General features: G+C 49.0%; 7 protein-coding genes and 1 long non-coding RNA gene across 21 annotated transcripts; 4 read left to right on the forward strand and 4 right to left on the reverse strand.

Annotated features, from left to right (window-relative positions):
- Positions 1–32,995: 32,995 nt before the first annotated feature.
- On the forward strand, positions 32,996–250,594 carry RAI1 (retinoic acid induced 1). Of its 4 annotated transcripts, none has more exons than XM_083474672.1 (6): positions 32,996–33,444; positions 107,154–107,253; positions 228,616–234,316; positions 240,730–240,823; positions 243,283–243,332; positions 249,503–250,594. In XM_083474672.1, exons 3-6 carry the CDS (start codon positions 228,632–228,634, stop codon positions 249,515–249,517), a joined length of 5,844 nt encoding a protein of 1,947 aa, XP_083330798.1. In that variant the 5' UTR covers positions 32,996–33,444; positions 107,154–107,253; positions 228,616–228,631; the 3' UTR covers positions 249,518–250,594. The 4 variants fall into 4 exon arrangements, with proteins under 4 accessions (XP_083330798.1, XP_083330799.1, XP_083330800.1 ...); XM_083474673.1 differs by lacking the exon at positions 32,996–33,444 and adding an exon at positions 96,597–96,713; XM_083474674.1 differs by lacking the exons at positions 32,996–33,444; positions 107,154–107,253 and adding an exon at positions 175,952–176,230.
- A 3,674-nt stretch (positions 250,595–254,268) lies between these two features.
- SREBF1 (sterol regulatory element binding transcription factor 1) lies at positions 254,269–298,889 on the reverse strand. 4 transcript variants are annotated; one of them, XM_083474693.1, is made up of 19 exons: positions 298,278–298,889; positions 282,335–282,718; positions 280,970–281,136; positions 280,526–280,654; positions 278,903–279,118; positions 276,316–276,430; positions 275,387–275,583; positions 274,498–274,702; positions 273,382–273,566; positions 272,096–272,357; positions 271,459–271,625; positions 270,336–270,504; positions 269,352–269,460; positions 267,521–267,624; positions 266,713–266,845; positions 265,341–265,491; positions 260,178–260,363; positions 258,241–258,352; positions 254,269–256,483 (listed from the first exon to the last, which is right to left on the reverse strand). In XM_083474693.1, the coding sequence occupies exons 1-19, from the start codon at positions 298,381–298,383 to the stop codon at positions 256,260–256,262; spliced, it is 3,321 nt and encodes a 1,106-aa protein (XP_083330819.1). In that variant the 5' UTR covers positions 298,384–298,889; the 3' UTR covers positions 254,269–256,259. The 4 variants fall into 4 exon arrangements, with proteins under 4 accessions (XP_083330819.1, XP_083330818.1, XP_083330821.1 ...); XM_083474692.1 differs by having other exon boundaries at positions 280,526–280,704; positions 280,936–281,136; positions 298,278–298,724; XM_083474695.1 differs by lacking the exon at positions 298,278–298,889 and adding an exon at positions 286,613–286,766.
- Positions 256,967–257,791, reverse strand: LOC310693144. The gene is made up of 2 exons (XR_014519008.1): positions 257,671–257,791; positions 256,967–257,306 (listed from the first exon to the last, which is right to left on the reverse strand). It is a non-coding gene; the product is annotated as an uncharacterized lncRNA (long non-coding RNA).
- Positions 298,890–306,352: 7,463 nt separating the features above from the next.
- On the reverse strand, positions 306,353–358,211 carry TOM1L2 (target of myb1 like 2 membrane trafficking protein). Of its 5 annotated transcripts, XR_014518917.1 has the most exons (17): positions 358,086–358,211; positions 349,301–349,385; positions 347,357–347,435; positions 344,774–344,923; positions 341,203–341,337; positions 340,867–341,025; positions 340,625–340,741; positions 337,023–337,156; positions 336,019–336,067; positions 334,651–334,774; positions 333,133–333,250; positions 330,667–330,742; positions 326,570–326,635; positions 319,050–319,109; positions 315,106–315,142; positions 308,551–312,917; positions 306,353–308,507 (listed from the first exon to the last, which is right to left on the reverse strand). XR_014518917.1 is itself a non-coding variant. In XM_083474365.1 (16 exons), exons 1-16 carry the CDS (start codon positions 358,135–358,137, stop codon positions 312,763–312,765), a joined length of 1,596 nt encoding a protein of 531 aa, XP_083330491.1. In that variant the 5' UTR covers positions 358,138–358,211; the 3' UTR covers positions 306,353–312,762. The 5 variants fall into 5 exon arrangements, 3 of the variants coding, with proteins under 3 accessions (XP_083330491.1, XP_083330492.1, XP_083330493.1); XM_083474365.1 differs by having other exon boundaries at positions 306,353–312,917; XM_083474366.1 differs by lacking the exon at positions 326,570–326,635 and having other exon boundaries at positions 306,353–312,917.
- Positions 358,212–358,444: 233 nt separating this feature from the next.
- Positions 358,445–384,861, forward strand: DRC3 (dynein regulatory complex subunit 3). Of its 4 annotated transcripts, none has more exons than XM_083474375.1 (13): positions 358,445–359,298; positions 361,117–361,341; positions 362,033–362,149; positions 363,524–363,690; positions 366,784–366,930; positions 368,318–368,437; positions 370,482–370,594; positions 371,676–371,850; positions 377,971–378,102; positions 378,898–378,968; positions 381,216–381,339; positions 381,500–381,631; positions 383,430–384,861. In XM_083474375.1, exons 2-13 carry the CDS (start codon positions 361,182–361,184, stop codon positions 383,535–383,537), a joined length of 1,566 nt encoding a protein of 521 aa, XP_083330501.1. In that variant the 5' UTR covers positions 358,445–359,298; positions 361,117–361,181; the 3' UTR covers positions 383,538–384,861. The 4 variants fall into 4 exon arrangements, with proteins under 4 accessions (XP_083330501.1, XP_083330500.1, XP_083330502.1 ...); XM_083474374.1 differs by having other exon boundaries at positions 358,596–358,887; XM_083474376.1 differs by having other exon boundaries at positions 358,933–359,100.
- A 634-nt stretch (positions 384,862–385,495) lies between these two features.
- On the reverse strand, positions 385,496–395,693 carry ATPAF2 (ATP synthase mitochondrial F1 complex assembly factor 2). The gene is made up of 8 exons (XM_083474549.1): positions 395,554–395,693; positions 393,512–393,556; positions 392,447–392,592; positions 391,528–391,625; positions 390,084–390,164; positions 388,984–389,096; positions 387,414–387,529; positions 385,496–386,862 (listed from the first exon to the last, which is right to left on the reverse strand). The coding sequence occupies exons 1-8, from the start codon at positions 395,684–395,686 to the stop codon at positions 386,725–386,727; spliced, it is 870 nt and encodes a 289-aa protein (XP_083330675.1). The 5' UTR covers positions 395,687–395,693; the 3' UTR covers positions 385,496–386,724.
- Positions 395,694–396,648: 955 nt separating this feature from the next.
- On the forward strand, positions 396,649–412,257 carry GID4 (GID complex subunit 4 homolog; the record flags this gene model as incomplete). The annotated part of the gene is made up of 6 exons (XM_083474565.1): positions 396,649–396,843; positions 404,369–404,428; positions 404,582–404,689; positions 405,493–405,594; positions 406,725–406,855; positions 407,971–412,257. The coding sequence occupies 6 exons, from the start codon at positions 396,649–396,651 to the stop codon at positions 408,032–408,034; spliced, it is 660 nt and encodes a 219-aa protein (XP_083330691.1). The 3' UTR covers positions 408,035–412,257.
- Positions 412,258–419,126: 6,869 nt separating this feature from the next.
- DRG2 (developmentally regulated GTP binding protein 2) lies at positions 419,127–434,903 on the forward strand. The gene is made up of 13 exons (XM_083474509.1): positions 419,127–419,289; positions 420,215–420,375; positions 421,951–422,040; positions 423,504–423,564; positions 425,358–425,448; positions 426,127–426,199; positions 428,034–428,124; positions 429,445–429,542; positions 430,920–430,996; positions 431,657–431,745; positions 431,888–431,946; positions 432,558–432,611; positions 434,037–434,903. The coding sequence occupies exons 1-13, from the start codon at positions 419,226–419,228 to the stop codon at positions 434,121–434,123; spliced, it is 1,095 nt and encodes a 364-aa protein (XP_083330635.1). The 5' UTR covers positions 419,127–419,225; the 3' UTR covers positions 434,124–434,903.
- Positions 434,904–440,295: the final 5,392 nt, after the last annotated feature.

Genomic DNA, 440,295 nt, shown 5'->3' on the forward strand with positions numbered 1-440,295 from the left:
TAAAAAAACGAAGATCATGGCCACTGGTCCCATCACCTCCTGGCAAATAGAAGGGGAAGAAATGGAGGCAGTGAGAGATTTTACCTTCTTGGGCTCCATGATCACTGCAGATGGTGACAGCAGTCACGAAATTAAAAGACGCCTGCTCCTTGGGAGAAAGGCGATGGCAAACCTAGACAGCATCTTAGAAAGCAGAGACATCACCTTGCCAACAAAGGTCCGTATAGTTAAAGCCATGGTTTTCCCAGTGGTGATGTATGGAAGTGAGAGCTGGACCATCAAGAAGGCTGATGGCCGAAGAATTGATGCTTTTGAATTATGGTGCTGGAGGAGACTCTTGAGAGTCCCATGGACCGCCAGAAGATCAAACCTATCCATTCTGAAGGAAATCAGCTCTGAGTGCTCACTGGAAGGACAGATCCTGAAGCTGAGGCTCCAACACTTTTGGCCACCTTGTGAGAAGAGAAGACTCCCTGGAAAAGACCCTGATGGTGGGAAAGATGGAGGGCAAAAGGAGAAGGGGACGACAGAGGACGAGATGGTTGGATAGTGTTCTCAAAGCTACCAGCATGAGTTTGACCAAATTGCGGGAGGCAGTGGAAGACAGGAGTGCCTGGCGTGCTCTGGTCCATGGGGTCACAAAGAGTCGGACACGACTAAACGACTAAGCAACAACAACATATTTCATCCAGCCCTCTTCTTGGCATAAGAACATAAGGAGAGCCTTAAGCTGAATCAGGTCAGTAGCACATCTAGTCCTGCACCTTAATCTCACAGTGGCCAACCAGAAGACACCGATTGCTTAGAAAAGCTGCGGGCGAAATGGGGACTTTCAGTCTTGTCAACTCAACTGGTTCATGGGGCAAAACCCAACAGGAATGAGATGTTGTTCTCATTAGGCCTGACATTCCGCCAAGTCAGATTTTGCTAATAAAGAGTTAACTCCAACTTCAAACAGTGTGATTTACTGCTGGCTTGCTCTTTGACAGAACATGGCTGTTCCTCTTCCAAAGCCATGCAAGTTAGTGACCATCTTTACTCCTTGTGGGAGAAAATATCATAGTTTAACTATGAGACGGATGCTGTCTTCTGCAACGGGGACTAAAACTGAGAACCAGATACTCTTCCACTGAGCTAAGGACCTTTCCCAGGGGTCAGGTGCCAGGAGTTTAAATATGGGACCTTCTGCAAACCAACCCTGGGTTCTGTCACTGAGCTCTGGAACAAAGGAATCTGTCTTGTACTTAGTCAGACCAAAGCAACATCTAGCTTAGTATGGCCTGCACTGGCCTGCAGCAGCTCTCTGGGGTTTCAGATTTCTTTTATATATATACATACATATACACACACACACACACACACACATATATATATATATATATATATATATATATATATATATATATATATTTCAACATACCTATTATTATACATTCCACAGAACTTCACATCTTATACAATCTTTTTGGACTTCCATCAGCACCTCTGATGATCCACCATTTTTCTTCCGCATTTCTTAAATTCCTATTGCCTTTAATTATCTTAACTCACAATCCACCTCTTTAACCATTTTTGCAATAATTCAAATAATTTACCTCACAAAACCTCTTGCAAACCTACAAATGTAATCTGGTCGTCACAATTACTTTTCAAATAGTCCGTAAATTTACACCAGTCTTCTGTGAATCTCTGGTCCCACAGGTTTCGAATTCTTCCCGTTAGTTTATCCAATTCTGCATAGTCTATCAATTTCATCCTCCATTCTTCTTTTGTCAGTAATTCTTCTTGCTTCCCGGGGTTTTCAGATTTCGGACATGGAGATGTCAGGGCTGAACCTGGGACCTTTTGCAAGCAAAGCACATGTTCTACCCCTGAGCTGTGGCCTTGCCATAGAAGATCAGTGGGCACGATCCATGCTTCCTCTACTCTTCACCTCTTACAGAGAGGACCCAGCAGAGAGAGCTTAACTGAAGGTTTATTGGGGGAAACATTTACGGAGCTGGAAGATGGGGGGGGGGGGAGAGAGAAGGAAATGCAACGGAAGATTTTGCAAATCAGGTTGGGTTGGCGGAGAGATGGACCCAGGGGAATGGAACCTTGTTCCAATAGCTTGCCATGTGTTCGGTCTTAGGCTGAATCATCTCTCCGTTGGCACATGGTTATGGCATGTGAAGGATAGGCAAACGAAGAGACAAAGTTGCGTGTTTATTGTTTCTGCAGGGGATAACACAAATCAATGCTCGCCAGGGCGGCTGAGCAAGAGCTGGAACGCCTCCGGAAAGCCTTCCTGAGTTGGAACATGAGACGCTTCCCAGAAGCCTTTGCAAGAGAATCTGCTTCGAGGCTGAAGACTGAGAGCTTCAGGCCAGGAGAGAAATTCTGCAAGCACCACGTGGCCGCCGCCACTCATGCTGTTTCTTTGATTAAAAAATGCATTTGGCAAGGATCTGCATTTGGCGGAGGAGCAAACAAATTCATAACTCAGCGGCCTTGCAGAAACTCTGCTGCGAAAGCAGAAAAATTTGGAGCACAATTCCTGGCCGCCCCTGCAGCTTAAAAAAATACACGTACCTGGGGTTTAACAGAGGCAAGATTTCCTACTCCAAGGGGAATTTTAGCCGGATCAGATTCTCCTTCCAGTGTAACACTATTGTGGGGATAAAAGTGATATGATAGATTGAGCAACTGTATTAGGAGTGGCAAGCAGCGTTCTTCTTTAATTCCTTTCATAGGGCTAGTTGCAGGTAGGTCTGCTGTAGTCAAAACAAAATTTAAAAAATTCATTCCAGTAGCACCTTAGAGACCAACTAAGTTTGTTATTGGTATGAGCTTTTGTGTGCATGCACATTTCTTCAGATACACTTCTATTTTGTTTTGACTACGGCAGACCTACCTGCAACTAGCCCTATAAAAGGAATTTTTTTATTTTCTTCCTTTCATAGGGGATGCTGTTCCTAATAGAGATCAATGTACTTCAAAGTTCCGCACTCGTCACCTCAAAGAGGGTATTGTAGAGTTGGAAAAGGTTCAGAGATGGGCAACCAAAATGATCTAGGGGGTGGAGCAACTCCCCTGCCTCGGTCCAGTATACCTGAAGGAGCGTCTCCACCCCCATCATTGTACTCGGACACTGAGGTCTACCGCCAAGGGCCTTCTGGCGTTTCCCTCACTGCGAGCAGTGAGGTTACAGGAAACCAGGCAGAGAGCCTTCTCGGTAGTGGCGCCCACCCTGTGGAACGCCCTCCCATCAGATGTCAAGGAAATAAACAACTACCCGACTTTTAGAAGACATCTGAAAGCAGCCCTGTTTAGGGAAGTTTTTAATGTTTGATCTTTTATTGTGTTTTTAATATTCTGTTGGAAGCCGCCCAGAGTGGCTGGGGAAACCCAACCAGATGGGTGGGGTGTAAATAAATAAATAAATTATTATTATTATTATTATTATTATTATTATTATTATTATTACTTTTAATTTAGAGAACAGGAGAGCAAGAGGCAACACGATAAAGGTAAAGGGACCCCTGACCATTAGGTCCAGTCGTGGCCGACTCTGGGGTTGAGGCGCTCATCTCATTTTATTGGCCGAGGGAGCCGGCGTACAGCTTCCAGGTCACGAAGCCAAAATGACTAAGCCGCTTCTGGTGAACCAGAGCAGCACACGGAAATGCCGTTTACCTTCCCACCAGAGCGGTACCTATTTATCTACTTGCACTTTGATGTGTTTTTGAATTGCTAGGTTGGCAGGAGCAGGGACCGAGCAACGGGAGCTCACCCCGTCATGGGGATTCGAACCGCCGACCTTCTGATCGGCAAGTCCTAGGCTCTGTGGTTTAACCCACAGCGCTACCCGCATCCCTGTCATAAAATGTATACACTGCTTAATTGTAAAAATTATTTTACAAAAGTCAAACTGGTTCACACAAGAAATCTGAGCGGGGGAATCACAACCCCACTTTAAAAGACACAAAAGCTGAAATACTAAAAGCATATTAAAATTGCCAGCATTTTCTAAGCAACTTGGTGGGCTCGCCTAAACAAGAGTGTTTTTTGCAGGCGCAAAAAAAGAGTACAACTGAAGACGCCTTCTTGATCTCAATAGGTGGGGAGTTCTGAAGTGCAGAGGCTGACTGATTTCTTACAAATGGAGAATGGGCGTTACGTGGCAACAAAGGAGTGGTGCCAATTCCGCCAATCAAAACGGTCCACTGTAAGGCAATGGCTACATTCCCTGCTAGGACCCAACTGAATTTTCCAGGCACTGAATGCAAAGGAATAAGACAGGATGCCACCTTTTTATGGGGAGTAAGAGTGGGGGCCCCATTCTGCAGTATATTCTTGGCTTGCCCTTCATTGCTGCTGATGTAGAAACTATGAGCGAGGGCTGCGTGTGCAACTCTTTATCCTTCTTCATCTCTGTCCAGAACAGCACTTCAAAGCTCCTTTAATTCAGGAGGACTGAAAGTGAAGCACATTATGTGCAGGCAGCCAGCCTCTGCTTCGGCGGAGGGTCAGGGCACCCACAAATGACCTGAGAACTGATCACGCTCTGTCTGCTTCAAAAGCCTGTAGCTATTTATGTATCTGGTGTAGAAGGACGGCCAAGTGCTCCCTCTAGTGGCCAACGTCTTAAACAGCTCATTGACGCCAGCATATCTTTCTTGCTGTATTTGCTACTCGTGTGATGGAGCTGAGTGAAAACTGGTGGGGAGACAGCAGCAAGCAGAACACCAAGGGACCGTGACTCTGGGTGAAGAAGTGAGGGAGGGGGGACATGCAAAATGTACCAATGGCAGGGGGAGCGGTTGCAAAACAACGTCTTTTCCAAGGAGGCTGTAAGGTGCTAGCAGAGCTTTACTCCCTGCTACAGGCTGCACAGAGCCACACTGAGGTCCTTGTTAGCCCCAGAGCACCACTTTGTAGGTAGCGCCACCTAGAGGATGTGCTGCGGAGACCAGAACATGCTGCAGAGACAAACCTCAGCAGTCCCTAGAGATGACTCTGCCAACGGCAAGGGATGGATGAATCTGCTCTCAGCTGCAGAGAACGGCTTATGAATTTCGCTAGAGAGGAGAGTTCACCTGTTGCAATCACAGAGAAAGATGCTTGCAGAGTAAGAAAATAAGGTGTTTATTCCAGGAAGTACATAACCTGGAGAGAACAGTTTCCAGTTCTAACCTCACTAACTAATCTAGGCAAGACAAAAGCAGCCAGTTTAGCTTCTCAGAAGATAGATCCTCTTATCTTGAGGCCTAAGAGCAAAGTGTGATAGCTTGCAGTCAAACATAACTATGCATGAGTGCTAGTTAGTGCATGAAGGGGTTAAGGCCAAAGAGGTCTGTTCCTAGACTCAGCTAGGTCAAGCCCCTTCTTCTCCCATGACGGAGGAAGTGGAGCCTTCTCTTCCTGTCCCCCTCTCTCCGCGCCATGTAACCCACCAGGAAAAACATGTCTATGCTTTGTTCCAAGCTTAGAGCACGTATTTGAAGCCATCTTTCTGTATTTTCAACCCAAGAATATCCTGCCTGTGTTCTCCTTACCGCTGCTTTGATAAATGCACAAATCTGACCTTTGGATTTGTAAGTAAAGCATTTTCTTTACTTACCTAGCAGTGTGTGTTCTGTTCATTGCAAGATGGGTAGAAAGAAGTGAAAGCTTTATGCAACTAAATGGGATAAGAGGGTCTGACAACCTATATGACAGCAATAACGCTGCTTGATTTTTGTGATGCCAAACTCTGCTACTGGGGGCTCTATTCTGCTGGAGAGGGAGTCTAACCCCACATTTTGAATCTGGGCACCCAGCCAATTCTTTTGTTGTTCATCCCTCATATGTGGGTCACAGGGGTTCAAACTTTCCTCCCCCACAAAGTGTGAGGATGAGGAGGAAGTTGCAAACATGAAGCAACCTGAGGCATATCAGTCTAAACCAGGCATAGGCAAACTCAGGCCTCCAGATGTTTGGGGACTACAACTCCCATCATCCCTAGCTAACAGGACCAGTGGTCAGGGATGATGGGAGTTGTAGTCCCAAAACATCTGGAGGGCCAAGTTTGCCTATGCCTGGTCTAAACTTTAAAGCACTAGGGAGGTCAGCAAAGAGGTCAAAGGTATAGGGACAGTCTAGGAATCTAGAAGTCCTTTAGGTAAAGGTAAAGGGACCCCTGACCGTTAGGTCCAGTCTCGGACGAATCTGGGATTGCGGTGCTCATCTTGCTTTCTTGGCCGAGGGAGCCGGTGTACAGCTTCCGGGTCATGTGGCCAGCATGACTGAGCCGCTTCTGGCGAACCAGAGCAGCGCACGGAAACGCCGTTAACCTTCCCGCCAGAGCAGTACCTATTTATCTACTTGCACTTTGACGTGCTTTTGAACTGCTAGGTTGGCAGGAGCAGGGACCGAGCAACAGGAGCTCACCCCGTCGCGGGGATTCAAACCACCGACCTTCTGATCGGCAAGCCCTAGGCTCTGTGGTTTAACCTACAGCGCCACCCACATCCCCAGAAGTCCTTTATGCTGTCTATATTAGCTCATTCAGGCGCATGAGTCGATGGTGCTGCTCCTGATTCATAGCATGCTGCCATTCTGACATCTGAAGCTTGCCTCACAGGGACAAAAACCGCCATTATAGCTTTGCTCTCTCCATCAGCGGTCCCTCTGCCTAGGCAGAGTGGGAGTGTGCTGTTGCCTTGGTACCATATGTTTACTCCCGTTTCTTTAATCTTTCAGGAATGTTGTGTCACCATCTAATATTTCTCTCTCGAGGTGGGGAACAGTGGTACTCACTCAGCAGCTAAATAACCTCAGGCATTGCCAGGATCCCACAAAGCAGCTGGAACCAGGGGGCAAGGTGACGTGGGGCTCTGCCGTGTGATCGCACGGAAACCAGGGCCGCAGCTGGCGGAGGTGGACGCATAATCATTTGGGAAAGAGGGGGAGAAGCAGCTTCCCTGTTATTAATAATTTGCAGAGTCTGAGAGTGGTTTAGCAGGAGGCTGGGCTGGGGAAGCTTCACTAGAGTAAATTCAAAATGGGAAGGGAGGGGAAAAACACGTCCGACCGTGAATAATATCCATATTGCATGGTATTTGTCCGTGTATGACACAAGCATATTTTCAGAAGATTAATGTGTTGTTTGGGGGGATGTGGGTGGCACTGTGGGTTAAACCACAGAGCCTAGGACTTGCTGATCAGAAGGTTGGCGGTTCGAATCCCTGCGACGGGGTGAGCTCCTGTTGCTCGGTCCCTGCTCCTGCCAACCTAGCAGTTCAAATGCACCATCACCTCATGCGCCTGAATGAGCTAAAATAGACAGCGTAAAGGACTTCTGGGGATGTGGGTGGCGCTGTGGGTTAAACCACAGAGCCTAGGGCTTGCTGATCAGAAGGTCGGCGGTTCAAATCCCCGTGTTGGGGTGAGCTCCCATTGCTCTGTCCCAGCTCCTGCCAACCTAGCAGTTTGAAAGCACACCAAAGTGCAAGTAGATAAATAGGTACCACTCCGGCGGGAAGGTAAACGGTGTTTCCGTGCGCTGCTCTGGTTTGCCAGAAGCGGCTTAGTCATACTGGCCACTTGAACCGGAAGCTGTACACCATCTCCCTCGGCCAATAAAGTGAGATGAGCGCCACTACCCCAGAGTCGGCTTCAACTGGACCTAATGGTCAGGGGTCCCTTTACCTTTAACTTTAGTACCTCTGGTGGGGGCCATGTCGTGCCCCTTCTTGTCCAACTTTGGTCCCAACCCTGCACTCAGCTCATCATTTTCAATCATCATTCTGGACTCACAGCTGTCCATGGAGTCGCAGGTCAGTTCTGTGTCCGGGGCAGCTGTCTACCAGCTCCATCTGGTACGCAGGCTGAGACCCTACCTGCCTGTGGACTGTCTCACCAGAGTGGTTCATGCTCTGTTTATCTCTCACTTTGACTACTGCAATGCGCTCTATGTGGGGCTACCTTTGAAGGTGACCCAGAAACTACAACTAATCCAGAATGCGGCAGCTAGACTGGTGACTGGGAGCGGCCGCCGAGACCAGATAACACCGGTCTTGAAAGACCTACACTGGCTCCCAGTACGTTTCTGAGCACAATTCAAAGTGTTAGTGCTTACCTTTAAAGCCCTAAATGGCCTCAGTCCAGTATACCTGAAGGAGCGTCTCCACCCCCGTCGTTCTACCCGGACACTGAGGTCCAGCTCCAAGGGCCTTCTGGTGGTTCCCTCGCTGCAAGAAGCCAAGTTACAGGGAACCAGGCAAAGGGCCTTCTCGGTAGTGGCACCCACCCTGTGGAATGCCCTCCCATCAGATGTCAAAGAGAAAAACAACTACCCAGCCAGATGGGCGGGGTATTATTATTGTTATTATTATCATTAGCATTATTTATAAGATAACCCTCATTCCAAGTCTAGCAAGTCTGGAACTATATTTGACAATCAGATAATTCTAATATTTGTTACTTGGACTCGGTTATTTTAACCCATGTACTCATTCTACGTGTCTTCTTTAAAGCTGCATCTTTTAATTTCTCATCTGTTGTAAAAACCCTTCTCTCTGTTTTCTTTTAAAACTTTACCCAGAAACCCCACACTTTCCCCTCTTTGGCCTTGCCCTCAAATTCGCTGCCATTGACATGTTCCTGCTGCTCTCTTGGAAGAGGTCAATATGTCACAACCCTTGTTGAAATTAATAGCCAGGCTATTCTGGTAGGAGATTCTCTGGATCCTTTGCTGCCAGATGTCTCTGCACGCCGTGTTCCAGTGATTCTATGAAAAGCTGTCTATGGCTGGAGGCAGCAGCTGCTGCAACCCACTCAAAGATCTCTTCACCCAGGTACAGCTTCTTCTCCGAGGCGGAGGCTGCGCTCCATGCTCATTGTCCCACAGCCCCAGCACACATTCCTGACAGCGGAGGCTTGCGGCCGCCTTGCAGGCTCTGCAATTACCTGATGGGGTCAGAATGTTCCAAAGGGCAAGGTGTGCTCCAGGAAAGAGCCACACACTGGACTCAGCTTTCCATGGAGTTGCCTCAAATGATTAATTTATTTCCCTCTTACTCATCAAGCTCCCCGTACATTCTGTGAAAAAGCTAAGAATCTGGAGGGCACTTTAACCTCCTGAATTCCCCACCCACCACTGGAAGGTACCCCGACCTGAGATACTTCCCAGGCTCAAATGAGCAGGATATTGGCTGAAAGTACTGAAAGTACTAAAAGTACTGAAGAAATGAAGAAATGGAGGCAGTGAGAGATTTTACTTTCTTGGGCTCCATGATCACTGCAGATGGTGACAGCAGCCATGAAATTAAAAGACGCCTGCTTCTTGGGAGAAAAGCAATGACAAACCTAGACAGCATCTTAAAAAGCATCACATTGCCAACAAAGGTCCGTATAGTTAAAGCTATGATTTTCCCAGTAGTGATGTATGGAAGTGAGAGCTGGACCATAAAGAAGGCTGATCGCCGGAGAATTGATGCTTTTGAATTATGGTGCTGGAGGAGACTCTTGAGAGTCCCATGGACTGCAAGAAGATCAAACATGTCCATTCTTAAGAAAATCAGCCCTGAGTGCTCACTGGAAGGACAGATCCTGAAGCTGAGGCTCCAATACTTTGGCCACCTCATGAGAAGAGAAGACTCCCTGGAAAAGACCCTGATGTTGGGAAAGATGGAGGGGACAAGGAGAAGGGGACGACAGAGGACAAGATGGTGGGACAGTGTTCTCGAAGCTACCAGCATAAGTTTGACTAAACTGCGGGAGGCAGTGGAGGACAGGAGCGCCTGGCGTGCTCTGGTCCATGGGGTCACGAAGAGTCGAACACGACTAAACAACTAAAGAACTAAACAACAGCAACAACTGAAATTTTGGTATGCAGAGAATGGCTTGTGAATTTGCTCAGACTTTACCTGTTGCAAACACACACACACACACACACAGAGAGAGAGAGAGAGAGAGAGAGAGAGAGAGAGAGAGAGAGAGAGATGCTGCCGACCCCCCAACTGCCCCACTTTAAACGGGACATCCCAGATCACAGAAGCCAATCTTGGCTTCTGTTTCGATCGCAGAATGTCCTGTTTTTTTGTGATCATTAGCAGGACATTCACTGCCTTCACTGGTTCTGATTTAAAGGAGAGGTAGATACTCTGGTTTCTCTTCAGATTGTATAAATCTTTCGCCTTTTTTACTAAAGCAGAGGTAGAGCTGGGTATCATCAGTATACGATACAATAATCTTTATTGTCATTGTCCCATACAGAACAACGAAATTGAAAAAAATCTACACCAGACATTCAGAAACCCACAAGCCTCCTATCCCAGCCTGGTTAAACCCCCTAAAAACTCTGATACCCCATAATTAAATACAATATACTCCCACAGAGACTACCTTACACTGTGTGTAAAACCAAAATCGCATTTGGATAGAAACTGTTTCTCAGGTGGCTAGTCCTAGTCTTTATAACCCTGTACCTTTTTCCAGAAGGCAGAAGCTGAAAGAGATCATTTCCAGGGTGTGTACTATCCTTCACTCTCTCTGCAGCTTTCTTATGATACCTGGAAGCATAGATTTGATCTAAGGTGGGAAGAGTGCACCCAGACCCCTTGATGATTTATCCCAGTGGCTTCATATAGATGATAAAAAGTGTGAGGGAGAGGACGGACCCCTGAGCCTCCCCACAAGTGAGCACCCAGGGATTCGAACACTTATCCCCCAACGCCACTTTCTGGACACAGCCCAGGAGGAAGGAGTGGAACCACTGCATAACAGTGCTCCCAGTTCCCAACCCCCTTGAGATTGTCCAAAATGATACCATGGTTAATGGTATCGAAAGCCGCTGAGAGATCCAGCAGAACCAGGAAACAGCTTTCACCTCTGTCCCTAGCCCACCGGAGATCATCGACTAGCATGCCCAAGGCCCTTTCACTGAGCTAGGACCCTTCCCGCTTAAGGAAGACTATCGGTCATCTCCTGGTATTGCTGCTCTCTGGAATTGGCAAATACTGGGAGTTTGCTCTGTTCCGAAGAAATGGAATACAAATTTCATCACTAAGCTTTGGCAAAAGCTACAGAGCGCTTCATCCATCACATGACTCATTCCGGAGTCAGCAAAGCCTCTGCGGTCTCCGGTGCAATGAGCTTCTGGAGTTATTTTTAGCGAGCACCTGATCCTCAATATAGACATAAACCCTTCTAAAAATAGCCTCATTAAGGGAGTGAGGAATGGAGCTTAGTCACTCCCCCTCCTGCAACCCCCCAACGCTTGGGTGCCGTTGGTGCCCCCTTTAATTTAGGACCCCTAAACCGGCTTTGGACAGCAGACGGGCCTTAGAGCTCCTCTGAATCATGACAAACGGATCAACATTACCAAACAGGTTGCACAGTTTTATAGTTGGAGACATCGGAGAAGAGTAAAAACTGATTTTAAGCATTTCGTTCCTGGAAGCAGAAGGAAACACGAACTTGGGCTACTTCTAAGCCTTATGGACCTGTCAGATTGGGGAAACCCAAGAGTATTGCCCCCCATCGAATGTGTGGTCCCCCCATCCAACTTTTGTCCATAAACAAGGCCAACCCAGGACATTTTGTTGCCAGAACATAAGAGCTGTGCTGGATCCTGTCCTCAAAATGGTCAACCAGATCCCTACAGGAAGCCCAAGGACCTGAGCACAACAGCCTTTTCATTGGCCATGAATTTGTCCAATCCCCTCTGGGGTAAGATACAGTTAAATTATTGCATATTGTTACAAAAGTTGGGTGCCACCCACATTCCCTGCTGAGGAGTAGCAAGATTCGAGGCGCTCACACAGAGCCGGCGTTCCGTTGAGAATCAAGATACAGCGGAAACTGTTGTAGCTTTAAGAAATATGATTTATTTATTTTTTACAGATTTACACCTGAGTTTGAATGGAAGGAGGAAGCCACTTATTATTGAGGTGAAGTGCGTGGAACAGGTCTCGGTGTTTCAATTTCTGGGAATGGAGTTGAGAGATGAGCTGACCTGGGGAGAAAACAGCAAAGACCTGATGAAGAGAGCACAGCAGAGGTTACATTTTCTGAGAATCCTCTGGAAAAATAATCTCTCAAAGGACCTGTTGATGGCATTTTACCATTGTACTGCTGAGAGTGTATTAACTTATGGTCTGTGTGTGTGGTTTGGGAGCTGTACGGTCAGGAAAAAAAACAATGCTGTCCAGGGTTGTCAAGACTGCAGAGAGAATAACTGGGTGCACTCTTCCCACCTTGGATCAAATCTATGCACCTTGATCCACCTTGGATCAAATCTATCTATGATCAAATTTTTATTTTTAAAAAAGACATTATGCGAGCCTGCCCCTCCCCAAAATCCATAACAATATTACAAATCAAAATCTTTGCTTGTGAGCTACAAGGGACCACTGGCAAAATGGGATGTTCTGTGCACCCTCGACATCTGTCACTGGCTCCCGTCCAAGAGCCAATTGGCAAGGCTATCTGCCCCATCAGCCCCTCCCTCTTACAGCCCCCCATGGAACCCCTCTCTCTAGGGAGAAGGGCAGGCAGCTGTCGGCAGCTGACAAGATCCTACCTTGGGTAAGGGCTTGGCCTGGGAACAGCACAAATGACGCCTTGGATGGCTGACAAAACACCATTTCCGCAAACCAGCTTTTAATCTCGCCCAGTGGAGGATGGATATGCCACCCCCAAAAATGAAATAATACACAGCTCTGTTTTGGACACGATGAGCTGTGAAAAAGCTCTCTGCACCAGCTGTTGCCTCTGTGGCTCCAGCAAGGATGGCCAAATCTGTCAAGAGCGGTTACTCTCAGTTTCTCGTTTTTCCAGTCTAAAGTTCTGTTCTCTGCATTTCGACATCAGTCTGAGATTAAGAGAACAGAACAAAAGCCACCAGAAGAATTTCTCCTGATGTATGCATTTATTTCTTATTTTGCACAGCAATTTTCCCTATTATGAGGCATTTTTGCACAACAATTTTGTACATTTTCTTTGCATGTCACCTTAATACGTGCATTTATTTTTACACATTACTTGCATGGAGAACTGCACTGCAGAATTGGAAGGAAGGCTGCATTTTGTTTTGTTAAGTCGCTTCAAAATGTCTGGATTAGGCCAGTGGCGTAGCGTGGGGGGTGCCAGGGGTGCCGACCGCACCGGGCGCAACATCTGGGGGGGCGCGAGTCCAGAGGGAAGGGACAAGTTCCTCCGCCGGGCTCCCCGCCGCCACCGCCAGCCTTGCGCCCTAGCGCGCGCGCCCCCCGCCGTCGCTGTGGCTGCGCTCCGCTCACTGCTCGCAGGAGGAGCAGCTGCTGCAGCAGCGCCAACGCCGCCACCGACGCCTGGCCGGGCACGGGCAGCCTCTGCACCCTGCCGCCGCCGCCATCCCCTCGGCCCAGCCACAGGCGGCGGCTGCTTCTGCCTCCATCCTCCTCCGGGCAAGCAGCGTTGTTTGCGCGGCAACTCGCAGGTTAGGGGTTGGGGGGGCGCAAATTACTTGCCTTGCCCCGGGTTAGGGGGCGCAAATTACTTGCGTTGCCCCGGGTGCTGACAACTCACGCTACGCCGCTGGATTAGGCAGGGTGACCTTTGCACGTGAACCAAATCAAATCTCCACCCTCACCACCGTCATCCTTTGCCATTGTACAGCTTGTGACGTTTCTTGGATTGTCCTTGAACAGGAGTCAGCAAACTTTTTCAGCAGGAAAAAAAACATGAACAAATTCCTATGCCCCACAAAAAACCCAGAGATGCACTTTAAATCAAAGCACACATTCTACTCATGTAAAAACATGCTGATACCCAGACCATCTGCGGGCCAGATTGAGAAGGTGATTGGGCTGGATCCAGCCCCCGGGCCTTAGTTTGCCTACCCATGTCCTTGAATCTTCAGCCACACTTGCCATCCTGTCATCTCACACCAGTATGGAGCGCCACACCAAGTGAGAACCACAGACTTAGAGGCTCACCTTTCCTTTATTTTTAATGAACGCAGAAAACTCAAGGAGAGCCTCTGAAACATCACCTTATTCCTACCCTCAGTTTCTTGCTTTCCGCTAGACGCAATGCCAAATCCTGATCTATGCTGCCATCTAATGCATCCAAGTGCCTATGGCACCCTTAAGGTGAATTTAACATTGCACTGATGCTATCCTTTCCCCCATCGCTGCAGTCTTGTGACCAAGCTGTTTCCACGCTCGGTTTGCAGGATGCAGAACAAAGGCTCAGGGAAGTAGAAAGGGCACATGGAAAACGGCACGTGGTCTGGATCCGTGCCCGGGCTCAGGCCCCTCTTCACAAACACTACAAGCTGGAAATGGTTCGGAATATTCATTTATGTTGTTGATTGATTGCATTTCTAGTCGACCTTTTTCTGCAAGGTGGCCTGCACGATTCCTCGTGCCACTACCTCCATTTAATCCTTGCAGCAACCCTGTGAGGCAGTGACTGGTCCCCAAGGTCACCCTATGAGCTTCATGGCTGAGAGGGGACTAGGAGCCCCTGCAAGGCACTGGCTCTCTCTACATACGTGGATGGCTCCTGCTAAATCACAGTGTTGTTGTTGTTTAGTCGTTTAGTCGTGTCCGACTCTTCGTGACCCCATGGACCAGAGCACGCCAGGTACTCCTGTCTTCCACTGCCTCCCCCAGTTTGGTCAAACTCATGCTGGTAGCTTTGAGAACACTGTCCCAGCATCTCGTCCTCTGTCGTCCCCTTCTCCTTGTGCCCTCCATCTTTCCCAACATCAGGGTCTTTTCCAGGGAGTCTTCTCTTCTCATGAGGTGGCCAAAGGATTGGAGCCTCAGCTTCAGGATCTGTCCTTCCAGTGAGCACTCAGGGCTGATTTCCTTCAGAATGGATAGGTTTGATCTTCTTGCAGTCTATGGGACTCTCAAGAGTCTCCTCCAGCACAATAATTCAAAAGCATCAATTCTTCGGCGATCAGCCTTCTTTATGGTCCAGCTCTCACTTCCATCCATACATCACTACTGGGAAAACCATGGCTTTAACTATACAGACCTTTGTTGGCAAATCACAGTGCCCGTCTCTAAATCAGCGATGGGAGAAATTCGATCCAGTCCATTTTAAAAGGTGAACCTACAAAATCTGCAACTTGCGAAACAATTTGTGAAACCGAACCACAGGCATCCTCCGAAGTTCGCAGTTCTCCAGATTTGGCAGTGTAATTCTCCAGCCAGGCAGCATGTACCAAATGTGCACATACGAGGGGAAGATACATTAAAATGCACACGGCAGTGAAACCAGCATTAAAATGCATCATATCAGGGGAAATTGCTTTGCAAAAAAATGTGTATATTCATGTGAGTTAGGAGAAAATTACTGATGAGTTTTTGTGATGGCTTTAAAAATAAATTTGCAAACAGTTTAGAAGTACCTTTCAAAAAAAAAACCACACACCAGAGTTCTTTTCGTTGGGGATAATTCAGAGGGAAATTCCCAGGTGTCAAAAAAGACCATGCATGCATGCTACTATTGCGGCCCGTGTTTGGTTAGCCCTAAAATGGAAAAGGAGCGAGAAGAATGGCAACTTAAACTGATGGAATACGTGCAGCTCACAGACTGGTAACTTATAGAATAAAAGAGCAAGAAGAATGTACGTTTAAAGAAGTCTGGAAAATGTTTTCTGAATATATGGGTGAAAACTGTGTTTATTTAAAAATGCTGGTAGCATTAAGATAAATTCAACATTGTAAATAAGTATTGAGGGATGTAACAATGGATTACTGAATGGTTTAGTTCATGTAAAATATGCAGGGATGTGGGGTATGCACAATGAACCATGGAAAGAGAAGAAGGGAAGTCATTGATTTAAGGTTGTTTAAATGAATACTTTAAAATGTAAATTAGAAAATTATATATATATTTTAAAATATTGCAAACTGATGTGGAAACCTGAACTTATGACCTGGGGTGGAGGTGGGGGATGAGAAACTAAACTTGTTCGATTCACCTGTGGACCTCCAAACCCTGCTGAACTCTAAGCCCCATCAGCCCTGTCAGGCCTGGTCAAGAGCCAGGAATGATGGGAGTTGTAGTCTAACAACACCTGGTGGACCAGAGGCATCAACGAGACTTATTTCCAACATTCACATGTTTCACCATATTTATGTAAGAGAAACGGTGCCCATCTGTATAATTGAGCCCAGTTGCAGAACCCGCCTTTTCTTGGTGCAGAATATTTTAAAAATTTAGAGCAGCGTGCACTGGGCTCAGTACAGTGGTGGAGCTACATGCTCTGGCACCGGAAGCAGAGAACAGGTGGGGGCGTGGCTGGCGCACATCTTGGGGGCATGGCGGATGTCCCGGGGGCATGGCATGCCACCTGTGGGGGTGGCACGCGCCCTGGGAGGTGCGCGGTGCACAGCGTGTGTCCCGGGGGGGGGCGACTGTGATGGCACCCCGCCAGGGATGGCACCCGGGGCGCACTGCTCCCCCTGCCCCCCCTTCGTCCACCAGTGGCTCAGTGATGTGAAATATTAGCACCCAAGTGATCAGAACAGCACAGTAGTGTCATTTCAGGCAGGGACAAGGAACATAGCTATCAACTTTTCCCTTTTCTTGCAAGGAATCCTATTCAGAATAAGGGAATTTCCCTTTAAAAAAGGGAAACGTTGACAGCTATGGCAAGGAAGCCATGCCCCTCCAGATGTCACTAGGCTACAGCTACCACCCCTCCCATGACCATTGTCAATGCTGGTTGGGGTTGATGAAATTTGGAGTCTGGAGCACATAGGTCTCCCCCTCTCTAGCAGCGCCAACTGTACACTGAGCACACCTGGCTCAAGGAGGACAAACAGCCAGTAGTTTAATTCTTTATTGACAAAGCACCTGCTTATAGTAGTAAGTTCTGACGACCAAGTAGCTGGCATCTCCTCCCCGGGATTGTACTCTGAGCTGGACTGTTGGATCAACAGCAGGGCCCTGCCTCCACCCAGCAGTGAGTAACACCATACAAATTGGAGTTAAGTCTTTATTAGCAAAAATATGATTGGCGCAGGAGTGTCAGGCCTAAAGAGCGCAGCAACTCATCTCTAGTAGGTCCTGCCCCCTGAAGCTGTTGCTGAGACTGAAGGTCCCTGCCTCCCCACAACTGCTGGTCCCCTCCTCTCCAGGGGTCCCCCCCCAAGCAATTGGATGCTGTGTCTGAGTGTAAGCAACCTCTCCTCCACCCTTTTCATGCCTCTTCTGGTTCTGGGAGACCAGAGGGAAGGGGAGCTTGTCTCAGCAGGAGGGGGAAGACACCCTGGCTTCTTCACCATCCAGACTGCTGTCTGTATCTTGGCCTCCCTCCTCTCCTGCTTCAGCTTCTGCCTCTGATTCTGGACTTCTCTCTGCCACAGACTCTCCCCGCTCACTTAGCCCTGTTGCCTCTTCAGCTTCCGACCCCTCCTCCTCCCAGTCTTCACCCTCGGATCACTCAACATTGCCCCACCACCACTCCCTGGGCTCTGAACCTTCTTCCCTTGGAGGTTCCCTAGCTGGTTCCTCCCACCATTTCTCTGTGTCCAACCAGTTCTTGTCTTGCATGATTTGACGAATGGAAGAGGTTAAGGTTGCTCCAATCTTTACTAAGCTCACCCAGCCCAAGGAGGACAGACGGCCAGTAGTTTACCGGTAATTCTTTATTGACAAAGCATACACTTATAGTAGCTCCTGAGGTGCGCAGAACATGCACGCATGGCACACACACACTGGGTTCCACTCAACATTGGGGGGGGGTGCCTGTCACAACTGCAAGAAGGCCCAGCGGGGCTCGTTGCAGCTGCAGGAATGCCCAACAGGGCCCACTGCAGGCTGCAGATGTCTCAGGTGTGTGTGCAGGAGCCAGGCCCTGTGACCAGGACTGGGGCCTTCCTAAGTTTGTTCTGAAGAGGCAAGGCGAAGCTGCACAGGTGAGGCCGATTGGTAACTCACAGCACCTGGTGGCAAGAGCCGGGAAGGGATATAAGGTCAGCATTTCCTTTCGGCTCTTTGCCACAGCAACACATTCCCTGCCTTGCTGCGTTTGGCTCCTTGACTCCTTGCTCCTCGGACCCTTGACTTTGTGACTCCTTGCTCCTTGATCCTCGGACCCTTGACTTTGTGACTCCTTGCTCCTTGATCCTCGGACCCTTGACTTTGTGACTCCTTGCTTCCTGACCCTTGGACCTTGGCTTCTTGACTCCCAGCTCTCTAACCCTCGGACTCATGGCTTCCCGACTCCTGGCTTCTGGACCCTCTTTCCTACTCCCACCCCGTCATCTTGCCCCCGGTCCCGACGTCCCCTGCGGGGACTTCAATCGCTTGTGAACTGGACCGTGACAAGATGGCGCCTAGCACATGTTTCTGGTGACTAAGTACCTGGCATCCCCTCCTGAGAATTGTGCTCTGAGCAGGACTGTTGGAGCAACAGCATGGCCACACTGACGCCCAAACTTACCGTATTTTTCGCACTATAGGACGCACTTTTTCCCCTCCAAAAATGAAGGGGAAATGTGTGTGCGTCCTATGGTGCGAATGCAGGCTTTCGCTGAAGCCTGGAGAGCGAGAGGGGTCGGTGCGCCCCACCGCCAGCCCCACAAGCTCGGGGGACAGCGGGAGAGGCGCAGCGCGCCCTTCCCGCTGTCCCCCGACTTGGTTAGAAGGCTGGGGGGGGGAGCCTGCTCCTCCCCGTCGCCAGCCCCGCAAACTCGGGAGACAGCGGGAGAGGCGCAGCGCGCCCTTCCCGCTGTCCCCCGACTTGGCTAGAAGGCTGGCGGGGGGAGAAGCCTGCTCCTCCCCGTCGCCAGCCCCGCAAACTCGGGAGACAGCGGCAGGGGCGCAGCGCGCCCTTCCCGCTGTCCCCCGACTTGGCTAGAAGGCTGGCGGGGGGAGAAGCCTGCTCCTCCCCGTCGCCAGCCCCGCAAACTCAGGAGACAGCGGCAGGGGCGCAGCGCGCCCTTCCCGCTGTCCCCCGACTTGGTTAGAAGGCTGGCCCAGCCCCGCAAACTCGGGGGACAGCGGGAGAGGCGCAGCGCGCCATCCCGCTGTCTCCCGACATGGTTTGGAGGCTGGCGGAGGGCTTCCTCCTCCCCCAGCCCCGCAAGCTCCCAGAGCGATGCCAAAGCTGCGCGCAGCTTCGGCATGGCTCTGGGTCCCGTTCTGGGGGCGGGGGAAGCTCGGGCTTCCCCCGCCCCCGCCCCGCGCCTGGCGGGGGGGGGGAATAAATTTTTTTGCCTTTATTTCCCCCCCCCCCAATCTAGGTGCGTCCTATGGACCGGTGCGTCCAATAGTGCGAAAAATACGGTAAGTACCCTCCTCTGATGGGGCACACAGAAGCAACTGGCATCTTCTCCTACACGGAAGTTGTTGCTGTGCCTGCTTCTTCACACCCCTCCTGGTCCGTGGAGACAGCGGAGGACAGGATGGAGGGTTTTCTATTGCCCCCTGCTCAGGCAATGTCTCTCCACTCTTGGTGCATCCTTCCCTTCCTCCTGCTTTGCACAAACCCCCACAAATCGCCACCCACCTCCCCTGAATCAGCCTCTGGCCCTGCTGCCTCTGCCACACACCTTGGAGCCCTGCCTGTCCCTGACAATCTGTGACTTCAGAGAGGATGCAGCTCATCTGCAGCAGACGTGCCCATCGATTCATCCATGCGAACTCTGAAGAACAATGTGGTGCCCACAGCCTGTCATTTCTCGCAGCCGGGGAGTTTGGTTGCAACCTGCCGATAACGTAGCTCAGGACCAGAGGGTCCATTTTGTTTTCTAACCCGAACAAACGCAAGCAGCTTTTAAATCATCGCAAGGCGATTTTATTGCAGAATCCACAGGCTCCCCACCTCTGCTTTTTAGAAGCTCAAAGCTCAGGGAGGCATGTTGTGATGGACAGCACTTTCCCATCTCTGTTGAGCTTGTGGGGAGCGGGGAATTCAGTTCAGATCTCTGCTTATTTGTCCACCGACGGAGGCCACGGGCACCCTGCAGCCTTCTCTGCAAATGAAAGAAATGTTCGGGTCCAGGAGGACCTGGCTGAGTCAGGGAGGCACTGGTTTTAACTCGGTGACAGTGGGCAGCGTCAGAAATAGCTCTGGCTTTTATCAAATGGAGCCTTTTGTGGAGATGGAAGAAACCTGCCTCCTGAGCATGGCGTGGGTGGGGAAGGGGGCTGCAGTTCCCAGCTCTGCTAGGGCATCACTTCCCAAGCAAACTCCTGGCCCCAAAGGCCTCTGTCCTGTGTTTGCGTGGGTGGGTGGGAGCCTTGCTGGCAAAGGCGGGTGACTGAAATATACTCAGAGTCGCAAAGTGATTTCATGCTCTTTATTCAGCTCATAGTGGTGAGGAGGAATGAATAAAAGTCCCCTCAAAGTATCTGCTTTATATACATTATTTACACAATGGGCTGCACATGATTGGTTAATTCTGGAATTCTACTGTAAGCCAATCAGGTTGTGGATTCACTATATCTGGAGCATGATTGGGTGGTTCCTGCCAACCAATAATACTGCTGCATTGTTCTTGGACCAATCAGACTGCTGCATTTTGGATCCTATTGTTCTAGGACCAATCAGACTGCTGCATTTTGGATCCTATTGTTCTAGGACCAATCAGACTGCTGCAGTTTGGATCCTATTCAACTCAGTACATAATAGTGACATTCAACAAGGACTAGCCCAGGGGTCAGCAAACTTACCACATCTCAGGCCGGTGTCTCCAGCACCGATTGCGCAGCGGGGCGGAGGGCGGAGGAGCACGTGTCCATATGCATGTGCACACACTATTTCTAGTGCACTTCTGGGTCGGAGGAGCACCAGAAATAGTTTGTGTGCATGTGCACAGGCCTCCTCCAACCCGGATATGCACAGGAAATAACGCTTGCGCATGCACACAAGCTATTTCCGGTGCTGCTCCAACCCGGAAGTGGGTAGCTGTGCAGCACAGTGCCAGTAAGTGGGCGGCTGCAGCAGGCAGTGGGGGTCACCGCAGGCCAGATAAACGAGTCCCTTGGGCCTTATCCGGCCCGCGGACTTTAGTTTGGGGACCCCTGGACTAACCTCTGGGACCGCAATTTGCTGACTGCTTCAGCACCGCTCCAACCAAGGATCTCGGGTAGAGATGCTATTAAAATGCAAATCTGGTTTTCAAACAATCTAATACCTTATGCTAATTCAAGTGCATTATCCTAGACCTGCTTCAGTTTGGGTCTTTTCAAATGGACTTAAAACTGCAGTTGACAACTCTCTGCCGCCCCTGCTATTATCTGAGTGCTTAAATTACCAGCGAGGCGGGAGGAGATACCAGCACTGGGCTACTCACCTTTCCCTAGAGGACCCTTACCTACAGCTTTTTTAAAAGGCATGGTTTGCTACTCCCTAAAGCTCCCTCTGTAAAACTGGGAGGGGGTTGAATCCGGCAGTAGGGCTTGCAGATTTCATTAGAGACCTTTGTCTCCCTGTTCCCGGCCCCATTGTTTCCTCCTCCTCTGTTTGGTAGGGCTGAGCCCTGCGTGGGAACCAGGAGCGGTTAGACAAAGGGTGCATTCAGACATGGGGGGTTTTCGAGCTCGTTTTCCCAGTTATAATGCGAGTCTTTCTGCAGGGGCACCCCTCCCTTTGCCCCAGTGTGTAACTATATTCCATCCTGCACACCTTGGATTTCTGGTTATGGGCTGGCACACAGTGGCGTAGCGTGGGGGGTGCAGGGGGGGCCGGCCTCACCGGGCGCAACACCTGGGGGTTAGGGTTAGGGGGCGCAAATCCACGGGTTAGGGGGCGCAAATTACTTGCCTTGCCCCGGGTGCTGACAACCCACGCTACGCCACTGCTGGCACACTGCACAGACGGTGCTGGAACCTGACCCATCCCTTCCCATGGAGAAAGCAGGATCGGAACACAAACCCAAAGCTGTGCCTGTGACCTGTGGGGCCACAGAAGAGCATCAAACTGTGCCTCATAGTCTCCATGTGGCTGCCTCATTCGGCTCAATTGCAGGACGAAATAACTTTGCTGCACATACTCTGCATTGCTGCCGATCCCTCTGCTGTGTTCAAAGGTCCGCCAGAAATGCACGGGGCCAAAAGGAGCACCAGCACTCAGGAATCGGGCCTGGACTGGCTCCAGACATCTCTGCCATCTGCAGAGGCCTTTGTGCCAGTCCTGCTTCAGGGGCTGGATGAAGCAGTGAGCTGAAAGGCCCACAGCAGATTGGCCTGGATGGCAAGGAAACTGGGTGCCAGCCCTCTGCTTTTCCAGCTCCTACCGCAACGTGCAGGGCCAGCTGTTCCACAAGGAGAGCAGGAATTCCCTGCCGGGTAGAGGTGGCGCAGCACTGGAAGTCACCGTCAGGATTTGCGGTCAAGGGATAGTTTAGCCAAGTTTGGAAAACGGCTTCTCTGAGAGATTAACTCAGCCTTTGCCAAGCTGACGCTGTCCGGACATTTTGGGCTGCAACTGCCATCAGCCCCAGGCTGGCTTAACTTACCACAGGAGCCTGCTTAGGGGGAATGTCAAATACGATAACTTCATTGAAACTTGGCTCCCCATTGTTGAGATTGTTGATAAAGGGGGGCCGGGCCTCAAGTCTCCTGGCACCCACAGATCTAAGGTTGACGGATCCCCAGGTCTGACCTCAACTCTGTAGGTTTGCCTTGCCCCTCCAGGGGTAGGCAACCTAAGGCCTGGGGGCCGGATCCTGCCCAATCGCCTTCTCAATCTGGCCTGCGGATGGTCCGGGAATCAGCATGTTTTTACATGAGTAGAATGTGCCCTTTTATTTAAAATGCATCTCTGGGTTATTTGTGGAGCCTGCCTGGTGTTTTTACATGAGTAGAATGTGTGCTTTATTTAAAATGCATCTCTGGGTTATTTGTGAGGCATAGGAATTCGTTCATTCCCCCCCCCCCAATATAGTCTGGCCCACCACATGGTCTGAGGGACCATGCCACAGCTGAAAAAAGTTTGCTGACCCCTGGGTTTGAGTCTCCAGGTGGACAAGAGTGTTGTGTGTGTGTGTGTGTGTGTGTGGAAAGGAAATTGAACGTATACAGAATTGACTGGCAATTGCACCATTAACACTGGCCGTTCACAAGAGCAATTCACAACAAGCATGGGAACAACTGCCTTGAGCAAAGGTTTCTATCTTAATTTCCAACCAGTGAGTGACGCATTTGCTCATTTGTTAGAATTCTTGTTATTTTTATTTGAATGACATGCTTTCAACAGCTGTAATTAATGTTTAATGTGCCGAGCTTAATGACCGCCCCATGACATCACCAGGACTACTCTATGACATCACTGGGGGTGCTGCCAGGTCTCTGGTTTGGGCCCTGGAACCTCAGGGCCTGGGGTGCTCCTGTCCTGGCGACCCTAGTCGTGCGTTCAGCCAGAAGAGTGGGCGTCACACAGTGCCAAGGTAAGTTGGCGCGTCTTTCGGTTCTATTTCTGGGTCCTGTGCTCTGGTGTGAGCCAACTGATTTATGCAACAGCGTGGGACCAAAAAAAAATGTGCGTCTTTTGGTCCAGTGCGCAGGGCATCTGGGATTGGGATCAGAAGCCAATGCGGCTTCTGTCAATCTGGGATGACCCACTTAAAAGGGACAATATCTTCTTATGCCCATATGTCTGGTGCATGTGCTGCCCAGGTGGGCTACACAGTGTGACCCCCCCCCAAAAAAAACCCTCCCCCTCCCCATGCATTCTTTCAACGTATATCATTGCCTAGGCAAAGTCCCAACCCAAACAGGATAACTTTGTATTCTTTCTGGTTGAAAAGAGCAATGAACACCTTGCAGGGGCATATGCTCTCCAGTGCCCTCTAGTGTACAGGTGTGGGACCTGCAACCCCAGTTTTAGGGTTTCCAGAGAAGGCTGATGCTTCCATAGCTGGCGTTGATGTTTTATGGTGTTTTTATATTTTGCCGGGAGCCGCCCAGAATGGCTGGGGTAACCCAGTCAGATGGGCAGGTGGTTGCTGTTGCTGTTGCTGCTGCCGTTGCTGTTCCAAGCTCACCTGACAGCAGGAGTGGGTTAAGGGCCGCAGCACTGCAGTCCTTCAGTGATCTAAACAGTAGATCCCATTCTGCCACTGGTCATATGACTGCAAGCCACACCGGCTGGAGACCCGCGTTTGGTTATTGGTTTGTTTTATTATTTCTTTAGTGTTCTCATTTCGTATTTTTGTGCTGTGAACTGCCTTGTCATCTTTGGATGAAGGGCAGTATACAAATTTAATTAATAATGCTGTTGTGGATGATAATGTTAAAGAATAGCTGTTATAAAGAATGATTGTTGTAAGAATAACCCCCACCCCCTGCCGCCCCTTGATTTCATATATGTCACCTGACTGGGGACCAGTTCTTGTTTCTTTAACGTTTCTAGTCCATAAGGAAGAATACTCGTTTCAGGATTTCATGGCAGATAAGCGGCTCTGCATGTGGTTCAAAGAAGATGAAAGGAGCTCCATCATATGAATGGAAACCTAAAGCCATTTGTGCTGAGGGGTTCTCTATTATTAGAGACGTCTCTTTGTAATTCTGTACATCACAGACAGGAGGAAAAAGAAAGCCTGCAAGATCAGGACAGGACACCTTTGTGGTTATTGCTCCTGGAGCTTGCATCTACCCCCCCCCAAGTCCAGGGGTGGGGTATGTGGGGGGGGACATGTTAATCTGAGATCTCCTCCTCCCCACCATCGCACTAGATACAGCTCCCTGCTTTCCCCTCCGTTTGGCTTTGCCTGGCTTATCAGCTGTGACTTTCCCGACAGCAATTGATGGAAAACATTTTATCGTCTTCCCAGGCAACAGGATCCTTGAAGTGGTTCTGATTTCTGTTACTATGGTGACACGGCTAGGGCTTATTAGAGCCGACTTTGTTGTTTGTTTGTTGCTTCGTGTTGTTGTCGAGATGCTAAACAAAATTAGCAAGCGACCAGAAACACTAGCCCGGTGGCTAGCAGGGGAAGGGAACGTTGACGCCTTTTGCAAGCCGCGTCTAGCTCACAGGCTGCTCTGCAATGAAAGGCTCAGAGCCCTCCTGAAACCCCACCACCAGACATGTCTCTCTCTCTCCCCCCCCCCTCCATTGGAAAAGGGGATCAGAGGGGGCAGGAAGAGATTGACAGCAGCTGGCAGCATCAAACTGCTGTGGGGCTCTTTTCCTGAACTGGAAGCAATTGTGTTTAAGGCAAGGGTAGACAACGCCTTGGCCTGGCAGTCTGGGCAGATGAGACCGTGGGGCCAAGGGTTCGCTACTTCTCCAGTCTCATCTCCCCACCTTTCCTGCACCCCCAGCAAATTGTTCTGGCTCCCCTAAGACTAAGGCAGGGACTTGGGTGGCGCTGTGGGTTAAACCACAGAGCCTAGGACTTGCCGATCAGAAGGTTGGCGGTTCGAATCCCCGCGACGGGGTGAGCTCCCGTTGCTCGGTCCCTGCTCCTGTCAACCTAACAGTTCGAAAGCACGTCAAAGTGCAAGTAGATAAATAGGTACCACTCCGGCGGGAAGGTCAACAGCGTTTCCGTGCACTGCTCTGGTTCTCCAGAAGCGGCTTAGTCATGCTGGCCACATGACCCGGAAGCTGTACACCGGCTCCCTCAGCCAATAAAGTGAGATGAGCGCCACAACCCCAGAGTCAGCCACAACTGGACCTAATGGTCAGGGGTCCCTTTATCTTTTAAGACTATGGCAGCATCAAGGAAGGCAGACTAGAACTAGACACAAACAGAACCGGCACAACTGCATTGGTTGCCGATTAGTTTCCGGGCCAAATTCAAAGTGCTATAAAGGCTCAAGACCTTAATACCTTAAGGTCCACCTCTCCCCATATGAACCGCCCCGGACCCTGTGCTTGTCACCCGTGGCCCTTTCTACATCCCCGCTCCCCAAGAGGTGCAGAGGGTGGCAACAAGAGATCAGGCCTTTTCTGTGGTGGTTCCCTGACTGCTCTCCCCAGAGAGGCTCACCTGGCACCATCATTACGTGTCTTTAGACACCAGGCAACAAACATTCACCTTTACCCAGGTCCATGGCTATTGGATAATCTACAGTCTGTGAAAGTGTGGGGTTGTTGTTGTTTAGTCGTTTAGTCGTGTCCGACTCTTCGTGACCCCATGGACCAGAGCACGCCAGGCACTCCTGTCTTCCACTGCCTCCCACAGCTTGGTCAGACTCATGTTGCTAACTTCGAGAACACTGTCCAACCATCTCGTCCTCTGTCGTCCCCTTCTCCTTGTGCCCTCCATCTTTCCCACCATCAGGGTCTTTTCCAGGGAGTCTTCTCTTCTCATAAGGTGGCCAAAGTATTGGAGCCTCAGCTTCAGGATCTGTCCTTCCAGTGAGCACTCAGGGCTGATTTCCTTCAGAATGGAGAGGTTTGATCTTCTTGCAGTCCATGGGACTCTCAAGAGTCTCCTCCAGCACCAGAATTCAAAAGCATCAATTCTTCGGCGATCAGCCTTCTTGATGGTCCAGCTCTCACTTCCATACATCACTACTGGGAAAACCATAGCTTTAACTATATGGACCTTTGTTGGCAAGGTGATGTCTCTGCTTTTTAAGATGCTGTCTAGGTTTGTCACTGCTTTTCTCCCAAGAAGCAGAGGACTGTTATTATTATGGATATTTTACTATTAGGCTGTCTGTCAGAATGCTTTTTACTATGTGTTATCATTGATGTTTTGTAATGTGTCTCTAATGTTGCACACCGCCCTGAGGTCTTTTGATAAAGGGTGCTTAATAATAATAATAATAATAATAATAATAATAATAATAATAATAATAGATTGAGGGCTATTGGGGGGAGGGGCCTTTCAGCCTAGTACCCTGATGAAGTTGCAAATTGTCCCTCCCGCCCCATCAACAGACAGGTCATTTGATGAGCAGGGAGCGGGGATGACCGAGCTGAGCATTTGAAGGACAGGGAGCCAGACTATTTTGCAATACAGAAAATGCTCCCCACCCCTGTCTCCTGCTCCTCTGCAGTCTGCCCACCTCCACCTCACAAGCCTGCCCCAGTGAGTGGGGTAAAAGGAGGCCAGAGAGAAGCAGTGGGTGGATAGTGTACAGCAGAGGAGAAGGCAACTTTCTGGAGCCTGCACCTGCCTCACCTGGCCTCATTGTTGGGCCGGCCCTGCAAGGTTGTATATGCCACTGCATATACAGCAGGTTTAAAATTGCCTTGTCACCTCCACAGCAGCCAGCGAATCTCAGTCCCAGCCATTGGCTGAACTTCTGTGATGTCACGGAACTTGGTAGAAAAACCAACAAACAAGTTGCAAGCGTTTGGGGCCATTGACAAACAGTCTGTTCTTCATCCATAAACTGCATCCGCAAGCCACACTTCCTCCTGACCTTCTAAGAGTCTCCCATTATTAACTGTTTTAATAATATCTGTTCTGTCCCGGATAATGAAACCTTTTGATTAGATTATAAAACACCTTTCTAATGCTGTTGTGTGCCTTGATCTGAATAATGCACTTACAAAACTTATTATCTGCTGATACTGTAGGTTGTTGCCCTTTCCTAATTCTTCGGTTATTATGTACTAGGAATCAGTGTCCTGATTAATAACAAAAAAAACCCCTTTGTTGCTCAAATCGTTCCTTGAGTAGAAATTGCTTGTCTGCGGTTCCCCACCCACCCCTTTAAACAGATTTTGAACGGCATTTTTACAAACATCCAAGGTGAAAACAGTCAGCTGCCTTTTATTTTTATCCTGGCAATCCAACCGCATCATCATAATTATATTATCTTTTATTCTTCTAGACCTGTCCTCCTTCTCTAGCCATTTAAAACAGGGGTGAGGACCCTTTCTCAGCCAGGGGGTGCATCCCCGCAGGTGCCTGCCTTCCAGGGGGTGTCTGGGGCCAGAGGCAAAAAGTGACCATAGCAAGGGATGGGATGTTAACCTTTGTACAATAGGCTACGCTCCAGCCAGCCTGGGAAGGAGGTGTGGCCTGTGGGCAAGCCAGAGACATACCTTCCAACTGTCCCAATTGGTCAGACCACACCTGGCATATTGCATCCAGTTCTGGGCACCAGAATTTAAGAAGGATGTTGATAAGTGGGAACGTGTGCAGGGGAGGGCAACCAAGATGATCAAGGGTCTGGAAACCAAGCCTGATGAGGAACGGTTGAAGGAGCTGGGTATGTTTAGCCTGGAAAATAGGAGACTGAGAGGAGATAGGATAGTCCAACTATCTCAAGGGCTGTCACAGGGAACAAGCTTGTTTTCTCCTGCTCTGGGGGGTACCAATGGCTTCAGGATACAAGAATGGAGAGTCTGAGATGTTTGGCAGTGCAACTGTCTCCCTAAGGAGGTTGTAGGGTCTCCTGACCCAGAAACTCCAGCGGGTGCAGAATGCCGCGAGATCACATTCATCCAGTGCTTTACCAACTGCACTGGCTCCCGGTGGATCATAGAATCATAGAATCATAGAGTTGGAAGAGACCACAAGGGCCATCGAGTCCAACCCCCTGCCAAGCAGGAAACACCATCAGAGCACTCCTGACATATGGTTGTCAAGCCTCTGCTTAAATACCTCCAAAGTAGGAGACTCCACCACACTCCTTGGCAGCAAAGTCCACTGTCGAACAGCTCTTACTGTCAGGAAGTTCTTCCTAATGTTTAGGTGGAATCTTCTTCCTTGTAGTTTGGATCCATTGCTCCGTGTCCGCTTCTCTGGAGCAGCAGAAAACAACCTTTCTCCCTCCTCTATGTGACATCCTTTTATATATTTGAACATGGCTATCATATCACCCCTTAACCTCCTCTTCTCCAGGCTAAACATGCCCAGCTCCCTTAACCGTTCCTCATAAGGCATCGTTTCCAGGCCTTTGACCATTTTGGTTGCCCTCCTCTGGACACGTTCCAGCTTGTCAGTGTCCTTCTTGAATTGTGGTGCCCAGAACTGGACACAGTACTCCAGGTGAGGTCTGCCCAGAGCAGAATACAGTGGCGGACTACAGGGTCAGGTTTGAGGTGCTGGTTTTGACCTTTAAAACCCCATGCGGCCTAGGGCCCACGTACCTACAGGACCGCCTCTCCTGGTATGCCCCGCGGAGGACCTTAAGGTCCACAAATGACAACATTTTGGAGGTTCCAAGTCGCAAGGTGGTTAGATTGGTCTTAACTAGGGCCAGGGCCTTTTCAGTACTGGCCCCGCCTTGGTGGAACGCTCTGTCTTTCATTTATTTACAAGTTAGTTTTAAAGTCCAGCTAATGTTTTTATTTGTTTACAATCGTCTCCTAAGTAAGTTATGAATTTCCCCCATTCTTTTTTAAAGTCATTATCTTATTGATTCCTGAGTCTCCCGGTCAGTTTTGCCATTTCAGCACAGTCCAGAAGTTGGGCTTGCCATTCTTCCCTTGTTGGGGCTGTTGGTTCTTTCCATCTTTGAGCTAGTAGCATCTCCTGATGTTCTCAACACCGCAAAACGCGAAGGCTGCAATCCCGAGGGCGCTTCTTTGAACACAGTCGGCTTTACTTCTGAGTAGACGCACGCAGTATCCGTCTGCGGGTCTCAGCGGGAGGCGCCTCATATCTGACTTGCTTCTAACAGCTGTGCTCGCTCGGGGTTCTCATTCATCTTTCCTTTTTTGAAGCCAGACAGGAAAGCAGATGGTGGCTGATGGCAGGAGGTACCTGCTGATGTCTCGACTCGACTGATGAAGCTGACAGCTAGAGATGGCAGGAAAATGTTAGCAGTGCCTAAGGAGAAGGTGTGGGCAGAGCGAGGAGCCCATCCTGGTGGCCTGATCCTGACCTTGTGGGAACGGCGTTGGAGCCTTATCTCCAGAGTAATAATAATAATAATAATAATAATAATAATAATAATTAAAGGTTAAGGGACCCCTGACCATTAGGTCCAGTCGTGGCCAACTCTGGGGTTGCAGCGCTCATCTCGCTTTACTGGCCGAGGGAGCCAGTGTACAGCTTCCGGGTCATGTGGCCAGCATGACTAAGCCGCTTCTGGAGAACCAGAGCAGCACACGGAAACGCCATTTACCTTCCCGCCGGAGCGGTACCTATTTATCTACTTGCACTTTGACGTGCTTTCGAACTGCTAGGTGGGCAGGAGCAGGGACCGAGCAACGGGAGCTCACCCTGTCGTGCGGATTCGAACCGCCGACGTTACGATTGGCAAGCCCTAGGCTCTGTCGTTTAACCCACAGATCCACCTGCGTCCTTCTAATAATAAACCTTTATTCTCACTATACCACCTGCGTGCCGTGAAATTAATCGCTCACGCTTTGTGGAATCGTGGACTTCCCAGGTCTTTAGCATGTGCTCCAACTTACCCCAAGCAGGGCAAATGTGGTCATTCAGCATGGGGAAAGTTTCAAGGTCAATTGTGACATCTGCCTCTAGGTAGGGTTGGGGAGGCCACCAGCCTGAAACCCTGGAGGGCTGCTGCCAGTCAGTGCCAGAGACGGAGCAACAGTGTGACTCAGTATAAGGTAATAATAATAATATTTTTTATTTGTACCCCGCCCTTCCTGGTTCAGAAAACCGGGCTCAGGGTGACTAACAACAAATTTAAAACACTTAATCGATGCAACAAAAAACAGCATAAAATACAGTATAAAACGTGAATAACAATAAATTCAGAATTCAAAAATCAGTTTAGGGGGGAAATCCATCCAATAAATATTAGATGATCACCAGGGCTAGCTGGCTAAATTAGTCCTATTTGGGCCAGCGAGGAGACCAGGGGAGAATTAGCTGTGGGATCCCAGAGCGGGTAATCTTCATAAAAAGGGGAGGGGATGGAAGGAAGGGGAATAAAAGATCAGGCTAAGTTCAAATTAAAGGCCAGGTGGAATAGCTCTGTCTTACAGGCCCTGCGGAAGGAAGTTAAATCCTGCAGGGCCCTGGTCTCATGGGACAGAGCATTCCACCAGGTCGGAGCCATCACTGAGAAGGCCCTGGCCCTGCTGGAGGATAGTCTGACTTCCTTAGGGCCCGGGACCTCTAAACTATGGTTCTTCATGGACCTTAAGGTCCTCTGTGGGGCAGACCAGGAGAGGCGGTCCCATAAATCCTGCTTCGTATGGGCTCTTCTTACCTGACATGGTCCTGATCTCCTGACCCCAATTTTGGCCTTAGAGGGATGATGTTATGAAGATGGCCTCACTAGAGTTGGGATTCTTAAGAGCTCAGCTTCCTGGCATCTCTTCGAACCGGGTGGGTGGGAAGACTTCAAGCTTCCAAGATCATTGTTGTCTCTCTGCACCAGAATCCCCGGGTCCAACAGCTGGAGTCAACGATCCACAGTCAGAGTCTATGTGCTTCTGAACAGGAAAAGGTAAAGGGCCCCTAGACCAGGCATCCCCAAACTCGGCCCTCCAGATGCTTTGGGACTACAATTCCCATCAACCCTGACCACTGGTCCTGTTAGCTTGGGATGATGGGAGTTGTAGTCCCAAAACATCTAGAGGGCTGAGTTTGGGCTTGCCTGCCCTAGACAGTTAAGTCCAGTCAAAGGCGACTAATGGGTTGCAGCGCTCGTCTCGCTTTCAGGCCAAGGGAGCCAGCGTTTGTCCACAGACAGCTTTCCGGGTCATGTGGCCAGGATGACTAAACCGCTTCTGGCACAACAGGACACCATGACGTAAATGTAAGCGCTGTTTACCTTCCTGCCGCAGTGGTACCTATTTATCTACTTGCTTTTGAACTGCTAGGTTGGCAGGAGCTGGAACAGAGCAATGGGAACTCATCCCGTCACGGGGATTCAAACTGCCGATCTTCTGATCGGCAAGCCCAAGAGGCTCAGTGGTTTAGACCACAGCGCCACCCGTTTCCCAGCTGCTGGAAACCAAAGGAGGGGAGAGGGTTCTTGCACTCAGGTCCAGCCTGCAAGCTTCCCAAAGGCTGGCTTCGGTGGCAATAGGATTCTGGACTTGATGGGCCACTGGTATAACCCAGTAAGCTCGTTTTATGCACAAATCAGTGGTTCAGGAAGTTCTGCTTTCAGTACGAGAAGTGAACTCTCAGTCCTTTCCCATAAAAACCATTCCTGGTTCCCTGAAGCTCCACTGTCCTTCAGCAAAAGGTTGTTACTATTGTGGAACAATTGGGTGTCAACAATCCCTGGGGGTCCCCTGCAAATTAGCCAGAGATCTACCAGGAGATCCACCCTGCTCTAACTTTTGCTCTCCGCTGTCTCAGAGTATATGTCACTGTTTTCACCTCCCAGAGATTCAGCAGCTTCACCAGCGAATCCAAGAGGACTGGGAAAAGTTAGAATCCTTGCTGTCTTCTAAGAAGAGGGGAAAGAGTTGGCCAAAGGAGACACAAAGCGGTTTACAAGAGGTGAGATATTGGCCCCTATAGGGAAAAGGAGAGGGGAGGAATCTATTGGTCTCCAACCTGATTCAAGGTGGGCCGCTGCAGAAGCATGACCTTCCTGCAGAATATACTGCGAAAGATTCGCGTGTCCCCAAATGCATGTTTGGGTTAAAAGCGGGTGCTTTTTTTTTTTAAGAATCTCCTTTCTTGTAAGTGGAAGCCACGGGTTCGAGTCCTACCCTCGGGAGCAGGAGAAAACAAGCTTGCTCCCTCTTCCACGTGACAGACCTTGAGATCTGAAGGCGGCTCTCCATGGGTGTAGCCAAAGGGGGAAAATAAAAAGGGATAAATAAAAATATTTAACTAACTGAGGTTCTGCCCCCCTCCAAAAAAATCCTGGCTACGCTCATGTGGCTCTCATATCTCCTCTTTTCCAAGCTAACTAAACATACCTGGCTCCTTCAACCGCTCTTCATCAGGCTTGGAAACCTGCCCTGAACTAGAAAACGCCGCAAGCTTTCCTCGGAGGGGAGTCTGAGCAGCCTTTCCCTGCCCCCACACTTAGGGGGCGGGGAGCACAGAAGCGCCGCGAGCCCCCCAGCAGGTGGCACTGTTGCCCTTGGCAAGGCCATCTGGCTATCCCCGCCACCCCCACCAGCCCCCCCACCCCGGGGGGAAATCGGAGCGTGCGTTTCCGACAGCATCCAGTTCTGCCTCTGAACTTTCTTCTCCCCCCCCCCCGCCAGCTCCCTCCCTCCCTCTTTCTCCCTCGGTCTCTTCCTGTGCAGTGTGGGATTTCACTTCCCCGCCGCGCTATGGCAAGGACGGGCTCTGCTGAAGAAGAAGCAGCAGCAGGCAGAGCCGCCGAGGATCAGGGCCCGGCCCGGGGGCGCCGCCGCTGCGCTTAAGCTGGCGAGCTGACGGGGCTGCACCGGGCTCGCCTTCCCCGTTCACACGACCCCCCCCCCACCCACGCAAAACCCCCTCGCGCCCCATCCCCAACCTTGCAGCCTTCCCCGTTGCTCCCCGATTTCTCTTGCGCTCCCGAGCCTCCGGATCGCGGGCAGCGCGCAGCGGACGGGATCCGCCTCGGAGGATGGCTGGCTCCGGCACGGATTTCCCCGGCGATCGGCAGCGGCGGCGGCAACAGCAGCAGGCGGCTCCCTGCGCGCACTGAGGGCGGCGGGGAAGGCGACGCGAGGTAAGAGCCGCGGTGCCCGCGACCCGCGTCTGGTCCTCCTGGACCCGTTTGCTGCGCGCGTTGGGAGGATCGCACGGTGCGAGGGAGGGGGGAAACCAGCCTTCCAGGGCCAGGAGGTGCAGATCCGCGCGCATCGACCCGCAGAGCCATCCACGCGTGCGCGCATTTTTCGCATTCTTGCTTGCGCGGGTAGCGGCGTTTGCGCGTTACGGAGCGCGGGGATCGGGGAGGTTGGGGGGCGGCGGCGGCGCTGGAACGATGGACGCGTAAGGGAACGAGGCGGTCGTGGGAACGCGTACACGGAGCGGGATGAAGAGAGGGATGCGGGGAGGATGGGTGGCCTTGGCTTGATCTCTCGCATTCCCCCAACCCACAAAGTACCCAAGTGAAAGATCCGTTCAGGATCCAGGGTAGGGCCAAATCGCGTGGGTAAGGACGGAAATCAAATAACCACACCTCTTTTGCACTACGGTGGTGGGCTGCAACCTAGGTGGTCTGGGGGGGGGGGGTGTGTGCTGTAACATATGGTGGGATTATTCTTGGTGGTACGTGCCCTGTTTGAATTACGCTGGAGTAGGACTCTCAGAGTCCGGGACACCCTGCTCAAGTCGTGCACCTATGAGCCCAGGAATCTGCCCCACACTGACTCCCTTAGCTTTGTTGACCCTGGCTGGCAGGGGCTTCCCCACTGCCATGCCCTTTCGCCAGGGCTTGAACCCGGGACCTTTTGCTTGCCAGGCCTGTCCTCTGGGGGTCCCAAGCTGAGAGAGGGCCCTTCCCCAGAGACCAGCCGCTGGAGAGAGGGCAGAAAAGGAATGCAGACAAGCGAAAATATCATCTGGGGCTGGGCCTAGCAGCAGCCGAGGGAGGCTCGGTGAGTGCGCGGCTTTGTTTTGCTTTGCCTCCAGGAAGAGAAAAAGCTGTTTTTGCAGAAGGGAGAAAAGCTCCAAGTGGCGAGGGAGAGGAAGAAAGGAAAGGGGGAGTCCAGACAGCAGCTTGTTTCTTGGCTTGGTGTGTTTGTGCAGGGTGCCAAGGGCTTTGGGGCAGACGAGTCCTGGCACCCAGGAACCAGCCGGTGCCATGGGGGACGTGGCTCGCACCCTTGGCACCGGCTGGGGTCCTAGTCAAAATGCCAACCTTGCAGAGGGGGCAGGTGGGTGCTGCCAGAGGCCTTGGCTCCCTTGCCCTTGGCTGACCAGCTCACCACCGCAGTCCAGGGTGCGTTGGGGGTCGCGTGGGAAGGGTACTCAGTTTCTCAGGCAGGGCTTTGTGAGCAAGAGGGGGATGGAAAGGAAGCTTGCTTTCCCAGTCGCAACCCCCCCCCCAAACCCGCTCAGGGGGCCTAAGGAGGAAGAGGGGCCTCTCGGAATGACAGGCGAGATGTGATTTCGGGCTTGCGGGTTTAGGCCTGCAGCTGGAAAGCCTTGTTTTGAAAGAGGCTTTGCAGGCTTCCTTGCAACGGTGCAGGCGGAGAGAAATCGGAAGGGCGCCCCACAGCTCGGCCTGGGCCCCGGAAGGTGTTTTCCGAATCCGTTGCTGGGCCCCAGAATGGGGGCGGATGGCGTCAGCGGTGTTGTGGTCTGGGGAGCACAGTTCCCCGCTAGGCAGGCTGCTTCGTTTTGCAGACGGTTTCTTCTGATGCTGAAAGCTTTTGTTTATTTATTTATTCCCCTTTCCCAGAAGGATGAGTTTGCTCGCAGGCAGCGTTTGGTTTTCTTTTCTTTTACATTTTAATTTCAGGGACTGTTTTTAACGTTGCTGCCTAGTGCTATGGCATTGTGGTGAGCCTCAGCGATTTATAAACATCCATCATCGTCGCGGCAAGCGAGGAAATGGCGATGATAAAGATAGCGCATCTTACGTATTTTATTTTTCGGTATTTCTGTACCACCAGCTAACAAAAGCTCTCTGGATGGTTTAGCAAAAAAAAAAAAAAAAAAAGGTTAATGCCATAATTTTTAAAAATAAAATTTAACATGCATATAGTGTTTAGGGAAGAAGCTCAAAATAGCTTCCCATTATCTTAGTAAGCACTCACAACAGTCCTGTAAAGTAGATCAGATTATCCTCACATGGCAGATGAGGGTGGGAATGTTGCCTAAGGCTTCCCTGAGTTCTCAGGCGAGGCAAGATTTTTGAAGAGGGGATGGTACGATGAGCTCGTGAGCAGGATTTGAACTCGGAGCAACAGAAGGAATGAGAGATTATTGTATTTTGGTCATGGTATAAGAGATAGAAGATAGGTGCAACAAAGGAGAGAAATAAAAACACTGGAAAACGGGGTGGGAAGTTGGCAAAACAAAAGAAAAAATATGCATTGGAGTGTATATGTGAAACTTTGAAAATTTAACAAAATATAACTGGAAAAAGAGATTTTTGAAGAGGGGATGCCCCAACTGACAAAGCTTAGCATACAGCTGCCTTTTGTTGCTCTGGTGATAAACCACCCTGTGGCTTCTGAGCATGTGCAAAGTGTAGTTGCTTCAGCCCTGTGGGCCGCTGTGCATCTTTCCTTCGTGAAAAGCCCATGTGTCATGACTGCATATGCGTACCCTTCAGTGTGGGTGTGCATGAACTGCAAAGATATTGGCTGTGTGTATGCAATTCCCGCGCATAAGGGCATTGCGACAAATCTACGTGCTGGTTTTAAAAGTTGCATTTGACCTGGCCATGCTTCCTGCGTAGGAAATACGTCTCCCATTCAGTGAACACAGGTAAACACGGTCCACACCCTCTGGCCTCGAGTCAGGGCTTCTTTGGGTCAAGGTCCACCCCAACCTGCTTTCCTCTGCCAGTTCAACACCAGCCAACCAGATGCTTCTGGGAACTTGCAGGTGAGCCCTACAAGTGAGCCTGTTCCCCTGTATCTGTTACTCTCAGGTATACTGCTTCTGGACCTGGAGGTTCCTTAATTAGGCACGACAAATAGGCACCACATTGACTTCTCCATGTAACTTATTTAAAGCCATCTTGCTAGACCAGGGGTAGGAAACTTGTTGTCCTGTGCAAGTGGTTAGGCTGCAATTCCCACCGTCCCTGAACATTGGCCAGGCCGGCTGGGGTGCAGTGTTCGAAATTAGCCAGGTGCATTTTTCACCTGGATTTTGACCACTTGTGACCAGGTGAAGATTCCTGGATGACTCCTGACACCTCCACCATCTGGACATGCATGCCTGGGGGTCCTTGGGTCTGGACTTTTCACGCGCTAACCCCACATCCTGTAGAATATGGTTACCAGATTTTTTTCAATGGATCTGGGGATTTTTAAATTATTATTTTTTTGAAGCTGAGTAGCAAGAGGGAGTCAGCAGTGGGGATGGCGAGACAAAAGACCCTGGGCCCCAGCACACATGCATATTGTATAAAGGTGCAAAGCCCTTTTTTGCACCCTGTGAAACATAAATGCACAGAGTTTTTAAAAAACTGGGCAACAGCGCGTTGCCCACCCGTGACTAGGCGCAGTTTCTCTGCCAAGCAAGGTGCAAAGCCCTTCTTTCGCACCCTGTGAAACATAAATGTGCAGTTTTTAAAAAACTGGGCAATGGCCACCTGCCCGTAACTCCTGAGCCTCCCCTGATTGGTCAAAACAAAGGGGGCAGAGGGCAGGAGATCTGTACCGCTGAATGTCCCCGGTTCCCCTTCGGCAGTGGTGGTGGCAGCGGCAGTTAGCAGCCCGGAGCCAGCCTGGTAGCGCAGTTGGCTCTGGCTGGCTTCAGGAGCTGCTCACTGCCATGTTGCCCGCTATTTTTACTTGCCGGAAGTCCTCATATGTTCTGTTGCGCACAAGGCACATCATATGGGGACTTCCGGCGAGGAAAAATGGCGGGTGCCACAGCAGCGAGCAGTTCCTGAAGCCAGCCAGAGCCAACTGCACTACTAGGCTGGCTCCGGGCTGCTGAGGCTGCCACTGCCATGTTTCCCGGGGACAGATTTGCAAATCCGGAGACTGTTCCTGGGAACGTCTGGTAACCCTACTGTAGAATTCGATCAGTTATATTTTATCTGCACAATCGGAACGAATTTCAAGAAGCAAAATGCTTTTTCTGTGCAGCCTGCGCAAGAGCAGGCACCATTAAGAAAAAAAGGTGGGAATAGTCCAATATAAATGCAGGCGGTCCCTGGATAAAGTGACTTTTCTTCTTTAGGTTCTCAAAGTTTTTGCTAGGCGAAAGCTCCCTGGATAGCTCAGTTGGTCAGAGCGTCGTGTTGATAACGCCAGGGTTGCAGGTTCGATCCCTGAATGGGATAGCGGCATATTCCTGCCTTGCAGGGGGTTGGATTTGATGACCCTCATAATCTCTTCCAACTCCGCAATTCTATGATTCTAAGTCCTATACCTGACCATTGTCATTGCTGGCTGGGGCAGATGGGAGCTGGAGTCTGGGGCGCCCCAGGTTTGCCATCTCTGTGCCGGCAGCAGCACCCGCGAGTGTGGAGAGGCTTCAGCTCCCCTCTAGTGGACGTGCGCATAAATTCATGCACGCGAGCCCCAAGGAGCAATGTGCTGTACGCAGCCTGTCATTTCTCACCCCTCAGCCGGGTAGGTCAATTTCAATCTGCTGTTAACGAAGTACGGGACAAGAACGTTCACTTTTTGGTGTACCTTTTAACCCAAAGAAAGAGGAGCCGCTTTGAAAATCAGCGCAGGACAGTGTTACTGCAGATCAGAGTCCATGAATACAGCCTGCCGTGGTTGGAGGAGAGCCTTTGGGAAAGCGCAGCGTAGAGGCCCTGGGCATGAGAGCAGTGACGCTACAAGGGTATCCCTGTTTTCTCTTGGGAAATGTTGGGAATGCAGTCCTGAACTTGGAATTGCTGAGCCAGGGGATAACTATGTGTCGCAACAAACGTAAGCAGCTGGACTCCGGTGTTTATTCTTAAAGTGCAAAGCCACGTGGGGAGGTGGAATTTGAAGCGAGAAGCAGTTGTGTAGGAGTACCCGTGCTTAACCCTTCCCCATCTGCCATTTCTCCGTTCCAAATCACCAGGGACATCGAAAGATGCCGGGCATGGGCCAAGGGGACAAAAATTTGCATCCCATCTGCCACTGCCATTTTCTATGCACAGACGCAGGTTTAGAATTTGAATGGCGGCACAAGGCGAGCCTGCTAATTTCCTATTCGTATCGCCCCAGATAAGCACAATTAATCTGCCCCCCACCCCCAAATCATCCCAAATCAGTTCCTACTCAATTCATTTGTCCCCAATTAATTTCCCAACAGATCCTGCTCCAAATCAATTCAATTCCTTTTCAATTAGTCCCATTCATTAAGCCCAAATCATCTCTAGATAAAGTCCTCTTAAATTAATTTATTTCCCCAACTTAATATCCTACCCAGAAACTGAGATCATCCTCTCTATTCGGTTTCCTCTGAATTCATTGCGCACCAAGAAACATTTGGGGCACACACACAAATTCTGGGGCCCATGGACGTACCCCTAGCAACGCCCACTTAATCAACTTCCCCAAAGCATGTTTTTGCCTAGTCGCCTTCCTTAAGGAGGTCAGTGCTGAGCCTGTGTTTCGCAAAGGGTCAAACAGCAGGGGGCGGGAAAGACCCTACTCTACCTGAGACGCTGGGAAGCTGCTGCCAGTCAGGGTATGTGGTACAGCACTAAACGTCAGTGGTTCTGTGGTCTAAACCACCATGCCTCTTGGGCTTGCCATTCAGAAGGTCGCGGTTCGAATACCCATGACGGTGGTGAGTTCCCATTGCTCTGTCCCAGCTCCTGCCAACCTAGCAGTTCAAAAGCAAATAGATAAATAGGTACCACTGTGGCGGGAAGGTAAATGGCATTTCCGTGCGCTCTGGTTTTCGTCACAGTGTCCCATTATGCCAGAAGTGGTTTAGTCCTGCTGGCCACATGGCCCAGAAAGCTGTCTGTGGACAAACGCCGGCTCCCTCGGCCTGAAAGTGAAATGAGCGCCGCAACCCCATAGTTGCCTTTGACTGGATTTAACTGTCCAGGGGTCCTTTACCTTTACCTTACAGGGTGAGATGAACAAATAGTTTAACCTGGTATAAGGCAGCTTCTTTGTTCCAGCCCCCTAATGGTCCGTCTACACTGTGGAACTCCCTGGCTCTTGATATCAGGCAAGTGCCTTCACTGCATGCTGAAAACATTTTTCTTTAGACAAACCTACCCAGACACGGGTGGCGCTGTGGTGTAAACCACAGAGCCTAGGGTTTGCTGATCAGAAGGTCGGCGGTTCAAATCCCCGTGACGGGGTGAGCTCCCGTTGCTCGGTCCCTGCTCCTGCCAACCTAGCAGTTCGAAAGCACGTCAAAGTGCAAGTAGATAGATAGGTACTGCTCTGGCAAGAAGGTAAATGGCATTTCCGTGGGCTGCTCTGGTTCTCCAGAAGCGGCTTAGTCATGCTGGCCACACGACCTGGAAGCTGTCTGCGGACAAATGTCGGCTCCCTCGGCCTATAGAGCGAGATGAGCGCTGCAACCCCAGAGTTGCCAATGACTGGACCTAATGGTCAGGGGGTACCTTTACCTTTACCCAGATATCTAGAACACTGACCTGTGCTCGGATCTGTGTTTAGCTTATCACTGATTCTGAATGCTTTTCAAAAGTTGCTTTAAAACTTTCTGACAGTAAAAGCTGTTTGACCGTAGAATGGGACCCTCGGGAGCTTGTGGACTCTCCTTCCTTGGAGGTTTCCAAGCAGAGGTTGGCTGTCTGTCTGTCATGGATGCTTTACTTGAGATTCCTGCATTGCAGTGGGTTGGACTGGATGACATTTGGGGTTCCCTTCCAACTCTACAATTCTATGAACTGTTTTTCCCGGTAACCTTACTGCTTAATTTTTTCCAGTAAACCTCTTTGAGGCTTTGTTTTTGTTTTCATTTGCAATGATGATGATTATGGTGATAGTTTATTATTTATACCCCGCCCATCCGGCTGGGTTTCCCCAGCAACTCTGGGCGGCTCCCAACAGAATATTAAAATACAATAGTCTATTAAACATTAAAAGCTTCCCTAAACTGGCTGCCTTCAGATGTCTTCTAAAAGTCTGGTAGTTGTTGTTCTGTTTGACATCTGGTGGGAGGGCGTTCCACAGGGCGGGTGCCACTACCGAGAAGGCCCTCTGCCTGGTTCCCTGTAGCTTTGCTTCTTGCAGTGAGGGAACCACCAGAAGGCCCTCGGAGCTGGACCTCAGCGTCCGGGCAGAATGATGGGGGTGGAGACGCTCCTTCAGGTATACTGGACCGAGGCTGTTTAGGGCTTTCAAGGTCAGCACCAACACTTTGAATTGTGCTTTGAAACATACTGGGAGCCAGTGTAGCTCTTCCAAGACCGGTGTTATATGGTCTCGGCGGCCGCTCCCAGTCACTGGTCTAGCTGCCGCATTCTGGATTAGTTGTAGTTTCCAGGTCACCTTCAAAGGTAGCCCCACGTAGAGCGCATTGCAATAGTCCAAGCGGGAGATAACTAGAGCATGCAGTATATCCCTTCTTTTGAAAGAAATACGTAAAGCAAGATGTCTGCAGCCATGCAGGCCGCATGGCCTCCGATGGCGTTGTTCATTCCAGGTCCCTTCTGTTTGCCGCTCGCTGCCCTCGTCCTCCCTTGCACAGGCTGTCTGACCTATGTGTGCAGGCTGCACCAGTGAAGAGACAGGAGCTCAGCAGACATTCTCCCTCTCTCTGCAGGCGCTGCGCACCCAGCATGTAAGCAGCAAGGCATCGGGTTCTCTCAGCAGGGCACGGCAGATCAGCCTGATCTTGCTCCGGAAGAGACCTAGAAGTGCCAGGCTGCGTCGCAAAAGGTGGCGAGGCGGAGAGCGGGCAGGCTTTTACCACTGTCTAGGCAACGCACAATAATATCGCTGATGCTGCCATTGAAAAGCAATAAGACGATGGACCATCGCTCGGTTGTCATCATACATGCTTCCCATACAGAGGGTTCCAGATTCATCCCTGAGCACCTGTAATTAAAAGGGTCCAGGGCTAGGAAAGGCGGCTCGCAAGTCTCTGAAAGCCATTGCCAATTAAGAGCAGGGAATTCTGGGCTTGGCAGAAGAAAGATCTGGTTCAATATACGGTTGCTTGAAAATAAAATAAAAACTAATCACCCAAAAGTGTAGCAGCAGGGTATTTCATCAGGCCATATGCAAATCAAACAAACAATACACAGTCGTACCTTGGAAGTCAAACGGAATCCGTTCTGGAAGTCCGTTTGACTTCCAAAATGTCCGGAAGCCAATGTGCGGAATCTCCTGCATCCAATCAGAAGCCCTGTCAGACATTCGGGTTCCAAAGAATGTTCACAAACCGGAACAGTCGCTTCCGGGTTTGCGGCGTTCGGGAGTCAAAACGTTCGAGAACTAAGCTGTTCGAAAAGCAAGGTACACTGGTACCTCGGGTTAAGAACTTAATTCATTCTGGAGGTCCGTTCTTAACCTGAAGCACCACTTTAGCTAATGGGGCCTCCTGCTGCTGCCACCACACGATTTCTGTTCTCATCCTGAAGGAAAGTTCTTAACCCGAGGTACTATTTCTGGGTTAGTGGAGTCTGTAACCTGAAGCGTATGTAACCCAAGGTACCACTGTATAGAATAAGAGACAGAAATGATGCGCCAATATAAATCGACACATTCATCTTACCCGAGCTGGCGTGGATAGTGAATGTTTAGCAACTTAAGCCCAAAGTAACCTAGGAAATAAAAATCCTACTAGCTGATGTGAAAGTGTTTTGGATCCTCCATGCTCCTGGAGACACGAACCAGCCTTAGTGGTGACGACTCTTAATCTCAGGGTCGTGGGTTCAAGCCCCACGTTGGGCAAAAGATTCCTGCATTGCAGTGGGCTGTTCCCTTCCAACTCTGACTGGTGGAGCCCATGCCATCCAGAGCTCTGGAGCCCACTGATTCTAGCTTGGCCCCCTTCCTGCTCGCTGCTGAGTTCTGCAAGGGGCAATGCCAGAACAAGGAAATAAGGGGAAGCTGGCAGTCAGGTCTACTGGGTGCAATTCAGAAACCAGGAAGGTGGCTGAAGGCCAGACTGAGATTGGCGGGGCGGGGCTGCCTTTGCCCCAGTAGATCAGCCTTCCACAGCCTGGTGTCCTCCTCCATCTCCCAATTACTCCTGATCCCTCCTCCCAACTCCCATCACTCCTGATCCCTTGGCCATGTTAGGAGGTGGAATCTAGCAACATTCCAAGGGTACAATGTTGACTATTCCTTTCCACGCTTGGTGGGAAGCATGCCTGCAGATGTCTGGCCTCCTTTAATAATAATAATAATAATAATAATAATAATAATAATAATAATAATAATTTATTATTTATACCCCGCCCATCTGGCTGAGTTTCCCCAGCCACTCCAGGCGGCTTCCAACAGAATATTAAAATACAATAACCTATTCAACATTAAAAGCTTCCCTGAACAGGGCTGCCTTCAGATGTCTTCTAAAAGTCTGGTAGTTGTTCTTCTCTTTGACATCTGGTGGGAGGGCGTTCCACAGGGCGGGCGCCACTACCGAGAAGGCCCTCTGCCTGCTTCCCTGTAACTTGGCTTCTTGCAGTGAGGGAACCGCCAGAAGGCCCTTGGCACTGGACCTTTAATGCCCTACTAAGGTTCCTTGCAGACATGAGTGTCTTCTCTCGAGATAGCAAGCACTTAGATCCTATCTGATTATATCCACGTCTTGCCAGACCTCAAGAGCTCCCATTCTAGAGTTGCCATTTTGCATTTCTAAGCATTCCTTTGTTTTCTTACATCCGTACTTCCCCCTATCCTATTGAGCTCACCTTGATGTCTTCAGCCTGAGTTTTACAGAAGGTCCATCCATGTGTAGCAGAGGCAGTTGCAACAAAGCCAAGGTACTACCTGCCTAAGGGTCTTCGCTTGGTGGCCTTCATTGATTACATAGCTGGTTTAATTGCTTTGAGAATCATGGGGTCCGCCTGGCAAACTCTTGCCGGGGTGGGCAGGTGGTGGTGGAGGTAGAAAGGCAGTTGATGGCTGCAGAAAATCTCTCGCCCAATTTTAATTCCTGCTGGTTATGTCTGTGTGCCTGTTTCTCCCGTGTTTTCTAAGTTGATGACTTGTGCAGATTTCCGTTCGGCTGGTTCCCGCAGGGTGTCTGGTTTTACCTTGTTTTCAGCTATTTGCGTTAACTCAAGGCCCTAGATGTTTCTCTGCATGTTCTTTCACTTGCAGGTCGGTGCATCATAGGGTTTGTAGCCTTACTAAGCGCAGTCGTCCTTGTTATGCTTCTAGCTGGCTGTCGCGCTGCATGATGGGTTTTGCAGTATAGAAGTTGCACTGCCCTTTTACTGTTCTCAGCTATGCGTATCTTTTGTTCTCGTTTGCACCCTGTATTGTAGGACTTGAGATGGCAAGGACTGGCTAAAGAAAACACTGGGGACATGTAGATGGATAGGAATAAGACTGTGAAAACGCTGCTAAATAATAATAATAATAATAAACAATAATGCAGATTTTTGTGAGAATATCCAATGCCTCTCAACATGACAACGCTGAAAATTTCCTAGCCTGCTGTGGTTGTTTTCAACAGATTTTTCTTTTTTTTAAGCTGACTTTGTTACAACTGCCAGATTCAGCAGGATTCAGCAAGGCAGGAACCATGATACTCAACCTGAATTCTGCATTTTGCTAATTGAGATCCACGTCTAATGGTGCAGTGGCATAGCGTGGGTTGTCAGCACCCGGGGCAAGGCAAGTAATTTGCGCCCCCTAACCCGTGGATTTGCGCCCCCTAACCCTAACCCCCAGATGTTGCGCCTGGTGCGGCCGGCCCCCCCTGCACCCCCCACGCTACGCCACTGTAATGGTGAAATTCCTTGTTCTCCTAATGCAGCGATTTTCAGACTCTATACCTTTGGCAAACCCCTTCCGATGTTTGTGATAGCTTTACTGATGGTTTGTTCATCATCCTGTGTACACTTCTATATTTGTGATGGCTCTGTTGTTTGAAAGCCGCTTTGCGATTCATTTGAAGGGAAAGCGGCAAAGAAATATAATAAATCGACTCAAAACCACGTCGACATCTCTGCTGAGGAGACGTCTCCCTTTCATGCCTCCCACTTCATGCTTTTTAAGCTGCATTTATTTGCTTGGGAGATCTATACTCCGTCTTTCGATCCAGTGATCTCCAAGGTGGCTTGCAGAAGATTCAAACGTGACATGGGTCTGGAGGGAGCTATTGTGTGGGTGGCGCAGTGGATATTTTAATAGAGCCATATCCCAGGGGCAAAGAATCAACCCCACCCCTCCGTCCTAACAAGTCTCTCTGGTGGCTATTTTTCTTTTAATGTCTATGCTAATTGCTTCCATGCAATTAATGTCACGTGCCGTCTGGCCTCGAGAGTGCACCCTGGCATGCACCTCCTCCATTTCAGCGGTGGATCAATAGCTGTGGACTGGCTACCTGCGATGGAAGCGAGTCTGCTGTTGTTGACCTTGCTCTGGAGGAGCAGATTTCAAGGAATCCCAAGGTCCCCGGAACACAGTTGAAAAAACGCTCAAGCCAAGCGAGTGTGTCTGTTTTTCAGCTTTCAGATGTTAGGCGGTACGACTCCTTTGGCATCCTTAAATGAAAGAGACAAACCGTTCTCCAGATATCTCCTGGTGAAAATCAATGCCAGCTGAAACAATACCGGCGAATCTCTTTTCTTAATTGCTTTTGTCGATGTCGAAACAAGCCGACCGGCTAAGTTTAAGGCCCCGATCGCACCCTGCCAGTCAGCCATTTTGTTTGCACGGAAGCGGACCCGTCTCGATGTAGGTAGGCCCCGACTCTCGGAGACTGCAAGTCCCAGCAGGCCATGTGCCATCTTGATTTCGGCGGCTGCTGAAGCTGCTCAAATCAAGATGGCACATTGCCTGCTGGGAGTTGTAGTCTACTCAGCCCGGGCCGACCCACGTTAGCAGCCACCACCATCATGAAACAGCTTTCAGTCGGGCGGCCTGGGTTGTTTTCTGCCGGGAGACATTGCTTTTGTCGGGCACAGAGGCCTCTTCGGTTTGCGCCACTTTGCCAGATAGGCCGGCGTCTGTGACCTTGACTGCATCCATTTCAGATGTTGCTCTCCAAGGCTTGGGTTCTGACAGCTCTTGCTCAGAGCAGAAGCCGTTCCCAGAGCCTTTATGACACCTGTGCCCTTCTTTTTTAAAAAAAAAAAAAAAAACCCGCACATCTCTGCACAGCAAAACACAGCAGTTTGCAGAAAATCAGACGGACTGGGGCGAAGGGGAGGCTTTTTAAAAGTAAAAGTAAAAAGGCCAAGCCGGGTTTTATTCTCCCTTTGAGACGAGCAGAGAAAATCTATACTGGAGGCATGAAAGGGCAATAAAGACAGACTTTCCCCCCTGCTTTCGCTCTCCCCACACACCCCGAGCACAATTAATTGACTGGATCTCACCCTTCGTGCAGGAGCCAGTGCACAAGACAGGAGCTGCGTTGTCCCTAACTTGGTGCCATGCTCCAGAGTTAAAGGAGAGAGCTGCTTTCCCTCTGCTCCCGAGGGCTGGAGAATTAATGCAAAAGCCAGCCAGTCCACAGGAAGGAACTTTCTGTCAAAGGAGAAATCCCATTGGTTCTTGGGCCTTCGGTGTGAGAGCAGCTGCGTTGCATGCGGAAAGTTGCAGGTTCAAGCCCCTACTCCAAGTAGGATTGCATAAAAGCCTTGTTACCCCTTCATCTTCCGACACCTCCTCTTCTCCCTCTCCTCTCTCTGACCTCTCACCGTTGTCCCACCACCACTCTGAGTCTTCTCCCCTTGGGGTGGTGGTGGTTCCCCAGCTGGTTCCTCCCACCATTCCTCTGCGTCCAGCCAGTCTACGGCAGTGGGCATCATTGCCTCCTGGTGCAGTGAGTTCCAAAGTTTCACTAGACATTTTGGGAACAGGCTGCTTTCTTTTACCCGTCCTGAATCTTCCATCATTCAGCTTCCAGGAGTTCTAGTGCGATGAGAAAGGAGGTCATGATCCCTTCCCACTCCTCCGGGTCTCCTCCCCTGGGTTGGGCTCCTCCAGTTCCCCAATCTTTTTTTTTTTTAAAAAAAGATATTTATTAAAGTTTCAAAGAAAAGATTACATAAATAAAAAGAGGGGGGGAAATAAAAAAAATAAAAAGGAAATAAATACAAAATACAGAAAAAAGATAAAAAACACTTAAAAAACACATCAATCTTTCCATGCCTTACATTTCATTTCCTTACTTCCCTGACCTCCCCACACCTCCCTTTTTTGTATTCCAGTTCTGTTAGTTAATTCAGCAATTCCTTTCCCTCTTTGTTTTTGTCTTAATCCTTTAACTTAATATATTATAACTTTGGATTTTCACCTGTTAACAATCCATTTTTACATACTCCTTTATAACATTACTGCTAAAACCACTTAACTTCATTCTGACATCATTCTAACATTCATTAATTTTGCAGTATTTCTGTAAATAGTCTTTAAATTTCTTCCAATCTTCTTCCACCGACTCTTCTCCCTGGTCTCGGATTCTGCCAGTCATTTCCGCCAGTTCCATATAGTCCATCACCTTCATCCGCCATTCTTCCAGAGTGGGTAAATCTTGTGTCTTCCAATACTTTGCACAGTTCCCCAATCTTTTCCCACCCCTCCTTGCCAGGACGTTTCCATGGGACTCATGGTAAACTGGGCTGGGGGGAAAGGGTCTCAAGGTGCCACGCTCATGTGATTTTCCACCTTGGTCATGGTTAGGGCTTCCTGGAATAGTCTTTGATAACTTAGGAAGTTGTGTTGCATTTGTCCCTCTAGACTCTCCAACTCTATGGTTCTTATTCTAGGAAGTCTTTCCCACGACCTGCTACTTGACCCTTCCAACTGGGAATGCCAGGATTGACCCTGAGAATTTTAGCATGCCAAGGATGTGCCCTTCCACCGAGTTATGGGCCCTCCTGAAGGTATGGCGGATGGGGGCAAGGGCAGCCAGTTACCATGAGCAGAGTGGCAAAGACATGCACACATTGGAGTCTGGTTGGTCTCCTGGATTTGGCATTTGAGCGTACGGAACTGCCTTGCCCTGAGTCAGGCTGCTGCTTCATCTAGCTCAGACGTCTTCTTTGGCGATCACTCGTAGCCGAGTAAGATTGTCTTCCATAAGCACGGTTTTTACAATGAGTCCGTAAGTGACTGTGAAGGCCAATTCTGGATCCACACATCCTTCCACAGTGGGGACATAAGTTTCCAGATGGGAGTTGATCATGGTGGGGATTTTCCAAGCATGCCTTCCTCTTAGCTCATTTTTCCCTTTCGTCCTGAGTTCCAGCATCTTCAAAGCCCATGACACCTTTGGTAAAGGCTGTTCTCCAACTGGAGTGCTCACAGGCCAGTGTTTCCTAGTTGTCAATGTTTATACTACAATTTTTAGATTTGCCTTGAGAGAGTCTTTGAACCTCTTTTGTTGACCACCAGCATTACACTTTCCATTTTTAAGTTTGGAATAGCGTAGTTGCTTTGGAAGACGATCATCAGGCATCCACACAACATGACCAGTCCAACGAAGTTGATGTTGAAGAATCAGTGCTTCGACACTGGCGATCTTTGCTTCTCCCAGTACACTGGCAGTAGTTCACCTGACTTCCCAAGTGATGTGTAGAATTTTTCGGAGACACCGCTGATGGAATCTTTCAAGGAGTTGGAGATGCCGTTTATAAGTGGCCCATGTTTCACAAGCATACAGTAGTGTTCACACCTACTATTCTGGTTGCCCAGTGCCTAAAAAACCACAGGTCTTAGAAGCTTTCTGCTTGTCTCATGCTTTTGGGGCGCTGGTCCGAGTGATTTCCCATTTGCCCCTGCTTTTTACCTTCGAACTGGATCAGAAATCAACCCCCAGCAAACCCAACTGACGTTTCAGCACTGGGAGCAGGTTTTCCCAAGGGAAAATGGCAGGGCAAGTGGAATTGTGAACAGCCCCTAACTGGCAATGGCTTTCCAGGGTTTCGAATGGGTGGGTGGGTGCCTCTCCCAGCCCTGCGCCGAGAATTGAACCTGCAGAGCTGCGCTGCTTCCCCAGAGATGTGGGAACACAAGGAACCTGTCTTATAATAAACACGGACCATTGGTCTGCTGATTGGCAGAGGTTCTCGGGGACAGATCTTTCCGCAGCCCTACCTGGGAACGTGGGCGGATTGAACCTGGTACCTAAGACAGTCTCTGTCCTTCTCTTTGCTTTCATTCCTGCCTCACGATTCTGCCTTCAAGTGTTCCTTTGGACTATGAAAGGAGAAGTGAGGAAAGGGAAGAGAGGGAGGGAGGGAGGGGGGAAAGAGGTACCAAGGGGCCGAGGGGATGTCAGAAGGACTCCTCTCTCCAGGCAGCTGGTGGGAAGAGAAGGATGCGACAGAGCCCTCCCGGGGCCCAGAGGGAGAGATGGAGATTAAATAGCAAGAGAGCTGTGAGGCTAAAGTAGCTCAAGGCAAAAGATCAGGATGGGGGGGAGGAAGGGGGGACAGGTTGGGGGTGCGTGCGAAGGAAGGCAGGGAAGCGGGAGGGGGAGAGACAGAGGGAAGCCACCAAAACACACAATTCCTTGCTTTTCGACATCTCTCCACGATGCAGCTAAGCTATACAAATCTAGCCAGCGTTGAGCCCTTATCTTCCAGGAGCAGAAACAATTGGCCTGCAGGAAGGAGAAGGGGAAGGCAAGGGAGGAAGAGAGAAGCAATCTGTTTGATTGACAAACAAAACAGGGGGGTGGTGGAAACACACACACACACCCCAAGAAGGAAGAAAGGAGGAGGAGGAGGCAGCAGCTGTCTGGCTGACACTTTCTCGTCGACACCTCCCTCCCGCTCGCTGCTGATGGTGCCTCTGCTCCTGCTGCCAGCGAGATGTTCTGACTGGCTGTGTTCAATGTCAGCCGCTCGGCAGCAAATGCCATTGACAAACCTGCTGCCTCCAGCTGCGGCGGAGCTGGAACGAGCCCCAGATTATACCGCAAAGCCACCGGGGGGAGAGCCGGGGCAGCAAATGCAGCATCTCAGCGCTGCCTGAGCTCACTCTCTCTCCCCCCACTCCATCTTCGGGGTTCTGCTTCTCCCCCCAGGCTTCTGCTCTTAATTTGGAGACTCGGTTGTACCCGTTAAGCGTTTCCTCTTCCCACCCAACTGTCCTGGCCAAGCCGCCAAGGAGCTGGCTGCCCACGACTGCTGATCTTGTGATCCGGACAAACGTCCCACCTGCCAATGGTAGGGCCGGGGCGAAATGCCAGGAAGGATGTATTCTCTCCATGACATTCAGCCTCGTTTCGTCCTGGTTAACGATGTCCCTTCTTCCACTACCAGCTTTCTCCCAGTGTCTACTCATGGGCCGTTCTTGCAATTGGGATGCAAACCTTGCCCCTGCCACAAATTCACCCTGTCAATCTTCTCCAACCGGGTGCCCATTCTGCCCGGATGTTTTAGGCCACAACTCCCAAGCGCTCTGAACAGCGCAACCACCCAAGAGAGCCAGCAGGGTGGGAGGGCAGCTGGCTGCAACGTGGGGAATCGCCCCCTTAGCTTACCTCGCAGGCTCATCGTAAGAGTTATTGAGATTACATCATGCAGTGACATCATGTGCTATGCACTCAGAAGTGCTAATTTCAATAAGTCATATTATGGTACCATCAGCCCCGCATGGAGGCCCTCAGTGCAATAGTGGCTGCTTCATTTTTGCCTTTCAGAGCCGCCAGTTCCAGCCTGCAGAGCCTGAGAGCTGAGCGCACTGCTCTCCTCGGCCTTTTGCACAGCCCCTTTTATATGCTCTGCCTCTGCCATAGTGGTGCAGTTTTCCCAGGGTCCTAGCTTCCCCCTCCTCCCATTCCACCTTGCTAACTCCTGTGAGAACGGGTCTTGTTCCAAGCCTAGCCCTGAGGTCCTTTGGTAGAGTCCACACCGCACATTGAAAGCGCCCTGAAACCGTTTTAAACAGTCATGGCTCACCCCACCCCACCCAACGAGAGCTGTAGTTTGTAGGGGTGCGGAGAGTTGTCAGGAGGCTCCTCCTGCTCCCACGGCAGAGCTACAATTCCCAGAGTTGCGTGGGAAGAGGGATTGCACGTTAAACCGCTCGTGGGGAGCAGGAGAGACATGAATAATTCCCGTTCCCTTCGCAGAGCTACAGTCTCCAGAGTGGTGACCTAAATGTTATTATCTGCCTGACCAGGGTTGGTAACAGAATGCTAGACTTGATGGAAACCTTTGTTCTCATTCTCCTTATTTTGCAAGAAGCTATCTTTAGTTGGGGGCTCATCCAGGTTTCATTTTGTGCTGTGTTTCCATGCTTTAAAGCTCAGTGCCTGAGTGCTATTTTTAATTTTGCCTGTGCTTCCTCTGTAAAATACCCAATCTTTACCACTGAATCGGAGCAAACAGCAGTCCACGGAAAGCCCAATTGCTGTTTGTTCCGATTCAGCGTTAAAGAGCAGCTTTTCCTGGGGAAGACGAATGTGGCGCAGCACTCAGATACGGAGCTTGAAAGCATGGAGGTGTCTAGAAAGTCTGGGGCAAAAAAAAACCCCCAGAGTGCTGTTCTTCTCTCTCGCATGACACCAGAACTGGTATGCATCCAGTGAAACTGAATATTGGAAGATTTGGGGCAGATAAAAGGCAGTACTTTGTCACGCAGCACTGTTAAACTGTGGAACTCACTCCCACAAGAGGAGTGATGGCCACCTAGTGGGATGGCTTTAGAATTGGATTGGACAATTCTAGACATACATTGGTACCTCTGGTTAAGTACTTAATTCGTTCCGGAGGTCTGTTCTTAACCTGAAGAACCACTTTAGCTAATGGGGCCTCCCACTGCCGCCGCGCCGCCAGAGCACGATTTCTGTTCTCATCCTGAAGCAAAGTTCTTAACCCGAGGTATTATTTCTGGGTTAGCGGAGTCTGTAACCTGAAGCATATGTAACCTGAAGTGTATGTAACCCGAGGTACCACTGTACTCTAGAGTTTTTCTTCAGATCGTATAAATCTTTCGCCTTTTTAGAATTGGATTGGACAAATTAATGGAGGCTTTCTACTAGCCGTGATGGCTGTGCTCTGCTTCCACAGTTGGGGGGTAGTACTAAGAAGAAACAACAACAACAACAACAACAACAACAATTTTATTATTTGTACCCTGCCCATCTGACTGGGTTGCCCCAACCACTCTGGGTGGCTTCCAAGAAATATAAAAGCATAATAAAGCATCAAACATTAAAAACTTCCCTATATAGGGAAGTAGGGCTTCTGAATACCAGTTGCTGGAAAGCTCAGGAGGGGAGAATGCTCTTGTTATGCGCAGGTATAGAATTGTAGAAGGGACCCCGGGGGTCAACTAGTCCAACCCCTTCAATGCAGGGATCTCAACACACTGTGCCCCATCCAATTTGAAACCATACCAGACCCTGCTTAGCTTTGCAAATGTGCTAGCAGTTTTATCTCTCCATCACCGGGAGGTCCTGTTTGCAGGTTTCCTGCAGCATCAGGTCGGCCCCTGTTGTAACAGAATGGTGGAACAGAAGTTCTTATAAACAAGGCCCTCCCAAGTGTCCCTATTTTTTGGGATCAGCCCCAGATTTACAGAAGCCGTCCCAGTTTCTGATTTGATCCCAGAATGTTCTGCTTTTCTTTTGGACGTCCCTATTTTCATTGGAGAAAAGTTGGAGGGTGTGGAGTTATGTGACCCCTGAGCCAAGGAGAGAAGTAACTATACAGCCTTTAGAAGACATGAGGTACAGTCATACCTCAGGTTACAGACGCTGCAGGTTGCGTTTTTTCGGGTTACGGACCGCCGAAACCTGGAAGTACCGGAAGAGGTTACTTCTGGGTTTTGGCAGTCGCGCATGCGCAGAAGCGCTAAATTGCGCTTTGCGCATGCGCAGAAGCGCCAAACCGCAACCCGTGAAATGTGCAGAAGCACCGAATTGCAACCCACACGGATCCCACACGGATCACATTTGCAACCCGAGCGTCCACTGTATAGGGAAGTTTTAAAAGGTTTAATGTTTTATTATGTTTTTATATATGTTTGGAAGCTGGGGCAACCCAGTCAGATGGGCAGGGTATCAATAATAAAATTGCTGTTGTTGTTGCATAAATAATAAAGTTGTTGTTGTTAAATAGGATGTCGTTGTTTTCATCGGAGAAATGTTGGAGGGTATGACAAACAGCACAGCCGAGAATGCATTGCTGCTAAACAACCTGGACCCAGTGGGATTTTTCCAAGCTGGAAAATGTCTTCCTCGCTTCCCCACTTGCCGGTTTCGCCTTCCCTATCAAAGCCGGGAGAGGGGAGGGCGGCCCCTCCAGAATTCCTTCATTGCCCTTTTTGTTGACCTCTTGTCCCCCTGCCCTCTCTCAGTTCCCATCAAGGAAATGGCGGCTGGTTGCCTGGTGGTGCTTAGCCAAGCCAATCGGAGAAAGGCCACTGCTGGGCTTTTCATCCTTTGTGGAGCGGCATCGCCATCCGACAGGGAGGCTCACTGCGAGCTGTATAATGAGTGAACTTTAAAGGCAACCTTGTCCAGAGCGGACAACCCCTGTCAGTTAAAAGGGGGCTGCTTAACCAAGCCGCCTTCTTGGAGAGGAGCCGAGTTCGCAAGACGCGACAACTCCAAATTAGTGGCTTTGGAGGAAAGCAGAGACCACCACTCTCTGCCACACACACACACACACACCCCGGGGTCAAGAAGAAAGAGCTGTGGAAAGAGGCGGCTGCGAAAAGCAAGGAGACATAAAAGAAGAGGAGGAGAAGCAAACACTTGGCTGGCGTATCAACATTTCGCAGGGACAAATCTTCTAAGAAGAGATGCTGGGGATTTCAAGGTCTGCAAATCCAGAGACCGGCTAACCTAACCCAACCCAACCACTTCTGTCCAGATAAGAACTTCACTCTGCACTGGATTTTGACTTTCCCAAAGGTTATGCCTCTTAGTGATTTACAAACACCTCCCAAATACAGTGGTACCTCGGGTTACAAACACCTCGGGTTACAGACTCCGCTAACCCAGTAGTAGTACCTCGGGTTAAGAACTTTACCTCAGGATGAAAACAGAAATTGTGCGCCAGCGACGCGGCAGAAACGGGAGGCCCCATTAGCTAAAGTGGTACTTCAGGTTAAGAACGGTTTCAGGTTAAGAACGGACCTCTGGAACAAATTAAGTTCATAACCAGAGGTACCACTGTATATTTTAATAGGTGTGTTTGAGAGGGAAATATAACAACAAAAATTATCAGTGCTTTTCCCCCCATCTGGAAGTCATTGCCATTATAAGAGAACAAGGGAGGTGTTCGTGGTGAATTCCAGCACCGCTTTTTCTACAAAAATAGCTCTGACTATTATTATTTTATTATTTGTACCCCGTCCATCTGACTAGGTTGCCCCAGCCACTCTGCGCAGCTTCCAACATATATAAAAACACAAACATCAAACATTGGAAAACCTCCCTATACAGGGCTGCCTTCAGATGTCTTCTGAAGGTTGTATAGTTACTTATTTCCTTGACATCAGCTGGGAGGGCGTTCCACAGGGCAGGTGCCACTACCGAGAAGGCCCTCTGCCTGGTTCCCTGTAGCTTCACTTATCCCAGTGAGGGATTGGCCAGAAGGCCCTCGGAGGTGGACTTCAGTGTATGGGCTGGACGATGGTGGTGGAGATGCTCCTTCAGGTATATAGGGCCAAGGCCGTATGTTTAAAAATACAGTGTGAATTATAGTGTAGAACTGGGACAGGGTGGACTTGGTGGATGATTGCATAGGAAAGTGATATCGACTGGAAGCAGACTAGCCTTAAATTTGTTTTATCTCATCTTTTTCACCAAGGAGCTCCAGGTAGCAGACATGGTTTTCCCTCGCGGGCGGAGGAAGGGGGGAGCAGTAAATGCAACTTGCCCCGGGTGTCATCCCTGGGGGGGAGTTTGGCATTTCTGCCCTGAACCCCTGGGATGCTTGCTGCAGGCGGCAGCCCTCTGGGATGCTCACTGTTTGCCACAGGCGGCCAGACCCCCCCCCCCAGGGGTGCACAGCCGGAGCAGCTAGCTCTGCCTCTGTTCTCCCTGTCATCATTTAATCCCCACAACCACCCTGTGAGGTTGGTTAGGCTGAAAGGAAGTGACTGGCTTCCATGGTCACCCAGTGAGCTTTGTAGCCGAGTGAGGGATTTGAACCCAGGTCTCCTGGGTCCTAGTCTGACGCTTTAACCACTACACCACACTGACCTTACCCAACCTGGCTGAGGCCGATGGAGATTGTAGTTCGAAACATCTGGAAGGCATTGAGGAAGGTTGGGAAAGACTGGTTTGTCTAGATGTATTCTTAAAGGTAAAGGGACCCCTGACCATTAGGTCCAGTTGCGGATGACTCTGGGGTTGCGGCGCTCATTTTGCTTTATTGGCTGAGGGAGCCGGCATACAGCTTCCGGGTCATGTGGCTAGCATGACTAAGCGGCTTCTGGCGAACCAGAGCAGCGCACGGAAACACCATTTACCTTCCCGCTGGAGTGGTACCTATTTATCTACTTGTACTGGTGTGCTTTAACACCCTCCAATTCTTCAAGCTCGTCTCCATGACGTGGCTAAAGACTCTTCGTAGTGTGGCTCTGTGCTGGGGTAGCCCATCATCCAGGGTGGTTCTGACTGGGGGTGATGGGAGCTGGAGTCCTACGGCACCAGTAAGGCAGCATGTTGAGCTTGTTATCTCAAGACAACAATCTGGTTGTATCCAAAGCATGCAGGAACTAGGTGGTCTCCATGGCTCCCTCGCTAGGTTTACCATTTTGAACTCCGAAATATATATATATATATATATATATATATATATATATATATATATATATATATATATATATAAAAAATTTATTCTCTCTCCTATCCTGTCTAAAAGCCTGACCCCCAGCAGAAGGAGTTGCACCAAACCAAAGTTCTCCTAAGGTCTTTGCTGTCTGGTCTTAGTTGAGTACACAGATTGGCAGAATCTCACAGGTGATGGTTGGTGGTAGAAGCAGTAGACTGCTGTAGGAAATCTCTTACCCAGTTTTGATTTCTGCCAGCTCTGGTTGTACGTCTCTTTCTCCCGTGTTTTTGTCGGTTAATGGCTTTAGCATATTTCTGTTTCGAAATTTGTCTGGTTCTCGCTGTGCGTCTGTTCTTTCCATGTTTTCCGTCGTTGGCCTTAACCCAAGAATGTCTTTTGGGCATGCTCTTTCACTTGCAGGGGAATGCATCATAGGACTTGTAGTCTTAACTGAGCACACCCATTCTCATTACACTTTCTCTCTGGCTGTCACCCAGCATCATGGCTTTTGCAGTATTAAAGCTGCACAAACACCAGTTTTAATTTCTTCTGGTTCTGGTTGTAAGTCAATTTCTCCGGTGTTTTCTCAACTGATGACTTTAGCAGATTTCTGTTTTAAAATTCTGTGTGCCTGGTTCTCCTTGCTTTCAGTTACTTTTCTTAAGGCCCTGGATGTTTTTTGTCCGTGTTCTTTAACTTTCAGGACAATGGATCATAGCATTTGCAGTATAACTAAGCACAGTCATTCTTCTCATACTTTATCACTGACTGTCACACTGCATCATGGGTTCTGCCATATGAAAACTGTGCAGTCCATAAGTCCCGCTGGTTCCGGTTGTTCCTCTGTTCCTTCTGTGTTTTCTCAGTTGCTGGCTTTAGCAGATTTCTGTTTTGAAATCCGGCCAGTTCCCGCCGTCTGCTGCATTCATAGGTAGCATCCCACGCAGAGGTCCTTCCCGCTACCTTCTGCTTGAACCTTGAACCTGGAAGTGTCAAGATTTGAACTCAGAACCCTCTGCCTGCAAGGTGCTCTGCCACTGAGCTACAGTCCTCTCTCTCCCTGATTCATTTATTCTGTGATAGGCTCCCCTTCAGCGATTTCACATCCAGGACGACGAAAGTTCTTTGGGTTAAAAGTATGTTTGAAAATCGTAATTGGCCTGTGATGTGTTGCCAGCAGTTCAGAATTCACCTCGGCAGCTGCAGGAGGATTTGAAATGGCAGGCTGCGTACTGAACGGCTCCCTCATGTTCGTGCGCCTGCATTTAGCAATGTGCATGCTAGGGAGAGAAGATGTTTCCCTTCCCCCCATGGAAATTTAACTTCCCTGGAGTAGAATCTGGACGACGCTAAACAACTCTCCCGAACAACTCATGCATCCCCTAAAAGGAAGGAAGAAAACAGAAACATGGGCCATGATTTGCCAGGCTGAGGAACCAAAAAGCCAGGAATTCCTTGCAAATGGAAACAGGCAGAAGTCATGTGGCGACTCTTGCAACAAGAGAAAATGGAGCATGAGTTTAGGGGTCAAAGTGCATAGCTAAACTGTGGAACTCCCTGCCACAGGAGACAGTGATGGCCACTCACTTGGGTGGCATTAAAAGAGGATTAGACAGATTCATGGAGGAGAGGGCTATCGGTAGCTACCAGCCACAGGAAGGGAGAGCGCTCTCGTATTCCAGCGGAAAAAGCTGGTGATCCTCTTGAAGCCTTGTTCTTGCTGTGAAATGGTAAGGGTTATTGTTTCGTATGGTATTATCATTCATAGATGATTCATAGAATTGTAGAGTTGGAAGGGACCCTGAGGATCATCTATTTCAAACACACACACACACGTGCACAATGCAGGATTGTGGCCCCACAGAGGACCTTAAGGTCCACAAATAGCAAAATCCTAGAGGTCCCAGGCCTGAAGGAAGTTAAATTAGCCTCAGTCAGAGCCAGGGCCTTCTCAACTCTGGCTCCAGCCTGGTGGAACGCTCTGCCTCATGAGACCAGGGCCCTGCGGGATCTGATTTCTTTCCGCAGGGCCTGTAAGACAGAGTTGTTCTGCCTGGCCTTTGGCTTGGAATCAACTTGATCCCCTCCCCCTCTTTCTTTTTTTCTTTCTCCTCCTGTGATGGAACTCCTATTTGGGGACTTCCCTGGCTTTTTTCTGGCCCACGTAGGACCAGTCTGGATAGTTACCCTTGGTGAAGACTTGACGTTTTCATCCCCCCAAAAATGTTTTTGATTTGAGTTTCCATTGAAATGAGGCTGCATTTTAATGTTTTAATGTTGTGTTTTAATCTTGTTTTTATGTTGTAGTTCAATCAATTTGTTTTTACAGTGGAACCTCGGGTTAAGTACTTAATTCGTTCTGGCGGTCCATTCTTAACCTGAAACTGTTCTTAACCTGAAGCACCACTTTAGCTAATGGGGCCTCCTGCTGCTGCCGCACCACCGGAGCACGATTTCTGTTCTCATCCTGAAGCAAAGTTCTTAACTTGAGGTACTATTTCTGGGTTAGCGGAGTCTGTAACCTGAAGCGTATGTAACTCGAGGTACCACTGTATATTGGTTGTTAGCCGCCCTGAGCCCGGTTTTGGCTGGGGAGGGTGAGGTATAAATAAAATTTATTATTAGTATTATTAGTATGCAGCTCCCCCATATGGGGATCAAACCTGTGACCTTGGTGTTCTCAGCACCACGGTCCGACCAACTGAGCCACAGTGGGTATTGTGTTAATGTATTTTTATGCTGTAAACCGCCTGTGACCCTTGGAGGAAGGCTGGTCTATAAATTTGATATAAACCAATAAATGGTGAGATTACAGGCAGCTGCCATGATTAAATTCCGCTTGTTTTATTTGTACGTGGATGGTTCTAGGTACACCCTTAGGTATTACTTGATAAAGCTGTCTATAAATTCTTCTAAAATAGAAAATAAATATCCGGTCCATCTTCCTCAGGGTTGTCGGCACTAAGGATGGGTTTGGAAAAGGGATTTGAAACCAGAAAGTGGTTGGTTGTCCCCAAGATTGCTATGGGATGTTCATACATATTCCAACTTCTGAGAGGGGAAGTTGCCCATCAGCACTGCCATTGTGAAGGGAAATGGAGGATAATGTGAGAGGAAAGGGGAAGGGTAGTTTTTCATTGGCCAAACATCAGCTTTGCTTGCAGAAGGTTGCAGGTTCAAGCCCTGGCATTTCCAGGAAGGACTGTGGGAGTCCCCCTGTCTGAATCTCTGGAGACCCGCTGCCATCAACCTACACAAATATTGACCTAGATGGAACAATGGTCAGCCTTTGTATAAGGCAGCTTCCTTCCAAAGTTCCTATGTTTTGGGTGATGAAAGCAAAAATGTTGAAAATAACGAAACCTAGACATTTTGTGGGATGTTTTGTGAAACACTCTGATTTCGTTCATTGTCATAGGTGTGAATGTTCTATTGATCAATCCTCTCTGCTGCAGGCAATGATTTTGCATTTCGAAGTTTGTTTGAATCATAGAATCATAGAATCATAGAGTTGGAAGAGACCACAAGGGCCATCGAGTCCAACCCCCTGCCAAGCAGGAAACAGACAGTGTATGTCTGTGAGCGTGGATCTCACGTAGCAGAAAACAGAGTGCAATTTGTTCCCCCAAGTGTAAGGGAAAGCTGAGAAACACACTATATGGGCACCAGTGTTTAAAGAAACATAGATCAATTGGGAAAGACTTGGGGGAATGGAATGGCTTGCAATCTGTTGTGTTCCTGATAGTTTTAAGTTTGTTCCGTTTTCCCTCTCACCAAGGAAGAATGTGGACCAGACACCATGGGAGAATTTAGATGCAAACAACATCTAGAATTGGCAGTGTGGGTATTTGCGAAGGCAGGGCAGAGGAGAGCTGTTTATGAGCTCTTAAGAAAGGCCTCCTTCAAATTTAAGCTTTCTTTGGAGAGACACAATGCAGATTCACACAGGCAAGTTCAGAACTCAACATCATGTTATGACTTGCATGTGTGGATGAGCAATCCCACTCAAACCCCATGGAGAGCTTTCAAATGGCATTATCATCTCATCAGGGAGCACAGCTCAGTTATACCTCATACCAGCAAGTCGCCTAGCAATGGCTTTCCGGGGTTTTAGGTAGAAAGCAGGCCTTCCCACCACCTGTTAACTGATCCTCCTAATTGGATATTCTGGGGGTTGATCCTGAGACCTTTTGCATGCAGAACATGTGCGCTGCTACCAAGCTACAGCCCCTTGCACCATACCAGAACACTTATGAGTTCAAACATATTTTATCCTGAAACACACATTTATGAAAATGTGTGTGTGTGTGTGTGTGTGAGAGAGAGAGAGAGAGAGAGAGAGAGAGAGAGAAGAAAACAATTGCACTATTTGGAGAAGTGCAAAACCTGAAGGATAATTATGTTCTGATCCATGTTTTCATGTGAGAGGTGTGAATTAGGGCCACATTACCACTATACAGTGGTACCTCAGGTTAAGTACTTAATTCGTTCTGAAGGTCCGTACTAACCTGAAACTGTTCTTAAACTGAAGCACCACATTAGCTAATGGGGCCTCCTGCTGCTGCTGCGCCGGCAGAGCACAATTTCTGTTCTCACCCTGAAGCAAAGTTCTTAACCTGAAGTGCTATTTCTGGGTTAGCGGAGTCTGTAACCTGAAGCGTATGTAACCTGAAGCGTATGGAACCTGAGGTACCACTGTACATTTAAAGCAGGATCATACCACTTTAAACAGAAAGAATTAAGGGAGCTGAGGTTTATTAGGAGACCCCCTATTCCACTCACAAAAGTTATGATTCCCAGAGTTCCTTGGCAAGAGAGACTGGTGGTTAAGCCACTCTGGGAATTGTAGCTCTTTGATGGGAATAGGGGTCTCCTAACATGTGTGAGCACCCTTCCCAAACTACAGCTCCCAGAATTCTTTGGGGGAAGCCATGGCGGTTTAAAGTGGTACAACAGTAGGTACCTAGCTCAGTTTCCTTAAATACGTGCACCCAGCACAATTCTCCTCCGTCCTCGCATACGTATCGCTTCTGCCTGCGGCAAGGAGCAACGCAGCCTCGTTCAAAACAAAAATGCCTCTGCCACAAATTGACGTGCCGAACTTTTCACAATCTCCAGCTGATGCTCAGCGCGCCTCCTTCGACGCGCTTCTTCCTCGAGCGATTCCGCTGCCAGCTTCCTTGGCTGCGGTTCAAGTGCCTCTAGAAAGGCTCGTGCAGACAGCTACCCTGTTGAGGGCTCTGGCACATAAACTCTGGCGGTTCTGGGAAAAGGGAGGGCAGCGGTAGAAGCCTCAGGCAGAGCCCGGCTTGCTTTCTCCCCCAGCTACCGGGCCCTGGCAGTTCAGATGGGCATACTGTTGGCCAGCCAGAACACCGGACAATCAGCGCAGCTGTTGAGGCCTATGGCAGGTGGGCAAAGCCGGGGAGATGTCTTCCCTCTGAGCCGCTGGGCACTGGCAGCTCGGACAGAAATCCTGCTGTCTGCTTGGGAGGCAGAGTGGTAACAGAGTAAATATGGAAGTTTTGGCACGTGGGCAGAGCTTTCGCCTCCCTTCCTTTAGCCACCGGCAAGCTGGCACCTCCTGCCTGTTATGCAATTTCCTCTGCTGTGTGGTCTCCTTCCCGCGTTGCAGAAGAGGGAAAAGGAAGAAAAAGAAGGCCTCTTCTCTCTTTCCCCTTTACGCCTCCTCCCCGCCCCCCACAATAACATAAACTCGCCCGGCACGTTTACGACTCCCAAGCAAAAAGGACATGGTTAGAATTCCCGTCTCCCTCCGTGCGCGGCACATGGAATGCTTCTCTCCCCCCTGAAAAAATAAACCGGCTTCCTCCCCCGCCCAAAGCCGCCCACCTCCACCGAAAGGTGCAGCAGGGACGCTTTAAATGCCGAGCCGAGGCAGGCCGTTAATCATATCCCCTTAACAGGTTTATTTGCTCATTAAACATTTAAGACTTGTTTCGCTTTATCAATAGCGCGGAGGCGTGAAGGCCCTGGCGCAAAGATTTATGCCGGGCACAATAGGATTGGTTGGGTGTGTTCCCCCCCCCCCCGCCACCCGCTTCTCTTCTCAAACTGCCAGCCTAAGAGAGATCATTTAGAATTTTCCTCTCCCGACCGAAACGGGAGAGATTTTGCCTTTCCCTGTCTTTGCAGCCCCCTCCGCGCCCGGCTACGGTTCCCTTCTCCCCTCTCCAGTGCATGAATTAAGGGCTGGTATCTTTCCAAGCCGGAGCAGAGGATTCAAAGCTCTCGTTTGCTGAAGCTTTCTGGCACGGGGAGATCATCTGCCAGCTCTCCTGTTTCCATCCAGCCTCTCGCCTTCCTGCAGGTGTTAAGAGCGCAAGGAAGCCTCTCCTGCCAATCGCAGCGCAGGCCGCAGGGTGGTGAAGGTCTGTCTCTCCGCGAGGCGGCCTCCCCTTTAACAGCCTGCCAAAGCCGACGGGGGCGGCAAGCCCCGGCATGCGGCGCTCCGCCGGGATCCCCTCCTCGGATGAAAAAAAGAATTAGAAGGAGAGTCTCGTGTCGGGACCTGCCGTCAACCAAGCTCCATCCAACGTCTGCCGCAGCCTGCTCATCGTTTGACGGGTGGCTCTTGAGTGCCAGCGGAGCTTCAAGGTGGAAGCTTATTTCTCTCAAACAGAGGGCGAGGCGGGACGAAACAGCCCTGCGTGCTGGATCAGGCCCAAATAGTAATAATTTTATTCATTTTATGCCGCCCAACACACATAAAAATAGAATGAAACCTCGAGCATTAAAAACCTCCCTAGACAGGGCTGCCTTCAGATGTCTTCTAAAAGTCAGTATTATTTATTTCCTTGACATCAGAAAGGAGGGTGTTCCACAAGGAGGGTGCCACCACCAAGAAGGCCCCTCTGCCTTGTTCCCTGTAATGATGGGGGTGGAGACGCTCCTTCAGGTAAACTGGGCCAAAGCCATGTTGTCCTAAAGTAGGGAACGTCAAGTCTGGGGCCAGAGGTGGTCTGCCAGGCTGCTCTGTCTCGCCATTGGGTCTCTTCCCAGGACACTCCTCTCACCAGCCCAGGTCTTTCATTGTTTCCTCCACACTGGAGCAAGTCCTTGAACTCTGATGGTGACTCTTGCTTGCCTGGGTGGAAGACAGAGAGGGCTGTGTGAGTGTGTGTCGAAAGCAGGCTACTGTATGTTCATTTTGTCCCTTGGCCTGGCCTCCATTGGCATGCGGCCCTCAGAAGGTTGCTTACAAGAGAATGAGGCCCTGAGGCTGCAAAAGGTTCCTTGCTCCTGGTCTAGCCCAACACAATGGCCAAACCATACAACTCCAGGAAGCTCACAAGCAGGTCAGAAGGCAGTAGCCCTCTCCTGCTGTTTCAGCAACAACAACAACAACAACAACGGCAATAACAACAGCTCGATTTCCATTGGCAACTGCCTTTGAACCTGGAGGCTCTACAGAGCCTATTATGGCTCTGGGCTGCAACACCGCTTACTGTAGATGGAGCTGTGTGAAGGAACTCTCCTCCAATAAAATAAAATAAACCCTGAGATACAGTAGGCCTCTGAACAAAGCTACTGCCGTCGAAGGCCAGGACTAGGACAAGGGAGATCCCAACCTAGGTAGAATTTGATCTGGAAATGGAGGGTCCAGTTTCTACCATGACTTTCAGAACCCGGAAGATTCCAGCTCCGTTCCAAAAACTGCGCATGAGCTGAGGCCTAGTGCGGCCTGCACATTGGTCTCCAGCAGAGGCTAGGCCTGGCATTTTGCAACCTACCAGGCCTGACGTGGTTGATGGCAGCACTGATTCTGCATTTTTTTCAAGGCGAGGCTGACAAGCCCTGGCCACACTGGGTGGGCTTTTCTGAAAGACCTGGTGCGGATTGCTGAAATCCGTTGCGGAACCCATAGCCCGCTCTTCATAGAAGCATGCATGGTCCAGAGAAAGTAGATAGAGAAAGGCTTTTCTCCTCTTGTTACACTAGAATCCATGGACACCCTACGAAGCTGAATGCTGGGATATTCACGACAAACAAAAGAACGTACTTCTTCACGCAGTGCCTGGTTAAACTATGGAACTCCCTCCCACAGTAGGAAGTGATGGCCACCAATTTGGGTGGCTCTGGAAGAGGACAGGACAAATAGATGAAGGATATGGCTATGAATAGCTTCTATGGCTATGCTTTGCCTCGATGGTCTGAGCCATAATGTTTATGAATGCCAGTGGCTGGAAAACACTATGTGGGGAGTGTTCTTGTTCTCAAATCCTGCTTCTGTGTTTCCTACAAGCATCTATCTGGTTGGTAGGATTGCTAGACCTTCAGGTCTGACCTGAAGTCTCCAGGTTTCCTGTCGCCCTCCAGGTGGCAGTTGTCGGGCTTGAATCTCCAGGTGCGCGAGAGTGCCTTTATTTTTAAAAAACGGTAAGAAAACTGTTCATGCGGGTTGCAGGTGTCAGCCCAGCAGAAACAGGCTGTGCATTACAGCATTGATACCCTGGGGGATTTCCCCCCCCCCTTCAGTTGCCTCTCCCAATTAACTTCCGTCTCCAGGGCCTGTGCCCGTGATATCGCATGGGACTGCTTCTACATCTCAGGTTTGTGCCCTGAAATCTTAGGGTCTGGGATGCTCCTGAGCTGGCAACCCTGCTGGTTGGCCACCTTAGACGAGCTAAGGGCCTGATCCGGCAGGGTTCTTACTAGATCCTGCCAAGACCTTTTTGCCCTGAGCAGCCCGCAACTCTATAGTTTGCCTGCCTCTCGCCTTTGCAAGAGAAGACAAAACAACAACAACAACCGGTTACCTAGCTCCCCGCCACTTTTTAGCAAAGCGACTCTGCCAAAGTGGCAGTGCGGGCTGGGGGGGGGGCGGAGAGAGAGAGACGGGGAGGAAGAGAAAGCAGTAATCTCTCTGCACCGGGAGAGCTGGCTGCTACCTCTGCGATCTCAGCCAATAATGACAAAGAAGCCCGGCTGGTGCCAGAGATAGAGAGAGCCGAGCCCCCCAAGCGCTACGGCAAAGTCACAGCTATGGGGTAAGCGATGCCGCGGGAGGGATACTGCCTTCCAATAACCTGAGTAATAGCAACAAGGAGTCATTGATTGCCTTCGAAACCTCCTCTCCACCTCTCTCTCTTTGGCGTGCAATCTCTCTCTTCCTCTCTCTCTCTTTCTCTCTCTCTCTCTCCCCCTCTCCCAAGGCTGTATTTCATCTCCCCCCGCCCACCCCCTTCCCTTCCTCCCTCTCTCCGCCTCTCCTCCGTCCTTCCCCCTTCGTTTGCCATTGAAACGGCTTACAATAAAACCCCAGTGCCTGAAGGAACGTGTCTGCTCAGATGTTCTCGACAGCACAATAGGCAGAGACCTGCAAATGCTACAAGCTGCTAGCCGGCCTTTCAGAAAAGCAACCGAGGAAGGGGGAGCCTCACCCCTCCCTTAGCTGCTGGCTTTCCTGTTGCCCACCCCTGCTGCTCTCCTAGCTAATTGTAATTGCAGGCCTCTCCCCCCCCCCCATTAAAAAAGAAAAAAAGCAAGAGCAAATTGAAAGGAGCAAGCCGATGTAAGCCCACCAGCCCCTGCCGGGTCATGGTCAGTGTCCATCATTCTCCCAGAATGAAGGTGTGTGTGGGGGGGGGGTGCCTCTCCTTAGGGCTGGCTTGGTCGTTCAGCTCTCCCAATTTTTAGAAATCCAGGTGTTGGTTCTTTAAAAAACACAAACACATATTGAGTGCAGTTTTACGTAGGTATGCAATACTCCATAGCTTCCATGTTCATCTCATTTGCATTTTACAGATGTGATTTTGTGGGGGGGGATAACTGGGTGCAGGCAAGAGAGGTAGTGTCCCAGCACCAGGCTCTGCCCTGGCCTTCACAGATTCCTTTCTGCATCTGAAACAGCTCTTAAGCATTTACAGAGTTGCAAGGTCAAGGCTGCTGGCTGCACAGATAGGGCCCTGAAAGCACACACACACACACACACACACACACACACACACACGGGCTGGTTCCCTATGTTGAAAACAAAAACATAAGGAAGGGGGTGGGGAATTTGATTCAGTTCACATTAAAGGTGGAGCCTGCCTGGTTCGTAATTTCCGAAATGGTGCACGAAGTGAAACACGGTTGTCATCTCCCCCCCCCTTCCGAAATTTGTACTTCTTCGAATTTTGCAGCGTCAAATTCTCCAGCTGAACGACAGGTACGAAATGGGTACAGGGTGAAATGTGCATTGAGATGCCCCTGCAGAGAGAAAATGATATAGCAAAAATGCTTTTAATTGGGGGAAATTGCTAGGCACACACACACACACAAAAAAAAGTATGTCTGGGAAAATTCACACTAAAAGGTTGATGAATTTTCATGGGGAAGATTAGCAAACTGATGCGAAGATTTGGAGAACTGGGCTAAAGACTGGGGGGAAATGAGAAGGCACAATGGATAGATTTGCCCATTCCTAGTCGTGTGATTGACGTCAGTAAAGAGCTCATACTGCTGTGTTCTGTTTGTTATGGAAAGGTGAAGGATAGCATTCATCAACCCTCTTTAGAACTTCCCGGGAGTACATTTGTTCCTGAACCCCGCAGTCAACAACCACCGACTGCCCAAAGCTTTGTGCTCCATACTGTGAAGCCTTGACTGTGTGGTCAACTTTACTTAAATAACTGGACAGTTGTTAAGAAGAATATTCAGCTTCCTTCACCCTCCCTGCTATGCTGGCGGCCTGAAGAGCAGAGTGGCCACCCCGGCCATGGTTTGCCCATCCTGACCGATGAAACAGCGGCCATTTTGATTTCCATTTTCCAAGGGCATTGGTGCAACTGTCTCGAACTCTTCTTGCACGGCGTCTCTGCCTCTAAGCGAAGCTAATTCCTGGAGGAATGTGGCACGCTGTTTTCGCGGAGAGAGCTTAGCGCGCAAATGCACACACGTAAACTTCGCGATACGGCTGAGTTTGACAACGCAGGAAGTTCTTTGTCAGAGGTGCCATTGGTTTCACCTTTCTGTGCCGTGCTCTCTGAGTTTAGTATGTCGAAAGGGACACAGAAGCCCATGATATTCTGCGAGTTGCCTTGCTTAACAGTTGCCCATATTCCTTGAATATTAGGGAAATCTACGGAGCCCAAGCCTCATGTGCAGATGGAGAAAGGCAAAGGTGGCGTTTTCTGCTCTGGAGAGGCTGCCGATTTGTCTGTTTGACCTCATCAGAAGGTTTGGGGGCCGGATCCTTTGCCTTGCCACCTTGCATGTACATCTCTCTCCCTCTCTCTCTCTCTCTCTCTCTCTCTCTCTCTCTCTCTCTCTCCTACGGGGGTTTCCCCCCGCATCAAAGCTTCCTTCCAGTTCTTATGCTAATGAGGTGCATTAATGCTTAATGACTGTGAACAGGGTTGGTTAATTGCACCTATCTGTGCAGGAGGCACGTTGACGTGTAAGAGGGAACGGCCGGGCGAAGCAGCTGCGTGCCCTCCTGGACAGTCTTAATTACACGGGAAACTAATGTGATCTAAACTGCCAGGACGGCGATTAGCTGAATGAGGCAGGTGGCGTACCGGGCTGAAGACTCGGGAGCACGGGGGGGCAGCGGGGGGGGGGGAGAGAAGGTGGTGAAGCCAGATTCCCGAGCTCGCCAGCCAAGAGGAGAAAGTGGCAAGCTCTACTCATCCACAGCTTTCTCGTCGGGTGGGGACAGGCGCAGCACAGCAGATTAATTTAATTAATTTATTGCAGTTAGTTTGGCAAAGGCATTATCCGCCGTCTGGAGCGGAATACTGAACAGCCCCATTAATGCGCCGCCAGTAAATCCTTTGCGGGAAGAAGGAGCGAGACACAAGGCTCTCCCCCACTTTTGCGGTGTTATCTCTCCAGCGCCGTTTGAAAACGCGGCTGATTGTCTGAGCTACAAAGGGCTCTTTTGCCTGCCCCCCCCTTTCCCTGCCTGCCTCCCCTCTGTTGTGCTAATGCAAAACCACCCCGGCTTGGCATTCATCTGTCATTAATGCCTTTACATGCGCTGCCCCAAGTTGCAAAACGGGAACGTGCGACAGAGGCTGCCCCCCGTTCAGCCGGCAAAAAGCCAGCTCTGCAACCGGGAGACCCTCCGAGCGCAAGTCTGTTAAGTAGGGGGACGCAACGCGCAGGTATGGTGCTACCTGTCATCGCTTGCCATCTGCCGCTAATTAATGACGCTCGATAGCTTGCGGTTATTTGTTTGGCTTTGATGCGCCGGAAAGGGAAGGTGGCTCTCTTGTCACTAAAAAAAGAAAAGAAAAGTTTTTGAGAAGCAAGCACCTTTTGTGGAAGGAATGAAAGGGTACCTGCAACCAGCTACTCCCGGGTCATCAGGTGATGTCTGGGCTTGACAAGATTACCGTATTGGCCCAAATATAAGCCGCACCTGCAAATAAGCTGTATCTTTAAAATTGAAGGTGGAAAAAGAAAAAAAGACAACACCTGGCCTGCTTCCTGGGGGGAGGGGCTTCCCTCTTCCCCCTTCTTTCCAGTGGCTTGGGAGCGGCAGGCGGGCTGCACGCTGGTGCCCTGTGCTCCCAGGCTGCTTCGGGGGGGGGGGGGAGCTGCGCTGCTTTGTCAGGTCTTGAATATAAGCCGCACTTTAACTTTTCAGGGTCTGAATTTGGAAAAAAGTGCTGCTTATATCTGGGTTAATACAGTACAGTGCGTTTCCAAGCACAATTCAAGGTGTTGGTGCTGACCTTTAAAGCCCTAAATGACATCGACTCAGTATACCTGAAGGAGCGTCTCCACCCCCATCGTTCTGCCCAGACACTGAGGTGCAGCTCCGAGGGCCTTCTGGCGGTTCCCTCCCTGCGGGAAGTGAGGTTGCAGGGAACCAGGCAGAGGGCCTTCTCGGTGGTGGCGCCTGCCCTGTGGAACACCCTCCCATCAGACGTCAAAGAGATAAACAACTATCTGACTCTTAGAAGACATCTGGAGGCAGCCCTGTTTAGGGAAGTTTTTAATGTCTAACATTTTAATGTATTTTTAATCTTTTGTTGGAAGCTGCCCAGAGTGGCTGGGGAAACGCAGCCAGATGGACGGGGTACAAATAAATTATTATTATTATTATTATTATTATTATTATTATTATTATTATTCCAATTGCCAACTTGCACCTTGAATGAGGTTGGCATAAGGAAATAAGAAGAGCCTGCAGGATCAGGCCAGTGGCCCATCTATCCAGCACCCTGTTCTCACAGTGGCCAACCAAATGCCTGTGGCAAACCAGTGAGCAGGATTTGAGCACAAGAGCAACTCTACCCTCCGGTGGTTTCCAAACAATGGGATTGGAGCATAGCCATTGATAGCCCTCCCCCTGAATTTGTCTAATCTTCTTTTAAAGCCTTCCAAGTTAGTGTCCATTGCTGCCTTTTGGGGGAGGGAGTTCCATAGTTTCCCTATGTACTCTGTGAAAAAGGACTTCCTCCTAAGCATCAGGCTCCCAGGCAGTAAGGATCCGGGTTCGAGGCGAGTTGTTTGTATGCCCAAGGATCAAAGGCACAAGTTTCAGGTGCATAGTTAAAAACGGGCAGGAACCAGGACGAACACTTAGCCAGCCCTTACTAAGGCATTGTCTCCACACCAGATGCAAGTTACTCTTGCTAAGGGGAAAGCTCTGAGGCTGGAGCCTTATCATAAAAGGTAAAGGGACCCTGGACCGTTAAGCCCAGTCGCGGACGACTCTGGGGTTGCTGTGCTCATCTCACTTTACTGGCTGAGGGAGCCGGCGTACAGCTTCTGGGTCATGTGGGCAGCATAACTAAGCTGCTTCTGGCGAACCAGAGCAGCGCACGGAAACGCCGTTTACCTTCCCGCCGGAGCGGTACCTATTTTTCTACTTGCACTTTGACATGCTTTCGAACTGCTAGGTGGGCAGGAGCAGGGACCGAGCAACGGGAGCTCACCCCATTGCGGGGATTCGAACCGCCGACCTTATCATAGAGTCATAGAATTGCAGAGTTGGAAAGGGGTCACATGGGTTATTTAGTCCAACACCCCTGAAAAGCAGGAATCTTTCACCCAACGTGGCTTCTTGATTCTCAGTGCCTTGCTTCTTCCTTGCCTTCCGCCCAGATACTAGGACAAGCACTAAGTCAAGGTGAATAGGTGCAACCGAAGACAGCAGGGCCCTTGCGAATTAAGCAGTGGAGTGGAAGAGTTTGCCAGGTGGGCTGAGAAGCTGTTCTGTGCAAACTTTCCTCTTCTGCATAGCTGTCAACAGGCCCAGTTCTTCCTCTGCCAACCAGTTAACCATGAATGTAACTTATTTCATCTTCTTCCTTGCTCTGTCCCATTCGCTTAACCTCTCCCCCCCCCCCAGTGCCTTCTCTATTCCAAATCTTGCCCTGGTTAAAACAACAGTAAAGGTAAAGGGACCCCTGACCATTGGGTCCAGTCGTGACCGACTCTGGGGTTGCAACGCTCATCTCGCTTTATTGGCCGAGGGAGCCGGCATACAGCTTCCGGGTCATGTGGCCAGCATGACTAAGCCGCTTCTGGCGAACCAGAGCAGCGCACAGAAACGCCGTTTACCTTCCCGCCGGAGCGGTATCTATCTACTTGCACTTTGACGTGTTTTCGAACTGCTAGGTTGGCAGGAGCAGGGACCGAGCAACGGGAGCTCACCCCGTCGCGGGGATTCGAACTGCCGACCTTCTGATTGGCAAGGCCTAGGCTCTGTGGTTTAACCCACAGCGCCACCCGCGTCCCTAAAACAACAGTGCTGTACAATAAATTGAAACATGGAACAGCCACAGGATTTCGATCAGCAGAGGTGATTCAGATTCAGAAAGGGTGAATATGCAGGTTGGCTAGTGATTGATAAAACTACTTAACCCCAGTCAGTCCCAGTCCTACCCTCCTCCAGAGCAGGAGAAAACAAGCATGCTCCCTCCTCCATGTGAGAGCCCTTCAGATATTTGAAGATGGCTCTCATATCTCCTCTCAGTCTCCTCTTTTCCGGGCTGAACATCTCCAGCTCCTTCAACCACTCCTCATAAGGCTTAGTTTCTTGACCTTTGATCCTCTTGGCCATCCTCCTCTGCCCACCTTCCAGCTTGTCAACATCCTTCTTAAATTGTGGCGCCCAGAACTGGACACAGTGCCCCAGGTGTGGTCTGACCAAGGCAGAACAGAGTGGAACTATTGCTTCCCTTGGTCTGGGCACTATACTTCTGCTGATGCAGCCTAGAATAGCTTTAGCTAATCTAGAGAAAGGGTAGAAATATTTGAGAATGTAAAAAAGCACAGAGGGAAAAGGGAAGGGCCAAGGGTGCAGAAGGAGAGTGGTTTGAGCAGGGGGCGAGGACCCCCCTGGCACCCCATGCCCAAGGGCCCCCAGAAACCTGTAGCCGGTCCTGGCACGTGAAGATGCTAAGCTCTCAGCCAGCATCAGGACCACAGCAGTCAGCCCGGATGCCCAAGCGATGCAGAGGCAGCCAGTAACAATCAATTACAGATGTATCGATCAGGTGTCAAGGTTAACAGAAAGCAGTGCTGACATTCTGCTTAAAAGTGTTTCTTGCAGGGAGCCAATGAGAAGCTGCTTTTCGGTTGTTGTCGTGGGCCATGTGACCCTGCAGGGTGACCTCTCCGTGCCCTTACTCTGCATCAACTGGACGGGAGGGCCAGAGCTTTAAAACAAAACAAAAACAAAACCCCGGTTCTGGCTTTTGCAATCCAAGAGCAATTTTTATTACAGCGTCTGGGAAGTTCTGAGAGGCTGCTGCAGCGACGGCCACACACATGGAAGTGGTAAACATTGGTTATCGCTGCAGAACAGGATATTTGACTCTGCTTTTTTTTTTTAAGGGTGGGGGTGAGGAATCCACCAAAATCCTATCTATCCAGTGCTAAAGCTAGTCTCTATTCACCATTGGCTCCTCTCTCTCCATAACTCAGTTCCGTCACATCCTAGTGTGACCAAGAGACAGAACACAAGGCAGTGCTGTGCCACCAGTATCAGAGTTTGGGTCTAGTGCCTATCAATAGCGATGCACCCTTTATATAGGAGAAATCCTATATAAAACCAGCTATTGTTATCTGCCATATTGGGGGGGGGGGCATGTAGAAGTGAGGACAAAGCACGACCCCTCCTCCTCCTCCATGCCCAACTCTGAAGTCTAACCGCCGACAAACATTTCCTTGGGTACGCCACCACGGAGCAAAATGTTTTTTTTCTGTCTAATGTTACATTTATTAGCCAGAACGTCGGCTGCAAATGACGGGTGTTAATCATATTCAGGATATGGAGATCAAGTTGAAAGGAGCTTGAGAGATCTTTTAAAAAAGGAAGGGGGGGGGGGAACAGTAAAACTGTCAGTAAATAACTGGATTGTCTTGAGACTGAGAAAGTTGGTGAGGGGGTTTATCTGCCCATACATGAAAAGTATTCCCCCCCTCCGCCTCTTTTCTTCTTGTTCCTTTCAAAGAGAAAAGCATCCAGTAACCTTCCTTTTCCTTGCTTGATATTCTCGGTAGCTCTGCCAAGCCCCAAAACCGCACGAATCGAGAGACAGGCTCTAAAGGTTTTTTTAATTAAATTAATTCCTTCCCTTCCCTATCTCTGCCTCATCTCCCCGCCCATCCTTCTCTCCCCGCCAGCCGTCCCCAGCCTCTGTCTCTCGCTAGCTGCGTCCCCAGCTAATGACTTCTAAGCACAGTGACATTTCCACACGGGCCGCCTATAACTGGAGCAGATTACATGCCACTACATAAATTGGCCACGAAGGCTGGCGGATCCCCACAAGAAGGCCTTCCCATCGGATGTCACTCTCCCTAGGTGCGCTTCCGCCGCTTCTTTAATGGTGCACTAATGGGCTACGGATTCATTACGGCTCTTCTGAGATTGTTGCTTTTATTCTTCCAACGCCGCCGCTTAGCAGATCCTGTTACCTGCTCATTTCCAGCTCCAGTCTGCAGCTATTAGCTGGGAGGGTGCGCTCTCCTGCTCGCCTGCAAGCGTAGCAAGGGCTCCTCTGGGGGGGGAGGAAGGAGGACCCCCCCAGGGCACCAGATTTCCTTCCCTGTTCCTCCTCCGTGTGGTTTATGACTTTTAGGGTAAAGGTAAAGGGACCCCTGACCATTAGGTCCAGTCATGACCGACTCTGGGGTTGTGGCGCTCATCTCGCTTTATTGGCCAAGGGAGCCGGCGTACAGCTTCCAGGTCATGTGGCCAGCATGACTAAGCCGCTTCTGGCAAACCAGAGCAGCGCACGGAAACGTCATTTACCTTCCCGCTGGAGCGGTACCTATTTATCTACTTGCACTTTGACGTGCTTTCGAACTGCTAGGTTGGCAGGAGCAGGGACCGAGCAATGGGAGCTCACCCCATCGCAGGGATTCGAACCGCCGACCTTCCAATCAGCAAGTCCTAGGCTCTGTGGGTTTAACCCACAGTGCCACACACGTCCCATGACTTTTACGCATGCCCTTAATCTCTCCCTCAGTCGGCCATTTGGACTAAAGCTTTGCGCAAATGACCTCTCGGTTCTCCACCCTGTTTGCGGCTGAGAAATTGCGGACGTTTCACCGGATTTCTCCAGGGGGAGGATAACTTTTCCAGGAGCACAGCTTAGCAGCAGCAGCAAAATCCCAGGTTCTTCCGATGTTTGTAGCAGCGCCAGTTCTGTTGGTCTCCTGGCGCCTGCCATGTGTCCTTGACAGTGACCCTGAGCAGATCAAGTCCGAGCCAAAAATGAGGCTTGCAGTTGACCCTGAATTAAAACTTTTACATTTAAAATGGGTGTGTTGTACATGCGCCTGAGGTTTTGCGGCATGGGATTAGCACAAACGTCTAACTCTCTGACCATTTAAAAATAACTGGGGGTTGGACTAGACTAGATGACCCTGGGCCCTTCCAACTTTATGATTCTATGTTTTGTTGGCTTTTGGTTGCTTCTGGGCCCAGTTCAAGGTGCTGGTACGTACTGCTGAAGGACCGGGTGCGCAGCCTGGGAGTTATTTTAGACTCACAGCTGTCCATGGAGGCACAGGTCAATTCTGTATCCAGGGCAGCTGTCTACCAGCTCCATCTGGTACGCAGGCTGAGACCCTACCTGCCCACAGACTGTCTCGCCAGAGTGGTGCATGCTCTGGTTATCTCCCACTTGGACTACTGCAATGCGCTCTATGTGGGGCTGCCTTTGAAGGTGACCCAGAAACTACAACTAATCCAGAATGTGGCAGCTAGATTGGTGACTGGGGGCAGCTGCCGAGACCATATGACACCTGTCCTGAAAGACCTACATTGGCTCCCGGTATGTTTCTGAGCACAATTCAAAGTGTTGGTGTTGACCTTTAAAGCCCTAAATGACATCGACCCAGTATACCTGAAGGAGCGTCTTCACCCCCTCGTTCTGCCCAGACACTGAGGTCCAGCTCCAAGGGCCTTCTGGTGGTTCCCTCACTGCGAGAAACAAAGCTACAGGGAACCAGGCAGAGGGCCTTCTCGGTGGTGGCACCCGCCCTGTGGAACACCTTCCCACCAGATGTCAAGGAAATAAACAACTACCTGACATTTAGAAGACTTCTGAAGGCAGCCCTGTTAAGGGAAGTTTTTAATGTGTGACATTGATGATGCCAGAGTGGTTGGGGAAACCCAGCCAGATGGGCAGGGTATAAATAATTTATTATTATTATTATTATTATTATTATTATTATTATTATTATTATTATTATTATTACGGTTAAAGCCCCAGATGGCTTGGGGACCCCAAAAACTCAAGGAGTAGCCCTTCCCCTTTCGACCTGGCCTTGCTTTTAAGATATTCTCCAGGTGCCTCCTTTGGTAGGCACACAGAAGGGTAGTGCACAAATGTCAAATACATAGTGATAACACGATGATTTTGCAGTTTCTCCCCCCCACCCTCCAAACTTCTTTCTGTGTCTTCATTGCAGCTGTTCAGGTGCTGGTTGTTGGCATTTAATCCAGCAGCGCCTGCCAAAGTTATTCCTCATTGGGTGGGATCCCAACGAATGTTACTGGCCACCCCGGTGCCTTTAGAACTGTGCATGGGATTCCAGGGGTCTTGGACCCTCAACCAAGCTCTGTGCTCCTTTGGAGAACTGAGCATATGGCAGAGACTGCTGTAGCTTTAAGAAATGTGGTTTACTCACATATTTACAGGTGAAGCCATTTTAGGTGTGTCGCAACCATGACTGCATGCATTGTGCCAAACCTGGAAGTGACCCAAAAATGTCACAAGAAGGGGTGGAACGGTGGGGTGTTTGCAGGCTTTTTCAATGGTGTTTCAAATACACATGATTTCACTGAAACATATGTTGACCCCCGCACAAATGGGGAATTGTCTGTACGCCTTCAGTCTGCATGGAGGGATTCCAGAGCTTACAACATGGTTATCTCAAGAAGGGCTTGATCCCCACAGCAGGGCAGCCGTGGAGTCTGAGGCATCTCTCCCAGCCAGCCTTCAGCCAGCCTGCCCAAGATGGATCTCAATCTTTATTCTCCCTTCTTTCCCACAAACCTAGCTCAAGGCATTCTTTTCCTGTCACCTCTCTCTCTCTCACACCCCATCACCTTGGCAACTTCTATCTGCCCAGGCCCAAGATTGCTCTTAGAAAGGCCATCAACACCTTTCCTCATGTTTACGCCTCTATGGCAGGTGAGGCGCTGGCTTGGAAAGAAAGCTTAGTGCGAATTTTTCGACTGGCCTGCAATCTTTCCTTCAAATAATCACAATCGTACAATTGATTAATTTCTAGGGCCTAGGGTGGTCCCCCCCCCCCCGATCACAACAATAATTTTCCAGATTCTCTCCCCACTCCTCCAGGCTTCGTTCTGTGTCTTCATTGCAGCTGTTCAGATGTCGGTTGTTGGCGTTTAATCCATCAGCACTTAGAATCACAGAATCTTAGAGTTGGAAGGGACCCAAGGGTCATCTAGTCCAACCCCCTTTAATGCAGGAATCTCAGCTAGAGCATCCATGACAGATGGATGGAGGTTATATAATATAATAATAATAATTTATTATTTATACCCCGCTCATCTGGCTGGGTTTCCCCAGCCACTCTGGGCGGCTTCCAACAGAATATTAAAATACAGTAATGCATCAAACATTAAAAGCTTCCCTAAACAGGGCTGCCTTCAGATGTCTTCTAAAAGTCTGGTAGTTGTTTTTCTCTTTGACATCTGGTGGGAGGGTGTTCCACAGGGCGGGCGCCACTACCGAGAAGGCCCTCTGCCTGATTCCCTGTAACTTGGCTTCTCGCAGCGAGGGAACCGCCAGAAGGCCCTCGGCGCTGGACCTCAGTGTCCGGGCAGAACGATGGTTTAAAAACTTCCAAAGAAGGAGAGTCCACCACCTCTCGTGGGAGACTGTTCCACTGCCGAACATCTCTCACTGTCAGAATGTTTTTCAAAATGCTTAGTTGGGATCTCCTTTCTTGCAACTTGAAGCCATTGATGTGAGTCCTACCCTCCAGAGCAGGAGAAAATAAGCATGCTCCCTCCTCCATGTGACAGCCCTTAAGATATTTAAAGATGGCTACATATCTCCTCTGTCTCCTTTTTTCCAGGCTAAACATACCCAGCTCCTTCAAGCTCTTCTCATAAGGCTTAGTTTCCAGACCCCTGATCATCTTAGTTGCCCTCCTCTGCACATGTTTCAGCTTGTCAACATCCTTCTTAAACTGTGGTGCCCAGAATTGGACACAGGATCCCAAGTGTGGTCTGACTAAGGCAGAACAGAGTGGTAGTATTACTTCTCTTGATCTGGACGCTAAACTTCTGTTGATGCAGCCTAGAATAGCGTTAGCTTTTTTTTGCTGCTGCACCACACTGTTGACACATGTTAAGCTTGTGGTCCACCAAAACCCCTAGATCTTTTTCACATGTACTGCCATTAAGCCAGGTTTCCCCCATCCTATATTTGTGCATCTGGTTCTTCCTGCCTAAACACAGAACCTTCCATTTGTCCCTATTGAAATTCATTTTGTTAGCTTGCACCCAGTTCTCCAGTCTGTTACGGTCATATTGAATCTTGATTCTGTCTTCTGCAGCATTAACTACCCCTCCCAGTTTGGTGTCATCTGCAAATTTAATGAGCATCCCCTCAATTCCTTCATCCAAGTCACTCGTACGAGTGACTTGGATGAAGGAATTGAGGGGACGCTCATCAAATTTGCAAATTTGGGATCGTCTCTCCTGGTATGCCTCACGGAGGACCTTAAGGTGCATATATAGCAACACCCTAGAGGTCCCGGGCCCTAAGGAAGTTAGATTAGCCTCAACCAGAGCCAGGGCCTTCTCAACACTGGCTCCGGCCTGGTGGAACGCTCTGCCTCATGAGACCAAGGCCCTGCAGGATCTGATTTCTTTCCGCAGGGCCTGTAAGACAGAGTTGTTCCACCTGGCCTTTGGCTTGGAATCAACTTAATCCCCTCCTCCTCTTTCTTTTTCCTTTCTCCTCCTGTGAAGAGGCTGAATCCTAATGTTTTAATGTTGTATTTTAATTTTGTTTTTTAAATTGTATTTTAATCAACTTGTTTTTATTATTGGTTGTTAGCTGCCCTGAGCCCGGTCTTGGCTGGGCAGGGCAGGGTATAAATAAAATTTATTATTATTATTATTATTATTATTATTATTATTATTATTATTATTATTATTTAAGAACAACAATGGGCCCAGGACAGTACCCTGCGGCACCCCACTTGTCACTTTTTTCCAGGATGACGAGGAACCATTAATGAGTACTCTTTGCGTTTGGTCAGTCAACCAGCTACAAATCCACCTAACCATTACCTCATTCAACCCATATTTTACCAGCTTCCTTGCGAGAATATCATGGGGGACTCTATCAAAAGCCTTACTGAAATCAAGATACACTATGTCCACAGCATTTCCCTGATCCACCAAGTCTGTAATTCCATCAGAAAAAGAAATCAGATTGGTCTGGCATGACTTCTTTTTAAGAAACCCATGCTGGGCCTTAGTAATCACAGCATCCTTTTCTAAATGCTCACAGACCAACTGTTGAATTATCTGTTCTATCAAATGTCAAGCTCACTCCAGTCGGTCGTTACCTGGGTCTTCCTTTCCCTCCTTTTTGAAGATGGGGACAACATTTGCCTGTCTCCAGTCTGTAGGGACCTCGCTTGTTCTCCAAGAATTCTCAACGATAATAGACAAAGGCTCTGAAAGTACATCCACAAGCTCCTTTAGTACCCTTGGATGCAACACACCAGGCCCTGGAGATTTGAATTCATTTAAAGTAGCTAGGTGTTCCCTTACTACCTCTTTTTCTATATTGGGCTGCAGCTCCCTCTTTACATCATTTATTCTGTTATCACCAGGCTGGGCATCACTTTCCTTTTGGGCAAAGACAGAGGCAAAGTAGGTCTTGAATAGATCCACCTTTTCTCTGTCACCCAATTGCATTTCTCCGTGTTCCCCACGCAGAGGACCTACCACTTGCTTGCTCTTCCTCTTACTTCGAACATAGCCAAAGAAACCTTTTATTATTATTTTTAACCTCTCTTGCAAGCCTGAGCTCATTCTGAGCTTTAGCCCTCCTGACCTTCTCCCTGCAACTGTTGGCTACTTGTGTACATTCCTCCTTTTTGATTTCCCCTTTCTTCCATTTCTTATACATGCCCTTCTTAACTCTCAGCTCGTCTGCAAGCTCCTTACGCAGCCACGCTGGTTTCCTTTTCTGCCTCCCACTTTTCTTTCTTGTTGGTATTGTCTGCATTCGGGCCTTCAATATTTCCCCTCTTAGAAGCTCCCATCCTTCTTGGACTCCCTTGTCATTGAGTATTTCTGATCATGGGATCACACCCAGTAGCTCCAGAGTGATTCCTCACTGGGTGAGATCCCAACGAATCAGAATGAAATCGAGCACTGGCGTAAAAGGCATGTAAAAATGGACCTTCTCGTTGCTTGATGCAGGATATGAGAGGGGATGGGGTGGGGCAAGGAATAGGGCCATATGGCTGCCTCTTCCTTCAAGCTCTCTGTACAGATGCCCTGGGAAGTGGCATATGGAGTCTCACCCAACTGCTAGACACTCAGACAACGCCATGACAGTTCCGTCCGGCTCGTTTCATTTAGCCTGTCACCGACGCCACATTTCCTGGCCTGGGTAGAGGTGCATGTAGAACAGAGGGTCTGTTCTCTCCCCCCCCCCCCCCCGCTCTTTAATAAAAAGATTTGGCTTCTAGAAGCATACGGATAGTTCCAGAAACCAAACTTGGAAGAGCAGGAGTCTTCTGCACTTTCCACACCATTGGCAGCTGGATGCTGCAACAGTCTGAATCCAGGGTTTCCGTTAGGGGGTCAGAGTTAGAAACTCAGGTGTGTAAGCTAATCTCCAAATGGCACTTTCAACCTTGGTTATGGTCACAATGGAAGGTCTCCTCACCATTTTTTTTTTGCACTGGAATTTAATGATGATTATGATGATGATGGTACAGTGGTACCCTCGGGTTAAGAATTTAATTCGTTCTGGAGGTCCGTTCTTAACCTGAAACTGTTCTTAACCTGAGGTACCACTTTAGCTAATGGGGCCTAGTGCTGCCGCCGCACAATTTCTGTTCTCATCCTGAAGCAAAGTTCTTAACCCAAGGTAATATTTCTGGGTTAGCGGAGTCTGTAACCTGAAGCGTCTGTAACCCGAGGTACCACTGTAGTAGTAGTAGTAGTAGTAGTAGTAGTAGTAGTAGTAGTAATAATAATAATTTCACTTCTGTACTGCTTTACATTGTAAAGGAAAAAGATCTAAGAGCAGTTTACAACACGCTGAAACATCAAATAAAACAATCCAGAATAAAACAGATTCAAACATCAAGGAAAATATTTCAGATCCTTCTCTAAGTGCCATTTTGCTTTCCCCATATTTATTTACCTACTTAATTTATTTAGCTGCCCCAAAGCAGAATAATGCTAGGAAGCCAGGGTGGTGTAGTGTGTTGGACTAGGAACTGGAAGATGAGGGTTTGAATCCTCACTCCACCCTGAAGTTCACTGGGTGACCTTGGGCCAGTCACAGCCTCTTAACCTCCCTCACAGGGTCGTTGTGGGGGTTAACTGAGGAGGGGAGGGTGAACCATGTAGTCCTTGGAGAAAAAGGTGGGCTAGAAATGCAGCAAATAAGCTCTTAACTGCTAAAGAAAGCTGGAGAGGCCAGCCAAACAGAGATGTCAGTCGCCAAGCCGGCAGCCAAAGAGCTCCACATGGGCAGAATTGGACTCGCGTCGGTCGTAAACGGTGCCTGGCAGAGGATTTTTGCCAGCTGTACATGGGTTGGAAGCCCATCTGTCATGGATGCTTTAGTTTAGATTCCTGCACTTCAGAGGGTCAGACTAGATGATGCCTGAGGGTTCCTTCCAACTCTACAGATCTATGATTTGAGGACTGAACCTGGGGCCATCTGCATGCAGCTGCTCCACTGCTGAGCTCAGGAGTGCCAGCTTGGCCCTGCAGCCGCGGGTGCCCGGGTCCTAGGTGCCATGCAGTGTTCATGGCCTTGGCACTGAAATTTGTGGGCAGTGGCGTGGCGTGGGGGGTGCAGGGGGGGCCGGCCGCACCGGGTGCAACATCTGGGGGTTAGGGTTAGGGGGCGCAAATTACTTGCCTTGCCCCGGGTGCTGACAACCCACGCTACGCCACTGTTTGTGGGCGCCCTTCGTGAGGAATTTTGTGGGTGCTGGGGCACCCAGGGCTCCAGGGAGCTGGCACCTGCAGCTCAGCTTATGGCCCTTCCGTCAAGACCTCGGACGGCACCTTCCTCGCAAGACCGTGTGCCATCCCCATGTCCCACCCAGGCTCCACTCTGCAAATTGAGTCAGTTTCTCTTCACTTGGGGGTGGCCAGGCAGGCAGACCTGCTTGAGTGCCACTAATAAATGCTCCTGGAAATTTAAACACGCGCGAGTCCCACGTGACGTTTAGGCTGCCTGAACGGCAGCGGTTGTGCATCAAAGACTCTTCTGAAGAGAGAGGCAGGGACAGGGAGAGAAGGAACATTTGCTGTATTACTATTTTTCCTTCTTTGTTACCAAGCAACAAAGGGCTGTGGGGAGAAGCTCGGCCTGTACGTGGGGTCAGCGCTTCCAACCAAGGGGGCGGGTATGGAGAGAGGCAGCCTTCTTCCTGCGTAAATGTCTTTGTCGCCCAGTCTCTGTGGAAATACGGCAGGTGAGAGTTGTCATTCCCCTCTCCTTCTTTGGAAAGATGAAGAGGGTTATTGTTATTATTATTGTTATTCTTGTTAGTACAATTACCGTATTTTTCCGTGTATACGACTCCCCCGTGTATAAGCTGCCCCCTATTTTGGGGGACTCAAAATTAAGAAAATGCACTGTGTACCATCCGTGTATAAGGCGACCCCTTATTTTAAGCTTCAAAAAATTAGGAAAAAATATAGTCTGATACATGGAAAAATACGGTAATTTATTAATCACCTTCTAAACCACTGCCTTAAGGCAATTCACATGTAAGGTGATTAAAAACAGTTAAAACCGCAAAAAAACCCTACCCCAAATATATTTAAAACAAGAATAAAACCCTGACACTTGCGTTAAAGACCCCCAGCAGATAGAGCCTGTCGAAACAAAAAGGTCTTCAACTTTTTCCGGAAAGTACAGACAGGGAGCTCCTGACATATCTCAACAGGAATGCTGTTCCACAAGGCAGGTGCAATGGCGCTAAAAGCCCTGCTCTGAGCTGCTGCAGGGCAGCTTCTGCTGGAGAGATTGTGCTGCAGACCGCAGCGATCAACTTGGGGTCTCTCAAATAACCTGGTCCCGAGTTGTATAAGGATTACATGTTAGTAGGAAGACCCTGAACTTGGCTTGGTAGCCCGTGCGAATTTGGGTGCCCCTTTAGCAAAACTTTCACACCTGCCTTCCTAGTTGCACCGGTGGAAAAATCACAGATAAGTTTTCCAATTCAGTTTTATCTTGGAGGAGAGAGACCTCAGTGGCTATGCTGTGCCTCCACTGCTGGAGACTTTAATGCTTCTGAATGCCAGTTACCAGAGAGGAGAGTTCTGTTGCGCCCGGGCATCTGGTTGGGCACTATGAGAAGAGAATGCTGGACTAAGTCTGCCACCAGCCTGACGCAAGGCATTCCTTATGTCCTTATCCACCAAAAAGGACCAGTATTTGCTGTTGTTGCTGCTTGCATTCTGCAAACAATGCGTACCTGAGTACGTCTCCCCTCGCCACCATTTGTGTTGTGTTTCCTTCTGCGTTGAGATGTGTGGGGCAGAGCAACACAACACCGTAACTCGAGCAATTTACAAAACGACGTACATTTTGCGAGTTGCGCAGTTTTGCCACAGCAGACAGCGAACAACTCAAGCTTTTTTGGAGGAAGACGAACCGCAGGAGTGCGGAAACAGCGCGGCATGGGCGCAAAGGAAAACGGTGCTTTTTCCTGGGCACCGCTGACGGTTCGGTCTCTGCCGCGGCTCGATTTCTGAAAAACCAACCAAACCCAGAGATGCTTAGTCACGTTTGTGGGAGGCGATGTCCACGGCTGAGCCTCGGCAGGGGAAAAGAGCTTTCAGCCCTCAACCCCTTGCGCAAATTGAGCGTGACGGGCGAGATCCAGCGCTGTGCACAAAGGCTTGTCCCCCTGCAAGGTCGCTGCTAATACAGGAAGGGTTTTTGGGGAGAGAAAAACCCGGAGGATGCAGTACAGTCCCAGAGGTACATCTGCTGGGAGGCTAGGGGTTGGTGGGTTCCCCTTTTTTTTGTTAAAAAAAATATTGGCTGGCTCCTTGATGAGGTTGGAAAGGAGAGGAGGAAGGATCTATGCTTGGACGCCTGGGGCCATTTAGCTTCAGTACATCACGCTAAAGAGAAGGTGGCTTGTGCCAGCAGATTGCTCTGCCGCTGGAGTTTTATTGCTGTCATTGCTGGCGTGTATCCTCCAGCACCTCTCCAATCGCTTCTCTCTCTCCCCTTCTCCCTCCCTCCTTAAAAACTCCCCAATAGGCCTTCCTTCTTCCTTTGATGGATCCGGTCCTGTCTGCCGTGTGCTTGAATTTGCAGCGCCTTCCTAATTGCTCAGCGCACCGTGCGTGGAATAAAATAGGCAGATCCCTCGCATCTTCCCCTCTGCTGCAGGGAGCGGGAACACAGACTAAGACCGGAATGGCTTTTAAAAACCGGGGTGCGATTGGGGCTGGATCTGTCGTCCCTCGTTGCTCCTTTTTTTTTCTATCGGTACTCATTCTGTTCCCCCATATGTGGTTTTTTTCATACATACACCCACAGTTGTCTGTTAACAGTCTTTTAAAATGAGATTTCAGGGTGTCGTTTTGCTTAGATGTTCTTCACTGGGTGCAGATGCCTCAGGTTTCCCTCCCTTGATACTGCATTTCTCTTGCAAAAAAAAAAAAGTGATTTTTTTGGTGAAGGGCAACTGTAGTTTTTCCCCCTTCCATTTCTTGCCATATCTGTGGACATTAGAATGCTTTGCAGTGTGTGTGTTTTTAAAAAATAATAATATAAAAGCAATGTGTTAACCTCCTAAAACACCCCGCCCCCGGCCAAAAACAAACAAAACCCCAACAGGAAAACAAGGAAGACCACATTTTAAACAGTACACAAATCTGGCGGCTTAGGCCGCAATCCTGAATATCTACATTTTCTTGGGAGACTGAACTAGGCTTTATTGTGAGTAGACACATACAGGTTGGCATTGTTAAAGGCCGAGATGGAAAAAGACACATTTGGCTGGTGACCAAGTGGCGTCGTTCTCAGCGCCAGGTGAGTTTCTCTAGAATGCGGGTGGGGAAACCTTTAATAGTCCGAGGGGTGCCTTGCCTTGCAGGTAATGTTCAGAGGGAGGTGCCACAAGGCAGGAGGAGGCGGATGGGGCCAGAGGCAAAAAACAGGCATGGGAAGAGACATCAGTGCCATCGGCTACGGTCCAGCCATGCAAAAAAACCAACAAAAAAACCCAGGTACAGTGGTACCTCGGGTTAAGTACTTAATTCATTCTGGAGGTCCGAACTTAACCTGGAACTGTTCTTAACCTGAAGCACCACTTTAGCTAAGGGGGCCTCCTGCTGCTGCCGTGCCGCCGAAGCACGATTTCTGTTCTCATCCTGAAGCAAAGTTCTTAACCCGAGGTACTATTTCTGGGTTAGCGGAGTCTGTAACCTGAAGTGTATGTAACCTGAAGCGTATGTAACCCGAGGTACCACTGTACTTTTATACATCCAAACTCACATCTTTCCATCCAGGCACCATCATATCTCAGCTAGGCAACGGGAGAGCAAGAAAAGGCCTGTGAAGGACACCCCATGGCTGGTGGGGACTAATAGACTCATAGAATTTTAGAGTTGGAAGGGACACTGAGGGTCATCTAGTCCAGCCCCTTGCAATGAATAATAATAATAATAATAATAATAATGATAAATTGTATTTATACCCTGCCCTCCCCGGCCAGAGCTGGGCTCAGGGTGGCTAACACCAGTAAAATTATAGTAAAAACATAATGGGGGAAAAACCAATTTAAAATACAGGTTAAAATGCAGTTTAAAATGCAGCCTCATTTTAAAAGTAGCCATTGATCAAGACCATAAGGGGAGGCAAACATAAGGGTCAGACTGAGTCCAAACCAAAGGCCAGGCGGAACAGCTCTGTCTTGCAGGCCCTGTGGAAAGACGTCAAGTCCCGCAGGGCCCTGGTCTCATGAGACAGAGCGTTCCACCAAGTCGGGGCCAGTACTGAAAAGGCCCTGGTCCTAGTTGAGACCAATCTAACCACCTTGTGACTTGGGACCTCCAAGGTGTTGTCATTTGTGGACCTTAAGGTCCTCCACGGGGCATACCAGGAGAGGCAGTCCCATAGGTACATGGGTCCTCGGCTGCATAGTATTGCAGTATTTTTTATTTTTGCCCAACGCGGTGCTTGAACCTACGACCCAGAGATTAAGAGTCTCCTGGTCTCCTGAATGAGGTATCCCAGGTCCTGAGGCCCAGATGGGCCTGGAAGAGGAGTAGGTAGCTCAGGGGAATTAATCTTTGTGGAGGGATGGACCTACTGAAGCAGTAGGTGATCTCTCTCCCTCACTTTTAAAGCAGTCCGGCTATCGCTCCCTTTGAAAAGATGGGCTAGATCACGCCATGGGAATATAGCAAAATGTCATGATGTTATGTTGTTCCCTGGGGCATTCTGGGCCGGCAAAGATGGCTGCTCCCATGCGCCCCATTGATGAGCATAGGCTTTCAGTCCATGAGCAGGAACATTAAGGCCCTGAGCATTAAGACACCGTCTGTCATTTAACACTCTTCAGCTTGGGGGTGCAGGTTCTGACCCATCGCTAAAATGGTGCAAGGCAGCCTTCCCCAACCTGGTGCCCTCCAATGTCTGGAGCTCCAACTCCCATGTGACACCAAAGGCCTGATTCTGACATGGTGTGCTAGGATTGGTATCTGCAAGGTGCCCTCCTCTCCTGCAGAGCATACAGTGGTTGGTGTGGAAGCATCTGCAGCCAAATCACAGGTTTCAGAACCAGTATAGAGGGGGCTCTTTGACGTCTAGGATTGCCACACTGTATTCCCAAAAGCTTTTTTTCTTTTTCTCAAGGATATAAAGTTGTTGAGCTTTTTGAGGAACCTCTCCCCATAAAATCTAAGTTTTAGCCTTTATTCAAATTTTTAAATGTTAAATATTAACTACCCTCCCATGCCACATGTCTGCGTTTTCCCGGACATTTTGCCAATTTCCAGAAAATCCGCCTGGACACCATTTTCCGGCCGAAAACCTGGACGTATGGCAGCCCTAATGATGTCATATCTCAGACCCTCCAAATACCCCTATTTTCCAGGGACAGTCCCAGATTTACAGAAGCCGTCCCGGTTTCTGATTTGATCCCAGAATGTCCTTAGGACATCCCTATTTTTATCGGAGATATGTTGGAGGTTATGGAGTTACGCGGCCCTCAAGCCAAGGGGATAAGTAACTATACAACCTTTAGAAGACATCTGAAGGCAGCCCTGTATAGGGAAGTTTTTTAAATGTTTTATTATGTTTTTATATATGTTGGAAGCTGCCCAGAGTGGCTGGGGAAACCCAGTCAGATGGGCAGGGTATGAATAATAAGATTTATTATTATTAATCCTGTCACTGCACACTCTTCTTCTTACCTACAATGGGGTAGGGTGCTGGTAAGCTCTCCTCCAAAATGGCTGCTGTTCTCTCTCTCAAGAAAAAAATGGGGTGTCCTGTTTTTCCCAGGACACTTGCAGGGTATGGGGGGACACGCCACCCCCTTTGAGAACCACTGGGCTAGTCAGCGAATGCAATACTGAGCCAGATGGGCTAATAGGCTAACGCAGTATCCCTATGCTCCTGCGGGTTTGCGGGGGGTAGGCCAAAGGAAAAAAAAACCTATTAAAAGTCAGTTTGCAGGTAGGAGGAATGGGTTTAAAGGCATGTCCCATATCTTTGAAAAACACAAGGGCTGCAGCTGCAGCCGAGGTCCTAATGCTCTGGCTTTGGCAAGTAGCCAGAGAGGTGTTCAAGCCGGACCGAGGCTAATGCCCATTGCATCTCTGCCGATGCCCAAGCCGGAACAGATGGCAGAGAGAAGAGCAACAGGCCTGTTGTCATGGCAAAAGTACTCAGATAGGGGAGAGAGGTCGAGGGGAGGAGGAGGGGGGCTTAGTGGCTGGCCGTGACTCGGAAGCCGGAGAGAGCTTTCTGCGTCTCCCTCCCACCCCTGTTTCCTGGGGCCTACGAATACACGGCCGCCAACGTCCCCGGTACAAGCAATCCTGTGCCTGTCTCTGCCTCCCTTGGGGCTGATGGGGATCAGCGGATGTCTCCGAAGGCTGTGAGGTGGGGCTGCAGAACGGGGCACAGATGCAATTCCTTTCTTTTTAAAAAATATTTATTAAGTTTTCACAAGTTTTAAAAACACATACAATATACACGATACAAAAATATACATACAATAACAAACAAACATGTATAATTTCAACTCCTTTTTTCCCATAAACTTACTTCATCGACTTCCCCATACCTCCCCTTTCTGCATTCCAATTCCCAAAATTATTTCAGCAAATCCTTCCCCTTAATTTTATCCGGTTTTTCCCTTTTCATGTCTTTTACTTAATCTTTAACAGCTGTAACCCTTACTTTATATAACCACAACATTTTAACATTCATTAATTTTGCAATATTTCTTAAGATAAATTTTAAATTTCTTCCAATCTTCTTCCGCCGTCTCTTTCCCCTGGTCTCGGATTCTGTCAGTCATTTCAGCCAGTCCCATGTAGTCAATCACCTTCATCTGCCACTCTTCCAAAGTGGGTAGATCTTGTGTCTTCCAATACTTTGCGATGAGTATTCTTGCTGCTGTTGTAGCATACATAAAGAATGTTCTGTCCCTCTTTGGCTCCAATTGGCCGACAATGCCCAAGAGAAAGGCCTCTGGTTTCTTAGGAAAAGTACATTTAAGTACCTTTTTCATTTCATTATATATCATTTCCCAGAAGGCCTTAATCTTCGGGCACGTCCACCAAAGGTGAAAGAACACAGATGCAATTCCTTTTGCGGAGCGATTTGCTTGTGGCGAGCCATTTCACAATTGGCTCTTGCCGCTTAAGCCGGAGGAGGAGGCGCCTGGGGGCAGAGAGTTGTTGCCAGAATCCATCCGAGGGAGGGCCGCTCTATTTGCACACGTTAATTCTCTCAAACGCAAGCCCGTTCGGAATGGCCTAGTACCGACGAGGGTGGGAAGACTATTGTTTACCAAGTGGTAAAGTGTCGTGGTCGTGGTGTTACAGCACCATCATGGGTAAACTGATCTTCTGCGTTCTGCCCCGCGATGAAACAGACATCGTAGGATACCCTGGGTCACATCTCCAATAATACAAAGTGCTGGTTATGACCTATAAAGCTCTCTATGCCATGCCCCGAAATATCATTACAGTGGTACCTCGGGTTAAGAACTTAATTTGTTCCGGAGGTCCGTTCTTAACCTGAAACTGTTCTTAACCTGAGGCACCTCTTTAGCTAATGGGGCCTCCTGCTGCCGCCGCGCCACCAGAGCACAATTTCTGTTCTCATCCTGAAGCAAAGTTCTTAACCCGAGGTACTATTTCTGGGTTAGTGGAGTCTGTAACCTGAAGCGTCTGTAACCCGAGGTGCCACAGTATCTCCTTATATGAGCCTGCCAAGGTGCAGAGATCCTCAGCTGAGTACCTTCTCTCAATCCCATCATCATCAGAGGCATGGCTGGTGGTGACATAAGAGAGAGCCTTCTCCGTGGCTGCCCCCAGATTGTGGGATTCCCTCCCAAGAGAGGCTAGACTGGCCTCCTCCTTGTTATCTTCTGCCAGCAGGCTAAGACCTTCCTGTTCAGACAGGCCTTTGGAAACTAAGGCAAAGGCGATGCTTAATTGTACAAAAAAGGGGTTAAATGCAGTACAGTGGTACCTCAGGTTACAGATGCTTCAGGTTACAGACTCCGCTAACCCAGAAATAGTACCTTGGGTTAAGAACTTTGCTTCAGGATGAGAACAGAAATCGCACTGCAGTTTTGAATTGTGTTTTAACATTAGGCTGCTGTCAGTGCAACCTGGATTTTAACTGCTGGCTCTAAATGTGTTTCAAAGTATTTTAACTCTTGCTTTTCAGCTAGTTTGCTTTTATTATGTTGTATTTTTTAATGGTGTTTGTAAAATAATAATTATAATAAAAATAATAATTTATTACTTATACCCTGCCCATCTGTCTGGGCCTCCCCAGCCTCTCTGGGCGGCTTCCAACAGGATATTAAAAACACAATAAAAGATCAAATATTAAAAACTTCCCTAAACAGGGCTTCTAAATGTTAGATGTTTATTTCCTTGACATCTGATGGGAGGGCATTCCACAGGGCGGGCGCCACTACCAAGAAGGCCCTCTGCCTGGTTCCCTGTAACCTCACTTCTCGCAGGGAGGGAACCACCAGAAGATCATAGGAGGTGGACCACAGTGTCTGGGTAGAATGATGGGGGTGGAGACATTCCTTCAGGTATACTGAGCCGAGGCCATTTAGGGCTTTAAAGGTCAACACCAAAACTTTGAATTGTGCTCGGAAACATACTGGGAGCCAATGTAGGTCTTTCAGGACCGGTGTTATTTGGTCTCGGCAGCCACTCCAGTCACTAGTCTAGCTGCCGCATTCTGGATTAGTTGTAGTTTCTGGGTCACCTTCAAAGGTAGCCCCACGCAGAGCACACTGCAGTAGTCCAAGTGGGAGATAACCAGAGCATGCCCCACTCTGGCGAGACAGTCTGTGGGCAGGTAGGGTCTCAGCCTGCGTACCAGATGGAGCTGGTAGACAGCTGCCCTGGACACAGAATTGACCTGCACCCCCATGGACAGCTGTGAGCCCAAAATGACTCCCAGGCTGCACACCTGGTCCTTCAGGGGCACAGTTACCAAAATTCAGGACCAGGGAGTCCTCCACACCAGCCCTCCCTCTGTTGTAGCCTGCCCCGAATCCCAGCTTGGCAGAAAAGCGTGGTGCAAATACAGGCATTCCCCCATATTCAAGTCACACGCAACCATGTATATGCATGGTGCCAGAAACATGGAAGAGCCCTAACAAAGTCCCGCTGTTCCTCTGGCTCATGAGGGTACCCTCCCCAGAGCCAAAGAGAACGTCCCTTTCGAGCTCTGGGGGCAGTCTCCTCACGAGCCAGAGGTGCAGTGGGTCGCCCCCCCTCTTTATGCACATGTCAGTTATGCGCACAGAGGGCCAGAACATGACCCCCACATAAGCGTGGAGTCGCCTGTAAATAACAATAACTTTTACGGCTGCAGTGTTTAATCAGTTAAGCAGGTTCATCAATTAAATATCTCAAGAAGCATTTTAATTATCATGCAATGCTCCTGAAAGCTGCCGTCCGCATCCGTTGTGCCTCTTCCTCGGTGTCCTAAGTGCCGTTTTGCGTTGGACACAAGCTCTGGCACCTGCAGTTGGCATCGAACACGGGTGCTGGCAACCAGATGGGCGGGGTATAAATAATAAATTATTTTTATTATTATAACCGGCGGGGCGACTTGGAGGCAGTAAAACAGGGACAAGGAGGTGGATCGAGAACTTGAACCCAGAACATTTAAATCCTGGCTGGGTGATGAATAGAGTGAGAAAGGGAAGCACATGGAGAAGGAGGGAGAAGGAGAAGGAGAAGGAGAAGGAGGAATAGAGAGCACATGGAGAAGGAGGGAGATACTGGGATATGGGGTGAAAGCAGGGCAGGAAGGGACAGTGACCTGGAAAGTTACCTGGGGTCAAAGGAGATTAGATGGAGGAATTAGGTAAGGGGGAGAATTTAGATGCCGTTCAAACTTAAAAGGCGGCACACAATTTTGCAAACTGAAACACAGTCAGCTCCCTCCGAAATCCTCACTTTTCCAAATTTCGTAATGGAGTTCTCCAGGGAAGTAGAATAAAAGAATTGCAGAGTTGGGTAAAGGTAAAGGTAAAGGGACCACTGACCATTAGGTCCAGTCGCGGCTGACTCTGGGGTTGCGGTGCTCATCTCGCTTTACTGGCCAAGGGAGCCAGCGTACAGCTTCCGGGTCATGTGGCCAGCATGACTAAGCCACTTCTGGCAAACCAGAGCAGCACACAGAAACGCCGTTTACCTTCCCGCCGGAGTGGTACCTATTTATCTACTTTGACGTGCTTTCGAACTGCTAGGTTGGCAGGAGCAGGGACTGAGCAACGGGAGCTCACCCCGTCACGGGGATTCGAACCGCCAACCTTCTGATCGGCAAGTCCTAGGCTCTGTGGTTTAACCCACAGCACCACCTGCGTCCCCAAATGCCATGTAGTCCAACCCCCTTCGGTGTAGGAATTCTAGCTAAAGCATCCATGACAGGTAGCCCTCCAACCTCTACATAAAAACCTCCTAGAAAGGAGAGTCCACAACCGTCTGAGGGAGCAAACCAGACTGCCTCTTTCCTTACAGAGATCAGCAGAGGGGGTCCCCTTACTAGTTCCTCTGCCTTCAGAGGCTCAGGGTGGGTGGCCTAGTAGAGGGTCTTCTCTGTGGTGGCTCCTAAGCTGTGGAACTCCCTTACTAAAGAGGGTGTGCATGGCAGCTTCATTGTACAGCTTCTGGCGAGTGCTGAACACGCATCTTTTTGCCCTGACTTTTGACACTTGAGGTGTATATTTTAAGGAACCTCCTTTTTATGGTTGTCAGTTGTGTCTTAGTATTGCTTTTTAATGTTGTGATCTGCCCTGGGACCTTAGGGTGAAGGGGGGTTTAATCAATGATAATGATGACGCCATATTCTCCAACATGTTGGATCCTCAAACCGGGATGCACATCTTTCCGGCTGTGCTCCTGTGCGAGTCACGTGACCCACGTGATATCACGGAGCCCCGAAGACGCAAGCACGGCATTGTGTTTTGGGGTGCCTCGCAAAATTGCAGGGCCCCCCAAAAAGTGCTTTGCACAAACTCAAAATGCTATCATTTAGGACACATCCACATTCAGAGTACATTTAAGGCCAATTGCCTCCCCCAAAGAACTTTCAGGATGTGTAATTCATTAAGGGTGCTGAAAAGTGTAGTTCTGCAAAGGGCAAACTAAAGTTCCCACGATTCTTTGGCGGAATCCATGAAGTGGTTGTGACCTACACGCCCCCCCCCCCCCCGCCAGAAGTAAGTAGGTAAAGAGATATGGGGAAAATAAAAAAATTCCTTCCAGTAGCACCTTAAAGACCAACTAAGTTAGTTCTTGGTATCTGAAGAAGTGTGCATGCACACGAAAGCTCATACCAAGAACTAACTTAGTTGGTCTTTAAGGTGCTACTGGAAGGAATTTTTTTATTTTGACTATGGCAGACCAACACGGCTACCTATCTGTAACTGGAGATATGGGGAAAGCAAAACTTGGAAAAGGATCTGAAATATTTTCCTTGAAGCTTTGAAGGGCCATAAGACTATTATTTTATAATTTGTTTTTTTTTTTGTTCTGGATTGTTTTATTTGATGTTTTAAAGTGTTGTAAACCGCTTTGAGATTCTCTCCCCCCCCCCAAATATAAAGCAGTATAGAAGCATTCCAGAAAACAGGGGCAGCCCCTGGTAAACAGAGGACAGCTGGTACATGAATGCAGAACGATTCCTGGTCGCATGGCGTGGCCGTGAGGTGCAAGAGGCGAGTGCACTCTCCCCGTGAACCGAGCATGCACCCCGCTGCGCTCCCCAGAACCTCCTGCAATGCGCAGCAGCCTCGTGACGTATGCGCCTTGGCAGAGAAATTGACGTGCAAAGGGTTCCCCAGAGGGGCAGGGTTTGAAAGCCACTACATGAGATCTGGCGGGGGCCGCTCGGAGAGGTTTTGCATGGATCTTTGTCAGCTCTTCCTAGCGGTGAGAGCTGGGAGGCTCTGGAACAAGAGAGACAGAGAGAGCTTCCTAAGTCAGGGAGAGGGAGAGAGAGGGGAAAGGTGCTTCAGAAGGGTCTGGTGGGCGTATTGAACCAGAACGAGGAAGCTGCGAGTGGAGAGGCGCTGTGTTTTAGTCAAATGTGAAATGCATTTATTAGGAAGCATTAGCCGTTGCCAGGAAGAACGAGCTTTAGAGATCTTGAGAAAGGGGGAATGAAATAGATTTAGACGGTTGGTCCAACAGAGAGGCCAGAAGGTTTCCCACCCACCCCCCAACTCTGATCCTCCTTTTTCATGTACCCCTAATGCTGGGGACCCCATCGCAGAGCCCCATCTTTCTCCATTGATAGACTCTAGGCTTTCTTCCATGCTCCCCCAGAAGTCCTCTCGGAAACACTGACAATCATTCTCCCATCCCTGTGGAAATCCTTCCTCCCATCCTTTCCACAAAGCTTTTAATAGAATTGTAGAGTTGGAAGGCACCCTGATAATCATCTAGCCCAACCCCTGCACTAAAGCCAGATTCTCTTAGGGGAAAAAAAAGAACTCTGGTCTTCTTAAAACCACATCTACATGTGGTGTGTGGACGTTTTTTGTCTGACCCAGTGCCCCCTCCGATGAGTGGAAAGTCAGTCCATGAGGATTGGAGGTGAACATTTCTGGAAAGAGTGAATAATGGAAAACACGAGGGTCGATGCAGAAACTCCACATTTTAAAAGTGGTGTGCCAGAGATTCCCTCTTTCGTACCGCTAGAATCTGTGGGGATCCAATGAAGCAGAATGTTGGAAGAATCGGGACAGATAAAAAGCACAGTGTTAATCTGTGGAACTCACTGCCACCGGAGGCAGTGACAGGCACCGGTTTAGATGGCCTTCTTGAAGTGGGTTAGACAAATTCATGGAAGAGAGGGCTGTTGCTGGTAACTAGTCCCAGCCGTTACTTTCTCTCCTTCACAGCTGGAGGCTGAAAATGTTTCTGAATACCAGTTGCTGGAAACCCCAGAAAGGAAGAATGATCTTGTGCTGAAATCCTGCTTGCTGGTTTCCCATAGGCATTTGGTTGGCCACTGTGAAAACAGGATGCTGGACTTGATGGGCCACTGGCCTGATCCGGCAAGCTTGCCTTAGTTTTTAGGCATGGGCTTCAAAGTGACAAGCCAATTGCAGAAACTCTGGATTTTGTAGGCAAGCATGGGCGGCCCCTCGCTGCGTGGTAGGCGTGCATTTTGCCGTTCATGAAGCAAGCCGTGTTCTTGGCTGAGGGAAGAGGCAGCGAGGCGTTGGAAGGCCAGTGAGCAGGCCGCCAGAGGTGAATGAGGTTTCCGCTGCTCCTGGCTTGGGAACGTTGCTGGCAGGCCTCTCCCAACATCTTTTAAAAATAAAGGCTGGTTTTCATCCGCAAGCCTGATGCTTCCTGATGGCTTCAGGGGCGGAAAGCAGGGTGGGATGAGCTCTGGGTGGGATGGAGCAGCAACCTGCATGGGAATTTGTTTTTCGGTAATACGCAGCCCCCACCCCTCAATTGCCCCCCGCTCTTCCTCGAGCAAGGAGGTGCAAATCCCCCCCCCCCCGTTCCCCAGGGCTCCATTAGGCCCGCATCTAAAGCCTTTCCCTTCGCTTGGCTGCCCCTCCGTAGGAATAAAAGGAATTCTAATAGACTGCCGGCAAGGATCCGCCATTCACCCTTTCCATGGAAACGAGGTACGAGGGCTGCACTCGAGATTTGGCCCAGGTCACCGCAGGAGGGGCTGGGGAAGAAAAGGGAGGTGGGGTTTTTTTTTGTTGCAGAAGAGAGAAACCTTTGGGGAAGAGGGGTGGAGGAAGGACAATTGCTTTCCTTTCTCTTCCTCTCTTGCCTGTGGAGGAGCAGAGGTGTCAGGCGATTCCCTCCTCCTGCGGAACTGGAGACTGGCCTGGGTGGAAGGGCCATCATCCGTGGTGGTGCGGGTGTGCGTAGAGACAGTGGTGGACCTAATAATAATAGCAATTTATTATTTATACCCCACCCATCTGGCTGGGTTTCCCCAGCCACTCTGGGTGGCTCCCAACAGAATATTAAACAGAATAAAACTTCATACATTAAAAACGTCCCTAAACAGGGCTGCCTTCAGATGTCTTCTAAAAGTCAGATAGTTGTCTATTTCCTTGACATCTGACAGGAGGGCGTTCCACAGGGCGGGCGCCACCACCGAGAAGGCCCTCTGCCTGGTTCCCTGTAGCTCTGCTTCTCGTAGTGAGGGAACTGCCAGAAGGCCCTCGGCGCTGGACCTTAGTGTCTGGGCAGAACGATGGGGGTGGAGACGCTCCTTCAGGTATACTGGGTCGAGGCCGTTTAGGGCTTTAAAGGTCAACACCAACACTGAATTGTGCTCGGGAACGTACTGGGAGCCAATGTAGGTCTTTCAGGACCGGTGTTATATGGTCTCGGCGGCCGCTCCCAGTCACCAGTCTAGCTGCCACATTCTGGATTAGTTGTAGTTTCTGGGTCACCTTCAAAGGTAGCCCCATGCAGAGCGCACTGCAGTAGTCCAAGCGAGAGATAGCCAGAAATAGCCAGACCACTCTGGCGAGGCAGTTCATGGGCAGGTAGGGTCTCAGCCTGCATACCAGATGAAGCTGGTAGACAGCTGCCCTGGACATAGAATTGACCTGCACCTCCATGGACAACTGTGAGTCCAAAATGACTCCCAGGCTGCACACTTGGTCCTTCAGGGGCACAGTTACAGGACCAGGGATTCCTCTACACTTGCCCGCCTCCTGTGTCCCAAGAACAGTACTTCTATCTTGTCAGGATTCAACCTCAATCTGTTAGCCACCATCCATCCTCCAACCGCCTCCAGGCACTCACACAGGACCTTCACTGCCTTCATTGGTTCAAAAGAGAGGTAGAGCTGGGTATTATTTCAGGACCTGCATTTTGGGGCCCCTGAAATTCAGACCCTCCAAGTGTCCCTATTTTCCAGGGACAGTCTTGGATTTACAGAAGTCGTCCCAGTCAGATGGGCAGAGTATAAACAGTAACATTTGATGATGATGGTGATGATGATGATGGAATAGGATGTCTCTGTTTTCATCGGAGAGATGTTGGAAGCTTGGACTTTCATGTGGGCCCCTTTGCAACCAGCAACAAGGTCTGGGTAACCATTGTTATCTTTTTCAACAAGGTTTTTCACAACAGATCACCACACCTTTCCAATATCTCTGCTACTGACTCTCAAACTTTGGGATTGTTGAAATATGTACCATACCCTCCAACATTTATCCAGTGAAAATAGGGACCTCATGTTCCATCATCATCATCATTATTCCCCATCCATCTGACTGGGTTGTCCCCATCACTCTGGGGACAACATAATAAAACATTTTAAACTTCCCTATACAGGGCTGCCTTCAGAAGTCTTCTAAAGGTTGGGTAATCATCTCCTTGGCTTGTGGGTCACATAACTCCATACCCTCCAACATTTCTCTGATGAAAATAGGGACACCCCAAGGAAAAGTGGGGCATTCTGGGATCAAATCAGAAACTGGGACGGCTTCTCTACTGTTGAATATGGAGGTCTGGCTGGTAGAAATATGGATCCTGTTGGGCCGGAGCTTCTTCGAGATTTGGAGTTTAACATTAAAGACTATCAAAAAGACCGGCAGAGAGGAACTGAGAGAGAATTGAGAGCCTCGGATGTGAGATCGCCAGGCTAAACAGAATATTGGGACTGATGTTTTGTTGTTGGGGACTGAAACCGGGAAAAGGGTGGGTGGAGTTTGGGAATCCAAAGGGTATATAAATATAGTTAGTTTTATTTTTATTTTGTTTTGTTACTGGCATGGAAAGGGGGAAAGACGTGGAAGGGAAACTCTTGGTCGACCTTAGGAAAATGATGGGTAAAACTGAATAAGCTGAAATTGTTTTATTCTTAAAATGGTCTAAGTTATATGAAAATAAAGTGAGTAAATATAAATTAAGGAAATGGAAGAAAGAAGAAAAGTTAAATAATAAAATGATAGAATAAATTAAGTTAAAATGGAGAAGTAGACCAAGGATTTGTTGAACCAACAATTCAAATTGGAATACAGGAAGGGGAGGTGTGAGGAGGTCTGAGAAACAGGGTAAAAGAGAATAAGTATATGAACAATCAGGGGTTTTTAATTGTTCTTTTTAATATTTTTGATTTTTGTATTTTTCTTGGTTTTTGTTGTTTATTTTTGTGCTTGTTGTTATATGTTTTGTTCTTTATGAAAATGCTAATAAATATTCATTTAAAAGAAAGAAAGAAACTGGGACGGCTTCTGTAAATCTGGGACTGCCCCTGGAAAATAGGAACACTTGGAGGGCCTGGGATACGACATCCTTAGGGCTGCCGTACGTCCGGGTTTCCAGCTGGAAAATGGCGTCCAGGTGGATTTTCGGCAAAATGTCCTGGGAAACCTGGACATATGGCAAGGGAAGGTTTAATATATTTTTTAGAAAATCATTTAAAAATTCAAGTCAGAAACCAGGACAGCTTCTGTAAATCTGGGACTGTCTCTGGAAAATAGGAAAATTTGAAGGGTCTGCCTCTGTGCTGCTGACTCTCAAACTTTGGGATGGTTGAAATAGATGCAACAAAAAAAGAGTCAGTTTGCGCTGTGCAACTCAAATTGAGTCTACCAGACCCACAATTTTAAAGCAAGGTGGATTAAAGTCATTTATGGGACCCCTCGGGATTAGGGGCCAAGAAATGTGAGCTTTTTTAGTTTCTTTTTCCCCCTGTCTTTTTTTTCTTTTTTTGAGCTTCTTTAGTTTCATAGAGATCTGGCCCTGCATGGAGCAAAGCCTTTGACTAATAGGTTAGGAGGGTCTACCACTATGGCAAATGGCCTGAGGCCAGTCTTATTTCCCTGCATTTGCCTCCCGCCGTGTCATGCTTTTCTCATGAGCAAAGCCGCATCTGCACTATAATTTTGAAGCACTAACAGGCCACATTTGGCAGTCGTGGCTCCCCGCCACCCACCCAAAGGATTCTGGGAACTGTTGCTTCGTTAAGGGTGCTGGGAGTTGTGACGACACCCCTGCTCCCTTCACAGAGCTACAATTCCCAGCGTTCCCTCGGAAGAAGGAATGGCGGTGGTTGTTGTTGTTGTTTCCTAAACAGATTCAGGTATTGGCCAATTACTTATAATGCCATTTATTACAGCAACGTGCTCCAGCTGCCACCTGGCCAAAATGGCCGCCGGAATGGTTTCTAAACATTGGGAATTGCAGCTCCCAAGAATTTTTGGGAGAAGACATGACTGTTCAAAGCAATATAGTTGGGCTTTAAATGTATAGCGCAGATGTGTCTGTTCTTCAGATCTAGGCCTGGGCTAGGTCATTTTTTGCTTCCTCCCATTCTGGGTCAAGGTGCCTATAACCCAAGGCCAGCCAAGTCATTTTAACAGCTGAGGCACGTATCTAATAATAATAATAATAATAATAATAATAATAATAATAATAATAATAATAATTTATTATTTATACCCCGCCCATCTGGCTGGGCCTCCCCAGCCACTCTGGGCGGCTTCCATAGAAACCAAAAATACAGTAAAATATCACACGTTAAAAACTTCCCTGAACAGGGCTGCCTTAAGATGTCTTCTGAATGTCAGGTAGTTATTTATCGCTTTGACATCTGCTGGAAGGGCGTTCCACAGGGCGGGCGCCACTACCGAGAAGGCCCTCTGCCTGGTTCCCTGTAGCTTTGCTTCTCGCAATGAGGGAACCGCCAGAAGGCCCTCGGCGCTGGACCTCAGCGTCCGGGCAGAATGATGGGGGTGGAGATTCTCCTTCAGGTATACTGGACCGAGGCTGTGAGGATCTCATGAGTTCCTCACCTCCTCTCCGGCAGTAAAAATGCCCCAATAATAAATTAAGTAGTCAGCAATTTGCTGCCCTATCGTGCCAGCCAAAATCAGTTGCCTGAGGTGCCTGCCTCAGGTTGCCTAATGGTAGAGCCGGCCCTGTCAAGACCCCATCTTTCCTTAGCCTGCCTGCAACCATTTTTAATTTTAAAAATTGGGTTGCATTTGCCTCTACTTTCCTCTGGGAAGCTTAAGGCAGCCTTGGGATTTATATGAAGGGCGGGGTATAAATAAACGAAGCCAGTAAAACCAAAGTCCTCCTCTCTGTCACCCTTTTTAATCCTTGCAAGAGCCCTGTGAGGGAGGTTAGGGGAAAACATAGGCCACCCAGTGAGCTGTGTGGTTGAATGGAGATTTGAACTCGGAACTCCTCAGCCCTAGCCTGACAGTCCAACCACTATTCCATGCAGATGGCCTTGAGGGCCATACCCCTCGATATTCCACACAGAAGGAGATCTGGGGCATGTTTGTAACACACCCGTTCTCTCAGCCAAAGATTGCGGCCCAGCTTTTGCCCAACTTGTTCCTTACAGCTGAAAGCTTTCTTCCAAGCATTCTCTGCTGTGATAATTTCTCTTCCGTGGCCCAACCCTCCCGCCATTGATTTGAAAAGCCCAGAGAGCTGCAACCCTTTGGTTAACGACCTGCTTGGAAAACGTAATTGTCTTGCAGTCAGAAGCTACTTCAGCAGCTGCAGCGGGTGTGAATGGCAGGTTGCTGTAGGCATGGCATTTTAGGGTTTATGCTAATGTGTTCACCTGCATGTGCAACAGAGGCAAGATCCATTGCAATGGCACCCCATCAGAAGGAGGGCTCAGTTTCAATAGTGGAACCCAATAGGGTCCAATTCCCAGCATCTTCAGGTAGGACTGGGATTTGCAATATGTGTTATTGTTGGTCAGAGAATGTCATTGGCAGCCATGCAAATGTTAGAGATATTTCTGCATTGCAGAAGGTTGGACTAGATGATCCTCAGGGTCCCTTCCAACTCTGCAGTCCTATGATTCTATGAAATCCTATGCCAATCAGTGCACACAATGATGTGCTAGCTGGAACAATGGCCTGACTTGCTAGGCTAGGCTCCATTTACCGTACTTTTTGCACCATAACACTCACTTTTTTCCTCCTAGAAAATAAGGGGAAATGTCTGTGCGTGTTATGGAGCGAATGCCTGCGGGTGGCAGGGGGGATCTGCTGCAGTCGTGAGCAGAGGATCCATGGTTCCCCTTCCTTTCCTCCTCCGTGGTTACAAAGCATGGATCCACATGGATCCTCAGGATTTTTGCATTGGGCTACTCCAAACTCACTGTCAGATCACATGTCTGTGGCCACAGCATGAACCACAAAAATCATATATCCACTATTTCGTTTAGAATATTTTTTTCCTTGTTTTCCTCCTCTAAAAACTATGTGCGTGTTATGGTCTGGTGCGTGTTATAGAGCGAAAAATACGGTAATTTACTCTTTTATTCGTAACAATGAGGACTGGTGTCTTACTTTAGTTTTAGGCGTGGAGCTACAACTCTATGGCATATCTCATGCTCTGCCTGCAGAATGTCCCAGGTTCAATCCCCGACATATCCAGACAGGGCTTGAAAAGACTGTCTGGAACCTGGGACAGCTGCTGCCAGTCAAGGTTGGCAACACTGAATTAGATCCATGGCCTTATTCAGTAGAAGACAGCTTCTTAAGTTCTGAGATTTGCCCTGGAGAGAGTTGGATGTTGAAGAACGGCTGCAAGGCAATAGCAATGAGGAGGCTAACCAAGAACAAAGCAGTCCCACAGGAGGCAAAATCAGGAAATGGAGATTTGCCTGGGGCTGGTTAATACAGCAGCATAAATGGGAAAAGTCATGAGTTGTCCAGACTCCAACTCCAATCAGCCCCTACCAGCACAACCAATAATCAGGAATGGTGGGAGTTGTATTCCAGCCAGATCCAGCCAAAGGGTCCCCATCCTTGGTAGAAACTTCCCTTGGGAACAAATACAACTGCATTGGGGGTGTCCCCACTTATCCGGTTTCCAAAGTCTCCAGTCAGCTGCTGAGAAGGGCATGAGAAAGTTTCCCTTTCCTCATACGCAGGTGGTAAACCCAACTGTCTACTCCCGTAGTTGACAGTTGTCCCACTGTGAGTCTATACACGGCCGCCCTAGAAATCCAAACGATTTGACTTCCCCTTTGAGATTTCAGTATACATTTTGGTGTAAAAGAAGTGGTGCTTATTCCTTAGAGCAATACTAGTTTTTCTTCTAGGCCAAGAGTGGGGAACCTTGGGCTTCCCAGAATGGTCAGTGGTGATGAGAGTTGCAAGCCAGCAACATCTGGGTTGGCCAAAGCATCCCCACACCAGCTTTAGGTCAGGATGGTCCACTACATCGTCTCCCTACTAGTGGACCTCCAGAGATGTCACTGGACTCTGAACTCCCACCTGTGCCAGGTAGCACTGCCAGTGGCAGAGACTGTTGTTGTCCAGGAACACCAGGTCAGAGAAGTCTGGTGTTCTCTTGATCCTTCCTTCCTTCCTTCCTTCCTTCCTTCCTTCCTTCCTTCCTTCCTTCCTTCCTTCCGCCCACTAAAACTGTGGGCTCCAATGTTGTTCAAAACAGTGGTGCTGGGAGAAGGGGGTCTAAACCTTCCTGCCATGGCATTTACACTATCAGGCTCCCCCCACCCAAACTGCTAGGACCCCAAGCAGAAAAGGGTACTGATATTGTGCCTACAAACACCCCCCACCTCCGCTGCTGATAGTTGCAGGAGCTCACAGCAGCTTCAGCAGGTGGGTGGGTGAGTGATTCTGATCGGAAAGTCAGTGCAGGGAGATAGTATCAACCCCCATCACCAGCGCCACTTTTCTCATTGAGACTGGAGTCTCCCTGACTGCTTTTCGATTGTATGCATGTGGGGAAGAGAAGGTGGTGGGGGGGGGGGAGGACCAGTGCCAGGAGATCCAATAAGATGGGGAATCTCAGGCCTGATGGCTGATTGTAGCCCTCCACCCTCCCTTCTCTCCTGCCCTTGGGGTTCTGCCAAGGGCTTTTGTCTGGCTGGGCTGTGTCAAAATAATGCGTCCTGATTGCCTGGACAGGGGATGCAGAGGTGTATGTGTGGATATATAGAAACTTAGGGCCTTTGGGTAGCAGCTAGCCAGCTGTGCGAAGGTAAGAGTTGCATTTGTTGCTTCACCTACTTTTGCCTGTAGCCACACTTACTTTTGCATTTGGCCCTGACCACAACTCTATTTGGTCCTTGACCGCTCTGCGCCCGCCCCGCCCCCCGCAAGCTGGAAAAGTGACCTCACCTGTGAGCTTAAGATATTAGGTCCCTTTCCTTCCTCTCCCTTGAGTTCTAAATCTGGCTGGCTTCAAGTTTTGCAAAACGTTTTGCAGTCCTCACCATCACCTCTCTGGGATGCATCCGACCTGCCGCACGACTGCTATAGGAAGTAGGATTGGATGCCTTTGACCACAAGGGGAAGTAGGAAGACTCTGGGTTCATAGACTCATAGAATTGTAAAGTAGGAAGGGACCATCTAATCCAGCCTTTCTCAACGGATGGGTCCCCAGATGTTGTTGAACTACAACTCCCATCACCCCTAGCTAGCAAGGCCAGAGCTCAGGGATGATGGGAGTTGTAGTCCAACAACATCTGAGGACCCACAGGTTGAGAACTGCTGAGCAGTGGAGGAATATGCAGGGACCGAACCTGCGACCTTGGTGTTATCAGCACCATGTTCTAACCAATAGAGCTTTTGTACCTAAACTTTATGGTTTTGCTATTCTCCTGTTTTGAAACTTGACACTGCTCCTGTTTCCATGTTCTCAGCCCACATGGCTCATGTGCCAGACATCTGGTGGCTGAGATCTCCAGTTCCTATAGAACTGGAATCGGGATGCCTGCAGCAGCCCACCAACCCCCTGCTTTCGTTCCGTGGTTTCTTTGGATCGTAGGCTCATGTTCCACAGATTGCATCATTTTCACATGCGTTACTCTGAAAAGTACCTTGTGCTTTGCTGCTGTAGCAAACCATCATTATTACATTAAATCATGAGAGTCGTGTGGTATAGTGACTATAGTGGCACTTGTGCTCTGCTGACCACATGTATAGGTGATTGCAATGTGCTCAGCCTTCGAAAACAGTCTGGAAGTAGCTGCAGCTAGGGCAGAACTGCAGCAACTATGATGTTAAGTGAAGGTCCTGCACTACTAGCTCGCAGATTCAAGGATCTGGTAATGATTTATAAAGCCCAAAATGGCTTAGGGCCCAACTATCCACAGGAACGCCCACCCAAAACCAGCTGACCCATTCCGTAAGATAATAATAATTTTTTATTTATATGCTGCCTATCCGAGTGGGTTGCCCCAGTCACTCTGGGCGGCTTCCAGCAAAATATTCAAAAACACAATAAAACATCAAACATTAAAAAACTTCCCAGGTGTCTTCTAAAAGTCAGAAAGCTGTTTATATGCTTGACATCTGACGGGAGGGTATTCCACAAGGCAGGCACCACTACTGAGAAAACCCTCTGCCTCATTCCCTGTAACGTCACTTCTTGCAGTGATGGGACCGCCAGAAGGCCTTCAGAGCTGGACCTCCGTGTCCAGAACAATAAGGGACACTCTGCTCATGATTCTCTCAAGCAGAGCCAGCCCACTGATGAGGTGGGGTGAAGCACCTGGCTCAGGCGGTGGAAGTTCCAAGAGGCGGTGCCCTGCCACTACCGGAACACCTCCTTCTCACCAGCAGGAAGAAGGCTTTCCTGTGCTCAACATTGCTGGTCATCTTCCCCCACCCCTGGGGCAGAGGAGATGAGTGGCAATGCCTTGTGGAACACCCTGGTTCTCACTGAGTTTGTCAAGGGTGGGCATGGCAATAGTGGCAGAAGTGGTGGTACAGGGTGTGGTGGCAGGAGGGGACAGGAAGTGGAATATTCCTGCCTCAGGAGTCGAAACAGGCCGAGCCGCCCGTGCTCTTAAGGATCATTGGGCCATGTGTTTTCTGTGGTCTCCAGCTCAAGTTGACACCGGTCCCTTTTGCTGTTGGGATTTAGACATCAACTGAAGATATTTTCGTTTACCCAGGGATGCACCGATTTGTCCATTCCAGTTTCTCTTGCTTTTTTTCCAATCTTCTTCACATTTCCACACCAACTTGTGATTTTTGTTCAGAAGTCCTCGCAAAAATATTGTCAGTATTTGAGTTTATATTTATCCCAATATACACATTTGGTATTCAATTTTGCCTACCATGCACATTTTCCGCAAGCCGTGCTACTTAATATCATTCGTTTTTGCATTACATTGCCACAGTGCACCTTTACATTAAAAACTTCCCTAAACAGGGCTGCCTTCGAATGTCTTCTAAAAGTTGGATAGTTATTTATCTCCTTGACATCTGATGTGAGGGCATTCCACAGGGCGGGTGCCACTACCAAGAAGGCCTTCTTCCTGGTTCCCTGTAACTTCACTTCTTGCAGTGAGGGAACAACCAGAAGGCCCTCGTGGCTGGACCTTAGTGTCTGGGCTGAACAATGGGGGTGGAGGCACTCCTTCGGGTACATGGGACCATGTATGGTTGAGGAACTGCAAATGAGGCAGGTTCGGCTTAAAATGCAAAGTGAATTTGAGAGCTAATAATAATAATAATAATAATAATAATTTATTATTTATACCCCGCCCATCTGGCTGGGCCTCCCCAGCAACTCTGGGCGGCTTCCATAAAAACCAAAAATACAGTAAAATATCACACGTTAAAAACTTCCCTGAACAGGGCTGCCTTAAGATGTCTTCTGAATGTCAGGTAGTTGTTTATCGCTTTGACATCTGCTGGAAGGGCGTTCCACAGGGCGGGCGCCACTACCGAGAAGGCCCTCTGCCTGGTTCCCTGTAGCTTTGCTTCTCGCAATGAGGGAACCACCAGAAGGCCCTCAGCGCTGGACCTCAGCGTCCGGGCAGAATGATGGGGGTGGAGACGCTCCTTCAGGTATACTGGACCGAGGCCGTTTAGGGCTTTCAAGGTCAGCACCAACACTTTGAATTGTGCTCGGAAACGTACTGGGAGCCAATGTAGGTCTTTCAAGACCGGTGTTATATGGTCTCGGCGGCTGCTCCCAGTCACCAGTCTGGCTGCTGCATTCTGGATTAGTTGTAGTTAGCGAGTCACCTTCAAAGGTAGCCCCACGTAGAGTGCATTGCAGTAGTCCAAGCAGGAGATAACCAGAGCATGCACCACTCTGGCGAGACAGTCCGCGGGCAGGCAGGGTCTCAGCCTGCGTACCAGGTGGAGCTGGTAAACAGCTGCCCTGGACACAGATTTGACCTGTGCCTCCATGGACAGCTGTGAGTCCAAAATGACTCCCAGGCTGCGCACCTGGTCCTTCAGGGGCACAGTTACCCCATTCAGGACCAGGGAATCCTCCACACCTGCCCGCCTCCTGTCCCCCAAAAACAGTACTTCTGTCTTGTCAGGATTCAACCTCAATCTCAATGATGGGTTTCAGTGGCTAGAGGTATGGGCTAGGTCCTCTGCAACCAGGGTTCAAATCCCCACTCATTTATGAAGCTCGCTGGGTGAGCCTCGTAGCCTAACCTACCTCACGGGGTTGGGGAGAGGGAATAAAAAATCTGCTGCCCCCTTGAGTAAAGCCAGCTTGGATGGCTTTAAATCAGGACAAGAAAAACTCACAGAGGATAATGCTATCAATGGCTACTAGTCTTGATGGCTAAGCTTTGCCTCCACAGTCGGACGCAGAAATGCTTCTGAATGCCAGTGGCTGGAAGCCACAGGGGGAGAGGGTGTTGCTCTTCTGCTTGAATCCTGCTTGCACAATTCCCACAGGCGTCACTTTGGCCACTGTGAGAACAGGATGCTGTCCTATATAGGCTACTGGCCTGATTCAGCACACTCTTCTTACGTTGTCAGATGGGACAGAACTCGAATAAATGAATAAATTTTGTTGTTGTTTAGTTGTTTAGTCGTGTCCGACTCTTCGTGGCCCCCTGGACCAGAGCACGCCAGGCACTCCTGTCTTCCACTGCCTCCCGCAGTTTGCTCAAACTCATGCTGGGAGCTTCGAGAACACTGTCCAACCATCTTGTCCTCTGTCGTCCCCTTCTCCTTGTGCTCTCCATCTTTCCCAACATCAGGGTCTTTTCCAGGGAGTCTTCTCTTGGAGCCTCAGCTTCAGGATCTGTCCTTCCAGTGAGCACTCAGGGCTGATTTCCTTCAGAATGGATGTTTGATCTTCTTGCAGTCCATGATTATTATTTTATAAATATTGTGATTTTGCATGTGTGCTTATTTACCGGGACATTTTGCTGTTTATCTTGAGCTGTGCTCTTAGGAGGGTGGGTGATGAATAAATGTAATAAACAAACAGAAGGGCTGATGAGGGTTGGAGAGAGAGCCGGGTTCCAGTTCCTTCTCACCAGGGGTGTAGCTAGCTGCTCTGGCAGCCAGAGCAGCCGGGGCAGGGGGAGATCTGCGGGCGGGGGGGGGCGATCTGTTCACGGGGGCAGCGAGGGAATCTGCCCAGGGGGGCAGTGCAGCGAGCTGACCATTGAGTCCGCCTGGCAGACGCAAGCCCCATGCTGCTGTTTAGGGCAGCGCAGGGCCCCAAGCCACTGTGTCACTCCCAGAAGAGAAGTGTGGCTCGGGCACACTGCAGGCCAGGCCCCGCGGTAAGTGCCGCCCCCTGCGGCGTGCCATTTTGTCACTTCCTCAGGGATGACACCTGGGGTGGGCCTCACCCCACCCCACCCCTTCCTACGCCCCTGCTTCTCACTCAGTGACCATGTGCCAAACACTTTTTCTCACCCTGTTGCAGCCTTCCACAACCTGGTACACTCTGGATGTTTTTGGACTACAACACCCACCTCTCCAACACAGAACGCCTATGTTCCGGCTGTGGCTGATGGGATTTGTAGTCTTTAAAATGCCTGGCAAGGGTTCCAGTTTGGGGAACGCCTGACTTGAGGTACCTTACAGTGTTGTTGTATGACTAGAAACAGGAAGGTGGGGTCATCAGTTTCTTTGCAGGAAGCCGAAGGCTCAGAAACAATTACTTTGATCGTTGCACGAAAGTTAGAAGCCGGACAGATTTTGTGGGAGCTTTCTGGGAAAGCTGGGTGCACTGCCAGTGAACAGACGGACCCTGTTCTGGCTAGTGTGTTGCAGCTGCCACTTTTGGGGGCACCAGAGGGAACTGGGCACTTGGGTTTCTGCACTCTGAATTACAACCCCCCCCCGGGGGGAAACGATGTGAGGAGGGCAACCCCCTCTGCTCTGTGTGGGTCATAGTAGGAAATGGCCAGAATGGTTGAAGGCTATTCCTCCTCAGTCGGTAGAGCATGAGACTCTTAGGTTGTGGGTTCGAGCCCCACATTGGACCAAAGATTCCTGCATTGCCGGGGGGGGCGCACTAGATAACCCTGGGGGTCCCTTCCAGCTCTGTGCTTTCAACCTCTGTCGTTCAGTCCTTCCTGATGCCCAGCAGCCAGAAATCAGGTGCCCTCGGCTCTCATTTGCCAGCGGGCTGCGCGCATGACTCCCCCCCCCACCACCACCACGCAGGGACCCCCACCCCCCAAAAGCTCCCCACTCCTCCGCCTGCTGTGTCAGTCTCTGCCTGGGCTGCAGCTGCGCGCAGTTAGGAGAATCTCCCGGTGTGGAGGGACGAGGATGCCTCCCTCTCCCCCAGGCCCCTTCCCTCCCCCATTTTGGTCCTCCCTCTCCCCCATCGCAACCCCCCCTCCCCAACGCACACTCCCACGCAGCTCCCACCTCCCTAAGCCAGACCTCTCTCATTCAAGCTTTCACACCGCTCTGCTCATTCAACCGCCGTGGCTTTGTTGTGCATGCCTGGGATTACATTTCAGAGAGGAGGGATGGCTGTAGCCAAATTAGACTGATGGAGGGCAACCCCCCCTTCCCAAAAAAACCCCCAACCTTCCTCCTCCTTTTTAAAAATTCCTCCTACTCTTCTTTTTTGCCTCCCCTTCCTTACTGCGGAGGGTGTTTCCTTCTCTCTCTCCCATTTCATATTTTAAATCTGTAGCTTTTCTTGACCCTGCGTGATGGCGCTTTTATGCTTCGTAGGCTGCCTCTGTTTCTGATTGCTATTCCTGGCACACACACACGCACACACACGGATCACAAACATCACACACCGGCGACAAGGCTGCCACCCACTCACAACACAAAACAGGAGGGGGGGGGGGAGAGAGAGGAAAAATCTGCCACCGCTGGTCCCTCAATCTCCTTGGACATCCTGATGTCTTTATAGTGCCACCGAGAGAGAGACCCTGAAACCACTCCCTCCGTATCCTCTCCCCTCCTCTCCCCCCACCTCTCCCTCATCTCCATCAGCACAACCTCCCCCCACCCTTTTAGCAGCCTGCAGCCAACCAATCAGCCCCCCCCCACGACACACACACAGCCGTGCTTGCCCTCCCTTCCTCTTCCACACACATGTTCACCATTCCTACCCCTGGCATTAAATTTTCAAACTGCAGGCTACGGGGCCGTTCCTAATTACCTCCTATCCCCTAGTGGTCTATGAATAATGACTACTGAAGGAGCTCAAAGAGGTTGCTAAGAAGAGAGAGAGAGAGAGAGAAAGGGGAAACAAAAAAATAAAAACAACAAAAAAGAATTGTGCTATATACATATTTTTCTCCCCACGTTTTTCCCCCCTCCTAAAGGATCTAAATCTGTGACCACTCTGCTCTGGGAGGACGGCAAGGGAAAAGAGCGAGGGAGCGCCAAAGAGGAGACGGAAGAGAAGAAGAGGAGAGCTTGCAGGTAGGGCGAAAGGAGATCTTTCTTTGGGGTGCTTTGATGTCTCCTTGGTGGGGGGCTGCACGCTGGTCGCTCATTCATCAGCTCCCTTCGCTTTCTTTCCCACCCAGCCCCTGTCCCCTGCCCTCCCTCTCCCCTTGGTTTTATGTTTCTTGCTTACGCCATTTGTGCTTTGGAGAGATTGGGGGGGGGGGAGTGCTTCAGAGACAGCCGCGTTGGTCTTTCGGCTTTGGCAGAGTTGGTGAGTGTGCATTGTCTCCCCTCCAAGTGGATTGTTTGAAAAGGGCTTCTGGATTTTCCTTGCAGAATTCCGAGCAAGCTGCATTCCTTCCTTCCTTCCTTCTTTCCTTTCGTGTGTTCGCTTGTTCTTTCTAAATCTGGTTGGACGCACAAGTGCAGGCGTGAAAAAGAAGTTTGGTTTTGGGGAGGGATGCTTCTTTTCTTATGCAGGGTTGGGGGAGATGTTTGGTGTCTCTGGAGAGTGGCTTTTAAAAAAAAACATGGAAGTTCAAAGAATGCTAAATTGGTGGCGAGGCTGAGATTGAAGGTTATTTTGGATGATGCCTTCGTAAGGTCTCAGTAAAGTTGTCGGATGGAGACCCAGCATCCCATTATCTCTCGCCAGTGTTTCCATGCGTGGCTTTGATCGATGTGTTTCCCCATTGGTTCCTTTTCCCAGAGAATCAGTCTCTCCTCTGAGCTAGGAAGACCATAAATTGTAGCTAGCATTTGTACTGTACAGCTGTGATGGTTCATTTGGAAATCCCCCCAGGGCGGGGGGGGCATGCTGGGAGAGAGAGAGAGAGAGAGATTTTCTCGAGGTCTCCCTGGGGTTCTCTTTTTCCCATGACAAATGCCTTGCCCCCTCCCGACACAAACCGCCCACTGACACGATTATTATTTTTTAATAAATAAACGGGCTCTCCAGAGCCTCAAGGAAGCGTCGCCAGCCTACAAAAGAGCCTCCGTGATCTTCCTTCCTTTTTTCTTTTTCTGCTGCTGTTGCTGTTGCAGAAAACGAAAAGGAAGAAACTGGAAATGTATGCAGGGTGTTGAAGTATTGTTGCAGGAGGAGAGCTGGGAATCGGCTAGAGCCAAACTGCCAGCCAGCCAGCCTATGACATAGCAGCAGGATGCCGTCCACCCTCTGCCATTGAAGAGCTACTCAGAGCAGGCAATTGTGTGCGTTTGGCGCAGGTGTGGTGGCCGAGATCCACAAAAAGCCTCCACTCCAGAGCAACCCTATTAAAACCAACAAAGCGAGGCGACCCGGATGGGAGCAGATAGGTTTGTTGCACCTGTGTCGCTGTGTGCGGATGGGCGCATCAGTGCGCTTGGAATTCACCGTGCAAATATTGAACCTTTTTCTAAAACAAAACAAAAATGTAAATCCATCGATGGAAAGGCGCAGAAAATGCACCGTTCAGGGAGGCAGCAAGGAGAAGGTGCGGGACGAAACTTTGTGGCATGCACAAATCGTCGCAATGGTGGGTTTGTGACAAAGGAGACAGGTGGGCAGGTTTCAGAATGAGGAGAGGAAGGCAGAGCTGCAGTGTTTGGCGTAGTGGACAGACTGCTGTTTGTAGGCCAGCTGTGTGCAGTTAGGTGGGGGGAAAGGCTCTTTGCTCCAGGTTTAGCCCAGCAGCAGCCTCTTTTTAATAGCAGTCAGACAGATGCCTCCAGGAAGCCCACAAGGCAGGGATCACACAAGTGGCCTTTCTTGGTTGTTTTGACCTCAGCCCCCGGGGTTCAGAGATAGACTGCCTCTGAATATGGCAGTTCCATCTCTTGCTATCAAGGTTAATAGCTGCCTCCTGCTATTGTGTTTCAGATTGCATGTGGTTATTCTTCAGGGAGTATATAATTTCTGAGTGCTGCAAGGCATGGAAAAAGTAAAGTCCACAACCGCTCTGAAAGCACACTGTTTGTTTTCGGTTTGTTTGAGGGGTGGGTTTGTTTTCGTCTTTTGCAATTTAATCGTGGATATACTGGCCTTTGGACCTTAAATTGAACCTACCCTTTCTCATTTAAACCCAAAACAGCCTCTGACTTTAGACCTGGGGCCGAAAAGATGCAAATCTCTTGCTAAATCCCTGCCAAGCCGCAAAACAGGATGTCACAGTTTTAATATTATGCAGTTAGATAGGTTTAAAAATCTCGCCGATATCTCTTACTTCAGGGAGCTCATGGGTAACATACGTGCATACTGGGTCAGTCCATGTTGAGCTTCACAACGACCCTGTCAGGTAGGTTAGGCTGTAAGAGCAAGAAACAGACAGGCCCAAGGCTACTCAACCGAATTTCACGGAGTGAGGATCTGAACCCAAGGAGCGCAATTCAGTTTGCTATGGCTGCTACAATGGCTTTGGCAAAAAAGAAAACCTTTTTGTAGCTCTACCTGGAACAGCTAGAGGATCGAACCTGTGACCTTCTGCATGCAAGAAACATGCTCCACCACTGAGCTACAGCCCTTCCCTGACGTATTGTAACTGCATATGTTGATGGTGTTCGTCGTCCATAACTCTGGGAGGCTGTTGAGCATCACAGGCTCCAGATTCCACCCTTGTGGCATAAACCCCAGTTCCATATTGTTTGCCCTAAAATGGAATCCCCCCCAACCCGCTCTCCCCGTTTATTTATTTTAATGACGTTGTTTGTTGTTGTTTCGTAGGGAAGCAGAAGTCCAGAACGGCAGGGGAGGCGGGGAGAGGACTGTGGGGGCGGAGAGTCGATTTAAATTGGGCTTAATGGATTCCCAAGGCAGCTTTTCGAGATGAAAGTCAAAATAAGACTGAATCTCAGCAGACCCGTCTCTTGCATTAAAGATGCTGCTCGCCTCATCTTAGCTCCTCTTCTCTCCCCCTTCCTCCTTTTCTTCTTTTTAAAGGGGGAAGAGGGAGGGGGGGGAGATTTCTGTGTTATGTGCACAGACGACAGAGTGGAGTTTTCTAGTCTTATAATGAGGACCCTAATTGAAGAGCGTAACCCTCGTGGGATCTGCATTCACTGACGGCTGTGTTTCTCACTCCTACTGGACTGTGGCTTTCTGTCTGGGGCGGAGCAGGCCGGTGGTCAGTGTGCAAGACTCAAAAGGTACGGGGGTTTAAACAGTGCTATCTCTATTATTGTTATTTAACGCACATCTGTCCCGGCTCTCTCCCAAATTGGGATTCAAGGCAGGTGGTTTAAAATTTAAAAAATGCAAGGTAACGCAAACAAGCTAGTGAACAAACCATAATTCAAAGGCATCACTGCACATTTAAAACCCAGTTTGACCTGACAGCGAGTCTGCACCTTAGTTTCCAAAGGCGTCTCTGAACGGGAGAGTCCTAGCTAGCTGGCGGAAGGATCACGGAGAAGGAACCGGTCTAGCCTCTCTTGGGAGGGAATCCCACCATCTGGGGGTAGCCAAAAAAAAAGCTGCCTCTCGTGTCACCACCAAGCATGGCTCTCATGTTGATGGGACTTAGAGAAGGCCTTAAATGGCAATACCTGAAGGACCACATCTCCCCATATAAACCAGACCATACTCTGCGTTCATCACCTGAGGACCTTCTTCGTGTGCCTCCTCCCTGTGACGTCCAGAGGGCGGCGACACAAGAACAGGGCCTTCTGTGCAGTGGCTCCCCGTTTGTGGAATGCTGGCCCCAGAGAGGCTCGTCTGGTGCCTTCCTTATATATATATTTTAGGGGCCAGGCAAAAACGTTCCTCTTCAACCAGGCCTTTGACTGATTAATATTCTACAGCCTTTTAAGTATGTTTGTGTGTGAGGGGGTAGGGGGTGTTATTGTTTTGTTGTTTCTGGTTTAACAATTTATTTGTGCTTTTAACCTTATATTTTTATCTTGTGAACCACCCTGATATCTTTTGATGAAGGGCAGTATGTAAATTTAATAATAAATAAATAAATAAATACAGTAAGGTGAGCGATCGCCTGAGGATTGTAGCACCTGGGCAGGTTTGTGTAGGGAGATACGATCTTTCAGGTCAGACACATTATGAAATGAGGCAGGCAGGCAAGCAACAACAACATGTGTGCTCTGCATATGCAGACCAGAAATTGTTTGCTTTGCCTTAACAATGTAAGAAGCCCCCTCTGGCCTCTCAGTCCTCCACTCCATAGCCTCTCTTTTGATACACACCCAGTTCTGCTGGATCGGTGAGATCCTGCGGGAGGCATTTGGTTCCTGGGGGGAAGGTGCCTGTGAGGGTCCTGGGTCTGGTTGTACAGGAGACTCCTGTCCGTTAGTCTTGGTAGTCTCTCCAGCCCTCAGCAACAGGCCCAGAGTCCTGGATCTATTCCTGCTCCTTGTCCCGGCCTCTTAGATTGCAACTCTGCACACACACCCGACACTATGTCTGGATTGCTGCTGGATTCTGGGGTCACAACACCAAGTTGGGGAAGGCCGCTTTAGCATTAAGACTAAAACCTGGTTGTTATTTTGTGGGGAGATCATCTGGAAAGACCCTTGTGTGACCAGATAGCTGCCGTATCTGTTCCCTGAGAAGAGAGGGGGCAATTCACGGGGCAATTCCCAACCCCTCTTTTGCAAATCTGATTTCCAATAAGGGCAGAGTTTGACGCAGAGAAGAATCCCAGCATCCAGTGGCTTCACAATTCTCTGAAATGCGTTATTAAACATGTTTGTACCTTGCCTTTTCGGCATGCGGGTCTAACGGAGGCAGCCCACAAACCAATAATTGAAATTCAGAAGCAAACACAGATGAAAAACGTAACCAAACAGATAGCATCGGAACCAGGCAGCCGGGAAAGGACAAAAACAAGGAGATACACAATAAATAGCCAGGCAGTGGAAACAACATAAGCAGCCTCCAGCCCCCCTCCCTATCCCCCCCCCCACCTCGGACATAACAAGAGGCCTCAAAAGGTGCTCTGGAAAAGAATCACCTTTAAAAAACAGCTTGGGTGGCCTGTTCCCAGGCAACCGTTAGCCGTAACCCAGGCAGCAGGGGAAATCAGAGAAGGACTCTGGAAAATGTTGAAGCAGGTAATGCCAGTAAACATGAGCCAGTGGTGTGATGTAGCGGTTAAAAAAGCCAACGCAATCTGGACTTGCATGTAACAACAACAATTTATTTATATTCCGCCCATCTGGCTGGGTTTCCCCAGCCACTCTGGGAGGCTCCCAACAGAATATTAAAAACACGATAAAACATCAAACATTAAAAACTTCCCTGTGCAGGGCTGCCTTCAGATGTCTTCTAAAAGTCAGATAGTTGCTTATTTTCTTGACATCTGGTGAGAGGGCGTTCCACAGGGCGGATGCCACTACCGAGAAGGCCCTCTGCCTGGTTCCCTGTAACTTGGCTTCTTGCAGTGAGGGAACCACTAGAAGGCCCTCGGCACTGGACCTCAGTGTCCAGATAACAATGGGGGTAGAGATGCTCCTTCAGGTCTTCTGAGCCTTTGAGGCCGTTTAGGGCTTTAAAGGTCAGCACCAACACTTTGAATTGTGCTCAGAAACGAAGTGGTAGCTGCACCCTGCTCTGTGCTGTTCAGACCACATCTGGAGTTCTAGGCACCACATTTTAAGGACGACACGGGCAAACCAGAGCACCGTCCAGAGGAGGAGTGTTCTGTAAGCCAAATCCTACAAGGGATGGTTGTAAGAGCAGGATGTGCTTAGGCTGGAGAAGAGAAGATTATGGAAGCTGTCCTCAGAGATCCGACGGGCTGCTGTGCGGGTGACGGAGCAGACTGGTTCTCTGTAGATTCAGGATCAGAACCGATGGCTGCAAAAGGCAGGAAATGGAATTTTGGCTCACGTTCAGAGAAACCTCCCGACGGGGAAAGCTCTTTGGGAAATGCTGAGCTCTCGGCTGGAGGTATAGGGTAGCAGAGGACGGGCAGCCAGGGGTGCTGTAGCGGAGTCACATTTTGCCTTGCAGAACCTGCACTGAGTCAGGGATTGGAGTCGATGACCTTCGAGGTCCCTTCCACTTTTGTGGCCCAATGATTTTATACGGGAGAAGGCAGTTGTTGAGGCACCCTGGGCTCTGGCGGATTGCAGGGTAGCCGCAGAACGAGAACAGATGCTCCGACTGCTCACTGTTTACCAGCAACAGTCCCTATTTTCGGAGCCCTGTACTCTATTTTTGCCTTTGTAAGAAGGCCTTGTTAACACTGTGTTGTACTCATTAGAGTGAGTTGCTAGAGCTCTCGTTCTTCGAGATTCAGCACCCTCCCCAGGGTTACGTTTCGGAAGAGAGGGGTGTTTCTTGAACTTGGTGTAAGGGATCTGAAGAAGCCAGGAGAATTAAGAAGTGGCTCAGAGGTCAAGTCTGCATGGAGCATACCCCTCAACACTTTGAAACCAAAATCCGGGACGCCATCTTCCCAGACGCCATCTTACTGGTTTTTTTTATCGCGATGGCACAGTGGCCATTTTAGTTGCTGTCATCTTGCATGATTTCGCACTGCGGTTCCCCAAAAAACCCTATTTTGTGGGGCACAGCGCCCCAAAACGTGCATTTTGGAGTGGCACGCGAGATTGTGCCCCCCATGTTTTCTGAGGGGAAATGGTGTCACGAAATTGTGCGAGATCGCAGCAGCCAAAATGGCCGCTGTTCTCTCGCGAGAAAAAAGGGATGTCTCAGGTTTTTCGGGACACTTGCAGGGTACGCATGCGGAGGGCCTCAGATTGCACCCCTGTCAGCATGTCCAGGTAGGGGATAGGGAAGGCCCTTGCTTGGCACTATGGAGAGCTGCTGCCAGTCTGAGTAGACGATACTGAGCTAGATGGCCTGCTGTGGTAAAAGGCAGCATGTTTAAAAGCAACTCTTCATTCAGGACCATGATGACTAGCATCTTACTTAAAGGAAGGGCTATACCTGAGTAGTAGCTGACTTTGGTGTAAAGCAGCTCCCTGTGTTCCTATTTGCATCTGGAGGAAGTTCCATGCTTATGGTGCCACCGCTGAAAAGGCCCCGTCTCTTGTATGAGCAATGGAGAGAGCAGGACCTCCGAGGCCACTTTTCATGAACAACTGGTTTGTAAAGGAGAAGACAGCTTCTGAGAACTTCTTTCTTCCACTCTGTCTTCTTGTGGCAATGCTGGTCAGATTTTGCTTGTCCTGTAAAGTGCAGCAGGGTTGTGTGGATGCTGAGATTGTGTCAGTGGAAAGAAAAAGCAGTTGTGGTCCTGGGTACAGAGATCATCTACCTTCCTGAGAACCACAGCCCTCCTCCTCCTCCTCCTCTTCGTCTTCTTCTTCTTCCTCCTCCTCCTCCTTCTCCTTCTCCTTTTTTAAAGCACAAGTTTCTAGCCCACATGGATGGCTGGGAAGATACATGGGCAAAACCGACTGAAGCCTTGAGTAAGGCCTGGGAAAGATTGCTTGACAAGAGCAACTCCAGCACCTTTCCCCCTCTTTGTGAGGGGCAAAACCGGAATGAACTATGTGAAATGTGCAACAATGGAAATGTATTCCTTTGTACAAATTGCAGAAATGGGTTTGCCTTGGACTGCCTGGGTCTGAGCATTTGTGCTGTTTTTATGCAGAGCTCTAGGTGTGACCTTTCCAAGTTGAGACCGTCTCCCTATCCCTCCCTCCCTCCCTCCCCTCGCCTGCTGTTCCGCAGCTGTAATTAAAACTTGGCCAAGAAGACCCTTAGCCATCTTTTGCAGGCAGAGCTGGCACCAGGACTTTGAGGATTAGGTTGGATAAGGCACCATCCATTGGTCCCCTTAAATAAGAAGGGGCCGGGGGGGGGGTTTAGATGCAAAAAGCAAGGGACTGCCCCAGAATCCTTTGGTGAGATCACTCATGCAAGTGAGTCAAGCTACGTCATTTATTGATTTGGTCAAGCTATAGTCCGATTAATATTATAATAAAACATTTGAAAGCAGTTTATAAAAGGGGGTTGCATGCTCTGCTAAGGCCTTCTCAGAGCAGAACCATTGAAGTTAATGGTCACAGCTCATTTAAGTTCATTAATTACCCTGAATAGGACAATTCCTTTCATGGAGGTTGTGGGAACACTGCAACATAGCTCAGTTGGCTAGAGCGTTGTGCTGATAACGCCGAGGTTGCAGGTTCGATCCCCGAATGGGACAGCTGCATATTCCTGCATTGCAGGGCATTGGACGGGATGATTCTCAGGGTCCTCTCCAACTCTACAATCCTATGAAATGAGGGTTGAATCCGGACACTTGGAATGCCAGGTTAAGGGCAGGTGGATGAGAGGAGCATTGTTCGAAACTAGCCAGGTACGTTTTGCTACTAACGTGGGTCCTGCTGCAACTTTGTGGATATTTTCAGTCGTCAGCTTGGTGACCACCGTCTTAAAACATCTTCCTTAGTCCATAGTTCAGGGGTCTTCAACCCGCGGCTCTGGAGCCGCATGTGGCTCTTTTACACCTTTGCCATGGCTCCGGGGCAGATACTAGCGAGGGGAGGAGGCGCATTGTGCGCCCCGACACTCCCCACTGTGGCGGGCACTGTACTGGCTGTGATGTCGCATGGGGGCGGTGCGTGCGTTAGTCACGCACCGCCCCGACGTCACCTTCCCGCCCGCCCGCTACATTGTAAGGGGCATGTACGCTGGTCACTGCATTGAAAGGGGGCATGTACGCTGGTCACTGTTTTGAAGGGTAGTGAAGAACACACACACACAAAAAGGTAACTTGTTAATTTAACGTTTATTTCTATGAGGAGGAGTAATTCTGAGGAGTCAAACAAAGAAATAATAAAAAAGTGACAAAAAAGTTATTTTTATAATGACAAGTTTTGCGGCTCCCAGGTTTTTTTCCCCTTCGGAAACGGGTCCAAGTGGCTCTTTTTGTCTTAAAGGTTGCAGACCCCTGCCATAGTTAATACCATTTCCATTTTCCTTGTGTGTGTTCCTCCTTCTTGCATACTGGGACAAGCATACTGTTGTAAGAGCAAGCTACAGTCAAACAATGTAGTTGAGAACGTATGGAATCTGTTGGAAGGAACAATCATTCCGTTGTGGTGACCGTAACCCAGGTTTGGGGTGGCATTTGGCGCCTAGCTTATATATCTGAGTTTCTAACCCTGGAGAGGAGGGGAGAGATGCCAGCAATGAGCCCTGCCACTGTACTGGGCCCATAAGACACAGGGTACAGAGGCACCAGCTTATGGTCAGGGATTTCTCCTCTACCGGGTGCCACCACAGACCAGGGGCTGCTTCCTCCCTCCTTCCCCTTCACAGCAGGAGGGGATGGAGCCGGCCACTGAAGTCAAGATGCACTCAGCCTCCTCTGCCTCTTTTGAACATGGGGGGCCCTCCCCCAAAATATGGGACGCGGGTGGCGCTGTGGGTTAAACCACAGAGCCTGGGGCTTGCCGATCAGAAGGTTGGCGGTTCAAATCCCCGTGATGGGGTGAGCTCCCGTTGCTCAGTCCCTGCTCCTGCCAACCTAGCAATTCAAAAGCACGTCAAAGTGCAAGTAGATAAATAGGTACCGCTCCGGCGGGAAGGTAAACGGCATTTCCGTGCGCTGCTCTGGTTCGCCAGAAGCGGTTTAGTCATGTTGGCCACATGACCCAGAAGCTGTAGCCGGCTCCCTCGGCCAATAAAGCGAGATGAGCGCCGCAACCCCAGAGTCGGCCATGACTGGACCTAATGGTCAGGGGTCCCTTTACCTTTACCCCCAAAATATGGGGGGGGGGGCGAAAGAGCTCGGTCCCTAGAAGATGGTGCCCCTGGCCAAGTGTTGGCTCTGATCATTGCATGCCAGGCTAAGAAAAGAGGAACGGGTTTCTAGCGAGAAAGGACTAGCGGGTGATCCGAGCCTTTTACCGCCCCTTTAGAGGAATGCGTATTGACAATGACAATGAAGGTACAGGCCGTATGTGATTGATTCTCCCGCCCCCATTCCATTACAAGGTATCAGGAGAGCCTACAGTGGTAGAGAGGGTTTAATTTCAGGCACCGCTGCACTGAATAAGAATAGGGCTTGGCGCCTTTCATCCGGAGATCCCAGGATGTGGCAGGACCTGATCCAGGCAGAGCTGGCCGTTCTGTCGGGGGACAAGGGGCTTGCTCCAAGCCAGCTGTTTTGATGAAGGAGGCCACATCAGGGGGGGTGAAAGACCCACCCAAGGGGTCGCCTTGCCTTCCCTCCCAGTAACCTGCCCTCCCCACCCCCAGGAAAAGTCACCCCTGTGAAATAGCCCTGCACCATCAGCCTCCAAAGCAATCCATTGATTGAATTTACATGCAGGTGCCTTTTCGAAATATTGGAACCATTGTCGCTTAATATCTAAAAGCCTCCCTTTAGGAAAAGCTGCAGCTGAGTGCACCCAGAAGGCCACAGGTTCGATCCCTGGTTTGGCCAGTTAGGGCCGAGAATGTCGCTTGTCCTGGAGAGCCTCTGCCAGTCCGTGTGGACAATATAGGCTTGGCATAAGGCCCCCATCTGCACTATGCATTTAAAACATACCTCCAACATGTTGGGTCCCCAAACCGGGATGTGCATCTTCCCATCCGTGGTCCTGCACGAGTCACGTGACCCATGCAAGACCACGGAGCTCAAAAGACACACTTTTGGGGGGTGGGGGGGGAGCAGGACCACATCACCCAAAATGGGACACTACAGGGTATGATTTAAAGCAGTAACATGCCACTTTAAACAGTCCTATGCCCCCCCCAAAGAATCCTGGGAAGTGTAGTTTGCTAAGGGTGCTGAGAGTTTCTTGGAAACCCCGACTCCCCTCACAGAGCTGCGGTTCCCATAGTAGTCAATCCCCAGGGAACTCTGGGAATTGTAGCTGTTTGAGGGGGCCATAGCCAACCGCAGGCTCCAGGGCTTAGGCGGTGAGGGGTATCTTTCCCAGCCCTCTTATCCTACATGAAATCCTTTTAACTGGAGGCGCCGCTGATTGAACATAGAACTACAGAGTTCAGAGAGACCCCCAATTCCTGTCAGATGGCCACTCAACCTTTGCTTAAAAACTTCCAACGAAGGGAGTCCGCCATCTTCTGAGGTGATCGGTTCCACAGCCAAAGAAGCCTTTGCCCTCAGAAAGTTATTCCTGAAGTTTCGTCGGAATCTCCCTTTTTTGCCGTTTGAATCTACTAGTTTGGGCCCTGCAGAGCAGCCCGAAAACCAGCTTGCCCCATCTTCCATGTGGCAGCCCTCTTGATATTTCAAGACGGCTATCACATCACAGGAGAGCTTTTTGCATGCAGAGCTGGTCTCTGCCACTTAGCTGGTCTCCCTCCCCTGTCAGGGAGTGATGGCCAGCCTTTCCCCTCTACTCTAGGAGGGGGGGGGGAACCCTCCAATTCTCCTGTAAATGATCATCATTAAAATCCTCCTGCCTCCGATTTATTTTGCTTTCCATCTGGCTCGGCCTCTTCCAGAAGCAAGCAGGACGAGGAGAGGGAGAGACGCACACACAGACAGACACAGGCGCTATCTCTCTCTCTCTGCTGCACACCAAAGGGAAATGAGCGAGGGCAAGGAAGAGGGGGAGGGTTTTTTCCGCGGCAGGCAATCCATCAATCCTCGGTTGTCAGACGGGGGCCTTTGGGGTTCTCTGCGCCAGGCTGTTCTCCTTTCCAGGAGGCGTCCCTCTCCTTGCCCAGCTCCTCAGAAAAAAAGAGGTTGAGAGGGAGGCTGGGTTTCTGCTTTACGGCATACTTGAACTTCTCGCAGGCCAGCCGTTCAGAGCGCCGCTGGGTTCTGGCAGCCACAGCTGCCTGGGAAACGTCAGCCTGTGTGTGGGTCTGCTTATTAGTAGGGCCAGCATTTGCAGAGAGGACCCCTTTCCCCAGTGCTCAGGATGTGGGCGAAGTTTGGAAACAGCAACAACATCACCATCCTGTTGCTGTTTTAAAAAAACAAGGAGCTTTTAACTCAACGTGCACATGGACCCTCCACCTGGTTTCTCGTCCCAGCCCCTGAATAGTTATCGTCCTGGCTGTGCCAGCAGAAGCAGTACCACTCTATTGCCTCTTTACACAGGCAGCTTTCAACTCACCTTGCACTCCAATTGCCCGCCCCGTTTCTGGTCCCTGTCTCTGAATAATCACTGTCCTGATGGCGCCTTTGGGAGACACCCAGTTAAAATCTTGCTAGTGTGCATTGCTCACACTGTCCTTCTCTGGGGCTCAGCTCCCTTGCGAGGGTCAGTTCCATCTCACAATGGGGGACCAACTCACCTTGTTGTGTTAAAAATTGTGACTTAAATGGGCTCTCTCTGGCCCCATTAATTAGATTAATAAAGTACGTTTTGCAAGTGTAGGATGGCTAAAGGGTTTCTGGATAGCAGGGTTATTCCAGTAAATATAATGCATGGAAGGCACTTAGAAACCCTGGCAGTGCACTGTATTTGTCTCTGCATTTATATATCCTGTTAGCTATCTATCTATCTATCTATCCATCTGGGATGGATGGATGATGGCAAACCTGTGGCACTTCATTTGTTGTGGGACTACATTTCCCAGCAACCACAGCAAGTTTGGCCAATGGTCAGAGATAATGGGAGATGGAGTCCACCACAGCTGAAGGGTCACAGGTATTCACTGTGTGTGTGTGTGTGTGTGTGTGTGTGTGTGTGTGTGTGTGTTACTTTTCAGGGGCTGCTAAAAACGTTATTGTACCGGCAGCTCTATCCAAATACGTATTTTAGTTTATTCGCTTGATATTTTCTTTATTAAAAGACCAGTTTTCAACTTTTTATTTTATTGACAATCTGAATGCTTGTTTTGATTTTAAAAGACTGCTTAGAAGTTCTAGATGTACAAGCAGCATATCAGTTTTGTTAAATGAAACAAAAATGTGTGTGTGTGTGTGTATGTGTGTGTATGCACAATGGGGAATCTGTAGCCCTACAGATATTGTGTGTGCATGTATGTTTGTATAGAAAGTATATGTATGTGTGTGTGTGTGTGTGTGTGTGTGTGTATAGTATAGTATTTATATATAGTGTGTGTAGAATATATATTATACACACACACACACACACACACATATATATATATATAAAATCTCCATCCCAGTGTTCTAGTGTGACTGACATGCGGAGTATACCCAAATTATCACCTCACCCCCTGCATGTAACATACTGTTTTAGATGACAAGTGCAGCTGTTCCTGTAACCTTTCAAGATAACGACAAAGAGGTATTTAGGGGGGTCCCGGGAGAAATGTGTCCCCCCACTCACACAAGCACCATAATTTGGTCTGTGTGGAACTATGGGATGCCAATATTCTTTGCTGTGAAAGCAGTGGTGTCCGTTTATAGATCTCTGTGCCTGTAGCCTTCCTCGTCTGTCCCTTGTCCCCCCCATGAGCCTCTCTGGGTTGCTCAGTTTAAGGTTGCCAGTTGTCAGCCTAGAGATGCTTCCAGTCCCTTTTGTTGAAAAGGCTCCGAAGTCTAAGAACATAAGGAAAAGCCTGCGGGATCTCACCAAAGGCCCGTCTTGCCCAGTGTCCTGTTCCCCAAAGACGTTGGCAAGGTAAGAAGAGATGCAGTTGTCTTCTGCCCTTCAAGTGTTGGTGTTGACCTTTAAAGCCCTAAACGGCCTTGGTCCAGTACACCTGAAGGAGCGTCTTCACCTACATCGCTCTGCCTGGACACTGAGGTCCAGCTCCGAGGGCCTTTTGGTGGTTCCCTCACTGCAAGAAGCCAACTTAGAGGGAACCTGGCAGAGGGCCTTCTCAGTAGTGGCACCCGCCCTGTGGAACGCCCTCCTAGCAGATGTCAAAGAGAAAAATAACTACCAAACGTTTAGAAGACATCTGAAGGCAGCCCTGTTTAGGGAAGCTTTTAATGTTTAATAGGTTATTGTATTTTAGTGTTCTGTTGGAAGCCGCACAGAGTGGCTGGAGAAACCCAGCCAGATGGGCGGGGTATAAATTATTATTATTATTATTATTATTATTATTATTATTATTATTATTCTACCCATTCCTCCATACCTCGTCACTAATGCTCTTTTCCCTATCCCCGGGAGGTGAATAGTAGCCCTGTTTGCTAACAGGGAGAAGGGGTACAGGGCAGGAGGAATGGGTTCATGGGGGGCTGGAGCATTGAGATACCCGCAAAGCACCCTTTCCCCCCTCCTGTGTGATTTCTGCTGCTGATAGTCAGGATGAGGTCTGTACTAGCCTGCTTTCAATACTCTTTGGCCTGCTAATTCCTGGGAACCACAGGAGAGGAGAACATCGCAGGAGGCAGGGACGGACACCAACTTTGGTTGGCTTTAAAAGAGGAGTAGACAAATCCGTGCAGGAGTGGGCTACCAAGGCCTACTAGCCTCAGGAAGTGAGAGCGCTCTTGTGCCCAAACCCTGCTTGCCGGTTTTCCACAGGCGGGCCACTGGGACGACAGGGTGCTGGACTAAATGAGAGCTGTCGGAACAGGACCCAGTTCACCCAGAAAGTGTGGTAAAACGGGAACCGATCTTTTCTCTGCACACTGGAGCTTGCTATCTACTGTGTGTGTGTCCGTCTCATCTGGTCTGTGTTCCTGAGCATATGTAGAGAGCCTTATAGGCATACGCAGAAAATTACCTTGGTTGCTTTTTTTAAGGGTTTGACAAATTCTTCATGGAGGATAGGTCTATCTAAAGCCATATTACAAAAACAAATATTTAACTTCAAAAATTGGGGTTTGAGTTTGCTTCCCCACCTCTTCCCTCGCATCTCTTTTTCCTTTTGTGTTGTGTGTTTTAGATTGTCAGCCTGCTGGCAGGGACAGTCTTGCATGTAAGCCAGTCTGGGAGACTTTCCAGCTGTAGAACAGCATACAAATACTCGAAATAAATAAATATTAACCATGACAGCTAAATAGAATAAATAGAACCTCCATTCCCAGAGGCAGTATACCTTTGAGCACAGATGCTAGGAAGTATCAACAGAGGAAGGCTATCGCCGTTGTGCTTCTTGCCTGTGAGCTGCCCAGAGGGGGGACATGTAGCTGGTCGCTGTGGTGCAGGAGAAGCAGGTCATTGGAGTCCATGGGCCTTTGGTTTGCATCCCCTGAGCTCACCATTTTATTCACGGTGTGTTGTGTTGCTGGGAATCGTCTCTGGTTTTCTAGCTTCTTTCCTTCCTTGTTGGTACATAACCCAGCACATAACCCTGATTACAGGATTCGTGTACTGGGATGGGTAGTAGCGGCTGTCGCAAACAAGCCCAAGCCGAAATTAAAGCCTGGCCGTGATGATGGCCGTTCTGTTATTTTAGGTGCAAAGGGGATGTTGCCTTGTAGGGCCAGATTGCAGGATGCATTGCGCTCTTTGCTCTGGTGGGGACCAGCGAATGCAGTCTGGTACATTCCTAGAGAAGGGGAAGTTGAAGTGCGTTGTAGGTGTGTGGGGAGGGAGGGGCTGTATCTCAATTTACAGTCATACCTTGGATCTCAAATGCCTTGGCTCCCAAACAAATCGGCTCCCGAACGATTGAAACCCAGAAGTGAGTGTTCCGGTTTTCGGAAGCCGAATGTCTGGCGTGGTCCTCCAGCCAATGGGAAGCTGTGCCTTGGTTTTTGAACAGTTCCAGGAGTCAAATGGACTCCCGGGACACATTCTGTTCAAGAACCAAGGTACGGCTGCATGTGGAACAAGGTCGGAGAGTTGTGCCTTCCTGTATCACCCGGAAACAGAAGGGTTGCAAACACCACTTCTGGGGAAAAACTGGCCCCTGGCTTAGCGCTACGTGCAAACACAACCAATAGCCGCCAGCTTCATATGTCCGTGATTCTCAAATTGTGTTTATGCACAATTTGGAAACATGAACCACCATGTTGGATGTGCCCATTGCTCGCTGCTTCTTGGGCCGGCACTGATTGCCCACCCCCATGCTCAAAATATGAGCAGCAGAATCACAAGGGAGGAAAGGTGTACTCAGGTTTAGCAAAAGGGAAGCCTGTCGATTTTGATTTCTCTCAGGGCTCATCCACACTTTCCCTCAAGCCGCTGCTTTCCCCTGAGGAAAACCGCTCCTTGGCACTCAGTTGGAACCCATGGACAGAGCCCACTAAATGAAACTCCACTCCAAGAGTCTGTTCAGCTGCCTCAGCTTTTGAAGCTGGAGTCAGTCCGGGCCCCGCTGTCCCAGGCCAGGTGGGAAAAGGCCAGCAAGGCACAGAGCAGGTCTTCCAGGACTCACAGCCAAGATGGCAGGCTGGTGCCTCGGCATTTAGAATCACAGAATTGTAGAATTGGTCATCTAGTCCAATCCCTTGCAATGCAGGAATCTCAGCTAGAGGATCCACGACAGAGGGCCATCCAATCACTGCTTAAAAACCTCCAGTGAAGGAGAGCCCACAACCTCCTGAGGGAATCCGTTCTACAGTGGTACCTCAGGTTACAGACGCTTCAGCTTACAGACTCCGCTAACCCAGAAATAGTACCTCGGGTTAAGAACTTTGCTTCAGGATGAGAACAGAAAATGTGCTCCGGTGGCGCAGCAGCAGCAGGAGGCCCCATTAGCTAAAGTGGTGCTTCAGGTTAAGAACAGTTTCAGGTTAAGAACGGACTTCCGGAACGAATTAAGTACGCAACCAGAGGTACCACTGTATTGTCAAACTGCTCTTGCTGTCAAAATGTTCTTCCTGATGTTTAGTTGGAATCTTGTTTCTTGCAACTTGAAGCCATTGGTTCGCGTCCTGCCCTCTGGAGCAGGAGAAAACAAGCTTGCCCCCTCTTCCATGTGGCAGCCCTTGAGGTATCTGAATTTAGAGTCTAAAACCAAGAGTTTGAATTGAGCCCAGAAGCACATTGGCACCACTTAATATGCGAAGGTGGCATAATATGGACCAGGGTTAGCAAATGTTGTGCCCTCCAGATGTTGCTGGGTGGACTACAACTAACCCTGGTCCCAGCCACCATGGCTAGTGGTTGGGAAGATGGGCATTGTAGTCCATCAACATATGGACATTGCCAACTTGGCTCCCCCTAGTATCATGGAATTGTAGAGTTGGAAGGGTCCCAAGGGTCATCTAGTCAAACCCTTTCTTCTGGTGTCAATCAGTTATCAGCGTTTCTGGATTGTCTTCAAGAGAGCCCCATGTGCAGTGCATTGCTGTAGCCCAGCTGGGAGGTGACCTTCCCCCTAAGTATCAGAAATTTGGGGAACCGTAGGCTAAGGGCATCTCCTTAAATCCTCGTAGCTGGCAGGGGCTGGGAGATTGCGCAGATGCAACACTTCGTGTCCTCTGGGAGCAGGAACTCAGCCACAAATGAAACCCTGGATAGATATCATTATTTCTCTCTCTCTCTCTCTTTCTCTGTTGGCAAGGGAAAGATGATGCTGAGGAATTGCCAGCTGTGGGAGGCGTAAACAAGAAGAAGATGAGAGAGGAGGGGTGGGGAGGGAAGATGGTTCAAGGCAAGAAGGAACCAGGGTATCGGGAGGAACAGAGAGATTGATGAGGAGGTGAGGACTCTGGAGAGAGAGAACCCTCCAGGACGACCGGAGCTTGCCAGTCGGCAAGGGCAAGGGAGAGAAGGCTCGCAGAGTCATTCAGAGCAGTGAGAACCTGTAGGATATGGTTGCTTTTCCAAGAGGGGTGGCAAATCTCTGCAGCAATTGAGGGGGGGGAGTGAGCTCCAATGGCATTGAGCCCCCTCTCCATCTTCTTCTCTTCCCCCTCCCCCTTCTGAGTCTGAGCCCAGACATTGGCGCTATGAGGACCAAGGATCATTAGCTGGAAATGAGCAGATGAGCTGCTTTCTTAAAAGGATTGTCTGATTCCTCTATTGATCCGCTTGATTTAGAAGGTGGAGCGGGTCAGAGGGTCATAAATTATCATTTGGAAGCGGGAGGTGGGGGTGGGGTGGCAGCCAGCGGCAAGGGGGAAAGGAAGGCGGTGCCTGCGGTTTAGCTGCAGGGGCGAGGGATCCATCTGGGAAGTTCGGAGGCAGCGGCATTCTCCAATTCCAGCCTGACAGGGACTGGGAAACCTGTTTGAAGAACCAGCTTGGCAAAGTTCTCCCCAAGGGAGCCAAAGAAAGCTTTGCTGCCTTTCGTGCGCCTTGAGTAAGCTCTTATGTTTCCCTTTCAGATAGGTGAAGGGGCAGAGGGGCAAAGCACTTGCCTGGGCAGTGTTTTCTGGGGTGCCCATGGAAGAGCAGAGCGGAGGGTCTGTGATGCAGCAGTAGAACACCTGCTTTGCATGCAGAATGTCCTGGGTCCAACCTCCAACCTCTCCAGATAGAATGTGGTGGGGGATCTTTGTCTGTGTCCCTGTCAGAGCAGACAGTGCTGGGCTAGGCAGACGAAGAGTTGGACCCGCTATAGGATTATATACCAAGTCAGATTAACAAGAGGCCATATGATACCCGGGACGCAGGTGGCACTGTAGGTTAAACCACAGAGCCTAGGGCTTGCCGATCAGAAGGTCGGTGGTTCGAATCCCTGTGACGGGGTGAGCTTCCGTTGCTCGGTCCCTGCTCCTGCCAACCTAGCAGTTCGAAAGCACAAAAGTGCAAGTAGATAAAAAGGTACCACTCCAGCGTGAAGGTAAACAGTGTTTCCATGCGCTGCTCTGGTTCACCAGAAGCGGCTTAGTCATGCTGGCCACATGACCCGGAAGCTGTATGCCGGCTCCCTCGGCCAATAAAGCGAGATGAGCGCCGCAACCCCAGAGTCGACCATGACTGGACCTAATGGTCAGGGGTCCTTTGCCTTTATATGATACCCATCATCCAATCTCTGAAGGCCTTTCATCTAGATCAAGGGTGGGGAACTCAGATGTGGCCCTCCAATTCTTTCTATCTGGCCTTCCGAATCCTCCCTGGGCAACAGACCCCAGTAGCCCTACCTCCTGCCCTCCTTGAGAGTTTTTGCCTGGCTAGAAGGTGCCTCTTGCTTGTCTGGATGGAGAATAGAGAGGGACGTGTAGAAACTAGCCTACCATAGAGAGGTAATATTTACATATCTTGCTCCTCCCACTTTTGCCTCTGGCCCCGCCCACCGCTGGCACATGGCCCTCTGAAGGTCATCCAGATGAGAATGTGGCCCTCAGGCTGAAGAATCTTTCCTTGTCCCTGATATAGATGTTGGAGCAAATCTGTTTTCTGCTGCTTCGGAAGGCAGGACCCAAATCAGCAGGCTCCAAATGACAAGAAAGGGGATTTTTCACCCAATATCATGAAAATCTGAAGATGCTTCTGATGGCTATTTGGCAGAGGAACTGTGGTTGGTGGAGAAGTCTACCTGAAAGGTAGCGGGCCCTCCTTAGTCAGACATTTTCAAACAGAAGCTGCACAGCTGCCTCTAAGGGATGTGGTCACAGTCAATTTCCTGCAACGGCATGGGGTTTGGCTAAACCAGTGTTTCTCAAACTCAGGTCTCCAACTGCTGTTGGACTATATCTCCCATCATCTCTAGCTAGCAGGACCAGTGGACAGGGATCATGGGAGATGTAGTCCACCCAAGTTTGAGACACATTGGACTAGACAATGTCTGAGGTCCCTCCAGCTCTATAATTCCATGTTTCATTGTATGTTCAGTACAAAAGGTCTCTAAGGTAGGGGAACCAGTGGCTCTCTAGATATTGTTTGACTCCAGCTCCCATCAGCCCCAGCTAGCCTGGGTGATCAGAGACAATGGGAGTTGTAGTCTAGCACTTTATGGAGGGCACCAGGTTCCCACCCCTGCAAGAGACATTTGCGTGCACTTTCTTCAGGGAGTGGGGGCACTGTGTAGTTTGCTACCGCTCAGTGAGTCCAAAGGTCTTTGGGCAGCCCAGGACCAAAGCCTCCTGAGCAGCAGTTGACATGATAAGCGTTATCGAAAGCAGCATCCCTCAAGATTCCCCCTGGATGATTTTAGCACATCAGCCACAGATGGGGAGGCAGCAAGCCTCTGGAACGCCCCCTCCGGAGACATTTTGCAGCTTGCAAAGCGGGGAGTGAAACATTTTTGCCCCCTTTCCCCATCCCAACTCGAAACCTGGAGCCCTGCCTGCAATTATTCCTCTTCCTTAATTGAAAACGTTGGCCTCTGCGATTTGCTGGAGCTGGCGAGGGACGGGCGCGAACGGAGGAACGTGACACCATCGGAGCACCGCGTAATGGGCCAAGAGGGAGCCTCGATTTATGGATTCCACAGGTTGGCAAATGATCTCATAACTCACGCGAGGGCACAGCCGCAGCGGGATCAGCCAGCAGGCGCTTCTCCCCACTGCCACCGCCCGCCTGCTGCTTCAAGGCTACGGGGGCGGGGGCGGGAGAGAGCCGGGGCGGGGTAAGATTTCCTCCCCTGCTGGCGCTGATGGGTTCTTGACGTGCAATCCTTTCATGAGAATTATTACTCTTATTACAAACGCGCCCTCTTCAAAACGTTTCAGAGCAGGATCTATATATCTGTGCCTATCTACCCTTGGCAAGGAGGGCCAATTAAGTAGAATTACAATCAGGAGTGGGCTCGCGACGCCACCTTTGAGGCATCCCGCAGTCAGCCCGTCTCTGGGAAGGACTGATAAGGTGCAATCAAGACATATAAATGAGGTGTTGGCGTTGGAGCAGTGGGCGCCCACCACGGCGGCCACTGCCGGCTCCGCTTGCTGTCTGCTGAAAGGCCATGGGATCCCCGGGGTAGCATCCGTGCAGTGGGGCTGCAGGACGTAGTGTCTCCCGGGAAGTAGGGGGGAGAAACCAAGTGGCCGGCATCGTTGCCAAGGCCCCACTGGAACTCTCCAGTTGTGTCATTAATAATGGCAGTCATGCTTGGTCAGTGCCCGTCTTTAATCAAACGAGATGTCTTGATGCTCGGGACGAGAAGGAAAATATGCCCAAGGCAAAACAGGGAAGGCTGACCCGCCTGGTTTCCAGAGGGCTGCTTGTGACATGAAAATACATCGAATTGTAGAGTTGGAAGGGACCACGAGGGTCATCTAGTCCAGCCCCCTGCAATCTTTCGCCCAACCTGGGGCTCGAACCCACAACCTTCAGATTCAGAGCCTCATGCTGTTCTGACTGAGCTATCCCAGGTCCACAGAGGTTTCGTGGCAGGATCAGAGCGAGGTCCATGTGTACACCAGCATCCCTCTTTCTGTTGCAGGGCTGGGTGACCTGCCACCCTCTTCCAGGAGTGATAGAGACTCCAGTCTCTCAAACCTAGCCAGAATGGGCGATAAACGGGGGTGGATGGCAGCCAGAGGGCCACAGGGCCCTGGTCTAATAGCCTTTATTTGGGAAGCTTGCAAGCAGGACATGCCTGACAGCCCCCCTCCACTCTGCTGTCTGCCCCAGCATCTTGTACTCAGAGGTACTCTGCCACTGGACATGGAGGTTCCATTTGGCTAACATCTTCATAGCTGCAAGCACCGGCCCGTCCTCCTCCCCGATCTCAGTGGAAGCAATGGAAGGGGAAAACGGGACATTCCAGGATCAAATCAGAAGCCAGGATGGCTTCTGTCATTCCAGGAATGGCCTGGGAAAATCGGGACGCTTGAAGGATATGTGATCTGGCTTCCTGGAAGCTGCTATTGAGTTCAGGGGAGGGCAGACTGCAGGAGATACTCTGTTTATTGGTAGATCCCCAGAATATATTAACTGAAACCAGTTGAAAGGGTCCCTCCAGATGCTTTTTGAATTCATATCTGTTGTGCAGCATGCACTGGTGCATTTCGTAAATTTATATACCACTTGATTGTTTAAATAAAAAAACAACACTTACAAATGATAGCGCATTCGTGCTGGGTTTCTACTGAACCGTCCACACATCATTCCTCTTCATCAGTTGTTCTGCAATGCTTCCCCAATGTTGCTGCATCACTGCCATCTTTTGGGGTGCAGGGCACCCCCCTGCGATGGTGCAAGAGAAAGCCAACCTATCTCTGGAATATTTGTGATGCAAAAGGCTGCAGGATTTCAGCAGCCCGTTACAGGACATGGAAACAGAGCTGCGTGTCCACCATGGGACGTTTTCAAGTGCAAACAGGACAACCCACGACTGCCCTGGTACTGTTGCACATGCAAAGGATCACGACTGCAGCTGACCATCTGGTTTGGCCCATTGGGCAGGGAAAGCCAAGTCAATTCCATTTTCCATCCATAGCCAGATGATCACCGTGAGCAGCAGAGACGGAGGTCGTTGCGATGCTGGACACCTCAAACCCCACTGGAGACCGTTGGGATTGTGGAGGAAGAACCAAACAAGCCTTTCTTTTTCTTCTTCCTCCTCTTCTTCCTCCTCCTCTTCTTCTTCTTCCTCCTCTAGCAACTTCATCAGCATTTCCTGTCTCACAGCGGAAGAAGTGTGGCAAAGGCAGCAGGCTAAAAATAGGCTCGGCAAACTCATAGCTGTGTCGGCAGCTGCAAAGGTGAAGTCAGCACATCCCAATACGACGGACGGGGAACCTTTTCCAGAGCGAGGATTGAGTTCCTTTCTGAGCAGCCTTCTGAGGGCCGCATGCTTGTGGAGGCAGGGGCCAGAGGGGAATGTGGGCGGAGCAATGGATGTAAATTTTACCTGAGTACAGAAACACACACCTGAGTACCAACACACACACATACATCCCTCTGCAAAGTGCCTCTCAGCCTAATCTACCTCATTGCAGGGTTGTTGCAGGGAATTAAATGAGGAAGGGAGGGTGTGTTGTTGTTGTGGTTGTTGTGTTGTTGTTGTTTTAATTTATATACCACCTTTTATCAAAAGATCCCAGGGCAGTATACAACATTAAGAACACATTTTACAGAGCATAATAATAAAAGCATAATAATAAATAGCACACGATAAAATAATCATAATAACAGTCGTCGTCGTCCCCCAGCTTTAATAGGCCATGGATTATTTAATGGCCAATGGCCTGGGTAAAGAGGAGGGTTTTTCCCCTGGCAGCTGAAGACATGTAAGGATGCCAGCAGGAGAGCCTCTCTGGGTATAAAAGCAACAGATAAATTGCAACTCTCTGATGGGGGATTAGGGCTCTCCTGACAATTCTCAGCGCCCTTTATGAACTACGGTTTCCACGATTGTTTTATTTGGGGGGAGAGACATGACTGTTCAAAGTGGTACTGCTTTAAATGTATGTTGCAGATGGGGCCCCACTGAGCTCCACAGCTGCGTGTGGGGATTTGAACTCTGGTCTGTCCCAGGTCCTAGTCCGACGCTCCAACCACTGTGCAACCCTGGCTCTCTGGAGACTGAGGCCACAGCCAGGGAGAGAGCACCCAGCCACAAACTGGTACCGACCGACCGGGGTGGTAGCAACAGCGGCCTTCCTGGACTGGCAGCTGGAAGGAGCTTCTCCCCGGCCTCCTCTCGGGAAGGCATTAAGATCAGGAGCACGTACGGCGAGACTCTGTCTAACGGCGCTGCGAGCGGACGCTGATTTGTAGCGGGGCCGAGGAGTGGGGAGGTGCCGTCGCAGGCTCTTCCCGTAGCAATGGTGAGGGGGAAGGAGGAGTCGAAGCAGCGGTAGAGAGGAGGGGGCAGGACCGAACAGGTCAGCTTCGGGGGTGCCACAGAAAGGGAGATTGGGTGCAAATGAAAACCCGGCTTCTCATTTGCACTACATTTGCTTAGCGGTCTGCAGTGGCGCAGCCGCCCAACTGTGTGGCGTCAAGGGATGCCTGGAGGGCTAAGGTGCATTAACATTGTCCAGACAAGCCAAGGGGAGAGGATTATGGGGGGGGCTGGGGTTGAAGAGGGAAGTGCATAGGAAGGAATGAGGCCTTTTGGTCCCCCCTCAAACATGGGACACGGGTGGCGCTGTGGGTTAAACCACAGAGCCTAGGACTTGCTGATCAGAAGGTTGGCGGTTCAAATCCCTGTGACGGGGTGAGCTCCCGTTGCTTGGTCCCTACTCCTGCCAACCTAGCAGTTCGAAAGCACGTCAGAGTGCAAATAGATAAATAGGTACCGCTACGGCAAGAAGGCAAACAGCATTTCCGTGTGCTGCTCTGGTTCGCCAGAAGCGGCTTAGTCATGCTGGCCACATGACCCGGAAGCTGTATGCCAGCTCCCTCGGCTAGTAAAGCGAGATGAGCGCCACAACCCCAGAGTCGTTTGTGACTGGACCTAAGGGTCAGGGGTCCCTTTACCTTTTACAAACATGAGTCCTCTGTTCTCACATGCACCTTGGCACCATGCAATCGAAGCACTGCGGTACCACTTTAAACAGTCATTGTGTGCCCCCCCTCCAAAAAAAGGGAATTCTGGGAAGTGTGGTTTGTTAAGGGTGCTAGGAGTTGTTAAGAGATCCCTCTTTAGAAATTGAGAAGGGCCACAGAGTATCTGCTTTGCTCGGGCTCAGTCCCTGTTTTCTCCACTCGGGGCTGGGAATGTCCCCTGCCTGAAGTGCTGCTGCCAGTCAGTGTGGGCAATACTGAACCAGGTACATCCATGGTCTGACTTAGTGGAAGACTCCATTTGTACTTGAAGTTTAAAGTAGCCACCCAGAGTGGCTGGGGCAACCCAACCAGCTAGGCGGGGTATAAACAATAAAATAATTATAATTATAATTACTTGTTAGCATCCATCTGTCTTGAGAGACAATTGAGTGCGCCTCCAGGGGTGAAGTAAACTGCTGTGTTGTTGTTCTTGTTGTTTAGTCGTTTAGTCATGTCCGACTCTTCGTGACCCCCTGGACCAGAGCACGCCAGGCACTCCTGTCTTCCACTGCCTCCCGCAGTTTGGTCAGACTCATGTTCGTAGCTTTGAGAACACTGTCCAACCATCTCGTCCTCTGCCGTCCCCTTCTCCTTGTGCTCTCCATCTTTCCCAGCATCAGGGTCTTTTCCAGGGAGTCTTCTCTTCTCATGAGGTGGCCAAAGTCTTGGAGCCTCAGCTTCAGGATCTGTCCTTCCAGTGAGCACTCAGGGCTGATTTCCTTCAGGATGGATAGGTTTGATCTTCTTGCAGTCCATGGGACTCTCAAGAGTCTCCTCCAGCACCATAATTCAAAAGCATCAATTCTTCGGCGATCAGCCTTCTTGATGGTCCAGCTCTCACTTCCATACATCACTACTGGGAAAACCATAGCTTTAACTATACAGACCTTTGTCGGCAAGAACTGCTGTGTTAGCAGCACCCAAGTGACCTCCCTGGGGCGCAAGCTTGGGCAGTGTCTGGAGATCCTGCATTGCCCAGAGGAAAAGTGCCCCCCCCAAGTCCTCACTGATGGAAAGGAAAGGGAAGCAGGTCAAGGTGTTTGGCACCAGCTGGACTGCAGGAGTTGCCGGAAGGAGGCATACAAGGCTCCACCCAACAGTCAAGGCTCCACTCTAGATTTGTGTAGCATTATCATACCACTTTCAGCAGCCATGAATCCTGGGAGTTGTAGTTTGTTAAGGGTGCTGAGAGTTGTTAGGAGGCCTCCCAGACCTACAGTTCCCACCGTGGTTTAATAGTCAGTCCCTCTTCACAGGGAACTCTGTGAACTGCGAATAGGGGCCTGAAAACAGCTCTCAGCGCCCTTCACAAATGACATCTCCCAGAATGAGTTGGGGGAAGCCACGACTGTTGAAAGTGGCATTGTGGTGCTTTCGACGACGTATGGCATGGATGTGGCCGCAGCTCCTTCCATTTCCCCACACTGGCTCCTTGCTCGATCCAGAATCCTGTGAAGGAAGTTGACAGAGGCCTTCCCACTGCAGATGTTTGTCCTAAAATATGAGAAACTAGAAGCAGCCACACGGCAACAGGAGCAGGGCTTAAGATGTTGCTCTTTTGTGCTTGCATTGCCCCTTTGCTGACTGAATATGGCTTTATTTACAGTGGTACCTCTGGATGCGAACGGGATCCGTTCCGGAGCCCCATTCACATCCTGAAGTGAACGCAACCTGCATCTGCACGGGTTGCAATTCGCCGCTTCCGTGAATGCGCGTGACGTCATTTTGAGTGTCTGCACATGCGCGAGCGGCGAAACCTGGAAGTAACATACTCCATTACTTCTGGGTCGCCGCGGAGCGCAACCCAAAAATGCTCAACCCAAAGCTACTTCAACCTGAGGTATGGCTGTATTTGTAAATGCATTTGCCACTTTTCTGTTTGTTGGGATACTGAAAAAAAAGGCATTTTAGTATAAACCACTTTTTAAAAATGCATACCTCAGTTGATTAGAGTGTGGTACTGATTATGCCAAGGTTGTGGTTTGAGTCCCGTACAGGTGCATATTCCTGCATTTTAAGTGGGTTGGACATGATGATTCTCAGTGTTCCTTCCAACTCTATAATCCTGTGATGTTCAGGGTGACATATATGGGGCGTTACTCCATTTTATCCATGCAGGACCCCCCGTGAGTTTGGTCAGGTGGAAAAAAAATGCGGCTGGCTCAGTCTACCTTCACACAGCAATTTATCCCATTTCCCTGTTCATTTCCGTGCTATATCTGAGCTTTCACACGACGTAAAAACCGCTTCTGGAAAACTAATGGATTGCAGTGCGTGTTCATCAGTTACTTCTGTTTTATTTGATTCCGGGAGTGGGGGGGGGGATCAGTTTGCAGCCTCCTTAACCGGGAAAATCATGGGAATCAAGTGATGAGATTTGGGGTGACACACCAGCATGCGGTTCTTTCCTGCTGTTTTTATGGGGGGAACTTGGATTACAGCTTCCATCATCCTTGACTTTTGGCTATTCTGGCAGGGGTTGATCAGAGTTTGGGTCAAAAAAAATCTGGAGGGGTGGAATCCCTCTTCTAAACTCTACTGTGAGCTATGAGAGAAGAATCCTCAAAAATAGCACTGGGGAACCTTTCGCCTCCCAACTCCCACCATCCCAACTGGCATGATCAGACCATTGGCCAGGGATGATGGGAGTTAGAGTCCAACAAGACCTGTATGGCCGTAGCTCCCCCAGCTCTGCTGTAAAAACAGAGTCAGTTCACTTTTCTCCTTCTCCTCCCTCTTCAGCACTGCTGTTTTAACTCAGAATCAATGAATCAAAACTCATACAATGAATTAACAGAGATTTTGCTAATCAGGTGGCAGCCCCAATATTCAATACACTCCATTGACTTCTCCCATCCAGTCCTTTCGAAAGAAATACGCATTTGCAGAAATCCATCAGCCGCAGGATGTTCAGGCCCAGTTTCTTTCCTTCTCTTTCGTTCCAGTCCTGATATTGAAAGGGATCTTTTCTCTCTCCTCGTATCCTCCTGGGTCCCACAACTTTCTGAGGTGGAAGGAATTTGACTGCTTCAGGTTTTGTTCTCCAAACCCTTTCGTTCCCAGAATCAGAGCCGAGGTGGTTGGCGATTCTGCTATTCCTGTCCTGCTCACAGCTCTGCAGATTTGGGAGGGGAGGTCCACAGCAGAGACCTCTTACTCGTTTTAAACTAATTCAGAGTTCACCAATGTGGTACACGTGGGCTCAGCGGTGCCCTAGTAACTAGGGTCATCTAGTCCAACCCCCTGCAAATGCAGGAGCCACAGCTAAAGAATCACTGACAGATGGCCATCCAACCTCCCTTTAAAAACCTCTTCCGGGGTGTCCATTCCACCTTCGAACAGCTTTTACCATCAGAAAGTTCTTCCCAATGTTTAGTTGGAACCTCCTTCCTTGAACCTACACGTTAGCATCATTCATTCCACATTTTACCCACCTCTCCACAAGAATTTCATGGGGAACTACGTCAAAAGCCTGACTGGAATCAAGATACAATACATCCACTGCATTCCCCTGATCCACCAGACTTGTAACTCTATCAAAAAAGTCTGGCATGACCTGTTCTTGAGAAACCGCAGCATCCTTTTCTAACGCTATCTCTCTTACATCTCCATAATCCAGAGATGGCTAATTGTGGCCCTCCAGAAAGAGGTGGCTTTAGGCCACAGGGCACCACAGCTATGACTAAGTGCACATGTAGAATGAAAGGTGAGAGGCAGGGGGCACCAAAGTTTGGCCTTGCACAGGCTGCTGCTGAATCTGAAAGACCAAAGGTCCCCTCAGCCACCAATCTCGATGTTGCTCTCCCAACTCTCATCAGCCCCAGCAGCCAGCAAGGCCAATGGTCAGGGGTGATGGCATTGAAGAACAACAGGGAAGCCACAGATTTCCCCACCTCTACCCTAAGTAAAAGGGACACGGGTGGCACCGTGGGTTAAACCATAGAGCCTAGGACTTGCCGCTCAGAAGGTCGGCGGTTCGAATCCCTGCGACGGGGTGAGCTCCCGTTGCTCGGTCCCTGCTCCTGCCAACCTAGCAGTTCGAAAGCACGTCAAAGTGCAAGTAGATAAATAGGTACTGCTCCGATGGGAAGGTAAACAACGTTTCCGTGCACTGCTCTGGTTCGCCAGAAGCGGCTTGGTCATGCTGGCCACATGGCCCGGAAGCTGTACACCAGCTCCCTCGGCCGATAAAACGAGATGAGCGCCGCAACCCCAGAGTCGGTCATGACTGGATCTAATGGTCAGGGGTCCCTTTACCTGTACCCTAAGTAAAAGAACTGGAGATATACCGGAAGGAAGGAGGATTTTGGAGGAAAAATCTAGAACAGCCTCCGAGGGTCCCAGCTCCCCCTTCGCCACCCTCTGCCCCTGCTCAGAGGCCTTGCTTTTGTTGCAGGCGCATGAGGTGTCTCTGGCTTTCAGAGGGAGCCTGCGATGCGTGGCGTGCATCAAAGCTCACCGATTGTTTCTTTGCGCAGGGATTGTGCATCAGTCCCATTAAGCCCCGCCGATACATAGAGGGAGAGAGTGTGGCACTGTTATTACCGAGAGCAGAGAAAAGAACAAGCTTTTAGACGCATCTTTCCAAACCTGAGAGGCTGAGGCTGATGGTTGCCAAGAAAGAGACAGACATTAAAGGGAAGGAGGAAAATTAGATTCCTCGGGTTACCTTAGTTACCCAGTTTCTAATGACTCCAGCTTCTGGGCCCCATCACCTCACGCGTATAAGGATTCTCTGGAGATTGCCCCGTTAATAAGAGAGAGTCCCTTGTTCGCGGTTTTTCGGAGGAGGAGGGTGAAGCTGCCTCCTTGGAGGAGGTGGGGTGGGGGAACGCTCCAGGAGTCTTTTTAATACTCTCTTTTTGTGCGATGGCTGGGGGGTAATCTATATCTCTCTGTCAGTAATTGCCTCTCCTTATACCTGTCTTTCTTCTGGTAATTGCCTGCGCAGGTCTCGCGAAGGTTTCGGGGTGATATTTTGGAGGAGATGCTGTCAGCATTTACCTGGAAACCAACGATTATGGAGAGCAACGAGGAAGGCGTTGGTCCTTCGGGGTTGTAAAGCAAAGATTGTTGGAAGGAACGGGGTAGGTTGGGGGGAATTGCTTAATGGGAGCAGGCCTGTGGCAAGCCCATCGATTCCCCACTTCTCCTAATTCGCCATTTGCTCGCCTGCATGAAGGTTGTTCTCCACAGAGGAAGGCAGGAGCTAAGAGTAGGGGGATTCTCTCGTGTCCCCTTAGTATCTCACTAGTTCACTGCCAACAACCCCACTTTTCTCTCGAGATTCATGTTAGAACTGGACCGTGCGCAATTTCACTGCACACCCTCCCCCATTCAACATATTTATTTTTGTTTAAAAGAGGCAAGGGGGGAAAGAGAGAAAGAATTCCCACTTCATCCAAAAATTCATGTGTTTATTTCATACCATGTATATACCTGAAAGCAGTTTACAAAAAGAAAGACGAAATAAATAATCGGGGGGGGGGGGAGGACGTTCAAAAAGCTATTCTGAAACATCTTTTTAAAAAAAATTATGAAAATCAGTGGTCAGATAAAATCCAGATTCAAATAAGATGAAATCCAGATTCAAACACAGGTCTGCATTCTGCATGTCTGGGTAGGCTTGTCAAAACAAAAAGGGTTTTAGCAGGCTCTGAAAAGAGTACAGCGAAGGTGCCTGTGTTCAGTCCATGTTTCCTGATAAATCACTGCCCCTGTTTTCTGTGCATGTGGGCATGGAAAGATAAGTTTTTTGTGTGTTTTTTCCAGTTTAGCACACCAAAATGAAAAAAACAAATATTCATCAACATAAGGCAAAAAGAACATTAACACATCAAATAATAATCTCAAAACCTTAACATAAAAATGGTCTTTCTCTATAGACCCGACTTCCCATCTACTCCTTACTTCACTTTCTCGTCTGTTGTACACTGCCATCACATAACAAGTTAAAGTTTCATAATCTTTAGTCTATCTTAAGTTTTACATCATACATAAAGCTGCTGCTGAAGTTATTCAAATGCTGCAAATGACTCTAAGCTACTATTATTATTTTCCAGATAAATTTTGAAGACTTCCCAATTTGATATAAATACCTGTTTTGGTTTTTTTTTTTTTTTTTTTCTCTGACAAGCTATCTAATTCCGCACATTCAGCCAGTTTTTATATCCATTCTAATCTTGATGGAACTTCGTCACTCTTCCAATTTGCCGCAATGAGCACCCTTTGCTGCGACCGTAGCATATAGGAAAATCCCTCTTACCTTTTTGGGCATGGAAAGATAAGTTTGCTCTCTGTGATTTCAATCCATGGAATCGTTGAGTTGTAGAGTCAGGAGGGACCCGAGGGTCATCTAGTCCAACCCCCCCCCCTTTGCCCAATGTGGGGCTCGAAACCATGACCCTGAGATTAAGAGTCTCACCCTGGTGCTGGGTTGGAGAGAGATGAGAAAGGATTACCATAGGAACCTGCTTTACCCCAGGTTTGGTGATCTGTCCATCTAGCCCAATACAGTCTGCTCTGACTGGCAGTGCCCCTCCAAGGTCCCGGGCCTAAAAGGGCCATCCCCCATCCTCCGCTGGCTGATCCTGTTTTGACTGGAGATGTCGGGAATTGAACTGGGGACCTTCTGCACGCACAGCAGACTCTCTACCACCTGAGCCATGGTCTGCCATGCTCCTCTCCATCTCCTCTCTAGCACAGGTACATTCAAATGTGCACCCGTGAGATACTAAATCCCCCTGCTGTGCCCACCCTGTGGCTGATGGAACTTTATCCTGAGCCGTTGATAATGTGCAATAGGACAATTAAAGTGTCCTTTCGGAGTATATCTTTAACCAGAGAAACAGTCGCACGCTCTCTTGGCTTTTAAATCAGGGCAGGAGAGGCTACTGCAGATGATGCATGCAAGAAGTGCAGCAAGGTGGAATGAGGCAGGGGGAGGCGGAGAGGGGCTCAGGAAGCACCGGGGTGCTACAGGCACCCCTCTTTTCACAGCTGTGAAATATCCGAGTTGTATGCTTAGATGAATAGTACAGTGGTACCTCTGGTTGTGAACGGGATCCGTTCCGGAGGCCCGTTCGCAACATGAAAAGAAAACAACCCACAGTGGCGCATCTGCGCACACGGAGGTTGCGATTTGCCGCTTCTGCACATGCGCGCGACGTCATTTTGTGCTTCTGCGCATGCGCGAGCAGTGAAATCCAGAAGTAACTCTTTCCGGTACTTCCGGGTCGCTGCAGACGTAACCTGAAAGAACATAATATAAAGCGGACGTAACATGAAGTATGACTGTATTGCACAAAGATCACCAGATACAGTGGTACCTCGGGTTAAGAACTTAATTCGTTCTGGAGGTCCATTCTTAACCTGAAACTGTCCTTAACCTGAGGTACCACTTTAGCTGATGGGGCCTCCCACTGCCGCCGCCACACGATTTCTGTTCTCATCCTGAAGCAAAGTTCTTAACCCGAGGTACTATTTCTGGGTTAGCGGAGTCTGTAACCTGAAGCGTCTGTAACCTGAAGCATCTGTAACTCGAGGTACCACTGTATGCAGGTAAGCCGCCACAAGTTCTATAACCCAAATGCTGCAAGGAGCAGAGGTGATGCAAACACAATCTTAAGCCCTGGGGTGGCTATATGGCAGGGGTAGTGTCTAATCCAGCCCCCCCCAAGCAGTGATTCTTGATCATTTTCGGGCCACCGCTTCCTTAGCTCCATAAACTCATACCCTACCCTACCCTGCCCTACCCTGTAAAAAGCATTATTCAGAACATCGGTTTGCACAACCCACTAAGGAAGACAGCAACACAATCACATTCAAAACGGGAAGCAATTAATTCAAATTTCAATTAAAACTATTTAGTTTAATTAATTCAACAAAACCGAGGAACTTGATCCAGTCTGACAGTCATTTATACCTCTTGCCACCCGCTTGACTCTTAGCATCCCTCTAGGTAATGCCAACCCCCCCCCCCCCGGGGATAGTGCCACCCACTTTGGGATCCACTGGCCTAAGGAAGGCCTTTCTTCCCTTCTCCAAGCAGGGCACAGGTGATTTTTGTGGTGGTGGAGGCAAGAAATAATACTTTTTTGAAAAAAAATCAAGCTAAACGGCAGCCCCTGCCCAGTGCCTTGACGGGGATGAAGGGTACATCAGATTAATCATCGGGTAAACAGGGGTGGGACGCGGGTGGCGCTGTGGGTTAAACCACAGAGCCTAGGACTTGCCGATCAGAAGGTCGGCGGTTTGAATCCCCGCGACGGGGTGAGCTGCCGTTGCTCGGTCCCTGCTCCTGCCAACCTAGCAGTTCGAAAGCACCTCAAAGTGCAAGTGCACTTCTAGACTCTACTGTTGCACTTTGACATGCTTTCGAACTGCTAGGTTGGCAGGAGCAGGGACCGAGCAACGGGAGCTCACCCCGTCGTGGGGATTCAAACCGCCGACCTTCTGATCAGCAGGTCCTAGGCACTGTGGTTTAACCCACAGCGCCACCCACGTCCCCCCTGGATGGTTAAGTCGAGTCAAATTCATCTATGGGGTGTGGTGCTCATCTCTGCCTTCAGGCCAAGGGAGCCGGTGTTTGTCCACAGACAGCTTTTCCAGGTCATGTGGCCAGAATGGCTAAACCGCTTCTGGCACACAGAACACCGTGACGAGTGCCAGATCGCATGGATACGCCATTTACCTTCCTGCTTCAGTGGTACCTATTTGCTCACGCTGGTGTGCTTTCGAACTGCTAGGTTGGCAGGAGCTGGGACAGAGCAACGGGAACTCACCCCGTCGCGCGCATTTGAACCGCCAACCTTGCGATCGGCAAGCCCAAGAGGCTTAGTGGTTTAGACCACAACGCCACCCGCGTCCCCAGCAACAACACCCCTGTTCTCAGTATTAATGGAGCAGATCTGAAGTAGTGCAAGAGACTTCTTCTTGCATTCCCTGCCTCACCAGCACACCAGTCAGGTCCCACACACTGAAGAGGCACATTTTAAGATGGCTGGATCAAGCCAATGGCCCATCTGTTTCAGGCATCCTGTTCTCCCAGTGCAAACCCAGATGCCTGTGGAAAACCAGGAAGCAGGATCCGTGCACAAGAGCACTCTTCCTTCCCGTGGCTCCCAACAACTGACATTCAGCAGCTTTACTGCCTCTGACCTTCAAAGCAGGGCAGAGCCTTCTCAGGGGCCTTCTCCTCCATGAATTTTTCAAATCCTCTGTTAAAGCCATCCAAGTTGGTGGCCATCACTAACGTCCTGCAGGATTGGGTTCCATAGATCAACTGTTGACTGCGGGAAGAAGTCCTTTATTTTACCTGCCCTGAATCTTCCAACGTTCAGCTTCATTGGGCATCCATGAAATCTGGGTGATTCGTGCAACTTACAGTCTGCGTAGGCAGAGCATGCATGGTGTTTTGGTTGTTGTTGTTGTTTATCCAACAAAACGCTGCATCTTTCTTTCTCCGCAGTATGAAACATCCATTGTAAGGGCTTTTTGGGGGGTTGGTGCAGCAGTCCCAAGCCCTGGGGTTTTTGAACTGGGCCCCAGATCTCCTCTACCCCTTCCATCATCATCATCATTTATTACAGGGCTGCTCTGTGCCAACTGCAGTCACACAGACGCAGGAGCCACCTTCATTTGCTCAGGGACCCAGATTTGCACATACACATGTAATTTAGCATGTGCAAATCTTATGGAAATGTGTGCCCCGAATCTTTTTACGCACCCACCAGTACCCCTGACCCACCACATCCGTGCCTCGCAGACTCGGCGTGGTTTTTTCAGCGGTTGTGGTCTTTGTTCCTTCCAGCAAGGCATCCGATCACAGTGACCTATCGTGGAGCGTTTAATAAGGACGGGTAATCAGTTTGGGAACAGCTCCCCTGGGAGCCCAAAACCTGTCTATCCAAACTAATTAGCAAACAACTCTCCGCCAGCCAATGGGTTTGCGGAAATTAGAATCTGGGGGGGAGAGGTGGCTAAATGGCGCAGTAATTTATTCCCCTGCGAATAATTTGGCCGGCGTTGCTTGAAACCCCCCCGGCCATTTTTATTTTTTTTATTTTTTGAGCGTAAGCCTGTTTTCCAGCCCACATTTCTTCCCATCCCTCCCACTCACCTTCGCCTCCTTGGAGATGGGAGGGAAGCGATTGTAGCCAGAAGCCTTTCCAGCTTTCTGAAGGTGGTAGGGTTTAGAAGTCGTCAGGTTTTTTTATCTATTAAAAAACAACAACTGTGCAATTGAACTTCTAGCTAATACCTTTCATTCCTGGGAGCAGAAATAAGAGGGGAGCTTGCAAACAAAATTAATACATTTTCTCATTTCTCTCTCCCCTCCTTCCTTCTCTTCTTCATAGTCTACTTCCCAGAGATTTAGCATTTTCAAAGTGTTCCGTCAAGGTAAAAAAAACAACCCCACGTACGACAATGGGGAAGTGCTGCCTTTCTAGCCCACGGCCAGTGCAGCTTTAAAATGAGGTCCCAGGTAGTCATGGTTACCTTTCCTCTTTGGGGAGAGATGGAGATGGCTCCCCCCCCCCCCCGTCTTCAGCCTTCAGCCTTCCGCCTTTGTGTTTGCGCGTTATCAGACAGAACGTTCAGACAGAACAGTAATCGGTGTTCACACATGCAGCCAGGGACGCAGTAGAAGAGGGGGACCAGCCCAGGCGAGCGTCAGGGTGCCCCCCTGGGATTCCACAAAGCTCCTGGGCTGAACACAGACAGCAAAGGTTTTTAAAGAGAGTCTGAAGTGGATGGCTGGGAGCATCGCTTCGGGGGGTGTTAAGCCCAGGGGTAGCCAGAGCGGTGCTCTTGGGATGTTGTTAGACTCCCATCAATCCCAGCCTTACAAAGATCCTGCCAATGGGCCACCTAGCCCAGCATCTTGTTCTCACAGGGGCCAACCAAATGCCTGTAGGAAACCTGCAAACAGGATCCGAGCACAAGAGCAACTCTCCCCACCTGTGGTCTCCAGCAACTGCTGCTCAGAAGCATTGCTGCCTCAGATTGATAGCTATTATCCTCCATGAATTTGCCTTAATCCTGTTTTAAAACCTTCTGGTTAAACCACAGAGCCTAGGACTTGCCGATCAGAAGGTTGGCGGTGAGCTCCCGTTGCTCGGTCCCAGCTCCTGCCAACCTAGCAGTTCAAAAGCACACCAGTGAAAGTAGATAAATAGGTACCGCTCCAGCAGGAAGGTAAATGGCGTTTCCATGCGCTGCTCTGGTTTGCCAGAAGCGGCTTAGTCATGCTGGCCACATGACCCGGAAGCTGTACGCCGGCTCCCTCGGCCAATAAAGCGAGATGAGCGCCGCAACCCCAGAGTCGGTCATGACTGGACCTAATGGTCAGGGGTCCCTTTACCCTTTACTTTTTAGGTGGGTGGCAGAGGCACCACCTTCTCGAAATGATAGAGGGTGACATCACAAGGAGCTATGGGGCAGAGTCAACTTCCTCTGAATATTGAAGGGGCTCGGTCCGCTAAAAAACACACCCCAAACATCGGGGGGGGGTCTGTATAGGAGCTGGCACGTATGGCTGACAGCAGTTGGAGGGTTTATTTTGCCCATATTTTGCCCCTGCTTCTGTTTTATTTCAGAACAGCACACAAATTCGCCAGACCTGTTTACAGAAGCCAAAGTCCGGATAAGCGTAAGCAGCTCAGACTGTGATCGCTCATTTAAACTGCTATCGGTGCTGTTTCTCCCCAATTCGTCAGCCTCATTTCCCTCCTCTGAAAAGGGCATTTGCCCACCCACCCCAAACTAGGTGATCCTGTCTGGCATGCAGGAATAAATCCAAGCTCAGATCAAACTCATACTGGTAGAAGCTCAGAGGTTCCTACCAAGCCAGTGTCATGTATTTGCAGGGATCTGTTTCCTGCAGACATACAGGTTGAGCGGGTATTGAGACAAGGAGGCAGGCATGGCGGCAGCATGAGGGCAGAAGTAACACTAGCCTTATCCCTCTAGATAAGCGCTCTTTGCCAAACCCCCAAAACCCTCCCTTTGTGGTACAATCTTTTCCCATCAATCGGACGATTCGTAACCTCCTGGCTTGCAGTGGCTTTGTTAGGGGGTGGCTCTGGGTTTGTGTGTGTCTTTAGCCCTGGGTCTTTTGCTCTCCGGCCCGGATCTCCTGCTCCTTCCCTCCCCCTTTTCACCCCAGCTGCCTTTTTGCTCTGCTTACGGGTTGGTTGGCTGGGTGCATTACAAACCCTGGTGCCAGCGAAACCCAGCCAACTGCCATCTTAATTTGCCCGGAGGCCTGTGTGGCCCACGTCTCTTAATTACCTGCTGCCCTGCCGATGGGCATGACTCAAGTGACATTCCAAAGCAGTTTCAAACAAAGAGGGGCCTAATTTGCCCATTGGGGTCTGTTGCCATGGAAACACACGAACGCAGGAGGACCATTGGCCCATCTGGCTTCAGTCGCCGGCAGTAGAAGCTCTGCAAGGTTCCAGACAAAGGTCTTTTACCTGGTGCTTTTTTTCAGCTGGAGAGCGCCAGAGCACAGTTCTGTCAGCTCTCATGTGTGTGCCATTGTGGGCTAGTGCTCCCTTCACCTGCGCCTTGCCTTTTACATACTTCTGAGAAGCCCCAAACGAACATTTCAAGTCAAAACGGAAACTGGCCAGCGTGTGTGTTATGTACTGAATTGAATAGGATCCAAAATGCAGCAGTCTGATTGGTCCTAGAAAAATAGGATCCAAAATGCAGCAGTCTGATTGGCCCTAGAACAATGCAGCAGTATGATTGGTCTGCAGGAGCCACCCAATCCAGCTCCAGGTGGAAGTGAATCCACAACCTGATTGGCCTACAGGAGAATTCCGGAATTAGCCAATCACGTGCAGCCCATTGTGTAAATAATGTATATAAAGCAGACATTCTGGGGGAACTTCCATTCCTCCTCACCACTATGAGCTGAATAAAGAGCACGAAATCCATTCTCGACTCTAGTATATTTCAGTGTGTAAGACCCCTTTTTTTAGATCTACGGCTCCACCTAGCTCCTAGCCGCTCCTAACCATAATTGGTCCAGCTACGGCGCGGGCCCAATTTGTATTTCCTTTTCCTCAGTCCGTCTCCCATGTAGCGGCAGTAGGCTTTAAGCTTTCCATCCATGCTCTACCATTGCGCATGTGTGCACAAGGGCCCTTCCATGCTGCCCTAACCATCCGTCTGAATCTAAGAGAATGAGGGAGGTGGGGTGCATTTATTTGACTTGCACCAGAACTGGGGGCAACCCCCAAACCGGCTAGGAAGACAGCTTGCCATAGTTTTTAGCACCTCCGCAGGCAGTGAATGCAGCAATTGTCAAACCGGAGTCGCTGTAGCAACTTCCTGGTGTGTTTCAGCACCTGTTTTTCTAGAGAGTGAGAAAAGCGCTGTTCTTCCCCACCTTATGGCTAAGCTGATTCAAAAACACCCGCCCCACTCACACACGAAAACAAAGTTCACCGCAGCCAATCACAAACAAGCAACCGCACCCTAGGCCAGCCCCAATTTCTCTCACCACCAAAGGAGCACAAGCGAATGGCAAAGAGGACCCCCACAAACGATGCTGACACAAAACCCCACACATATATTAAGCAAATTGGAAACATCGCCTCCCGACCCCCACCCCACCCCACTCGCCTCTCCCCCCTCCACCTCTCCCCCCCCTTTCTCTTCCTGATGTAACCCTAATGTCTCAACAAATGAAACTGACCTATGGAAAATGTAACTTGAAAAAAGAGACATTGCGCGTACCTTTGTAAACCAAGAAAACTTTATTAATAAAAATATTTATTTGTTTTTACAAAAAGAGGAAAATACTTGGAGATGCTGGGGATAGAGACCAGAACCCGCTGCATGCTTAGCTGATGCTGTGCCCCTGAGCTACACTGAGCCTCAAGCTCCCTTATACTGAGTCAGTCCATTGGTCCATCTAATTCGGTATTGCCTACATGGACTGGAAGTGCCGCCTCTGGGTTTCAGATTGCGGACATTCTCAGCCCCACCTGGAGATGCCAGGGTTTGAACCTGCGACCCCTTGTGTCACGAGGGAGCTGACAGGCAGCACACCTCCTCATCTGTCCAGTCCCTGAGATCTTGCATGCTAAACCGATGCTCTGCCGCAGAGCTACATCTCTCCCTTGAGGGCCAGTGTGGTGTAGTGGTTCAGAGCGGTGGACTCGTAATCTGGTGAACTGGGTTCGCTTCCCTGCTCCTCCACATGCAGCTGCTGGGTGACCTTGGGCCAGTCACACTTCTCTGAAGTCTCTCAGCCTCACTCACCTCACAGAGTGTTTGTTGTGGGGGAGGAAGGGAAAGGAGATGGTTAGCTGCTTTGAGACTCCTTAGGGTAGTGATAAAGCGGGATATCAAATCCAAACTCCTCCTCTTCTTCTTCTTCTTCTTCTTCTTCCTCCCCCAATCCCTCAGCGACTAAAGCAGGCCGATCCGAAAAGGACACCCAGTTTATCATAGTGGCCTGAACCGTGGCTCAGAACAGCAGTACAGTTGTACCTCGGAAGTCGAACGGAATCCATTCTGGAAGTCCGTTCGACTTCCAAAATGTTCAAAAACCAAAGCTCAGCTTCAGATTGGCTGCAGGAAGCCGTGGAAGCCCCGTCGGATGTTTGGCTTCCAAAACTTGTTCAAAAACCGGAACACTCACTTTCAGGTTTTGATCGTTCAGGAGCCGATTTGTTCGGAAGCCAAGGCGTTTGAGATCCAAGGTGCGACTGTAGAAATGCCGGTGGGAAAGCAAGGGGCATTTTGCAGCCTGCAACAGTCGGCCGGTCCTACAGGGGAGCAAGAAATGCAGATTCTAGGTTCTGTTTGTTTTTCTCTCACATACAGCCCCTATGCAGAGAGCCATAAAAGATTTTTCTTTCCCCCCCTTTCCTCCCAGAGACCAAACAAGTTCCACCAGGTGGCTTTAAGCCTCTTGAAATTAAAAAAGAAAGAAAGAAAAGAAAATAACAAGGCACCTCAAGGTCTGGTGGTGCGTGCGCATGTCTCTGCATTTGGACTGTGATTGATGAAAGATCAAAAGCTCTGTTCCTGGAGGATCACTGCTTATGGAATGAGCAGGCGTGGGAGGGAAGGAAGGATTTTTGTTTTGTTATGAAATGGGGGCGCGAGGAGAGGGGGCAGCAAGCTAGAGCAGGGGGGCCGGGGTCTCTGTGCCAACGCAGCAAAGCTTTCCCGCAGGAATCTCCAGCTCTCTGTCGCTGAAACGTTTTTATTTCCTCCCCGTAATTGGATCCTGGCGAAATGGCGCTGTACTATTTAGTGCTGCAGACTTGCGGGATACCGACTTTTGGAAGAGTCTCTGCTGGGTCAGGCTTAGCTCCCACTGGTTTCGACAGGAGCGGAGTCCAACGGCTAGTTTTTACAGTGTGATCTTAATGCTTGCCTGCTCAGGTGTAAAGCCCGCTGAATTCAGCGGCACCTACTCTCCGGTCAGTGTGTATAGCAGGGATCGCCAACGCCGTGCCCTCCAGATGCTGTTTGAACTGCAACCGACAGCGACTGACATTTAGAGGGCAGCTGGTATATAGGATTGCAAACTTAGCCTGGATCTAACCCACCATATGGAGAATAATGACCACAGACCACTAAATTCAGAACCTGCGGTCGAGTGATAAGTACTTCAAGTTTCATTTTTTTTATTTAAAAAAGAGGCAAGTTGCTAGTTCTTATGTGGGCACCCCTCTCTCCTCCACACACACACACACACAAACACACACCACGATCGATTTCCTTCTGCCCTCTCTTTCATCCCTTCTCTGCAAAAGTGGTAGAATTCAATTCAAAATTCTTTGCAGGAGCCAAAGAAAGACTCAGGAGAGAGGAGAAATCCCAAAATGAGTGAAATGCGAATGCCCACATTGCATTTGCAGAATTCAATCTGATTCCTGCGATCCAGAGTGTTGTAGTGGTCAGAGGGTCCGACTAGGACCCAGGAAAAACCAGGGTATGAATCCCCACTCAGCCATGAAACTCACTAGGTGTGGCTTTGTCCCAGTTCCTGCCCCTGAGCCTAAACTACATCACAGGGTTGTTGTGAGGATTAAAAGGGGCAGCTGAAAACCCCTTGAGCTCCTTGGGGGAAGAAGGTGGGATACAAAGGCAATAAACAGAATTCGAGAAACGTGCTTGTGTGCTTTCTGCACCTGCCTTTATTTAAAATGCAGCATGCTGGTGCCCCGTCACTCCCGGGAGGTCTGCACATGCCCCTGGCATCGCAGGATAGGAAATAAAAACAACATCAATAATATTATTAATCCCCTTGCCTTTAAAGTCTGCTCGAGACCTGCTGCCTGGTAGCGCTCTTTCTCTCTTTTTCTCACTCCCTCTTTCTCTCTGTCTCTCTCTCGTCAGCGTGATAAGCAGCTCCAAACAATTACTGCCTTGTAACGGGAGCACCAGACGGGCTGCCTTTCCTCAGCCAGCACAAAATAATTTGCAAAATTAAGCGGATGACTGGAGAAGACAGCTCTTGCTGAGCGAGGATGGGCTCTTAGCCGCAATGGCTCCCGAATCTGCAGCTCCCCAGAGCTGCCCATTGCAGCGTGTCAGGAAGCTGCACGTTGAGCTTGCACCTGGCTTTCCGTTTACATTTTTCGCCAGGGCTGGGCTCAGCCATGGGGCTTTGTAGGGGGAAAGAAATGCCTCTAATTGCTGCTTTATTGACTCTCCTGAGCAGGGGCTGCAAACAGCTGTCCAGGTGTGGGGAGCCAGAGGGAGGTCAGTCGATGGAGGGGGGAGATTCCTTTCAAATGAAAACCAGAAGGTGGCATTTAGAATTGTAGAGTTGGAAGGGACCTCAAGGGACATCTGAAGGCAGCCCTGTATTGGGATGCTTTTAATGTGTGGTGTTCTGTTGCTGCTGTGCTGCTGCTGCTTATTTGTATATTGTGTTGGAAGCTGCCAAGAGTGACTGGGGCAACCCAGTCAGTTGAGCCAGGGTGCAAAACAAAATTATTATTTTGTTGTTGAGTCGTTTAGTCGTGTCCGCCTCTTCGTGACCCCCTGGACCAGAGCACACCAGACACTCCTGTCTTCCACTGCCTCCTGCAGTTTGGTCAAACTCATGCTGGTAGCTTCGAGAACACTGTCCAACCATCTTGTCCTCTGTCGTCCCCTTCTCCTTGTGCCCTCCATCTTTCCCAACATCAGGGTCTTTTCCAGGGAGTCTTCTCTTCTCATGAGGTGGCCAAAGTATTGGAACCTCAGCTTCAGGACCTGTCCTTCCAGTGAGCACTCAGGGCTGATTTCCTTCAGAATGGAGAGGTTTGATCTTCTTGCTGTCCATGGGACTCTCAAGAGTCTCCTCCAGCACCATAATTCAAAAGCATCAATTCTTTGGCGATCAGCCTTCTTTATGGTCCAGCTCTCACTTCCATACATCACTACTGGGAAAACCATAGCTTTAACTATACGGACCTTTGTTGGCAAGGTGATGTCTCTGCTTTTTAAGATGCTGTCTAGGTTTAAAATTCTTCTTATTATTATTATTTATTATCCAACCCCCTGCAATGCAGGAATCTCAAAGATCATCCATAACAGATGGCCACCCAACATCTGCTTCAAAAACATTCAATGCAGGAGAGTCCAGCACCTCTACTGGGAGTGTAGGTGCCACCTCTGCAGGGCTGTGGGGGCCCAAGCACCCACAAATTTTCAATGAAGGGATTGGGTCACCCCAAAGTTCCACTCCATGACGCACGCCCGATGTGTGTGAGTGACATCACCACACCGTGGGTGCACACTGCAGGATGTGACGACATGCCACATGCACGCCACAGTGACGCCAGTGTGCCCCGGACACCCTCTGTTGTTGTGGGGGCAAGGCGGTGTGCCTGAGCGGGAGTCTGTTCTTCCGTTGAACAGCTCTTACTGTCAGAAAGTTCTTCCTGATGTGGAATTGGAATTTCCTTAAGGTTGAAGAGTTGTGCAAATAAAAGGGGGCAAGCACAGTCATTAGAGAGCTGCCGTAAACTAGGTGTGGTTATTTGCCTATCTTTTAGTTCTATGCTGCCTGAACCCATCTTCACCAGCCTGGGTGCAGATGTTTGAGGCTGGGTGTTTGGGGCTACGATTCTCATCAGGGAGTGGCCTCAAACCAGGTAGGTAGCACCAGGCTGGGGGAGACGAAGTCTACATCAGTGGTTCCCAATTTTTTTTAGGGCACCACCCCCTGGATTCCATAAGCTCCACGCTAGTCCCCCCTACCCTGTAAAAAGCGTGGCTCAGAATATCTCTCTGCACAACCCACCAAAGGAAGGTAATAACACAATGAAATTCAAAACAGTAACAATTAATTGCATGTTTATTCAAAATCCAATTAAAACTATTCAGTTGAATTAATTTGATGAAAGGTTTGAACTCGATCCAACGCCAAGCTCCCAGCTTTTCAAAGTCTGGTCGTCATTTACACCTCCAGTGCCCTTCTTGCCTCTTAGCGCTCCTCCCTAGGTAACCCACTGCCCCTCCCCAGGCGGTTGTATCACAGACTCTGGGAACCACTGATCTACACTCAGGATGGACAAATCTGCCCAAATCCCAGTTAATCATCCCCACCCCCACCCCGGTCCTAAATTAGTTCATTCTGTTTCCGCATCTGGCTGCGATTTTTAAAAATAGCAATCCACGTGAATCTCCTGATATACACAACTTCGTACATAGTTTTGCCTAGTTAACAGACACACACTTTCTATCTCTCTGTATCTCTGTGTGGGCCGGACTGATCCGGAGGACTGGGCAGAGAAGTGATCAGAAGGACTGGCGCCCACAGCGCTCTCTCAAAAGCCAAGTGTTCCTGGGAAAGGTTGGCTGCCCCCCGTGGAAAGGAGTGCTTTCCTTGCACATTCTGAAAACTCGCACAGCTGGGAAGTGGCCACAATTGCACATCTTTGCACTGTGATGGTGGCCAGATGTGGACAACACACACACACCCCGCCGCCTCCAAACAAACACCTCGACTTTGCAACCTCCGTAAAGTCCTGCCAAGCTTCCAGGGCCGTCCCCCACTGTGCCTCCCACCCATGCATCACATCCTCCCCTCCAGCTATTCCCACGCTCCAAGGAATGCACTTGGTCTCTGTTCAGACAGATGCTCGCATGCATTTGAAACCTATGGATGAGGAAAGTCAGAAGCATCTCCAGGAGCTAAAGGCCCATTACTGCCCCACATCCTACATTTCCCCCAGTTTAAATAACAGCAGTAGCTACATTCAGAGAGCCAGAAATCTGATTTATATAGGATTTGTGTTTAGGAATATGATGCAGATTGCCCCAGCAACACTGCTGTGGTCCAAATCTGAGCCTGCTTTTTTTGTTGTTTAGTTGTGTCCGACTCTTTGTGACCCCCTGGACCAGAGCACACCAGGCACTCCTGTCTTCCACTGCCTCCCGCAGTTTGGTCAAGCTCATGCTGGTAGCTTCGAGAACACTGTCCCACCATCTCGTCCTCTGTCGTCCCCTTCTCGTTGTGCCCTCCATCTTTCCCAACATCAGGGTCTTTTCCAGGGAGTCTTCTCTTCTCAGGAGGTGGCCAAAGTATTGGAGCCTCAGCTTCAGGGTGTGTCCTTCCAGTGAGCACTCAGGGCTGATTTCCTTCAGAATGGAGAGGTTTGATCTTCTTGCAGTCCATGGGACTCTCAAGCGTCTCCTCCAGCACCATAATTCAAAAGCATCCATTCTTCCATACATCACTACTGGGAAAACCATAGCTTTAACAATATGAACCTTTGTTGGCAAGGAGATGCTTCTGCTTTTTAAGATGCTGTCTAGGTTTGTCATTGCTTTTCTCCCAAGAAGCAGGAGTCTTTTAATTTTGCGACTGCTGTCACCTGCTTTTTAGTCCAGATCAAAACTTTGGGGTGTCTGGTGGTGAACCTTCTGTATTACAGTTGGTTTGGACCAGAATTTGTCCCTTCGTCTTCTTCTTCTGAAAGCCATCTTAAAATATCTAAAGTGCTATCACATGGAAGATGGAGCAAGCTTGTTTTCTCCTTCTCCGAAGGGTAGGACCAGAACCAATGGCTTCAGGTTACAAGGAAGGAGATTCTGACTAAACATCAGGAAGAACTTTCTAACAGTAAGAACTGTTTGATAGGGGAACAGTGATAGGGAGAGCCAGTGTGGTGTAGTGGTTAAGAGCGGTAGTCACGTAATCTGGGGAACCGGGTTCGCGTCTCCGCTCCTCCACCTGCAGCTGCTGGGTGACCTTGGGCCAGTCACACTTCTTTGAAGTCTCTCAGCCCCACTTACCTCACAGAGTGTTTGTTGTGGGGGAGGAAGGGAAAGGAGATTGTTAGCCGCTTTGAGACTCCTGAAGGGGAGTGAAAGGCGGGATATCAAATCCAAACTCTTCTTCTTCTTCTTCTTCTTCTCCCTTGGGAGGTGGTGGACTCTCCTTCCTTTTAAAGCAGAGGTTGGGTGGCCACCTCAGGGGGTTGGACTCAGTGACCCTCCTCCAAGGAGCTCAAGGTGGTGTACATAGTTATGATGCTATTTTATCGTCCCAGCAGCCTTGTGAAGTGGGTTGGGGTGAGAAATGGTTCCACAGTAGTTCAACTTTGGAGCAGGTGTGTTTGGCTTCTTTATTCGTCTAGTTGTCCACAGTGGTGAAATTATGCAATTTACATAATTTACACAATTAAATGTGTAAATTACGTTGTGGTTAGGTTATTCTGCTTCATTCATCTAAGTGCCAAAGAAACGCAATGCAAGAGGAGGGAGGACAATCGTCTGATCAATACCAGTCGTATTAGCTGGACTTATTTTTGTCCTGGACATGGGACGAATGAATGAAAATGGGCAAATTTTGCTCCTGTTTCTGTTGGAATTATTCGACATCCCTAGCCTCAAGGACAAAAAAAGTGAATTCTGACTCCCCCTCGGTTGCTGTTCACATTGGGGCAGACTGGAGAGGTGGCTTAAAGAGCCCTTTACTAGTTTCTTGGCTTATGGAGGAGAAAAGAGGCAGGGGCCTAAGGAGTCCTTTGCCCCTATCTGGGAGCAAGGGGAGATAAAGATGCCTTTCCTTATCTGTTGGCTTGCATTAAGAAGCCCTTTCCCAATGTATCAACATCTTTGGAAGAAAGGGGCCAGGGGCTCACAGTGCCCTTTGCCTGTATCTTTGTTTGGATGGGAGAAGGGGAGTAATAGCTTTAAAAGCCCTTTACCTGTCTTGCAGCTCGAGTGGCTTAAAGGAGGCGCTGACTTAAAGAGCCCTTTGTCTTTGCTTGCATGGGCATCACTTAAAGAGCCCTTTGGCCATGAATTGGTTTACATGGGAGAAAAGGAACAGAGTCCCAAAGAACCTTTTGCCTCTGTCTCATCTTGTCTCAGAGAAAGAGGGTGGTAGTTTACGGAGCCCTTTGCCTGTGTCTCAGCTTTTGTGGGAGAACGATAGTGGTGATTTAAAGAGTGTTTTGCCTGTGTCTTGAGTTCCTTTCAAGAAAGGAGGAGAGCAGCTCCCAGAGCCCTTTGCCTGTGTCTTACCAAGTGTGGGAGAAATGGGGCAACCGCTAATGCATTTATTTCATCTAGAAACTTCTGTACTCCGCTTCCAGCAACCTATATGCTTCTCGGAGCCCTTTGACCTCTACGCTGACTTGCATGGGAGTAAGAGGTTGCTTTGACGTGCCCTTGGCATTTTGGCTTGCATGGAATAAGGCAAGCGATGACTTAGAAGCCTCTTTGGGATCCAGGGGCCAGGCGGTGATCCTCCAGGTGCCAGGGTTTGGTCCTTGGGCCTTCACAGCAGCCCGTCCTTTCTGCTGGATACGAGAAGAGAGGGGCAGCCGATTTGATGCTGAAACGGCGCAGCGGAGCGTCAGGGAGGGAGCTGGCTGCCGGATTGCTCCTATGCAGAACCCATAAAGGGAGCTATTAATGGCAGGCTGCGCATGAGGCGCCCCGTGGGTGTGATGGGAACTTTCCAAAGCTGCAGGTAACTAAACAGCCGTTGAGCCAGCCAGCCAACCAGCCAGCTTGTGTCTGTGTGTGTGCGTGTGTGTGTGTGAGAGGCAGGGAGAGGAGGGGAAAAGAAGGAATGTCAGCTCTAGTGGCCCCTTGCTGGGAACATCATGGATTCTGACACATTCCACCCACAGAGGCAGAAGCCAGCAACAAGCTCCCCCCCCCATACCTCCTCCTCCCCATGTTTCATGCATCCAATTTACCTGGCTTCCCGGAGCCTCCCTGGGGTGTCAGCTTGCTGTGTAGTTACAGCAGCTGACAGGGGAGGGGCGGGCAGGCAGGCAGGAGACCTGCTTTGGCGCGAGGCAGCAGGCAGCTGTGCCTGGCTGCTGAATGAGCAGCCCCAAGCAGTCGTGATGGAAGTGCCAGCCCATGCCAGCACGGGTGGAGGAAGCTGGAGGAAAGAGGGCTGGCGGGGAAGGGAGGTGGGGGAGGGCAGATCTGGGGGATCTGGGCTGGCCCATTAGGGCAAACGGGGCACTGCCCCATCGAGGGGTGTACATAGGGGCTGGCAAGGTTGGCCCCTGCCAAGGGCAGCTCAAAAAACATTTCTCCATACCATGGCTCAGAGCCTGTCTTCCCATCCACTTGCACCCTGGGCGAGGCAGGGAGATGGATCCGGTCCATAGCTGTCAACTTTTCCCTTTTCTTGCGAGGAATCCTATTTGGAATAAGGGAATTTCCCTTTAAAAAAGAGAGTTGACACTTATGATCCAGTCGCCGGCGTGGGCTGTTGAAGCAGCCTTGTGGGGTTCCTTACCCAGCCAACAAAAAGCAAACTTTTTGAGATTCTGGTCCATGGTCTCTCCTGACTTTGGAAGTGCCGATACATCTCCTTGCCAAGGGTGCAAGGGAGCTGGCCTCACCAAGCTCAGCCTCAGCCTCATCATCATCTGTTTATTTGTATGCCGCTTTCCAACTAAATTGTGCCCAATGTGGCTCACAGCACATCAAGTGGGCAAGTATAACAATTCAGTATACAGTGGCACCTCGGGTTACATACGCTTCAGATTACAGACGCTTCAGGTTACATACGCTTCAGGTTACAGACTCCGCTAACCCAGAAATAGTACCTCGGGTTCAGAACTTTGCTTCAGGATGAGAACAGAAATCGTGCTCTTGCGGCGCGGTGGCAGCAGGAGGCCCCATTAGCTAAAGTGTTGCTTCAGGTTAAGAACAGTTTCAGGTTAAGAACAGACCTCCGGAACGAATTAAGTACTTAACCCCAGGTACCACTGTATATGTACACAGGTGCGCTGGGTCCCATCCCACATCGGGGGCGCCCAACCTGTGTGTGGTGCTATGCACATCGTGTGCATGACGTCACACAGCATACCAAGCTCCGTTGCACTCTCCCGCAGTTGCAACGAGCTCCGTCGGGCCTCTTTGCGTCAGGTGACATCACACATGCAATGCGTTGGGTGGCCTGGCTGGGCACACACAGTGACAATTTTGTGGCTGCCTCAGCACCCAGGGCCCACCAGAGATGGCACGTGTGTGTGTGTTAGAAACAACTGGAAATAATATCATCAATAAATAAATACCCCAAAACCCAAGTTTGTAAAAAACTAAAAATAAACCAACCTAATTTTAGCAGCTTAAAACTAAACAGGAGAGAGAGTCATAGAATTGTAGAGCTGGAAGGGACCACAAGGGTAATAATAATAATAATAATAATAATAATAATAATAATAATAATAATAATAATAATATATTTATAGCCCGCCCATCTGGCTGGGTTTCTCCAGCCACTCTGGGCGGCTTCCAACAAAATATTAAAATACTATAACCTATTAAACATTAAAAGCTTCGCTAAACAGGCCTGCCTTCAGATGTCTTCTAAAAGTCTGGTAGTTGTTTTTCTCTTTGACATCTGGTTGGAGGGCGTTCCACAGGGTGGGCACCACTACCGAGAAGACCCTCTGCCTGGTTCCCTGTAACCTCACTTCTCGCAGGGAGGGAACTGCCAGAAGGCCCTTGGCACTGGGCCGAACGATGGAGGTGGAGACGCTCCTTCAGGTATACTGGACCGAGGCCATTTAGGGCTTTAAAGGTCAGCACCAACACATTGAATTGTGCTCGGAAACATACTGGGAGCCAATGTAGGTCTTTCAAGACCAGTGTTATATGGTCTCAGCAGCCACTCCCAGTCACCATTTTAGCTGCCACATTCTGGATTAATAATAATAATAATAATAAATTTTATTTATATCCCGCCCTCCCCAGCCGAAGCCGGGCTCAGGGCGGCTAACAGCAATAAAACAGTACAAAAGTACAACATAAACAACATTCTAAAATCATTCATTATAAAAATTAATTAATTCAAGCCACTAGCAACCATTGGGCCAGAGCTCTGCGAAGATTGCCGAGGGAGGGAGTCAGGCTGTGCCCTGGCCAAAGGCCTGGTGGAACAGCTCTGTCTTGCAGGCCCTGCGGAAGGATGTCAAGTCCCGCAGGGCCCTGGTCTCTTGTGACAGAGTGTTCCACCAGATCGGAGCCACAGCCGAAAAAGCCCTGGCTCTAGTTGAGGCCAGCCTAACTTCTCTGTGGCCTGGGACCTTCAAGATGTTTTTATTTGAAGACCGTAGGTTTCTCTGTGGGGCATACCAGGAGAGGCGGTCGCGTAGGTACGAGGGTCCTAGGCCATATAGGGCTTTAAAGGTTAAAACCAGCACCTTAAACCTGATCCTGTACTCCACCGGGAGCCAGTGCAGCTGGTATAGCACCGGGTGAATGTGATCTCGCAGCGAAGACCTCGTAAGGAGTCTCGCTGCAGCATTCTGCACCCGCTGGAGTTTCTGGGTCAGTCTCAAGGGCAGCCCCACGTAGAGCGAGTTACAATAATCCAGTCTGGAGGTGACCGTCGCATGGATCACCGTGGCTAGGTCAGGGCGAGAGAGGTAAGGAGCCAACTGCTTAGCTTGGCGGAGATGGAAAAATGCCGCCTTTGTTATAGCTGCAATCTGCGCCTCCATGGAAAGGGAGGTGTCGAAGATTACACCCAAACTCTTAACGGACGGTGCTGGCACTAATTGCGCCCCCGCAAGAGATGGGAGTTGCCTCCCCAATCCCATATCGCCCCGTCCCAGCCACAGGACCTCTGTCTTCGAAGGATTTAGCTTCAACCGGCTCCCACGTAACCATCCAGCCACAGCTTCCAAACATCTGGTCAGTGTGTCTGGGGCCGAGTCAGGATGGCCATCCATCAACAGATAGAGTTGGGTATCATCAGCATACTGATGACAACCCAGCCCAAAACTCCGAACAAGCTGGGCGAGGGGGCGCATAAAGATGTTGAAAAGCATCGGGGAGAGTATCGCACCCTGAGGTACTCCACACACCAAGGAGTGGCGCGATGACAATTCCCCCCCAAACGCCACCCTCTGTCCCCGACCGGAGAGAAACGAGCGCAGCCATTGAAGGACTGTGCCCTGGATCCCCACGTCGGCAAGGCGGTGGTCCAGAAGTTCGTGAGCGACCATGTCGAAAGCTGCTGATAGATCTAGAAGAATCAGCAGCCCCGACCCGCCTCGATCCAGCTGTCTACGAAGGTCATCTGTTAGGGCGACCAGAGCCGTCTCGGTCCCATGACCAGCGCGGAAGCCGGACTGGAATGGATCCAGAGTTGTAGTTGTAGTTTTCGGGTCACCTTCAAAGGTAGCTCCACGTAGAGTGCATTGCGGTAGTCCAAGTGGGAGATAACCAGAGCATGCACCACTCTGGCAAGACATTCCACAGGCAGGTAGGGTCTCAGCCTGCATACCAGATGGAGCTGTTAAACAGCTGCCCTGGACACAGAATTGACCTGCGCCTCCATGGACAGCTGTGAGTCCAAAATGACTCCCAGGCTGCGCACCTGGTCCTTCAGAGGCACAGGACCAGGGAGTCCTCCACACCAGCCCGCCCCCTGTCCCCCCAAAACAGTACTTCTGTCTTGTCAGGATTCAACCTCAATCTATTAGCCGCCATCCATCCTTCAACCTCATCTATTCCAGCCCCCTACAATGTATGAATCACAGCTAAAAGAACCCTCAGCAGGCAGCCACCCAATCTCTGAAAGCCTCTGGTGAAGGAGAGTCCCATCGCCTCTTGTGGGACTCCATTCCACTGCTGAACAGCCCTTACCATCGGAAAATTCTTCCTGACGCTGAGTCGGAATGCCTAACACAGGAATAAAAATAGTCATGTACAAAATGTCCGGGTCTGGGGGGCCTCACGCTGGGCTGGGCTTGCTTGGCTCTGGCCTCTGTCTGTCCTTTCGGCGGGGGGCAGGACGGCAGGCCCCCCACCCCAATATTTTATTGAAGTTGGCACCAGAGGATAGAAGTGCGGCTCTTTTGAAATAAAAAGAGGTCTGGGGCAGGTGGATGAAACAGTTTTGCTGGTGTGTGTGTGAGCATTCATCACCTGCAGATTATGGAGCTTGGAAGAAGCAGGTGACTTTATGCTGCAGGTGAAAAACCTGCTAGGGTGTCCTTTTTCTATATTGCATCTGCCTACACTCCATAAGTCAGCTGCGCATTGCAGGAGGAGTAGGGAATCTTAGAACCGGGGGCAGAATGTGGCCCCCAGGCCTCTCTGTCTGGCCCTTGGAAGTATCCCCAGGTCTCCTTCAGTGCTCTTGCCAGGCTACGATGTGACTGCCAGGAAGGGGAGAAGTGTGTGAGCTCTTCTGGTCTGCTGGTCTGTTGCACTCAGGTAAAAATCTGCATTTGCCGCTCTGCCCCCTTTCCCCTCTGGCCCTGCCCTCTGCTGGCAATCAGCCCCCAGAAGGTTGCAATGAAAAAGGTTCACCACCCTTCTGCCACCGCATCTCAGATTTCCCTGAGCGTCGCCCACCTCCTTCAGAGCCAACCTTCACAGCTGTAGCAAAGGCTCAGAAGCTTGCTTTTCAAAAACCAAGCACTAGCTCAATCGGTAGAGCATGAGATTCTTATTCTCAAGATTATGGGTTCGAGCCCCACGTTGGGCAAACGATTCCTGCGTTGCAGGGGGCTGGACTAGATGACCCTCGTGGTCCCTTCCATGATTTTATGGAACTCTAGAAGCCTGGTTGTTTTCAACGTTTGTGCGGAAAGACCATTGAGAAGGCCAGCAAACGCAGGTCTCTGTGGCAGAGTCTGGCATAGCCATGTGATCCCTAGGTTTAATACCCGCTGTGTCCACCCTCCCCAAAATCCTGGAATGTGGTTGGGGTGGGAGGGAATCCTCTCCGCTTGAGAACAACAGGCAACTGGCAGATTGAGGTTGAATCCTGACAAGACAGAAGTACTGTTTTGGGGAGACAGGAGGCGGGCAGGTGTGGAGGACTCCCTGGTCCTGAATGGGGTAACTGTGCCCCTGGAGGACCAGGTGCGCAGCCTGGGAGTCATTCTGGACTCACAGCTGTCCATGGAGGCACAGGTCAAATCCGGTCTTGAAAGACCTACATTGGCTCCCAGTACGTTTCCGAGCACAGTTCAATGTGTTGGTGCTGACCTTTAAAGCCCTAAATGGCCTCGGTCCAGTATATCTGAAGGAGCGCCTCCACCCCCATCGTTCAGCCCGGACACTGAGGTCCAGCGCCAAGGCCCTTCTGGCAGTTCCCTCACTGCGAGAAGCCAAGTTACAGGGAACCAGGCAGAGGGCCTTCTCAGTGGTGGCACCCGCCCTGTGGAACGCCCTCCCACCAGATGTCAAAGAAATAAACAACTATATGACATTTGGAAGACATCTGAAGGCAGCCCTGTTTAGGGAAGCTTTTAATGTTTGATGTATCACAGTATTTTAATATTTTTTTGGAAGCCGGACGTAGCATGAGGTATGACTGTACAAGTTGCTGGAAAACATAGGAGGGGAGAGTTGGTCTTGTTTTCGAATCCCGCCTGCTGGCTTCCCACAGGCATCTGGTTGTTGATAGGTGGGCCATTGGCTCAATCCAGCTGTAGCCTCTGCTTAGGTTCTTGACTGAACATGCCTAAGATCGGACGCAGCAACACATATGCTCTGCCCTCGACCTTGTGGCTCATTCCTTAAATGTAGGAACCTCTGTGGGAACATTGGACAGCCACCGAGTTGCTGAGCTATGGCCCCTCCTCAAACGCTTACACCCCACTAACCATCATATAATGCACGGAAACGACATAAGTTACCAGCAGATCTCTTGCACCAAATAATGTAACCTTGGTATTTGGGCAGGGAGCATCACATGGGCTTGTGTTGTGCTTGTGGCAATCTGGCCTAAAGAGGCAGCGTGGTGCAGTGGTTAGAGTGCCGGGCTAGGGCCTGGGAGGCCAGGGTTCAAATCCTGGGTGACCTTGGAAGTCAGCCGCCGTCTCTCTCAGCCTAGCCTACCTGACCGGGTTGTTGTGAGGATGGAAACGGAGAGGGGTGTGTGTGGAGAACCTTGTAGGCTACCTTGAGATGCTTGGAGGAAAAGAGGGTTAGAAATGTCATCAAGAGATGTAGTAGATGTACAGTGGTGCCTCGCAAGACGGAAAACCCGCTAGACGAAAGGGTTTTCCGTTTTGGAGGTGCTTCACAAAACAAATTTCCTATGGGCTTGCTTCGCAAGACGACAATGCCTTGCGAGTTCCTGCGGGTTTTTCCCCCTCCCCCCCTTTTTCTAAGCCGCTAAGCCGCTTATCAGCTGATCCGATCAGCAGATAAGCCGCTAATAGCGCTAATCCGCTAATCCGTCAATGGGCTTGCTTCGCAAGACGAAAAAACCGCTAGACGAAGAGAATCACAGAACGGATTCTTTTCGTCTTGCGAGGCACCACTGTAGTAAGAATGAATAAGATTGCAGGTGCTTGCCCCCTCGACCGGAGGAACACTTCTGTTGGCCATCGCACCTTTGCACATCCTTTGCAATTTCAAAAGACGGCTTGGCCCTTGTGATAAACAAAGGGGGGGAGGCTAGCATGCTAATGCACTCCTGCCCCCCCTCCAGCCCGCCCGTCCCGCCACCACCGTCCCCCCTCCCCTCCCCTCCCCTCCCTCTGGGACAGGCCTTTGCGGATATAAGCAAACCTTGATTAAAAGCGGACTGACAGCCAGCGGCAGGCGCTGGAGCAGCCGTCACGGCAGCTCTTCAAGTCTAAAGGGAGCCAGTCCCGCCTCTGCCTCCGCTCTCAGATGTCCCTGATCCTTTAATCAATCACAGCCGAGGAAGGGAAGAGCAAACACGGAGCCCGCGCGGTGGAGGGGAGAGAGGTATGTGCCCGCATTCATTGCCACTGCTGCAAAGCAGAAGCAGAGGCGATAAGAGGGAGGCGCCCACATTCCCCTGGAAGAAGCAGCTGGGCGGGTGGGGGAGGCTGTGGTCAGGCATCGTGCCAACTGGGGGTGCGATTCCCTTCCCCCGCCCATCCAGTTCTCTGCACACCTTGGGCGCATCTGCACCGTGCGCATCAAAAGCACAATCAGTGCGCCTTTCAGGCACGTGGCTTTCCCCAGAGGATTCTGGGAGCTGTCGTTCGTTCAGAGCGCTGGGAAATTACGGCTCTGTGAGGGGGAAGCGGCAGCTCCCAAGGTTATTTAGGGAAGTCGTGTGATTTAAAGGTGTGTTGAGCATTCTTTTTGGTGGGGGGGGAGCGGCTGCCCCTCGACAACCTGCATACCACGTGACTCTGGTCTGGTGATCTCTCACGCAGCCCGCTGTGTTAGAATCGGGAAGCACAAGTGGGATTCCGCGATCGAAGTGCAGATGCTGAATCGCTGGTCAGGTGTGGAATGGGCCAGTCCACCTGCCGAGGTACCTGGAAAAAGCGTTGGGGGGTTTTCAGAGAGTCTGGCTGTCCAGAGGTGGCGTGGGGTGGGTGTTTCCGGGTTCCACATAGCTCCTCGTCTCTTCCCTAAAAGACAAGCGTAAGATTTTCAGAGCAAAACCATCAAAGGTTTTGCGAGTGGTCCCAGGAAGTGAAAGTCTGCCTTGGCAACTAGCGTTATTTTCCAGCAAGTTGCATGCCTGGTCAACTAACAATCTTGCCCTTCCCCTCATCATCAGATTTGCTGTTCACTCCTTTCCCCACCTCCCATAATTGGTTCATTTGCAAAGTATAACCATATCTATCTATCTATCTATCTATCTATCTATCTATCTATCTATCTATCTTGTACAACTGTTCTAAGTATCAGGAAGAATGAACTGGTGACGTCCCAGGCACTAGCCAATGGGCACCTTCCATCCTTCCTCGGTTCAAACTGACCACACTGCAAATTTGCAGAATCTGTTTTTCAGAGCTCGCTCGCTCTGGGAGGGAGAGGATGCCAAGAGAATGCTTTCAAACCAGCCTCACTTTCTTTAAAAATGCTATGTCTTATCTTCACCCTGTAGAATGTTTTCCTATCGGAGGGTTCGCTCATCCTTTTGAACCTGTGGGCACATTTGAAAGCCAGAGGAACTGTTGTGGGCTACACATGCTTGCCCCAAACTTATCCCTCCCCAGTTGCAAACCCCCTCCAGTCGCCCCCATGCTCTGAATTTAGAGTTGGGGAGGGATAACCTTCCATTACCTAATTTCGCTCCTAATTTCAGAGGAGTAATTGGACCCCAAGGGTGATAGGAAAGGCCTTTGTGATCACTTGTGGGCACCAAGTTGGTGACTCATAACTATCTTATTCTTACTGTTTTTTTGTCCAAGGAATTGAAGCACGGTGGATTTGATTTAAATAAAATCGATTTAAATCACGATTTAAATCACTAGTCAGTAAGACTTGATTTAAATCTTTTTTTTACAGAAAGCCTCATTCTTACTGGAATAATCTTAATATTGACAACCAGAGGAAGGTCTCATTTTTGGAATAAGAATTTTTTAGAGTAGTTTTTACAGTTATATCAAAAATTACTGATTTGCTTATACTATTAGAAATACATAGACAGATAATTATGAACTTATTTTGAGGCTTAATACGTTAACTGTTTATATTTGGACAACTTTTCTGCTGTACTTTATTGGAAGGAGAAAAATATCCATCTCCTTAAACAATTTATTTAACTAAAGCAATAACATTATAGCATATGTATCCATGTTTGTTAACTGATGTGGTTAAACAATTAAAAAAAAAACTTAAGAGTTTTAGCACACATGAGAAACTTAAAACAATGATTAGTCTTTGGACTATAATGTAACTTAAATAGAAAACTATTTTAAGAAAGATTTTTCCTCCCAAAGCGTTTTATTTTAAAAATCTGATTTAAAAAAAAAATCCTTTAAAAAAACAGCATTGATTTTTATCCACCCTGAATTGAAGTAGCCAGAATCATCACCTTGTGGGGATGGATGAAGTTGGAGTACATTCTGGTGCTTCAGATGAGAGTGGTGGGATTCAGTGGCGTAGCGTGGGTTGTCAGCACCCGGGGCAAGGCAAGTAATTTGCGCCCCCTAACCCGTGGATTTTAGCACTCGAGTGCGAGCGCCCCCCCCGATGTTGCGCCCGGCCCCCTGCACCCCCCCACGCTATGCCACTGGGGCTGGGGTCGAGCGAAGGAGCCAAGGACCCCCCCAAAGGCTCAGCAGGAATTTATTAAATTTATTATTTGCAGAGCCCCCGCGGGCCGAGGCAGCCGAAGCCCCCTCCCCTCGGGCGCCTCCCCGCCCCCTCCTCTCCTTGGGCTGTAGGTGGAGCTCCAGATCCGGGCTTGGCGAGCACCTCTCCTCCTCCCTGCCGGGTCCGGGGGCTTCCAGCCGTGCTCTGTCCTCGCCCCCCCCCCCCTGGGGCTGAGACTTGCGCTGAGAGCTGGAGCCAGCGGCGCCCCCTTCTGCCGGGAGACCCTCGCCTGCCCGCCGGCTTCCTCTCGGAGGGTTTTGGGGAACGCAGGGCGCAGCGAGGCCCCTCGGAGCTCTCCTCCCTCCCAGTCGGCAGAAGCAGCCGCCGCCTGTGGCTGGGCCGAGGGGATGGCGGCAGTGGCAGGGTGTGGAGGCTGCCCGGCCAGGCGTCGGTGGTGGCGGCGGCGCTGCTGCAGCGGCTGCTCCTCCTGCGAGCAGTGAGTGGAGCGCAGCCGCAGCGGGGGGGGGGCGCTAGGGCGCAAGGCTGGCGGTGGCGGCGGGGAGCCCGGCGGAGGAAGGAACTTGTCCCTTCCCTCTGGACTCGCCCCCCCAGATGTTGCACCCAGTGCGGCTGGCACCCCTGGCACCCTCCACGCTACGCCACTGGTGGGATTGTACGGGGGAAACCCAGCTTCAAGCACCCCATGAAACTCACCGGGTTGGTTGTCAGCCAGCCACAATTTCTCGGCCAAACCTACATCACTGGGTTGTTGTGGGAATGAAGCGAGATATGCACATACAGCGCTCAACTCCTTGCAGGAAGGCAAAGGTCTCCCTCTGTGTGCAGACACATGTGCGTAAGGGTATCACCAAACATCACAGCTGCCTTCGGCATTGCTTTGCACTGTTGTGTATCTTGGACAATAAAGGTAAAGGGACCCCTGACCATTAGGTCCAGTCGTGGCCAACTCTGGGGTTGCGGCGCTCATCTCACTTTACTGGCCAAGGGAGCCGGCGTACAGCTTCCGGGTCATGTGGCCAGCATGAATAACCCGCTTCTGGCGAACCAGAGCAGCGCACGGAAACGCCGTTTACCTTCCCGCCAGAGTGGTACCTATTTATCTACTTGCACTTTGATGTGATTTCGAACTGCTAGGTTGGCAGGAGCAGGGACCGAACAACGGGAGCTCACCCCATCGCGGGGATTCGAACCGCCAACCTTCTGATCGGCAAGTCCTAGGCTCTGTGGTTTAATCCACAGCGCCACCCGCATCCTCTTCGGCTTGGTAGACAAGCCTTATTTACTCGCATTGCAGATTCCTGAGTGTCTGCTGTTGGGTTGCTATAATAGATATTTATTTTTTTAAGAAAAGAAGGGGGGAGTTTTATTTTGACATGGTCTTCATTCAGCTTGCTAGTCTGGTTGGACAACTTTGAGGAAACCAGCCAGAGGAGGCCAGGGGGGAGTGTACACAGATCACGTTGGGAGTTGGAGGCCCTACTGCTGGCCCCAGGGAGGGAAGGGGGGAGATCAGGAAACAGTGGCAGGATTGGGCTCCCTCCCAGATGAGGCAAAGGTCAAAGTGGCTTTTGAACAGCCAAAAGACCTACAAAAGGAAGGAAAGAGCCAGGCAGGCTACGCGTCCGCAGGGAAATTGTCCAGAAATCGTGGACATCCAGAGAAGCTGTATGTTGGGAGACTCTGGACAGATATAGAAGAAAGCGCTTCTTCACTCAGAGTTAAACTATGGAACTCCCTTCCTCAGTAGGAAGGGCTGGCCACCAACTTGGGCAGCTTTAAAAGAGGACTGGACAAATTCAGGGAGGAGAGGGCCATCATTGGCTACTATATATAATGGCTATGCTCTGGCAATTCCAGGGAAATGTTCCCTGCCTAAAATCCTGGTGATCCGCTGCCGGTCAGACGACACTAAGCTAGGTGAAAAAGGGTTTTAACATTTCAGCACAGGCTGCTAGAACTGTCATTCTTAACGGGTTCTGCTCCTTCACCAGGATCTCCGGTAGTTACATCTTGAAGCGGGAAGCCATCTGTAGTGTCAAACAATGCGTGCGCATGGGCACATAGGGGCCGTGCAGTGCGCAACCTGCCACTTCACACATCCGGCGGCTGCTCTGAGGCATGTTCTGAACTGTCAGCGACCTATTTTAGGATTCCTTTCCCCCCACATGAACACCCCTCCCTTGTATATGTTTAACCAATCAAGCTTTTAAATGGGTGGGTGGAAGGAAGGAAGGCAGTTCCAGGATCATAGGAAATTGCCTTCTACTGATTCAGACGGTTGGATCCATCTAGCCCAAACTTGGGTCTCCAGCTGTTGTAAGGACTACAACTCCCATCATCCTTAGCTAGCAGGACCAGTGGTCAGGGATGATGGGAGTGGTAGTCCAAAAACAGCTGGGAACCCAAGCTTGAGAAACCCTGGTCTACACTGACTCTCCAGTTTTTCATAGAGGAGATTCCTAGCCCTACTAGAGACCCCAGGGATTGAAACTAGGACCTTCTGCAATCAAAGCAGATGTCCTACCACTGAGCTTTGGTCTTCCCCAAAAGCTTGGACCATAATTTTAGGACCATCAGAAGCTGCCTTATCCCCAAGTGGCACCACTGGTTTATCTAGCTCAGTATTATCTACACTAAATGGCAGTGACTCTCCAACTATCCCACCTTCTACCTGGAGATGCCAGAGTTTGAATCTGGGGCCCTTGGCAAACCAAGCAGATGCTCTTTCACTGAGCCACAGGTGTGTTGTGAGCAGAAAGGAGGTCAGGAAGTGATCCTGGGCAGGAGAGTTGTGCTGTTTCAAGCATGCCCCTGTTTTGGTTTACAAAGAGCTAGCAATTCGTTTTTGTTTTTAAATTATGTTTTATTAAATTTTCAAAAGTTTAACATAAGCACTTCAATACATAGTCATTTTAAATTTTGTTTTGTTGACTCCCACCCCCCTTTTCCATGGTGTTTTTATTTCTCCCTCTCTGGTACACCTTATCTTCTATCTCTAATAACATAAAACAATACTGTATAGTGGTACCTTGCTTCTCGAACTTAATCCATTCTGGGAGTCTGTTCGACTCCCGAAACCATTCAAAAACCAAGCCGCGGCTTCTGATTGGCTGCAGGAGTTTCCTGCACTCAATCAGAAGCCGCGGAAGCTGCGTCGGATGTTCGGCTTCCGAAAAATGTTCGCAAACCGGAACACTCACTTCCGGGTTTGCGGCATTCGGGAGCCGATTTGTTTGGGAGCCAAGCCGTTTGGGTACCAAGGTAGTCTCTGTAGTCTCTAATTCCTTCTGTTGCTCTTAGTTCAAATCCTGATCGCAAGTTTCATCAGTTTTGCCAATGCAACATACTCAATCACCTTGGTTGTCCATTCTCCTTTGGTGGGAACTTCTTCTTCTGAGCTGGCGATTCTTTGGGTTTCTGGCCTTCTGAGTTGCCCCACTTCCCATTCCCCCGCCCCTTCCGTTTGTAGGATGTCAAAAGCAGGGCTGGGACATCTTTGCAAATGAATTTCTCATTAGATCATCCATCTTCCCCATGTCTGACAGGGTGCCCTGCAAATGGAGCTGCTGTCAAGAACTGGCGTTCTCCGCAGATTAGAGTTTAGAAAGCCTGCTGTGGGGGTGTTTTGGTTGCTGACCACCCTCTGTGTGGGGGACAGATGGCCAGGTCAAATGACACTCTTTATCAGATTTAATAGCAGTTGCTGAAGGGGTGGTGGGCAGGACAGCAGGGGAGGGCAGGAGCTCAGTCACATGCTTGGAATGCAGAAGGTACCATGTGGAGTCCACAAAATCTCCAGGTAGGACTGGGACTCCAGGTGGACTCCTTGCAAAATATTGGAGAGCTGTTGCCAGGTATTGAACTCAGCTAAGGTAAAGATACCCCTGCCCATACGGGCCAGTCTTGACAGACTCTAGGGTTGTGCTCTCATCTCGGTCAAGAGGCCAGGAGCCGGCGCCGTCCGAAGACACTTCCAGGTCACGTGGCCAGCGTGACGAAGCTGCAACTGGCGAGCCAGCACCAGTGCCGCACACGGAAACGCCGTTTACCTTCCCGCTATAAAGCGGTACCTATTAGGGGTGCTTTCGAACTGCTAGGTGGGCCAGAGCTGGGACCAAACGGCGGGAGCTCAACCCCGCCACGGGGATTCGAACCGCCGACCTTACGATCAGCAAGTCCTAGGCACTGAGGTTTTACCCACAGCGCCACCCGCGTCCCCAGCTAGTCTCAGCTAGTCTGGCTCAATAGCAGGAATGGGTGGGTTCGTTTCTCTCAGTTTCTCGTTTTTAAGTGTACACCATTTCTACATACAGCTGTGATTTTTTTTGAGGGGTGGGGAACCCTGTGTGAACATTCTTGCCGCCTTTTCTGTGCATTTCTCCTGTTGAACATCTGCGGTTTTGCAAGCAATTTCCCCCTCACAGAATGCATTTTTATACCTTCGGTTCACTGAGATACACAATTATTTGCATGCATTCTGTGTGCATGGTTGCCGAACTACACCCATCACAAAATTCAGAAAGTCCAAATTTCAAAGGAGAGCTGTGTTTCACTTTGCGGGTTGGGGCAAGAAGTGCAAATTTTTAAAGCTTGTGTGAAGATGTGAACCAAGCCCATTTCTTCTCCATCCCTAAAGGCAGCTTCCTATGTTCCTGTTTAATTTAGTCCCCTTACTCAGCACCTTGAATCCTGAGGACTAGAATCTTACTTTTTAGAGAGGGCAGCAAAGGTTCAAATCTGGCATCTGCCAATCAGGGCTTACAAAATTAAGTTACGTGCCTGCCTATGTTGCTTTCATTCTCTGCTTGTAGGCTTTTCAGAGGCTGTGGGATGGAGGATTAGGTGGAACCACATATCTATATCTATATCTATATCTATATCTATATCTATATCTATATCTATATCTATATCTATATCTATATCCATCTTTTTTATATATAAAATTTGTATTGGTTTTTCACAATTTTTATAAACACAAACAATGCACAATACAAACAAACACATAAACAAACATGTATAATTTCAAATCCTTTTTTCTTAAACCTTACTTCACCGACTTCCCCGTACCTCCCCTTTCTGCATCCCAATTTCCAAATTTGTTTCAGCAAATCCTCCCCCTTGATTTTATCTGATTTTCCCTTGTTCTTTTCTTTTACTTAATCTTTTACAGCTGTAGTCCCCTTTTTTCTATAACCTCAACATTTTAGCATTCTATATCTATATCCATCTTTGGTAGGGTAGTTCTATAGATGTGGTTAGCCATGTTAACCCCAAATGGCGCCTCAATGCTCAAGAGAAGTCTACCAGATACCCAGGACAGACTATTGCATTTGTGCCCAGCTTTGGAGCTTCCTGGAGGCATCTGTTTGGCTGTTGTGGGATGCTAAACCAGGTGGGACTTGATCTGATGTAGCAGGTTCCTTCTTATATTCAAGTTTGTAGGCCTCAAGCTGACCAGCTGCAGACCGACGCCCCATAGGGGCAAACAATCCCCTGCACATAGAAAGCTAGGTATTAGCAAGAGAGGTTCTGAAGAAACTAATTTTTTGCATACACAAGCTTCATTTACTCTCCCAGCCAAGGAATCTTCTTCGCTATTGCCTTTTAGAATCATGTTAATGTCTAGTCTGAGATTTGAGCATCTTCTGTGGAGATCTGCCTTTCTTTGTTATGCTTGTTTCAGGTTGTGTGTTGCAAAGGGAGAGTTGAATGACAGGGAAGAAGGCTTTCAGGTTTTGCCAACAGTCGTAAAAATAAATCTGGCCCTGATCCTGCGACACTGCAAGGAGCCTGGTATTATGATGCAGAATCCAAGCTTTTGTTGTTGTTTTTTAAAAGAGTAATTCCTAATCCTCATTGTTGCGAAAGGAAGGTTGGAACTTTGTGGGCAGCATCTATCAAAGACTCGGGGCAAATTACAAGTGTACACCTAAATATATAAAATATATGAGTGTGAGTAGATAGGCACATAGACAGACAGATAGAGTGCTTGTATGTATGAGACCAACTCCATAGCCAATATAGAGAGGGTGCCCAGAATGTTGTGGGGTGTCTGTAAAGCCACGCCCTATGGAGAAAGGTTGAAGTAGCTGGGTATGTTCAGCCTGGAGAGGGGAGGATTAAGGAGACACAATAGCTGCCTTCAGGTATCTGGAGGGCTACCAAGCAGATGATGGAACGGACTTCACTGTTCCTCTGGAGGGGAGACTTAGAATCAATGGGTGGAAATGCACTCTGGTCAGTGACGGAAATCCATTCATTCATTCATTCAATGGGTGGAAATTTTAGGGAAGCAGATTCCAACTACACATTAGGATAGACTTCCTAACCGTTAAAGCTTCATTCACTTGGAAGGATTTAAGCAGAGCCTAGGCAGCAATCTGTCCTATGGATGCTGTCATATCAACTCTGTAATTCACTGGCCAGACAGAATTGGCTCCAGATTCGCATTGAGTCTAAATTCCCTGCTTCTGCCCAACTAACACGGACAGGGGTTCTTACTTATAAGGAAGAAAGAGATCTCACAGGCTCAGCAGCAGATGCAAAGCTCAGGAGTCATGATTTAGGAGCTGAGTAACAAAGTAAGAAGTTCAGAATTGGGCTCCAAGTCCTCATGAAAATTCATCAGTATTTTTTGTGCAAATTTCGTTTAAAATACACATTTCTGTGTGAAATTTTGCCTATCACAGGTGCGATTTTGCAAAGCAACGTCCCCTTAATATAAAAGATTTTTTGCATGCTATTCTCAACAGCATATGGACTTTAAGGCAAAAAGTTGCTATAGTGCACTCATTTCTGTGCTTCCTACTTGACCACCGAGGGTCTTGTGGCAGTTCCCTCACTGCAAGAAGTGAGGTTACAGGGAACCAGTGGCAGTGGCACCCGCCCTGTGGAATACCCTCCCTTCAGATGTCAAGAACATAATGAACTACACCAGTGTTTCCCAACCGGTGTTCCGCGGCACACGAGTGTGCCGTGAGACATCGGCTGGTGTGCCGCGAGATGCCTGGAGGGAGGCGGGCGAGTCGGGCGGCGAGAGGCGGGGCGGCGGCGGCGAGGAGAGGCCGCGCCTCCTGCTGCTGCCTGGCGCTCCTCCTCGCAGCCGGCAGCGCTGCCTGGGCGCCTCCGCGCGACTCTGCCTCGCTGGGTTTGGTCTCCCAGCAGAGACGGGTCACACGCGCACCTCCCTCCCTCCCTCAGCCTGCGCGGAGGGAGAGCCAGAGAGAGGCATCGCTCCTGCGCGGCGGGAGAGGGAGCAGCCGGAGCGATGCCCCAAACGAGCTGAATTCCGAGCGAGGGACTGAGGGGGGAGGGAAAAAACTTTCACTTTCGTGCGTCCCTCCCGGCGTGACGCTGCACGCTGACGTCACGGGGCGGGGCTTTAATGGTGGTGTGCCGCAAGATTTTTTTTCAGTAAACAGGTGTGCCGTTGCCCAAAAAAGTTTGGGAAACACTGAACTACACAACTTTTAGAAGACATCTGAAGGCAGACCTGTATCGGAAGGTTTTTAACCTTTGACATTTTATTATGTTTTGCTAGAAGCCTCCCAGAGGGACTGGGGAATCCCAGCCAGATGGGCGGAGTATAAATAATAAAATTACTATTATTTTTATTACTGGCTGAAGAACTATAGTGCAATTGATTGATTGATTGGTATTTATTACGGCCATTGGCCCGTCACACGACAGTTTCCCACCAACATATATATATACTTAAACCTCCAAATTTAAAACAGCCAAAAACTTACAGAAAACAGACAAGAACCAAAGCAAAATAAGCAAAAGACCAACTCTGGTTTCACCTCAGATCGTATAAACTATAGTGCAAAATTTGGAGGCGTGGAAATTTCAGAGGACAGCTGTGTTCTGCTTTGTGAATAGCTTTGCAGAGTGGGATTTAGGAAGGTCGGCCTTTAGATGGAAACTGAAACCCGTCCCTAACCAGGCACCATCCATTGCACCATACGGTTTCCAGGGGCATGGGAGCATTGCCAGGAAGTCTTTGCATTGAGCATTTCCTGAAAAACAGCAGCATTTGCCTTTGCGGCGTCCATGGTTAGCATTTGCCTCCATTTCCCCGCTAAGCTCAGCCCGCTCTGCAGGCTGGCACCTGGTGTGCCATTAGCCCTGCCACACGCACCAAAATCCTCTGATTAATTGGCGGAGAGGCGGCTCTGCTCCTGCTAAAGCTGCCTGGGAGCCATGAAGGAAACAAAGGAGGCCGGAAAGGGATTCCCCACATGGAACTCAACCCTCTTCCACTCCCAAGGCGTCGCACCAGCAACAGTCCAGTCACGCTGTGGCAGGGATATTAATTGCAAGGTGCATTTGCACAATGACGGCTTGGGTTGCTCAGTGACACAGCGGCCCTTTTCGGACATTACCGCATTTGTGTGGGTGGGCTGACTTGCATAGCAGACACGATCTCCAGGGTTACGTGTGCACCAGATCATTTAAGCACATCCCCTGCCCTGGTCTGCAAAAACCCTGGGAGCTCTAGTTTCTTAAGGGTGCTGGGAATTGTAGGTCCAGGAAGGGTCCACTGCAGTTACCAAAATTATTTGGTGCTTCAATTCTGCTTTAAGGGCCCAGTATGTACGTGGGTGGCTCTGTGGGTTAAACCACAGAGCCTAGGACTTGCCGATCAGAAGGTTGGCGGTCCAAATCCCCGCAATGGGGTGAGCTCCTGTTACTCGACCCCTGCTCCTGCCAACCTAGCAGTTTGAAAGCACCCCAAAGTGCAAGTAGATAAATAGGTACCGCTGTGGCGGGAAGGTAAACGGCATTTCCGTGCGCTGCTCTGGTTTGCCAGAAGCGGCTCAGTCATGCTGGCCACATGACCTGGAAGCTGTACACCGGCTCCCTCGGCCAACAAAGCGAGATGAGCGCCGCAACCCCAGAGTCGGCCATGACTGGACCTAATGGTCAGGGGTCCCTTTACCTTTACTATGTATGCAGCAACCGACTCGTAATACGAGGGGGGGTCACCAACACAGCGCCCGTGGGCAGGATGGTGCCATCAGACCTTTTCCTCGGCTCCTGCCAAGGCCCCTTGTCCCTCCCTTTTTATATTTAATTTGGCATTTGGGGGCTTTGAGGTAGGGGTGTTTGGTTGGAAGATTGCTTGGGGTGGGACGTTCTCGCCTGCTGGAAGCCACAGATGGGGAGAGGACTCTTGTTCTCAGATCCTGTTTGTGAGCTTCCCCAAAGAGACATCTGTTTGGCCACTGGGAGAAGAGGATGCTGGAGCAGATGGGACCTCGGCCTGATCCAGCACACTCTTTTTATGTTTTTGCAGTCTCCTCTCGGGGATAAATAAATGAGGCACTTCAATTCCTTTGAACCAGTTTGCATGGGCTGCCTGTGCCTCCTCCTACCTCCTCTCTTAGGATCCTCCACCGATTTATTTGAAAAGTGGTGGGAGGGGATGCATGGGGGGGGGTTGGACTTGATGGCCTTTGGGGTCCCTCCCAGCTCCACAGTTCTACAATAACAGCTGCAAGAGTGACAACGGCCGCAGTCAGTGGAGGCTGGTACATTAGGGCGAATGGGGCCCTGCCCCACCAACCTCAGCCAGCTCCCACCTTCTCACAGGCCAGTGCGTGGCCGTGCATTCCAGCTTCCTCCTCCTCTTCCTTAATCTCTGCCTTTGTAGAACTCCCCAGGGAGGAGGATGGGGGCAGAAGCATAATGAGTCGGCGCCACCTGCTACCGGCTTTGGCACCATCTACTGTTCAACCTCCCTGCTTTCTCCTCCACCAGCTGCAGTGGGTGCACAGGAGCCAACTCCTAGGGGCTGAGGTCTCTTCGCCTCCCACCCCCAATTTTTTTTGATGGAGCCAGGCTCCCACAAAGCTGATGGGTATTGCCATTGTAATGGTGTGCTGCGTATTGGCATCTACACCCCCCCAAAAAAATACTTTATTCAAGTTGGCACCCATTCAGGTGCCCTGATGGTGAGGCTGCTACTGTGAGCACTCTGTGAGACAGGGGTGCCAACTCGAATAAAATATGGGGCGGGGGAGCAGGTAAGCTCCGCACCACATAATTTATCACATGATGCAGTGCACAGACACCATTTGAATGGCAATGTCCGTCAACTTGGGGCAGGCAAGCCCCCTCAAATATTTTCTTTGGGGGCTGAAGGAACCTTGGCTCCTATGCTGTGAGACAACTGCTGTGAGCATCGCTCTATGGGGAGGACACCTGCTTTTTGAAAATGAGGGAGCGTCTCCACCCCCATTGTTCTGCCCGGACACTGAGGTCCAGCACTGAGGGCCTTCTGGTGGTTCCCTCATTGCGAGAAGCCAAGTTATAGGGAGCCAGGCAGAGGGCCTTCTTGGTAGTGGCACCCGCCCTGTGGAACGGCCTCCCACCAGATGTCAAAGAACAACTACCAGACTTCAGAAGACATCTGAAGGCAGCCCTATTTAGGGAAGCTTTTAATGTTTAATAGACCACTGTATTTTGATATTTTGTTGGAAGCCACCCAGAGTGGCTGGGGAAACCCAGCCAGATGGGCGGGATATAAATAATAAATTATTATTATTGTTATTAACAGGAGCAAGGGAAGGCATCGCAAAGGCCATATGTATTGTACTTAATGAGTGACTCAGCAAAAAGGAGCTAGCTGACTGCTTGTGTGTAGACTTGGGTCCATATGCATCTAAGTGTCCCAAACCAGGATGAAGAGGTGCACCTTCCGCGTTCACCAAAATCTGTATAGTAAAGGCGCCAGACACACCTCTGAGGGGAGGGAGTTAAACAACTTAGGGGCCACCCCTGAGAAGGCCATGTCCTGGGCTTCTAAGCGTCCTCTGGCATCCACTGAACTTCTGAGGGTGGTGCCTCGTTCTCCCTTGAGAACATAAGAAGAGGCTGCAGGATCAGGCCAATGGCCCATCTAGTCCAGCATCCTGTTCCCAGATGCCCCAAGGGGAAACCTGCAACCAGGATTCGAACACAAGAGGAAGTCTTCCCTCCTGTGGTTTCCAGCAACTGGTATTCAGAAGCATTGATGCCTCTTAGCCACCATGGCTAGTAGCCACCAATAGCCCTCTCCTCCATGAATTCATTTAATCCTCTTTTAAAGGCATCGGAGTTGCAACTTGAGGGCAGTGGGGCTGATCTTTCTTCCCTGGGTGGTTGCGAGGGTTTCCAGATAATGCAACTCTTAAAGCATCGTATAAATAACCCTGTTTGTTCCTTCAAAATCCGGCAGGAAGGGAGCCCCCTGCTTTGATGGCACCAGAGGTGGCGGGGGGGAGAGAGGATTAATGTTCTTGGCAGTTCAAAAGGGGGTGCTAGCTGCTGTTATTCCATTAGGCTGCATCTTGGGAAATGGGGGGGGGGCTAGGATAAGGCAGTCTGAAAACGCCAAACACCAAAGAATCTGAAACTGCGCGCGCACACACAAAAAGGGATGGCAAATGGAAACGAGGGGACGTTAAGGGAGGGCGTCGCGCGAGCGTTAATTGAATTGGAGATGACGGCCAGGAGCAGCCAAATAATCAAGTTGGTTTGCGGCATCCCGTCCCCAGCCGTACCAAAGGCCATTAGCAATGGATCTCTATTTTTTGCAGAATATTCCTCCTCATTAATGGAAGAGGAGCATTTATCACTTGTGGGCAAAGATTCCCGTAGAAGCCCCCCTGCACGCACGCCACCCACCACGGCCTGTGCATATGCAAATCAGGCACAGCTCAGGATACTTTCCCTAATTGAGACATCATGAGGTTCGTTCGTTCAGTCCGGTGCACCTGGGGGATTTCAAATTTTGGCAGTTAGAAAGAGGAATGGTGGGTGGAAATGTCCTTAGGAGCCCAGGAGGAGAGTGCAGGTCACTCATTTGTCGGAGTTGTTCTCTCCTTCCTCCATGGAGTTCTAGCAAGACTTCCCAGCTGCTTTATTTTAACAGCGACTAACCTTCTCTCAAGGGACCTGGGTGGCACTGTGGTCTAAACCACTGAGCCTAGGACTTGCTGATCAGAAGGTCAGCGGTTTGAATCCCCGCGACGGGGCGAGCTCCCGTTGCTCGGTCCCTGCTCCTGCCAACCTAGCAGTTCGAAAGCACGTCAAAGTGCAAGTAGATAAATAGGTACCGCTGTGGCAGGAAGGTAAACGGTGTTTCCGTGCGCTGCTCTGGTTCGCCAGAAGCGGCTTAGTCATGCTGGCCACATGACCTGGAAGCTGTACGCCGGCTCCCTCAGCCAATAAAGCGAGATAAGCGCCGCAATCCCAGAGTCGGCCACAACTGGACCAAATGGTCAGGGGTCCCTTAGCCTTTAACCTTCTCTCGTCTTTATTTTATATATTTAAGGTGTTTATAGTCTGCCCTTTTAGCCAAATAAGCTCTTTGGAGCAGCTTACAAAAGACTTTAGTACAGTACTTTTCTTCCTTGTTGATTTTGCAGGAACGTATCTTGAAAGCACCAGGTCCAGATTCAGGATTTATTCATTGCTGTGGGTGAGCAAGGAGGGTCTTGCGTGGAAAAACAGTAGCAGGCACAGAAAGGGATGAGTTCCCTCCTTGATAGATGACTTCAGGGATGGATTCCTGCTGCCCAAAGGTCAGCCTGAAAAGGAGCAGGGCTTTTTGAGAGCACCAACCCAGCACCTTAAAAGCCTCGTGGGGCACTTTGCTTGGGTGGCCATACACGCTACTTCACTGAGGACAGTCCTCTCTCTGAAGGAGTCCTCAGTTGGAAAGGCTGTCAAAGCCAGTTTGGAGTCTTGGGTGCCGACCATTGTCTAAGAGCCCCTCCACCTCTGCCACATTCACACCTTCCATTTGAAGTGCTGTTATACCACTTTAAACAGTCATGGCCTCCGCCAAAGCATTCTGGGAGCTTTGTTACGGGTGCTGTGAGTGGATAAGGGGTCCCCTATTTTCCTCGCAGGACTGTAATTCCCAGAGTTCCCTGGGAAGAGGGATTGATTGTTAAACCACTCAGGGAATTGTAGCTCGCAGGGGGATGGGGGTCTTCTAACAACCCTCAGCACCATTAAGAAACTACATCTCCCAGAATTCTTTGTGGGATGCCAGGATGGTTTAAAGAGGGCTCAGGTGCTTTAAATACATGGTGTGAATGTGGCCATACTCTCAGCTACAATGCTGGTTCTCCTTCTTTGCCCTCTCCATGCTTTTAGATTCTCTTCTCTTCTCCTTTTGAAAGGCTACAAATCAAATCACTTAAAATGTAAAAGCATCAGAAACCCCACAACCTTCACCTGTCATTAAGCATGACAGACCTACCTTGGAATGTTTTGTATAGCAACAGTTTCCAAGACGCCCCACACCTGCATGTGTGACATTCCCAACAGATTGCCATCTTACCGTGCACGGTCACTGGATGATGGAGACTTAGGTAAAGCCCGGCGAGAGCAACACCTGGGTACCAGTTTGCGGAGTGGGGGAACAGTCGCAGGAACTCAGCGAAGGGTGAGCCAAAGTAGCCCGGATAGCTTATTCTGGTACAATTGAGCACTCTGAAGGCTGGACCAGGATTTCCAAGTGTCTGTGGTGTGTGCTTTCAATCCTCCAAACCCTGTAGCATAGTGGAAAGAAATATGCCCTGCAGGCACATCTTCTGATCCATGTTCTATCCCTGGAACAAGAATTCAGGAGCACTGGCTGGTTTCATGCTGTTTTTCTGTTGTGTGGTGAGGCCCTCTTTCAGATGCGGCCATTAGAAGCCCTGGCTTGATCTGTCAGGTGGAGGGGTAGCAGTGGCATAGGCACACCAATGTGGTTTGTTTCCTTGCCTCACGCCTGTTGCATCTTGGCGGCTCTCTGGGGTGGATTGTCCACAGAAACCATGGTTAGTCAAGGCTTGGACATCATGTTACAGTTAAAACAAGACAGCAACCAACCATGGCTTTGCAGCATGGTTTGTTGCCAGAAAACAAACCACGACCCGCTTCTTAGGCTGGGCCAAGAAAACACGACGTAGCGTTTTATGCAAACCAGGCTGACATAAAGACTGATAGATTATTTGTGGCAGAACCTGGAGTTTACCAGCTTTTCCGGAACATGAATTTGCTGGCTGGCAATCGTGCAGAAAATCTGCAAGTCTCCTGGCATCGACTTCCTGCTAAGCTCCCATTACTCCGAGAGGGGAGGGGGGGATTCGATCTCTTCCCCCATCGTGGCCACGGCTTATCTCTTGTAAAAGCCTGCTGGGCACCAGGCACCCCTCCCCACACAACTCCCCCCCCCCATTTGCGACAGCATCTGGCATTTGACACATGCCGTGACCACGACCTGTCAAGGTCGGGAGGTCAGAGGAGTTCAGCTCAAATCCCATCACTGCGCTCTTGTGTTCGATTGGCAGAATGAGAAAGCCATGCTGGAAGCAGTGGGGTGGGGGTGGGGTGTTCTGGAGTCTCCCTTCCTCACACGCTGTGCCCACGGCCACCATTGCCTCCACTCGAAACGCGTCTCCAAGCAGCCTTGATTTATCCCTTCATAAGGAAAACGGCAGCACAGCTTATTGTGTGCGTTGGAGAGCCTTGCCCGACTGCTCCTCTTTATCTTCTCTCTCTCCCCCCCCCCCTTAGCCCCAGCATCCTTTCCTTCCACTCCTCTAGGGATCGGCAGCAATTTTTCCTCCTCTGAAGAAGCTTGCAAGAGGATGAGTCTGGGAAGCCAATCTAATTGGCAGCCGAGTAATACCCCCGGGGAGACGTGTACTTTGGTCATATCTAAGTACATTCCAGCCTGGCGTTTAAAGGCACAACTGGATCTCAGACTTGGCCAGGGAAAATGAAATACCGGCGTCTTTAAGCTCCTTATCTATTACTAGCAGATTAACTCCTTAATCGTCCTTTTTGGAAGTTCCCCTGTTCCAAAATTATCACCCGCTCTCGTCTGATGCCTCTCCTCCTTTTGACTTTCTCTTTAGGACAACAGCGAGGGGGTTGGGGGGAAGGAGTCCTATGTACATAGCAGACAGGAAGTGGCTGAGGAGAAGCCGTTGGGCAGGGGCTTGAGGCCCATGATTTGAGTGGGAAATGACCTGCGTTCAGCCTTCCCCACTTCCTAAGCATCTGCAGTTAGGAGGATCCAGCTGGGCTGGGAGGAGACGTCGCAGCGCTGAGGGGAAAGCACAGCCGAGCTAAACGTGATTTGGTCTAAGGCAGCTTATTATGATTCGCACCAGCAATAGGAAACATGGCAGAACTCAAAATATGAAAAGGATTGTCATTGTTCCCCCACTGCCTGGGCCAAGGGATGGGGTGGCCACGGCCAGGTGCAGGGCCTATTCAGTTGTGACACCCCTCCTCTGAAATCCCCTCCCTCTGCAAAGTTCAAGGTAAAGGGACCCCTGACCATTAGGTCCAGTCGTGACCGACTCTGGAGTTGCGGCGCTCATCTCGCTTTATTGGCCAAGGGAGCTGGTGTACAGCTTCCGGGTCATGTGGCCAGCAGGACTAAGCCGCTTCTGGCAAACCAGAGCAGCGCACGGAAACGCCGTTTACCTTCCCTCCAGAGCGGTACCTATTTATCTACTTGCACTGGCATGCTTTCGAACTGCTAGGTGGGCAGGAGCAGGGACCAAGCAATGGGAGCTCACCCCGCTGCGAGGATTCGAACCGCCGACCTTCTGATCGGCAAGTCCTAGGCTCTGTGGTTTAACCCACAGTGCCACCTGTGTCCCCTGCAAAGTTTGCCTGGCACCATATTTGTGATATTTTCATCACTAGTAGAAAAGCTTTAATTTGCCCAGGACTTTGAGCCAGGCTGTTGCTAGGGCACGGCTCAGGGAGGCTGAGCCCCTGTTTGTTTTTGCACAGGCTCCCAGATCTCCTGCCCCATCCCACCCACTCTCGGGTGAAGAACATTAGCTCAGTGCTAGAGCACCAGGTTTGCATGCAGAAGGTCCCCGGTTCCGTCCCCAATGGCATACCTGGGTAGGGTTGGGCATTTCCCCCTGCCTGAAACCCTGGGGAGCTGCTGCCAGTCAATGTAGACAGTACTGAGCTGGATGGACCAATGGTCTGATTTGGTAATATATTTTTACTTTGCTTAGAGGGTGGCTGAAGTAGCGGTCAGTGATTTGGCAGCATACCTCCCGCCACCCTCATCTCTGCAGTTTACCTGGGCAGGGCTGGCAAGGTTGAGACTGCATGGAGAGACAATGTGGTGTAGTGGTTAGAGCGTTGGACTAGGACCTGGGAGACCAGGGTTAAGCTCCCCACTCAGCCACGAAACAAAGTTGTTAGGAGTGTGAGCAGTGAGCCATCAGGTCTTCTGTTCCAGTTTCTCTTTGGGTACAACCACACTTGGTGCTCTGCCTAGGCACTGCTCTTTAAGCCTCAGGTCTCCCTGCCTCATCTTGAATAAGAATGCACGCCAAGTGAGGGGTATGTTTACACCACACCTTTAAAACCCTGCAAAACCCCCTTCAACAGGAATGGCTTCCTCCAAAGAATCCTGGGAGTTATAGTTTGTGAGGGGTGCTGAGAGTTGTTAGGAAGATCCCCTTATTCCCCTCCCAGAGCTATAGTTCCCAGAATTCCCTAGGAAGAGGGGCTGACTGTTAAAGCACTGTGGGAATTGTAGCTCTGGGAGGGGAATAGGGGTCTTCCAAAGAAATGGGTGTGGCACGTCCCATTTGAATGCTTGAGGTGAAATAGGAAGTGTTGCCTTGCCCTGCTGTGGCTGCCTGCTGCTGCCTCTGGCAGAGACGTGGCTCCAATATTGGCACCCATTTCTCATGCGATTTCGGCGCTTCACCAGCTTCCGCAGCCTGAGGCGGTGGCTTTGCCCCACCAAATGGCTGGACCGTCCCTGCTAACAACTCTCTGCACCCTTGACAAACTGCTGCTCCCATAATCCTTTGGGGAAAGCTGTGACTGTTTCAAGTGGTATCAGTTCTTTAAACATATAGCCAAGATGATCAGACATCAGCCGCAAGACTTCGCAGCAGCAATTCTCCCGAATCCCTAAACTCCCACCCAGTCGCCCATGAAAACGGTTCTCTCCCTTGCAACCCGCTTCCAATTAATCCATCTTTTGAAGGGAGGGGGCTGCCCTTTGCAGGGTGGGGACGATGGCAGGGAGCAGCAACTACGACCACCCCCATCCCCATGGGCTGGGCCGTCATCCATGGCTCCCTCATGGAGTTAATCTGCCTGTTTCGCAAGCGGAGGCTGGAACTGGAGCGCCGCAGCAGAATAAGTGGCTCCCCCACTGGGCCTGTTAGCGTGAAAGAGGTGCGGGCAGCGCTCCCCGCGGATCCCGACAAGCGTTCCCTCAGAGCTGGCATGCCACTGCGCCCCATGACGAGCTGAAGGAGATGGATGGGCCCGCAGAGCGCATGGCAACGCCTCCCTCACACGAAGGGCTCCTGAAGGGAGATGCGCTACGACGGTGGCTTCCGCCGTTGGCTAGGCCTCCGCTCGCCCTCTCCTCTCTCCCTCCTCTCTTTTTCCTGGCCTCGCTGCTTCTGGTTTCCCCCACTTCCTATTTTTCCTTGCAGGAGCTCTCTTGAGTCCCTTTGGACCGAGGGTCCCCCGCGGTCGCTGCATCACGTGAAATGCATCTCTACGGCAGGATGGATTTAGCGTTTTGAGTTTTCATTTTCTCTTTCCTCCCTGGTGGGCGAAGGTGCGTGACTTTCTCGACGGCAGGGCGAGGGCCTGCGTCGCAGAGGCGAAACCCGCTTCTCAAAATGCGCGGGTGTGCGTTGGTTTTGCCTCTCCCCATCTCCTAAGAGGGAGGCAAATGGGGCTGTGGGAATCAGCGGAGGCTCAGCTGGTTTGGGGCGGCATTGTTCCAGGGAGCGCCGGAGCATTACGCTTCATTACTGGGCTGTCTGCTCCTCTCGGGCAGACGAGAGCTCTCCTGGCAGCGGGACAGATGGATACATCTCTGGCACACAGGCCTGTCTGTAGGCCGTCCGTTGCCAGAGCTCAACCTCTAAGCGGGCAAGGAGAATCGCGGCGGGGAGAGGAGGAGGTGGCAACAAGCCTGCAAAAGCAGGAAGAGGATTTCTGCAGGAGATTACGAAGGAGGGGAGTCTCTGGAATGCAAAGACCGAGCAAAACACACTAGGAGCAGCGGGTAGTCAGTCATACACCCCAGCTGTTCATATCTGGTTTTTTGGTGCTGGTTCCTGGCAAATTGCAGTCTGTCCCTTTGGGCAATGCTTGCTAAAATTGTGCTAGCGCTTGGATCCTTCAGGGTCTGGCTTCCTCCATAGATCCTCTGGAATAGGCATCTTCGAACTTTTCAGACCTACGAACCACTTTTATCCTGAACATGCATTTGGGGATGCATAACTTTTACCCAGTGCTTTTTTTCAGCCGGACCACAGCTCCGGCACCTCTGAGGTGGGTGCCATTGTGGGCCGGTGCTCCCCCCTCCACATCACCTTCTTGCCTTTATGTACTTCTGACAAGCCCCAAACAAACATTTCAAGTCTAAACAGAAGCTGGCCAGCATGTGCAAGTCTACACTTTTTAAAAATCTATGACTCTACCTAGCTCCTAGCCATGATTGGTCAGCTACGGGGCGGGGCCAATTCATATTTCCTTTTCTTCAATCCATCTCCCATGTAATGGTGGCAGACTTCAAGCTTCCCAGCCAGGCCTCTACTGTTAGACACGCACGTATTGCATGAGGGCCCTTCTGAGCTGCCCTAGCCAGCCGCCTGAATCTAAAAGAATGAGCGAGGCAGGGTGCATTTAGTTGACCTGCACCAGAACCAAGGACGACCCCCCCCAAAAAAAAAACCAGCTATGGAGACAGCTTGCCGTAATGTTTAGCACCTCTGTGGGCGGTGAAAGTGGCTGTTGTCGAACCAGCAACTCTTCAGGGCTGCCCCAAGTCGTCCGGCGACTTACTGTTACAACTTCATGGTGAGTTCTGGTGCCTATTTTTCTTGGGGGGGGGACCTACTGCTTTTACCATATATTTGCATGGTGTTAGTGCTCCTGTTGCAACCCGCCTTGGACAAGGTCCCAACCCACCAACTGAAGTCCAGTGCTCTAGAACAACCCCCCCAAACTTGACGGCTTCCCAATATTGCTAGACTCCATCAATCCCAGACAGCATGTCCAGTGGTCAGTGATTACGGGGTTTTTATTCCAGCAACAATTGTAGGACGCTGCTTTTATTCTATTCTGACAATTTATATACCACTTAACTGCAACCGTCTCTAAGTACTGGGAAGGGTTGGGGAACTGGTCTGAACTGGAGGTGATGGACCTTGGGGTCATAGTGGAGAGCTCAATGAAGATGTTGCCCCAGTGCTTGATGGCTGTGAAAAAAGGCAATTCCCATGCTAGTGTTCATTAGGAAAGGAGTTTAAATAAAACTGGCAATATCATACTGCCATTGTACAAGTCTTTGGTGTGACCCAGTTGCGTAGCAGGGTGGGCCCACAAGGGCACTTGCCCCAGGCGCAAAATTGTTAGGAGTGCAAAATTTCAGCACCTGGTGCTGCCTCAATATAGCTGTGTGCTTCCATTGCTAGGCTTCGTGGAAAACGGCTTCTCCATGAGAACCAGGAAGTGACCTCTCTGGACAACGAAATGACTCTTCCTTTTTTAATCTGTGGCTGCCATCTCTTGAGTGAAGCAGACACTGTTAGGCAGTTGAATGCACATGCATACTCCATCCGTTTCCCTCCCTCCTATTACCTCCTCTGCATGGCCCCGGGCACTGGCAACCCACGTTACGCCACTGGTGCTACTGCATTTGGAGAGTTCTGTGCGCAGTTCTGCTCCTCTCCTCTCAGAAAGGATGTTGTAGAGATGGAAAGGGTTCTGAAAAAGGGCCACCAAAAACGATCCCGGGGGTGGAGCGACTCTGCTATGAAGGAAGGTTGTTGCGTTCGGGCGAGTAAGAGGTAATGTGATAGACCAGGCTTCCTCAACCTCGGCCCTCCAGATGTTTTGAGACTACAATTCCCATCATCCCTGACCACTGGTCCTGCTAGCTAGGGATCATGGGAGTTGTAGGTCAAAAACATCTGGAGGGCCGAGGTTGAGGAAGCCTGTGATAGACGTTTATAAAATCATGCATGGCATGGAGAAAGCAGATAGAGAAAAGCTTTTCTTCCTCTCGCATAACCCTAGAATTTGTGGGCATCCAGTGAAGCTGCATGTTGGAAGATTCTGAACAGATAAAAGAAAAAGTTCTTTACGCAGCGCATAGTCAGACTTTGAAACTTGTTCCTCGGGGAGGCAGTGATGGCCACTAACTTGGATGGCTATAAAAGAGGCTCAGACAGATTCTCAGAAAGGGCTATCAATGGCTACTGGTCATGCAGGCTATGCTTTGCCTCCACAGTTGGATGGAGGCAGCATGGCTCCCAGTTGTTGGAGGCCACAGGAAGGGAGAGATCTCTTGTGCTCAGGTCCTGCTGGCTCGTTTCTCACAGGCATCTGGTTGGCCACCGTGAGAACATGATGCCAGACTGGGTGGGCAACTGGCCTGATCCAGTAGGCTGTCCATATGTTGTTATGGGACATTTTGAATTTAAAATCCTATGTGTATGCATGTGTGCAAAACAGGGTGCACCATAACTGCACAAACACCATATATTCCAGGGTGGTCCAAGGGCTGCGTGCGACCCTCAAGGTCTTTTTTCATAGCCCTTGGCAAAATTTGATGCCTCCAGCCCTCACGCTGCCTTCTCAAAGGATGAGGAGTAGTAGTAGTAGTAGTAGTAGTAGTAATAATAATAATAATAATAATAATAATAATTTATTTATACCCCGCCCATCTGGCTGGGTTTCCCCAGCCACTCTGGGTGGCTCCCAACAGAATATTAAAAATGCGATCAAACATTAAAAACTTCCCTAAGCCAGGCTGCCTTCAGATGTCTTCTAAAAGTCAGATAGTTGTTTATTTCCTTGACATCTAGTGGGAGGGCGTTTCACAGGGCAGGTGCCACCACTGAGAAGGCCCTCTGTCTGGCTCCCTGTAGCCTCACTTCTCGCAGGGAGGGAACCGCCAGAAGGCCCTTGGAGCTGGAACTCAGTGTCCGGGCTGAACGATGGGGGTGGAGATGCTCCTTCAGGTATACTTCGCTTTGGGAAGGAGACATGAGGGCTCTAGGGCCCTGCCAGAGTTCCACACCTCCTTTCCGAAGCCCAGCACCTTGCTTATAGGATTCATAATAATAATAATTTTATTATTTGTACCCCGCCCATCTGGCTGGGTTTCCCCAGCCGCTCTGGGCAGATTTTGAGAAGGTGGCTCAGGGCTATGGGGACATCAAGTTTTGGCCTCACTCCTCACCCCCCATGACAAGCCAATGTTTAGCCTGAAGATTTCATGTCGAAGTACTCTTGCACCCATTTGATATGAAAAATGGGACCCCCCTCCCTGCATGAATAGGACATTTCCCCCTCCCCTCGAAGAATCCCGAGGACTGCTATTTGTTGTTGTTGTTTAGTCGTTTAGTCGCGTCTAACTCTTCGTGAGCCCCTGGACCAGAGCACGCCAGGCACCGCTGTCTTCCACTGCCTCCTGCAGTTTGGTCAAACTCACGTTTGTATCTTCGAGAACACTGTCCAACCATCTCGTCCTCTGTCGTCCCCTTCTCCTTGTACCCTCCATCTTTCCCAACATCAGGGTCTTTTCCAGGGAGTCTTCTCTTCTCATGGGGTGGCCAAAGTATTGGAGCCTCAGCTTCAGGATCTGTCCTTCCAGTGAGCACTCAGGGCTGATTTCCTTCAGAATGGATCGGTTTGATCTTCTTGCAGTCCATGGGACTCTCAAGAGTCTCCTCCAGCACCATAATTCAAAAGCATCCATTCTTCGGCGATCAGCCTTCTTTATGGGGATTGCTATTTACCCCTTGGTATTTACTACAGCTCCTTGAACCCTTAACATACTACCATTCCCAGAATGCTGCAGGGTATGTGTGTGTGCTTTAAATGTTTGGTGCATACACAGCCCTCGTCTTTTGCGCACATGTGTATAAACGCAAGGACTTGGACACTAAGGAGCAGCACCACGCGCAGCCTGACATATCGCACAGCTGCAGAGCTCTATTTCTGAACCACTGACAACAGATTGTGGGAGAATGATATTTTACCAGTATATCTTTGCGCTTCCGAGCAAGCCACCTTCTCGGCTGCTGCAGAGAGGAAGAGGATAAAGCCGGCAGAGCAGACCGTCAGGCGTGTATAACTGTAGGATCAGGTTTGGGCTCTAAGCCCCGTGGGATGAGGATAGGGTGGTTAGGAGGTACATCCCTGTATTGCTCTGTTAAGTGATGGAGCTGTAGGCTTGGCTGCTTATTGGAGAGTGCCCTTGGGTTGACGTCCATCAAGGTGGTCCATCAAGGGCCACATTCCCTCCTTGGTAATCTGTCAAGGGCCACATAAAAATGATGGGTGGAGCCAGAACTGCAGGTGAGCTGGTCTACCCCCCTTTTCTCCGTCTTTCTGCCATTCCCTTCTCTCTCGCTTTCTGCCACTCACCTCCCTCCCTCCCTCCCTCTTTCTTTCAACAGCCTAATTTGGGGTGCAGAGGGAGGGCTGCTGTGGAACAATCTGGTGCCACAAAATGTCATGAGGTTATGGAACTGGGAATCAAATCAACCCTCTACCAATCTGTTGCAAACAGCACCCTTAGACCCCCTCTCGGTGTGCGCATACCCCTCCCGATTTTTTGAATTTGAGTACAGGGGGGCATTGCTGTTTTGGGGGGGGGTGTAGCCTGCCTTTTTGTCTCTGCTTTATTAGTTTGTATAGCTGTTTTTCCTGTTTTGGAAGTGGGAGTTCTGAACGCCGCCCATTTTTCATCTTTGAACGGGTGTTTTGTGGTGCCTACTGGAATTTCTTACATTTCCAAATGTAACCCTGGACCACAAAAGATTGGATGACCTCGCTCTGTTCCATCCGCTTGGCCTGCCTATAAAGTTGAGATATTTTGAAACGATGACACCAAGATGCTGCGTTGAGCTAGGCTGGAATTAAGGATGGCCCTTGTAAAAGGAGCACGCCATGTGCTTGAGAGCAGAAGTGGAACCATAGAATTGCAGAGTTGGAAGGGAACCCGAGGTTCATCGAGTCCAACTGCCTGCAGTGCAGGAATCGTTTGGCCAACGTGGGGCTTGAACCTGCAACCCTGAGGTTAAGAGTCTCATGCTCTACTGTTTTCAGGTGTCATTCTCTTCATCAGGGTTCCTCTGAGGAAGGGCTGCAGCTCACAGTCACACTTTGCATTCAGATGGTTCCCAATTACATCCGTGGTGTCTCCAGGTGGGGAAGGAATATCCCCTGGAAAGCTTCTGGCAGTCAATGTTGGCAATGCTGAATTAGATATACCAGTGGTCTGACTCAGTATAAGGCCACTGCCAATGTTATTCTTTCCCCAGATACTACTACTACTACTACTACTAATTTATTACTTGTACCCTGCCCATCTGGCAGGGTCTTCCCAGCGGCAGCTCCCAAGAGAATTAAAAACACAATACAACACCAAACATTAAAAACTTCCCTAAACAGGGCTGTCTTCAGATGTCTTCTGAAAGTCAGATAGTTGTTTATTTCCTTGACATCTGGTGGGAGGGCGTTCCACAGGGCGGGTGCCACTACCGAGAAGGCCCTCTGCCTGGTTCCCTGTAACCTCACTTCTCGCAGGGAGGGAACCGCCAGAAGGTCCTCAGAGGTGGACCACAATGTCCGGAGAGACTGATGGGGGTGGAGACACTCCTTCAGGTATACTGGGCCGAGGCCATTTAGGGCTTTAAAGGTCAGCACCAACACTTTGAATTGTGCTCAGAAACATACTGGGAGCCAATGTAGGTCTTTCAGGACTGGCCACTCCCAGTCACCAGCCTAGCTGCCGCATTCTGGATTAGTTGTAGTTTCTGGGTCACCTTCAAAGGTAGCCCCACATAGAGCACATTGCAGTAGTCCAAGCAGGAGATAACCAGAGCATGTACCACTCTGGCGAGACAGTCCACGGGCAGGTAGGGTCTCAGACTGCGTACCAGATGGAGCTGGTAGACAGCTGCCCTGGACATAGAATTGACCTGTGCCTCCATGGACAGCTGTGAGTCCAAAATGACTCCCATGCTGCACACCTGATCCTTCAGGGGCACAGTTACCCCATTCAGGACCAGGGAGTCCTCCACACCTGCCCACCCCCTGTCCCCACAAAAACATTACTTTTGTCTTCTCAGGATTCAACCTCAATCTGTTAGCTGCCATCCATCCTCCAACCGCCTCCAGGCACTCACTACCCCAAGGTGAGCTCATTGCAATAGAGCACTCCTGGAGAAATGGTATTCAGACCACAACCTAGACGCTTGGACTCCTGTCCTCTTGCCTGAGCCTAAGCAAAGTTGCTCAGAGTTTCTCAGGGGAGATTTTGCCTGGGGGGCAGTTCAGCTCCATGACATTGCCCAACATCCTGTTACTGCAATCTCTGAATGGAGAGGAGAAAAAGCAGCCCAAGGTCACTGTTCAGGATTGTGCTTCCTGAGCATCTCGATTGCCAGGATTTTTATTATTATTATTTATTTTGTGTGTGTGTAAGGATCAAGTGCCTAGCCCTCAGGGCTGCTAAGATCTGCTCAGTTCTCCACTCGTCGGGAGCAATTCTTCCGCGAGATCATTAGAAAAGCAGAATAAATTGCTCTTCCCTCTGACCAGCAAAAGCAGAATAAATTGTGCAAAATAAGAGAAATCATTCACATGTGTGCAATTTGCATAATTTACATAGGGTGGAGAATACAGCTTTGCATCGTGCAGAGCTTTAGTTCCGTGTGATTTTTTTGAGCACGGTGTACACCCAAGCCTTGCATTATCCAGAGAAGATTTAAAGGCTGCTGCTTTGGCAATCACACCTGGCCTCCCTTTTCCATTTGTCTGAGCTACGGGTATGTCTTTGGCAGCTGCTGTTCCATTCACAGAAGAGGTGGAACGCCTCTTGATGAAATGGTTGCAGAGTGTTGGAGCGGGTGGGGGCGGGAACAGGGTAGGGGCCAGCCCCCAGAGCGATGTGTTGGAGAAGAATGCTTTGCGATGGATTAAATCGTCTGGAACTTGGATCGATCTCACAAATACAGTGTGGGTTAAGTCGCCCACAGATGTTTTACAGGGTTGCGTATTGTTCTCTTCTCTTTTTTTCCCCCACTTGAAAAATGCACCCACAAAGAGAGGAGATTAAGAAAGGAATGAGGGAAGAGGCGAGCCCTTTGTGGCTTTGAAAAATCTCTGCTATGAACATGCACACCCTTCCAACCAATTTGCACAGCGCAAAACAAAGCAAATTCCCCCCACTTCTCGGAACATGCATTTCTCTCAAGCAACGTTCAGACAGATGCGTGGCGCTGCTTTTATACATTTCTGATGACAGAAGAGTGTGTGCGTTAATTTCTTTCCAGATTTATAACCCAGCCCTCTAGTTTAGGGTGAAGTGAAGCCAGGCAGAGCAGTGGGGCAAGTTCGAAAGCAATTTCTTCACATTTAGGAGAATTTTTTCTATTCCTCTCGATGGGGGTTCTGCAGGTACACACCAAAAGCTATCTGCAGAAATCGCTGAATGGTTAGCCCCTATAACACCACTTGCATTTTTTTGGGAAATGTTCCCACTAGTTTTTGTGTGTGTGGCAAAGTGCCAATTAGCTGGTGCCTTTGATGTCACCAAGAAATCTCCTCGTGTCCCATCCCTGGAGAAGTTTGGCTACTGTTCTTTTTAAAATGTTTGTGTTTGGATGCCGCTACTAAAAATAGTAGCTAATGGCTGCTAATCAGCTCCCAGACCAAGTTCAAGGTTCTGGTTTTGGTGCATAAAGCCCTTTGCGGCTTGGGACCAGGATACCTGAAAGATTGTCTCACGCTTTATATACCCAACCTTTCAGTGCACTCTGCAGGTGAGAACATCCTCCAGATGCCATTGTAGCAGGAGAACTGTTCCGCACGTTGTAGGAATTGGGTCTTTAGTGTGGTGGAACCTGTCCTTGGGAATCCCTTCCCCTTGAATATTAAATAGGCACCTTCTCTTAAGCCTTCACTGAGGACCACCTTCTTTTCAACAAGCCTTTTAAGTTGAGCTCTTTGCATCAGTATTGAAATTGTTGTTAAGATGTGTTGTTTGCTTCCCTGAGCTCCTTTGGGAGAAAGGGTGGGATGCAAATTTAATAAATAAATGTATAAAACAAGAAATTGCCTTATACTGATTCAGACCATAGATCCATTTATTTCAGTATAATCCACACTGGTCGGCATGGTCTCTCCAGGGGTTTCCCAGCCCTCCCTGGAGATGCCAGAGATTGAACCTGGAGCCTTTTGCATACAAAGGAGATGCTCAAATATTGACCTACAAAAAAGGATGAATATGTTGATTTACCGTATTTATTTTTAAGCAAAAGACCTTGTCTGAATACTCCTACGTGTGGGAATATGGGGTGGGTTTGGGACTTGGAGAGTAACATCAATGGTTGACATGGCATTCGACCCGACAGAATGTGCATCCACCATGCAAACTGCAAAACTAGGAGGAAGAGCTCCTTGTGGCGTCTCGTTAAATCTTACGTCTGCCTGGGCTTGATTAGTGGCTTCACACTTTCTTCTGTAGTCGTGTCTGCTGTGGATACCCTGATGCTTTTGCCAGTGCTTCCTGCGACAAATCCTCAAAGCATGAATGATGGACACGCAGCCATAAGTACCCGTGTGTGGGCATCGGGGAGTCGTAGATCTGAGAAAAAGACACGGCAGCAGTGGGAACAGGAAGCGAAATATCCAGAGCTCATTTTCACCACTGGGAGAGCAGAGCTCCGGAGCAGGCAAGCTTCACATTGGAGGCGGGGGAGGCAAAATCAGAAAATGGTGAGGCATTGTGGCGAGGTGGGGGCAGGGAGTGGGGAAGCCTCACTGTCAATCACTCTGTTTGGTTCATGCTAAATATATTGCTAACTATCGTGGCTTTCAAACAGAAAACAATCTTCTCTGAATGTGTGACGTTACTCAAATTCAAACTTAGAGAGAGAGAGAGAGAGAGAGAAGGGCATTTGTGTGTGTTTGCCTATGTGGTTTGTGACTGAGCCCAAAGTTTGTGCCATTGGTATTTTAAAAAATAAATAAATTTCTCAGCTTGTTCGGGCAGGACTAGATGCACAGCCACACACAGCTTGCTGCTGACAATGGTCGTTCTGGGTCCAGTTCTGACTCCTCTCCCCACGTATGTGATCTACTGGGTCCCGGTCTTCTCCAGTGACCATTGGGACTGGTGGGTTGGAAGATCAATAGTAGGTAGGAGCTAGAGCCAACGAATTCTAGTTTGGTCCCCTTCCTCCTCTTCCTTCTCCCTGATAGCCAGGGGCAGCCCTTGGACTGAATGTAAATAAGAAGGCAGCGGGTGGGAGATGGAGGAGGGCAGAGTGAGGTTGGTGGGACAGTGCCCCATCTGTATTCATGGACCACCTTCCACTACCTGAAACATCTGATGTGATGTCACAAGGTTGTGACTTTTCCATGTCTCTGTTCTATGATTGCGCCATTTTGCACATAAAAGTTCTGGGGAGACAAGGGGTAACTGGGTTGCAATTTTGGATGATGCACTACACTTGGGGAGGACGGACCAGAACCCTGTAACTGAGCCACATGCTTTATTGGCAAAGGGTTCCGGGTTCTATCCCTGCACCTCCAGTTAAAAAGGATCAGGTATCAGGTGCTGGCAAGACTTACTCAGCAGCTCCATCACCCTACAGCTGAGTTTGCTGGGGGTGACGGCAGTTGTAGTTCAAAACATCTGGAGAGCACTAGGTTTGCGAAGGCAGGAGTAGACAACACTGGCCTGCATGTGCAAAGAATCTGATCTGATATTGTGTATCTTCCTCTAGCCTTTTTGGGTCCAGTTCTGACCTTTGGGGTTTAGGCCAAGGGTAGCCAATTGCTGTTGGTAGACTGCAACTTTTCCACCCAACCAGAATGACCAATGGGTCACTGGTCGAGATGAGTGAATCTGTCCGTTTCAGTTTTTCTTTTTTGCAATCTTAAGTTCATTTCTCCACTAGTTTGCAACTTTCTTTTTTAAAAAACAAGTCCTCGCGAAGATTCAGCAGCATTTGAAGCACATTTCTCTTAATAGGCAAATCTTCATATGCAATTTTGCCTGACAAACGTGGTTTTGCAAAGCAATTTGCCCCGCTATAATGCATTTTCTGTCTGCTATTTTCAACTCATTTGTGCACTTATAAGCTCGCTTTACCTCCGGTCTATGCATTTTTTGCACACCTTCCTTGTCTGGAGAACCCCATTGCAAAATTCAGAGAGGTGTGAAGTTTGATGGCTGCATTTCGGTTTGCATATTGTTTTGGGAAGTGTAGATTAGGTGGGCTCACCCAGAAATGGAAAGCGAATCCAATTTCTCCTCCACCCTTAGTCAGAGATGGTGGGAAGTTGGCGGCTAACATCTGGCGGTCACAATGCTCGCCTCCCCTGGTTTAGAGTATAATCTGATGGAGCTGGGGGAGGCGATATGATTGGAGTAAATCGACTGAACGGGGGAGCAAAAGATGGAGGAACGGAGGCGTGAGGCAGAGTGGGGTTGGACTGAATGGAGGCTTTGAGCCCCTGTCGGTCTGAGTCCCACTGGTGTAAAATCGGGAGCTAAGCCTCTCTGTTCCAAGAGCTAGCCTAATGATACACCCATGTGATAGATGGCAGCATCAATCCTCTTTTGAATTCCAGCAGGGGCCCATTTTGAAAGCGCGGCGAGACGTGTTGGGCGAAATTGATTGAAATAAAGTAAAAAGGACGCAGAGGGGAAATGGAGAATGTTCAGAGGTAAATCCATTTATGCCCAGAGGGGTTACGGTCTGAGCGCTACATTATAAATACACTCCGGGGTGGTCCGCTCGCCCCATGGATGTGTGAAGGAGGGGGAGGGGGGTGTCGAAGGTGGAGGAGGTTATTCAGGTAATATTTAATAACGCGGTTGGGAATGATGGACATAAATCACGGGGCAAAGCTGTGGAGAGGGGGGCGGGAGGGAGGAGCTCCCACCCCCACCACACACTGGCATGGTTTGTGGGGAGTGGGGGCTAGCAAGGGAGCGGAAAGTAATCAGGGGCCTGACAGGAGAGGCAAAACACCAGGCCGAGAGCAGGCGCCGGGTGACAGGCGGAAATTAAGAGAGTGAAACGGCGATAAGGCGTAAACATGGAGGTCGGAGGGCTCGGTGTCGTCGTCGTCCCCTCTCTTCTCGTCCCGTGAACCTCAGGATCAAGAGGGCTGGGGGTGGGTTTCATTTCAGAGAGGGCAATTTATTGACGGGGGGGGGGGAGAGAGAGAATGGGAACAGGGACAGGAAACACAGTCTCTGCACTCCAGACCTCCCTGGTGTTGGAAGAATTCCTTGCTTCCTGCTCTGGAAAGGAAAACATTCACACACCAGTGTTTGAAAAGCAGGATGAAGGGATGGAAGAGAGCAGGGAAAGAGGGATGGATGCACATTGAGACACGTAGAGGGAGAGAGAGAGAGGGAGAGAGAGAGAGCTTGAAACACACTTTCTTTTTCATTATCCCCCATGAAGAGGGATTGAGCGATAAAGCACTCTGGGAATCGTAGCTCTGCGAGGAAAACGGGTTCTCCTGACAACTCTCAACCCCCTTAGCAAACTACATCTCCCAGGGTCCTTTGGGGGAAGCCATAGCTGTTCAAAGTGGCATTGTAAACGTATGGTGTGACTTTGGCCTGAGTGTGTGAAGTGTCCTCACACAGGCGAGGACCAGGGAACCATCTAATGTATACAATCCTCTCTCGCCGCCGCCTTTGTGGCTTATTTCACACACCAAGCTTGGCCGATGCTGTCTTATCAATTCCTTTGCCTCCGCTCCCCCTGCTCCCAAATAACAAGGCTGTGTTTTTGTTTGTGTGGTTCCAACAAGGCAACTAGCCTTGCCCTGGTTGGCAGCAGTACCAGGAAAATACTGTTTCAGAACCCCCTTAGCTGCCTCTGCCCAGGAGCAAGGGGGGAGGGCTCTGATCATTTGCATAAGAATGAAGCGGCTGTTATCTCAAGCGATCGGGGTGGCATTTGCCGGTATCAACTAACTGAGAAAAAAGCACTTTGGATCTCACTAACCTATGTCTGATATCGGGCGCAGGGTGGAGGAGCACTTTATGAAAAGGTCTCCAGCACCTTTGTGTTCTAAATATCTTGAAAACCTTTTGCAAGCGTGTATGAATTTGGAGGCTGCCTCTGTTTAGGCAACTACAGTGGTGCCTCGCAAGACGAAAAGAATCCGTTCTGTGATTCTCTTCGTCTAGCGGTTTTTTCGTCTTGCGAAGCAAGCCCATTGACGGATTAGCGCTATTAGCGGCTTATCGGCTTATCGGATCAGCTGATAAGCGGCTTAGCGGCTTAGAAAAGGGGGGGGAGGGGAAAAACCCGCAGGAACTCGCAAGACATTTTCGTCTTGTGAAGCAAGACCATAGGAGATTCGTTTTGCGAAGCACCTCCAAAACGGAAAACTCTTTTGTCTAGCGAGTTTTCCGTCTTGCGAGGCATTCGTCTTGCGGGGCACCACTGTATTGCAAAGCCTCCGTTTTGTATCTCGGCAAACTGTGCTGCTGAATAAACTTTGCAGATTAAACGTCCAGCCCCAGATGGATCCAACTGGCAGGGTCGGCTGTGGTCTGGGTTCGATTGTGCGCTGACACGTGAGTGCATTTGAAACTTGAGCAAGAAGGTGAGCCAGTGGCTCTGTTGGTCTTGGAAATCCTGTCGTGCTGAAAGCCTTGCATTGATCCATTTGAAATACGCAGGCTTGTGCGTTTCCTAATTATTAAAAGGGCCCGAATGTCTGTGGTCCTAGCTGCAAAGAGTATCTGGCTGGTTGCTTCCAAGGGACAAAGACGGCAGCTTGGACTGCTAGCAGGGTCACCGGAACTGGGCTTTGCAGGATCAGGTCTTGGGCATCACAAGGGAGGGAGGGGCCTGAACAGGTGAAGGTGGCCCAAATTTTGGCAATGCACCGTCATCATAAATAGGAGGTCAAAAAAAAAAGTGCTGATTTGCATAAAAATTGCATTTGGCTATTTCTTTGTATACATACATACCCTCCAAGTGTCCTGCCTTTCCAGGGACAGTCCTGGAATTACGAAATGCATCCCAGCTTCTGATTTGATCCTGGAATGCCCCTCCAGTCATACCTCGGGTTGAATGTGCTTCAGGTTGAGCGCTTTTGGGTTGTGCTCTGCGGCAACCTGGAAGTAATGGAGCGCATTACTTCCGGGTTTCGCCGCTCGCGCATGTGCAGATGCTCAAAATGATGTCACGCGCATACGCAGAAGCGGCAAAACGCGACCCGCAGACGCGCCGTCGCGTCTTACATTCCATTCAGGATGCAAATGGGGCTCCGGAACGGATCCCGTTCGCATCCTGAGGTACCACTGTATTTCCCCTGCCAGTGTTGCTGCCGCCGAGGTTGGGGATGAGCATGAGTTGGTACTTGTCTTGAGCGGCGGCAGCAGCAGTGGCGACTGCGAGGGACCACACTGCAGCCTCTCCATGGCCTCTCCTTGGCCGCTGCTGCTGGCCTCCTCCCTTGGGAGAGCAGGTGAGGAGGGGGAGATGCTTCCACCACCAAGGCCCAGCCCCACATGACGCACAGGCTCTGGGCGGGAAGAAAGGGGGGGCAGAGGAGGATGGCTTTGTGCCATCTGCGTCTAATCTCGCCCCTTCCTAAAACTTACTTATTGTTTTTTTTTAATTATTATTAATATTTTATTAAGTTTTATCAGTAAGAAAATTCAAAAAGAATACAAAAACAGAAAAATACAGAGTCAAAATACAAAAATACAAACATTAAGCATAAAAAAGAAGAAAAAAGAAGAAAAAAGAAAAACACATAAAGAAAAAACAAAACTCCCTCTTTTTTTAACTCATCTTTAGTTAACTTATTTTCCTGACTTCCTCACGCCTCCCTTTTTTGTATCCCTTTTTTAAAATTGGTTCAGCAAATTCATATCCAATTTAGTTTATCTATTATCAATCCCATCTTACATTTTACCTTGTTGCTAGAACCCCTTCAATTCATTTCAACGTCATCAACATTCAAAAATTTTGCAATGTTTCTGTAAATAAGTTTTAAATTTCCTCCAATCTTCTTCCACCAACCCTTCTCCCTGGTCTCGGATTCTGCCAGTCATTTCCGCCCTAAAACTTACTTATTGGTGTGTGTTTTCATTTTGGTAAATCTACCAAAGAGTAGAATATAATAGAGATAAAGGGGTTTTCTCAGGCTGGTGGAGGGCTTGTGTGCTGTGTCATTTTGCTGTTCTGGTCGTGGCACTTGCCCTTCTTTTGATAGGAAATGCTCTGCGGAGGAGACGGGGCAAAAAATGGGGGTGTCGAGGAGGATCAGTTGTGGGGGTGTGAGCAATGTCCCTGTTTTCATCTAAGGAATGTTGGAGGGTATAATTCATGCAGATTTAGAAAAAATCACACTCTAAACAGGTGGGTTACGGGACGCGGGTGGCGTTGTGGGTTAAACCACAGAGCCTAGGGCTTGCTGATCAGAAGGTCGGCGGTTCGAATCCCCGTGACGGGGTGAGCTCCCGTTGCTCGGTCCCTCCTCCTGCCAACCTAGCAGTTCGAAAGCACGTCAAAGTGCAAGTAGATAAATAGGTACCGCTCCAGCGGGAAGGTAAATGTTGTTTCCGTGCGCTGCTCTGCTTTGCCAGAAGCGGCTTAGTCATGCTGGCCACATGACCCGGAAACTGTACGCTGGCTCCCTCAGCCAATAAAGCGAGATGAGCGCCGCAACCCCAGAGCCGGCCACGACTGGACCAAACAGTCAGGGGTCCCTTTACCTTTAAACAGGTGGGTTACAGCTGTTGCCAGGTGCTGTGGATAGGCAACTTCAGTGCCTTTGTCCTTGTGGTCTTTCGTCTTTCAACTGAACAGTCCTCTGAGTAGAGGACTGCTTCAAACAAGAGAGGGTTGTCCTCTGACGGTTCTTCAGACATGGAAGGCTGTCCTCTTTCAAGTAGGACCCAGAGCTGCCCAGAGAGAGGCGAAGAATGCAACGTGGGCAGGACTGCAGAGGAGCAGGAAGGGAAGCCACACCAGATCCAGACAGGAAGTAAGGCATGGTCCAGGTCGGAGCAGGAAGGGGTCACAGGAAGTGGAGGTCTGGTAGCCTTAGAAGGGCAGGCAAGCAGAGGGGACTTCTGGGAGGTGAGCCCCCTTGAACTGGGTGATGTAGAAGGGTTCACGAGCAGGGCTGTGGAAGCCCTGTAAGAACTCTCTTTGTTCGAGAACTAAATAAGCATGCTTCCGTCCTTCATGAGGACATAGGGAGAGCCTGCCGGATCAGGCCTGTGATCCACCGTCCTGTCCTCATGGTGGCCAACCAGATTCCTGTGGGGAACCCACAAGCAGGAATTGAGCACAAAGAGCCCTCTCACCTCCTCCGGCTTCCAGCCACTGGTATCCAGAAGCACACAACCTCCAGCTATGCATTTATTGATCATTCATCAATCAAAATAATTGTGTAGTGTAACCTTAAGGGGAAAAAGCGCATGCACACAATTTCAAACTGGTTTTGTTTCTTGCTAGCTGAATTGAGATACAGTGGTACCTCAGGTTACATACGCTTCAGGTTACAGATGCTTCAGTTTACAGACTCCACTAACCCAGAAATAGTGCTTCAGGTTAAGAACTTTGCTTCAGGATGAGAACAGAAATCGGGTTCCGGCGGTGCGGCAGCAGCAGGAGGCCCCATTAGCTAAAGTGGTGCTTCAGGTTAAGAACAGTTTCAGGTTAAGTACAGACCTCCGGAACAAATTAAGTACTTAACCCGAGGTACCACTGTTTAAGGATATGCAGGAAGGCTTTCCATCCTAGGAACAGCATGGCTTGGGCTGAAACGATGTCCCTCCCCTCTGACAGCTCTCCCAGGAGCCCCTCTGCCCAGATGGACTTTTGGGAACACTAGTAGCTGTCTTCATAGAATCTCAGAATTGTAGGATTGGAAGGGACCTTGAGGGTCATCTTTTCCAACCCCCTGCGATGCAGGAATCTCAACACACCGTCCCCCATCCAATTTGAAACCATACCAGACTCTGCTTGGCTTTGCAAATGTGCTGGCAGTTTTATTGCTGTTGAGTCGGACCATTGGTTCATCTAGCTGAGTATTGTGAACACTGGCAGCAGCTCTCCAGGGGTTTTTTGAGCTTCACCTGAAGAGGCCAGGGATTGAAATTGAGGCTGCAAAGCAGACCTTCTACCACTGAGATACGTCTCTTCCCCATAACTTCCCCATGTTGTAAGATCAGACTCTTGAGACCTTGTTCGCTGCCCTAGAGGGTAGGGGCTAGGGCCGAGTGATATAGCGATATGTCATCCAAAACAGGTTTGAAGTCCATATCGTGATATCGGTTTCATAATTTTTGACCTGGCAAAAATCATGATGTGTGTGTGTGTGTGCTATGCAAAAATCACAACGCAGGAAAAACCGTGAAGCCAGTCAATGCTTCTACATAGCTTCATCCTTATTTCAGACATTGTAATATAATAGTATATCGTGATGTTTAGCTGGTGATATATCATGATGTTGAAAATACCACCCAGCCTGAGTAGGGAAGATGGCAGTCAACTACACCGTGCCCCTTCCTTCCCCACTTTTAAGAAGGTCCTAGAGACTTGACCATCTCATAAGGATAATTGTGAATAACACATGCTGCTTCTCACAGATCTTGCTTTGTTTCTTGATGTTTCGATACTGCTTTGTAATATTTTATTACTGATTTATGGGGCTGGAGGACTTGACATGCTAGAAACCTTCCTTCTTTAAATGTGGGGTATGTATGTGGTAAGGGTGGCGCTGTGGGTTAAACCACAGAGCCTAGGACTTGCCGATCAGAAGGTCGGCAGTTCGAATCCCCGCAACGGGGTGATCTCCCGTTGCTCGATCCCTGCTCCTGCCAACCTAGCAGTTCAAAAGCACATCAAAGGGCAAGTAGATCAATAGGTACCGCTCCAGCGGGAAGGTAAACGGTGTTTCTGTGAGCTGCTCTGGTTCGCCAGAAGTGGCTTAGTCATGCTGGCCACATGACCTGGAAGCTGTACGCCGGCTCCCTCGGCCAGTAAAGCGAGATGAGCACGCAACCCCAGAGTCGTCCATGACTGGACCTAATGGTCAGGGGTCCCTTTACCTTTACTATGTATGTGGTACCTATAAAATACAACCTTGCCTCCAGACTCGGTTTTCTAAAAATCACTCTTGTTCTTTTCCTAAGAAGAGCTTGGCTGCTGGATCAGGCCAATGACCCATCTAGTCCAGCATCCTGTTCTCACAGTGGCCAACCAGATGTCTGTAGGCAGGATCTGAGGACAACAGCCACTCTCCCCATATGTGGTTCCCAGCAACTAGAAGGCATAGCCATAGCTGGTATCCATTTGGGGTGCAACAGAGCCAATCCTAGCTAGAATTCTTGTCCTCCATGAATTTGTCTAATCCTCTTTGGAAGCCCTTCATAAACTTGGGGGGGGGGAGTTTCCTCTTTGTTTTCTGGGAAAGGAGCTGAAAGGTCTTGTGTAGCCTGGGAATCAGCAGCCAAGGCCAGCCTACCTTATCAGATGTCCTTGCATCTGGCTGTCCACATTGCTCATGGGACCTCCCAATGTAATCTCAGTCCCATTTCCTGTCTCCTGATCCTCCCTCTGTCTCTCCTCTGCACACCACACCTCCACAGAGGTTGGGGATGATTCAAAGAGGGGAGGCGGAGAGCCATCACAGCAGCCTTCACAGGCGGGACTTCCCTTTGTTGAAGATGGTGCTGTCCATTCCACACTTGTTTAAAACCAAAAACCACAACCCTCGCCCAGTTCTGTGGTTCGTTGGCCGAGCGAAGCCAGGTTTCCTTTTAACATTCCTCCTGTTAATTTCTCAGTTCGTGATGCAGTTCAGCTCTGTGAAAATGTTGAGACAAGAATACGAGAACATAAGATGAGCATTGCTGGTTCAGGCAAGAGCCCAGCACCTTGTTCTTCCCATGGCCAGCCAGATACCAGTGGGAAATGTCACAAGCAGGATCTGAGCACATCAGCAAATTCCCCTAGTGGTGATCGCCAGCAGCTAATATCAGAGCCATGCCACATTCAAAACCGAAGGTAGTACACAGGTGTCACGAGTAGTAGCCATTGATAGCATTATTATTAATAATAATAATAATGGGAAACCCAAGGGTGGGCACAGAAATTGCACATTTTAAAAGCTGTTCACCAGAGTACAAGGTGCTCTGGTATGGCCTTCAAGCTGACCGACTGACCACAGAAACTCTGGATTTTGGGGGCAAGTGTGGATGGGCCCTAACTGGCAGCAGATTCCCGGGGTCTCCAGCATCTGTCTCTCCCACTCCCTCCTGTCGGATGCTTTTTCTTTGAAGATGCCAGGGGCTGAACTTGGGTGCTTTGGCATGCCCCGCACTCGGTCCTTGTAGCTACCATTGAACTGAGACCCCTCCTCACTAGGAGGAAATACCTGCATTGCATGCCCGCTTCACCAGCCAGCAGGTCCTTGCAATGACGTGGTTCTGCTTGGCACCAAACTGGTGGCTTCTATGGAACGACTCCTGCCCCTTTGCCAGCTGCAATGTAGGTAAACACCTTTTCTTTCAAGCCTTGGCCCTTTTTAACCTCCCCAGCCCCCACAATGAGACATAGGATCATTGATCTCCCACCTCGAAAAGCTCCCCCCGCCGCTTTTGAGTCGCTTGGAAAGATGGAGGGTAATAACTGGGAAGGTGGAGATCAGTGCAGCCAGTTATGAACTTCTGAATCGAAATATCACTCCCCCCCTCTCTCTTCCATAGTTCGCAGTGATTTCAGCTCAATAATTCCCTCTTGAAAGCACATTGTCCTTTTAACCTCCCTCCCCACCCCCATTGGGGAAAAAAAAAGAACTAGGCAGCCCAGGAATAAATATTTCACTGAGGGCGGCTGCTGAATGAGTCTCTGCAATGAGGCAACCCCCCACCCCACCTCCGCCCGCCCCCCTGCCTTTTTCCCGGAGAGAGCTGTGAAAGGCCGCCTGGGTGAACTCCTGCTACAACCTCGCCCCGGCCTCCTTCCCAGACAGCCGCCCCTCACAGCCGGGCAGGCAGAGGGGGAAGGGAGCGGAGCGGAGGGGCCATTATTTACAATGGCTAATGGCTTGGAGACGTGAGGAGGAGGAGGGACTCCGCGGGGACCAAAGTGAGGGGGGGGCTTCAAAGATGGAATTGGAGGAGCAGGCATGAGAAAAGACAGCACAGCGAGACACAATAGATTGGCCTTCGCTCCCCGTGGCCAAGGCCTCCTGCCTGCTCCGGAGAGAAAATTGCAAGAGAGTGGCATCTTGCATTATACTTTTATGTTTTTCATTTTCTTTTCTTTAAAAAAAAACACACCCTGGCTTTCCACCAAAGAGCTCAAGGCTCTGCAAACGTTTCCCTTACTTTATCCTCAGCACCAGGCTTGGGAGGTTGCTAAGGCTGCGAAAGAGCAACTGGTCCAAGGTCACATCTGGCTCTCTCAGGTGTGAGACTGTAGCTCAGGAGCGGGCAGCCTTTATTCTGCCCAGTAATAGCCCTAATGGTAGGGCCGGCCCAGTCTCATCTGATTGGGGCATTCCATTTTCTTCGTCTTTGTGCATTAGCCAGCCCCTCCCATGTCTTTCCCCCACCAAGCTCGACAGGAACTCTCCTGGCTCGAAACGTGGTCGTTCCCGCACTGAATTGTGCTGGTTGTAGAAATATTCGCAACTTAATCAGAAGCAGCATCTCTTTCCAGGTCAAGCCGCTTTGGAATGAAAGTCTTCTCCGCTGGGTGTTCAGTGATGTTGATCTGTGGCTTAAGAAAGCAATATCTGGTGCATTCTGACTCAAGATTTCCTTTGCAGTCTGCAGTTCTCTCTCTGCAGCCCCATTTGCAAGAGTATAGGCAGGACCAGCGGAGGCTGACCCATATGGGCAAATGTAGTTCTGCCCCACCAACCTCTGTCTGCCCTCAGTGAGCCCCCACCTGCCTACCTTCCGACTTGCATTCAGCCAAGGTGTGGCTCTGCTTGTCATTGGCTCTGGCGCCACCTCCTGTTGACCTCCCTGCCTTTCACCCTACCAGTTTGAATGGTCACTGGCTGCCACCTCTGAGGGCTAGTGGTTGTTGTTGTTGTTGTTTAGTCGTGTCCGACTCTTCGTGACCCCCTGGACCAGAGCACGCCAGGCACTCCTGTCTTCCACTGCCTCCCGCAGTTTGGTCAAACTCATGCTGGTAGCTTCGAGAACACTGTCCCACCATCTCATCCTCTGTTGTCCCCTTCTCCTTGTCCCCTCCATCTTTCCCAGCATCAGGGTCTTTTCCAGGGAGTCTTCTCATGAGGTGGCCAGAGTATTGGAGCCTCAGCTTCAGGATCTGTCCTTCCAGTGAGCACTCAGGGCTGATTTCCTTCAGAATGGAGAGGTTTGATCTTCTTGCAGTCCATGGGACTCTCAAGAGTCTCCTCCAGCACCAGAATTCAAAAGCATCAATTCTTCGGCGATCAGCCTTCCTTATGGTCCAGCTCTCACTTCCATACATCACTACTGGGAAAACCATAGGGCTAGTGGTAATATGAACAAAATCAAAAGGTATCTGGAGTGAGTGGAACTCTGCCTCTGTGGATTGGGTTTCATTGTCAGTCACAAGTTCATCTGGAGTGCTGAAGCAGACCATTACGTTCTCCGGTTGTGCAACGACACCATGGGAATTAATGGTTAGGAAAGAGGAGTATCTCAGTATAACGGGTTGACCTCCCAATTCATACAGATCAGCTGCTAGCCTTTCCCTGGGTTTATTAGGTACGGGTGTCGTGCTTCATCTTGATTTGGTCTACGTCTTCTGCAGCATTCGTAGGATCTGGCTGCCAGTTAACTACCAGGCTAAGATGCTGGTTTTGGTGCACAGAGCCCTATACAACTTGGGATCAGGATACCTGAAAGATCGTCTCAACCCTTCTGTATCTGATTGATATCTGTACTCTGCAGCTGAGGGCCTCCTGCAGATACCATCATATCTGGAGGGCTGCTTTGCACAACACAGAAACCAGGCCTTTTATTTTATTGCATTGCGTCGCATTTTATTGCATTTATATCTCACCTCTCCTCCAATATGATATACATATTTCTCCTCCCCGTTTTCTCCTTACAACACCCCTGTTAGGTAGGTAAAGCTGAGAGCGACTGACTGACCCAAGAGCACTCAGTGAGGTTCATGGCTGCCTTATCTGTTGTCTTTTCAGTGTTTGCTGAAGACCTTCCACTTCCGACAAGCCTTGTAAGTTCAGATCTTTCCCAGTCTGCTTCTGTTCTAGAATGGTTTTAAGAAGTTTCAAAATATTGTTTTCATTGTTTTCTCACTTGTTGTTTGCCTGCCTGGGCTCCTTTGGAGGGAAGGGCAGATTATACATTCAATGACATTAATAATAATAATTATTAGAAAACTTCTCTATACAGGGCTGCCCTCAGATGTCTTCTAAAGGTTGTATAGTTACTTATCTCCTTGGCTTGGGACGTTGCGTAACTCCATCCCCTCCAACATTCCAGGAAAAAATCAGAAACGGGGACGTCCTCTGTAAATCTGTGGCTGTCCCTGGAAAATAGGGACACTTGGAGCGTCTGAGTTAAGCCTTTATTGTCTAGAATCCTAAGCACCAAATCTCTTGTTAAGGTGTTCCTCTTTTATAACAACAGACTCACAGTGTTGATATAAGATGCTAACAAATACAGTGGTACCTCAGGTTACAGACGCTTCAGGTTACAGACGTTTCAGGTTACAGACTCAGCTAACGCAGAAATAGTACCTCGGGTTAAGAACTTTGCTTCAGGATGAGAACAGAAATCGTGTGGCGGCAGCAGGAGGCCCCATTAGCTAAAGTGGTACCTCAGGTTAAGAACAGTTTCAGGTTAAGAACGGACCTCCGGAATGAATTAAATTCTTAACCCGAGGTACCACTGTAACCTCAGTTTATGCGGGCTTCTGAGATCTTTTGGATAGATGCAGGCCTTTTTAAAAACCACATTCCTCCTGGGGCTGAAATGAGCATCACACTTGGCCAGAAGACAACCAGAGTTCTGCTTGTTGCCACGGTCCTCTTCAGAGGAGGTAAAGGTTTTAGAAACATGACTGGCTTCATTCCCCGTGGCACGAAGGAGAGAACCTTCTTTCGGGATTCCTTCCTCTTCACTGAGCCTCGTAGTCAGGTGAAAAAGCAAGCAGATTTTTCTTTCCATTCAAACCTTGCTGCAGGATGATTAAAGCTGAAGTAGGGAGAGGGGAGAATTTCAGATCAGCTCACATTTAAAGGTGACTTTGTACAGTTTGCGCTTTCCAAAACAGTATATGGGAACCCAAACGCAGCCGTCCTTTGAAATCCGTACGTCTCCGAATTTTGCAATGCAGCTCTCCAGCCCAGCAATGTGTGCAAAAATGCGTATACTCCGGCAGAGCAGGCATAGAAATGGATATCCTAGTGAAAACTGAAGTGTATTATGTGGGGGGGGTACCATAATCTTTTCAGTGCTTTCGACCTCTAAGGGTCTCATTCTGGCCTTGGACTCTTAGCTTGGCAACTAGCAGACCACATTCCAACCTCACCAACACCAGAGGTTTCTAAACATAAGTATCTCTCCATTCTCCAAGGGAAGAGGGAGGCAGGATGGCAGTTGACGGACACTTTCCAAATGCCCTCGGGGCAGAGTCCTGGTGTGGAGATTCCCCTTGCCTGTGTGTGTGTGTGTGTGAGAGAGAGAGAGAGAGAGAGAGAGAGAGAGAGAGAGAGTCATTTGATTATTTCACATGTGAGCAACAAGGCTGGGCATGCAAGTGGCCAGTCCAAGGGGCCAATAGGGCTGATAGCTTTTCAAACCATTGCTCCCTCTCTGCATATATCCCAGAAGGCCTTCCCTTCCCCTTTTGCACTACCTTTACCATTACAACACTGGGCTAAGGGGAAAACCCAGCAAATTTGAAGAGGAGTCCCTCTGACGGTTGGGTGGAGCCTTGTACTCCAAGCTGGTGCCAAACGTCTTGTTCTGCTTTCCTTTGGACCACATCGCCCAAGCCTAGAGGGGGGTCTTGTCGTCTGGGCAGCCCAGGACCTCCGTACACACTGCTCAGGCTGGCACCCAGGGGAGGTCACTTTTGTGTTGCAGTTTGACTTCACCCCCGGAGGTGCGCTCCACTGTCCCTCGAGGCAGACGGGATGCCAACAACGGATGGGAATCTTTGGGAATTCCTTCTCCCTACACAACCCGCCGCCCATACTCTGGGAGCACACAGAAAAGCTTCAACCAAACCCAGCAGGGATCCCCCACTCAGCACATCCCTCTTGCTAACCCCCGTCCCCCCTTAGCGCGCGCACCATTTTGGCGCCACCCCAGCTCCATTTATCATCATCTGTGGTCAAGTGAAGTGTGCAAGGAACAGCTGCTGCACTCTGCTGATTTCCGAGGGAGCGTGTGCAGCTGGGAGGGGCGATCGGGGAAGATGAATGAGGAGGGCCGGGAGAGGGAAAACGACTCTGCCAGCTCCTCCTTTTTTCTCCTGCAAGAGGTGGAGGAGAAAAAGAGAGAGAGAGAGTGAAACAGAGAATTCAAATGCAGCCACCCTCCCCTTTTCCTTCCCCCCAGGTCCCTGTGCACGTCAGGCCTGACTGCTGTGGCCTGTCTGTACACTGCAGTGCTGGAATATTTTTTTACTAGATCCTGATTCCCTCTCTCTCTCTCTCTCTCTCTCTCTCTCTCTCTCTCTCTGTCTCTGTCTCTGTCTCCTTCCTCCTTCCTCCTTTCCTTCTTTCAATTCCCCCGCCGCTAATTAATTCTAATTGGGGAGGGGGGGAGGTCTGGAATGGGTGGGAAGTGACATGCCCCACAAGTATTGCTGCACATGGTTGGAGAGCCGGCAATGGGGGAAAGAGAGAGAGGCTTTGTTGCTGGTTAACACAATAGCCACCTCTGCAGCAGAACCACCAATGGGTATGTAGGCAGAAAGGGGAGAGACGGATAATCGGGAAGAGGGAGGGGGGAATCATATCGGTTTCGATTTCCTTTCTCATTCGCCCCAATCTTTTATGTTCAGTTCTCCACGTTCCTGCATCAATTGGAGATTCTTCAAAATAAAATAAAAAAGTGGTCTTGAAAATTCGCCAGCATTTTAGCGTTAATTCTCCCAATATTTGAGTTTGCAGTTTGGCCAGACATTATGCACTTCTGCATGTGGTGTTCGCCAGTGGCTGCATTTTTCAGCACATGCTACCCTAACGGATGTATGATCGTACACATTGCTTGGCTGGAGAGCTGCATTGCAAAATTCATAGGCGTTTGGATCTGTGTTTCAGTATTGTTTTGCAAAGTGCAAATTAAGTTGTCCTTTAAATGCAACTTTATTGTTGTTGTTATTATTTATTAAATTTATTAGTCACTTTCTTTGCTGTGGCAGCTCAAAGCAACGTACAGTATTTTAAGCAAAAAAAGAGGAATACATACAGATATACTATGCATAAAGGTAAAGGTACCCCTGCCCGTCAGAGCCAGTCGTGACCGAATCTGGGGTTGCGCGCCCATCTCGCTTAAGAGGCCGGGGGCCAGCGCTGTCCACAGACACTTCCGGGTCACGTGGCCAGCGTGATGAAGCTGCTCTGGCGAGCCTGCACCAGCGCAGCACACGGAAACACCCGTTTACCTTCCCGCCGGAGCGGTACCTATTTCTCTACTTGCACTTAAGAGTGCTTTCAAACTGCTAGGTGGGCAGGAGCTGGGACCGAACGACAGGAGCTCACCCCGCCGTGGGGATTCGAACCACCAACCTTCTGATCGGCAAGTCCTAGGCACTGAGGTTTTACCCACAGCGCCACCCGTGTCCCTTATACTATGCATATATATTACCATTTATATAAATAAATACTATGGCCTTTAAAATGTGTTTGTGGGAGGAGAGGGTTATTGGTTTGTTTTTATTATGTATTTTGCATTCTCATTTTGTGTTTTTATGTTGTGAACCTGTCCTGTGATCTTTGGATGAAGGGCTTCATACAAATCTAATAAATAAATAAAAATATTTAAACCAGCAATTTTTTTAAAAAAATAAATCTAAAATACGGGGATTTTTTGTTTTTTGTTTTAAAAAACTAGATTAAAACATCCCACCCTCTCAAAAAGGCCATAGATAGTTAAAAGCCAAAGACCTGATAGTTAAAAGCCAAAGACCGGGTTACTTTATATGGAGAGAGGCAGTTTTATGGTCCTGAGCCGTTTAAGGCAAAGGTTTTCAACCTTTCTGAGTCCATGACTCCCTTAATCAACTACATTCTTTCTGTGGCACCCCTGTGGGGCTCAGTTATGTCACCCCTTGCCTGCAGAACTGGCAGCCCCTCACCCTTTTTCAAACCCCCTCCTTTGTGGAGTGTTCCCTCAGCCTCCTCTCCTCTCCCCTCTTCTTGGGAGTCCTCCGAGCAGCCTGGTAGCTTGTAACCAGGGCTGCTGCAATAAACAGCTGTACAAGCCTTTGGGAGACAGAGATGCAAGAGGGCATCAGAGGAGGGAGGGGAGGAAAGAGGGACAGAGGCCAGTGTTGCCCATGGCACCCTGGACCATCTTTCAAGGCACCCAAGGGTGCCATGGCACACTGGTTGAAAACCACTGGTTTAAGGCTTTATAAGTCAAAACTTTGACTTAAGCCCAGAAACTAATCGATAGCCAGTGCAGTCAAGCCAGCAACTCGGATTTTTCCTCCATCCTTAACTATGGCAGTGCGTGGCCCCCATCCTCTGCTCTGCTGCCTCAAGTGCTTTGACCTGGCTGGAATGTCTTCCAGAGCAGTGATACTTCTTGCATGCCCATAGGATGGAGAGAGCATAAGTAGAGCCCAGCTGATGGATCAAACCAGTGGCCCAGCAGGTCCAGCAATCAGATACCCATGGGAAGCTGACAAGTGGTGCCTGAGCTGTGTTCGAAACTCCCATTGTTCTAGGCTCATTTTGCAACAGGGTATTTCATTAGGAGGGACGCGGGTGGCGCTGTGGGTTAAACCACAGAGCCTAGGACTTGCCGATCAGAAGGTCGGCGGTTCAAATCCCTGCGACGGGGTGAGCTCCCGTTGCTCAGTCCCTGCTCCTGCCAACCTAGCAGTTCGAAAGCACATCAAAGTGCAAGTAGATAAATAGGTACCGCTCTGGCGGGAAGGTAAACGGCTTTTCTGTGCGCTGCTTTGGTTCGCCAGAAGCGGCTTAGTCATGCTGGCCACATGACCCGGAAGCTGGACGCCGGCTCCCTCGGCCAATAAAGCAAGATGAGCTCCACAACCCCAGAGTCTGTCACGGCTGGACCTAATGGTCAGGGGTCCCTTTACCTTTACCTGTTTCATTAGAGCGAGCAGTTTCTGAGTTCTGGGCACAGTATTGCGCCTAAAATTTCAGATTAAAACTGCAGAGTGGAAGGAAAGGAGGACCTTTTTCCTTTCTCGCCACTTCCAGCTACTCTATGAAAAGCAGAGAAGAGACCCTCTTAAGAATATTAGGGGGGTGAGCAGCAGAAGGACTAGACCATGGGTACAGTAGTAGATAGGTAGCCGTGTTGGTCTGCCATAGTCAAAATAAAAAAATTCCTTCCAGTAGCACCTTAAAGACCAACTAAGTTAGTTCTTGGTATGAGCTTTCGTGTGCATGCACACTTCTTCAGATACTTCAGGTATCTGAAGAAGTGTGCATGCACACGAAAGCTCATACCAAGAACTAACTTAGTTGGTCTTTAAGGTGCTACTGGAAGGAATTTTTTTATTTAGACCATGGGTAGGCAAACAAAGGCCCGGGGGCCGGATCTGGCCCAATCGCCTTCTAAATCCGGCCCGCAGACGGTCCGGGAATCAGCATGTTTTTACATGAGTAGAATGTGTCCTTTTATTTAAAATGCGTCTCTGGGTTAATTGTGGGGCATAGGAGTTCATTCATATTTTTTTTCAAAATATAGTCCGGCCCCCCACAAGGTCTGAGGGAAAGTGGACTGGCCCCCTGCTGAAAAAGTTTGCTGACCCCTGGACTAGACCATGTGAAATATGAGCATAATATTTTAGCTGCAGTTCATTCGTTTTCAGCTTTGTATTCATGTTATATGAAAAAAAGCACACCTCGACATTCCGTTCTTGCGCCCATAACCTGGGTTTAAGGTGCTGTTTAGCTCCTAGCTTTCATATCTCAGTTTCTAACACTGCGCCTCAGCCCTCTCCACTTCTGCATTTTCCAGAAACTAGTACAGTGGTGCCCTGCAAGACGAATGCCTCGCAAGACGAAAAACCCGCTAGACGAAAGGGTTTTCCGTTTTTCGATGCGCTTCGCAAGACGAATTTCCCTATGGGCTTGCTTCGCAAGACGAAAACGTCTTGCGAGTCTTGCGATTTTTTTCGCTCCCCCCCTTTTTCTAAGCCGCTAAGCCTTTAATAGCCGCTAATAGCGCTAAGCCGCTAAGCCGCTAATAGGGTTGCTTCGCAAGACGAAAAAACCGCTAGACGAAGAGACTCGCGGAACGGATTATTTTCGTCTTGCGAGGCACCACTGTATTCAGAAGCCTTACTGACTGTGGGGGCTGTGCATAACCATCACGGCTAGTAGGCATTGATAGAAGTTTGTGTTCCTGTGTGCATGAACCTCTCGCTTTTTCCTGGCTGGAATGTAGCGTACAGCACCAATGTTCAGAGTCGTTTTTAAGCAGAGCTTGGATAGCCATCTGTCCTGGATGCTTTAGCATTGCAGGGGGTTGGACTAGATGACCCTTGGGGTGACTTCCAGTTCTACGATCCTTACTCCGCCCACTTCTGCCTTTGGCCCCGCCCACCCCTGGCATGTGCCCCTCCCCCAGAAGGTTGCTGACAGGGGACCGTGGCTCCTGGACTAACCAATTTCTTGCCCCTGTTTTGGAGATATTCTGTAGTCCCTGGACACAGGCAACATGCTTCTGAATCATGTTTAAAGCCCTCTTCCCCAGAATCCTGAGAACTGTAGTTTGTGAAGGGCACTGGGAACTGTAGCTCTGCGAGGGGAGAACTACAGTTCCCAGAAGCCTTTGCAAGGGATAACTTACTTTAAATGTGCGCAACCATAGTCAGTACAGTCTACCCGGTCTCAAAGCCATTTTCCTGGGCGCTGGGAGGTTGTTGTGGTTTTTCCCCCTTGCAAACCCCTCCTTTCTGGCTCCCCGTATCTTTGCCTCCCGCCGCACCCTCGCATCTCATCCTTCCCCCTTCCTAATGATAAAATCATACGAAGCCATTTGCAGCGTGGCAGTCGGCCAGAGAGGGTTTCTTTAAACTCCAGGAGCTCACAGTTAGGCAGCACCGCAGCTGTCATGCTGACAGGCTCACGCTCTCGGAGTTGGTGGTGTGGGGAAGGGGGACGCGAGAGCGGGGTGGGGGCAGGGAGAGCAGAGCGCAGAAGAGGTGGATGTGGCAGGCAGCCTCTGCCACATTCTCACGTCCCCCACCCGCTCCCAAGTCGAAGCGCCGCTTGGAATTTAATTTAGGAACGAGTGCGAAATCTGGCTGCTGCGTCAGGGGCGGAGAAGTCTGTCTCTCCCCCTCCCTCGGCCCGGCCTGCCTCTTGCACTTGTTAGCAGACATCTGTACGCAAAGCGTTTCCGTGACTGGGGCCAGCAGCATGTTCCCCCCAGGAAGGCATCCTCTGTTAAACGTTTCCCTGTGCGCGGTCGCAAGCGGTTTTAGGAACGTGGCAGGCTGGCAGAGTCAGACCATTGGTGCATAGAATCACAGAGTTGGAAGGGATCCTGAGGATCATCTAGTCTAGCCCTCTGCAATGCGGGAATATGCGGCTGCCCCATAAGACAGAGGGTTTCAACCAGTGTGCCCTGGCACCCTGGGGCGCATGGAATGGTAGCCAGATGTGCCCTGGGCAGCACCGCCCCCCCTTCCTTCCCTCCCTCCCTCTGATGCCCTCTCACATCTCCGCGTCCAGAGACATGTGAATAGAATTAGAATAGAATAAAATTTATTATTTATGCCCTGCCTATCTGGCTGGGTTTTCCCAGCTACTCTGGGTGGCTTCCAACAAAATATTAAAATACAGTGGCCTGTTAAACATTAAATGCTTCCCTAAACAGGGCTGCCTTCAGATGTCTTCTAAAAGTCTGATAGTTGTTCTTCTCTTTGGCATCTGGTGGGAGGGCGTTCCACAGGGCGGGTGCCACCACTGAGAAGGCCCTCTGCCTGGTTCCCTGTAACTTGGCTTCTCGCAGTGAGGGAACCACCAGAAGGCCCTTGGCACTGGACCCCAGTGTCTGACCAGAACGATGGGGTAGGAGACGCTCCTTCAGGTATACTGGACCGAGGCCATTTAGGGCTTTCAAGGTCAGCACCAACACTTTGATTTGTGCTCGGAAATGTACTGTGCAGCTGTTTGTTTCAACAGCCCTGGCTACAAGTTCTCCAGGCAAATGGGGTCTCTGGGCCTGGCCAAGGGGGGTGCTGGTTGCCTGGAGCTGAAGCAAGCGGTCAAGGTTTCCCAAGGAGAGGGGACAGGAGAGGAGCCCGAGGGAATCATCCACAAGGGAGGGTGTTCTAGAAAGGGGTGAGGGGCTGCTGGCTCTGCAGGCAAGGGGTGACCTAACTGAGCTCCTGAGACTCAGGGCACGTTTCCCCACAGGGGAGCCGCAGAAAAGTCAAGGGAGCCGTGGGCTCAAAAAGGTTGCAAAACTCTGCCATATGGGGATCAGAAGCAGTCCAGTATTGCCCACACCGACTAGCAGCAGCTCTCCATGATTCTAGGCAGGAATCTTATCCCAGCCCTACGTGGAAGTGCCAGGGATTGAACCGGGAACCTTCTGCACACAAAGCAGATGCTCTACCACTGAGCTACAGCCCTTTCCCCAATGGAAGACTATCATATAGCAGCCCAGGCCATTGCTCAGCACCAGCCCAGGCTGTGTATCAGTCTGGGCCAGTATTGTCTGCTCTGACTGGCAGCTGCTCCCCAGGGTCTCAGTCAGGGGTGAAAGGGTATGTCCATTTCTGCTCCTCTCGGTTTTCTCCTTCTTCCAGTTTTCCGCATTTTGCAGTGATCATCATTTTTAAATTTTTAATCCTCCTGAAAACTCGACAACCTCGCATCCCCCCGTGTTGCATCAGTTCAGCCCTTGGATTTCACCCTTGCTGAGGACAGGGACCTGTCTTCTCTTTGCTTCTACTGCCCTGTTAGAGTACCTTGTGCTGTACCTTTACAAGAGAAAGGATAAGACTCCTGGGATAGCTCAGTTGGTAGAGCATGAGACTTTTAATCTCGGGGTCGTGGGTTGGAGCCCCACGTTGAGCAAAAGATTCCTGCATTGCAGGGGGTTGGACTAAATGACCGGGGGGGGTCCCTTCCAACTCTACAATGTTGTGATTCTACCATCTGGCTCAGTAATAATAATAATAATAATAATAATAATAATAATAATAATAATTTATTATTTGTACCCTGCCCATCTGGCTGGGTTTCCCCAGCCACTCTGGGCGGCTTCCAACAAAGATTAAAAATACATTATTGCCTGCACTGGCTGGCAGCAGCTCTCCAGGGTTTCCGGCAGGGGCTCCTTCCCAGCCCTACCTGCAAATCCCACATGGGATTGGACCTGGGGTGCAAAGCAGGTGTTCTAACGCTGAGCTGCAGCCCTTTGCCATCAGAAGAGCAGCGTTGAGGAAAAAAGCCTGAGCTGTGTTGGTGGTAGAAGCTGCCGTAACCTGGTTTCAGGGTGGTCAGAGGCTGGAATGCTGGCAGACGCGGCTGGCGTGTGGATGGCTTTGCAGCTGGCACATCAGAGCAGCCTGTGGTTAGCAAGAGCTTTGCATTCTGGAGCAGCATCTTTGGAGAGAGGGAGACACACACACACACACACACAGAGAGAGAGAGAGAGAGAGAGAGAGAGAGAGAGAGAGAGAGAGAACTGGTTGTGGAGGGATGGCTCTGGCGCCACTATATTAACGGTGAGATCTCCAGGCAGATCATTGGCAGGCAATGGCACGTATTATTTTTAGTTTACAAGACCCTGTTGAAATCCCACCCGAAAGAGCAGTAAGCAGCTGGAGAAAAGACAACAAGATTGCCAATTTGCAGGATGGCGGCTTGGTTGGTGCTGTCGGGTTTTGCTTCTCGTTTCTCGACACCTGGGAGAACATCTTCAAAGCTCAACTGCTGAAGCTGGAGCAGTCGGACAGTTACTGTCCAGCACGGACAATAACCTGGTTTCTCTGTGTGGCCTCCCTTGTCCAAAAAGAGGTGAAAAGTCCAGATTAAAAGGGAGGAAATGCAGCCTGGGTGCAGCTAGAGCACCTCCAAAATCAGGAGCCACTCACCCAAATTTCATTCAGGACATCGCTCAGAAAAGAGAGGTCCCGTATTTCTCATGACCCAGCGTTGAAGCTGGAGTGTAGCAGGGCATAAGCAGGTTGAATGCAGAAGCTCATGAGCCCATAAAGCAAGACCCAAACTAGATGGTTGCCCAGGCAAAAGATCCAAGTATTTTAAAGCAGGCCAAATAACAAAGAGCCAATAGGCTACCTGGAAGCAGAGCCATGCTTGGAAACCTACAGCTCCACGTTCCTTGGTAGGAAACAGCATCTGGGGAGCATAGGATTTGAATTCCCTTGCCTCCCGACTCAGTTCAGGAGGCAGGGGAAGCCACACATCCCATGCTCCCCAGAAGGTAATGCCACCCGTGAGCATAACTTCCGATTAAGGAGAAGCTTCATCCCATCCATAGTAAACCCTTCCCATTGTGAATTACCCCCTCCCCACTTTGCAAAGGTGAGATTTGTATGAATTATTATTATTATTATTATTATTATTATTATTATTATTATTATTATTATTTATTACTTATATCCTGCCCATCTGGCTCAGTTACCCCAGCCACTCTGGGCGGCTTCCAACAAAAGATTAAAAATACATTAAAATGTCAAACATTAAAAACTTCCCTAAACAGGGCTGCCTTCAGATGTCTTCTAAACGTCAGGTAGTTGTTTATTCCTTTGACATCTGACGGGAGGGCATTCCACAGGGCGGGCGCCACTACCAAGAAGGCCCTCTGCCTGGTTCCCTGTAACTTCTCTTCTCGCAGTGAGGGAACTGCCAGAAGGCCCTCGGCGCTGGACCTCAGTGTCTGGGCTGAACGATGGGGGTGGAAATGCTCCTTCAGATATACTGGACCAAGGCCGTTTAGGGCTTTAAAGGTCAGCACCAACACTTTGAATTGTGCTCAGAAATGTACTGGGAGCCAATGTTTGGGTACTGTGTGTGTGTGTGTGTGTGTGTGTGTGTGTGTGTGTGGTAATAGGGAAGGAAGGCTGGCTAACAGTGGTTGGCAAATCCCATTTCAAACTGGGCCCAAATTTGGCCAAGTTTGTGCCCAGAACAAAATGGAAGTGAAGTTCTTCAAACTCGGGGGGGGTGGGGGTTGGGAGCAGCCATGCTTCTGAATAGCAGTTGCTGGAAACCACGGGAGTAGAGAGTGCTCTTGTGCGCGGATCCTGCTTGTGGGCTTTCCACAGACATCTAGTTGGCCACTGTGAGAATGGGATGCTGGACTAGATGGGACATTGGCCTGATCCAGGGGGCTCTTCTCTTGTCCTCATTTTGGATCCTGGGAACCAAAGTGGCTTGTGACATTATCTCATCCGTAGAGGCATCTTCTCAACCAACGAGATACCCACTGAGTAGCATGGAATGTACATCCACGGCTGATCTGAAATTCAGCCCCACATGTTTCGGGTCATGGGCGGATGCAGAACACATGTTGTCATGCAACCCTTGAAGAAAGGCCTCTTGACTGTTAAGATTTACTTGTCATGAAAGTTAGGGAAAGGAAAGGGCAGCATACACATGTCTTCCCCTAGAGATCTCTTTTCCTCTGCCACAAGTAGCAGCCCTGTGGCTGAAAGCTGAGATGTGCGTGTCTCACCCCAGAACTTCTTTTCTTTTAAACCCACATGTTTTCTGCCTTGCATTAAAGCTGAATGCCTGTGCTAACATTTCTGAAAGTTGCTCTCTCCTCCTCCTCCTGAGCTTTCGGGTCCAAGACAGGAGCTGGGGGGCAGGAGCAGCCCCTGGGATTTTTCTTTTCTTTCCAGGTGGCCAAGCAGCTCTAGGGCTCAATCCCCCCCCCCCCAAAAAATGTCCCCCTTCAGCCAAACTCACGTGTGAGCCAGGAAACGCAGGACCCCTAAAGGAAGTCCTAGCAGGCCTCTGAATCCGTTGAAACTTTGAGAAACGTTTTTGTAACCCCTGGTAATTATTTGAAGGAGTTCTCCAAGCTGTGAAGCCGGCTGGGGAAAGACTTGACAAGGTTTAGCAGACTAACTGCCGTAATTAACTACCGGCGGGGGGACGCACATTAGGTAGTAGGCTGGGTACCTCAGGTTCAGGGGCCAGCGGACCTCCAGGCCACTGCATCTGACTTCCAGGGCTCAAACCATCATCCCAGGACATGCTACTCACTGACTCCCCAAAGCTCAGAGGGAGCCCTGTGAGTTTGCTTCCCCTCCCTCTGAAAGTTGGTCTGAATTTTCATGGACGCAGGCAACAAATTAGCATATGCAAATGGTATGCCAATCTTCGGCATGGGCTGGGCCCAGGGGTCTTTTTAAGAGCCCGGCACTCGCTCTCCACATTTCTTATTCTCTTTCTGTCTCTCTCCTGTCGGCCGGTCTTCAGACTCCATAAGAGAGCAGGGGCTATCGATTTCCGTTGCGAATGCAATCGGGAGATAGGCTAGCAATTTCCCGGTAATTGTGGGAGTGGAGAGAGAGATGAGCTGCAGGATGGAGCTTGTGCCTGGGGTGGGGGTGGCGGCAGCAGCCGGCTTGCATGCACAAATCAACTGGAGCCCGAGGGCTTTCCACCTCTGGAGGAAAGATTTTAACCTCCCTGCCATAGACAGTTGACTCGGTGCTGTTAAAAGATTGGCTAGGGAGTAGCCGAAAGGTAGGCGTGTCTGCTCAGGACTCAGCGGTGGCAAGGCCAAGGACTGAGCCACAGGGCCAGTAGGAGGCCAGGGAAGGGAGGGAGTCACCTCAACAGGATACCTGCTGCAGGCAAGCCTCAGGGGATGACCTTCTGGACCCCAACCAGTGATGGCGGGTGGGTGGTCAGGCAGCTCATGTGAAAGCAGGGATGAGAGATTCCATCCGCTGTCCGGCTCCTTTCTTTTGCGCATCTCTCTGCCTTCTGTTCTTCCTGAATTCTGGTTTTGCAAGGAGAATTCTGCAAATCCGTGCCGGAACTGGAGCACGGCTGGATCTTCCATAACTCTGGGTTGCTTTGCATCTGTTCCCCACGTTACTGATCCCTGTACAGTGGTACCTCGGTTTCCGAACGTAATCCGTTCCAGAAGACAGTTCGAGTTCCGAAACATTCGAAAAATGAAAATTCAATACCGAAGCCTCAATACGGAAGCCGTGTGGCATGTTCTACTTCCGAGGCGTGCTCAAAAGCTTTATATATACATTAGGTTTACCCACCTTCTTCGTCACTAATCTTCTTCCTTGCTTTGGATTTTACCGTTGGCTTTTTTATTATTTGTGGATTATATATAATAGTAATAATAATAATAATAATAATAATAATAATAATAATAATAATAATAATAATAATATATTATTTATAACCCGCCCATCTGGCTGGGTTTCCCCAGCCACTCTGGGCAGCTCCCAACCGAATATTAAAAACACAATACTGCATTAAACATTAAAAACTTGCCTAAACAGGGGTGCCTTCAGATGTCTTCTAAAAGTAAGATAGTTGCTTATTTCCTTGACATCTGATGGGAGGGCGTTCCACAGGGCGGGTGCCACCACCGAGAAGGCCCTCTGCCTGGTTCCCTGTAACTTGGCTTCCTGCAGTGAGGGAACCGCCAGAAGGCCCTCGGCGCTGGACCTCAGTGTCCAGATAACAATGGGGGTGGAGATGCTCCTTCAGGAATACTGGGCCAAGGCTGTTTAGGGCTTTAAAGGTCAGCACCAACACTTTGAATTGTGCTTGGAAACGTACTGGGAGCCAATGCAGATCTCTCAGGACCGGTGTTATGTAGTCTTGGCGGCCTCTCCCAGTCACCAGTCTAGCTGCCGCATTCTGGATTAATTGTGAGTGGGGACTTGAGCCCTTCTGTCTTCTAGGGAACCAAAGCTCTGGCAGATTGAGTGGATGAGACCAATAACAGGTCCAACAGATGAGAAGGTGGTTTCTGCATGTGTTGTAGGGGGAAGTGAGGGGCAAATGGGGCTTGGAAGGAAGCCCAACCAGGAGAAGGAAAACTCTGGTCCCAAACCTCTGCTGCCTTGCGGGGGTTAATGCAGCAGTTTGACTTAACCCCTTGAGGCACACTCCATTGTCTCTTGAGACAGCCGGATGCCAACAACTTCTCTCTTAGGTCCTGTCTTAACTACAGGACTGAGCTTGGTTGCGTGTGGTGCTGATAATGCCACGGTTGCAGGTTTGATCTCCGAACAGGACAGGTGCATATCCCTACATAGCAGGGGGGTTGGACTAGACGGTCCTTAGGGTCCCTTCTGACTCTACCATTCTGTGATTCTATACTACGGCACTCGGATAGCAGTAGTTGTACGCACACAGGGAGAATGCAAGTGGTGCCGTCTCGAGAGTATATAAACAGGGCGTGCTTGCCTCGAAAATCAGACAGCATGTGACTGTCAGAAATGGCATGCTAATTCCTACCCAGAAGCGGAAGCATCACGTATGACTTGGCAAAATTGTGCTCCGGGTTGACGCGTCCCCCCAGTTCCCTGCCGCTCTGCCCTTTACCTCCAAGGGTTAGTTGCTCTCCCAGGTGGGGAAAGAGGAGGGTTGCTGGTTGCCTGGCAACTGCCTCACATGCTCCCTGACCCAAAAGTGATGCTCAGCATGGAAGTGACATAATGCACAAGAGGAGGAGGAGGAGGATGCCTGCCTCGGACTCCCCTGCCAAGACAGCTTTCAAAGGAATCGGGCTTTCTAAACTGTGGTCTCTTAGCATGCTATGTCAGGCTTGGCCTTTCTCCCAGAAGAATCTGGGCTGGGGGGAATCCCTTGTGGTTCTTTCATGCTCCTCCACTCCCAGTTATTTTATTATTTGGGGTTTCTTCTTCTTTTTGGGCCTTTCTGAGAAAGGCAAGAGTGGAGAACAATGCTCTCGTCTCCGCTCGGCAAAAGCCCGGGTGACGGTCAAGCAGGGATGGCGTGTGAACTTCCGAGGCATTGCCGTCTTTGAAAAGTTGCCCTGGCCCCATCAACAAAGCCCGGGAGAGGCTGGGCGCAGGCAGAATAGCATCAAGCGACCCCCACGCTCACACAGAGAGAAAGAGAGAGACTGGTCTTCCCATCCAGTGGCCAGAGGCCATCTCCATGGTGACGGCAGGTGACCAAGGCCCCGCTGCTGTGCAGGCGCCACTGTAGGGCTGTGGTTATCTCTAGACAAGTCTTGGGAGGACAGAACGCCTGCTCTGTTTTCCAGCTAGCCCAGGCTGCAGTGATTGTATCCCCTCTTGGCCTGCAGCCGCCCCAACTCCTTGCGTCTTCCCAATCTCCCAAATCCCAGTGCTGGGTTCACACATCACGAGAAGCCAGGGCTGCAGGCCAGCTTGAAACTGTAGCTTCCAGATCAATTGCAACAAGCCAGCAGCCCTGACTTATTGCAACGTGTGAACAAGGCCATTGCAAAGAGACCAGATTTCAGAATGCTCCTCTGCATCGCAGTCTGTGGAAAGGAGCGTGGATCAACAGCGTCGACCGCAGCTTTGCAAATTGTGTCTCAGGCAGACTGGATCCAGTTCTTCGGAGACATGAATCCACTGGATTATTTATTTCTCAGTCAGTGGGATCTAGAGCCGCAGCTCAGCGAACTTACTCAGATAGCTGGTCTGGTGTCAGCAGCTGGCATCCGAGGGCAACCGCCGAGACCCCAAGGCCACAGCAGGGCACATCAGCACTGGCACCCACCCTGCTGGGTCTGCGGGCCCTCACTGTAATTTCCCAGAATGCCCCGAGGCAACACTACGTTGGGCATGCTGGGGCATTGTGGGGAATTAAAATGGCAGTTCCCAGCCATGCCCAGGTCTTCGTCAAAGCTGGGACCTGCCCTCTCTGGTAGACTCCAGATTCTAACATGTTGATTCCTGATTTACACAGAATCTTAATTTAGTGGTTTTCTGTATTTTGGGCTTTACACAAGAGGATTTTTCATTGGATTCCCTCCACATATATACACCCACTTTGCACATTTCAGAATTCGACCACATAGAGAGAGACACCTGGACGACTGCATTTTACCCCCAGGGTTGAGGTTCCTCACCCCTCTTCCTGGGAGCTATAGTTTCTTAAGGGTGCTGACAGTAGTTTGGAGACCCTTATTCCCCTCCCACGGATGCCGTTCTCAGCGTGGTTTATCAGTCCCTCTTCACAGAGAGCTCTGGGAATTGTAGCTCTGCGAGGGGAATAGGGGGTCTCCTAACAACTCTCAACTCCCTTAAGAAACTGCAACTCCCAGGGGAACTTTGGGGGAAGCCATAGCTTTTTAAAGAGATATTGCAGTGATTTGAATGTTATTATTATTAATCATAATTAAAGTTAATAGTAACTTTATATTGTGGTTTACAGCCAAACACAGAAACACAACACCCCCCCCATAGATACATTAAAACCAAGAAGAAAAAGAAATACATTCACAGAATTGTAGAGTTGAAAGGGACCCCGAGGGTCATCTAGTCCCTATGCATGAATCTCAGCTAAAGCGTCTATTACAGATGGCCATCCAACCTCTGCTTAAAAACCTACTTGGAAGGAGAGTTCACCACCTTCCAAGGGAGTCTGTTCCGCTATCAAACAGCTCTTAACGTCAGAAAGTTATTCTTGATGTTTAGTCAGAATCTCCTTTATTGTAACTCGAAGCCATTGGTTCAGGCACCACAGTTCAAGAAGGACACTGCCAAACTGGAACGTGTCCAGAGGAGGGCAACCAAAATGGTCAAAGGCCTGGAAACGATGCCTTATGAGGAACGGCTAAGGGAGCTGGGCATGTTTAGCCTGGAGAAGAGGAGGTTAAGGGGTGATATGATATAAAAGGATGTCACATAGAGGAGGGAGAAAGGTTGTTTTCTGCTGCTCCAGAGAAGCGGACACGGAGCAATGGATCCAAACTACAAGAAAGAAGATTCCACCTAAACATTAGGAAGAACTTCCTGACAGTAAGAGCTGTTCGAGAGTGGAATTTGCTGCCAAGGAGTGTGGTGGAGTCTCCTACTTTGGAGGTCTTTAAGCAGAGGCTTGACAACCATATGTCAGGAGTGCTCTGATGGTGTTTCCTGCTTGGCAGGGGGTTGGACTTGATGGCCCTTGTGGTCTCTTCCAACTCTATGATTCTATGATTCTAGGTCCTGCCCTCTGAAATAGGAAAAAACCCAAGCTTTCTCCATCTTCTAAGTGACATTACAAATACCCGCCCATTTCTAAAAGGCCACAAATTTTTAAGGCCAAAAGCCTGGTTATGGAGGAAAGTCTTTGCCTGGCTTCTAAAATATATAATGATGGTGCTAGGTGAGCCTTCCTGGGGAGAGTGTTCCACAAATGGGGAGCCACTGCAGAAAAGGCCCATTCTCGTGTTGCCACCCTCTAGACCAGCCTTTCTCAACCTGTGGGTCCCCAGATGTTGCTGAACTACAACTCCCATCAGCCCTAGCTAGCAAGGCCAGAGCTCAGGGATGATGGGAGTTGTAGTCCAACAACATCTGGGGACCCACAGCTTGAGAGCCACTGCTCTAGACCTTTCGTGAAGGGGGCACATGCAGAAGGGCTATAGATGCTGACCACAGGGTGCGGGTCGGTTCATTTGGGGAGGCGCATTCCTTGAGGTACTGGGGTCCTGAGCATAAATATATGGTGTGAATGTTGCCACTGTCCCTTTTCAGCTCGCTTCTCGAATCTGGAGCACCAACCAGTGAGGAAAAATATGTGAGCAAAAGCTTGAAAGGGTGGGCAGGTTGCCTCCGATCAATACGTAAAGCTGAGCCTTGCCTCTCACTGCTTCTGGGGCCTCAATAGCTCCTTAGGATTGACAGGTCACAATGTTGTAGTGGCCACACAAGCCACAACTAATGGAATCTTCTTTCCACACAACTCCTAAAGATGTCGCAGCCCTGTCAGGATGCAGACCTAGCAATCCTGTTCCCCCTTGGCTTCCTGGCCCACACCCTCCAAACATTTTCCAGCTTCCTCCCATCTCTCCCTGTCCCTATATCGGGTCTGAGACTTATCAGTATCTCCCTAAACCTTTATTTCCTTGCTTTCCAGGACCATTTCTCAGTGCTCTGCCTGCCTCACTAAGTAGGGCCCGTGTGAGCTTTTAATCCCAGCCAATTTCCCCTTCCCCCATAGTAGCATATACTCTAATGGCTTTGTTCCCTAAGTAGCTGGAGTGTTCATGAATGACTTTCTGTAACGTGACACCAGCTCAACCAATCAGTGTCGGAGACTTCGCCACAAAAAAAGCACAATATGATGCAGATAAAAAGCGAGTTGCAGGTTTAGGCTGCTCTGGAGCACCTAAACAAAATGACAAATTGCCTGCTGGCCTCCACATCTCTTCCCACTCTGAATATGTTTATGGAAACTCAATTCCGCTTGTGGAATGCTCTCCCCACAGAGACTCACCTGGCGCCTTCATTAGGTGCCCTTTAGGTGCCAGGCAGAAACGTTCTTCTATAACCAGGCCTTTGGCTGATTGGCATACAATGCCCTTATAAAATGTGTTGGGGAGACAAGGATTGTTTTTACGTATTCTGTGTTTTTATGTTGTGTTTTTATGTTGTGAACGGCCCTGAAACCTGCAGTTACAAATTGAATTGTAATAATAATAATAATAATAATAATAATAATAATAATAATAATGGGGAGAGAGGGGCAGAGAGGAGCCCAAAGAGCCCAGTGTGGCAGCTGCAACAAAGCAAAAACTATGGTTCTTCTTAGCAATCTGGACCCCTCCCCACCTCACCCCTCCTTTGCTCATTCACCTCCATCCATTCCATCGCTCCTCGGCCGTGATTGGTTCAACTCTTTGAAAAAGCATCTGTAATGGGGAGAAGAGAAACGTGGGGCTCTTTAAAGGGAGCCCCGTCATGTCCTTCCCTCAAACTGCGCTGGCCACTGGGCCCCACTGCCCCTCCTGGTGCTGAGCTCCGGGGCCCTCCTCTCCCAGAGGGTCTGCCTTTGATTTCCAGCCCGCCTTTGTTCCCCGAGCCTCTTTACGCACGCACATCCTTTCCTCCGCCCTCCCGACTCTCAGCTGGGACACTGAGCACGGAGGAAGGGCTTTCACCCACTCCAGTACCAGGTTGCTGGCTTGTGAGGCTGTGCTGTATTTTTAATTGAACTGTCTTTTCGGGGAGATACATGCCTGGCTCCGCATTCCAACTGCTTGGTGTGCGTTAGGAGATCCAGCTGTAAGGCAGCGTAGATGCATTTGCAGCTCGGAGGAGGAGAGAGAGGCTGGGAACTGATGGACGGACCAGAGGAATAGGGTGTGTGTGTGTGTGTGGGTGGGTGGGTGGGTGGGTGGGTGGGTTTCGATTATCTGTGCCACTTCCGTTGCAGTTATAAGGATAACTCTAGAGAGGCTGCCTTGTTTTAAGGCTGTCGTCGCAACACCAAACAGCAGCACGGTGGCACCTTCAGAGGGGAGCAGATTTATTGCAGCATAGCGCACATCATCAGGGAGCTTATGCCATAATAAACGTGCCGTTCCACAAAGTGCCACAGCGCTCTGGCTCCTTCAGATTTCTTTCTTTCTTTCTTTCTTTCTTTCTTTCTTTCTTTCTTTCTTTCTTTCTTTCTTTCTTTCTTTCCTTCCTTCCTTCCTTCCTTCCTTCCTTCCTTCCTTCCTTCCTTCCCATTCACTTTTGCAAATAAATAAGCAAGCGAAATACCAATGATCACCATAGGACACTCAACAGGAAGGGAAAGCAATCTGGGACTAATAAAGGAAGAAAACCTAATTTCTGCAGATATGCACGCCAGGCAGGGGGAAAGTGCAGCTAGCCCCCCCCCCCCCAGACCCGTGGCGAAGTTTTGCACCTGCCGGGCTTTTGGCGACAGGCCAGCAGTAGCAACCCCCCTCCTCCCAAAAAAAGGACCGAAACAGCCTTTGGGAAAGGCCCTCAGCTCAGTAGCAGAGCACAGGCTTTCCACGCAAAAGGTCCAGGTTCTGTGTCCAGGGGAGAGCACTGCTTCCTAGGAACATAAGAAGGTTGTTCTGGATCAGAACCAATCAAGTCCAGCATCCTGTTCTCACAGTGGCCAACCAGATGTCCTAATGGAAAACCCACAAGCGGGACCCGAGAGCTCTCTTCTCCTCTGGTTTCCGGCAGCTGAAATTCAGAAGTGTTTGCTGCCTCCAGCCATAGAGACAGAGCACATCCATCATGGCTAATAGCTATTGACAGCCTTCTCCTATGTAGATTTGCCAGCGCTTTTGCAGCCATCCATGTTGGCAGCCATCACATCTTCCTGCAGAAGTGAGTTCCATAGTTTAACGATTCGCTGCACGAAAAAGTCTTTACTTTTATCTGTCCTGATTCTTTCTACATTCAACTTCTCTGGCTGTCCATGGGTTTTTCATGCTTTGAGGGAGAGAGAACAACCCTGTGTGTGATACCCTGGGAAGCTGCTTCCTGTCTGTGTCAACAGTGCAGACCTAGATGGACCAGTGCTCTGATTCTGTATATGGCAGCTTCTTGTGTTCTTAGGTAGCAGGCAAAAGGGCATCACAGCCTTTCCCAAGGAGATGTGGCTTTTGTCTATGAGTGTAGTCAGCAGTTCTTTGTTGTTGTTTAGTCGTTTAGTTGTGTCCGACTCTTCGTGACCCCCTGGACCAGAGCACGCCAGGCACTCCTGTCTTCCACTGCCTCCTGCAGTTTGGTCAAACTCATGCTGGTAGCTTCGAGAACACTGTCCAACCATCTCGTCCTCTGTCGTCTCCTTCTCCTTGCACCCTCCATCTTTCCCAACATCAGGGTCTTTTCCCGGGAGTCTTCTCTTCTCATGAGGTGGCCAAAGTCTTGGAGCCTCAGCTTCAGGATCTGTCCTTCCAGTGAGCACTCAGGGCTGATTTCCTTCAGAATGGAGAGGTTTGATCTTCTTGCAGTCCATGGGACTCTCAAGAGTCTCCTCCAGCACCAGAATTCAAAAGCATCAATTCTTTGGCGACCAGCCTTCTTTAAGCTAAGAACTTTAAGTAGTTCTTAGTCAAAGGCAAATTTTGTGGGGGATGAGCTGCTTTGTGGGTGAATGTACACTTGTGGTCTGTGTTGACAGCAATGAGGCTGTGTGTGGGCTACAAGCCCTGGCAAGCAGCCATACAATCCATGAGTGCGTGTTTGCACGTCTGTGTCATGGAGAGCACATATAGTGAAGCGTTCCTGTGTGTGCAAGCAGAGAGCGTGTTTGCATCCTGGCTCCCACCCAGACCCCTTACTTGAGAGTAAGGAAGGATCACAGAGTTGGAAGGGATCCCAAGGGTCATCTAGTCCAACCCCCTGCAATGCAGGAATCTCAGCTAAAGCATGACGGAGAGCCACCTAATAATAATAATAATAATAATAATAATAATTTATTTATTTATACCCCGCCCATCTGACTGGGTCTCCCCAGCCACTCTAGACGGCTTCCAACTAAATATCAAAAACAATACAGCGTCAGACATTAAAAACTTCCCTAAATAGGGCTGCCTTCAGGTGTCTTTTAAAAGTAAAATAGTTATTTATTGCCTTGACATCTGCTGGGAGGGCATTTGACAGGGCAGGCGCCACTACCGAAAAGGCCCTCTGCCTGGTTCCCTGTAACTTCACTTCTCGCAGCGAGGGAACCACCAGAAGGCCCTCGGTGCTGGATCTCAGTGTCCGGGCTGGATGATTGGGGTGGAGACGCTCCTTCAGGTATACAGGACCCAACCTCTGCTTAGAGGTATTTACTGAGGCAGGGAAGACTCAGCAGCAGTTGATGACTTCCTGCAGCTGCTCTACTCAGGCTAGAGGCCAAGGAAAGTGAGGCCAGCCAAGCGAGAAGCAGAGGTCCACATCTTAAGGAGTCAATGTGCAATTCATTGGAGGTTTTTAAGCAGGTGTTGGAGGCCCAATCTGTCATGCGTGCTTTAGTTGAGATTCCTGCATTGCAGGGGGTTGGGCTAGATGACCCTTGGGGTCCCTTCCCACTCTATAATTCTGTTATTCAATTAATCCCAAGATCAGGGCAAGGAGATCAGAACTACACAGTAGCAACAACATTGTCCCAATGAGATGGCACACCCAATCGCCAAGCTTTTAAAGACTGGGCAAAACACATTCTTTTCCAAAAGTCTCTTGCCGTGCAGGATTGCTGACCTTGTAAGATGCTCACTGCACCAGGAAGAATGTACAGTGGTACCTCGGGTTACAGATGCTACAGGTTACAGGCGCTTCAGGTTACAGACTCTGCTAACCCAGAAATAGTACCTCAAGTTAAGAACTTTGCTTCAGGATGAGAACAGAAATCGTGCGGTGGCAGCGGGAGGCCCCATTATCTAAAGTGGTGCTTCAGGTTAAGAACAGTTTCAGGTTAAGAATGGACCTCCAGAACGAATTAAGTTCTTAACCCGAGGTACCACTGTATCTGTTTCTTCTGACAGGAGGGCCTCTGGGCCCTGGGCCACCAAGTTGTGCCTCCCTTTTCTGACTCTGCTTGCTCCATCCCTAGCGGTGGGCTGACACCCTTCCCAGATTCTGTTGCTGCTCTCCTTTCCCCAGGAAGGAAGGAGCGTGGTGGGAGTCCTGCTTCTTCAACCGAGGCAGCCAGATCCTGGCAGGGAGATACAACTCCCTCCTCCAGCCTCTATTCCACAGCCTCACCTCCTACTCCACGCCAACCTCCTGTTCCCTCCTGTTCATCCATCCCAGCGATACCTCGGGACTCGCGGCATTTTGCATGCCAGTGCTCAGTTGGCTGCTGCCCACAGTCTGGGTGTCAAGGGCGACCTACCTGTGTGCTGTGTGCAAACGTTCGTGCAGGTGTGGGCACATCTTTTGCAGCAGGCGGGCGTAGCTCGCATCTAGCCTGCGGGCTTCAGCAAAGCTAGAGGATGACTGGTCGGATTCCAACCCAGCCAGCTACATTCTCTTCCCCCAGTCAGGGTGTGCATGTGCGTATGGAAAAGAAAAGAAAACATTCCGAGAAGCGGCGAGGAAAAAGGGTGGGAGCATCATTATAATGCGTGATGTTTTATTATGTTTTTATATATGTTGGAAGCCGCCCAGAGTGGCTGGGGCAAGCCAGTCAGATGGGCGGGGTACAAATAATAAAATTGCTATTTTACAGTGGTACCTCTGGTTGCGAATGGAATCCGTTCTGGAGCCCCGTTCGCAACCTGAGCAGAATGCAACCTGCGTCTGCGCGTGCGCTGGTTATGATTCGTTGCTTCTGCGCATGCGCGTGACATCATTGTGAGCATCTGCGCATGCGCGAGCGGCGAAACCCAGAAGTAACCCTTTCCGGTACTTCCGGGTCGCCGCGGGACGCAACCTGAAAACGCTCAACCTGAAGCGTCTTTAACTCGAGGTATGACTACTATTATTATTATTATTATTATTATTAGAAAATAATAAGAGCCTGCTGGATGAAGCCAATGGCCCATCTAGTCCAGTGTCCTCTTCTCACAATAACCAACCAGATGCTTGCGGGAAACCTGCAAGCAGGATCTGAGCCCAAGAACAACCTTCTTTGCTGTAATTCCCAGCAGTTGACATTCAGGAGCATTGCTGTCTCTGACCATTGAAGCAGAGCCGAGCCATTGTAGCTCATAGCCATTGACAGCCTTATCGTCCATGAATTTGCTGGATCCTCTTCTGAAGCCACCTAGGTTGGTGGCCATCACCGCCTCTTGTGGCAGCGAGCGCCAAAGTTTAACTATGTGTCACATAATGAAGTACTTCCTTTTATTTCCCCTGAATCTTCCAACCCTTCAGCTTCATTGGATATCCACAAGTTCTCATGTTTTGGAGAAAGGGAGAAGGATTTTTCTCTGCCCACTTTCCCCATGCCATGTATAATTTAAAAAACCTATATTGGTGCTGCCTCTTAACTCAGCAACTCAACTCTTAACTTTTCTCTAGAGTCCCAAACGCTGCAAACTTTTTCCGTGGGAGAGTCACTCCATCCCCTTGACCATTTTGGTCGCCCTTCTCTGAACTGTGGATCTCTTGTCACGCGAACATGGGATCCTGATGCCACTGCCCATACAGATCTGCTTTGTGCGTGTTTGCAGGGGCAGTGCAGTGGTGCAATTTAACCGCCTCCCGCCTTAAAATATTCCCTCTCAAAAGTCAAAACAACTGAAGCGGCTCATTAAAAAAGCAATTAAAATACATTTAAAAAACCCCAGCAAGGGCCACACAAAGAAGCACAACCACACCAAAGGATAGCTCAAGTCGGTAGAGCATGAGAGCATAATTTCAGGATTGTGGGTTCAAGCCCCCCATTGGGTGAAAGATTCCTGCATTTCTGGGAGTTGAACTAGGTGCTCCTTGTGGTCCCTTCCAATTCTATGATTCTGTGATCAGTTGGGGGGGGGCAAGACCAGCATCATGGCAACAGCAGAACAGACCAGCCCTCTTAATTCTTCCCAACCATGCAAAAGAAAAAGAAATCCAAGACACACACACACAAAAATCAGTAGTGCCTCAAAAGGTCAATAGCAAGGAGGTCAAGAGAAAACCCCAGGGGGGAGAGAGTTTGAAAGCCAGAGTGCAAAGGTCGGCAAGGATCTGTTCTGTGCGCTTTCTTCCCACCCCTTGTTTAATCCCTGAAGGTGTGGGGACACAGAGCAGGCCTTCTCGTGTGCAGGCAGGTTTTTACGGGAGGACACAATCTGCACATGCTCAAACCATCAGGCATGCACAGAATTGCCCTGTGCGTGTTGTCTGTGCGCCACACGGACATGACTTCCAGCAGATTGCGACGGAGCACAAGGGAGGAAGAACGGTGACGCGGTTCAGGTTGTGCTGGGGAAAGGTATTAAATATAGCCCACCGGCTGGGGGATAACAGCATCTTTGGGTGATGTTGCCAAGCGAGCAGAATCGAGACTCCCCTTAGATCTGTAGAGTTGGTGGGAGGAGAGCACACATCACTCCTGAGCCAAGACGTGCTCAATGCTAAACCTGCATCTTGTCAACATCCCCAGCTGAAAACACACAAAAGCAGGTGCTCTCGCTGTTCGGCGGCGCAGCAGAGAACTGCAGAAACCCAGGATGGTTTTATCACTGCTGTTCTCCGCTGCCTTCCTAATAGACGTCAGTTGTAAAGAGCAGACAGATTCCAGATGGAGCTGCAGCAATTGCGGAGAGGTGCTTGGGAGATATTGGGGGGGGGGGATGGGGAGAGGGAAGGAGGGGGAAGGGCGAGGAGGAGCATCCAGGCCAGAGAGCTGAGGAACTGCAGGATCAAATGCTGGAAGGGACAGATCCTGGGCCTTGCAACCAGATTAGAGGAGCCAGAAATATCAGAATATAATCTCTGCTGTTTTAACAACAAAAATGTCTGGAGGAGGGATGCAAAAATACAGCTAAGGATGGATGAATCTGTCAATTCCGGCTTCTCCTTTTTGTTCCAATCTGATAAGCACATTTTTTTGCAAGCAATTCCCCCACATTTTTGTATGCTTCTCCCCCACAAAAATATGCATTTTTATGGGCAATTCCCCCTACCATGAGCATTTTTGTCCACTTTGGTTCGAGAGGTGCACCGTTTGAAGGATAGCTGCGTTTCAGTTCACATAGTGGCTCAAGAAGTGCAAATTAGGCTGTGTCTCATCAAAATGCAAACAACAACGAATTTCTTCCTCCACCCCTACCCCCGCCATCCGTAGCCAGGACACCACTGCCGACTTCGTATTGACTCGAAGAGAGCACGGAATGGGTGACCGACCCATGCTTGCTGGTGCATGCAAAGCCTAGTTGCATCTCCTCTTTACCAACCTCAGCTGTGCCGCTGAAAATAATTCTGGTGCGCTAGCCTGGGACTTGGGGAGGGATCTAGATAATTGGCTTCCTCTAGGCACACCTGCAGCTGGCTGGCTGCTACCTTCCCAATCACCTTGCCCAGGTCCTCGAATGGACTGCATCACTTCTAAGTGGAGCGTTTCAAATGTTCCCTGTGCAGGAAAAGGTCCCTGCAATGAGAAAAGCAGCTCAGCGTGCAGGGGCTGGCCTTTGTCCCTGATGTGCTATGCTTGTTCCTTTGGGGTGTTGCTTGCTTTTTAACAGGGGGAGCATTCAGAAAAGGGGTGCAGTATGAAATGGTATGGAGTGTTCTACCACCTCCTGCTGTTGTGAGTCCACACACACACACACACACACACCATTCTCTTGAGGCTGATCGCTTTACCTTTTGCCAAATTTTCTCCCTGGTTTTTTGGGGAGTGGGTTACAAGAGAGACTCCATTCTCTCCTCATCCCTTCTTTAAAGTCAGAACGTTGCACCGGAATAACGCTTTTTACAGCTGTGAAAGAACAGTTTGTTGTTGTTGTTTACTATCTATCCATCTAGCTATCTGTATAGTATAATGGATACTGCCTATCCATTATGTATGTACACACCCACGTACGTATATAATTTTAAGCATTCGCCTCATGTGTTTGTTTATTTGCTTTTAAAGCACAGGGAACAGGGGAGACGGGCTGGGGGAGATACAAGGTGGAAAGGTGGGAAGCAGGGAAGAAGAAAATCCATTTGTTTGAAACCCCCCTTGTCTTTCTCTCTCTCTCCCCGCTCTGCACAGATAACAAGGCCCAGCCATGCAGTCCTTCCGCGAAAGGTGTGGTTTCCATGGCAACCAGCAGAACTACCAGCCGGCATCTTCGCAAGATTCATCACGCCTGGAGAATTACAGGCATCAAAGCCAGGCCGGGCCGCACTGCGAGCGTCAGAGGATGGTAGCGAAGGAGTACTACGGCCAGCAGCAGCCCCAGCCGCCGCCGCAGCCCCCCCTGCCTTACCAGGGGTACGGGGAGAACAGCACCGTGGAGAAATATCACAGGGGGAATAAGCAGCTACGCAGCCAGCAACTCCCAGGCCGGCCGGCATCCTTCCCAAATTACGCTGTCCAAGAGAACAGTCCCTATCCGGCCCGTTATTCCGGAGAGGAAGGCCTGCAAGCCTGGGGGTCACCGCAGCAACAGCCGCCTCCGCCGCCGCAACCCTTGCCAGGAGGGGTGGCTAAATATGAGGAGAACTTGTTGAAAAAGACAGCCGCCTCCTCTGGCACCAGGCAATACCATGAGCAGGCCCCTCAGCTCCCATTCCGAACTCACTCCCTGCACCTCCAACAGCAGCAGCAGCAGCAGCAGCCCACCTTGACCTACCCCAAGCTCCCGAGACAGAAGATCCAGAATGACGTGGCCTCCCCCATGTCGTTCCCGCAGGGCGCCCACTTCACCCAGCATTCCCAGTCGTTCCCGGCCTCCTCGACGTACACGTCCGTCCAGAGCGGGAGCCAGGCCGCGCATTCCTACAAAAGCTGCAATGCTCCCTCAGCGCCACCGCAGCATGAAAGGACTCTGGGGAATGCCGCCAGCCTGCCCTCTGGGCAGCGGGTCCAGGGCCTACATGGCTATCAGCCTAACCGAATCAGCTACGACCAGCAGCAGCAACAGCAACAACAGCAGCAGCAGCAGTCCATGCAAGGAAGACACCATGCCCAGGAAGCCCTTCACTATCAAAACCTCGCAAAATACCAACATTACAACCAGCCGGGACAGAGCTACTGTCAAGCCGATGCCCCTGTGCGGACTCCAGACCAGTATTACCAAACGTTCAGCCCCAGTTCCAGCCATTCCCCGGCTCGTTCGGTTGGTAGGTCTCCCTCGTACAGTTCAACGCCTTCCCCGTTGATGCCCAACTTGGAGAATTTCCAATACAGCCAGCAGTCTCTGAGCACGGGGAACTTCCCAGCCAGCCTCTCCGACCATAGCCATTTTATGCCTTTGTTGAACCCTTCGCCGACCGACGGGGCGAGCCCGGATGCCCAGCCGCCCGCAAACTGCAAGAGCATGCCGAAGGAGAAGATTCCTGAGAACCTCCTGTCCGATCTCAGCCTGCAGAGCCTCACGGCGCTCACCTCCCAAGTCGAAAACATTTCCAACACCGTCCAGCAGCTTCTCCTCTCCAAGTCCACGGGGATGCCCCAGAAGAAAGGCATCAAGAACCCGCCAAGGACCCCAGAGCAGCTCAAGGGTCAGCACTGCAGCCCCGAAGGCAACAGTTACTCTGCTGAGCAGGCGGGGACTCCCCTTTCGGACCCCCTGAGCACCCCGCAGTCGGTCCACGCTGAAACCCAGGATGGGGATTACCTGAGTGGATCTGAGGAGCAGCTGGAAAGGAGCTTCCTTTACTGCAACCAGAGCCGCAGCCCAGCTCGCGTCAACAGCAACTCCAAGGCGAAGCCCGAGTCCGTATCCACGTGCTCGGTGACTTCTCCGGACGATATGTCCACCAAGTCGGACGATTCTTTCCAAAGCATCCACACCAGCTTGCCGCTGGAGAGCTTCACCAAGTTTGTGACCAACGAGAGGGATTGCCCCAGACTGCTCCTCAGCGCCCTGTCTCAGGAGGAGCTCGCCTCTGAGATCATCGGTTTGCAAGATGCTATCAACGAGAAAGCAGACAAAGGCTGGGCCAGCCCCCCTGCTCCAAACAAAGACCCTGACAAATCCCCTTTCCACTTAGAGAACCACAGAACCTGCCTGGATTCCATGGTCAAAAGTCCGTGGTCCAATCAGGGGGACTCAAATGCCCTCGCTGAGCCCTTGAAGTTGGACAAAGCTCTGGGGGGGAATAACGGGAAGAATTTCACAGAGGAAGTCTACAACAACTCCCAGGTGGTGTTTACAACAGCAGAGACGAAAAATACCCTGAAAACGACCAGCTCTGTGGGCTACAATTCCAAACCCAACATCTCGGCTGCCACTTCCAGCTCCGAGGCCACGAGCTTCAGCTGCTACTCAAATGCCACGGCCAATTCGGTGGGTTCTGAAAACGCCATGGAGAACTTCGACTGGCCGGACGAAAACCTCAGTGACACATGGAAAGAGCTGGGGTCGAGCCTCCAAGGATCAGACCTTTCCAAGAGTTTGTTCTCTGGCAAACTGAGCGAGACGTCCGAGGAGAAAAAAAATGCTTGCTGCCTGAGTCTCTGCGACGCTGAGCAGACGCCCCAGCAAGCAGAGGGCTTCGATCAGCCGCAGGAGGCAAGCAAGGGAGAGAATCTGACTTACGACGAGGCCACCAGAGCAGACAGTGAGCGATGGCTGGAAGACACCACCAGGCAGTCCTGCTCAGGAGGAGACTTCAGTGAACTCCCCATGATGTCCTCTCCAGACCTGAAAGAATCCGATTTGGAACCTGAAGAGTACTCCTCTTTGTGTGAACTAGCGGCTTCTGAACAAAAGTCTTTGACCTATGATGCTTTTACACCTAAGCCAGCGGAGAACGCCCCGGCCCTCTCCCTGCAAGACACGCCAGGTTCAGCAGAAGAAATGGCAAACGCGGCCGAGAAAGAGAGTGCCACTCCTCCTTCGCACTTATCTGATCAGTCCGTTATCCTCTTGGGCCCAGCCGTTGGCACAGAGACAAAAGTGAAAAGCTGGTTCGAATCTTCCCTGCACCACTTGAAGCCTGAAGAGGAGGTGGCGGGAAGTGAAAACACCCTTCCAGATAAGGCAGAGACGCTGGCAGCTTCGCTGGTGACTAACCAAGCCTCTCTTGAGCAGGTGCCAATAACCTCAGAACCAACATCTAGGGGCAAGAGCCTTCGCAGCAAGAAGGTCCACTGCAGGCTGTCAGGAGGCGAAGAACCCGTCCAACCCATGTCAAGCCCATGCACGGGCAACCAGGCAGCTGGCATGGTGGCCAGCAAATGCCCAGGTCCAAACAACCTGATTGAAATGCCAAGTAAGAGCGCCCATGGCCAAACTCCCCGGTTTCCAGCAGAAGGCTTGCCAGCGAGGATGTGTACCCGCTCGTTCACTGCGTTGACTGAGCCCAGGATGCCAGATCCTTTGGAAGGTGCAAAGGCCTCAACCCCTCAAGAGAAGTCAGGCAAGAAGACAGCGTGCGTCCTGAAACAGAGAGCCGCTTTCAAGGCTAGGAAGGCCAATGGCAAACCTTCTCCAAAGCCCAGCAACTCTGCTTCCCCTCCGGTCTCAAATTTGGAACAGAGTGAAGACTCTGGTCACAAGGCGAAAGAAGCCGATGGCGTTGAAACGGAAGCCAAAGACCAGCAGTCCATGATCCTTCGTTCCAGGACCAGGACCCAGGAGGTCTTCTACAGCAAGCGGAGGAGAGAGAAGAGTGCCATGGATGCAGGGCTCAAGGAGGGCAAGCCACCCAAGAAGGTTCTGCCAAACAACCACTTCCCCGGTTCCTTCAAGGTCAGCCCCCAAAGCAGGTCTGAGAGGGAGAGCAAAAGGCTGGCACTCCCGAAAGCCAGGCCTGGAATGGGTGGCAAGATGTCCGAGCAGCCGCTTCACAGCCTGAAGAGGAAGTCAGCCTTCATCCCACCGGTTCCTGCGAAAAAGAGGAACTTGGTCCTGAGGAGCAACAGTCACAGCGGCAGCAACGCCAAGGACGAGAAGCCGGAAGCTTCTGCCGGCCTGTTCAAGAGGATGCCTCTGGCCAAAAAGGCGAAGGCTAAGCTTTCCCCTAAGAACTCCTGCGAAGTGGTGCTCAAGTCCCCTCAGGTGAAGGAGAACCCCGACGTCTGCATCAAGATCACCTCTCGGGCCGCCTTCCAGGGAGCGATGAAGACGAAAGTGCTTCCCCCAAGGAAAGGCCGGGGCCTGAAGCTGGAAGCCATCGTCCAGAAGATCACCTCTCCCAACCTGAAAAAGTTTGCCTGCCGAACAGCCACCGTCTCCTTCACCGTCCCTGCCGCCACCTCCCACAGTAATCCCCTCAGCCCGTCCCTGCCACCGGAGAGGGAGCAGGCCTCAAAGAATGCAGGCGCAGCCCCAGCGGCGGGGGAAGCCAGGCCATTAAACCAGGCCTTGTCACAAAAGGCTCCCGCCGCTCCAGCAGCCGAGCAATTATGCAGAAGCCCGAACAACAGATCCTTCAGAGGAAAACTAATGAACAGTAAGAAACTGTCCTCCAACTGTTTCAAGGGTGAGGCCTATTCATCTCCCGAGACGTTGCAGCACAGCGGTGACGGCATGGCTGCCAGCGGCACCGGCCTGCTGCCCAAGAAGAGGAACCGAAAAGGGAAAGTGGCGGCCTTCCGAACGGCCAAAAATAGCCTGGAGAAGTGCCCTCACCTGAGCCCTGCTCTGCTTTTTGCATCCAGAGAAAAGGCGGCGGCTGCAGCGGCGGCAGCAGCAGGGAAAGGCGAGGAGGGACAAAGGGAGGCGAAGAAGCCAAAGGCCGAGGACAAAGGCTTCAGCAGCGCCGAGAGCTCCGAGGGGAGGTCCTCGCAGGCCCAGACCAGGGCCCAGAAGCAGCGGGCCAACCATTCCAACTACAACGGCTACACCAAGAGACAAAGGAAGCGGCTCAGCCGCCGCAAGGCCCCCAGCGTGCCCTCGAGGTGCAAGAGCAGGACCAAGAGGCGGCACCCGCAACAGGCTCCCCTGCTGAGCCCGGCCGAGCCCGAAATCCGGCTCAAGTATGTGTCGTGCAAGCGGCTGCGGTCAGACAGCCGGGCGCCCCCCTTCTCGCCGTACGTCCGGGTGGAGAAGCAGGATGAGTTCGTCACCACCTGCACTGTCGTCAACTCTCCCGCCGAAGAGGCCCGGCTGCACAATAGCGAGCGCTCCTCCTCGTCTCCGTCTGCCCAGGCCGGGCTTTCGGGGGCCGCATCCCTCCAGCAGCCGCGGGCCGCCCTGCCTCTGTCGTCCACCATGCACCTCGGCCCGGTGGTCTCCAAGGCCCTCAACGCCACCTGCCTGGTCTGCTGCCTGTGCCGGAACCCGGCCAACTACAAGGACCAGGGGGACCTCTGCGGGCCGTACTACCCCGAGGACTGCCTTCCGAAGAAGAAGTCGCGGCTGAAAGAAAAGATCAAAGTGGAGGGGCTGGGCGAGGAGCCTCCGTCTCCGGCGGAAAGGCTGCTCAAAGCGACAGATAATAATTGTGCAACTAGTACGCCGGGTGGAAAGCCGCCAAGGTTGGACAGTGGCGCTGACTCAGCGAAACAGAGCGCTCTCCGCTCCAGTTCGAGGGGGATGTTTAGGAAACTACAAAGCTGTTACTGCTGCGATGAGAGGACAGAGGGAGAGGAGGCGGCGGTGGCGGCAGCAGCAGCCGCAGCCGCCGAGAAGCCCAGGAGGCACGAATGCGGCAAAGCGGAGCCGCCACCTCCGGACCCTGCCGGGGACACGCAGGAGCACTGGGTCCATGAGGCCTGCGCTGTGTGGACAGCTGGGGTTTACCTGGTGGCGGGAAAGCTCTATGGACTGCAGGAGGCAATAAAGATGGCTGCTGACGTGGTAAGAGTCCGCCCCTTAGCGTAAGCTCCGCTTGGAGCAGGCCACGGGCGCAGGCGCCGACAGAACCGCCTGCCGTACGCCAAAAGCCAACACCGCTTTGCAAAAGCAGGAATGACAAGGTTTGGGGTTGCAGGGCTCTGGGGAGGTGGTCAGGGCATCCTGACCAAGAGGCCAAAGCTGTATGATTTGGATGTGTTTGGTTGGGCATTTGGTTCCTACTTGGAAGTTACGGGGAAACCTTTCCTGGAAGAAGCACAGTAGCCCAGTCAAAAGTCTGATCTGTCTCACCCCAATGCTGCCTCTTGGCCAACTATAAATTAGTCCTAGAGGGTTGCAGGGCCCTTGGCTGCTTTTGCCGTTCAGTCTACTTTCAGTCAGGTTAATTTTCATGCCTGGGATGAAGAGGTTTGTTGTCATGCCTGGGTAAGGAGAACGCTTCTTCATCAGATCAAGTGCCAGGGGTCTCCACATTTGCCTTGGGTAGTTCCCCATCTTTTCCCAGCAGACAATGGGGCCTGGGTTTCTTGCTCCCTGCAGAGTAGATGTGCCCCTTTGGATACCCATTGCTTAGCGGGAGCAGCATACTGGGGAGGAACAGGGTCCATGTGTTTGCAACAAGCGATTCCCCCCAACACTTGAATCGAATATTGCGTCCCAGGATAAGATGGAGCCTGGCACCATTTTGAGCAGAGCAATCTATGCCTCCCTGTGTTGCTGTTTGTGTTTAAGAAATATGGTTACTCCGACAATGACACCCCCATAGGCTTCCCCTGCATTCAGTTTCTAGTCACCACCAGTGATGATCTGGTTACTATATTTATGGGCTGCTGCCCAAAGACCTTTGCAGTGGCTAATGCACCTGGAAAGCACAAACGTGGGCCTTAAAAACGATTGCCTTCTCTGTGCTGCTTGTCCCCAGCATTTGGTATACAGGGGTATACTTCCCTTGTACATGGAAGTTCCATTTAGCCAGCATGGTTACTAGCTCCTGGCAGCTCTACGTTCTGTGCATTCCTTTCATTCATACAAAAGCCGCTCAGGCTAGCTTGGGTCAGTGAAATCTGTGTGCCAATTATCCATTGTACAACAGGGCACCCTCATTTTCCTAGCATCCAAACAGTGATATGTTGCTGCTGCTGGGAAGATGCCATTTGGGGGTTTTGCTGCGTGGCTTCATCCCCTTCCTGCCTTCCTCTAATTATGAAAGCCAAATGAGATGTTCTGAGGGATCTGTGGTTGGCACCCAGAGCAGGACCCCTGTGTCTGATGGTAAGAGGCAACAGGAGGCAATGTCATCACACTCAGAAGTCCTCTGTCTGCAGGGGAGCAGAAGGCAAAGGATTGGGAAGAAGGACCAGGTTACCATGGTGCCATACACCTTTGTTTATTGGGGAGAGGAGGACATGAGGTTCCTTGCCATCCACAGCAGCCATGCATCTCTTAATCCCTGGGTTGTGGGTTCGAACCCCACGTTGGCCAAAAGGTTCCTGCATTGCAGGGGCTTGGACTAGATGGCCCTTGTGGTACCTTCCCATTCTGTGATCTGTGATCTCTCTTAAGAGTTGACCTTTGTCCAGGCCGTTTGGCTGGATAATCTCCCAGCCTTTCGATCAGGAACCTTGGATATCTTCTTCCCTCGCCATTTCACCCACCACCGGTCAACATTGTGTTGTGGTCCAGCACATTCCCAGAAGCGGTTTGGCTTGCGTTCTCATTCTGTGCATGCACCGTACATTTAAAGCGCATGGCTCTCCCCGCGGGATCCTGGCAACTATCATTTCCCCCTTACAGAGCTGCAATTCCCTTTCTTGAGCAGAAGTCACGCGCTTTAAACGTTTGGTCTGCACGCAGCCTCAGTCTGCATTCTATCTGCTGCTAGCCTCTGTTCCCAGGCACATTCTCAAATAGTATTTGCTCCTCCCACCTTGTCCCTGCTTGCTGCCAAACCATTTTTGCATGAAATCGACAACCCACCTCCTGAGTATTGCAGCTGTACCGCTCAACTCGTCGTGAAAAGGCTGGTGAGCAGAATCTGAGAAAAATCAGACAGTCTTTACAAGAGATGCTGCGGTTCAGGAAATTACGGACAAGTGGGGCCTTCAACAACAGGCTGCAGCTTGAAGTGTCCCTGTCCAGGATACTCCATTCCATCCCCCTTTTGCCCAGTCGTCCCTTTCCTTCCTCTCCCAGCAGCCCTTCAACATTCTGTGCCCACTGCGTTTTGTTCCCTTGGGCTGACAGTGACCTGTCCTTGCAGTCTTTGTTTGGTTTCCATTTGATTCAAATGGTTTCATCTTCAAGAACTTGGTTCACACATGGTGCTAGTAAGTCATGCAGTGGACAATGATGATGATTTAAACGTATTTATATCCTGGCTTTCTCCCAAGTTGGGATTCAAGGAGGCTTGCAGCATCTAAAAACATCATTGTAGAGCTCAACATAATAAACATGAACTAGATAAGAGCAATAGTTAAAACACATTTAGAACTGGCATTAAAATCCAGCCTGAGCTGACAGCAGACCAGCGATCAGCATCACTTGCACCTACGTTTTCAAAGACCTGCAACAGGAAGGTCTTAGGCTGCCGGCAGAAAGATAACCGAGAGGGAGCCAGTCTAACTTCTCATGGGAGAGAATATGGGATTGCTTATTCTGCAGCCTGCCACTCCAGCGTTCCACTCCAGGTTTAGTGGATTATAGATTATGAGCCTTACGGTGCTAACACCAGGATGTTTCATGGCTACTCTTAAATGGGAGGTGTAGCCTCCCGGTGTGAGAACATAAGAACACAAGGCTTGTCTCTTTTAGTTCAAGCTAAAGTTCCACCAAGTCCCACATTCTGTCCCAAGTTGAATGGAAACCTAGAAAGCTTGCCTCCCCCCTTCTAGATCTGGTTCTAGATCTGACATCTGGTTCTACTACTTTTTATTTATTTGGTTTTTCAAGTTAAAGATTTACAGAGATATATCAAACATAAATCATAAAAACAAGATACCAAGGAATCGCCTGGACTTCCATCCTCCCCTTTGTGGGTCCTATTATTACCGTATTTTTCGCTCTATAACACGCACCCGACCATAACACGCACGTAGGCATGCCACCTGTAGGCATTCCCTCCATAACACGCACAGACATTTCCCCTTACTTTCTAGGAGGAAAAAAGTGAGTGTTATGGTGCAAAAAATACGGTAATCATTTCCTCCCGCATCTTTTATGATGATCCAAATCTTTTATATCTCTATTGTATCCAAAAATCAACCTCGGACTACAAGTGATATTCCAGTCCTACTAACAATTTTAACTGTATTCAATGGCCTTTAAGATAAGTTACAATTTTTTCCTATTCCTTGTTAAAATTTTGGTCTTCCTGATTTCTGACTCTTCCGGAAGAAGTCTACTTCTAACCCCACAAATGAGCACTCCACCTTGTCAGGTAGAAACTCTTGTGACCGTGACACCTCAGACGCTTCTTGAACCTCAAGGTCACATGGCCTTCAAAAGACTGGGATACCTTAGGAGCAGAGGACAGAGGCTACTTCTTCAAGGCAAACTTTTCATACAGCCAGGCAGAGGGCCTCCCCGGTAGTGGTGCCCACCCTTTGGAAAACCCTCCCATCGGATGTCAAGGGGATAAGTAACTATACAACCTTTAAAAGACATCTGAAGGTATAGGGAAGCTTTTTAATGTTTTATCATGTTTTTATATATGTTGGAAGCCGCCCAGAGTGGCTGGGGCAACCCAGGCAAATGGGCAGGGTACAAATAAATTATTATTATTATTATTATTATTATTATTATTATTATTATTATCCTCTCAAAAAGCACTTCCTAGTGCTGCATGCATACATTTAGAAAAGCCAAAGCATTACCGAAAACCTCAGAGGAATCTGAAGCAATGGCAAAGTGAAAAAGAAACATCAGCAAGACCAGGGCCTTCCCGACCACTAGGCAGGCTAAGGCAGCTGCCTCAAGGTGGCACACGTTGCGGGGCAGAGCAGCAGCGGTGAGGTGCTAGAGATGGCCTAGCCTGCCATGCGCCCCAAGAGACCCTCCTGCCCACCACCAGTGCTGAAGCACATCGACACCATACGTTTAAAATACATGGCTCCCCCAGAGAATTCTGGGAACTGGAGTTCTCCCCGGCATCCTTAAACTACAGCTCCCAGAATTCTTTGGGGGAAGCCAAGCTCTTTAAATCGATTGTGCAGATGTGGCCTATGTCCATAAGGAACTCAACGACCTGTGAGTGAGTCAAGCAGGCGGTTCTAGCTGAAACCTGTGGCATTATCTTCTATTCAGGAAGATTATTAAAGGCACGTCGAGGTTCGGGTTTTCTTTGTAAGCCCCAAATCCATGCCCCTTCTCCCACTGCTTTTTAAATAAACTTTAAAAAGAACCCTTTTTTCTTTGCTTACTGGGTAGCTGAGCCTGCTGCAAAGTGCAGAACCAACAAGGCCCCAGTCAGCCTCCATCTTCACTTGCACACAGGCACTGCACACATTTATGTGTTGTGGTCGTGTGCCCTTCCAGGTCCTTCTACGTACCTTGCAATGCCCCTGCTTGCTTGCACACATGGAACTTTGCTTATTCCAAGGTAACAACCCCTTGGATGTTTTTGCTGTTCAGGCTTTTAGCTCACCTTCTTCCCGTCAGTCATGCAATGTGAATGCTGTAGGACTTGCAATGGCCAGAATTTATTTCTTAAGGAATCAGAGCTGTTTACAACAATTGTACATAAAACCCTGCAATAAATGCCATTTTAAAAAAAAAATTAACTGCAAAACAGCTGTTCTGGAAAGATGAATTCTTCGTTGCCTGCATAGGACTGATGGAATGGAAAAGTTTTCAGCCGTTTTCTACTGAAAGTAGAAACAGAAGGTGCCTGCTGAACCGCTCTTGGCAGAGCATTATTCCACAAGACTCATCCAAGGACACTGAAGGACACTTTCAAATGAGCCTTACCTGCCTGGAGGATGACCAACGATGCTCCTGCAGGTGATCTCAGTGATGGAGCTGGGATACAACAGTTCAGGCGGCCTTTGAGGTTCCCTAGACCTGAGCTGTTCAGGGCTTTGTAGATTGATACGAGGACCTTGAAGCTGGCTTTGCAGTAGCAGATGAGAATGCTTACATGCATTGCAGAATCCTCTCTGCTGCGCAAACGATGGTCAGGCACCAATGAAACTCACCTTAAGCCCGGTAGGAGAACAGTATGTGATCTTAACCTCCGATTCTCGTGACCAAGAGCTCTGTGCATGCACAGATTTGACGGAGACAGAATTTATTTCAATAGGTTTATGCATAGAGGCTGGGCTGAATGTTCATTATCTATCACCACTAGGCCGCAAGGTGAAGTGACCTGTGGGGGGATAGATGAAGGCAGGCACTGGGACCCCTGAATGATACATTGAGATGGCTGGTTGGGCACCAGTTGGTCTGCCTTCCAGGTTGCAAAATGTATTATTGAGCTGTGTTGCTGCAGTGCTGGCTGGCATCATCTGCTTGTTTTGTTCCCAGGTCTGGACCTGTTTCTCAGTTCCCGTTTCCCACCTTCTGCTTCTCTGCAGTGAGCCATGTAAATTTTGATTCTGAGTGTGTATGACATCATCGTGCGACTTGATCAGCAAACAACAACAACATATATTACATCATTCATAGAACTGTAGAGTTTTGGGGGATTCTGAGGATCATGGAGTCGAACCCTCTGCAGTGCAGGAATGGGCAGCCGCCCCATACAGGGATCGAGCCCGCACCCTTGGCATGACCAGCACCATGCTCTAACCCAGGCAAAGGCAAACTCGGCCCTCCAGATGTTTTGGGACTACAACACCCATCATCCTCAGCTAACAGGACCAGTGGTCAGGGATGATGGGAGTTGTAGTCCCAAAACATCTGGAGGGCCGGGTTTGCCTATGCGTGCTCTAACCAACGGAGCTATCCAAATCAAAACAAACAGCAGCAAGGGCAAGGGAGGAGGGAAATGGTCGTGACAAGCAGCCCCCAGAGAAGGAAAGGGGTCACAATGATGCAACACACAACACACATAAAATTGTGGCATTAGTATTGGGATAAGTGTTGCTGTCGTTCATATGGGGGCTAACCACCTACGACAGGCTAGGGCTGCGTAATAAAATGCACTTTCTGTCCCACAGTGGCAGGATGAGAATCAGCACTCTCTCTTGAGAGAATATAGAAATGTGTGTGCGATTGGGGCAGGGAGAACTATCTGGGGGCACAACTAACAAGCTCCACCTTCCCGCAAGCAACAGGGAAGCATGTGGCCTAAGGATGACCTCCCTGCCGAAACGGAAGTTACTAACTAAAGCTACCTTTGTGAAATCAAACAGCCATGATGCTAGATCTCATGGGGTCCTCTTTTTTCCCTTTTTCTTCCCCTCGCCTGCTGACCGCAGAGATGCTCCAGTTGTCAGCAAGTAGGAGCAACCATTGGCTGCTGCCATAAGGGGTGTGCCCAAACCTTTCACTACATATGTGCCATTGATACAGGTAAGATTCCCACTGAGGGCAACAGATTTTGCATCACATGTCAGGTTCTGGGGCAATGGAAGATGGAAGTACTTCACCTTTTGTCTACTATAGAACACACTCGCAGCTAAGGAAACTTCTTCATTTAGAACAAAATACAGACATACCTTGGAAGTCAAACGGAATCCATTCTGGAAGTCCATTCGACTTCCAAAATGTTCGACTTCCAAGGTGCGGCTTCCAATTGGCTGGAGCGTCCTGCAGCCAGTCGGAAGCTGCGGAAGTCGCACCGGCCATTCGGCTTCTGAAAATCATTCAAATGCCGGAACAGTCACTTCCAGTTTTCAATCATTCGGGAGCCGAAACAGTTGAGATTACAGGTGTTCAGCTTCCGAAGTTCCATTGTACCTGACACACACCTTTTTTCAGTGCAAACAGCAACTTGAAGAGGAGGAAATTCAGGAAAATACAGTCAACCCCACCTCACAACTCCTGTTTGGGGTTATATATATATATATATATATATATATATATATATATATATATATATATATGAGAAATCCTGACCGCAGACTTCCAACATCATGTGTCAACATCTGAACCTGCAACATGTGATGCATTTTTTAAACATTTAGCCAACTTTGCCTCTTACTCTCCTTGATCTGGTTTGGTTGAGTCTATCTCAGCTATAAATGAGCCTTGCAGGTGTGGCTGCAGCAAACAAACTTCTCAATTAACTACGGTTTCCCATTGCACCCAAATCAAGAAACTCCAGTTAATGGCTTTGGAACAAGTCCCAGGATATTACGGCATCTTCAAAGCACAGATTCACATCTTGGCTTGTCCCAAAGCCATTAACCATCGTTTCCGGTTTCAAACAAAATGGGGGGGGTCCTGTAGTTCAGATGTAGCCAATGTGGGGCCCTCCAGATACTGCTGGACTACAACTCCCATCACCCCTGACCATTGGGCATGCTGGCTGGGACTGATGGGAACTAGCCACCACAACATCCTGAAGGCAGCACGTTAGTGAACCCTGCTATAGTTAATGGAAGAATTTCCCGCGTGTTTCTTGACTTGCACAAACGGGTGGCGTGGATTGCATACACCCACAATGCTAATTCACATCTGGGCATACTATACCAAGATATGGTTATCTGAATTCTCTCTCTCTCTCTTCTTAAAAAAAGAAGAAGAAGAAGAAGAGTTTGGATTTGATATCCCGCCTTTCACTCCCTTTAAGGAGTCTCAAAGCGGCTAACATTCTCCTTTCTCTTCCTCCCCCACAACAAACACTCTGTGAGGTGAGTGGGGCTGAGAGACTTCAAAGAAGTGTGACTGGCCCAAGGTCACCCAGCAGCTGCATGTGGAGGAGTGGAGACGCGAACCCGGTTCCCCAGATTACGTGTCTATCGCTCTTAACCACTACACCACACTGGCTCAACAACCCCCCTTTAAAAAAAAAAAAAAAAAAGCGACATTGAAAATTGGAGTGGTGCCCCTGGTGCGACCTGTCGCAGGCCGGGCTGTGCCCCAGATGTTGCTCCCAAACCAGCTGTTGGTTGCTGCTGTTCTGCAGGATGCAGGATGTCATCTATCCTCCCACGCAGGACCTTAAGGTCCATAAATAGCAACACCCTAGAGGTCCCGGGCCCTAAGGAAGTTAGATTAGCTTCAACCAGAGCCAGGGCCTTTTCAACACTGGCCCTGGCCTGGTGGAACGCTCTGTCTCATGAGACCAGGGCCTTGCAGGATCTGATTTCTTTCCACAGGGCCTGTAAGACAGAGTTGTTCCGCCTGGCCTTTGGCTTGGAATCAATTTGATTCCCTCCCCCTTTTTCTTTTTTCCTTTCTCCTTCTGTGATGGAACTCCTATTTGGGGACTTCCCTGGCTTTTTTCTGGCACACGTAGGACCAGTCTAGATAGTTAGCCTTGGTGAAGACTTGACGTTTTCATCCCCAAAAAAGTTTTTGATTTGAGTTTCTACTGAAATGAGGCTGCATTTTAATGTTTTAATGTTATATTTTAATCTTGTTTTTTAAGTTGTATTTCAATCAATTATTTTATTTTGGGTGTTAGCCGCCCTGAGCACGGTCTTGGCTGGGGAGGGCGGGGTATAAATAAAATTTATTATTATTATTATCTGCCCCTGGCCACCACTCTTGGTTTGCCAAGGGAGAGAATGCAGCCATTGATTCACAATAGAAAGATGGCTGAAACCCACTGAGGGTTCAGTAACAAAACGGATTGGAGCGGGGAGAAATTGCAATCCCGGCCCCACCCTTTTTGCTTCAAGGGGCCTGGTTTTGAGGGCTGAAAAGCATGCATTTAAGAGTTGTGCATGAGAGGCCACGTTAGCAGAGAAGGTTGGGAGGGAAGGTAAAACAGGGAAAGGAACACTGGCCCCTAATGAATGCGATGAGTTTTGAGTGCAAGACAGGGATCCCCATTCACTGCTGCTCCTCTGCTCTGTTTGCAGGTTGTTTGTTAAGTGAAGAGACCTTCTTGCTGAACTGCCCTAGACATAAGGTAGGTGAGCGGACCTTCAGCAACAAGGGGAAATCTCTGGGGGTTTGTTGCTCTCTGCACTCCTGGCTGTGGCCATCAGGAGCTGCCTTCCACTAAATCAGGCCAGCGTAAGTCAGCAAAACTAAGGATGGTCAACTGGCTGGCAGAGGCGCTCTGGCAACGATGCCTTCTCAATTCCAAGCTTTTTAGAAACAGATACACCCGGAATTTGAATCTGAAGTTTTCTGTGTGCAAATCAGGTTCTCTGTCCCGGTTCTGTGGCCCAGGGGGTGAGTTTCTGCGCTTGAGATTCTGAACAAAGTTGTACTAGATGCAGAAATCAACAACCTCTTAGGCGCTCAGATTGCTTACCTTCTCCCCTGCCCTTCCTTTAAAAAAGAAAAAAAGCAAGTTTCTACTCCTTAAATTTGCAAAGATTGCCTTGGAGAAACTGTAGGCCTTGCCAGTTGAAATCTCAGAAGTCAGGGACAAGGTTGAGTAGAATTTCCATGATGTAATTTCTCTGTCCCTCTCTGTTCAAGTTCACAATCCTACACAAGTCTACACAGTAGTAAGTTCCATTGAGTAGCGCATTGAATAGCTTGGTGATAAAGCTGCTGTTTTATATGCAGAAGGTTTCAGGTTCAACTCTAGCATTTCCAGGTATGGCTGGGAGAGATCCCTGTCTGAAATCCTGGAGACCAGCTGCCAGTCAGAGTCTGCGTAGTGTAAGGATGGGGTAGAAAAAAAGATTCAGTTTACCTTTTAAAGGTGAAACTACTTTTTGCACTACCCAAACAATACACACAAACCGAAACAAGACAGAGCTGCCTTTGGAATTCACGCCTCTCCAAATTTTGCATTGCGGTTCTCCAGCCAAGTAACATGTACAATAATGAATATAGTAACATGGTAAGGAAAAGTGTGCATAGAAATGCTCGCAAAAAAACTTACAAAAAAGACATTATAGTGGGAGAAATTGCCTACTAATGTGTACACTAGAGGAAAACTGCCTACGAAAACATATATTTTGTTTATGATATTGCTTTGCAAGACTGCGAGTTATTTCTCAGTTTTTATTATTATTCATTAAATTTGTATACCGCCCTCCATCTGTAGATCTCAGGGAAGTTCACAACACAGAAATACAAGATTAAAAACAACAACACAAATACATACTAAAAACAATAAGAAAAACAAACAAACAAACAAACAAACAAACCAGTAATCGCCCCCCATTTGTGTGTGTAAACTTGGGGAAATCACAATTTTCTAAAAAAAAGTGTTAGGAGTAATTCACATTCAAACCCTGGTGACTTTTCATGAAGACTTGTTTTTTTTTTTTAATTTTAAAAAAATGGCAAACTGGTGTGGAAATGTGCATAACTGAACATAAGATTGGGGAAATGAGAAACTGAAGTTCGCCCATCTCTAGTGTAGACGGTGCTCAGCTGGTAGAAGGCAGTTCCTGCCTATTCTAAATGCCCCTTCCTCCCAGGAACACAGGGAATAGGTTTGCAGCGTTTTGCTTTCCTCTGCACAGAAAGGGTTACGTTGGCAGAGGATTCTGATGTGTCTCTCTCTGGGTGCTTTATATGCACGGACACACATGCTGGCAGCAGGGGCCGTGCTGCTATCTTCCCTATCCAGGCAATTGGAGCTGCCACCTGGCCAGAGCTGGCAACGGCACCTGGCATCTCCTGGCAGCAGCCAGGATCCCAGCACCCTGGCAGGTCCCATGGCTGATGCCTGCCCTGGGTTTCCCTTAATTTATTCTATTTTTTACCCCCTGGCTAATCACTCCAAATAGCCCCAGGCAGCTGGACCTGGCTACCCATTTAATTCCCTACAGTGCCTCCAACCTAAAACCGCTCTGGGGTATTGTGATAAATTAAACAGCTGGCGAGCCACTAGCTTCAGCTTCCTGGAGCACAGCCACTGCCCCTAGGTGAGCCTTCCAGAGCCCTTGAAGGAAGGGGTGCACCATATGACACATCGCCCAGGGCCTTCTCAAACCCTCCGCATGACCAGAGAAGATCAGGCTGGCTTGACCACAATTTCATCCTCCTGGCCAGCTGCCAGAACAGAAGGATGTAAAAATGTGTGTGCCCGGGCTGTGTGGGTTTGCATGTTAACATTTGCATTTGTTTTTCCACTCTCCCTAAGAATTCGGTGTGTTTTTTTTAAAGTTGGGAGAGGGGGGCACTTTGCATGTGCTCAAAGCGCTCCTGTCCTTGAAACTGACGTGTTTTGGAAACTGCTTCCTTTCGGGAAAGGAGGCACTGTGCAGTGTCTCTGCCCCTAGACGCTTTAAAATAAACACAACACCCTCTGCCTTGTTCTGCTCAGGACAAAGAAAATGTGAGCGGTTCTTCAGCATTAGGAGAAAGGTCCTTCTAACTCCAGTTTTCAGGAGTGGTGAACCAGAAGCCTCTGGGAAGCCCTCGAGCAGAGAATGGAAGTGGTATATTCCCACTGTTGCAGCCTAGAAACTGGTTTTCGGGGATATGCTTCTGACTATGAGGGCTCTGTATTAGCAACATGACTAAGGCTGCATACACACTATATCTTTAAAGCACCTTCAAAGCACATTTTTGCACCTCTAAAGAATTCTGTAGTTTGAGGTTGATGGGAATTCTGTGTGAGGGGGAAACTACAGCACCCAGAATTCCTTGAGGGAAATAATGTGCTCTAAAGGTACATTGTGTATGCAGATTGATAAATCTGTCCCAATTTTTTTTTAATCTCCTCCTCCTCCTCCTCCTCCACAAATTTGTCTAATCCCCTTTCTAAACCTGTCTAAGCCAGTCCACATCCTGTTATGGCAAACGCCGTGACTTAATCATGCCTCGCGGAAAGACCTTCTTTCTTTCATCCTCCCTGAATATCCTTCCCATCAACTTCGCTTGGTGATTCAGAGTTCTAGTATTAGGGTTGCGGGGTGGAGGGAACTCTGCGCGTGTTCAAACCCTGCGCTCTCAGTCCGAGCAGCCGGAAACTACTTTGGGCAAAACAAGTAACAGCAACCCTCTGGGCCAAGGGGAGCTCCGGCACCTCTCAGCTCCAAAGGCTGCCTTCCTCCTTGGCTTGAGGCTGCCTGCCTGCCATCAGGATTAGGCCTCCGTGGCGCTAAGGCCAGCACCCAGAAGTCTTTGGGTGGCTGTTACCCACATCACAGCCAGCTCCCCAAACACGCCTGTCTGCCTCTCAGGAGCGGGTTTGCATGCCCGACGCCAGCGGCGTTTGCAGTATTCCTCTCGGCAGCTTGTGTTTGCAAGCAACACCCTCTCTCGCCTCCCATCCCTGTCAGGACGGGGAGCAAGCTGGCCACGGCTGTGGAGAGGCGGACGCCATTCCTTCACACCGCCTGCTGCAGTTCCTGCCACGTCCTATTCCTCCTCCTCCTTCCCCACCGTCAAGGAAACAGGAGACAGCCTTTTGGAGCAAAGGCCTTTTGTCTTGCCTTAGTAACCGCTGACCAGGCCTCTGACATAATTTAATCACCATGGCGAGGGCTTCCTGCCTTCTCCCCCTTCCTCCTCCCCACCCTCCCAACACCACGCCAAGGGTTGCACCTGGTTATCTGCAATTTGAAGCAGACGGTGCTGTGGGAGAAGGAGGAGAGAGGGAGACCCAGGTGGGGATCTGGGGAGGCAGGCTGGCAGGCATTCCTGAGACAGAAAATCGAGAGGCTGAGGGGTGTCTCTCCCTTGCCAGCTCAGGCAGGAAAGAAGTCTAGCGGCTGAACATCATAGGCCTCACCTTGACCCCCACCCCACGGCAGCCGTTATGAGCCTGACCTTTTTGCAGGGGGTGGGGGTCTCCCTACACACACACACACACACACACACACACACACACACTCCCCTCTGCAAATCTGACAAAAGCTACAGTCCACCTGGAATTCCACCGACTTCCACAAAGGCATGGGCCTCAAAGCTTTTTTTCAAAAAAATACTTTTAAAACAAGGAGAATCAGAATGCCCTTCTTTCTTTGTTTTCCCTTCCCAATGAATGTGCGAACCCATTAATTTGTAGAAGGGGCTTAATGAAATATGCAAGCCCCTCTGCCAATTCCTTCCCCCATTTTAACCAAGCCAGTACACCCACACCCACACCCAAAAAAACTTTTTAAAAAGTAGTTGAAAGTAAGGGCGGTGGCACTCACAGCACCCCTCTCCATATTGTTATTCAAGCATAGAGTCAGACTATTCTGTCTGTCATAAATTTCCCCTTCAGATTAATTTGTGTTTGCGTGCAGCTTCTGTGAAGACCTTTTTCCATATGTTCTATTGTTGCTTTGAAAAGTTAAACACGTTGAACATAGAATAGCCAGCCCCACAAAGCCTCTGCCGGGAGTTGCTCCTCACAGGACTGTGGTGGTTAAATCTCTACACCCTTTTATCTTTGCATTTCTCGACCTTGTGATGCCTACGTTGTCATAATACTTTGAATTTGCACAGCACTTTTTCTAAGCGGTCAAAGCACTACCTAAACCTTATCCCACATGCAACCCTTACAACCACCCTATAAGGTAAGATAGTAGTTTTTGTCAGCTGGGATAGCTCAAGTCAGTAGAGCATGAGGCTCTTGATCTCAGGGTCTTATGTTCAAGCCCCCTGTTGGGCAAAAGATTCCTGCCTTGCAGGGGGTTGGACTAGATGACCCTCGTGGTCTCTTCCAACTCTACAATTCTGTGATTTTATTCTCCCACGCCGCCTCCTTGTATGCGAGCAGATGGTGGAGGGGGCAGGCTGGAGTTTAGAGATAAGGAGCCTCCCTTGTTTATCCATAGCTGGGATGAATTTTCAGTCAAGGACACAGCAACTCACATGGGCCAATTCACATAGTGCGGTTTTTAAGAGTACAGTTAAGATGTTTGCAGTGTACGCTTGAAAAAGTAAATTGGAACAAACTTGTGTTGGCCCTCTAGCCTTTCCATGCGGCCCTCAGAACTCTCCCCAAGCCAACCCTTTACCAGCCCTGCTCCTTGGGTGGTTTTGCCTGGCCAGAATGTGTCCCTGGGCATTGACAATGCCTCTTGCTTGCCTGGCCAGAGGTTGGCAAGGCAGGCATTGCTGGGTGTAAAATCCTCTGCCTTTTGCATGGCTGGGAACACAGCCAATTGCCCAAAGGGAAGAGCCACAGGCAGCTCCAGCCCCTTTCCCCTCTGGCCCTGCCCTCCACCAGCACGCAGCAGAAGGAGGGATGCCTGCCTGCCTGCAAGGGTATGGAGGCCTTGGGCGCCCCTTCCGCACAATATGAGGCATCCCCCAAGCGTGCCACTGCTGCAATGTGCAAAAATGCCCCTGATCTCCATTAGCGGCTACGCAACATTGGCTTCTTGGCTGCAACATCCATTCTATTTTTACTTTAAAAGGGGGGAGGGGAGGAGGGAAAAACCCCAAACCCCTTTCCTTCTTCCTGCCTGTTTCCTATTTTTGCGGTGTGCATTTTTATGCCTGCACACAAATAGCACACGGGAGGCTGCAAAGCGCTTGCGGTGTCAAGAGTGGGGTGGGGTGCGAAGTCGCGGGCGTCTGGCAGGCCCGGGGGCCTCGCGGTACCAATTAATGCAGGCCAAGCGGAAGAAGGCGGGGGGGCGGAAAGGGGGGTTAGGAATAAGACACCCGGGAACTCGCCCGGAGAGAAGCTGGCAAGGCAAGTGCTATTGTGAGCTCGGCTCCACAGCAGCCAGCTTGCGCGAGAGATGGATGCGTTTTTTGCTGCCCCCTCGCGATGCGTAAAAACCACCAGACTGGATTCCTTAAAAAAAAAGGAAAGGAGGGAGGAAAGTCAGGGGAGGGGGCCATAAACACATCTCTGCAGACTGTCAAGGGCTGTGCTTTTATTTATTTATTTTATCCGGGGCTGCGGGAGGCGCACGGCGAGCCTTAGCAACATGAATTATTCCCCATGAATGAACCAAGGGAGTCCTCTAGCTGTCAGCCACCAGCCCGGGCTGCGTCAAGACCACCGGGCTGCCCCCGCCCGCCAGCCAATCGGCGGCCACAAAAGCCCGGACCGGATTTATGGGGTGGGGGAGACCTGGTGCGGGTGGGGGGGCGTTAAGCGTTGCTTATATGGGCTTATTATATTATATTTATGCCTTTGGAGGTGCAGAAAGGGGCCAGCTGTGCAAAGGATAAACCCACCTTTCGTTCTCTTATTTTTATTTTATTTTTTTGCAGAAGCAGCCGTTGTAATGCGGAGCAGGGAAACCCGTCGCCTCCACCCAGTCGCCAGCCTCGGGCAGCGGCTGCAGCCAAGATGAACTCTGCAGGGGAGAGGCAAAGCGAATGTATTTCGGCCCGGTTGCCCGACCCTCCAGCCCATCCGCCCTCCTTTGCAATAGTACTCTAGGATGGGGACCCACCCCGGCCGCCGCGCGGAAGAGCCCCTCGCTCCAGCTCGCTTAGGTGCCTGCAGTTTCTCACCGAGCCGACACCCCACCCCCGAAAGGCACAGAACTCCAGCCCAACTGCTAAGCATCTCCCGGCGTTCAGCCTGGGGGGGGGCGCAGGACCTCGGCTCCGGTTCCCGATCTCCTCCTCCTCTGGCATTTTCCAAGAGCCTCTCCAGGTTGGCACCGAAACCAAAACCCACTTGCAGGTTCTGATCCTCGCTGCACCTCCTGCCCTTCTCTTGAAAGCAACCCAGAGCCGGTTCAGGAGAGAAGAGAAACTCCGGCTCCACGTTTTCATTCCTCCTTCCCCGCCTCCCCCGGTTCCCCTACTTAGGAGCTGTAACCAATACTGATAAGCTAACATCTTCCACCTGGGACACGGCTACTGACAAAACCTGGCCTGGAGTTTGTTAGGGGGTGGGTTTCTTTTTCTTTTCTTTCCTCCACCCCCCCTCTCCCTTTTGCGTTTCTCCTCCTCGCAGTGAATCTCGAGGCTCTTACCTGCGCACCACCCTTTGGAACTTGCAATCCTTCGGCCAGATTTCATCGGAAATCTGAAATCCCAACAGCACCGGTCCGAGTTCACCTTTCCAGACTTTCTCCGCACGGGAAAGGTGCGGGCGAGGGGGGAGGCCAGCCGGGGAGAAAGGCTCCTGCGAAGCATCCCGCCAGGTCGCCTTGCCTTTCTCCCCCAGACGCCGGACTCTCCGAGCCCGCCTCGTCCTCCTCCTCCGTCTCTTTTTTCTGATCTGATCTATTTTTGCCTTCAAACCTCATGGTGTGTGTGTGTGCGTGTGCGTGTTTGTATATATCTGTGATCAGCTTGTAAAAAGAAGCGCCCCGATGTTTTTTGAAACAATGCCGCGTTGCTTTGGTTCGTTTGCTCCTTCGTTTGGCTTTTGTCCCCCGTCCTCCCCTCGCCGCCCCTCCCTCCGTCCCTCCGACCCCATTTGCAGTCCCCATCTGGGTCCGACCCCCCATCTCGGCCCTCCTGCCCAGCGCGGAAAAGGCGGCTCAGGCACCCAGGAAGGTCGTCTTGGAGAAAAAGTAGCTCAGTTCGATTGGGATTCGCCCCCGCCATTCACCAGCAGCGAAACTCGCGAGGCAGCTTGCAGGCTCTGCGGGATTTAAAGGAAAGGGGGAACGAGTTTCGCGGAACACTAGCGAAGTTCGATCGGGGCGGGAGGGAGAGTTTCGCACGCCTCTGCCGGCCTGCGCAGGGGTTTCGCCACACTTTCCAAGCAGATTCCCCGCTGGGTTTCACGACTCCCAAACGCACATTGGCGCTTCTTTGGGATGGGAATATTTCTCTGTTCCTCTGGGTGGTTTCTGGGAACAGGGCACATACAGAGATGGTTGGGCACACTCCTCCCTCCTGGTGCTTTAGCCATGCCAATGCATCTCATCTTCCATTGGAGTTTGTGGCAGGCGTGTCCAGAATTTGAGCAGATCCTGGCTCGGCTCAGGCCCAAGGCATTTCCCTCCAGCGCCTGACCCGGATGGGGAGCTAGGCACTGCACCCGACTCAGAAGGGACCCTGTTGCTGCCTCCCCAAACCTGTTAAATGATTCCAACCCAGAGCTGCCTCAACGCCTTTTTAGCAGCTGAAGCTTTTCCTGGTGAAGTGGGGAGGGGGGAAAGCTTCCACCATATACCCCCATTTCACCCTAGCTCCTGCTAAGGGGAGTCTGGCATGCCTGTGGAGAGTCAGTATGCCTATAGGGGAAGCAGCTCTCTCTGGACCTCACCGTGTGCCACCAGAACCATGGTTTCAGCCACCGCCAAAGGACCAGTAAGCCACCCCTCCCCACGCCTGAGGATAAGGGTTAGATCAGAGCCATGGTTTCCAGAGGGCTGTGAAAACTCATGTAGCATAAGATAAGTCTCTTGGGAAGCAAAGGTGTCACTCACTTGAGGTGGCACCATCTTCCTTGGAGATGGCCTCCAGACGGGCTCAACCAAGTGCCACAGACCTCTTCTTTGTAGCTGGGCCCAGTCCAAGGCCTTCCGTCAATGGGCTTGCACACCAACACACATCATCATTTTGTTCCATCCCATAAGCAGGTTCTCACTTGTCCTTTGAACAGCACTTTCAACGATGTCCACAGGGCAGCTTCCCACATCTTTGGTCCAGGACTTTGATGAGACCAGAAATGTGGACAGCAATGCCTAGAAAGGCAGTGGGGGAGGATGGGAGAGAGGCTTCTAGCGTAAGTTTGAGCACTTACTTGCTTTGCACAGAAGCTGAGCTGTGGTTGCACCTGCCCGGTTTTTTTTTCCTGTGCATACATGCAAGCATAGCCAATAGGGCACCTTCCAAATGATGCTAACTGCAACTTCCATCATCCCTGACTGGGGTTGGTGGGAATTGAAAGTCCAGCAACTTATGGAGAGTTCCCACATTAGTTACTCCTGCTTTTGAGGGTGTCCCCTGAACAGAAGGGATCTTAGAGGACTCTTTCTGCTTAGCTATGAAATCAGAACACCCAACTACACAGCTCCAGGGTGGAAAGTCAGCCTGGAGGGCAGCGTTGGTTCAGTATTCTGGTTGCAGTCACCCGTGGAACAGCTGTATCATCTCCCCGCTTATTAACAGGACCCAGAAATTAACAGGTACAGAATATGCGCAAGGACCGTGAATGTGCTGCTATGTTTCGAAATTCCATATTGGTGTTGCCCAGTCCAGAAAGAGGAGTACACCTGGGCCCTCTCTGCTCCCATGAAGCTCTCATGTCTACCCATCCAATGGGATCAGTAACAGCATCCTGTTGGGTTCCTTTGCCCTGTTAAGAGAGACCACGCAGATTCACGCTTGTAACCTGTCTGTTTCATGGTACCCTGCGCTCTCTGCCGTCGCCATTGCTACTCTCACAGCTTGCCCCGCAAGGTTTGGCTGGCCTGTTTCAGAAGCACACCTTATGAGGGCAGGCTGGGGAAATCCCTGTCCACCCCACCCCATGCCCCGCCACCCCCCACCACACGGCATCGTGACCCCGACGATCTTGGCTGTCTTTGAATAGCATCCTGTACATAATGACTGTAAAATGGCGAATCGTGTGTATTATATATTGCCTCATTCTATAGTGTATATATATGTATACATATACATATATATAATATATATGAAAGACTGTAAATGTTAAAACTAGTGTTCTTATTTAGTATATTGCTTCACACTGAAGATTGTGTGTAACAAGCTGTTTCTAAAAGAAGTTTATTTTCCTTAAGAGTTAAAAAAAAGAGAGAGAAAAAATCAGGTCATTGCATTCAAAAACATCAATAAAGATTCAATAATTGTTTTGGATGTTTGCAGAGTCCCCTAGTAAACTATTTTTCTGTCACCCCCATCCATTGAGGGAGTAAGGATAGATTAACCAGTTGCTCTAATCGCCCAATTCAGTAGGTGCCCAATAAACTTGAGCCAATCGCCTGCCAATCCAATCAATTCAGGCATCCCTCAGTCCGAGGTAGCGTACTAGGCTCCCCTAGAAAATCCTCACACCTGAGACCTACGATGGCAAGCCATCGATCGGAGGAAAGTGTCTCTTTCCAGGCAGAGGAAGATTTGAAACAGCAGCAGCGTAACAGGTACGAGGACTGCAGTGCAGATTTCAAGGTCAGGATGGGAACAAGAGAGGCAGCCTGTGCGCAGACGTGAGGGTGTGCGTGAACATATACAGAAACCCGCCAGAGGAAGAATGATGCTATATGCATGGTCCCCACTGGTACCCGAATAATTGACCACCAAGGGACCTGACCAGCATCTCTGCTTGGAGGAAGGAGAAGACGCCCATGCAACAGCGATCACATCCACTGTTTTAACTAAGGGATGTGGAACCTGTTGCCTCCTAGTTGTTGGACTACAACCCCCATCGCCCCTGACCTTGGGTTCATGCTGTCAGGGGCTGATGGGAGTCGCAGTCCACAGGAACTGGAAGACCAGAAGCTCCACACCCTTAGTTTAAACACGGAAGGTGCGTTCACACATCTTCACTACTCAACAACTATACTACCAAAGGAATGTTTGCACAGACTATTAGGTCATTACAGATGATGTATCAATGTTCCAACCCTTTTATGGGAGTCAATTTGCACAATCTAGTGCGAAGCGGGTGCAAATAGGGGTCTTTATAAGAAAAGAAGGTTTGCCTGTTTGGGCAGCACAAAGTTGCTTTGGCCACGCATGGCCTTTCTGGATCAAAGAGAAGCTGCATCCAGTCTCGCATCCTCCTTTCAGTCTTGCATTCAGTGGCCAGCCAGACGCTTTCAGGCAAGGCGTCAAAGCAAGACTCCTTCCCCACTGGTGCTCCCGGAGACCTGGGTCTTCACTAGAGCACTGCCTCTCTGAACCCGGAGACTTCATACAAACCACTGTAACGGACCGCCATTGGCAAACTTGTCTTTGGTCCACCCATGGATTTGAACGGAGGCACGTGGGTCTCAAATGGCAGGTGGTCTCTTTCCCACTCCTCTCCGTGACCTGCTGAGCCCCGCTCAAGCATACTCTATTCCTTTCCCACTCCTTCAATAAAGTGTCACAGACAAAAGAGGTATAAATAAGTAGGTCTTTTATTTTATCATCTGTACAAAAAAACCTCACGCTATGAAAATAACTTTTAAATGGAAGAGGCGTGGCTGAGCAATGCAGATTGAGGAGGGGTGGGGTGCGCTAATATCTCTCTCACACACAGAAACACCCCCGAAATGCTCCTGCAACAGAAGCCCTGAAGAGGGCACAGTTCATATTCCCACCATGATTAGGCCGGACCTTCCTGCCTCTCCCGTCACACCTGCGCCCCGCAAGAGGAAATTTCTCCATAGCAACAACATCCTTAACCCAGACAGCCTGATGGAACCAGCACTGGGGGTGCTTGCTGTTAGGACCAAAAATCTATTTGGAGGGATAGAAAATGAAGCAGCCTGCCCCTCTGACCTTTCATCGTTTCCCTTCCCGTACACTCGTGAAACAAAATAAAAAACCCCAGAGAGAATAGTCTGCTTTTTCTTAAATGGGCTGGCCGCCTTTTCTAGCAGGACTCCGGTGCCTTTTAACAGCTGATTGGCAGGCAGAAATTCAACCGATGAAGTGCCCACAGCCAGCAGCTCCAAGAATTAGGGCAGTGACGTGTGTTTGTGTGTGAATTCTACTTTGGGGAAAGCCTGCCAGAAAAGGAGTGGGTGGAATATACATGTGGCAAAACTTTCTTAGAAATCCATGCACACACGCCCTGCGGTGTGGTAACAAGACAGTGACCGCATGCTAGCATGGGGGTCCAGAACACCCAAGCCAGAATCCACAATTCCCAGCCCACCAAAATATAGCCAAATCATTCACAGGGAGCCACTACAAAGGGTGGAGAGGAGGAGAACTTTCTTCTGTAACTGAAGCACAAAGTTTCTCCTGGAGACAGTTCCACCATGTGAATATCCAAGGGGACGGTTTCCTTGGGAAAACCCATGGCCCACCTCCAGAAAATCCCAGACCCATAGCACTCTGCCCCTTGACAGGAGTCCCCATCTGCCCTCAGATGACGGAGGAGGAGCGAAGCGGGAGGCGTCTGACAGCAGAGACGGCTCTGGAGAAATGGAACTCACATCTAAGCTGCTCACATCTGGCCAGAGAGATGGAGGGGCATCCTGCAGTGCTGGTGGTTTGCCACCAGGGGGTCCCCTTTGCCTTGTCATGGGCTGCTGGCAGGAAGTAGGGGAGACTATCTGGGGAGGTGGAGACAAGAGAGAAGAACAGAGGCCAGCCAATGGGAAACCGGGCAATTGCAAAGCCGCCAGCCCCCCCATAGGGGTGCTACAATGGAAGTGCAATGAGCCACCACAAGCCATGTGTGCATTTGCAAGGGTGTGTGTGTGTGTGTCTCAAAATGCAGAATCTAGTTGCAAGAAACTGAACAAAATGCACTTGCATCCCAACCAGAATGGCTCTAAAAAGCAGGTTATCTCCAGCCTTTTCAGACCCAGGGACATACTTCTGACCCAAGCATGCATTTAGGGACCCAATTCCTAACCTTTCCTCATTTATTTGCATGGTGGCGCTGCTCCTGTTGCAACCCACGCTGGACTCGCTAGCAGCTCCCTGCCCGCCAGTCGAAAAACCAGTGCTGTCAAGGACGTCCGGTTTTTCCAACACTGCCTCAATGCAGCCAGCGATCAATCTCCCTTCTCCCCAATTTCGACAGCAGGATAAGCACACAGCCCGGAGGTGCATCGTCACCTTCTCGGAAAACACCACTTGCTTGCTTGCGCTCCCCACCCCCTAAGTCACATAGGTCTGCTCAGCACACACAGCCACAAGGAGAGGGGCTCCCCCCACAGAACTTAGGGGGAGATGAGAGAGTAGCCCTGCAGAGTAATGATTACCTAGAGAGAGAGAAAGGGGGGGGGAGAGCCGGGCTTCTGCAGGCCACGCCAGATCCTTTGTCTCGCCTGCCAGAGTCCAGGAGAACACACGTGCCATGTGCTTAGAGGGGTCGCTTCCCTCTCTGCCCTCTTCCTCCTCCCCACAAGTCCTCCTCGGTGCCCCCCTCTCTCTAGCTGGAGGTGACAGTGGACCCGCTTCCCAGCCGGATGATCATCTGCTGGCACTCGTGAAGTGTCCTTTTGTCCCCCAGCTTCTCCAGGGATCGGGCCGCCTCCGCCAACATGCCCATCCTCTGACCGGGACCCAGAAGGAAGGCGGGGGGCAGGTAAGAGCAGGCGAGGAGGAGGGCCTCGGCCTGCTCTCGCGCCGTCGGCTGGCTCTCGTGGTCGCTGGCTGGAAAGGAAAACCATGTCGGAAGCTCAGCAGGATGGGGCACGGAAGCAAGAGGTGGCACTGCGCGAAAGGACAGGCCACCCCCAGGGCCAGATTGAGGTTCGATGAGGCCCTAAGCTACTGAAGGTAATGGGGCCCTTTCTATGGCCAGGTGTCCTTTGTCAACAACAAATGGTCGCTGTTTTTTGTGTTGAATATATGCTATAAGGTCATTTATGACCCTAATAGGCATCTAAAGCCATTTGCACATAACAAAATATGTATTTTATCAAAGTAATTGTTGAACTGAAATACAATTAAGAAGTATATTAACAGTGAAATACAATTAAGAAGTAGTATATTAATAGTGAAATAATTATTAAGCTCTAACTGTATGTAGGTTTTATTTTGTTTTTCATCTTATATTTTGGAAATGTACATCCAGTTTTATTTCCCTTTAAAAAATTTTGGGGCCCCCAAGAGAGTGGTGCCCTAAGCTATAGCTTGTTTATCTTATACATAAATCTGGCACTGGCCATTCCCCCCCTGAAGGCAGCATGGTGCAATGGTTAGCATGTTGGAGAGAGTCCAGGGTTCGAATCCCCAACATGGCCATGAAGCTCACCGGGGGACCTTGGGAGCCAGTCACCACCTCTCTAAACCTAACCTACCTCACTGGGTGGTCTGGGGGATTAAATAGGAGGGCAAGAACCATGTAAGACACCTGGGGGGGCAGGAATGGGGGGGTATGTAAATGCAATGAATGGATTAATAAGGCTGCATCACTGTCTAGCACCAGGACCAATTCAGAGACCCACAGCTTATTTTCACTCCTAATGCTGAGCTCTACCCTTTCAGCTAGGGACGCGGGTGGCGCTGTAGGTTAAACCACAGAGCCTAGGACTTCCCGATCAGAAGGTTGGCAGTTCGAATCCCCGCGACAAGGTGAGCTCCCGTTGCTCGGTCCCAGCTCCTGCCTACCTAGCAGTTCAAAAGCACGTCAAAGTGCAAGTAGATAAATAGGTACCGCTCCAGAGGGACAGTAAACGGCGTTTCTGTGTGCTGCTCTGGTTCGCCAGAAGCGGCTTAGTCATGCTGGCCACATGACCCAGAAGCTGTATGCCGGCTCCCTTGGCCAATAAAGCGAGATGAGCGCCACAACCCCAGAGTCGGCCACGACTAGACCTAATGGTCAGGGGTCCCTTCACCTTTACCCTTTCAACTATCCCTCCCTACAGACCCTCTCAGGTGTTATGATTGGGGTGGGGTGCTGCGGTGGAGACTGGCCCCTTAGGGCAAATGGGGCATGTACTCAGCTAGCCCCCACCTCTCTGCCTTCTTACAGGTGGTCCAGAGAGGAGGCAAGCAGGGCCCCAAGGCGGAAGAGGCATTCAGGTGTGAAGAGCAAGAAATAGCTCACTTGGCAGAGCATGAGACTCTTAATCGGAGGGTCGTGGGTTTGAGCCCCACATTGGGTAAAAGATTCCTGTATTGCAGGGGGTTGGACTAGATGGCCCTAGGGATCCCATTCTAACTATGATTCTATGAAATCACCCGCATTCAGAGGGAAAGGCTGTAGCTCAGTTGCAGAACACCTGCCTTGAATGCAGAAGGTTCAGTCCCCAAATATCTCTCCAGGTGGGGCTGGGAATCTCCCCAAAGAGTCACTGCCGATCAGTGGAGGCAGTACTGAGCTGGATGGACTAGTGGGTCTGATTCGGAGTAAGGCAGCTTACGGTGGTTCATGCATGGACCAAGCCCACACCCCTGTCACTCACCTCCTTTGGTGCTCGAGGCTACTCTCCTGCGCAGGCTGCGGTCCAGCAGCTGGTGGGTCCGGGTGGGGCTGGCTCGGGCCATCAGCCGGGCCGTCGCCTCATGGAGGAACACCTGTGGGGGGCAGGCCAGAGTCAGGAACCACCACACTCCCCCCAGCACCACCCACCGCTGCCTCCCACCAGAACCGCCACGAAAACCAGCGCTGTGTCGAGATCTCTCTCCCAGGGTCTCTAAAGTTTCTGTCCTCTGCAAAAGAGGCTACAGGTTCCCTGCCTTGTTCTCAGAGCACTTGAGAATTTATTTAGAAATTTGTCAGAATTCTGGTGGCCAAAGGCTTTCAAGCTGACTTCCCCGTGGCAAGGCAGCCAACTCTCAAACACATGTGCTTTTCTTTACAAAAAAGATTTCTCTGGCGCTTTGCAGCCTCCCCAGCTGCCTGCACTTCCTGATCTGGTTTAATTGATGGCTGGGCACCCAGGGAGGCTGCAGAGCACAGACCACCAGCGAGATGAGTTGCAGAATGAAAGAAGGGATGCTCACAACAAACACCCCTTGGCCATCGAAAGGAAGGCAAGGATGACACAGATCCTGCACCTGTGAGGATTTCAGCAAAAAATTGAAACTTAGCACCCTTAGCAGACTACAGCCCCCAGGATTCGGGGGGGGGGCTTGACTTTTAACATGGTATATGATGCAGATGTGACCTCAGAGCCTCACAACACGCAGAGGGCTGCAAATTCCACATTGTCAAGCCCTTAACAGCTTGGGACCAGTTTAATTACAAGATCTGCCCACTCGACCAACTGATCAGTGGAAACAGCACTGTTAAAGGTGCCATATAATACCCATTCCACATTTGTAAGAACTCGATATTTTAGTGTGGAAACACCTCCACTTTGGAACTCCCTGCCTATTGATAGCAAGCAGGTGCCTTCAAGTGTCATCTCCAATTCCTGCACAGACAAGTCTATTCGGATGCTGGGAAAGCGGATGGGAGTTCTGACCACTTTCTAGTCCGTTGCTACGTTAACATTATGAAAGCTTTAAATTATTGTTGATTTCATGGTATTATCTTTCCGGTAATCCCCTTTGAAGGTTTTTTTAAATAAAAAACAACAGCAATCGAGCTGTATATAAATTTGGTACGCAGGCTGAGACCCTATCTGCCTGCGGACTGCCTCGCCAGAGTGGTGCATGCTCTAGTTATCTCTTGCTTGGACTACTGCAATGCACTCTATGTGGGGCTACCTTTGAAGGTGACCTGGAAACTACAACTAATAAAGAATGCGGCAGCTAGACTGGTGACTGGGGGTGGCCGCCGAAACCACATAACACCAGTCTTGAAAGACCTACATTGGCTCCCAGTACGTTTTCAATTATAATTCAAAGTGTTGGTGCTGACCTTTAAAGCCCTAAACAGCCTCGGCCCAGTATACCTGAAGGAGCGTCTCCACCCCCATCGTTCTGCCCGGACGCTGAGGTCCAGCGCCGAGGGCTTTCTGGCGGTTCCCTCACTGTGAGAAGCCAAGTTACAGGGAACCAGGCAGAGGGCCTTCTCGGTAGTGGCGCCCGCCCTGTGGAACGCCCTCCCACCAGATGTCAAAGAGAAGAACAACTACTAGATTTTTAGAGGACATCTGAAGGCAGCCCTATTTAGGGAAACTTTTAATGTTTAACAGACCACTGTATTTTAATACTCTGTTGGAAGCCGCCCAGAGTGGCTGGGGAAACCCAGCCAGATGGGCGCGGTATAAATAATAAATTCTATTCTATTCTTCTTATGGGACAAATAAAATAAACAAGACTGGAGAAGTCTCTGAGTCGGCGTGAGACAGCTTCATAGGGTGACTAAAAACCAGCGCTCTCGACAGTGACGGCCGCAATGCAGAGCCAATGAGGAGCTTACGGGAGCAGAGGAGCCCAGCGTCGCACTCACCCTGTGCATGGCAGCCTTGTCCGCTTGCGCCAGGCGCCGGAGGCTGCTGAGATCCTGCTGGAAGCCACGGAGCTCTAGGGTGGAGGCCTGGTAGGGAGCGCCATGCGGCTGCCCTGCTTGCATCTGCTGCTGCCAGAGCCGGGTGCGAGTGATGAGCAGGAGGTCACACAAGAGGAACTGCGCAGCCTGAGAAAGAGAGAGAATGCAAGAAAGTGAGAAGAGACCTCCTGGATCAGGCCCATGGCCCACCTAGTCCAGCATCCTGGAAGAGCGGATTCAAGAGCTTTCCATCTGTTCGATGGAAGCAGAGGTTACATTTTCTGAGAATCCTGCAGAAAAAAAATCTCTCAAAGGACCTCTTGATGGCATTTTACCATTGTACTGCTGAGAGTGTATTAACTGATGGTCTGTGTGTGTGGTTTGGGAGCTGCACGGTCAGGGGAAAAACAATGCTGCCCAGGGTTGTAAAGACTGCGGAGAGAATAATTGGGTGCACTCTTCCCACTTCGGATCAAATCTATGCTTCCAGGCGCCATAAGAAAGCTGCAGAGATAGCGCAGGATAGTGCGCATCCCGGAAATGATCTCTTCCAGATTCTGCCTTCTGGAAGAAGGTACAGGGTTATAAAGACTAGGACTAGCCGCCTGAGAAGCAGTTTCTATCCAAATGCGTTTTTGGTTTTAAACGCAGTGTAAGGTAGTCTCTATGTGAGTATATTGTATTTAAAAATGGGGTATCAGAGTTTTTAGGGGGCTAACCAGGCTGGGATAGCTGGGATAGCAGGCTTGTTGGTTTTTGAATGTCTTATGTAGATTTTTCAATTTCATGGCAATGAAAATAATGAATAGAGTTGGGGCAATAACACAACCCTGTTTAACACCTGATCCCACTGTGAATGGTTCACTTTGAGAGCCATTGTTATCTGCGATTGTTGCTGTCGTATTATCATGGAGGAGCCGAATGATGTTCACAAATTTATCTGGGCAGCCAATTTTCAGAAGGACAGTCCACAGGGCATTGCGATTTACAGTGTCGAAAGCCTTAGTCAAATCAATAAATACAGGGGTTGGATTTGCTCTCTGCGTTTTTCTGAAAGCTGTTGAGTGGTGAAAATCATGTCCACTGTCCCCCTAGAAGGCCGAAAACCATTTTGGGATTCATGAAGGGTCACCTCGGATATTAGTAAGAGACAGTTTGCTAAGATCCTTGCAAGAATTTTGCCGGCCGCAGCTAATACGGGATTTGAAGACACTCAAACTCAGGACGCGAAGGAGAAATGTGCTAAGAGGAAGGCACGCTTGGCAAATCCACACCATGATCAACTCCCACCTGGAAACCTATGTCTCCACTGTGGAAGGACGTGAGGATCCAGAATTGGCCTCCACAATCACTTACGGACTCATTGTTAAAACCATATTTATGGAAGACAATCTTACTTGGCTACGAGGGACTGCCAAAGAAGAAGAGTCACTGAGAGACAATAAGGGTTGATAGTTGGTGGGTGGAGGGTGTGGGGCTGACGACAGGAGCGAGCCAGCAGTAAATCACACTGTGCAAGTTGGAGTTGATTCTTTATTAGAAAAAACACGATCTGCAAAGGAGTGTCAGGCCTAATGAGCAGAGCAACTCATCTCCGGTAGGACTTGCCCCCATGAAGCAGTTTCTGAGACTGAAGATCTCTGCCTCCCCACAGCTGCCTAAGCCCCTCCTCTCCAGGGTTTTCTCCAAGCAATCTGAGACTGTGCCTGTGTAACCCTAATTTCTCTTCTGCCCTTTTCATGCCTCTACTGGTTCTGGGAGGCAAGTGGGGAGGGGAGCTTGTCGCATGAAAGGGAGGCACCCAGGACTCTTCAGCAGCCTTACTCATCTCTGCCTCTTGGTCTCTCTCCTCTCCTGCTTCAGCTTCTGAACTGCTCTCTGCCACAGACTCCTCCCACTCACTTCGCCCTGTTGCCTCTTCAGCTTCTAACACCTCCTCTTCCCAGTCTTCTCCCTCTGACCACTCACTGAAGTCCACCCCCCCTCCCCAGGCTCTGAGCCTTCTTCCCTTGGGGGTTCCCCAGCTGGTTCCTCCCACCATTCCTCTGCGTCCAACCCCTCTGTGACAGCCCAAGGTCTTTCCCAGTCAATCTCCTGCTCCTGCCTCTTCTCGCAAGCCCTGGGCTGCTGCCATGACCCTCCGCCGGGAGAAGCGGCCTCAGGGCTGCACTGGAGGGGCATTGCACACTTTGGCTGCACATGCAATGCAACTACAATGCACCCCCGACACCACCACAACGCCCGCCCACCCCGCCTCTGCACAGCCTCCCGGTTTCCGCAGCCGCCAGAGGTGGGGAAAGGTTGTCTTCAGAAACAACGAGACCAGGATGTTTGGAAAGAGAGAGAGAGAGACAGGTGGGGAACTTCAGGACCAGGGGCCAAATGTGGCCCTTTGAACCTTGCTCTCTAGCCCTTGGACCCTCCACAGACCACATGCCCCTGTCGAGACCCACAGAAACCCTGCTCTGAGCCCTCCCTGAGGACTTCTGCCTGGGCTGTACTAACGGCTCCTTGAATGCTGGGATGGAGAGAGATGAGCCAGTAGAATTTTGTGTGTGGCTGGAATCCAGTCTATGGGTACAAAGGTACCGTATTTTTCCGTGTATAACATGCCCCCTTGTATAAGACAGCCTCTATTTTTTGGGACTCCAAATTGAGAAAATGGGGGGAGATTGCCCAGAGTTGTTCAGCTTTTTGGGGGAGCGGGGAGAGATTGCCCAGAGATGTTGAGCTTTTTCGAGGGGAGATTGCCAATAGTTTTTGAGTTTCTTTAAAGGAGGATTGTCCACAGTTGCTGAGTTTATTTTCAGAGGGGAGTGCCCAGATGCGTTGAGCTTTCTTGAGGGGTTGCCGAAAATCGCTCACCCACAGCATCGCCACAGCCAACCGCACAATCGCAAACACATCAACAAACCCCCCAATCGCCTGCACGCTCGCCAGAGGACATCGCCAATAGCACGCCAATAGCCAGTAGACCTTGCCACACCAACCAACCATCCACAAAAACAGCACTGACAATCTCCAGCTCGTGGCAGCCACCAATCGCCTGTCCCACCTCTCCACTACCCTAGTATAAGACGCCCCTGATTTTTTTGCAAGATTTCTTAATAAAATAAGCTTGTCTTATAGACAGAAAACTAGTGTATGCTGCTATCTGCTGCTCTGTCCCCTTTTGCCTCTGGCCCCCGACTGCCTCAGCATGCGGCCCCCAGAAGGTTCATCACAAGGGAATGGGCCCTTGTGCTGAGAAAGTCCCTTCACCCCACAGATGCAAAAAAAACCAAGACAGACAACTGCTCATGTCCCAGACCACCCACACCGCCCCCCTTAAGACTCATTGTCTTCCAAGCAGAACCCATTCCCCACTTAGCACCTCTTCTGATTCTAAACTCCACCCAGAGGGCAGGAGCTAAAGGGTTGCTGGGCCACCTCCATCACCCAGGTACCTCAGCCACTGTCTCCCCCCCCCCAAGGTGTTCATTTATTCAAAATGAACAAATCTTGCTCTTCAGACACACAAAGGCTCCCAGGGCAGCTTGCAAACGTCACTGACCAGAAGAGAGTCCCTGCCCTCCATGATTACACTCAAAAAGACACAGCACTAAAGGAAAGGGAACTGCGAGGAAGGAGGAAAAGAAAAAAAGAAAACTCAAGTACTCTTTCTTAGTTACAGAATTTTTGGAACTGAAGGGCAGGGAGGAAGGGTGCTGTCAGGGAACTGACATCGGAGCGAGAGGCGAAGGGGAGGGTCCCAGATGATGCTGGCGAAGGACCCAGCAGCAGGGGGAGAAACAGCTCAGTAGAGGGGGAAGCCAATCAGCGCAACACCGGGGATAAAGGGAGGCAGACGGGGGGAGTGGAGAGAGGGCTCCAGGACTCTTCACTGGACATCAGTGAGGAGAGCCCAGGTCCTCCGCTACCCACGCCTTCCCTGCGCAGAAGACTCCCGCGCAGTGAGAGGAGGAGGAGACTGGGTGTCAAACAACTTTTATGTTGGAAGAGGTTCAAGAAACGCCCACTGACGGATTCTGCCAGTGACTGAGGCAGCCACCATGAGAAGGGGCTGTGCAGTCAGAAAGTTTTAACAAGGCAAATTAACCAAGAAAGGCACCAGTTTATGCACGAGTAACTCATACCCATTACAGGTGTCCAAGAAGTGGGTTGAACCTGAAGAAAGGAAGGTGTCCAGATAATTGGGGGAGGGGGAGACATTTTTCCTCTTCAGCCACAAGATGTCAGGGGCTGAGCAGAGGAGGAGGAGGAATGGTGGAGACCACCTGCCCATCCTGACCCTTCCAGGGAGGAGGAGGAGGAAGAGAAAGACAGTATAGATTCACAACAGCGGTTTGAGAGAGGGAGCAACTCAGAGGCAGATGAGGGGGAAAGCTGGGAAATCACGGGAGAGCCAGAGCAACACCGGGCTGACATGTTGTCATTAGAAAGCATCCCAGAGCCTCCGCCTCCCAGAACCCGGTGAGCCTTGAAAGTAGGAGAGCAAAGAGCTCAAAGACAGAGGGCACATAGAGGAGGTGGTAAGAATGAAGAATGAGGAAGTGGGAGAGGCAGAGGGTGGAGATTCACTCGGGACAACAACATTATCCAAGAGGCCGGGTTCTATAGCCTCTCTCTGTAAAGACTGAAATAAAAAAGGACTGTAAGAAACTTTTCCTTGTCTTTACACTTTCCTGGGCAACCAGCCAAGAGCCACGGACACAACTTGAGGCTCCATTCAGAACATTTTAGCTCCAGGACAAATCAGAAGCTCCAGTCCAGGCACCCCCAAACTTGGCCCTCCAGATGTTTTGGGACTACAACTCCCATCATCCCCAACTAACAGGACCAGTGGTCAGGGATGATGGGAATTGTAGTCCCAAAACATCTGGAGGGCTGAATTTGGGGTGCCTGCTCCAGGCAAACTAAACACCACCCCCTAGCCTTGCGCCAAAGCCTCATTCAGAATCCCAGCCTCCGGATCTGGGCCGTTACCCCCCCCTGTACAGCAACAGGCTCCGCCTCCAGGGGGCAAGTAAATACACATTAGCTCCACCCACCCCTTTAAGCACCACCCCAGCCTCCCACTTGGCCCCGCCCAGGCCTCCAGGCCCCGCCCCCACCACAACTCACTCTGTCGATGGCACTGGGGGGCGTGTTCCCCGCCAAGCTGTCTCGCAAGTAGTCGCCGGCTCTGTCACACTGGCCCAAGCTGCAGTCGAGCTTGCCCATCAGCACCCGCGCAGCCTTGAAGGTATGCAGCGCCGCGCGAGGAAGAGGATTCCTGCAGCGCAGAAAGGAGAAGCAGGATGAATTGCCAACCTATCGTTTCAGGGGAGGGGCGAAACTGCCCGCCCCCCATATCAGTAGAGTTCTGTGTGGGCTGAAGAGCTCTGGGAAAGCTGCAAGGTCTGCCTTTGGCCACAGAATCCAGTTTCCTTTAAATAATAATAATAATAAAAGCTCAGGGTTTGTTTGCTTAAATTCAAGTTCCTAGCCCCTATGACTGTGGAACAATGCATTCTGAAAATAATGACTGGAATGAGAGAAGTTAGCTGAGCCAGCTCCAAGACGGAGCTTATGAACGTCAGAGCAGCAACCAGTACTCAGAGGTAGACTTCCCCTGAACTTGGAGGTTCTCTATAGCCAACAGAGGCGTCACAGAGGGTTGCAAAACCCAGCTTTGCACAATTTTGATTCTTCTTCCTTTGTTTTAGGAGGAGACAACACTCAGCCCCCTGCCAATGTCGCTGAGCAGCCTGGCTGCCATCACACTCCTTACAAGCTCCTTGCAGGATTTTGCTGTCTTTGGCCAGTCTGGCATAGTGGTTAGGGTGTCAGGCTGGGGACTGGGAGACCAGGGTTCAAATCCCCACTTGGCCACAGTTTAAGAAGGATGCTGACAAGCTGGAACGGGTGCAGAGGAGGGCAACCAAGATGATCAAGGGTCTGGAAATCAAGCCTTACGGTTGAGGGAGTTGGGTATGTTTAGCCTGGACAAGAGGAGACTTAGAGGAAATATGATAGCCATCTTAAAATATCTCAAGGGCTGTCACATGGAAGAGGAAGCAAGCTTGTTTTCTCCTGCTCCAGAGGGTAGGATCTGAACCAGTGGATTCAAGTTCCAAGGAAGGAGAGTCCGACTAAACATCAGGAAGAACTTTCTGACAGTAAGACCTGTTTCCCTTGGGAGACTGTGGGCTCTCCTTCCTTGAAGGTTTTAAAGCAGAGGTTGGCTGGCCATCTGTCATGCATGCTTTAGTCGAGATTCCTGCATTGCAGGGGGTTGGACTAGATGACCCTCAGGGGTCCCTTGCAACTCTCTCTATGATTGTATGATGCTGACCTGGTCTCCCTCTCTCTCTCATAGGGGAGCTACCTCACAGGGGTTGTTGTTAGGACAAAATGGGGACAGGGAGACCTCAGAGCCACCCTAAGCTCCACAGAGAAAAAGGTAGGATATAAACAACAGCAACACGTTAATATTTTCCCCCACCCCACTTACTCAGAGGCCTGGAGGGCCCTTGGCATCGATTCCACCAGTGGGTACAGGCGCTCCACAGCCTCGTCATCCCCTTGCAGCCCATGGATCGCCATGGCAACCACAGATGCCCACCAGTGGGCTATGGGATCGGTGCCTAGAGGACGGAGAGGGACATGGCATCAGGCGGATCCTGCCCAAAACACTGAACCTCTTATGACAAGGTGGGGGGTGGGGGCTCAGAGGGCCAGATCCTTAGCTTTCCCCTCAACCCCTTGGACCGGAGGGGCGGAGATACCCAGCTGCCAGTCACCTGACAACTCCATCTCATCTCGCTTTACTAGCCGATGGAGCCGGCGTACAGCTTCTGGGTCATGTGGCCAGCATGACTAAGCCGCTTCTGGCGAACCAGAGCAGCGCATGGAAACGCTGTTTACCTTCCCGCTGGAGCGGTACCTATTTATCTACTTGCACTTGGACGTGCTTTCGAACTGCTAGGTTGCCAGGAGCAGGGACCGAGCAACAGGAGCTCACCCTGTCGCAGGGATTTGAACCGCCGACTTTCTGATCGGCAAGTCCTAGGCTCTGTGGTTTAACCCACAGCGCCACCCGCGTGCCCTAGGAAATCAGAAAATGTTCTGATGCAAATCGCCCGCTGCAAAATGCCCTGATTTGCACAGAAAGACCACACCACTGGCAACAGCAAAAGTGTCCTCCCGTCTCTACTTAACCGCATAAACCTCTGGTTTCCTTCTCCTCCCTGTCCCACAAGTCTCCAGTTCCCTTCCAGACCCATCCCGCCTAAGGAAACTCTTGGCTTGTTGCTCCCCACCTGTGGCAGCATCCAGACTGGTGCTGAGGGACGGCGTTGGGCTGGGAACGGCATCTGCACAGCTGTTGAGGAAATGCAGGTACTCCAGAGCGTCAGAAAACTCCCTGCAGCCAAACAGAGGAAACCAGGATGAATTTTGGTATGAACGCTGGTGCCAGAGCTCCGGTTTCCAGCAATTTAACCTGGTTTGGGCTTCTAGTTGGGGAGGGGGCAGCCAAAAGGACGTCCCCTCCCAGTACCCCAATCCAGGGCTTCCAAGGGCCCAAAGCGAGACACAAAACTATTAATGCGATTGAATGACTTTAAAAAAAAAAAAGCATTAAATTGAAAGCTTGCCCAACCACCAAAGATCAGGACCAGACCCTCTCCAAGGCCCCATCTCAATCCAGTTTGGACCTTACACCAGGCAAGTGTCTCCCATTTCCTCCAGAAACCCATTCACACAAGTCCTGACTGTGTGAATTGTGTGTCCAGTAGAATTCGGCCCTAAATATTCCTTTAGAGTCTGGGGCCTGTGTAATTTAGGAAGAAGGTGGGATCTTTCCTTGCACATTTTGCCCGCAAGAAGCTTTTGCATCACGATGCAGCGTTGTCCCAGGGGCAGAAGAAAACTAAGTTCCCCTTGACATTTTTTGCAAATACCAATTCCATTTGAAATCAGCAGCACCACCCAGTTCTGGGGTTTCCCCAAACAAGAACAAACCCTTCAACACTGAGTTGCAAAACTGAACTCCCCAGATATTCTCTATCAAGGTCTCTTCCACCCACATATCTGCAAGCACCCACAGCCCCCTTCCCCTTGGGAAACCAGCTGCAAATGGCAGGAAGCAGGCAGGAACCCACTAGACCTCTGCTTAGTGGAAGATAAGGCTCTACAAGCCACAAGAACTATGTTCTCCCTCCCCTGTTGGAGGCAGTATGCTGGGAATCACAGCTGGGAAGAGGACTATTGTAGACCTCACCTAGCGTTTCTCGGTGGGGATTATAAAACCTGGCGGCATGCCCTATGACTCAGCGGGAAATTATGGATGCAGCTGTCCTTAGGAAAGGGCTGTGGCTCAGGGCAGGAAAGGTTCTCGGTTCAATGGCTCGCATCTCTGGGATTGGGCTGGGAAAAGACCGAAACCCTTCAAAGCTGCTCCAAAGCTGCGGGCAAATACTGGGTGGTCCGATTCAGAATAAGGCAGCTCCCTGCGTTCCAAGGGGATAGGAAGGGATAATCTGGGAGCAAGTGAGATGGGTGGGAATCCCCTCTCCAGGGCAGTTTGAAGGGGGATTGGGCCAAATCTGCAACAAGGAGAATCAGTACGAACGGCCTCGGTCCAGTATACCCAAAGGAGCGTCTCTACCTCCATCGTTCTGCCTGGACACTGAGGTCCAGTGCCGAAGGCCTTCTGGCGGTTCCCTCACTGTGAGAAGCCAAGTTACAGGGAACCAGGCAAAGGGCCTTCTCAGTAGTGGCACCCGCCCTGTGGAACGCCCTCCCACCAGATGTCAAAGAGAGAAAACTACCAAACTTTTAGAAGACATCTGAAGGCAGCCCTGTTTAGGGAAGCTTTTAATGTTTAATAGGTTATTGTATTTTAGTGTTTTGTTGGAAGCCACCCAGAGTGGCTGGGGAAACCCAGCCAGATGGGTGGGGTATAAATAAATTATTATTATTATTATTATTATTATTATTATTATTATTATTATTATTAAACACACCATTTAAATGTTCTCACTCAGCATCTATAAATTGGGGGGGGGGGTACCAGAACTGGTTGGAGCCAAGGCAAGAGAGAGCAACATGTACAGGGGCTTCAAGACCCGAAATCCGGTCCTCTCTTACCCCTCGTCGTGGCTGGCAGGCGCCTCACTCTCCAGCCTAGAGACACAGGAAAGGGCTTTCTCCAGCAAATGCTCACGGAACAGCTGGGTCACTTGAGCCAGGGGGTCCGCTGCGAAGGGGAGAGAAAGGGAAAGAACACCCTTTTCTGATGGGGTCGACAGTGTTCATCTGCCTCAGCTGCAACAAAACATGTCTCTCCCGTATCGGTCTCTACAGCCACAGCAGGCGCTGTGACTCTCCAACAGCTTGACTTCATTCACAAAGGTGAACTCCTCCATCGTCTCCCGAGACAGAGGGATGCCAGCCAACCACCTGACAGCACACCATGAAATACCCTCTTGGTCCAATGGGGGGAACAAATAGATTGGAGGACAACCCTTTCCCATGAAGCCCTTGGCCAACATGGCGCCCCCTGGAAGTTGTTGGACTACAACTCCCATCAGGGCCAGGCAGCACAGCCAATGGTTAAGGGCTGATGGAGCTGGGGAGTCCATCTGGAAGGAACCGGAGACAGATTGTGAAGCAGGTGGATTACTATCGATCAGAGCTACAATTCTGGCTAAACAATCAATCTGTCTTCCTTATAGGGAACTCTGGGAGTTGTAGTTCTGCAAGAGGAATAGGGACCTCCTAACAACTCTCGGCACCCTTAAGAAACTACGGCTCCCAGGATTCTTTGCGGAAAGCCTTGGCTGATTAAATGGCACTGCTTCAAATTTATACTGCAGGTGGGTCATTGGGCATAGCTGAGATTCCTGCATTGCAGGGGATTGGACTAGATGGCCATACTATGATTCCATGATTCCTGTCTGTCATGGGCTGCTGCCCATTTGATCCTCACAACAACCTTGTGAGGAAGGTTAGGCTGAGAGAAAGTTGCCCATCAGCTTCTCAGCAAAGCAGGGATTTGAACCCAGGTTTCCCTGCTGCTCCCCAAGTCCAGGGCTCCACCCTCTCACATCACACCAGCCGACTTCTCCATACCTGGATTACTGGTGGAGCTGTAGATGCTCTCCCGAGGGCAGCTCTTCACAGCCCAGTCTCCGTCCACGAAGAAACGGTGACCCACAGGATGGCAGAGCCACTGGAGGGCAGGCGGGACGGTCCCACTGTGGGACAGCAACACCTGCCTGGCGCTGCTGAGGAAGAAGCGCTGCGCCACAAAAGGGAAAGGAAAGCCAGTCAGGGAAGCCCTGGGGGGGACCCCAGCATTCTGTGCTTACCACTTGCAAGGTGGCCAGTGGCTACTTGCAAACCTTGGTTGTTTTTAAAAAATATTCCCCCATAAAATTTATATGCCACTTCACTGTAAAAAAACCCAACAACCCTCAAAGTGGTTTGCGAAAAGAACAAAACAATAATATATTTTGAATATTTGCTGTATTCTGCTTTGGGCACAGCTGGTTGTGGAAATGTGGCATCAAAGTAAATGCGATCAATCAATATTTTGAGGCCCTTCTTCATGCGCCTCCTCTATGAGAAGTCGGGATGGTGGCAACACAAGAGAACAGGGCCTTTTCTGCAGGGGCTCCCTGTTTGTGGAATGCTGGCCCCAGGGAAGTTCGCCTGGCGCCTTCATTATATATATTTTAGTAGCCCGGCAAAAACGTTCCTTTTCAACCAGGCCTCTGGCTGATTAATATTCTACAGCCTTTTAAATGTGTCTGTTGTTTTGGTTTGCATTATTTGCTTGTGTTTTTATCTTGTATTTTATTCTGCGGACCGCCCTGATACCTTGCAATGAAGGACTGTATTAATAATAATAATAATAATAATAATAATAATAATAATGGGGCTTTTTTCAGCTGGAACTCGCTTGAACTCAATTCTGGCACCTCTCAGATTTGCACCATTGCCATTCAAAGAGAATGCAATAAGTTTTTTTTCTTTTCTAGAAAAATAGCAACAACAACAACAATTTGGCCCTCCAGGTGCTGTTGGACTGCAATTCCCCTCACCCTCAGAAAGCAGGGTCAATGGGCAGCCATGATGGGAGCTGTGGTTCGGCGACATCTGCAGAGCCCAAAGTTCCCTACACCTGATGGTGAGCTTAGCCCAAATGGAAGAGCTGAGGTAATATCCTGCACCCCACATCGCACGGCCTTACCGCCAGGAAGTGACAACAGCGATGGAGACTGGTCTTCACACGCAGCGCCGCTGCCACGTAGACCTCGGCCAGCGTCGCCACGGAGATGGTGTTGCCTGCGCACTCGGCCAGGTTCACGGCACTCAGTGCCATGTTGATTGCTGAGAGGTGACCGGCCACGTGCTTCCCTGTGGGAAGAGGAGGAGGCAAAACCCTTAGTCAAAGATGTTTACCGGGGTAGGCAACCTAAGGCCCAGGGGCAGGATGCGGCCCAGTCACCTTTTCAATCCGGCCTGCAGACGGTCCGGGAACTAGCATGTTTTTTACATGAGTAGAATGTGTCCTTTTATTTAAAATGCATCCCTGGGTTATTTGTGGGGCACAGGAATTCGTTCATTTCCCCCAAAAAAGTAGTCCGGCCCACCACATGGTCTGAGGGATGGTGGACCGACCCACAGCTGAAAAAGGTTGCTGACCCCTGGTTTAAACCAAGCATGGCCAGACTTGGCCCTCCAGCTGTTTTGGGACTTCAACTCCCATCATCCCTAGCTAACAGGACCAGTGGTCTGGGATGATGGGGACTGTCTGGCCATGCCTGGAACTTTAAGCCAAGGAGCCGTGGACCCAAAAGGGTTGAAGACCTCTGCTCGAAGCCTACCTGTCATGTGCAGCTGATGCAGTTTGTGGTACACCAGGGCCGCGTCGCAGGCGCTTTTCTGCACGTCAGCCTTGAGCTCCCGGTCGCGGAAGAAGCCGCCAGCCCTTCCCGCCAGCCAACGCCCCACCCAGAGCCGCTGAAGGACGTGACGGATCAAGTTCCATAAAAGGCTGCAGGTCAGGTCGAGGTTGGAGGTCGGGAGTGGGCGGCCGAGGGCTTTCAATGCCGTCCATAAGTTCTGGGAGGCCTGAGCAAAATCTCCCTGAAGAGGAAATGAGGGAGAGAATGGACAAGGCTTGTAAAGGAGGGAGCACAAAGAGGCTATAAGGACATGGAGGAGCAGCTGCTTTGCATCTAGAAGGCCCCAGGGTGAGCAACTCGGTGTGCCGCCTGAGACAGGGTCTTCTTAGCAGTGGCTCCCAGTTTATGGACTGCCCTTCCCTGTTGAGGTGTGCCTGTCTCTCTTATCAACAACTTTGGACCAATTCACCTCTGTAACGGACTGATCTTCAGATGAACCTGCCTTGCCTCTGAACTTGGGACTTGAAAGCCCTGCTTATCTTTGCTAAGTATAGAAGCAGATGTGTCACACAGGATTAGTTTTGAGGATCTGATTGAGGACTTTGCAATTAGAAAAAGTAGGAGATAAATAAAGCGGAAGTATACAAAAACAAATATTATTTTCCATCTTACTGTAGGTTTCATTTCATCTAAAAAAATACCATTTTCTTTTACTGTTTATTAGTGTTTATATTTTGAATTAGGTAAAATATTTTGGTGCCCCCATGTATATAAGTGCTTAGGGTCTCTAAAGGTCTTAATCCAGCCCTGAGCCTAACCCAGACTTGGTCAGCCTTAGCTACAACCCATCATGGCAGCAACAACATTGCCGCAACCCACCTGGTGTAGCCTTGCAACCCACCACTTCACGACCTATGACCTAAAGCAGGGTTTCCCCGAACCTAGGCTCCAACTCCCATCATCCTTAGCAAGCAGGACCAATGGTCTGGGATGATGGGAATCGTAGTCCAACCACAGCAGGAGACCCAAGTTTGGGAAACCTGTGACCTAAGGAAACTAAGCTGAAGAAGAGCCAACAGCAAGTCTGGCCAATGCCCCAGATTACGTGAACCTGTGTCCCCAGTGCCACAACCCTACCACAACCAACACTGCTTTACAGAATGGGCCTCCCATGGAAGTTCCGTCACAGGACCTTTGCTAGACAAGGCAAAGCAGGAAGCGAAAAACCATGAAAATCGCTGAAAATCACAGATGTGCACACTCACCCGCGCCAAGTCGAGGTCTGCCTGCTTGCGGTGCCTCCAGAAAAGGATGGAAGCCTCTGAATGAGGGCGTGTGACGGGCTCGCCATAAATGAACAGCCGGACAAAGGCTCCCAAAACAACCAGCATGTTGATCAGCCAGAAGACCAAGGTGGGGAGAAGCCACTGGAACCAGGCGATAGGGGTGTCTGTGGATGAAGACACGAGGCACTGCGGTTTAGGAATCCGTCTCTCTTCATCACAACAGAGAACTCTGGGAATTGTAGCTCTGTGAGGGGAATAGGGGCTCCCTCACAACTCTCAGCACCTTCAACAGACTACAGCTCCCAAAATTCCTTGGGCGGAGCCATAGCTGTTTGAAGTGGTATCGCAGCGCTCCAAGCATTTCCTGTGAATGTGGCCAAACACACACACACAAGTTCATGCTCTCCAACGTTTCTCCGAAGAAAATAGAGGTGTCCCCTCCAAAATTTCTCCCATGGAAACAGGGACATCCTAAGGAAAAGTGAGGGACTCGGGTGGCACTATGGGTTAAACCACAGAGCCTAGGACTTGCCAATCAGAAGGTCGGCAGTTCGAATCCCCGCGACAGGGTGAGCTCCCGTTGTTCGATCCCTGCTCCTGCCCACCTAGCAGTTCGAAAGCACGTCAAAGTGCAAGTAGATTAATAGGTACCACTCTGGCAGGAAGGTAAATGGCGGCGTTTCCGTGCGCTGCTCTGGTTCGCCAGAAGCGGCTTAGTCATGCTGGCCACATGACCCGGAAGCTGTACGCCGGCTTCCTTGGCCTATAGAGCGAGATGAGCGCCACAACCCCAGAGTCGTCCACGAGTGGACCTAACGGTCAGGGGTCCCTTTACCTTTACCTTTAAGGAAAAGTGGGATATTCTGGGATCAAATCAGAAACTGGGATAGCTTCTATAAAGCCAAGGACTGTTCCTGGAAAATAGGGACACTTGGTCTCCACATCCAGGCATCAAACAGAGAGCGCTTGCTCCAACAGGGCTGATTTGGAAGCCTAAATATGGCGCTGTAGGGGAAAGGAGACTGCAGGATGTATAGAGAAGCCCCACAGGCCTCCGGGTTCTCACCCCCAGCGAAGACCCTGCCGCACACTCACCTGCGACCTCGTTCTGGCTCTTAATGGTGCGCCCGGAGTGGCTGGAGCCATCGATATCCGAAGGGCTGGCCGAGTGAGATCCCGCCAGGAGGGAGGAGAGGGGGTTGAAGGAGAGGCAGAGGAAGACGAAGGCGCACAGGGCCATGCGCGAGCGATCCAGCATCCCCAGGCTGCCTGGCGAGAGCGCCTGATGCTCTTGCTTCACCTGAAACAGCCACAGACAACAGCAGATGAGTTTGGGGGCAGCGTGGAGGGAGGACCAAGTTGCCCCCTTCTCAGCCAGGGGGATTCCAGCTGCTTTTAGAGCTAGATATTTTTGGAGTGTATATGATAAATATTTTGAAATTTTGATACACAAGCAATTGTCAGATAGAGAAGCTATCTCTTTTTTTTATTTTAATCATTTCCTTCCCCCTTAGAATCATAGAAGGAAGGAACCCTGCGGATCACATTGCAATGCAGGAATATGCAGCTGTCCTATACAGTGATCAAGCCTGCAACCAATTCTGCATTTTGTTCTCTTTATGGAAAGAGGCAGTGAATGAAAGAGGGGCATAAACACAGAAAATGATGGAGGGGGTCCCCCCTCGGGTTTCCAGGAACAGTGATAGTTCCTGTGCAAAGACCCTAATGCAACATTTTGCAACCCTAGTGCAAATATTTTGCAAAAATCAAGGTACTCGGAAGTGGGAAAAGCCCTGGAAAAGCTGCTAGAAATCAGAGGAAGCAATATTGGCTTAGATCAAGGGCATGCAGCTGATTCACAGAACTCATATTGAGATGGACTTATGGTATTTTGCATGGTTCCGCTGAAGTGAAGCCCTAGCCCCCTGGTCTCTTCCCAGGCATTCCCCCTTCCACCACCTCCTGCTCCCATTCGGGATCACACCTTGATCTCCTCATAGAAGGGGCTGTCCGGCTCAGAGTCGCTCCCACTGGTGCCGCTGAGCGAGAGGGGGCTGCCGCTGCCGCGCAACGGGGAGCCTGCGTCCGACGGGGGTGGCGTCAGGGTGTCCACTAGCTTGATCCCTTCCTTCGAGTCCTGGGTGTTGCCACCACAGGTGGCTACCAGGTCCTTCAGGGACTCTGCAGAAGCAGGACGGGCGGAAAGAGCAAAAGGAGAATCCATGGGCACCACAGAGAGAAAAGCGCTTCACCCAAAAGCAAGTTCAGCTCCGAGGGCCTTCTGGTGGTTTCCTCACTGCGAGAAGTGAGGTTACAGGGAACCAGGCACAGGGCCTTCTCAGTAGTGGCGCCCGCCCTGTGGAACGCCCTCTCACCAGATGTCAAGGAAATAAACAACTATCTGACTTTTAGAGGACATCTGAAGGCAGCCTTGTTTAGGAAAGTTTTTGATGTTTTATTGTGTTTTTATGTTTTGCTGGAAGCCGCCCAGAGTAGCTGGGGCAATCTAGTCATATGATAATAATAATAATATTGTTATTATTAAGTTCTGCTTCCACCCAAGAAACATCAATGATTCGGAAGGGGGCAGCTGTTTGCGTTTCCCCCCAGGGCAACCACGCTTTTGCTCCTTAGGCAACAGTCACAGAATCATGGAATTGCAGCGCTGGGTGGGTCATCCATTCCAACCCCCTGCAATGCACAAATCACAGCAAAGAACCCCTGGCAGATGGCCACCCAACCTCTGTTTAAAAACCACCAATGAATGAGAGACCACCACCTGGGATCCTTGTACTGATAGGATCCAGCACGTGTTCTGGGGGTCCCTCACAATTTTTTCCTTCCCTCCCCTCCAAAAGTCCAAACTTTTGCAGTTTCTAATCTGAAAAAGGTGCAGAAGGCTGCGAAACTCACTGTTGTTCTGGCTCGCCATTTTGAGGGCCATGTTCTCGGCCTTCAGCTTCTGGTTGGCCTGCTTCAGGAAGCGGATGTGGTCGATTGCTTTGCGCAAAATGGCCGACTTGTTCAGCTGCCAACGGACAGGAAAGGTTGGCACGGTTAGAGGGTGAGCAGAGGGAAATGACAGGCTCGGAGGGGTTCCTCTTTGACCTGTCCTCTTCCCGGGAGGGAGGTTCTCCTGCGCAAGCCCTGTCGAGGCCAACAAGCGGGAGAATCTCCGAGCCACAAACTCTTTCCTGGGGCAACGCCAGAGAACCGCTTGCCACAGCGGCCAGAGCTATAGAGGAGGAATCGTTCCCTTTGGTAGCCAAAGCCTCAGAGCCAAAGCCAAAGCCAAAATGGCAGCGGAATCATCCGAGCGAAGGAGGACCAGGATGAGTGGGCAGAAACAGCCAGTTGGATTGAGAATCCCACAATTTCCTAGACAAGAGACCCTGTCACATTTGGAAGGAGACATTATGTGGCCAAGGGGGTTGGCCAGGCTCTCCCCTGGTGTGGCATCAAATAGCAGATGCAGGGAAAGTTGGCTGCTGCAAACATTTTCATCAGTGCCGGATTTTTGTATAAGCTAAACGAGCCATAGCTTAGGGCCCCACTCTCTTGGGGGCCCCCAAAAAATTAAAGGGGAAAAAACTGGATGTACATTTCCAAAATGTAAGTTAAAAAACAAATAAAATAAAACCTACATACAGCAACAGTGTTTTGTGTTGTGTAGGTTCCTAGGATGTAAGTAATGGGCCCTGCCTGCTAGCCTGCTCCCTAAAATATCACTGGTTTTGCTCATTTCTATATATAGGGTGCCTACATTCTGCATGTGCAGATGGCTTTATATACCAATTAGGTCCATAAATTACCACAGGGCAAATATTCAACACAAAAAACAGCAACAATTTGTTGTTGACAAAGGACAGCTGGACATAGAAAGGGCCCCATTACCTTCAGTAGCTTAGGGCCTCATCAAACCTACTCTAAATCCAGCCCTGATGCCAACCAATATGGCTGAACCTCCCAAATTAAGCTCCAGAACCAACAGAGAGCAAAACCTAGCGGTAAAGGACCCCTGACAGTTAAGTCCAGTCAAAGGCGACTCTGGGGTTGCGGTGCTCATCTCACTTTTCAGGCTGAGGGAACTGGTGTTTGTTCACAGACAGCTTTCCGGGTCATGTGGCCAGCAGGACTAAACCACTTCTGGCGCAATGGAACAACGTAACGGAAACCAGAGGGCACAGAAACGCCGTTTACCTTCCCGCCAGCGCGGTACCTATTTATCTACTTGCACTTTGTGCTTTTGAACTGCTAGGTGGGCAGGAGCTGGGACAGAGCAACGGGAGCTCACCCCGTCACAGGGATTCAAACCGCCGACCTTCTAATCGGCAGGCCCAAGAGGCTCAGTGGTTTAGACCACAGCGCCACCCGCTCCCCTATTGGAGACAGGGGACTATAGCTCAGTGGCAAAACACATGCTTAGCATCCAGAAGGTCCCAGGTTCAATCCCCCAGCATCTCCAAGAAGGGCTGGGAAAGAAACTCTGGGGAGTCACTGCCGGTCAGAGCAGACAATACTGAACTAGATGGACTGTATGGACTGACTCAATATATGGCCATTTATTTATTTATTTCCTATAGTTAATATACCACTTGACTGCAGAAAACCTCAAAGCGGTTTATAAAGATACGATGCCAAAAAATTACCGCTAAAAATGACCACCAAATTTTAAAACATACAGAAGGTTAAAACTGCAATAGCATAGAGTACACTAAAACAATTTAGATCTCCTACAAACTTTCTAGACATCTGGGTAGGCTTGTCTAAATAAGAATGTCCTCAACAGGCGACAAAAATAATACTGGGAAGTTGCCTGCCTGATATCAACAGGCAGAGAGTTCCAAAGTGTCGGTGTCGGCACATTAAACGAGTAAGTTCTTACAGGTGCGGTTACAGGTATTATGGGCACTTGTGAAAGTGCCAATGGAAAACCCATAACCAAATTCAGAAAGAGGGGGTTAAGGCAGCTTCACAAAGCCTAAAACTAACCCCCCACTAGCAAAGGTAACGGCTAACAATACTAATATCGATATTTCAAAGAGATTAAAACAAAACCTTTCAAAGATGTTAAAAGCACTTGCTAAAAGCAGGCTTGTTTAACCAAGCTTACCCAGCTAAGAACGATGTTGGCATGTGTTTTAATTTGTCTTTAGCTCACCATCAATTTGTTTTTAATGTTGTAAATAGCCGTTTCTTAACTTCATAACTTTTGCAACCCATTTGGAGATTTATTATTTTTCTTACAGTCAAGTGGTATAGGTTGTGAACCACCTTGTGATCTTTGGATGAAGGGTTGTATACAAATCTAATAATAATAGTAATATATAAATTTTATGAAATAAATAGAAAGCCTGAGAGAATTATTTCTAAGCACATTTGCCCAAACGGTGCCAAACCAAAGCCACAAATATAGGTGCCCGACGGGCTTCTCTAGGAAGAGACCCCCTCTACCAGGGGACAGCTGCGCACCAAAAAAAAAGGTCCCCCGCAGGCGTACCTTGGCTTCCGACCCCACCACCAGGTCCTTGAGCTCGGAGATCTTGTCGTTGATGGAGGAGCGATACCGTTTCTCAATGGCGTTGTGGGCTGTGCGCTTTTCGCCCTTGCCGTGGCTTCCCAGCGGCTTCCCGGCAGTCAGGCGGTTGATGGGCAGCTTGTCTGTATCCATCATCAGAGGAACCGTTGCCAGGATGGTGCCCCCACTCATCAGTGTCTGCAAGGGAGGAGGAGGGAGGAGGAGCAGTTGCAGGGGGGGGGCGTAATTCCTTTCCTTGAATCAGGCAAAGACACTCCCCCAATACATTCTTCTTATTACTGTTTTAATAATAATAATAATAATAATAATTTATTTATACCCTGTCCATCTGGCTGGGTTTCCCCAGCCACTCTGGGCAGCTTCCAGCAAAATATAAAAACACAATAAAACATCAAAAACTTCCCTAAACAAGGCTGGCTTCAGATGTCTTCTAAAAGTCAGGTAGTTGTTTATCTCTTTGACACCTGGTGGGAGGGTGTTCCACAGGGTGGGCGCCACCACCGAGAAGGCCCTCTGACTGGTTCCCTGTAACCTCACTTCTCACAGTGAGGGAACCGCCAGAAGGCCCTCGGAGCTGGACCTCAGTGTCCGGGTAGAATGATGGAGGTGGAGACACTCCTTCAGGTATACTGAGCCGAGGCCGTTTAGGGCTTTCAAGGTCAGCAGCAACACTTTGAATTGTGCTTGGAAACATACTGGGAGCCAATGCAGGTCTTTCAGGACTAGTGTTATGTGGTCTCAGCAGCCACTCCCAGTCACCAGTCTAGCTGCCACAACAGGTTTCAGAAATTTCAAAAAAAACTTTAAAAGTATTTTTTTTAAAAAACCACACAAATAAATTAAATTTCCTTAAAGATACAAAAGGCTCATGGCTTGCAGGAGCAACTGCACTGCAGAACTTGCTGCCTCTTGAGATCAAACAAGCGCCTTCACTGTACACTTTTCAGCACCTGTTAGAAACCGTTCTCATCTTGACAAGCCTGCCCAGATGCTTAAAAAGCTGAGGCAATTTTAATCCATTTCACTATTTTAGTACAGTCGTGCCTTGGATCCTGAATGCCTTGGCTCCTGAACAAATCGGCTCCCGAACAATCGAAACCTGGAAGTGAGTGTTCCGTTTTTGGAACGATTTTTGGAAGCCAAATGTTCAGCAAGGCTTCTGCGGCTTCCGATTGGTTGCAGGAGTTTCCTGCAGCCAATCAGAAGCCGCACTTTGGTTTCCGAACGTTCTGGAAGTCAAACAGACTTCTGGAACGGATTCCGTTCAACTTCCAAGGTACGACTGTACTGTAAATCATAGAATTGTAGAGATGGAAAGGACCATGTGGGGCATTTAAGCCCAGGGTTTCCCAAACTTGGGTCCCCAGCTGCTTTTGGACTACAACTCCCATCACCCCTAGGTAGCAGGACCCATGGTCAGGAATGATGGGAACTGTAGTCCAAAAACAGCTGGACTGCCCAAGTTTGGGCAACCCTCGATTTTATAGTTTTATCTTTTTGTAAAACATGTTGAGGTGGTTGTTGTTGTTTACCATCAAGCGGTGCACACATATTACGAGATGGAAAAATTCATTAACTAATTACCGGCATCTGTAGTGATGTCGACTGGACGGCCGTTGTGGTCCCCAGAGAGGTGATGCCAGAGGTCTGGGCTCCCGAGACGGTTGTCAGAAGCAGAGAGTCAGCCTTGATGAAGTGAGGCTGCAGAAGGACCTGCGGGAGGAGAGGAGGGGTAAGCGCGAAGAAGAAGAAGAAGAGTTTGGCTTTGATATCCCGCTTTTGAGACTCCTGAAGGAGTCTCAAAGCGGCTAACATTCTCCTTTCCCTTCCTCCCCCACAACAAACACTCTGTGAGGTGAGTGAGGCTGAGAGACTTCAGAGAAGTGTAAACTGGCCCAAGGTCACCCAGCAGCTGCAGGTGGAGGAGCGGGGAAGTGAACCCGGTTCACCAGATTACAAGCCCACCGCTCTTAACCGCTACACCACGAGAGGACTAACAGATCCGGGGCCCCCGCTGCCCCTGCTCACCGGCACTTGCTGGATCTGGCGCTGGACGACTTGGGATCCACTGTGGGGAGTCAGAATCTGTTGGGGAGCGATGTTCTGGAGTTGGGTTTGCATTGCCACTGGCTGGTTCTGCTGCGACGTGGCTTGGGTGCTTGGAGGGGGCTGAGAATGCCCTCCTGGCTGGGGAGCTGAGAGAGAAACGTCTTTATTTCTAAAATGCATCCATATTCTATCCACTTCTCCAAGCAGCTCATGGTCCTCCCCTTCATTTAATCCCCACAAGAACCCTGTTGTCGCAAGCAAAGGACTGGCCCCCAACATCACTCCAGGGCCCAGTGGCAATTTGAACCCTGGTCTCCTAGTCCGACGCTCTAACCACCGCACCACAGCAGAGCAGCCCTGCTGAAGCAGAACCAAGGAATATGTAACTTGGCATCCTCTGTTTCTCCCACCAGCCTGTGAAAAGCTTCCAGGAAGACCCCAAGTTCCCTGGCAAGTGGTATTCACAGGTAGACCACCACGGAAAAGGGAGGTTTCATGCAATTATCATGACCAGTGGCCACGAACAGAACGAGACAGAAAGCATTTGCACATTTTAAACCCCCAGTGCTGAACGCCTTCACCCATTTTGGTTCCCAAAGTAGATTCTGATGCCCTCTGAGATCCCTTTCTGTCCTCCAGATCAGGATAATGCTCTGTTTATCATTGGCAACTGCAACAAAATGGTGAAGTCTCGAGTGCTCCTGTTGATGGTTTCAGCCACTCTGCTCCCCACCCAACCACTCACGATTTTCTGTCTGTCCTCCAACAAATGGATCAGTCTCTTTTGTCTGTTTTGCCTCCCCCTCCAAATAATTCTACTTCTGAAATCTTTAGGCCACAGTTTCCTAATCCCTAATTTATATATGGGGCCCGATTACAAGCCCCTGTGCATTTAACAAGTAGGGAGACTGTCATCCGTTGACTTCTAAGGAGCACTGCAGCATCAAATCACCTCTAGGGCTGCCAACTTTTCAACAGGTCCCTGTAGCTGTGCCTTTCACAGCTGCCTGGTGGGTCAATACAAGTAGGGAAAGACAGATATCTCCTTGGTGTGAAAAACGTCGCCTGCTAGTTCCTGAAGACATGGCAGCTGCTAAGGGCACAGGAGCACACCCAGCTGCTGCTTTTTGGTCAGTTGGCAAGCCCAGCCCCCTCTTATTGCATTATTACTATTAACATTTATTTATATAGCGCTATCAATCTGCCTGGCTCTGTGCATAACTAAAATCAAGAAATCCAACCCTCAAAGGACACACACTCCAAAACAACAAATAGAAACAATACCAAAAAAATTTAATAGTTTAATTTTTGAAATCAGTTAAGCCTGCGGCTCGCCCTCCTCACCGGAAACACTGCTCTGATTCAGGAATCCCACCATAGGTTGCGCTGAGAATTGGGTCTGGGGTGCCGGGACAAAACTCTGAGCCGCCATCCTGGTCGGCGGGAGCCGAGATGCAGGCTGGGTGGCCGTCGAAGGGACAGGCTCCTCCTTGATGTCCATCGGAGTGGGCTTCGTGTTCGAGTTTGCTGCCGACACTGGTTGGAAGCTTGGTGGGGGTGGAGCTGGGACCTGGAACAAGCTGGAGGAAGGTGAGTTAGTGGCCTCCAGGTAGCCGCTGAACAAACTGGGCCCATGTGGATTGGGCTCTGGGGTGACAGTTGTGCTGAACGATGCCTCGAACAGACCAGGGAAGTCTCCATCTTCAGTGTTGATCAGCTGAAGCATGTCTGCAAAACATACAGAAGGAAGGTAGCCTTGAGACGGGGTTTTCTTTGTACTTAGGAGCCTGGGGTCTGTGAGAATTTCCTTACAAACTGGGGCGAAATGGGGACACAGGCCAGACCAGGGCTGCAATTGCACCGTACATTTATAGCATAGTGATACCCCTCTTTTTTAAAAATAAAAAATTAAACAATTATTGATACTTTTCCACATACAGTACAATAAAAAACTAATTTAAATAAAGAGGAAATGGAGAAGAAGGAACAAAGAAAACAAATTGAGAAAGAGGAAAGAGAGGGAGGGAAAATCACAAAGAACTCTATCAGAGGTAGGTCTTAGCCCTTGTCTCACACAAAAGGGAGTAGACCCTCCCAGCTCTCACCAGTATGATACCACTTCAAACAGAATCCAGAAAGCTCCTTGGCTATGTGACAGGTACTCTTTATATTCAGACACAAAAGAGAACTTTGCCACCTCTTTGTAGGATGTCTGCCTCCTGGGCTGTTACCCAGTTTCACAACTCCCGTTCAGCAGATCACATGGCAAACAGATGCCCGTCTGGGCTGAAGCTCACTGTGTGAGCCAAGGCTTGGCAGGATCACCCCCAAGACACAGCATTGTGGGTCTCTCAGGAGTGCCTGGATCCGTTCTCTCAACCATCACTGCTATGGAGTTAAGACCTACTGTGGCTAACGACCACCTGTGCCAACCTCCAGCATTGAAACCGCAGCACAATTCTGCCAACCTTTGGCCACATCACCAACTACTCCACATTCAAGATCAGTAAAGGTAAAGGGACCCCTGACCGTTAGGTCCAGTCGCGGACGACTCTGGGGTTGCGGCGCTCATCCCTTGCCGAGGGAGCCGGGGTACAGCTTCTGGGTCATGTGGCCAGCATGACTGAGCCGCTTCTGGCAAACCAGAGCAGCACACGGAAACGCCGTTTACCTTCCCACTGGAGCGGTACCTATTTATCTACTTGCACTTTGACGTGTTTTCGAACTGCTAGGTGGGCAGGAGCAGGGACCGAGCAACGGGCGCTCACGCTGTTGCAGGGATTCGAACTGCCGACCTTCTGATTGGCAAGTCCTAGGCTCTGTGGTTTAACCCACAGCACCACCCGTGTCCTTCAAGATCAGTATCCTGCACCAATAGCTTTTGCATCTCACATGCCCATAGGGGCTGAAAGTTTGTGATAAGGCAGCCCTGTTTAAGCCAGGTCTGGGTCAAGCCAGAACGGGATTGCAGACTACGTGAAAAGGACTATACAGTGGTACCTCGGGTTAAAAACTTAATTCATTCTGGAGGTCCGTTCTTAACCTGAAACTGTTCTTAACCTGAAGCACCACTTTAGCTAATGGGGCCTCCAGCTGCTGCTGCGCTGCTGGAGCACAATTTCTGTTCTCATCCTGAAGCAAAGTTCTTAACCCGAGGTACTATTTCTGGGTTAGCGGAGTCTGTAACCTGAAGCGCATGTAACCCGAGGTACCACTGTATTTGGAATGTCAGGTAGGGATGGGGGAGCCCTTTGGCATTGCAGTAAAGTACCCATTGGGGCAGAACAGAACAGGTGGCTACTGGATCAGGCCGATGGTCCAACTAGTTCCAGCGTCCTGACCTCACTGTGGCCGACTACATGCCCCCATGGGAAACCTGCATGCAGGATTCAGCCAGAAGAGCCCCCCCCCCCGAGGTTTCCAGCAACTGGCCTTCAGAAGCATTGTTGCAGAGCATAACCAATATGGCTAGTAGCCATCAAAAGCCTTATTCTCCCCCATGAATTTTGTCTAATCCTCTTTGCAAGCCATCCAAGCTATGTGGCCTCTACTGCCTCCTGTGGCAAGCAGTTCCACAGGTTAACTATGCACTGTGTGGAAAGAAAAAAAACCTTATGCCATGCATAATTTCACAAACTATCACATTACTTCTTAGGCATCTTTTATCTAAACTAATAAGCTCCAAATGCTGCACTTTTTTCTTCATAGCAGAGTTGTTCCACTCCCTTGAACATCTTGCTTGCGCTTCTCTGAACCTTTTCCAGCTCCACAATATCCCATTTGAGGTGAGGCAATCAGAACTGCACACAATATTCCAAATGCTGTCACGTTATAGATTTGCACAATATTGGTGGTTTTGTTTTAAGCTCCTTTCCTAATGATCCCTAGCATGGAATTTGCCTTTTTTTCACAGCTGCTGCTGCACACTGGGTCGACATCTTTATTGACCAACCCATCAGAGTTGACAAATAGCCTGGCTTGGTATAATGCGGCTTTTTATGCCACACACAACACCTTGACGAAAGTAACTCACAACACAAGACAGCCCTCAGGAAACTGTGCTGGTGTCAATCTGTCTTCAATGCACTGCTCTGGAAATTTTATTTCAGGAACTTCAGCAAACCTCAACCTGCAATTTCCAGCAGAACCACCCCAAAGGGCTCATCCATACTTTTTTGATTGACCGATATGTTGAATGCATTGCGTATCGAGTAATTCCCTTTGGACCAGGAGCTTTTCTCATTGCTCAGCGGCTATGCTTTGCAAAAAAAAAACCTGATCTTACCTTGCTAAATCGGAAAATCCACAGCGAGGCGTTGCTTAACGAAGCTTCAATTAAGCAGGTAAAATTGGGTTTAGGCAAGGAAAAGCCGCAGAACAACAAGGAAAGCTCTCAGACCCAGGAAAATTGACTGGTACACGATTGAAACACGGGTCAAGCGAAAGTGTGGATGGATCCAAAGTCAGCTCAGTGCTGCTCCAAAATAAAAATCTAGGAAGGTTCTGCAAAGATGCAGGATGGGAATTAAGCATTCTGCAGATCCAGGCATCCATCCTAGGGCTGAAGAATTATGTGCAACAGACTAGTCCATTTTGCAAGGCTCGGTTATCCAAATCTACCTAGCGCTAAACTAAGGCACATGCTCCACAAAGCCCTATGTAAATTAAACGCCTTCAGGCAAACTTCTGATACTTATCGGAATGCCAGCCCACATGGGTGCTATCAGAGTGACAGCACTCAGGGCCCCATCCCATCTTCAGAATAGAGGGTTGGTACCGCTCTCCACCCTTCTGAAAAGCAGAAGCAAATTTTATTTCTTATTTATTTCATAAAATCGATGCACTGCTGAAAAACCTGAAAGCAGTTTACAAAATGATAGAAACAAGAAAAACAAGGGGAAACACAACTTTAAAACATATGAAAAGTTAAAACACTAAAGCAGATTCAAATTTAGCAAAAAGCCTGCAGTTTTTTTGTTTGTTTTTTTAAAAAAATATTATAGCCCAGCCTGCAAACAATTGCAGGAAATTGCATGGAAACAATTGTTTCATAAAAACTTTTTTAAAAAAATGTGTTTTCATTCATTTTCAGGGGTTAAACAGGAAGGTAAGTTTCCAAAAACCATGACAACTTTGAAGAGAGAAAAGGAAACGCCTTCGCCTCCATTGGCATCTGTACCCTCAGTGTGCATGCACACAAAAGCTCATACCAATAACAAACTTAGTTGATCTCTAAGGTGCCACTGGAAGGAATTTATTTCTTTTTTGTTTCGACTACAGCAGACCAACCTGTAACCAAATCTGGAAAGTTCCTAATTCAGATGAAACTCCCTCGCCTGCCCTTGCTATACCACCCACCCACCCTGCCCCCTCCCATAGCTGTCAACTTTCCCCTTTATTTAAGGGAAATTCCCTTATTCCCAATAGGATTCCTCGCAAGAAAAGGGAAAAGTTGACAGCTGTGCCCCCTCTGCCTGAAATCCAGAGTTGTTCTCTAGGGCGGAGGGAGAGTGGAAAGGATCCTAGCGTCTCTTCCACGGGCATCCTTCTTCCGCACACCACCTGGGCAGAAGAGGAGGTGAAGCGGGCAGCAGAAGCTACACCTGGAAAGGAAAGCCGTACCTTCTAAAGTGCAATCCATCCTTCCTGGCTGGTCCAAAGGCAGCCCTCCCCTGACCCTTCTTCCACACCTTGGGGGGGGGGGACGGGGACGTGCAGACAGTGCCCTGGTCTGGCAGCCTCGCTGTGCAAAAAGTACAACTCTGGGAACTGCTAGCTCTTTCTCTTTTTTTTTAAACCCATCTCTCTCTCTCTTCCCTCCTCCCTCCTCTTTTCTGGCCAGCCTCTTCCCCCGCCCCTCCTCCTCCTCCTCCTCTTCCCTCCTCCCCCCCCCTCCCTGGCTGGAATGAGAGGGTGGAATTGTGAATCACGGATTTAGCATGAGGTGATCCTGCTTGGCCAATCAGGGCCGGCCCGGCTGCCAACCACCCTGGCGCTGGGTCTTTCAGCCTTGCTGCAGACTCCAAGGTGAATGGCACCCGGGGTTACTGCCGGGCATGGCAGATTAACGCTTTCCCTGCCGGCCGAGGGGGGGGGTTACTATAGGTCAGCTGCACAGGCTTAACCCGTCTGGAGCCGGACCCTTTTCAAGAGGAATCGTAAGAGTTGGAAGGGACACCCCCCACCCCAGGGTCATCTACCATAGTCCAACCCCCTGCAATGCAGGAATCTTTTTCCCAACGTGGAACTCGAACCCTGGACCCTGAGATTAAAAAGTCTCACGCTCAACCGACTGAGCTATGCGCGCAGACACACGCTCAGGCCACATCCACGTCATATATTTCAAGCATTGTCATAGCACTTTGAACAGTCCTGACTTCCCCCAGAGGATCCTGGGAGCTGTAGTTTGTTAAGGGTGCTGAGCATTGTTAAAGGTAAAGGGACTCCTGACCGTTAGGTCCAGTCACAGACGACTCTGGGGTTGTGGCGTTCATCTCGCTTTACTGGCCTAGGGAGCTGGCATACAGCTTCTAGGTCACGTGGCCAGCATGACTAAGCCGCTTCTGGCGAACCAGAGCAGCACACGGAAACGCCGTTTACCTTCCCGCCAGAGCTGTACCTATTTATCTACTTGCATTTTGACGTGCTTTCGAACTGCTAGGTTGGCAGGAGCAGGGACCGAGCAACGGGAGCTCACCCCGTCGCGGGGGATTCGAACTGCCGACCTTCTGATTGGCAAGCCCTGGGCTCTGTGGTTTAGACAACAGCGCCATGCCACCCGTGTCCCGCCAAGCGTTGTTAGGAGGCTCCTATTCCCCTCACAGAGCTACAGCTCCCAGAAGGGACAGCCCACCCATGAGGCAAGGGGAGGCAGCTGGATTCTCAGCGGCAACAGATCCCAATGTAGATCTTTATTCCGCCCCACCTCTCCCTTGTTCCTGATGTAGATCTTAACTCATTCTTTATTTTCTGGCAAAACACCATTTTGGGGTCTGCCTTGGGTGTCAAAATATATTGACCTGACCTTGATTCCATGAGTCATAAAATTATAAAGTTGGAAGGGGCTCCGAGGGTCATTTAGTCCAACCCCGGCAATGCAAGAATCCTGCCCACAGCTCTGCCCCTGGGTGGGCTCGAACCACCAACCTTCTGCTTAACAGCAAGTCACGCTGACCCCATTGTGCTACCTTCAGATGGAACTCTGGGAATTGTAGCTCTGGTAACAACTACTCCCAACAACTCCCAGCTCCTGCCAACCTAGCAAACCAAAAGCACGTCAAAGTGCAATTAGATAAATAGGTACCACTCCGGCGGGAAGGTAAACGGCGTTTCCGTGCGCTGCTTTGGTTCGCCAGAAGCAGCTTAGTCATGCTGGCCACATGACCTGGAAGCTGTACGCCGGCTCCCTCGGCCAGTAAAGAGAGATGAGCGCCACAACCCCAGAGTCGGCCACGACTGGACCTAACGGTCAGGGGTCCCTTTACCTTTAACAACGCCCAGCATCTTTAACGAACTACATTTCCCATGATTCTTTGGGGGACTGTTTAAAGCGGCATAACAGCACTTCAAATGTCTGGTGCGGAAGGGGCCTTTAATCCAATTCCTGCCTTGCTCTTGTGCTTTTAACAGCTCGGTGTACAACAACAAAACTTTGTACAAAGCCCTTCCATCTGCCTTGCATAAGGTTGTGAAACGGCCACAAAGACACCCACTCTGGCTTATTTCTGTGTCCACAGTGTCTTACGAAGAAAACCAGTGGAAGAAGCTTTCCTTCTCCCACGACTTTGAGCCAGCCTCTGCAGATTAAGCTGCACAGGAGCTGGGGTGGTTAAAAAAAGCTGGCAATCCCAGCAAACCTCAAGCCACTTGAGCCATCGCTCCGTCATCAACCCGTATTTTAAACTGGTTTTTCCCGCCCTCCCCTATTATGTTTTTATTGTGATTTTACTGGTGTTAGCTGCCCTGAGCCCGGCTATTGCCGGAGAGGGCAGGGTATAAATAAAAATTTATTATTATAATCCGTGGAATATAATTCCACCTTTTCAAGGATGTTGCAAACATTGATCAATCCCACTAGCACCAGCTCGTCATCTCTCTGCTCACCCGCCCCAAAGGATTAGCTTATCCAACACAAGCCGATTAGATCATTTCAATCTCCTAAAAGAGCCAATAAATGTCTCTTCTGTCTTTGGCGTTGCAGCGTCTGTACTTTGGAACTCCCTGCCAATTGACACCAGGCAGATGCCATCACTGTATTCTTTCTTTGCCTATATAGACACAAGGTTGGTTGTTGTTGTTTATTAAATTTGTATATCTGAAGATCTTGGGGCAGTCCACAGCATAAAAATACAAAATAAAAACAAAAAATACATTAAAAAGCACATTGAATGTTAATCAGCCCAAGGCCTGGTTGAAGAGGAATGTTTTCGCCTGGTGTCTAAAGATGTATAATGAAGGCATCAAGTGAGTCTCCCTGGCTAGAGCATTCCACAGGTGGGGAGCCATAGCAGAAAAGGCCCTGTTCTCAAGTTGCCCCCTGGGTGGGGTGGGGGAAGGCATACAAAGAAGGGCCTCAGAGGATGATCACAGGGTCCAGGGCACTTCAAATGGGGAGAGGCAGTCCTTGAGGTTACACGGTTTATTGTTTTTCCTTGTTTTCATATGTTTTTAACCGCTTGAAAATATTTTGTTTTTAACTGTATTTTTTATTACAGATGTGTTTGCCACCCTGGGATCCTTTGGGAGGAAAGACGGAAGATCAACATTTTCATAGAATCATAGAATCATAGAGTTGGAAGAGACCACAAGGGCCATCGAGTCCAACCCCCTGCCAAGCAGGAAACACCATCAGAGCACTCCTGACATATGGTTGTCAAGCCTCTGCTTAAAGACCTCCAAAGGAGGAGACTCCACCACACTCCTTGGCAGCAAATTCCACTGTCGAACAGCTCTTACTGTCAGGAAGTTCTTCCTAATGTTTAGGTGGAATCTTCTTTCTTGTAGTTTGGATCCATTGCTCCGTGTCCGCTTCTCTGGAGCAGCAGAAAACAACCTTTCTCCCTCCTCTATGTGACATCCTTTTATATATTTGAGCATGGCTATCATATCACCCCTTAACCTCCTCTTCTCCAGGCTAAACATGCCCAGCTCCCTTAGCCGTTCCTCATAAGGCATCGTTTCCAGGCCTTTCATTATAGGGAGAGCACTGCCAGAATCAAAGAGCTGGAATAGTCCTCCAAAATCATCTCGGCCAACTCTCTCTGCTGCTACAGGAAATTTAGGGAGAAGGTTCATTCATAGACGAGTTAAAACTGACCAAAGAAAACTGAGGAAAGCAAGGTCCAGAGACAGAAGGACCTGTATTTTACTAACGCGTGGGAAGAAGAGAGTTTGAACAGACTGAAAGGCTGGGAATCCACAATTTATTTATTGCAATGGACCTTTTGTGTTGTTTAGGGTGGGCAAAGGAGATGCATAAAAGAAGTTAAACTGGGGTGTGTGTGGAAAGGAACGAGAGGAATTATCTGTCTAAAGGGGATGGGGAAAATAAGAACGCAAACATGAACTTAGGCACAGGCAGCAGCAGCAGCAGCACCCAAACACACCGTCCTGCCAGAGGCAGCCTCCCCAGACACACTCTGCCCTACTTCCAAAAATGGGACCTGCCCTTTGTCCCGTGTCACAGTCCGCCCCCAGAAAAGCGATGGCTCCAGGTAACCTCCTGAGAACACAAAGGTGTGTTTGGCTTTTCCCAACAGCTGATAGGCAATACAAACCTGCCAAAAGGGACAACCTCCTCTGCTGTCAGGGATTGATACCCGATGCATGTTTGACTACAACTCCCATAATTCCTGAGTATTGGCCAAGATTTTTTTTTTAATAAATATTTATTAAGAATTTTCCATTTTAAAAAACCAAAAATAAAAAAATAAAAACATATACAGTTTACAATCCTTATTTTCTATAACATATTTCCCTGACTTCCCCGCACCTCCCCTTCTTATATTCCAATTCAAATTGTAAATTCAACAAGTTCTTATCCCCAATTTTTAACCTTTTTATACTTAATTCATTTTAAAAAACCAATTTTACCTTATAAACCTCAAAATTTATACCTCAGTACTCATTCTTAAATCCTTTTTTCTAAAGTCGACCCAAATTCCCTTCCACGAATTCCCCACTTTTCATACTGATAACAAAACAGAATAAATTGGCCAAGATAGCCTGGGGTTGATGGCAGCTGGAGCCCAATGACATATCACTACTCTTGCCGGGAGGTTGGACTCTGGACAGATGAACAGTTCAACTTCAGATTGCAGGTGGACGGATTCCTTTTTAAATGTTCCCTCTCACTAAAATAATAATAATAATTGAAAAACCTCCCTGTGTGTAGTAAGCTAGTACAGCAACAAGGCTGAGCTGCATCCCTGATTTTCTACCTGCAGTTAAGATATATTTAACAATTTTAAAAATTTCATTTAATAAAATGTATATACTGCAAGGAAAAACCCCTCTAAGCTGTTCTGAGCAATATTCAGTCGTTGAAATCATCTGTTAAGAAACAGTTAACAACAGGTATTAAAGTATTTAAAAGATTAAAATCAGCACTAGCTAGAAGGCAAGAGAACACACGCAACTTCTATAGGTCTGAAAAGGATTGCCTAAGCAAAACCATTTGAAATGGGAGCTAAAAGGAGTTCAGCGATGGTGCCTGCCTGCTGTCAATAGGCAGGGAGTTCCAAAGTATAGCCATTAAACATGAGAAGGTTGATTTATTACAATTGTGGAATATTATGGGGCACCCATAACAAGCTGTGCTTGTTCTGTCAGTGTGTATATTTAGGATATTGTTCTAAAATGGAGTCTAAAGTACAACAGGTCTACTTTGTCAGGACTGAAACCACAACTCTACCAACCAAGCAACAAGCCTATTTGATTAGCACCAAATCCATCCAACACACACACGACTGCATCAAATTGGACACTCCCTCTCAGGCGCCTAATTCCAACTGCGTCCTGTAACACCCAATGTTGCTCTTAGGTGCAGGTTGCAAAAGAGCCCTGCCAAATTACTGAGGGAGCATTAAAGACAGATTTATTATATTTCACAAGGGCAGGCAGATGAACCACTCTGGGAATTGTAGTTCTGTGATGCGAAACAGTCAAGCCCTCTTCCCAAAGAACTCGGTGAATTGTAGCTCTGTGGGAGGAATTGGGGTCTCCTATCAACTTTCAGCAGCCTTAGCAAACTACAGCTCCCAGGATCCTTTGGGGGAAGTCATGGCAGCTTATAGTGCTTTGATACTGCTTTAAATTTATGTATAGATGGGGCTAAGGATAGAAGAGCAGGCTGAGGTTCCCAGTATTTTCCCCAGATGTGGCCAATCTATAGGGATTTTACTGCCCACCAGTCAGAGTGGTTGGTGCGACACTGCCTGGCTGCACAGTCTCCAAACATCTTTATTTTGCTTTGAGGAAAGACGCTGAATTGGGGTGGGGTTATTTTGACTCTTGAACAAATCTGCGTGTATTTTTATTTATGTGTTACACTTTTACTCAGCTCTTCCTCCAAGCAGCTTGAGGTGGCATGCATGCCTCTCCTCCCCTTTAATCTTCAAATAACCCTGGGAGGTAGGGCAGACCAAGGCACAAATTCATGGTTGAATTTGAACCTGGGTCTCCCTGGTCCTAGCCTGACACTCTAACCATATAACCATTATCAACCCCCTGTACCCGCTATCATTTCCCAAATCAGGGAAAGGCGGGGGACATTTGGCCCTCCAGATGTTGCTGGACTACAACTCCCATCATCCCTGGCCATGTCACCAGGGATGATGGGAGTTGTAGTCCAACGCCCCACGGGTTCTCCACCCCTGCATTATAGCCATGTTCTCATGTGGATGCAGATCCACAGACCCAGTGTCTCTCTGGTATCCTAACCTACTCAGTAACCATTTATTCAGGCAGCGAATGTTTATTTCCTTACTTATGGCATTTATATCCCACCTTTTCCTCCAAGGACCTCAAGGGGACGTACAAAGTTCTCCCCCTCTCCATTCTGTCTCCACAACAACCCTGTGAAGTAGGCTAAGGCGAGAGGCAGTGACTTTCCCAAGGTCACCCAAGTGAGTTTGATGGCTGAGTGTGGGATTTGAACCTTCGTCTTCCAAGTCTTAGCCTGACATACTCTAACCAGAGCACCACCTTGCAAGAACCCCTCAAGTGCCTCAGTTTTAAAACAAGTGCGATCAGATCTACGGTGACTAGAGATATCCTCTTCCAGCATTCTGACATTTTTAAAAGAAAGGGAACTGGTATAAGCAGTGTGGCATAAGGACTGAGCAAGGGTTTGAATCCAGATCTACCTAGTGAAAGTTGAATGCCAGTACAGCGCACTGATTTCCAAAATGAAATATATCTGCATTCGTCAGGAATTTACCTGTATGGCAAGTGTGAATTTTCTGTCGTGGAACCATCTCTTCTTTTGATTAATATGGGGGTGCGTAGATGTATTTTTGGTCAGAATTGTTTTATTTTCCTTGGAATATTTTCTCTCGCTTTACTCTTTACTCTCACTTGTTGTGTATTTTGTGTTTTTATTTTGTATTTTTATGCCCTGAGATCTTTGGATGAAGGGCAGTATAATAATAATAATAATAATAATAATAATAATAATAATAATAATAATAATAGCAGCAGCATAAGGGCAACAGTGAAGGACCACCAGGAATGCCTAAGGGCTGAGAGTGACCCTCTGCTGTATCAAGGGTTTGATGAGGCCCTAAGCTACTGAAGGTAATGGGGCCCTTTCTATGTCCAGCTGTCCTTTGTCAACAACAAATTGTCACTGTTTTTTTGTGTTGAATATATGCTATATGGTAATTTATGGGCCTAATAGGTATCTAAAGCCATTTGCCCATGTTGCCCTGCAACCAGTCCATGCAGAATGTAGGCATCCTATATAAAGAAATGAGCAAACCAGTGATATTTTAAGGAGCAGGCGAGCAGGCGGGGCCCATGACTTACATCATAGGAGCCTACACAACACAAAACACTGTTGCTGTATGTATGTTTTATTTTATTTGTTTTTTATCTTATATTTTGGAAATGTACATCCAGGTTTTTTTCCTTTAATTTTTTTTTGCAGGGGCCCCAAGAGAGTGGGGCCCTAAGCTATAACTTGTTTAGCTTATACCGTATTAAAAATATTCTCAATCTCGGAAGCCAGAACAGCAAGAGGGATCACTGCGCAGTGAAAGCAGCGATGCCTCTTGCTGTTCTGGCTTCTGGGATAGCTGCACAGCCTGCATTCGCTCCATAAGACGCACACACATTTCCCTTTACTTTTTAGTAGGGGAAAAGTGAGTCTTATAGAGCAAAATATACGGTACGTAAATCCAGCACCGATCAATAGGGGCATTATATTATTCTACTCTTGTTCTCACCTGGGAAGTTCTGGAAGCAGGATGTCCACTAGACATCACCCCCCCCCCCAAAAAAAAAAGATGGCAAAAAGACAAGAGGAAGTGGCATAAAATTTGCACGTGGTAATTTATGAGCATAGATCATGGAATCATAGAACTGTAAAGTTGGAAGGAAACCTGAGGATCATCGAGTCAATCAATCTTCAATGCAGGAATATGCAGCTGCCCCACATGGGGATCAAACCTGTGACCTTGGTACAATCAACACCATGCTCTAAGCAACTGAGCTATCCATTTAGATGTCCCTTTAGAAATAGTTGCACCTCACCATAGTGGGCAAGCCCAGCATCTGCTGAGTCTGTTATCCAGGAGCTTTCTGTGGGAGCAGCGGAATCTATTTATTTGTTGCCATTCCTGTTTCTTTGCAAAATATTTGCACAAGCTGCCCAGAGATTCTGGGACAGGCCAGTCTCAGAGCACTACAACTCCCATTGTCCTCAGCCACTGGCTACGCTGGCAGAGGCTGATAGGAGTTCAGCAACAGCTGGGGGGCACAGCATCTGCATCCCCCCCCACGCATGGGAACAGCTGGTCTGTCATACCTTCCCATAGGACAGTGTTTCCCAAACTTGGGTCTGTTTTCGGACTACAACTCCCATCATCCCTGGCTAGCAAGACTAGTGTCAGAGGTGATGCAAACTGCAGTCAGAAAACAGCTGGGGACCCAAGTTTGGGAAACACTGGACTACAACTTCCATCATCCATCACCACTGGTCCTGCGAGGTAGGGATGATGGGAGTTATAGTCCAACAGTGGCTGGAGGACCCAAGTTGGAGAAACACTCTCATGGGACCTGTGGTGGTGTGGCCTGTGGATCAGGTGGGCTGGGAGACTCCCAACAGCCAGTTAGAGGCCTGAAGGGCCCCATTTGGCCCCTGGACCTGAGATTCCACATCCCTGTTACAGAGGCACAGCTTTTCATGCATTAGAACAGGGGTCAGCAACCTTTTTCAGCCATGGGCCAGTCCACTGTTCTTCAGACCATGTGGTAGGCTGGACTATTGGGGGGGGGGGATGAACGAATTCCTGTGCCCCACAAATAACCCAGAGATGCATTTTAAATAAAAGGACACATTCTACTCATGTGAAAACACGCTGGTTCCCGGACCGTCCGTGGGCCGGATTGAGAAGGAGATTGGGCAGCACCCGGCCCCCGGGCCTTAGGTTGCCTACCCCTGCATTAGGAAACGGCAAGCATGTCTTTTTCCAAGGCAGTAATATCAGAGCTGGCCCACCCATGAGGCAGGTTGAAGCACCGGCCTCAGGCGGCAGATGTGCAAGACTGCTTCTGGCATGCGGCACTGCCACCCAAATTGTGGAACACCCTGGCTCTTGCTGAGTTCTGCAAGAGGGGAGGGGGCATTCTGGCAGCCCCAGAAGTGGTGGTGGGGCAGCAGTAGGGGGGCAACGGGGGGGGGGCACTTCCATGTTTCGCCTCACTCCAATATCCTAACTCCAAAGCAAGAACTAATGTGCCCCTTAAGCTCTCAGAGCACTGGAGCAGTCTTGCCTCTTATGCAATGAGTCACAGCCTTGGGTATTGTTCCCTGATCCTTAGGAACTATTACAACAACCATGCACAGTAGACCAGTGTTGCTACTTCCACAGTATATTTTGTTTCATGTATTTAGGTGATATTTTTTTTAACCGCCCTTTGCACAAGTTACAAGGCAGATTGCAACCAGGTCCAATAAGATTTTAAAAAATGGATCCGTAAGATTACGCAGCCCTTAAGGCACAGGAACTCGTTAGTAATCATTTATCTTATCAGGTCTCTCCACCTCCAAAACCCTGCCCCCAAAAGGTGCGTCTTAAGCAGGTACCTAAAACCACGAAGAGATGGTGCTAGGTGTACCTGAGGAGGGAGCTCCACATGTGAGGAGCCAACACTGAAAAGGCCCCAATACCATGTACTTCATTCTCAATTGGTTCAACAGTCAATCCCTCTTCACAGGGACCTCTGGGAATCGTAGTTCTGCGAGAGGGAAACAGGCCTCTTAACAGCCTGCAGCACCCTTCAATAAGCTACAGCTCCCAGAATTCTTTGGGAAGCCATGACTGTTTAAAGTGGTGTCGGGGTGCTTTAGATGTACTCCATGTTAACGGTGTTAAGTTAATGTGCTTAATTAATGAAAAATCATTATTGACATTTATTATGGATTATAAACTTCTTATGGACTTTTCTGCTTGAAAGAGAAAATGTAATATCTGGATCTGAAGATTGAAAAATTATTGGCTTATATAAAATATAATAGTTGGAGGTCAATGAGTGAATACTATCTTTAGCTGACGGACAGAGAATCAGAAGCCTTTTTCTTTTCCCATCGTCTTTTCTTACTCCTTTTCTCTCTTTGCTTCTGTTCTCTTTAAGATTAGATTTCGAAAGTATTCTTTTTACTCAGGTGTAGTATGAAAAGATGCTTTGTATTGGGTAGGAACTTTTCTCTCTCTTTTGGTAAGTTATCAATGAAACTGGACCTAAACCAAAAAACTGTATATGCCTCCAGGTCGGGACCTGCCCTCTTTGCACTTTGCAACGCGACATTAAAAGCACCATAGCATTACTAAGAGATGCTTATACAGCTGCACACACAAGAGGTGTGCTTTGCACGAAAACCCAGCAACGCTGGCCCGGGACGGTTTTTCAAAGGCGCAGTCGAGGCAGAGAAGGGGTGGGCGGGCAAGACGGTGGAGTGCAATCATAGGAGAAGACAACCAGGGCTAAAGTCCCTTCGGCCCCCCAATAAAATATTTGAGGGGACCGGGGAACACCCCCCCCCAAGTTGATGTACATTGCCTTTGTGCGCATCGCGTCTTGTGATCCATTCTGGGGAGCGAGGCATACCTGGGCCTCCCCAATATTTTATTCAAGTTGGCACCCTTGGGTGCAAGCCAAGCCTAGTTGCACAACCCAAACCTTGCACATCAAGGCGCTGCGAAAGCGCAGGAGCCGCGGAGCGTCGCCCCAGCGCGCAAACCTCGGCGCCTCGCGAAAGGCGCGCTGAACTTTCTTCGGAAAGAGGGAATGACCGACAGTAACCCGAGGCGTGACGTCAGCCTCCCCCTCCCCTCTCTCTCTCACACACACAGACGGGGGGGGGAGCGGGCGGGGCGTTTAGCCTTAGCAGCTGGCTACCCGCCAGGGACACGGGGAGGCGGTGGATTTCTGGGTACTGTATTATATTTGCAATCTCACAGGCTCCTCGCGACTCCCTTCTGCAAAGCCAGCGATCCTCCGTCCTGCCACAAATGCACCCGGCGTGATGTTGCCATGGGCAAAAGGCGGTGGTAAGCGGGGTACAAAAGCACATGGCTCGCGAAGGCAGGAGTGGGGGGCGGGATCCTTTCAAGGGATCCCGTCACCCGAGGAGAAACGGATCCCTCGGTCCGAGAGGAGCAGGCTCGTGCCTACACACACGCTCCCCAAACTCTCACTTCTCAGGCGCGCGCGCGCTCAGGACGCGCTCGCTTCATCCAAACTGGTTAGGATTAGAGAAATATTGCACACATCATTTGGAAGTTGACTCTTGCTGAAATCACAGGCTGTCTGGATATTTATATATCTTGGCAAAAGGGCACTTTTGGAAATAATAATAAACAACAATTGCACTCCCTTTGCAAAGAAATTAGGACCCTCGTCCCAAACCACAGATCCCGACTTTAACTCAAGCAAGAAAGGGCTTCCACCATGATGCAAGACCCCATTTTTTTTGCAGGTACCAACTGGGCAAAAGCTGCTTCCCTTCTCCCCGGTTGGCACCGTGAGAAACAGCCCCCCCCTCCCCCCTACTGACAGTACCCACCGTCAATGTCGCTCAGCAGAGCCGTGTCAATCTCGCTGGATTCATGGAGAGTCAGCGAAGGGTCCAAGCCGTCCAAAGACGCCTCTTCGAAGGCGAGGTTGTTCATCTCGGCCACGGCGCGCGCAAACCCCTCCTTAGAGAAACCCCCTCCACGCACGCACCCCTACCCAGGCCAAAAATAAGTTGATTTTTTTAAAAAAATAAAATGTGTAATTGAATAATCTGGAGGAGCCTGGATGACAGGCTGGGAGGAGGAAGCGCCTTCCTTAGGCTGCCGGGGACTCCGCGCAAAGAGAAGCCATCTGCGCATCGGGAAGCCAAGCGGCCCGGCGTTTATGGGCTGGTGGCTCCTAGCTGCCTGCTGCTGGCTGCCATCCTCCCGTCCATGGCAGGCTCTGTAAGGTGGAGGGAGAGCAAGTTGCGAAGTGGAGCTCAAACCTGCTACTGGGAGGGAGAGCAGGGGGAGGAGCCTCCGCACTGGGGAACGCCCCCTGGCTCTCTTGATTGGCAGTTCCCGGGAAGTGAACTGGCTGGCCGGCCCGCCTCCCCCACATGGACGGGAGGGGTGTGCGGGACACAACAACACCGGCGGCAAGAGTCCCAGGCTCCGCTTACTTAGCAGGAAATCTGGCCCGCTTGGATTGGGGATCACTTCCCAGCAAATGTTGACACGGTTGCAGGCTCAGTGTTGGAGGCGGAGGAAGGCTTTGGAGCAGCTGAAAAGGGAAATTCAACACGTCGTGTCCTCTCCCCCACCATGCATGCCCAGAAAGTTGCACCTGATGAATTTCTGCCTGTTGCGCACAAAGGGGGTTAGGGGAGGGACATTAGGATGGTCTGATCAAGGGGACCCCAGAAGGCTCAGGAACCCAAAGAGGTGCAATTTGGAAAGGGGGGGGGTATTTGACACCACCTTGCATCATTTTGCAAGAATTATTATTATTATTATTATTATTATTATTACATTTATATCCCAGTTTTCCCCCCAAAGAGTTCAAGGTGGTGCACATGGTTCTCTGCTTTATACACTTCATCAGTGCAACAACCCTGTAGTGTAGGTTAGGCTAAGAGGCAGTGACTGGCCCAGTGTCATACCCGGTGGGCTTCAAGGCTGAGTGGGGAGCTGAATTCTGCTCTCCTGGTCTGACACTCAACTCTCAACCACACCGTTGGTAACAGTAGATTAACTTCAGCATAACTGGTTTTTTATATAAAGGAAACAATGCACGAGGTTATTTATTTAAAAGGATTTGTTTACGCACCCTTAAAAATATTACACCCGTGCAATTTTTAAACAATGCTAATAACGAGCTGAGTTTCTCGCATTGCAGGGGTTCCTTCGAACTACAATTCTGTGATCTAGGAACTAAAGAAAAACAATGAAACTGGAAATTGTCTAACGAACCATTGCTTAAAGTAGAAAGAGTTGGATCCAGACTTCAATCCTTATTGGGGAAGACCCATTGGGTAATCTGCCCAACTAAGTCATATTCAGAATGGGTCTTGGAGTATGATTAACCCTAGATATTCACCACTGAAATTAAGAGGGCTTGATAAAAATTAACCATCCCATTTATTGCAAAGGGTCTGTGCCAAGAATGGCAAACAGCGTAATTCTCACCCTGTCCACTCAGAAGTCCCACTGAAATCAAGTGAGGCTTCCATGCAAGAGAGGCTAGGATTCCAGCCTATATCTGGGTCCCAGCAGAAATCTCTACATGTGCTGGGCAATGCAAGCTTTATTTCCTGTAATAATTCTACATAATTCTTAGAAGAGTCTTGCAAGAGCCCTGTTTAATTGCAAAATAAAATGGGGGAGAAACAAAACTTGTGGGGGGGTGCCCCCTTTTTCACCTTCTCCACCTCTGTATCCGATCATGCAAGGATACACACAACCTAGATCCACAGGTAACTTTGTGTGTGAATAAAGCACTGCCCCTTTCCGCAATCCAAAATAGGTGTTCAAAATAATAAATCTCTATTTTTAGGCGAGACTCTTCCCTCCCCCCCCCTTGATCCAATAGGTCAGAGCCATCCCTCAGCTTACCTAGGTTGCCAGATGTTTAGCCAATGTCAAATCTGCTAAAGGTGGCTGTTTTACTACAATTAAGGTTGTCCCACCTATCCTCTTTGCAAGGTAGGTGGCAAAATTAGTCAGGGCTCCTGCACCCGTTGATAATTGTGCAGAAGAGGGAATTTCAGCACAGGATAGGGGTTGGAGTAGATCATCCTCAGCGTCCATTTCATCTCTACAATTTTATTCTATACAAATAAAGAGTTAAACTACACCCAAAACTTTTTTTAAAAGAAAACAAGCAAGCAAATAAAGCAGAAATTAACTTCTGGAACTCACTGCTGGAGGATGTGGCTATAGCCGCTACCTTAGATGACTTTATAGGGGGACAAAGGGGAACCAGCAATAAAATGTTGCACTGATCAGATCAAAATGAGCAGATAACAGCAAGGGTTGCTAGGTTCATAGCAGGGGCTATCAGAATAAGGGCCACTAATAAGGGACTTTAAATTGTGCTCTTATATCAAATTTCCTTTTCTGCGTATACTGTAATGTTTTACTGTTGCTATGGCCATTGGCTAATGTGAATAAAGTTTTATCTATCTAAAAAACAAAACAAAAAACATTGCAATGTCCCTCCTCAGGGAGTCAAATAAGCATGCCTGCTTCCAGCATATTCCATTTCACTGCTTTATGGTCCTGCTGTTCCGAGGTAGACTGCCTCTGAACATGATGCTCTGCTACGAGGGTGGGGAAAACTCTTTCATCTCAATGGCCACATTCTCTTCTGGGCAACATTGGCTTGGGGGGGGGTCAGTTACAGTGGCGTAGCGTGGGGGGTGCAGGGGGGCCCGGCCGCACCGGGCGCAACATCTGGGGGTTAGGGTTAGGGGGCGCAAATCCATGGGTTAGGGGGCGCAAATTACTTGCCTTGCCCCGGGTGCTGACAACCCATGCTACGCCACTGGTCAGTTACCTGCCAGTGGTGGGCAGGGCCAGAGGCAACACGTGGGTTTTGCTTTGATAGCGTCAGCTAGTTTTACGGTCCACTGTCACACCCTTCTTCACAGAGAAAGAGGAGTTGTCAGTCACTGGGCATCATTTATTATATTTAGGATAGCATCTTATTCAGAGGCCGTCTACCTGAAGAGTAGCTGTTGAGGACAAAGAGCAGCAGAAAGTCATTTGCCTTTATGGCCTCAATTTGGCCTAGATGGGATTTTCAACTTGTGTGCAGAGAGGGTCTCACTTGATTGAATGCTCCTTTAAATTAACAACAACAGCAACAATCTGTGCTCATAGAAGATCAGCTGCTCAAGGAGAACATCTTCCTGTCGCTGCTACTTTTCTATGTGCAGGGATTTCTTTTAAGGTGGAAGCCTGCAGTCATCCAAACCCCAGCCTGCAGTCTTAAGTGATAAGACCCAGACAGAGTCTCCTCAGTGAGAAGTTGGCCCCAAACTTAAATAGAATTACTTGCGAGTACCAAATCGGCCTAGGATTTAAATATGTGATGTTGTAGAATACTATGGATAAAAGTTAAAATGAAAAGAAAGAAAGATGTTAATTGGACTAAGTAAATTTTATGTAAAATTAGTTTTGGAAAACTGCTACAATGATTTATATGGAAATTCAGCCAGGGGAAGTCGAAGAAGTCATCTAACAATGTTAACTAAAGTGGAATTTCTATAGTTAGGATATATGTCTGTCTGTCTGTCTGTCTGTTTGTTTGTTTGTTCTTTGATGTTTTTTTTTATGTTTGATGATATGTTTGTTTTAAAATTTGGAAAATTTAATTAAAATTATTGGGGGGGGGGGAGAAGCTGGCCACATTCTGAACATGTGAGTAGTGAAGGTCCTTCTCCTACTTTCTGCCCACAATGCCTGAAATTCAGAGGTAGACTGAATTAGGTCATGCAGGTTCCATTTAGCTCTCATAAACAACAGGCCTCATCTTTCTCCCCTAATTAATATGTCCGTTTTTTTAAGCCACCCAGACTTAATCTTTACTTCCTTGCAGGGCTGTTTATCGTTGCACGCACCAACGCGCCTTCTGCGATCAGGATCTCCCTGGGAGCAAACAAACAAACAGGCAGGGAAAGAGTTAAAACTTGTTCCGCTCCTGTGGGCGGGGCCGTGCTGCGACCTCAGCCAATCGGCTGCGGCCAAGGCAGGAATGCCCCCGCGGGAAAGCTTAGTTGAGCAAGCGGGGAAACACCTCCAGTAGTGCCAGTCGGCTCAGCCAATGGCAGCGCGGCTCCGCAGTGGAGTGATATCGCGTCACGGCCCAGGCTCTAGGATTACATCATGGGGGCGGGGATTCCCCTCCTCCACGTGGAGAGGAAGGCGAGGAGCTGCCAAAGTCAGAGTCGACGTGAGGGGCGGAGTTAAGGATTTAAAGGAGCCGCTCAGGTTCGGTTCCCCGTTGTTTGGGGACGGAAACGGGAGCTTTGTGTTAAATATGCTGCAGCGCAGAGACTTAATCAGGACTTAACCAGGTGACCAGATGTAAAAGGGGAAAAAAACAACAGGGTTCTTGCACAACCATGTAAGCCGTACCTGCTGAAATTTCTTCTATTAAGGAAAGAATATTACTAATAAAACAATATTATTTTATGAAATAGTATTAAAACGTGCATCAACACTCCCCGTTTCATAGCTGCCTGCCGCCGCGAAGCATAAATCTCCGGGCGTTTTATTTTTTTTACTTTAAGGGGTCTTGCCGGGCACGCAAGAATTCCTCTGCACATGAGCAGAAAGCTTTTCCTTCTCGTATGCACACTGGGCGGGAGTGGGTGCCAACTTCTGCACTCCAGCTGCATGGAACAGAGTAAGCCTGTAGTGAAGGTTTCCCTCACTGCTGCAGCTGCGTGCTAGGAAAAGCAGCACCTGTTGGATTACTGCCTTGCAGAGGGGTGAAGTCAAACCTGCTGCATTGGCAACACCAAAGTGACCTCCCCAGGGCGCAAGCCTGGGCAGGGAGTACGGAGGGCATGGGCCACCCAGACGACAAGATCCCCCCTCAACCTCACTGGTGTGGTCCAAAGGAACGCGGAGCAAGACATTTGGTACCAGCTGGGCTGCAGGAGTTGGCGGGAGGAGGAGTGCAAGGCGCCATTCAACTGCCTTAGGGACTCCACTCCGGATCTGTTTATTTTACTAATTTTCTTATCCTGAAGATATCGCGCAAGGAAGCGGGAAGCTTTAGGATCAGCGTTGTCCTTCTCCTAGATGGGCTACTTTCCCAGGTGGAATCCGCTGGAACCTGTCTTCGCACGCAGGGCAAGTCCCTAACTCACCGAGGGTTAGAGACCCATCGGCTACCTTCACCTGGTTAAGCTGACCAGTGGAAGGCATTCCCAGTGTGGGGCTGCTGTCGCCTGCTGACAGCTTCTGGGACCCACAGGTGTAGAATTTCAACAATTGGTTTTATTTGTATTTTGAATTTCTTTTTGGATGAATTTTTTTAATTGACTTTTATAGATAACCGCAAATGCATAGTTGATGTAAAACACTGAAAGCAGCAGCTAAAATTGAGCTGTTTTGCAACAGTCTCAGTGGAAACTAGCTGGTGCTATTGGAGCAGCCAAGAATGAAGGTGCTGTTCCCAAGCGCCCGGCAACCAGCTAGCTGCTGGGTGCTTGGGACGTGCTGCACAATGGATGGAAGGACCTACCTGGCAATCACCGCATGTTATGACATCTGATATTTGACAGATAGGTTCTCCACCCCAGCTGTAGATTGCAGGCTCCTTGGGGCAGGGGCCTACCCACACCTTTTGTAAAGCTGTTACGTACATGGATGGCACTACTGCCGTCAATCGCTTTGTTCTCGCTGTGTGTGGAAATTGCAAAACCCATGTTCCTTTCCACAGTTTTCTGCTCTGTCAGAGCGAGTTTCCTCCCAAACAGAAGCTGGCACTGTATTTTACTAGAATGTTGTGGCAGACAAAAGGCCGCAGGAGGCACATGATGCGCTGGAAAGAACAGCAGTAAACAAGGCTACAAAGCCAATAGGCAGAAGTTACTGTGCTGGACAGTCACATTGCAGCTGGCGCTCATGCAGACCAAGGACATCTTCACACCATCCATTTAAAGCACTGCAGCTCCACCTTGAGCAGTCCTGGTTTTCCCCAAAGAACTCTAGGAGCTGTAGTTTCTTACGGGTGCAGAGAGTTGTTAGGAGGCCCCTATTCCTCTTACAAAGGGACGCAGGTGGGGCTGTGGCCTAAAACCACAGAGCCTCTTGGGCTTGCCGATCAGAAGGTCGGTGGTTTGAATCCCTGCGACGGGGTGAGCTCCCGTTGCTCGGTCCTTGCTCCTGCCAACCTAGCAGTTCGAAAGCACATCAAAGTGCAAGTAGAAAAATAGGTACCGCTCCAGCGGGAAGCTAAACGGCGTTTCTGGGCGCTGCTCTGGTTTCAGTGTTCCGTTACACCAGAAGCGGCTTAGTCATGCTGACCATATTACTGGGAAAACTGTCTGTGGACAAATGCCAGCTTCCTTGGCCAGTAAAGCGAGATGAGCGCCACAACCCCAGAGTCGTTCTGCAACTGGACTTAACTGTCAGGGGTCCTTTACCTTTTTTATTCCTCTTACAACTCCCAGAATTCCCTGTGAAAAGGGTTTGTTAAACCACACTGGGAAATGTAACTTTAATTGGGACATGGGGGGGGCATACATTTAAAGCATTATGATACCCCCTTAAACAGCAATGGACTTCCTCCCAAAGAATTATGGGAGCTGTAGTTTGTTAAGGACGCTGAGAGTTGTTAAGAGGCTCCCTATTCCCATCACAGAGCCAGTGCTTTTCTTTCTGGGGTCACTCAAGGGTACGCAGTACCGGCACTTCTTTTTCTAGAAGGAAAGCACAGCAAAGAAATACAATTCCCAGAGTCTCATAGGAAGAGGGACTTTTTTGCTAAACCACTCATGGGAGAAATAAATGAATAGCAGATTCCGATTCGTCTCCCAGAGCGGCTTAACAGTCAGTCCCTCTTGATAGGAAACTCTGGGAATTTTTTTTAAAAAAAAATGCTTAAAATGTTAGCAGGTTTCATTCATCTGCTTAACATCAATGACAAGTGGGCAGCAGAGCAGGCCTTTTGCAATTTAATCAGACATATTTTTCTGTACCTCCTACGTTAAGTAACACTCCTGTTTCCAATACTCCTACCTTCATTCCAATGAGAATTCTTTGAGTTCTTTGAAGCGGGAGGAGAGAAATGACCTGGAACCTGATTGCTCCAGAAGGTGCCTGATTATCTTCCACTACCTCCACCGCCCTGTTTCTTAGCATAAATCTCTCCCCCCCCCCCCGCCCTGCAAGTTTGGCCAGTCATGAAAAACTAAACCAAAACTAGCATCCTGGCCCAATTCAGGGTGGGTGCATGGATTTAATTTTATATAGGAAAAAGTATTTTGGACTTTTTAGTTTAAAGACACTTATCTGGAAGGGGAAGGATGTCATCACGATAAGAGGGTTATAAATTTTTGCGTAGTGTGGGAGAGTATTTTTTCTCACTCCCCCCCCCCTTAGTGTGGAAGAGGTATGGAAGAGGATTTTTTCTCACTCCCCCCCCCCCAATGTTTTTAAAACTGTCATCCAGTAAATACTGCTGGTATTTAGGAACACAATCATTTGGGGGGGGGGGGGAGCTTGCCATAAGCATCTGATTTACCAATGGGAGAAAAGAACAGCGAGCTAGACGAGTCTTTGGTCTCTTCCACCAAGCTCCTTTTTATGTTCAAAGCCAATGGTCTCCAACTTGTGGATTGAGAACCACTTGTGGGTCACACAGCCTGATCCAAAATAGGTTGCAACAGGAGCACTGCCACCAGGCAAATATGCAGCAGGAGATTAAGAATTTGGTTCCCCACAGCAAGTTGGGGTTTAAAAGTGGCTCCTGGGTCTGAAAAGGTTAAAGATACCTGTCCAAAGCTCTAGGTGATTGAGATCCTTTTGCCTTAAAACCCACGAAATCCTGGGGTGCGACTGGGCGATACATTCAATCCATCACCACACGGCCAACATTCACGTCTATTCGTTATCGCTGTACAGGTTTGCACTAACAGTATTTTATTGGAGTATTTCACATGCAAGAATGAAAGGAGAAAAAAAATGTACAGAGACCGACGGACAGACAAGAGTTAAGTGACAGCAGGTTAATTAATACATCCTGATGCAAAAACCGTTTAGCAGGTTTTCGCTCACACAAAGAACACCATCACTAAAAAGGAGAGAGAGAGAGAGAGAGAGAGAGAGAGAGAGAGAGAGAGAGAAGCCAGGATAGTTTTAAAGGCATTTAAAGAATTAATTTTTACATAGCTGTCTTTACATTTTTAAAAAACAATTAATTCCCTTTCCCTGCCCACCAACCTTCTCCCCCAAACAAACAAAACAAACAAATATTTTCAGTAAATAAATATTATCCACTTTTAATCTGGAGACGCCTAGAGCTTTTTAAAAAATATACAGATGGAGACACTATGACACAGGTTACGGTGGGGTGATGCTATTGCAACAGTTAGCAGACGTGGGGCGGGGGGAGCTCATACTAATTTTCTCGGAGGGCAGAGGAACCCCACTGAATAAGGATGTTCTGTAGAAGCATTTGCTTGCCATGGAGAAATAAGAGCAGGAAACAGAGTGTGAGGTTATATGAGGAACCAGGACCACAAAAGGCCGGGATTGGTGTTTGGTTTGTTTTAAAATCCAAATAGTTAGCAGGTTCAGTCACTGCATGCCTAAGGTTCAAAAGGACTGTACAGAAGATTTGGAAATTTCTAAGCAAGCCACTTCCTGTGAGATTATAAAAGGGTGTTGTGGGATCACAAATTCAGGTGTGGTCCCCACTTCTGTAGGTATCAAAGCAGGGTGGAGGTTAAAAGGAGGCCAAGTGTTCACGCCAGATGCTGGATAATTAAAAGGGCCAAATTCTTGACTGCTATCCTGCAGCTGCCATTCATCCAAAGCTGTCCTGTGTTGATGCTTCTATGGCTGCAGCTATTAACTTTAAAGTCAGCATTTAACACCAGAGGGTTGAGCAAAGTATGGGGTCCATACTTCCTCCATACCTTCTGTGCTCTCCTGAAAGGTCATGAGACCATGTTAAGTTTGCTTTCCAGGCTAAGCCTGCAAAGACGACTCAAATAAACACCCAAGTTCCTCACTTCTATTTAAGAATCGGGAACCTGTGGCAATGTCAGGCGTTGCCGGGACTCCCAAAAGCCTCAGCCAGCATGGCCAATGGTCAGGGATGATGGGAGTTGTGGTTTAGTGGCAAGCTCACCTATCCACATGAGACATTTTAAACTGGATTGAGACCGCTTCAAACTTCAAAAATCATCATTTATGATCTGCACCCCCCTCCTGCACAAAAAAGAGCCCTGGGAACTGTTGCGTTGGGAGAGTGCCATGAATTGTGCTAAATGCATCTCACCTCTTTGCAGACAGGCATTTCCCAGAGATCATTTGGGCGGGAGACACGGCAGCAAAAACAGAGCCAAAGGTTTAAAGTTTGTGGGGTCAATAGGCCATTCATCGGGGGATCCCATGCCCTGCACCAGTTGTCCTTATCCTGGCAGTAAGTGCCAGTAGGGGATGCTTTCGCCTCTCTTTGATCCTCACAGGGACTGAATCAGACCTTCCCCAGTTTTAGACGACAACTCCCATCAGCCCCAGCCGGTTGGAGGCAATGTAGTTTGAAACATCTGGAAGGTTCCAGATTGGGAAATGCTAAACTGAACGAAGGTTCGATGTCTTTTGTCTGTGCAGTGAAAAGGTTTAAAATATCCCTATCTCCTCTGTTGGAGATGCTTTCTTTACTGATCTGCCAGCCACCACCCAGATGAAGGGCTCGCAGCGAACTAGAACCCCAGCAACCTTCTTTTACAAAGGAAAAAGTGCTTCCCCATCCCTGGACCCCTCTTGTTCCTCCTTTGCCTGTCCTCCCAGGACAGGGATGGGGAGTGACAGGAAAAGGCCAGGCACAGCTTCTCCTGCTGTAACAGTAGTGTCAACGGGACGGCTATCTTCTTATCCAGATTACCAAGATGCAGCAGCTACAGAGAGCCATTGCGCTGGCACAACCAGTTCCCAGCTGTGGACAGCAGGCTTGAGGTCTGGGCCAACAGAAGCTGGTAGCAAATGCTCCAGAGGCAGGTCTCCGACTAGGGAATGGGAAAGAATGTGGACTTCTTGCTATGGCTGGAAGCCTCCTTGCCCCCGTTTCATTCTTTCCCCATTCTTCCTGGAAACTGGAAGGTTTCACTGTCTTCCCCCAAAGGCTATGGCCCCATCCATACTATTAGTTTAAAACACAGCCATTCCACTTTAAACAGTCATGGCTTCCCCCCAAGAATCCCGGGAAATACAGTTTGTTAAGGGTGCTGAGAAGTGTTATGAGACCCCTGATCCCCTCACGAAGCTGCAGTTCCCAGTTTGGTTGAACAACCCTTCCTTCTTCCCAGGGAACTCTGGGAATCATAGCTCTGTAAGAATAGGGGCCTCCTCTCAGCACCCTGGACAAACTACACTTCCCAGATTCTTTGAGGGGAGCCATGACTGTTTAAAGTGATATGATACGGCTTTAAATGTATAATGCAGATAGGGGACAGAGAGACAGATGCTGGAGGCCAGTCTTTGGAAACTTTGTGTGCTCCAGATGTTTTGGGCTAAAACTTCCATCAGACCCAGATGGGTGGTGGGAGTTGCAGTACAAAACATCTGGAAGGAACCAGGATGGTGACAACCGCACAGCTGTATGGCCAGGACAATGGCCAAATGGTCACTTTCCATTTCTAAGGAACTTCGTTATAATTTAAAGGTGCTTTCTCCTCCCCAGCACACATGTGGTTATTTAACAATTTCTTCATAGCCTAAGAATTCGTAACAGGTTTTGCTATTGCACCAGTCTTATACAGATTTGAATTCTACACATAACACTTAAAAAAAGGGGGGAGGGTTGGTGGTAGAGAAGGAACATGCTATGCACCTCCTCACACATGGAATATATTTTAAACGGAAACAATTCATTTTCTTTGTTCTGACACCTCAGAACACAGAGGTGTTAATAAAGATGCTGTAGGAGATGTGTTTCTAAAAAAAAAAAGGGAACAGGTGAAGGGAGGTAACAATTAAGGTCCCAATCCAGCAGGGATTTCTCTCGTACAAGTTCCCGCTCACTTCAGTGGAGATGATGCCAAGAAACTTCCTACAGGATCAGGCCAAAAATAAATATCCGAAGCCTAAATGATGGGCCTCATTAGTGTTTGAGCAAGGATCCCAACAATAATTTAGTGTCATTTAGTGATTCCTAACACAGATAAGGGATATATTTTTTAAATGGATAGTCCCACATTCTCGTGGATTTATGCCACCTGGGGTCAAGAGCCTTCCCTCACTTTTGGCCTCTAATACAATAGACAGCCCCTTCTCTCTTCACCCCTATGAATATGGCAATGGTGAAGATGGTTGGAGAGCAAGGAAGTAAAACTGAGGGCAGAAAGGCCTGTGGAAATAAGGACAAAGGGATGAAATATATTTAAATTTCAACTTCCCAGTTTGGGCGTCACAAGGAAGCAATGGGAGGTCATTCGGATATGGGATGCTAGGGAAACTCCCAAAAAAGCTCTGGCAGGTGTTTGGTGAGTGTTGCAGACCAACCTGGTGCCCCTCCAGATGTTCTGGGAGCTGCAGTCCAAAACATCTGGAAGGCACCAGGTGGGAAGGCTGTGCTAGGACATAGCCAGAAACCTAAGTTCACATGCTCCAAGGGCATCTAGCTGCAGGCGAAAGAGCTGGGTCGTCGCGGGAACAACCGAGGGCTCTTGAGCCAAGGGACTTTCCTCCTGCAGCAGGAACTGCCCCTGTTGGGGAGCACCTAGTCAGGGTGGAAGCAAAAATGTCCGCATCTCTCTGACACTAAGTCATTTCATTTCTCACCAAGCCTAGACTAGATGAGATTCTTCTCCGCTTTGCCAAAACAGCCGGCAATGGCTGCCTGCTTTTCTCCTCCTTGGCATAGTATCTTGCAACAAATCCACCTCTAAAGGGATCTCAACACTGCTGGAACAGGGATGGGGAACCTGTGGTCCTTCGAGCTGTTGCTGGGAATCTAACTGCCATAAGCCCCAGCCCTCTCGGTCAATGATCAGGGATAATGGGAGCTCCAGTTCAGTCACATCTGGAGGGTCACAGGCTCCCCAGTGCTGAGCTACTACAAAGCAATGGAATGGACACAACTGGTTTCTACTCTACTTGCTAGAGACAGAGCCCTGTGCTAGAGACCTGGTCCTCGTCTTAAAGTAGCCAGGAAGCCAGATCACAGCGTTAGAAGGTCAACATGCCACACACACACACACACACACACACACACACACACACACACAGGTTACCCAAACATTCTTGCTTAGGAGTAGTGCCACAATATCCAGACAGGCAGGTGGAGAAAGCACCATCCAACTGGACTAGACATGGGGCCAGACAACGCATCGAACAGCCACGTCCAAAACAGGGCTTCCGGTTGCATGAGCTTTTAAAAGCATACGTCCGCTGAGCGGACAGTGCAAGAGGTAACAGAATGGGGCAATATCATTTCAGACTGCGGCTGTTAGAGGGCCCTTTTTGAATACTCCTCCTTGTCAACATTCATAGCAAATAGAGACCTAACACTGTCACAAGAAAAGATTCCAGCTCACTCCTTTGCCTTGCTGCGCTGGCTTTTGATTTGTACGGAATATTTAAAACAAAGAAGTGGTGCAGCCCACTCAGCTACCATAGGTCTCTACCACATCACCCTGCTGCATGGGGGTGGACCAAGTCAATCATCAAGACTAGGACCTGGGATCAAAACAGCAGAACTAACTGCAAGGCAGGAGGTCGAACCATATATGACAGACAGTTCCACCACAAAGCAGAACGCAATTCCCGTGGTTTGATTTAATCCTGCACAAATACATGACGTGTTCCCAGGGAGGGGGCAGTTGCTACTTTCCTCCTGGGTGGACCTTACATTATACCCTTGGACAGGTTGAAACCACGCACCAAATTGTCAGTGGATCGCGTCGGGTGCTCCCATCTCAGAGCACCTCTCTCTGCCAGGCAAAACACCCATACAGGTTCATCACCCCAAGTTACCAGTCGTATGGAGGCCCAGGAAGTGGCAGTCGTGCTGGACCAGCAAAGCAACAGCAAGCAAGATCAACTCCTATACTAAAAGGGCCCCTTCTGCCTTCTCTAACTCCACTTGGGATTTGTTGGAAGGCCAGAGAAGCCAAAGACAAGTACCCTGTCGAGAATTTGGCACAGCCTGGAAATCCTGACAGCAACTTCAGGGGTGCTAGCGGAGGCAGAGGGGCACGCAGACAAGACGGGGAAAGCCATCACTTAGAACGCAGCAGCCGAGGTGCCAACAAGGGTCGTCATTCCAGACTATGCACCACACTGTCTTTTGCTACTCACTGAAGCTTCCCCATTCAAAATTTAAAGTGCACATTCCTTGCAATGCATGCAGCAGCCCAGCTGTGGCCGGATCCTACTCCCAGGATTCTCAGTGACACCTCTGCTTTCTGAAGCTCTGTGGCAAGGATAGAGGATCTATTCTAAACCCCTCTCCACGTCCATGCGTGTGTGCGTCTCACATACACCCATGCAAACAGTCCTTTGGTATGTGTGTGACAGGAGTCCACCTGGCAAACACGGACACTACTTTAAAGACTGCCCATTTGGGGGGGGGGGGAGCTTCTTCTCCCTTGTAGAGACAGTGTACCCGCTAAGAAACACGGCCTACCTATCAGAGCCAGGTCACAATCCTCACTGCAGTTGACCACCTTAGGGCAGAAAGCCAAACAAACATCCCACGAAAATGATCCACAACCTAGCTGGGAAGGGGGAACAGGCAACGCATGACGCCAAATTCTGGGACTGGAGCAAGACGATAAATTTCTTTTGTGTTCAACCTATGGGAAGGCTACGCCGGTTCTTGAGAAACAGGCACCTAAACATACTTATACACTATCAGAGATGCACCAAGCATGTTGCACTTTGGACTGGCTTGTGGGAGAAAGGAGGTTTTGGCTTAAATCAAAGACAGGACTGCCCTCTGCACAACTCTGTTCTGGGTCTGCCAGGAATGTGGGGAGGTGAGATGAGAAAGAATTCATGCATTATTATTATTATTAAAAAAGAGAGAGGGTCTTGGTATTGACCTGGGTGGGTGGGTGTGAGAGAGAAGGAGCTTAGCGAGTGGGCAAGGACAGCCACAGACGTGACAAGGCTGGATGTAAATACTCTGTGAAATGTTAGCTTATTCGGGCTGGATCGCTTCCAAGAGGTACGAGAGGCCATCTATGGAACCCAGGAGGGGCAAAGGGAGCTCGTCGCTAGCTGGAGAGCACAAGGAGGCCGCTGGACTGCGCGGTTGCCTTCCTCCACACACGCACACGGGGAAGAAGAGCCGAGGAAGGAGCGTCACAGGGCAAAGAGGGCATCTTCCGAGCGCTCCGGCTTCTTTTTGCTTGGGGGGTTTGTCGTCGTCGGTGGCGTGGGCTCCTCTTGAGGTGGCGAGGGCAGGTTGGGGATCCTTTCAGCAGCTTTGGCGCGCTCCTCTAGGAATTTGTCAAACTCTGCAGGATTTTTAAACATAATAAAGAGTTTATGTTGCGATTTAGGGCTAAAGGAACTTTGCCGCAAGCTATGGCACGAGGATGCCTGCGGGGGCTATGCAGCTCTGCAAAACTGCCCCCCCCCTTGCAAAAGGGCCTCCTGCGGCAGATGCCCTAAAACAGAAATGGAGAACCTCAGGCCTGGGGGGGGGGGCAAAGGCTCTCTATCGGGCCCTCAGGACTCTCCCAAGCCTCAGCCATGTTTCCTTGAATTCTGATTATGCTTCCTGCTTGCCTGAATGGAGGATAGAAAGGGGTGTGCATGTATGTATGTATGAAATGAATCTACTGGGAAAAGGTCACTTTCACATTCTTTGCTCTACCCACTTTTACCTCTGCCCATGCCCACCACTGCTGTCACCCAGAAGGGGGGGTGGCCCTCAGGCCGCCCCAAAACATCCCTGGCCAACCTGGTGCTCTCCAGATGTTCTGCACTACAGCTTCCATCAGTCCCAGCCAGCACAGCATGATGGGAGTGTTAAAACTCCGAAGCCTGTGAGCACTTTCTGAAGTCCTTTCGCATGCTGCTAGGACCAGTCTCTTCAACTCTGAACTTCTTCAATGATGCACAACTTAGCAGAGTAGTGCAGCTTTTCCCAGGCAACAATCGAGACTGCTCAGTCGGGATGATGATCAGCAACAAAGCTGACGACTAGTAACTTGATTTTGTAGTTTATTATATACGGCAGCAAACTCACAAGCTATATACAAGTTACTATATACAGACATGAACGTCGTCACTCTCCAAGCACTCCAGAATACTCCTAACTAGCCAAACAATGTCATAGGTCATGCTGCCTATATGAAAGACCTCAGCCAATCACCGAGCTGTTACTCCAGGCAAATTTCTCCTGCCCTCTGTCTCCCTAGCCTGTAGTCAAAACACTAATTGCTCACTTGCCAAGCTGCACGTGGACTATGAACTCCAACAGGGAGTTGCTAGTCCAAAATACCTGGAGGGCACCAGTGTAGCCAGGGATACCTAAAAAAAATGTGGGGTGTGATCCACTGTTCCCTTGTCAGAAATCAGAGCCCATTGGCTCTCTGCAAGAAGGGCTTGATTGAACTCCAAGGGATGATTGCCCTGATAATGGCTCCTAGGAAAAACTGCTTGTGCACACAAACAAACACAAAACAGTATGCTCTTATGCATCCTAGTCTGTGTGTTCTCTGCCTCAAATAAAATTCTGCCCCCAACTTGTTGGCATCCACCTGTCTCAAGAGACAATGAAGTGCACGTCTGGGGGTGAAGTCAAACTGCAGAAGAATCACAGCACCTGCTGTGGCTGCAGAGACCAGTAACTCGTATCTGCTGGCTCCCACATTGTTTTTCCTGTGTCAGCAGCAGCAAAGTGACCTCTCCAGGGCGCAAGGTCCTGGGCTGCTGATGTGGTCCTCTTGGCCTTGCTGATGTGGTCCAAAGGAAAGTAGGGCAGTACATTTGGCTGCAGGAGTTAACGGAAGAAGGCATACAAGATGCCATTCAACTGCCTTAGGGACTCCACTCCCTAATTGTGTAGGGTTTACTCCTTAGCCTTTTCTTCTCCTGAAGATATCTTCCAAGGCAGTAGGCATGGATTTTTTTTCTTGGGGTTTCTCACGAATGAGTCTAGCCGCAAGGCAGCGGAGGCGTAGGATCAAAGTTTTCCTTCTCCTAGACAGGCTTCCTTCCCAGGCTGACGAGCCCCATCTGCCCCCAAAGCTGAATACTGCAGAAAGTATTAAATGTCTCCCATTTTGCATAACTTTTAGGGAGCGGCAAGGAAATATGCAGGTATCTCACATGGCCACGTTGTTTTGGAGAACAGGAAACTGCTCGCTCTCTGCACTTTTCAGAAACCATTTAAGACATATTTGTCCTGACAAGTTGTCCCAGCTGAATCAATCGACCTCTGCCATGGATGTCAACTTCGTATTTGTTAAAAAAAAATTTTTCCCTTATTTTTCATTCTATTATACACTGTTTCTTAAAACAACTAAGAAGTATTTGTTCTTTTAAAGACCATCCTGCCTGCCACATTCTGAACTTTTCCCCTGCACTCCCAAGGTATCACAACACACAGAGTCGTGCAGGTGGCTTTGTGCCTTGCAAGAATTTTACTTGAGTTTGTGTGTGTGTTTTCCCCCTCCCACATGCTTGCTTGTTTACCTTCACTCGTCACTCCTTCTTCCAGTTCGTCTCCTTTCTGCAGTTGGAATGAAAGCGGGGGTGGGGAAGAGAAAAGAAATATCAGCACATGCTCAGAAAGTCCCTGCTTAGTTCATACCTCTAAGGTGCTTCCAGCACTGGAACGGAGCAATCAAAATAACCAGGTGCACCATTAAAGTCAGTTTACACAGCTAGTGTGATGTACACATCTTAAAACTAGACCAACCAATATTCCTTCTCTGAAAGGAACAAATACAATTGTGCCACGGGCAGTGGCTGTCTCCACTATCTTGTCCTTTCCATCAGAGGAGGAGGAGAACAGGCCTTTTCCAACTCAAGTCAGGGTCACACCAAAACAGGGACCCCAAATAACCATTTTTCTTACACCTCCGCTAAAAAGGGGGCCATGGAATGCAAGCAAGTTCTTCATCACACGGGCAAGTCAAGAAGTCGTTAAGAAACATTTGCTGGAAAGGTGACTCCCCAGCCCACCGCCACCCCAGCCCGAGGTCTGGAATAAAAATCAATTATAGGAAAAATGATTGGATGTAAAAAGTTGGAATAGAATCCACAGTGTGCCCCTGAGCAGTGGGTTGAAAGCCTTCATGCACAAAATGGCAAGCAGTTTCACAAGCAAAATTAAAGGCTAGAGCAGCCATAGGTCTTCTGTCCTCTTTTGCATTTATCAGGCATGTGATCTGCAGGGAGAGCCCTCCTGATCACACCGTGGTCTACTAAGGTTTGGTTTTCCCATTTTCTGGAACAAGCTTCCTATGTAGATTAGGCAATCCTCAGTGATGGGATGCTTTTGCAGACAGCTGAAGACCTTGATGTTTGCCCTGGAATCTCCTGACTGCTGACACTGAGGATTTTGCTTTATTTGTTGTTGTTTTATACAGCTACTGTGTTTGCTGTAATTATGTGTAATGACTATTTGGATGGCTCAATTGTTGTTATTTATTGATTTGTTTTCATGTAAAGATTGTGAACTGCTTTATAAACGAAAAGCAGTATAGAAGGGATTTAAAAAAATAGTTAAGTTCTTCTCATTTATTTTTAAAAGCTGCGTCTTCATTTGCTGCATTCAGCCACGCCATAGGAGACGGTCCCAGGAATTTGGGTGAGGGGGAAAGGGAGGTATCATAGGGTCTGTCCACACCCTGGCTTAATGTGGCTTATGAATCCCTGGTTCCTCTTTTAATTTCCCCTCGTCCATGTGGTGTTCTCCCAACAACTGCTGTCCCAAACTTTCACCTCCCTCAGCCTGGAGATTCCTGATGTTTTGAACATCCAAACAGGAGAGCTACATCTTGAGGGCTGGCTCAAGACATTTTGCTGCCTGAGCTGAGGGACTGGATGGTGCCCTCCCACAAGGAACATACAGAAGCCACTTACGCTGGCAGTTGAATCTTACTCCAGTGCTGATGAAAGACTAGTGTCTTCCATGGCACTTGAGGGCAGCAGGCTAGCCTAGAGGTGAACAGGGCAGCTGATGCAGCTGCCTCACTCTGCCTCACTGTAGGGCCGGCCCTGCATGATTCATTTGGATCAAGAGCACAGTGGACCTACTGCCTGGTGGCGTCTCAGGGCAGTAGCCAGGGCAGTCCCACCTCCAGCTCCAGCATTTCGGCCCACGTGCAAAAACTCGGGCGCACCTCCCTGCCTTTCTTTGGCCAGCTCGGGACTCTACATTCAGAGCAACCACTGCTAATAGTAACAATTCAATGGCAAAAAGCTTTAATAAAATATTACAAATAAATTAAAAACACACACATAGAAAGCCATTGCTTTGCCCTCTAGATGTTCTGGGTGACAACTCCCATCATCCTTAATTATTGGCTATGGTAGCTGGAGCTGAAGGTAGTTGTAGCCCAAAACATCTGGGAGGGACCATATTTTGTTCTGTTTATTTTTCAAAATCAGTCTCCATATGAAGATATAAAGATATATATATACCACCCACCAAACACACATTTGAATTAGAGAGCCATTCTACGAATGAAACAGGTGGGCAGGGGAGGTTAAGCAGATTCTGAGATATACCGCATTTTTTGCTCTATAAGACTCACTTTTTCCCTCCTAAAAAGTAAGGGGAAATGTGTGTGCGTCTTATGGAGCGAATGCAGGCTGTGAGGATATCCCAGAAGCCAGAACAGCAAGAGGGATCGCTGCTTTCGCTGCGCAGCGATCCCTCTTGCTGTTCCGGCTTCTGGGATTCAGAATATTTTTTTTCTTGTTTTCCTTCTCCAAAAACTAGGTGCGTCTTATGGTCTGATGCATCTTATAGAGCAAAAAATACGGGTACCACTTGAGAGAGGGGGGGGTGCATGAGCGAGAGAGAGAGTTCTCATTAGGTAAACTAGTATGTTTGAAAGAGGGCTAAGTTAAAATCCTTCCCCTCCCTGCTGATGGGCTACTTACTTGCATAGCAGCAGGGAGGGAGGGAATGAATAAATAAATATGATCCCTGCACACACCTCTGACTTTCCTCCCCTACCTAAGCCTATGGCCTCGCGCTGCATCTCCTGGACCTGGCCTATGCATGCAGCAGAATGGACTGCACAGCATGCCAGGCAAAGAAACATGATTGCTGAATGCCCCTCAAAGAGAAGCAAAACAAAACCTCAAGTAGAAACTAGCACACCACAGAGAAAGGCTGCAGCCTAGCCCTCTCCCTGTTGTGATAGGCTTGCTCCTTATAAGGTGGGTATTTTGCCTGCTTTTGGGATCTTCCTCCCCCCCCCCGCCCCAGCACAGAGGAGGCTATTGATGCTCATGGCTCTTCACCTTTAGAGATGCAGTCCCTTCTACCGTTTCATTCATGGGGATGGTCTGGTCTACTTACATTGCATAATCAAGTGGAAATAAGATTCTAATATATCTGAAGGAGAGTCTCCACCCCCATCGTTCTACCCGGACACTGAGGTCCAGCTCCAAGGGCCTTCTGGTGGTTCCCTCACTGTGAGAAGCCAAGTTACAGGGAACCAGGCAGAGGGCCTTCTTGGTAGTGGCACCCACCCTGTGGAACGCCCTCCCACCAGATGTCAAAGAGAACAACAACTACCAGACTTTTAGAAGGCATCTGAAGGCAGCCCTGTTTAGGGAAGCTTTTAATGTTTGATGCATTACTGTATTTTAATATTTTGTTGGAGGCCGCCCAGAGTGACTGGGGAGGCCTGGCCAGATGGGCGGGTTATAAAGAATTATTATTATTTATTATTATTATTATTGTTGTTGTTGTTGTTGTTGTTATTGTAGGATGGAGTGTTCATGTGTAAATATGCACCTGCAGTTCCCTGCAGGATTGGGAACAAAACATCGCAAGCTGGAGCACTCCTGTTCAGAATGCAAGCCAGCCAGCCAGCCATGCCCTTTTCCAGAACACTCCATTCCATGTCCTCCCCCTCTGCCTGCTTTCCCATTCCACATGCAGCTGCTGGGTGACCTTGGGCCAGTCACACTGAAGTCTCTCAGCCCCACTCACCTCACAGAGTGTTTGTTGTGGGGGAGGAAGGGAAAGGAGAATGTTAGCCGCATTGAGACTCCTTCGGGTAGTAATAAAGAGGGATATCAAATCCAAACTCGTCTTCTTCTCTTGAAACATTTTTTAAAAAAACCCTATACAGGGCTGCCTTCAGATGTCTTTCTAAAGGCTGCATAGTTACTTATCTCCTTGCTCTCCAACATTTCTTTGATAAAAATAGGGACGTCCTAAGGGAAAGCGGGACATTCCTGGATCAAATCAGAAACCGGGTCGGCTTCTGTAAACCCGGGGCTGTCCCTGGAAAATAGGGGTGCTTGGATGGGCCGTAGAATAGAATCCCTCAGTGCTAACAGACAGCGTTGCTTTTTCCCACTGAGAGGAGTGATGTGCGCAGCCTCTTATGCAGAAACATATCAAAGGAAATTTTTAAAAGTAGCAAAACAAAAGAAGAGAGTCTTACCACGTCGGTACTGAGCCATTCCTCAATGTCATCCATGACAGAGGACTGTGTGACGGGAATCTAGGGAGTGCAGCAAAGAGATAGAGCGAGGCAGGCAAAAAAATAAAACAAGGACACCACACATCCACATTCATGGCCACAGAATGAGAGGGAAAGAGGAAAGGGAAAAAAAGAGGGTTGGGGGTTGGAGAAAAAAAACATACGCTGTGTGAGATGTATCACTGCTGTGAAGAATTGCAATACAACAACAACAACAACACCACAAATAAAGCAACGAGCGAAGCAAGAAAACATCTCGGCAAACGAAAAAGGTTGCGATGAGTGAAATGGCCGGGGTCTGGCTGTGTATCTGAGGGGAAGGGCCAGCATGGCTCAGAGTTTGAAGGACCTGGTTCTCTTAAGGCTGGAATATTAGATACGGCTGGATAGGAGGTGAAATCCAAAACATGAAAGAAAGAGGTATCCGTGACATGCCCCATCGCTCACCGCAAAAGATCAAGAAATGGAGACAGGAGAAATGAGTTGCACCAATGACTGGGTCATTGGTCTGCAGGTGCAAGGCTTGGGTCTGGTTCAGAAGCAACATGAAAATGTGGCTTAGCATTATGAGGATGAGGTTTGCACACTCCTTCCTCTGTGCATGGAAGGAGGCGGCTGGCAATTTCTTCTGTAGAACTAAGCCTCCGCTCGTTGGTGAGTATTTGCCTTGCGTGCAGAAGGTCGCAGGTTCAGTTCCTAGCATTTCCAGGTAGGGCTAGGAAAAACTCCTGCCTGAAGCCCTAGAGAGCTTCTGCCGGTTACAGGTGGGCTAGTATATTAATAGAAATGTGTTTTGTTTAAAAGGCTGGGATAAGAGGGGAAATAGCAAATTTGCAGGTCTTCCAAAATTTCCAAATCAGGGATAATAATGGATAGATCTTTTTAGGAACGAATGCCTGGGGCTTCATTGGCAAGATGGACCAGCTGAGGAAGGGGCATAAGGTGAGGAGAGAAGAGACAAGAATAGCAATAGGACTCCCTCCCCCCCAGCTTTTGAAATGCATTAGGTCCAATATTCAAGCCTTATAGAGACAGGAATTATTGGAATCCCTTATGAATCCCAGTGGGGGAATAGGAGAAGCAGGCGTGAGGTGAGGAGCTAAAATAGATGGAGGCATCCACCAACATTTCTTAGCTCAGCTGAGCCTTTACTTAACATTGTCCCTTAGTTGGATTTTTTTATATTTAATGCTACTAAACTTAATGATGGCTCCAAGTGTTTTTGTGGTATTCATATTGCTGAAGTAGTATTTTTCTGCATAAGCAAAGGCTCCTAGTGCTATATTGCACTAGGATGGAAAGCTAGAACCGAAAGCTATGGGCGTACCTCTGCTAGTCATTGTGTCCATGTTTGCAAATGTCCCAGAGGGATGATTGAGGCTGCAATCCCACACCAAATGACCGGAAAGTAAGCCCCGTCGAATTCAATGAGGCTTACGTCTGAGTCAACATGGGTAGGACTGCAGGCACCAGCGTCACACTTCCCGGTGCTATCCCTGACCTGCATTGGAGGAGAGCGCACTGCCATTTTCTCACTGGGGCTACCATTAGACATTGGGTGGCTGGGATTTTTTCCAGCTCTGTTTTGGAGAGGAATAAACCACTTAGAAACCAGTTTGGCATATAAGCTGCCTAATAATGATGCTAATAAAATCATGTGAATTGAGTAAATCCATAGAGGACAATATCAGATTAAAATATATATATATATCCAAAGCGGTTCTTTTAGACAAGTGGAACGTCCAACTTTGCACCTTTTCCACGGAAAAGGCTACAACTCTGTGGCTGAGAGCATAGGTTCAATCCTTGCATCTCCAGTAGGGCTGAGAATGCTCCCTGCTTGTGATCCTGAGAGCCAGTGCCAAAGTAAACAATGCTGAGCTAGACTGGTGAAGTCCATGTTCTATGCAGACAAGAAACCTCTGCATGTCTCTCACAGAACTTCCATGGGCTACAAAGGATTTTTGGGTCCTATGTTCCAGGGTACATAGGCATAGAATCATAGAATTATAGAATCATAGAGTTGGAATAGACCACAAGGGCCATCGAGTCCAACCCCCTGCCAAGCAGAAAACACCATCAGAGCACTCCTGACATATGGTTGTCAAGCCTCTGCTTAAAGACCTCCAAAGAAGGAGACTCCACCACACTCCTTGGCAGCAAATTCCACTGTCGAACAGCTCTTACTGTCAGGAAGTTCTTCCTAATGTTTAGGTGGAATCTTCTTTCTTGTAGTTTGGATCCATTGCTCAAACAGAACAGGGCCCAGGCCTCTGGAGTGTCCTGGTCACCCTGTAGGACTTCACAAGTATTCACCAAAATCTACTCAAAACTTTCTTGTGGCTGAACATTGCAGGGAAAATGGGAAAAGCTGGTCTTTAGGAATAATGGGGATCTCCAAAAAAAACCCCACAGCTTTGAAAACAGCTGCTTGAGATCACCAGAGTCAGACTGGATAAGCTGTCAGCTTCAACATGGACCCAATGAAGAATAAGTTATGAACCCCAGAGGAGATGATGGATAACTCCCAAACATTTAAGGGCCAAATGTTTCCTGCGATTCCACTGCAGATTAGCCATCCTCTTCACTGTAACACTTGAAAGGCACTTTAGTTTCAAAATATGCAGTAGCTGAGCATGTGATGTTTCATCATGCAACCCAACACTTCTCTTTAAGAGAACCATGAAACAGGGCTCTGTGAATTCCAACACTCAGGAGTAGAACCGTGGCCATTTAAAAAGTAAAGCATGCAAGCTTCTAGTCCTTGAGAATAAAGAGAAGATACCATAGAGCCCAGGCCTCTCTGGTGAAATTTCCTGGGCTTGGGAGTGGAGATGTGCTCTGCCAGGTGGAATTTGCTTCCGTAAGATGTAGCAAAGGCTGCTAACTTAAGATGGCTTTGGAAAAGGAGGACAGGGCTATGGCTATGGCTATGGTTTACCTCAACTGTCAGAGGTAGGATGCCTCTGAAAACCATTTGCTAGGAATCACAAGTGGGGAGAGTGCTGATGTGCTCAGGTCCTGCTGATGTGCTTGCCAGAGGCATCTGTAAGAGCAGGATGCAGGACTAGACGGGTTATTGGTGTGATCCAGCAGTGTGATCCAGCTGCTAGTGTGACTAGCAGCAGCAGCAGCAGCAGAACTACATAAAATACGGCAAGTACCCAAAACTAATTTTGTCTGTTTGCACAATTCATCCAGGTTGCAGGATCCAGCTTTTCCAGATGAACTTCAAAAGCAGCATCCTCATTTGGCTCTGACAACTGGCATGACCTGAAGAGGGAAGCTCTAGAAAGCATTGCACTGATATGCGGATATTGACCTACATTGGGCCAGCAAGCAACAGCTCATAAGACAGTGCCAGCCTCACCTTAAGGCTGTGCAAAAAGTAACCAAGTGGGAGTAAGCAGGAGAAAAAGAGATTGCAAGCCCAGGTTCTACCAGCTTGCGCGATATAAATAACATGCATACATAGCATACTGATTTGGTTACAAGCCTGACACTCTCCTCATCCTTCCAACAGGTTGTATCATTCCCTCTAAAGTTTTTAAAAACATTCATTCACTGTCATTTTAATCGACAGCTACTTTAAAGGAATTCCAAACCTGGTCCAGATATAGGGTGGGTATGAGACACCACGGCTGCCAGCTACTCAGTGCTGTACAGAGTTGGCTTGCATTGCAAACTCACAGGACTGGCTTTCCTCCAAGCTCAACCCTGGAAAGGGAACAATTTGTCTCGAACGAAATGTGGCAAGAGCACTCCCACCACTTTAATAATGCTATTGTCCTGTGCAGATCTGGGGTTGCAGAACAGGGTCAAGATGCAGTATCAGATATTTGCTGGTCGTAACCATGGCTTGCCAATTCAGACATCGTGCCAAGCTGTTGTTGACACAATGGTTTTGGATTCAGGCTCTATGGCCAAGTGCAAGCCATGGTGTGCTAGTTCAGATCTCACAGCAAACTATGCTTAAGCTTCCCAACATCTGGTTTGCGATGAGGTCTATAATGAACCACCATATGGGATAAAACCAGGGACGTGAATTCTAGTATAGTTTGGTGGAATGAAATGGCACCAAAAACTGAAGTTTACAAAGGTGAGGGGAATGCATTCTTTTTAATTTCTTTGGCAAAGTCTGGTTTTAGAAGAGGGTATTTTGAGCAACATTTCTGGTCCAAGAGACAATATTAAAATATAAACTTTTTTGCTTTACCTCAGCAGAAAACCATGCCATACTTGAATAGAACCATCTGTACTAGGCCACTTGTAACTCCTGCAGTTTGTCAGTTCTGTTATGTACTCTATTAATGGATATGGTTAAGAGCTACCGCTAATTCAGACAGAAAACTGTGTTACGGATTAGTTAGATTCTAAAGGGATGCCAAATACATCCGTATTATAAACAAACAAGGTTAAAATGCCCTGTAAGGGGGAATAAACCAGTCCCCTACAGTTGTTATGGCCGACACAAAGGCTGCAGTATCCTTTTTCCCAAAGTGAACAAACACAAGCCAGCAGCAAATATGGGCAGGGCAGGAGGAAGAGTTTTGTACTCTCCCCCCATCAATTTTAAATAGAGCAGAGAAAGCGAGAGAAACATACTCTGGGCTTCTCTGACCCTTGGGAACAGCACCCAAGCAGAACCAAATTGGAGGATGAGTGACAATAGGGGAGAGTTGGAAAACAGACTCCCTAAACACACCTGATGTTTGTAAGAGAAGGACTGAGGCATGGAATTGCTCTCTGCTTCCTTCTTCTGCATCTTCCCATGCACCCACCCATCTCCCTGGACAGGAAAAGGGAGGCGCTGTTGCCTTTTGAGAATAGAAGATAATCGAATCCTAGAATTGGAAGGACCACAACCTGCAAAGCAGGAATCTTTGGCCCAATGTGGAGCTTGAACCCGCAACCCTCAGTTTAAGAGTCTCATGCTCTACCGACTGAGCTATCCCAGAGGCATCAGGATACAGAGGGTTGCACATACTCTCTTTGAATGGTTGAATTTGTCAATTTTGGTTTCACTCAGTTTATCATCTTTAAGATCTTAAGTTCAGTTCTCCACATTGCCACACCAGTTTGCAATTCGTTAAAAGCCCTCATTGGAATTCACCGGCTTGTTTGTGCAAACATCTCCTGCGCTCACTCTTTTTTTTTTTTTTGCAAAGCACTGTTGCCTAATATAATGCAGTTTTTTCATGTTATTATGACAAATACATACATTTTTTATGGACACTACCACAGTAGCTGCATTTTTGCACACATTACCGGGCTGGAGAACTGTGTTGTGCAATTTGGAAAAGTGCAAATTTGGAAGGACGGCTGCGTTTTGCTTTGTGCATTTGTTTCGAAAAGTATAAATTAGGCTTCGCCTTTAAATGCTAACTGAATCTAGTTTCTCCCCTCATTCCTAAGGTGTTCACCAACAGTGATTGTTCTCTCCTTGGGGAGGCAGCAGAAGCTTCTGGAACACTGTGATACTCTGTTTTGCCTCTCAGTTGTGTGCACTCCCCTGCCCTCAACCCTACTCAGTCCCACGTTTTATCTCTTGCAAGGCAGCTGAGTTGCAAGTCTAAGGAAAGGGAACTCTAAAGCAGAGATGAAGAAGCCATGGCTCTCTAGATGTTGCAGGAATACAAATCCCTGACCACTCGCTTCACTGCTTGGGACTGATGGGAGCTGTAGTCCAAACACCCTCCCTGCACTCTAGAGTTACAGCTTGGTACCCTTTGCTTCTTACTCCTCAGCTCAGGGCACATTAAACATAAGCGAGGGTGCAAGGTCCTTCAAAGCTTTTCCTGCTTGGCTCCCATTGTGGCACCAGGACTGCAGAGTGAAGGAAAACACACATTTGGCCTCTGCCAGGATGGGTCAAGGGCTCTGTCTTCACTATATTAAACTGTCACCCTGCTTGGATACTTTGCTCCCAGGATGCCATGTTTTCCGAGGAGCTAAGGGGGATTAGGGACGCAGGTGGTGCTGTGGGTTAAACTACAGAGCCTAGGACTTGCCGATCAGAAGGTCAGCGGTTTGAAGCCTCACGATGGGGTGAGCTCCCGTTGCTCGGTCCCAGCTCCTGCCAACCTAGCAGTTCGAAAGCACGTCAAAGTGCAAGTAGATAAATAGGTACCGCTCCGGTGGGAAGGTAAACGGAATTTCCATGCGCTGCTCTGGTTCGCCAGAAGCGGCTTAGTCATGCTGGCCACATGACCCGGAAGCTGTACGCCGGCTCCCTTGGCCAATAAAGCGAGATGAGCACCGCAACCCCAGAGTCAGCCACGACTGGACCTAATGGTCAGGGGTTCCTTTACCTTTAAGGGGGGTTATGGAAGTATATTCCAAGTCCCCATGGACGTAAGACTACATTTAGCCTTAGCTAGTAATATGCTTTCACCAAGAGAAAAATCACCCAAGGGGTATATCTACACTAGAATGGCTATATAAGACTTTGACTGTCATAGCTCCACCCCATCACAGCCCAAGAACTCTGGGAATTGTAGTGCAGCAAGGGTGCTGGGGTGCAGAGCTCTTAAGTTCCCCTCTGACAACTACAGTTCCCAAGATTCCCTGGAGAAGAGGAAATGGCTCAACCATCAATTCCCAGATGCAGCACAGCATAGAAGCTCTGCTCTCTGCTCTTCAATGAGGCCTTTGGGTGATTAATATTCTACAGACTTTTAAATGTTTTTTGGGGGGGGGCTATTGTTTTGTTGTTTTTTGTTTTAACTATTTATTTGTGATTTTATCTTGTGTTTTTATCTTGCGAACCACCCTGAGATCTTTGGATGAAGGGTGGCATATAAATCTAATAAATTTATAATAAATTAAAAATAATAATAAGAGGATGCCCCAACAACAGATTTGCATTTATGTTCAGCCATATTTAGTGCAGCAGATACACTCCCCTGTTTTGCAGGAAACCCACTTGGAAGCCCCTTTCTGTTTCCGCTGCTCCAGAACTCTTGCCGAGAGTAAATTCAGGGAAGCGTTGAACAGTGTAATATGATCTGAGCTTCTGGTCATACTGCTTAGTGCTGCAGGGGCAGGCTATTAAACTTATTTTATTTTATTTTTTGCAAAACGAACACAAACCCTCCCCATTTTAACGAGCAGAACTTGTGTTTTGGAGGAAATGTGGATACTGCACATATATATTTCTCTCTTTTTAAAATTGGATCAGTGAAAGGAACTGGAGAGGTCCATGTGAGTTTTGGAAACAAACATGGTAACATACATGTTTCTTCGCTGCCACACATCCCTGTTGACACATATATATCCCCAGGTCTCCTAACCCTGGCCAGTGGTCCCACTTCCCCACCCCTTCACAGGTGGGGACCCACCTCCTTGCACTGTCCAATTTGCGTTCTTTCAACAGGATGAGTGACAGGTAAACAGAGGATGGTTATGCTATTTAGAGGAGGAGATGGGGGTGAGGACAACAAGGGGGTGGGGCGTCACTCGACTGGCAAAATCCTCCTCACCATTCCTTGCGTCATTAGCCACTTGTCTATGGGCTCCATGTCTGAACTGCCACTTTTACCTCTCCTCTGTGTTGAGAACAGAAATTCCCATTAAAAAGTCAAAAGGTGTTTTGGGGGTGGGGGGGGGCACAAGGAGACGGCAAAGCAACAGCGAGATGGAGAGATTACAACATTTCCTGAAGACGAGCCCATGACCTCCAGGCTTCAGATACCACTTCACCCATCCCAGGTCTGTAAATTATTACTCACCTGTGGCAAGTAAAAACAAAAACCAACAAACCGAACCAAACCAACTTTCAGATCTTCAAGCGCAAAATTTTTTGGAAGGAAAGGTAGATCATTTCTGAAACACACCATGCTTTCTGATAGGTAAAGGCATACAAGCTGGCAAAATGTGTGTGTGTGTGTGTGTGTGTGTGTGTGTGTATTTGATTTGCAAGGAAGTCTCATCCTCTTCCCAAGTGACAATCTCAGTTTTCTGGCCAGCAAACTACTGTGAACTGAGAGTACCGGAGAATTTTCGAGGGCTTTTTTCCCCTCGGGTGCACACTGCCCCAGGAAGTGGCAGCTTGTGGCTGTCTGAGTTACCCACCTGGAACCCCCTGACCAAGGCAAAAACTCTTTTCAGACAAATAAATGAGTTTCTGGTCAGGTAAACACTACTTGTCCAGTCGTCCTTATATGAAGATACATCAATATTACTAAATTCATGCCTTTTAGCCTGGAGTCAAGCCCTCACCGCAACTTACAATATAAAAGCAGTAAGATAGGGTTAGCTACTGCTGTTCTAAGGTCTCCCCACCAATTACTAACGTATGCCTCTGCTTAGCTTCTAAAATCTCATGAGATCAAGCTTGTTCAGGGAGGTACAGTAAGGTGCTGTGCACTGCCTTAAGCGACCAGAACCCAGGCAGGTTAAGGTTTTAACAGTGCAATCCTTATGCATGGCTCCTCAGGAGTAAGTCCCACTAAATTCAATGGGACATTTAGGCTGTAATCCCATATGCAAGGATTTAAAAACAACATGCCAGAAGAAAATCATTTTAGGCCTCCACACTCCACAGGCCTGCCAATTAATGAACAGGTCAGCATACATGTTTTAAATGACTCTGTGTGTGGTATTTTCTAGAAAAGTCAGGAAGCAGTTTCTCCTTGCATCCCTATCCAAACCAAGAGGCAATGTAAACTCCCTGCACCGGCTTCAATCATTCTTGTGAAATGTATTTTCTCTCATCTGTTAGGGATCCTCCTGAATATTCTAACAAACCACTGATGACAGAAAATGTGCATGCACACCGAAGCTCATACCAATAACAAACTTAGTTGGTCTCTAAGGTGCTACTGGAAGGAATTTTTTTATTTTGTTTTGACAATGAGCTACAGTTCACCAACACTTGGAGAACACACTGGAGAGCAAAATGGCCAGAGGACACCTTGGCAGGAGGGTGAAGTCTGAAAACATGCACGTCTTTGCACACTTTGACCCTGTTGGGTTAACTCAGAGGAGCCCTTTGAACTGACAACGCTGTAGGCTGATAACAGCTACACTGATGGGGGAAAAGACAAGCAGCCTAGGGATCCGAAGCATGAATCAAACAGGAGCGCAGGTTAATAGAGAAGGATGCTCATCCAGCTGCAAGGTGCGAGCTTTCTCAGAATTATTATTTATTACATTTCTAGCCTGTCTTTCCTTCCAAAGGAGCCTGGCATCAAAGCGTTATGGCAATGCAATTTGAATTAAAGCAAAAACAAACTTAAAAACATTTAAAAACATTTAAAAGCCCTCCCATCATAGTAGCTGATTTCGAGGCTGCCATAGCCAGTATATTTCAACCATCAAATTTGCTAGGTAAGCAGGAAGGTTTTTAAATCTTTCCTGAAAGTCAATAAGGGTAGAAACAGAAACACCTCGCTAGGGAAGGCATTCCAGAAACAGGGAACTGCCGCTGAGAAGGACTTGTTCACAGGTCAGTGACAGAGGTGGCACCAGCAACAGGGGCCTCCCCCTGATGATCACAGGGCCCAAGATGGTTGAAACTGGGGGAGTTGCTCATTTAGGTACTTGCCAATATGAACACCTTGAATTGGGCTTGGCAATCCACCAGCATTTTAGCACAGAGCTGTCGGGACTGGTGAAACATGGGCCCATCAGGCTGCACCTCTTACCAACCTGACAGCCACATTCTGCACTAGCTGCAACCTCCAGACTGCCTTCAAGGGAAGCCCTGCAAATAGAGCATTGCAGCAGTCTAAGCAGGATGTCACTAGAGCATGGGCAACTGGGGCCAGGCTATCCTGGTCTGAGAATGGCCATAGCTGGTGACCAGCGTAAGTTGAGCTTAAGTACACCAGAAGCCACCTGGCAAGTCAGTGACAAATCTGAATTCAGAAGCACTCCCAGACTACGAACCTATTCCATCAAGGGCAGTGCAACCCCTCACAAAACAGTTTGTACACCTAATTCACAGACACAGGAATTGCCCATCATCTCTGTCTTATCAGGATTCAGCCTAGTTTTGGCTCCCAGCCAGCCTTTCACTGCTTCCAGAAATTTATAAACTGCTTGATGACAAAGTTCCCCGGGTGGTGTACAAATAAAAATAAAAGGTTGAAGAACACTGACGACTACATTCTAGAATATGCTTTGCCTATGCCAGTCAGAAATGCTTCCAGACTCCACCTGTCTACTACTCATTCATTGACTCGATAGAATAATTTATACCCCGCCTTTCAGGATACATATCCTTCCAAGGTCGCCTGCAAGAAACGTTAAGCTGATTCAAAAACAAAACCTGAAAACACATTTTACTGGAGTGTGAGAATACAAGATAAACCCTTATATGATACTGGAGGAAATATAAATGGAACAATCTCTGAAAAAAGTATCATGCTTATTATTTCAATATGTATGCTAGTAGTGATATTCATAACATACATTGTATTCTTACAGGTTATTTATCTAAATAAAAATCCCTAAAGTGATTTGGTTGGATTTGTAATAATTTGGAAAATTAATAACAATAATTGGAAAAACCCCTAAAGTATCACCATCTACATATAACATTTATTTTACTTGCTTAAGGGGGGAGTGGGAATCCCAGGCCACTTAGTATAAAGATCCTTGGCACAGAGCAGCTGGTGACAAATGGCCCTGGGGTGGGCAGGAGTGAGAAAATACATCTTGAACATCCTGGGAGATGTTCTTCACCTGCCTCTCTCTGCTCTTGGGATCCTTCCCATAGGACCCCCTGTTGCTGTGGCAAGGTGGTAAAATTGGTGAGGAGAAGTCCAGTTTCTGCCAGTCTCACCTCTATTTTTCCGCAGCAGCTTCCCTCCATCATGCCCCACAGCTCTTCCCTCTCCTACACACACACTCAGACTTCAGGACCCCTCCAGGAAGGCCATGCCCCCACCCGGAGTGCAAGGAAACCCCTGGAGAAGGCCAGGTCAAATGCTGCTGCAATGTATGTGCTCTCTCCCAAGAGGACAGAACACTAAAGATGAGAAGATGAGTTCAAAGGACAAATGTTGCCACCCAAAGGATGGGAATGCACAGAGAGATCGGGATTCCTCATCCAGAGAGGTGAATGGGGAGAGAATCACTGCCCTGACCAAAAGGAAAAATAGAGGGTTGTCTTCAGGGAAGACCATTCATGCTCCCAGTTCAGATCACTGGAAAGAAGCAGATTTTAGACAGTTATCTGCACCGCCCACAAGTTCTAATTCATATTTGTCCATACAAAGCCAGAGAATCTAAGAGTTGTGCTTGCTTTCTGGGTCAGTGCTCAGTGTGCTGCTAACACACGTAACTGGGGGAAAACAGGTAATCTTCTTGAGAAACGTCAGGCTAGATACCTGTCAGTTCTCTCCAGAAATTAGCATGAAGTATTCAAACCTTAGAAAGTTCTAGGAAAACACAATTTAGCACCACTGACCACACATGCTTCACAGCTCTTTTCTGCAATTTGAAGCTGGACGCACGCAAAAATCTCAGGATAGGACTGAAGGAAACACATGAGTCGCATTCAACGCTCTCAGCAAAGCTTGAGAGCAACCCCCCTTTGTCTGCAATGCAACAGGGCAGAGAAGCGACTTACCCCTCCTGCGTTGTGTTTCCGAACATCCAGGGCAGATGCCAGCCCTTTAACAGCCTGGGGGTCTTCGTACGTTACGCTGAAACAGAAGAGGGGCGATGAGCATTGCAAATACCCAGGCAGCAGCAAATGCAAGAGTAAGAATGGAATGTCATCTATAAATTGAAGTCCCAGGAGTGTTGCCAGGTGCCTCCATATAAGAGTTGCACGCTGAGGAGCAAAATATTAAGCCCCAAGCACAGTCATTTATACGTTTCTCTTCTCATTTGTTCTTTTCAAAAACAAACAGCAGCCTCAGGCTTGAGCAGCTGGTCCTACGTTTTCAAGCATTGGGTGTTTTTAAGGGTTTTTTAAAATAAAAAAGTGCTTACCCTCTAGAGTCCCCTTCCCTTTCCCTCTAAGCTAGTAGCCTTTTTACACCTGAAGAAATTGTGGACTAAAAATTAACAAAGCAGGTCTCTCCTCCTAGATGGAGAGGGAATTCTAAAATTGGATTTGCCCAAACTCCTCGCTGTCCAATTCTGCAATTTTAAATGTAAATGCAATGAAAACATCACTGAGGTCCTTCCCCAATGAGAGGCCTGGAGGGTGGCAACATGAGAATGGGTCTTTTCTGCAGTGGCTCCCTGTTTGAGGAATGCTCTTCCCAAGAAGACTCACCTGGCACCTTCATTACATATTTTAGGGGCCAAGCAAAAATATTCCTCTGCTCCCAGGCCTTTGGCTAATTCAACAATCTATGGCCTTTTAAACTTTGAAGGTAGCTACTGCTTTTGTTTATTACTATGTTATGTACATTTGTGTTTTTATATTATGACCTTCCCATGAAGAGTGGTACATAAATTTAATAAATAAAACAAATAACAAATGAATACATCATGAGTGGGGAAACCTTTGTCCTTGCAGGTACTGTTGAACTGCAACTCCCAATCAGCACTAGCATGCATGGACAGCGGCCAGGGATAATGTAGTACAGAAACCTCTGGAGGTACAAAGGTTCCTCACACCAGATTTAAGGGTCAATACCAGTGCCTGGAAACCAACAGGTAGCCAATGAAGATGGTATGAGTTGTATGTTCTGGTCCCTGAGCCCCAGCCCAAACCCTGACAGTACTGGTTGAAGATTCCAGGGAGGCTTTGGGGCAGCCTAACATACGAGAATATTACAGTCATTTAAGCTAGGATAAAATTAGGGCAGGAGGTTTAACGCAGAAATCATAGGGGTGTAGAAAACGGCCTTACACCAGATCTGACCACATTTGCCCATCTAGTTCAGTATTGTCTACACTGACTGGCAATGGCTCTATAGAGTTTCAGACACAAGTCTCTCCCACTCCTCCTGGAAGATTGAGCTGAGGATCTTCTGCACATAAAACATAGGCTCTACGACTACGTCATGGCCCACCACTAAGGTCTCCAAAGCCAGGTCAGATTGTGCTAGAAGAGACAGCTGCTGGTGCTGCAGCCAAAGCTGGTCAAAAGCGATCCTGGACGCCACCTGTCTAGAAGAAGTGTCGGATCCAGGAGTAATCCCAAGCTGCAAGCCTGGTCGACAGTGCAGTCTTATCTCGTGCAGGTTGCAAAACTAGCCACTGACCATCACCGAAGAGTCCTTCAGCCCAACAGCTTAGCGCACACACACACACAACTCCACTCCTGAATTCCCTACAGTTGATGGAAATCAGAGCAGGGAGGGGAAACGGTTGAAAGATTTCACAGAACCTAGGATTGCCACACAAAAAGGACAGAAGCAGTTCACTACGTGAAGACCTGCCCATTAGTCAGCCACTGGGTGGAGCTAAAGGACCAAGGACAATAACTCATCTCCTCCCTGGTGCCTGAATGCCAGGGCATCTCTGGTAGGTAGGCCTTTGGAGGCCAGGATTCAGCTAGCCAGCCTTCAGGGTAGTGGCGACAGCACACTAACCGTGCCTTCCAAAATAATGGGTTGGTGAGGGGGAGGTGCTGCATTCAGTTCCACATGGAAAAGCTGTCATCCTGACACACATACACACACAAAACCTGCACCCTTTGCTGTATTACTGGAATGCCAAAGTTACTGTACAATGGACCAATTCAGGCCGTTTATTAAAACGGACTTTGGATGGCCCAGGATAGGGCAAGAATTGTAAATCAATGCAACTGGGAATTCTGCAGCTAACACATGGTTGACCCTCTCTGGGCCCTTGAGGTGGGCTGCAGAATGAATGCATTGAAGGAATGAATACATGAGCTTAGCGGCTGAGAGACTGATCTGTGGAACAGGGAGCCTCTGGTACAAATTTCACTTTGGCCCAGATGCTACTGTCCTCTTGGCCTTAACTTCTGCCCCCACAAGGAACCTGGCTCAGAGCAGACCGTGTTGAGCCTGTGCCCCGCAGGGGAACTGCAGGCCTACAAGGGCCAGTTCGGAGGGCTTAAGAGAACTGCCCAAGTCCCCCACACCTCCCTCCTTCAGGCCCAACATACGTCTTGCGCTGATCAGCCAGTGAACTGCCTCTCGTCTGTGCGAACATGTCGAAGTCATCCCGGGGGTTGGGGTGCTGGAGGGAGCTGAGCGTTCCGCTCACGTTGTTTGCGCCTATATCTGCAGACAAAGGAAACAATACGGCTTAGGACAGGAGTGAACAACCCTTTTCAACCCAAGGGCCATATTTACTTTAGAGCAACTTTTTATTGGGGGGGGGGGGGAGGTCACATGCTAGTGGTGGGTGAGGCAAGAGGCAAAAGTGGGCAGAGCAATGAATGAGAATTTTACCTTTGCATAAAGCAGGCTACTTCCTACACCTAAACCCCACTCTCCAGCCTCCATTCAGGCAAGAAAGAGCCATTACTAGAGTGCAAGGACACATGCCAAGCAGAAACACTCAAGGTTTCAAAACAGGGCTGGCAAGGGGTGCAGCCTGTGAGAGTCCCAGGGGCTAGATAAGAGGTGTATTGGGGGCTGCTTTTGGCCTTCACGCTTGCGATTCCCCATCCTTGCTGCAGGAGAAAGCCAGAGCCATCACATGAGCCAGCCAGATAGAAGAAGGCACATTTTTGCTTTGAACATTTTGCTCTGTCTCAAAGACTGGTTCTAAGCACACCTGCAGCACCCTCTCCCAACCACCGAGTCTAGAGTTGGACATACAGCTACGCATCTCCAGTGGATGGAAGCATCAGACTGAACATGGAAGCACAGCTTTGTGAAACTTTAGCTCATTGGCTACTTATGTCTCCATTGCTATACATTATCTGGAAGGGATGATGTGAAGCAGAGAAGCTGCGGGAGGGGAGGGGATGCTTCCTTCACCAGCTACTTTGCCCTTGAAACTCACTCTCCACCTCCCCACAGAATCCCAACATCTAGGCTTGTGTGGCAAACAGATCTGAAGCCCTTTTTTTTCAGCAAGGAGGGGGAGAGAGAAAAGACAACACGTTTCCCTAAAGGAAAGGGAGTTAGTGGAGGGTAAAGGGTTAAGCACCCCATTCTTCCTCACCCCTCTGATGTCCAAGGGCACTTTGCAACAGAGGTTACACCCACAACATACATTTCAAGCACATGGATTCACCCAAAGACTCCTGGGAACTATAGTTTGTTAAAGACGTTAGAAACTGTAGCCCTGAGATGGGTAAACTACAGTTCCCAAGATTCTTTTGGGGGTAAGCCAAGTGCCTTAACTGTATGATGCAGATGCAGCAAGGGGGGGGGTTAGCCTAACTCAGCACTCAGCGTATCATGACCTGCAATTTGGCTCAGACAGTCCCATTTGAGCAGGATTGCTAAAAGAGCAGTAGACTCCACTCTGTTTATAAGATGGACAGATTTGGACATCATAAGCTTCCAGCACAAGATGGGACGCCACCCTTAACTGCAAGCACTACTTGTCCGAGCCATGTGACCTTCTTCAGGAACCTGAAACATGGAAGAATCTCCTGGGGAGTGTGCTGTGGACTAGCCCCATACTACTCCAGTTCCCAGCACACCTGGAAAGGCAAAACACATACCAAGCCCGGCGAGTTGGGTCGAAAGTGTGGATGCCGGCGCCGTGTTTCCAACCATGGGGCTGACCACTGCCGGGGAGCCAGGCCCCAGGTCTATTAAGTTGTCTTCAGTCACCTCGCTGAGAACCTGTTGAGCCAATTGGGACACCAGAAGTGGTCACATAAGGTAGATGCATTCCATGGGACAGTGCTAGTCAGAGAGGCAGAGCCTTTCTCGAACACGGCTGCAATCCAGGAAGCCCTACGCCAGCCTTCCCCAGCCTGCTGTCCTCCAGCTGTGAGCAGATAACAACCCCCATCATTGGACATGGTAGCTTGAGGCAGAAGCACAACAAGATCTGGAGGGCACCAGTTTGGGGAAGGCTGCTCTATCTAAGAACAGAGAAAGCTATGGGAATCTACCTCCCTCTCTGTCTCCAACACCAGGTATGGAATTTGGCTTCTTGAATTTCTAGTCCAACATTTACTTCATTTGTATAATTTATTCTGACAGCATATCAGGAAAGATGTCATTTTTTAAATACTATACAGGGTGGTGTTCCTTCTTTTTTTTTACTAACTATACAGACCCTCATACTCTAAACCCATTTTTTAATTCCTAGCCGATCATACTGCAGCCAAAGAGGTCACAGTTCTGCAAAATCCTTTCCTTGTCCAAAATGCAAATTTAACATACTTGAGTTTTCTGCTTACAGAATTTGGGTGCATTCTAGTGGTGAAAAAAGAAGCAGTGGGGAGGAAAGGGGAGAGAGGGAGAAATAAAATGGACAGTCTTGTTGGGATTAATGAAACACATCTGATAGCATTTGAGTTAAATGTCAGTCTTTTGCCCACACACAGTCGTTTTACCTTCCTCTTTATGAACCATCAAACCAGAAAATGTTCAACAAACCATTGTTTCCAAACTGGGAAACTATGGATACCAGCTTTGGAACAAGCCAGGATATTAAAACACGGTTTGAAGTTGGTAAACCATGATTTCCCTGTTTGGATGGAACAAGAAACTATTATTAATTAGAGGCTTCCTGGTTTAATTGAAGCTAATGCAAAGGGAAAACACCGATTGCTATCTCAGCTTATTTTCAAGATATAACCCTTTAAACCATCTTAAGAGCTTGATATCTGGATCATTATATTCCATTCAGCTCAGCTTGCAAGCAAACTACCTCACATTTACCTACTTAAATGCAATTGATTTAAGAGCAAAGGGGCTCCAAACTTTATCACAAATATCAGAAAGTGTTCTGGCAAGAAGGACTTTGCAGCAGCAGTAGCACCTCACTTTCAAGGTTGAGTTTTGCCAAGCCCAAGGTTAGCAATTTTGCACTGGACAATCCTGTCTTATTAGAGAAGCCCAGCAGGAGGACTCACCCCGTTGCTTGCGTTCTGTGCAGACCGACCCAACCTGTATCGCTCAAATCTACAGCAGACAAAAAAAGAGAGATTAAAAATTAATGGCACGTAGCAATTTTGAAAAGTGCAAGTCTTATGACAAAACTCAGGATGCACAAGGAAGGATCTGTCTTTTTCCGGCTGGGGTGGTGGGAAGCCGACTGTAGCCACAGAGACCAGCATATGATCACAAGGGCTGCTGCACTGTCACACCTCTAGGAATGGCTGGAAGCAACCCCACCCAACTCTCTCACCCCAAAACCTGCCATTACAATGCTGAAGGCCAGCCTTCTTCAACCTGGTGCCCTCCAGATGTTTGGGACTCCAGCTCCCATCAGTCTGAGCCAGTATGACCCATGGTCAGGAATGACAGGAGTTGCAGTCCAAAGCATCTGCAAGTATATTATGGGTTACAAAAGGCTGCTGGTGTAGGTCAGGGATGGATAACCTGCAGCCAGAGCCCCACAAGTGACATCAGCAGCAGGTGTTTCCAGCTCTCTTAGCTAGATTGGATCAAAGGGGGCTTCTAGCTCCATCAACAGCATGGAATCAGGACGATTGATTTGAAAGAAATATCTAACTAATGAGTAAGTGAACTAAATTAATGAATCAAATAGATGAATAAATAAATAATGATCAGGAGCTTTAAACTAAATCCTAAGAGGGAGGAAGACAATATTACAGACGACAGGAGAATACCTGGTACAGGAGTTAATAGTTAATAGCTCCAGAAACGTGCTAAAGGGCAGGTAACTACAAGAAAGAAGCATTTGGAAGGAATGACTCACGGTTTCAGTTGTCTCTATACTAATGCACAGAGTATGGGAAACAAGCAAGATGAATTTGAGCTCTTGATACAGGATACACCCTGGACTTTAAAAAGGCTGATTTTCAAAAAGATTAGGAACTACTCGGTGAGGGGGGAAAGCCACACTTAAGGGTAAGCAAGCAACTATTTGAGCTTCTGAGGAAAAGCAAGCCACCTCTCGTATCGGAGGAAAACGTTGTTCAGATCGTCGTTTACATGAAGCAGCTCTTCTGTGACTTCTTCGTTGGACACCCTGGAGATGAGCTCCACGATCCTCTGCTGCATGGCTCGACAGGTGCGGTTCAGCTCCTGGGAGAAATGAATCATTGCAACTTCAAGGGGAAGAGATGATGTCCAAGAGTTACAACACAGGGGAGCTTCAGTCGTCAGAGCCCAGATATAATAGGCCTGCTCACACAATCTAACTACATCATGCCATGCAGGGGCAGCCCTTGCCAAAAAGGTGCCTTATCACAAGTAAGGTTAACAGTGCTATTCTACAATGTAGTTGTGGGGGTACTGGTAAAGGTGGGTTTATTTTCAGCAGAGATTACCCCCTTCCTTGTGCTGTAAGGAGGCAGAAAAGAAGGGCAGAATGCTCATTTGCCAGATGGTCAGAACAATCAAGAACTCCATATATTTAATTCTGGTTATAAAGCCTGTGTTATCTGTCAAGATATCTAGCGTAAGTGTGCTGGTCCAGGGGGGAGGTTACTGTGGGGCGGTCCAGGACCTGAGTTGAGGGTCGGCAGACAGTCCTCCACAGGCGAAGCAGGATCTAAAGCGAGGAGCCGGGCAAGGACAGGAACTCTGGGGGAACAGGACTGGATGCTGGCCGAAACAGCTGATCAACGACGTTGCTCCCGCAACCTGGGACCGGGCTGACTGGCCTTTATCTTCTCTGAGGCCAGGGGCGGTCCCGGCCCCCAGGAGACCCGCCTCTCCTGGCCTTAAGGCGAGCACTCCTCCTGGGAGAAACCAGTTCCCTCCGCCTCTCTGCCCTGAGCCTCTGCAGTTCAGGAGAGGCTGAAGGGTTACTGGACCCAGGGGGAGACTCACCTGTAGGCACTGAGTCCTCAACCACCTCCGGAGCCAGAGTGGATTCACCTGGTGCCTGCTCCTGAGGATCCGGCACAGGTGCAGGCGCTTCATAATCAAGGCCCTGCCCCAGCTCAGCCAGCCCTGGAGGCGGGGACTCCTGTGCAGGCTGGGATTCCTCCGGTTCAGCCTCTGAATCGGATTCCCAGGCCATCACAGTAAGGCTCTAGGGCCAGGGCGACATGGCTTCCGCATAAACGGTCAGGTCAGGGTGTAATACTGAGCTCAAAAGTTCAACTTCTTAAACATCTCAGCAATTCTTTAAAAATTAAGTTTCTAGTCCTTATGGCTGCAGATATAACTTCATGGGCAAGAGGATCTTAAGGGGTGACAGTAGTGGCAAGAGACTTCCTGTGGTCTGGGCATCAGTGGCGTAAGAAGCTCTTTGCAACTCCAGGTGACTAACTAAAGGACGATAAATTAAGCTAAAATACATACAGATTTGCATAAGGTAAATAATACCATGGAATGCAGCCTTTTAGTAGCATAGAATTCTGAACCACTGCAAAATACAGCCAAGCCTCTGTAGCCAAGCTGTACCTAGCAGTGTTTCCCAAGGCTGCCACTTTTAGAAGCCCTGGCCTTCAATACAAGAATTAGCCTCCTCCCTCTTTGCATTCCTCCCCCTTCGGAGTGGAAATTCAGGATTAAGGACAGCCATGTAAGGATACATATCTTCAATCCATTTAATTAGTATATTGATTGTTAAATTCCACTTTGACCAGTTTAATGTTTATGTAAAAAATTATGCTGAAACTCTGGTTTTACTATGCTGCCTGTTTAGCCGTAATAATAAACATTCATTCAAGGACAGCCATGCTGCTGGTGGTATCAGCACCCCCACCCCTGAGAAGAAAAACAAGCCTCGTTGACCTGGCATCTCATGGCCTGACGTTCTGCACCTGGACAAGTGTCACCTCGTGCTTCCCGCAGCTGCTTTCACAGCTTGAGGGCTGAGTTTACCATGTCAGCTTTGATCCCATCAGTTCAGAGCCAGATTGTGACATTTCAGAAGGTTGGATTCAGATGGAGAAGAGAGGGCTGGCGGGGCCTGTCTGTCTCTATTCTGCTGCAGCGCCTGGTTGCATGCCATTAAAAACCTTTCCTTTTTATTTAGCTGCTTATTGGGTTTCTGATGGGTAACAACTAACAACCAGGGCTTTTTTTCCAGCCGGAACTCAGTTCTCGCAGCTATCAGATGGGCACCACTGGAATTCTAAGACAAAGATGTTCATGGTGAGTTCCAGCACCTCTTTTTCTAGAAAAATAGCACTGCTAACCACCAACCGTCTTGTTACACTGATTCCCAGGCTGCCCCTTCCTTTTCCAGATAAGCTGATAGAACAGAACTGATAGCTCAGTCAGTAGAGCACGAAACTCTTAATCTCAGGGTTGTGAGTTCAAGCCCCATGTTGGGAAAAGATTCCTGCATTGCAGGGGGTTGGACAAAATGGTCCCTTCCAACTCTACATTGCCTCCCAGTACGCTTCCAAGCACAATTCAAAGTGTTGGTGCTGACCTTGAAAGCCCTAAACAGCCTTGACCCAGTATACCTGAAGGAGCGTCTCCACCCCCATCACTCAGCCCGGACACTGATGTCCATCTCCGAGGGCCTTCTGGTGGTTCTCTCCCTGTGAGAAGCAAAGCTACAGGGAACCAGGCAGAGGGCCTTCTTAGTAGTGGCGCCCGCCCTGTGGAACACCCTCCCATCTGATGTCAAAGAAATAAACAACTATCTGATGTTTAGAAAACATCTGAAGGCAGACCTGTTTAGGGAAGTTTTTAATGTCTGACATTTTAATGTATTTTTAATATTTTGTTGGAGGCTGCCCAGAGTGGCTGGGGAACAAATTTATTATTATTTATTATTATTATTATTATTATTATTATTATTATTATTATTATTATTGACAGGGGGTTGGAACACAAAACATCAGAGGAGCCCTGCTGGATCAGAACAGAGACTGTTATTTAGTGAATTTATATCTCGCCCTTGCACTCTGAGGAGCCCAGAGCAGCGAACAGATACACAATTCAAAAACCAGAACAAAGCAACAATGTTCTAAAACAGTTAAAACATTCTGAAAGCAACTGCAATTAAAAAGTAGCTATAGTTTAAAACGATTCTTCCATCCAGTGATTTTGAGGTTGCGGGGAACAGTCTTCTTCAGCCACGACATCCAGTCTTAGTCCTCATTAACAGCCATGGCTTCTCCCAAAGAATCCTGGACACTGTAAAGGGTGCTGAGAGTTGCTGATAGACCCTTGAACACCCTAGCAGTTCCCAGCTTTCATTGCAAAAAGCCATGGTGGTTAAAGTAGCATAGGAGTGCTTTAAAAGGATGGTGTGGCTGTGACTGAAGATCCAACGAGTTCAGCATTCTGCCTCCTATAGCAGAGGTTTCGGAAAAGTCTGCTAGCAGGACATGAAGGAAACAGCCCACCCTTACTCATGACCCACCCCACCCCCCGATCCCCAGTAACTGGTATTCAGAGAACATGGAGTCTTTGTTTAGCCACCAGGGCCAATGGCCACCTGCAAACATGTCTAAACTCATTTCAAAAGGCTTCTCAGCTAGTAGCCATCATCATACCTTGCGGCAGCAAATGGATGGGGGTGGGGAACCTTTCTCCTGCCCTGAATCTACTATGTTAATACTTTGGTTACAACACATTTACCTGCAGTAACTCTAGGTCTGATGAATCTTCTTGCCCAGGGACCATTTCTGTGAGCATTTCAGACATCACCTTGGTGTTTCCACGAACAACGTCCAGTTCACTCCGCAGTCGTGCAATCTATTTTTAAAAGCGGGGGGAGAGAAATGCAAGCCTTTACAGAAGCTGCATGCATTTCACGGTCTGATTTTTTTAAAAGGTTCTGGAGGCGGGCATGCCTTCTACAGTACCTGCTCAGACAATACCTGCTCTGTATTTGCTGTGATGGGGCCGGTCACATTCAAAGCTGGGGCCTGAGGAGCAGAGTACGCCGTTGGAGAAGGAGATGAATAGGAACTGGAGTTCATCCGTTGCTGAGACTGGGACCTGTGCATGCTGGCAGCTGGGTCAACTTCAGGAACGCTCTAGCAGAGAACAATGTGCAAACACTCAGATATACAGTATTCACCGAAAGATTGTGCTGCTGTCATTATCATGCTCTTTAGCCAAAAGGGCAGGGAAGGCAGAAGGCAGGGATCCTCTAATTGTTTCTCCTCCTCTACATAAAAAAGGAAGAAAAGCAGACAACACTGCCCACTTACTCTCTGCGGTGTGTGTATTGGAGACAAAGCATCCAGATCAGCCATTGGAAACTCAATCCCTTTTCTTTTGAGTTCTTCATAAATGTGGACCACCCCAGTTAGATCAGGGCTGCTTCGAAAGGCATCAGCCCAGGCCTGCAAAAGAAACAGAGAGTGTCACAAGGAACTCAATCCAGTTCCCTTCTATTGTGGAATTTGGTCTGTTATTTCTACTCTAAAGGAGTACACATTTCTTGAGAGTATACAGTACAGTTGTACCTTGGAGCCTTGCGACTCGAACATTTTGTCCCCTGAACGCCGCAAACACGGAAGGGAGTGGTCCGATTTGCAAACGTTCTTTGGAACCCGAACATCCAACGAGGCTTCCGCGGCTTCCGATTGTGTGCAGGAAGCTCCTGCAGCCAGTCGAAAGCTGTGGCTTGGTTGTCAAACATTTTCAGAAGTCGAACGGACTTCCGGAACAGATTCCTTTCGACAACCAAGGCACGACTGTACAGACGTGAACAATATTTCTTCAATCACATTGTCTCAGGGCTGTATGGTGACTGTAGGAGGGGTGAAAGCCTGAGAAAAGCCCCAAAGGTTTCTAATAAGGCCACAAAGGGTCAACTGAAAGTTCAAGGGTGCCACATCAGGACATATACTAAATGTAGTAAATAAATGTAATTATTTACTGAATTTATATCCTGCCCCAAGGAGCCCAGAGCAGCAAACAGATACACAATGTAAAAACAAGAAGAAAGCAAGAACATTCTAAAAACAATAGCAATTAGAGCAGGCATAGGCAAACTCGGCCCTCCAGATGTTTTGGGACTACAATTCCCATCATCCCTGACCACTGGCCCTGTTAGCTAGGGATCATGGGAGTTGTAGTCTTAAAACATCTGGAGGGCCGAGTTTGCCTGTGCCTGAATTAGAGCATCTAAAAGCAGTTACAGTTAAAAACATTCTGAATGTATCAATGGTAAGGAAACAAAGTTGTGAATGAAATAAGAAGTACGCGATTCATTTAATTCATAAAATTTATATGCCACTTAAGGGCAAAAAAAAAGAAAACTCTCATGGATCAGTTTCTCAGGAAGCACACAAATAAAGCCTTGCTGTGTGAGTGCATCATTATTTGTGTTCTTACATCTTCCAATAAGGTTACCGTATTTTTTGCTCTATAAGACTCACTTTTTCCCTCCTAAAAAGTAAGGAGAAATGTGTGTGTGTGTCTTATGGAGCGAATGCAGGCTGCGCAGCTATCCCAGAAGCCAGAACAGCAAGAGGGATTGCTGCTTTCGCTGCGCAGCGATCCTTCTTGTCATTCTGGCTTCTGAGATTCAGAATATTTTTTTTCTTGTTTTCCTCCTCCAAAAACTAGGTGTGTCTTGTGGTCTTATAGAGCGAAAAATACGGTAATTAAAGGCATCAATTCTCCGCCACCAATCCCACTTGAGCAGAGGGAACTTGGGTCTTTGATTGGCAAGATCCGCCCGAATTGGCCAAGCCAGTTTCCAAGGAATCGTCCCTAAATTACAGCTGAAGGCGTACTTCCTGCAGAAGCAATTCTCACTGCCTTGGAGCGTTGTGCCATTTTTTATTTACAAGCGAAAGGCCAGGAAAAGCACACGTTAACGGCACAGCAGCATTTTGGGCTGCTTCCAGACACGGGCAATTTAGCAGCAGCCAGTAACTGCTGTTCTGCTTCAGGCTGTAAGCAAAAATAGCAACTCTGCTGCTTCCAGACTTCTAGAAGCCAAATGACATTCTGGAGCCAACTGGGCAGTCCACCCCCTGCCCTGGTCCCAAATGTTGGAGGATGCTGGGGAGGAGAGAAAGGATTCTCATTGGGACCATGGTGCAGGAGGGAAAAGATGAAAACAGTCCCTTCTCTACCCATCACTCCACTCCTGATAAGGATACCCTGGAGATAAACAGCTGGATCTCTCGTCATCTTTCCCTTTTCTGAAAAACTGCCTCAATGAGGATTTGGCAGGGGGAGCCGGGGCGGGGGGCTGAATCCCCTCTCTCTCCAAATCCATTCTCCAAAGCAAGTCCTTACACAAAGCAAGGGATGAAGAAAAACAAAACAAAACACACACACACACACCCAATATCATAGCCATATTAAGTTCTCCTCGCTCTCTGCTTGGCTTTAACGTCTTGCCTGCCTGATGAAACATTCTGGAGAACTAAATAGCTTGCCACACTTTTGTAATGTAGATTTTGGGAGATTTTTCTCATGGGCCAACATGGCTTCTTTTGAGCTACTCCGTACGTTATCCTTCACAGAAATGAGGACTTTCAGCAGCCTGTAGCTCCCCTTGATCAATAGAAACACAGAATAGCACTCTGATCTACTGGCTTTCACCTAATATAGTCAGGCTGCGGGGGACAGGACTAGAGAGTGGGGGGGGGGAGTGAGGAAATTCTGACTGGGGGGGGCAAATTAGGCCCAACAGGAGGCTGGATTTGTGCCAGCTCACCCCCATCTGATTTCATATATGACATTAAGTCTGGGGCAAGTAAAGAAGTGGCCACAAAGGAACAACAACACATCTTAAAGGTTAGAGTGTCAGACTATGAACTGGGAGAAAAGGGCTTGAATCCCCACTCAGTCATGAAGCTCCCTGGGCCAGTCACTCACTTCCAGCCTAATCTACTTCACAGGGTTGCTGTGAGGATGAAACAGGGAACAGAACCACGCACGTTGCCTTGAGCTCCTTGGAAGATAAAAGTGCTATATAAATGTAGCAAGTAAATAAATAAATAAATTGTGGGAAGCTGATATTCAGGGGATTATTTCTGACGGGAAGGAAGGGGTGGCGTTGTGGCGTACACCCCCCTTTTAAGAACAAATCTGCTGAAATTAAGGAAGCCGTGTTGAAATTTATGCATCAATGGTATTTGGACACCTGCAAGACTTCATTATATTAATCATCCCTTTGTTGGAGAGGATGTCAAATTCTTGGTATGCTGATCCATCTCTGGAGGGAGTGTAAAAAAGCACAGAAATGTTGGCAGGACATTTTTGCAAGCCTTACTGATCTCCTTCGCAGAGGTTTTGAAACGGAACAGGGATTAGCTTTGCTCTCTTTATTTAGAGGGTGAAACAGGGATCTCCCTTGTAAGAATCTGATAAACCCCCTCCTTGTGGAGCCGGGGGTACATTGGAAGGATGCAAGCAGATGGACTACCCACAAAAGGTAAGTTAAGAGTATGTTACTTGGCTTTGGCTGATAAACGTACATAACACAGTAGAGTGATGCAAGGAGGATTTTTTAAAAGATACTTTAAATGCTGATTGATTTATGTTTGTTTATTTTATTAACTGTCATCTGGAAGAACCTAGACCCCTGTAACTCACACATCTTTTTGACTTGGCTATTTAACTTAACATGTTGGTATTATTTTCTTCCTTATACACATTTGTATTTTGCTTTGGTGACCAATAAACTATTACTTATTGTTTGTATTTTTTCCATAATAATAAAAACTAATATATATATATAGAGAGAGAGAGCGCCTACTTTTGACTAATATTGCGTATCACTCAGAAGGCAGAAACAAAAGCTCAGTGACAGACCTGAATTAGTGCAAGTACTTTATCCTGGACAATGGTGGGTGGGTTGTTCTTGGGAGAGATGATTTTCACCAGGACACCATCTATGAAGTCACGGTTTGCTACTAGGACATGAAAGCGATGGCCACAGTTCTTCACACATGTTTCCAGTACCTGTGGGGGGGGGAACATCATTACTGGTGGAGCAAAGAAAGCTGGTGAACACATGCAAGGAAGAAATTCATTGCCATGGACAGTAGCTAATGTCCAGGGGCGTAGGGACACTTTGAGAAAGGAGTAGCCCAGGGTGGTAGTCCAGGGGATTGATCATTTCACTCACCATGGCCAGTGTTCTGCCATTTTCTAGGGAGCATGGTGAGCCCCTAACCTTCCTCCCAGCTCGGGGTGGGGGACATCCCTAACTGGGATAAAAACTATGGTTTCTTTGGGCACTGTCAGGGAACTGCCATCGGAGCCAGAGGGAGAGAGAGGGCTCCAGAGGGGTTTTGGAGAGCGTCCCGGGAGGGAGAGAAGCAGCACATCTTCTGGGGAAGGAAATCAGCGTAGCACCAGTGGAGAAGGGGGGCAGATGGGGGAATCGGCGAGGAGGCTCCATGACTCTTCACCGGGGACCAGCGGGGAGAGCACAGGTCCTCCGCTGCCCACACCCTCCCTGCGCAGAAGGCTTCCGCGCAGGGAGACTAGGCGGAGACTAGGCGTCAAAGAACTTCTTTGCTGGAAGAAGTTCAAGAAACGCCCACTGACGGATTCTGCCAGCGATTGAGACAGCCACAGGCGAGTGGCTGTCCAGACAGAAAAGGTTCACTCAGGAAACCCAGCCAGGTGTGGCGACCATTTACGCACGAGCAACCCCTAGAACCATTACAGGCACTATGTTTCAAAGCAGAAGAAGAAGAAGACGAAGAAGAGGGGAAGGAGTTTGGATTTGATATCCCACTTTATCACTACCCGAAGGAGTCTCAAAGCGGCTAACATTCTCCTTTCCCTTCCTCCCCCACAACAAACACTCTGTGAGGTGAGTGGGGCTGAGAGACTTCAGAGAAGTGTGACTAGCCCAAGGTCACCCAGCAGCTGCATGTGGAGGAGCAGAGACGTGAATCTGGTTCACCAAATTACAAGTCCACCGATCTTAACCACTACACCACACTGGCTCTTATAGGTGCTCTATGCAGTAAATGCAGAAGAACAAGCTCAGTCCTGGAGAGGGGAGGTGGGGAACTGCCCCACAATCACACAAGGCTTCTGATTACCTCCAAAGCTCAGTGCTGTGAAGGGAACAATCCTTACCGCTTTTCTCCAAGTGCACCCACTGCACTTCTGAAATGCTTAGAGCACTGCAGCAACAACCACCCCACTTCCATGTGTGGATTGTCCCCCCCCCCCCCCGGCTGAATGGGGAATTGCTCCTGATGTCACTTTGTGTTTTGGAGACACAGAATTCTGGTACCCACAGAATCCTGGTGCCCAACCTGTTTTGGCTGTCCACCAAAGGCCAGTCAAAATTGTGAAACAAAAAGACATGAGCCCTGGCAATCACAGAAAATATTATTCTTAATTTGAAAGTCTCTAGTGGATCAGATGCACCAGAGCACTTTTATTCCACATGGTGGGGCTTTACTTCTTATACTTCTGGAACTGTGGTTTAGACCTCTTGGGCTTGCTGATCGGAAGGTTGGTGGTTCGAATCTGTGTGATGGTGGTGAGCTCTTGTTGCTCTGTCCCAGCTCCTGCCAACCTAGCAGTTTGAAAGCACACCAGTGAAAGTAGATAAATAGGTACTGCTGCAGTGCAAAGGTAAATGGCATTTCCGTGCATTCTGGGTTCCGTCACGGTGTTCCGTTGCACCAGAAGCGGTTTAGTCATGCTGGCCACATGACTCAGAAAGCTGCCTGCAGACAAACGCTGGCTCCCTCAGCCTGAGGCAAGATGAGCGCTGCAACCCCATAACCACCTTTGACTGGATTTAACTGTCCAGGGGTCCTTTACCTTTTCACTTTTAGTTCTGGAACTGGTCACAAAATTCCCTATCTGCACTGATGAGTAAAATTTGGTTATCCTAATGAAAACTCTAATATACAAGTGGATCTCATATCAATGAACTGCTCCAGTAAGGGAGGCAACTTGAATAAAATATTGTGGGGGCGCAGGTTAAGCCCTGGCCCACATAATCTATCACATGACACAGTGCACACACACCATTTGAATGGGAATGCCCGCCAACTTTGTGGGGGCTCAACCCCCACAGATATTTTATTGTGGGGGGGTCAAAGCCCCCAACGGCCCCTAGGAGTTGGCTGCTACGACTGCAGGAGCCTAATAAAAAGTAGAATAATAATCATCATTTGTGGACCACTGGCCTTAAATCTTCCTCCTCCAATGTGGCTACAGATGCCTGTTAGTATTTCATGCAGTCCGATGCTGCAGTTGAGATTGTTATAAATCACATGCCTGTCTAAGAAGACTGCCACTTTCTGCACACCTTTTCTTGTTCCAAGTTGGTAAGAGGAAGAGGGGGAGAGCAGATTTGTTTTGGAGGTCTCCCAATTGCTGACCCCTGAATCACATCCACTTGCACACGCTACTCACCGTTAGAGCCAGCATTACTTCCCTGTAGTTTTTGTTTCCATTCAACCTCTTCTTAAGCGCTCGGATGGCATCCTTTGGGCTGATGGGGAAAACACAGGGCCACAGATAAGGGACAGCTACAAGTAACTGCACTTCTCACAGTAAAGGCAATATTGCAGTTCTAATGTTAGCTCATTATTTGAACCCTCAGGGTTTGGAGACAGAAACTGTACTTGCACATCACCCGAGACCATGGTTGAGTGCAATATACACACGCAAAAATTAGCTGTAGCAATCCTTCAGCCCTTGTGCTTAACACTCCCTTCTTTGGCTTTTCAGCTGCACAGGACGAGGAGCTTGGAGGCTTCTGCTCCTCATCAACTACAGCTTAACAAATAATCTAAACTGGGAACTTTGGTTCACATTAACTATGGTTAGTTTCAAAAAGTCAGCTTTGTAAACCATGGTTTGGAGTTGGCTTGTCTCAAACAACCAAAGTTAGCTGCTCTGGTCAGCAAGTCAAACTGTGGTTGAGCGAGAGGGAAAGTTTCTGAATGCCTCCTTCTAGACATGTAGGAGAAGGGGCAGAGGAGACTCCTAAGCTGCAGGTCAGTGTGCTTAAAAAAACTAGGACTGTACCTTTCCCACAGTTTTTGAACCTCTTCAAATGCAACAAAAAACAAGTGAGTTTGTTTTGGGCCAGGCAGAAGCAACCAGACTAGTACTGCAGCCTAGGACCCTTGTACCTATGGGACTGCCTCTCCTGGTATGCCCCGTGGAGGACCTTAAGGTCCATAAATAACAACACTTTGGAAGTCCCGAGCCCCAAGGAGGTTAGATTGGCCTCAACCAGGGCCAGGGGCTTTTCAGCTCTGGCCCTGGCCTGGTGGAGCACTTTTTCACAAGAGACTAGGGCCCTGCTGGATTTGACATCTTTCTGCAGGGCCTGCAAGATGAAGCTGTTCCGCCTGGCCTTTGGGCTGGACTCAGTCTAACCCCCCCCCCATTTATTTTATTTTTATGGAACCCCTTATATGGGATTTTATATATAAATTTTCCCTTGGCTCTTTTTGCTGGCCCACGTAGGACCAGCATGGATAGTTGGCCCCAGTGAATATTTGACGTTTTCTCTCCTTATGGCTTTGATCTATAGGCTACCACTAAAACGAGGGTGCATTTTAAGCTGCATTTTAAACTGTATTCTAACTTATATTTTAATCACCTGTTTATTTTGTTTTGTTTTGAATGTTTTTACTGTGTTTATATTTGGTGTTAGCCGCCCTGAGCCTGGTCTTGGCCAGGAAGGGCGGGGTATTAAAAAAAATATTGTATTTATTTATTTAATTTATTTTGTTGTTGTTGTTGTTGATGTTGTTGTTGTTGTAGCAGCGGAGATGCAAACAATGTTATGAGAAGGAAGGGATTGTTCTGCTGACCCTGGCACCATCAATGTGCTCAGAAGGGGAAGCTCAGAACCATCTGTGACAAGCAGCAGAAGCCGAGCTATGCTTTGTCAATAACTGCTTGGCTTTTCCTTAACATGCAGTCTTTATAATTTCCCTGGAGTGCTCAGGTGAACATATTGTCCCCTCATGTGGGGAAGGGAAAGAGGGAATAATGGTAACATAAGAAGAGCCTGCTGGATCAGGCCAATGGCCCACCGAGTCCAGCATCCTGTTCTCGCAGCAGTAAAACAGGTGCCTGTGGGAAACCCACAAGCAGAACCCAAGCAGAAGAGCCCTCTGCCCTCCTGGGATTTATGGAAATCAAACCTTACAAATAAGGCATTCTACAAATGAACTATAACACTGCATGTAAACACCTTCTGGTGAAAAGGAATGCCAGCGCAGTAACACCCAGCTGATTAAAAACAACAACAGCAACACTCACACCAGCACACAGCAAGCAATTCTGCTTTCCCCCCCTGTGCTATCCATAGTCACAGACACACAAAGACAGACATACCCTTCTTCTGTCTCATTGATGATGTCACATATCTCCATGTTAAGTGTCCAGTCTTCACTCTGTAGGGAGCCATCTGTAGCCTTTTCTATTTAAAACAAAACAGAGCAAGCAAAATATTTGTTCACTCTTTTCCAGATGAAAAGCCAAGCTTCAGAAAATGATTTGCACCAGGCTGGTCAATGGCCACATGCCCACGGTCATGTAAGAACTACCTCCAGGTAACCAGAAGAAGGAAGTTCTAATTCTCCTCTGAAGTGCTGTCAGGCCAATGGTGTGCCACAGTTTATTTCTTTTCTAGAGCACCACTCATGTACATCTTGTTTTACAAAGAATGAGGGAACAGTTAGGGTTCACATTTGTCACATTTATTCACAGTTAGGGGGAACAGTTAGGGTTCTGCTCCACTCTGCTCCACAGTTTACAATCCAGAAACTAGGACAAGGGAATCAACAAAGGAAGGACATGGAAATCGAGGTGGGGCAAAAAGGTGCATGATTATTACAATCTTGCATGCCTAGTGTCCTTCAAGAATGTCAGCATTTTCGGGTGACAGTTGATCACATATCATCAGATTCAGGTTGCACAATTAAAGTTGATATACTGCCCTTGTGCAACAAGCCCACTTCCTTCCCCAAATTGGAACATTTTGCAATAAGGGAAGTGATGGGAAAATGCACTGGATAACAGTCAATTGATGCTGTGTCGTATAACCTCTCTGCAATCAAACAGGAATTAAGGCTAAAAATAATAATAACCAGTGTCGTCAAACCTGCCAGTAAACTAGGTACAAACAAAGTAGGGTGCAGCTCAACAAATAGGCCATCTAAAAGTCAACTTGGATATGGTAAGCTACAAATATTAAGTGCAACAAAATGTTGCCAGGCACAGTGCTCCTGCTCAGGGTTCCAGCCAGCCAACCATAACTTCTTAAAGGATACTCCATCATACACACACACTTTCCTTTTTCTTCCAATTGTCTGTAGCCACTAAGTATGCTCAGTCATCTTTGGGCATTTCTGACTTTTTAAAAACCATGTCTTCAAAGACCTCCCCTGAAGAAAAATCCCAATAAAATGGGGAAACTGATTTGCCCAGTGAAAAATAATTGGAAAACAGGGAGTCAGAGCATGAGTCCAACTAGCCTAGTATTGTTTATTCTGACTGGCAGCAGACTGCCTGGCACACACAGGTTTTTCCCATCACTTGGTACCTTGTGAAGGGTAAGGCTATGAATGGCTATCTCCACTGCCTAAGGCAGAATGCCTCGGTATGGCTGTGGTTGGGAATCACAAGTGTTGTTGCACCCGGATCTCTCAGTGTGATCTTCACCTAGACATCCTGTTGGCCGCAGTAAGAGAATCCTGGACAATGGCAGGCCTTTGGCCTGATCCAGCAGGGCTGCTCATCTAGCCCTTTGAGCAGAAGGTGCCATGGATCTGACGCAGGCCATTCTGCACACAGAACAGGTCTCTTCCATTGAGCCGTGTGCCTTCTGCATGATTTCTGCAGTTATGACTTACTTTGATAGAAATAAACTCATTCAAATATGGCAGCTGCTTGGCTGGAATCTGTTGACAGTCCTCAAATTTTAAGAGGATGGGTAGGTATTACACATACACACACCACAACTAAAACATCCACCTTACTCAACTATGTGGCCTGAAAAATCCAAAGAACACAATCAGTTTTACAAATTAATTCCAGCTTTAAACACATAGTATTAACTGGAGATACAACATACACAATACTGAGCAGCCAGCTTCCTTTCAAATGTATGCACCCCAAAGCCACCCAATCCATTATTTGACAAAGATTTAATTTGCAATTCACGAGGATTTCCTCTGTAGCATAATCCATTATCACGAACTGAAAGCTGATCTGAAAAAAGCTTAAACAACTTAAAGCACTTTAAGATCAAGGCACATTTTGGGTACGCTTATAATAGCAGCCAACAAGAATATTAGGAAGCCAAGTTTTGAGCATAAATCGTGTCCCAAACGTAATGTCACTTAAGTGCTTTACAACAGAAAAACATTGCCTTATTCACTGCAGAAACGCAAGCTAATCTCCGTGTAGAAGATTAGGCAACCCTGGTTCTGTAAATCATACAGCAACAATGAAAATTCCAGCTTCCCGATCGGAAATATAAAAAGCTCTCCAATGATTGTTTCACTGTGGTAGCTCTACCATAGGGAGTGACAGGATATTAATGTAACATGGGGTGAGGAACCTCTGGCCCACAGGCCTAATTCACACCACCATTGGTCCCATCAGGCTGTTTTGGGCAAGGTACATCCATCCACCTGTTCTACTTCTGATGTATTATCCCTGACCAGCGGCCATCCTGGCTAGAGCTGATGGGATTTGGAGTCCCTTTACATCTGGAAGGGCAGGTTCCACAACCTTCCTTTATTTCCAGAACAGCTGAAGAAGAATCTTTGCCTTAACGTAACCCCACATATTTTAAGAGATGCTGAGGACGACTTACGACTGCTCTTACCAGCTAAATCCCAGCAAACAGTTACCAAGGAGAGGGATTTCTCAGTGGTGGTATCATCATTGTGACCCCACACAAATGAGGCCCAGCTGGCCAACTCCCTCTTTTTCAGGAATTTCATCAGATCTTTTTTGTTCAAAAATCTTGCAAGAGCAGAATTTTGTCATCACTGATGTGAACTTGCCAGAGGCTGTTGTGTTAAGTGATTTTCTATTAAGTATTTTAATTGTTAACTGATCCTCATAGAATTTTTTATTGCTTTCTGCTAGACACTGCAAAAACCTGTGAGTGGGAAGGCATTTCAGAAACAAAAATAAATGAGTGTCATATGTCTCAGCTCTTCCTAAACACTTCTCTAAAAGGGTTTTGCAGGCCTCACATTTAACTAAAGTCTTTGTTACATCCAATTAAATTTTCCTGTGAACCAGTGCTATTTCCTGGCAGAGAAACTACAATGCTGATGCATTTGCAGCCCTGAATATATATATTTCAAATTATGGGAGGCCGCAGGAGTTTGACTGCAGAGACCAAAGCTGAGACCAAGGCAATATGCTCAAATGAAACTATTCTCTGTGTTTCGCAGCATCAAAAGAGCCACCAATGAATGCAACAGCCAAATAATTGTGCCTCACACACTCAGGCAGGAAGAACCATGGAAACATCAGACAAGCAAAGCACTGTGAAGCCAGACAGACTTCAGCTGAGGTTTTCCTCCAAAAAAACACCATTGGCAATTATAAAACAGGCGGCAACTTTGCTTCTTCTAAGGAGCCGCCTGCTTAACTGTCATCACGCAGCCCCAGAATTAGGCCGAATTTTTTAACATACAATCCCTTCTCTTTGAGGCCATTAGCATCTTTGCCACTGGAAACAAACATCCAATTTATTATGTACAACTCACTCGAAACCCCACTATCAAAATGTCTCATAATAAATATAAGGGGCACCTTATATTTTGCTTGCAGCAAATGGGGAGCAAAAAAAGGTGGAGTATAGTTAATATATAAAACTTTTAAAGTCTTAGCAACAGTAGGATCAAGCATTTTGCCCCACCCAAGTTGCAAGACATAGCGATTCGAGGGTTGAGCCTGAACAGGTTCAAATTCATCTTCATTGGATGCACTTGGCAACAGAACGGGTCAACGAAACTGCTCTTTGGTACTTGGGTATTGTTAAAAAATACAGAACCATGTCTTCCTTGGTCTTTCGTGCTGGGGGTAAGCTGGAGGAACAGAACCTAGTAATAATGTCTCCCACTACCCCCTTCCTTGAACCACCTGTATTTCCACCACTGGCACAAATTTTAACAATTTGATAAACAAGGACAATGGCTTCATTGAATTAATATACAACCAATGCAGAAATAAAGATAAACTTGGAAATATTGAATGGATGGATGGATGGATGAACACAACACTTTGTATCTATGTCTATAATAAAAGCAACAAGTAACTGGACCATCAAGAAGAACTGAACATTTTATTCAACAACAAAAAAACAACAACATTTACAGGCACAAGTTTATTATCTGAACAATACAAAACAAGGATTTTGCTTCATCTCCTACAAAGAAAAGGCATGTCTGGAGTCCACCCACCATACACACACTTCCTTGGAAAAATATTTTGGGCTGAACAATCTTTTACCAACATATCTTGGAAAAGATGTAACAAATGGGACAATCCTTTATTTATGTTATGCTATTGGACTGATGAACAATTTATTCTTAGGACGTAAAACAGAATGTATGCTCTGTTTTTCTTACTGCTTTTGTTTGATGAATTCAGTATGTGCAAAACTGAAACAGAAATAAGAGTGGCATTCAACTCATTTTTACTCAGAGGAGAGCTATCAAAATTAAAGAGCAGTTAGGTCTGTTAATGTCAGCAGGACTACTCTGAGTAAAAATTAGTTGAATACCACATGAAGCATTTAAAAAACACAGCCTGGTGATTTGGTTGGAATTGCTGCTTACTAATGGAATAGGAATTAACAACCACCACCACACAGCAGTGGTTTTAAATCTAAGTTCCCAGGAACTCTGGGGTTCCTTGAAATCTCAAGGGCAAAAACATTAAGGGCACACAAGCTTCTCTAGAAGATGACTTACACAACAACAATTGCAAAATTCTACTCTATTGCATTATCGACAGCAAGCAGCTGCAAGAAACTGTTGGGTGTGCTCCCATAGGTTAATGGAGAGAACCATCAAGCCTGCCCACTGAAAAGAGAATGTACCCAAGAACATGCCCAGGGAGTCCTTGGAAGATAATAGATGTGGAAAGTGTTTCCTGAAGACAGAAAGTTTGAAGAAGAAAAAAAGCTGCCTAGAGAACTACTTCTCAACTTTTATCTAGGCTTAGCACTGTGCAGAGATTTTCAGTTTTCCCCAAGCTGCCCTTGGGACTTTCAACTGAGCACAGAACACCCCACGACTTTTAACAGTACTTGTACTGTAACAAAAACTCATCAAAGCTATGGGAACGTCTGAGTTTAAATAGATGGATTCTCAGAGCCCCTTTTTCAAGGTCACAGGAAAGGTCAGCACCAGAGCCAGGATGGAAACTGAAATTCCTGACACTGAACAGCATGCACACTTAAGTCCTTGCCCCCGCTGGACAGCAATTTCCCACTAAACAAAGTGTAGCAGTTTACCAGAGGCGAGTCTAAGACTATTTGGACCCCTATGACAAAATGACTGTTCCTTTATTAGGCTGTCACGTATGGGATAGTATCTGCTATTTGTTTCCCAAGCAACTGAGGGGGCTACATTGCCCCATGGACAATCAGCTCCCCACAACAAAACCTAGCAGTCAGAGAAGAGGCACAGTGCAGGAACAGGGCCCCCAATAATCACATTATTGCACAATAATGCTTTAGGCCAAGCATTGCCATTACAACCAGAACACAAAAGTGGCCAGTATCTTACTCTCATGGTACGGAGGGGAGCAGTTGCCACAAGACTCAGGCCTCATCTCTGGGCCCACCTGGATGCTGTTGGAGAAGCCCAATCGTGCTCCCTTTCCTTGAGCCATATCATTTGCTTTGAACACAGAATATCTCAGATTCAGTCACTGGTATCTCCAGGAAGGGCTAAGAATGTCTCTGATGAAACCCTGGAAGGGCACAGTAGTCGCTGAGCTAAATAGGCCGGTGGTCTGTCTTGCTGTAAGGTGGCTTCCTCTGTTCATATATTCCTCAGACCTGCTCTTGTCTCCCAATTTCAAACAGTCCTCTCCCCCACTCCCAGTCCAATAGGATGGTTCAAGGATGATGAGGGATCAATCTGAACATGGAGGTTCTACGACGGGTAAAAGCCACTGGCAGGCAATATTATCCACCATTTGATAAATTCTTGGTTCTTTAAAGTCATCTTTAAATTGTCAACCTCAAACCACCACCCCCATCCTATGGCAACCAGTTCTGTAAGGTAAAAGTCTGCATTATGAAAACAATGCTTTCCTTTAAAAAAAATCAACCACATATTGCAAATCAATGTCACCAGTCAGGTTCTTGTGTTTTGAAACAAGGCTTCTTTATTGCAATCATAGTTCTATACTTTCACTTAGTCATTGCTTTTCAAAGCCAAGAAAACCTCAGCCTCTCCTCAAGTGTGTCTCAGTCAGGAAGTCATTCTTAACTTCTCTGATCATTTTAGACATGCTTTTCGGTGTACTTCCTAAGAGATCTTATTTGAGATGATTCGGTGATAAAAACTACACACCTGAGATTCCTCCATGTCAGGTTGACCTATCTGACTCCACCCCACCTTTCCTCCCAGTTTCATTCTTTGACTCACCCCACCTCAGAGCACCCTAGGCATCCTCAGTTCCTCTTTTACTCCCCAATATCTTCCAAAATTTCACAGCTAAAAATAGGGCCTTGAACATAACATCCCAGCTTAAGGTTTTTAACTGCCTGAGGCAAAGGATGAGGTGGTTCCCCTGTCCTAGTTCTGCATACAGAAACCACTCAGACTGGCAATTGAATCTTATTTTAATGCTGGTGACAGAACAGAGCCTTTTAGCAAAATGGAGAGCAGTAGGCTTGCTTTAAAGGAGTAGTTAAAAAACAAACCCTATGGAACTCCCATTGACTTGTGCCTTGCCCCATGTGTATAACCATTTACGCAAGCAATGAAGAACTTTGTGTTTAATGCAACCTTTTAACTGAGATCCTAATTGGGTTTTACAGAACAGCTTCTTAAAGTATGCTGTATGTTTGGTCATGTAAACGGCTAACAGAAATACAAAAATATATACAGTGGTACCTCGGGTTAAGAACTTAATTCATTCTGGAGGTCTGTTCTTAACCTGAAACTGTTCTTAACCTGAGGTACCACTTTAGCTAATGGGGCCTCCCACTGCCCCTGCGCTGCCGCTGCGCAATTTCTGTTCTCATCCTGAAGAAAAGTTCTTAACCCAAGGTATTATTTCTGGGTTAGCAGAGTCTGTAACCTGAAGCGTCTGTAACCTGAAGCTTCTGTAACCCGAGGTACCACTGTATTTGTCTTTCAGAAGTATTTGTCAATGAAACAAGCTCTGCCATTCTCCAGCAATCGTCTCTACTGTATACAGGGCAGGGTTCTTGTACACACAGTTCGAACCTCCCAACCTCACTGCCACTCTTCCAACCCCAAACATTTGCTGCCTGAATTGGGTGTGTTTTCTCTTTAAGGATCGGGTGTGTTTGCTCTTTAAGTTGCAGATATACTAGAAAAGCAGATATACTAGAAAAACAAAAGTCCTCCTGTAACCTGTTATCAACAGTTCAAACAAATGTCAGCGGTTTCAAGGTATGTAATGACAGGTTGTGCACAGTAAGGCACACTTTACTGTGCACACACATAAATTTATGTTCATGAGGACAAGACCAGGGAAGAGGGCTGGATCATGAATAATAGAGAGTCAGTGTGGCAGCATAGTTAGTGTTGAACCAGGAAATCAGGGCTCAAATCCCCAATGAGCCATGAAGCTCCCTGGGTGACCTTGAGTCAGTCAGTCACTCTCTCTCAGCTTAACCTACCTCAAAGGATAGTTGTGAGAATAAGATGTGGAAGGAGAGAACCATGTAAATAACAAATAAAACATAATTAGTGACAACTCCAGACAACTAGGGTTTTAACTAGCTACAAGATGTTTGAGTCTTAGTTTTCAACAGTACTTTGTTGATATGATTAGGTCTGCTGTGGCGGGTAGTTTTACAGTTTCATTTTTTGGGAATCGAATGATGATTTCCTAAGAGGCATATTGCAGTTATTTATTATTTAAATACTGTACAGAAGCTGCATTGAAAGGGTACTTGGCCTAAAAGATGGCATATAAATATTTCAAACAAAACTAACAACCTCAGGCTAATAACATTTTGGCAAGGCATTCTCAAAATGCAAACACAGGGAGAAAATAAGCACAGTGATGGGACACAGGCCAGAAAATAGGGACAGCTAGAGGATACAGTATGGCCTGGCCTATATTCATTAGAACCCACAAAGGAACCCATATATTGTAGTTCTAACTATATCAATCTATTCATCTCAAATCCACAGTCAAAAGGTCAAAATGGGGCCAATGCTTTACCAGGAGGAAAAGAACCAGGGATGACAGATAGTTTTATCTGTTCATTCAATGGTCCTTAATGCACCTTTTAGGACACGCTGTCATCACAGAGTGACTCACAAGGCTCCTAGTATGCAATAAAATGTCTGTACTATTATTTTTTGCTTAAAATATTGCATGTCACTTTTGAGCTGCTGCAGCAAAAAAAGAGACTGCTTAATTTTATTTTAAAAATCACCAATAATACAATTACCCTCCGCAAAGACTAAAGTTGAGGCATATGACATGGCTATATATATAATAATAATATTTATGGGGAGAGAGAGCCATCAGGGACAAACTTAGCAGACTGACAGGCTGGCAAGGAGCGCATAGGCAATGATTCACCAAGGGCAGCAATTAAAATAAAATATATACAAGGACGCTGGAGAGGAAAGACTTTCACCTCCCAGCTCCATCCCTGGTTCACGGTTGGCCAATGACGCCAAGCAGGCCTGGGGCTCCCTTCGTGGGTCAAGAGGGGGCCAGGACGGGGCGGGCCGTGAAGCCGGTACAGGTGCATCTTCAGGTGCAATTCTCCTGCCATTCCAGGAGGGAGAAGCTGCGTCTGCCCAAATCCCCCCCTGGCCCGCTGACAGGGGCCTTTGCGGCTTCTCCCCCCCCCCGTCTCCCCGTCCCCGTCGCCTCAGGCCTGCCCCCCTGCCCCGCTCCCCTCGGCCGCCCCCTCTCTTACCGAGGCTCTGCCCCACCGGGGTGCTGAAAGGGTTGCCCAACAGAAACTCCATCTTGGGATGACAACAAACCCGACCGGCCTCCCCGCCCGCTCCACCTCTCGGAGCCTCCTCTCCTCATCCCCCCCCCCCCGCCCAAACCTCCTCAGCCCCGCCTCCAGCTCGTGACTGACAGGCCTCTCCGGCCAAGCAGAACCTCCGCTTCCCCACAGCAGAGCCCGCCCCGCGATGTCGTCGCCCGGGCTCCGATCCCGAAGGCCGAGCGCTCATTAGCGAGCGCGAGCGCCAATCACTTGTCAGGCCAGGCTGCCCGGCCTCGATGCTGTCGGGCGTCGGGGAAGCAGGAGGAGGGAAAGGGCGAGGGGTGGGAGCGAGGGGAGGGATAAGTCCCGCCTCCGAAGACAGCCTATTGGACAAAGCCTTCTCAAAAAAAAATTAATAAACCTTGCGGCCTATTGGATAACCTTCGCCGAAGGCTCGGATCGAGTAGCCAATCCTGGCGGGGGAATGGCTGTTTATGCGCCCTGTCATTGGTTGGGCGAGTTGGTTCGGGTTGGTTCCTTCTCTCTCGCGCCCCCACACACAAACACGCGAACGTGAGTCGAGGTTGCTTGCCGCTGTCGCCGGCCGACCTGCGTCACACGTGACGACGGAAGCCCGGTGGGCCGGCGCGGGAAGCGCGACCTGCCCCTAGCAACGGCCGCTGCATCCCTAGCAACGGGGCCTAACCCGAGCTTTTAACCTTCGGGGAGGATAGAGGAAGGCGGCTGTGGGTTCAGTGTGAGCTGGTCAAGTGACGCGCTGGTAACCTGCTGAGCAATCCGGGGCTGGGTGGGGTTTCGGTGCCTCTGGAAGTGGGAGCGGGCATGGGATGTTCTGGGATAGGATGTGTAGATATGACACGTGTTGTCGTTGTTTGCTGTCCTACACCTTTCATATTTGTATGACAAGCAGAAGTTCTATCGGTGTAGCTGCCAGAATGGCAGGTCGAAGTTCCACTTTGGATTCAACCTCTGTGTGAGCCAAGCCAGCATCTTGCTTCCAACAGTGCCCAGCTGGGGGGGAAGCAGAGCCATTCCAGCTCCAGACTGACAGGTGGGAGGGTGTCTGAAGTGGACCCCCTCCCTTAGTAGGTCCTCTGTAGGGAAGGACTGTGGCAGCGCGTCTGCCTTGCAAGCAGAAGGGCCCACATTGAGTCCCCGATGGCATCTCCAGGTAGCCTTGCCGCCTTTGTTCTGGCAAAATATGGGTTGGGGCGATTTTATTTTATTTCAATCTGATGCTGATGTGACTTCAAAGCAATCTATTACGCTCTATTGCAGCCTCACAGGATGGCCCCTCTGGAATTTGTCACAAGCTCATGCAGATACACATGAATTTGTAGATCTCTCTGTGCTTGGCCCCCCCAGAGCTCAAATACATGACCTGTCACACACCCTTTCAAACACATGCATTTGGAGAGGATCCCTAACTTGGCAGAGAGAAAGAGAGAAGTCCTGAAATATAGGGCAAAAAAGGGTATCAATACAGGACGTAGCATTTTACATTGAAATATGGGACAATCCTGTATTATACAGGACAGGTGGCGACCCCAGCTAGATAAGGCAGGGAGAGACTCCTGCCTGAAATTCTGAAGAGCCGCTGCCAGTCAATGTACTGAGCTAGATGGACCTCTCCTCCATGGGAGATTTTAAAGCAGAGTTTGGCTGGCCATCTGCCATAGATTCTTTAGCTGAGATTCCTGCATTGCAGGGGGTTGGACTTGACCTTTGGGGTCCCTTCCAACTCTACAATTCTTTCATTCGATGACTCAGTGTAAGGCAGCCAACTGTGGTCCTCCTCCAAAACTGTGTACAGTTCTGGTTGCCTCAGCTCAACAAGGATATTGTTGAGCCCTAGGAAAGGTTCAGAAAAGGCCCACCAAAATGATCAAGGGGATGGGGAAACTCCCTAATGAGGAAAGGTTGCAGTCCTTGGGACTTCTTAGTTCAGAGAAAAGGTGAGTAAGACAGTAGTTTATTATGCATGGCATGGAGAAAGCAGATGGAAGAAAGTTTTTCTGCCTCTCTCATGACCCTAGAACTCATGGATATCCAATGAAGCTCAATGTTGGAAGATTCAGGACAGGAATGAGAAAGTGCTTCTTCATGCAGTGCATGGTTAAACTATGGAATTTGCTTCCGCTGGAGGCAGTGAAGGCCAGCAACCTGATGGCTTTAAAGGACAAAATCACGAAGGGGAAGGCTATCAATGGTTACAATCCACAATGGCTACTCTCTGGCTCCATGGTTGGAGGCAATAATGTATTTGAATAGCAGTTCTGGAGACAACAGGACAAGAGAATGCTATTGTGCTCAGTTCCTTCTTGTTGGTTTCCCACAGGCATCAGATTGGCCACTGTGAGAACAGGACGTTGGACTAGATGGGCCATTGGCCTGATCCAGCAAGCTCTTCTTAGGTTCTTGATGCTGCCACCACTGCTTGTTAACTTGCTGTCACCCTTTGGGCTCAACCCGCACCGCCACCCAAAGCGAGAGAGCAAAGTGTACAGAGGCTGTTAGTCGTCCTTCCTCTTATCACCATTCATACACTTTGAAAGGGAATCAGCATGAACTGCAGAGAGCTGGAGTAGCAAAACCAGGGTTAGCTCCCCCACTGAATTGGCACTAGGATGCCAACTCCTGACAGAAGCTGTGAAGTTCAGAGGGCGGGCCTGGAAGCAATAGCCTTCCTTCATTGCTTGTCCACAGTGCCTTATTTTTAGTGGTGGAGTGCTGCTGAATATGGAGGTTCTGTTCACTTGCCATTACTGACAGCCATGTCTTCCATGATTTATCCCTTTTTTCACACAAAGCTGCCTGTACTATCTCCATATATAAGAAGAATGAGGCGCCAGCTGTGGATATGCGTAGAAGAGTGGATAGTTTGGTAGACTGTATGTTGGCGTGGTAGGTGGGCATTATGCGGACGGTGTGGACAGCTCCCAGAAGCTCCTACTATGTGAATGAGGCATTATGTGTCATTCTGTTTCAGTGTCTGCGACAGGCCAGGGCAATCCATTTGAGTTCTAATCTTGCGGGGCACGTCTTCTGCTCAAGATGAGTCGACTGTATGATAGCATAGAGCCCAATGTAATCGATGATGAGATGCTGCAGAAGGCCGTCGAGGAGCAAGGACCTCAAGAAGAAGCAGGCCTCCTGGCCAAAAAAGAGGGCATCAATTTCAAAGATGTCTTGGCGCTGCAGCTTGATTTTAGAAGTAAGGATCAGAATACAAAACAGGGACTTAAAAAAATAAATAAATCAAGGCTCTTTTACTACAAAGTCCTTGCAACATGGAGATTTGCCATGTGGACAGTCAGTGGTTGAACATCCGCTTTTAGGCAGGATTGTGAAGATACTTGAACTAATCTCTGCTCCTCCAGCTTCATCACCCTCTGCCATCTATTAGTCTCCTGCTCTCCCATAGCTCTCCCTTTTCTCTGCTCCTCCCACTTATGCCAAGGGATGGACAAATCCATGAATTCCAGTGTCTCAGATTTCCTATCTTAAGTTTAGGTTGCCCCATTTCCACATCAGATAGTATGGTGCAGAGCTTTTTTTAAATAAAGTCTGCACAAAACATTGTTGCTGTGTGCATTTCTCCTCATATATAATGCATTTTTGGTGCACAGTTTCCCCTAATGTAATGCATTTTTGTGGGCACTCTTTCCTAATTTACACTTTTTTGGTATGCCTTTTTGGTTTGAGACCTGCATTGCAAAACTGGGAGAATTGCAAGTTTCATAGGGTAGGCAGATTTCGGTCCACATATTGGTTTGGGAAGTGTGAATTAAGTAGGTTAGCTTTAAAAGGAAAGCTGAATAAATTTCTTCCCTATCTCTACATATGGTGGGAACTGCCACCCAGAACACCTGCATGATTCTACTTCTCCCTTCCTGTGGCTTCAGATATCCTGAAGATTGACAACCTCTGGCAGTTCAAGAACCTGACAAAACTGCAGTTGGACAACAACATCATTGAGAAGATTGAGGCACTGGATACTCTGGTTCATCTGGTCTGGCTGGGTAAGATGGTTGCATTCAGGGTCACAACAAATGCTGTGAAATTTTTGTGTAGGAATTAAGAGCAACCTTCACTTCATTCCAGCTGGTGGCTGCACCCTGGTGTATTTTGGAAGTGATTTCCATGTTGGAATTGTATCATGTGTCAAGCAGCCCCCAATATGCTACTCCAGACAAGGTCCTGAAGCTTCCTTGGCTAGCTTTCCCCTCCCAAGTTGACATTAGTTGGGTTTGACCGCAAATTCTATTTGAGTGTTGATCAGGAATTTTGCCTGTGCAGGATAGAGACTGGTGCCATAGGGTGGCATTCAACTAAGGTTTACTCAGAATAGACCCACTGAAATTAATGAACGCCAATTAATTTTAATAGGTCCACACTGAGTAAAGCCTAGTTGAATAGAACCTGTAAACTCTGGAGATAATACCGTATTTTTCGCCCTATAGGACACACCTTTCCCCCTCCAAAAATGAAGGGGAAATGTGTGTGCGTCCTATGGGGTGAATGCAGGCTTTCGCTGAAGCCTGGAGAGCGAGAGGGGTCGGTGCGCACCGACCCCTCTCGCTCTCCAGGCTTCAGGAAGCTTTCCGCAAGCCGTGGGAGAGCTGCGCGAAGTCGCGCAGCTCTCCCACGGCTTGTGGAGAGCTGCCTGCACCCCGAAGCCTGGGGGCGCTGAGCTCAGCGCCCCCCAGGCTTCGGGCTTTGCGCAGCTCTCTGTAAGCTGAGAAGTCGCGCAGCCCTCCCACGGCTTGCAGAGAGCTGCGCGAAGCCCGAAGCCTGGGGGGCACTGAGCTAAAAAAACTAGGTGCATCCTATGGGCCGGTGCGCCCTATGGGCCGAAAAATACGGTAATTCCATACCAGCCATCAAATGGCAGCTAGAATGAAGATGGCATTTGAGACTGCCTGATGAGAGATGGTTTTTGTTCCCAGCCAAACTGACCTCCACTTTGTTTCCACTCCAGCCCCTTGAAAAGACAGAATGACCTCATCAATTTGCCTTTTGTTAGAAGAAGGCCGAACAACATTCTCTTCAGAGTCTTCCCTCTTTCTCATATCTGCTAGATATATGATTTCCTGTTGGGGGGAAAACAGAACCAGGATAGAAAATAATGTTTTTTTTCTGAAACCTATATGCATTTGAAACATTCTAGTTAGAACAGTGGTTCTCAAAATGTAGGGCAGCTCCCCTTGGATAAGAGGCACATAGGATTCTTAAAAGGGGACAAGAAGTTCCAGGGAGGGCTAAGTCACCTCCTACCTATTGATTCCAACAGAGAGAAAAACTGATTCTGTGAATAGGAAAGAGTTCCCTAAGAGGATTTGAATGGTTTCCTTCTCAGAGCTCCTGCCTCCCACATTCTTTTTCTGCTCCCCCAGATTTGTCCTTCAACAATATTGAAGTCATTGAAGGCTTAGATGCGCTCGTTAAATTGCAAGATCTTAGTCTGTACAACAACAGGATTTCTAAGATCGAGAATCTGGACACGCTCCAAGAACTTCAAGTCTTCTCTATAGGAAATAATAACATACAAACTCTGGAAAATGTAAGGGTTTAATTAATAAAGCTGTATAAAGTCTCTAGTGGCAATCCTGTGTACTCTCGCTCGGTAGTTACTCTCTTCTGAACTCAGTGGTACTTACTTTTAAGTAGACATATGGAGGCTGAAGCTGCTACTTTTCTTTGTCCTCCAACACCTCTCTGGCAGAGATGGTCACTTCCATTTCATGGCCGAGGATCTGAAGCTTAGAGAGTGACATGCCCATGGCCATCTAGTGAGTCGCTGTTGGAGCAGGATTTTTTTATATTTTTTTCTTCATCTACTGTAAATCTCCTGTTGTAATCACTAGAAAACATCTGTGCTCAGTGTACAATCAGAGCGAACTCATTCACCCAGTGCCAGTATTTATGTTGCCAAAACAGCACCATCTACACCCAAGAAGAAGGAATAAGCAAGAACTGAAAGAACCCCTCTAGAGGTTTGCAGCAGGACAAAAAAGGGTGGTTAGAAAGATAAACTCTGAAGGGGGTGGATGTGTGCAAAACAGCTCAGTAAAGACTGATTGTGCTAATTGGCCACAGAATGCTTACTGGTGATGAAGATGGATAGAAAACAGGGTGGTTATGGAATAGAGTATCCAGAAAAAGGCCATGGCTGGCATGAATTCTGAATTCTGTGCTGCAGCCACATTGATATATAGTGTTTTACAGTATTCAACATCACTGTCAGTAGGCTAGCATTTTATCCCCTTGTTGCAGACTGAAAAAAGGCTGGGTATCAGTATTTTAAATGAATATAACTCTCCTGTGTGGACTGAAATCATGCCCCTAGGGCACACCCAATGCTTGTTTGTAGCTGCATATTTACAAGGAGAGCAAAATCAGCCAAGGGGGTGTTCAGTCTGTCTTCAAAGCTCTTGCCTTGACATTTAGCAGTCCTCCATTGAAACTACTAGCCTAACAAATTAAATTCCAGTAGCTTCACTAGGCCCAAATAACATCTGGTGCCAGTAGTAGTCACGGTTTATCCGAAACAGCACTGTCCACCTCCCTATTGCCTTCTTAGGTACCCTGTTCTAATCATAACACAGTGCAGTAAAGAGGAAGGAGTAATTAAAGGATGCAACAAAGGAGAAGGGGCAAACAGGATTTGTAGGCAACTGTCTGCCAGTAAACAGGGACCGGAGGGGCTGAGAATGGGCTTTGAGAGGCTACAATTTGTGAATGGTGAACCAAGTCTCCTTCCTTTTTCTTCTTTAAAAGTATCCCACTGTTTTTATTCATATCACACAATGCATGGTGCCTTAACAGAGTTACATAAGCAACGTAAAACACAGACAAATCTTCCCTACTACCCACCTCATAACTTCTTATTGTTATTATTATTTATTAAATTTCTACGCCATCCTTCATCCAAAGATCATATGGCAGTTAAGAATCTAAAAACACAAACCACAATGACAAACAAACACAAAAGCCCCTACACACAGCTTAAAAGGCCATAGATTGTTAGCCAAAGGCCTGGGAGAAGAGGAATGATTTTTCCTGGCACCTAAAGACATGTTATGAAGGTGCCAGGCAAACCTCCCTGGAGGGAGCATTACACAAGCGGGGAGCCACCACAGGAAAGGCCCGCTCTTGTGTTGCAGCCCTAAGGACTTCTCATGGACAAAGAACAGCCTCAGATGATGATTGCAGGGGAAACTACAGAGCAGAAAGCAGGGGGAAAAATGTGTGAGAAAATTTCTCCCGACATCCAGAACGTGGGAAGCCTCCCTGAAATTTTTTTATTCGGATTGTATAATTGGTTTTATTATTTGTGTTTTAATGTGGCAAGATTCAATCCGATTTGTTACTAATTTGAATGTCTTTAATTGAAAATGAATTATTATTATTATTATTATTATTTACAAAAAAGATGATGACTGCAGGGTCCAGGTAGGCTCATATGCTGAGAGGTTATCTAAAATAGAAATTACAGCAGTAGATAGGGAGAGGGAAAGAAAGCCAAGAGCAGAGAGACAGCAGTGTCGGCAGATGTTGTTACACATACTTATCACTTGGTTACAGTTGGAAATGAGGATTTTATTGATAGATGGATTTCATTTATATCCCACTTTTTTCCCTCCAAGGAGCTCAAAGTGGCACACATGGTTCTCCCCATCCTCGTTTTATCCTCCACAACATCCCTCTGAGGTAGGTTAGGCTGAGAGGCAGTGCCTGGCCTAAGGGAGTCACCCAGTGAGTTTCATGGCTGAAGGGGGATTTGAACCCTGGCCTGCTGGGTCTGACACTCTAACCACAACACCACACTGCCTCTCCAAGGGGTTGAAGGAGTTGACCTTAACCCCCAGTGAACACCTGTGGTGATGATCTTTCTACCCATCCCCTGGTGAAGCTTGTGTGTAGGCGCGGGGAAGGGTGTACATGGAGGCTGTTTCATGCTCAACAGGAGAAGGGGAAATGGGGGAAATTGTTTTCCATATTAAATCTTACCTCTTAGTGAATTCCACTGCTGTGGTATCCCTTTAACTTCTGAGTAGACACACATAGGATTTCACTGTAAGACAGTAAAAATGCATTTTCCTGTGGATTGTAGTTTTAGACTAGTAAACTGCATGAGGATGCCCTTCCCAGAACCTGGATAGATGTGATGCTTGCAGCAGATGAAACTTTGGTTGTTTTAGCTTCCCTTGATATCCATGAGGTTTAGAAACTTGGGGGGGGGGGTTTCCCTCACAACCTATGGCACAACTGCAACTGTGCAGCAAAGATCCTTGCTTTTAATGGTTTCGTCTGTTGGGATGGATCTGCTTTCAGAAAGAAACCAGTACTCAGGTTTTTTTGGTCCAGAAGTTACAATGTGTGCTGTGTGCATCAGCGTGTAATAATTTATTTTTGCTGGGTTCATTTGTGTTTTGAACCAGGGGGCTACCAACCACAAGAGATACCTCAGCAGGATCTCGTTCTCATTCAGTAAAAAGTCTAAGAGTCTGCGAGTGTTTAATGACTCCAAGTTTGACATTTTTCAACAAAGAACACCCCCTTTCCTCTTGTTCATCTTTTGTGAAAATCTCAATTTCCCCCATAAATATTTTGTCCTCATGGCTCTCTTTATTTCTCTGTCACCTTGCCACAGGTGATCTATCTCAGGAAGTTCCAAAACCTGCGCACGTTGAACCTCACCGGGAACCCAGTGTGCGAAAATGAAGTATATTCCGCATTCATCGCCGCTTATCTCCCCGACCTTGTGTACCTGGATTTTAGACTGGTAGATGACAACTCGGTAAGGATGGAAAAGTTCAGCCCCTTATCTCTTGCTGTTTTAGCTTTCCTATCTACCCCAAGTGCCAGAAAGCCGGTGAGGCTGCCTCCTCACTCCTCTCCACACAGGTGCCTGCCTTGAGATTTGACAGCCCTTATTCTAAACAGTAGGGACGCGGGTGGCGCTGTGGGTTAAACCACAGAGCCTAGGGCTTGCCGATCAGAAGGTCGGCGGTTCGAATCCCTGCCACGGGGTGAGCTCCCATTTCTCGGTCCCTGCTCCTGCCAACCTAGCAGTTCAAAAGCACGTCAAAGTGCAAGTAGATAAATAGGTACCGCTCTGGCGGGAAGGTAAACGGTGTTTCTGTGTGCTGCTCTGGTTCGCCAGAAGCGGCTTAGTCATGTATGCCAGCTCCCTTGGCCAATAAAGCGAGATGAGCGCCGCAACCCCAGAGTCGGTCACAACTGGACCTAACAGTCAGGGGTCCCTTTACCTTTTTATTCTAAGCAATGGAGTAGGAAGGGGGATGCAGCAGATGCGGGCTGTCCCGGGTGTCATCCCTGAGGGGGGTGACAAAAGGTCAAAAATATGAGTTTTTAAAATAAAAAGCATAAAATTTGGGCTCATGGAACTTTTTTGGGCTCACAACAAATGCAACGAAATGCGGCTGGCATTGGGCGTCACACAGTGGGGGCTGGCACTTACCGCGGGGCCTGCAGTGTGCCCGAGCCATGTGTCTCTCCTGGGAGTGATGGGGTTGCTTGGGCGCCTGCAGGCTCCGCGCTGCCTAAATCGGCAGCGTGGGGCTTGTGTCTGCCCACCGCCTCTCCCTCAGCCATCCCACAGCTGAGGGGGAGGCAGTGGAGAGGCTTTCCACAGTGTGCCCTGCACTGGCTTGCCCCATCCTCATGGGCGGCTCGCTCCGCCCCCAGGTGCAGGGCGTGTGCACTGCCCTGGGCACCCGAGCGGCTAGCTATGCCATTGATTCTAAAAATAAATAAATAAATAGTATAAATTTCAACACAGTAATTTTAACAAAATACACCATCCACATTGTTTCCCCCCTCCATTTCCCCCCTCCCCCATAGACAGAACCCCCCCTCCCACCCCAGACTTCCCTCAGCTCCTTTCTCTGGTTTCTCAACACATCTTTCTATCTGCATGTTATAAAATTGTAAAGATCCTCAAATTATCTGTCTATGTATTATAATAAAGTGTGGATTTTTATTCAAAACCTGCCAGTTCATTTTGTTGCCTCTTCAAATATTTCGTAAAAGGTTCCCATTCATCTTTGAGGTCACAGTTATTCTTATCACATAGTTTGCGTGTCAATTATGCCAATTCCGCATAGTCCATCAGTTGCTACGCCATTGATTCTAAGCTGCCTGTCCCCGTTTTCTTTTCCCAGCGAGAGATGGCCCTGATAAAATACCAGTATGCCATCGAGGAGATGAGACATGGGGAAACTCTGGCCATGGCCAAGCAGCAGGTTCTGGATGCCCAGCAGAAACAGGTGGAATATCACAAGGTATGTTCCTTTTGGGCCGTCTGTAGAATCTTAGAGTTGTAGCCCAACCCCCTGCAATGCAGGAATGTAGATCGCAGGGATGTTGAGAGAACCCAACAGATACTGGATTCTCTTTCAGCCTCCTGAATAGGTGTTGGTCTCTGAACACTGATATATGAAATAAGAACCAGTAAGAAAACAGTTGTGGATTCAACAGACACAAAGTGGAAAGCTAAACCAAACAGTTCGTACAAAACAGTTCATACACGAGAACGGGGCCTTCTCTACAGTGGCTCCCCATCTGTGGAATGCTTTCCCCAGGGAAGTTCGCCTGGCGCCTTCATTATACACCTTTAGGCGCCAGGCAAAAACGTTCCTTTTTAACCAGGCCTTTGGTTGACCTGATTGACATCCTATACCCTTTTAAAATGTGGCTCTTTTTTGGAGGTTGCGTGTGTTATAGGGTTGTTTTTATTTTGATTTTCTATACTGTGATCTTTTCTGTGAACTGCCCTGAGACCTCCAGGTATATAAATTCAATTAATTAATTAATGGCTTGAAAGAGGTTGTCTCCGGAGAGCTAACCAAAGTGAGGAAAAGGTTCTGTAATTTTGGCGCCATTTTCAATAGGGCTCAGCTCCTTGCTGTTAATATTATCAGTTTCTACCTTGTTGACAAGACTTCAGTTGGCAAGAGGGAATCATGGGGAGATTTATAGATGCCTGGATGTCTTGACCCCCACTTGGGCAGGTGCTTAGCTGAGAACAGGAACCTCCTAGAAGGGAGATGGAAGAGACTGAGTGTGCGGTTCAAGGCTTGGAGACTCCCTTTAAGGAAAGAGGCAGGGGCTGAGGTGGCAGGGGCTGGGGCAGAGAGCGATCTAAAAGGCCTCATTTGAACTCCACACCCGTTTGAACTTCTCTTCTGTTCATTTGAAGCTCTCCAACCTCTAGTTTTACCTATGTATGTATGTATGTTTGTCTCATATTACCTCTCACTTTTCCTCCAGGGAGCTCAAGGTGGCATACATAGCTCTCCCTCCACCCCCCAATTTTTAACCCACAGCAGCCTTGTGAAGTAGGTTAGGCTGAGAGGCAGCGACTGGCCCAATGTCACCCAGTGAGCTTCATGGCCGAGTGGGGATTTGAGCCCTGGTCTCCCAGCTGCTAGGCCAACACTCTAACCACTATACCACATTGGCCCTATTGTCCTCAAATGACCAGCTCTCCAAGTCAATATGGTCTGCTGAGGGTTGATGAACTGTGAAAGAATACATTGTTTATTTTGTTATTTTTGGAAAACAGGTGGTTCTTTTCTTAAATATTCCACAATATGCATTTCTTCGTTGTGTTAACTGGTCTGCTATTTATTTTAAGGGACCCCGGCCCTTCTATTTTTCTTCTTAGCATCTCACAGAACCATCTGAATTTAAGGCATAAGATTCTCCCCATTTCCTTTGGGCAACTATCTTCTTCTGATTCCCTGTCATTGACTGGTTGGGTGCAGAGGAATGGTGGGAGGAACCAGCTGGGGAACCCCCAAGGGAAGAAGACCCAGAGTCCAGGGAGTGGTCAAAGGTAGAAGACAGGGCGTAGGGGGTGTCAGATGCTGAAGAGGTAACAGAGCTTAGTGAGCAGGGAGAGTCTGTGACAGAGAGAAGCCCAGAATCAGAGGCAGAAGCTGAAGCAGGAGAGGAGAGAGACCAAGAGGCAGAGATGAGTCAGGCTGGGGAAGAGTCACGGGTGTCGTCTCCCTCTTCTGCTGTGACAAGCTCCCCTCCCAGAACCAGAAGAGGCATGAAAAGGGTGGAGGAGAGGTTGCCTTCATGCATGTGCAGCCTCCAATTGCTGTGGGAAAGCCCTGGAGAGAAGGGAACCTAGACGCTTGTGGGCAGACAGGGACCTTTAGTCGTGGCAACCACTTCATGGGGGCAAGATCTGAGTTGCTGCGCTCATTAGGCCGGACACGCCTGTGCTAATGAAGAGTTAACTCCTGCTTGCTTGGTGCAATTGACTGCCAGCTCACTCCTGTTATTTCTCTTCTGCCTCCTTGCTTCTCTCTCCAGCGCGCTTACGTGGAGTATCTGAACGGAAGCTTCCTCTTTGACAGCATGTTTGCAGACGATCCCGAAGCAGCCAAACTGCTCTACCTGCCTGGAGTGCCAGAGCTACTGGAGATATATCCTTTTTTTAAAAAAAACAAACCACACAACTTTTTTTAAAAAAATTATTTAACAGTTTTTATACACACATCATACAGTATTCATCGTCCATCTCTTTTCCTAAGACTTCCTAATCCATCTCTCTGTGGCATTCTAGGGGAATCTTGATCTGCTGCATATCCTGATATTTCTCCCATTATCATTTCAAGTCTTCCTTTTTTGATGTTATCTGCTGCTCATATGTTAACCCCTACTTGTAGGTTAAATTGTATATCGTACCCTCTAAGATAATCTCCCAAATACCTCCACTCTTCTCTTATCTTTAACTAATCCTTATTCTTTAGTTTCACGATCATGGCTACTAATTCTATGTATTCTATCAATTTGTTCTACCAAATTTCCTTAGTGAGTATCTCTTTTTCCGCATATACTATCCTAGCTGAAGCGGCTGCATACAGAAAGATATTGGGTGCCTTTTTTGGAATGGCGTCACCTATTATCCCTAATAGAAAGGCCTCTGGTCTTTTGGGAAATGTGAGTTTTAGAATCTTTTTTTAATTCTGTGCGGAACATTTCCCAATACTCTCTAATGTATGAATCCACATATGAATCAGGGTTCCCTCCACCTCGTGGCATTTCCAGCATAAATTAGACCCTTTTAAATACATTTTCACTAATGTGCTAGGTGTCAAGTACATGATCTTTTGTAGGTTTTCCTTAATAACATAACAGGCAGAGAAAATCATGGTTTCAGGCCATAATTTTTCCCATACAGACAATTCTATGTTGTAACTGATATCTATGGCCCATTTTGTCATTGTCACCTTTGCCATCTCATCTTTGGTCTGCCACGCCAGTAACAAGTTTTATAAATTTTTGAGATACATCCTTTCTGCTTTGGGACAGAACTGGTGATAAACCTTGAGAATGGGATGTTCTCTGGAGTGGGGTTTCTTGTTTGTTATGAGGGCTACTGTGAGTCATAGTGATCTCCAACAACAGGAGGCAACAGCCCAAACAAGGCAGCGGAAGCAGACACAAGCCTTTTTCCTTTCCTTTTCAAACACAACTCAGTTCTCTCCTTGACTCCAGCTTCACATACAAGACTAAATTTGTGGCCATTTGCGAGAACCTGTTTGAGTACGGCCTGAAGCAATACGAGAAGCGAGAGGCTGAGGTCGCCCTCTTCTATGAGTGCCTCAACGAAGCCCTGGAAGAGAACCACCAGCAGTGTTCCAAAATCCTGCGGGACTTTGAAGAGAAGAATCATGGGGTACACAAGGGACCTCGGGTCAGGGATGGGGAACGCAGTTGGACTCGCAACTTCCATCAGCCCCAGTGAGCATAAGGCGGATGATGGGAGTTGGAGTCCCACAACCTCTGGAGGACCATAGGTGTCAGAGCTGCTTGAAGATCCTAGCTCACAGAGGATCACGCTAGCCAGCGATCATTAAGTAAAAGTCTTTATTGAGTTACAGTTTCCATTCTCAAGCTGCTGCGTGCAACTCTACGTCTAGTGGCTAGATCGGCGAAGCTCCGTCTGAGTCTCCGCCCCGTGTGCACCAACTTAATATCCTAGCCCGGCTCCACCTTTTCCGCCTGACTGTCCTCCTCTGGGTCCCTCTACCCCCCGGGGTCTCTTCCTTCCGGGATTCTTCTGACGCTGACCCCCCGGACCCTCCTGTCTCCTTGCGCCGGGCTTTAGGACCTGGCTCCCTTTCCGGGCTGCTTACTGCGCCGCCTTCCTCTGCATTTGAACTTGGCGCGCGCGCCCAACCTTCCACTTTCCGCTTAACCGTTTCTTCGCTCCCCGATGGAGGTGTGGCCACTCCTGACTCGTGCCCTCCCTCCTGTGGTGAGCTGCCAGCGCTTGCCCCCTGGCTCCCTTCCTCTTCCCTGCTCTCTGGCGGTGACGCTGGTCCCGATTTCCAACTGCTCTCCTCTGAGTCCCCTCTGGCTCTATCTTCCTGGGGTGCCCCCCTAGACTCCCCCCTTGCCCTGGCCACTGGTGCTCCTTTCTGTGAATCCTCTGATTCACTGGAAAGACTCGGAGATCTCGGGTCGTCGTCATCACTCATCTTTTCTTCTGCCTCCTCCCCTTCGCTCTCTGTTTCCTCCCTTGCCCTTGCCTCTGCTCCTAAACCCCTGACATCCATCCCCCCCTCGAAGCCCCCCATTCCCCCCTCCCCTCCTTCCGGTGCTGGAGCTGGGTGCTGCTGTTGCAAAGGGACGAACGTCGGATATCGTTCGCTTCCCATGGCGGGCCTCCATCTGAAGTCTCCCGGGTCTTCCACCCTGCTCTCATCGACGACGGTCACCTCCGCTTCCATCTCTGTGCCGCCGTGCTCGAAACCAGGGTCGTCCCCGAAAACGTCCATGTCCGTCTCTCCCTCACTTCCTCCTGGCGGCGTTGCTCGTCCTGGGCATTCCAGCCACTTTCTGCGGAACTGCTCCTCTGGTCTATCGTCCCACCAATACGAGGGTTCTGATGCAGATCCCGAGGGTGACCCCTCCGGGGAACGGACGTCTCGTGTCGGGTCCTCGTCCGAGTCGAACCCCCGGAACGTGCTGGCCGAAAGCGTGGGCGTGAAAAGCCAGTCGTCGAAAAAGTCTGCTGGCATAGGTCTATGTGGGAAGAGGGCATGAAACTTGTCTTTGAGCAGAGGTTCGTCCAAGGCGTAGCCCGGCACCCAGCTGTTCGCACTGGCCGGGGTGCCCTCCTTGGCGAGAAAGTATTCTACCCCCTCTTCCCCCCATCTGGAGTCCAAAATCTCCGTGACTTCGTTGATGCGCTCCTTCTGTGCCACTCCCGCGTGCCCTGTTCTGTCTCTGACCGGACTCGGCGCCGTTCCGGGTTCCTGGAACCTGTGCGGTGCCTTGTAGGGAGTGAGCACCGATCTGTGGAACACTGGATGCATTCTGGAACCCTCCGGAAGTGCCAGTCTGAAAGCTACCGGGTTGACCTGCTCTTCGACTTGGTAGGGCCCCAGTTGTTTATGCCCTAGTTTCTTCTTGGCCAACGACCTGGCCGGCACTGCGTGGGCTGCTAACCAGACCCAGTCTCCCACGTGGAGCTCTTTGCCAACCCTTCTGTGTTTGTCCGCTTGTACCTTGTATGCGTGCTTGGCCAGCTCCAGGTGGCGCCTCAGCTGATCGTGGACTTCCTGCAGCTCCGACGCGAACGCATCTGCTGTCTGCGGCTCCCCCTCCCCCATTCTTTCCAGTCCCGGGAAGGTTCTGGGGTGCCTCCCGTTGTTGGCGAAGAACGGCGTGACCCCCGTGGACACGTGCTTCGTGTTGTTGTAGGCGAACTCGGCAAGCGGCAGGTAATCCACCCACGTCGCAGGCTGTTGATTTGCATAACATCTCAGGTACTGCTGCATGATGGCATTGACCCGCTCCGCTTGCCCGTTGGTCTGCGGGTGTCTCGCCGACGCCAGGTTGATCTTGACGTTCAGGAAGCCCATCAGCTTCTGCCAGAAATTCGAGATGAACTGCCGCCCCCGGTCGGACAGAATAGACCGTGGCAAACCGTGAACCTTGAACACGTGGTCTATGAACAGTTTGGCGGTTTGCTCCGCCGTGGCCACCTTAGCACACGGAATGAAATGTGCCATCTTGGAAAACAGGTCCACCACCACCAGCACTGCCGTCTTGCCCCTCGAGCTGGGCAGATCCGTGACAAAGTCCAGGGCCACCCTTTCCCAAGGTTCGACCGGAGTTTGCAGCGGTTCCAACAGTCCGGCCGACGGTCTGTGCACTGGCTTGGCCCTCTGGCAGGTGTCACACCTCGCCACGTAGTCTGCGACCTCCCCTCTCATTCCAGGCCACCAGAAATCCCTGGCTACTAATTCCACCGTCTTCTCCTTGCCAAAGTGCCCGGCAGTGGGCGCGTCGTGCAGCTGCTGCAGCACCTTGGCGCGAAGGTCGTCTCCTGGCACGTAGATGGCCCCTTTACAGATGAGCAATCCATCTCGTAGCTGGAAACCGTCGGCCGCTGCCTTGCCCCTTTGCACCTCTGCCATCTTTGCTTGCGCGAAGGAGTCATCCTGCAACGCTCGTCGCACCGCCTCCAGGTCCACGGTTGCCGCGGCGCACGCCCACACTGTTGGTGCGAAGATGTGCATGGCGGCCGCTGGCGTTGCGTCCTCCAGATACTGTGGCTTACGGGAGAGAGCGTCCGCCATGACGTTAGTGTCCCCCGGGACATACTCTATGCGGAAGTCGAAGTTCGCAAAGAACTCAGCCCAACGTATCTGCCTCTGGTTTAGGAACTGTGCCGTGCGCCAGTGCTCCAGATTCTTGTGGTCCGTGCAAACCTGCACCGTGTGCTTGGCGCCGATCAGGAAGTGCCTCCACGCTTTGAACGCTGCATGAATGGCCAGCAACTCCCTGTCCCAGATGGTGTAGTTCTGCTCGGACTTGCTGAGCTTCCTGGAGTAAAACGCTCCCGGTCGCCACACCCCCTGCGGGTCCTTCTGCAGCAGGACCGCCCCCACGGCTCTGTCCGAGGCGTCTGTCTCCACCCTCATCGGCCTGCTGGGGTTGACATGAAGCAGCTGCTCTTCCGACGCGAAGAGACGCTTGAGTGCCTGAAAGGACTGCTCCGCCTGCTCTGTCCAAATGAACTTCTTTTTCTTGGAGCTAAGCGTGTCTGTGATGGCCGCTGTCTGCATAGCGAAGCCCTTGATAAACTTGCGATAGAAGTTCGCAAAGCCGACAAACCGTTGGACCTCCTTCCGGTTGCGTGGACTCTTCCAATCCAACACCGCTCGAACCTTGGCGCTGTCCATGGCGAGCCCCTTGTCAGACAGCTTGTAGCCCAGAAAATCCACCTCCGTCACGTCAAATTGGCACTTCTCCAGCTTGGCGTAGAGCCTATGTTGCTTTAGCCTGCTCAGCACTTCCTTGACGTGTCCGTCATGCTCCTGCTGCGATTCCGAAAAGATCAGGATGTCATCTAAGAAACAGACACACGTCTTGTAGAGAAGTCCCGCCAACACGTGATGCATGAAAGCTTGAAAAACGTGGGAGCCATTTTGCAATCCAAAAGGCATAACTCTATATTCGTAGGTACCCAGTGGCGTGAACATGGCCGTCTTCCACTCATCTCCTTCCCGCATGCGAATGAGGTTGTACGCCCCTCGCAGGTCTAACTTGGTGAACACTTTTCCCTTCCGCACCTTCGCTAGGAGGTCGTCGATTCGGGGCATGGGGAAGTCCGATGGCTTGGTCCCATTGTTTAAAATGCGATAGTCCACTACCAGTCTTTTTTGGGGCGTGTCCCGCTTTTTAACAAAGAATACAGGACTGCCCCCCGCTGCCTTGGACTCTCGGATGAAACCGCGCTCCAAATTATGATCTATGAACTCTTTGAGTTCTTGCAGTTCGTCCTCTGACATGGAATACAGTTTCCCTTTAGGCAGCGCCGCCCCCGGCAGCAGGTCAATTTTGCAGTCATATGGTCTGTGAGGGGGTAGCCTGTCTGCCTCCTTCTCGCAGAAAACTTCCAAAAATTCTGCGTACTTGTGAGGAATCGCTTGCAGCGTGCCTAGCAGCAGCTGTGACTCCTCTTCCTCTCCTTCCTGCCGGGGCACGATGCAGTGTTCAGCACAAAAGGAAGAGCCGAAGATCAGCTGCCTCTGGTACCAAGCCAGCGTTGGGCTGTGCTTGTCCAGCCAACTCATTCCCAATACAATGGGCGTATCCGATAGTTGAGTGACATTGAAGCTGATGATTTCTTTGTGATTCCCAAGTCGCATCACCATCGGTGGCGTCTGCTTCACCACTTGCCCCCCGAGCAGCTCCCTGCCATCCACCGTGACAACCTGCAGGGGCAGTGTGGCCGGCAGCAACTGTATAGCGTGTTTGTCGACAAAGTCCTGCCCTATAAAGTCCGCATTGCTGCCTGAGTCAATGGTAATTGGCACGTCCATGGTGATTCCATTGGGCAGCTGGAGAGATGCAGTGAGCCTCACTACTGGTTTGGGCGGGAGGGGGTTCACGGGCTGTAAAATCTCTGGGGACTGCGTCACTAACACGTCTGGCTGGGCCCCAGGGCCTCTTCCTCCAGCCAGACTGCGTCGTTTCCCTGCTGTGGTCCTCCTTGCTGCGTTGCTGCAGTCACCATTGCTGAGGCTGCAGTGAGCTTGTGGAGCCTCTGGGGACACTCTTTCGCCATATGCCCAGGCTCCTCACAGACGTAACACTTCCTGTTCCCTCTAGGAGGCTTCGCTTTCACTGCTGCCGGTGCTAGGGCTCTGGTTGCTGACTGAGCCCTTGCACCTCCAACCTCCATAGGTTCCGCTCCTCCTCCTGGCGGAGGCGTGGATTGCGCACGCGCTGCTTCTCTGGGAAGGAAGGAGGAGCCCCTGGCTGGTTCGCGCCCTCCACGCCCTTCGTCCCTGCTCCACGGACGTTCTTCCAGCCGCACCCCCACTGCCAGTGCCCTCTGAACGACCTCCTGGGTGGTCCGGGGTCTCTCCCCCCTCGCGATTTCATCTTTAATCGAGCTGTGCAGCCCCTCCCAAAAGAGGTCTCTTACAGGGGCCGAATCTCTGTCCCATTCCAGGGCACTGACCAAAGCGAAAAAGCGGGCATGGTACTGCCTCACGCTGGCCCTCCCTTGCCTTAGTCCATGCACCTCCTTCCGGGCAAGATCCACGTCAATGCTTGATAAAAAACACCCATCCATCGCTTTAATAAAGGCATCCGCATTTTGGAGCGCCGGATCCTTATCCCTCCATAAATTGCGCAGCCATGCTTTAGCATCCCCATGCAAATGGGACATGATGAATCCCACTTTCTCTTGCTCATCTCTAAAGTCTTTATTCAGCAGTTGCAGTGCGCACAGTACGTCTGCTCTAAAGTTGGGATACTGTTGCAGGTTCCCATCGAAGTGAGAGACCAGACCGCCTGTTCGTCTCGCCAACCCAATTCCCTCCTGCCTGGGTGTCTGCTTTGTAAGCACGTCTAACCTGACCTGGAGATCCCTGCAGGCGGCAGCTGCCTCCTCCTCTCTCTTCCTGGATGCGAGAGCCGCTGCATTCAGTTGTGACACTGCTTCTCTGAGTTCCGCTATCTGCTGCTCAGCCGTCATGTCGGCTGCCGTTTGTGAGCTCGCTGGTAGGCACCTGCTTCTCTCCCCTCCTCGAGGCTGTAGATGCCCACAATTGTCAGGCGGAGCTTACTGTCAGAGCTGCTTGAAGATCCTAGCTCACAGAGGATCACGCTAGCCAGCGATCATTAAGTAAAAGTCTTTATTGAGTTACAGTTTCCATTCTCAAGCTGCTGCGTGCAACTCTACCACCACCACCACCAATAATGAATAAAATGAATTATTTCTGCCACAGGGCAACAGCTGCTAACCTTCTGTCTCTTGCTGAGCACACAGGTGATAGATACGATTCAGAACCTCAACGACAACCAAGTAATAGAGATCAAACTGGCTGAATACAACTATGAAATCACAAAGCTCTCGGACGTGCTGATGAGTGAGGAGATGCTGCTGGTTGATCAGCTGGAGGTATGAACCTGGCAGAGCTGGACGTTCGGGTGCTGGGGACTCCAAGGCTGGATTACTGTACTGCGCTCTGTGTGGGGCCTCCCTGTGCTGGTTCAGAAGCTGCAGTTAGCGTGGTTGCTGGCAGGAGTGAGACCTGCATTGGTTTTGCCCACTTGATCCCAGCCCAAGATCAAGGTGTTGCTGTTAGTGCAAAAAGCCATTAATAGTGTGGGAGCAGTTTACTTGCAGGATCACTTTCCCCCATATGTACCTGCTCAACGGCTTGGATCTGTGGAACTGGCGCTGTTAAAGGTGTCGTGTAATACCTGTTCCACACTTGTAAGAAATCAATGTTTTGGTGTGATGGCAGCTTTGGAACTTCCTGCTGGTTGACATCAGGCAGGTACCTTCACCATATTCTTTTTGGAGTCTACTTAAAGCATTTTTATTTAGGTGAGCCTGTCTGGACATGTGGAAGTTACATGTGTTTTATGTCTTTTTAGCTAAAGCTGATTTTAACCATCTTTTGAATGTTTTTAAATGCCTGCTGCAACCTGGTTTTTGCTGAGAATCTTAATGCTTCGTTTTCTATTCTTGTAAACCACTGTGAGTTTTTCTTACATTAAAGCATTATCTATAGATATATTTGGTTAACTACATTAATAAAAATAAATAAATAAAATAGTCAGCAAAAATGACAGGAAAGTAGATTCTCCTGTGTGTTTCAGGCTCAATTTCTAAAACTTGTGGGAGCCAAACTATTTTGAGTTAAACTCAGTTTTGCCCTCTAATTTCCCTTTTTCTTTTCTTGTTAAGGAAGTGATAAAGGATTTCGAAAGGAACATCGCTGACCTGGTGTCGAACTTTATAGAAAACGAACAAGGAATATATCCTTTTGCTGTCGCTTGCACAGAGCTGCAAATGGTGGTGGGCGCTTTGCTTCGGATCAACAGAGCTGGCTTGTCCACACTGTATGGCATTCGATTGCTTCTCATTACTGTGCGGTAGGGCTAGGATTGATTTCAGTTTTGGAAGCATTTCTCAGGCCCCTAAGAACTGCAGGGCTTTCCTCTCCATTCACTCTTTGTGCCAAGATCTATCTGAAGAGCTGCTGCGGTATAATACTCAATGTAATAGTGGCATTTCCACTAATAATAATAATAATAATAATAATAATAATAATAATAATAATAATAATAATTTATTTATACCCCACCCATCTGGCTGGGCTTCCCCAGCCACTCTGGGCGGCTTCCAAAAAGATATTAAAATACTGTAATACATCAAACATCAAAAGCTTCCCTAAACAGGGCTGCCTTCAGATGTCTTCTAAAAGTCTGGTAGTTGTTGTTCTCTTTGACATCTGGTGGGAGGGCGTTCCACAGGGCGGGTGCCACTACCGAGAAGGCCCTCTGCCTGGTTCCCTGTAGCTTTGCTTCTCGCAGTGAGGGAACCGCCAGAAGGCCTTCGGTGCTGGACCTCAGTGTCCGGGTAGAACGATGGGGGTGGAGACGCTCCTTCAGATATAACGGACCGAGGCCATGTAGTAACCGGGTCCCCAACCATTTGCCCTTCTCTCACCTGCCTTTGCCCTCTGTCCAGAGCAGGTTTCTGAAGCAAGGCTGGCAGGCCCTTTTACTTTTCAGAAACAGGACAAAACAGAACTGGTAAGGCTGCCACCACTCCCTCGTCCCAGGGTTACCTGAAGCCACAACTCAAGGGAGTCAGCTGTGCTCCTTTGTTACCAGTTAACCCCAAACTACAAGTTGCTTCCACAAACTTGCAGGCAGAAATTCTGTAGTAAAGCGCAACCAAGAAGTTAGGCGTTGGATTTAGCTATTCCCCCGGATAGGCACACACGGTACAAGAGAAAGTTTCTTTCTTAAAAAATTATTTTTAAAACATAAAGAACATGCTAAAAAGCAGGCACATCTTTTGGTAGATTACAAGTAAAGATAAAATAATAACGTTGCAGAGTATAACTAGCTAATACTCACTTCTACACTCTAAGGCAAAGATAGTATAGTTCAGAGTCCTTCAGAGATCCGCATTCAGAGGTCTTAGAAGATCTAAAATCATGGGCTAGCATTTTTGCTTTCCTGCAGGACAACCCTGAGAAGCAAGGGGGGGGGTGAGCCTCTACACTTCCACCCCATAAAGGAAGTTCTGTTGTCATGGGACCACTCCTGCCAACCAGATGTACAAAAAGCTTGGAAACTGGGGCTGGGGTGTCCAAGCAGCATCCCTGGGGAGTGCGTTTAACTCAAGGACCTTTGTTGGGCCATGAAGGGCTGAGTCCTTGCTGTCACAATGTACACAAACTGAGGCTGGCTGCACATTCCTATGTGCTCTGCATCCAGTGTGCTCCCACCACTGGTTTGGGAATCGGTGCACTCATGACATCAGTCATGATCCATGTCTCTCCTGGACCTACCCTGTCACATCTTACGAAATACTGAATGGATCTACACTCATTGTTTTTAACGCTAAAAATGAGTTTTAAAATGGTTCTGATAACCATATAGCCATGTGACGTTCTTCTTAAACGTTAATAATGCGTTATTAAAATGCGACACCATAGAGTGCTGCAGAGCTGTTGTTGTTTAGTCATTTAGTCGTGTCCGACTCTTCGTGACCCCATGGACCAGAGCACGCCAGGCACTCCTGTCTTCTCCATGGAGTTTTCTTGGCAGGGATACTGGAGTGGTGTGCCGTTTCCTGATCCAGGTGGATCATGTTTGGTCAAAACTCTCCACTATGACATGTCCATCTTGGGTGGCCCTGCATGGCATACCTCATAGCAGAGCTCTCCCCTTCCAGAAACCGGGTAGACCTTGCAGAAAAGGAAGCAGAGGAGAAACAAATGTCTTGACGTTTTAGAACATGTTTAATATCATTCAAATGACGTTTAAAAAGTGAGTGTAGACCCAGCCACTGTGTTTTGATGCGTTCTTCCCCCCAAGCCAGCTTAGATCCGAATTGAGAGAACTGTTTTTTAAGCAGGCAATGTGTGCACGGCCTTAGTTTCCATCCTCGACCAGCCTTCCCTGCCTCCCTTTTGTTCAAACACTGGACAGTAGGAAAGGGTTGCTGAGAGGCATCCCTGTTCTTTGCTTCTTAACTTTTTCTCCTACGATGGCTCAGTGCCGGGATCTAGAGAACCAGCACCACGAGAAGCTCCTGGAGATATCCGTCAACACACTGGAGAAAATAGTGAAGAGCGAGTTTGATGAGGAGATGCCGGATGACGTTCGTATGGTGAGATCCAACTCCTCCTCTTCCTCCCCTTTCGCCATTAAGACCAGAACAGGCAAAACACTCTTGGCGTGACTCATCAGTAAGAGATGACCCTTCGTGGGATGGTGGTTTGTCTACAGCCAAAATAAATGGGCCTCCTCTCACCTGGTTTCCTTCCTAGCTTTTCGTGGACAAAGACACAATTGTCAACGCCGTCAACGCCTCTCACGACATTCACCTCCTGAAGATTGACAACCGAGAAGACGAAATTATCACTAAAGCCAATGGCTGGGCTTCCACACTGGTTGAGAAGGTAAGTGAAGAGTCCCATTGCCCCTCTGTAGGAGGCCTTCTCACAGAAGTAAATAACCAGCATTAAGGACATAAGTGCTTTCATCTTATTGTTAACAAGGTAGCTGGTGGCAGTGGCATATTGGGGGGGTCGGGGCAGTTGCCCCGGGTGCAAAATTGTTAGGGGCAAAAAATTTCAACACCCGGTGCTGCCCGCTTCCATCACTGAGCTCTGTTGAAAATGGCTTCTCTATACAAACCAGGAAGTGACCTCTCCAGACAACAACTCTTTTTCCCCCTTATCCCTGCAGTTGCAATCTTCTGGGTGACGGGGACATTAAGACAATTGAATGTGCATGCATACTCAGTCCATTTCCTTCCCTCCCAGCCCCCTGTGTGGCCCTGGGCACTGGTAACCCATGCTACGCCACTGGTGGTTGGGGTTGGCTGTAGTGGTACAGAGTGGTGGACTTGTAATTTGTGGAACCGGGTTCGCTTCCCTGCTCCCCCACATGCAGCTGCTGGGTGACCTTGGGCTAGTCACACTTCTCTGAAGTCTCTCAGCCTCCCTCAGCTCACAGAGTGTTGTGGGGAGGAAGGGAGAGGAGATTGTGAGCCGCTTTGAGAATCCTTAGGGTAGTGATAAAGCAGGATATCAAATCCAAACTCTTCTTCTTCAGTGGTGCAGCTAGGACTGGACCTCAGGGCCTATATCTAGGGTCCTGCAGCTCAGGCCATCCTCCCAAAAAAGGATCACTCAAAGAGTGGCAGGTGATGGGGGCAGTGGAAAACAGGCCTGGCATGGACAAACTGGGCCTTACCAGGAGTTGCCTTAGGGATCATTTCCTTCTTATTACAGAAAATGTTGTAAATCAGTGGCCAGCTGGTCATCCAGGCATGTGCATGGTTTCAGATTCTCATTTTATTATTTAAAAATACTTTACGTTCTGCACCAAAATGGTGCTTTTATTCCCAAATAGTTGTGTTTCACATCAGGGCAGTGGAAGTAAACCCCGTTTTATTCCTTTAGGCATGATGAGGCTATGATTTAAGTTTTAAATGCAAAGCCACTGGGTTCTTAAATCAGGGTTGGAAACTTTAAAAAAAACACACCACATAGCAGAAATGTAGCAGCAGTTGTAAAGCGTGAAAGGGAGGAGTGGGAAGAGAAATGGTAACAGCCGAAATAATACACTTGGCCATCTAAAGCAAGGGAGTGGGTGGGCAGTGCTGTGCATCCATTAAATTTAGGGCCTAAAAGTACTTAGCTGCACCACTGGTTGGCTACCCACAGGGAGGAACTAAGATAGTGAGGGAAGTCACATCTTAGTGACTTGACTCTTCAGGTTTCAAGCATTTGCCTTGAATGGGCAAGCACTGAAATCCCCTTCGAGGTTCTGCACACAATCTGGTTCACATACAGTAGATTGCTAGGCCATTGTTTATTAAACCTTGCCCAGCAGCTGAACTATAGTTTGTTTACTGCCAACAAACCATGATATAAAAACCCTGGTTTTTGTTGGCTTATGAACGTGGGTTTGTTTTAACCATGGATTGGTATTATGTGCAAACCCAACATCCTTCCTTAACCATGGTTTGTTTTAACATCCCCCCCCCCCCGGCACCCAACAAGCTACAAAGGCACGAGGCAAGCACAGCTGGGGGACGGGGGACGGGACAAAAAACCAAAACACTTTGCAGAAACAAGCCATGATTTGTTTGACCGTCCGTGGAGCAATCTATGGCTAACTTGTGGTTTGTTAAACAAACCACGGCTTGGCGCTAAGTGTCAACCGGCCCAACTGTTTCAATCCCTGCAGGTTCACAAGACTGAAATTCAAAGAAACCGAAGTCGTGTGTTGGAAATTAACCAATACGTTGACCATCTACGCAGTGAGCTGGACAACATGGACATTCTGGAGACGTAGCTGGCTTTTGACACTGAACTGCCCCTGCCCCCCATATGGGGATCTGTGACTTTCTGCTTGGGAAGTGAATCCGCCTGGAGGTCTCCTACCTACTGAAAAGACACCCTAAAAATATTCCTTCTAAAAAGAGATTCCCTACTGGGAGGAATCCTCTGCCCCTCCAATGTTTGATGATCAAAACGAGTAGACTAAAGCGGACAGTGAGGCATTTAAAAGCAAAAGGAGTTGACTTAAATTAGTGCCTTGTATTTATAAAGCAATTATACAGGAAGTGGGTCAGTTCCATCTTTTGCATTCATTTCAATTACACAGGTAGTTGAACCTACAAAAATTGTAGGCTAATGAACAAATGTAAACCCTGATTAGAGACCCAATTAGCACTGGTGTGCTGTCTAAAAATTGGTTGGCCCTGACATTGATTGAACCCTCATTTCATAGAATGAATGGAACCCATAGAGATGGGGCAAGTGACTGGCCAGTGGTGAAAGGCCCAGGGAAGAGGGGAGAGGGTCTACTCAGGGAGAGCAGAACATCTGCACTGCGCAGAGGAGCCTCTCTCTAGGGCAGAACATTTCCAGATACGGTTCTTGGGCTTATGTGGGGGGCCTGCGCCAGCCCACTGAGCTTTACTGGCGCTCCATTTGGCGTGAAAGGATGACCTGGAGCACACTGACACGCCTTTGGCAGCTGGGCATTTCAGGGGGAAATCAGGATTAGCATGCGTGCTATGGTTTAGGAAGCGTGTTCGATGTATTCTCGCATAATGTATACAAAGGGAGAGCCTTCCTGTACTGGAGCTCCAAGCCCATTCCTGAGCAGAATCTCTCTCCATAAGACGCTCAGCTGTTCAATGAAAGTGGGACCAAATCTAGGCTCCTACAAAGGACATTCTCCACCTTCAGAAGGCAGATAACCAGCAGACAAAACAGGTAATAAGACCAGGAAACAATGTGAAGGAAGCTGCTTCAAGTGCCTAAAGTTCCTCTACGTGAACAGAGAAAATGGATATGTCAGGCTACTGGCTGAGACTTCTCCTTGACATGCTTGCTTTCTGTGTGCAAGGAAGTTTGTTTCAAGATGGATGAGCCCTCAGGAGAATGAGGAAGCTAGGCCAAGGTACCACACATGGCCACCATAAAACAGCTCACATCTTAAAACCAAGTCCAAGGCATTGCCAGAGATGATTTAGTACTTGTTAGTTAAGGTTTGTTCCTATTTAAATTTTCCAGCCTTGCACCTGTGCCATGATTGTAAAAGGCAAAGAATCACAATTTTCCTTTCCACACCAACAGAGGAAATAAAGGGTGGCTGCAGCTATTTTCAACCCAGGCTACTTTGTAGGGGTGTGGAGTGCTTCTAACTTTTCATGTGGTTGACAGCCAACAAGGGGTACTGCTGTGTCTCCTGAAAAGCTCAGAATTCCCTCCCCAATGAAGAAGCAGACTGCAGAACAGCTGGGCAGAATCACAGCCCCATTTTTTTAGGGGGGACCTTGAACTTTTTCCTTAAAAATCATAGCATCCTCATTGTCATGTGCTTGGACTTTGCCATTATTTCTGTAAAATTCCCATTCCTGTTTTCCTAAAGGCAGGTGTATCCATCAACCAATGGACAAAGCTGATAACCCCCAGGTCGGAGAATGGCCAGAACCTACAGGGTTTTGACCACAGCTGCCTTGGCCGGCCCCCTCCACACAGTCCTGCTCTCTCACTGCATTCTCTTATAGGTCAACCTAAGCCCAGAAATCAGGTTCAGCCCAGCTTTGCCTAGAATGGTCTTTACCCAGATTAGCTCTCCAGGGATCCAGCTCTGCAACCCAAATTCTTTTCACTTTAGCTGAACTTGGAGCAGCTGCAAAGCAAATATTTGGGCCAGAGAGCTCTGGCACTGAAACCAACTCCTTTTAAACAGACAAATGCACACACACACACACACAAAAAAAAATTCCATACTGCATGTAGAGGCACCAAACAGGAATATTTAATCAAATTGTAAGGGAGGGGAAAAGAATGCATTTTTCTCTGCTGGGTACACAACGGGGTGAAAACAACCGCCATAACAGGCTCTGGCTTCTTTGGAGACACAAATGCCTGCTATGAAACTATGGGAGGACATGCAATGGTTAGGGGGATATAGGGAGACTTAACTCTGGTTCTGGCCTAGGTTTCAGCCCCCTCCAACTGCAGATAACTTGCTGCTGCAGCTTAATGCAAGGAGGGGGGAGAGGCAGCGAGGAGGGCAGGACAGTGCAAATGCACCAGATTAGCATCATACCACCTTTGCTATAAAAGCAGCCGTGATTCGCCTGCTGAGAGGCCTATGCCCCTCCATGCTGTCCAAAGTACCCAGCAGCCGTTTCACATCTTCGCCCCTTGTGCAACGGAGGCTGCCAAGACCCCACTTACTTCCAAATGGTGGAGCACTGATGCCCACAGTGGAAGCCATTCTCGTTTGGAGAGAAGCAAAGGGATTGACTGCTCTCTCTGGATTTGCCAGGAGCCCCTAGTGAGCCACCACCTTGGGTAAGAGGTGAGGCTGCGCCACAACTGCCCACCACTGACTGGTCCAGATTCCAATCAAGTTGGGTGGTGGGCAGCATCAGCCCAGCCGAAATGAACATCCTGCAGCAGCTGTGCTTGAGAGGCTTGCCTCCCTGTGGAAAATGTGCATCCTGCTGGAAAACTCAAACTGGGCTGCTGCTGGTGAGCCAGGGAATGAAGGAGAATAGGGGCCACAATGGTACAAAATAGCCGCAGCTGGACAGTGCCTGGCACTTCCAGGAATGAACAGATTTCCTCCTTGGAATTCACAACTTGGGGGCATCTAAGGATCCTGGCAGAAGGCCAGGACTCTCAGCCTGGAAGGGTTGGAGGACAGGGTGTGTAGTATGAGGAAGGGAAGTCTGCTTGGATGTGTCAAGGGCTAGGTTCAGGATGAACAGAAGGAAACGGATGCCAGACATTCCTGCCCCCTCGTTCAGGGAGAATCGCCACACCCAGTCAGTCTAAGGCCCATCAGCATCACCGCTATCACCAGGTCAGCCTTGGACGAGTAGTGCGATTCCATCACCCCACCAACAGCAGTTCCCTCTCTTCTCCACCTTCTCCACCCGCCACTCAGTCGGTCCTGGATGTTCTACAGGTCTGCCCAGTGCCACCGGCGCCCGTTCCTTGTCCACCCCAGAGTCTCAGTCCTGCAGCAGCTTGTGCTTGACCGTGGAATTCTCTAAGCAAAGCTGAACAAAAAGGGCAGCAGCAGCCGTGCGGGCCCGAAGTTCGTACATGTCATAGTCGTGGGCCCACTCAACGTTCCCCCAGTGCTGGATCTGAAGGAAGATGAGAAGAATAATCAGACCCTCACTGGAAATAGATCACAACACCATAGCTAGAGGCAAAGCAGAGCTTAGATTTGCCACACGTTTCTCTCTCTTTTTTCTTTTCTCTCTCTTGCTGTTTTTGTTTTTATTTAGATTCTTTTATCTTACTGTATTATGAAAAAGCTTTAATAAAATATTATTATTATTATTATTTTCAAAAAGAAGATTTGCCACACTCTTGAGCAAACCCAGAATACCTTGATTTATTATGTAGCTGCTGCTGTTTTTAGCCTCTGGGATCTATTGCTGTGCTCGGTTTTGTTGCAACGCTGATTTTATTGGGGGGAGGGCCTTTATTTCATTAGGTATTTATTTTTAGAAAAGTCACCTTAGCTGTTTTTGTTAAAAGGTGTGATACAGAACTGAATCCATCAGTGTCATAAACATTTTTTCAGAGCCACGGGCTGGTCTTATCTGGCAGGCAAGCGCATAATGGGAGCAGACGGTCCCTAAATTAACTTGGCCCCAAAGCCCCAGATCTCTGTCACAACGAGGTTTACCTGGTATTCTTCCTCTAGACGAGATAGTAGGACAGCTTGCTCCACCGTGAGGTGCTTGTCGAGCAGGCTCATCGAGAGAACCAGAGACTTCAGCTGGGTGATCATGTATTCTATGCCTAGCAAGAGGGGGAAACACCCCAAACCAGAAAGGAGGAGGGAAGGAAACCTGTCATTTTCTTGTGCAAATCAATCTTGGGCAACAAGAAGAGCAGTCAAGAAAAGGTGAGGAGACACCTAATGCCCCACCCTGATTATTCCTGCGTAAGAAAATAGGACCTATTCGGCTGCAGCATTCAGATTTCTCTCTTTCCTTTACTGCAGACCATGTAGGAAAACAAAGGTGGCTCAAATGGACACAGCAGACATTTTGTTAACATGCTGTACTACCTGAAAAAAGATACTGTACTTTTCCGTGTATAAGACAAGGGTTTTTTTATTAAAATATGTTTAATGCCGCGAGCCAGAGATTGTCATGTTATTGGTGGCTGTGGCAAGGGCTGGTGTTGATTGGCTGTCCCTACGTCAATAGGGTGGTGTGTTTGGTGGCTTCTGCCAGTGCGGGGACAGACTGTACAACTCTAAAAAAAACTCTACAACTCTGGGCAATTTCCCCCCATTTTCTTAATTTTGAGTCCCCAAAATTAGGGGAGTCTTGTACAGGGGGGGGGGGGGGGCGTGTTATACACAGAAAAAATATGTTTTTCTGCTTCCCTCATAATACCAGGATTAAAATTGAGGGCTGTAGATTCAGGACCAGACAAGAGAACTGCTGCTTAAACACAGAGCCGTCTTTCCTATTGGGCTTAGTGGCGCGCTGCGCCAGGGTGCTGGTCTCTCAGGGGCGCCCCAGCGAGTGGGGGAGCTGTGCGGCTTTGCCAGCGACCTCCCCTTTCCCTGCACGCCCACTAGCTGTGCCCTGTCAACCATAGGGCTGGCAGGCATGCAGCTTCCTTCCCAAGCCTCCGCGGGAGGAGAGTGATCCCCGCAGAAGGCTTGGGAAAAGGTCGACAACTCTGGGAAACGGGGGCGGGGGGCGGCCACGCCGGAGGGATCTTTGCACCTAGGCGCCAGATATGCTTAAGACAGCCCTGCTTAAACAGCTTCAAAATAACAATTATCTTGTTTTTTTAGATTCATAGCCCACATTTTTTACTGTTGTGCTCACATCAGATTGGACATGGAGAAGGAAGAGGCCTGTCCACAGCCATCTAAATGCAACTTCCATATTCAGAGGCAGTCTATCCCTGAATACTCATTGCTGGGGATAAACAGGAGGGGGCTGTTGCCTCTACATCCTGCTTGTGGGCTTCTCAGAGGCCACTAATTGGCCACTGTGGGAAGCAGGATGCTGAACCATATCCTGTAGGCCTCTTCTTTAAAAAAAAATTAAGCCTCTCTTAAAAATGCAGAAAGGTCCCCCAGTGTGCCTCTCCCACTCACATGGTGGGATAGCAACCAAAGAATTCTTAACCTCAAAATACATTTCTGGCTAAAGCAGAAAACCGGCAGATGCAGGGTATGGCGCAGGACTGACACCAGACACAGTCCCAGGACACAGCCCTCCTTTTACCTTGAAGGGCCCAGCTGTTATACGATGCCAGGTGGCTGACAAAGGTGTCCTTCGTGCTCTGCGGGATGCTGGGACCCATGATGCTTGTTGATGAGCCAATCATAACATTGTACCTGCAAGCAGAGCAGAGCTTAGATAGGCCACACTCTTGAGCAAACCCAGAATGTTTTCATTGAGAAAAGTATCTCTGGCTGTTTTTTAGCCTCTGGGTTTCTGGTCAATTTTGTTGCAAGGCTGATTTTTATTTATTTATTTGGAGGGGGCTCTGTATTTTATTTATGTACATATACATATACACATATATATGTGTCACCATAAATACATTTGTAAAAAGTTGAGATATATAGAAAGGAATCCTGTCACATCCAAGAACCTCAAAAACATCCCTCCAAAGCCACATGCAGCCTATGCAAAGTCTCTGTGTGTATGTAGATTTTTTGTGAGCACTCAAGATTAGGTACTCATACAGGAAACATGGGGGATGGGTAGAAATGAACCCTCTAAAAAAATAAGCCTGTTGCCATTGTAAGAGCAAATGCACCTTCAGTTTTTATCTAGGACACACGCACAAAAAATACCGTATTTTTTGCTCTATAAGACTCACTTTTTCCCTCCTAAAAAGTAAGGGGAAATGTGTGTGCATCTTATGGAGCGAATGCAGGCTGTGCAGCTATCCCAGAAGCCAGAACCCCAAGAGGGATCGCTGCTTTCGCTACACAGCGATCCCTCTTGCTGTTCTGGCTTCTGGGATTCAGAATATTTTTTTTCTTGTTTTCCTCCTCCAAAAACTAGGTGCGCCTTGTGGTCTGGTGCGTCTTATAGAGCAAAAAATACGGTACCTATCTAGCTAACAGAAGTTTAGAAAGTGATAGTCCTTCAACATACCTTTGGAGGAGGAAGTTGGCAGCCAAGAGTGTTGAATTCCTTTCTCCTCTCCACCTGTCTTCCCTAGGCTCAAAAATGGGCCTAAGAAATCTAAATAGCTCCGCAACCAACACAGTTTAACTTTCGTGCCCTGAGCCACAAGTATCCTCTGGGGACAAGGGTGTGTCTGTGCATCATCAGCAATTCCCTGGCACTGACTTTTTGCTTGAACATACCTTTTCTCTGCCCACTCGATTATGGGATCCCACTCATTCTTCTGCAGTTCCACCAGGGCAGGCGGCTCTTCCACACGGTAGCTGGAATACCATGGAAGCAAAGCAAAAAAATGGACCATCAAGCACGACAGGATTAGGTTCCACACAGCTAAGCTTGCACCTGTGCCTAGCACCTCCCAAGATTCAATCCTGCTTTTCCAATTCCTGACAAAAAAGCCGTGAATCCCAATATAATCACGCACACAAATGCCCTCTAAAATTTTCAAGTTGACTATGCTGTCCCAACTGTGGCATGGTACTGTTACTCATGGTCCTTCCTGAGTAAAAGCAAGTGTGGGGGGTGTCTCTCAAGTTCTCCAATAATTCCCCTCCTCCCGCCAGCCAAGCCAAAGTGATGGTGGGTAGCAACATTGTGGGGCTCGGCTGATGAACAGCAACCATCCTGCCCAGCCCAGCTTTGTGATGGATAAGATAGTCACTATCTACTCTTCAGACTGATCATTTGAAGGACAGAGAGTACAATTTTCCACCTCATGATGGGGAGAAAAGTATCCGTCCCGCTTCTCTGCTGCTCTACATGGCTCGGCTGAGTAATAATAATAATTTATTATTTCTATTCCGCCCATCCGGCTTCCAACAGAAGGTTAAAAATACATTAAAACATCAGTCATTAAAAACTTCCCTAGCCTTCAGATGTCTTATAAATGTCAGATAGTTGTTTATTTCCTTGACATCTGATGGGAGGTTGTTCCACAGGGCGGGCACCACCACCGAGAAGGCCCTCTGTCTGCTTCCTTACTTCTTGCAGTGAGGGACCCGCCAGAAGGCGCTCGGAGCTGGAGCTCAGTGTCCGGGTTGGACAATGGGGGTGGAGATGCTCCTTCAGGTATACAGGACCAAGGCCATTTAGGGCTTTAAAGGTCAGCACCAACACTTTGAATTGTGGTTGGAAACGTATTGGGAGCCAATGCAGATCTCTCAGGACCGGTGTTTTATGGTCTCAGCGACCACTCCCAGTCACCAGTCGAGCTAGTTGCAGTTTCCGAGTCACCTTCAAAGGTAGCCCCACGTAGAGTGCACTGCAGTAGTCCAAGCGGGAGATAACTGAGGAGAGCAGACACCCTCTGGTGTGCTTGCAGACTTGCGTATGTGAACATGCCACCACTGGGGTGACCACATCTGGGATGCAATGGGGTGATGAGGCCCCTCGACCTAAAATGGTCAGCCAATCTTATGGAGATTATAACAAGGAGGTAGAATTCAATAAATGAGGATTTATCTGCACTAGGAGAGGTACTTCAGTTTCTACTTCAATGTGGCAGTGGATTTTTCATTCATGCCCACTACACAGTGACTGCAGAAACACTGGTTTTCTCATTCCCTGATCAGATATTTTTTTAAGATCCAGGTTTTAAGGGATCCCCTTCCCAGAATGCATTTCTACCAAACTGTGTCCGTCTCCAAGAATTTCACAGCTGCCTTGATGAGCTGATCTTTGCTTCGCTGCGACGGGTTGTCCAAAGCTGTGTTGCACAAGGTTGTCTGAAAGGCAAGAAAGAAGCTACAGAAATCGAGAGCTAGACTAGCAGAGTGACACAGCTGAAGCAATGAACCAGCCAATTCCCCATTTAAGTCTCCCCACAAGCTCTGAAGTTGTAAAACAGCTTGTATCAATATGGTCATACTCCCTGTACAAAAGTCCTTGCAACAGCCGCTTGCTCCAACCTGGTGCCTTTCTGTTTTGGACCACAATTCCCATTAGCTCCAGGCAGCACAACAAGTTTGGTAGAGGCTGATGAAAGCTATACAGCGGTACCTTGGTTTACACACTTAATCTGTTCCAGAAGTCCGTTCTTAAACTGAAACCATTCTTAAACCAAGGCGTGCTTTCCCTAATGAGGCCTCCCACTGCCAGTGCCCTTCGACTGTTCCGATTCCATTGTTAGACCAAGGTAAATTTCGCAAATCGAGACATTACTTCTGGTTTTGCGGAGTTCGTAAACCGAATAGTTCATAAACAGGGCTGTTCTTAAACAGAGGTACCACTGTAGTTCAAAATATCTGGAGGGCACCAGGTTGCAAAAGGTGAAACGCAGAAAAATAGCACAATGTGGAGCTAGATGGGCTATCTATCCCAATACGCCACTTTGTAGGGTCTTAAAAAACACAAAGCACAACATGCAGACATAGTTGAGTGGAGTACTCAAAACTGTATCTCCCACCTGCAATCTGATTTATACAGTTCAATCAAACATTAGCCTACATTAGCTACCAGGTGCACACCCTGCTCTGCTAGAACAGATTGGCTGCAATCTCAACCCTCCATTTGTTTGTTCACATGTCCCACCCTCTCCTTCACACACCAGGTGCATTGTGTAGAACTTGATGGTGTCCCGCTGAGAGTCCCATTCAGTCGCCACAGCCAGAGCCAGAGTCTCGCTTGGCACCGTGAAGAGCTTGGCTTGGGGGGTTTTCAGTTTTCGGTGGTCCAAGTTGATTTCAAAGCCACCTGAAGAAGAAAGGTTAAGAAAAACCCACTAAGCCTGCAGCTTTTGAGATTCTGCTGGACACTATCTTCACACTGTCCAGTCACTCTTTGCAGTTTTAAGGACCAGTGGCTTGTGATGGGTTTCATTTAATTGAGAAGTTGAGTCTCACAGTGACGAATTCTGCATCCAATATTAAATTATTGAATGGTGCCATAATAGAAGTTCCTACTCCAGTGTTTCTCAAACTTGGGTCCCCAGCTGTTGTTGGACTACCACTCCCATCATCCCAGACAACTGGTCATGCTAGCTAGGGATGATGGGAGTTGTAGTCCAACAAGTTGGGGACCCAAGTTTGAGAAACACTGTCCTACTCATACCCTATCGCTGAAAACCAGTACATAGCTTTCTTAACAATAACTAAACACTTCATTTATTGATTTAATTTCCCCCACCCTTCAATTTCAGCAAACAATACCAAGGTGGTCCAAAACAAACATAAGAAAAACAAAATGTTTCAATAAAACAAGGTCAAACAGTGACAGCAAAATTATATGAATGGTCAGAAAAAATACCAGTGTAAACATGTGTGCTTTCAATTGCAGTGAAAATATCCTGACATTGGAGCCACATATGAAGGTATCAAAGTTTTCTACAGCCACCTCACAAACAGAACTCTCTTCCACCAAAGATTTGCCAAAGCCTGAGTAAAACTTTTCCTGAATGTGTTGCCATATCCCTCTTCTAGGTGCATTAGAATCTTTTGCAACACACAGGAGCCAGCGTGGAAGGCGTGGCTCCACCTGTTCCACTACAAAGCTCACCTTGGCAAAGTCTCTGCCTTTCACCTTAACATAACCTTGAGCTGGGATGGAGAAGTCCAGATGAGCCTGTTCCAAACATCTGCATGACAGACAAACTACAGTACACAGAAGTGCTCACCTTCACCTTGGGAGATGCTGACATTCTGGTAGAACCTTTTCCTTTCTGCAAGAAAAATACATATCTCTATTTAAGAAATAAATAAAATATGTACATATCCAATGTTCACAATCCAGACAAATGTAGATATGTCCAGATCCATTGAAATCAATAAGGCCCGGGGGTAGTAATGCTTCTGAATACCAGCTGCTTGAGAACACAGGAGGAAAGAGTGCTCTTGGGATCAGATCATGCTTGAGGGTTTCCCACGGGCATCTGGTTGGCCACTGTGAGAACAAGATGCTGGACTATATGGGCTGTTGGCCTGATCCAGCACATTCTTCTTATGTTCTTTCTTTACATTGTATTGGTTTCTTTCCCCACTCCCGCAATTACTGAATCAATATGAATCTTTCTGTTCAAAGATACACAACAGTCAGTGCTCTGGAATGCTTGACCCTCCCTTCCACCATGGCTATCTATGATGAACTTTACAAAGTTAGGTTTTTATTCTCTTCATCCATTGCTTAACTGCTAGCAATCTAATTTTTAATATGCATTTATATGTGCCAGTATATGTTTTGCAGAGGCAGTGAAGTACCACAGATAAAAGAGAAGAGAGTGCAGGTAGCTCAAGAACCACCAATTTTAAATGTATCTCTTAGAAAACAACCTTTGGGATAAGATACTGTAATAAATGGTCAATGTATTTTATATACAATACATGGTGTAGCTCACTGTCTAAAATGTAAGCGAGTGGAGCCAAGCATCCCAGAGGAGCTGCCACTCTTTCCATTGACTTTCTGCCTATCAGCTGCCAACCAACATCATTTTAATGACTTTGTCCAGCCCATTTTCTCAGTGAATTACATCTCCCAGAATGCATTGCCTGCAGATGTTAGATGCCATCAGATTGAAAGAGAGCTCCCTCTAGCTGCAAAAGAAAAAAAGAACTTCTGCATCTGTAACCATTGATAGTAAGCTGCTGTTCCTTGTTTGTAGAAAGCACATGCTGAGTTCTAAAGTCTTCTAAAGACATCATTTGTTATCAAGGATGGTACATTTAAGCCTTCACAGAAGAGAGAAACCAAACTTATAAGTAGCATGGCTCTGTCTTAATGATCAATACAGCAGGATAATTGTCACCAGTGTGAAGGGAGATCAAAAAACCATCCAGGTCCTAAGACTTTATCAACTCTTAAGATTCTGTGAAAGGCTTAAAACCAGATCAGATCACACACGCAACCCACTGCACACTCGGCTTTATCACAACAGATACATCTATCAATGGATATGTGTAGAATGTGTGGTGCCAGAATGAAATCTGCAGGTTCTAAGGCAACATGGTGAATGGTAGCAGTTAAAACAGCAACAATGAGGGAAGCCTATTATCTTTATTAGCTATTTTATGACCAACTTGTGGGCATCCTAGAGGCATTCTGTTTGCTACTGTGAGAAAATGACACCTGAAAACTATAACATACACTTTTTTTCAGGGGGTGGGGGTGGAGAAAGATTTAAAGCTGGGGTAGCTAAATCCCCATCTGAGGTTCTGTTGCAGCCGGGCCCCCCCCCAAAAAAAAATGTTCTCCCCCACCAAACTTCAGTAGCAGTGATAAGAAAAAAGAATTAAAATAGGCATGGCACATAAAGTAGACTTCTGCAAGGGTTAGCAGTTTGTTTGCATGCAGCCTCTTCTGGCCACCCCTACTTCTGGCATATAGGTCTGAGGGAACTGACCAAAGAGACCATGTAGCCCTTGGCCCAAAAACATTATCTGTTACTAATTTAAGAAAGGCTATAGCTCTGAGGTAGAACACATGACATAGTTTAGATGCAAAATCTCATTCCATTTTGAATTCCCAGAAACTCCAGGTAAACTAAGAAAGACCCAACTGAAATACTTTATTGTTAGCAGCTGCAAGGCACCATAAATGGCACTCAGCTACATGTAACAATGCGCTGCCTCAGTGCTGCGTTTCCTGCATTCCAATCCTAGCTATCAAAAAGTACGAATCCCAACCACTGCAAAGCCAGGATCAGCCTGCAACCTTAATTCTTACCTGCCTGCGGTGTGTATGGCCGTCTTGACTCCACTTGCAATAACACTGGACCACGAACCAAGACAGATGGCCAGAGACGCCCGACCACAAGGGAGCGTCTTGATGACAGGCGCTGTAAACCACCCCACCACATTCTAGTATTTGGTAAATTTAATAAATAATAATAATTTGGGGCAATGAGGGCAAAGAAAGGGACCAAGTAACCACGAGCGATTCAGCTCCGCCTTTCCTTATGCGTTATGGATAAAGGTATCATCATAAAAAGCTGACCTAAGTTTATAGACGTATATTTTAAGGACACAGCAAACTAGAGCTAGGCTCTCTAAACATGGGAAGAGGCCTGGAGGTTATTGTGTGTGTGTGGGGGGTGTTTTTAAAAGGGGGGGGGTAAAAGGAGGTCTCGGCAGCAGGCTGCGCTGGGGAAAATTTATGTCGTGGGACCCAAGGACAGCCCCTAATGTAGACCTTCTCTTGGCCCCAAAGGAATTATAGTGATATTTCCCTAGGCAGTACAAACGAGAAGTCCGCGAAGCCAACTCAATAGAGCTTACAATAACAATAATTTTAAAAACCCTCTTCCTTTCCACCCTCAAAATCTTCCTTTTTTTGCTCTCACACCCACTTCCCTATTCACCCACGCTCATGGGCGCCGCCATCTTGCTACGTCAGGGGGGAGCGCGGGGGAGGAGCTACTAGACGCGGCCAATCAGCATCACAAACGCGTTTTGTCCCCTGCGCCGCGCCGTCTCCTCGCGACGCGGCGGAGCGAGCGAGGAGCGACTGAGGGAGTGGAAAGAGAAAAGCCCGGCGGCGTCTTGCCTTCCTTAAAAAAAAAAAAAAATCCCTTTCCCTCCCCCGCCCTCCTACCCCACGTGACGCCGGACACCCAATGGGGTTCGAGCGCCGCCGCACGGCGGGCCAATCATGAGCGGCGGGAGGAAGAGGAGGCGGCGGCGACGCCGCTGAGGGGGAGGAAAGGGCTGTGAGGGGAAAACAGGCCGAGCGGCGTCGGTGGCAGGCCGGCCGGGCGAGGGGAGGAAGGCGAGGACGGTGCTCGCTGCCCGCGCCGCGCTGGCGCCGGGGGACCCGCCCGAGATGCCGGTGCGGAGCGCCTGCCGCTGCCCTCCGGAGGCCCCGGGAGGAGCCTCGTCCGCCGCCCGCCTCGAGCCGCCGCCGCCCATCAACACGGCGCAGCCCGGCGTCAGCACCAGCCGCCTCTACAGCGGCGCCAAGTTCCGCGGGCAGCAGCGCTCCAAGGGCAACGCCTACGAGGTGGAGGTGGTCGTCCAGGTCAGCAGCGCGGCCGGAGAGAGGCAGGCAGGCAGCGCCGCCCAAACCCCACACACCTCTCTCCCTTCCCCACCCACCCACACACTAGGACTGCGGAACTCCCTGCCTCAGGAGGCAGTAGCAGCCACCAGGCCGCCCACTGTGATGGTTTGAGGAGAATGCCTAGGGGGCCGAGGTCCCTTCGCCCCCCCCCCACCTAAGAGTTGAGGGAGCTAAGCCCCCCGAAATTCATTCAAATGGTGTGTGTGTGATGGGTTATGTGGGGCAAGGCTTACCTGGGAGGGGGACCCCCCATTTATATTTTTTTCAAGTTGACAGCCCTGCCATAGTAGTATCGCCCCCTGCACCTGCTTCCCTTCTCTGGCTTCGAAAGAGGGTCGGGCAGATTCACCGAGGAGAGGAGCCATCAGTGGCTACTAGCCACCATGGCTATCCGTGGCAGCAAATGCCTGCCAATGCCAGCTGCAGGAGGGGCTCTTGCGCTGGGGTGCTGCTTGCGATCTCCCCCATAATGCCCATCTGTTTGGCCCACGGGATGCTGAAGACTTGGTGTGCCTCTGGCTCTTCTTCTGTATGAGGACAGGGCGCTGAGGACTAGCTGCGCTGCAGGCTGTTCTTGGCGTTCTTAGGACTCGGCACCCGGCTTCTTCAAATGGATGGCTTGTGGCAGATGGGAGGAAGGGTTTCTTCATGCAGCAGGAGCCGAAGAGTTTAGCTCACTGCCACAGGTTGCCTTGACAGAGGTGAACTCACTGCCACAGGTTGCCTTGACAGCTGACAGCCTGGGTGGCGTTTGAAAGGAGGCTAGGTGCACTTAGGAAGGAGGATAAGGCTTGTAAGTTTTTGGCTCTTTTAAATTTGGAGGTTTAAGTATATATATGTTGGTGGGAAACTGTCGTGTGACGGGCCAATGGCCGTAATAAATATCAATGCAATGGATAAAGCTTGTCAATGGGCATTGTCCAAAATGTTCTGCCTCTGCTTTTGGAGGCAGTGTGTCTCAGTATGAGCGGCTGGGAATCGCCGATGGGGAGAGCGCTCCGGCATTTAGGCCCTCCTTGCAGGCTTCTTATAGACCTCTGCTTAGCTACTGTGAGAGTAGGATGCTGGACTAGATGAGCCACTGGCCTGATGCATCCAGGTTTTGAGGTTTTTCTCCCTTTTTGTTACTTTGCATAGCTTGCATTTTATCGAGCTCAGCTGCCTCTAAAAGATGTCTTCATGAGCAGCTTTTCTGCTCTCACTGCCTGGAATAGCTTCTTCACAGAGGCAGAAGCAAAGCTGAGTGCTAAATAGAAATACGTTTTTCCCGTGATCTTGGGACTGAGTGCGGTCCTCCGTTGGAACGGAATGTTTGAAGATTCAGGACAGATGAAAGGAAGGACTTGGTCACACAGCGCATAGTTAGACTGGGATCTGCTCCCACAAGATGTAGTGATTGCCACTGACTTGCATGGTTTAGGCAGTGGCTTGGATAAGTTGGTGGAGGTTAAGGCTGTCAGTGGCTATTGCTTATGACTGTGTAATATCTCCGGTATCAGAAGAGATGTGTCATTAAGTTCGGAGTGCTGAGGAACATGATTGGGGAGAGTGTACGGTTGTGCTCATTCTTGTGGGCTTCCCAGAGGCATCTGGTTGGTCACTGTGAGAAACAGGAGCCAGATACAATTCAACTTTGGTCTGATTCAGGAGGGCTGCACACATGTCACTAGCGCAGCTGTGATGCACCTACTGCCCTCTGCCACATCTGAAAGAATGAAATCTCCCTCTCACCACAGCAGCTCTGGTGGTGTGGTGGTGGTTTATTTTTCAGTTTTATTAAAGCATTTTATTTTTATTCTGCCCATGTGGTACAAATGCACACATCACTCTATTTATTGTATTTATATGCCATTTTTCAGGGCAAAGCCCCTACCCACAGCAGCTTACAAAAGACGATTACCCACATACATATAATAATATAATATAGCTTCATATGCTAGCAAGAACATTGTGCTCTCAAATGACTTGCAGTTCAATCTGCCTATAATGCTTCCAGTTATCTTCCATTCAGGGTGGCTTGCAACATGTTATGATTTTGTTTTTTAAAAATCCCCCAAAGACGGGGTCAACAGTTTTAAAAATCCTAAAGCTTCATAAAATAAAATCCTGTCAGAATAAAAATGTCTTCAGTGGTTGACAAAAACAGGAAAGGAGGGCGGACACACTTTGCAAGATGAATTGCCCCATAATTTGGGTGTAGCCACTGAAGGACCCTTCTTCTGGCCCCACCCAGCTGTACTATCTCCTGCCCTCGCTGCATGAGATACAGAGCCTCTCCCTCTGATCTTAGGAGGTGGGCTGCCATCCTTCACAGACAGGCTTGCCCAGGAGCAGGTCTCAGTGGGAGTGCTTGCTCCCAAGCATACAGTTGTAGACCAGGTTTTTAAAGAAAGGTGTGTCAGCCCTATGTCTTCCTTCTGGAAATTCTACAGTATTTTGCTGCTACTAGGATGGGTAGAGGGGCAGTCTTCTCCCTCCCACTAAACTGGAGATTAATTAATCTCAGGGAGCTTGAAAAGGTCTTTGTCACTTGGTACTGCAAGAGGTAAACTGGGTGAGGAAGTAGCTGAAAGAGTAATGGGGCTGGAAGTGATGCTAGGGTACTCGTTACACATTTAACTTGGAATATCTAAAGCACCGCCCAATAAATGCATTCTTCAAGGATGCCACTCTAGTAGTCCTCCATGGCTTGGAGTTTTAATGGTTAATTTTATCTCTGTTCTGTTCTCTCTCTTTTTGGTAACCTTTTACCTCACCTGGAGATCGTGGTATTAAGCAATATATAAATTGTTGAAATAAAATAAATAAGCTCTCTGTTTCTCCAGTGACAAGATGTGTGAATAGCCCTTACCCATTCTCACTTTAGGCTATACTCACTGGCATGCGGCCCTGGCCACCCATCCACATACTGCCACATGTCACCTTTGGGTTCCAGTGAAGTCAGTGGAACTTAACTTCTGAGTAGACGTGTATAAGACTACATACACTGTGAGCTACAAATCTTTTGCCTTGCGTCTGGTTCTTGCTATATGCTCACTAGGTGGTGGTAAGGAAGAGCTAGTTCTCTCTGAGCCTGCAGCTAAGCGGCAGGGCACATGTTCTGTGTGTAAAGGCACCCAGATTCAATACCCAGCATCTCTAGGTAGGGCTGTGAAAACCCCCTGTCTGAAATCCTGGAGAGCCACACCCAGTCAGTGCAGATATTGCTGAGCTCAGTGGACGTGCACCAGTGATCTGACTTCCATATGTTCCATGAGGAATTAAATCTTTCTTTCTAGTGGATGGGTCATTGCACAGTACAGACAGTCCCCCATTTACACACATTCAATATGTGTGTGACCTGTGTATATGTTCATCGCACCAAACCCAAAGTGACCCAGACACGTAAAGATGTCACTGAAACGTCACTAAAAGGGCAGGGCATTTGCATACTTTTTCAGGGGGTTCCAGTTATACGTGATTTCACTGATACACATAGAGCCTTGGAACATAGTAAATGGGGGGCTGCCTGTAATAAAGCTGTGTTCTGCATGGAAGAGACCCCAGATTCAATCCCTGTAACTTCTTTACAGGGAAAGATCCCTGTTTGAAATCCTGGAGAATCGAAGCCTGTGTGTGTGTGTGTGTGTGTGTGTATAAAACCCATTGTTAATTAATAGTCTGGCTCTGCATTAGACAGCTTCCAGTGTTGTCACTTGCAAAAATGGGGATGATCCTGACCTATAATTTCTGGTTGTTGTAATAATTAATTCAGCTCCCGTCTTTCGGTCCCAGCTCCTGCCCACCTAGCAGTTTGAAAGCACCCATAAAGTGCAAGTAGATAAATAGGTACCGCTTTCTAGTGGGAAGGTAAACGGTGTTTCCGTGTGCGGCTCTGGCTGACCTGAGTAGCTTTGTCACGCTGGCCACGTGACCCGGAAGTGTCTCCAGACAGCGCTGGCCCCCGGCCTATAGAGTGAGATGGGCGCACATCCCTAGAGTCGGACACGACTGGCCTTCGGGCAGGGGTACCTTTACCTTTTTAATCACTTTGAATGCTCAAAAGTGGTGTGTAAATGAGTATTTATGAGAGTGGCTTTTGTTTTATTTCTCACCTTCCCAAATAATAAGATCAGGCCAGTAGCCCACCTAGTCCGGCATCCTGTTCTCACAGTGACGAACCAAATCTCCATGGGAAGCCTGAAAGCAGGAGCTGAGTGTAACACCCCTGTCCCTGCCTGTGATTCCTAACAGCTGGTATTCCGAGAAATGCTGCCTTCAACAGTGGAGGCAAAACCCAGCCATTGTGTCTAGTACCACTGATAGTCTTATGCTTCATTAATTTGTCTAATCCTCTTTTAAAACCATCCACAATGTGGCCCTCACTGCCTTTGTGTGAGTGAATTTCATAGTTTACTATGTGGAAAAACTACATCCTTTTGTCTGTCCTGAATCTCCCAACATTCGGCTTTCTTGGATATTCCCGGGTGTTAGTATTACCTCTATCTAATTTCTCAATGCCATGCATAATTTTATACACTTCTGTCATGTCTCTTCTTAATCACCTTTTCTCAAAACTAAAGATCCCCTAGTGTTGGAACCATTCCTCAGAAGGGGGTCACTCCATCCCCTTGATCATTTTGGTTGTCCATTTCTGAACCTTTTCCAGTTCTACAATATCCTTCTTGAGGTGAGATGACCAGAACTGTACACAGTATTCCAAGTATGGCTGCATCATCATATATTTGCATAGTGGCACTGGCATATGTCAAATGAAGGGATTTTTGCCCCAATTTGCTTTTTTTACACGGAATTGCTTTTACTGTTTTACTGCCCATTCACTCAGATTGGAAATATCTTATTGGCGTTATCTGCAATTCCTTCTTGTTTTAACCACCACAGACAATTTGGTATCATCTGCAAACTCACTTCTATTTCTAGATTTTTTCCTGAACAAATTAAAAATTACAGGTCCCAATAGCAATCCTTGAGGGACTCCATGTTATATATACCCCATTAGGAGATCTATCCATTTATTCCTACTCTCTGATTCCTATTTCTTAACCAGTTACTCATCCTCAAGAAGACCTCTTCTCTTCTAATTCAGTGCCTGCCAAGCTTACTCGAGTGTCTTTCGTGAAGTACTTTGTCAAAAGCTTTTTGAAAGTTTTCAGTGTCAACTGGATCATCTGTGTGCTTGTTGACACTCTTAAAGAACTCTAAAAGGTTAGTGAGACATGACTTAACCTTTGTAGAAGACACACTTGCTCATCTTGACTCAGAGGCACCTAGCATTATCTTATAAACACTTACATAGGAATGTGCTCCTCAAATTCTTTCCTCTTCTTTGCATCCCTTATTATCTGCTTTTATTTATTACGCTAAAGTTTGTATTCCTTTCTAATCTCTTCATTTGAACAAAACTTCCATGTTCTAAAGGACACATTCCTGCCTCTACTAGCTTTTTTAGCATTGCTCGTTAAACATGCAAGCATTCTCTTGGCCCTGGGTGATACATTTCTTGATCTGTGGTATAGATGAGCTTCTAATATTGTGGTCTTAAACAACTCCCAAACATTTGGGGTAATTTGACCCTCTTGACTTTCCCATTCAATTTCTTTTTTACCAATCCGCTCATTTTGGGGAACTTTCCTCTTTTGAAGTTGAATGATCAAGGGGACAGTAGCATGTTGCCAGGACAAAATTACTCTTAGGGCCTGGTATCACCACCCACAATGATTCTGTGGAAGAATCTACTTTGGCCTTTCTGAATTCCTGTCACATATCCACAACTCCACACAGTTCGTGTTTCTGTACAAGCCCCCAGGCTCAAACTGGGGGTGGTCAAACTCTGCTTGTGAGTTTCCTAGAGTTCTCTGGCTTGCCACTGTTAAAAATGGAATGCTAGGCCTACTGATCCTTTGGTCTGATCCAGGAGATTCAGTTCTTCTGTTCTTGGATTACACATGTGCCGTTCTCTTCCTCCAAAGGGTTTGAAGTATGACTGTATGTGTCTCATGGGCAGTGTTTAGATCCAGACAAACAATACTATTGTTTCAGCTAGAGAGCTGTGGTAGTGTGACTTCAGACTGCTCTCAGGGGGGTGGGATGGGGGGCTAAGCACAGACAAACAATGTCACAGTCTTAAGGTCAGGCGCCGCTAATAGCACCCACTGGTCATTGTTTTTCATTGCATCCAGTGCTATATTTGTCGACAGGTCAAATTATGCTTTTGTGTTTGGTACTTTCCAGTTCTGTTGCTGCTATGGCTTATTGATTTAAAAAAAAATTATAAACTGCCCTCATATAAAATCAAGGTGATGTATAACAACATATACAGGCAAAGTAAAACATAAAATACTGTAAAAACAATACAAAATGATTCATCATCTTGAAAACAATTAAGCTGAATAGACCTCTCAGCATAAAAAGGTCTTAAAGAGATGCCCGAAATGTCACAGCAATGATCCTTACTCCTCTATCATGTCCACCCAAACTTTTTTTTTCTAAACTAAAAAGCTCCAAATATTGTAATATTTCATCACAGGAGGTGTGTTCCAGCCCCCTGACCATTTTGAGAGGCAGAGACAAGGAGCAAAAAGCTGAATGGAAGGGTCAAGTTAATAGAGACTTTCTAAGGCACTGAGTGGAGAGGACAGTGAAGTGTCTCAAGCTGTTGCCTTGACTCATCCTTTTCCTGAGCCATCTCAGTGAGTCTGTGTGTAGTCAGCGTGGCAGCCTGTAAATCAGTAAAATGAGTCAGTTTCCTAACTCTGCTGCCATTCCCTTGGAAGTCAAAGAACTGTCCTCTACCCCATTCTCCTTTTCCATATCAATGAAAGCCAGGGAGCATGGGGAAGCAGGATAACTGGTTTTAGTGCTGTGGCATCTCAAAATAGGGCTGGAAATTTCCTGGGTACCTAGAAAGCTGATGCTCATATTCAGAACACTTGGCATCCCTCTCCTTGTAGGGATGGTTCCCAAGCAAATGAAAATGCATCCTAACCTGCTGTTGCTTGGAAACAAGTAGTATTGTTCAAAAATTGCCTTTAAAAAGCTGGCTGAGAGACTTCACTGTTCTCTCGTTCTGGAGGGTTCCTTTGAGTGGGGGATCCCAGTGGTTCTGTAGGAGCAGCCAGCAACTTGTATCCTATGACTCAAATTTGAATTGGATACATGCTTGGAATTAGATGTATTCATAGATGTGGGACATGAGAGCTGTGCAGGGGCAGGATACCTCTGAATACCAGCTGATGGAGAGTAACAATGGAGGAAGGATGTTGCTTGCAAGTGCTGTTTGTGGGCTTTCTGGAGATGGCCACTGTGGGAAATAGGGTGCATAGATAAAAGAAACTCCTATTACCTTCCCTCTGTTCCGATTCGTCTTCACATTGAGACACTAGGAAAAGCAAGTGATGCATTAGTACCACTTGAGTTTGTTGGTGTGCTGATTGTTCTTTAACTGGTCACAAAGTCACGGGCGGTTTTCTGCTTTGTCTTCCAGCACGTGGACATGGAAAACTCCTATCTCTGTGGATACTTGAAGATTAAAGGCCTTACGGAGGTAAGTACTGAGGCAGAGTATTTTAGGCCAAAACTGATGTTCTCTGTGTTTCATTCCTTTACAAAGCCCTCTCCTAACTTCCTTGCAAAGGTAAGGAAACTTGCCTGGGAGGGTTGTATGTGCTCATCGTGTTCTTGCTTTGTTCACTTGCAGGAATACCCAACCCTTACAACTTTCTTTGAAGGGGAAATAATTAGTAAAAAGCACCCGTTTTTAACGCGGAAGTGGGACGCAGATGAAGACGTGGATCGAAAACATTGGGTGAGTTCCTTGGGCCTAGCTGTGTGCCTGGGCTGTGCCACTTCAGGCTGCAGGTGTAGGCGCATGTAGTTGGCAAATTCCATCTAGGTGCTGGAAAGAAGGGTTCTCATTTAGTCTTCTCCCTTATTTGTTCCCTTTCTACAAGAAGGAATGTGTTTTAAGAGTAGAGGAAGAGTCCCTGGTAGTCTGAGGTGGTATACTTCAAGCACAGGTTTACCAGCTCAGTGAGAACTACACCCATCTGGACAGTGTTGGGCCTTAGTTTAGCTGAATTAGGACTTCAACTGAGGAACTGCTCTTGGTGACTTTGGTTGGTGGTTTGTTATTTTTTGCCTCCAGTCTCTAGGGTAGGAATTGGCAGCAGGTTCTGGACAGCTTCTTACCAGATGTGTCTGCGCTAGCTGAACACAGAAGGAAATTGACAAAGAGCAACTCTTGAAAGAAATGACACATAATTACATAGCTCTTATTTTAGTGTTATTTTTTGTTCTTACTGGCTGCCTTCTTGAGGAAGGCTGTGATGTCCCAGCTGTTTGGCGTGACTGAGGCTGAGTTTGTAGCTGCACGCAGAAGGCTGGGTTTTGTGGGAAAGATTGCAATTCTGCCATGATCAGCAAATAGAGAGGATGGACAGGGAAGAGGGAACTTTGGCATCCTTCTCTGGAAATTAATTCCTTTAGTGGGTGGCATCCAGGGTCTGGCTGGTAGTGATTAGCTTGGCAGGTATTTGAACTTGTCTGGAGTCATGCAGCACACATCTTTCCTCCGGAATTGTAAGCACTGTGTGTCCCTTTTGCTTCTAGGGGAAGTTCCCAGCCTTTTACCAGTACGCAAAAACATTTAACTCTGATGACTTTGATTATGAGGATCTGAAGAACGATGACTTTGTCTTTATGAGGTGGAAGGTAAGTTCTTCATGTGCATTCACATAGGGTGTGTTGCTAGAGGGCCTGTGTGACAGTCTAACTGTCACTTAGCGCAGGCACACCCCTAGGAGGTGTAGGGTAATCTATCTTATTTGGTCTTGCTGCCTAATTGGGTTGCTGCAGGCAGGATGGAAGGATAACACAAGGTTTCCTTCCTCCTCCACATCCAGCAGGGAGGGCAAACATCTCTGAAATTCCTCAGTATCGTGTGCAGTGACAGCATGCAGTATAGAATTATAGAGTTGGAGAGGGAGAATCATCCAATTCAACCCTTTCATTACAGGAATCAGCTTGTATTAGACAGTCAGGCTTCCTGCACAGGACCCTACAAGGAAGGAAGAAGCCCCCTGCACCTCCAGTGTAGTCCTTGTTCTCTCTTGGCCCCAGGTCCAGAGCACTGCAGAGAACAAGAGCAGAGCAGCAGCACTCTTATGTCCCCTTTGTTGCAGTCAGGCTGCAGGGTTGTAGTGTCCCGTGAAGAAAATTTGTGGAGTTTGAACCTGAAATTTCCCCAGAATGTTTCCAGACTTTTTTTGTGTAGTAAACAAAGCTACAAAAATACATTGTGCTTTCACTTGCTGTACCAATATCTCAAATTTTTGTTCATAGTTAAAAGTAGATGAACAGAAATATTTGATGAAAAGAAATATAGTAAAGTAATACTTAATGTGTGTTAAATGCCATTTACTTTGAAATTATTTATATGGGAATCTGATGAAGTGTGCATGCACACGAAAGCTCATACCAAGAACTAACTTAGTTGGTCTTTAAGGTGCTACTGGAAGGAATTTTTTTATTTTTATTATATGGGAATATTTGTGAATATCTTCATTACTGGCAGTTCAGTTGCATTCACTTCCCTTGCACTGTTTAAATTTCAAAGAGAAGAAAACGAAAGCATGTTTTGATGTATTAACTTTAGTAAACCCAATGTGAGCTGTGCTGTGCAAACACTTAACTAGGGGCTGGTGCCTAATGAAAGCTATAACAGACTAGTGTGTGGGGTGTTCTATTTTTCTGTAGAAAAATGTCCAGTAGACATTTGCTGCAGTGAAAAAACTATCCCAGCTCCCTTCTAGCTTTTCAAAATTTTGTTAACTCTTGTGCAGGAACAGTTCCTGGTCCCTGATCACACCATCAAAGACATCAGCGGTGCTTCCTTTGCTGGGTTCTATTACATATGCTTCCAGAAATCTGCAGCATCTATAGAAGGCTATTACTATCACAGGAGTTCAGAATGGTAAGGGGCTGCCTCGGTGGAGCACTGGCTGGAGGACTTTCTTTTATTCTGCAGGGCAAGAGAAAAGGACGCTAAACTCAATAACTTTATTGTGGTAGCTGAAGGCCATGAGACAGACAATATAAAATACAATACAAAACCTTTGCTTAAACAACTGGAATCATGTATTGCAAGCGAGCTTATAAATGAGGAGCCTCCACAACCACATACAGTGCACTTCAATTTAGACCTCTGAATCTTCCTTACAGTTTACTGCTATTTTGTCCTATTCCTCCTCCTAAACTTTCTTGCTGCCAGTGCAGAAAGAGTCACTAAGCATTAGACAACAGCCACTGAACCGTCTCCGCCAAGGAGAGACTGCTTTCTTGAACAAATAGGGGAGTTAGAAACATCTCCTAGGTTCTGTGTATAACAGGAAATATAATAAATAATAAAGAATGTCTTCTACTTGTGGTTGCCCACATACAGAGTCTATCTGCATATGGGGTCTTGTTATAATGCCCATCCAGCACAGCTGAGGGCATTCCTTGGAAACGCAGCTCAGAAAAGGCAGATCTTAATGAAACAGGCAAGAGGAGAAAAGGGCAACAGATTCTACCGGTGCTGGAAATGAAGAATTGGGAGTGCACTTGGAGAGTGCACCCAATTCTTCCTCTTCAGTGTGGCCCTGTGGGTTTATCTCTCCAGTGGCTTGAGCCAAGTGGGGAGGCCTGGCATGCTTAATTGGGACACACCAGCTGAAGGTTGCTCACTGCAACATTCCTGCTTTGCTCAGCTGAACTGGGACTGCTTAAGACACTGTGCCAAGGCAATCTACACGTTGGTCATGTTCAGACAATCCCATATTGGCCTAATAAGCTGAGATAGGAATGAGCCTCTTGCCTGCACTTGGTGCTCCTTCCTTCATGGTGCAAGCAATGAAACCAGGAACCCATGGTTACCATCTTCTGTGCAAGCCAGTATGTTAAAACTAGGCAAGAGTGCTGGGGCTGTTGAGCAGGGGTCTGCAGTGTGGCAACAAGTTCCCGGGTGTTACAGTTTGAAAACTGTTGCCCTCATTAAGCAGAATAAGGGGTAGATTATATCATTAAAATCCTCTTTGCTTGTCCCCCCAGGTATCAGTCTCTGAATTTGACTCATGTCCCAGAGTACAGCGCACCCATTTACGAATTCCGGTGACAGCGATACCAAGAGTGGCGCCGAGAGATGGCCAGTGGGGCCAGGGGGAGAGAGAGAGAGAGAGAGCATGCTCTGTTAAGACAACTGCGATGTCCCTGTCAGGACAGGAGACTCCAGGCTCTTCTCCTGTCGGGCTACCGGACTGGTGTGAGAGCGTGAATGTGAAGCCTGAGGCTGCCGGAGCCTGACCCTTCCTCCAGCTGCGTGGCAAACTTGATACTTTAATCTGGTTTTAAAGCTACCATTCAAATGCACTTTTCTTATTGCACAGCTAGTCTCTTTACCACTGAAAACTCTTCTGCCCCTTTCGGAGGAGGAAATGGCTGCACCCAGCTGGATTTCCTTAGAGTAGAGGAAACGTAAGCTGCTGCCGGCTTATGTCTCTCCGCACTTGGCTGTAGCTCATGGGTTCTACTTAAGAGCAAGTCATCCACAGATGCCCTTTCCTTTCGAGCCTCAGCGTTGCATGAGGCTCCTGTGTGCATCACACCCAACTGCGGCATCCACTACGGGAAGCAGTTGACCAAGAGGAGGAGGGCCTAGCAAATCGCCCGTTCCTGTTGGCTAGCAAGGCTGCATCTCTCAGGAACACTAGCCAGTCACAGAGGCGTAAGCCGTTGTCTTGGATTGCACCAAGGGGGGAATGGCTCACAGGCCATCATAGTGGGAAACGTAATGATGCTTATGCAAAGTCTCAGATTTAAAGGAAAACCTTTAAGGACTTCGTACAAAAAAAGAGAGACAGAGAGCTATTTTTATGGCCATCCCCCCTCAAAAAGACTCAGTGGTATATGCAAATTGTCTCTCATTACATTTTTACCATGGCTGCTTTCCCTGAACCCCTTCATGGTGAAAGCAGTGAAAAGTCAGTGTTGGTTGATGGTGGTGATCTCTCTGTGCAACAATCCAGCAGTGTTGACACCCGCTCATCCCAGCGTAATCGCTTAGCGGTGGTGTGAATATTCAGCTCCATGCACATGCTCCCGTTTCTCATGCTACAGGAAACATTTGATGTTTGCTATGATTTCTATCAGGGAAAAACCTCCTAACTCTCCATTAAAATAAACTGCTCTCCAAGGACTTGAAAATGTTCGGAAACATAAGGCTTGTGTGCCAAATTTTGTGTGGGGCTTGTGTGCCTGTGGTGGGCTAATACGTGTGTGTGTGTGTGTGAGAGAGAGAGAGAGAGAGTCTAAAAGTTGCTGGCCTGCTTAACATGGCACTCATCCGCAGAGGGTTTTCCCAGAATCATCTTGATTATACGTACCATTGGCTGGCCCAGGAGACGGAGGCAACTACCCTGGCACTTGGTAGATCAAGACTGTTGTACAGCTGAGCCTTTTGCAGAAAAATGTCCATCTCTTTTCAGTTTTTCCTTTATGCCTTTGTAGGCACTTGTAGGATTTACAAGGCAGCTTAAAGCAGGTCTGTGTGCAAGGAAGGTACTGGTACTTTCCCCGGGAGTCTGCCCAAAGTTAAGGCTTACAGTGGCTGCCGCATTTGGGATCTGCTCTTGTCCTGTGACATTGCTGTCATTCATAGTGGCTTGGATTTCAGAAAATAGTAATGGCACTTGGGGCTGAGAGATAATTTCTCTTTTCTCTACATGCAGGGCTCTGTGTGCACTGCAATAATGAGGGAGCACAGGAGAAAGTGCAGATTGTTGTAAGCCATGTGGAAGTCAACTTTCAGTAATTCAAGAGCGAATTTCTACCCCCCATGGCTTTGATATGTTTGAAAGTGCGGGAAATGCCTAGGGATGGTTTGGAAGACAGAGTTGTACAAGGTTTCAGTGGCTGAGAGGAGGAGGGGATGGATTTAGGGTAGGACTAGTGGTGAGGTAGTGCTATATGTAGTTCCTTATTTCCTCCTCAGCCAACAAAGGCAGACTATATTGTGCAAAAGAAAAGAAATGGTGTGCATGCTTGCACAATTGACATCTGCTGTGCAGACTGCAGAACTTTGTCTGTCTTGGTGCAGAATTTAGATTGCCAAGATACAGAGTTCTAATACTTTTAGAGCAGTGTACACATAGCCCTGCCTGTCCTGCATCTTCTGAAACAAGTTATTGAGCATTTTGAAGAGTATTTTTTGCATACAATGTACGGGAGAGAAAGCAAAGCCCCTTAATGGAATAGGGTTGAATCATTTTTTTTTCTTTCTTAGTTCAGGCTTGCTCTTTTCCCCCAACCATGTACTGTACATTGCAGTGGCAGATTTGCTAACTGAAGCCTTAACAGGAGTGTGTGGGAGTGCTCACATTAACCACGCAGGACACCCTTTCATGGAGACAAACATGGCAAAGAGGCCAATTTCTCCCTTCCCTCCCCTGCAAATCAGAGCAGTCTTAAGAAGCTGCCTGCTATTTTCAGGGGGACGGGAGAGATATGAAGAGCTTGAGGAAATGTGGCAAATGGGCTTTGGCTGGCACTGATCCTGTAGACTGAGGTTGGAAATGTATTCCAATGGATCTGAATGGCAGTGGGGGTTTTCCTCTTCACTTTCAAAGGAGACGGATCTGAAGTGCTTTGCACGGCCACAGGACGTAATATGACATCCAGATACGTCTGTTAGCCTGACACAGAAGAATGCAAGCTTGGATGCTGATAGGGAAGTGGATGGGGGAGAGTATGGCTGGGTTTGTGAACCTCTTGACTGCTTTTCCACCCTACCCCCTCGCACCAGTTTTGATCCACAAGTTGACTGTCTATGCACAGTAATGGAGGTTCTTTGAGTGTTTGGGGGCAAATATCCCAGGCTGTACAAACAGCTGCCCCTTTCCTTAGGCTTCTCTCTCATCTTATGCCTAAGAAGATATCACATTTGGGAGACTAGGAATTAACTGTGCCTTTGCTTTGCTTTAAGATAAGGGGGGGGGGCACAACGTGCTTGGGAAAAGCAGTCCTTTCCTCAGCCTATTTCAGGAGGAAATTAGAGTCTCCAGAGGTAACTCCAGGCCAACTGAAACCACCTTGTGTGTTAACGCAGGAAGGCAAGGCATCTCCAGCATAGCCCATGAAGGGGTTAAGGTGAAGGAGAGAGTATCCTGACAGCAAAGCACCATGGTCCTCATTTCACTTTTGCAAAGCTTTGCATGCAAGAAGTACAGTGCAAGGCCAATACTAGCATTTTAATTCTGTCCCCTGTATTGTGATGCACAGTCCACTGCAAGTGGCCAGGATCCAGCACATGCAATTGCCAGTTCCACATTCCCAGGAGGGCTTTGGGACTATAGATCTATATTACTATAGATCTATAGGACAGTAGCGCTCTGTGCTGCATAGCAAAGTGGTCTTAAGTTGAAGGGAGTTGTCGAAAGCAGTTTAGGCTAATAGCACAAAATGGGAGAGGGAGGGCTTGGAGTCCAAAATCTATAAAGGTGTGTGTGTGTGAAGCACAGGTTCTCATCAGCTGGCAGAGAGCTTGATTTTAATTGCAAGCTTATTACCTTTTAAATGCTAAAATATTTATTCAGAGATGGACAGAAAGATTACCTGCAGTAATTCACCCTTCCGAAACAGGATTTCAAAATCATTTCAGAATAATAATGTACTGTAGTCCATGTTGTGTCAACAGTTTCTGCATTTGTGTTATGCAAACTTGGCATTTCATAGAAAACAGCCTTTAATTTGATACTTGGAAAGGGCTGCATTCGTTCTGAGGTCTACTCTTAATTTGGCAAATGCTTCTGTACAAGACCACCTACAAGTCCTTGCATTTTAAAAAGTGTTGGGGAGAGGCTGCAGCACAACTCCCTTCATGCTTTATTACTGGCTTTGCTGGCTGGGGTTGATGGGAGTTTGAAGCCAGTAAAATCTGGAAGGCTACAGGTACCATGGGCAGCTTAAAAGGACACGGGAAGGAACAAGCATTTTAGAAATTGCTTTATTATTTAGCACATAATGCCCCCCCTCCCTGTTTGGCTTGACTTGCATTCTCCACACACACAAACGAGCAACACACCTTTCCCTTATAAACTGTCAGACGCTAAAAGAAATGAGAGTATGAAGCATGGTTGCATTGTGCTTGTAGAGAAGACTAACAGGCTGGGGCTTGTCCCAGGCAGCGTGGCTTCCGAGGGTGGAATCTTCCAAGTCTTATTGAAAAGGTTTTATAAAGCTATCTTGTAAATCAGAGTATTAAAGAGTATTTATAGACAAATTGCAGAAAAGGGAGTTTTTCCAGAGTTATCAGTGTCCAAATTAAAAACATGAATTTAACAAGGATGTGTTGTGTGATCTTTCTCACTGTCCTCTCTTTGCTGCTGCTGCAAGGGAACAATGGCAGGGCAGGGGTGTGGGAGTTGTGTGCTTTTTTAAGAAAGGCAAAAACTGACCAAGGAAAGCTAGAACCTGTATCTGCAGTTCTTGCATAATTCTAATTCTGTAGGCAGGGAAGTATGTTGGACACTGAAGCCTGTGATCATTTGCTCCTTAACTGCACCCTGCTCTTCCCCTGCCCATCTGTTGCATAGGTCTGTATCATAACTAAATTAGGTCACAGATCAACATGGGGCTCTCATCAGAGTTTTGCCTTTTGACCTACAGACACCTGCCAGGCCCTACCATGCCCTATATTGATGAGGCTTTGAAACTTAATAATTATGTTGCTAGCCTTAACTGATGTACAGTTGCTCTGGCCACAAACAAGCCCTTTGGTGACTGCTTCATTCTCACCAGTTTCCTGGCTTCCCGTAAAGGACTCCCATCAGTGTTTATGGCCGTGCCAAACTAGGGTGGGGTGGTGGGTTTCTTTGAAGGGGTGGAGGCGTAAAGGTCTTACAGGTGCTTCCTGGGTTAGAAAGGGATAAATAAATCCTATATAACTGTTACCTATGCTGCAGGTGAAGAGAGGTGAGTCTGAGAGGGTGGGATGGGGTGGTTGTCTTACAACAGCCCAGGCCTTCCCAAGTGTCCCTATTTTCCATGGATGTCTGTAATTTAGAGAAGCCATCCTGGTTTCTTATTTGATCCTGGAATGCCCCACTTTTCTGTACGATGTCTCTATTTTCATTGGATAAATGTTAGAGGGTATGGAGTTATCTAACCCCCGAGTTGTCTGAAGGCAATCCTGTACAGTATAGGGAAGGTTTTTTATGTTTAATGATGGTTTTTATATATGTTGGAAGCCGCCCAGAGTGGCTGGGACAAACAGATGTGTAGTAAATAGTAAAATTATCATTATGGAATGGGACGTCCCTATTTTCATTCGAGAAAAGTTGGAGGGTATGACAGCCCCAGTTGGTGTTTTCTCTTTTTTTGCTGGGGTGCAGGGCAGGGAGCTGATAATTGTACCACAGAATTGTAGAGTTGGAAGGCACCACGAGGGTCAAGTAGTCCAACCCACGGCAATGCAGGAATCTCTTGCCCAGCGTGAGCCTCCAAACCACGACCTTGCGATTTAGAGTCTGAACCTCTACTGCAGCTTTTTAAAAAAACTATACGTTTTTGACACACCCTGTAAACAAAGACTTGTTTCCCGAAGGTTTGGGAAAGCTTTCCATGAAGCCTCTCTCTTTGGTGAGTGGGGAGACAGGATCTTTCACCCACCCCGCCCTTTCGCCTAGCCCAGGGTGAGGGACAGGGCCAACAGCAGCCCTGAGACGCAGCGCAAGACCAGTAGAGGGAGAGGCAGGCAACAACAGCTGTTAGGTCGTGGGTTGACATAGCAGCCGGCACAGCGATTTCTTCAAGTAGCTCTTTATTATGGCAAGCTGGAATAGAACTGAGAACAGCTCAGCCGGCCTGTATTTATAGGCAGCCGGCTGACAACATTGTAACCACAACAGCCCAGAGTTCCCGCCTAAAATAACTGCCGCGGACCTGAGTGAAAACTATCTACAGACCTGAGTGAAAACTATATACAGTATCCCCCTGTTGGCCCAGGGTGAAACTACACTTCATAACACCCCTCCCCACCGAGATAAGGCGTTAGTTACAATCGTAATGGTTTCCTTATATACAGCACTACGCGTAATGGTTCAATTAAGCACAAAAGCATATCGGTTACATTTCCCATACTTAGACCAACAGTGATACCTGTCCCACAACATAGTCCTTTAAATAAGTTGGGCGCTTGGAAACTCTGCCAGACCGCCGGGGACTGGTAGCCAAGTCCGGAGGGCCACACAGTTCTCGCTGAGGCTGTGGTGCGACCCTAGGTGGCGTTGGAACCAACTCCCCTGGATCCGCTGCTGTGGGTGGAGCCTCCGCAAGTGGAGTGGTCTGAGTCTGTTCTGAAACGGCTTGGTTCGGCTCCACGCTGGCAGTTTGCGAGGGAGGTGTAGGTGGGGCCTCGCCATCTGTACGTGTCTCTTCTGGAGCCGCAAGCACAGTTGGGGGCACCTCGGTAGTGTCCAAGTCCCCAACCCTGCGCCTAAGCTGGTCTATGTGCCGTCGCCACAAGCGTCCGTCTTCAAGTGCCACCTGGTACGAGCGAGGTCCAGTGACTCCCACTACTGTGGCTGGCACCCAAGGGATGTCCCCCACATAGTTCCGGGCAAAGACCTGGTTTCCTGGGACAAATGACCGTGGTGCGTTGGCACAGCCTGGGGGTTCAGCCACGGCAAAGTCTGGGTGTAGCCGGTCGAGCGGTGACCTGAGGCGGCGGCCCATAAGCAGTTCAGCAGGACTCCTCCCTGTGGCCGCATGAGGGGTGATGTGTTGCACGAACAAGTATTCGGCGACCCGCTCATGCCAGTCTCCCCGGTCCAGGCGCGCCAGTGCCTCTTTTGTCGAGCGCACCATTCTTTCCGCTTGCCCGTTGCTGGATGGATGAAAGGGTGCCGTTAGGGCATGGCGGATGCCCAGTCCCAAAAGATACCACTCAAACGTGCCTGACGTGAACTGCGGTCCGTTGTCAGAGACAAGGACATCAGGACACCCATGCGTTGCAAACAGGCCTCGCAGCACCCGGATGACAGCTTCGGTAGTGGTGGAGGGCATCAGGGCGACCTCCAGCCATTTGGAATAGGCGTCCACCACTACCATAAAGGTCCGGCCGTGAAAGGGGCCAGCCAGATCGATGTGCACCCTCGACCAGGGTGTCTTTGGCGTCTCCCAGGTGTGTCCCTTAGCTGCCGGTGGTGCAGGCCTCGACTCCTGGCACGCTTGACAGGCGGACACCCAGGCAGTGATGGCATCGTCCATATTAGGCCACCAGACGTAACACCGAGCCAACGCCTTCATTTTGACAATTCCCGGGTGGCCAACGTGCAGAGCCTCCAGGACGCGCTGACGGAGTCCCTGGGGAATCACGACGCGGTCTCCCCACAGCAGACAGCCGCGATGAGCTGAGAGTTCATGTTGTCTGGTTGCGAAGGGCTGGAACTCCGATGCAAAGGGCCCTTGTGGCCACCCCCTCCACACCCAGTTGAGCACCCGGCTGATGGTGCGATCCTGGGCAGATGCGGAGGCCACAGTGGCAGCCGATACAGGCGCTGCCGGAAGATCCTCAATCAGAAGGAGCGATGAAGCTGGAGCCGGGTCTTCCACAAATGCTGGAAGAGGGCAACGGCTGAGGGCGTCGGCATGGCCCATCGATTTCCCCGGGCGATGGATGAGCCGGTAGTGGTAGGCAGCCAGGAAAACAGTCCATCGCAGCATGCGTGGTGAGAGGACCGGTGGAGTTGGACGATCACCGGCGAGGAGGCCCAGGAGTGGCTTGTGGTCAGTGATGAGGTCAAAAGTCCTGCCATAGAGGTATTCATGGAACCTCTTCACTCCAGCCACAAGCGCCAATGCCTCCTTGTCGAGCTGGCTGTAATTCCGTTCCGTCGGAGATAGTGTCCTGGAAAAGTAGGCGAGCGGTGCTTCTCTTCCATCTGGAAAACGGTGACTAAGGACAGCACCGATGCCAAAAGGTGAGGCGTCGCAGGCAAGGACCAGCGGCCTGGATTCACTGTACTGTACCAGCACACTGTCTGAAGAAAGGAGAGCCTTGACCGCGTTGAAGGCCGCCGTCTCCCGATGACCCCAGGCCCAAGGCGTCTTAGTGCTAAGGAGTCGGTGAAGAGGCTCAGCCACTGTGGCTTTGTGGGGCAGGAACATGTTATAAAAGTTCAGCAGCCCCAGGAATGCCTGCAACTCCGTTTTGTTCTTTGGAGTGGGGGCCTGCTGGATAGCGCGGATCTTGGATGCGGTTGGATGAAGACCGGAGGCATCGATAAGATAGCCCAGGAACTCTACCTGTGGAACGGCGATCTGGCACTTCTCCCTCTTTACCTTGAGCCCGGCCTCCTGGAACCTGGTCAGCACGGCACGGAGGCGCTCGAACAGCTGCTGGTGTGAGTCTGCAGACACCAAGACGTCATCAAAATATGGTACCACGCCTGGAAGCCCTTGCAGGAGACGCTCCATAAGGCTTTGGAAGATGCCAGGAGCCACACTCACCCCGAACTGCAACCGGCGGCAACGGAATGCCCCCCGGTGGGTGACGATCGTCTGGGCTTCAGCAGTGGCATCATCGACTGGCAGTTGTTGATAGGCTTGGGCAAGGTCCAGCTTAGCGAAGACCTTACCCTCACCCAGGGAATGCAGCAGGTGTTGGACAACAGGAACCGGATAAGCGTGCTGCTGAAGTGCCTTGTTGATCGTGCACTTGTAGTCAGCGCAGATTCTCACCGACCCATCTGGCTTGACAGGCGTGACGATGGGGGTTTCCCACTTTGCGTGGTCAACCGGCTCCAAAACTCCTTGGGCGATCAGTTTGTCCAGTTGTTCGTCCACCTTAGCCTTGAGAGCAAAGGGAACCCGGCGTGGCTTTAGCTTGATGGGGGCGACTTGTGGATCAAGGCTAAAGGAGATGGGCGTACCTGTATATTGGCCCAAGGTGCCGTCAAAAACCTCGGCAAAGTCTTTGACCAGACCCTCAGTCTCTGCGTTAGAGATGCAGTTGATGCCGGTGACTTCCAGGCCGAGGGCATCAAACCAGTCTAGCCCTAGGAGGCTTGGCCGCTGACCTTCGACCACCACCAACCGGAGCAGGCCCGAAAAATCCTTGAAGGCGATCCGGAACCGGCCAACGCCTACCACGGGAATGTCGTTTCCCTGGTAGTCTCTCAGGTGTACGCGGTGAGAGTCGAGTTGCCTTTTGGACACTCTGGGTACCAGTCTTTTGATGGTGCTCCATGACACGATGGACAGGGCAGACCCGGTGTCGATCTCCATGTCACATGGAGCTCCTTCAATGAGCACCGTGACGTTCAGCTTGCGTCGCGTAGGCGAGTCGGTTTGGCCAATCGTGGTTCCAGACGGGCAGCGGCAGTTGGTGAGAGCGAAACAACTTTCCTTGGCAGACTGGAGTGAAGACTTGGACTTGCGAGTCGATGAAGGGGGGGTGTCAGACGGAGCCGATCGGCAGACCTTAGCGATGTGGCCCCTTCTGGAACACTTCCTACAGATGGCGTCTCTGAATCGACACTTGGCACGGGAATGGTTGCCTCCGCAGCCAGCACATTCCGGTTGGCCCTTGGACTTCTGTTGGAACTTCCTGCGCTCCCGCTTTGTCTGGTGCACGTCATCGTCTTCACTGAAGGATGCCTCCTCACTGCTGGCCTCTTCATGATGCACCGGAACTGGCTCCCTAGCAAGACGCGGGCTGCTGGACTTGCGGATCTCCTGGGCGGAGCGTTCAGCAGCTTCTGAGGCCACAGCCTCCTCAATGGCTTTCTGTAGCGTGAGGTCTGGCTTGGCTAGGAGACGCCGTTGCAGATGGATGTCCCGGACCCCGCAGACGATTCGATCCATCAGGGCATCGTCTAAGTCTCGGAACTCACAGTGCATTGCAGCCTGTCGCAGGGCGGTGGTGTAGTTGTTGATTGACTCCCCCTCTGCCTGGTTCCGGTGGTAGAACGCATGGCGGGCAGCAATCTTGGACGGCTTTGGTGCGTAGTGGTTGCGGAGCTTCTCTTGGATCGTGTCCCATGGTGTTGCCTGGACTGCTTCAGGTGCAACCAACGCTCGGGCCGTCTCAAACACCTCAGGCCCACAGAGGCTGAGGAATAGGCCCCGCTTCCGATCCTTTGATACTGCTGTCAGCTCGTTGGCTTGGAGGTAGCAGTCGAACCGAGCGAGGTAGGAGTCCCATGATTCAGAGGCTGGCGCAAACGGCGGTAGAGGCACAAGTGAAGCCATGATTCCGATGCCGGCGTGAAGGGCGATGGATGGAACACAGTGCTCTAGCCAGAACAGTCAGCTCTGAATTGGTTCTGCCCAGTGATTTCGCTCAGTGATTTCGCTCTGTGATTCAGCTCAGTGATTCAGCTCAGTTCAGAGGCTGGCCGCATCTGGCTGTGCTCTAATGTCCATCTATCCCACCTTCGTCGCCAGAGTTAGGTCGTGGGTTGACATAGCAGCCGGCACAGCGATTTCTTCAAGTAGCTCTTTATTATGGCAAGCTGGAATAGAACTGAGAACAGCTCAGCCGGCCTGTATTTATAGGCAGCCGGCTGACAACATTGTAACCACAACAGCCCAGAGTTCCCGCCTAAAATAACTGCCGCGGACCTGAGTGAAAACTATCTACAGACCTGAGTGAAAACTATATACAGTATCCCCCTGTTGGCCCAGGGTGAAACTACACTTCATAACACCAGCCCTGCAAGGTAGTCCAGTCTTGGGCTCCGCAGCTCCTTCCACGCAGATACGGCGCCCTTCTCAGTTGTAAACCAGGGCTCAGCAAACTTTTTCAGCAGGGGGCCGGTCCACTGTTCTTCAGACCTTGTGGGGGGCCGGACTATAGTTTGGAAAAAAATAATGAACGAGTTCCTATGCCCCACAAATAACCCCTCTAGAGATGCATTTTAAATAAAAAACACACATTCTACTCATGTAGAAACACCAGGCAGGCCCCACAAATAACCGAGACAGGCATTTTAAATAAAAGGACACATTTTACTCGAGTAAAAACACGCTGACTCCAGGACCGTCCGCGGGCCGGATTGAGCAGGCGATTGGGCCGGATCCGGCCCCGGGCCTTAGTTTGCCTACCCATGGTGTAACTATCGCCCTCTCTCTTCGACGCGCGGAACGGGAAAGCCGCCGGCTTCGGTTGGTGCAGGGGACAAGAAGGCGCGTCGCACCGCTCCGGGATTACTTCCTGTGGGAGGGGCGGCTGACTGCAACCCCTTCCGGGTCAGCGCTCCCTGTCTTCTCTCCCTGGCCAGCTGCGCTTCCCGTCCCGGAGTGCCACGATGGGGATCCTGGAGAAGATCGCGGAGATCGAGAAGGAGATCGCCCGGACCCAGAAGAACAAAGGTTTGGCTCCTCCTTAGGACGCGCCGGCTCAATGGAAGAGGCTACCCGTTGACTGGGGCCTTTGAAGCGCCTGCTCGGCAGGCAGAAGTTCAGCAGGTGCGGCTTTTCTCGGTTGAAAAGCTTCGCCTGCTGAGTTTTTGCCCCGAGAGGGTTAAAAACAATAATAGGAGGTCTAAGGCCCTGGGATGGGCAATGGCAGAGGGTTGAGGCTGTTTTTGCGGGGTTGGCAGGGTGTGGATTTATTTTATTTATTAGATTTATTAAGGGAGGGAATGAACTGCAGGGTTGGGGGCGGGCGGCTTTCCAGATGGGCTCCTACAGCACCTGCATGCAAAGTTTGTGTACCAAGTGTGTCGCATTTGTTTGCGCCGCACTGCCTTTTCGTTAACGCTATTTTGCTTAAGCACTTTCTGTGTGTCCCCCCCCCTTTGGTATAAATACATTTGGGGAGGGAAAACAAGTGCGGTTGCGTGATAGGTAGGGGACTTTAAAAAGCGGGGGAATAAGACGGTGCATGGAGATTCATAACACTGAAATTTTTTGTTGCTGATTTCAGGTCTCTTCACAACACAAAAACACAGAATAAGAACACAAAATGCATAATAAAAGTAAACAAACCAGAAACTATCAGAGAGTAACAGTTAAAAGCCTGAAACTCTTCGTTTTTAAAGTTCATACCTAGTGTGCGGTGAAATCTGGCTCTTTATCCCTTTCCCCAGCCCAGCTGAGTAATACAGAAATACAGCCGGAGGTGCTTTTTGCCTTTAGAAAGGGATAAGGGTAGCTCTGGTTGACCAGGTTGGAGAGCTAGGCAAGAGGAACAGAGAAGGACCCATTAGGAGAGTACAGGTGCACTAACTCATCGGTCACTGATTTTGTTTCCTAGTCATGTATATGTGTGTTACTTTTTCTATTTCCGCTCTAGCCACCGAGTACCATCTTGGCTTGCTGAAGGCAAAGCTTGCAAAGTACAGAGCTCAGCTTTTGGAGCCTTCCAAATCGGCGGCGGGCAAAGGCGAAGGCTTTGATGTGATGAAATCTGGAGATGCCCGGGTGGCGCTGATTGGTTTCCCCTCTGTGGGTAAGGTCAGTGACACTTGGAGAATTCCTATTCCTGTGTCTGTTACTTGGTGTGCTTCCTTTTAAAGCAGGTGTGAGCTACCTGTGGCCCTCAAGATGTTGCTGGGCTGCACATCCCATCAACCCCAGCCAGCATCGCCAGGATTCAGAAACAATGGGTGTCTGTATTCTGGGGGGGGGGCACAGGCTCCCCACCTTTGCTTTAAATGAAGTCTCACCCTCAAGTTTATAATTCAGGGGTCGGGATGTTGGGAGTCATTCTGCACAGAAACAGTAAAGATGTTTGTATGTTTAAGAACAGATTTTGTGAGCTCTGGGCTGAATGGTTGCAGCTGGCCATGAGACTACAAAAGGAGAAAAGCTGCAGTTTGAGCTTTGCCTGCAGGAAAAGCACCCACAAGCGTTGCTGTTTGTTGTTTTGAAATAAAACCTTTATTTAATTTGGTTTTACACCTGTTGCATGGAGTCACAGTCTCTGTCATCTGCCACCAGTGGGAAATCCCCCTCTAGCACGGGAACCTTTATCCAGGGGCCAAATCTGTCCCTGCAGACCTCTCTGTCTAGCATTTGGTACTCTCCCCAGCAGTGTTAGAAACTCAGATATATAAGCTAGGCACCAAATGGCTCTTTAAACCAAGGTTATAGTCACCAAAACGAAATGTTTAGTTGCCATTTTGGAGCAAGATGGCTCTAAAGTCTTACTTTTCAAAGGATAGATGGATGGACTGTGATAGATTTTTCAGTTAAACATATGACTGGATTAAGAGCTTTGAGAACTTAAGGAAGAAAAGTCACTTGATCCAGGGTCAGTCCACGCCTATTCTGACCTCTGTTTCTTTATGGTGACATTCATAACGTAAGAATATTGTCCACAACTGTGAGCAGGGCAGTGGGGTGGGGTAAATGAAGACAAGCAACAACAATTAGCTATAATGTTGTTCACTACTCCTGCTCAGGCTGCACCGTGAAAGTATTTGGGTTTCTGAAATTCATTCTGATTACGCAAATAAATTATAACACAGGCATAGGCAAACTTGGGCCGTCCAGATGTTTTGAGACTACAATTCCCATCATCCCTGACCACTGGTCCTGTTAGCTAGGGATGATGGGAATTGTAGTCCCAAAACATCTGGAGGGCCCGAGTTTGCCTATGCCTGATATAACAGATAGAATGCTACAGGATAGGGTATTAGTGTGTGAAAACAGTCCAGATCCAATGATCACCAGGCATGCACCTCCAGATGGTGGAGTTGTAAGGCACCATCCTGGTACCCAGGCATCTTCACTTGGTTGCAAGTGGTCAAAAGCCAGGTGCAAAATGCGCCTGGCCATTTTCAAACACTGGTCACTGCCTCTCAGACTATCCTCCCTTGGAGGGTCATGGAGAGGATTAAATGGGAGAGCCTAGTACACCGCCTTGAGTTCTTTAGAGGAAAACCTGGGATGGAAATGCAAACAAGCAAACAAACAATAAAATAAAATATGTTTTTACATGGAAAGTTCACATCAGCACGGCTGCTGATTTGTCACAAGTGGGTGGCTTTCCTCTGCCACTGCTAACACACTCATCTTCCCTTTCAGTCCACCTTTCTGAGTTTGATGACTTCCACGGCGAGTGAGGCGGCTTCCTACGAATTCACCACATTGACTTGTATTCCTGGAGTCATAGAGGTTAGCGCAGTTCCATTGGGTTGCCATCTGGTGGGGCAGGAATGGAACCGCACTGTGTTTTATGTGAATGCAAGGGTTGGGGGCTGTTGAATTCTGTTTCTTTTAGAATGGGAGGCTCCATGTATTTCAGAAACAGTCCATGTTTGCCTTCTGGGGTTTGCCAGATGTTAAAACTAGGAAGCTAATACCTTAATGTTGGGTCCTCTCTCCAAGAATGCACCTAGAGTAGATTGGAGGCCCACTAGCTGTGTTCTGATAGCCACCAAGGACTCAATAAATGCCCTGGTTTAGCTGCCTGCTTGGGGCTGCAGAAATGGAAGGTTACCACGCCGACAGCAGGCCAGAATTTACAGCTACTCAGGGTGGTGGGTGACCTCAGGCTAAGGCCACACACCCCTTTCCTCAGGACGTCCCCCCCCCATAGGTCCAGTTTCATACCCCCAAGGTGCCCTTGACGTCTCACATTGCCTCTTGCTCCTCTTTATGGAGGATGGAGAGGGATGGGTGTAGAAACTAGTCTGCAGAAAGGTAAAATTTACATTAATTGTTCTTTCTGTTTTTGCCTCTGGTCCCACTCTCTACTTTTGATTTTTTTTTTTTTTTTAAAAAGCCTCCGGTATCAGAATCCTTTAGGCCTGCCAATTCTCTTCCTCATTTTTTGGATGAACAAGTTTTAGATTATTGTTTTCACTCATCCAAGGAACTGTCCTTGTGGTCTCTGAGCAAAAAAAGCAGGCTGTGCAGTTCTAAATAAACCAGTAGATCCCCTGATGAAGTGTGTGTGTGTTTGTAATAATAATAATAATAATAATAATAATAATAATAATAATAATAATAGTTTATTATTTATACCTCGCCCATCTGGCTGAGTTTCCCCAGCCACTCTGGGGTTAAAAACAATACAGCATTAAATATTAAAAACTTCCCTAAACAGGGCTGCCTTCAGATGTCTTTTAAAAATAAGATCGCTGCTTATTTCCTTGACATCTGATGGGAGGGCATTCCACAGGGCAGGCGCCACTACCGAGAAGGCCCTCTGTCTGGTTCCCTGTAACCTCACTTCTCGCAATGAGGGAACCGCCAGAAGGCCCTCGGCACTGGACCTCCGTGTCCGGGCTGAACGATGGAGGTGGAGACGCTCCTTCAGGTATACTGGGCCGAGGCCGTTTAGGGCTTTAAAGGTCAGCACCAACACTTTGAATTGTGCTCGGAAACGTACTGGGAGCCAATACAGAACTCTCAGGACTGGTGTTATGTGGTCCCGGCGGCCAGTCCCAGTCACCAGTCTAGCTGCTGCATTCTCTGAACATGCATGAGAATGCTAAAAAGGTGAAGTGACCTGTAAGCTTAGGATATCAAAACCTGGGGGGGGGGTGGTGTAAGGGCTGGAGGTGCTCTGTATCATTATAACCACCCCTCCCTCCATGTGCTGCTTCATGGTCTTCTCTTTCGTCTTTTGCCAGTACAAAGGAGCCAACATCCAGCTTCTCGATCTGCCTGGGATCATCGAAGGAGCTGCTCAAGGTAGGTGGGGAATGTCGCCTGTGTCTCACGCTGCCCAAAGCAGCATTGACGTTCCCAGGGCAGTAGCACTTTTGCACAGTGACAAGGGACCTTTTCTTCAGCTTGATGGAGCACATTCGCTCCTGGGCAGCCTTCCAGGGGCTGTTCCCTCGTGGTGTGTGGGGACCAGAGGCGAAAGTGAGCAAAGCAACACATCCTCGTTCTATTTGTACAGCACCTTTCTGCAGTTAAGCCATGCCCATGGTGGCTTAACAGCATCAAAATATGTACATAGTTTATTCTGACAGTTACAAAATTGTAGAAGAATATAAATATCCCTGAACTCTAAGCTAATGGAAGCATCTCAGTAAGTCTTCAGAAATAATAATAATAATAATAATAATAATAATAATAATAATAATAATAATAATTTTATTTATACCCCGCCCTTCCCAGTTCAGAAAACTGGGCTCAGGGCGATTAACAACAAATTTAAAACGCTTAATTGATGAAACAAAAAACAGCATAAAATACAGTTTAAAACATGAATAACAATAAATTCAGAATTCAAAAATCAATTTAGGGGGGAAATCCATCCAATAAACATTAATGATCACCAGGGCTAGCTGGCTAAATTAGTCCTATTTCAGCCAGTGAGAAGGCCAGAGGAGAATTAGCTGTGGGATCCCTGAGCGGGTAATCTTCATAAAAAGGGGAGGAGAAGGGAAGAAAGGGGAATAAAAGATCAGGCTAAGTTCAAATTGAAAGCCAGGCGGAATAGCTCTGTCTTACAGGCCCAACACAAATAATAATGAGGCCTAACAATAAAAATTGAGAGTTCCCATGGACTGCAAGAAGATCAAACGTATCCATTCTGAAGGCAATCAGCCCTGAGTGCTCACTGGAAGGACAGATCGTGAAGCTGAGGCTCCAATACTTTGGCCACCTCATGAGAAGAGAAGACTCCCTGGAATAGACCCCGATGTTAGGAAAGATGGAGGGCACAAGGAGAAAGGGATGACAGAGGACAAGATGGTTGGACAGTGCTCTCAAAGCTACCAGCATGAGTTTGACCAAACTGCGGGAGGCAGTGGAAGACAGGAGTGCCTGGCATGCTCTGGTCCATGGGGTCACGAAGAGTCGGACACAACTAAACAACTAAACAACAACAAACAAACAAAATGCAAACAGCAGCAACAACACACACACACACCCCCCCGGTGAATCACATCCTCTTGCGTATAGAAGGGGTGGGTTGGGACTAGAACGGGAGTTAAAATCCCTTTTTGATCTTGCAGTGCTGCCAGCTCCAGCTGCTTTTGGCCCTGGCTCTGTGCAGCATCCTCCTTTCGTATTAAGAAGTGTTCCTCCCACCTTGATTGCCAGTCAGGTTAATCGTGCTGCTGGCCCTGCCTCCTCCCTCCCTGTCCTTGGACAGTGAAAAGTCTCGTGGTCCTTGGGGGATGCTCCTGTGAGAAGGATGCAGCCAAGCAGCGGGCTGCTGAATTGCAGGCATTTCCAGCATGGGGAAGGGGGGGATAGTTGTCTAATGAGAACTGGCCTGGGGAGGGTGAGGAGAAGACGCTACCTGAGCACCGCCATCTGTTTGGAGGAGTGGGGAGCAGCACTAATGGAGCTGTATTTTTAAAAATAAGCCTTTTTGGGAAGCCTTCTGCATCAAAAGACAGGGTGGAAAGCAATTCCGTGTTTGCATGATGCCAAAGAAGCAGAGATTCTGCTATTGCTTCTGCTACACAGCTTCTTGCTCTCCTGCTGTCACAGCAAGTAACTCCCATTTTCTCCTTTCTTTGCAGGAAAAGGCCGAGGGCGCCAAGTGATTGCTGTAGCCCGGACTTCTGACGTCGTTATCATGATGCTGGACGCTACAAAGGGGGAAGTGCAGAGGTTAGTGCCTAGAGGGCAAAACACCCACACGTGGGTTGAATTATGTGCAGATCTGCCTGAGGATTTGGCGCTTTCCTGGACTGGAAGGGAAAGGGTCGTGGCTCAATGGTTGAGTCTCTGCTTTTCATGCAGAAGGTCCTAGGTCAGTGGTTGGCAACGTGCGCCCCATGGGCCAGATGCGGCCCACAAAGACCATTTTACCAGCCCACGAGCAACCCCTGAACAGAGCCGCCTGGTTGGCGAGTCCCCCGCGTGCTGCACTAAACCGGTGCAGCGCAGCGCGGGGACTTGTCAAGCAGTGCTGGCAATTGCATCTGCGGACGCACATATACTGGAAATCACGTCTGCACATGTCCAGACACCAAAAACCGCTTCTGCGCAGGCACGATTTCCAGTGTCTGGGCATGCACAGAAACAGTTTCTGGTGCCGCAGACGCAATTTCCGGCATTGCGCTGTGCCACTCCGGCCCACCGACGATCTCCGTGGGAGTGATCTGGCCTATGGCTGGTAAACCTTTGCCGACCCCTGTCCTGGGTGCAACCCCTGGCATTTTCGGGTAGGGCTGTATTTGTCTCTTCCTGAAACCCTGGGAGAGGGTTTTGGCTCTCATTTTACTGGGTTTATTTGGGTAATGGCTTGGCGGCTCTTTATGACCACATCCTCCCTCCCTCCTGCAGAGCTCTGTTAGAAAAGGAACTGGAATCAGTAGGAATCCGGCTGAATAAAGTCAAGCCCAACATCTACTTCAAGGTGAGACACCGCAGGTGGGCAAATCATAGGACCGACAGCTCCTCCCGTACAAAACACATAAATACAGCAATCGCCAGCTTGGTGGCCTCCAGGTATTGCTGAGGTCCCCAAACCCATCAGCTGCATCCAGGTTGCCTGTGGTCAGAGATGACGGAGCTGTGGTCCAAGAACATTTGGGCACCGAGTTGACGTTATTTGTGTCTCAATAAATAAACCTCACACATGGGAGACAGGACAGACGGTAGGGAAGGCTAGTCTCCCACTCTTCTCCTCCTTCCTTCCACCCCACCGGAAATGCTTCTTGGCTGTGTGTAGGAAGTATCCAGCTTTGTGAGATCACCCCCGGCTTCTCGAAATTGGCTCCTTAAATGGGTCACTTGAAATGTGGTGGTGAAGGGGGCTGGGGAAACCGTTTGCAGGAGAGCCGCAAACGTTCTTGCTTAAAATAAAGATGCTTTGGCTTATTTAAGTGTATTGCTGCTTATGTGAGCAGTTGGGTCAAATTCTGCCCATGTGCTTTTCATTGTTTCTCTGCACGGAGAAAGGACTAGAATAGGGTTGTTGGGGAACTTCAGGGCCAGCGGCCAAATGTGGCCTTCCAGGACTCTTTATGTGGGCCTCAGGTTTGTCCCCAGCCCATGCCCCTCACCAGTCCTGCTCTGCACCTCCTTGAGTGGTTTTGCCTGGCTAGGATGTGTCCTTGAGCTCTGATGATGCTTCTTGCTCAGAGGGGTGCAAGAGAAAAAGCCACTAACATATTTGCATGGCTGGAATATACACTAGTACTGTACAAAGGTAAGAGTTTCAGACTTGGCTCTTCTCACTTTTACATCTGGTCCTGCCCGTCACTGGCACGCGGCCCCTGGAAGGTTGCGTATGAGAGAATAAGGCCCTTAGGCTAAAAAAATAGGTTCTCCCTTCCTTTTAGAAATTAATAGCAAATAAAACAAAAGCTGGACTCAGGCTCCTTCGGGAGGAAGGGCAGGGTAGAAATTGAATAAATCAATACAGTGGTACCTCGGGTTACATACGCTTCAGGTTACAGACTCTGCTAACCCAGAAATATTACCTCGGGTTAAGAACTTTGCTTCAGGATGAGAACAGAAATAGTGCGGCGACGGCACAGCAGCAGCAGGAGGCCCCATTAGCTAAAGTGGTGCTTCAGGTTAAGAACAGTTTCAGGTTAAGAACGGACCTCCGGAACAAATTAAGTACTTAACCCGAGGTACCACTGTATCCTGAAGCAGTCCAGGCCTCTTGCAAGCTGCTCTCTGACCATTGCTCTGACCCAGAACAATTGTGTTCCAATCTAGTGATTCACACATGCCGTCTTAAAGCAGTCTGCCACATCTGCCCCTGTTTGGTCACGTAGTGTAAATGTCACCAAACTTTTTGGGCCCATGAGCATATTTGCAAACTGCAGGAACTGTTGAAGTTGCCATAAGGGCTTGCACTTTTGCTGCCCAGCCATTAATCACATCATTATTTATTATTATTATTATTATTATTATTATTATTATTATTACTGCTGCTGCTACTATTACTACTCTTACTAACACTCCAGGAATGTAGTTTCAAAGTACACGAACATCTGCAAATGTCAAAAGGATTTAGCCCATGCAAAATTGATGTGAGTGATCACTTTAGATCAAAATGAATATATCTTGGGATATACCAAAGGGGCATTCTCAGCAGTTCACCTTTCACGTCTGTCTGCATTCGGCAGTAACATCCGATGCAAACGTTGCGGCGTCCAGTATACTCAAAATATTAACTTTTGCTAAATCAGCCTCATTGAGGGCCGTCTTGACAAAGCCTCTTTTCTGTCTTCCAGCCCAAAAAGGGAGGAGGCATCTCCTTCAATTCAATGGTGACGCTGACTCAGTGCTCCGAGAAGCTGGTACAGCTCATCCTCCACGAGTACAGTATCCTTTTTCACTTAGATTCTTGGTGGCTGCATTTCTCAGCAAAGCGATTCAGGGCACCAGCTGTAAAGGTGCCTTGCAGTGTCATTGGTAACGCCCTGAGCAGTTGAGGGTGGGTGGTTTGGACCCAGGCAACCTGAAAGATCCTATCTCCCTGCCTGGGTGCTGAGATCCTCAGGTGAGCACCTTCTCTTGGTCCCATCAACATCAGAAGAACTGTTGGTTGTGACGCAGGAGACAGAGCATTTTCTGTGGCTGCTCCCAAGTTACAGAATTCCCTCCCAAGAAAGCTTCACCTGGCTCCTTCCTTGTTATCTTTCCGCTGGCAGGCTAAGACCTTTCTGCCCAGACAGGCATTTGGAAACTGAGATGCAGATGATGCTGATATCTAGGCTGCTTCAGAGCAAATTGGTCTGTAATTGCTGGTTCTAAATGTGTTTTGATGTATTTGAATTTTTTTGGCCTTTAGTCGTGTCCAACTCTTCGTGACCCCATAGACCAGAGCACGCCAGGCACTCTTGTCTTCCACTGCCTCCCGCAGTTTGGTCAAACTCGTGCTGGTAGCTTCGAGAACACTGTCCAACCATCTCGTCCTCTGTCGTCCCCTTCTCCTTGTGCCCTCCATCTTTCCCAACATCAGGGTCTTTTCCAGGGAGTCTTCTCTTCTCATGAGGTGGCCAAAGTATTGGAGCCTCAGCTTCAGGACCTGTCCTTCCAGTGAGCACTCAAGGCTGATTTCCTTCAGAATGGATTGGTTTAATCTTCTTGCAGTCCATGGGACTCTCAAGAGTCTCCTCCAGCACCAGAATTCAAAAGCATCAATTCTTCGGCGATCAGCCTTCTTTATGGTCCAGCTCTCACTTCCATACATCACTACTGGGAAAACCAGTATTTGAATTAGTTTGTTTTTATTCTGCATTTTATAATTTTGCAAATGTTGTAAGCCACCTTGAATCCCAACTTGGGAGAAAGGCGGGATAGAAATATATTTAATCATCATCATAATGTCCTGGTCCTGAGATATCGCTGGGCTCAGGAGCGAAGCAGTAGGCTCAGACCAAGAATGAGGGTGACCCTGGAAAGGCACTGCCAATCAGTGTTGACAATACTGGACTCTATCAGGCGTATTTTCTCCTTGCAGCAACCCTTCGGGGTAGGTTTGGCTGCAAGATGGTGACTGGCCTAAGATTACCTGGCCAGCTTTGTTGCCAAATGGGGATTTGTCCTTGAGTTTCACCAACCCAAGCTGGATGCTCGTAACAGCACACTGGCTCTCTTAACAAACACAAAAGTGTTTAACCTTGACTCTGCTCACCTAAGAAATATTTAATGCGGAGGTTCTGTTCAGGGAAGACTGCACACCTGACGAGTTCATTGACGTGATTGTTGGCAACCGGGTCTACATGCCCTGCCTTTATGTGAGTACCTTGTAAGGAGTTTCATACTTTTAACAGAATGGGATTGGGGGGGATGTATTTAACCATAAGCAAGGGTTTCTTTTAAGGGAACAAGTTTCTGAGGAGCACAAGTGGTGGTGGGGGAGAGTGATTGCCTTCCTACCCTTCTTGCCCTGCTTCCCTGCCCGTGGGCATCTGTTTTACCACTGTGGGGAGAGAATGCTGGACTAGATAGACCTTTGGTCTGACTCTCCAGGCTTTTCTTAAGTTCTCAAACACCCCTGTGGAATGCCCTCCCATCAGATGTCAAAGCAATAAACAACTATCTGACGTTTAGAAGACATCTGAAGACATCCCTGTTTAGGGAAGCTTTTAATGACTGATGTTTTAATGTATTTTAATATGTTTTTAATCTTTTGTTGGAAGCCGCCCAGAGTGGCTAGTGAAACCCAGTCAGGTGGGCGGGGTATAAATAAAAATTATTATTATTATTTATTCTACCTATAAGAGCTCTCATCTAGGTATTCTGAGTGAATTATGCATTGATTTGAATAAGCTTAATATCCAGATCTTTGGCATTCTAAGACAGAATCCCGTATCCACAAAGCATCCATTCGTCATGCAGTTAGGCCTGTTTGTTTATGGTATTTGTACTCCAACCTTTAGCCAGACAGGCTCTCAGAGGGTCACACAAAGAACAGTATTAAGATGCTCCCTGCTCTCCAGCCCACAATCAAAGCAAACTTGATGCACAAGGCAAAAAAGGGATAGGAGGGAAGGCAAAAAAAGGGATTGAGGAAGAAGCAAGCACAATATGCCTGCAGTCTGTACTGGGTGCAATCTGCAGTTCCATGCAATTGTCAGTTAACCTGAGAATAAAGTTCATTCAAAAAACTGAACCAATCCAAGTTCATAGCCCCTATGGTTGTGGAGACATTGTGCGGACAGAGGCTTCTCTCTCTGAAAAGGGTGGCCAAAAAAGAAAGACACCCTTCTTGGGGGAAAGGGCTGCAAAGCTTTAGAAGAACCAGCCAGTTTTCCAAAACAAATAAGCAAACCACCAGTTGCCTTCTCTGCCTTTTTGGATACTGGATTGGAGACGGATCTCTTACTGTTATAAACTTTTGTTGGGGAAATAAAATCACCGGAAAGCTACAAAGGCTAGCTGCTGCATATAGTTTCTTATGAAGCCTGTTACTTTTGAATGTAGCACCATCAGGCATGTCCCTGCCCCAAGAGGCTTACACTCCAAATTTGGCTCCCCAACTTGGTGCCCTCCAGCTGTTTCGAACTACAACTCTCGTTAGCACCAGCCCTCAATTTAGCTGAACAGAGAAGGTGGAAACTGACTCCTTGCACCATTAATATTCCTTTCTCCACCACCACCTTTTGGATTAGGTTTATAACAAAGTCGATCAGATCTCCATGGAGGAGGTAGATCGCCTGGCTCGGAAACCCCACAGCGTTGTGATCAGGTAAGGTGAACCTCCCCAGCGCAGTGTCTTGTGGCCAGCATGCGGTTGGCTTAAACTCCAGAGCATGTGGTACGAAGAGCCCTTTGGAAGAAAAGTCATCTTTGGCTTCTGTTCTCCCTGTATACCTTTTGTAATTAGATTTATTCTCGCTAGAAGCTGAAGCCTATGGGCAAGTGCATCTCAAATTATGTGATGGGATGAAGCAGTGTGTACCCCCCCTCCCCACCTGGCCCAATGTGCCAGGAACCACTACTGTACTTGGTCCCTGTAGCATCCCACCAACATCTTGCAGACAGACACCACTTTGAGCAGCACCACTCTAGACAATGTGCACATTTTAAAAAAAATCTCAGCACAAACAAGACAACTATTTGAGGCTAGCCAAACAGGCTGAATATCTTCTCCCACCCCAGCCCCGGTCTCCAAGAAAATGATCCCCAATTGATTAACAGAGAAATGGAAACCAAAATAGAAAAAAGATGTTTAAAATGATGTAAAAGGTTTTAAAGGCCTGGGAGAGAGGAGGAAAGTATTTCCCTGGTTTTGAAATGACATTAAGGTGCCAGGCAAGCCTCTATGAGGAGGAGATTCCACTGCCCAAGCCTTTTCTGTGTCCTTATCGCCCTGCCACCCACTTTGTGTGTGTCCGCCTCTCTCTAGCTGCGGCATGAAACTGAACTTGGACTACCTGCTGGAGATGCTGTGGGAATACCTGGCCCTTACCTGCATCTACACCAAGAAAAGAGGCCGTGAGTAGCACAAGCAGGCCAGCAGGATTGGATGGAACTAGATCTGAAAATGAATACGGGCTTCAGGGGAGGAGGGAAGACCCGAAATTCTCATGCCTTAGTGACCTTGCTATTTTTTCTCTCTTTTCTCGTTCCCGGACAGAGAGACCAGACTTTTCAGATGCCATCATCGTACGGAAAGGGGCATCTGTGGAGCATGTGGTAAGCACTGCATTTTTGAGCTGCAGAAGCACCCGCCCCCATCTGGTTTCTCCACACACTCTGCACTGCCAGCTCTTCCCAGGCTGAAACCATCCAGCCGGAGATTCAGTCTTCTTCTTTGAAAACACACTAGGGCAGGGGTGGCTAACCTGTGGCCCCCTGGATCAGCCCCCTGCCCATTGACTGTACCGCCTGGGGCTTCATGGGAGATTGAGTCCAGGAAGATTGCACTGCCTTAGCTACCCTCTGCCTTTTGCCTACAGGTCTGCTTCAGGAGCAGTTGTTGCCTTAATTGCTTCAATGTCCTGAGCTAGGAAATAGGGTAGCCATTGTCCGGTGGTGCCTTCTGTTTGGGGACTGTGGGGAAGAGACCCATTTTGGGGGGAAGGGAGAAGCTGTTCTGCAGACAGCCGTGAGCGTGAAGTTGCCACTTTGGAATTGGGCATGTAACGCCAGGCTCATTTTTAAGAGCAGCTCCGCTTCAGAACCTCTGCGACACGACTTTGGAAGGGGATAAGGGGTGTCATCTGCAAGGAGTACAGTAAGTAAAATTTAGGGAGCTGAGATTGCAAAGCCTCACCTGACACATCTGAACCTTTTTCTCCCTTCAGTGCCATCGAATTCACCGGACGTTAGCAAGCCAGTTCAAGTATGCGTTGGTTTGGGTAAGTGTGCTATGACAAGAAAGTGGGGTGGAGCAGAGGCCTCGGGTGTCTTCGCCAAGTATTAGTGATATAGGCAGGAAACATGGGGGAAGCTTTTAGTGGCTTTTTTAAAAGGAAGTTTGACAAATGCACTAAAAGGGATGGGTGAGCTATTAACAGCAGCTCTGTAGAACCTCCATGTACAGAGTAAGAATATCTCACAGCCAGTGAGGACTGTTTCTTTTATGCTTCACTGGTGGGATTCCCACAGGTATTGCCAAATAATAATAATAATAATAATTTATTTGTACTCCACTAATAACTACCTAGCAGTTCGAAAGCACAAAAGTGCAAGTAGATAAATAGGTACTGCTCCGGCGGGAAGGTAAATGGCATTTCTGTGTGCTGCTCTGGTTTGCCAGAAGTGGCTTAGTTATGCTGCCCACATGACCCGGAAGCTGTACGCTGGCTCCCTCAGCCAGTAAAGCGAGATGAGCGCCACAACCCCAGAGTTGGCCACGACTGTACCTAACGGTCAGGGGTCCTTTTACCTTTACCTAAGCTGACTGGGTTGCCCCAGCCACTCTGGGTGGCTTCCAGCATATACGCAAACGCAATAAAACATTAAACATTAAAAAACTTCCCTATATAGGGCTTCCTTCAGATGTCATAGTGCCCTCCAGGTGGTGTTGGACTTCAACTCCCATCAGCCCCTGTCAGCATAGCCAGCTATGATGGGAGTTGTGGTCCAGCAGCATCTAGAAGGCTCCCATGGGCTACTGAACTAGTAGCTGGGTCTTGTTGGCTCTGTAGTCTCCTCCAGCTGGGGTGTTCTTGGGGCTGACCTCGCAACAGGTAAAGAACTGAGGTGGGGATGAATGCATGGAAAGATAGGGTGGCAGCCTCAAGGGGCAAGCTGAGGTGTCCATCACAGCATCCCATAGCTCCCAGGGGGACACCTTCAGCTCCAGACCCCTGCACACACCCCAGCTCAATTTCATGTGCTCCGATTTCAACAAGGGGTGGGGGAACAGGGAAAAGAGGTGGCGAAAAGTTGAAAGGAAAACAGGTGGTCTTCCGCACCTTCTCCTCTCAACAGAGAAAAGAAGGCTCACCCCTGCTGCGGCTGTTGAATCCATTAGGCCAGGGATAGAGAACCCGTAGCCCTCCAGTTATTGCTGGACTCAAGCTCCCATCACCCCTGACCCTTGGCCATGCTGGCAGGGGCTGATGGGAGCTGGAGTCCCACAGCATCAGGAAGGCCATAGGTTTGCTTTCCCTGCCCGCCCCGGGGGCGGGAGTGCCCAGGAGGGACCCTTTTCTTGGAGACCTTGGCAATCCATTAGCAAGTGGCATGGGGCAGTGGTAGGGGCACCTCCCTCTCTTCTTGCCAGAGAGACCCCCAAACCAGGGCTGGTGAAACTCTGTTGTTTTTTGGCTTTCAAGGGAACCAGCACCAAGTACAGCCCCCAACGAGTAGGACTCAGCCACTTGATGGAACATGAAGACGTCATCCAGGTTGTCAAGAAATAATCCTCGTCGCTGGTCCCTCTCCCTGCTCTGCTCTGCAGTATTTTCAACACGACTCGGTCGAAAACTGTCTAAAAGCCAAAAAGAAGAAGAAAAGCCTCTGTCTGTAATGGGAGGTTTTTCCTTCAGCTCCTCATAAGCTTCCATGAAGCTTCCACGGAGGATAAGAGACTACTGTGGAACTTCTTGCAGGTTAGGGACACGGAGAAGAGAGGTTCTTGTCTTACATACTGACATGCTTAAGGGGCACCTTTCAATAGCACGGTCTTGGGTGCCTTTAAGATGCTCGGAGCGGGTTTGGTTGTGACTTGACAGCTGCCCAGAAAAGTGGCCTTGGATCCATGAGCTGAAAAACACAGGAAAAGAACCATCCATCCTCCTTCTGTTCTTCCTTCCTTCCTCCCGTGTGTGTTGGTTCACGAGCAGAACAAACAGCTCTGTTCAAAAATCAGCACTTCCACTTGGACAAAAACGATTCCGGGCAACGCAAGGATTTGTTTACAGGTGGATCGCTTCGTCACGTTCACAGAGTGCCCCGTGGAAGTTCATTTCCACCCGTTTTCTGGCTAAGAGGGGTGGTGTTGATAACTTCCACTGGGGTTAACGGAAACGAGGCCAACTTCTCCCTCTCCCATATCACCCATTTGGCAAGGCAGCAACCAAGAAACAGCACACCTGCTGCTCCTGCAGCTCTGCTCAAGAAATTTACTCCAGACCCATCAGAAGCCATTTGTCCTTCAATTGAAATAAAGAATGGTTCTTGTTTCTCTTTGGAACTCCCATCATGTCAAAGTTGTGAAGTATCATTTTCTAACTGCTGTGAAATATTTCCAGTGGTTCTTTTTATGCTCTTGTTCCTGAGGCTGCAGCTTTTCTTTTCCTCCACCATAGGGCTGGTCCTGCCCGCTTTTAACAGCTTATTTTGAACTTCTATTTGGCTTTTCTTCTTAACAGTACATTTTTACAATTTGGAAATCTGCTCCCATTCAGCCCAGGGTTCTCTTATGCTTGGCTGGACACACATGGCAGAGAGAAAAACTGTTGCATTAAGGGAGAGAGTTTATATTTCAAAACTTCCATGGCCTATATTTGTAGAATGTATTTGTAGGATATTGTAGAGTTGGAAGAGGTTTAGAAAAAGGCAACCAAAATGATCAAAGGGATGGAGAAACTCCCCTCTTAGGAGACGTTGTGGCGTCTGAAACTTTTTAAATGAGAGAAAAGTTGAGTAGGTGGTGGCATGGTAGAGGTATGGTATAGGCATAGAGATTTATTTAACAACAGTAACAACAATAACAATGTATACCAAAGAGGCCACAGATAATTAATGGCCAAAGGCCTGGCAAAAAGGATATGTTTGTGGCTGGTGCTAAAAGCGATGTAATGAGGGCAAGAGGTGAGCCTCCCTGGGGAGAGCATTCCACAAGCAAGGGGCCATCACCAAAAAGGTCTGGTCTCATGTTTCCACCTTCTAGGTTTCCCGTGTAGGGGGCATACCAAGAAGGGCCTCAGATGATGGTTGCAGGGTTTGGGTAGGATCATACGGGAAGAAGTTTCTGCCAATTGGCTTCCCTCCAGATAACCTCCCATCCAGCCAACACCAGGTTGACAAGGCTTCTGTAGTTGCAAGATTCTGACGCCAAGCAGGCGCCTAGACTAGACCTCAAAAAAAAAAAGCTTGCATCTGTCTTCTTACAGTCAGCCTTTTCAGTGGTAAGTGGGAATTTGTTCAGACTGTGAATAATAATAAACCCAGGTTTATTTTTCTTTATTACATTTCATATCACGAGATTCCTCCGGAAAGCTCCAGCTGGTGTGCGTGACTTTCTCCCTCCGTTCTATCCTCCTGACAACCCTGCGAAGTGGGCTAGCCTGAGAGCTAGTGATAGCTTTGCTATCTCTGAATTTCATGCAGAAAGATGCTACGCCTTCTCTTGCAGAAGTCTGAGAAGATGTTCTGTGTACACGCACACTACTTCTTCCCGAGTTGCTGATAGCTTGCAAATAATCCCTGACCCCCAGTAGAAGAGAGCCGTTTCTTCCCCTCCCAGGCACAGGTGAGAAGAATAGGAGTCATCAAATATGCATGGGCCCACTGTAGCCGGCAAGAGCCTCGCAGCAAACATGGCGCTGTAGGCTCAGGAGAGGCATCACCTCGCCGTCAGCAGGCGCCAGCTGGAAGCTCAGCTTCCCCCAGGTTTGGGGGGACAGCGAGGGCGTCCCTGCTGCAAAGGATGTCACCAGGGTGCAGCTGCAGTACGAGTGGAGCTGCTGCTGTTCCGGCTCAGGTGAGCGACTCGAGGGGGTTATTAAATTGTGTCATCCAATCCATTTTTCACAGCAATGGGTCACTTTGCTAATGGAGGTGGGGCTCCGTCTTCTCGTTCGCTCCCAGCTTTTCTGATGCTCCAGGACTTACGTTTAATTTTTGTTCCATTTCTAATGTTCTAGCTAGCTGGCCGCTCCTCCGAGAAGCTCAAAGCGGTTTGCAAGTCCTTCAAATTTGCCCTTGCTCTGTTTTAGCTCTGCACCAACTCTGTGAGGGAGGTTGAAGGAGCAGGGGTCTGGGTGAGGATTTGGAGCTGAGGCTGGTGCAATGTACCGTTTACTCCAGTTTCAACGAAGCTCCCGCAGCTCATGTTTGTAGCAGGGTGCACGTGACTTCAGCCACAATCCGTAAGTTCCCTGTACTTGCTTCCGAAATACTCCTGGGCGATGCATTTTTCCTCAAACCGTTTAGTTTTAAAATGTAAGCCACAGCATAGGTATTTCTCACCCCCTTTGACCTCTGCAACAACCTTGCTTGGTAGCTTAGGCTGAGAGGATGTGACCAGCCTGAGATCGGCCGTGAATGACGATTTGAACCTGGGTCTCTGGGGTCAAAGTCCATAACTTTAATTGCTACACCACACTGGCTTGTAGCAAAAGCGTATCTGTTTCTCCAGAGTTTTCTGCAGAGATCTGTAGATGCCCTGAGCCCAGGCAGTTCCCAAAATAGCTTGACCTGGCAGCTGTTCTTGCAGCTCAGGTGTCACCGTAACAAGTAGAAGATCCTGCTGAATTGTGTGCTGCTTTCCAGTGTGATCTACACAGGGTTCTGGGATCCATACATCTTCCTTAGTAGGATATCTCCTAAGTGCAATTAGCTCATCACAAAAGGACATTGCCAATCTTAGCTCGAAAACTATTGTGACTTTGTTTTGCTCAGCAGAGGCTGATATGTGGCCTTCTGGACTCTCACTAGCAATATTTCCATTTTTACTATTTCCTGAAGAATTTCAGAATGGAATCATAGAATTGTAGAGCTGATGTTGAGCCAGAATAATAATAATAATAATAATAATTTATTATTTATACCCCGCCCATCTGGCTGGGCTTCCCCAGCCACTCTGGGCGGCTTCCAAAAGAATATTAAAATACTATAATACATCAAACATTAAAAGCTTCCCGAAACAGGGCTGCCTTCAGATGTCTTCTAAAAGCCTGGTAGTTGTTGTTCTCTTTGACATCTGGTGGGAGGGTGTTCCACAGGGAGGGCGCCACTACCGAGAAGGCCCTCTGCCTGGTTCCCTGTAACTTGGCTTCTCGCAGTGAGGGAACTGCCAGAAGGCCCTCGGTGCTGGACCTCAGTGTCCGGGCAGAACGATGGGGGTGGAGACGCTCCTTCAGAATCTCCTTTCTTGTAACTTGAAGCTACTGGTTCGGGTCCTAACCCCCAAGCGGGAGAAAACAAACTTGATCCCTCTTCCCTATGACAGCCCTTGAGATATTTGAAGGTGGCTTTGCTTATTGTTTTAAAAAGTCCCACTGAGTTCAAAGAGTCCTACTGAATCCTAATGAGTTCAGTGGGGCTTTTATTACCTAGGCCAGCTTTTCTGAAATAATACATTCCTGGAACTGGTTCAAATGGGGGGGGGGGGGGAGACACACCACATGGACATACAAGCAAGGAGGGAACTTTAAATTAAAAGATAAAACTTGCAAAAAAATCTCAATAGTTCTTTGCCAGTCTGCACTGAACAAAGCGGTACTGGTGTTGCATTTTACCGCCAAAAAAATATGATAAAAATTAACGGCATAAATTCACCACTAATTGGGCCTCGAGAAAGATGGAAAGAAACAAAGATTTAGCAACAGCTAAAAAGCGAGTGATTAAAAAGATGGCCATTCCAGAGAAAGGGCCAGTCCTGGCACCACATTGGGGTGCTAAATCACACCTCCTTCCCCAGTTTATGGGGACTGTCATCTCCAGCCTAGATGTTGTCCGGATGTGAAGTTCCATAATGAACCCAAGCAATTTGGCAACTCAATCTATATTTCTTAACTAGAGCAGGCCCTGGGGGCCAAATGTGGCCCTCCGGGGATCTCTATCTGGTCCTCAGAACTGCCCCCAGCCCCTACCCCTCATCGGCCCAGTTTCACACCCTAAGTGGTTTTTGCCTGGCTGGAATGTGTCCTTGAACTCACGAGAATGGCCCTTGCTTATCTGGTCCGTTGTCCCAGTATGTATAGAAACTAAAAAGATAAAAGAATTCACATTCATTGCTCCCCGCCCCCCACACTTTTGCCTCTGGTTCTGCTCTGGCATGTGGCCCCCAGATGGCTCCCCTGAAGGGAATGTGGCCCTCAAGATGGGAAAAAAGGTCCCGCACCCCTGTAACTTGAGGAGTCGGGCAAGTCAGCTTGGGCAGGTTCTGTGAGTGGGGGACATGGCAGGTCGCGGTGGGCTTGTTTGGCCAAAAACATAGTGATTTGTGGGGCAGTAGGGATATTGAAAGGACGAGCAGTTGTCCAAAGGCTCTGCAGGGTGCTTGGCATCTACTTGGGAGCTTCATCCCTGTCACTAGGTGTGGCGGCCATTCCCTTATGCCTATTCTGAGGAGGAAAAAAACCATGGCAACGGGCCTAGTCAGCCTGGCTTGCGTCAGTCGGTATGCATGGTGTGTGCCGAGATCTTCGCTTGCAACTTTTCTCTCCCTTGAATTTCGATATAAAACGAAGAAATAAACAATTTAACACGAGAGCAGCAAAACCCTCTGAAAGGGGCCGAGTAGTGTTTTGGGTACAGCTCAACCATTCTTCGAGCTACTACATTTTTATCCTGGGAAGACGATATTGTTCTTTTAGTTGGTTGGTTGCAAGACTCTTTGGGTCGCCTTGGGCAAAATTAAAGCTGTTACGATAAATTAGTGTTGCCGTATTTTGAAGAGCGAGAAAGAGAACTCATTTGCCGGCTTCTGCTTTTAACTATGGATCGCTATGACGGCTCTACCCGTGAAAAAGAGGGCATGTGGCGATGCTGAAATAAATAATTTTAAAACTGGTTTTAAAACAACCTATTATAAGGAGGGTCCTAAAACCAGACACCTCAGGTGTCCAAAGCCAGGGCAAAAAAGTGTGCCATCAGTAATTGCCAGAAGCTGTGTAGCAAAGGTGCCAGGCCTCTGTGGGGACTTAAACTGCTTAGGGGCCACCACAGAGAAGGCCCTTTCCTGGGCCACCACAGATGAGCCTCTGAGGTGGAGGAACTGCCAAGAGGGCCCCCCCTGTTGACCTCAGCACCTGAGGGGTCTGTGGGGAAGGAGGTTGTATTTTGGGTATTTCAAGCCGGATTTCTGGCCACTCTAACTTGGCGGCAGGCAGGCATCTGTACAAGAAGCGATGCCAAAGAGGACCGAGAGGGATTTCTTCCAACCCTGTCAGGCTGCCTCATTGTCTCCCATTATTTACTGCTTGAGAGCTGGCACTGGCTGCGCCTGCCCGGCAGGGACTGAAGGGGAAGCAACAGTTGTCAAGACAGTCTCGGAGAGCAGCCATTGTTTTTCCAAGTGGGTCGGGGGACAGACGGCACTCGATGCCGGTAGGCAGCATCAGACATCTTTAGTCCCCCCACCGCTCCCTGCTCAGTTCAGACAAGGGGACTCAGGATGCTTAATGCAAGCTGCAATTTCTCTACCTGCCGACTCCGGGCTGGCGACTGGGTGGCACCAGCTCTCCAGGAGACGCCATGTTTTTAGGACTTTTGAGGCTTCAACTCCCAGATTTTCGGTTGTGTCCGGATGGCAGGCTTTCTGAAAGGTAAGCCATGCAAGGAGGACGGTCCCTCGCCCCCTGCTCCATATTTCTATTAGTTACGCACACACACAAACATACACACAGCTTTTTTCCCTAAAAA

This window comes from Podarcis liolepis (assembly GCF_965112155.1).
Source record: "Podarcis liolepis genome assembly, chromosome: 14".
NCBI classification, from domain to species: domain Eukaryota; kingdom Metazoa; phylum Chordata; class Lepidosauria; order Squamata; family Lacertidae; genus Podarcis; species Podarcis liolepis.

What these genes read in the sequence shown, in the direction of transcription:
- RAI1 (XM_083474672.1), top strand. Translation starts at nt 228,632, where the DNA reads ATGCAGTCCTTCCGCGAAAGGTGTGGTTTCCATGGCAACCAGCAGAAC. An exon ending in TAAAGATGGCTGCTGACGTG is followed by an intron (nt 234,317 to 240,729) that starts GTAAGAGTCCGC and finishes TGCTGACCGCAG; the next exon opens with AGATGCTCCAGTTGTCAGCA. An exon ending in CATATGTGCCATTGATACAG is followed by an intron (nt 240,824 to 243,282) that starts GTAAGATTCCCA and finishes CTCTGTTTGCAG; the next exon opens with GTTGTTTGTTAAGTGAAGAG.
- SREBF1 (XM_083474692.1), bottom strand. Translation starts at nt 298,383, where the DNA reads ATGAACAACCTCGCCTTCGAAGAGGCGTCTTTGGACGGCTTGGACCCT. An exon ending in TCTGCTGAGCGACATTGACG is followed by an intron (nt 282,719 to 298,277) that starts GTGGGTACTGTC and finishes TATGTTTTGCAG; the next exon opens with ACATGCTTCAGCTGATCAAC. An exon ending in CAGACCTCGACTTGGCGCGG is followed by an intron (nt 272,358 to 273,381) that starts GTGAGTGTGCAC and finishes TTTCCTCTTCAG; the next exon opens with GGAGATTTTGCTCAGGCCTC.
- TOM1L2 (XM_083474365.1), bottom strand. Translation starts at nt 358,137, where the DNA reads ATGGAGTTTCTGTTGGGCAACCCTTTCAGCACCCCGGTGGGGCAGAGC. An exon ending in CAATACACACACCGCAGAGA is followed by an intron (nt 341,026 to 341,202) that starts GTAAGTGGGCAG and finishes GTTCTCTGCTAG; the next exon opens with AGCGTTCCTGAAGTTGACCC. An exon ending in GGCTAATGACGCAAGGAATG is followed by an intron (nt 319,110 to 326,569) that starts GTGAGGAGGATT and finishes TGCACTCCCTAG; the next exon opens with ATTCCCGTCACACAGTCCTC.
- DRC3 (XM_083474375.1), top strand. Translation starts at nt 361,182, where the DNA reads ATGAGTCGACTGTATGATAGCATAGAGCCCAATGTAATCGATGATGAG. An exon ending in ACATACAAACTCTGGAAAAT is followed by an intron (nt 363,691 to 366,783) that starts GTAAGGGTTTAA and finishes ACCTTGCCACAG; the next exon opens with GTGATCTATCTCAGGAAGTT. An exon ending in GACTGGTAGATGACAACTCG is followed by an intron (nt 366,931 to 368,317) that starts GTAAGGATGGAA and finishes TTCTTTTCCCAG; the next exon opens with CGAGAGATGGCCCTGATAAA.
- ATPAF2 (XM_083474549.1), bottom strand. Translation starts at nt 395,686, where the DNA reads ATGTGGTGGGGTGGTTTACAGCGCCTGTCATCAAGACGCTCCCTTGTG. An exon ending in ATCGAGTGGGCAGAGAAAAG is followed by an intron (nt 389,097 to 390,083) that starts GTATGTTCAAGC and finishes CTCTGCTTGCAG; the next exon opens with GTACAATGTTATGATTGGCT. An exon ending in GTCTAGAGGAAGAATACCAG is followed by an intron (nt 386,863 to 387,413) that starts GTAAACCTCGTT and finishes ATCTTCCTTCAG; the next exon opens with ATCCAGCACTGGGGGAACGT.
- DRG2 (XM_083474509.1), top strand. Translation starts at nt 419,226, where the DNA reads ATGGGGATCCTGGAGAAGATCGCGGAGATCGAGAAGGAGATCGCCCGG. An exon ending in GTTTCCCCTCTGTGGGTAAG is followed by an intron (nt 420,376 to 421,950) that starts GTCAGTGACACT and finishes CTTCCCTTTCAG; the next exon opens with TCCACCTTTCTGAGTTTGAT. An exon ending in TCTACATGCCCTGCCTTTAT is followed by an intron (nt 429,543 to 430,919) that starts GTGAGTACCTTG and finishes CTTTTGGATTAG; the next exon opens with GTTTATAACAAAGTCGATCA.